Genomic DNA, 576,716 nt, shown 5'->3' on the forward strand with positions numbered 1-576,716 from the left:
TTTGAAAAGTCATGTGCAAAAGAAACCATTCTCACACCAGCTGTGATTTGGATACAATTAGAGCTCAGACAAAAAATAATGACTATACTGTATAGATAATTACTTACCACTTACAAAGTTACGTACTTCCCACTGAAGAATGCTGTTCTGTCAAAAATGAGTGTCAAAAATGACATTTCCAGAAACACTGATTTTAATTAAAACGCATCAGATCCAGGATGGAATCTGGAGCGGGACAAAGTAACTCCACAGCTAGGTAATTCAGTGAGAATGGATGGAAAGTAGGTTCCCAGTCCCTGTTGTACTTGATTTGAAGCACAGACTGAAAAACACAGGTCTCTCAAATCACAGGTAGATGACCAAATCATGGCACTGTTCACTGTTCTTATCTTTCGGAATACTCACTCTCCTAGGATAATCAGCTTCTCTCCACTTATATGTCTTGGCTTCATTCCATGCTAAACATTATTTTTTTTTTACATCTTCTATGAAATGGAATTACTGTGGTTTTCTGGTCTGTGCTGGATACATTTTTTAAACTTGGCTTCTGTGCTGGTTTTGGCTGGGATGGAGTTAATTTTCTTCATAGTAGCTAGTATGGGACTATGTTTTGGATTTGTGCCGAAAACAGTGTTGCTAATACAGAGATGTTTTCATTATTGCTGAGCAGTGCTTACACAGAGTCAAGACCTTTTCTGCTTCTCACCCCACCCCACCAGCAAGTAGGCTGGGGGTGCACAAGAAGCTGGGAGGGGGCACAGCCGGGACAGCTGACCCCAGCTGACCAAAGGGATATCCCATACCATATGACGTCATGCTCAGCATATAAAGCTGGGGGAAGAAGAAGGAAGGGGGGGACGTTCGGAGTGATAGCGTTTGTCTTCCCAAGTAACCACTACACGTGATTGAGCCCTGCTTTCCTGGAGATGGCTGAACACCTGCCTGCCGACGGGAAGTAGTGAATGAATTCCTTATCTTGCCTTGCTTGCGCACACGGCTTTTGCTTTACCCATTAAACTGTCTTTATCTCAACCCATGAGTTTTCTCACTTTTACTCTTCTGATTCTCTCCCCCATCCCACCGGAGGGGAGTGAGCGAGCGGCTGTGTGGTGCTTAGTTGCCGGCTGGGGTTAAACCATGACAGCTTCTGAATAGTTAATGACATTGACAATTTGTGAAGAATAAGAGCCAATATTCAGCTGTTGTAAATCGATGTTGCTGCAACAGTGCCACAGGAGGTCCATTGACTCATAGCAGTTGATCTTCTGACACGTGTATCTCAGTCAGAGAATAGACAAGACAATGTAGGACCTTAATACAGCAAGAAGCAACAAAGTCACATCGTGACAAAGCCTAGCAAAAAAAGGTATCTTGGGAAATGGCTGGGCAAACACTATAAACCTCCTCTGCTTATTAAATAGAATGAAACAGCTGTATCTAGGACTGGAAGGCCATGCAGTATTTATTCCTTCCTTTAATAAACATTGATTATAGGCTTGGCAGCACATCATCTGTTCAATATCAAATACGTGAATGCAGATTTCCCCTTTATATATACTTCAGTATTCTTTAGACTTCCACCACCATGGAAAACTGAATGTGTGCTACTGAATGTGGCTGGCTAGACTCTTTCTGCATTTAAAACTAAGCTGGCAATAGTTAAAATGAAATAGACACAAAATCAAAGAAAGGAGGAAATTCACCAGTGAGAACCTAATACCTTGGTCCTACACAAGTCAGTCCAGAAAGCTTGTTTAAAGTGCCAGCTGGGTATTCTTGTTGGCTAATATGCCAGTCATTTCTACATCTGTAACTACAGGAACTTTTCCTGATGCGTACGGGGAACAGTGCTAGAAAGCTGAATTAAATGGGTTGCTACAACTAAGTATTGACTTGCGCAGAGTCAGATCCTGTCTTGCCATTTTAAATTGCACTGATTTTTCTTGCATTTGCAGGGAGGCAAGGAGACGGCAAGAGGGGAGAGGCTTTTACTCATCTCGTGACTGTCTAGGTTTTTACAAAAATTTGTAAGAGCCAGTACTTGTTCTGGGGGTTAAAATTACACTATAAATCCCCAACTCTTCTTGTCCTCCAACAAGAGAAGCACTACATTTAGTTTTATTTCAGTCTTCTGGTACGTCCTCTGTCATTCATGAATCTTCAAGATCACTCAAATACCTTTGGTCAGTTGTTCAACAGAGACAGAAGTTGTCATCAATCTTAAAATATCAGATACGTCCAAGTACTGTTTAGCCTGGTGTACCCCCCTAAAGGCTGAGATTGTCTTCACTTGTCATTAGTATTAATTGTGAAAAATTGCCATTGAGCTTTAAGTGAAGACTGATACAAAAGAAACACCTTTTAACATATTTGTTCTCAGAGTCAGTGGCGGACAAACTTTTCTTGTTCTTTGTCTTATCACTAATGTACTTTCTGAGTGATTTCCAGTTACTTTTGATGTCCCTCACTAACTGCATCTCATTTTGTTCACCGACCCTTCTGATTTTTTTCTCTGCCTACCCACGTTGCACTTCGAGACTTGTCCCAGCTACCCGATCTGCACTCCAACTTCTGTATTCTTCCTTGTATTAAAGGTCAATGAAGAACTTATGATTTAGCCAAGTTGGTTTCTTTCTACAATTGCCTTTCCACTGTACCCTTAATATTATTTCATCAGAGTTGTGAGCTATCTTCACCTTTTTTTTCTTCAGATCCAACTCTCACAAAACACACTATGAACTCTTAAAGACTATTGAAATCTACCTTCTAAAACACCATTGTTTTGATTTTCCTGCTTCTCCTGTGCCCCTTCCTAGAGGATGAGAAATACTGTCATTTCATGATCAAATCCATACATTTGATATATGTGTTAATTTCGAGTAACTCGAAAAGTAACTGCTGAAGAAAATATTTTTACCCATTTTGGTTTTGAAACATACCTGGTACTAATGAACTCCTTATCTCTCACTCTCAGAGTACGCCTACACTGAGAAATTCCTTGCACGCTGCTTGCCAGCTAGCATTCTTATTTAGCCTCTGAGAGCTCTTTGAAAGTTGTATTAACTGTTGCAGCCAATCCTTATATCTACACTGTACAAGAGGAAAGCAGACTTCCAAAGAGAAAGACAAGACCAATTTAACTTGCTTCCTTCCACTTCCACTGTTACAGACTTTGCAACAAGAGGGTGAAGATTCACAGTCTGCTCCTCGGTTTTCCATGCACGTGTAGGCACACTGAACTTTTGAAAAATGGTGTGATCTTAAGCAGCCATGGACTTGTGTCATCAGTATGAGAGGGATGGAGCACAAGCAAACAATTAAGCTCTGTCAGATAGTTCAGAGCATTCTCAGACATAGGATAAATTCACAGCTCTAAGTATATGAAATATTCATGTAGATACAATTACAAGAGATTCCATTATTTATCATGTCCAGTCATTCATATCCTGTTACAGAAAAAAACCCTGATATTTTTACTATCTCGTCCAGGCACTATCGCAAATTAAAGCAAAATGCCTGTGTGGGTGGGAGAGCAACAAATCTTTTACTAGCCGAACTTCAAACTTGTCCTGGCATCATCTGTTGACTCCAGCCTAGTACAGTGGGCTTGACCCAGTAACAACTGACTTGGGTAACTAAAAATTATGCTTCAGAATGTTGTTTGACTAAAAGGTTACTGGTTCCTGGAGCAGAACCTAAAATGCTCAGTGAGACAACTATCTTCCATATAGAGCTTGCAAAGAAAGCAGTCTGCAGCAACCAGAAAGTAGAGAAAGCTATCTGAAGTCAGCATTGTGTGGTTCTGAGCATATAAAAAATGCAATACAAAAAGACAAGGATGCCTTTTAAATTTTCTCCTTCTCAGAGGCAGCAGGCAGATGTCTTCTGTAGCTTGGCATCTAGAGTCCTTACCCCGCTCCTATGTATGGACTTCATCTCAAAGCCATGAAGCAATGTTCATATTTTGAAGCACAGTAACAGGGGGAAATGTCAATGGCAGAGGTTGTACAAATTTGTATGTGCAGAGGTTGTATATAGTCTGGATGTGGCAGTAATACCCATTCTTCTTAAACTTTTAGTAGCAAATAATTCCAGATACATTAAGCTAAGGATGGAGAGCACAGTCAAGCGTTATGTTTTGTAGCCTGTACCAGGGACAAAGCAAAATACTGTTCATTGACAGAAAAAGCCCATGCAAGACTAAAAGAAGAAAATTTACTGCTTTTCTGGGAGAAAAAGATGAGCCCTAGCTGGCTTCATCATCCTTGGGCTAGCAAGTAAAATCAAATTGATCTATGAAGATCTTCCTCCCATTTCTCTCCCACTTAGTACACTTCACTGTGCTAGGTAATGGTATCTAACTATTTGTCATTTTCCCTCTAATTAGCCTGCTTTTAATAAAGTGAACTAGCAAGTCAAAGAACTAAGAAAAGGTGAAAAAACCATGACATTTGACTTCAGAAAAGGTTCGGGGGTAACACCAGAGCTGTTACAAAAGCAAGGGGAAAATAAGAGCTCTGCAGCAAAGAGCTGGGGGAAAATGCACTAAGGCCATTGTGAGCACATATAATTCAGAGACATAGAGATTTTCTCCTGTGGCTCATGACCCCCATGTTCAGAGGTGCTCAAATCTGTCCAAGGACGTCTGCAACATCTACAGCTTATTAGTGACTATGAGGAATGCATATGAGTGGATATGCCTTGCAGTGTAAGGTCTTACAGATAATTAGCTGACTAGGGCATATGCTTAAATTTGTTCCTTCAATGGCATAATGAAACACCCTATTGATTTCCTACCTCGTTATTGAGCAGTATATTAGACAAAGTGCATAATACATGATATGATTTACAGTGTATCTATCTTCCCAAGGAATTATTACTGTTAGGAGAATGTTTTTCAGTTTCTTGTGTCTCTAGATCTGTCTTTGAATATTGAATGTTTGTTTTTCTTGTACAATTTTATACTTGGAAGAAAACATCCTAAATCCATCTTAACAGTAAGTGTCCTCAGGGGTATGGAAGAACAGATACAGCTAAAAGCCCAGCAAAACTTTTACAATAGCAAACAATGATGAACTGCAATATTACCTCTAACATCAGTATACAACAAGGTTATTAATGTCCTACTGCTGCTTCTGGTATTGTGGTTTTGTCTAAGGCATAAAGCAGAGCCAACACCTCTTTTTCACTATTTTCAACACTAAAGCTATTATTCCACTGTGTAAACCACTTCAGAGACCATGTAGTCACGCTGCAAAAATCCTATGCCCTTTTGGAATATCTGTTATTCATACTCAAGGTTTGTGTGCAGCCTTTTATAAAGCAAGTTGGAACCTTGTCAGCATTTAAAACACCTCCAAATTTAAGAATGCCTACAGAGGTAGGGTTTTAGATTAGATCTATTTGTAATTTTCAACAGTATGATAAACCAAATCAGGCAAAAATGTTCAAGAACCTGAAGATCCAGAAGCCTCAAATCCATCTTCACTTTACCATCAGCATCAAAGCTCCAACATGTCTACATGACTGCGGTAAATGGCTTGTAGGCCCCTAAGTCACTGGGGCATTCTTAAAAATAACTTACTCTAGCCACTTAGTAGCAGGCCTCAACAGGGCAAAATATTAATAGCAATAAAGTCCGGTTGAGGATTTTTCCTTTCCTTTTGAGCAAAATATTTAATACTAAACACTGCAAAGTCTGTAAAATAGCAACCTGTTTGCAAAGCTCTCATTTCTATAAACCTTTCCAGTGCATTTTAATGTGAAGTATCTTGTACTCTCTGTATAAATGAAAATCCATTTTGGCATGGAAAAAATATATATACAAATGTTCTGCTTAAGATGCAAAAAGAAAAGGATGAGGAGAGAATCAGCCCCATGAGTACTCTCATGGACTGGAAAGAAAACATGGTGCCAAGGAAACCTCAGTTACCACCTTTTGGCACACCCGCACATATGTGCACACCGTTGCTCACCCGTAATGAAAATTTCTATTTGCCAGTATTCTAAAGGAGCAGGATTTGGCCCTTAATCAAAGTATGCTCAAATCTTATATGCAAATTATGTTAGAAATACAAAAAAAAAAAAGCTAGCATAAAACGGTACATAGTTTGGCTACTCCACAGAGCAGTTTGGAAGGATCTGTAATACTGTGGTTGCTGCTGTTCTGACAAGACAGTTAGTACAGAAGGCATAAGTCACCCTGCTTAGCCATTAACTCTGCTGAGGAATACCACGCAGACTGTTGCCAGTCTCTTTTTTCCTCTCTTGGTGGAAAGCTGCTCCTCACGTTTCCAAAATCAGGGAAATGCAATCTGCTTCTCTCTTCAGGTGCAAATCTTGGCTCCCTGCACTCAGGCATTGTTTCCTTTATCAAAGAGGCTCTTGGATATTATCCACAGTTATTGGCATACTGTCCCACTGCTGCTAACTGATACATCACAGGGATTAAAAAAGCTACCGAACTGCTGAAATAGGTGAGTCTGGCCAAACACACAAATGTCTGAAAAACAATTTAGTTCAGCCAAAAGTGAAGGTCTTTCAATTCAGAAATACTCATATTTACAGAGCACATAATGAGCAAATAATGCTCTCACTAAATCTGAAGTTCAGTTGTTTCATAGTTACACACTCCTTGTGAGCTTCAGTCTTCACCTAGGATAAAACACAGCTGGGATACATATGATGAACCACTTTTTCCCTCCAAGGAGAGAGGCCATCAAGGGAGTTCAAAAAATGACATATTCCACAGAGGAAAGTAGAAGTATAACTCACCCAAACTATAGCATTGCTGAAGTATTGTATTATGTCTGATCCATGCTTGGGGGCTTGGGCTGAAACACTGTTCACTTTGAATAAGAGTAACAAATAAGGTGTATCATAATCAAGGAAAGCAATAGAAAAATAATGAAAATCAAGGTAAAACTTAAATAATTAATTTGTACCAAACAATCTCAATTTTGTGTTTCTAGCAAGATAACATGATTCTAATGAAACATGATCATTTGAATTCCTGTTAGTCTTATGAAAGGTTCTTTGCTTTTTGTTTTGGTTAGTGATGAAAATATAAAGAGGTGAATATTCACCAGATAAATGAATATTCAGGAGTTATTCTCTCTCACAAATACAAAAAATAAATACATGAAGATCTACATTTCAATTTAATTGTGTACTTCTAGTAATTATCTTAATAGCATTTTTTACAAATGAAAGGATTGGCTTTGAATAAATTCAAGATAGTGATTCAAACTCGTAAGAGGGAAGAGTTTTAAAGACAAAACCAACAAACTAACCTGAATTCATCTCTCTATTATGTAAAAATATGCCTGAAGTATTAGATATTGATTAATCTGAAGTGTGGACCTTATGTTCAGTACTGTCCTAGGATTTGGTGGCTGATTCCACTTCAAAATGTTTTGATTTTGATAATCAACAGTTTATCATCATATTATTTATGGCTGGAGATGATAGCATGTTTTCTGATATATTAGTAACCAACCTGAAATCTTTGCCTCTCACCAAGCCTGAAGAGATTTAACACAATTTTACTGTATGCAAATAAAGATTTGAGAGTATGTTGTTCATGACCTGAACTTTTCTATGAGGAGAATGTCACAGAATGCCAACCCATCTATTGCAATCAGTGGTATGTTCAACAAGAGCATCATCAGATCCAACACTACATGGACACTGATGAATATTTCAGGTATGGATTACCCTGATCAAGTAGCCAACAACCACTTAGCAGAGCGTACGTACATCCAAACAGTGGATGCTCTATTATATTGCCAGAACAAGAGGACAATGTGTACAGCTCTTACAAAGTTGACAGTTAAAATGTACCTGGTTTGCTGTCCTCCCACTGGCATTACCTCCAAAAGAACATGCTTGTACGACTGTGTCCCCACACGGGTCACACTGGGAACCCCAGCATCCTTGTGAACAGCTATGCGTGGGGCACATCACTGAATTCCAAAAAACGAAGTACTGAACGTATATCACCATGCAGGCAACCACCACTGTCAGTCAGGTAGGGATGCAGATGGTATGGCTAGGCTACAGGACACCCAGTCTGCTTCTCTTAAACACAAATCAAAGCAGGTTCCTAACGCTCTTAGCTCAGTCCACCTCCATCAGCCTGCTCCCCACAGCACTTACCCTTTCCCTGGAGCTACCTCTCCAGTCTCACCACTCCTTCACCCTCGCACTCTGTTTAAGCTTTGAGCTGGAACTTCTCACCTGCCCTGACCAGGCCCTGCCAGCCCACACTTTCCTTGGCCTCCTCCCTGAACCAGGTTATACCAAAAGCATAACCCACTGACTCAATGACAGAGCTATTTGATTGACTGCATATAAATGGCAGACATCTTCTTGCAACCTGGATGGCCTTTTTCAGTCTATGATGAAGCAAAAGGAGGAGGGAAATCATAAGAAAACAAAAAGAAGCAGTGTGCATTTCCATAATAATACTTTGAGTAGAAATACACAAAGGAAAAGAAAATGCAGTCACTGTAGTCCCCCTCCATTTTACACACTTGCACACTTCACAGTACCTTTTCACTATCGCACCAGGTCCTCAGTAGCCTGTAAATAAACAAGCCACCATGTTACACCAGTGAAGTCATTGATAATCCTGCTCTTTCATTTCAAGAGAAAATCTGAGCCAGAGAACTCAGACCCATCCCATTCCAACAGTTTTATTCCTGTTTCCACAAGTAAATGCTAATTAGGTAGTCCTGAGAGGAGCAGGGAGTTGGACTTGATGATCCTTACAGGTCCCTTCCAACTTGAGATATTCTATGATTCTATGATGCTAGGGAAGTACAGCCAGGACCTTCAGCCAGCTCTTACCCCAAGGAGCCTTTTGATAGAGCTCATTTATTTTGCCTAAGAGCATGCTAAATAAAATACAACATTGGTAAGGTGTTAAATAACATATATATTTGTATTATCAAACAGTGAACCTAAGATGTTGTTACCATACAGAACAATCCCACTAATTAGTCTTTGTTAATTTTAGGAAGTCAACCTGAAAACATACTTATTTAAATGTCTCATAAAGCTGTGTCTTTCATGCCACACAGCACTGTGTAGAACAGCTGATTTTAAGTAATTCCAGGCTCTACTCTGAACACAGTAAATCTTTTTTACCTAGAAAATCCTAATTTAGAGACAGACAGCTAGAAACAATAAAAAGAGAGCAGCGAATATCAAGGTTTGTCTGCTTCCAAAGAATTATTCCCCTTAAATTTAGTTATTCTGTCTGGGTGATAATTCTTTCCTATCATGCATATTCTTAGTTCCCAGTGCTTTCAAAATACATTTATACCTAATAATTCAGTAAAATATCTTCATTTAGAAGTCTTCCTTCTGCTTTTTTAAGGGAAGGCTCACTACGGGGCAGCTGAGAGGTATTTAAAGTAGAGCCCTGAATTAACTGTCTCTTTTTCCTCAGCCTTTGAATAAGTTGAACAGGTTGAATTAATTTGACCTCCTGGAGGCTGTAATTCAGTTATGGTGGTCACAGAGGTAGGTTTTTCCGAGTGTGGAAATAACAGGCCACAAAAAGTTAAGACTACGGAGCCTCCTGGCTAATGCTTTTTTCCTGCCACATGGCAGGTAACCCTCCTCCAGTACATCCAAGAGATATTGCTGAGCGATCAGTAAAGGAGCAGCCTTGTCAAAAGTGGGGAATATTGACTTCATCCAGTGGGCAATCCTTAGCACCTCCAAGTATCTTCTTCACAACACTCTTATACTAAAGTCCTTCCATCAGCTCACTGCAATGCAGTCAGGGCTGTTGTCCAAGGATCATTATTTTTTCATTCCATTCTAGCTATTCAAAACAGCTATGTAGCATCTACACCTTCCATGGACATTTCTGGCATTTCCATTTAAATAGGAATTGTCAGAATAACAATTCATATTTGCACCCAGGTTAATTCAATTTCCTTCCATATTACAAAGTATAATTTAACAGTAGAAGTGAAATAACAAGACTCCAGCTGTCCTATCCACTTATGTCTCAAACAGAAAGCCCCTATCTCTTCTGAAGGACACTAAAAAGCCTTTATTGGCTGTCCAGTCTGTCCAGTGTCAAATTACTTTGCTATTCTTAAATTCTGATTCTAGTTTTAGCATAGATTAAAACATGCAAATGTTTGGAAGACAAGAGGCTAATACATCGTACTTGTCATTTATAGAACTTCCTTTTGGGGATTTTAATTTTTTTGACAAATGTTGATTAGTCAGATATTCCTCTTTCACAGGAGAGGGCTGTGGAGCAAACAGTGTCTCCTACAGTATTCTGTTATTGCCACACAGTGGAACAGACACTTTTCATCCGGGTCCAGGCAGCGAGGTGGAGAGCACATCTGAAAAGTACAAAGTATTTTGAAAGGTACAATGTATTTTCTTTCTGTACTAGACTATTTTTATAATAAATAAATTAATATATACATTGAAGTGTGTTGGGACTGGTTTCTCCTACATAAAAGGAAATATTAATTATGGAATAAAATACAATTGTCTGAAACAATAAATAATCCCATCAATGTAAAACGGATCCCAGTACTTGTGAATATGTATTTTAGTTTCATAGACTCTGTGAAAGCAGAGTGCTATCACAGCTGCTTTCTCAAGAGAGTATCTGGTGAAGCAGGTACTTCAAGCCTGAATGGCAGGCAACACAAGGTCTGTTCAAAACCTCTCCTCTGAAGAAGGGCAAGGACTCTCCTGAGGTGCATGACATATATCTAAGGTAACAACAAGCAAGAGAAGCTGAATGAAATTTTGAATTTTAGACATCAAAATGTGACAAAATCTGGGAGATCACAGACCTAAGGTCTCAAAACAGCAAAGAACAAGTTCAAAGAACAAGTGGTCTTTATGGGTGTCACAGCAGAACATTTAGGGACATATTTAAAGGTGTGTCATCCCTCTCTGACTAACAAACCTCATGTGCAGGGGCTGAAGCACATGCTTAAATACCTCACAGGAGTAGGGATTAGAAGCACACTGCTGGGAATAAATTCACATGCTTTAGGCACAGCTAGCGCAAGCTGTCATTTCCTCCTTCCTTCTACATTGATACATAACACTTATTCTTTATCTACTATTTGTTTTCATCCATTTTGAGTTGAAATGTACATGGCAAAGTAACATACGTATATCACAGACAATAAAGGAAAGGGAAGATGAGTCCTAAATGCCAAACCATTCCACAAAGCAGGCATTAAACAGATTTCCCATTCTTCATGAAAGACTAGTTACTGTACTTTCATTTTGTGCTTGTCAACATAGGCCTTTATCTTCCTACCTTTTCAAACTCTACCATACCTCTCAAAGTACTGCTGAGAGAGAATTTGCTAGGAACACTTTACATACCTTTGTCTTTTTTTTCTAGTACTTTGATTTCCTTTTCCAGTTTTCAACTTGCACAAAAGCCTCTATCCTGTGGTCAAGTTGGAAAATATATAGCCAATTTCCACAGAAAATCAATTTGGTCTTGCAGAGAAGAAAAAAAACAAACAAAAACCATACAAAAAAGCAAGTGATTTGGGATTGGGTGGTCTCCTAGAAAGTGACTCTGGATTTTTCTCTGTTCCACTTCGCAGTATCTTCTTGAAACCACAGGGAGCCAAACTTGAAGACATCATACAAATAAATTTTCCAGTTGATCTGTAGGGAGCTTACACACCAACTGCCTGAATTTCATGGGATACAGGCTGAAATCTGATTTTCTAAACAATCCAACCCTACTCCCAGGAAATGGGATTTTTCCTCTTATTTTCCTTCTTCACACAACTGCAGGATAATGTGTAATTCTAAGACAATGAGTGAATTTACATCAGTGCACATAGTTCATACCAGAAGTACATTTTTGAAACAGACTTCCTGATCATTCCCACTCATTGCTCTTTGGTTTCCATTGCAGAGCAGTCTGTGAGTGTCCAATCATCCTCAGCGCCAGCTCTGCTGATCTGCTTCTACTGGACCCTTCTTCAGGTTTGATATATTAGTCTGGTATCTCTTCAGGGCTAATATATTAGGTTGAGGCACTGCTCTGTGAAAGGAGGTCAGCACTCTTCAGGCAGAGGACCCAAATTCCTTATAATTCCAGGCAACACTGCTGTTCGCTTGCCCAGGACCAAAATTTCTCCCTCAGTTTCTGGGCTGACTCCAAGCAGAGTTTATCTTCCTGTCAAGCGGGATGTCAATTCAGTGAAAAGAGACTAGAGTGAAAGCATTTAGGTCATTAGACAAAAATTACTGAATTAAAATTCAAAATATTTGAAAAAACAAAATACCAACAATTTAAAGTCTGAATCAACACCCACAGAAATAGCAGCTGAACAACATGCTGTCTTAAAATATATTCAAGACTCTGTTTTACATCCACAATCCATGCAGTTGGTCCAAATAATATATTCACTAATTTGTCCATTAGTTCCAGAAAACTATACCATTCCCTTCCCTGTTATCCTCTGCCAATTATTCCTACTTCATTGTAATCCTCCACACTGTCACTCCATCAGTTTCACAGAAAAAAATATTAATTTGCCCCAACATAGCAAAGAATGTTACCCTTAAGTATCAGGGTCCAGAGGAAAGTTAAAAAACCCTGCGTAGTGATAATCAGAAAATAATATAATACTTAGAAACAAAAGAATGTATTTCTTGTTACTCTCCTGGACATGAGGCCCCCTCGTCCTACAGGATAGCCACCTGGCTTTATCCTTCATGGTCTAAAATCCCAGTATACTTATACTTGGCAGTATACTGCTCCATATTTAATATTCAGCCTAAATGTCTTGGAATCCAAAGCCATGCAATAATTCTGAGTAGTATCCGTACGTTTTATTTTTGGCTAAAAAGAAAAGGCATCAAACATAGGCATCATAAGTTGCTATGCTGTCCACATGACAACCACGCTATTGCAAACTGCATGTGATGCTGCCAAGAAAAATGTATACTGTAGAGACAAAAGTCACATGCACATGGACGGAAATGAAGCATTGCACAGCACTTGCATGCTTACTGCTGTAGGAAAGAGCAGGGCATTTCCAAGCTTCTTGCCACTCTGACACTCACAGACAAGCTCTGCTCCATCTCACAGCAGAAAGAGATCTGAGACGTTAGCACAGTGCCCTGTTGTACTCTAACTATTGGCACCAGCCACCTCCATTGCAGAACAGACATAAGAAAATACCTCCATCCCTCTGTTATCACGCTGCCGCCTTGCTCCAAACCCAACTCCAAGCTTTGTGCTATGCTCAGCCATACATTCTCTTTTGCCACCTCAGCTACACAGGAGAAAACCTTTGGCAGATAAATAGAGAAAGCAGTTGAGGATAGAGACATCTTGATCGTCATGGGGAAAAGGTTAGAGAAACTCAAATCTTCTAACAGACGCTTGCCAGAAAACCAATTTGAAAAAGCTTGCAGCCTCTAAACTATGGTATCATCCAGCTTCTACCTTAGGGATGCATCTATATTAGCATCTACTGCACTGTAGGGTTCATTTGAGGTTTAAATTTGTTTTGCATCTATACTTGGAGTCTTGCAATATCACTCAAGCTCTGGTGCAGTCAAAGCACTTTCCTTCCTGGTGAACTAAGGTTGAAGTCATGCATTAGAGCAGCATCTGTCTCACCCCACCTGAGATGATGGCACAAGGCCCTCCTGTGGTTAGCACTCTACACATCCATGGTGCACGCCTAGGTCCAGCAACTGATGCAAACACTGGTCCTGGAGCCTAACAGGTCACTGCAAATCAAACCCTGATTCTTTCCTCTTTGTGCCACATCAGTCAGTAATACGCAGCCTAAGTTTCCGCAGGCAACTCGCCTCAGAGCCCTGCTATCATATTGCTCAAGCCGAACAGGCTTTCCGGTCTTTTATCTCTGCCCAAAACAATTCTAAAATGCCATTAATTAACATATATTTACCGAGGACTGGAACTTGCACACAACTTCAAACTTTCACCGAAGAAAACATCAGTAAGTCAGAAACAATCTCCAAGGACTGTACATACTAGTGTTAAGGAATTCAGTGAGGAAAATCCAGTGTTCAAAAGTCTATAACCAAAGTTACAGAGGGTGCAGTACTGCTGACTGTAACAACTTGACATCATGCTGTAGCCTCACTTTCTTCATACACTACGATGGCTAAAGAGGGAAAACAAACAGGCATTTGCAGTCAGTGTAGAGATCATGTAGGTAGAATGAGGCAGAAAACTTCATGCTGTCCTTGCACCGTTGAGTTCCTGCCCCTCTCACTGCAAACACAGTGATTTGACCAATTCAGAGGTACAGTGAAAAAGCTAGTATACGATCTTATAAAAGCACAGAGATCCCATAGAAATATATGCATGTAACTGTCCAGCAAACATTCCTGTCTTCTCTATTCGATTTTGTATGTTGTTCCCTTTCAGCATGTTCATGAACACAAACAGCAAGTTTGGCTGCCACACGTATGCACACACGTGCACGCGCGCGCGCGCGCGCACACTCTCCCTCACTCCATTTGTGCAGTCCTGGATATATTTATGAGTGAACTGATATTCCAAATCAGCTCAACGTAAATGAACTCCTATAGTGTGTATTTGTTCAACCAGGCAAATATATCAGCCTTAAATGTCTGCATTTATATTTATACCTCTGTGATATGAATTATGCATATATTAGTAAGCTCTCTGTCTTTCTCTTCTATTAAGCTTTGGGCTGGTCCCTTGGGAACTCATTATCTACAGTGAGTTTCACAAGGGCTTGATGTGACTCTACCAGAATTGTTATTGTATTGTACCTTCCCAGAAAGATTGTGATACTTTTCCCAGACACCTACAGCTCAATTTAGTGTTGACTATTTAATCGTCTAATAGCAGTAACATTTTTCCCACCGAGCCAAAATAGTGAAATTGAATTATCAGGAATATTACTGGGTTTTTTTTCCAGAGACAGACAGAGCCATTAATCTAGCACTTGGACGGGTCCTGCTAGAACAATTTCAGCGTTCTTTCCCCTGGCAATCTGCTTCAACTTACTTTTCTGTTTTTAAAGTAGGTTTTGATTTTGCTTTTTTTTTTTAACTGCCTCAGGGATGGCAACTTTGCCCTATGCCCACGCCGATGCGGGAGACAAAAAACAGCCCGCAGTTCAGTCGGCGTATCCCGCTCAGCGACAAATACCCTGGTTAGCAGCTGAAAGGCGGTGAGAAAGCTTGTGTACCGCCATCCCCGTCACCGCCAAGCCTCACCCCACCAAGGCAGCGGGGCGCAGTAGGCCACAACACCCCTCTCAGGCCAGTAACGCTCCAGGCCATGCCAGCAGCGCTTGTGGCGTGGCTCTCCCCACGCCCGGGCCCTCAGCTCGGGAGCCGCTGGGCACGAGGCGCCGTCGGGCCGGAGGAGGCCGTTGGCCGCGTCCCCGGGCCGCGGCTCCCCCCGCGCTGAAGAGGAGCTGGCAGGTTGGCTCTTTCCCACTCCCACGCCGCGTGGCACCCTCCTGCCATGGGATTTCATGACTTTTCGGTGAATTTCTTTCTCTCGTGAAGTCGCCCGGCGTCGGGCGCGGCAGGCTGGGCCGCCCCGGGGGAGGCGAGGGCGCGAAGGAGGCGCCCCGCGCGGGGCCTCGGCGCCCTCTGACGGCCGCCGCGGGAAGAGCAGCGGGAGCCCCGGCCTGCCCACGGGCGGCGAGGCCGAGCCGAGGCCGGGGTCGGAGCCCGGGCGGGGGTGCAGAAGGGGCGATGTGTGGCGGAGCACCGCCTGCCCGCGGGCGGCACCAGCGGGGAGGTGGCGAGATGGGGAAGAAGCGCAGTTCCCTCCCCAGAAGCCCATTCTTCCCTGACTTGAGGACCCACACACACACCCGCGCCCTGCCTGGGAGGGCTTGGAGCCCCCTTCAGCTGCCGTTTTGGCACGGCCCCGGCCGCGGCCGGTGCTCCCGCATCCTCCGCACGGTCCGCACAGCACATGTGGCTCCCAGGAGAGCCTCGGTGTCTTATAAGCAAGCCGGGCTGCCCGGCTCCCTTCCCGCGGAAGGAGAAGCAACCTGCGGGGCTCGCTTGCCTCCAAGTTGTAAACTTAAAAATTAAGATACAAACTCGGCACGCTCATGCCGGAGCACAGCGCTGGGTCCCGAGAAACGGCTGCTCCTGGAGGCGGCTCGGGGCTGCGCTGCGGGGAAGGTACGGGCGGGGGTATTTGCCGGCTGCAGGCTGGGCTACCCCAGCGAGCCCTCCCGGGCGTGGCAAACGCCCTCGCCGCGGCAGTCCGGTCTTGAGATGTCTTCCCCTCCCCAAAAAGGAGGAAGCGGGAGGGAGGGCATCTGAGGCTGCTCCGCACACCGCAGAGGGCTGCGGGGACCTGGCGGGCACCGCTGCTGGGCTGCGGGACGGGGCAGCGGCCGGACCCGCAGCGGCCGGGGAAGACGTGTCGCTCTGGGGGTCGGTGAGGGAGAACCACGTCGAAGGCATCCCCATCCCCGGCTTTCCTGGGGGGGGGATCATCCTTGGCTTTCTGCTTGGGGTGAGGGGGTTTAAATAGAATGACCGGCCCATCTTCCCGAGCAGAGGCGACGGGAGGGCCCCGGGGAGGGGAGGCTGGAGGCGTTTGTGGCCCCCGGGCTCAGGTCGCAGGAGGCTGCAGCGAGAGGAACCCAAACCCCCCAACCGACCCTACACCTCCCGCCGCCGACAAGCGCGGTCAGGGCGAGCCCGCCCCGCCTGCCGCAGCCCGGGCGGCGGCTCCTGCCGGCCGGTGCCGCTGCTGCTGCGGGCGGGAGCCCCAGCAGAAGCCTCTCGCCGTGGTATTTGGGCGGGGGGTGCGGGTATCCCCCCGGTCAGGAGCACTTTTTTAATGCCCAGCTGCAAGCCAGCCTGGTCTTCCGGCTCGTCCGTGCCCAGGGGGAGGGCTTCCCTCTAGAGGGAGCCGGGAGCGGCCGGCGGGGGCCGGCCCGTCGGGCAGGGCGAGCCCCACGCGGCGCCCCCGCCTCCCCCACAGCGCCGCGGCGGCGCCGGGCGGCAGGAGGGCGGGGCAGGAGCCCCGCTCCCCCCCCCCCCCCCGGGAAGCGCAGACACGCACGCACACACACGGTCCCGGCGGCGGGGGGCGGCGGGAGCGGGGGGCTGAGCGGGCGGCGGCCCCGGCCTGCGTCAGAGCTGTGCAAACACCGCCGCGGCGCCCGCCGCTATTTAAGGGGCCGGGGCTGAGTCGCCCCTAAGTTCCCTGCCTGGGCACACACGGGCCTCGCTCCCTCCTCGGGTCCGACCTCGGGAAAGCGCAGCGGCAAGGTAGGAATCACCTGTCACCCCTCCTCTGACCGCATCTCTGCTGGGGGGGGGGGGGGGGAGGAGCGCAATGGGGGTGTCCGGCGCTTACCCGGGCGGCGGCTCTGAAGGCGTCCCGCCGTCTGTTGGAGGCAACGCACCCGGGTCCGGAGGGGGAGAGGATATTCGGGCTGCTCCCGGCCGGGGGCGGGGTACGGCGGAGCGGCGCGGGGTGCGGTGCCGGCCGCTCCCCAGCGCGGGGCGAGGGTTTGCGGGGGGCGCCGGGCTGCCCGGCGGCGTGCCGGCCGGTCCGCTGCCGGGAGGGCGAGCGGTCCCGCTGAACCGGGCACGCTGTGAAAGCAACAACTGCCTGGGACGAGGTGTGGTGGTTGGGGTCGTTGGCGTGTACGTGAATACGCGTAAAAAATACGGGAATCGGGTCGGTTGCAAAGATACCTCTGTGGAAAGGATGCAACGCACCTTTGGTTTCCGAGTACCAAAACCTACGTGGTACATCACTGGATGTGGCATTTTGACATTTTTCATTCATCTCCTAACAATACTAAAAAAACCCCATAATTTATGCGTCGCAAATGTTTTCCATCGGGTGTATGTGGTGGGCAAATAAACTTAATTTTCCCCTCTTCTAAAATTAAAAGATGATGTTCAGTATACTGTTCAAAAACTTAAATGATTCAAAAATTCTCATATAGATGAGATAACTCCTGTATATTTATAAATGGAAATTACCCTATAGCATTAAGTATGAGGTACCTTGTTTTTCCTAATAACTGAGATAATTTCTGTGTTTCCAGAAAAATACTATTTCAGCTTATATGATCAAACAATCTAGCAAAATGACATCGTTTTGTCTAATACTTGTTTAAAGAAGCAGTAAAAAAATTGTTACGCTTGAATTCTCTGCCTTATATGAAGAAGAATATTGTTAAGTTGCACATTATTTCTTACATCTTTTAACTAAACAGGTTTTACCACCTCAGCTTTTAGATCAAATGCTTGGGAGGGGGTGTTAGATTTTGGTTTTTTCTTTCCTTGGGACAAGCTTTTGTTTTTTCTTTCTGTGCATGACAAGGTGAAACCTCTTGAACACTAAAGTTCAAACCAGTGAAGGGTTGATAGAGTAAAGGTTCTTCAGAGAACTTGTCAAAATTGACTATTTGTAATAACAGCAGATTTTAGTACAACAGCAAAATACAGCAGTGTTTGAATCCCGAGATTTTTCGCAGAGCTGGATACATCTCCCTTACGTTGTAATGAAATACAGCTTCCAAAGAAGCAAAGCAAATATGAATTGAGTAGATCAGGGAGACGTAGCACATACTACAGTGAATTAGTTTTATTCCTTCCAACGTATCTTCCTCTTACCAACAGTTATTTAACTATTCACGTACATGTTTTCCAACTTAAGGCAGATCCCACAGTTACCTGCATTAAAACAAAAAAAACCCCACAACCCTAGTTTGCTCAGAAACCAGCACCCCCGATGGAAGATGGGGGTAGGGACAACATACAACGTAGTAAATCTGGTCATTTTAACAGCCTATCATTCCTTTTCTCTCCAGCAATGTACAGCGGTATATGCATCTGTGTGTTCCTTGCTGTGCTCTCGGCGAGCTCTTTCGGACAGCAAACTGTGGGCTTGCACAATGGGAATCCACTGGCTGCTGAGCTTGAGCAGAGCTTGACGGAACATCACCGGCATGTCCGTGCCCCTTCGTCTGCTGGCCCGCTGAAATCTGTGCCGCGGCTGGATGGAAGCATTGACCTGAGAGCTAACATCGGCGCTTTGTTGGCCAAGTATCTCCAGCAAGCCAGAAAAGGTACTGGTTATAGCTTACTGTGCTACTTCTGTGTCAGTGGAATTTTCTGCAGGGATACCTAGATGTTAAGATAACCCCATCATCATGTAGCATGAATTCCTAGAGAAGACAGGAGGTGGATTTTGCCTGGTTATTCCTGAAGTAGAGAGCATTCTCTTATTTACTGCAAACCTCCTCCAAAAAAAAGATTTGTACGTAGCAGCCACTGACTGAGAGCTGCGTACAGGTAACTGAAGAAAATGTAACCTACCTGTCAGGTCATAGTTCAGCTTTTATTTTTAGCTTACTATTTTCATAGCTTTAAAATTATTTTGGTATTATTTTCAGCATGTTGTATCTCAGATAAAATACAGTAATTGCATTTTCTTCAAACTTTTTCATTTAGTTAACCTCCTTCCTCCCTTTTTAGAAGTTAGAAGAGCAGGAAAACTTTTCCGAGGCTAAATACAGACCAAATGGCTAACTTCACCTCAGCCAGAAATACTTGTACCAGGGAAATCTTCTGAGTATTGGATTTTCCATGTATTTGTTCCCAGCGGAAGTTACAAAAGTGTGAAAGCTTTTGAAAGATCAGAACTCACATTTATGAACACGATACCTAAAAGCAGTGATAAGTAAAAGCACGTTTGCTTCAAAACATGTCAATTCCTGTTAGGTTTTCGGTCTCAGGCAGCCTGGGAACACAGTCTTGCAGTTACTTAAAACCTCCATGACACTGTGTTTGTAAAGCACTGGTAGAGTAGTGGAATTAAAGGGCTTCATTCTTATCATGTGATTTATTAGTCACCTGAGGAAACAATTGTATTACATACATGAACTAGCAAGGGAAAGAGCAAAGCTGTCCCTGTTGACATCTTACAGCATATGTTTTACATAGACACAAACGCATGCCGTCTGTGCTACCAGTAGAAAGGAAGGATCAAAATCATTTCCCACTGAAACTCTCCCCAAGGAAACATTTTTCCTTTTGAACTGTCTCATCTCTGTATTGCTTTGTATCTCAGTAGAGTAACACCATGGGCAGCCTAGTTGCTGTGGCCTTTTGACTGCCAACCTCAACAGAAGCCACTACACAAATCTTGTTTGCTTGTGATAGCTTCGCTCCAGTCTACGCGCTGTACTGCAGGGAAAGAGGACATCTGAGAAGCAAAGAGGGCTCAAGGGGAAGGCAGTAATGAGGATTACCTGGACATATGGACATTGAGAAATTAATTCACTCCCAGTCCTAGACTGTGCTTAGGATAAAATTCACTTTATATAAGCAAGAACTTTCTCCTCACTGCTGACCTCTGTGCTAGGCATAATCCTATTCTTATTTTTTATGGCTGTCTGCAATTAAGAGATGCCTTGTGTATTTTATGCGTTACATATGCAGCCATAGACGTTCATCTGTGTACATAGAATAGGGCCAAATCAGAAACAACAGAAAAAGAACCACTTTTAATATAGTCTGTGACACTTCATCTCATGTTACCAATTTGCACAATATCCATTAAGGAACTTCTTTTAGCAGTTCACATAATCTAATGGAAAGAGAATTCAGATATGAAATTCCACAATTCAGCGCTACAGTTCAAGCTGTTACTGAATAAAAATCTTATTGCGGGAGTCTACAAAGCAGAATCCTCGTTACCTTTCCCCAGTGTAGTCATTGTCACCCACCTACACGGAAACCAAACTCCTCGTTCTAGTTTATGTAGCCATTATATTCTCTTAAGTATCTGGCTGACATTTCCAAATAGCTTAACCAGATGAAGGGAAAAAAACACTCTGGATTTAAGAGGTCTTTTTGGTAAGTATTAATGTGAAGGAGAATTTCCTGCATACATGTTAACTGACATATATAATTAACTCTACAAAGTGACTGTTAGCAGATGAGGGGGTTCTTGCAACATGACTAGGCTGGTTGGACTCTGGTTTGTAGATGTACTTGCTAGTCACAGAAGAGAAGATTCACAGGGACAAAACAGTATTTACTTAACTTATAACAATACATACAATGTTCCCATCAAAACTTTATATTCTCACTTAACATAAAGGTTGTGGGCAGCACTTCAGAAATCTCTGCAGAACACTCACATCTACTGTATTAGTCACTTTTAACCTGTCTAAACCATGATACTCACTAGAAAATTCCATCTAGGGGGAAGGAGAGTCTGGGCATTTGTTAGTGTTAGCAGTCATCACTGATGGCATTTGCACTTGTGATTAATAGAAAGGCTGATTTTGGACAGTATTTCCAGTTAAAACAGTGAGAGAGTTAAATTCTCTCAAGAGGTTAGGGCTAGATGGCGGACTCGTAGCCAAACTGCTACAATTTTGAATACGTTTGCTGCACATTGATTCTGCAGTATCCACAGGACATCTCCGGTGGTTTGCGGCAAGGTAATTAAGGTGGTGTTAAGAAATTCGTTTTACTGTTTGTGACCCCTAGCTTTCAATTAACTTCATCTGCAGGCTTTCAGCATGAATCTGGCACCGTGTAGAAGAGACGTTGTAGCTGTCAAGTCAGTGACATGCACATTTACTACCCTCTAAGGAGCCCTTGCCAGGCCAGACCATAATGGCACCAGGGGAGCCATTACAGCCCACAAGTCACTGCAGGCTCGGAAGTCTCTTAAATACCAACGTCTGAGTGATGGTTCTGTGCTGTCTTAGCCCTGCCTGTTTATAGTGCCAAGAAGCCGTTCTCATCAACTTAATTACGTATTTTGAATTATGAATGTGAATTTCATGGGTTTTGAGCATTTAATGGTAGACATTCTTTTCTAGAGGTAATTAATTTTTTGCCATTTTGTTTTAGGTAAATGTCTAAAACATGGCTGGTTTCCTTTTTTGGTACGTTTAACTCTTACCCCTCTGCAAACACTAACAAAACAATGCAGTTGTTTTTGTTTTTAATGGATCATGTTCATTATAAATTACAGGAGGAAAACCTTGAAATAGAAAAGCACGGAGTCACCAAGGGTTCCTTCAAATCACAAGAAACCATAAGCAAGGCAATTGTGTAGATTTGGTTTTGTGGGGTTTGATTTGGGCTTCTTTTCTTTTTTGATCAGTTCAAGTATTCCTCAAGCCTCAGTCTGCATTGAATGGTAACATATTGAATCTGTTCCTTCCTCACTCAAGGCTTAAGCTCAATCTAATTATTGGCATATGTCAATTTTGGCTGTTTTCAGGGGGTACAGAGAGAAGTAATTTACCTTTCCCTGCATTTTTAGTTTCATAATGTGATGATGTCAAAACAGAGGATTACAGCCCTTTTTTTAAAGCATAAATTCTCCTTGCAAATAGTTCGTGTCTCTTTGATGCCCCAAGCACAGAAGACAGAAAGGCTAAGGCAAGATCGGAGATCAGCATCCAACCCTGCTGTGAAAGGAATTAGGAAAGCTTTGGATAAGCAATGAAAATACCACTGACATGGTAATAAGCCCTGTATAATTCCAGCAATAGACATCTCTAGCTGTAAATTCCAGACGCAACTCTCTCAATTTCAGGACTATTCCCACTTCTCTACAAAACCTGGGATTCATAACTCTACCCCACTTGTTACTGAATTTGCACTGTAAGAGCTCCTGTACTTACATTCATGGCTCTTCAAGCAACACAGGACTGTGGTGGAGTCCTGTCTCAGGCCTGAGTCTGCTCTCAAGCAGAGTTATTTTGCCGCTAGAGCAACTCTCCCAATACCAGCAAGGAAGGGTGTGGTCTTACAGGAAGAGTGAGAAATGGTCTGGACTGTTTCTCCCGCTCTCTAGTGAAATAGGAAGGAAAAAGGAGAAATGCACCCATATTCACTCCTGGCAGCCAGGAGGGAGAAAATGATCTGTTTTACAATAAAAACCCAAGCCGCTTTCAGGACGTTACCCGTAACGTTTCTATGATATTTTCCCCAATGACATGACGTGGCGTGACATGGTCTGTACTAAGTCAAACAGTTTCAACTATTGCATACATCTGCTAATGAGTACAAAACAGATCAGAAGATGGATGAACCTGAAAAATGTGTTCACTTATTCTCTGCTCTCCCAAATGCTTTTTCTTTAGGTCCCACTGGAAGGCTCTCAGTTACGGGAAACAGGGTACAGAGCATTGATCCTATGCACAGGATAAATGACAGAGACTACATGGGCTGGATGGATTTTGGACGCCGCAGTGCTGAAGAATACGAATACTCCTCCTAAAGAACAGCAAACTATAGCAACAGAAAGAAAATCACACTCCCATGTCTGTACAGAAAGAGAAAAATTAATTTGTTGTCCTCTTCAAATCAGTGTTTTAAAATATATCATGTATTTGATGTAAATTTGTCTGTAAGACTATACAATGCAATATATACATATGCAGAATTTTCCAGAAAATGTTTTCTTTCTTTTGTCGTTTCTCATACACTGATATTATATTAAAATGATTTCACTTATCCCTTCTTGTCCTGTCACCGCATGTTGCTGGGTGTCTTACTATAAAGAGAGGCAGGAAAATGCCTTCATTCTGCAATGTAAATATATTCCATGTGCTGAGTAGTCAGACAAATGAGCCACTTTTTAGAGAAATCTTGTGACAGTCCCAATAGCTGTGAACTCTCAGGGGAACTCGTCCAAATACAAACGCAACAGCACAATACTGCCAGAAAAGGCCAGCCATCTTCACGGTGACCCCATTGGTAAAGGACTGAGTTATACACCAAGCCCACCAGTGTTTGTAGTGAATAGTCAACAGTGCTAAAACCAAAAGAAAAAGAGGAACGACACCAACGCATTTTACCTTCCTGGCTTATTTATTTTACATTGTGAACTAAATGTGAAAGTTCTGCTGACGGCTGCGAATCATGGAATAAACACAGCATCAAGCCCTTGCCGTGTGGTGAGCCAAGCGTTCATTCGGGGAGGGCGCAGGGAAAGTTCCCTGAACGGAGCAGAAGACGATCCTGAGGGAAGGGGGAGGAGGCATCGGAGCAGTCTAGCCACAGGGTGCTAAAAGGAAACGGGTCGCTCCCGAGTATCAGAGAGGCAGCTATCACCCGCCGGCGTGGGGAGAAGGAGGGAGACTGTGCCCAGCCCCTACCTGGCAGAGCGCAAGGCAGAGCGCCCCACGCTCGCAGCCGGGCTGTGATCCCCGCTTGTGCAAAACCGGCACCCTGGGGGCTGTCCAGCGAGTCCCCTTCGCAGCCGTTCCCGCCTGCCGTGGGCAGGCTGAGAAAGGTGTTCTGCCTGCATTCTCCTCCTTCTCCCAGGTAACCCCTCCTGCGGCTCCTGGGTCTGCCTCAGCAGCTGGTTCTCACATCTAAGGAATTCCCTAAACTGGAAAAGGAGGTGATTTTTGCATTGCATAATTCACAGAATTTCTCCTGAATATGTGCATGAATAAGAAAAGGAGTGCATTTTTCACATGCTGAAAAGCAGGTGCTCGCCAAAGGGAAGAGGCAAGTGAATAATCTGTAGCTGTTTCTACAGCAGTTAATAAGCAAAAACAATGCAGAGAAAATAATACACAGAAAATATTTGTACTAAACCAAAATTCTACCAAAACCAAGAAGACTGGGAAACAAAACAAAATGGTTACGCCAAGGGCTGAACACAAAAACATTTTGAGGAGTTGTTCCCAACAGCAGCTGGGAGAGCAGGCAGCACCACAGAAATCTGCAAGGAAAGGGAGACTTTAGCAAATGGTAACGGGGAATTTTCTTCTCTAGTAACACCAGATCTCTTTTTGTGGATCTCATCTTGAAAACGTGGCACTGCTTTTCTGCATGAACTTTCCTTCCTCTCAAGCTCCTTCCAGTCAACCAGTTTCCAAGCCACCTAGTCTGGCTTTTTTCGGTTCCTTTCCAAATGTAATGAGTCCCGAAACACCTGAATTCTCTCCTCAGTTTTGACTTTGCCCACAGGAAAACAGTCCAAAGTGCCCATTTTTCCAAAACTTTCAAACAAGAGATTAAAACTGATTAATCTATTTTTTTTTAAACTGAGGAAAATACAAATTAATCTAAAAACGCATAGATTAAAACATTTCCCACCAAAGTGATGTTTCTTTAAAAGTAACTTGGGAGAAAACTAACTTTCTACCTTGCTGTCTTTTAACTTAATGACAGGAACATTCAAACAACATTTTAAAATGTTTCTATCCCTGGCTTATTTATGGAAGGAGGTAATATTGTAATGTTGCAGGGCGGGGGGTGATACTACAAATCTAGCCTTATTACTGGGGAATGTTGTCATTAGGAAAAAAAACCAAACCTTTTTTTTCTCCTCTGTCTCATTCCGTCCAGGCAGGGGAACGGAGGGACAAAGAGGTTTCCTCCCATTACTGTCTCTTCTGAAGGTCTCCGAAGATGTCTATGAAAGTGTGTGACCCTCAGTGCAGCCGGGTGACGGTTTCGGGGGCTTTCGCAAGTCGCTCCCCTGCTCCCCCGGGACAGGGGCAGCTCTTTGTTGCCTGCCACACATAAAATGGTTTCACCACCTGGCTGCTCACAAGGCTCCCAGGTAAAAGGAGCCCCACAGCCCCATCCTTTGTGGTGCAAAACTCCTGCTCATGGTCCCTGGGGTGGCTGGGGGGACTTCACTGCCCTTGCAGTTACCAGGGTTGGACTTTCTGTATCCCCAACAGGTGAATAACTTCCAAGGTACCATTCCCAGGCATAGAATAATGCTACCACCCCTGCCAAGCTACCACCACCATTGCCTTTGACCAGCCATTTGCTCATTTTAAATCACAAAAATGCCAATTACAGAAAAAGGAGTTTCACCTGTGAAATCTGCTTTCTCCTTGTGATATGATTGCAAGCAAAGTTTGTCTGATTTCGAAAGTGATTAAGAGAAAGCGCTATTTTTCTTTGCCAGCCCACCGCCAGCGTGACATTTGTAAGTAATCACATCTGCCACCTTTCCTGGATGCCGGAGAGCTTCAGACAAAACTTGGTCTAATTTTTTTTACAGTCACTGCACATGCCGGTTTTAATATTCAAGCTCCTGTAAAATAAACCAGGGGAATAAAGGGACTTGCGGTGGTGACTCACCTGGCATCCAAATGAGGATTGAAAACATACATCATTTCATCTCATTTGTTTTCCCTATCTTGGGACTGAAGGCTTTAGCCAGTCAGTACAGGTAAATGGGGGCCCTCTTCTGACTGGGCGTTGAAATAACTATCAAATGAAAGTGCTCTTTGCAGACGGCCTGGTCCTACCACTGTTTGCTGTGTTTGCATATGCTTCTTGGGTCCACCCGTCCCTCATCCTTTTAGCAGAAAACAGCTTCTTATTAAACCTCACCTGGATTTCAGGCAAGTGTTGAACTGCCTAGCCCTGACAAATCCGCATGGAGACGCACCCCAAGGCAACGCAAAGCTGCACAACCACAGCCCTGCTCAGGTGAGGCATCCTTGTGGAGCGGGAGCACTGGGCAGGGAGCCATTCAGGATTGCAAGCCAGGACCTACAGGCCTAAATTCTGCCAGAGCCCCTCTTTACCACCTAAAACCCAGCTCAGGACTAACATTGTTTTTCGGTGGTGCTAAGATACAAACTTGTAGCTGCAGGGGACATCTCTTCATCATTCTTAACACTCACGGGAGAACTGGTTTGGGGACAATTGTAGAATCATTAAGATAAGAGGAACTGTTGCTCTAGGCACAGCACTGTTCCTGGATGCAAGGGGAGGCTGGCTGCAAGCTGCTCAGCAACGTCCTCCTCCTCAAAACATCAGTCACCTGCTCCTCTGGGAGCAGAAGAAATTTCCCAGATGGGAAAAGGTTGTAAAGGCTGCTGAGACATCGTTCAGCTCCCACCCGACCCGGAGGTGCTAATTGGAGCTAAACAGGGCAGACAGCAAATTCGGGAAAGTCAGGCAGCCCCGGTAGCTGAAATGCTCATCCCAGGGCATTAGTGAAGCCACTCTCCAGGCTGCTCTCTTTCAACCCAAGGGAAACAGCAGCCTCAAGGATGGAGCCCCTGCAGCTGGGTATGAGACCCTTGAGTCCAGCAAAGGCTTTGGGCTGAGAAGTCCCCTGCAGATTTCAGCACATGCAGCAGCGCATTGGCACAACCTCCTGGTGCTCGTCTGGGAGGTGAGTTTCCCAGTACTGCCAACTCTCTGACATTTAATTTAGCTTTACTTGAATGCATCTTTATGGAAGCACGCGTGTAGGGGCTAAATTATCACTGGCAAAATAGCAAATCAATACCTCTTTACATTTAAAGACAGTTTGTTTTCTCCGTGTGCTTGATTCAATTAGTTCTGTTCCAGCTTTATTAACTTAATTTGAAACAGGTGCTGGACAAATCTTCCTGAACAGAGCAGCTTACTGCAAACCCCACGTAAATGAGTGGGGAAGAGCCTGTGGCTCTGCCTTTGCAGGGCCATGCATATGGCAGCTGTGAAAAAAGTCTAGAAGCGGCAAGTGCTTCTCCTGGGAGTGAGGGGAAATCCAAGCAGCGCCCCAAGAGCGAGGCAGCTCTCTCTGCGAGCTGGGGCAGCGCATAAGAGAAAGCTCAGCTATGTCAATGCACCTGATCCTGAACGGTCTTGTCTGCCCTGCTATTTCATATGATTTAAACAAAAAGTGCTAAAAACAAAAAAGCAGCATGCGGATCACAGAGCCCAGTGGTCGGCTATTAGGAGACACTGGAGCTGATACTGGTTTTCCAAGGTGAACTTGCCTGCCTGCCTGCCCGTTGCACCGCAGTCTCCTCTCATGGCAACATGCGCTGCATTACAGGATTGCGTGTGGATCCTGCTCTGCTCTCCCACGTTTTGCTGCATCACTGGCCCCTCCGTCCTCGCTGCACATGGGGCAGCATCCAGGCTGGGCTGGGGACACGCCGCAGCCAGGTGTTCCCAGCTGCAGACCAGCTCTGTGCATTTCAGTGAGCTGCAGTGCCCCAAGTGCAAACCAGGTGGTCCCTCTCCACAGCCTGAGCTGAGGAATTTGCAATCAGACAAAATGCGAATTTTATGATGTCCTAGCAAAGCAGTGAAAGGCTTTTCTGTGTGTTTGATTTTTGTATCCCCTGAGTTCACTAAAATTCTCTTAAAGAAAGAAAAAAATCTGGCTGTGGGCTTGTTAGAGCTTTAATCATTCTTAAGTGCCTGTGTCAATTGAACAGCAATTGGATTCAGCACAGCTTGAAGCCTATTTCAGCAGGACAAAAATCTCTATAATCTTTTAAATACAAACATTATCGGCTTCTTGAGTATATGCCATTCTCACATGAAAGCCCACTGCCTACATTACAGCTAAGGACATTGCTAAACACCAATAACTTTCAGGCCTTTTATTATTTTTCTTGCTATTCTGTGGTCTCAATTGGCTTGTTAACTGAATTAAAGCAGGTCTGAACGGCGCCCAGCGAGATGCCTCAGCACAGCTGAACAATGCTAATTCTTCAATGTGAATACGAGCAACAGGCAGCAGATCCTGTCTGTACCAAGAGGAAGGCAGGACACATCTCACCGACACTGCTGGACTTTTCAGTTTGATGTAGGGAGCTGCCAACAAACGTGTTCAGGAAGTTGGGAGCAACTGTTAAACGTCTGTGTGCTACAGCGTTATGTTGTGGGGCCATCCAGTGCTTTGGAGACATGCAAAAGGAAGGAGGGAAGAGTCTCAAAAGGCTGAAATACCAGTCTTGGCTCTCCAAAGAACATCCTGTGTGTCCACAGCCCAGTCTTAGACACACAGTTCTCAGCACCTCACCCTCCTCTCACCTGCAACCCAACTTTCAGAGGTGGATGACCACGTTCCTTGCTGTGGTATAGTGAAGATGCATCCAGTAAAGTTTCTGAGATACTTGGATATTGCAAGGATGGAGGACCATTTCAGACCAGAGGCACCAATTCATCAGCCATTTGGCCTTCTGAGGTTTAGTTTAGTAGTTCTGTTCTGCTTTGAAATTGTCCAAGTGCATTAAATACATCGGCTGAGTTTCCAGATGGCTCATGCAGTCTGTTACCCTGTGGCATAATTTACTGTCCTGAAGGAGAAACTAAGACACTCTCCAAATACCAGCACTGTTTCCAGAAGCAGAAACTGGGTGTTTCCTCCAAAATCTGCTGAAATCACTGGGGTGAAGCATCTCAGAGAGAAGAACAGTCCTGCATCCCAGTAGACCTCCTACCCTTGCACAATCTCCAGTTGCTCCTTTTGCACCTTGAGGAGTTTGGCCTGACTCGGCTTTGATTTCCCTTGACCTCAGTGGGCTGCACTTACTTCCCTCTTTGGTTTCCTTGCGGCCTTCTTTGTCAACGTGGGTATTTGATCAGTTTTCCTTTCCCAGGAACGCAACCTTGAAGCCCAGTTCTTTTGCAGGGCCTTCAGTGAATACTAAGCCTCTGGATTTTCATGGTTGTATAAAACCCAAGTTTCCCTGGAGTTCCAGGCCTTTGGGAAAGCTGGGTTTATAATTCACCTTCAGACACATGATAGCCTGAAAGTCAATATATCCACATGCATTCGCTTATTAAACACCATCGCTGTTCACCTGGCTGGCACAGAAGATGCATATCTCCAAAGAAAGAAGTGAACAAACCCAGCATTACATGCATCCTTCTAGATACTTTTAAAAAAGTCAGAAAATAACAATACAGCACAAACAACAAACGCCACATTTATTCTTTCCAAAGCCAAAGATTTAGATCACTGCAGGAGCATTCAAGCATACCAGCAAGGATGAGTTAGGGGGAAAAAAAAGCTCTTAATCTGGGAAGGAGAAAAGATATAAAAAGGGGATACCCAAAAAAGATGCTTCCTGTGTTATACAAAACTCACCCAGGACCCTGAGTGTCATCACAGTGCCACAGCACCCAGTGCAGCTCAGCAAGAAGTGACAGCAGCTGAGAGAGCTGTGCAAATGACAGCCAGTGCACTTATATGGCGAGGAGCAGGCAGGGAGGCAAACCCAGGCCAGGGCTGCATGCAGATAGGGCTGCTGCTGCAGGGAGAGAATAGAGCAAGAAGTCAGCAGAGTGCTGCAGAGCTGCAACGCTGGCAGTGTCACAGGGGGATGTTTCGGCCTCCTGGGTCAGAGCCATGTAACAGCACAGAAACACAGGCTAGAAGCTCATATGGTGTGGAAGTTTAGGGCTGATTCTTGGCTACCCAGGCTGGGGGCCGATGGCGTATTTCACTTGAGCACGTACCTTCCTTTCTCAGTGAAGAACGCAGCCCTTTGCTGCACCGCAGGCACCACAGCAGCTCCTGCGGCAGAACAGCTCCCACCCTGTGTGGGCAAGCGGTTTCCAAGAGCTCTCTGTGAGCCATGGAAAGTGCTGGGGAGCACTGGGCTGCCCTGCTCCGAGAAGCAGAGAGAAGCCAGTGGCTACTGCAGGTACAGCAAGAACTGCCAGAACAGGAGAAATCCCACCATACACAGGGCTTATAAAATCGAGGACAGCAGGCTACCTGGCATAAGGCAACAGTTTATGCAGAACCAGCAAACGTTGGTTTTGCAGTTCGTGAGGGCTTACGATTAGTTTATGTAAGCTGTGAAGGATCATTTGAAAGCATCTATACAACCAACAGCTCCCTCTAGAAGCAGGTGGGACCCCGGGAGGTGGGTTTCTGCAGGGCTACCCAGCACAGCAGCAGCCGGGCTGGTGTAGAACCATGCAGGGAACTGCATTGCACTTAATTTTCATCACTCACACAACCGCCTTACAAACCTTTCCTGGGTGCAATCAAATAATTTAACCTTCCCATTTTCTGCTGCACATTCATTTCTTTTGCCTTTCCTGGCTCATACGCCACTGTCACTTGTCCCCTGGTTGCACTGTCAATGAGCTCAGGGGTTGAAGCTTCTGACCAAGGCGGCAGCCAAAGGGATGCAGGAACTGGACTTGCGGGGCTGGGTCCTCGCTCCCAAAGGCCCAGGAAGGTACCGCATGAGACCACCAGCGCCTGACTTTGTCCATTGTGATATCCAGATAAAACATACAAACCTGTAAAAAAAGGAGTTAGCTAGTCTGAACTGCTATTTAAAAATCTTATTTTTTTAGCTATAATAGGAGAAAATATCTTCCTCAAAATGCTCATGTCTTAATACTACAGTCTTGCAATAAGATACATGCAGGTAGACCCTATGATGACAAAACTCTCCAGTTTAAGTGGGAGTCCTTCTAGGCCCATGTCTCTGTGAGTATTTGCTTTTTAAAGGAGGGCAGGACAGATCAGGTCCAGATGGACCAAACAATATCCCAACATGGTATTTATCACTAACAGAATGCAGTTTTCTCCAAGTAGAACTTTTCTCTTTTTAAACCTTAAGTATCAACTTTCATTAATAGGTCCCCCTACACGTACTCATCAGGGCTTCCCTCCTTGCTCTCTTCTGCACACATCTGTGATAGTTTCCAGATTTCCTTCCCATTTCACATGTACATGCCCTCCCATGAGTTAACTGAATCAAATTCCTACTCATCCTAAAGCCTTAGGCACCCTACGGACCAGCCCCAGCTCCCCCCTTCCCCGGAGTGGCACTTGTTTAATTCAGCCTGTCTTCAGGTGCGGAGGGCTGGATGCACTGTGCTCGTCCTCCCCGAAACCCTCCCGTTAACCATTAACTTTCTGATCACCAGCCTCCCCCAGGCTCGGAGCTGGGCGGACAGGAAGGATGTCTCTGTACTCACTGACACAGTACCTGGATGTGCCCAGTGCAGCATGGCATCAGCCTTTCTCGCGGTTGTCGCGTGGCACTGCGTCATACTGATGCAAGCCTTCCAAAAGTTTATTTTGGCATTACTGCTCTCCAGTTTTCTCTCTGTAGCAAGTACGTGATATAAATGGTACTATTTCTCTCCCAACCTCACACGCATCCCTCTCCTCAATGTATGAGGCTGTCCAATATTCCTGTGATTTCTTGCCGACTACCCCCTCCTCCAGGGAGCTCTTTTATCACTGCTTAGCTCTCACCACGTGTGCAGGATTTTTTGAGTTTCTCATTACCTGGCGTTTAATCAGCGGGCTGTTTCCTCCCTCAGTAACGAAGATACTAGCTAACAGCAGACCTCACTTCCGTCTCTTGGAAAACACGGGATATTTCCTCCTTACTCTGCACTTTCACATTTTGTCACTATAGTTTTTGCATCATATTAGGCAGGAGAGTTCACACCCCTCTCCTGCTCAAAATACACAAACCACACAACACACAATTCTTCTTTCTTGGAACGCAAATAAAAATAAAAATCTGCATTCACTCTGTATTTTTTGGTTTGACCTAAGTTTCACCAGTTCCAGCAATCTTAAAATCTCACCACTCTTCAACCACTTCTGTGTCTAGGAATTTAAAAACCAAACCTGGTGATGGCCTCTTATTTTGCTTTGACTGAGAGATGAAACAAGGGATCAAGGTGGAGTATTTATCACCTTAAAAGAACGGGAAAAAAGTTGAATACACAACAATGCAAACTTTTCTGTTATTTTATTGATACTAGTGAAGAAAAATTTAAATTTCATCTTTCTGATGTGTTACAATTGCTTTCTCCGGTGGGTGGACAGGTCCTACTGCTTATTTAAAGGCTAAATAATACTTCCCGATTGCATGATTAACTTCTACACTTTAAGTTCTCATATGGTATTGCTTTCTTCCTCTGGGTATACAAAATGGTCCATTAAGTCCATGATTTTTTTCAGAATCAACTGTTATTCTACCTACTGTTTTAATATACATTCAAATAAAAAGGTACTTAAATTTACTTGCAGTAAGTGCACACATACAACAGCAAAGAGAGCTGATGACATTTTACTAAAACATTTTAAGTTCATAGAATAAATAGAAGTCTTCAAACACAGGCAGTAACTGACCGATGTGTTTTTTCTTTCTCAAAAAATATCCTTAGTGTCCATAGCACTACCGCAATAACTACTTCATTCAGGAAAAAAAAAACAAACCACCCACCTATCTCTCATCACAAAGACTAAAAGACAGTTTCATTTATACAAGAAATTATCAGTGCTAATGATTTAGTAACAGTCTGGTACAAACGGCAATTCACGGCAATTACGTGTAGTGTGATAACAAACAGGGAGCTTGATTTAGATGCCACAAGAAGTGCAAGGAAAAGAAAGCGGATGTTAAACCCTCCCCTCTTCACTCCTCTCCATCCCCCCCCTTCCAAAAAAAATACAGGTCTCAGCTCAGCTCTAGAAGCAAGCTCCCTCCAGTCTGCTCCAGTTCCAGGACATTTCAATTCTTTCTACAAGCACTCAGCAGAAGTTTGGGAGAAACAGAGAAGAAAATTGCAATATAAATGAGGATCGCCTGGCTGTAACTAAAGGTTGTGTGAGGCCTTTTGTTTCTTTTCTGAGAAAGTGGGGGTTATATATATTTGGTATTAGGAGGTGTTTTTTCAGTTTAAGAACACTGTGGGATAAAGAGTTTCCCATATTTTTACCTCTGCTCAGGTCCAACTTTGGATGAAAAAGGTTTCTCTGAAAAAAGAAAACAGAAAATGGGTGGGGAATATTCTCACCCTGCTTCACGAGGCCATGGTCCTCGACACGCATGAAACCTGAAGATCAGCATGAGGATTGCAAGTTGCTCTTTCCAGCTTGTACCATTCCATTACTAAATGTTCTTGTGGTTCTCTGCTGAGGTTTCAAGGACACACCTTTTCCTAATACTGTTTTTGCTACATGTTCTTTTATAACATTCTTATCTGTCAATCTGTTCCGCAACTTTGACTTCTAGGAAGTCACTGCCATGTTTATTTACCTCATCAGTTGTGAAAACTGTTTTCTTTGGGGGCACTGACAAAGCATGTTTCAGTGGCAGCAACACATAGTAAAGCATTTTCCCTTCCACAATCCAGTGCAGCATTGAAAAACAAAACAAAAACCAAAAAAGAAGTCACACAGAGGGTAAGCGTGCCAAATGAAACAGCGGTGGTAGGAATATGTCAATATTCCAGGTACCCAGTAGGCCTGCCGACCTCAACACAGTATTAGTTCAAGTTTACCACCTCCGTGAGGAGGAGAATACAGAACAGAAAAAGAAAAAAAAAGTTTCATCCATTCAGGCATAATAGCCAGGCACTCCAATAACTCAGCTCAACTCATCTACAGAAGCAAAATTAAAACTACCACGTTAAACTGAGTGCTTTTTTCAGCCTTTAACGAAGCACAAACGCTCCCATGCTTCAAGTGATGTAATGTGAGGTCTCACAAAACACATTCAATAGCTTCCCATGCACCTTTGACTCAAGTTAGGCTAGCTACAAAATTAACGTTTTCCTAGTCAAGTTGTTTTTTGTTGGTTTTGTTCTTTTGTTTTTTTCAGTGCATCTTAAAAAAAAACCTTTTCAAAAGGTTAGCAAGTTAACCTTAATACAGCAATCATAACGCAGAGCCTTTTGCACTCAATTGAACAGTAAAATAATCCAATTAGTTACAATAGATCTGGTACATATTTACACATTTTGTACAAAGTTTACACATTTCTCCCATTAGGCACGAAGTTGATTTGTCAAACTCAAGAGGCAATGAAGCAGTGGTGGGGAAAGGAAAAGAAGATCGGAGAAAGAATCTGGGTATTTTTATTTAAAAAGACTAGCTGTAAAAATAAAGTCCTTCATCGTAAGCTAGTTTGCTTCGGGAGCTTGGTTCCCATAAGGATCCCCGAAGTGAGAGACGTTGGGCCTTTCATCTGCATGCTGGAACCCACCATGGTGGGGAAGCTCCGATTCCTTCGGATGCCGGTGTTCAGCTGGATGCCCCCGATGGTACTGGTCATGGCAGGACAGCCCAATGGGAGACTGTCTGGTGCTAGACTTCCAGGAACAAGGGCCCTCACTGGTCCTTGTGCCCCACAGAGAAGAGGTCCCTGGTCATCAGTTAAAGGAGGAGCTGACGTTTGCCCTGAACTCACAACTTTGGCGATACCAAACCTCTTGACTTTGTCCACAAGATTAAGGTTGGAAACAGACACGTCAGTCTGACTCTCACTGTTCCTGATGTTCTTTTTATTCCTCACCTCTTTCAAGATTGAACTAGCAGGCTTCGAAGCCAAGAAGTTGTCATAAGGTGGGCTGGTGCACTTGAACTCAAAAGATGGAGGGGATGAAGAAGGTGTCTGCATAGGTGAGTTTGGTGGAGTGGAAGGAATGATCGCCATTTTAGGGGGGTATGTGTTCAGGAGGGTGCCTTTGCTGGCTCTGTCCCAGCTCTGCGGATTGTACACCGCTGCTGAGATGCCCCTTTCCTTCAGCAGCCACACCAGCCCCAGAGATGTGCTCATTGTCGTCGTGGATTCTCGGAGGTTAGTGAAGGATTCTGCCAAACTCAGACGCCGAGGAGTACAAGGAGTAGCCACAGGGGTGCCTTTCAAATTGCTAATGCTGCCACAAGCTGGAGTAGGTGCTGCGTTAAGGCTGAAAACAAAAGAGTAGGCAAATTATTCTCTCCACTAGGGAATTAAAACTTACTGCAAGCAAGATTTTTTAACCCTGAACAGGGCCTTTTATCCATTTTGAGAGTGCATGGGAAACTGACAGTTCCCAGCTCCTTGCAAACATGATGATAAGTGCAAAAACGTCATCTCCTACAAAACGCATCTCTCCACTTTGCATACTTCACCACCCAGTCTCATGGGATTAATGCATTCCCCACCACCACCACGTTTCTTCTGATAAACTATTACATTGACAGGTTTGTGATCAACACCTTCAGTTTTTCTTCTTGATCTACTGGCTGTCACAACTCCCAGTTGCTTCCATGAGACAAGGAAACTGGGGGACTTGACCGATGGTATAAGCAAGACATTTACTTTTTAGTGTCAATTCTAAGCACACAGAACTGCTAGTCCTTCTAGTACTGCTGGGTCATAGCAGAGAGAGCAGCAAGGGAGGAGGGGAACGTATTTGCTACAGAAGCATTTGTAGCAAAGCTGCTGGAAGTTGCCATTGTCGCCAACATGCACTTCTGCAAGGTCAAACCCTTCTTCCCTTCTTCTGTTGAATTTGCTTTCATTTCTGGGGAAGGGAATGGGGGATCTGACTTCTGATGGAGATGTGCAGTGGTGTGAATAGTCATGAAAAGAGATAAGAAAATACAGTCAAGCTCTTGGCTGTCAATTGGTCAATAGGTACCTGATAACTCAGCAGCAAACCAAATATGACAAAGAGCCATTCTACTGTTAATTTGGTAAAACATTGATTTCTATAGTTTGAAACATGGCTAAATTGCTCCCCAATTCCAGTTCTTTCTTCTCAAAATAAACTATGTACAGGCAGTTGACAAGAAAATGTTAAATGGGCAATAATCTGCACATTTAGAGCAAGTGGCAGACATTACATACTTATGTTTAGTGCCATCTTACTGCATTTTGTTTTCTTAAGCACATTACTGCTAGTTATTAGGAGTTGGGGTTTCTTGAGGCGTATCAAATAACATTCATTCTGGTAGACCATCCTCTCCCCCTAAGCTGACCGTCTGAATGAACACAGACGCAGCACCTATTTCCAAAGAATTACCAACACAAAGGAGACATTCCAAATCCCTTGGGCCGCAATATGAGATCTCATGGACACTGAGGTTTGAGTGTTTCTGGCGCTACAGTGCCATCCTTAAAAAACTTGTTCCTTATAGATCAGGCTAGCCACAGCATGTTTACCTATGCCTAATTCCCACTCAAAATTTATGGCAGTCCAGGGTACACCATTCATTGAATAAGTCCTGGTGTACTTAGTTATTCTAGAAACAAGGCATGTGGGACATCCATGGCACTCCAGATTCAAGTCTATTTGGGAGAATCCCAAGCGTTCCATGTACCTTTAAAAAAAAAAAAAGCTCTCCAACTATTTCTAACCATGCTGAAATGATGATTTTTGCCACATATACATACATGAAAAAGTGAATTCCACGATAGTATTTCCCAGGCATGGATTCATCCCCTCTAATGGCATTTAAAGGGTCTTGAACAATGCAACACTTGATGCTAACAGAGAATTCACTGACCTGAGAATTCACCACTGTTCAAAGAAGGAATTCTTCCCCTTCATCTTGCCAAGTTAGCAAGTAGAAGACACTCAGTAAGGAGTCAGACAAAAAACAGAGCCAATGCAAGAGAGCAGGAAAACTAAGTGGCTGGGGGGGGGGAGAAATAGGGGAAAGAACAGGATCTTCCCTTTTCAGCAGAGCCATGCTGTTGGATCGGCTCAGCTGTCACATGCAACTTTAACTTAAGTTGGGTTCTCTGTACCAAGAAATGCATCAAAAAGCCACACTGAGACAATCTGGTTGGATTTCCAGGTGTAGCGAAGCCCTAGGCCAATGAATGAGTTGCATCCTTTTTGCCCATATGTACAAAAGGGCCTAGATGGTGTCTTGACTGGAATTTGCAGTCTTATTTCACCTTACACTAATGAACTCTAGGAAGCCAAGACTACCGTGCATGTCAGGTTCCAGAAAACATCCTGGAATGTTTTGTTCTGAGCCCGTTTCTGATGACCTCAGAACTTCGTCTAATAGTATATAGCGATCAGCTGACACGAGTTAATGTAACACTACAAACTTTTGTCCAGTGATCTTCTAAAAATCAGCAGTACTTTAACATCTTTAAGGCACTCCTTAATTAAGGGAATATTAGCCTGATGTCATATGAAGTCTCAAGTCATGTCTTCGCTCCATGATTAAATAGGATCTGATCAACGTGATCTCTACAGTGATTTGGAACTGTACCAACTTCTACCATAAGCAAATGAAACTGCGAAAGGATTTCTACGCTGCAGTTGCGATTCAACAAGAGGAATCCCATATATTCCTACCTGTAAACTGTAGTGAAACACATGCTTGAGAAAACTAGTATTAAGAATGGGTGTAATTTGAAAAGCAGCCTTGTTAAGTGGCTCTGGAATTGGTCTTCTTGCACCCCCCTGTGTGCTGTGGCTGTCAGTGCATGTGGCAGATGTGCTAAGGCAAGCTCTCCTTATGTCCTCTTCATTCTGCCTGGACTGAATCAGCGGCAGGGGAGGAGGACTCCTCACAGCAGAGGTAAGGAGGCCACACACGCACTCTGAAGGCAAGGCTGAGTAGAAAGGAGAAGTTAGTTCCCAGTTCTTCTCTTAAGCATTGACTAAAGCTGCATCTTCATAGCTCTGATTCCAGTTCACGGTGGAACTAAAGAGCAGTGACAGCCACTGTGATGCATCTCCCACACTGGCTAAACACAGAAGTACAGAAGTTGTCTTGAAAAGCATGAGGCAGGGAAAAGAAAGAGAAAGAGCACTTACTTTTGTGAATTGACTTTCTACAGGGTAGGACCAAGTACATTTTGGAAACCCAGACATAGGGTGTTAATTATCAAGCTTCTAAGAAGTCCTAGTCATGAGACAAAAACTACAGCACTCCAATGGCTTATTAATTCCAACAGCTTCATTCTTTCCAGCTCCAGATTTCAGTTGCACAGATATTTAGATTAGTATTTCTACTAATTTGTCAGCACAGGTACACACTACAGTGCAATAAAAAAAAGATGACATCCCTGCAAGAAAGTGGTTGTTATGTAGGTGTTGCTTTTTTGTTTGTTTGATCATCAAACAAGTATGTGGGACATATTTTCCCCATCAAACTGACCAACACTACAGAGCAGCCTGGACACAGCCACAGAAACAGACTCAAACTGGCCTCAGCAACTCAGCCCAGTGACAGTTTCAGGGTTAGATTGAGAAAAGAAACAAATAAATGAGCACCTCATGTAGCTAGATGAAATTTAGTCAGGTTAGAGCGTCACCTGGGTTAGAGGCTAGGTTAAAACGCAGCCAGGTAGGTAAATATCAAAACTCTTTGGGTTAGCTGGTGCCACACACACTAGCATTCCTTGTACATAACCCTGCCAACACAGACACTGTTGGCAGTGTTGCTCACCCCCTGCCCACGCTGGGTCATAGTGTCTGCCCTATACCTCCTCTCAGCATAACGAGACATAATGCAGTTTCCTCGTCCTCCTCACATGACCTGTGAAGAATCGTTTATAGTTGGTAAGGAGGAGCTCCTTAAACATATCTGCTGAAAACATCATATTGTTTATTTTGCTCTTTTTCCTCCTGAATGAATGATGAACTTTGGCGTAACTAAGACACCTGAAAGTGTACTGAATTTAGCTGTCAGTTATGGCTGGCTTGTTAGATTTAGCAACCAACATAATCAAGAGTTTCTTATGACTGCAATTAACAGCAATTCAACAATAATAAGAAAATTAAAATAGAACTGCAACCATATAAAAGGATCTCTTCAAGTAACAGTGTTGAGTGGAGAGGAAGACAGAAAAGAGTAAAGAAAAACCAGCCAGCCCACAATTAACTAACAGTTCAGAAAGTGAAGCAGACAAGTTACATTTAATCATCATCCATTTCCTTTCCACCTTGCAGGTTTTCATATGTAATTCCTACTTTTCACGTGTTCCTTAGGTAATCAGTGCTCATCTCATGTCTAACAAGTCTAGACACACCATCTCTGAATGGGGACCTACACAATGGTACACTCCCACACAGGAGCTGGAAGGGGCAGAGAAAGCGATGAGGCATTGTCCTTCTAAACAGAAAAAATTCTTTAAATACTGATTTGCTAAGGAAGAAAAGTTCCCTCTTTAGGTATGAAATTCACTCACCCTCTCTGGTTCTCAGATCTTCACCTTCTATAAGGCTATAGAATTGCCTTCTATCGGCATGTACTACCTATACATGCCAATTGCTATTATTAAGCCAGTTCATTAGTTTCAGTCTGGCTACTATGAACCCATTTCCAGCAATTATACCAAGGAACAAAGTAGACAGCTCCCTGGTTTTGATTAAGACATATTTCCTCCTCCATTTCTCATGTACTTCCTGGATTTCTTTACCTGCGCATCCCTTTTTCTTCTGCACCAAAGATTCAGATTTTTCCTCCCTGGAAAAATCTCTCTCATATTTTTTGTGAGAGACCACCTTCTGTGCATTCACACATGAGGACTACAACTAGTTTGGGATCAAGGGTAGTCAGGTTTGGATATTGGAAGCCAACTTAGTTATGTCTGATCCTGCGATATTTTAACTAGAGACAACAAAATTTAAGATATTTTGGTTGGCCTTCTAAAACATTACACATGCCTCTCAAATAAAATCAGGTTGAGGTAACTCAAAACGGGAGGAATAATTTGGGGGTGTGTTGTAATTCACCAACGCGGCTAATGCTTTTGCTTATGCCATTACTTTGCATTTCCTCACAGGGAAAACTCTGACAGAGCTGAAGGCTTTGCCGTCATGGGAGACCCTTACCTTGGTGTGACTCGTGTGAGTTCATCGGAAGGGTGCAGAATGCGGCAGGTGGTGAAGGTGAAGGTGGAGTTGGTTTGTGACATGCACTTCCCAGGATGAGGTACTAAATTAAAAAAAAGCAAATTCTTCGCATTTTACACAGAAAAGGGGAAAACCAAAACTTCTGTGTGCTGATAAGACAGATGCAAAAAGTGATGAGGTACCTCGGACGGGATCAATGCAAGAAAAGTGAAATACACAAGTGCTACAGTGTTCTAACAGACATTTGTTCTCCAAAACAAACACATCTAGGACTCCAAAGCCAGTGCTAAAAGGGTCTGCTGAAACTTCCTCATGATCACTAACACTACAGGTAAGTCTTGCTCAAACCAAATTCAGGCAAGGCAGTGCTTGAAATGCTAGTCCTCCTCTGAACTAGCAACTTGCATCAGTGGGAAATTACAAGCAGCATTTTCTAGTACCAGCTCAGGAGCACTAAGATTTTCTGAATGCTCGTGCATTTCAGCTTTTAGATTGATCCACAAAAAGGTATCCCCATTACTTCTCAGTAATGGATCCAGTTTGCTAATGCTACAGGAATAGATTGTTGGGGTAGGGAGGGGACGGACATGTATTACTCATTCTCTGTCTCTGACTTTTCACATCCACAGTAAGGAAACCGGCGGTTTTTTGGATCCACTACTGTACATCTGTGACATTTCTCTTGTGCATGTGTTTAGGTTCTTTAAGAATGTATGTCCTCAGCTGCACAATATAGCAGGTTTTGAATATTTGTAAACAGTGTAGTAAATAATTTTCCCCACAAATGCAGCTGTAAAGATGCCACTCTGTTGGTATATCAGTAATGTGGGAAAGAAGCAATACAGCTCCATTTAAAAAATGAAGGACTTAGGCCAATTTCTTTCTTCTTAGTAGAGATACTTCTGTGGATATACTAACCTGCTGTATAATGCAGCTGTGGCCATTGCAAAATAATGACAAAATTTAAGAGCCATGCATCAGAAAAGCTGGTTGAAAAACACCCAGAGTTAAATATTACATCAAAGATATCATGATTGCATAGGTTCTCTTACTTAGTAACCAAACTTAGCAGTGGTCAAAAGACATGCACAATAAAAACCGTGTGCAGCTCCCTCCCTCTCAGTCCTACCCAACCCTCTGAGCCATTCCCCAATTAAGCCACATTTTAATACCACAGTACACAACTATTCAACACATTGCAAAGGACAGACAGACAGACCAACTAGACCAGACACCATTCTGAACTTCCAGAGATGCTTAGCAGAAGCAAGGCAAGTCTTAATCGTGGCTGTGTTCCCTTTTTCATATATAAAGTATCACAGCTCCAAAATAGTGTGTGCAGCTGGGTAGTCCTTTAAGAACACATATAAGCAGTGTGTGAAGTCTAGAGCATGGGGAGTGTGAACAGTGGAAGCAGAAGTGGCTAAGCAAACAACGTGAGGTAACTTCTAGTTAGCACTGGAATGTACTGCTGTACATCAAAGAAGGATATTTCTAAAAACCCACTGGAGTGTCATGTTAACATACTCAAATGTTAGCACAGCATAACATAACAACAAGCTCTACTTCACCTCCAGAGACGGTAATTATGATGCTTCAGGAATCCAGTTGCTTTAGAGATTAATGTGAGCACTATAAAAGCTATTACAAGGGAGCACAGCCTAGCAATCATGATTCTCTCCATATTGTAGAGAGTTAAAAGAAAATCTGGAGAAAGAGCTCAAATAACTGGACATGAAAAAATTGGTTATTTAGAGAAAACAAAGGACTTCAACATAAATCAAGTAGAAACAAAGCAGTTATCCCTGGATGATGAATAGAGAACAGAATAAAGCAATGCCGATTTAAGATTGCAAGCTCAACCCAAAGCACATAGCTGTAATACAATAAGTGCATTTTCCCCACTTGTAATATCCACTGGGCATCCCCTCAGATTGGAAACAGGCACACTGAAGATACATAGCTGCATTAGCAAAAGCAAGACTCATTGCTATTAATGAGTCAGAGATAGGAGAAGGCTGCTAAAAGTAGAGAAATCACTGACTCTAATAAGAGGAAACAAATTGAAATTATAAAAAAAAAAAAATTAATCAATTTCCAAGGATGCATTCCACCCTCAAATACCACTAAGAAAGTCCTGTACCAGCTTCATTCTCCATCAGTCAACAATGGGGTGTATCATATTGCTGTAGCATTTTCCATCCTTTGGACACAGTACAAAGAGAGTGAGAACCTGTTGCTGTAAATGAACAAAGTTTATAAAATAGAAACAAAATGATTCATTCCTAACCTAGTAATTTTACATAAGAATGGCCATCTCCTGAATTGGTATGTTTGTGAGGAAGCAATACATAAGTTTATAATATGAGAGACTATCTTCACATGTACATACAGCAAAGTATTATTTTGAATATAAACATCTGCTCCATGTGACTGTGTCTGAAACCAAATGTTTTATTTATACCCCCTTTTTCAAAGTAGTAGATGATTAACAATGAGGCTTCATATCTGTATGAGAAAGAATCTGTACATAATTCAGTGTTTAACAAAATTTACAGAAACATCATGTAATTTCATCCGTCAGAAAACCATAAACTAAACTGTATGTGCATTTTTCCCCTAAATTAAAATTCAAGCTAAACCTTAGATTGCTGCTGGATTGTGTTTTGTCTCTCAGTAATTAATGATTCTTTACCTTATTAAGCTTTCTCAAACAATTCTTGGGCATTTTGGAAAAAATGCAAAACATTATAGCTGAAAGAGACTCTCCTGTAAGCACAAACACTGTTGCAAAAACATCTTTCAAAATACTGCAAAAAAAGTCAAACTGACTGCAGAGAGCTCCATCTTCCGGTAAAACAGAGCTTTCCCCACTCAAAACACAAAGCTGATTTTATATAGCTCAGAGCTGTTTCAGATGCAGTACTCGGCTTATGGGCCATTTTGCTAGGTGCGAACAGCAAAACAGATGAGTTTAGGACACAATCTTTTGCTCAGGGAACCCTCAAAAGACCGTTTAATCCGGATTTTCAACCAGCTCATGCAGAGAAAGGAACAAAGTTACAGTACGTAAACTAGTGGCCTGCCCCATCCACAAAAAGGTGTCAGACAAACTGAGTTTGAGGAAGATTTGTAAGAGGCAGCTATACTAAAACACCATTGACTTTTGTACCATTGGTTCCAAACTCAAATTCGCTGTTACGCTAGATGAGTAGTGAGGAGGCAGAGAGCTCACAGCGGCCAGTAAATCTTTGCATTTTGTATAAATACCTATTCTGGCAAATACAGATTTATGCAAAAATGAACTTTAAAAAAAAATAAAATCAAATCAGAAATCTTCAGAATATGGTTTGATCCAGTCTGGCACAAAGGTAGAGTTTCAGCCCAACTCTGAAGCAAGGCACTCTGCTCATCATTTCTTTGGCATGTTTTAACAAAAGGAGGAAACCTGGTTCCCTGTTCTTTCAGCAGAGAGGAGCAGTGGAATTTGGACATCTCTTCAGCACAGGCTGGTGAGACAGGGATGGAATGATAATCAGGTTGGGGATTCCTTAGAACAACAGATGGAGATGGTGTTTCAAAGCATTAGAAGTTTATTTTATTGTGGAATAGAAAAAAAAGCTCTGCCTGCTTTGGAAGAGGATAACAATGAAGGGACCATTAAGAGGCACTTTTTTCCTCCAATGTCATCATTCAGGATATAAGCTATGGACTTCACTTTTGCCAGTCTATGCCACCAACTCCATTCTTTGGTAAGGTGAAATTCCTGAAAACTAGGTCACAAAACCCCGTTAGGATCCACAGGACAAGACAGCTGCTTCATGTACTCTCTAAATTCAGCAGAGTTCATCCCCTCCAGGTGGGTTAAGGTGAAAGCTCTGATACCCAGTGCTACCTGTACTGAAAACTCCTGGCCGACAGAACAGGGAGAATATAGGGTATGCTGGAGCTGATGCCTGGGTTAACTACTAAAACAAAATTGAGATGGGTGATACACAGAACAGCTGTAAAATGTGAGCATGGTGCTCTCCTAAAGGCGTTTAGGTGCCTTCAGATGTCCTTCAGAAAATACTGCCAGAATGTCCTTCAGAAAACACTGGTTTCAGGGGTAACCGTGAATGCTCAAAACCTCCAAGAATCCATCCGTCTCTGCCAGGAGCGTTACTCCTGTTACGTTACTTAAACAACTGACAATAAAATTATTTTCTGAATATCTGCATTTCCAAACTTTCCATTTATTTTGCCTTTGGAAACAGTGAGATATGAAAAACTGAACCAAGGCAGGTATTCTTTGGACAGTTTTTCTTAGCTTTCTTGTGGTTGAGGTCTCCTTCTCATATGTATATAACCATGGAGCACAGATGTAAAAAGATTTCAATGTATTTAATGTGGCTTCAACATGATTTTATGCAGGCTAGGATCCCAAATTAAAATTCTAGCATTTTAACAGCACAGATAGCAAATGCTGACAGATTTTTCTTAAAGTAATAATTACTGTGAAATATTCACGCCAGTTGAAAATAAAATATATTTAAATATGCATCAATACTTTAGTTCTAAGAAGAGTTACAAAATTTATTGCTTTTCTGTACAATGGTAACCTCTTAGAAGCATGTATAGTAATCCTGCTAAAAACAACTCAAACATAAGACATTCATTATGTGTTTTTGTGATTTTAGGCAGGTCTAAACATGAAGTACAAGAGGGCTGATCCTGTAATGCTGTGCACATGTCTGTTCAAAGCAATCAATCAGTGGAACTAACAAACACAAGTACCGAAAGACCAGTTTGTGCACCCAAAACTAGCATGTAATTAAGCACATGCCGAATCAAATGTAGCCCTTCCAACTTCAAAATAAGAACATTCACAACATTATTAAGTGCTTTGAATGGCTTGGGGTTCCTTGTTTAAGGCAAACCTGAAAGACAATGAATTAAAAAAACAAAACAAAACCAAAAGACCCAACAACCCCTCCCCCCAAAACAGACTCTGTACAGTTTTATAATATACTACAGTTTCTTTCAAAGAATTAAAAAAAAAAAAATATTGAGGTTATTAAAAATACGTGCTGCAAAAATTACTTGTCCTAGATGGTATTAACAATGCCATGTCCTATAACTTCTTTACCATTCCAATTACGCTGAGAGTCTACTCAAGTGATATTCAAATTTCAGACTATTCCTGGGTATTAGGCTAGAACTGCGATTCTGGAATTTACAATCCTCCATAAAATTACTGAGCCCACACACAAAATGTAGCTCTGTCAGGCCAACTGCAGGTCATAAATTAAATGTATATTAATTTCTTCTGAAATGTTCAGTGCCATAATTGGGATATAATCTGCATATATGGTGAGGAAGTTATTTTACATATCAATGGATACTACAGGTCTCACCATAGGGACAGGAAAATTCAAAGATCATAACTTTTTCTTATTTAGTCAGCATGATTGCTGACTCTATTCATCACTCAGCAAGAAACAACTCTGTTCTGAATACATTTATTTTGGCTAAAAAACATCTTTAGCACTACCAGCAATGTTTGTTCTCCTGAGCCTGGATGTTAAAATAACTTCTCTTAGGGCTCATCTCGAGCAGCACTCTACATGCCCACAAAATGGCAGTAAAAATAGGACCTCATAGTACTCTCCCAGAGAACATCTCCAGTGAAAACATGGTAACATACAACCCTCAAAGTATACATATCAAATGAAGCAGACACCTACCCAAAAGACTAAGATGACTTACACCTCCTGGGAATGGTCCTTGTAGGCACAGTACTTCCAAAGAAGTTTTGTTCTCAGGTTAGAAGACCTGTAGCTCCAGACTGGCACACTCTATGGCCTGCCAATGGCAATTGTAGGGAGATACTTTCTGGCTTTTATGAACCTCTTGAGCTAGATTTTTCCACAATGGAGCTATCTTGGATTATAAGCAAAAGCACTATCACTAAAGATTGTATCCAAGATACTTCTCTCCTTCCCTGTTTACGTTACTTCCACATTCTCTAGCAAGAGCTTATTCTGTACGTTGCTGCCTGGAATCTCCCCTGGAATCATGCAAGCAATGAGGTCATAACCTCGCGCTTGTGACAGCACTCTAAGGAAACGCATGCCCATACACACCCCTACCTGCATTGCGTTTCTTACAGAGAAATCTAGGAGAAGAAGAAAGAATGCTCAGGAGGTTTTTTCAAAAGGAGCAACGGCTGCACAATATTTAAATATAAAATAAATTCATAAGCTAAGCACACATCTCTGTTCCCGAAAGGTATTCTTCAGTGGGCAGACTGTGGATCCTAAGAAGCACCGTCACATTAGTAAGTGCCTACTCTGAAAACATCCACAATTATCTTCTCCTTGTATACCGCCTGACAAATTGCTTCAGCAAAAGGCAGATACAGCAGTACCTTTACTTCATTAGAGCAATGCAACCACTAATGATGTGGTGGCTGATGGATACTCCTAAATCCTAAGCAGCTGGGCAATCTGGAGGAAGGATGAAGAATGGGAAATTGAAGTTTTCAGTGCATTTGTTTAGTCTACACATCAAAGTTATTCATATCAACCAATTTCTCTATTTCTGTAATGTATCAAAATTACTCAGCAAACAATAGACAATGAAATACGATTACTAGGACAATTTCATAGATTTTATCTACTTGCCAATTTATAAGGTAGGGAATATGCTTAAAAACCTTGTCTGAGATAACTAGAGTTCTCCCACGCAAAATCAGCAGTAACTAGGGAATAGCCTGTTAATAAGTGACCTCTATTCAAATCGTAATGGAGAAAGGAAATGGAGGGAAATACTAGTCTTTCTTGCCAGTTTGCAATCATAGTGCAGGTCTACATTTATTTTTCTACTCCAAAGAAAGAACCCTTCCAAATCATTACCCACAGATGTTTTACTAATCTGTTCTTAAAAAAACAACCAAAACACCTAAACTATATCTATATCCCTGTCTATGCATAGTCCATGAGAATAAGGCTTCTAAATTTTCGACGTGTTCCTGTGTTGAATATTCTTACAATTAGAAAATTATTCCCCCAAAGTGTAACCCGAATAGCTTTTTTATTGCACAATTATTGTATCCTGAGTACATGAAGAACTGCTTGTTCCATTCTTTTCTGCAGCAACAGATTTTAAAATGAATCATATCTTTTCTTGAATCTTTTATTCCATAGACCCTAAAAAATGCCAGTTATTTCAATCTTTGGTGATTTCAGTCCATGTTTCCTAGATCTCCAGCTTTTCCTGCTGTTGTTATTTAGACTCTTCAAAATTATAAACACCTGGATAATATCCAAAACTGTACACAACTCCTGCAAAGGCATTATTTATTTCCATATTAATATAAAAAGTTAATATAATCATTATTCCTAGGCAAAAGATCTCATGGAATAAAGACAATTTTTGCCAATGGAAAGGGAAGTTGAAGGGTTTGAATGTTCAAGCATTGGAACAGGCTGCCCAGGGAAGTGGCTGGGTCACCATCCCTGGAGGTACTTAAAAGACCTGTAGATGTGGTGCTTAGGGACATGGTGTAGTGGTGGACTTGGCAGTGTTAGGTTAACGGTTGGATTCAATGATCTTAAGGGTCTTTTCCAAACTAAATGATTCTATGATTCTAAGTTTAATCTTAATACAACTGACTGCAAAAAGTAGCTTATATTCAATAGCTGAAAGCACTGAACTGCCATTTCAGTGAGAGCTGAGGATACTCTGCACTTCATGAAAATAACAGAAATACTATTGTCCAGCCCTGAGACAATCTAATCTTCCAAAGACCAGTCAAATAATAAATTATGATCTATTCCAGAAAAAGGAGGGGGAAGGAAGTGTCCTCATTTGAAGTAGCTATGTAAAAACAAGATGTCTGAAGAAAAAGGAGTTCTGGTAGTTTTCTGATTATGGACTAAATATAATTCTTTACCAGTGGCAAATCTTAACGAAGACTAACACTCCTATATAGCCTACTAAAACACCCCCCCCCCCCCCCCCCCCCCGAAAAAAACCCAACATCAAGAAAAGAAACCACACAAACTCAAAACACATCTGTAGTCTGAGAACCTGTAGCCTCATGCAGTAAGACCGCAAATGTCAGTTCAGAGTATCTAATAACTCATGCAGTACTGTCACTTAAAAATGTTTAAGTCTTAATATGGTATAAATAGGAAGGACAGAATTTAATAGTGTGGTGGAGAGAGAATGAGGGAAACGTCATTATTCTCTACATAAAACATTCTCTTAATTCTTTATGTCAAAGGGAATTTAAAAACATGTAACTGTATCTGAGGTAACTGAATTAAACTTGCAGAATTTCTTTGCTTGATTTTCAAGGCACTTCCATTTGTTTCAGCAAAGGCAACTTAGATGCACCTTTTGTCATCATTTAGTCTTTGTCTTTTTCCCAAAGTACAAAAATCTAAAGCATGGCATCACCTCTTATGAACAGAAGAATATCTGCACTATAGGCATACAAAATATGTATCATCTGTACATTATATACACTGAAGAGCGTGCACTAAATACACATACAAGTTGCATACGTGTCACACAAAGGTTTGTGAACGAACCACTTCCTTTTAGCAGCCTTCTCTTATCAAAATAAGAGTAAAATATTGACCACAGATGCTGTTACTGAAAAAAAGTCAAATTAAAAGATTATTAAAGAAAGGATTTTTGAGCCAATGTTAGAATGGTTATGTTCTAACTACTGCACGCATTAACGTGCAGATGCTACACACAAAGCAATACTATGGATGCTGTTCTGGAGAGATGCAAGAATGGCCCAGTAATCAAAATCCTGCAAAGATGTCAGTTTTACTGGACTTAATGAGTTTCCCTCACCAGACCCCTCATCATCGTCAGTCGTTGACTCCTGCATCTCCTCTGTGAAAGCCTGAGATTGGCGGGGGTTATTCTTGTTCTCTGAAACAGTCACTTGTGCTTGTGACCTCTCACCTGAGGTCTCTGTGTGCTGAACTGGCGTCGAGGTAGTTAGGCCCTTGTAAGAAATGTCACCTGTCTCATCTTCCTCATAGTCATTAAGGCAGTACACTTCATCCAGGTCCAGGTCCAGTGTCCTGAAGCCCTTAGTGACAACCCCAGGCCTTGGGTCCAGGATCCCGCCAAGGTGAGGCTGAGCCAGCTGCTGCCAGTGGTGCAAAGTGGCAGAACCTTGAAAGGGAACACAAAGACAACCGAAATAAATCAGTAATCAATCCAGGATCTAAAAGGCAGAAAATCCCACTTCGTTATCCAGAAGACCAAAGGTTTGGGAGCTCCAAACCTTTAATATTGCTGGGTTTAATATTTCTAGGCTTTAATATTTCTTGGAAGACAAGCTACAACGCAAAACTGCTTCACCTACTCTTCATCATTTCCAGATCAATATGAAATAAACTGATCATAAGCACGTAGATAGGTAAAGTCTGGTGGTAAGATGTGGCATACTTGTGCACATGCACATCCCCTCCCCATTTATATTCTTATCCCCCTAAATTCACAGGATTAAGTAGGAGTAGAAGGAATTAACATTTAACAGTTTATCTGAGCACCATCACAGAAATCTCTAAGAGGAACATATACCACATACTCCCGCATTAAGCTCACGCTAAGAAAGGTGCTAGAAACATGCTAGAATTTACTACCGGTGGCTAACAGGAGGACAGCAGTCACACAGATTACACAGCAATTTCAGCTTTCTGCTGTACGTTAGAAAGCCACATCAACTCCAAGCACATGTAAGCAGATAATACATCTCACCTATACATCAAGCCTAATTACTTGTATGGCCCCTACCTGAGCCCCTACGCTACAGGAAGTCAACTACTACATAACTAAATGCTACTGTACCTGTAGCTTCATCCTTGGCAGAAAAATGGTTTGAGTGAGGAAAGAGGTCCATTTTACAGAGAAAAGCATTCAATATTCAGCGTTCAATAGGAGACAATGAGTCAGAAACAGCAATGCATCAGATTAAATTGATATACACACTGAGATGGGCCCACTGAAATCAGGGAGGATTGATCCGATTCCTCAACTAGTGATTAAACACCGCTCACAAAGGCCTAAGTTTTCCTATGTGCCCACCAATCACTGCTGTGTTCTAACGTGTGACTTCAATCTATTCATTCCAGGTCCTATGACACAAACAAAACATCTTTATTTTCATCTCTGCCAGCTAAAATCAGAGCAGTTTTTGTTGGCTTGTTCCTGTCCCCTCTCCCCAAAGCAGAATACCGACTCATTCAACAAGCTGGCATACAAATGTCTCACCAGTATTCAAAGACCACGAATGTTCAATTCGTTGCATGGTATATGTAGAAATCTAAACCACTGCAATAACTAGGGAAGGGATGGCTCTTATACATGTTATTTTGCATCTGAGAAAAATCCCATGGAATGAGAAAAATTGTCATTTCACAATAAGGATATTGCATTACAGGAAGCTTATTGTAAATAGGAAGCGAATGGGGAAAACGTCTTTCTTTAGAATGACTGGGATCAGTAAGTAGCGTTTTAATTAAGTCTATCTCACTTTTTAAAACATGTAATTTTTAGCTCAAAATAATTTGATCTGCTAGATTACTTTGGATAATGGCGTTATTTTTAATTTTTTTTTTTAAAGTAATTTTTGAGGGACTAAAGAGGATTTAGACTGATTGGTACCCTTGAGGCTCAAGAAGTAGAAACCATTACAACCCCAAAATAAATAACTCTAAGGAAGAGAACATCCCTATAACTTGTATAACTTGTATTTATTCCTGAATTGTCAAGCTTCTATATAAAAGAAATATTCCAGAATGTGGAGAAGTGACAGATATTGTCAAGTCTTAAGCAAAGATTAGAGCTTTGCTGTATGACAATACCCTCAAGAGTTATAGAAAAACACCGGAAATCAAAATTTCTGTCTGCACTGCATGCAAGTATAAAATCCTGTTGCTAATTAACTTTTACATGCAAGCTTCTGAAGATGTAACGTTTTTCGCCTTAAAGCTCACCAAAACTTATACTCAGAAAATCTCTGCAGAGTACAAGCATTAAATTAATAATATTTTACACCTCTCCTATGGAAATATATTCACCAGAATATCTGCATTTTGAGCTTTAACATTTCTATTGACACTACATGTTATTAGTTTCTTTTGGAAACTGGAAATCAAAGTGGCCTAAGCTTCATCCCAAAAAGGAGGATATCTGAGTTTCTCCCCACCTCAACTACTTTAATCTTGATCTCATAAAATGTATGTAAGAGAGCTTTAACTTCTCCATACAGAAAATTAACACTAATGCAGAAAGCAATGCAACAGTTGTCAACTACCCTACAATTTACAAAAAAACCCCAAACAAACAAAAAGCCAAATTGAAGGAGGGAATACAACACCTTGGCCTATATTCAGTCCCAGGCTCCTACTAGACAGTTTTGTAAATTACGCTATCAGAAAAAGCTGGCATGAGGGAATTAGTGTGCAAGAGTGGGACTGCCAGGCTGAAGTGAGAAGAAATTTGAAAGCAAAATAAAGTATATGAATAGAGTTTGTTTTTCTATTCCTGATATCTGCATCATCGCATGTATAGTATGGGGGTCAGAGAAAGGCTGGAAATTCATGATGTGTTGCTGCCACAATTGCAACAAAGTGAGTGAAGACAATCAGTCCAAGGTTCTAGTTTTCCTGCAGTACACAGGGAGTGGGTTATTTTGTGCTTATGGTACAACAGGCTGCAGATGCACAGTTTAAAAACAAAAACCAAACCAAAAAACCAACCAGACTGTAACTAAAGCAAGACAAATCAAGCAATCATTCTATTCTACTAAAAGAAAGTGTTTGTGGGTTTTGGGGGTTTTTTTGAAGGTGCAAATGAAGAATATTAATTTCTTAGTGCTTCTGTCACCCTATTTATTTTATTGTGGGATTTAAAAGATTGCTTTAAAGGAGTAGAAGCCACTAACCTGAAATGTATTATAGAACTGATTTTTTCTTTCCCCATTTTATGGCATGAGCATCCTTAGGAAAACAGTAATAAAAACCAAAGGCACAACTACTGATAACAGCCTACAGGTACAGCAGACTATTTTGCCCCAGTAGTCTGAAAGTATCCATGAAGTTGGAAAAAAAAAAAATTAAATCTCATGAAAAATACTTGGGAAAAAAACTAAGCTGAAGTGAGGAACAAAGTCATAAACACATATTCAATAAAAGATAACAAACACTAAACTTATGAAACAGGCAGACACAAACATACTACAAATGAGATGTAAAACCAAACATGAGAAGTACTTTAAAAGATGCAATAATTTTAAGGAAAAAAATGACCCAGTGAGAACAATGAACAAAACCAGGAAAAAAAACCCAGACAGATAGAAAGATGATAAAGACTTTAAGAGTTTATTGGAAGAAAAAAGCAGATATAATGGGATGGTGACAGAAATCTATTACAGTGGTAGCAACCAAGAACTGAAACAAAGCTGGATCATCCCTTCCCTCATGTGGTACATGAATTTTTATGACCATTTAAAAGCAGTCATGAAAACAACCTACTAAATTCTGCTAAACAGTATGGACTTGTGCGCTATGGCTATAGTTTCATTTGAATAGGTAGATACAGCACATCACTTTCTTCAGGACACAAGAAGGGTTATTTTTGCTTCTGAATATGCGTCATGCTAAATGCTCCTTATAGATGAAATAAATTTGTTCTAAAAGGATGAAAAAAGGAACTTTTGCAATTAAAATACACACAGACAATGTAATGTAACATGAGTTCTGTTAAAGGAAAAGAGAGAGAGAGAGAAACCAAAGCTAAATTACATAACTAAATTAACTATCTGTGAAGTAGTATAAGAAAACAGCTTCATTTTGTTTAAAACCTGAAGGAATTTACTCAACTAACTTCCAGCAACAACCTGAAAGGACTGAAAAAAGCCAGGCAGACTATACCATGTGTGCTCTGTCAGCTTTGTTAAGACAGACTACAGAAATGCACTTTGAAATAAAGCCCTAGCCCTGACTACCATCTACCTATATCTTGCCTTTTTCTGAGACAAAATATGGAGGAAAATTTACTTTAAAAAAAAAAACCAAAAAACTATTTCACACATGAAACCCAAAGCCAGAGAAACCCATGTGTGGCCACTCAAACAGCCAATTAAAGTCCAGAGGTAATTTTTAATCACAAAAATAGTCCTATTAGACCAACTGGACTATTTGAATTAGCTAAAGGTCTTTCCAGACACTTACTTGCAGAACTGAGATTTGATGAACTAATACTCTTGCTGCTTAGATTTCAGATACTCAACCACCTTCCTTTTCTACATATGAAACGGCAACATTGAGATTGAGGTCAGATGCAAGGCTGCACTGCTGATGTATGTGTGGCCTGTAACATTTATTCTACTGCCTTGGCTGGAATTGTTTCCTAACACTTTTAAGGCTTGAGGAAAAATGTAGTAGTTAGAAGATTTCAAACCAACAGCGTGGATTACTGTCTCTAAAGTAAAAAGAATACGTATTGCAAAGATTTCCTGCTTTCTGGTGATGGATAAGAGACCACAAAGAGTCACTAAGAAGAACAGATAAAGGCCGAGGCCCTTTGTTATCACCTTCTAGTGGTTTCACAATCTGAAGCTTTTCTGGCAGGTAGGAGCGACTGCTGATAGACATTCCTGAATATCCAGTGAATTCTGAAAATCTGGAGTGAGTTCCCAGTGACATGATGCTCTCTGTGGGGGTAACAGAACCACTATGGAGCTCGCCCTTTTCTGCCAGTTCCCGTAACTTCCTTTCCTGCTCTTCTTCAAAGAACTTCCGCTCCGAGAGGTAATTCTCCCGCCTGAGGGACAGCCTACGAAGGGCAGTCTCTAGGTCACTGGAGCCTGGAGTCCCTGGAGTTCCAGGCTTCTTCATCCTGTCTTCATTTCTAAAGCATAACAGGGGACACACACACACACAAAAAAAAGAAAAGGGGGGGAGGGAGAAAAAAATTCTTAGAGATGCTTAAAACTTCTACATGACAGTTTCAAGACATTCACCAATACCTTTAAATTACTATGTCTCAAGAACTATAAGCACAAAATAAAGTAACTTTTGAAGATGTAAGTCACTGTGTTAACTGCACAATGTAAGACAAAAAGAGGAAAATAGAAACGCTTTGCCTTTATGTCAGAAACAAAGCAAAAACAAAGCCCAGTGCTACAGTACTGACCCATTGTCAGAGGATTCTGTCTCAAGGATGATGCTATTGGTCTTGTTGTCTATCATAATGTTAGAGATGTCTCCCCCATAGAAACTGGAACGTGGAGTGCTAACACAGCTAGAAATGACTGAGTTCATAGCAGAGGACTGGTTAGAGCCTGGGATATTCATTGGCGACGGAGTCATGGATCTCTGCTTGACAACTTGGTTAACATTTCTCACCGTCTCGAAGACCCGCTTCTGATGACTGGTGAGACATACACACAGTTAATAATCACACAGTGCCTTCTTACCTTAAGAAGGAACAGAGAAACAGGTAACAGCTTGTTAACAACCCTTCCTATCACAGCTCCACCAACCACCTTGTCTGTATAGTTTCTGTTAAGTAGTATACATAGGGTCCCATACTTGCTACAGTCTGGCCATTACATTCAATCCATCAACATACTTCCATCATCCTAGCATATTTTAGGCAGAACATTTGAGAATTATGTGCATGGATCCTCTCAAATATTAATAAAAATTAAGTGAAAGAGCATTTCGGTACATCAGCTAAAAACGCCTTAAAGCCACTGTGTGGAAATGAGGTTTTAAAAAACAAAATTGATCTCCATTCAATTCTTAACTATGAACTCCCTAATCCATTTTAAAAAATAATTTGAATTTACTTTACTGACTATCTCTATGCAAGCAAGTCTTGTATCTTTTCGTTCTGAAACCAATTTCGTACCCCCTTAAATACCATTAAAAAAAAAAGAATCAGAAATATAATGGATCAAGAGTCTAAAGAGAGGCTGTCAAGGCTGGAAACCTAATTTTTGACCTACTTCTACAGTTCATTCCTTACCACCGCTGTCCTGATATCATTACAAACTTTGTTCATCTGCTTCAAGATTAAGATCAGATGACACTTCAGCAGAAATTTCTTGACAAAATAAACTTGCCCTACATCATGCTACAGAAGTGCCATTGCTGCTTTGTTTTACAGTTCAACAATGGCTGAACACAAGAACAGGGCATCCCTTCCAGCTAAAAGGTAACACTGCCAGGGTGTAACAATGACAGCATGCCTTAAGCTATTTAATGTCATTAAAATTTATTTCTTTCTGTCCATGAGTGCTCAACAGTTGCAATCTTTGTGTGTAGGCTCCAAGTCTATAGTTGTATATATTTAAGAGGCTGAATCTAAGAGCATCTATCAATAAACAGTCCCACAGAGGTAACAGTTACCCCTGCTGAACAAATAAATAAAACCAAGACGAGCCATGAAACCAAAAAAAGGTATCCTTCTTTGGTACATGCATAGCAATATAAAAGACATTCTAAAGAAGTCAAACTATCCTTAAGTTAGATTACTCTGGAAGGACAAAAGGATCCTATGGGGTTTGAGCATGCTCACATCTTTCTGAGCTTACATTTTTCTAATCAACATTTCACTCTGTCAAAGCCTCATTTACAGTTCTTGGCTCCTGCTGAGAGAAGGTTTAAGTATGTGTCAAACTTCGTAAATATACTTCGAAGGTTTCTGCAAAGCGGCTACTGTACCTTCCCTGACTGTCCTTTCTTTGTAAAGGTCAAGTCAAAATACATAAAAGCTCTAACAGACCCTCTAAATAGGATTAACTTCTTTCAAATTAACCAGTCTGTGCTTTGTACAAATAGGTGAGATAAACCTATTAGAGTACACCTGCAACTGGCATCAGTAAGGACATTTCTGCCAAGCTGTATCTATCTTTAGCTTTTGGACCATCACAAGTACTTAACTTGTTTCAAACCACTCTCTTGTTTAATTCAAGGGAACTTTAGCAAAATGGGTGCCAATGACTTTGCACAGGTATAATAGGCATCACACTGTAAGTACCCAACCACTCTGAATCCCTTTCTGCACTGACTTTCTCCCTGTAAAAACTGGATTAGATCAATAATTACCTGGTAACTTCTGTTATAACACCTGAAGAGAGAACTCGAGGGATTGAGCTCATCCCCTAATCATTAACTGAAGAAACCTAACGTGGTAACACACAAGAAAAACAACCTTTTCTCATTCTCAGCACTCAAGAATGAGGATAAAAAGTTCATAAGACAAGGCAAAACCTATATAATATAGGCGTTTTCTTTTGGTAGCTTTAGCAGAAAATATAACCAGCCCAATAACCAGACAATCTATTTACCTTTCTCTCTATCATTCACACTCTGACAGAAATATTTCTTTCTAAATCCCTAGCTCAGCTATTTCCTGTCTTTTCCTTTCTTATCAAATAATAAACAACTTCAGATATAATCAATCAATTAGGAACCAATTCTTTTCAGTCATACGCCAAGTCAGGAGAGTCGGGTTCATCTAAATGCAGTTCTTTCCTCATTGACCCTTCTATCTCTGCTGCCAAAGAATCCTGTTAAAAACAAGCAAAAAAGAAAAACAAATATCAAAGTATTAATAGGTTGTCATTGCATAAAATAATTAATTACTTATATAAAATAATTAATAACTAATAAGGTGTCATTCCACACAAAAAAAAAATACAGGTTTAACAATGAAAATGGACTGGAAAGCTGGAAGACTAATGAACATATCTAAATGACTGACAAATTATGGCTTAGCTTCATACTGCTACAGTACTTACCATCTGAGGACACATAACATCTGTCAAAGATCCTGAAAAAACATACAGGCAACAACAGAATCCAGGTGCACCAACTTCCCAGACTAAATTCCCTACTCCGTAACATGCTCCTTTCATGTAAGAAGTTTTGCTTAATTTGTTTTCATTTAAAACAGAAAACACTCTTCCCTTTCACAACATTACCCATTCACCCACAAAAAAAGATGTGGTTCTTGGCATAAAGTATTATATACTTCCCCTATAGGGTTAAAGGTGACAGGCTACCAATTCTCCACTGGTGGTCAGTAAGTTTTACTGCCTAAATGTAATTAAGTGCAGGATCTAAGTGTCAAACATTCACAAACCTAAATGACTTTTAGTCCATGATTCAACATTTGAAAATCTTTTTTGTACAAAATACATAAACCTACCTCAGCACAAGCATACTTTTCGCAGCTTTCAACAGTATTTGTGCAAGTACAACTTATATTATTAAATGTCTGCACTTTAAATTGGCCTGTGTTCAGTCTCAGAAGGGAACACAAAAAGGCAAGCTAAGCCTTTGTTGACAATTCTTGTGAGCACAAATGTAATCTGTGTTCTTCCTCAGCAGTTAAGACAAGACATGGCTAAAGACAAAGGAGGGCCAGATTCTCCTGCTTGATTACATTAATGTAACTCAAAAGAAACTTCACTGATATCATCGCCCTCAGAAGTAGGGCGATGGAATTATTCTAGAGATACACAGGCAAGCAGAGCTAGGCACTGAACTTACCTAGACATTCTTATCCACTTTTTTTCCCTCATTTGGTTGAGGGTACTGTCTATTCCCCATACTTTAAATGTACAATGTCATAATCAAATGAAACTAGGTAAACAAAGTTGGTAACATCAGTGACACTGCCATAATTGATGTTGCTGTAACACGTATTAGCAACAAATATTCTTCTAATGAACCACTGAATTTTCAGTGACCCTAAAACAAGAATATATGTGTAACCTATTCAAGTATTGAAGAACTAGAATGTATATCATCAGCGACTAGAAGGATGCCATATCCAGAAACCATTAGTTATGTTATCAGGAAGTTACACCACCACGGATATTGAAGAAAACCAGGAAGCTCCCACTGAAAAAATCAGCTGCCACAGTACAGGAGATGCATAAAAAAAAAAAATGTATAGAACTGGGTAACAACCTATGAATGCTACCCATGATTCACAGCATAAGCAAAGCCAGCTGCAGGTTGTATATAATACCGCAGCAAAAACAAGTAACTGCACAGCATCACTGTTTCAGAACCAGGTATGCAAAATTGATCACTTTAACACTATATAAATACACATTTCACCCATGCTCCTATCTGGCCTAGCATCCTATGCCTGAAGCTGTAAGTCAGATGCAAGCATTTCCTTTGGTTGGTTGTTTTCTGGTTTGTGCAGTTTTTTTTTCTTAAATCTGCTTACCATAGGGAAGAGACCGAGAGAATGGTACCGACGTGATATGGCATTTGGCATAGTCTTGTTCCTAAGGTTTTTCAGCTCTTCTTGAGCCTCATGAAGCATTTCCATGCACTCTGCATACTTGTCTTCCAGCTCCCGCAACTGTAACATACAGAAAACAGTCCAAGACCTTACGGGCTGCACTATCATCACAAAAAGCCTGCAAATTCTTTTAACACTTGTAAAGGATAATGGTGTAGGGAGGAATATTTCACTTTACAGGAAGAGAACTCCAAAAAGTGCGTGTATCATTGAAAATCATTAATAACGTGGATTAGTAACATAAAGGGGGAAGTGGAGGGGGTGGGGCGGCAGCAGGGGAAGGAACTGCTTGCTCCATTTCCTATCCTACGGATCTACATGAAGCCACTGTCCAGGAGAAGATACAGAGCCCAAAGTATCTTTAGTCTGATCAGGTATAATGCCTAATTACTGCCATGATGACCACAGTGGCAAACAGCACGGGAAAAAGACAAGACATTTCACAGTGTTCCAAAGGAATTAGGAATTCTAAAACCAAGACTTGCATACATACATATATATACATATACCCTCCAACAACCTAAGACCATGCCTTATTTTTAGCTTGACTTTCTCAGGAAATGTATCTTATGTAATCACTCTGTCTGCAGATGTCTGTGTACCCTCATAGTTTTTTACTTCATCAGCCATTTCAACCAAGTTTGGCAAAGAGGCAGAAGCCTGAAATACCACATTCCTACAAGTTTCATAAAAATAAGCTACTTGGCTTAGAAACAGAGATCCTGTTAATGTCTTTCCTAAGAAAGGAATGGAGAAGCTTGAGCTCAATCTTTGTGGAGCACCACAGATACAAAAGGCCCACCAGCAGGAAAAGCTTCTATGGGCATTCCCACCTTCAACACCAAGCAGTCCAAGTACAAGACACATCCTAAGGGGATCAAGCTTTATTAATTCTATTTCGTCCATTTTGTTCAAGTAAATGTAGCACCCAGAAGACAGCCAGCAATCCTGGACTGCCTTCGGTTTATTCACTGAACAAATACGGTATGGATGAGCTCTTCTGTGTTATACAATCATAGAATCATTAAGGTTGGAAAAGACCTCTAAGATCATCAAGTCCAACTGTCAACCCAACACCACCGTGCCCACTAAACTATGTCCCTAAGCGCCTCATCTACACGTCTTTTAAGTACTTCCAGGGATGGTGACTCAACCACTTCCCTGGGCAGCCTGTTCCAATGTTTCACCACTCTTTCAGTCGAGAAATTTTTCCTCGTGTCCAATCTAAACCTCCCCTGGCGCAACTTGAGGCCACTTCTTCTCGTCCTATTGCTAGTTACTTGGGAGAAGAGACTGACACCCCCCTCGCTACAACCTCCTTTCAGGTGGTTGTAGAGAGCGATGAGGTCTCCCCTCAGCCTCCTTTTCTCCAGGCTAAACCACCCCAGTTCCCTCAGCCGCTCCTCATCAGACTTGTTCTCCAGACCCCTCACCAGCCTCGTTGCCCTTCTCTGCACACGCTCCAGCACCTTGACGTCCTTCTTGTAGTGAGGGGCCCAAAACTGAACACAGTATTCGAGGTGCGGCCTCACCAGTGCCGAGTACAGGGGCACGATCACTTCCCTACTCCTGCTGGCCACACTGTTTCCGATACAGGCCAGGATGCCATTGGCCTTCTTGGCTGCCTGGGCACACTGCCGGCTCATGTTCAGCCGGCTGTCAACCAGCACCCCCAGGTCCTTTTCTGCTGGGCAGCTTTCCGGCCACTCTTCCCCAAGCCTGTAGCGTTGCATGGGGTTGTTGTGGCTGAAGTGCAGGACCCGGCACTTGGCCTTGTTGAACCTCATACAGTTGGCCTCGGCCCATCGATCCAGCCTGTCCAGGTCCCTCTGCAGAGCCTTCCTACCCTCGAGCAGATCAACGCTCCCGCCCAACTTGGTGTCGTCTGCAAACTTACTGAGGGTGCACTCAATCCCCTCATCCAGATCATTGATAAAGATACTGAACAAGACCGGCCCCAGTACTGAGCCCTGGGGAACACCGCTCGTGACCGGCCGCCAACTGGATTGAACTCCATTCACCACAACTCTCTGGGCCCGGCCATCCAGCCAGTTTTTGACCCAGTGGAGAGTACACCTGTCTAGGCCGTGACCCGCCAGCTTCTCTAGGAGAATGCTGTGGGAGACAGTGTCAAAGGCCTTACTGAAGCCCAGGTAGACCACATCCACAGCCTTTCCCTCATCCATTAGGCGGGTCACCTAGTCATAGAAGGAGATCAGGTTGGTCAAGCAGGACCTGCCTCTCATGAACCCGTGCTGGCTGGGCCTGATCCCCTGGTTGTCCCACACATGCCTTGTGAGCGCCCTCAAGATGAACCGCTCCATAATCTTCCCCGGCACCGAGGTCAGGCTGACAGGCCTGTAGTTCCCCGGATCCTCCTTCCGGCCCTTCTTGTAGATGGGCGTCACATTGGCAAGCCTCCAGTCATCTGGGACCTCCCCCGTTAACCAGGACTGCTGATAAATGATGGAGAGTGGCTTGGCGAGCTCCTCCGCCAGCTCCCTCAGCACTGTCGGGTGGATCCCATCCGGCCCCATAGACTTGCAAGTGTCCAGGTGGTGTAGCAGGTCGTTAACTGCTTCCTCTTGGATTATGGGGGGTTTATCCAGCTCGCCGTCCCTGTCTTCCAGCTCAGGGGGCTGAATACCCTGAGGATAACTGGTCTGACTGTTAAAGACTGAGGCAAAGAAGGCATTGAGGCATTGAGTACCTCAGCCTTTTCCTCATCCTCAGTGACAATGTTCAACCCCCCCCCCCCCGCCCCATATCCAATAAAGGATGGAGATTATCTCACTATTCAAAAAAGGCTTAAACTACCAGCCTAGAGAAGTCAACCTCTAAAGGAGTTCCTATATTGCCCATAAACCTCAGTTTTTCAAAACATGTGCCTGTTGAAGGAGGAGAGAACAGGAAGGAAAAGGTTTTGAACTCTTCCAGGAACATCAATGTTCCTTCATTCCATACACATAGGCAAAATTATTGAATACTTCTGATCCAGCTTAGACTAAAACTCCCGTGGCAAAGTGAACAGCCATTGCCCTACTACTAAATTATTGTAATACTAAGTAACGTACTCACCTCTGCTGTGAGCTGTCTCTGGGCATCTTTAGCTGCTCCCAAATGCTGGACAAGTTCCTCATTTTCAACTGCACACTAAAACATGCCAAAAAATGTTAGAAATACTGTGATGTTTTCTCCTGTGATGATGTTTGTATCCTATAATACAGGTAAGCAGGAAAATTCTTACTTTTCTCAAGACTCTCTCTGCAGCAATATTAGTCCACACGTTAGTTTAAAAACATTCAAAATGTTAACACATGAACACCCAGCATCAGTCTGTGCCCTGCTAAATGAACCTCCAAGACTCTAAAACTAACAAGTATGTGCCAACTGAAATACTTGCCCTGACATTCTTGTCTTACCGAAGTCATTAAGTTCAGTGCAGAATTTCACATCTAATATTTAAAATAAATTTAACTATTGTATTTGATATATCATATATGCATCTTTTAATAAATTGATGCTTTCTAGTCAAGTATGCTAGATATTAAACATCAAACAAGGTCACCCAGATAAGGAGGGTGGAAAATTTCCTTTAGGCTCTAGTATACAGAAGATTGTAACTTGTCTTCCAGCTGCAATAGTAGCAAATCACAACAGTGGTCTTGCAAATGGATTCCTTACAGCTTTTGCCTTTTTCTGCAGATCGACTATCTGAGAGAGAAGATGGGTGATTTCTTCCTGCTGCCGGGCAGCATCTTCGGTTTTCTTTGCTAACTCTTCGGAGATATTGGCAATCTGGATGTTCGCATCCCCTTTAAGATAAGCAATTACATTAACATCACAAACCCAAGTGCAGAAAAGTAAGCAGAAAGATGTTCTTTTGGAACATCACTTGATTCAGCAGAATTCTGCCCCAATACACAGCAAGGTATTTTTGAAAAACAACAGTAGGACACAAAACCAGAAAGACACAAAGTGCTCATGCTGCAAAGCAGGCTGTACTTTCCCTTAAAACTAACATTTTCTACGCAAAACTATTTTGCAACTGAGAAAGATTTAGCTTACAGCCAGAATTTTCTGCTGTGAAATTTCAGCCAGCAATTTTCTCCTCACAACCATTTATATAAGGAAAGTAAGTACCACAGAAAAACATGACTGACTGATCTAATGTAGTTTCCTTTTTTTTTTTTTTTTTAACTGCACTATCTCGAATGAGAAGTGAAAAGAAATAGGGACATACTTAGCTCTTTTACACAGTCATTGACAAGCTGTTGTTCTTTCTCTTCATAAGTTATTGTTTCAGTCTTCAGCTGACAGGCCTATTCAAGAAATCCACATCAAATATGCTACATTAGCACGTTTGTTCTTTGCCAGTCTGTTGCTGCATTTCCACCAGCTTCAGAAAGACAAGCTTTCCTAATCACTCCCCCAGGAAAACAGTGAGAAACAACAGTTTTTGCCTGCCCTCCCTCATGTTCTGGAAAAAGGGGCCAGGTGAACATTCATCAGAGACATTACTGTATGGAGAAACTTGCATCATTATCACCATATCCCCACTAGATGTCACTTGCGTATTTTGCACTAAAAATAAAAAAAAGGCCCTGAACATACAAAAGACTAGTATGCAGAGCTCGATCTGGTCACCTGAACAAAGCTAGGTATCATCACAAACTAATTAAATGCTTGGTTTAAATAATTGAATTAAACATTCAAGTATTTAAAAAACATTCAGATAGTATTTGAAAAGTTCTGGCACTGTAACCATATATCCCACATAAAACCTTAGTGCTACCTCCTTCCCTGCTTTGTCTTTTCCACTCTGATTCTACGAGTGCCAAGAGGAGCACGGCTACACCCAGCTAGTTCTGTCTGGCACCACCTTAGTGGTTCTGTAATCTATTCCCAATGCTGGGGGCACGCACAGACACCCACAGATTGCATCTGTAGAGAGATGTGTAGCTCAGAGGTTTCAGATTTGGCTCCATCCTGTGCCTCGCTGGCACAGACTGCATCTCCCTGGAAGGGAGGCCAGTGCTACGTGGGAGTCTCCTATCAGCTCCTGACGCAGTGGCTCTCTCAGTTCTGACCCTACCTTCATTATTCTCAAACCATCTACTGCTCATCTTCCTTGTGGGACTTCTCAATGAAGCATACAGCTCTCTCCATTAGGCGGTGTCTTGTCCAAAGATGTGACACTACCTATTTGCAATGGGCCCTGCATTTGCAGTAGAAAATGGTAATGATACTCTGTTTTCATACATTCATTCTTAGCTCAAAAGTATTTCTTCTGCTATACTCTGCTATGTTTGCAAAATGGTAACATGCTCCCAAAGTTTAAAAGTTGCATTGAAAATTAATATAAAATTATTCATAGGATATTCAATTATGAAGTGTTATCTCTGACAGATAGGGAACAGTAAATAAACTTTTTAAAACTGTGTTATCTGTGAAACAAATGGAATATTGTCAGAAATAAAAAGCAAGAAAAACACATTCAACTTAAAACATTAACAGCCTGACTTGAAACACAAATTGAAGATATTTAATGCAAATTTAGGCTAGCAATTTTTATTTTGTCAAACACTGAACTTGTACCAGAGAGACCATGCCAGCCTACAAACTTCAGATCTGCAGTTAAGGTCACCCATATCTACCAGGTCAGCCCTTTAACACCTGTTTCAAAGTGCAGTTCTGGACTCCAAAACCTGCCCATGCTCCTGCACATTCTTTTGGCAAGGAAACTGCTTTGCATGTTGCTTCATGTAGTTTCCATGTTTCAGCCTCTCCTTCATTTAGAAGGATAAAGGATGTTGATTAAACAACTACAAAGAGATCTGTGTCATATGTGTAATTACATACTCTTAATTAGACTCAACTTTTAATACACGCTTCTTAATACCTGTGTTCTGGTGTATAAATGAACAACTGTATTAAGCAAAACACAAAGGGAGCAATTTCACCTCAGATCTAAGCACAACATTCTCCTCTTCAAGGTCCTTGAGTTTCTTTTGAAGAGAATCCAAATGAAAGTAGTTCTGGACAGAGGAGGAAGATTCATTCCTCTTCAGCCTTGTAATGAAAACAACAGTTTTAACTAATTTTTACCTGCATTATGGCCAATCTCACAGGAGAACAGACTGAACAGAGGTCTCAAAACCAGTCAAAGCCACACGAAATACAGCTTTGTTCATGCCAGTACGCTTGGGCAGCAATGTATTTGCAGTGATTTTTAAAAGAGAACTTTTTTTTAATTTGGTTATTATTCCCCACACTTCCTATGGAAAAGTTATTCAGCCAAGGCTATGAGAAAGGAAATCACCTTACTACAGGGAGCAACCCAATAGCTTCCTGATTAATGTTGCACATGCTTCACCACAATGCAGCAATAACTCTGCAAGGGCAGACAGCCCCTCAGAGCCTGCGATGCTGTTCAGCCAGCTAATTGCCTGGAACCCACGCTATAAGCCATGCTTTATTTCCTCCCCTCTGCTTAGAATTTTTCACAGTGCCCTCAGTTCCTTCAGGCACAAAGGTCACACACATAGCATATTCTATCACAGCGTGCAAAGTTATGTGGTGTAGTGGGGTACCGTAAGTGGGACCTACGTCTGCCTCACCACCACAGTGACCTAGTTCCTGTGAAAGTTACAGCGCTGTGTCAGCAGCCTCCTTATGTACTTTTCCCTCCTGACTCTTGTCGGCACCACCATAGCCAGCTGGTCCAATGCAAATCCTTCCAGCCGGTGCTATGCGTGAAGTTCAGGGTCCCATTTACAGTTCCAGCCAATACAGAGATCATTTTACTACTTTTCAAAGCTATCAAATTGTCCAAACTACCCCTGCTTAGTACCAGGTGAAGGTTCAATGTTGTAGATCAATAACTCACGGGGTGGAACAGATGGACTCCGGCTCACTTTCTTCAGCAGCACTGGTATAGAACTGGAGCAGCTCATCTTTCATGGAGAGCTCATGCCGCAACTGAGAAACCTGCACAAAGATGGAGCTTGCAGATCAGTAAGTTGGTTTTCTAGGCACATTCTTAAGTAAACCCACTATAAATTAGTTATTCATCCTCCAAGTATCACCTTCAAACTAAATCAAGAGGTGAAGACTAGAACAGACCAGAACCAGTTCATTTATTTCTTAGAAAGGATGAAAAGGGTACCTTTCAAATGAGCCATTAAATGTTCTTTTTTAGAAGTTCAAAAATGCAATTATCTCCACTGCTATTAGACATGTTTCTCTCTCACCTTCTTTAAGATGAGCAATCCTGATTCACTATTGCATTAGTCTAGATTCACATCCACAGAAATAGATATACTGCAATGGTACTGCAAGAAATTAATGTGGCACAATCAAGACAAACATAATTTTCTTATCCATTTTATGTGATGACTGTTACCATCTGGCTTGGATACAGACCTCAGATACAGACATTTCTTCCTCTCCAAGAGACATTAGATAGAATTAATAAAGGGGTCGTGTAGTTAGGTTATATTTGGGACTCAATTGCCTGTTGAGCTGCAGAACACCACCACACAGTGGCAGGCTGCCATTCTGAGGTTGCTGCAATGGTGGAGGCTGCTGTCAGTTTCTGGGTGTAATTGGGGCTTTCGATGACTGTGAAACATGAGTCTAGTAAAGTAGTACGTGGGAGTCCCATGCTCACTACATACATGTATCAAAAACGAAGAAAACATCAAAATTGGATGGTTAAGATACCCTGTAATTGTGAGCTCCACAAACTTAACCTTGGTTAATTCATACTGTGATTCTCCAAGAAAAGTGTTACAAGCCCAATTACACAGTAGCACTTACACCACTTCACAGCTGCAATTTAAGACCCCAGTGGCAAGATATTAATTTTTATTTTACTTGCATAACTATAAATAGCATAACTGATCAGACAAATCTGTTCCCTTCCACTTGCACTGCAAGACTTGGCCCTCAGTTTTCACCTTCCAATGCACAAATTGCAAAGCACATTTGTTTTTATTAGACTTCTGCTTTTTGTATTGTAGGTATATTTATATTTGTAGTTATTACTGGCAAAAAAACCCAGAGAATATCAATAAAATAGATTTAAGCTGCATTTTCATCAAACAAAAAGCAGACTCAATGCAATAAAGCACTTAAACTGTGCAGAATTTTAAGCAAACAAGGTCATTTACTTTACTAAGGCTATTCTTTGTAATCAGATGCGCTAAGGCACCAAGTCCTCCTGAGACATTGGTTCTAAAATGCAAGGGGGAAAAAAGCCCCAACCAACCACATTTCAGAAAACCATGAAACAAAATGTATGCATTAATTTTGGGAGGTTCACTTTCCCCATTTCAGGAAGAGCTAAAAAGCTGAGCCAAAAATAACAATTTACTTCCCTCCAGCACATTATGGCTCAGCCTCTTTAAGTAGCAAGGATTCAGATATTGTCAGTGCGTGGGCACTAGATCATCTCCAGCTTTTCCTACACTTTTTTTCTCCATGAACTAAAAAGACTGAAGATACTATTTTTACTGCCACTTCCAAGCATTCCAATTCTCCAAAGGAGGGTGAACAGCCAGAAAGAGTGACCTTTTATGGGAACAGGACCAGAAGCAATGGGCACAGACTGAAACATGGGAAGTTCCCCCTGAACACCAGGAACAACCTTTTTATTGTGAGGATGACCGAGCACTGGCACAGGCTGCCCAGAGAGGCTGTGGAGTCTCCATCCTTGGAGATATTCAAACTCAGTCTGGACATGGTCCTGGGCAACTGGCTGCAGGTGGCCCTGCTTGAGCAGTGGGGTTCGGGCAAGATGACCTCCAGAGGTCACTTCCAACCTCAACCATGCTGTGAAATGCAAAAAACCCCCACCTCACTGCAGTAACTTCCAGCAACGCTTCCCTTTGACATAGCATTTTGTGGTGTGTTGAGCTCAGCCAGCAACTAAGCACCCGCAAGCTGAGTACGTACTCTGCCCCCACTATCCCCAGAGGATAGAGGAGAGAATCAGAAGCACAAAAGCAAGAAACACTCATGGGATGAGATAGAGAGTGTTTAATAAGTAAAGCAAAGTTGCTTGAGCAAGCAAAGCAAAATAAGGAATTTATTCACTATTTTCTATCGGCAGGCAGATGTTCAGCCACTTTGTAGAAAGCAGGGCCTTGGCACACATAATGGTTACTTGTGAAGATAAACACCATATCCATGAGTGTCCCAGCTTCTTCCTCCCTTCCTTGAGCTTTTATTGTTGAGCATAACAACGTAAGGTATAGAATATCCCTTTGGTCAGTTCGGGTCAGCTATCCCAGCTGTGCCCCCTCCCAGCTTCTCGCACAGATGGGGCCAGAATGGGGAGGAGGGCGGGGGGGGCGGAAAGGGCCTTGATGCTGTGCAACCACTGATCAACAATAGCCAAAACTGGTTGTTATCAACATCTTTTTAGTCACAAATCCAAAACATTGCACCATACAGGCTGCCATGAAGAATACTAGCTCCATCCCAACCAGACCCAGTACACATTTTTACATTCCAAAACAGGATTTGTTTTATGAACAAGGACCTCTTCTACATTTTCACAAGCCACTACAACATGTACCCTTTGGAGCAAACACTACTATGCTACCCCTGCACAACATATGGTTACCAAGCAATAGGGACTGAGCCCTTGTCCCACAAGGGACAAGGCCCATGAGCTGTCATCAGGCTTGGTTCCCAAGACTTCATCTGTTCAGGCTTTTCATTCACCCCACTGTCCTGAAAGCTTCACTCAGCTTCAGAACTGTCATGAAATAGCAGCACCTATCTTAGAAATAATTTAAGGTAGAAGTTAAAAGGATCCTCACATAGAGCAGGACAGTTTAGAGACATGGGACCTAGTCTGCAGGAACAATCCTTACCCAATCACTAACGACCATTTCAAGAGTCCAGCTGATTGTTTTCCTGACTGACAGCAGCTAAATGCTTTATTCACTTAAAATGAAGACATCCAGTTACGCTGTATGTAAATAACATGCATACAAGTACCAAGCCAAAGACCATTTCTATCTTTCCAACATTACCTTCTACTCTAATAGACCAAAACCAATGCTTCCTTTTTTAAGCCACTATTCCAGACTGTAATTCATCTTTTCCTTTCTTCTCACTTTACACAGAACAAAACCAAACCTGGAAAAGACTTTAAAACCAGCTATCACCAAAACACAAATTCTGATGTGACCTGGAACTAGAACAACAGGACTAGAGGGCTGTATTACTCAGATGTCACCACAGGTTTGAGGTGGTGTTATTTGAGGACTGACACTGTGTTTGAAGTGCTGCTTTTTTAGCTTCAGAAACACATGGCAAAATCTGAAAAGGAAAAAGTAAGAAACATACCGGGAAATTTAGAAAGATTAGGATAAGCTAAAACCTAATGACCTACTCCATTTCAAACACAATTCACATTGTGACAGTTTACATTGCTTTGATACCGAGCTCTAATTTCAAAGGACACAGTATTAAATTGTTGGTAGCACCATCCCAGTGAAAAAAGTGACACATCTTGAGATTGGAGCTGCAGCATTCTTACCGAACACAGTAATACAACAGCAGGTAGACACACTGTACCTGGGAACTACACTTCCGCTGCTGAAAAGGCGGACACCCATCTCTGTAACCAAAACAATTTACAATTAAGGAAGTTTCTGCAATATAATGTTTATGCTTTTAGCATATAATTCTGAAACAGTAAGCTGAGATTAAAGTGTCTGTGCACACAGTATAGTGCTTGCTTCAGTGCACTCACCTTTCGTTCTCTAGTGCACAACAGGAAAAATCTCAGTTCCATCAGCTTTTTATTGAATGTGACCACAGCCCCTTCCTAAACCTAAGTGGCACCTAACAATACAAACTCAAAAGTCAAACCCAAGAATCTAATGCATTTTGCACAGGTCTGTATTACTTTCACATGTACCTATGAATGTGGCATGTTACAAGGACACAGGAAAAAATTTGAGCTACTTAATGGGGTGGCCAGAAGGTTTTCTCAGGACAAGTTTGGTAGGTCAAAGAGACGTAAAGCTAAATTATTCATGCCATGACACATATGCCAATAAAACCTTAACTTTATACCACACACCAGAAAGAACTTGTCTATATATTACAGAAACCACATATCCCCCAGAACAAACCCTTTTTAGGAAGTTTTTACAGAATTTAAAAAGTACCAATTCAATTCTCTTCTCTTACCCCTTGCCCTTAGAGACAGTTGTCTTAGTTACCATTCTGTTCAAATATTCACAATTCAGCATTAATGGAAGATATGAAACCCACTAAAGAAAGAGTTTCAACATACAAAAGCATCATGTCTTTAAAGCCTGATGAGTTCTGCCTCAAAAGCATCAATTTCTGAAGGAGTCAAAATGACAGTGTGGAAGATGGGTGTTGATAGAACATATGGCCCAACATATCAAGCCACCTGGTAAGAAGCTTATTTCTGGTGGCACTTTTCCTAATGCTGCTCCTGAGTCCCTCTAAATAAAAATAGACCTGGGTAGAGGCAGCCCATCCCTGTCCCCCACCTTCCTCAATCAAATCTTCCATTCTGGATGTATGGTGCGAATGTACTGCCCTGCCCAGTCGGTATGCACATGCCTAGTAAATGCCATATCGACCAATGCACAAATAAATTGGTCTGCCACATGATGGGCTTAGGCAGCAAACAACAGCACTCCTCTTGAACAGAAAATAATTAGTTTTCCTTGCCAAAAAGGGTAGGCCACACTAAAGGATATTATTTCTATGTGTGTGCTCCACCACCATTTATCACACAACTGGGATCCCTCCATCCATGCTTTATTCATCAGCCCATCTCGGATATAATTCAACACCTCACACCCTTGAGCAGTTTTATTAACAGCCTTTTTTAAAGTTTTTAAATCCACTGTGGTTCATTGTTCTCCTGCTCGCCCTACAACTGTGAGACTTCTCTTCCTCTTGCTCAAAGCTACATATAGACGGGATTCACAAACCAAGGTCACTGTCCCAGAAAAGGAGAAACAACATTTGCCTCCAGCTCAGTTAGTAAGTCAGCAGAGTTTAGTGACACTTGCAGTATAGATAAAGAGTTCTTTTAAAGCATCCTGTACGGTTCCATCCAAGATACATCCATCAAGAATCTGCCAGTACCTATAGCACCCAACTCCCCATTCAGAGGAATACAGTAAGAAATAGCAACCATATAAATATTTGATTAAAAATTCAATGGTATGTGGAAGACACAAGGTGTTACTTGAAACAATGTAAGTTTTCAGGTATGTTTTATACATCACACCAATTCAGAAACACATGCACCATCATATTATATTCTAAACGTGTTCAACAAATGTCTAAAACATTATTACCGCAGTCAAACTCAGACATATGTATGTACTGCAGCAGGCTACCGACCCATGCTTCAACAGATTCTATCACAGTTCCCTGGAAAGAGATACAGCAAAAATCACAAGAAGCTGTAAGATCTTAGCAATCTAGATAGAAGGTAGCAAGTCTCAGCCTATAACCATTTGCTTCTCAACATAACCCGATGCTTCATAGCATTGACAAGTTCATACATACGGAGCATGTTGAATAAAAATTACCAATCACTGAAATATATCCTGACCTGCCTGAACAACAGAAGGTTAACACAAGTCCATGAAGTTGGCCCAGCTGGGAAAAGGCAGAATGCGCATGATCTCAGTGAGCATGCATTCCTGAAACCTCCATAAATACAGAAAGTGATTTACCTTATATGTGACACCTATATCATATTCAGTTTGAGAAGCAAAGGGAAGCACTCCCAGCATTCAAATGCTATGTTCTAAGAGCCAAAATTCAGCTCGGGTATGAATAGAAAAACATTTGGGAAAAAGCAATTAAACATTAGTTGGCGAGGAAGAAACTAAGTGAGGACTGAGAAAGATTCAGGGGAGAAGCAAGAAGCAAGCCGCACACAAAGGGAGGTAGGAGAGGGGAAAGTGTGATTAGTGAGATAATCAAAACAGAGGGGAATTATGCATAAAGCAGGGAAACAAGGACAAAACAGGTAGAAGAAAACAGTGGGTATAGTGACTCAAAACAAAAAGAGCAGCTGGTTTCAGAGGAAAATGAAATCTGAGGCAGAGCAAAATTCAATGGCTTGAGGTTGGTTTTTTTCCCCCCTCAAATCACCAGATTTGAGCCAACAGGTCAAATTACTTTTTTGGTCACATTTCTAAAAGTGTACATGCTATAAAAATGGCTGACCAAACTGCTGCAACACAGATTGACCTGCTATGGGCAGGATGGCCAAGAAAATTAAGTATGGACAAGGTGAAGCTGGAAGGAAGATTCTCCCCATCACTGCAGATACAGCACTCGGGCATAAAAATCTTACCTCTTCCCTGATGTGTTCTACTTGCTCCTCTAGGAACTCATTTCTTTCTGTCAGTGATTTATTCTTCTTTAACAGTGACTGGCCAATCCGAGCAGCTAATTCTAAGTCCCGTTCTTTCTGTGAAGCATTAAGAAAACTAATTTCAAATTTTTTATTCACCAAAGGATCAGAGGGAGGATAAAATTGTCACAAAAGGAAGGAACAAGTACTTAAACAATAAAAAGCCTTTTTGCTTCTGTGAGGGTTGGTTTGTTTGGTTTTTTGCTAGTTTTCTCTTTCTATTCCTGCTTATGTTACACCCACATTATTCAGAAAAGACCGACCCATACAGAGTTATTGAACCATAGACATGAAAGCACAGCTTCAAGGTCTAATGTAAAACGTAAGTGAAACCAGATCTGGTTCTCTATTACAGCTTTGTTTAAGAAACTACTGAGAGAAACTATTTCATCACCTTGTTATACCATATGCAGAATGCAATCACAGAGCTTTAGAGGTTACGTTTTAAAGCAGCAGAGTAAAAATAGCAAAGAGCTTGGGCATTTCCAAGCATTCTTCAGTTTCCACTTGCTCCACCTTGAAATAAAAAGCAGTAAACCGTGCAGGAGCAGAAGCCAGTTCCACCACAATGAATGTTTAGCAATCTTCTTCATGTATGTACATCCATCAGTGCTTTTGTATAAAGCCAGGTCCTACCCCTTTCCTTTTTGCAGATGCCCAAATCTGCATTAAGCGATTACTCTCATGCCATGCCTGCTCCCTTCTCCCCCCTCTCTACATGCGCAGAATTGGAAATAACTGGTCTAGACAGTTCACCACATGTACCAATAAAAACTAGAAGCTTATCCTGCTGATGACATGTACCTATACATGTCTCAGCTTCTGCAAAGCTGAGACATGGGTTTGTAATCCACCTGGGACAGGATGATAAACTGCCTAAAACTTTGCACCATTCATTAAGCATTTCTATTTATCATTTTCTTACTCAATTACTAAATCTTTACAATAGTGGGAAAATGGCACTAAGGTTAACTCTCCACTTACCTTTAGTTCAACACCGTTTGAGGAAGAGTTTTCTCTCTGTCACTGAAAATAGTTTGGGGTTTATTTACCACCCCTGACAGCCATCCAGATTTTATGACTAAAAGCTACTTTGTGTCATGTATACATTAATGACAAAACCTACAAAACCTACAGCTACTGATCACATGGGTTTGAAGTCAATGAATTTGAATGAAGAGGCTTTCATAGTGGGGAAAAAAGGAAGTTACGTAATAATCAGTAAAGAGAAAGAGAGGTTATTGATCACTGCTGTATCTACAAATAGCGTTTTCCAAATGGCTTCTGAAGGTCAGGCTTATATTTGCATTGAAAGCTACTGGCATTACCTAGTCATAAAATCTTTATATGATCTTATGTACAGTCTTTTAGAACAATAGGTTCCACAAAGTTATCCAAGAAACGTTTGGTTTACATATTGAGCCAACTTATTGTTTAGTAATTTGGCTCACTTCATAAATACAAAGTGGAAAAAAAATATATTGCTGCAGCTTTCACTCTATAGAGGAAGAGCTATCTAGCAGCAAGGTTTCTAACCTCAAAGTTGAGGAATGTAAGCGTATTTCCAGGTTCTTTGATTAACCTCCCTAGACTTCCTACACAATTTTTAGCAATTCAGCTCTAAATCTCAGTTTGGGGTCAGGCCTCTTACAGTGATAAGGAACTGATTTATTACAGCAATATGTAAGAAAATACTGAAGCCAGACGCATTTACGCTATTATTAGAAAGGGATGAGAAAGCAGGTTCACAGAGGAATCTGCTCCTATTCTTACCACATACCCAGGCAGGCCTGGGGTCACTCGCTTTGCTTAGTTTCGGGGCAATAGGCACAGATTTTCAAAATATCTGCACACATGTTGTTTTGAGATCTTCTCTTTCCTGTCTCCCCCAGCCCAAATGCTGCACTTTTCACCCTGCCAGCTTTGTAATACATTCATTGGAAGCCTGCCAACAAGAAGGACAGACAAGGGGTGGCTTTTGGGGTTGTTTTTCGCTTGTGTGTATGAAGGTAGCAGAAGGAGTTACACCTTAACTTCTGCAAACAGATGTAATCTCGTGATAACCATCATTTGGGGAACAGAGAAAGGAGCTGTAAGTGCACATCTGCCTAGGAATAGAGTGATTCAATCAGAAATGATGGACGAATAAAACAAAAAAGCTCACTGAAAGTATTTGTTTTACCTATTACATGTTCCCCCATTTTTCCTTTGCTATCATCCCGATAGGGAAGTACACCAAAAGCTTTAAAACACTGGCTCAGCAAGTCCTTCTAGCATTGCTCCCATGAGTGTGATTTCTGGATCTATATACATTTGGCTACATGGACTCAGGGGAGGAAATGGTTGGGCAGAATGCTGCATCATTACTAGAAGGAGCCATGGAAACAAATGCAAGTAAATCTCAGCCAAACAAGACAAAGGGAACAGGACACAAACAGGTAACAGAGTGTTACTACAAGTTAATGGATTATTCCAGGACAAGTCGTTTACATAAAGCATCAGTTTTAACTGGTATTTCATAGAAAGTTGTTTAAAAGAGTTCAGCTCAATGCACAAAATGCAGGACTTCATACTGAGATCAGACCTATCAAGCATAAGTGGAGATACGAGCATTCCCATGCTTGTTTCCTTGCAGAATTAGAGGAAGAACAGACCACCCAATGTATCTTGGCTAGACTGACCCCATTTTTGACATTGCTATCACAAGAAACAAGCACATAAATATGAACGATTAAATTACACTCAGCCATGAACTAATACAACTGTAACAGTTTTCACCTAAAGAATTCTTCATAAACATTATTTGGAAAATCATTGCTCAAGTTTACTGCAGGAAAGCAGCCAATTTCAGTCAAACAATTTATCGTTATATTTATTGAACATAAGCATCATAGCTTGACAATTGCTTTTTGCCATTTCTTGAATGCCAAGGATTACAGTAATAACAATTTACATAACAATGGCATAAAAAAACCAAACAACCCCAAACCAACCAAACATAAGACAAAGAAGGACAGGCTTGGATACAAATGGAGCATTAGATATTTTCTAATTTTGTGTCTATGCACTTCTCTGGAAAGACATTATCTGAGATAATAATTATGAATACAAGACTATTTGTGAACTTTTTTTAATGTTAAAAGAGAATAAATCCATCAACAATGATCCGATTAGCTTTACACATACTGTAAAAATATGTGTCACTTTAAGATTATTCTCCCCCCCCATTCATTATGGCAAATATTTGGCCAAGAGCAAGTTAAATGGCCTCAATTGAAAAATAAGCACAAGTAATGAATCCCTATGACTGAGGTAAACAAATGAGCTTTACTTATATTTACCTTACCAATGAGATAAAGTGTACACACACTCAGAGCACTCATTCCTCCTCATTTGAGGACAGTCTACCAACAGTCTTTAATAGTGGTACCATATAATTTCTCATACTGCGTATGGGTCCTTAAAGAGATGTAATACTTGCCTCTTCAAGAAGACGTGTAACAGCATCTATGTCATTGTATGTTTTAGTCATCTGGCCCACTCTTTCAGCACATAAAACTGCGAGGAAATAAAATAAAACATTAATCATATTGGCAATACTATTGGGAGAAAATATCCTTTAAAGAGTTTTTGTTTGCACAAGTTTTCATCTTATGTCAACTTTTCTGTAAGTTTATCAAAAGTTAAAAAAATTAAAAAATTTTAAAAAATCAAAGCTTCAGGTTAAACTGAGAAAACAAGTGTTTCTCTTTTGTAGTGTTTTGCTTTTGTCAGTGTCAGTGTTTTTTAACAAACCGTTAAAATGTTAAAGCTTTCTTCTCTGAGAAGTAATGTCTTGAGTTTATTAAAAAAAAAAAAGAAGGAAGAAGTGAAAACAGATGTTCTTAGATACATAATTAGGATTCTAACATGTCACCTAGTCCTTGTATTACATGCAGTAGAATTACTCTATGAATAAGCAACTCCAATACTGTTAGTTACACTGTTCAACATAAAGATACTATGTCATATTAAGTTGATAAGAACTGGGTTCTATGGTATGAGACAGCAAAGTAAATACAAAATGCATGCAAAACAATAAATGATTCTTATAATACCCAGACCACACCACGGTGGCCACAGTATCACTCAAAAATATTTACTAAGACTGGATGAGATGATTAATCACTAAGGTGGAACCAGGAGTTTTGTTAGGCTGAAGAAAGTATGTAGAAGTTTAGTCTACCACCATAGGTGATCCTTTAAGAAACTACACTGACTCATCTAGGAGTGTGAAAGTTTTCTAAAAATCCATCAATAATCAGAGGAAACAACAGCACCTTCTGCTCTACCCTTACATTCTGTTTATTTTCAGCTACACCTATTCCTCAAACCCTGTAATTCTGAAAAAAGGGATTGTTAATGAAGTTGAGCTGATCATATGGACTACTGGTTATCAGGCTGCTGTAGCACAAATTGTTCTTCAGGGTATTTACCCTTGACAATGTCAGTTAAAGCTCAGTCTGACAGATTGGCTAGTGCGCATTAAGGTGGGGGGGAGAGACAGATAAGGCCTAATAAGATTTAAATTTTTAAAAAAGTGTATTGAGTACAGTACCATTGCCAGGAGACAGCTTGTCACCCTAAGGAAACAACGCTACCCAATTTATAAATATACAACCTACGTATACATAAATATACAGTTGATCATCACTAAGGCATGTTAATAATATATCAAGCACAACAGTACTTAGGTATCTGTTGAAATGTTGGAGGGTTCCACACTTAAATATCAGAAAGTTGCTTAAACTACAGCAAGAAGTAACTTTTTTTTCCTGTTTATTTTCCTGTTTCTCAACTCCTATTTTTGAGGATCAAATCCTAAAAACATTTACAATATTTAGTGACATCGGTAGTGCCAGTGAACTCCAAAGAACGCCATTAAAAAGCATTCAAAAGATAATTACACTTATCCAAATAATTAAGTCTGAAAGTGGTAACAATAAAAAGTTTGCGCTTCAAAGTAGTAATTTGACAAAAATTACATAGCAATATAAAGAATAACTGTACCACTGTACAAGCAAAAATAAAGTGCATCTGTAAAATACAAGCTGTATTAGTTAAAAGCAGACTAATCAGGATTCCACAGAAAAAAACTGAAGTAACTTGCAGAGAACATCAGCTATAGTAAACAAAGGGGCTAAATAGAAGATTTCCATAAAAACTGCACATAAAGACAGATGGTGTCATGTACAGAAGACTATTCACAATAAAAAAAAATAACATTGCTATAAACCCAATTTTTTTAAACATAGTAGGTTCATAACTCATGCAATAAAATGTCTATCAGAAACCCTGATGCCAGCAGTTTATTTTCCAAAACAACTGTACACTAAATAGTTCCCTTGGTTACAACATTCCCTCGCTACTATAAAATAATGTTTGAGATTGTCATTAACAAGCTCATTTTAACTCCGTACCTAGCACTAATAATCACCACTGATTATGACTATGGCAACCTCACACCATCCTAATTCAGGTGAACGTATAACCTTCCTAACATCCAAGCTGATAAAAGGACGGTGCTCCCAAAGACAGAATAAAGTCACTCAGCTGGGAGAAAGAGTGATAAAGGTTGATTCATGTGGCTGCTCACTCAGCTATTCCTTCAGAACTTGCCATTTAATCTTTAACGTGGCAGGGTAACACCACAGCCTTATCACAACAGACTTATTAATAGCAAGGAAGTAGCAACATGGTCATCAATAGCTTTTATATTTCAAAATTTCCACCAAACTTCTGTTGGTCACTGTTAAAACAGAGGTCTTAATATACTACTCTGCCAATGTGGAAGGGTTTCAAAGCAGAAATGATACCTTATGCATCCTCTTCAACGTCCAAGTGGAAACAAACTTCAATAGACTGCATATGATAAAATGCCTCCTCCAGTCAACCACCTCCTATTGGCACTCAAGATGCAACACAGCAGAAGCACAGAGCTACTAACTAAAAGGAAGGTTTTCCTTTTCGAAGGAAGGCAAACTTGCAAAGAGGTGTTGCTCTCCATCCCTCAGAAACCAAGGCTTGTGGGGAAGAGAAGGTGAAAAGTGAGGGGAGAGAAAGCAATTCAGAAGCAGCATTTAAAAACCTCAAAACAGTGTCTAAGTATGTAGTTAGTCAGCCTCCACAGATTACAAGATAACATTTGGCCAAGTGATTTTGATTTCCTTGGTGTCCAAAAAGACACATTATCTTGAAAAATAATTCTGAGCTCTGATCAGTGAAGTATGGCGTGGTGGTGGGAACGGACAAAAAACCAAAACAAACCAAAACCCACAAACTCCACAACTCTAATGGATTCTGCATAGTAGGTTTCCAGCCTGCTGGAGTTTCTGATAAATATGACTGCCTGGTAGTGCTACCGTAAAGATAAAACAAGAGCAAATGAAGGACAACACTCTGTAATGCAAAACCTACAGTGCCAATTTGCTGACCTCTTTTTGCTCACTTGCAAATCAGTAGTATTTTTGCTTGAGGGTGATAGGAAGCGCAGTGTCTAAATGCATGCATGCATGCAAACATCCAAATCAAAATACACTTTGTACCTCTCAGTTTATGGAGAAGGCTGTTAGACAATAAAGAAAGAATAATAATAAAAAAAAAAAGTCTACAGCAAGTGGAGGAACCACAGAATTCCAGAAACACAGAGTTAGAAAATGCGCTTTGGTAACTGCTTTGAAATGAATGTCACAGATCCAAAACAGGAAACAAAGAACAGAGAAAACTTCTATCACATTATTTCCATGACAGCATTAAATACATGCTACTGGGGACATATTTGCGGTTCAAAGTATTTGGGTTTTTTAAAAGCCAAACACACAAATGGACAAGTGCTACACAGATCAAGTATTTCCTCTGCCTTAAAGTACCTAGCACTACCTTCATACCCTCTTAAAGCTTGCAAATTCTTGCGTACCCACATTCCTGTATTTCCCAATGTGAGTACAGCTGAAAGGATGTACTCTGCGTTTATTTCTTATCATCTATTTAATGCAGCATCTGACTGGAAGCTTCTTTCAGGCTCTGAGCTCCGCACTGACTAAAGCACTGATTCCCAAGCTGAAGATGTTCGGGGAGAAGGGAGGAAAGTATGTACCTTCCTGGATTGCTCCCTGAAAGTCACACAGCCATCTAGCATGCTGCTTGGAGGACAAGTATGTTTCCAGGAACAGGAAACAACCATGGAAGGGAAGTGGAGCAAGAATACCACTATTGGGAACTGCTGCAATGAGCCACCACCCACCAAACAGGGGATTCAGGTAGAAGAAAAAAAAGAAATCATAGGAGCCAGGAGACACAGGTGTACTCAGCCCCTGCTCCCTGCATCCCTTCTCGAAGCATACCCCCTCTTCATTTTTGAGACCTATCTAGCTCTTTAACTTGACCCTGGTAGAAGAGGGCAACCATGGCTGAAGAGGAAAGCTCAGCTCTCACTGCTCCTCTTCCCATCTATTTCCAACTACTGGGAAACAAAAGGGGGATAAGATGTTATGGTAAAGTTTCACTTTTGGGGCAGATAATACCGACCTGTATAGAGTCTGACAGGGAAGGCGCCAGTGCATGGGGATTTCCCTATCACCAAAATTTATTTCCTCAGAAACTACATCAGGATAAGAGAATACTGTTCAGCGAGCACAGGTCTCTGGCAATTTTAATATTGATGCTTCTTATTGGCAAGGTGGCAGCAGGGGACAAATTTCTTTCTTTTCTTCATAACAGTTCCCTACCCAAAGCCTTTAACTATGGCAAGGCCTACTACATTCTTGATCAGTCATGAGAAGCCCTGCCTCACATACAGCTTCTGTCTCCCTCCCTTCTGCTCAGAGCTCTGTCCAAACACTGAAGATACAATGACAAATTCATCGCATCCTAAACGTCGCGCATCAAGACATAGAGAACAGACACAGTAACACTGACTGACCAGCCACTCTCCTTACTGCTGGATACCACTTGGCAAACATTAGCTACCACAGACCCTAGCAGACTTGGACTCCTCAGCTCACATTGGTTTAAATTCTGAAAGTATATTTTTGCACTCCAAGGATAAAGCACTTGCTGAAAATCACAACTTCAGTTCTAGAGCCACCGACAGTTACACTCTGGCACTGGTTACTGTGAGCACTGCATCGACTTGAGCCAAGCATATGAGGAATTCTGAAACTGTGCCATATTATGTATATTCCTTTTCAAATAAACTCAGGAAAATTATACCTAAAATGTGCCGTTAGCTCTGTTACTGACCCAGACTAGAAAGATTTTACACGTTTAAAGGTAAACATGCTAGCTTCTCCTCCACTAAAGAGGAGTTTTTGGCAGCCCTGGCTAAATTGGGACAGAGGCTTCAGGCCTGCTGTTGCCTGTCACGTTTGAGGTGGCCCTGAAAGAATATGATAATCTAAAGAGCTTAAAAATTTTAAGAGACTACTGAAACTGAAGCTTGAAGGATGTGCTTCTGAGGCACGACTTGCTAGAAGTCCAAATTTTAACACAACACGCCAGCAGTTCCTCCAGCCTCCCCCACCACTTCCCAAGCATAGGAGCAGGCCAGTCCCTCCAGAAGGCAGATGGGGAGTTCAGCAGGTGGCTGTGACCCTGGTTAGAGGGACAAAGAGCGGTCACAGCGCGCCAACTGCTTCACAACTGCCAAGTCACACTGTGGGCGAGCTCCATGGAGGAGTCTGGAAGAAAATAATGTTGTGAGCGATACATACTCAGTCAGCAAGTACATTTTAGCACGGTGAAAAATAACTACTGTAAGTTCAATAGACAATGCCAATAGTTTTTTTTCTTTTTTTTTTTAAAAACGTTACAGCCTAGCTTACTGTGATTTCAATGGCGTAGTTTGCAAATTAATCTTTTAATCTTAAGGTGCAGTTACTGATTCTTCTAGAAGAAGAGATTTTATCTTGCCATTTAAGCTATGGTTTGAAGGGTGTTTGTTTGCTGCAATTTCTCTCATACAGTATTCAAATAGCCTAGTAAATCCAATATTAAAGTCTCACATACAAAACTATGTTATTACTTAATCTCAGGTTTGGGAAAAAACTCTGCTGTTATTTCTTCTCTAAAGCTTAATGCCCAAACACTCAAGTTGGTAGCCGTTTCAAAGTACTTCCTCTAAGCAGGGCATGAACTGCAACAAATTTTCTTGTGATGAATGAAGAATCAAGTTAAAGGAAATTTCAACAAGAATGTCACACACTTGTTCCTTCTATTAGCATAAACACAAGTCAAATGTGGTAACTTGGAAAATACAGCCACAAAGTGAAACTAAGGAGATAAACGCCTGGAGAGAACTCACCATCACCTTAATGCATACACCATTTACTGATACAGCTCAGCATAGCTCTTCTCTTAAAAGTAAAATTTTTCTCACAGGATTTTCGATTACTAGCCATTGAATTACTGTCTTGACATTCTCCTCCATCCATTTCTTGTCAAGAAATGTCTGGACTGCAGTCCTTGCAACTAATGAATGGGCATAGGGCTTAAACCAGGACCTGGACTGTAAATCTTTCAAAAATCCTAAAATGAAGTTACAAGCTTGTATTAAAAGCCATGCATCGTCAGCTATCTCCCTCTCTTAAATACATGATCCTTTCCTACTCCAGCTCTTCGGGAGGGAGTGGCTGTGCCAAAGCTTTCAAGAATTACTAGTCTCCATTTTCTTTGCTTTAGTGTTTAAAGATTCCAGACCCCTGTATGACCTCCATTCTAGTCAACATCTTTGTAAGATAAAATTTTTACATTTTCTGTAAGTCAGACCCTTGGAGTGCCTGAACTTGAGATTTTAATGGTGACCACAAGATTTATTTTTTTAATTAAACTTGGGCTAGATTCTTCGCCTGCATTTACCCAGTACTTTAGATAAGGAGGACTTCTAATCTAACTGTTATATTAGTAAACTGAAATAGTAATGACTGGCTGCCATCACAGGTCCTAAACAGGTAATAACCTTCTCCTGTTCTACTTGCAAAAGCAAGAATCAAAACACAGCCCAGTTCCAGAGTTAGCTGACCCAACAATGCACTAACCAGGGAAAACTGACAGGTTGTCCTTTCATAGCTCAGGTTTTTTTAATCAACAAAAACTGAGTAGACACTATCAACAGATATCCCTGCACAAAGTTTCACTGCAATCACCTCAAAGACCAGCTTATCAAATGAAGAGTAAATATGTTGCTGTCAGGCAAATTTACAACTCCAAAGCAATGCACTGACTCTAGAAGTGTTCTGCCTAGACCTTTATCAAGGTGCTTCCCATACTCATCAAGAGAACTGATTCTGTAACGCTGCCAAGTATAATGCTAGTTCTGTGACAGAGGCTCTAGAAACAGGACCGAGGGCAGTCACAGGATCTAAATGTCAGGACAGGGAAAAACTTCACTACATCAAAACGACCATGGAAATAATAGACAAGTAGTGAGTACACGTTCTGCTCATGGAATAGGCCAAACAGTTAAGGAGTCTTAATTACATAGTTTTTACCCCCTTCTTTTCAATAACTATAAACAGTTAAAGTGAAGCATATTCTCAAGACTTTCCATTTCTGATACCAAATTCATAGCCAGATATGGCTAAAATGTTTCTTTTGTTCAGCATGAAAAGGCTACATGCTGGTGTTTCCATCTGCTTTACTTACAGAATGGATTGACTCATCCCCAGGAGAAGTACTATCATTTATAAGTGCACCCACATGCAAAGATACATAGAAATACCATATATAATTTTTATGCATCTGTATCACTGCTACACTAAGTGTATAGGTGACCTGAATGTATAGGTGGAGGAGAGAAGGCATCTTTAAAAGGCATTTCAAATACATACTGAGCTTTTGAGGGGAAGGTACTGTAGAAAGACAGGGCTAAATTTATCCCAGATGTAACTCAACTTTTTTTTTTTTCCTCTTGAAATCAACAAGAACAGCTTCAGACTGTACTTAGATCTGCATGAAAGGTAAAGTCAGCAGGAAGAATAAGAACAGCATGATGTATGTTTCAGCTACCATTTAATCACTAAAAAAAATAGGAATCAAACATAAAACAACCTCAGTTGGCCTCTCTTGGTAAGTTTCCTCCCCACCCCAATCCCCAGTTTTAAAGTTCCCTTTTACCAGTATTCTCTCTAGCACCTTTCTATTTTGCACACACACACAAGTGATCTCAGCTTCCTTCAGAGACCCAAAACAGGAGAGATGGGTAGTTTATTGATGGAGTATGCCTGAAATCCAGGTGGAATATTTGATTTGGAGGAAGTCTTTACAGGACAGTCCTATGCAACAGGATTCAAAGAGCACATTTCATCCATTGAGTCTTTGGACACAGAAACCCTTTCCCATGAGGTGAATAAGGGTGTAAATTCACAGCAGGTCACATCCTCTGTGCTAGCAATCTTTCAAAGCATACTTACACCAGCTTTATGATAGTGTATTTGGAAGTACCAGTTCTGTACCAAAACCCTGCTATTTTAGAGTGAAATTTACAGCACGTGAAACAACATAAATGGTGCATTTAGCTTTTGGTACCTGAAGCCCTGAAAAGAATTGCCAGACTGGCTGGAAGCAGTCCTTGAGTGGGTACACTCTCCATACAGCAGGTACACAGGAGGATTTTCAATGCACACACGTTCACATTCCCACCCTAACAGCCCAGTTGCCTGCAATACTGCAGATGTCCATTATTTCCACAAAGTATGACAAGATTTTTGGGTCGTTTGTTTTGTCGAAAGGTTAAGTCATGAGATCCAAAACTTGGATTATTTCTGTCTATGTGATTTCAAGTTCATGGATAAGCATAAAGTTGTTGCCCTGTTCTGTTACTCAATTTTAGAAATATCTGTTGGGAATGACAACCTAACACACAGTTTCACAACACACATGCAATGTACGTATAAAAAAATGCACTACATTTCCAAAGAAAGATAATTTCCCAAATCCAGTTTCGTTATAAGAAAAGGTATTGCATGGCATACATCTGTTGATCATGTATTTCTTCTTTAAAGAAGCGTACAGAAATTAAGATTCATCCTATTCAAATGAGTATTTTCTTAGTATTTCATCCAAATGTACCGGCTACACATTAAAAAAAAAAAAGTAAAATTTAGTAGATTTAAATCCACCAACATCACTCAAATCACTTATGTGTTGCCACGTGCTACTACCATAAAAGTTTAAAACCACAAGGTGAAAAGTACCTTCTTCCAAGATATCAAGGCTCTGCCTGTTAAATGTGCGGTCTCTCTTATTTTCCTTTTCATAGTCATATTCGAAGTTTTCCTCTTCGTTTACTGACATTGCTGAAGTTATCCCAGATAGACACGATATGATGCCTTAGTCCCACAGGAGATGGGAAGTCATTCCCTCGGAGGCTGTATTTTTGGGGAGAGCAAAGCAAGGTCTCCGCAAAGCAGGATACCATCTTTCCTCACTCACATGCTCAGCCAGGGAGCTCCTGAGCGACTGAGTATTTGCCCTTAGCACAACAGCTTTGTGTTGTACAGATGGGGTGGAGGAGGGAAGAGACCATCTGTCTAATAATTACTAGAAGATTTATGTCATTCCTCATACCACCTCCGAGGGTAGCCAGTTTTTACTCAACAGCTCTACTAGCATATTTCAGACAAAGTAAGTGGGCTGAAAGCCCCTTCCCTGGCACTCCTCATGTCAACAAGGTTCTCTCTCTCCTCCGCCCCTGCTCCTCCAAGTGAAGTGGTAGCTACCCACAAGTGTCTCAGCAACACGGAAGTCCGACTCAGCCTCTGACTGTCACGCCTGGTGAAGGGTGTGCACCTTCACAGAGTTAAATCACCTCTCAGGTTGCCTAATGCTGTAAGTAACAGATTTCACAGGAGTACTGAATAGCCAAAGCCTCTACACACGCGCACGCTAATCCCACCCAGCAGAGAGATCTTGAAAGTTGTGGCTATTGTACAGTATGGTCTGACTGTAGCATCCACCACACACTAAAACCACTGTGTGAAGAATTGGGCTGGGGGGAAGGGAGTGCATGTTTGGGGCTTTTTTTTACTGCTTTTACAAAAAAGATTACTCTTGTATAAAGCATTTAACTGACGTATCACGTCAGCTGTCAAATGCCATGTTTTCCACAGTAACCTTTACTCTTCTGTCTGCTGTGGGAAACAATATACCTCAAGTCCACATATGGCACCCTAGTGCATTTTCAAGGGCATATGTATCTCTTCTCTGTTCAACAACAAACGAAACTCCTTGTGCTCGGACCTCTTGGTTTCCAACAGGTTGTGTTTGCTAAACTTTACTACACTCATAGGGCAGGTTAACTTTCTTATTTAACTTTTTGCAGCTATAGATATTTAATGTTTGCCAAGTTGCCTCCCTTACTTTCAATGGCAAATAGGTACCCTTTGCTGCTTGCAGAGAGCATTCCTATCTACATCACAAGGCAAAGCAGTTGCAGGGAAAGTGGGGGCAATGCAAGGCAAAGGCAGCTCACCACCCTCTGAGGGGACGTAACTGCTAGGGAGGGAGACAAGACAAACTTCACAAGCCAGCAGAACACAACAGTTAGGGTCATGTAGGAACAATTTCTCTATTACCATTTCTCTGGTGGTGTGAAAGTATGAGGTAGTATGAGATGGGAAGGAACTAATTTTATACAATCATGATGAATTACTCTGTTTTAAGTTTTAAACTCTTGGTATTTATATATAAAAAATGTAACAATGTTTATACAAACAATAGCCAAAGGATATGAAATCCACATAAGTGCTTGCTGAGGAAAGGAACACTCATTTCTGAATAAAGAAAGATCTTACTACTCAAGCTTACCAACTTGACCTTTGACTGCCAAAATTTACTGCAATATTCATCAGCAGCAACAGCCTCAAGAACTCAGTTGGGGAAAAAATAGGATTGTCCTTTTCTCCCCATATCATGACATTAAAAGATGTAACTTTAATAATAATGTAATAGGGATTACTTCTAGTTTCTGATTCCTTAGAGCTTTTCTGTGTCTTCATTTCTCCCCTATAACAGTGAATCAAAACTCTTAAAAAAAAAAATCAAAAAATCAGACGGTAAGAGTTTTAAGTACCTACTCGCCATCCAGTGTCAATTTACCACATTTCAGTAATTGCTAGAGAATGGAAATTCAGAGAATAACCAAAACAGTAAGTCTTTTGAAAGAATGCAAGAAGCACCTTTTAAAGCTTAGGTACAGAAAAGTCCACCCCTGCCAACCCTGTTGACATACTGTGGTTTTAATATTGCTGACAAGCGTTCAACTATAGCTAACTGACTAGCTTATAAAGGAGAGCAGGGCAGTGGGTGACACACTGAAAACGTGCATGTTGCTGCCCAATATACATGACAATATACGGAGAGTAAATGAATATTCCTACAAACTGACTTCTGAACTGTGACTCATGTCAACTCATGCCGCACAGAATGACTCTGACATGCAAAAGCTGAAAGATAAGCGTTGCAATGCGTATTTTGATATCAGCATATGATAAATGCTGATGCAAAATCATAATGGGTGGAGGGGGAATGTGTACCTCACCCTCACACTATCAACTCATTTGTAGTGGTATTCTGCATTAAGCCCTTTTACTACTGTAGGAGTATTTACTTGCTAAAGATTAAGAGTCAGGTTTCCAACACAACAACAGAAGCTAAATTGTATATAGTTCTGAAAATACACATTCTAATCAGGAAAGATTCGAAAGATATTTTTAATATCTCCTGTAAACACATACTCAGGGACTTAAAGAACATACCAGACTGAGCATTCATTTTTATGGGTTGCCACTGTGAGGTAAATTTGGCATATTTGCTGCAATCACCACTCTGAACCAGTGGCTAAAGACATTTAATTCCTTTCAGGAAGCTTGCTAAGTGAGTTGCAATGCTTAAAGCACACAGATGCACTTTTCTCACGTAATGCTTGCACCAAGGTGCAGATCGCCTTCAGTAACTTCGCAATCAAACAGGAAACACACAAACCGGGAGCTAGTTTGAAGGGTGAGGCTGGACACAATACAAACAAACCCTCATATCCTGACTCACTATTTCCAAGGAACTCCAGTGCATTCAAATCATTTTAACCTTCCTTTATCAATAAAAATATCTCGACTTTTGCACAACTAACCACATTAATTTTGACCACAATTAACTAATAATAACAATGCTGCATTTAGAACAAACAGATTATGTATAAGCAACCAAGTCCTAAAAACAGTGGCTGAAACAGCAGCACCTGGATTTAAAAATATGTTGATGAAGAAATGTGGGTGTTTTGGGGTGGGCTTTTCAGGAAGGAGGATAAATTGGTCATTGAACATGTGCTTTTTATTAAGATGTACAGTCAAACAAAGTTAGATTGTTCAAATGTTTACAGGTTTTGCACGTTTCCCACTCTTTCAAAATCCCACCCAAATTATCTTCTGTCACTCAATCAAAAGGACAGCACATTACTTTTGCAGAAAGGGAATTAAATGGGATGAATTGGGAAAATGCTTATCCAGAAATTTAGCAGCTGAGGAGAATAAAGAGGAAAAATACCTCTATACTGAAAAAATAAGCCACATAAAGACAACATACAAGTAGAAGTAGCTTAGGTCTGAATGGATAAAGAAGAGTCAGTCAATGGAGGAATAAAGAAAAAGAAGTGACATGGCAAAAAGCAGAAAACTAGGAAAATGGTATAATTGATTACATGTATATAAGCAAGGTTCAACCATATTTATCAGGAAAGAGATAAAGTACAGAGGAGCAAAACAAGAACAACCTGAATGAGAATTTTAGCTGCATACCTATAGAGCAAGGGCTGTTTCAGAGATTGCACGCCACAGGCATTTGTAACATTCTCACAGATTTAGATTGCATACCTGCAGTCAGCATCCACTTAACATCCAGAGTAACACCAGGGTTACTCTGTCAACAGGGATGGAGACAAAAGGGGCTAATGTATGAGGGAGACGATGACTCATCATAAATGCCCAACCATCAGCCAAGCTCCTACTGTAAGGGAGAAGGTGTCAAGGAAAACATATTTTAAGTAAAAAGGTTGACTGTGCCACCCACAGAGCTGGCAAATGTGTGTTTGCCAGGTGACCTGTAACTAAGGTGTACAGAGAAGAAACATGGAGAAACAAGAACTCTTGAAGAGCTACAGCAGGGAATGTGAAATAGTCTTCTAATGCTACCTTAAAGGAGTGATCAAAAAAAAAAAAAAAAGGAAAAAAAAAAGAAAGAGAACCAGGACACAGTCTCACATCTGCAAAGGCACAATAATATAAGCAAGGCAAGGATAAGTAATCATGCTTAAAGTGGCCGAGAGGTCAAGGAGAACAGGCATTAACATTGTTAATTATTGTTCAGCTAAAAAGAAAGTTAGGGAATTTGCTGATAATCGTTTCAGTGGAGTGGAAAATAGAACAGAGGAGAGGAGCTCCAAACTGCAAACAGAACAAGAGACGAAAACATTTCAATGTGTGCAGGAAGAAAATAGAGGTAGGAGTTGAAAGTCATAGACAAGAGCGAAAGCAGGACAAGGGGGTGCCGGAATGACCAAGAGAGCGAGAAAAAGTTGCTTAGGCAAACATAAAAGGGGTTAGAAGCTTCGGCACATGTGGCAAACAGGGCATGCAGTGTAATCGGCAGGGGAAAAAAGAAAAAGACACTATTTTCTCCACTAGAAATTGCTGAAACTCATGGCCAACAAAAGAAGGAGGAAAGAGCCAATTGCACATATGCAAAGTCATCTGGAATTGTAGGCAATGAACTCTCAGGCATTAGCATGGAGTTGTTCAGCTAGAAATAAATGAGTAATGGAAGAAACTACAAGAAAAGTAATTTGATCCAAAGTCAACCTGGATTTCTCTAGAAAGCATTGTTCATTGAGATGATGAAAAACATTGGCGTAAGAAAGAGGCAGGGGGAGAAGGCTATTCATAAAGATTTCTATGGGTATCTACTTATCTGTTTATTTAGCTGTTTGGGAGTTTGTGAGTTCTTTGCATTATTTTTTCACCCAAGTTGCATTGTGTGCATTTTTTAAAAATCTTTTTGTTTTTCTCTAAAAAACACCTAGATGAACCTAGACTTTTATACTGCTACCTTTCACAATAAAAGTCTGCAAAAGTTTCACCTCTTCCTCTTTTATCATTGGTTCTGTCAATCTCGAAGTCTGCTATGAAAACAACTACTTTCCTACTCGTGTACACACCCAGCTCTTTCCCCTTCCCCATTCCATCCACACAGTATATTTCATTAATGCCAAATAAGGTGACAACTGTCACTCATATTGTAACATATCATACTTGAAAATGTATCTAAAAAGCAGTGTAATAGTTGTTATTTATAGAAGTTTCAATTTATTGTAATATTAGTTAACACCAGTGATTCAATCTTCAGATAAATGGGGTGTGACATTTTATTGTCTAATTCAATCTGCTCCTACCAAAAATAAACTGTGAAGGACCTTATGTAAAGGGATTAATTCATTATTCCAACCCTAGAAAGTCTTTGTAAAGATTTGTAAGTTGTAAATTTTGAGCACTCGTTCATTTGCTTTTGCAAATTACCGCCAGCAAATGCAAGTTGAAGACATCATTACTATGTTGGTCCATATAGAAGTTCATTAAATCTGAGGTAACAGTGAGAATCACTTCTTTACGTACTAAGTTAAATAATAGCATTAAAACCTTATATCCTGGTATAACTTTGGAGTGCTTTTTTCCTTGAAGAACAAGAAACCACACGCTGCTAAAATAATTATTTAAGAAAGTAAAACAAGTGAAGTCACACCTTTTAGATGGAAATCTGAGTCCCAGTGGCTTTGACAAAGAATGTATGAACAATTTAATCAGAAAAATAATTCTGTAGGATAATATCTTGTGAGGTTTTCTATTAGTTTCAAGGTACCACCGACCCTGCTCCAATGTTATAATTACCAGAAAGGCCGAACTGGGTAGGATTCACAATTGAATGCACACATACATCTGCGCTCAAGAGGGTCCATGTATAGCAGAGAAATAAGCTCTCTAACTACACTTCATCTTGTCTTAAAATAGATATTCAAAACAGGTCAGCTGAGCTGCAACTGCCTATCACACCCTATTGAATATAAAAAGCGTCTCAGGCAAATGACTGGTATCGACAAATATATGGTAGAAAAACCAAACATCAATCAAGAGACAGGCATTTCTCATAACATGCCATCTGCTCTAGGTTTTTGAAAAAGCTCCATCTTCTACTATACTTTAAAGATGCCTTCTGTCTCCCACTACAATTAGAATACCTTTCTCCACCAACAGGAAATGTCAATCCTATTTTAAACCCAAACTAATATGCTAGTATCAAAGGTCAAAGACGATACCTTCCACCACACCTCTTCCACCGCACCTCTCAAATCCTCTCTCTCTCGCACACTTCAACTGGCAGAAACAAAAGCAAGCTACCCCCATAAAATTCCATTAAAACTTATGAGACTAATATTTACCTGAGAGGCCAAGACAAGACTGACAGCACTATCCTTCCATCATGTAAAAAGAAGTATTTTAATTTAAAATAACTAACTAACTAAATATAAATTAAAGAAGCATTGTGCCTTACCTGCAAGGAGATTTTTCCCTATCAGACTTCAAACCCTGCTTTCCAGCTTTAAACCCTGCTTTGTCTTAGGGGAGAACTCCCCAAGCACTTCAAGCAGCCAGCCAGCACATACTCTAGCTGACTCTCTGTAGATCTCAGCTCATGGAAGCAGTATGCTGGGCGGGGGCTGAGCACTCACAAGAAAACTTGTAAGCCCAGAATCAGACCAACCACTACAGTGCTCCCGAGGCCCTGATCCCACAAGGTATTTAAATGCTTGCCCAACACCTGTTGCTTATTCCATGACAGTGGAACTCCCATAGTTTCTCCAGTGCAGCACACACCTTAAGACCAAACTGATGAGCAGATGAGCTCTTAGCTCAGACATTCAGGCATGCCACACTTCTGCATAATGACACTTTGACCAGACAAAGGACCATAAAAAAAAAGAAGGTTATTTGTATTTAACCTGGGAAAAAAGTCAGCTACAGTGTTTAATGACAGTACAACTGTTCTATTTTTTAAGCTTCTAAAACCAGGCCAACTCTGCCTGTTACATCATGCAGATTAATCAGATGCTACAGTATTTACTAGGGTTAAACCTAGAGGATAAAGGTTACATAATGGATTCAGTCCAACTTAAAAGTGGTCAGATCTTTCAAATAAATATGCACCTTTCCTCTTTGAACACCTGGACAGGAATAATCAATTAAACATAAGAGAAGTTCAAGTTTAACAAGCTTCTAAAATTGCATTCTGTTCCGAAATCTAGTACAGAGAAACAGATGGAGGCATATGTCACTCCAAAGACCATAAAAACCCATTCAAATTTTGTCACACATACCTTTGCTCTTCATGTCCCCTCTGATACTGTTATCAAAGACACTATGAAATATCTTTGCGTACTACATACGTACAACATCCCCTGGGCCTACACTCCTTACCGCTTTCTGTTCTTTTCTTCACTGTGATCTTGGACTTGCCTCGTTTAAGCCAAGCTCTCCAACCAGAATAAAATCCACACACAACTACTGCCTTCCAAAGGCTGCGTTTTATTTTAGATGTTACCACTGAGTGCCATCGATGAGGAATCTTGATTTTTCCACTCTGCTCAGAGTACAGTTTTAGCCATTCCTTATCCTTCCTCATGTGCCTTCTATCAGAAGCCTGATGAAAACATTCAGTGCTCTGATAAAGAAATAATTGCCCAAACAAACATTAGAAAAACTGCAAGAGGCCCAGAAGGTAGTGCTTGCCAGAGTTTGCAATTTTTCCAATTCCAAAAGTTAACCTGCTCACTTTTAAGAAGCTATAGTTTTAAATGTCTTTCACAGACAAAAACCAGCGAGAAAGCATGTACTGCCTATTAACACATTAAATATATACATATTACAGCATTTTGGTAATGCAGAAAAAACACAAAGACTTAAAACTCAAACCAATACAGAATCTTACAGTAAGTGTATTTAAATTCAGCTGAATTATTATATATACAGTTAGCGTTTCAAATATTTCTCCCCCTGCCCAAAGGCTGCTCATATAGTGCATATGCTCCTCTGCCACTCCCTTTGAAAAAGAGAAAGCTATACAGCAGAGTCTCTTGCAGCATGCTCACAAGAGATGTTGAGGTGCAACAGAGATGCGGGCATCTCCGCTACACCAGGGTGCTGCCTTTTTCAAGGTACTTCATTTTTAAAACCATTGAATAACGATGGTCCAGTCTTACAAGCTCCAAATTCTGCAACAAGAGGTTAGAAAGAAATATTTACCATCTGTGCATTCTTCATAATACCAGTCCAGTTCATAATAATCTGCTTCAATAAATTTCTGCATAGTCAGTACCCTTCAGCAACATAGACGAGATTTCACTTCGCTGCTAAGGTCAAGTGAAATGCAGCCATGCCTTCCTGCCTTTGCAAAATACCATAGCGCAAGGAAGCTCACAGAAAGCTGAAAATGAGCTGCACATCTTCAATGAGGCTGCAACTAAAATAAAAGGGGGGTGTGAAGGGTGTATTCGGGGAAAAAAATATAAAATAAAAAAAAAAAAATAGAAAAAGGATGCAGAAGGGAGAAGCAGATGCCCTGGCGGCTGCTCTAATAAAGCAGCTCTGCACAGGAGCCTTGGATGGGTGTTAACAAAATCATCCTATCAAAAGGCTGATGCGCTGACGTGGGGGACACACACCACCGCCTGGCTGTTTCTAACTCATTCCTTTCCTCCCTAGTCTCCACATCTCTTTCAGTCTAACACGTTGCCATGGAGACGAGCTGGCTCCAAAAGAGATGCAGAGATGAAGCAAATGCATTTTGCTGTTTCTGGCTTTAAGAGACTAGAAGTACCCCTCCATACTGGAAACAAAAATCCTTGCTCAGAAAGATGATACAACTCTCTGCTGACTGCTCACAACAACAGCATCATGCCATGGCAATTCACTGGGTACATGCAGTACATTAATAATGAAAATCTAGTCCATTACTACTCTCCTCCACACAGTTTGATAAAAGCCTGCCTTCCCCATGGAAAATGAAACTACATTACTGCTTTGTTACACTATTCTGGGCCGATATAATAGAATCCTTTATGCATCCTGTTATTGCAAAAATGGCAAACAAAAAATGAAAGAATCAGAAAAATCAGGACAGCAATACATTTCCCCTTGCAATAAAGCTAATCTGCTTCTACTTTTTGCCCTCTCCATGAACCACTGACCCTTTTTTTTTCCCAAGCATCTAAGCTTCATAGCCAAAAACAAGGGGTTAGGACAGACTTTCACTATTCCTCAAAATGCTGAAGGTCGTCACACAGAATAGCTTAATGTTCATGTTCAATGTTTTGGAAATGAAAAAAAAGACTTTACTTTTGCAGCACCCGATAAAAATTGTGTTTAAGCTATTAGAAGAGAATCTGCCTGAGGAACAGACGGCATTAAATCATCATCATCAGACACAGCAATTCAAAAAGCATGTCTGAATCTGTGCAGGTACAGTTTCCAAAGGGATTGACATCCATTTTGTTCATAACCGCCACATATTCTTCACCCCTTTCTCCCCCTTTTTAAGGAAAATGTATTTCTTTGTGAACACCAGTAGAAGCATTGGTATAGATTAAGTTGCAACAAATGTTAATAACACAAGGTAGGAGGCCATATTAGGTCTGACCAAGGAGGTGTCTGTCTAGCCGAAGACTCCATCCACAAGAACAGCCATGAGCAGGTAAGGGAGAACTAGCCAATATTTCCCTCAACTGCCCTCTCAACCTCCAATTTTTTCCAGCTTTAGAGACAGCCTGAGACAGATACAGTTTGTACTTTTAGCAATTCTTGAAGGACTTACTTGAGCCCACGTACAGTTTTAGCACCTCCAACACCCTCTTGCAAGGAGTTCCACACATATACTATTCATGATAGAAGAAACCCTCACCTTTTGCTTTGCAACTCACTTTCACTAACTTAATTCTATGCTTCCAGCTCTGGAAATCTGAACACTCAATTAATCTCTCCTTTCCAATCACTCATGATTTTGCAGATTTCTATTAAGCTCCCTCTCACTCATGTCTAGGCTGTTACCACTTACTCCCTGACTGGTACCACTTTGCTTTACTGTAACAGAAATAGGTAAGGCATAGTCAAGCTATACAGAGGAAAATACATCGGAGTCATGACCACATTAGTATTTCAGCTTTACTGGTATAAAAAATTATCACTGCAGTAACTCTGAGCTTGGGAATTGCCACATCCCTTTTATATATTGATAGCTGAAGCACAGATTAACAGATCTGTTCACACGTCTGCCACACGTTTGTCAGTGGCAATTGGCTATGTTACTCACTCAACTCCAAGTTCCAGTTCACGGCCAAACTCAAATACACCTTTGCCTGCAAGTACATTATTTCACCGGAAAATAACATGTTTCTAAGTCTTCAAATTAAAAAACAAAACAGAACAAACCACTGTGTTCATCCTACAATATAGTAACCTATTTGGCAATATACAAAGGATTCCCCTCTACTCAGCAGTGGTGAGGCCACGCACGGGTTACTGTGTCCAGTTCTGGGCTCCCCAGTGTAAGAGAGACATGGACATACTGGAGAGAGTCCAGTGAAGGGCCATGAAGATGAAGAGACCAGAGCATCCTCCTATGAGGAAAGGCTGAAAGAGCTGGGACTGGAGAAGAGAAGGCTCAGGGGGGACCTCGTCAATGTGTATAAATACCTGAAGGGAGGGCACACAGAGGACGGAGCCAGGCTCTTTTCAGTGGTGCCCAGTGACAGGACCAGAGGCAATGGGCACAAACTGACACACAGGAGGTTCCCCCTGAACATAAGAATTATTTTATTTATTTTTTAATGTGAGGGTGTCTGAGGACTGACACAGCCTGCTCTAGGGGAACCTGCCTGAGCAGGGAGGTTGGACCAGATGAATTGCAGAGGTCCCTTCCAACCTCAACCATTCTGTGATTTTGTAGTTCAAGGGCCTCCACCCATTTACTTCATTTGTTTAATTGCCACAGACTAAGATTCTTTGAACTTCTTTCATTACACAAAATACTTTTTAACTTCCTAGACAGTAGGAACAAGGGCACATGGTTTCAGCCTACTGTGAACTTTAAAGATTCAGAGACTGAAGTGCTAAAGCTCTTCCTCAAACACAGATCCCCCTTGCCCCTATGAGATGCTCCCGGGCCAGGAAGCAAACTGCAATCCATGTCTCTAAACCACTGGTTTTGTTTAACTTTACTCTTACATCCCTGTCCGTTGTTCTCCCCAAGCCAGCCTTGGCCACCTGGGGCCAAGGCCGGCAGCTCTCCTACTGGGGTGGCAATCACTCAGTCTCCGGATGAGGAGATACAATGTTTGCATTTCAGTTACTGCTGGTGGACAGCTGAGTTGGTGTAATACCCAAGTAAAGTTAGTCAACCTGCTCTAAGCTAGAAGTATTGACATTCTTGGGAGGCTAACTCAAAGCAAAGCAGCACAGCCTTAATCAAGGCACCACCACATCCACTGGCACTTCCCCCCCATTTGTTACTTTTGCATCAAACTAACCTTAGCCCTCCTGAAATCAGAGGTACACTGAGGTAACAAGGGTCTGAAAAGCAAAACTTACTCTCATTTTGACAGGGATCACATTATTTTTGGCTTCATTCTGCTGATTAGTTTTTTAGTATGCTCAATATTGATATGAAAGCAATACAGTAAGTGTATGTGACCTTCAGGTTAGTAAATCACAAAGGATTATACAAAAGTCATTAAAAGCCTTTGGACTTGCAAAGGTCATACAATTATCTTAAAAAAAAAAAAATCATATTTTCAACAGTGCAAGCATTTTTGCCAAATGTGATCCTTCTGCCCTCACACTGTGCCATCTTAAAACAGAAGAATGTGACAAAGCACTCCAGCCCTAGCTCAGTCTTGCAAAATTTCAGTTATGCGTACTCACAAGGCAAGAACTGCACATGCTATTAAATGCAATTAAGGCTACACTGTTAAAATACTGTCAGAGAAAAATAAAGGTTCCTATGGCAACATTAACTCAATTGCTCTGCATATAAGCTATTTGTTCCACTTGCATTATTTTTGTCCAAAAGGTAATTTCAGTCTGGTAATGCTATTAAACAAGCATTTAAAATATAATGAATGAACATTGGCTACCAGCTTAAATTGCTGCAGTGACTCCCTCCTTTCTATTTTCTGACATTTTAAACAAAGGAAATCTTCAACATGCTAGAATTTTCTTCTCACTGTGCTCCCACCTGCAGACCGCCCCCCCCTTCAACGAGACAGAATAAAAATAGCTCAAGGTGGGGGGTTTGGGCTTTTTATTTGTTTTATCGAAATTTTTCTACAGATCTGATTGGAAACATATTGGTGTTATCCAGAAAGGCATTATTTTTCTGTGGAAAAAATCACGTGTGCTCAAATGATTTCAGAACTCCTCAAGGACTTGGAAACATGGGATAAGTGTATGAACTTCCCAGTGTGAAGAGAGAAACCCTGGAGAGACAGAATACTATATATCCAGGTATCCACATGCAAGCATCCCCTCAATTATATGAGAAATTGTAGCTCTATAGAAGGGGGCTGGAAGGGTTGTCAAGTTGAACATGAAAGTCTGACCAGGCCGACAAGGCAGCTGCATGCTTGCAGAACCCCCTCTTTCGACCTCTGCAGCTCTACTTTTCCTTCCTACAGCTATACATCAGACTCAACTTACGTAAAACTTACCAGAACGGTACATTTTTCTGGTGGACTGCTTCTGCAAACATTAAACTTCTGTGTATTCAAATCTCCATATTACAACACTGCATTTGGCTGGGGTATTACTTTGTCAGTTGCCTAAAAGTTCATATAAAACTTGAGTTTAAGAAAGATTTCAGGTAATAGTTCTGTGACTATAAGGGACTTGCTTTTTCCTATTCCAAAGCTAAGTAGTTATTCACATTCATTCAGACACTCCCTTCCAGCTGCTGGATTTTGTCCTATTTTTCTCTTTAGTTTTAAAGCAAATAAAACCCCCACTTTTATTTGTTCTCCACAGACCAAAATATACAGACTGATAAAGAATTCCGGCAGCCAACTCTGATCAGCTAGACTGAGCACTCTTTAAGTGTGTGGTTACAAAGGGGTTTTATTAGGCACAAAAGTTGACTTGAAAAGCTCACGAGCCCTCTCCTCCTTCCCTTTTGCTGCAATAAATCTCTGCCATAGGTCAACGCTAAACTGGTCTGCCTAAATTAGCCAGGTCATAAAAATCACACAAACTCTTTTCCTTGTTTGGAGAGAATTTTTGACAAAGATAGTTTCAGGAAAAACTATGGACATGAGGAAAAATTTCTTTACTGAAAGAGTGGTTAAACATTGGAACAGGCTGCCCAGGGAAGTGGTTGAGTCCCCATCCCTGGAGGTATTGAAAAGACGTGTAGATGAGGCACTTAGGGACATGGTTTAGTGGGCATGGTGGTGTTGGGTTGATGGTTGGACTCGATGATCTTAGAGGTCTCTTCCAACCTTAATGATTCTATGATTCAACTACCCCATTTATAAACATGGCCTCTCAAGAAAGTTGTAGCAGCACACTCAAGGATGCACTGAACCGTGCTGCTAGGGTGCAAAGCAGCAGCAAGTCATCTCTGCTGGCAAATAAAGTATTCAAAGAATGTCATTACGTAGTATGTCACTATAAATCATGTGTTCCCATGCTTAGTCATTCTCAGCTTTCTTCTCCAAACCTTTTCCAATTCTGGGAGGATCCTTTGAAACAGAACACCGGAGCTGGATGGAGTATTTCCATGGCAGCTGCAACAGTGTATTACCTCCCATTTGATGAACTCTGGGTCACATTTCTTCTCTTGGCTACAGCATCACGTGAGGATGTGCAGATAATTAAACACCATTTCCTTTCATTATTTTCTACAGTCTCCAACACAGTCGCCACCACTCAGGATAAAGTTGCCCACCCCATTAACATCGTCTGGAGTCCTTTTTATCAGAGCAGCTGTACAGTCCACCACTATGCAATGCATGTGGTTAATAGTCAGGCATTGCCACAATACTTACTTTGCAAACTGACTTTTTTTAACTGACTTTAAAAAAAAAGAAAGTTATTAAAGAGCATTAAAAAGGAAAGAAAGCATATTTAAGAGTCCAACCGATTTTCAAGGACAGGCTGGCATACCGTTATTTCTAAATTGAGATCTCATTTACTGAAGTGAAGAGTTACTGGTGTTTCACCTTCTAAAAGAACACTGAACAGGAGTCATCCTGTGACTGCACATGTAGTAAGAGCAAACAACTCTGCAACTTAGGACAGAGGTCTCTTCCAGTGTAGTATTTTGCTTAGCAAGAAGTCACTGCAGCTTGCTTAACCTGAAAAGAGGGGAACCAGAGCAGTGACAGCATTGTATCAGCAGCTTTCAGAATTGGTATTTAGAAAAATGGGTGCTTCAGATTTGATTGACTCCACTTCATCAAAATGCGATTACTGTTCAGGGCTTCAAAATGGTACAGGTACTTCCTACAGATGGGACAGAGCTGGTCCCTTCTGAACTCTGTAAGGGCACACTGACCTCACCTGGTACAGACAAAAGACTGACGCAGAGAAGAGCCTAACCGTTCTCCCACTGAAACAAAATGATTTAACGTGCGACAGGGGCAGACAGATGAAATTAAATTACTTAAGGACAAAAACCTGTTTTCCCACATGAAAGGATTATTTCTCCCTTCCCCCAAATTATTACTGGAGAGTACTATATTTGCATTTGTATAAAATCAAAATTGATGTGGTCTTCAGCAACCTACCTGCAAAACTAGCTGCATAGTTTAATTAAGGTATCACTGGGCATACTTAAATACTGTAAGTGAGACCATGGTAGCAAGGGCTGGACATTTAAGACAATACACCCCTATCCAGCATAAAGAAATGAAGAAGAGTAAACCTTTAAAGAGTGAGATTTTGTAAACTGTTCACCACCTGGAAATAAGGTAAACGACAATCTCTGGGTTTTTATGGTTATATTTTTCCTGGAAACAGCAAGAACATTTGTAAAATGAAGTTGAGCTTAACGTCATGCTTGACTGGATAGACAAAAATATTACATAGCATGGTTATGACCTGTTTTTCTAACAAGGAAGGAATAAACTCACTGACAGTCATGATTGCAGCTTCCTGGGAGAGGAAAGGAATGCAAGTTGCACTACACTGAAGGAATATAGAATCAGGTAGCCCGTAACTGGACACAGCACTCCAGGTGTGGCCTCACCAGTGCCAAGTAGAGCAGAAGGATCACCTCCCTTGACCTGCTGGCAACCCTGCTCCTAATACAGCCCAGGATACCATTAGCCTTCTTTGCAGGAGGGGCACGTTGCTGGCTCATGCCCAACTTGGTGTCCACCAGGACCCCCCAGGTCCTTTTCTGCAAGGCTGCCTTCCAGCCGTTCGGACCCCAGCATGTACTGGTGCATGTGGCTGTTCCCCCACAGATGCAGGACTTTGTACTTCCCTCTGTTGAATTGCACAAGGCTCTTGACTCATCTCTCTAGCCTGTCAAGGTCCCTTTGAATGGGAGCACACTCCTCTGGTGTCTCAGACACTCCTCCTGGATCCTGTTTGTCTCTCATCCTCCCTGAGGATGCTACACAGCCTGCTGACTTCCTCTCTTATCTTCTCTACTTGGTGACAGCTCTTCAACAGCAGCAAACCTCCTGCATAAAAGACGACCATCTCTCCCTATCTCAGGGAGAGACCCCAGGCACTCCCGGCAGCCTGGGACTTGCAGGGCTGCATCCACCATCTGAAGCTCTGTCTGGGTTAAAGTCTCTGCCCTGGCAGGGACACGTGCTCCAAAACCAAGGAATGCATCCTGTGGCACATCACCACCACGTCTGAAGTTTTAGGCTGTTCTGAACTCAGATGAGGACCCCTTCTTTGCACCCTTCCACACAACTGCTGCATCTGTTGGCTGTCTCTAGGAGCTGTGCTCCAGACCTGGCTGTTACATAGGGGTCTCCCAAGCACCAGCTAAAAAGGTGCTTGATCATCCCTAATCAGCAGCAGCTGCAACAAAGGCTCCAAGCACCCTTGTGTCAAGGGCAGCTGACAGCTTCTCAGAAGTCACTAGAGATTCCTTGGGCCCACAACCCTGTGGCTCCCCCTACCTTGCCCTTACCTGGCAGCAGCAGACACCCTCAAGTTTCTCAGAGGGTTCCCAGGAGTCCCCAGGTGATCCTGGGCCCTGTCCCCTTAAAGCTCCCAAGGCAGAACCCAGTCTCTCGTGCAAAGTGCTGTGTCTGTTCAATGCTTCTGGCAGCTGCGCTCAGAGAGCTGTGCTCTAGGCCTGGCTCTTATATAGACCTCTCCCTAGCCACCAGCTAAAAGGGTGCTTGACGTTCCCTAATCTGGGGGCAGGGAGATGGAACGTCACTTTGCTGTATCATACATTCATGCAGCACATTTTAGACTGGCTTAAAAGACACACTGTCTCACAAGTTTAATGAGACTGGTGAGATGACATTTGATTTATTTGATTATGTTTTAGGGTCAGATGAGTTTTATTTTGTTAACTTGGTAGGGACTGGCTCAGTCTTCTGTCTGAAGCATATGAAGAAAATAATGACAAAGATGTGCTTTGCAGTTTTGGAATACAGAAGAACAGCTGCAGCCCTAATACTTTTTGGGAGGAACTAAATAGTGTATCTTCATCCAAGTGTGAAGACTCCATTTCCCAATTGCCAACTAAATTGTAAGAACTAATTCTTTACATCACCTACCCCGGGTTATAGCTTAAGAGTGTGTGTGTGTCCCCCAGTTGCTAATAATTTAAAATGCTTGGATATGTAAATATTCATCTTTCTGCCAATATCTTCAAAAATTAATTCAGAAGGAGGGCTAAGTAGCCTTGTGTCCATACTCTTGAGTGAAGCTGCCCAGCAGATTCTATGACTGACAGCCTTTGTGGTTGTGGATTGGATTGAGGATCTCAAAAACAAAAAGCCACGGGAAGGCAGAAAAATCTGCTCTAACAAGCCACAGCAGTACAGCTAAGGACCACTGTTGACTCTCACCCTGTATGGCTCAACACAGAGGGGAACTCATCACATTTCCACCAGCCTGTTATAAACTAGCATCAGTCTCAGCATGTAGTCCAAAAACTGCAAGGACATTTTTCCAAGTCATTCAGAAATCAAATGCCCTTCTTGCTTAATCACTCAGATTTCAAATCTCACATGTTCATATAGAAGAGTTACAATGACAACAATGCACACATTCAGTGTGCAAGCCTTATGAAGCTTAACAGAATACTATTAACAGTCAAAAGCTAGATTTTAAAATTCCAGGCCTAACTCTTGGTTTCAAGTCATCTGAATTCCAGTCAAAACCAGTGAGTTGTATAAGAGGAATCCCATAGGAATGAAGTAGCCAACTGCAATCAGTATTTTGCCTAAAAGTTTTGATGTAGGTTGTGGAGGTAGATTTAAGCAAAGGATCCAAACATTCCCTTGGTACATAGTTTTCTTCCCCACTACAAAGAAATTGACTCAATTTACACTAGGCAAGACCACCACTCCTGTTGTGATATCTTGCGAGGCACATCCTCCATTCTATTAAAAGGAGTTTAGGCAGTATAAAACCTTGCTGGAAATGGCAGAACATTACTAGCCTCAGCATGATAAGGTTGCAGTGTTTGAGAGACACTTTTACTTAAATAAAGTTTGCCTTCCACAGTGAAAAGAGTAGGGAGGTACCCAAGATTCTAATAACAATGATAGAAGAACAGTCCTTGTTATTGCAAAATACCAAGAAAGCAACAATCAGTTTTTTCAGAAGTAAACATTTTGCATGATTAAAATATTTTACATGGATGATATTTTAATCATGTGAAATCAAGTATCACAATGAATTTAAGAAATCTGAAGGTGGCATTGGAGAAGTTACTTTAGCTCATTTTATAGTTCTGTAGCATTTTTATCCTTGATTTATCTTGTATTACAACTTACACAACATTTATATAAGCCTACAAGAACAGTACTAGTAAGCAAAACCACATCTGAATACTAAGAAAAACTAGTTTGTAAATTTGGTTTACTGACAGAGAACAGAGATGTGCTCAACAGAGACCCTAGGTTTTCAGTAATTACTGAAATCGCCATATGCACACACACATCCACACCCCTCAGAAATCTCATTGCTTTTTGATTCTAATAGGTCATATCTTGATTCAGTTGTAACCACTACACACAGTTAGAAGATTAAGCAGAACAAGTTCAGTAGACTGGAGAACCAGAAAAGAGTCAGTATTAAAGTGCACATCACTGGCATACAGCACTCAGGCATCCAAGAAATGAGTGTAGCATAAATACTTGCCCCGTATAAACTTTTATATGACAAGTCTTGCTAGTCTGGAACTCAGTAATCAAACAAGTTTAATTTCTAGTTTCTCATTATACCCAAGCTGCAGAAGATACTTCATTTTACTGAAAACCTTCCCAGACCACAGCTTCCCTGCTCTATCTTTGCATTGAAGCTCTCTCTTCCTCCATCCACACTTGTGCTTAACTTCTAGGACATGTTCAATGCTTGTTTTTGTATTTTAAGGAGAAATAATAGAATACAAGTATAGATGGCATTTTGTGAATATCAAGTTACTTTTGAGAACAGTTGTACTCCATGCATCCTTTACTGTAGGGTCTAATATGTCATTATGCTCTATTAAAGATGGATGTACTAACCCAAGAAGACCTAAAGAAGCAATCAACAAAAAAAATCAGGAACCAAAATGGAGATATCCATTAAGAAAGTGGCCCTATTAAAAGCATTTACACTCTTTTCATTTTGCAATCCAGAGAAGATAATTTATCTTTTCACTCAAAAATGATTGACTGTTTTCCTAAATTCAAGTGTTCCCTTGTGATACGCTTCCTATGGTAAAAAGGAAACACAGCCCTCACTGCCCCCTGAAACAGTACCTGTTCAGTCACAGTAAAACAAGTATGCATGAGCATTAATAGCTACTAATCTACTTTTTAACTGAATGAAAATGCATCTGTATACTTTAAAAGCTTGATATTACACCACTCCAAACACCCATCAGCTCTTCAGAAAACTCCCATCATTTCAGTGCAGCTGCCAGTTACCTTATATGCTGAATTCCTCCTGGAAGTAATATTTCTCATGGATTCTCTCCTGGGAGCAAACGCAAACACAGATGAACTCAAGCTAGAGACTGCTGAATCTATCCAAACCACCACAGAGCCTCTCTTATTAAATATAAATGTATTATTCAGAAACTAAAAAATCACAAATAGGCATGCAGTATCACAAGTTCCCTATTAACAAGCAGGAGAATACTAGATAGATAATGAGAACGAATTATAAAATCGCAATGGGTATATGTGAACATGTAAGTGCATGTGCCTAACACAGAAATCATGTACTATAATTCATATACAAATGACATTTTAAACAGCAAATAAATTCTTCAGAAGTACAGTGCTCAGAGAGAGATAGTCCATGGAGAATTGGACCACTGTTTTCTGAGTGCAGCTTAAAATTTTGGTTTGGGGTTGCAAATCAATTAGAACTTTTCACATAACCTTTTTGACAAACAAGCTTTCTCCCTTTCATGTTGCCATTCTAAAGTGGGAACAAATGAAGACGATAGTACAGTTTAAAAGGCATTTATTTTCAGAATCAGTTTACTTACTAGGCTTAAGATAGCCACATTTTTTCATCAACTTCAGGGCACTTTACAAGACTTAAAAAAATGCATTTGAGGAATTATTTTCATTTTGAGTAGAGATTTAAAATTTGGTCATCATATTTTAAAGTTCTTTCAAAAGGATAACTACAAATCCAACTGTACATCGATACACATATATTTACACATCAATACTATATATGCATATACACACACACACTATTTTTTTTTATATATATATATATATATATTTAGAACACCTCACTTTCCTACTTCTGTGGGCCTCAAAATATTTTTAAGTAATCCAGTACTGAGGTTCAAAGGTTCAGACATCTATCTTGTTTAAAACTTACAAAATGAGTCGGGACAGAGCTGGAGATATGGATTACAATCAAGACAGAGGTTAAAGAGTCACTGAGCATGGTAACTGGCCATGAATGTGTTCAAAACCTCCAGCAGAAGGAAGGAAAAAAGCTGCTCTCAATTACCAAAATCAACCTCCACTGCCCTCAGATGGGAGGGGTGGGAATGCAATTATAACCAGTGGAAAACCAGATGCGTTCCCTTTCCCTAATTCCAGTTGTTCACAGTAGGTACCTGAACATCATTAAAACAATGAGTTACAGTGCAAGACTGCCACTATTGGGTTACCATTCAGACTATTTCCAGCCTAAGTAGTTATGCTTTAACTGGTGTGGTTAAAGGTTATAAAATGTTGCTCTTCCTGATAAGCTCTCTCCCTAAACAACAGAAAGCCTTACAAAAGACATACTTACATATATTAATAATGCACAATATTTACATGTATTAAAATATACACAAACATCCCTCTTGTTGTCCAGTGTTTCTCAGTGTGTGAACATTTCCTGAATAAAGCCACAACATATCCCTCCCTCCCTGTTACACCCTAGTTTCGAAGCTGATCAACACTACAACACACCAGGAACCATAAGCAATCAAAAGACTTAATTTCACACCTAAAAATAATCTGCAGTAGCTCAAGTTTTAATATTAATTTTATTTTAATTATCTTTGCATGTCTCTAAGAAGCTTGAAGAAGGTAAAGCAACAATCTGTATGTGTAGCGCCTCGTAATTCTGATAAAAGTATTTATTTTGCAATGAATCCTTTTCTGTTGCAGAAAAATTGATGAATTCTTCCTTCAGTTAAGGAAAACTTTGAGAGATAATGAAATTTCATTTTTGTTATTTATTAAATTTAACTACATCTGTAGAATTCTTAGACCACAAGGATACTGTTTTGAAAATAGCGGAAATTTGAAAGATTATACTAAAACTTTCCAATAGACAAGTTACAGTATTTGCTCACCCCCTCGTCAAGGTTTTTAAAACAAACTAAACAGGTACAGAAGGAGTGCCTTAATTGCAGCGCTGAAAACGAATCATTGTGCAAGCAGCCACACCCTGGAAAACACTCTCCAAAGTGATGATGGTACAATTCATGGGACTTTTCTGCGAACTTACTTAAAATAATATTTTTTGTTTTGATAGTTAATTTTTCCATAAACCAAAGTTTACAATCAATGCCATAATTTCCAAACATGCCAAAGTTTTATGTTCTTGCACTCTCATGTATAGATGCATTATACGACTTGTTCACAATAACTGAACAAGGGTGAAGTCAGAGATCTCAGTTTCCAGGGTATCAGTCTAAGGCTCAATCCAGATTTGCTTAAAATTCTTAAACTACTATCTATACACAAGTGTCTGTATATAAACAGTAAGGAATAAAAACTTTTATTTATGGAAGTTCTCCTTGTTCGGTTCCTCTTCTTTAAGCAGTTATTTCTCAATGAAAGCAGAAAACATGTTGTGGCAGGAACTACACTCAAAGTTTTTTCATTAAAGCCAGTTGATTGCATGAAATCTTCAATCACAGCAACATGGTAAAGTTGCAGTTATTATCCTTGTAAGCTAAAAGCTGGATAAAAATTGTTTAAGTACTCACAGTTACAGGCAGCTACTGCTATCTTGATTCCTCTGTTGTACATAGCTTCATTTTGTATCCATCCCCAACAGTCATGCACTATTGCAAGTGACATGCCCCACCAGCATCTCCGCTGGGAGAGTTAGGATGCTTCCAGGTGGATTTTTGCCTTCCTTGCCCCACTAGCAAAACATCTTTCCCATGATTATTGTAACAGTCCACCCACATAGACAATCTTATTCATGAGACAGGACTAATCCGGTTACTAAAGACTTGGGAAACCTGACATTTCAAAACATTTCTTTAAGCCAACTTCTGCCACCATTATAACAACACTAATGGACTGATACAAAACAAGGAATTGTAGTACAACTGATTCCATAGATCAGCTTCAGCTCACCTTTCCCCCTTCCCACTGTTTTTGTCTGACTGGGGGAGGTGGAGAGCATATGTAAGCTATTTACTAAAATACTTAATGCCTTTTGTTGAAGCATTACAGTCAGAAACTCAGTTCTTCATAGTCTTACTGCTTTTCTTTACCAACCTTGCTCCCTACAAAGTGAATTCTCCAGGTGCTTCAAAATGCAATGAACCCACCTTTGCAAAGGTTTGTGTTGAGCCCTGTAACTCATCCCTTCTGAGCTCCACAGTGCCTCAGTAAGCCTACCTACATCTATCTACTACTATAATCTATGTAAATCCACTACTATGTAAGTCTTAACTACTACAGCTTTAGTATATAACCTATTGGCTTGATACTCTGCAGGCTATTTAAACATGCAACACATGCAGAAGTGCAACAAAATTGCACCTTCACGTGAAACCATGGAGGGGGAAAAAAAGGAAGAATCATTTAATCATACATTACTCAATAAATCAGCAACTAGGGGATGAATCACAGAAGTCTTCTCTACTTGCACAGCTAAGTCAATACCCACAGTGGAAGAACCCAGAGAGACATGAATCCATTCACTATGATAAAAGCATCTACAGGCTCAAACAAAAGAAAAAAAAAAAAAGAAAAAAAAACCCAAAGAAAAAAAGAAAAAAAAAAAACCCCAAGAAGGTCACAACACTACATGCTGTCCCTCCAGGCACAAAAGGTACCTTTTTGTCCAATAGGATGAATATGAACAAAAGAAAGAACAAAGCGACAAACCATCTCAACCAAACGCTCAGAGTTTGGTTCTTCACCAGTCCTTCCTAGAAGTGTAAGCTGCAGAAAAATTATTTAATGTCATGTTGTGATGCTGGCACACAGTGTCATCAAACAACAGTACAATGTGTCAGAGAACGTGTTCAAAAAAAGCAAATATTGAAACAGGTCTAAGCTTTCTAGATTGTAAAAGTACAGAAATTTCAGTCTCTTGCCAGAGAGATCACAAACAAAAAGAAGTATTTCAGTTTCACCAATATTTGACAATGTGGAGAGGTGTATGCACAGATTACAAATGCAACTGCTGTTTTTGATTAAATGTTTCCTTTGTTTGCTATCTAGCACAAACTTGAAGACCAAAGCAATAAATCACAAACAGTTCTCTTGCTTTCCACAGTTGTAATAGAATTGCACAGACACTTCAGACAAGGTAACAAAAATAACACTATTTTATTTGTTCCTCAGCACAATTTCTGAATTTTTGACTTACGGAAGTATTTCAAGGTCTCTTCTATTTGCTCAGTTGTTAAGTCAATATTTGCATCAGGGGAAATGAGAGGTGTATGAAGCCAGTCGTCGTGGTCATAACCATAGATTGTATCTGCTCTTAGCTTATAATGAGGCAGCTGCTCTTCCAGTAGACTGATGATTTCAACTTCAGGAAGATTGGTACTATTGCACACATCTGGTAAGAGAAAGAGGACAATCTCTGTTAGTTGCTTTAAATTGAGTACTACACATACAAGCTAGCAAAGATGTCTGTTTTGGTATCAGAAAGATTTTTCTGCATGTAGAAAACAGCTAGATACTAATCGGTTTAGAAGATATGACTAGCACAAATGATCCCAGAATAGCATACTTACTAGCAGAAAATACAAAGGCATGCTCTTAGGGACAGAAAGCCCAACCTCTAGAAGCAGGGACTCATCTATTGAAGAATAAGGTGGGGGTCAATAGAGAACAAGTGAGCATTGACCAAGACAGGGTAGTTAAAACCTGGCTATGGAGAAAGGATTAGTACATACAGGAATTTACATTTTTTATGTTCTACTTGACAGATTATTTTTAGTTTGCAAGCTTTACGTATCTCCTTAACTTGGTCTTTGACCACAGTTCAGTACCACTATATTTTTTGCCTTTGCTGCTGGCAGATTTTTCTCAAGAAAAAGAAATCCAGGATTGCAATAGCAAACAGTGTCACAGTTCACACATAAGATGCACTGGTAAAGTTGGCTGCAAGAACTTTTAGGGAACCTTTCGACACTATCTCGACCTGCATTCTGTGATATCAGTCCCTCATGTTCACAAGTATATACAGTTTGCACAGTTTTAAAAATGGATACCAACAGCCATCAACAACTGCAAAAATGCTGCAATTAAAACTGGAGATTTAAATTTAGGACAAGAGGGAGCTGAGAAGTTTTAACACAGAAAATTCCGACTCAGCATAAAAACTTTTTTACCATAAGGATGGTCAAAAATGGGAACAGAGGCGCAGAGAGGCTGGGAAATCTCCCATCTTTGGAAAGATTGACAGCTTGACTAAACAAGGCCATGAGCACTCACTTTAAGAGACCTGCTTTGAGTAGAAGTCAGAACAGACGACCTCCAGAGGTATCTTCCAACCCATATTATTCTATAATGAAGAATTTTTTTTGTGTATGTGTGAATACCTAAAACAGGCATGATCATTTTAAATATATACATTTTAATTACCATATAAAATTAACTACAATGTCTTGCTCAATAATTGTTAAGAAACAGAGCAACCCCTGCTATCTTTTCTGTAAACACTTAGTACATCAATCTGCATTCCCATTTCCATGCCAGGACAAAAAGAAAAGAACACCACAGCCCACCCCACGCCCCAAATAAGAAAAAGGTATCTAAACCTATTTTGGAAGAGCAAGCGCTAAGGAAGGCCGCTCACATGCTGTGCAATGCAGCTCCATCTTTACCCTTGCAACTTTTGCTAAGACTCACTCCACAGTAAATAGCGAAGATTGTCAAGGCCCTGAGTGCACCCACAGGCCTTAATTGCCCTGACCAGGCTCATCAGGGACCCCACTCAGCACCCTCTGCCCAGTGGCCTGGGAGCCCCATTTAAACCCAGGGCCCCTGTCCTCCCCTGTGCAGTGCTATAAGGTAGGTCTGTGCCCAGCTCTGTCCTCTGCTGATACTGACTCATTGCCTGTGATTCCTGGATTGGCTACAGACCCGCTCAGTACCCGGTATTTGTCTGATGATCACTGGAGAGTCAATTTTAACCATTACTACCAGCACCTTTGCCCTGCTCAGGAACAAAAGGGACTGGGCTCTCAACAAGGATCCGGCCCTCCCCATCCTGTGGTCACACTCAGCTGCCAGCAGGGCTGTAAGGCAGCCCTGTGCTTGCTGCTCCCTGACAGAGACACCTATTTTCATAAGAGATAAACTCATTATTGCAGGACTGATGCAGATGTGCAATCTCACTGCAAGCTAGTGGAATTAACCTCTGTCAGGGGAGGGGAGCATGGGGAAGTAATACATACTTTTCTATAGACCATCAATTTTTTTTTTATATCTTTCTAATCCAGAAATTGCAGTGTCATAAGCATCACCCCAAGCACTAAAGACGGCAAGAGAGTTACTATTTTACCAGACAACAGGGCAGAGGATACAAAGATGAACTCATACTATTAATCTCCTGCCTATATCCATTACAGGATTCTATTGATTAAAACTAAAATCCACTTGGGAAAGTTGCGTTGTACCTTATGGTTCAAGGAGTCTGCTATCTACCAGGAGGTATTCTCCTCTGCTTTCTTCCAGGTTGTTCTGCTAACTGTTGTACATACATAAATGTTCTCCAAACCTCACTGCAGAAGTGGATGTGCAAAAGTTAGTAGGATTAGGTACCCACATGTGTAGCAAAGCTATTTTTATGGAGCTCCGTGCAATGCGAGAGTCAGCCTGCACACATCATTTTAAGAGGTCCTTGCAGCCCTCTTGGAGGACTACTAACTTACACAGAGAAACAAAACAAGACCTGTTTCCCATATGTCATAGTTTAACCTCAGTCGGCAACTGAGCACCACACAGCCGCTCGCTCACTCCCCTCCCCCCAGTAGGATGAGGGAGAGAATTGGAAGAGTAAAAGTGAGAAAACTCGTGGGTTGAGATAAAAACAGTTTAATAATTGAAATAAAATAAAATCATAATAATAATAGTAAGAATAAGAATATACAAAGCAAGTGATGCGCAATGCAAATTGCTCACCACCCACCGACCGATGCTCAGCCAGTCCCCGAGCAGCGGCCCCCCCGGCCAGCTTTCCCTCAGTTTGTGTACTGAGCATGACGTCACATGGTATGGAATGTCCCTTTGGCCAGTTTGGGTCAGCTGTCCTGGCTGTGCCCCCTCCCAGCTTCTTGTGCACCTCCAGCCTTCTCAGTTGGTAGAGCATGGGAAGCTGAAAAGTCCTTGACTAGTGTAAGCACTACCTAGCAACAACTAAAACATCAGTGTGTTATCAACATTGTTCTCATCCTAAATCCAAAACACAGCACTGTACCAGCTACTAGGAAGGAAATTAACTCTATCCCAGCCAAAACCAGGACACCATGTTTCCAAAGCTGAGAGCTAACCTGTAACTACAAAACTTTTTTTTCCCCTGGCTACCTTTTTAATTGCGGACAACATCCATCTTGGTGCCTGCAACCATCTGAGTTCAGAAAAGCCAGCTGATCTTCTAAAAAACACCTGTTGATGTCAACTAAACATTCAAAGATGTGTGTGTGTGTGTACATGCATACACATAAAGATTTTTTATATATCTATATCTACATATCTTTAAATATATAGATATAGATATATATCTTTGGATTACCTAATTGCTCTCACTGTCAAGAATATGGGGTTCGTTTTTTTGTTGGGGTTTTCTTTTCATTTGGTTTTTTTTTTTGCTGAAATGTTAGTTTGTCTCTTGTGAAGAATGTAAGAGTCTACACAGCCTGACTGAGGTGGTCTTCTTGGGAACAAGGAAATAAAAATGTTTGAAAAATTCAAACCTTTAGTGTCTTTCTGCTTTTAATTAGTATTTCAAAAGAAATGGACTGACTTTATAGATGAAAAGAGAAAGTTTCAGGCAAATAATTTTGTGCAGAGAAGTAAAATGGTTTGCTGTGTCATAAAAAGTAGCAGAAAATTGAATGCAGAAGAAGTTACCAATAAAACTTAGGAGGAAAAAAAAAAACCAAACCCACAAAAACCCCAAAGCCCACACATGCACACACACAAAAGAAACCTGTACAGTTTTATTGCGGAAAAGAAATCCACCAGAACATGAAGGACAGACAGTAAATAAGTAAGGATTATAGTGGAATACAAGTCAACCAAGACAATTTTTCTACTCTGTCATATAACAAATCTTGAGTGTTTCTGAACAATTCAAAAGGCCTAACAACTGGAAAAGATATTAATGAGTAACTGGAAAGGCAACTTATTACGATGCTATTGTCATTAACTTCTACTGCGATTTTAAAACCTGTACACCAGCAGGAAATAGAGGCAGGCTCTGATGTAACTGCCTATTTAGAAAAACAGGACACTGTAATTACACTTGTGTATGACTAAACATTAGTTCACCATTTAAATCAGAGCAATATTCTCAGTGCTACAATTACACAGTCTTCCCCTTCACTTTTCCTCCCCTCCTTTTTCTGAGGTACAGGCACTTGTTACGAGAAGGTACGCAGACTAACGCCATCCCCCATCCTGAAACACCAGTTACATTTTATAGAAGACCTTGACTGTGCTTCCAGATAGTTTTTAATTAATATTTCTGATTCAACTGAAAAGATAACGTAAGTTAAATAAGTTCTCTACTCAGAATAGCCGAGACATCATTTATGTTTTATGATTAAGTTAACCGAAGTCCAGCAGGCATAAAACCGTTGCACTTCCTCTTATCCTAAATGGTACCTTCATTTTACTGAGTTAAATATAACACCGTAAGCCTAAGACAATTAATTGATCATTAATAAAAATGGTACAACAAAATACAGTTGAATTATATCCTCATAAGTTGCTCTGTTACAGATTTTGGGTTTTGTCTAAGCAATTTTAAACTTGCAGTTTTCTGGACATCCTTGGCAAACAGAAACTTCTACAAGCAAATTACAAAAACTTAAATAGCTAAATGAATTATGAACTCATGATTCTTACTAAAGTGTGGGTCATTCCAGGTTCTGCTTTTGAAAGAAAAGAGTTAAGAAAGATTTTCTAAGGCTCTTGCTTACTGTATAAGTCTGCAGGTTTCAGCACTTTCTAGAAATAGTTATATATAAACAAAGAAAATTTGTTAATTCTATTCCATATTATTTTTGCAAGTAATGCATTCCAGTGCTTTGTTATCTTCATAGCTTAAATGTGGCACATGTACAAACACCCTCACTTCTTTTTGGTGCAAAATATATTCCTCCATGCCCTATTCCTCAGAAGATAAAGTTCCTCAGTCTGCTTTACAGGAGTTTTTGACATTATTCCTCTGTATGTTTTCTAAATGAGATTAAACCAAATTCTTTCTGACAGGTTTTTTTTTTTCTCTGATGATTTTGTTGCTTCCGTTTCTAATCCACTCTTTCAAGAAGATGCAAAACTGGACAGAACTCCCATTGAGCTCTCTTCTGCATTTTTTTCTTCCTACTTCACTACCTCTTGGATAATTAGTAATGGATTACTTACTAGCTTGTTCCATATCTTAGCATACACTGGCATTTGACTGACTGGCATATTTCCCCTTCTCTGAGCATCTTAAACCTCTCCATCACCTCCCTCCCAACTTAAGATAGCCACTAAAGGTTCACTGGTTGTTTCAGCTTGTTTACATTTCCTTAGAGGAATTTTTATTAGACTTGCTGATCTGGATACCTTTGACTATTACAGCTGTTTCCTCTCTTCTAGCCAATACCTCTATCCATTTAAAAAGCACAGTGAGTTAACTTCTCTTTGTGGAGATTGAATTGAGGGTGGCTTTTTTTTTTTGTAAATCATCTGGGGAAGAAAGAGGCATAATTTTTAGGGCAACCAAGTGAGGATAAGAGTACACTTGGTTATTTTGGGATGTACACTTACACACCTCCTCTGCTGACAAGTGAGCAAGGCAGTTGATCAAACAGAAAATGGAGTGAGAGGTCTAAAACAACAGGAGCTGACTGTATTGAAGGGGCACAACACCTCAAGGACTGCCACTCCCCCTCTGTGCACATAACATCACCCAGACCGTAAGGCATTGTGCAGGCTGCTGTCACCTGCTGCCATTTTCATCCTGCACTCAGGCAGGATGTTGCAGCCATGTAACACATTAGGTCACTTCCCATACAGTGTTAAACATGTATTTAGCTGTCAGTGTTATTTGGAAAGGAGGAACTGTGCCAGCACCTCATGACCAAGCAATTCAACCTCAGTTGAACTGACTTCAACATGAACCACACGTAGACAGATTTGAAGATCTCATTCCAAACAACATGGTCACCTAAAGCAGCTCACCTGTCAAACTCCATTCCCTACCACGCTTTTGGGTTTCACCTGTTTACAGCTATGACTGAATAGCCATGTCTTACTGTAGAAATGAAACCTAGCTTGACTGATAAAGAAGGAGCACCTATTCCATTTCAGTATCAACTTCACATAAAAAGTAGTGATAAATTCAGAGAAAAGAACCTAAAACAACGAGAAGGGACAAGGGCAAGGGGGAGGGCGAGGGCAACAAACAAAAAAAACCCCAAAAACATACACAAAACACAGAGAAAACAAGCTCTACAAATCTCAAAGCCTGGTATCTGCAGGAGTTTTTAGAAACACAGTACAACACAGCTTATCAGTACAGTCATTGCATGGAACTTAAAATATTTAGTTTTGGTCTGTCTGAACTCTGATCCAAACCATCCTCAATCTTTATGGTTTTATTGGTTTGTTTTCAAGCAGAGGCTCCCCTTTCAAGGTTAAAAGGACTTCCAGGTCTCTACAGAACCTGCTGGCAGTAGGTACTGCCACCTGGCGTTAAGAAGTGCCTTATTACCCGAACTCCTAAACCACAAATGACATTTTGTCAGCCAGTTCCTCATTTACAGCCCATTGCTGTAAATGGAGCAAAACAATTCCTCATAAACCCAACCCTGCCATGAATCACGCTAGGGTCGGGGTTGTGCTCAAGAGGGGACAGGCCAGAACACACAAGTCAAGACAAGGAAGACCATAAGAAAACTACCCAGAGACTGTATCATTCCCAGGGTACCATGTTCCAGACTTGTGGTTCTGACGGAGGCCAACACTTTGTCAACAGCTCAAAGCAGCTGTGCTACCTTAAGTGCCTCCTGCAAGAAAAGAGAAACAATTGCTGTGCAGAAACGGTGCATCCAGCAGAACAACTGCCCTCTTGTGACCTTGGGGAAGTGCTGGGCTGCTTGGCAACTTTCAAAACACAAGCTTTGGTCATCAGGTTGTATCACCCACCCACACCAAACGTCTCCCAGGGGACTCCACTGCATCACCACCCAGCAGCTGGTACTCAGCCCACAGCCAGAAAGGGGCAGTCTAAATACCCTCCTCTTCTTAAAAAATTTGGAAAAGGACAAAAAAAAAGGAAAAAGAAAAAGGACGAAAAAAAGGAAAAAGGACAAAAAAAAGGAAAAAGAAAAAAAGGACAAATAAAGAAGGCCTCAGTAGTCACTTGCAGGCAAATTCTTTCATTTCCCACAACAGATTTAAAAACTCATAACTTGTCACAACCTTTTGAGGCAGTTGGGGAAAGGGAAGTAGGTAAGAGCACAGGAAGAAAAATAAGATGAGAGAAACAAGGAAACTCCCTGGAGAAAGCAGGAAGACTTCTTCAGTCTAATATGGAGCTTCCTATTCCTCTCCCTAGTTTTCAGTCCTGCCCCATTTCCACACACACACTACACTTCCCCTTGATACTTAGCTCGCTAGAATTTAAAACAGAGAAACTTAAAAACTCTTTGCAAATGGCTGGTCAATAAATAGCAAATTATTTTTCTAAAAAGCATGCAATACCTGAAAAGGGTCAATTCTAGTGCTGGCTCCCTACTAGTTAAGTAAAAGGAAAGTTCTCTGGAGGACAGAGCTACCGCAAGGAGACTGAAGTCCAGCCACATGTAATGCAAGAAATTAACAGTTCATCAACTTGAGACTATCTCATGCTAAGTACTAGTGAATCTTGACTGCTATTTTTGCTTCATGAGATGCATATACACAGAGAACACAAACTGAAAGTCTGTGTCCCTTCTTGGAAGCCAAGGATCAGTAAGAACTTGGCAAATTTTATATCTCTGTATGTAAAACCAGATAAAATGCTATAGTATGTGTACCTTCACACAAGAGAGCATTACATTTTCTACCATTTAAGTAGGAAGTGCCCTGTTTAAAATTCTCAATGTATTCAGCATCCCCCCCCCATTTTTAAAAGGGTGAAGAAATATGCAACTCCATAATGTGAAAAGTCATCCCATTCCATTAGGCTAAGAAAATTCTGGAAACTCCTTCTGAGAAAAGTCACCTAATCTAGCTTGACAATCAGCCAAGAGGCCATGACTACATTAAAGAGGCCATGACTACATTAGGATTCTTCTTTCTCAGCAGACCACAAACCTAAATCCTAATCATATTCCAAGGACGGAAGCAAGAAAGATGGTCTTTCTCTAAATGCTTTTCCAGTAGATATTTCCTGGCTGCTTGAAGCAGCCCAATAGCCTCATTTTCCCAATGCTTTCTGTCCATTTAGACAATCATGGAATGGAATGAACCAGTCATTACTGTTGTGAGCAGATCTACATAAAAATGAAAAGCAAAAGGGTAGATACAAAATGTCAACCCTGCAATTAGGCTGCTAGCTAGTCTACTGAAGAGGGAAACATAGCCTGTAGTCATCCATTATTTGAACTCTATAGGCCCACACTGAAACAGGCATTAACTGGGGTCCAGAATTACAAGTATTTCCTGAATATTATTTAACAATTACTCTGCACATACACCTGTAATAGGCAAAACCCCAGAACTCACCATATTCCTATTCAATTTCAGTTCTAGGATGCCCAGAATGTGGCTAATTATACTGAAGTCTTACAAGTACTACTGCTGAACTCAGGACTGTATACATGATACATGTGTTTTAATGTTAAGTGTGTGATTCGCTTCTATGGCAAAGAAAATTACTTCTAATAAAAAGAAAATTCACTGTCCTCCCAACTCACTGACTTGCCCAAAGGGAAAGATGGCCTTAGCATCCTACACATCAGAAGTCTCATTGCTGGCTGCAAAATCAAACTGCTGGAAGAAAAGCTCTTCAATAAGATAGCTGTCTTACACCTTTAAAACTCAGACTCCTCAAACAGCCATGGCAGCTTCTGTAACTTGACTGGCATGACAGGATTTTGGAATTGCAAGTCCTGCCACACCTTTAACCAAAGTTGGTTAAGCAGTGGTTCTTCTGCCTCTAAGCGTGGAAAATACTGCACAAAATCCAGTCTTCCATGGGAAAATAAAAGACCCCATGCCAACCTCAGGTATTCCCATTCTGGGCTGCCACAGCAAGGCTTCAGCTGACCTGTAACTCAGTACCGCCCACAGCACTTTCTCTCTTGCACACATAGATCTCAACTGGACTTCCCACCTTGTTAGGTGGGGCACGACGGGAAAGGCAGGCAGTATTTATGGTAGCCAAGTGGGCACACTGAATCTCAGAAAAGGAATTCTGGATGAGAAGTCCAGCCCGTGGAGAAGAATGAAGCACCCAAACAGGATTCTCATCATCTTCTCTATATAATACCCTATGTCACTTCAGTTATCTGCCATTTCATATTTTAATTCATACAAACATGCACTTGTAAGAACAAGGATAGGACTAGAAAGGAGAAAGACTTCAAGAATTTGCTTTTTCTCCCCTCTCTCACCTCCTTCCCCCTGAACAAACCCAGCTTCATCATTGGAAAAGAAAAAGTCCCTTCTCCCCAAAAGTTTTAAAGGATTTGTGCAAGGGTACATAATCACAAAGGAGAATTGGTATGAAGGATCAGATTATTCAGTATTACCCAAAAGAATAATGTTGTGCAGGAAAAATCATTACATTGACCAGGCTGCCAGCTGAAGTGGAAGAAAAAATGCTGTTCCTTCAGTTCTGCCACACCAGGCACTGGCCAAGCCTGTCTGTGGAGTGGACAAGCCATGGAACTGTCTTCTCATGTAGGTCACTAGGCTCAGCCTACACCCGCATTTTGGGGTATGTAAAGCACTAGTATTTCCAGCATGGTACGTTCCTTGGTAGGAAATTCTACTTAAATTTGGCAATTGAAAGTGTATTGAAGAAGTAAGCTGGGAGAAAACTTGGCTTAGCCAAACACATCAAATAAATATTGGGACAAAGTTGGGAATGTCAAAGCTAACAAAGATAAAAGCGCTAGAAACTGCAGTTCCAATATGAGGAACATCATTATTTATTAGGTTAAAGTCTCCTTGCTTTGGTTTCATCCTACACACACGTTCCTGCTGGGTATAAAAAGCTGAGACAGATCTTGGTGATGAAAGGCCGTTAAACTATTAGGTCCCTACTGTACATTATGCCATAAATTTAAATGAATTTTGCTTCCATATGGAAATGTCTCTCCCTGTAGGTAAATGCAGCCATATTCATGCACTTATTTTTACATGAAATAGAAAATAAAAGGAAACTCCACCACCATGGCTATTCTTTTAGAGCAAGAACAAAAGCTATTCATGTATCAACTGCATGCTGGCAACACACTGTTCAGCAGCAGTAAGAATAAACACATTCATTAACCATTAGGATTTTCCAGCTGCCAAGACAGACTGAGAATGTCTCAAAAAATCATTGATAAATCACCGAGTATGGAAAACCCTGAAAAGCAATTGTCCTGCTTTTTCTTGTTGTTCAGCCCAGCTACAAAATGTGCCAGCCCCTAAACAATGGCTATCAACGAAGCTTTAGAGTCACAAGCAAAACATAAGAATTAATTCTTATGTAGCTTGCTCTTTACAGATGTTGACTTTAAATGGAAAATTTGTTGTTTCATGATGGACACATACACATACATTAAGGGAGAAAGGTAAAGCTGCACTCAGTTAGCATGTTATGGAGGTAAATTATGGAATAAAAGTATTTTCACATATTTAAATACATCAATAACCAAACGTAGCTTTTTAGTCTTCCAGTACTACTCAAGTGCACCGCAACAGGAAAACAAAAAATACAAAACAAAAAAATAACCCCCAAAAATTCCACCATGCACTTGCCTTCAGGAGTTCCTCCTCCAAAGGACAAACCCAGAATACTGATGAATACTTACCGCTCTTGCGCTTGCCCACCCCAAATAAAGTAGACATTTAGGAATGGCGATTGCTTCCCAAAACAAGGGAAATGTAGAAACAAATTGAAAAAATGTCACACTGGACTTCAGTAATTTCTGCAGTTGCTTTCACAGTGACTCTAGAATTGACAGTTTACACTAAAAACTGTGTATCATACTAAGAAGAGGAGTATAAGCAAGCAAGAGGGCTGGATAAGGAGCATAGCAGTAGCAGCAGAATTCTGCTTGGGGGAAAAACAAACAAACCCCACCAAAGCACAAAAAGATAATCCTTGAAAGAAAAAAAAGTATGCCAGGGATACAGACTAAGAGGTAGCATAACAACCTGTGACAGAAGAGGAATCAGGAAAAACACTAAATTATTGGCAAAGTGTAAGAGCTGGAAAACAACTGATGGGAAGCGGGGGGCGGGGGGGGGAGAGGGGAGTGGGAAGGAGAAGCTGTGTGAAGTTGACTGAGAATCCACCAAAAGCCAGCCAGAAAATTCAAACAGAGGCAATGATGTAGCATGCATAGAGAATAAGATCATTTTATTAGAGTATGCTAGACAGAACTAAAGTCAGACTCATAGAATAGTTCCAGTCATGCTGAGGAAGCTATCTCATGTTAATAGGACCAGCATTTCTGGCATGCTTTAGAGAAAGAAAGAGTGCCCAGAATTTAGCAGTAGCTGCTTATAGGAAGTGGCAGGAAAGAAGAGCGAAAAGAGACCATAATTAGATCAAGCTTATGGGATGAGACTGGTGACAGCAATAGCAAAGTAAATGGACTGAGGTAAGAGCCCGCATTCTCAAAGTTTTAAAGGAGAGACTAAGAAAGCTAGGACAGGAGAAGGCTGGGGTGTGAAAATGATGGGAGGTTTTTCAAAATCATGAAGATGAAATCATAAGGGGAATGAAGAACTGATATTCACCAAATCCTGCATAACTAGAAAAACAATACTGGCAGAAACCAGTGGGAGACTGGTGTAAGTACCACTGCACACAGCCAGTAAAAAACATGAACTTGCAGGGTAACACAATTATCAGATTCAGAAAGATTTCAGACAAAGTCACAGACAAGGTCCAACACTAAGTAGACACTAAAAGAACTAGGCAGGGACTTATATATCCCTAGTACAACAGTTCTGCATGATGGGGATACTTATGCTGAGAATAAACTACTGAGAGTGGCTGCGCACATGCTTTCCAGACCCAGCGTCTGCAGTTGCTGGAGTCAGAAACAGAGTCCTGAGTCAACTCAGGTCCTGGTCTGAGCCAGGAGAGCATCTCTTATGTTCTTCATTTGAGTTCCAGCTCCACCAAGCAGTATCTTACATCTCTTCTCTCATATTGACAAAACTGAGAAAAACATGGAAGTACCCCAAAACAGGAACCGAAAAAGAAGGAAGTGCTAGAGCAAGTTTATGCTGTGCAGGGAACAACCACTAAAAGAGAAAGGTAACCACAGTAGAACTCAGGTTCAAATAGAGGGAAGCAATTCAAAACTGTTACTATTTTATTAATACTTTTGTAACCATTTAATGCTTAAAGGACAACCACCCAGCCTGTAACAGGTACCAAGCACAACCAGAGCACTCTGTTCAATATTCTCAGAATACCAAGCACGCATGGTCTGGTGGTATCTCACGCACCCAAAACAAGACAGACACAGATTCGGTATTTTCCCATCTCCCGCATAACAGGAGTAAAGCATTCTAGTAACAACCTGTATTACCAAAATCCTTAAGGAGTTATCTTGGGGCAGTCATGCTTTGTCAGACTCAGAACAGAAAGAATAGAAATCCAGCCTTTCAAACAAAAACATGCAGCTTTGGATGGGGGGCGTGAGGGAACTGGAATGGAAATTCTGTAGGCCCTAGGCATGCCCTTTAAAATGAAGTGACTACAGGAAAAATGGTCAGAATTACACTGGTTATCTGTAGGATCAGTCAGTCATCAAAATTGGCTGAGGTTGCCATGAAGAGTGGTAACATTTGATGGAAGAGAACAGAAGCTCTGTTTCATATGAGAACATAATTAAAGCCTGCATAAGGATAGAGGCAGGACGAAAATCCAAAGAAAACTTTCTGCACCCAAATGTCTTTGTTGCTTGGAGATTGCATGAGGCTTGAGAGCAAGAAAAAGTCGGTTTCTCTGGATGTTATGACTACCCATCATTGCAGTCAGTACAGCAAGGTAGAAGTTACACTACCTGCAAGGTCAAACAATACCAACTCTTCTCAGAGATACCTCCCAGCTGAGAGAAAAAGGGCTTTCATGGTCTGACCCATACAGTGATGTAACTTTATTTAAAATTAAAAAAAAAAAAAAAAAAAAAAAAAAAAAAAAAAAAAAAAGACTTCTGTAATTACAAACAAGTAAGACACAGAACAGGTTATCACCACAAAGAATTTCCCAAGAACCCTCAGGAAATTGCCCAGAACACGATAGCCAGAGAACACACTCCTACATGCATTCAGAAAGAATACTTAGTATAATGAACAAATTAATCGTGCAAACTCATGAAGGAGCTAGGCAAGTTAAATCATAGCCCATTCATTCTCTCCTTTTTCAGGGAAGGATGAAGGAAACCTACATGGCATATTAATCAGTTAGCTCTTGAATTACAGAGTATATCATGCCAAAATCTTTGCAAATAGCAAGTCTTCAGACATGAGAAAGCAGAATGAAAGTTAACTTACTGTGTTATGCATATTTTAAGAGAAACAAAGAAAAAAAAAAAACAACAAACAAAAAATCCCCCACAAAACCACTCTGGCAGCCAGACATCTGTCACAAGAGTAAATCTATATTCCAGTAGTATTTCAGATTTCCACCCCCACTGTACTCTCCATTTCCAGAACAACAGGATTTGTCTGACAGCAGCTGATGGACAAGGAAAAAAGGCAGACTAAGAGGCTTTTATAATTCACAAAATTGGGACTATTGAGCAACTTGGTGATATTCTGCTTTATCATGTCAAGATTACAGCCCTTCCTGCTTTACAAAAAATGGGAGAGGGGGTGTTAGACAGAGAAGGAAGCCCCCAACCCCAGTTGCTGTTTCCATCAACACCTGACTGGAGGTAGTCTGGTGTCCAGGTCTGCACTGCAATTACAGGAAAGACACAGACACCTTTAAAAGCACTTTGATTCCCTTTCTAGCAAACGGAACACTAGATGGTGCTACATCCGTGCTCCTATCTTTACGCCCTCAGATGAATGGTAGCAGCAAGAAAAAGAAAAGTTCAAAGGAAAAAAAACTGGGACAAGATACGTGCCTCACACATGTAGTAGCCGAGTACCACTTCCACATCATACAGTGCTGCCCCACTATCCACCAACCTCACGATTTGAGTCTCCTTCTGCCCTTTTACCTGTAGGAGCTCCACAAGTGATGGCAGTAGAAACTCTGTAAGTCAGGCCACATCGAACTTTTCTCTTAAATCTTGCTAACAAAACCAAAAATGAAGTAATAATTACAAAAAAAAAAAATCTACTACAGCAGCTACTGAATCCATTTTCAAGTTTAATACTACTAGTGTTTAGAAAATACATGCTCCACCAGTAACATGTTTTTTTATAACAACTCTTAAAACATTCACAAACACTTTTTTTTCTTAAATGGAACAATTGTCCTATTTGATTTGCCCTTCTATGCTCAAATTAGCACAGATTCAGAAGCATCTACTTGCACAGGCATAACACTTCAGTTATAGCAATTATGAGTTTTGGATCGCTTTACTATCAGATTCAGTGGGAAAGAAGAAGTCTTTTAGGGTGCTGTCCCCCACTCAGAGGTAACAGTGGCTTAAAAAAAAACTTTTCAACTCACTGTTTTTTGACACCCAGGCCCACCCCTGCAGTGCTCATTCCCTCGGTTATGCCAACATAACTGCTTTCAGGTCACACAGTAGAACTGGTAAGAGGTGTGACCTAGCTAACAAGTAACCCACATCTCCCCTCTGCCACAAAAGCGGGGAAGGGATTCTATCCAGACCAGTTGCCTAAAATACCTCCAGTTGCACTCCCACAGAAATCTGCACAAGCACAATTCTGGGGTGGTTTGGGGACAGGAAATGTTTAAGCCAATCCTGTATCCAAGAAAACATGCTTAGCACAATCAGAATATGCAATGCACCCTCAGCTACATTACATCTGCTCTCAGGTCCCAGGCAGGAAAGATGGTGCTGCTGACAGAATGACGAAGTGCCTCTCTACTGCCAGCAAACGTAAGGGGCGGGGGGGGGAAGCAAGCCGCAAGAATTTAAAATTCTTTGAGCACCAATGCTGGTCTTGAAAGTTAAACAGCAAAACGTGCACATCATATAATTTGTTCTTAGGCTTAAGTTATGTCAGAGTCAACTCCAATTACATTATCATTAGCTGGTTACATTTCAGAAAGCATCACCACACAGCACTGTAACTCAGTTTCCCATTTTTTTTTTCCTAACTGTGTTCAAACCTTCATTTGCAAGAATTTTTGCAGATGACCTTTACAATAGACTCTAGGTGTTAGTCTTAGACTAAAAGAAAATAGATTACCCTGATTGCTGAATTTGAACATGCCTGCTCTAGGATGAGTCAAGGCTTGGCATATAGAAAAAAAATTATGGTATATGTAGATTTGATGTGAGCAATTTCTTTCCCACTAAATAGTTTAAAAGTGTAAATAGTGCTAACCTATTGTGTAGGTCAGTCAGACCTACACAAAGTCTTCATGTTAAACCTTCTGACAATCCTTATTCATCTGCAAGTATTTCTCTTTCTGCTTGTTTCAAGAGTACACACTGCATACCACCACATATTACTGACAAAGTAGAGACTTTACAGAAGTATGAGACCAGTTCCTAACTCCCAGTCTATGTCCTTTGACACATTTAAAAGGCACAGCAAAGAGCTGAAACTCAGAAAAATCCATTTAAAAAGAAAAAACCCAAAAAACCCCAAACCAACCAACCAAAAAAAAAAAAAAAAACACTTATCACTGTTTCTACTGCAAGTCTTACCATGTTATCTCCAGGTCACAAACAGTACAAATTTGCTGCTGCAGAACAGCTAATTCCTAAAAAAGCATTATAGGATCAATCAGTAACCCACACTTTGCTGACAACTAAGCAAGAAAGAGATTCAGAAACTACATCAATCTTGAAAGAGTGTGAGGTAGGAAGACATGCACTGACCTCCATTTAACAAAAAGTACTTTTAAAAATCAAAAAAGTAAGACAGGGTTTGTCTTGCCTTTCAAGGAACCATAATCAAGACGGCATCTTGATTCATGAAAGAATTTGATTGTTTGGGCTTGTAGTCAGAAACAGAAAAACATAAAGTTAACATCTTCCTGTTAACAGGGGAGGAAGGGGAAGGGAGACAGGACACAGGCAACAGAACAACTTGCAAGACAGATCCTTCTACAAGGGGCCTGGAAAACAGTTATGCTACCAGGAATGCAGCTATGTAATGTATAGAGTTTCTAGTCTACCTACCAAGCAAATACCTTGAGGGCAGTCAAAAGAGTGACCCATTTATAAATGAGCTCTAAACCCATGAATACAAGGGAGGAGGGATGGGGAGTTAGTTTCTGTTAACAAAACATTTATTTTATGTAGAAGCATACCTGACTGAAAGTGACTTCAGTGTTAATCCTGCTGCTTGTCTTCTCAAGGGAATAGGGATGGACATGCAGAGCATCTCTTTCCTTCTTTCTATTTTCTTTTTTCAGAATATCAACCCTTAGCAACTACTCAGCAGTTGGGCTGAGCTAAGTTAAGGCATACTACAAAAGTATCTGTTGATGGTCACCATTAACTAGTTCTCTGACCTACAGACAATTCTAGAAATGGCTGGAGGTAACTCAGGATAAAGGTATCTGGCAGTCAATTAGAAGGACTCCAGTCTTATTTCTATTTTTCTCAGCCCTCTCATTTGTCCCTCCTGAAAACTCAGCTGACTCCTCAAACATTCCCAAAAGACCTTGGAACTGACAAGGTCACTTTAAGCTAAAAGAAACCTCACAGCTCAGCCAACAAACCATGCATTTGCAATGGAAACTGCCTGTCATTTCATGGCCATATCCATGACTAAACTGAGTTACAGTGATTATTCAAACACAAAAAAATTGGGTCAGCTGACCACATCACTAAAAATCTAATTCTACTTAAAATACTACACTTAAACACAGTCCATTTATTTGTATGAACTCTATGATAAAAATGCATTTAACCTTTCATATGACCATGCAGAAGAAGCTTCTCCTTATACATTAACTTTTATAGTTCCAGAACTAATTTGACAACAATGGAATAGCTTTGAAAAGCAAAAAGAGGTAGAGTCAAAACATGATGTTATATACTGTTTCTCCCATCCCCTTCTCACACAAAGCAATTCTCACATCAACAAAAATCTAAATTATGTTGAACATTAGGACAACCATTCCATTATTTTAAGCTGCAGTATTTCCTTCCCCTCATTCCTGACTTTCAGTTCAGTTCAGACCAGGACATTTTCCAAACAAACTTCAAATAGTTTGACTTCCCAAGCACATAAGTATAGTATCTTGGTTTGGTCAAGCCTGTTTGCAAGAGCCTTAAACCTTACAAACTGCTTTCATTGAAAATCCAGATGCTTGTGAAATCACTTCTTAAACAAGAAAAAATGTGCAGAACAGCAGCAGCATTGTCTACGAACCAAGTATCTCACCAACAGCTTAAGAACAGAAGCTTAACTATACATTTCCATATCCTTCCCAAGATAAAAGATTTCACTGCTTACCAGTAATGGTGCAGGCATCTCTGTACTCTCTGCAGTCTGGCACATCATCTTCCACTGCTTCACTTACATAGTGCTCTTCGTGAATGCCTGTGTCACAGGCTAGGACTGCATGATTCGACAGCTCCGAAGGAGGCACAGTGGCGGCCAAAGTGCAGTCGTGCAAAGCTGTGGCGTCCAGCTTGGCAGGTTTCACAGGGTTGTACAAACTGCCATCAGGGGGACCAGCACTGGAGACTGGGTCTGGCTGGCAGAAACAGAACTCTTTCTCTTTGCTAGAGTTGGCTTCAAGAAGTCTGCAAAACACAAAAGAAACAAATGTTCAATTCAAGCCATTCCAAACAGCATAAATCAGAACAGATAATCTTCTTTTTCTTAAACATTAGTTTAACCTGACAAATTCAGCAAATACTAAAAACCAAACAGTCTTCATGGAGTAGCTGCCTATCTTTGCACAGTCATGTCAGGTAGGAAAGTGCTATTCCTTGTACAGTGTTATTTACTAACAGCTGATTAAATATCCAGATTTTTGCCTAACCCAACTTGGGGTAAGCACAGTCCATCCACCTTGGCTCTGTCACCAACTAGCTTTCTCACACCAGCCAAAGGAAAGCTCTATGTAACCCAGCTTGCTGCATGAGTGACACTGTACAGACAGACTGCACATCATTGGTTGACTTACTGGTATTTTAATAACATCATCATTTGAAATTGACTGATAGCAAACAATACAGAAATGATTAGGAGCTTATACTGTAACTCTGGCTAGGCTTATCCTCTCCACTGGGCCACCCTGCACAGCCTGGCTCTTCACTGCCAGACTGCCAGCTGGCATCTTTGCTCCCTTTACAGAGTGCACAGGAAACAGAGCTCAAGGTGCACTGGGTTAAGGCAGTGTCCACTTATTGAGGCTGATGCACTGGGAAGCAGCAAACAGGGAACAAAATCCTTCAAAGACAGATACCAATGCCCCCAGCCAGATTAAATGGGCCAGAGAAGGAATGAAGAAGAGCACCTCCTATGCAAAAACTTCACAAACCTTTTGGGTAAGGGGCTAAAGGCACTGCAATAATTGGTGGTATGATACTGCTTTTGGTTATCAGCAGTAACCAAGAAAAGATGCAAATGCTTATTACTGCTAGGAAAGGAAAATACAGTTATGGGATTGCAGAAAACCAGACTTGGGAAAGGACTTGAAGGGTGGGAAAAAAAGACTTTATAAACATAGTAGTTACAAGGCATAAGCAGCAGCCAGGAAACAGGCCACACAAGAACACCCAGACTACATGGGAAAAGCAAAAAGACAGCCAGCAAGATGACACAAATGCACTGGTCTGCAAGCAGAAGGTGTGGATGCAGCACAATATGCAAACGCAGCAACAGAAAATGCTATGGTCAGCATTTCATTGAGAACCAGAAATAAAAGTTTTCTGAAGAATCCTATGAAAAAGGTTCTCGTTAATCTCTAGGAACATGTCCGATAATCTTATATTGCTGTTAAAGTTATACTCAGGATTTTGGCATCTTATTTTCTGGCATTTCTAGTAAATAACATTATCGCTTCACCAAAGCATGGTAGTATTTCTAGAAACTCATTGCAAGACTCAAGCCTCTGTCTCTAAACTGTCAAGATACAGATTATGCATTCTAGACCTTCTGGGAGTAAGCTTCAGAGAAACCTTGCAACAAAGTTGTAACACTGTACAAGCACCATGTTTTCTCAACCTATTTTTCCCTTTCACCACAGGCATAAGAACAACAAAGCAAAATTCTCTCCCCCTCTCAGAGGGTCTCAACAAGGACTTGTTTACACTGAATCAGAACACCACAACTGGAAAACAGATGGGCAATATTAACTCTGGGGGGGAAAAAAAAAAAAACAAACAAACCACCCCATACACAAAACGACATTTCATTAAGTTTTCCTCAATTTCATACATTTGTATTTCTGCATGGTATCACTTAACCTGGAAATAGTTCTCACACTGAGAGGCTCAAAACCTGTATTTTGTAATGATCGTAATAGCTACTGGAACAGATTAAATCAAATGATAAATTTATGATACCATACTCTCATACAAATGGTACTCTACTGTGGCAGCTGCAGGAAGAGAAAGTTTCACTCGAGTGCTTTAACAGAAAATCTTACGGTTCCCCTGCAGAGCACCCATTATTCCTGCACTATCACAGTACATACTGAAAAGAACAATGGGGTCACTTGTACCGATTATTTTTTAAATGATCCCCTTTCAAGTGGCTCTTTAGGAGTAACAAGAGGGAGATTACTGATATTAGAAATTAGTTGTTCAAGTGAAGTTGGAATCAAAATGCAAATCTTCGTTTTTCCCTCTGTGTTGAAGATAGAAACAGCTTAAGCTATAAACAAGAAAATATACTGGAAATGCACAGACTGACTGATGAAAAGGGCTCCATTTTGTCCTACTTGCTACCACACATCTGTGAATCACATTTTGTTTTGGGAAACTGTTAGATAAGTCTGTTGTTATGAACAAGGGCATGTCTGGGAGTAAGTAACTGAAAGCATTAACAGTACTCTTCAGCTTTTTTTGCCCTGCTCTCCCCTCCTCCCCATGCCCTGCCTTAGCAACTACAGGAAGCCAGCAACATAACAATGCTACCAAATGAAGTAACACCGATAACCAAAGTGTGATTTGTGTGTAAAAGTCTTCAAGTGAGTTCTGGGAATCTGCGATCTTGTAACTTTTCTGGACACACTGACATTCAACATCTGACATACCTGATCACCTTTACTCATTCACCACTTTATCTCCCACACAGCCCTCACCAAAAATACTTTTGGCCAGAACATTACATTGCAAGTTGCGTTAGAAGTTTGTGCTGAATGAGTTTCACCTCTCCCCTTTCACCCAGCTTAACATTCACCCTGCTGAGGTACCATGGACCCAGTTCTCTCCGTCCTGTAAGCTGCACTCCAACAGCTTCTGCCTTGTCACTGATAAAAACAAGTAGAGAGATGCATTCAGAAACAAAAAGTCATCTGTGCTCTTCCTTCACACAAGCTGCTCCACTGTTGGCACTTATGGAAACTATAAACAAATAGAGCTTGAAAAAAGAAACAAGCCACAAAAACCACCCCCCAAAAAACCCCCACGTCAGTCTGCTGCAGAAACACATGTAACTTCTACATGAGATAGTCAAGTTCTGGATTAAGGAAGAGAATTTGCCTTGATCTTAAAACCTTGTATCATGGAGGGAAGAAAGCAGGCATAAATGTGTATGCCTGCTTCCTTTCAGACTTATTTAATATCCTCGATTTCCATACACACAGTGGAAAAATGTTGTTCAGACTCTATCAAATCTGTAGAGGCACTGTTTGCATGGCCTCTCTTGCAAGGCAAATATTACCACCTAATCCAGGGGCACACACTTTTCCTTTAAACTTTCATCTAAATCTTCCTGTTGCAGAAGAGAAAAACAAACTACAGCTGAGCAGTATTTACCAGATTGCCAAAACAGCCATGAAGAGAAACAGACACTGTAGCTACTATACCCACAAAATACAAAACTTAAATATTATTCTTTAGTCAGTCTCACCTGCATATACAGTATTCATAACAAGATGACACAAGTTGTTATTGCAGTGTTTCGTATTTACTCCTTCTGACATCCAAAAGACCATACAATTTTTTGCAGTGTTTTGTATTTACTCCTTCTGACATCCAAAACAAGTACACAATTTGCAAGTCAGATTATGACTTTTCTTGATGAAAATTCAATGTATTTCATTATTTCTACTGTATATGTCAACAGCAGCCTGCATACAGGATTTAAATAACTCGTCTTCTACCTAATATAACATAATTCAGCTTTTGCCTCAGTGGCTGTATTGCACCATTTCTACCAGTCTAAATACAATGGCAGTTTGGGGCCAGTAAACAGACCTAGGTCTAAAGAAATACTTAATTTGGAATGTTTGAACTTAATTCTTCAGTGTAAAACTGTTCACAGAAAGATCCCGATTCCCTTAAGTTTATCACCTAAATGTTTTTAAGCAGGTCATTTTACTCTGAAAAAAACCCTTATTTGTAAGCTGTTTGTTAAAGGCACTCATTCAAATCTTGTACTTCCTAAGAGCAATGATGTAAGCACACAGACTTGCTCCTGCACACCTTCTCTGTACAATACCCAGATTTTGGTCTAACCCAACAAATGCTTAAAATAGAGTGTCTGCGTGATTACTGTATGAAGAGCTTAAGTTCTATATACACCAAACGCCATTGTCATCTAATAGTACACCTACACAATAGTTTGGACTATGACTGCAGTGTAACTAGACTCGATCAAGAAGTACATTGGGTACCGATTACAGTGTACCTGTGGCAGCCCAGATTACAAAAGCCAAGTCAAAAATTGAGTTGTAGTTAGCCAGCACTGCATTCCACTTTAAAAAAAGTTATCCAGCTGTAAGTACCTAGGCAAAGCAGTTCAAAGCTAACAGACACATTTACATCAGATAAGAGCCAAGATTTGAGGGTTTGGAGGTAAAGAAAAAAAAATCTCCACATCAGTCAGCCATTTCTGGGTACTGGCCATTAAAAAAAAAAAAAAAAAAAGAAGTTCATTGTTTGTTTGCAGGGTGTTTTGGGGGGGAGGGAGTTGAGTTTCATATGTCACAAATTTCATACGAATGCAAATAAAATAAACCACTTGCTCTTTCACAGCCATTTGAGATAAAGTTTTTCTGCAATCAGGATTAAACACAGCTTAACTCTGAATCTAGAGACACAAATGAGTTAAAGTAATCCTTCTTCCTCCCCCAAAGGCAGTAAAAGACATGGAGCTATTCAGCCATGTGCCTACCCAGAGCCCAGCAATGCCAACAAATACATTATTTGTAACCTTGTAATATTATTCTCATCACCATCTTAGATTGCACCAACAGCAATTTACTGTAGTCACAAAATGTCTGGAACTCCTACAAATGATGTGCTACCCAAGAGCCACAGGCTGCACCCTATGGTGATTATTAAGCTTTGAACAATTTTTAGTTATCTATCTAGCTCAGATTTGGTGCTTCAAGTAATACTTTTATTCCTTAGTCTAAAATGGCAGTTTGACCACTGCAAACATCTGCGAATTTAAAGAAATACTTCCTTAAAAGAGGGGAAAAATATCCTTCTATTGCTTCCGACTAAAATCTTTCCCTTTTTTCTAGGTCATCCTTTTGCTATGCACACTCTCATACTTAATTTAACTAGGCTATTTGGTTTAGAGCAATAGCACAGTTCTGAAGCAAAACCATTTACTGTGAACTAGCTGTTTTTTCAGAACTTTGGTGCACATGAACAATCCATTCCCTTTTGAGTAAGAGAACCTGAAAACTCCGCTCCAAGATACACTTCAAACGCAACCTGCTGCCAAACAGGGATGCGGGACTTCAAATAACCCTGTGGGCTACATCACTGCAAGGTCATCTGGCGTGTACCTATGACATTTTTCTCCTTCAGAAAGCTCCAAACTGCACAGGTAAGTGGGACATTCAGCCCAAGGTGCCAAGCTAAATCTAATCTAAAGTAACCCACCCAAACCAGTAATGAAGATTTAAGAAGCTTCAGTGCCAACAACTTTGATCTCCTCATCCATCCCTACTGACCAAAGTATTTGCTAATTTAGACAGAACCTCAGGGTACCAAGGGATTGAGCGAGCTTTCCACTCTTAGCATCTGCCTGGAGCTACAGAGCTCTGATCCTGTATTCTCATTTACTAATTTACTAATTCTCATTTAGTAACTAACCGATGGTTAAACACTTCAGAGGGTTTCAGGGTGTGCAAATTCCTCCCTTTAATGTACTTGCAAGACTCCCACCAGAAATGTTCTTCCTTGTTTTGTACATCACTTTGTAAATCCACTAAACACCTCTGTTTTACTAAGTTCTTTAAAAAGAACCCTCAAGCTTCTTATTTACATGAAAAAACTTTCTTCAGATGCAAAATGCCCCATGCAGACACTGGAGCAAATCAAAGCCAATTTGTATGTCTGTCTAATCTGTGAAATAGATTAACATGCTGGCCTACCCTTGATAACTCAGAATACAGTCTTCAGTCTGTGTTTTGGAAAATAATCACTGAATTGACCAAAGCAACTTAGTAAGTCTTGCTTCAAGCATTCAACTTGCTTATTTCTTTACTAATTCACATCTTGCATCCACAAAAGTTTGCAATTTTTTAAATTTAAAAACAATTTCTTCACCGAGTGGGTGAGCTCAAAAGCCAGTCAAAATGCCTACATCCATTTAAACACACTTTGTCATACCATAAAGAAACAACCATTTGCACTAAGTCTGGCTTTTACACACACACACATATATATATATAAAAAATCATTATTTAACTTTTAGATAAAGACTGAATTTGATCCCAAATAATTTACTGAGTTGTTTTAATCTTGTCCTGTATTATATACTCTCTTATAAATCATGGGGTTTTATTTTCCACTCAGGAGCTAGCTTTTACATATGCAGAATTCTGACTGCTTAGTTAAACCTCTAACTAGAGGGACGTAAACAGTCAAAGTGTCATAGATGAATGACAGAATGTGACAAGCAGTTCATTTACCTTCAAACACTTTACATAAAAACAAATACTGCATTTCTCATGTTAGAAGAGATCCATTATTTTTACAGCAAATTAAATGGACAAGCATCTTGGACAACTCTAGACTACATCCTTATCCAACGTTTTAAAGCCATTTAAGAACCTTTTAATCAAACACCTTTCCTAGACTACCCTGGAGGAAACACTGCCTTGCTCTCTTAACAGGGTTTGTGCATCCAGTGACCAAGGCAGTCGCACCAAAGCTGCCTGCTACCCCAACATCACACAGACCCTTTTACTCAAGCCTTATATTATGCTTAAACTATATTCCATGCTTTTTTTTTTCTTTTTCATAGAGGGGTTAGGAACTCTTTGGCCTAGCCAAATGCAATCTTTTCAGAGAAATATCAACACCCAGTGGTTATGTCACGTGCTATGAAGGATCTTCTCAGGTATATGCCTCCCCAAAGAGGGGCTTCTTCTGCCTACAAAACCATTAAAGAACGTTTTCAAGCTGAAGATTTGAAGGCTTTCTAGAATCACTTTTTATAAAGCCTCATAACCAACAAGTATTAAGCAGATGAAGGCATCCAAAACCAGAACAATACCTGGCTAACTGCCAGCGGTATGGCAAAGTCATTTAGAATAAAAGAGTCACCACTAGAGAACAAAAGCCAGAATAGCAGCAGCAATAACCAAAAAGATACTTAAACGGTAGTATCAACATGTAAAGCATAAAACCTTAATCTGAAGTTCCCCAAAGCTGCTGCTGTGACCTTGTTTGGCCTTATTTGACCATTAAGTCATCAATCAAGACAGTCATGTTTTCTCAAAAATTAATGCAAGTCAAAACATGACAAATAGAAAGCCCCATTAAAAAAAAAAAAAAAGAGAAAGAAAAACACCTCACTGTTCTCCACAAACCAAAGTTTCTCACCAGTAGGACTTGGCCTTCAGAAGGAGCCCATCAGTCTCTTCTTCCCTCAGGCCAAGGGAGATTGGAAGCATACTGTAAGACAAGCCCTGGGTTTGACCTTTGCAGCTGTGAGTGCACAAGTGTGCTCTCACCCAGCTTTATGTAACACTGCCCCTCTCTGCTCTGAAGTTCCTTGAGGCAAATGTTGCAGGGTTCTATAAATAGTTCTTCCTTGTGCAAGACTCGCATTACACTGGGAGCTTTTTACAGCTCCCTCTCCTTATATTTAATGTAGGCCACCAAACTTGCCCTCCCTGCCCCCCCCCCCCCCGATCCCCTGTGAACAAATGAAAGTGAAAACAGTTAAAAATTAGTGCATCACGCTACTGTCTGGGAGATCTTAGCTAGACATGCTGTGTACGTGGTCTTGGAAAGGGAAAGCTGTTTGACCACCACCACTAGTACAGAGTCCATGAGAACTGCATATGCAGTCAAACAAGTAATTCATCAGGTAACAAAACAAAGCTCAGAGGTATGGCAATGCAAACTATGAACACCTCAGACACGTACTTTCTATTCACACCCATGCACATGCAAGGTGCTCACTGAGGTAGATCAATACAAGATGGGTCCAAGGGGCATGGTCCAATACTTGCTGAAGAGAAGGAAAGGATCTAATGACTTAAAAAAACCCCAAAAACCCAAACAAAAACCCAAACAAACCACCAAACCATTTGGGATGAGGTTGCTGTTGTATTTAGCATGTATGAACTCCCGCCTCATACACAGCCAATACACAAGCTAAACTACGTGAACACCAGCTTCAGTACATTAACACATATGCTGCCTACCAGCATTACCTCCTCATACCACTAAAAAAAAAGGCAGCTATCAAAGATTTGTCAAACAGTTCATGTATGGGGGAAACTATTACACCAGCAGCAAGCCAGGTCCTCAAATAGTATGGATGGGAACAGTGATAACAGAAACCTGAAAAGTGTGGCTTGTTTATACACCACAAAAGCATGAAACTCCCCACTTTACTTCTCCATAAGCCTCAAAGACTTTCAAAAGTATTCAGTACTGCTTTTCCACTAGTTGGGAAAAGCTGTGGGATGACCCCAATTTCTCTGAAATGCAGCAGAGGAGGTAACACCACTGTGTCTGCTCTTGAGTCCTGAGCTCATTTCCTATCCACAGGAAGAACCAGAAGCAGAAGCAGACCAGAGGAGAGAAGCACAAATACACTAGACATGAACTAGCTACTAGTAAAGTGGAAAACAAAACAAAACCACCCCAACCACCCCACTGACCAGTGCCTGGGCCTAAGACAGCATGCAGTAGGTGAAGATATTCAAATTAAAATACATTACCATTCCAAGCCAAAACCCTGATCCGCCAGCCAAGCCATACCTTCTTCCTCAGGACAACACTAAAGAGCAAGGGAAAGCAGCGAAAACAGCTGAAAGACCATGCTAGAATGGTGGTTCCCCCCACCACTACTACTGTTTAAACAAAGATACAGTTAACCCAACTGCCAACAAATTAGGGCCAAGAGTTTTAGTCAAGTAACCCTAAACAAAGAACAGACTGACTCAAACCAGATATTTATCATGATTTAAAACCCGAGGGGGGATTTTAATCTTGTTTTGCATTACTATTGTTTTTCTCCTATTACAAGAGGATTTTTTTTAATTTCTCACCCTCTACAATGACTTTTAAGAGTCTACATAGAGTTGGTATAATTGAAATTTTGAAAAATGCTGTTTTACAGGATTGGAGAAGTGTCATTATTTCCAATTTTAATAGCTGTCCTTCTGAAAACATTTACACAAAATATCACATAACAGAACTAAGACTGCTGCTTCTCTTTACTATTTCTTATTGCACAGAGACAGTGAGAGCAGGGGTGAGAGGAACCAGCTGACAGAAAAAAGGAACAATTCCTTGCAAATTGCCCTAAAAAGAAAAAAAACACAAAAACCAAACACAAAATCCAAAACACAACCACACAGCATACCTGCTGTGTCCTTATTCACTTACTTTCAGACAGAGTTTATTGCTTTGGACTAAGCTGAATAATCCCATAAAAAGATGATAAAGAAAAAAGAAAAAAAACCCGAAACAAATCAAAACCCAATCTGTTGAGTAAGGACATGCCATTTTTTGCAGAAAGTAAGAACTTAAAAGTTTCCTATTGCTGCTAGAAGCAACTTTAAAGAGGGCTATTAGGAAGCTAACCTCCAAGGACAGTCAGACCACGAATTCCTGCTCTGAGTAAGATGCTAAGATCTGCTTTGGCTCACTAGCATCATGGGCCCTCACTCCCTGGCACCAAGCCTCCCCACGTGCTCCAGCAACTGGCACTATCCAGTAAGAACCTCCCTCACTCTTCAAAGTTGTCTTACAACCCTAAACGTGTACAGAGTTCCTCAGAACCTATCCCACAATTTCTTAACCGGCTGTTAATATCCCTGGGCCTAGTATCTATTTTCTTTTGTCATCTTTAAGTAGTTATGTATGGGAGCAATGCTTTCAACCATGTACTATTATGTTTGAGAGGACACGAATGAACTGAACCCAGCTCTGTCACAAGCTCTATAATTATAGCCCCTCTATAAACCTTTGGGCTGGGGGGAATACAGATCACAGCCCTTTTCAGCAAAGAGAAAGCCAGACCTCCAACACTTGTGGATAGCCAGGCCTTACAAGTCACTTTAGGTACCAGTGTTGAGAAGCAACATAACAAGACTACAAATTCCTAAACAACCAGCAATCCTGGGCCTTATACCAAAGCCTTGGTCACATGGACTTCCCAGCAACTGAGACATGAACTGCTGACTAATGAGGGTGCATCTCAACACATACCCTTCCAACGCAGGACTGCTTCCCTTCTGCTTCCATAGAAGTCAACGGCTACAACAAAGGAGCGAAATCTCACAGCTCTTCTCAAAATGCTACAATGTAGTTTAAAAACTGGCACAATTATTCTGTCAAGTCATTTTTCTGCTGACGAAGTTTGTGTGTAAACATCAAGAATGAAATAGGAAAATAAGAATTTGTTGTTTAAAGGTTGCTCTGTATACCCAGTATATTACCATATACATGCATCTGTGTTCTTGGGAACCTAGAAATGTTTATCTTAACAACCGGCTGTGGAATTTTAGGAAACTGAGCCAATTATGCATGGCTTAGTGCCATTAAAGTCAAAGTCACACTAGCAAAGATTTTGGAACAGAGTTTTTAGAAAAATTCCAGGGGCATTATTAGCATGAACTACAGAAGAGCACAAGCCAAGGGGTAAAAATGCAAATTAAATGTAATACATGCTATGTTTTTGCTTCATTTGCAGACTAAACTATCTTACTTAATGACACAATGAAGTTGAAATCCAGCATTGTGGCTTTCCCTGAAGGACCACAAAACTAAAAATCCGAGGTCACCCAATACAGACGGATCAAATGGTTCCAAACAATTTGGAAATTGATTTTGGAAAATAATCACAATAACCTTAAACATGGTGCTTCTTGAAGATGTCCTCGAATAAATTCCTGTATGCATGTACGTATTCTCCAAAATGCACAACAGATAGTACTGGACATCAAACTTCACTTACTCACCAGAGTCATGGCACAGGCAACAAGAAAGCACTTGACCAAACTGCCCCCTGCCAGCTCCTGCTCTATTGTAAATCTCTGTTCATGGAGACCTAAAACTACTGTAAGGGAACTAGGCAAGCCAACCTGCTCACCAATCAGTCAATTCAGTTTCCCACTTATCGGCATGCCTTAGGACTTATTCATATATTAGCACCCAGTCAGAAAGCATTCTGAGTATACCAACAGCCTCAGGCAAGCAACCAAGCCAGCTTTCAGTAAGGGAAAACAGTTCTTTGACAAACCTTATTCCTCTACGTCAAGGATTTTTTCCTGTGTGTACTCTACAACTTAATTGGTAGACTGAAATTTCTCTGAAAACTGTCTCTGAAAGTGAAATTTTTCACTACAGTATCAAAAGCAACCCTTGCTCAGGCAATAAGAGGAACTGGACAAATTTGGCAAAATATTACAGACGCATGGTAAAGGTAAAAGTACACAGAACAACATGTAAGTTTAGAAGGTTGGAAAACACAGCATTTGAAGCACTTCTTCATTCAACTGAAAAAAAAAAAAAATTATCACTAATGTTCCCCACCCCCAGTTTAAAAGAAAGCATCTCTCAATAAAAGTATAGAGATTTCTTCCTTCAAACTGTTTTTTCATGACCTAAATTTGGCAGAGCAAAGGTCCTATCACCCTCAGAACCACAATCAGGATTAATTTTTCTCAACTCATGCACATATTCTATCACAAGCAAAAGTTATCATTCCCAATACTCGGTTTCCTTAAAATAACAATAATATTTACTCAGATTTAAGACCAGAACATCTTCTGGACTTTCAGTACCCACAGTTACATTTGAAGAAGATGATAAACTTTGACGCCACAGGAAAGTATCACTAAAGTCAAAGTAATTGTCCGACTATTTTAAAGACTTTCACACTTTTTGCTTGTGCACGAAGAAGCAAGCTTCTGTCAAGAGAGTCGTGGAAGAGTCAGATTTCTAGGTCAACAAGCAAAATGGAGAGCAAGGCCTACAAGTTCAATCCTGAATATAAACACAGGATTTCCTGAAAGGAACAGACCTCTTTACCTACTCTGTAAATTCCCTGTGTAGATTGCTCATTCGAAATACAAACTCTTATCTGAGCTAAAACAGGTAAAAAGAAGCCAAGATTTGACAGCTGAAGCCAGTAACATTAAAAAGTGCTTTGAGACTGCACACCCTCAATTTCACTTCATTAATTTTAGGTTCTCTGTCCAATACATTCTAGCATCAGACCTCAAAGCTTTATCATATCTCTTTTACTGTCAAGAGAGAATATCAAACTCTCCTTGCTATTAAAGAAGGTCTGAGGAGCACTCCCTTGCAACTTAGTGTGGCAGACAGGGAAAAATGAACTTGCTTGGAAAGGGCTGCACATCACATCATTAAATTAGAGAGAATTTTTAGAAAAATACTTCCATATTCTACACAGGCACTGACTTCCCTGAAATGAAGTCAACCTATTTAACTCCTTCTACGGTTCATGTCGAAAAGCTTTTGATTTAAATTTAAGCACAAGAAAGGTGACATATTACAGTGTATCTGCCTGAGGGTTTGGGGTCCAACGGAATTTTCAGCAAGAAATGCTGAAGTAACATTAAACAGCATGCCCAATGCAGCAGAGATCTCCAGGCCATCACTTGCCCCATACAAATAACAGTTTTGGCTTTAACAAATTCTTGGTCATCCTTTTGGTCAGAAGAACATAGCAGGCCAAACAGTTTATGCAATAGTTCAAGCAAAAGACAAGACTGTATCCCAAAGAGAAAATTGCAGTATTTCCCCCACCAGGATGGGGGGAATTTAATTCCCACCAGGGAATTAAACATTGTAGTTATTCCTACTGCAGGGTAGAGACATGGGTACACTAGACCACCCTTAATTCCCTTGCTGTTCGCGATCCAGACTCGGTTTTCAGAAACTTACTGTTTATTCATCTGTACCAACTGCAGGGTTCAGCAAAGACACGACCCCCAACTTCTAATAAGAACCATTTTCTGTTCTCCTCAGTAAAATATTTTGCCATCACTTTGAAATCATCGCTTTATAATATTCCACTCTTCTTCTGTGCGCTCTTATGTCTCTGTAAGGTCCCATGGCCCACAGCAGCGAAGTTCAGCTTTCACACACATGTCCCTCACCATGGAAACAGAAAAGGAAGAAAAAACACTGCGCACATACCTCATTTATATTATTAAATAAAAATTCATCATCAAAATACCCTACTGATATTCATTATTAGCCTGGAATCTCCATGGCCAAAATGGGAAGCACAGTAAGTTTCCCGTGACTCAGGCCTAGCAATAAATTCCCTTGTAAACTTCCATCATCATCAACACCAGCAACTGACATGTCAAGGCCAAAATAAGCTACTGTCCTACAGTTAAAAAAGGCAGCCAGCTTTTAAGCAGCAGCAAGTCTAGAACAGCCCCTCTGGGGTGAATGTCTTCATAGTGACAAGCTGCACCAGAACCTTCCTAGAGCTCTCTTTCTTTTAACAGATCCACAGGTTTGCATTGTAGATCTGCAGTTCCACCACTCATGCCCTTCCTCCAAAGCTGCTGTTCAGTCCAGACTCCACAGCCACCTAAATCCACACCAGCTGCCTGCACAGCCTCTGCCCGCAGCCCAGATGATCTCTATGCAATTTGGGTAAGGCATGCTGCCATTTTCTCAGTGGGATGAACCAGTGCTGAAATGCTCTCTTCCTCAGTCTCACTCTACCTACACCGACTGCAGTAGAAACTCAAAGGTTTATTAATAAGCAGGAGGAAAAGGTTGGCAACTTGGCTTGGATCCATGACTTTCTAGGCTAAGATCAGTTGCACAGTATGCCAGGAGGGCCAGATAAGAGACCAGTTTTCCCAGAACATACCATGAAACTGCATGAAAACAACACAGCATACACCTATATGGTCTCCCACAGAATCCTACTGCCAAATGAGTGGTCACACAGCCACGTTGATATGGAACAGAAGGGTGTTCTGCAACTCCCACTGATTTCAGATAATCCATGCTAAACCTACAGTGAGGTAGGAAGAAAGCAACGTAAAACAAGTTCAGCAGCAGACAACAGATTACTTAACAACTGGCACTATGTTTTGGGGGGATTTTTGCAAGTTTTTGCCTTCTAACTTTTGCATAACAGTGTAATTTCATAGGTTTCCATTCTTCCTCAATCTTTACATTGTGTTCAGACCTCTATATAGAGATACCAATTTACAGTGCAATTAAGAAACCATACAAAACCCAAGCATATAGTTAGCACAAAGAAGAATATTTTCTTGCTACTAGAGTGCATATATTATTTACTGGCATGGTGTTTAGCGCAGCAGCAGGTTTCCAAGTTCAGACAGATTTTTTTCCTCTTTCCCCTTGCACAAGTTTATTCTTACGAGGCAAGAAGTTTGTTTTTGCAGTCGTGCATCACAAATATGTCACTGAAGATATATATGAATGTGTCCTTCTCAGTTCTTGGAATTTTTTAATTATTTTTTTACAATTCTGGTTAAAGTAATGTAGATGCACATTAGTGCACAGTGGTAGAGTATATTCCTACAGGTGAAGACAGGAAGACAATTTGAGCATGCTCCATCCTTGCTCCAAACATACCTGCGGACGTTACAGCTGCACAGTGTTGCCTGATCATTCACAGTGCAAAGTAAAAGGCAGCTAGGGAGGACACTGCCCACACCATTCTTATGTTCCCCAGGACAGCCACCAGGCTCAGCAACAGAGATATGTATGCCATCCGTTCTAAAACCAAACATTTAATGGTTAGCTACCATAGTACAGTTTGTGTTCATTGTCAGCTCCCCTTGCTGCAAGACAAGGAGTGCCACCATAGCCACCAGGTTTTAACCATTACGGTCTGTGTTCTTCAAATGAATTACAACAGCTGCAAAAATAAAACTGAACTTCAGCTTAGCAAGTTTGCAAATTACCCAGAACACATCACATGTTCTACATGACACATATGACAGTTGGCAGAAAATACCTGACATGACAAAGCTGAAGTGCCATATGCAGAATTTTCCTATAAATATCCTACATAGGCCAAGTTGCACCACCAGATTAAGACCAAAATCCACAAGACTGCACATGTAGCACAAGAGTCAGCCATATACAATAGTCTCAGCAGGACCAATGGCCACCAGTCAAAATGAAGAAAGATGACATTCAGCATGAACCTATTCTGACTGGCCAGAGCAAAGAAAGACAAACATTTCAAAAGTTATTTTCAACTGAGAGAAAAGAAAAAAAGAAAGTTTTTTCCGTATCAGGTAGATGACACTACCCCGGTATGAAGAGATAGTATGGTGGAACATGTAAAACCTAACAATAAATAGTAAAAAGAGAGATGGCTAATCTTTCACTTCAGCATGCCTACAAACCTTCGATTGCATGGAATGTTATTTTATGAAACACTGGAGCAACTGACACAGCCTACCTTACTTTGTCTTTGGTGTCCCCACAGCAATGAAATACACATCACTGAAATGTTTCTGCTATGTGGCAGCATTCCCAAGTATGCCATTTAGAGAAGTCTCAAACAGCTCTGAGTTCCATTTTAAATTCTCTACCTGAAGATTTTATTTGCAAAGATAAACATGATAGTGAAGAAACCCACATTCACTCAGCCAAGAACATGGAGACTGAAACACTGGGAATGATCTTTGACTTTAGCACTAAAACAAAACACACATTAAAAATAAGAAAAAGTTGGAAGGGAGGAAGGGGAAAATCGTAGCAATGTATTTAGCGGAGTCTCACTAGCTATTCTGCCACCAGGAAAAAACAGCAGCTTTCCTGCCCCGAGTTCATAATGCAGCACATAAACATGTAAACTGGTGGGCTCTCTTGTGCTTTGTGCTATTTTTCTACTTCAGCTGTCTTTTTGTGCCATAGTTCTGTGAATAAAATAGATCAAATTGAAACCTCATAAGAGGTTTTTTTAAATATCAAATTTTAAATATTAAAAAGCTGCCTGTAGCTGAGTATCATGGTCAAATTAAACATTCCACAATTTATAACAATTTCCTTTTTCAGTGGCATTGTTGTCTGCATCACCCTTCCCTGGTTACTGTGCAATCAGGAAAAAAGTCTTGCATATAAGCAAATGCAGTGTACAAATTAATAAACTCCCACTTCATCCAAACTGTCTCAGGTCAGAGCCTTTCTACCAACGTACAGTGAAGAGCACTTCTCAGATTCACTCTAGTTAAAAGGTGTAAGTTTTTTTGAGATCCAGGCAGCCTTTGAACATCATCACAGTGAAAAAGGAAGTTTTCCCCCCCCATGCAATTCTACTGACTTTCCCTCAATAACACAGAAATTATTCCTAGCCAAATGCAAGCTAACAAACCTGAGAAATGTGCCTTTTCTTTGCAAGTTACCAGGAAATAACAACATAGTCAAAATCAGACAAAACAGTTGTGAATGAAAGGTACCTTTTTTCCCCCCTTCCCATTCCAAACAATTGGCAGCTCCCTTTTACAGCTCTCCACCAGGACTCTGTCCCTCAGTGACTCCAAGAGTCTAACCACACTGCTAAAAATAGCTTTTCAACTACAAGACATGGACATTATCAGCGGAAAACATTTCTGCAGACCTAGTGACAGCCCCACAGCTCAGTCTCATGACATGAGAGACTAAAGAGGCAGACTAAATGGTTTGTTGAGTTAGGAAAGCCTTTACTGCATGCCCATCCATGCCCATCACAGACAGAATGTTTTTTTTTTTTCCCCAGGTGATAGATACTTCACAGGCAATCTCAAAAAATTGTATTGAAAATGTCTTTTTTTGCATTATAAGCAACACTGACTGTAAAATCTGAATATGCTAGAAACACACTGATAATCTGAAGTACACTTAAATATATATTAGCTCACAATTCAGCAGTCTCGCATGATTGTTTCTCTGGAGGTCCTTATAAGAAACATGTGATAACGTACGTGACATTTTGTAGGCAAGTGCAATGCTCTCAACACTCAAAGTTATTTTTCTCACTATAAAACAGTAATAAAACAGAGGGATTAAAAGGCTTGCCCAAATCACTTTTGTATGGATACCTGTATTGTGGGTTCTGTTGCTTCATTGCATGCTATGATCACTACAGGAAAAACGCACATGAGATCCTCCATTACTCAAAGTTTGGATCTACAGAATTAAAGGCCAGTTAGAGTCTCAAAAATGTATGCAAGGCATGTTTCCATCAAACCTTGAGAAGGGACAATAATTTTAACAGCGCTTCATGAAATGGAAGAGTGCTTTAACACCAAAAATACCCAGTTGCTTGTTCCTTTCTATCTCTAGAACTGAGTCCTCTAGTGGAACACGGGACTGGTCTGATGTCCAAAAAAGTTGTACGTAAAAACATTTCGTTTGCATTTTGGGAGGCAGCTGTAACAAAACCTACTTCTAATACAAATGAATCACAGAGATTGAGGCTGTCCTTCACATAGATGTTCCCTCAAAAACTTGAGATGGCCATTTCTTGTCAGTAGCAAAGCAATGCAATATTGTTCAACAAAGACAAAATATAAATATTTCCCTCTTTCCCCCTTCAAAAAGTTATTTTATGCTAACCAATAGATTCTAATTACTTTTAAATTATGGTAAATGCAAATGTAACAGAGACATGACAAGAAGTAGGTCATCTTCAGACGCATAAAATGGCATTCTGCACTGTATAACTATGCTTAAGTACCATCCAAAATTTTCAAGATGTCTTAAAAAAAATCATCTTGACTCACAGCATCTGTATTTGAGATTTTTTTAACTAAAAAGGAACTTACCATCTCTCAGAAAGACACAGAAAAAGTTAGCAAGACTTTGAAACTTCATACACAAAACTGTCCTCCCTGTATAGACCACAAACTTCTGCAACTTCCACCACTCACTGCTACCAGAGGACAGTACTGTGAATTACTCAAAATGGATGGAACAACAGAGTTCTCATGTCACTACAGCAAAAACGGCAACCCACCATAAAGAGCCTTGGTTTCACTCTTATTCCCAACCTTATTCTATATGGTTCATAGAAGTTAGCTTTGTTCACAGAGAATTTAAGTAGTGAAACATTCACCATAAACTTAAAAAGTTTTTAAACTTGAAGTTGTCCTATTTATTCCGTCTCTGTTTTTGTAAGGATGTTGAGGTATTTTAATTCTTCACACAGAAGACAACGGTAGCTTTCATAATGATACCTCCTAAACTGAATCTCCGGTTATGAAGTTATAGATCCGTAAGTACAGTTACATGTCATAAACTGTGATTGCATTAAGCGCTGTAATTTTAAGAAGTCTGGGACTGATATCAGCAACACCTACTCCAGACTTTGAACACATGCTTCAGAAGCATTTTTTCTTGTACAGTTAAAATCCCCAGCTGCTTCCAGACCAACAGTATGATTTTACCCCACATAAACTCCTGTGCAGAGTTGAAGTGATACTTGAAAGCATCAGGTTTTTTTAAAGTAAGGATTTAGAATGTGGGTGGGGTTTTTTCCTAAGCTTAATGGAGATTTTAGCAAAGTAAAACTTTCCATAGCTACTGTAAACATACAGGGAATCCATTTGTCCATTTGTTTTTCCCATGACACTTTCATCAGAGGGCAAGTCACATCAGTTACACTATGACCTTCCTACTGATGTTATGTTAATGACCACGACAGAAACAAGAAGTTTTCTGAACCGAGTTAAAAATTACTGTGCTGTTGATGTAATAGCTATAATTTGAAGTTATAGTATTGGGAAACATACAAGTAAACCAGTGCTTAGGCATAACTTAAAAAAAAGAAAAAGGAAAAAAATAATAGAAATGCCAGTGAAGTTGCATCTTTCTTTAAGAGGCAGAGAAGAACGAAGAATTTGTCTGATCTAGACTCTGCCATGTCAAGATAAACACTTAAACTCATTTGGGTTTTTTTGTTTTGTTTTACATTGGAAGAAGGGCACTGAGAGGGTGATGCATATGAATTCACTTACCTGCTTTCCTCTCAACTTTGAGAGACAAGCATTTTCCCTACCACATTCATTGTGTCTCTCACCACTTCAAGAACTTCACTGATGGGAAGGAAAGGAAAAGCCAGGTTCAAAAGTCACCAACACTACTCAGCAAGCAGAAGGATATCCTGACCAGAGCCACTACTTGTTTCACCTTCCCAGTCAAAGTTACCAGGAGCAGTACGAAACAAGTTTACTGAAGATTCCACTGAAAACTGGCTAAACCAGAACAAGCGCCAGTACTGGAAGGCTGATTTTCCTTCACTTTCCCTGGTACAGTTAGGTGTAGTTGTGCAGTAACAGTTGCCAATGTACTGCATTTCCTGAGAATAAAAGAGCGGGGTTAAGGGAGAGAAGCAAACAAACAATCTGGCCAGGAACAAATAAAAACAAGCTCAAGGTCTCTTATATCAATACATGTCTAAATTAGAGTTTCCACATGATATCTGAGCTATCTATATTAAGCCTCTCTGGCCAGTCTTCCACTAAATTAAGCTCTTGAGTGGCTTAAAGTTCACATGATTTCTACAGCCTAACTAGGCAGCTATTCTTTCTGCATTTCCTGTACTTAAAGTTTCTTTGTCAGCTACATTTTTCAACTTCAGTTCCAGCTCTCTGATGGAACCTTGCATGTGAGAAGTCAAAGGACATTAGGAAGCACATTTCATATCTTTCAGAGAAAAAGGATTCCAGAATGAGGTGGGATCAAAGGGAACAGTATCACAGTTGATGAGGAAATAATTTCAGTATTTAAAAACCTAACAACGTAGAAACCACAAGGTGAAATACACTCCTACCACTTCTAATCCTTAGGTTTTCCCAGTAATTCCTGTACAGCCCCACAATGACTAGTAATGATTTGAAGGCAAGCTGTACTGCTCTAAAAGGCCACATATCCACCTCAGTCTTTAATTTCGTATTTGAAACAAGTGTCTCAGAGTAATTCCAACTAAAATCTTAATAAGGAAGGCTAGTAAATGTATTATAAATTAGTCCCAATACTTTCAGTTCTGTTTAAAGATTTAACTAAGATTAAGTTATTCTGTTTTCTTGCTAGTCTGCAAAGACTGCAAGTTTTAGTACAGACCTACCCTTTACTTTTATCCAAGCAAATTTTTTTACCCTTCACACATTTAGAACCAGACTACTCACTGAACAAGACCTCCCGACTACAGGGCAGTTTCTAACAGCACCTTTCACATAAGTTTTCTCTGTCTCCAACTTTTCTTCTTAGTATCTGTGTTAATGCCCTGTTTTGGGACACAGTCCACCAGAAAGAAACAAAACTGATTTCCACTGCAGTCCATGCCATAGCAGTACATACATTAAACAGCAACACCTGGGATACACAAGGGGGGGAGGGGATGAGGTTTGAGAAGAAATAAAAGTCTGTTGAAAAATATTTCTGATTTTAACATGTTCCATAAAAAGACTTTCTCCACAAGAACTGAAAGTTGCTCAACACCTGTGCAAGGCAGGTGTTCCTCCGTATTTTAGATATAAATAAAAAAAGTGGGGATAAATTCTGAGCCACTCTGTGATGAATGTAAGTGCCTCACTGGAAGTAGACTTAATGGAAAGAAACAAGAAGTGTGGGTAAGTTAAGTGAACAGGAAGAATACAAACTCTTTGTATTCACTGTACCTTTATGTTCTTTATCAGGGGGTGAAACAGGAGTTTACAAGAGGAAAAAGTGAGCCATACGAAAATGAACAAGAAAAATCCATCAGATGTATTTCACTCAAGAACACTTTAGATTTTTTAGTCTAATCTCAAGGGCTCCTACTAGAATTTAAGTGCCCTTCAGTTGCTATGTAATCCTACCTGAACTAGCGGGGACAGAGAAGGAGGAAAGTAAAAAGAGCTAACAAGAAGAGTATTCTTTCTGCCTGATATGAACTCCATCTCTGCCCAGCTACAATTACGCTCCCATAACTTGCAAAGTCATGTTACAGATGCTAACAACTCTACAAAAATGTCTCATTTCCTTCCCTTTGCTTTCCTACAATAGTCTAAAAACAGCTGTAGCACTGAGATTTTTGTGTTAAGGATTTTAGGTATTGCAGGTAGTGCCAGTCCAAAGCATTTTTATGAAGTTTTAAAATGTAAAATTCTTTTTGATTAAGAAACGTCAGCTTCCTTCAAGTCAGTCAATCACAGAGCAAGGAACAACTATTATGGGCATTGTTCCAAAGCTAAAAAGCTCCCAACCATGGAAAGGCCCTTTAAACTATTTTGGCTCAAAGATGAAATGGGTTTTGTAACAAAGAGCATGTGAAAAATAAAGTTAAACTTGATTTCTTGTTTTAACTTGATTAGAAGTAGTTGCCTTTTTTTTTTTTTTTTTTTTTTTTTTTTTTTTTTACAAATTCACTAAATGTACTCATTCTTTTAACAGAGTTCAGACACAGCCAAGTTGTGGAGTAGTAAAAAGAATTAGTAAATTATAAAGAGTTGTTCCTCATTTGATTATAGCAGTGAAGATTATTACATTAAAATTAATTGGTAAGCAAACAAATTCACAGTAACAAAGTGGGGGGGCAGGGAGGGGGAATCTAAATAGCTTTCCCACCTTCCAGCCACCAGAACACAAACACATAACTCTCCAACAGCAATCTAATATTTCAGAGCCATCAAGGTTTAAAAAATTATTCTTAAAAAAAATTTCTATGAAGAAAACGGTTCATACCATCCAAAATTCATGCATTAATTTTTAACCATTTTGCTTGTTTCTGTTTTAAAGTTCTGGTTTCAAATTTAAATACAGATAAGAAAAGCAAACTCAAACCATATCCAGACAATGAGCTTAATAAAATGACGACATCCCCAGCTCAAGTTTCCTTTGAAACACAAGATAACACTCATGTCTAAGCTCCTTACATTGTAGGAATTTCCATTTTAACAACAGAATGAAGTCCAGGATACCAGTTAGACAGGCATTACTAATAGCATACTTCAGTAAATAGGCTTAAAGTTATTTATCAGCATATTAAGATTAATACACATAACACATAAATACTAACACATTTCCTGCCTCTGATGCTCCAGGATCGCCAATAGAAATCAGTGACAAATGAACTGTCCTATGAATATAGGACAATATGCGTATCCCAAATAACTGCAGTTTCTTTGCAGTTGAAAGCCTGCAAAACTGTGCAAATAATTCAGCTTGCACCGATTTCCCTGCTCCCACAACACTTGTTTAATACTAGTATCACAACTTAAGATACCTGATGCCCAAAGCAGTTTCATCTGTAACCTTAAAAATATTAGCTCTCTCAGATTCCTTCTGGTTTATTCTCAGAAAAAACCCGTATGGTGGCAGCATTTTAAATAGCATGGCAGTTTACTAGGACTAACTTTAGACCTTGAGGTAGTGAGGGAGAAAGCAGCCACTGTAAACAAGGATCCTTGACCCATTCAAGCACAGTATGCTGTCGATGCCCTACTTTTGCACATCAAAGCATAAGTCTTGCCCCCTGCCCCACCAGAACAAAATCCGCATCTGACAACACAACAGCAGCTCAGCTCAGCATTATTTGAGAAAGAGGCCAGGCAGCGTTATGCAGCGCAATAGTTGAAAAACAGCATTCAACTAAACTGCAGAGTAAGGGAATCCAAAAAGTACCAAAGCAGCATTTGCCATGTTCCCTTCCTTTGTCTGCGTTAATTTAAAACATGGCTAGCAATGCCTCTGCACACACACTACATACATACTAATTCAAAGCTAAGCTCTAAGAGAGACAAACAGTATCAGGGGATTACAGCTCCATAGCAGCCATTGCTGTACCTGGTTTTCAACTCGTTTTGCTCTTGATAATCTGCACAGCATTCTTCCTTTCTTGAGCCTCCTTTTCCCCTCCAGAATTTCACCATTTGGCTAGCAGGCTCACTTTAAGTGTCGCTTCTATTTGCGTTTCCCCCACATGAACAGTTCTTCATGCTGTAAGGTCATTTGAATGCAATTGTAACTTTGGCTCACGCACAAGTTTCCTCGCCCTCCCCTGGCAGAGCAGTTACACAAACTACCAAACTCAGTCAAAGAGAAAGGGTTAGACTACTCCTCTCTTCAGTCTGCTGCATTAAAACCTTGATCTTTCGAGTGCTTTTTACAATATCTACATTCTTAACCATGTCCAAAATTTTTAGTTTGAGCACAGAGCCGTATAGACAATTGTACGCAAACATCCTCTGGACAGAATAGATGTTAGCAAATCTTTTCCTCTTAAACACCACATACAAAACATAAACAGGGAAGTGTGTACCATCATGAAAACACTACAAAATGTTTCCAGAGTCTTCACAAAAGTAGTAAGGTTTATCTACAGAACAAAATAAAGCAGTACTTTCAAACTGCATACATTTCAAAAGACTTTCTGCCGCAAGTCTTGAAACACTGATGAGAAAACGGAGCTATGAGCTCATCTGGCAATCACACAAGTACTCCCACAAATTAAACCCCATTTTGCTGAAATTATCCTCCAAAGGAAAGTCAGTCACGAACTCTGCCCTCCTCAAAATGGCATTTTTATATAGTGCATGAGCTGTCACCTCAGCAAACTTTGAGTTTTAAGAATTTGGAAGTAATTTATCATTCCTCAAGAAAACTACGGAGCAATTTCCTTTCTTAGTTTCTCCTCCAAGACAGATCACAACAGCTCTTCTCAGACAGTCTCCTGCCCTCTCACATTCAGGACAAGTTTGCAATTGCAGCCACCTCTTCTCCCAGCAGCAATTCTCTTCATGGACTGATTCAACTCTCAGTGTCTAAACAAAGAATGAGCAAACATTGTCTTCCAAGGGTAAGCTCGCACCAATGACAAACTTTTGAATCTTTGTAGATAAAAAATGCAACTCCCTCCCTGCAAAACCTCTCCAAAAACAGATGGTCCTTCAGACAAAATAAAGGATAATGCAATTTTAAACATCTCCCATCTGATCTTGCTTATTAGAAGCTACCTTCCCACTCCCGTCTAACTATCTAGATTTTTACAAAGTTCAATTGTAATTATTCAAAAGGCTCACACCTACATCAATGGTTATTTACAGTGCTTCCTGTTGCATCAAGCTTTTGGATGCTGACAACACAACTCTGATTAAAAGAGGATTCCTCATTTTGGACTGACTTCTTACTATTTGAATCCTTTACACTCATGCATGTTTTCAGACTGATTTGCATTCAATCATCCCATTATTCTTCAGTTCAAGACTGAGCATAACTGTATGCCTGGATAATGTCCAGCCTTTAAGATACATAAACCATCATTTACTTTATCAGTGGAGCTGCAGATATTCCCAGTGCCTTTTCACACCACTGTTTTCCTGCTTCACAACAGTCCTGACTCATGCAGTTTTAACATACTGAAGTGCAAGAACTGTTATGAGTATCAGGCTGTGATTACAGAAGACTGAAATTCACCATATGGTGAACAGTGGATTTGATGAGGTGATTTACATTTGCAAATGTAATTCTATTCCCATGTGCACTTCTATACTTCATCTTAAGCTTGAACACAAAGACCTGCAACAGGAGAAATTAAATTTGAGCCTGACAGTGAAGTAACAAGATTTAAAGTAATAACAAATGAAAATATTTCACACAGAACTTTTCACTGAGAAAAATATTGTACCTGTCCTATTTCAAAGAAGACATCTTCCCACCCCCAAGTTAGTTATACCACATAGTTCCACTGTTGGGGAGATAATTTTTTTCCAGTACCACGGAACTTTAAAAGGCAGAGATAGAGAAAAATAATTTAAAAAAAAAAGTTTCCCTTTCTTCCTCAAGAATGAAAAAAAGAAAAAGAGAAGGAAAGAAATACAGCAGTAGGCCTTCAGCAATCAGTATCTACTCAAAACAATCCAGAACTAACATTTGCAGCAATATGCAAATACAGCACTTTAGCGGTCAGGGAATGGAATAAAATACTCTTCTAAAGGCTGAAATTTCAGAGAAAAAAATGTTTCTTTTCATCAACATGAAGAACTAAGAAGAAAGTTTGCGTGTTCATACCCTTTGCGTACACATTAGAATTTCCACAGATGTTTCCCGGAAATCACAGCAGATAAAGTATTTTGTGAAAATCTATTTTTTGTTTTCATTCATTTTTCAGTTACAAAATTTACTTTTTCTGAGAATTAAGAATTTTTCAACCAACATTTTTCTTTTAGATTTCCCAATGAGTCCATATAATTGCCATCTTCTATCTGTCTTGCCCAGGCATCTTCAGCAGCAGGATTTGCTGACACTATAATCAAGAATGATAATTACAGTAAGATTATTTATCCTTTGCCAGACTGTGTCACTGTTAAATAGTCAGTGAGATAAATTAGGATTTAACTCCACAGCTGACTGGCTACTGAACCCTGTATAGATCTGCTTGGGTTTATTATTTGGCAAAGTTTGTTCTGAAACACAAGTCATTGCTTTGTATGCAACTGTGGATGTGAACTACCAGATCAGTGTACCTCAGACCTTCAAGGCATTCTACTCCATTCCAATTTAAATAATTGATTTGTTGTTAAATAAAGGAATCATCAACTATTCATCTGACTTTCACAGGGGAAAAGTTGTTTCCTTCAAGACACTCTGTTGAGCAGTACCTGGGTAAACTGTTACTGAATGATCACCCTCCCCTTTTTTTTTTTAATTTACAAAAACAAAAGGCATGTATAAATCCCAAAGCACATTTTACTCAAGATACTTGCAGTACATACAGTGAGATTAAATTCTCACAGAAGTGCAATCAGCTCTGCTCCTGAAGGATGGGAAGACAAAAAGATAACAACGAAAGGGAGAACAGCAAATGACAGATTTGGACACCTAAGCGTTACCCCAGATTTTGCAAAATATAAACATAGGACTTTTATAAGCAACAAGCAAACAGTTGTTGGGTGCTATTTACACACAGATTTTTATGAAGAAGAGTCAGCTTGCTGATACTATAAGACCTCAAAAGCCTCAAGGCATTAACTAGATATCTCCTGCCTACCCATAAAACATTATGCCTCCACAATAGGAACAAACCAGTACTGCATGACCTACATCATCCATCTACTCACACTGCATATCCTCAAGACTGTCTGCTTCATGGTGATACTGCAGAGGTATGTGAAGTAACTGAAGTCTACAGACTGGCACATCTATTCTTTGATAGTCCATTTGCTAGGGGGAAAAAAAAAACCCAACCAAACAAAAAACCTGACGCTCATAATAAGCCTACATGTAAAGCACAGAATTTCTTGATTTCCTTTACCTGCAACATATTTCAGCTTGTTTCTGAACTATTTTATTTGATAAATTTGTAATATAACTTTCATTAGCATCTTAGCTTGGTGGTGAGGAAGGAAAAGGTCATTGTCTTTAAAAATAATCTAAAGAGAGGTTGGAAGAAGGGAGTAGCTTGTCTGTGCTATTAACTAGTGTTGTTTTACTAATGCAAGGTAACAAAAGTTTGTCCTTTGTAGTAACTGCTATTAGGCATGGTGGGTGTAAAGATCCAAACTGAAGTGATGGGCCAAGAAAGTTTACAGAGAAAACTGCGGATCATTTTTCCAGTGAAGAATATCCCCTACACCACCCTTTCACACCCACACAAGCAAATATGCGTTCAATCCAAAATCCTTCCCCTGCAGCTTCTCTGAAAACACTGTATGTAGGCAGGATAAATTATTATTCAGAACTAGAACATTTGGAATGTGTGTCAGCTTTTCAGATACCCAGGCACAGTCAGTAAACAGCAGGTTATTCTCTGAACAAATGGGCAGAGTAGTAGACTGTCTTAATATTAAAAGTATAGAGTAAGTTATGTGGCTACTATAGGAAAGCTATACGCCACAATACAAACAAAGTTTAGAATTAATTTAGAAAGATTTAAGATCTTGCAAAAATAGGATTGAGTGTTGTAACACAGGAACTGTTTCCACTTTCCTCCTCGTCTAATGCACATTTGTGGTCTAGTATTAAAAAAAAAGTTAAAAGCAATTCAACCTCAGAAATAAGAACAAAATAAAAGCAGTTTGTTCCCCAAATAGTCCTTTTCTGCCTTGGCAATCCTACAACACAAAAAACAAAAAACAAACCAACCAGCCCTCCAAACACACACACTGCAGAAAAACACCCAGGCCTTTTACCAATCTGCATAATATAGACAGAAAAAACCCTGAGGCCAGTAGAAAGCAACAGACTACAATACATCACTCCATACCGCAGTTGTGTATGGTATCCCTATGGCAGTACCCATCGCACTTCCATCAATAAGTTACGCAAAAAGGTCACGCAGCTGAATTCACTTGTCCCAGACACCAGCAGGGAAAGTTTTACTGAGGATTAAAACAAACCAAACAAAGAAACCCTGAAGTCTTCTCCCCACCTCTGTCCTTTTTCTCTACACGCACTGCACTCACTACACACGTCCCCACACTAGACAAGAAACTAGTAGCTGCAAGTGTGACTCCACATGATGCCCCAAGGAAACAAGAGGTTTCCAGTTTGAATCAACCACTGTGGCTCATTCTTCGTATTTAAAGATGGAAAAAACAAGTTCTTCCTTACTCTGGAGCGTGCAAGTTTTCTTCCTTTGAATTACATCAAACAATTCATGCTTAGGTTTTACAACATACACCAGCATGAACAAAGCAGTAAGTTTACATTTAAAAGGAACCTTATCATTCAGTATTAGTGTGAAAGGACAGATGTAGAAGACAAGCAATGATGCTTACTCAGTATATCTGAATGAAAACGGCTCTTAAGGAAAAGAGGAAAGAAGGAAACTTTAATGATTATTTATTAGAGAATTCAGCATACGTTTGATAGACTTACACAGGCACCCATGCCAAGGACCTGCAGGGACTGGCTGAGGAACAGTGATCAGAGCCAGGTACAGCCAGCCTGTGCTAACAGGCAGCAGCTGCAGAAGGCTACATCAGGCATTTGGTACATCTGCCTCTATCCACACGGGAGCCTGCTGCTCCAGATGGCAAACAGGTACTAAGGACTGTATGGCTTTTTTTCTGAAACCAGTTTAAAGACATACAGACAGCACAAACTGAATAGATTGTCAGCTCATTTTAAGTAAGAATTGGATTGGTGTCATTGTGATTATGCTAAAAGCCCCCAAAACAGTGTCAGGAGGTTGCCAGTAGAAAAGCAGACAGAGTACACGTGCTATCCCTCCCTCAGGCCCAAATGCCCTCTGCCTCCAAATCTGTTATTAAATACTGCTTGTAACTATTAAAACTAAAACATTTCAGAACAGACATCAGATTAAAAGCAAAGATAAGTATTCAATATTTATGCTGTCACCCGTAATTACATGAAAAATTAAGATAAATGTGCTTTTGGAGCAGATAACTTACATGAGCACTCAGTTGCTATATGTATTTTAACATCACTGAAGACAATTCCAACAAGCTCCTGTATGCCTCTGAGCAGCATAACCCTTTGTTCAGCTTGCATCTGTGAATCCAAAACACTAAACTGATCTATTCATTTTTCAAATGTCACCACCTAACCATCAGGACTGTGAGACTGAGTTTATGTAGCAGTCAAGTCAATGAAGGATCCAATTCTGCCCTCAGTTACACTCTAGTAATTCCAGTTAATATAGCTGTGCTACTTTGGATTTACACAACAGTAACAATACAACACAGTAAAATATAAAACTGAAAGCTACAAACTAAAAGACAATTTAAACTAATGTTTTGGCTAACTGCTTAAGTTTAAACTTTTTGGTTGGTTGGGACTCATAAACACAAAGCCCCCACCAAGAAAAGTAGCCCTATCAGTGAGACAAGCTAAGCTAAATTACTTATACTCCAACAATCCTATCTAACTACGCATACCCACAGAACATCTAGCCTCTCCATTTGACAGCCCAGTGTTGTATTCAGATATGGCACCATTTAATTATGAATTGAATTGCTAGAAGAGAATAGGACAGTTAACTTACTGCTGTTTAATGAGCACGCTCTTGTTAGTTGTGAATACATTCACTGTACTCATTAAATCAGGAGGCACTGGAGTTCTGAATACATCATTAAAAGGATCCAGGAATGCTGCTCCTTTGTTCAGCATGACTACATGCTCTGCTTGACAGTTGGAAAACGAGCAAGAGATGTAAGCCCCTTCCTGTTGGGCCAGCAGATCTAATTCTAAACTAGGAGGAGAGAGAGAGAGTGGGAGATCTGCTTCTTCAGAGCTTCACTCATTTAGAACACAAGTAAGTTTCTCTTTTTATTGCTGACTTGAAGCAGTAACATGCTCAGTACTGTAAGATATCAACAAAAAGAAGTGTCAAGCTTGGGGGAGGGATATTTTAAAAAAAAAAAATTCACAGCCCATCTTTAATACACCCAAGGAGCAGGAGTGTGCGTTAATCGATCAACCTGTCAATTAGCAAAATGAACCTTCATAAAACAAATACACATACATCCCTAACATGGCAGTTCCTGTACTATTTACAGTATATTGATTAAGGCTGAAGAGGGAGTGAAATTGGCTAGTAGGCTCCTGTACATTCTCACAGGAGAGATTTAGAACATATGTTCAGTGAGAGGATGAGATTTTCATCTGTCAAGGGTTGATCTATCTACCCACAAAGATACACAACCACATGAGAATCTGCATGTCTAAAGCATTCTAGAGTTACAGAGAAATTAAAACGTAACTGGCAACTGTTTAGCTTGAACCCACTGCATGGAAGTGTTTTCTGCCAAAAGAGGTATGTGAACCAGCATCACTGATGGCATCACTGGAGTTGCAGAGAATCCTGGAAGTTAAGATTTAACAAGCACAACTGCTTTCTCTAGCACACCCTTGGGAGGGGAAAATGCATTTCTGAAACATGTTTATAACAAATCCTCTTGTCCTCTCCTCCCACGTCATGCACAGAAAATTGGACAGGTTGCTAAAGTTCAGAACTGGGGAAGGGGGGGGGGGAGAGCTGCCCGGGGCTTAATACTCTCAGTGCAAGACTCAACCACTTTAATCCAAGCAATCATTTTCCAGTCAGAAAGTTGTTTATACTGTAAGAAGCTATATAAATACTGGATTCTAGTCAAACAAGGACTGCCACCTATCAAGGAAAGTATACTATCACAAGCACATTTACCACTGTCTCCACCCATCATGCAGACACGACAGTTCACTTACCTGGGAAAAACATGTTCTAACCAGTCACGTTTGCGTATCAGGACTTCACTTGCTCCAAGCCTTCAGAGCAAGCCCCTGGAGCTCATCAGAAGCCTGATTTTCTCAGTTTTGCCAACAAAATAATCTTCAGGAAAAAATCCTTCTGATTAAGCAGTCAGGCTTAATGCAACACACCCTGACTAATCCTCTTAAGTTTTCTCTGGGTCCTGCACTGTAATCTCAGTAACACAGGAGGCTCTGTTCTTTTCATAGGAGCTATGTGACTGTGTGGACTGTCACAATCTTATTCAAATAGCAAGTGATTCCTCACTGCTATCAATCTGAGTAATCGACACCTGGGTTTCAGCACATAGACCAGCTTACTTTGGGTACAATCATACAGCAGTACTCTCAAATGACTGGGTATAAGCTGTAAAACAGCACTCATCCACATGAGCCACCAAAGTCTTCTGGGGTCATATCCCACGGCTCTCCACACTTCAATAAGTGGAAGCATTTAGTTCTTTTACACTGTATTGTGGGAACAGCCTGAAGAACTATCTGGGTCTCCAATGGTTTAAAAACACCATTACTAGAAAGTAGAAAGGTTAACAGTTTGAGGATGGGGAGATCAAAAGAGGGAATCGCATTCAGACTAGATCTAGAGATGTATCTCTTGTCGGAAACATGCACCTACAAGCGGGTCCTAGCACTTGACTAAAATCCCAGTTCACTGACTTAAAAAAACCCAACTAACCAACCCTTTAGGTCACCAACATTGTTTTGTCTGACACCGAAAAAACAATGACAGAGGATAAGTATTCAGATTTTCTGATCAATTGTATGGTCTGTACCTGTAACATCCAGAAAGGAACATGCACAGAGAAAATGCATGGGAAAAGCATGAGAGCCCCAACAAGAATTGCATGTTAGATTATTTATTTTGGGTAATCTTCTCTTTAATCCTACAAAAAAGCTCCATATGAGAGCTGACTGGTTAGAGTTAGGAAGCTGAGAGATGGACATATAAAAATGAAAACTTATCAAGTGTTGCATGTTCTTCCCTTTGTGCTTAACACAGGGCAACTCATGCAGCACCTCAGCTGGTTTAGCTCAAAAAACACCACACTTTAGATGATGCACAGGGTTGTTTAAACATTCATTGTTCTGCTTAGCAACAACACACTTAAATGGTTAAAAAACCCGTAAAACAAGAAATAGAGACATACTTGTTAATTATTATAAATAGTTCACATTCTTCAGCTCCTCATGTACCTTTGGTTTGCCATTTAGTCAGTCTGGCATCTTCCTGGAGATACATCCCTTTTGCATTTTGTAAAACACAGAGCATATCAGAAGTCCATAGAATACTAAGCAGCTTGTGATTTATATTTCAAGGATATTTAAACTGGTTAACTGACTTCCAGAGGTGACACAAATTACACATTCAAAACAAGACATACATACTATTTTCCTACCTACTATGACAAAAAGAAAGAAAAACCATGCTTTTCTCTGTGCTATATGCTGTATCACTGTAATATAATAAGCAGTAGTTCTGTTCACAGATTTTAATCACCACATTATTAATACCTCTCTGCTTTGTGTGTATTGCATCTCATCTTACGTCTCATCACATACATTCAAAATCTTTGCAGGAACAGCTTTGCATTATATACATACACAAAAAGTTATACAACAAGGGTCCTGTCTAAATAGCAGCATCAAAGAAAATAGAAAACAAATACATGAATGGCAGAACATGTGCACCTACAGACTTGAGTCCTGGCTAGCCCCCCAAGTCCTACTTTCCAAACAAAGCACCTGTATTTATTCTCATACAATCACTTTTTTCATTCTTCTCTTTCAAATTCTTCAAACTGGTTTTTGATACATGCAAGTTAACATAAAATATCTTGCCCAGTTGCATGGGGAAAAAATAAAAATAAAAACATGTTTGTTGCATGGAAAAGCAATTTGTCAGACGTTTCTTTTTCCATGTACTCCACTGCACCATATGTGGGGGCTGGAAAAGAGCCTAAGAACATCTGCCACAGATTTTAAAACCCCTAATAATAGCACAGCTGGTGTCCCCAGTCTAATGATTTCAGCACAGACTTGTGTGGCCACTCCTGACTCTGGCCCCCAACCCAGGCAGAAACACTCAAAGGTTGGACACATTCATTCATTCATTCTCAACTCAATTTGCATTTCACAAAAGAACCAATGCAGAAAGCAAGTTGAAATGCTTACATTTCAAGCAGTTCAACAGTCACTGTTTCCATAGGATTTCCCCATGCTCCTTTCATTAAATTCCAGTTTAGCAGAGAACTCCCTATTCCATAAAATGAAGCTACTCAAGAAAATAACTGCAAGTCTCAGTGATCCAGGGTTACAAACCTAAAATGCTTTAACTGCACTTAACTGTATTACAGAGGGGTTTTTTTTCCCCCCTGCTAAACCCATGGACTATCTTCCATTCCTGTCCATTTAGTTTACTTACAAACATATGTTTCTACCCGCTTTCTTTTAAACATGTTCAAAAGCTGGTTTATAGAGGAGAAAACCTTTATTTCAAAAGAGGAACAAAAAGGAAAGCAGAAGAGCAAGGAACTCGGGAAATGGAACTATGTTTTAGCTCACAAAGAGTCAGCATTGGGCATTAATAGGTATTTATCACACAAATGCTTTAGAGAAACATCTGTGATTTCCCATGCCCAAAGGATGTGGCTAGCAAAACAGTATGACGGACTCTGTGAAGGTGGGAACAAAGAAAGCAATGTTTGGGTGGGGGTGAGGTGCCCGAGACTTTCATTACACTTCAGTCCACCCTCTGCCCTCTTTACTCTTTCATCTACACAAAAACATAGGTAGCTTCCAGCAGTCAACAAGCATGAGTTCAGTTTATTATTTAATACAGTGTGTGCAGGTGTACCCATGAAAGGCTAGACCTGACCCAATAACTGACCGTCTCTAGCACAGACAGGAGAGGCAAGCATTCCACAGACAAGTTCAGTCACTGGCAAAGCAGGAAGGGGTGGCTACTGTAGCAAATTACTGTATCCACAGTAACAACAGACTGAATACTGAGCTCCAAATTCCAAGAACAACCCATTTAATCAGCCTACTATAAAACACCAATATGTGACACTAACATCCTCATCAAAGAATGTTTTCATTCTCATTTCCCATGAGGGAGAGAGGGGACAAAACCCCAAAAGCAGATAAAGGCAACACTTTGTAAATTCCCACACTGTCCAACAATGTTGGCCCACTTTAAAATAAGAGCCATTTAGCAGACAATCTTTCTTAATTTGCACCACACCACTGAACAACAAAAGGAAAAGGAAGAGAAAATACAGAGCAAGTTACTTTTTAGTTTTATATAAAAGCACTGCAGTCTGAGAAAGGCTAATACACGAGATCAGCCCAGTTACAGTAATCAATCTGTCTGTGACAAACATACTTACAGTCATGCATCAGTTATATGCCTTACTCCTCTGCTAGCCCTCTATCTGATCCGTAACTTCTCTCAGAGCTGCAAGATCAAGATACATTTTAGGTAGCATTTTTTCCTCGAGTCTCACAATTAGGCTATTTAACTACACAAATGCTCTTATTTCTGACTTCACTATGAAAAAAGTGTATTTTAAGAAACCAGGCAAACTGTCCCACCTTTTCAACCAAAATCTAAACATCAGCAAGAACTAGGTCAAAGGAGAAACAAAAACCTGCAGCAGAAGAGCATGTATAGAAAGAAAAGATACGGCCTCAAACAACATCAGTTTGATCATGAATTCTTAATACCAAAAATTGTACAACACAACTGCCTAAAGAAGGCTGTATGTGTCACACTGTAGATTTCTGATGGTGCAAATAAGGCAAACCTGCTTCATTCCCACCTTAAACTGCAACTGGGGAGCTAACTATGCAATGGCAGCAACAGCTGTGTCACAAGTGTTGACTGTGGCGGTGGCAAAGATCTGGGCTGGCACCAATAATGAATTACACTGCTTTTTAAAAATAAATTTGACATCAGACACATTAAAGAAGTCTTCTGTTGCTGTGCTGTTGCTTGTGTAACAGATACAGTAACCACAAATAAGACATGCCCTTCAACTTGGCAGAAAAGACTGCCGTTCACAAAACAAGCATAATCTCTCAGAGGCACAAACAATTTGCAGAACTAACAAAAGTTCTCCTGCGTAAGTCACCTCACAACTGCTGTTTCAGAGTGGGCACATAACTACTGTTGTCTCCAGATTTGGTCTCCTCACTTGCTACAGGCCCAAACTCCTTTTCCCCTTCTCTCTGGTGCCACATGCTGTAGCTCCAAGTCCCATGTCACAGAAAGCAGGTAGAGACAAGGAGTCCTTCTAAGTGGGTTAGTACCTCCACACTTCAAAGAGACAGACCCTAGGCATCTACACTGCAGTTGCCCTGCGCTGCAGTTGCACTATTTCATTCAATACAACAATATCTGCATACAATTTACAGTTCTCAGCCTTATTCTACTTACAAGATCAAGCTATTGATCAGGAAAAGGCCAGGAATCTTAACCTGCATGCTTTCTAGCCCATATGCATGCTATGTCCTTCCTCTCAGCAATTTGTAATTTATCCAGAAAACAGTTTTCCCTTCCTGAGTATTTCAACACATACCTTATTAAGCAGCTGTCCTGACAGAACTTGTATTTTGCTATTCAGGAAACTACAGTCTGGGGTATAAGACAAATGAGTGCATTAGATGACAAAGACAGACACAATGCAAACATTGTATAACTGCAAAGTACAGTCATTGGTAGACACAGTCACCACAACCTGTAATAATTCCTGCTTGGCTCGATTCCCATCTTTCTGGAAATATGTCTCTGACAGTACTGCTGCAACACAGCCTGCAGAAGATTGGGGGTGGATGGTGGAGCTGTTTTAACATCATAAACTAATCACAAAGCTCATCAATAACATCAGATCACAGACATATGTAGCCACAGAATAGCCTAGAGTTCTTCCAAACCACAATTAAGCTTGGTCAACAAGACAGTCCTCTACCTCACAGAGCCTTAATATTCAGAGTTACTACAGTTTGATTCACACCAGCTGAGCACTTTTATAAAGAGGTGATAGGCTCCAGTGAAAGTCACTTGGCTAAACTTAGCTCAAAGAGTAACAAACCCTAGAAGCACGCACCATGGAATAATCAGCTATTTTACTATGTCTGAATCTTGTGCCAGTTGATATCCCCGTCTTGAATAAATATCAAAGCAATAATTAACAGAAGTGGATGTCACACTCGTATTATTGCAACTTTGTACTGATTTTTGAGTTCGGCATGCTCTGTAGACAAGAGGCAAAACTTTGACAAAATACCCAAGATAGCCTCGCTATGCTCAGTTGCATTTACCAGCGCTGAGCTGAGACAGATTAACCGACTAACTTTGCCCTCCTGTTTACACCACCTCCCAAGCAAACTCCCCAATTTGCAAACCCACCCTTCTAAGTGCAAATGGGAACTGGTCAAAAGATAGTGTCAGTGTTGCCAAGATACACATTTGCTCCTTTTCATGCGTTCTTCTCCTTTAAGCCGCACATGTACCTTACCACAGGGTACTATACCCCAGGGCACGATGAAAAAGTGGAAGCGTCAACATGTAAGTATTACAAGAGCCATTTACAAGTGCAGAAGACAGAGTTGTTTCATGCTCTCATTTGCTTTGTGGTCATTTAGAAGTATGTAACTACAAAAGCTCCATACAGAGTAAAACAAACATACACTGGGCAGAGCTCACGTCAGCAGAGATCTCTGAACCTGAAGGTCATATTGTCAGCACTGCAAATGTGGAAGCAGCTGCTGACATTTTGACATGGTCCATATATTGCAGCACGCAAGGTCCAAGAGACTGTAATTCAGAGGCACATTTGAGGTGTCAAGGATTCCAGACTGTTCTACCTCCACAGGTGAGGTACTGTATATACTAACTATATTCAGTCAGGTGCACTACTGTATCCAACAATAGTAATTTGGATATTTTTTTTTTTTTTAATTAAAAAGAAGAGAAGTCCAGAGATCAATATAGGCTCCCAAGACAAAATGCTAGCCATTTTGGAAGAAACATCATGTCTTGTAATGTAATGGATCCTTCCAAATTCTACTCCTCCTCCCCAAAACACACCCACCCTATCACTATATTCCTTTTTCCTTCTCCACATTTTTCCACTTCCAGCACACTAAGGGTGATCTTCACACAAAAAGCAGCAAGTAACAACCTGTTTAACCATTGTGATTCAAGTCTGGTTTTGCTGTTACAGAGTGTAAATGGTAAACTATGTTGAAGCTAGACTCATTTTGTTGGCTCCCGCAATTATTTCCCAAAAGAGCGAAGATAACCCTCAAGACAAAAAAAAAAACAAAACAAAACAAACCACAACCAACCAACCCCTTTAAAATCAGTAATCCACAACCTCACGATTTGGACTTTACTCAAGGAACTATTCCTGAGTTACAGGGCCATATTCTGCTTCTCATAATTGATAGGCATTTATATCTGTAAATATCAGTTTGCAACTCCTATTAAAGTCTATTCTCCAAGAGGTTAGTGAGTCCACTTGTTCTGAAATGGCTTTTTTCAGATCAGTTTTAACAGACGCTTTATGAAGTTTTTGTTAGATGTGGAATACAATTAGGTAGCATAACTCCTTTTGGCCACCACAGCCATCTCTGGGGTTTATTATAAAATGTGGCATACTGCATAAGTTTTCCTAGACAACAACGTCTTGGTATCTTTTGTGAAAAGATATTTAAAGAAGAAATTTAGAAAATAATTATTTCAATTTTGGGGTTGGTTTTTTAAGAGCTAAATCTTAAATAAGACCTTCACTTGCATTTTATCAATTCCATTTAATCTTGTTTGTTAATTTCTCTCTTTCAGATGCCTCTGTGTAACTAGTTGCTACCAAGAACTTTACAAATCATAAACTGACTCCCTGTAAAAAAAAAAGGAGACTGCCAATTTCTCTCTTTGAGCTCTTAACTGAGGAGATAAAGGAAAATCTGTAACACTTGACATACAAAACAAAGCCAGAGAAACGGTATGGTTAAAAAAAAAGAAAAAAACAAAAGCACGGAGAAAAAGTAGAAGATTAGCCAAAATCTCAGAATTCATAAAAGTTGCTTGCAAATATCTTTAGTGCCCTTTAAGAACATCCAATGTCTTAACATTCTGAGATCCCAAGAGTTCAAAATCCTTTCACTTCTTTTCCACTGGTAACTGACAATACCACTGAACAATGCAGTGTCCAAAACAGTCCCCCCCCAAGTCTATTCTTTAGCTTCACGTATACTCAATTTTAAGTTGCCACACAGCTGTACTGTAAGTTTTCTATCACAAAACAAACAACAGTTTCCAGTTAGAAATCAGGGCAATCAGAAATGAATTACCTGTGTAGGTTTCAAATCAGAGCCAGAACAGGCTGAAGCCCTGTAATTTCATGCCTTCCCGATTTCTGGAGTTCGAAATAAGTATTCTATAGCTGTTAGTCTAAGAGTTCGCTAAATTAAAAAAAAAAAAAAAAAAAAATCTTTTATTGCCCACATTACAACAACTGCTTGTTATCTTTTCCAGAGAAAGGTCTGAGGAACACACAGGAGAACACAGTATTACATCTGCTGCAACAAGTCATGTTATAACCTGACCGTCTTCCTGACTATGCAGTCCCTCCTATTTCCTCTTACTCACTTCTCCCGCTATGATATTATATCATGTCTTCATCTTCAAGCTATCCCCGCTGGTCATAGGATCAAAACAATAGGCTTGCTGCTAGGTGCATTTAGGAATTTCCTCTTAGCCTTCTTGATGAGATAATTAGTGCTAATTCACCATCTCAGATAACAGAAATAGGACAGGGTATTCAATCTTCCCCATGCAATTCTGCTAACCAAGATTACTAAAATTATGTTTGCCGCTTTCCTTTATTAAAAACAAACAAAAAACCCCACACAGCTAGCAAATGATACAATTTTGATAACATTAACTCTCTTTTTTAAAGAGAGTTATATAACTTAATGCACACATGTTAAATACAAGGTGTGGTGTTACACACCTAAAGCAAACTAAACACTAATTGGCCTTGCCTGCACACTCCTGCCTTGTCTTTGTGCCATTTCTAGCATTCATCTAACTCCTTAAGAAACACAAGCTGGCAAAAAACTATAACCAAAGAAATAAAATTAATTTTTCAAAACATGTTTTTCCAATTTGTCTCCCTGGCTTACCCCCCCATTGGGCAACAGTTAGCATGAAAGATCTGTGGACAAAGCAGTATAACACATAGCTGATGACAAGGTTGATGAAGATGATGATGATGACAAGATGAAGACTATTCCCACCAGAGACGGTAAACTGTAAGACCAGGCTAATCTGGCTGCAAAAGCACAGCCTTCAGGCACAAGCACAGCCTTCAGGCACACGCCTTCCCAGTCATCTCTAGCTAATATTAGTGTAGGCTGTCCTGAAAGCACACCCTCACCCTACCGCACACCTACCCTGAAGCCATATATTCCTGTCACTGCTTTTCCTCATACAGACATTGGTGCTTGTACCACTCCACTTAAACGTGATCAGGAACGCAATCCGGTTGAAAGGCTAAGCCAAGGGGATGGGAGGACAGGAGAGAACACACAGAGGGTGGTGTAAAGTGGTTTTCAGCTAGATCAGCTCTCTGAGTTGCGCCACAGCATGCCCATACAAGAAGCAGTGCATGTGGGAAGGGTGAGGATGGGGAAGGAAGTCTGCCCTCTTCCGCAGCTTCAGTTACTTGCCAGGAAACCACATTTTTAAGAGTCAAACCACTAAACCAAGGCACTCTGTTGGCTTTACTTGTCACCCGGTTTTAGGCAGTCACTTCCCAACTTTTATCTGCAGCTTTGAGGATATTCAAATATTCATTGCCATGACAACAGCAATCCCTCGTGGGACTCAAAACATCAATATTTTCATTAACTGCTGCGTGTGCTTACCCATGGCACCCCAGGACTGAGGGAAACCACTAGGTGAGTGCCCAGAGCCAGAATTTACAGAACCTTCATAAGCATTAACCTAAGGCTTGACAGCAATGGCCTCTTCTGGAGATACAAAGAGATGAGGTTTCAGTTTCAATTTACCCAGGTCAATTTAATAGTCATATGAAACTGAAGCTGAGAAACTGACTGGGAACTGAAGAGCCAAGAGCCATTTTTGTTCTTGTTGAATTCATACCTGCTGGAAGAGCAGCTGTGCTAGATCTACAAATCCAAGGAATAATCTATTTAGTCAGTTGATAGAAAGGAAGAAAGGTCATCTTTAATCCCAAGATTTTTTTAAGGGAAAAAAATTAAATATGGTGAATAAGGGCCATTTACAAGAACAGTTTTGTCCACCTGAATTGCAACTTTCGTCTAAATACCAGCTGACAAGTCATGTGATATTTTTTTTTTTAAGGAATCATCAGTTTTACATTAGTAAATATGTGAAATTTATTCCCCTTCTTAATTCTTACTGTAAATATTCATATAGATCAACATATGGCATTCATACTACTTTTGGATCCAAAAAACACATTTAAGGCCACACTTCATAGAATCATATAGTGGTTTGGGTTGGAAGGGACCTTTAAAGATCAACTAGTCCAACCCCCTGCCATGGGCAGGGACATATTTCACTAGATCAGGTTGCTCAAAGCCCTGTCCAACCTGACCTTAAACACTGCCAATGATGGTGTATCCACAGCTCCTCTGTGCATATCATTTAAGGTCATATCATTAAGATACATTTCCTGCCATCAGTTATCATCAACAACAATTTGGGAACAGGAATAAGATACAAAATATCCCTCAATGAATGAAATAAGATCATAATAAAATCATGAATGCTGAATTTAAGAAATCCACTCTGCTTTTAGGAGATATATTCAGCATCCACACCCAAAGTGCAGTGGCATCAATCTGCCTGCTCCACCAGGGCTGAGAAGCTTTTCATTGGAGTTAGGTTCTTAGTTTAGGTTCTTAGTTAGGTTCTTAGTTCTACCATGAACGGTTAATTCTACATTCACTCCCTTCAAACTATATTTGGTTATGATCTTTGCCTTTACATACAAACATCCCTAGCTTTAATACATTACTCATTCCACAAAAGCAGTTATCTAAATTTCTTTTTTTTTAAAAAGACAGCAATACCCCCATGAGCAACACAAAAAAGATTCCCATCCAGACATTTCAAGTCAGAAATCTTATTTCCCTCCTCTCTTTCCTCCTATGCAGTATAACAATACAGTGGGACATCAGTAACAAAACTTTCCATTTTTTTTCCTTTATGTCAACATACAGCAGGTATCCTCTTGACAGTTGATAAATAGTACAAAATGGGTGCAGTGTTTACTTTTGGAGGGGGGAGGTTAGTAAGTCAGGCTCAAAAAGCTCTGAGACTGACTTACCCAGAGCAGTCATCAGTGAGCAAAGTGAGATAGCACTGTCTTAGATGTGCTGTGTTCCCAGCCTGTGAAAAATCCCAGACTCCCATTTTGAGCACTGATCTTCTTCATAGCAATACACCATGGTTAGCTTAACAGTCCATCAGTTTTACTGAAGGCAAAAAGAGCATAGAAATTTCACTAAAATGACTACTATAATAGTAGCACCATCTTATCCTGAACAACCTGTCTGCCAGACATGTATTTAAACCTTCTGTAAAATGCATTCAAATTACTTGAGCAAATCATACACTCTTCAGAGAAAGGAGAGTCTTCTGGCCCACCTGGATTTTTTCTGTTGTAGGAGAATTAGTAATATACACTATCAACCTTAGTACTGTAAATAAAAAAGGGCAGTTGTAGCACTCATGTCTACCGAGGAGGCTGCCTTGTTCAGATCCTCTACCCTGTCAGGTCCTAAACAGCTAATACCACAAAGAGTGTACCAATCCACTGATACTAAGGGACTGACAGGCTTGTAACAGAGATTCACAAGAACTGTATTTACTTCTAGTACTGGCACCAATTCCTGAATTACCTCAGTCAAATGTTTTGATCTTGCTGACTCCCTTCATCCTTTGCAAAGTAAGAGAAGACTGATTTTTGTGCCTCATGAGTGCTTAAACAAACTCAGTTCATTAGAAGTTTACGTTGAATGTTTTGTAGCTTTTGCAATGTAAAAGGGCAAAGTATTTAAGAAAGTTGCATTTGCCTGAGGTACAACAGTTCCTAAATGAAATCTCATTTTGTAGATAAAAGCAGTACAAGTGACTGTCATGGAGAACTCAATGTTCTCTACAGAAAAATGATAGCATAACATACATGCAATAGCATGACAGTAGAGACCACTTTGGACGTTGAGACAAGATTGTATTTTGCCAGATAAGTGCGGGATCTAACCTTTCTCAGTCTTTTCATTCTAACAGCTTTGGATGTCTTGCAAAATAAGATTTTTGAGAAAGCCATTATGGAGTAAAATTCGAGGGAACAAATACAAGAGTAATCAAAGGTTATAAACATTTCAGACAATCAGAAGAAGCACTTTCAGTTCAGATTGCTTTATATTGGAAATTTGTGGCTCTCAGGTCAGCCACAAGTCCCTGGGCGAAACCATAACGTGCTTACCTACCACCTGACGAGACTACATAACCCTCAGGAAATACAGCCATAAAGGACTGATCTTGCTATGACCTTTACACATGCAGGTTTGCAGAATTCATTACAGGACCAAAGCCCCTAAGAAGGTAATGTTTTTGGTAAACACTGGTCTCCACCCCCTCCATAAATTCCTGGAAGCGATCATGACTGTAGTATTCCCACAACAAAACAGAAGTCTACCATTCCTTTCTGAAGGCAGTGTAATTTGCGACTACAGGAGAAGATCTATAATAAGAAACCATAACACCAGAAAGACTGATTTCCTCTTCATCACTTTACATCAACAGTGCATACCTCCTCAGAAATACAGCTAGTATGATCAGTCACAGCTGCAGAGAAAGGAATTCCATTCAAGACAGGTTTAAAGGGCAGTCTAAGGACTTTGACATTGCTCCAATATCTTCCAGTTCTGCTCATTTTACAGGTACCACTGGGGCAATAGGTTTGCATGGATTTGAACTGCAAGGTTTCTGCTTACTGCAGAGGAGTGGATGATGCCCCCTTGCGAAGCATGCAAATGTGCAGTATCTGATGGTCAAACTAGGCTTTCTGGAACACACAATGTTGTTAGTAATACAAGCTCCACTTACGCAAACATTAAAGAGGATAGTTAAGTGTAAAAGTCTCTACTTCGCCCAAGCAGCAGACATCGACGTAACTTTTAAAGAATACCCCTCTCTTCAAACAAAACTGCACTTCAGTATTCTCTAGGATACCAAATTATGGCTGCTGTCAGATGATAATTCATGCAGACTCCTGACTTGCATGAAACTAAAGTCCAATATGACATTACCAGCACCTGCCTTTAAAAAAGAGAATTTATGTGAACATACAATACAGAAGTGCAGTGATTGGTTCCAATTTACAGTAATCAACTAATCTCCTCAAAGAGGTGCACGTTAACTATTTCAATGTATCCACAGTTTTCATTCTTCCCCTCTAGACTATAAATGTTTCCACTGTATGAACATTTTCCTAACCTTTGGTTTCTATTAGAAGATGGGACAAGTCAACTCAGCATTATTTTAAACTTCATTGAAAACTAATGATAAGCAGCTTTTCCATGTTTTGTTTGAAGCACTGGAATTATTACATAGGGGAGCGGGGGCAGGGGGCAGTTCTTACGTTTTTCCTTTAACAGCTGTAAGACAAGTGGGAAACTAGATGAGAGAGGTGATCCTTCCCATCTACTCCGCACTGGTGAGGCCACGCACGGGTTACTGTGTCCAGTTCTGGGCTCCCCAGTGTAAGAGAGACATGGACATACTGGAGAGAGTCCAGTGAAGGGCCACTAACACAAAGAAGGGGAGACCAGAGCATTCCTCCTATGAGGAGGGGCTGAGAGAGCTGGGACTGTTCAGCCTGGAGAAGAGAAGGCTCAGGGGGACCTCATCAATGTGTATAAATACCCGAAGGGAGGGCACACGGAGGATGGAGCCAGGCTCTTTTCAGTGGTGCCCAGTGACAGGACCAGAGGCGATGGGCACAAACTGACACTCAGGAGGTTCCCCCTGAACACCAGGAAACACTTTTTCACTGTGAGGGTGACCGAGCACTGGCACAGGTTGCCCAGGGAGGTGGTGGAGTCTCCATCCTTGGAGATACTCAGAAGACATCTGGATATGGTCCTGGGCAATCCGCTGTAGGTGACCCTACTTGAGCAGGCGGGTTGGACCAGATAACCTCCAGAAATCCCTTCCAACCTCAACCATGCTGTGATCCACCAAACACAAAGTAGCACACCTTCCACAGAGCTCCTATCTTCACACAGGACCATAAAGTCGACTTTGTTCTTTTACAACACATTGCCTGCAAAATCCCAGAAATACAAACTCTTAATCACTTTGTATTTCTCTTTGCATTTTCTCTCCACACCAGTCATTTTCATCCTGGTGTTCACCGATTTCCTTAAAGGGTTTGCAAAAAGAAACTAAGGAAGTAACTTTTACATGCTTTACTACACATAAGACTTAAAGGTATTTGCAGACCTCCTGCAAAGTTACAAGAGATTAATGAATTAAAAGCAGTAGGGGTAAAAAAAGTGACTGTCTTAATAAAACCTCTTGCTTCTACTTTCCAAACCCTTCAGAACACGTCATATAAGAAAAGTTTTAAAAAAAGGAAAAAAAAACAGAGAGGACAAAAGAACAAAAAAGAGGGGGGGGAGAGGGGAGGAAAAAAGGGGAGGAAAAAAGGGGAGGAAAAAAGGGGAGGAAAAAAGGGGAGGAAAAAAGGGGAGGAAAAAAGGGGAGGAAAAAAGGGGAGGAAAAAAGGGGAGGAAAAAAGGGGAGGAAAAAAGGGGAGGAAAAAAGGGGAGGAAAAAAGGGGAGGAAAAAAGGGGAGGAAAAAAGGGGAGGAAAAAAGGGGAGGAAAAAAGGGGAGGAAAAAAGGGGAGGAAAAAAGGGGAGGAAAAAAGGGGAGGAAAAAAGGGGAGGAAAAAAGGGGAGGAAAAAAGGGGAGGAAAAAAGGGGAGGAAAAAAGGGGAGGAAAAAAGGGGAGGAAAAAAGGGGAGGAAAAAAGGGGAGGAAAAAAGGGGAGGAAAAAAGGGGAGGAAAAAAGGGGAGGAAAAAAGGGGAGGAAAAAAGGGGAGGAAAAAAGGGGAGGAAAAAAGGGGAGGAAAAAAGGGGAGGAAAAAAGGGGAGGAAAAAAGGGGAGGAAAAAAGGGGAGGAAAAAAGGGGAGGAAAAAAGGGGAGGAAAAAAGGGGAGGAAAAAAGGGGAGGAAAAAAGGGGAGGAAAAAAGGGGAGGAAAAAAAAGAAAAAAGGCAGGAGCAATTTTCACATGGCTATTTCACTAGGACAGCAACATTTAATTACACATACCTGGATGATTTTTTCCCCAGAGTGATTACAAACACATATAGAAGTCTTAGCTCAGATCAAAACACTTCAGGATGGAGCCATAAACTGATAGTTTTGATAATCAAACTAGATGACCCAGTTGCTCTTTCTGGTCTTACGGTCTATGAAGAAAAACATTTACCTGCTGATGTTAAAAAATCTAAGGAAAAAAAGCTCTGCTGATTTTGTATGAGTTTTCAAAAGGGAAAGCCTTTCCAAAGAAGTCTGCTACGAACAAGTAAGTGAAGAAGGCAGAAGGAACACAGTCTTTTTTTTTCCCCCTAAGGTTAGTTCATATTACTTTATAACTCTAAAATCATACTGTTTTACACATTAAGTTTTGAGGATTGCATTATTCACAATAGAGACTATAATTTGTGGGCATCTTGCTCAGGAAAGAGTACTCAAATGCAGACTGAACTGAAAGTTAGCATAAGGAAAATACTCAAATTTATTCTTAAGTATATTCTCATTCTGTATCATAAAGGACAATCTCTGTGTATAGCCTAAGAACGTCAACTACTCAGTATTTCTCTCTTCTGTTCATACAGGTGCTGTGAGTCAAGAATATTCTATAAGCACACAAATATGTAGCAGGTTATTGTCAGCCTCGGCATTAGCATCTCATCTACCAACATACAACTGGTGTTGATTATACCAGAGCTTAGAGTGCAGCAGGTTAAAAATCAGCTTATGCTCACTGAAGACTTTCCCTCCTGATGCCAAAGCCTCAGCCACTTACTCCTATTGCTTCCTTTGCCTCACTGCTAACAGCTGCTCAGCTGCCCAGAGGATGGACAATCTGATTGAAAATTAACCTTAAAAACAGTTCTTGGCTAAGTCATGGAGTTGATTCCCAGCACCATAATCCAGAAGGGGACAGAAGAGGGAATCCACAGCCAGGGGAAGCTTTGCTCTGCTGGGCAGCAACATGGTCCTATGTCAAAACAAGCCAATAATGAAACTTTGCAAGAGCTTTTAAACCAAGCTCTTCTCACATTTCCTTCCTTCTTTCTATTTCTCTGACTGCTACAGTGTTCTGAACTTCCGCTATAAATGCAAGCAAAAAAACAACAGGGCTCTAATATATATTAATCCATCAGAATACTTAAAAAACAAACAAACAAAACAGGCACACAAGGAAATATGACAGTTAAAGAGCAGCAGCGTCATTTGGGTTTACAGCATCTAATGGACTGCAAGGTAGACAATCCTGTCCAGAAAAGCTGTAAGATAAGGCAAAGAATCGACTCCAGTACAGTCACTAACCAATTTAACTAAAGCAAATCTGCCAACATAATTGAATCTAAGAATTATCTCTGAGCTAATCTGTTTGTGCTATCAATAAGCCTCTTAGCTGGACAACCATAAGCAGGATGACTATATAGCATGACTTTTTGCACTGTAATCAATAGGCTCCAATAAAAAGAGAAATATTGATGAATCAAAGTTCAAATAAAGGACAGTTTTAGACAAAGAATATTAGCAGTGAACTGAAATTTATTTAGAGGACATCACGTTATTCACTACAAAGTAAAATAAGAGTGCTTGTAAACTCACACAGCTATCTCAGTCAAACCACAGAGTAAGCAGGAAGGCTTTGAATCAGACACCAACTGCTATCTTGGAAAGCCTGCCTTAACAGGAAGTTAATTCTCAAGATTTTTATCTCTCCGCGTAGCACTGATCCCACAACTGAATCCACAAACTGAGCCCTCCATACAAGTGCAGCATTCCAAGGAGGCAATGGCATTGCTCATGGAGTTTTAATGATACAAACGTGACTCAGAAACATACCTTCACAGCACAGGCATTGTAGATCACAAACCAGTTTTACAGTTCCAGCATTACAAAGCTTCATACATTAAGTGAGCTGCCTACAACTAAGATGCAATAGCTGTCATTTAGTGAGTAGAAAGCATTTCTCCTATTTACTACACTTTAATGATAACTCTGAAAGCCACTTGGTGTGCAGTCGCTACTGGAATCTATTCCTTTTAATAGCCCTTATGCAACACACGAGTGACAATCTCATTCACAGCAGAAACAAGGAACAATATGACCATCACACAGGAAGATGCCAGTATGCCTTTGGTCATTTTACATGCAATTTAAGTGTATTTATTCTTTGATCTTGATCTTGGTGGCATCACTAAGCTTCCTACCAGAGGCAGAACTGCAGTGTACGTCTGGAAACATGGATAGTTCAAATGAAAACAGAACCAGTTATAACAGCCTACCTATCAACAATAGTTCTCTGACCAACAGGCTGAAACACAGCTCCTAATTCCATATTCTAGTTATTGGGACTTCTCACATCATACTGGTCTGTCTGTCCTTGCGTTGCTGTGGGAGTATTGTGAAATAAGGAGCGCATGAAATCAAGTGACAGTTTTGTGAGAGTTGAAGTGGGGCTATTCAAAAAGTTACACCGATGAAGTACCCAGCCTAATATGGAAGACTTATTAGAGGAGGCACCCATTTTTGCAAACAGAACAGTCATTATTGGGGCAGGGGGGAAAGGTATCCGTTTCAAAATCTGAAACAAAGAACACACCATTTTTTGCAAACTAACAAGAAACACTCCACCAACCTTGACTTGAGTACCACTCATAACGTACAACATCCAGACAACACAAAACAAACAACGTCCCACAAATGCTACTTCTGATCCTAGTAGCAGGAGCACTAAACCACCCCAATTCCATAAATCAAGGAAAATTATTTTAAAGACTTTGGAAAGAAATAGATTTCAAACAAATGTAACTCGTACGCTGCCTTCCCCTCTCCCAAGGGAATTTTTAAGTAACATAGGAAATTACTAAGAAGAAAAACCCGTACAGCTTTTAGAAAGGGTGAAAGGTTCGTTTTTAACTTCTTGCCTTTTGATATTGCAGATGTTGCCTCAATAGCACTCATTCTAAGAATTCTTTCTACTGAGCTATTAGAAAAAAAAAAATCTTGCATTCAGCTTACTGGCTATCAGAGCAGATACAGTGGGAAGTTTCAGCATTTTCCTAGTACTAATTTCATGTTTATACAGTGACAACAGTAAGAAACAATAGTATTGATCAAGTGCACATTTAAAACAAAAATATTTAACCTGCACTCATTTCTACAATACTAATCTCATTCTCCTATCATAAAGTAGATCGGCTAGAATATTTCAAAACTCAGAAGAAAGTCCTCAGAGGACATGGAAACGTTAGGATCAAATTACTTCTACAAAAGCAGCTGGTAATCTGTTACAGGAGACAGAACGTGTGAAGCAGCAAGGCGCTCGGGTATGAGCTGCAGCAGAGGGGAACAACCGGAGTTCCAAACAGTTCCAGGCAAATCTTTTCCATCTGATCTTGCTCTCTGGTACACGCAGGTTCACTTACTCCCACCAACTCTCACCTGCGTTCCACACACGGATGGAGTGCCAAGTTAACATCCATTAATATACATGGCAAACCTTGCAGATCACATGCTGGTACTGCTTCATTAGTCAGGACTCTGGATTAAACTAGTCAGATGCTCAGAGGCTGCAGCAACAACTTCAGATTTCACTGAGATTTTATGCACACACATATCAAACGTGGAACACCGCATACATAAGTGTATGTGCCTAATCACATTAATGCTTCCTCAGCACACTGGTGTGCTACCCAGTGCTCTAGAACAGGCACCAAGCTCAGTTATAAACTACAAGATTTTTGCTTGGGTAGGGGTTTTTTTGCACTAGATCCAGAGAGACTCTACTTATATCCACCACTGTCATCCACCATGCAGTTAAATCCACTGGCAAGTGGGAGTTCATACATTTCCCAATTGCAAAAACCATTACACCCACATTTTAATCTCAGTGGACTGAAAGGTTCAAATAAGGTTACAGAATGCAAGACAGAGAAAAGTGTCCACACGGGAGACTTCTCCCAAAGTCTGAGCAAGGGAGAAAAAGAAGCCTGGATTCCCACCCTTTAACAGATGTTCCATTTTTTGGACATTTCCTACTCTTCCCTAATTTTACATGCAAATAAGCTCATCCAAACATGAAGTTCAAAATTGTCAGCTGCAAACCAAAGCAGACACTGATTTCAAACTTGCAAAAAACCATAATGGAATATTTTAGTCATTTTAAATAGAGGTATATGGCCAAAAGTTATCCAAAATCCCTGACGCTGAAAAAAACAAGTTAATATTTGTATGTCCCTCCCCAAAGGCTATGAAAGCTATCTCTGTAAGCGGGGGTCCTTCCAACTGACAACAGCAGCAGTCTACCTGTAAATAATTCACAGGCCAAATTTTGCAAGTGATTCTTGACCTTCAGTAAACAATTATACCCAACTGCCTCTTTCCTTTAAGGGGGCGGAAGGGACAAAAGAGCACAGGCACCAAAGCCACGGCGCTCCGCCCGCCCCCGAGCAAGCCGGCTGTGAAGGTCGCCCCGCTGCCACAGGGCTGCGGGGGCCCGAGAAGGAGGAGCCGCTGCACCTTGCTCAGCCACCCGTTTCGTTCCCCGGAGAACGAAGCAGGCCTCGCCCGCGCAACGCCACGGCACAGCGTCCAGACCCTCGCCTCCCGCACCCGCTCGCTCACCTGAGAGCAAACGGCGAGCGGGGGCGCGGGCAGCCACGCCGCCCCCTCCCTCTCCGGCCGTGGCCGCGGGCCGCGCCGCACGCCGAACCGTTACACGCCAAACGGCCGCGGCGCCGCGCGGGCACCTCTGCCCGCCCCGCGCACTCACCCCGCTCCGGGCCCCCCAGGCGCGCGCGCCGCCAACGGCAGCGGGGCGCGGGCGGCGGCGCCCCCGCGGGCCGGGGGAGCCTCGCTGCCGGCGGCGGCCACCTCCGGGCTGCTTCTCCCCTCAGGGCTCGCCCTCGGCCCGCGCCGCTGAGGGGCCGCGGCGTGCGGCGCGGGCAGAGCGCTGGGGGTGCTGCGGCCGGCTGGCTGCTGCTTCTCCCTCCTCCTGCCAGCGCCTCATGTGCCCTTCTCTCCCGGTCTCTCCGCGCGGGCCGCCGCCGCTTCAGCTCCCCGCTCTCGAACAGCACCCGGGGACCGCTGCACGCCTCTCCCGCCGGCCGGGCGGCAGCGCACGTGAGGCGGCTGCCGGTCGCGCTCCTCGGCCGCCGTTGGGCGCGGGGTTCCTCCGCTCGCCTTCACCCGCGCCGCCGGGCCGGGCCGCGCGGCCTCCTCGGGAGGCGGGGCGGCGCGGACACCTAGGGGGCTGCGGCACCGCCCGCCGCCGGGGGGGCAGCTGGAAGAGGACTGCGGCCGGCGGCCACCTCGGAGGCCGGTGGCTCGGTAGTCGCAGCGCTCCCCACCGACCCCCGCCCCGTTCCCCGGCGGCCATTACCTCATGGCCCAGCCCTGCCGCGGGGGAGGGGCCGCGCGTCGCCCGGCAACCGGCCCCCTGCCGTGGCCCGGGCCGGCGGGACGGGCTGCCCGGCGCCGGGGCCGGGAAAAGCGAGGGGCGCTTTCCGCAGCGGGAGGCGTTTGTCGCTGCGCGGACCAGCCTGAAGGCGGCCGCGGGCAGCACTGCGCGCCACCGCTCGCCCCCGTCCCGGGCGGCGACGGACCGCCCGCCTTAGAAGTAACTCACCGCTGCTCCGGCCAGAGCTGGCCGGGCTGCCCGCGGCCAAACGCTCCCCGGCCTTCGGCGCTGTGGCTGGGCGGGGCCCTCTGTAGAGCAGCCGGGGCGAGGGGTGCCGGGCCCGCGCCGCTCCGGGGCTCCCGCTGCCCCGACGCGGCCGCCTCCCACAGGACGTGAGCGGGCGGCTCCCCGGCTCGGGGAAGGTGTAGCTGGGTCGGTAGCGGCCACGCGAAGCGGCCCGGGCCGGTTTGGGAGGCGCAGAGGGACCCGCCGCGGTGCGGGGACGGCCTCGGCGGGCGGCAGGGGCCGGTCCGCCCGGCGCTTCCTCCCCCCCCCGGCCCACCGGAGGCTCCCCGCTCGCGGGGAGAGCTGGCGCGGCGCAGACCCGCTGAGCTGCCCGCCGTGTGCCAGCCAAGGGGGCTGCGGTTTTGCCGGGCGTTCGCATTTCTTACGGCCACCTTGGCCGTCTCGCTTTTGAATGAGCTGGGCTGGTACAGCCGGCCGACTGCCGCGGCGACCTGTTCCTGGATTTGTCACGGTGCATGCGAGAGCGCTGCCTGCCTGAGCTGGGCAAAAAGGCTTGAACAAAACCCTGGTCAAGCACCCAGCCAGGCTGCAGGGACGCTGGTGGACACAACAACCGACATGGGAATAGGAGAGAGGGTCGCGGTGAAAGTTAGACATTCAAAATACGTGTTTCTTCAAGTTTGGTAGAGGGACGAAGGAGAGGAATCTTGCCCATGCGTTCCTGGAGAGGAAAGTTGCAGTATGAGTGCAAGACGTATTAGACACCAGAAAATTCCCAAAGGAAAAGACTTGTTATTAATGTCCCACCAACAGAGATATGTGTTGGTCCGGGTTATTAATCTAATTTTTTAAAAAAAGAAAAACCTAGAGGAAATCATGACTTCTTATTTCTGCAGCTCGCAGAACTATTTGTTGGAGGAGCATTTGATCGTTTTTGTTTACCAGCAAGGGAAGAACAGAATTGTGTCCAAGGTTACAGCTGGTAAGACCAAAAAGTTGCAGTCGTGCTGGTGACAGGATTCCAGAAGCGTGGGATGTGTGTTAACCTTGAGCAAGTGTAAATGGATTCAGGGTTTGACCCTGAATAACCCGTAAGAAGAAATGATCCAACCCTTCACAGATGCAAACAAAGAGAATCCCAGATGGGGATGTGCTTGGGTGACAGAAAAGAGAGGAGAACTGTTACAAGGACACCAGAGGATTCACAGGCACCTGATGAACAAGGATGTCTTTAGAGCAGATCCCCTGGAAGTGACTAAGGGTGCAGTTAGATGTGGCATTTGAGTCAACCTAAAAGCTTGCTGCTCCCCAAAGGAGCAGGCTGCTTTCCCCACTTCGCCTATGGAGAAGCCTGGCACTCCTAGGTTTTCCAGGGGCTGGCTCTGGTGCTTACGATTCCTCAGTGAGTGACTCAGCTTACTAACCTGACAGAGCGCTAATTATATTTTTTTCCTTGTCAGTTTTCTGCCAGATTAGTGAACTGAACAGATTCACCCTAAGGTCATAAAAGTATCAGGAGTGAGCACAAAGGAAGAGTTGACACCATTCATCTGGGAGGAACAGGACCATCCCTTCAGTGACACTGCACTCTTAAATCACGTCGCTAGTCTCATCTAACTCCTCCCTAAACCAGAAAATTCATGTTACTGCTAGGAAGTCTAACACCTAGGTATCATTAAAAAGGTTGGTCCCTTCCACTTCTCGCCCTCAGCTGAGTCCTCCCATTGCTTCCTTTGTGCCCAGTCCTGTATACATGTGACCCTGGGGTTAGCCAGTGAGCAAGCCAAATCAGGAGGCTTTAAAAAAGGATAGTTTTCTGATTAATTCCTGAAACAGCTAACAATGGAGTCAGATGAGTGACAGAGGTTGCACAAGAGAAGGAACAAGGCTCTGTGGTTGCAAACAAGGGATTGAGCCTATCAGCAGCAGCTGGGCACTTGTTATAATGTGTAACATAAGCCCAAGACAGCAGTGAGGAGGAAGGGTCCATACAGTGAAGGAGAAGTACTTTTGAGGAACGGAGTTTGCTCTGTGCTTTACAGAATGCCAGTGAGAAGCAAAAAAAAAAAAAAAAAAAAAAAAAAAAAAGCAAAGATAGGCTGGTAAGGAATTAAGAAAAAGAAAAAAAGCTTTCAGTTCCACAAAAACAGAGGAAGACACACAACAGAGGCATCTTCGAATCAGAGCCCAGGAAGAAAATCCAATGATGAAAAAACCAGAAGGCAGAAATGATCTGCAGGCAAAAGGAAAACCAAGAAGTAGAAAAGTGAAGATTCACACCAACAATAGAGAGAAACAAGTCTGCGTGATTGGAGACTTCTTGTTGAGAAGAACCAATTGACCTGTCACGTCTGCAAGGAACAAGGATTTGAGATGTACTGGTAGGACTGAAAAGAGGCTTGTTAGAGTCAGCAGAAGTCCTTCACAGTGGGACAAATGGCAACGATGTGCACTATTTATACACAAACACGGTGTGTGGGAGTACATCAGGGGAGAGAATTTGGGACTACAGGATTGCCAGCCCCTCGCATGCAAGGTACGTGTCTGTACGCTGCTCATGGGATACGGTAGCAGTTGTTTGGTGGTTGCTGCACCAAATGTTCCTTATGATTTTTTGTTGCATGGTGCTATAGTGCACATAAGCATACTCTGTTGCATTCTTAGTGCCATCTCAATTCATCCACCTAGTAATTCCGAAGCTGGCAGTTGACACAGTAACTAGATACTTTACAAAAGTTTCCTAGATTTCTCTGCTCTCTTTCTGTTTTCATTATCCTCTCAATTTCCTCTCTCTTCTTGATTATCACATGGAATTTATCACATTCATTCTCAATTTTGCTTCCTTGATTAAATCTCTATAAGAGACTTTTTATTTCCGCCCTGCTAAAATAGAAGACTTCTCAAATACACTTTTCAGTGAGCATGCTGTTGTTTTTCTTGTTTGTTCCTCATTTGCTGCCTCTAGAACTTCTTTTATAGTCCCTGTAAAACAATCAAAGAATACAATGCTGCTTTAAAAGCATTTGAAAATTCAGTTTCAGAAATCTCTGGTTAGTTTGCCAGCTGAAGATCCCAATTGCAGCTATGATTGTAGAGTCTGATTTTAATCTCAGAGAACAAGCTAATTCCAGCGGGCATGAACAAATGATCTGAGGGAAAAAAATCACTAAAACATATCCCACAAATGTGTTTCTGAATAGCTTTGTTGTGGATTTAGGAAGAAAGGAGTTGTGGTGCTTCCTCTTTTAGTTTGTCCTGCTGATATCTGGTATTGCTGGCCCCATTTCTCATGCTTTTATATCAGCATGGACTAAGAAATGTTATAAGTCCTTTAAAAGGATCTATGAAGTGTCTGCGTAATGCTGCCTGTAAAACATCTTTTCTTGTTTAAATGGTATTTTCTGTAAAGCTATCATTGCTTTTACTTGAATATCAAAACACATAGATTCTTGCAAGTTGTCTGACTGAACATGTGAAAATTAAAAATGTGAGTACTTTTGATGGATTTTTCTGGTTGGTTTTTGGGTTTTGTTTGTTTGTTTTGTTTTTATTTTGCAACAAGGTATGCAGTGTTGCCTTTGCTGGAAGAATCAAATCAGCAGAAAAGCTTTTCTTGTTCAGAGCTCTATGCTTCCTTCTGGTCCTTCCTTCCTTCCATCAGCCAGCACCAATGCTTTCTCCTTCTTCAACTGCTTCTCTACTGGAAATTTCTTTCCTGTAAAGGGGCTGCATCTTTCAGGAGCAATACCAGTTTATGGCGTTGGTCTGAAGTGTTATTGCGACTGTGACGTAAGGAGGACAGACACATGTAATTTGAAAAAGGACACAAGGAAAATCAGAGGCTAAATCAAAAAAGTGAAAGTTTATGCACAAGCTAAAGCATAAACACAAGCAGAGGAGACAAATAAAATGAAGATAAAAGGTCTTAAGGACAAAACTCATTAAAAATGTCCTTCATAGAGGATCATATATAACAATTATGGCAAAAGAAAGCATTATTGCAGAGCTTACAGTCTGAAAAAACATGAAGAAAGCAAACAGTGACTCAGAGGATGGGGTTTTGCACATATTTGACATTAATGAAATGCAAGTTGGAATAAATAGTTTGTAAAGCTCAGATTAGCATTAGAAGTGAAGATAAGTACACAAACAAAGAGGAAATTAAATGCAAGATAGTGGGATAATGATAAATGTGCCAGGCATGCATTTTGCAAGAAAAGGAAAAAAAAGTGCAATCAAGCAAAGCCAAATGAAAATTACACTGTGGACTAATGATAATAACTTCAAGACATTGTGAATTCTAATCAGGATGCAAAGGATATCCTGAGTATACAGGCTGAATCTTCAGAATATGTAACATAAAAGCCATTGCTTTCTGCTGAAACAGTGAATTTGTATACTCCATAACAAAGCATTTGACTCTTGAGCAAGTCCAAACTGCTGAATGTATTTGAAGAAAATGGATGTCCTCCTAACATGTTATACCTAAAACAGATGAAAGTAATTCAATCAGTACAGCATCTGCTTTACACACTACCTATTGGATTAGAATAAGGAATAATATGAACATTGAAATACACAGAAAAAGAAAGCATCACTAATAATTTTACATAATCTCAAAATGACATAAACAGCATGATAGTCATTGAAAAAGCAAGATTTTGACAAGGCCTATTCAGCCTTCTCGCATAAGCAAGGCGGTCATCTCGTCATATTTTGGAAGCCAGCAGGTAGGCTTAGGTGTTGAGAATGCTGTTAGTAGTGAACCTTGCAGTAGAAGACTATCAGCTCTGCCAGCCAGCCTCACAAATTGGCATCAGAGCTGATGATACTCAGGAATGTGATATGAGGAATGCCTGGCAGAAACTGTGGTAGTCCGTAACAATTAACCCCATCTCATTACCAGATAAAACTCAACACAAACAAACAAACAAAAAAAGAAGTTGGTTTTGACTTCAGTATCATATACAGAGCAGTTGCCGACTTCCCAAGGAAACCCAATGATTGTGGGAAGGTAAAAGTAGCTTATAATATGCCAACCTCTAAAGGTATTAACTCAGAGTATTAAAATTTGCAGAGTATCTTACCATACCTCTTTCAAGTCTTAGACATATGCAAAGAAGCAACACAAGCATGCTATGCATGCGGTATTGGTGACCTTACAAGTTGATCCAGCGAGGCGAGATTTGGAGCCCTGTTCTTATAAAAGAAACCACTAGTAGTTTTTACCTCACCTGTGAAACAAACACATTGGCAAGGACTGTTTTGCAATAATGTTTCGGCAGTGAAAAGGTCAACTCTACGATTGAGAAACAAATTTCCAAACAGAAAAATCCCAGAAGCTACCAAAAGAATTTGAAAAATCACTGCTACTCCCAAATATCAGCAGTGTACAATACTGAAACTGTAACATTTTAATTTATTTAATGACTTTGAGAAGGACCAGTGAATGCAGCAGCCTTGTACCAGAATAACAAGGTGACTAAATCATAATATGAGAACCTTAATATTACCACAGAAATGCAGAAATAAAGAAAAACACACAAAGTTTCACTCAAACAATGAAAATATGTGCTAGTTTCAAGAGGATGTTGGAAAAGAATCTGAGAATAAAAAGCACAAGATAAAGATGTGCTTATGTTTATGTCCATCGTTCTGCTAAAATGGTCAAAGACCAGAAAAGTGGCCCCATGTACCTCCCAGGAATGACAGAACTGTCAGGGCAAATGGAACATAAAAATACTATATACGAGCAACTGAATCATCATACCCAGGACACTGAGAATAGAAACTCTCTTGAGAATAGGGTCAGTCTGGAATAGAAAGAAACACTATGTACTAGCAAGATGGGATAGAGCATGAGTAATTGTGATAGCTGCAAGAAAACCTAGTACATGTGGCAAGGTAAAACAGAGATGTATAGCATCTTCAACAGGCACTAGAGCAAACTAAAGAACAGATCTTCTTACCAAAGGAAAACAAAACATGGAAACATACCTTAGTATTATAGTCTACTAGTCAGACTTTTGGGAAACAAGCAAAATGTCAGAGGCTTCTGTAGTACCCATTGAGGGAAGAGCAGCAAAGTGTTTAAACGTTCCTGAGCTATGTGGTTTCAATCACAAGATCTCAGTTTACCTTAAATTAGATCATATATTTATTTGAGAACAAGAATTTGATTACATCAGACCAGCCCGGCAAATAGCAAGGCTGAGTTTGCTGTACAGATTGCTAAGAGTATTGAAATGGTGCAAACAGCAGGGAGAATATTTTTCATTCTGTTCTTGAATGTTGAAAATATTCGCACAGAAAAGTTTACTGCAGTTGAGTACAATGCTTGAAGTCATGTTTGGTAACAGACTAAAGGAGTAACAGACTAAAACAGTAAGAAAAAGGCCGAAGATAAGAGTCTTATAATTACAGCCCTGATTTTTATTTGTATTTAGATTACTTCTTCAAGATAACTCTTGTACTGGAAGCAAGTGACATGTTTGAAGAGAGAATTCCCGATTCTTACAGCAAATCAAAGGGAAAATTCCCATCTGGAGTACATTGAAATTGTGTATCCAGATGGTGAGAAAGATACAGACATGTAATGAAGTGTGTATCAATAACCAAAAAGTGCCATAGTTCCTGACTAAGAGGTACTCGAAAAAAAGAGGGCTATGTGTCAACGTGTCCCCCTGTGTCTGCTATTAATTACACTGAAAATTCTTCATCATGAAGACATCTAATTTGAAAGGCTATGAATCTCTGATTTATTTGTTATTAAAGGATTTTTTTTATGTTTCTCTCTGCACTTTGTAATGCTATTGCCACTATTATATGAAGATCTCAAAAGACTTTGTTAAAGTTCGTACCATCTCACTCCCCCAAAATGGGATATTTACCCCCTTTGCATAAAACCAATCCCTAACATGGGCTAATTTAACAGAAAGTTGCACCTAGGACAAAACACTAGAAATTTGGAAGCAAAGGCAGTAACTTGATAGTTATTGTGGCTTAGTTTTGTCCTCTTGGACAGGGACAACGAAATTAAGTGACTTTTCTAAGATCTGCCATCGAACTGCTGTCAGGACCAGTTCTGCAATTGAGCTAATATTCTATTTCTTCTTCTTCATATCGGTCACCCTCATCAGAGCCAAAGATAAAATACACAGTTTTCTAAAATCTAAATAAATCCCTCTTCAAAGCATACTTTTCTTATGCTTACTAAAAGAAACTAGGTGATGTCTACTTATGCATTCAGTTTATTTATATCTAGTCAACTACTCATTTACATTAAAAAAGAAATAGAAAATGTATTTTGCTTGTGCAGTTTCAAAGCTGTAGCTTCATTGGTAATTACAGATCAACTCTGTAATCGCTAAAAACATATGCTGCAAAATGGGACAGGATCTGAAATTGTTAAGAAGTGAGCAATTTTGCCATGCATATGTGCATGATATTTTTCAATGCTTATGAGTCCGGTCAATTCTATGTGGATATCCAATAAAATAGCAAAAATTATACCTGTGTGCAGCACTGATCTCTTACCAGTTCTGTAGACTCTCTACCAAACCCCTCAACAGCTCAACTGTGGCAAAATATTTGGCCAGCTGTGTAAGTAATGAAGCTTCATTTCCTCCAGATCTGTGCTTTGTGTCTACAGCCTCTGCTGTCTAAGGTGGTATGAAACAAAACTGAAGCGCTTCATGCAGCTGACACCTTTCTAACATCCCTCTCCCAAATAGAGTGGTTTGGGGTATTTTTCCCCTTTTTTTCAGTATTTGGGGGGGTTAAATTCATACTGAAATCTTTCCTACAGTGGGGGTAAAAAAAATCTGACCATCTGTTATCATACAGCCTGAAGAAACATTGAATCCTTCCTGTTAGGTATACTATTTCTTTTATCAAATCTGGTTGACTCTGGGTTCAAAACTGTTAGGAGGTCAAGGTGAAGGTGGGACAACAGACAAAACATAATTCTTTACAACTTGCCTTAGGAAGACGTACCAAATGCTGTTAAATATTTTGTCACATAATGTAAAAGAATACTTACCTGACTTGTTCAGGGGCCTTAAAACCACCCAATACCAGACCACCCTAGGATGAAACATAATGCGAAAACTCCACTTTACTGCTAAAAATGGAGAACACTGGTTTCAAGGGCTAAATTTTGTCATAACAAAGTGCTCCCCAACGAAGAGTTTACAGATCGCCGTAACAGGACTGGCGACGCTACGTGTTGCTTTGACCGATGCTAGACCTATGCAGGTTTAATAAAAGCGCCCCGACCGCCCAGACTCAAAGCGGCGGGGCACTGCTGGAGCCCCTCCCGGCACGCTGGCCTTCCTGAGGGACGTCCCGGTCCCGTGGGTTTCTGATGTCCGTCCCGCCGCCGTGCCTCGGCCTCCCCGACCGGCACTGGCGGTTGCCTGGCAACCGGGCGGCTGCGCCCCTGACGCCCCGCCCTCTCTGGCACGTGCTGCCCCCCTCCCCCCGCGAGGCACCGCCCCCTCTCGTCGCGACCGCTCCCCGCAACATCCGGGAACTCCCCTCCGTCCCAGGCCCAGTGGACCCGCTCTGACGTAGCCGCCTCCTGGCCCAATGGCGGCTCAGCTCTGTTTCCGGCGTCTGTCCCCGTCTCCTGGATACGGGCGCGGGGTGGCGACCATCCGAGCGGTGCGCGGGGGGGGGAGGGGACAGACCCGCGTGAGAACTGGCGGTGTGTTCTTGCTAGAGTAAGGGGAAAAAAAACAGTTCCCCGCGTCACTCTGCCTGTTGTGTTGATGCCCCTCCCGCTGGCTGTATTTTGTGGCGTGCAGGGATGAGTTTCCCGCCGGGACGCTTCCAAATCCCTCCTCCCTCCCGTTGGAGCATGGGAGACTCCGGCCCGGGGGCGGGGCTCCGCCGATTTCGGTTGATGGCGGCGGCGCGGCGATAGTAACGCTGCCTCCTTGCCCGTTCCCCGCCTCACAGGTACGGCTGTCGCTTCCCATCCGCCCCCCATTCCCGCGGACGGCTAACGGCCGTTAGCTGGCGGGGGCGCGCACGTGCCTAACGGTCCTCGGGGCGCCCGGCGGCGCGCGAGGCGGGGCCCTCCGCCCCCCCTGTGGGGGGCGCGCGCACGCGCAGGCAGTCGCCTACCCCCGCCCCCTCAGCGCCTTCCCGCTCCCGCCCTGGTCACGTATCCGCGGCCGTAGTCCTTAGGTCTGAGTGCAGGCTCAGACCTGGGGGGGGCTGCTGTGGGGTATTCCCCAGCGCCCTCTGGTACCCCAACTGAAGGCCTCCTGAGGCGCAGGAGACCCGCCGGGGGATGGCCTGCCTTACGGCACCCTCACCTCTGCTGCAAGTGGCCCAGGAGGCTGCTGTGTCCCAGGGGTTGCGGTGCAGCGGCTCAGGCCTGCCGAGCTGGCCACTCTTGACAAGAGCTTTGACTGCAGGAGATCTCAGGTCCTGCACGTGCTGCTCTGTTTGGAGTATTCTGGCCATTCTCTCACCAAGAGAAGAGAAACACTTCTGGAACCATGTCTCCTTGGTGTTGTGGTCCTGTATCCTGCCCAGAGCAAATACGGTTACCTTGGCTGCTGGAATCTGCTGCTTTGGGTGCTTCTGTGGAGATTCAGACCTGTTTCACTGCAGGTGGTGGTGTGGCAGGCTTCCACAGCAGCCATCTCACCTTGAGATGCTTCTTTTAACTTTTTGTGTCACTTGATTTGATCTCTACACTTTATGTCCAAAGTGATGAATGTGCTCCAGCTGTTGAAAGTCTGCCTCATGGATCATGCTCCATTGGTTTGTGTACTGAAATGATGACATAGCCATTACTGTTGAGATTCAGGGATGCAAGACTACATGCTTCTCTTTTCCCTGTAGCCTCTTGCAGAGCAGCTAATGGAGACCGTATTTGCAATACTGCCAGTCATGAGGTATCAACCAAGGCTTCCCTGTCCCATAACCATGACTACTCTGTGCCAATGTGTGTTTGCATGTTATTGCTCATGCTTTTGTCGGATAACCAGATATTTCTGTACTTATCATTGAGCCTGGCATACGTTTGTATGGTTTATTGCATGAGTGGATGATAATGCCTTTCATATGACCAACATGAAGATAACTTCCATCTGTTTAATGAGTATATGCTTCAGTCTTGTGATGAGGTGCACGTGTCAGGTTTGAAGTATTCTTGCGAAAGAAGTTGTTCAAGGAAGGGGCTGTGGTCATGTAAATTTTGGCGATGGGCTGTGGGTTGGCAATTTCCTTTTGCTGGATATATTTCTATGGCATTGCTATTCTGGAATCTTTGTGTACTAGGGGATGACATTATGGGTTTTTTGGTCTTTTTTTTTTTAAGCTGTCCAGAAAAAGAACAAAAAGAATGGTGTAATGATCTGCATGAATCAGAAGAGAGAGGTAGGGAAATGGAGACCCCCATCTATCCTGACGCTGTATCTTTGTGCCTTATTTTGGTATGTTTGGCAAACTGATTATTGTATAATTACCTTGTTCTCATAGATAACTGTAGGAAAAAAGTCTGCCTTCCTGTGTTATACCAAATATGTTCTTCCAAAATGGAAGGAGTCATCTAGAGATGAGAAAGAGCAACTCCGAAGGGCTTGGAACTCATTAAATTGGTAGTTGGGAGAACTGGGCATTGAATGTGAAGCTGTCCTGGAGCTGGAAGAACTTGCTACAAGGTGGTCACTGAGGACTAGTTAGCAATATATTCCGTTTCTGGAATATGCTGATATTGGGATTCTGTGTCTCTCTGCTCTTAACCCAGTGGAATAGCACGATGGAAAGCTGATGCAGCACTCTTACTTCATGTATTATAGTTGCTTCAATATTTTGCTGTCAGTTCTCCCATTGCTCCAAGATTCTCAGAGAAAATGATTATGGAACAAAAGAATTAACCAGACTTTTATGAAAAGCATCTAACAATTTAAATATACAAATGCCACTTGCTGGGTTTGCAACAAATGACAAATATTTCATTTGGTTTAGTATGTAAATTAAAGCATATAAAATTCTTGAGACAAAAATGATAGTTACAAATATAAATTAAATTCCTGTGGAACTGCCTGATTCCCACAATGCAGCATTTGCCAACAAATTTACACAGCTTTTATCTGCAAGGAATTGTTTCTATCCATGAAGAATTCTTAACACTAAGTCCCATAGCTAGTAAAGCTCCATTCAGCTTAGCATTGGTAGGAGCACCAATGTTCACAAAGCCCTGTGTTTTTCAGTTATGCTGATCAAATCAGTTATTTGGCAGGTTTAAATTGCATTATGAAAAGTTGCAGAGGCACATTTGCCTGAAGTGCCCTTGGGCAGAAATGGCAATCTTATTTGGCAAGGCTTTCAGTATAGAATATTGTCATTAGGGCAGCAGTTTTATGTAGAACATGCAGTTTTAAGTTTGGTAGTATGATTTTTATTTACAGATAAAATGTTTAGAATTTGTAACTGCTGGCCCATCTGTAACTTTTTGAATGTGTTAAGAGCTTTGGAAGTGGAAAATTCTATCATCTCTTCAAAATTTTGTTCACATTTCCTGAGAGGAGGCCTTCTTTAAAGTAATTATGTTTGATCTTGCTGGAAGTATATCATCTCTATTTTTAAGAATTGGGAGCGAAAATACTACACATCAATGACTATTAAATTTGAATTCTCCTCCCCCCCGCACCCCTTCTTTAAAGGTTTATTTGTTAATGAGACTAATACCGTGTTTCCAATCCATTGCCTGTAAAGCATCCTTGAGTATGGAGAACTTCATTCTGTATGAAGAGATCGGGAGAGGAAATAAGACAGTTGTTTATAAAGGCAGAAGAAAGGGGACAATTAATTTTGTTGCCATTCTTTGCGCTGATAAAAGCAAAAGAGCTGAAATAACAAACTGGGTAAGTAATGTTTTTTCCTGCTAAATCTGGGAAAAGATATAGCCTACAAAATCCTTGTAGCACAGGTAATAGAAAAGAAAAATACCATGTGCTGCTTTACATGGAGTTTGTCACAATTGAGATCAGCTTCTTAAGATTTTAGAACCTTATACTTTTAAGAGTCTTATTTTAATGTATTTATTTCTTCATCTGATTTTATTGTTGTTTAAATAGCATGCATAAACCCATGTTTACAGGCTTACTGTTTCTGTGATATGTCAGAGAACTTGTAAAAAACAGTTATTTGCATGTAGTGGTTTGCTTTATTTTGTTTTCAGTTGTGCAAATTCAGTGGTAGTAATACCTGCCAGTAAATAATCAATTTCTTACTTACCAAGAAGAAATTATTTTTGATGAAAGAATAGCATTTAAGGTAAATCAATTCTGGTTTGTAAAAGCTTGGCAAAGTTTTAAACATATAATACTTTCTGGAAAAGAAACTGTAACTGATACAGTTAGACATTTCAAATATTTTATTTTTCTAGTAGATAAATTATGTTTAATATTCCCTCTCATTTTTTCAATGATCATTTATTGGGTGATTAATGAATCTGCTCAATTTAAACATTTTTTTCTTAGAGGCATATTCCTCTTAAAAAGCCCTTGGGGCACTCTGACAAGATCCAGAGGCTTCTGCAGAGATTAGGCCATGTAGGTGTGATAGAAATATAGATTTCCAGGGACCCTTGAGTGATTGCTCTTGCCTGAGAAGATTAAGAATGACAAAAAAATTTCTTTTTATTTCCTCTTACTGTATTCACCATATTGTCTCACAGGTGTTTTCTCATTGGAAAGAAAGTAGGAATGCAAGTGTGACCCCAAATTCTGATTTACGGTTTGTTGTTGTTTTGGTGATGCAGGAAGGTTAAATAGTGCTTATAATTTTGGGTTGGGGAAATTCCTGGGGTTTTTTTTCTATATTTTTAAAAACAGGTGAGTTAGGCAAGGTCTGTGAGGAAAGTTATCTTTCCTCAATATACATGTAAAACTAAAATATTTGAATTGGACAATAATTTTAGTGCACTGCAAAAGGTAAGAGAACAAGTAGTTGATCTAGAATAAAGTTGTATTGTCTCCCTCCCCCTTAAGTCCATATATATGCTTTTTTTCCCCAGTTAAGTATGTTAAAAACTTTGTTCTAGGTTCGTCTGACTCATGAAATCAGACACAAGAATATAGTGACATTTCATGAATGGTATGAAACAAGCAACCATCTCTGGCTTGTAGTGGAATTATGCACAGGTAAAATAAGCTCAAAAGGCAAAAATTTATGGAGTGAGTGTTTGTAAGAGATTTCTTGTAACAGTTTCTCCACAACAAATACTTAGATCTTTGAAAAAGCTCAATAATTATCTGATTATTAACCTGAGAATCCTATTTATATATAAAAATAGTTTTGCTTTTGGAAACATTTTTAGAAATCATTTGAAGTCATATTTGTCCTCTGCTTCACTGTATATGTACGTTAAATGTTAATTAATGTGTCATAATGTTGTTTTTTAATAGCTGAAGAGGTAGGGCTAATCAGGGGTACTTAAAAACAAATTGTGAATAGTTGGAAGGTAGCTAAGTAAAAATTACTTGAGAAACATTTTCTAAGGAATGGCAACTTTGGTGTTCTCTTTTCATTTTATAGCACACAATAATAAAGAGAGCAAGGAGCAAATCAAATTATAATGTACAAATGACTTAATATTGTTCAAATTAACTTTTAAACTTTTAAATCAAAGGGCAATTCTGTAGCTAATAGTAAATTTTATAGTAAGTTTTCTTCCTGTTCAGTAGAAGTATTTTGACTTTTATGTTAAGACGTTAATTTTGGAGCTCTGACCACCCAAAACTGCGTGAAGCGATTCACTGAGTTTTGATAAGTTCTCATCAATCTATTAAAGAAATCTTTTAAAGCTTTCTCTAGTTGTGATGACTGCATGTTTTAAACTCCAGATAGTGTGCTTTACTCCACATGGAAAGAAAAGAAGGCCCATTGTGCAAGTGATGCATGTTAAGATTTTGGTGTCTGGAGTTTGTTTCATAGTAAAAGTCCATATTACACACAGCCTTTTTTTCTATCCAGAATTCTGTTTCAAAAATTACTGAAGAAGAGAAGCTACAAGTTCTGGAAAAAAAATAAGGTCATTCTTTCAATGATTACAAGTTATGTTAATGGTTCATATGGAGGCTTTGGTCTATGGAGGCTTTGGTCTATTTGCTTAGTCTAACTTATGGACACATATATAAGTCATTAGGCAGCCTTTTATTAAGTACAGTTTGAACAATTATCATGTATTTTTACATTGCAGTATTGCAGTTTGCTGCAAGGAGAGTGCCTTGAAGCTAACTTATTTATGAATAGAATAAGACATTGATTTCTTATTAATTTTGTAGAGCCTTGAAAACTGCTTTTGAAATGGGGAAGATACGTTATAAAAAACAGTAATTAAACATGATGGAAAATTCTTTACTATAGCTATGTAATATGGGCTTGGTTTTAAAGGAATGACTGATTTACTGAACAGCATAAAAAAGGCTTAGAAAGAAAATAATGTTAAGATTCAGCAGTGTTGAATAATTTGAGGAATACTGTGGTGACAGGCCTTTTAGTCTTGCTATTCTCTGAAAGAAATTACAGAACAAAGGGAAAAAAGCTCAGGAAAATCTATTATGTGATTTGGAATAAAAGATCTAGTATCCTTTTCCATTAAAAGCTCCCTAATCCCTGTTTTCATTCAGGGACTTAAATTTGTGTCCTTTTTTAATTTTTTTTTTTTTTTTAATGTGCATGATTTGGCTAAGATATAGATAACCCAGGAAACCCATGGTAATTCATGAAATACAAACTGTAGTCTCAGGGGAACAGGTTTGGTGCAGGAGTAGTAAAGGACCAAATGAGGTTGAGGAAAAGGATTTTGGGAGAGAGAGGAATGTGGAGTTTAGGATAGGAGATTGGGACAGGAAGGAGGAGAAAGACTGAGCAATGAGTTTGTGGGAAACGAGATTAGGAGAAGTCCAAGTCCTATGAACAGTTAGGACAGGAATAGCTCAAATGGGATGAGTCTGATGATGTACCTGAGAATCAGTGGGATGTGAGGAAGTAGGTGATGGGGGAAGAAGAGAGATTTTTGCAAGGACAGAGAAACAGTAACAATCAGTGGGGGAAAGCATAGAGAGTGAATGTGAAGCCTGGGGAAGGACACAGGTGATAGAGGATATATGTGAAGGATAATTAGAAGGCTTTGTAGGTGTAATCTGATCAGAAACAGAGGAAGGTTGGTTGGAATTTAGTGGGGAAGGAGAGTGCTGATTTTTGGAAGGACAGAGAAGGGTCTCATGTTAGGGTGAGAAGTCCAGAGAGATACGAGTAGGACTTGCTGGGCCAGGAAGCTGGGATTTGTGTGAGAAACCTGGAAAGTGAAAGTTTAGTCCTGGGTATTTTTTTTTTTTCTTCCAATTCTTTTTTCTTAAAAAAAAAAAGGAAAGGATAAAAATGAAATAACTGGGACACATGAGTGAAGAAAAGGACTGTACAGAAATACTATGTGTGAAGAACAAACAAGAGTTTATCTGTTGTATGTTGTTGACCTCAGGACCCCAGAATGTAACCCAGTTTTACTATTGCTGTTGTCTGTGAATTCAGTTGAAAATTGCACGTCATTAGCTTTAGCACTTGTTCACAGAAGTTGATAGCCTGCTCTAGGTATTGTTTATTCTTTTAACTCATGCAGCAGGGATCTGGTTAAGGAATTTGAATAAACCCATTGGGTACTATTACATTGTGATGTGACACAATTTCCAGGGTTTTTTTTCCCCCCTTCTGTTTCCTTTGTGAAATAAATCAATATTAAAGTAGTTTTGAAGTCATGCACTCAATTTAATTCTAGTCAAAATTAAGATTTTGGTCACAGTATTGGAAATAGATTATTTTTTTCTCTACATCTTGGATTTTGTAACTATTCGATAATCTCAAAAAATATTTTTAATATGTACAGATAATGATTTTTGCTTGACATCTTTTGAAGAAGCTTATATAATGTCCCTGGGAATTATTTGTACAGCATCTTCTTTATATGCATTTGCTGACTATGTGTAAACATATTTCAGGTGGTTCTCTAGAATCTGTTATTGCTCAAGATGAACATCTACCTGAAGATGTAGTGAGAGAATTTGGTGTTGATTTGGTTACTGGTTTATACCATATTCATAAGCTTGGAATTATCTTTTGTGAACTGACGCCTGGTAAGGTAAGAAGGAGTATTATTTATAGGGGACACTGCATGTTACCTTGTATGCCATCAGCATTTAATTATTTCTGTTTTACTGTTTGGAAGAGGCTTACCTCAGGTTGGAGGCCAGTTGACCTTTATAATATATGTGAAGACAATGAGAAACAAGTCTATAGCTTGAATATTTTATGATCTAATTGATTTATTTTCCTGTTGTATATTTGATACAATGTGATAGATTCTTTTTGATTTGGTGTACTGGTTTGAATTAATGAAGGATTTTAGTTCGCTGTCCTCGGACATATAACTTTGTTATTATACCTATTCTGTCATGCTGCAGAATACTTTGAAGTCATAGAAAATGCTAATGAGGGAGTAAAGTTAACTAAACTGTCTTCGTTAATAACCTTCCTTATTGTTTCCAAATGCCATTTAAATTATTGTCTTACTCTTGCATAAAAATACAAATCTGTGTAGTTTCTGATTTTGTGTATGTGTGTGGAATTTATGTATAGTTTTGTCAAAGCCCATGTTTATTTTTAATTTATGTAGTAACCAGAATATAACTATAACCAAAAATGCTTGCTTAACAGCAGTTGTTTTTGATCTTGATCTGTAAGTGATCAAGTTACCCTCCTCTGAATTTTTTGTAAAATCTTGCACAATTATACTCAGTTTCTATCATTTGTGGGTCCAAAAGCACTTAAAAAATATGAATGAAGCATAATGGAGATGCCTCTGTATTCTTCCAAAGAAGAATGTTGCTGTAAAGTACTCCTTTGAACACAAAATATGGAGTGCTAAAGTAAGACTGCTTTTTTTTTTTTTGCGCCCTCCCGACTGAATGGGCTATTTCTCCAAACAACATTTTTGGGACTATGAAGCTTTTAATTATAAGAATAAGCAGTGACCGCATAGAGAAAACTCTCATCATCGTTGGACAAAATCTTTGGAATTTTCTGCTAAATAAACTTAGAAAGATTCACTTTTTTTCCCCTCAAATGAAGCAATGTTTCTTTTTACTATGCTTTTATTTTCCTATCCAGTTTTACTCTACTTTTACTTTCTTTTCTATAGTAACATCATTGTTAATTTAGTTTTAATAATGAGTAAACAAAAGTGCACATTAATCCTCTTAAGGGTTTTATTGTGAGATTCTGTAATTTTTTGGTTATAAGAAAAAAAGACAGTACTGGTGTTGACTTAAAAACTTTTTAGTGTTTTCGGTTATAGTGATCATCTCTATGTAATTAAATGGTTTGAGATTTTTTTTTTTAATAAATTATTTTATACTTTGTGTTGGAAATTTCAGCAGTCATCAGTTTTAGTATATGATACTTGTATGTTGGATTATGTTTATTCTAGATTCTGCTGGAAGGGCCTGGCACTTTGAAATTCAGTAATTTTTGCTTGGCTAAAGTGGATGGTGAAAACTTGGAAGAATTTTTTGCTTTAGTTGGATCTGAAGAAGGCGAAGGAGATGTCAGTGAAAGCACTCCACAAAGATACCTGAAAAATAGATCTCGAGGTATGATATTTTTACTAGCCAAAATTAACTTATACCAAAGGGACAGAATGAAAGTTGGAAAAAGCCTTTGTTTGAAGTAATTTGGAGAGAAGACCTTGAAATAGAATAGTTGTTTATTGTTTTGTTGGGGCTGACTAAATTTCTGGAGAAACTGAATAATTAATTCTGTTGTGTTATCATTTGTAAAGATTAATGTGTTTGCCTGTGTCTTTGCAATGGAAAGAATGATCTGTACATTTTCTGTAAGCAGGTTAATATATCCTGCATATGGGGAACTTTTTAAGTAAGCTCAAACCCAAAATTTAGCTCTTAAGGAACATTGTTCAGAGAGATCATAACTTACGGAGGGACCACCGCCTGCAAGTGAGTAGAAAGAAAAGAAACTGTATTTACAAGTGTATGGTAATAATTCTAAGTTTCACAAAACCAGTTTAACTAAGAGCTGGAAAAAATATACTTGTCTGTCACAAAATATATGACATATTAACAATTCCTGACCTTTCCTGCTCTTTGTAAATAGACTTCAGGTTATTTTTGGATTGAAGCTCATATGTAGGTGATTATAGACTATAGTATACTTGTATAACAAACTTTCAACATAACATAACTGGAGGTGGCTTATTTTAAATTTTTTTTTGGAGCTTGACATCAAATCCCTATAGTACAGTTTAATGTACAAACTGTCTGTCTATCCTGAGCATGTTTTCATTATTTTTATAAACTGTTCTTGATTTTTTTCTTTGTAGAAAAAAAAATAGAAGCAAAATTTCAAGAATTAAAAAACAAACCCCAAAACAAACAAAAAAACCCAACAAATTGAGATCTGAAATATTTCAAGCTAGCTAATTAATTAAAAATATTAATTCTTGGTTAGGATTTGCTGATGAGGCTTAATTATTAATTGCTCTTTGATGAAAACTATGGTGGGAAGAAAAAACCCTGTGAAATAGCTTTGGTCCTTGATGCATTTCACATATCATCAACTAAGTGCAAGTAGTAGAATTAGAAGAATGAGAAGATCACTAAAACTTTGGAAGTTCAGTGTTCAAACTGGAACTGGCTTTCCTAACTGATGAAATTGTGTTTCTGGTATTCAGTTGATATAGGACAGTGTATTTAAAAAAAAAAAGTTTAAAGGAAGTAGTAAAAAGAATCACTTATTTACAACATTTTGTGCTCCAGTTATAAAGTAGTAATTGGAGAATGAAGAAATAACTGATATTGGAAGTATGATAAAGAAGCGATTTAAAATTAATCCTGTTTCGTCTCAGAAAAATGTGAGCTATGGAATTATTTATGGACTTTTAAAAAGTCTATGCTGCAGATGCTCTCTGTAAGGTCTAGGATTAAATTCTGTTAACTGAATTTTGTCTATACATTCAACATGAAGTAAGTATACACAGAACTGCTGCTTCTTTCATTGGAGACTTTGTACCGCTGTACTTTCGTTGTCCTTTTTGATGCAAATGGTCCAAGTGATTTCTAGTTTGAGGCTCGACTTTTCAGTACCTTTTACTTAAGAATGATCATTTGTTTTTAAAGTATGAGAAAGTTACTGTGCTTTAGTTTCAAAAGGCAGATCCATGCAAATGCAGTAGGCTGCAGATACTATGTTATTTTTTCATTGAATAAGAAAAATTGAGAAACTTGGTTTTAAGCTTCCGAATCTTTTATTAGTCAGCATCTCAGAGCATCTTGCAGACCTCCGTTTCCAAGATAATGATGTGTCATAGCAGTTACTGTTATTGGGAACAATGGAATTCTTGGCAATACTTTATGGGAACTAAGAGAGCTTTCTTAATACTTTGCTGTCTCCTGCTGAAAGTCCATACTGGAAATACTAAGACCAAGACCAGATCTTTACTCAGGAAGAAATAAAAATCTAATCTCTTTCCTGTTGCCTTTCAGAACAGCTGTTTTGATGTGTATGGTTAATGACCTTTTATCACTTAAAAAAATAAAACCCAAGAACAAAAGAATCCAAAATAACCTTTTTAAAGGACTATGGAATTGACATTTTTGCTGAGTTTGTGTAATTTTTTAGAGATTTTTGAGAACCAAGTTAGTGTTTAGATGGGAACTGCTGTAGAAGTAGGAACTGTATATTTCTTTTTCTATATCAAAACAAAAGGGGTTTGTGAATAAGCTGCTATAATTTGATATGTGATGTTTTCATAGTGTTTTAGTGTGAAAATAGCTATAACTAGTTTAGATCAGTGATCCAGTTGGCCATCTGTCTTTTTTTTGTAACAGAGTTCTCTAATTTCATGAAGGTTTATGTCTTGGGATAGCTTTTTTTAAAAAACAAACCAACCAACCAACCTGATGTAACATAATTATTTCTGTTACTCACATGAGAATTATGTTGGTTTACCATTCTGCTTAATTTGCTTGGCTCTGGAAGCTGTCAAGATATATCAAAACATGCTTTGCATTAATCACTGTGCTAGAAAAGTGTAGCACAGGCCAGCTTGGTTCATAGAAGTGAAATAAACAACAAAATAACATATATAATCCTACATAATTCAGTAAAAGTATAGGAGGGAAGTTCCTTTGAAACAACTTACATTTGATATCTGTTTTCTTATACTAAGTGAAGATAATCCCTAACTCACTGAAGTATGGAGACAAAGTTTTAGGTGTTGAACAGGATAAATGCTGAATGAATAATCAAAGTGTACATACTGTATTTTGTAGGCTCTCTGTTATACGCAGCTCCAGAAGCAATAAAGGGAGAAGACTTCTCCAAAGCCAGTGATCTGTGGTCCTTGGGATGTTTACTTTATGAAATGTTCTCAGGTTGTAAGTTTGTGTATCTATTTAATATCTGTGATAATGGAAACATAGGTCGTGGTCCCAGAGTAAATTCTTGCTAACTTTCTAGTGAAGTTAAGACATAGAAAAACTTCGACAGGTTTTAAAGATTTCTTGAAGAATACACTAACTGTACTTTAAAAAAAAAAAAAAGGGAGTTTATCAAATAATCAAATGAAGTAATAGTATTAAGTTGTCCTTTTGACTGTGATCTAAATATTATGATATTAACCAACCTGTATTGCTTAAATACTATGGTTTAAAATTATAGCAGTCCTCGAATTCTTATAGTGTAATGTTTTTAGTCTCCTCAGTATTAAACTCTGGGTGCATTAGTTTGGCCTTTGAAAGAGAAAACTGTTTCACTAAAATAAAACTAGAGTCATTGGGTTTCCTGCAGATAAAGTACCTGTTAGCATTGGCTGCAGCTGGAAGGAAAATTTCATCACAAAAGAGAATTACAATGCAACCTTCTGAAGTCTTAAACAATACGCTGATCTGTTGAATCAACATAGTTACATAGTTCTGCCTAGACCTTCTCCTGTTGTCTCATTGCTGATTCATACAGGGCTATCGTGGTGACCTCCATCGAGCCATCTTTGGTACCTGTTCTGTCCTTGGTCTCTTTTGCTGTTCATGGTAGAAGAATTTAATCCAAGGTTTTGTATTTAAATTGACAAGAGAACTTGATACATAGAATTCAGGCTGAGGGTGTTTATTTCTTTGGATGTTTCCTTAGGAAAATGAGCTCATCATAGATCTTTGCACCTGACAGCCATTTTGAAGTTTGCCTAATCTGTGAAATACACTTCTATTTGTTTGTAGGAAGACCACCATTCTTCTCAGACAGCTTTTCTGAATTAATTGAAAAGATTTTATATGAAGATCCATTGCCACCTAGACCAGAGGGTAACATTCTGTTATTGTTTAATGAATCAAATCAGAGTAATACTTACGAAGTTAAAGTTTTGTTTTGCAGTACTTCTACTGAGGTTGATTGCAGGAATTAGTTAGCTGTCCGAAGTGAATGTTAGCATTGCCTTCCTTTGATAAGAACTTTTTCCTTGTTAATGATGAATGCTTATTTACCTTTTGACAGACAGGCATATCATTTAGTGTTAGGAATTAAAAGTAAATCTACCTTCTGGGATGGAATTTTTGATCTCAGTCATTCTGGGCATCAGTGGTATTCATGGAGACACTTAAATATTAGTGGCTCTTTCCTGTCCATAGTAATGTAGTGAAAATGGTGACCTGTAGAATTAAAACTGTTGTTACTTGTTTCAATTCTAAGAGAGATTTTGTTTTCAAAGTGGGTAAAGTTCATTTCATAGTTCTGAGCTCTCAGAAGTAGAGTCTTTCTCAGTTAAATAAGAATTTTGGCAACCTCTTTTGTATAATAGGGTGCAACAATGGTCCTCTTAAAATTATCATGGTTGGGGGAAATTTAATTTCAATTTAAGTAGATATCAACTCCACTTTATTTCTTGCTAATAGCTATATGATAATTGGAGGGTGCTTTTTTTAACATATAAACAATTTTAATTAGTTTGAAGACCAAGCATTGGTGGTTTGTTTGGTTTGTTGGGGTGTTTTTGTTTTGTTATGTTGTTGTGGTTGGTGGGTTGGTTTTTTTTTTTGAGGATCCTTTGAAATGCAAAGAGTGTATATTTAGGATTCTTCATGCATTCAGATTTTTTTCAGATGAAATTACTGTTAAATAAAGCTTTTTTAGCATGATCTGTAGATAATTATTTGATCTACATTGTGTGATGGTTGTTTTTGCTGCCCAATACTTATCTTCTCAAGTGCTTCTATTTACAGGTTCTGTTTTTTACAAACCTTCTTCTCAGTTCATTAGTTTGCTTGATGGCTTGCTTCAAAAGGATCCTCAGAAAAGGTAAACTGTCTAATCCATGACAGTTATTTACATCGTCTTTTTCACCTCTGGAAAAAATAGGTGCTATGATACTGTATGTATAGTAATTTGTAGAGCACAAAGAATGCAAAATCATTTAATCCCTCATAAAAGAACAAATTGTGCTGCTTCTTATATGAAGATATACAGAATTAATGTTTTGATTAAGTATAACTTTTTAGTACCAGCTACAAAAATACATAAATAACTTTGTAACAGAAATGATGGGCAGTTTTAAAATTGGATGGCTTTGCTTTTCCAGAGCAATCTACTTTACGAGGCTTTGATTTATAGCTGATACAGTTATATTTTTAAATAACATAAGATTATCAGTTATAGGGTAGCTCAGATAATTTAAATGTTGGGATTGGCTATGCAGTTTCCTTCATTCTTAATCTCGTACCTCTGTGTTACATGGATTATCCATTCTGATTTGAGGCAAAAAGTTTGTCCTGTAAGAAAACTTATTTGTTGACCAAATAAAAGCAAATGAAAGGATTAATTGCTCTGTAGTATCACTGGGTGTTCAAAACCTAGTCTGGTATCTCTCTGTGGAGCTGTACTTTGCCACTGCTTTTTCAGTTTGTTTGTTGCTTTTCAAAAGGTTGAATTGGACAGACCTCTTGCAGCATCCATTCTGGAAAGGGTCCCTTAGCCGTTGTGGTGGTGATTCTGCAGACAGCCAGGGCACAAGCTCAAGGTACCGAATGTTCAAGGAAGACTTCTTGTATAGTAAATCTAAGCAAACAAATATTTATAAATTTTTATTACAGTTTTCTGTAATAAAATACGGTTTTCTTTTTTGCTTAGGATTTTCATGTTGTTAACTAATTGATGAATGAAGTTTTACAACATTCAGTGAACAGTTTTGGATGCTTAGGAATTATCCTATTAGTGTATTACGCTATCTGTTCGCTTTTAACAGACTGCCTCCTGGCTATAGAATGTGTTAAAATTTACTTCATAACTAACTGCTCTCATTTTTATTTCATAGAATCATAGAATAGTTTGGGTTGCAAGGGACCTCTAAAGGTCACCTAGTCCAACCCCCCTGCCATGGGCAGGGACATCTTCAACTAGATCAGGTTGCTCAGAGCCCCATCCAACCTGACCTTGAATGTTTCTAGGGATGGGGCATCCACCACCTCTCTGGGCAACCTGTGCCAGTGTTTCACCACCCTCAGCATAAAAAATTTCTTCCTTATATCTAGCCTATATCTACCCCCCTTTAGTTTAAAGCCATTCCCCCTTGTCCTGTCGCAACAGGCCCTGCTAAAAAGTTTGCCGCCATCCTTTTTGTAAGACCCCTTTAAGTACTGATAGGCTGCAATAAGGTCTCCCTGAAGCCTTCTCTTCTCGAGGCTGAAGAACCCCAACTCTCTCAGCCTTTCTTCATAGGAGGGGTGTTCCATCCCCCTGATCATTTTCGTGGCCCTCTTCTGGACCCGCTCCAACAGGTCCGTGTCTTTCTTATGCTGAGGGCTCCAGAGCTGGACGCAGTACTGCAGGTGGGGTCTCACCAGAGCAGAGTAGAGGGGCAAGTTTATTGATTTTATTGGTTTTATTGATTGCTGCCCAATACTTATCTTCTCAAGTGCTTCTATTTACAGGTTCTGCTTTTTACAAACCTTCTGCATATATTTGTTTATATAACAATGATGCACAGTAATTTGACTTTTTTTTTTTGAAAGCTTTTGTAGAATCTTATAAATATGGGTCAATTTTATCTCTACTGAGATTTTTTTGTTTGTTTTTATGCATTAGGCTTACAGCATCACAAAGCCTATCAGTACAGCATCTTAGATTTGTGGTTCAGCTTTATATCCTTGCAAATGCAGCTGACCCATATTCTTTGCTTATGACATAAAGCATTAATCTAGTGGGTTTTTTCTAAATTTGTAATACCCTACACTGCTATATATGCAAAAAAACCCAAACCTTTTGTGAATAATAGGTTCTATGTATTAAAAAGTTAGGTTTCTTCAAAACTTGTTACCTTGCTATTTTTTGTTTTTAATTCTGAATTAGGATATTTAGTGTTGATTTTTATGTTCTTTTGTTCTAAATATTTGAAAGATACTTTAGGTTCCAATCTAGGGAACTAATGTGAAAATAGTTTTCTTTTAGAATGCTGAATGTTTTTGTGTTCTGTCTATTTTAAAATTCTCTCTTGTGTTGTTTAATACCTATTTCTGATACAAGTGTTGCAGTATTTTTGTTACTAACAGTTGTTCTAGTTTGAGATACAGCTCTTTGTCTTTTAATTTTATTACTGCTTTCACCACCAAGGCAGATAAGAAATCAAGATTTAAAGTTTATACCACAAATTTATTTAGTAATTATATTATACCAAGAATTTATTCAAGGTTTTAGCAAGACTTATGTCAGCCCCTACCACAGTGCTCATCTTTCAGGAATTCTCAGAGAATCAGAAGAATCTTAATCTCCTACAAAATATTGGGCTATTTGAATTTACTCTTGAGGGTTTTCTAATGCCTCTGAAATATCCGCTGAGGTATGCACTAATTGCCAAATATGACAAACGTAGAACATGGGCTTGAAATGCAAAAGAAGCTGAGTACTTTTTCTTTTCCAACTGTGAGGCCCATGTATCTATTTTCTTCACAGTGTGGGTTTGATTAGTATTTGATATCCTGGAGACCCTTCAGGAAGGTTATATGACCCAGTTCCATGTGAATAATAGAGGGGTATATTAAAAAAACCCAAACAATCAAAATCAATAAACTTGCAATTAAGTGACATGTAAATCATTAAGGAAAAAAATGGTAGTTTTTATTGATCTAAATCTAGGTTACAGACTTCATTATTAGAAGTGTATGTTTGTTGTGACTTCTTTCTGTGAAGATTGAATGGTCTCTAAAGCTTTTAATATTTCTTTATAGCTCTGGTATTATGGGGTAATAATTTAGCTTTTCTAGTTTCTTTCATGCAAGTTCTACTGAGGAAGCTAGAGAATTTTTAATATTCTCCAAGTCATTTGCTGTAAACTTATTTTTCATCATTGCAATTACTAATATGAAAAGTATATGTAGCACATATTACAATAGTATGCGGATCTAGAGAATGACAGCTAAATCATATACTAATAATCACAACAAATAATCGATATGATCCTTTTTTTTTTGATCTGTGTAATTAATATCTTTTATTAAACAGCAGTGAAGACACAGAGTCATCCGTGTCTTGGAGTGCCAAAGAGCCAGTGGATATTCATAAAAATCTAGATAACCTGTCATCCTCAAGAGCAAATAATAAGCTACCAAGCAATTCTTTTAAAATAGGTAATATTCATTACATTATTTTGAATTATTTTGTGTCCTGTGAATTTTGTCAGTCTTACTAACATGCTTATTCCCTATATTTTATTTATTTTTGACTTCTGAATGCAAGTTCATGTTCTCTTTTCAGTAGAAACTCAGACTGAATTGCGCCCAAAAAGTGCAGCTGACGGTGGATCAAATGAATCAATATTTCTTCTCAGGTATGGAAACCTAAAGAACAATTAGAAAACCCTTGAAACCCCTTATGTTTTGGGTCCCGTCCCCCCCCAACCCCGGTCTCTTCAGACATTTTATTGTTCTGTTTGTAACATTTTGTTAGTGTGTCTCCTTTTGAATTTTCTATCACCAGTTTAATTAATATTAAGACACCTTTGAAGAGCTGCTAAAGCAGTGTGTGCGGTTAAAGCAATGCTTTCATGGCTTTATTACACTTTTGGAAGTAGGCTTTTGATTTCTTAGCTGTCTGTCTAAACAGAAGAATTTGTTTAGAACTTTCTTTCCTTCTTACTCAATATATATCGAGAATATACTTTGAATATTCTTACTTTAAATACACAAGAATAAGCATTCAGCTTATGATCCACTAATAAATTCTGCCTGCAGCTTTTCATCACCAGCTATTGGTAACAATCTACTAAGTACTATATAGGTATTAAATAAAAAATAGATTGGTTTAACAATGATTTGTTTTAGTTGAGGTCTGATTCTGAAAATTTGTACTAGCTTTCAAGCCAAGAAGATTATCTAGTTAAATAGATCTTGTTCTTGTCCTCATCAAGCAGAAATATTCCAGTTTAAATACTCTTTCAAACTTCCTGCGTAACCTGAAATAGTGCTATTGTGTATGATAGTGTGTCTACTTTTCCAGTTATTTCAGTTGGTTTTAATAAAGTATTACTTCTCATCTCACTTACAACTTCTACTATCACAGCTAAAACCATGATGTTAGTAATTTAAAATGGCATTTGCTGTTTGCTTTAGGAATCTGCTGCGAAGAAAGGCTGTAATGGTATTACAAACACTTGGTATAACAACATGTAATCCAAATTATGTCAGGAATGAGAGTAGGAAAAAACCATATTTTTAAGAACAATGTATTTTATTTATGATAAGTACGTTTATTTTAATGAGAAATTTGAAATGTAATACAGAGGTTTTTTTTTTTTAATTTATTCTTTTCTGAAATTCTCTTTGCTTGAATGATTTAATTTCTCAAAGCAACATGTGTTACCTGCTAAAGTTTTAAAACATTAAAGTGGAAGGAAACTGTCGACCTGGCACTTGGCACCAGAATTTACTTAGCTGCTGAAGTGGTTAATCAGCTTTTGACAGCAGTATCTTCTTCTACACACGCAAAGGGAATAGGTCTTATTAATTTCAACTAGCTCAATTCAATGATCACTTTTCTTGTTTTAAACTGAGAAACCGGCTCAGAACAGGAAAAGTAGGAAAGATTTTCTGTCTCTCAAACACATATGAAAGCAAATTAGGTTTGGAAAAAAATATATTTAACAAATCTAAACGTTTTGAAGCATGTGGGGACCTAGAATAATTTGTTCAGCTTCCTAGCTAGAAATCATACTTTTCTTGCTTTAGGAAATAAGACTGCTTGAACTTCCAGGCAGACCCTGATATATTTTTTTTACCATAGGTATTAGGGCATTTTATGTAGTTTTATCTAGCTAGTAGAGAATATTTTGGCACCCCTTCATTGTGCCTTTTAAATTTGTTTCTTTTGAAAATAGATAAAAGATGCCTTTTTAACAAAATAAAGATAAGAATGAGAACCACTGTGTTAGTCATTTGATCATTGATTTTCATGAGTATCTTTAATTTTGTTTGGTGTTTGTATTTTTAATTTAGTTGCTTTTTTCTAATAAATAAAACTGATTTGCAGCTAAATGTGTGTATTACTTTCTGCTAATCAAGAAAACACATTCATTTGAAGTTGTTGATTAAATTAGTTTTCTGGCCTGGCAATTCTAATAATTCTAAAGTTGATTTTAAACACTTTGATTTAAATTAATGTATACTACAAAAAATAAGTTCACTAGCAGCTCTACAAAAATTGCAAATTTGCAGTGTTCTGGTCTTTTCTTTCTTAGTTTTTTAATTAGCAAACAAGATTTTTTTAAAAAGAAAAACTGAAAAGTAAACCCAGTTCACATTCATACACGAGAATCAGGCAGGTTTTAATTCCATTACCTAGCCAAGAGTTGGCAGTCAGAAGAGAATAACATGTAATAAACTGCAATTTTTTTGTCAAGTTAATTCTCTTCATATGTTGTTTGTTATTAGGAATTAACATAATCATGATTTAGCATCCAGTTTGGAGAACTGACTATGGGTGATATAATCAAATTATGGGTGATAATCAAATTACATTCATTTAACAAAAAAAAAAAAAGAAACCACCCAGTCCTCCCCATTTCTAACTGACAAACAAATCTTAACCTTGTCAGGACATATTTAAAGACAGGAAGTTCATGTTTAGTTGGTGGAGCAGGCATAGCATCATTTGTGTTTATCAACTTTGAGAGTTTACTATATGGCATGAAAGTTTCAAAAGAACAACAAAAAAAGTAGCTTGCAGTGAAACTTAATTTGTTTCCAACCCTTTGTTGTTTTTTTTTCTTTTTTTCTTGTTTAAGTTCTCGTCCCACTCCTAGAACTAGCACTGCAGTAGAAGTAAGTGATGCTACTACTGCCCCAATCCAAAATTCTCCACAAAGAGATTCATGCTTGAAAAAGGTGAGCAGAAAAATAATACTAAGGTATGGTGGTATCTTTATAGTTAGAATTTTAGCCTGGAGTCTGTGGCAAAGTCAACTTTCTTCTCCATCCTTCCATAATTATAACAGGAAAGCAGTTCCTATAGTGTGCAAGTTATTTAAAAAAAAATATTTGCAGAACTTCAGATGTAAGAGTTAAGCAAGATGCTTAGTCTCCTTTTTTCCCCAGTGTATAAAAGGGATGACGCTATCTTTTTTTCTTCTCAGTCTACTTTTTTAAACTTAGGTTGCAAGTTTTTTGGACCTGGTACTTTTTCTTCCAACATGTTTCTTTATCATAATTTTTAGTTGGCCCTGTCTGCTACTACATAATAAAAAGTAACGTAGCATATGTTGTTTATATGGCCAAACTGTGTGGTATAAAGTTGAAATGAAATATTTTGGGAATAAACATAAACTTTCGTGTTTTGTGCAAAACAGTTTTTTGAAAAACTTTGTTCTTGTTCTAGGCCAAAAATATGTGCTCAAGTCAGCAGGATATGGAGTCAACATTGAAAGAGCTCATTTACACTGAATCTGATCTTATCATAACACCAATCATTGACAATCCAAAGGTATAGTAAAACAAAGTATAAGATTCAGGAACTTGTGCGTGAAGCTATTTTTGCAGATAAATCTTTAATCAGGGTGAAACTCCTTTCCTGTATTTTATAATTCTCATTTTAAAGCAGTTCCACCCAGTCATCTGGCAAGCTTTCATGCAATTTTTTGGCAGTCTTTTATAATCCTATTGTGTTGCTAATTTGGAGAACTGAGTTGTTTTGGGATTGAATACTAATATTAAATAATGTCTTACAAGAAATAGAAACTACTAAATGTGGTGTTCAGTGCTTTTGTGTATTTGTTTTCTGATAACTTGCTTTGATATCTATTACTTAAATGAATACAAAACTGAGTGTGTTTTGGTATACTCAAAACAAGGCCATCTATGAAGCCTTCTAGATCAGGAGTTATACCTTTACAGAATAACTAAACTTTAGACGTGATAATGTTTCTAATAAATATGAACTTTTCTCTGGAAAAGAACACCCGAAGTTACAAGAAATGTGCATCCAATTTCTGTCATATGGATTCTAATGTGTTAACAGTTTGTGATGAGTCTCTTGAGCAGAGACTGACACTTGTCTGACAGCAAAGCGAAGACCAAAAAAGAATCAGAGCTCTGCACTGCAATGACAATGTAATGTGCATGTATGGGCACATGTGTAGCGTTGGTAGATGGAGTGATAGGCAAGAGCCCCTTTAGTCTTCTTTTATTTCTGTGCAAAAAAATGAAGTCATTCTAGCAACTTTACTCAGTACGTGGCAGATGCAGGGTATGTAACGTTTTTCATTGGAAGTGAGCATCTAGCTCGTTAAGAATGTCTTGCAGCTTTTAGTTGCTGTATTGCTTTAGTATGATAATTTTTTTGTTTGTTTTAATGGAATTCCTAACACTCTCAAAAATTAAAAACCTTATACAACTAGATAAAGTAACTACCCAACAATACTGTTTTAATGTGTTTGGGGTGGGGGACATTGTTGCCAGTGGAGAATTTCAAAGGTAATGATGCATTTGAATGCCATCTCTGTAAATTCTCAGTTCTGTCTCAGGACTCTGACACAAAGCCTTAGCCCTTCACTGCTTCTCTTCTTATTACAAGTATAAGAGATAAGGTTCAGGGGGAAGTGCACATACTAATGTGCACATGGAGACTAATTTCCTTACCATGCAATGCCAGACTCAGAATTAATGCAAAATAGCTCAGTAAATTCCAGGGACATGTAATCAGAGTCATTGCATACTTGGCGATCTTCAGACTAAAGGATGATATTGACACCTGGTAAAGCTGAAGAGCTTGCAATTTAATCTTCTGGAAAGGGATTTACTAGATGCTGAATTTTTTTTAAAAAGCTGAAATGTCAGCTTATATTGTAAAATTTCCTTGTGTTCTGCAGATCTGTGGAATTGAACACCTTTTTTAGAAAATAACTCTCTAGTTACACCTAGGCTTCATCTGTTACTTACTGAAAATCACACTCAAATGCTCAGTCACTGAGCAGTCATCCAATTTCATGATGTACCAGAAAGCAATGTGTTGTGGGGAAAAAAACCCATACCTTACGAATGATTAGTTGGTGATAATATTACTTTTTATATTCTAGAATGATCTAGTGTGTGTATATATATGTATTTACTGTATGGCAGTGAATTGCTGAAACTTTTCATGAGCTTTCAGCTGCATGGTTCCTTTCTTGTAGCTTTTCAAAACCCAAATGCAAGTATTTTTCCGTGTACAAGCAAGATAAAAATGTAAACTGAAAAAATCCTATCATTTTGTATTCCCATTAAAAAAAAAAATCACTTAAATGGAAATACTAACAATTTAATTATATTAAAAACATAGAGTCAAATCTCAACTATCTGCTTGGAAGAAACAGATACCAGAAAACAACGGAAAATGCCTCAGTAATGAGCAGCGCTTTGTACACCCATCCTGTACAACTTTTGCATCTTTGTGTTTTCATGTTTGACTACTTAGAGATTTCCAGAAATGGTTGTTTCTGGAAACTAGTTGTAATGTGTTTGTTTATTTTTCCAGATAATGAAGCAAGTGCCAGTTAGATTTGACTTGAAAACTTTACATATACCAACATATTCAGGTATGGATCTGCTGAAGTTGTTAAATTTTAAGTTCTGCATATGGTGGTGCAACTTGCTATCACAAGACCTGTACACTCCCTTTGTGGATGGTGAGCTGTCACGGTTGGAGAACTCATAACTTTTCTGAAACTGAAGTTGCATATGTAATGTTTTTACCTAGACCAATTTTGAATAGACTTTTCAAGTGCTAATAGTTATATGCCCTTCCTTTCTTTTCTGCCTTCTTGAGTTACAAGCCTATGCTCAAAAGCTTTTAAAATAAGACAGTCAACACTGTTTTAGTGTGGGGAAAAACAGCATATTTTTTCCCTGTGTGTTTTTTTTTCGTAAACAACTGAGATATATCTGAAATATTGAACCAAATAGATTAAAATTTGATAAGGATAGAGAAGGAGATGAAAACAGGATCTTAAAATGTGCAGTGTTGATCAGCCGTAATACTATGCAGCCTTGCCAGTCCCACCTTTAATCATGAAATGTTACGGGAATCATGTCTCAAAAGATAGTGTGGAGTTGTTTGGAGTTTGAGGGTTTTTTTGTTGTTGTTTTTAATGTCTAGAAAGGCTGCTGTTATTTCTGAAAACAAAAGGCTGCTCATTGACATGCCTGTAACGTTTCTTCCCCTGGAAAATTTCCTCTAGTCTATTTAAGGAAGTATTATTACACTTTACTGTGCTTGAAGAGGGATGTCAGCCAGATATGTAGTCCTTCTAGAATTCACATAGCACCTCTTCCTGGATGTAAAAGTTCCTTTTTTCTTTCTATAAAGTATGTATTTTGGAGAGTTAATTTGTTGAAGAAATTTTATAGTTGGAAAGGAACACAACGTCCCCCAGTCTCCCAATCAAGATTGTAGCCAAATTAAAAGTATTTTCTTTTACTAACATCCTAGGCAAAAATGATCAGATTTAAGTGCCTAAGGGGGTGGTATTTTATTTCATATGCATTTAAGTAGCTAAATTATCACAATAATGTTCTGAAATGTTTAACTGTTGTTGTCTGTATTTATTTAGTACGGGACAGTGTTTTTTGTGGTTGTAACACTTTCAGGGTTGTAACTTTTTTCTGGACAACTTTCTGATTGTTTTTGAAGATACTGAATTTGATGCTGCTTGTCAATAATGATTAAAGACAGTATGGAAAAATTAAGATAAATACCTCAAATCCAAACCTCTTTTCACCTTTACTAATGTGAATTATAATTGCCTTCACTAGTAGGTGTTGTTACTTAAGTGTAAAATTGGAGTAAAAGACAGAAGACATGCTCTTAAATATTCTGTACTGGGGCATATCAGGATGGCAGATAAGTTATTAATAAATAACTAACCAAAACTGAGGGAATGTATGGCTGCTAGAGTGAAGTTATCCGTTGAGACTGATAAAGAAAAGAATAATAAGAAACTGCACTTTCTTATTAATAATTAGTAATGTTTAACGACAACAACTACTACCTTTCCTAAATATAATGCCAATGTTTACCTAAATGAAGTCCAAGGACTTAGAGTTGCACTTTCAAAAATGTTTTGAGTCTTTTATTGCTATATTTTTATGCTTTGTTTCTCTTCTTACTTCTTTTTTGATTTCTGTAATCTTCAGAGATGAATTGTAGCATGTTTGTTTAATATTTTAAGTACTAAACTTATAATTAGATTCAAACTTTGGAATCTATTTATTTATGTTGATGTTACTTTGTAGTGTGTTAAAGCAACATCAAAGTTCCATTATCTTTAACTATTTGTTTGCTTCTTATGGTTAGCTGAGAAGTTATCATCTATGAAAGACATGGACTGGAATGACTTCTTGCAACGAGTATGTTCACTGCTTGATTCCACCGAGAAGAGTACAGGAGCAGCACGTTCTAAACTGAACTTACTGTACTATCTGTCTACTGTGGCTGTCCACAAGGAAGTTGCAAGCAAGCTACTTAGCTCTCAGCTGGTAAATAATGAAGCTTTGAAGGAATCAACATGGTTTACATACTTGCCATTGTAGTGAAAATCAGCTGCTTTTAGTTACATTTCAATAAATCATTGGTGTACTGACAAAAATAATATGGCAAATTACGTACAAAATAATGAAAAAAAAGTACTAAATTCCACGTCAGGGTTTTTTTTTTTTTTTTAAAGAGCTGAGGGAAACTAATTCTTTCTCTTAGATTCCAGGTATGTTTACATATAGATTTGTTGTATTAATAAAAAGGTTGGGGTAAAAACTAACCTTGATGGAGAGTGTGAAATGTTAGTCTTTGTAAACCAGTGACAGAGAAGACTGAAAGAAGTTCATGTTTGAATTGTTAAATCCATTTTATTTGGCCACGTGTCTGTAAAGAATAGCAAGAAAAACTTTCTAAAGAACTGTCGTGGTTTAACCTCAGTCGGCAACTAAGCACCACGCAGCCGCTCGCTCACTCCCCCCCGGTGGGATGGGGGAGAGAATCGGAAGGGTAAAAGTGAGAAAACTCATGGGTTGAGATAAAGACAGCTTAATAGGTAAAGCAAAAGCCGCGCACGCAAGCAAAGCAAAACAAGGAATTCATTCACTACTTCCCATCGGCAGGCAAGTGTTCAGCCATCTCCAGGAAAGCAGGGCTCCATCACGCGTAACGGTTACTTGGGAAGACAAACGCCATCACTCCAAACGTCCCCCCTTTCCTTCTTCTTCCCCCAGCTTTATATACTGAGCATGACATCACATGGTATGGAATGTCCCTTTGGCCAGTTTGGGTCAGCTGTCCTGGCTGTGCCCCCTCCCAGCTTCTTGTGTACCTCCAGCCTTCTCAGTTGGTAGAGCATGGGAAGCTGAAAAGTCCTCGACTAGTGTAAACACTACCTAGCAACAACTAAAACATCGGTGTGTTATCAACATTGTTCTCACCCTAAATCCAAAACACAGCACTGTACCAGCTACTAGGAAGGAAATTAACTCTATCCCTGCCGAAACCAGGACAAGAACATACAGTAAAACTTTCATTAAACACTGCTTCAAAGAATGAGCATGCTCTCTGAAGAGTCTGTTTTAGCGTATACCTAAATGGTGGTTTAACCTTTCAAGAACCATTTTCTACCAGACAAACAATTTTACTAGTATCCTCTGTGGTGGTTTAACATATTGCTTGGAGTATTGCATGTGCAGAGAGAAATAGACTTATTTTTCCCGTTATGTAAAAGCGTCACAGAAGCTGTCCTGAGATGTGAAGTTTTCAGCTTATTTCTTAAAAAGTAAACTACCTTGTTCTCCTACATTTATGCTAATGCACCTAAGTCATATTCTGACACGTCATCGTTGGAGATAGAGATATTAAGGGCAAAACTGCAGTGCCAGAAAAACTCAATGAAGAACATTCGGGTTGGAAGCAATGGTAGGTCTTATGCCCCAGAATTCTTGTGAAAACAGGAAACAGAATTGCTGGAAGTTGTATTCCATTATCATTGGAGAATTTTTTTGGGGACAATAATCCGATAACTGAATTGGCAATTAACATTTTAGAAATGAGTTAGTAATTATGCAGTTTGGTTCTTAAGAGGCTGATTTTGTGTGTTAACAGTCCATTCATTATTCTAGTATTTGCCAACTATTTTTGTCCGTTCTCACAAATTAAATTTCATTTATTAAGTACTTGTTGGGTAATATTATATGATGATCTCTGTGTTTGTAGATGAAAGTATCAGAATTTTTTTCCTCTGCATAGTGTTATTCATAATGAAAAAAAAAATGTTTGATTTTTTTTTTAACACACTGATACATGTTTAGCAGTTTAGTTTAAGGCAAGAATATAGAAAGAAATTGTATTTTTACTCTCAGCCTTTTTTTGTATCAACATTTGGACAATACCTACAGTATTTGTCTATGATAATACAACACTGCAAATGTTATCCAAATACATTTTTATGAAATTACTGATATTTTGATTTTTTTGTTTGTCATTGGGACATATCAGATCACTGAAAATCACTAATGTTTCTTTATAATCTTTAAACTATAGTTTCCTGTATTGATACAGCAGCTGCGTGCAGCCGCCAACTGGGATATGTAAGTAACAATTATTTTAAATTCATTTTTTCAAATGCGGAATTATCACTGAATTTTATTAAAGATATTCCTTAACAGGGTATTTGAGGAGTGTTTTAGCCTGTCGGGCTGCTGTGGTACCTGACTGGCAGTATGACGGTGTATATAACATTGAATTTTTTCAGCATTGAATTAATATATTGCTATTTCACAGGGCCAAAGATTATAGAAAATCTCTAAAATTTTATCTAGAAGTTATATAATTTAGTGTATCAAACAGTGTTACTTAAAATCACTGAATAAACCAACCCATACCATAATAGTAGTAAAATAACTATAATGGTAGCTTTTTTTAAAGGCCTGTCAGAAATATTTCGATGTGATAGTGCCCTCTGCTGTTTGTTTCATAAATGCTGATTTTATTATTCTGATTTTTTCTTTAATGAAACATTTAAAACTGGTTTGCTGATACAGATCTAATTTCTGTTTTGTCAGCTATACTGAAAAGTTTAAAATGATCTATAGGGGTTTTCTGTGTTACAAGAAAACTGAACGTAAGCATGACTGATTAGTGAGACTATAACAAACTAATGAATCTTCATTCTTCAGTGCTAAAGGAAAGAAATGTCTTTGTGCATGAATTTATTGCTAAATTGAGCTGAAATACTGAAATAATTTGATGATACAAAGAAAATAGAAATAAGCCGTAAATAGCACTTCAAATATTTCCTGCCCTTAGCAATCTGTGTAAAATACAAACAAGACATAACTGTTTTTGTGATATTTTTGAAATAGTTTTTCTGCACCTACAAAAAATTTATTTGATATGCAGACGTGCCAAAGTTGCTCGAGTGATTGGTTTGCTGGCATTACACGCATCTGAACTTGGAGAAAATGTGCCTGTTTCTGAGGTAACTTTACTTTTTTTTTTGGGGGGGGGGGGGAGTTTTGTTAATGCTTTTACAATTTATATCAGAAACTCTCACAGGGTTTTTTTTTTCTGAACCCTGCTTTATTTTTTTGTCATATGTGTAAAGGGGAATATAATTAGTTCAATTAATTAAATGTATAAACTTCTGAGTTTATTCTATGTAGTTGTGGTTCTGATCTTTACTAACCTGTGGCAGAACTACCCACCAATAGTAAAACTCTAGCCTTTTTCTCTGTTTTTCAGAAAATTAAGTAGTCACTGTCATACTTTTGTGCGTGTGTGTGTGTAACAAGAAGAAAGTGTTGACATATTTGGTTATCCTGAAATGTAATTATTGTAATTAGTATAAAAATTGTACAATTGATTCTTAGAAGTCCTTTTTTCAAAAAAGTATTGAGATGGGACTAGTTTGAGATTCCTCACAGTTCTTGAAGAATGTATGTAATGAAGGGCAAGTAATTTTCTTTGGAGAAGAAAAATTTTTTTAATCCTTTTTTCATTTTGCATGCTCAGTAGTTGACTTAAACAGAAGACTGATTAGACAAAGTGATCTTATTGTCCTTTTTTGCATGTGACACATTCACACAAATTGTGTAAACTTGACAGAATCTGCTATTTAATATCTGTTTAAAGTGTGAATGTGACATTATTTCTACTTCATGAGGTGAAGTTAGGATTTGAATGTAATGGGTGTTTGAATGTGAGAAACAACTGCTAAACACACATAGCAAATATGCCTCCATACTGTGCAGATCTGGCATGTAGGAACATGTAGTTATTGGTTAATAGCTGACTTTAAAAAAGTCCTTTTTAAATAAGGAAAGAGTCCTTATGGTTACAGTCATTGAAGTTTGGTCAAAGTCTTTCAATACTGGCAGTTGCATGTCAATTGAATTCCATGTCACAATTTAAGTGCACTGTTGTATGTAGCAGATTTTTCTGATATTTAACTTTCAAAAGTTCCAGTGAAAACACTCAAAAGTAATTTTGAGATGTCCATGTAACTTTTGGCTTTAGGTGTTTGTTTAGGTGTTTAGCACTAATATATTCAGCGATAGTTTCCCTAGCTTCCCAGTTTACATCATAGAAAATACATATCCTAGTCTGCTTTGTGTATGTAAAAGCAATGGATTGAAGTAGTTTTACATTGAGCTATAATATTACTTTGTTCAAAACGTTTCCAGTTTTTTTCATATGAACATGAAATCATTCAAAAATGGAATTTAGCATTTAGAAATATGCATATACTTCAAAAAACAAGTTAAGTCTGAGACCAGTGACATTTAAACTGAAGGACTAAAAAGGAAAATTAATTTTCATTATCACTTTCTGGCCCCATTCTTACGTGACTTAAAATTAATTTTTATATACATTAATTGGGAAAATAAGGATTTATTTTTTAAATTAACAAATCTGAGTTATAATACTATTCAAAAGGCATCTACTGTGCTTGCTGTAATGACATTGATTACAAGTTTTTTCTCCCAAAGTAGTATCTCTGAACTTTAAAAACATTTTAGAATGCTTACACAAAATTAGAATGCGGAAAAAATTTGAATACTAATATTTTCATGTCTTCAAATTTATTTTTGCATATGTAATCTAAAATCAAATGACTGTAGGCAGTACACAAAACTTGATAGTTCATTTATAGGAAAAGTAGGAAGGAGTCATTTAGGAATTTCTGACCTAGAGAGTCATGTTCCCCTCTGCTCCCCCCAAAGAAACTAGATGAACCTGTGAATTTGTTGAACATTCTTGTGGACTGTCAGCTATTGTATGTTGTGTGATGCTTAAAAAAAAAAAACCCAAACAAAACCAAACCTTTAAATGAGCATTATATACTGTATTAAAACATAATACTGTAATTTGTCCTCTTATATGAGCCAGCTGATGCTCCAGCTGAAGTTTCTTGGTGGCTGTTGTGATTTAGGAAATGTCAAAACCAAGCTGTAGCTAGTCAGAACAACATAATTTAAAATGACTTTCTGTGATGCAGCTCTTACAGACTGAAGATATATGAGTGATCTATCTATTGGTAGCTGTTTCTCTATTTTGTTTTCTCCTCCATTCCTAGTAACTTCTAATACTGTTTGCTTTTTTGACCCCTGTTAGACAGAGGTGATCTCTCTGTAGAACTATCGCCTATAGCCCCAAAATTTTGTTCCCAAGAGTGAAAAGTCAGTTCAGAGCTCATGAAGATGCGATTCTGGAATTATTTTTGCCCCCTATGTGTACCATGCTATGTACACCAAGATTTTTTTTCCAATTTTTATCACTCAGTCACAGCCCCTTTGCAGTTCTTTGTTACCTCATTATGCACTCATCCAGTTATTTGTGATTTCTTTTGTAATTTTAAAGTACCAGAGGACCTAATGGAGACTCGTGCAGGACTCCACTGCTGGCCATTACATGTTAAAATCTGGCTCTTCATTTCTACCCCCTACTGTCTTTTACCCAGTTATACATTTATTTAAGGATAGTTCCTCTATCTTTGAGGTTGAATCTGCACCATTAACCTTTTTGTTGTTGTTGTTTAAAAGATTTGTTAAATAGTAGTAACATTAAGCCCTGAAGAAACAAAAAATTTAGGAAAGCAAAGAAGCCTCATCCTCATTTTACAGGCTAAAGTAAACTTTCACATACTGTATGCCAAAAGCCTTTAATTTGTTGGTTTTTGAAGAATTAATGGTTTCCCTTTTTTTTTTTTTTTGAAGTTCTTATTCAGGTAATCGGTGAACAGCACTTTGTTTGAATGTAACCACCAGAGGTCACTAAAACGCAAAATTAAAATGCAAGTAAACTACTATTTCATAGACTAGACAAAGATGGAACTGTGTACTATTTTTATTCTGCTGATGTATTCTAATATGTAAGTCATATTAGAAAAAAACATAATAAATTAATATTTATACCTGTGAATTCACTTGCAGTTATCTATTTCCAGTTAAGTATTTTTTAGAAGAATACTGCATTGATTAGAAAAAATTAGACTGATCTTAGAATACAATGGGGAAATTGATCTCGTATATTTTTCTTCAAAACACATTCTTACATTGAAGATGAAGGCATTTTATGTGTAATTTCTTCTGTCTGGCATTTGCAATAAAAGTTGTTGATAGGTCACTTTTTTTTCTGATTTAGTAATATTTTTTTTTCCATGGAATTGCCCTTTACAAATCTGAAACATAATTTCCTCTTATTTATTCCTAGTTATCTTAGGAAAACACCTAAATGTTAAAAGTTTATCTTTGTATTTAGGTTTTTAAACTGGTTCTTAAGGAACTAGACTCTATGAAAAAAAGATTCTTTCTTTCCAGGATTCTTGGAAAGAAAAATCTGCTTATTCTTCATCTTAAAGAAAGAAAAATTCTTCCCAAATTAGGGAGGCTTGCTTCCATGTATGTCTAATTTGCCTTATTTGTTAAAAGAAGCTATTGTTCTTTCCTCTCTGTGAATAGATCGGGCCTTCTGCCTTCTAGGGCACAGCCACTCTGATGTGAAATTTCAGACTCAATCTTTTATTTTAGTAAGAGATGATGGACCAACTTTACAGAATGCCTCCATGCTGGGGAACAGTGTCCTTCTCTGTCTGGTAGGAGACCAGCTTCTTCCACCTATTAAATTGCTCCCTGCCTGTCCTTTTGGAGGCAAAAATCTAATCATTTCCTTACCTCTTTTAAATTTGCTGATTGGGAATATCGGTCTCACACTATGACATAAGCAGCTGTGTCTGTTTTTTTACAGACCTTGGTCCACTGCTCTACTGAGTGTTTAAAGGGCTCAGAGAACCTGCTACAGCCCTCACACTGCAAGTTTCTTTGCAGAGCCTTTGGCTTATGGAATTCCATGGCCAAATTAAAAAACTAAATATCCCATGGAAAATGACAGCATATTAGAATATTTCTTGTAATACTGAGCTTAGAATGGGATTCCTTTGTCAAAGCAATGGAATATCCTGATTTCTGTTTTCATCCAAATTGAAACTCCATATAATTTGAGCCTTTTTATTTCTGATTTTTTGAAGTACAATTTGATTGTTGTTTTCTACAGTTGCAAAGCAGCTGCATCGTTACAGGTGCAGTTTTATGACCTGTAAAATCATATGTAGACTCTAGCTAGTCTGATTGTATCTGCTTTGGTCTAGGTCTACAGTTTGTTGTCATTCAAATTCTTACAGAATGCCACTTTTAAGTCATGTTCCTAGCTTATCTCTCTGATAACTCCTGTTTCTAGGTCTATCCACATCTGCCCATATTGTAAGGAGATTCAAATAAAAATGGTTTGATTTGGCCATTTATTCCCAACCTATTTAGTTTTAATGTTGTTTTTATTGTAAGATAATTTTTTAAGTCTGCTCACAAATGATCATAATTTTAGTGTATCTTTGTTTCCTCCAAGGGCACTTTTCTTGTTTTGCCCTGATACCTCTTATGTGAACCCCCCTACCCCAAACCCCACCCCAATTAAAAAAAAAATAAATCTGTAGTCAGGAGACAGAAGCTGTAGCAGTGTGTGTGCATGGATACTTACACATGTGCACACACATGGATGTCTACTGTTTTGTAAAATGATTATTTTAAAACCTTAAAATTATCTTTCTGGCATAATCAGGGTTGTCACTTAATACTTTGGTAACAGTGAGAGGAAATTCCATTTAAGTTTTTTGAGTAACTTTTAGTAAACCTCTATAATAAATTTCTTCAATTTATTTTCAACAACCTGGTCCACTGCATATAACTTAGTTGCTGGGAGCACATGGGAGGAAAACAAATAAATAAAAGATCAACATTTCTCAGGTAAATTAGCCTCTGCTGGCAGAAACTTCTGGTGTGTTTGAGAAAAGTTCTTCCAAGTTAATAAACAGAAAATGTAAATATAATTAAAATAGCAACAATGAATCTGTCAAGCAGTGACAGATCTGAATCTGCCATTCAGTGACAATGGCAGTTCTGGGTTGTTGGAGAAAATATTAAGAACTTCTATCATAATTGTAGAAAGATTCTCCCCCCCCCCCCTTCAAAAAATTAATTTTATCAATCCAATTAATTGGGCTTGCTTTATGTTTGAAGTCCAAACCAAGTTGGTAGTAGAAAACAAGGAAATTCTCAGCTTGGAAACTGAAAACTTGCAGTGCTGACTGCAGGATTAAATCGCTTTTTGCAATTTTCTTAGATTGATTGCCTGACCAAAGCAAAAGCTGTACCCTTTTAAAAGACATTTAATTGACACTGTTTTCATAGTCCATTAAATATACTCTATTTTCTTTGAGAGATGAAATAGTACATTTTTCCATTAAAATGACATCAGTGGTGCTGCCAGTATGTCTCTCTGCAATAGTTTTCAATTTAGTTAGTTCTTATAATAGTAAAAATGCTGTGTGTTTTTTTTTTTTTCCTACAAGTCTGTTATTTTTAGGATAATGAAGAACGATGCCCCTAGGATCCTTTTTTTCAGTGGATAAATATCTCTATCTCTCGAAGGTAAAAAGCTATCTGGCAGACTTTTGTCTGTGTTTTCAATATTTCATAAAGAATTCTAAGCATAATTTATATTCCTCCTAAATTGGTGTTATAAAACACCGAGTCGATGTTCTCATTCAGCTACTTCTATCATAAATATATTAGTGACCTGGACTATTGTAAGCTTCAGAGAGAAGCTTGTTAATGGAGAATTAAGGGTAACATACGTTAGGGGGAAAGACAGACCCTAAATTCACATCCCCGTAAAGACTTTAGGAAATCAATGGGCATCCAGATACTGATTCAGAGTTAAGAGGGAAATCAGCTTCCCATCAAATGTTTTGATATTTAACTCCCCACACACACACACACTTCTGGGACCTTTTTGGCAAAGACAGAGAGAAGTGAACACATATATGTGGACAGTCAGTAGGTGGCTAGATGTGGTGCTTGCTTGAGTTTTGAGAGACTGGTGTGGACCTCTGATCTGCCGATCTTTCTGCATCCCATATGTATGTCTGAAAGTCACATGCTATTATGCAATGGAGAGAAGAAGTATTTTACTGTATGTAATTACAGCTTTAGAGCAAGAGCATGTATTTTGGGCTTCTCATGTTATATCTGAGTATTCTAAACACTGAGCTTTGGGATATTTGGGTTTTGCATTTCTTTGTTTTGATGAGATTGGGGTTTGTTTTGTGTGGCAGGAATAGGTGTCTCAAAAAAAAGTCCGAATTGATGAATCATCACTATCGGCTGTGATCTTAAGATGAATAATCAATAGAGAACTGATTTTGATTAGAAGGAGCTTTTCTTTTTAAATCAGGCTCAGTTTAACTTGCATCTGTTCTGTCATCCAGCTTGATGTGCAAATGCTTGTGCCAGCCCAAAGGAGGAGATAGAGCAAGGTTGAGTCTGTTTTTATTGATGGTGGCACTAGTTATACTGGCTTAAAAAGACCAAAATTATGGTATCAAACTCAGAGTGAATATCTGTGTGTAGTAAATAAGAATATGGCATGGACTACTGGAGTGTGCATTCTCATCTTTTTCTTACTCCTGTTCCATAGAATGCATCTTATAAATATTGTCAGCGTGGTCAACATTAAAAAAAATTCCACAGCCAATGAATCTTTCTGTGTGCATTCCTTTTCCCTGTCATTCATTCACCTGTCTTGCATTTAATTCAATTACTAGGACTAGATGGAGAAGTGAGAGCTCATTCTTTAAAAAATAAATTTGTATGCCTATTAGTGTCATCAGCCATATTCAAAATCAGAGTGGTCTTAGATTTACACCCTACTTTTGAAGTTTTAGTGTATTAAAAATATCTATGTTTTTTTCTGGAAAAAAGAAATTGTGTTCTTATTTTTGGGAATGCTGAGGTCTTTTATTTCCTACTTGGGCAATCAGATAGCATTAAAGGTGCAAAAGCATCAAACTGAGTATTTTGAATGAAATACTCTTGTAGTTACTGGGTATGACTTTCTATTTCCAGTCATAACTTCAAAGTATTTTCTGATTACTGTTTTCCCATCTTTTCTTTTCAATAGCTGTTTCATGGGATTTCTGTTAGATATTATGCAGCTGGTGGCTCAGTGTCCAGTTTTGTTCAAATCCACCCCCCAATATTCCATCAGCTTGGGTTTTAAAGCAGAGGGGGGACATCCCCACCATCAACTTTTACTGGAATACTATGTCCAGTTCTAGTCCACTTATGTCAAAAAAGGCACTGTAGGAGTTAAAGATGATTTTGAGGAAAAACAACAATGATTAAGTGAAAGACCTCTGAGGGTATTGAAGAGTGTCAGATTCTTTAGTAAAAATATGTCTTTGAATTGTCCTCAAATGCTGAGTGATATAGGGAAATATGTATTGGAATTTTTTTCCTATATTGTAGTTTAAGAATAAAACTACTTCATGAAGTTGAAAAGTGGTAAATTAAGATCCAATGATAGGATGCATGATGAGACAAATAAGTGCCTTTCCACATGAGAACATGAAAGCTGGAAAGTTGGCAAATTTCAGAGAAGTATTAAGTGTTGATACGGGTAATGGGAGTATCAGACTTAAAATAGCAAGTGCTAGCAAAACATTTCTGAAAGTCTCTAAAGGTGTGTGCTTCAGATTTAATGTCAGTACCTAATTGTTTGGAGTTAGGAGATAATTTTAACTAGGGTGTCCAAGCTCACTTTGAGTTTTTTTCCTACCTTTTTTTAAAAAGCATCTGGAGCTGACCACTTACAAAACTAAAAAGCAGTCTTGATCCAGTTGACAGCTGCTTAGCATCTTGTGTTTTTATTGACAAAGATATGGCTTGTGAAATCATGATTTCTTTCCATATATCTTGATTTTAAACAATTGAGTAACACTTTTTTTTTTTTTAGGATAAACATATAGTCATGCAAAACCTTAGTTTACTGTCACAGTTGGTTTATAACTGATACACACATTGACTGTGTAGTCAATATGTCAAGTTCTTTTCTATGTTTATTGAATGTATTGTTCGTAGCTGGGGGAACTCATTTACCTTTAATATTGCTGTGTAACTTTTTTATGTTGGTTATTTCAGAAGTAAACTTATTTGTATGAAGAAAGAACACTAAAATCAACTTCCATTTTGTTCAATGTTTCACTACAGAATAATGTTACCTTCATTCTTCTGTATACATGCTGTGAAACCGATGTGCAATTCGGGTGTAAGATTGCCATATTTAAGTTGCTTATGTATAGAATAACACATCTTATATTAGAGAACACCTTAAAAGGATTCTTCATAATTGGTTATAACGATGGAAGCATTTCATGTCTCACCAGACAGCTTGTAGGACTATTTTCAGCATATATGCTTTCCTGTAGTCACAGGTTTTTGTTGATTCTAACCATTTGTATCTTTGCCCATCTCTACTGTAATATTTTTGCAACACAAGCTGTGAGATTTCTGTTTAAAGCATAGTGCGACTTTGTTTTCTGGACCCATGGCCCTTCCCACTGTATTTCTTTTTAAAGTGGGAAATGTTTCTTGTTTCAATTGCTCTGCTTTAAGCTTTTCATTTTTTTAACATTGCATAGTCATTTGCTCTCCTACAGTTAGCTGTTTGAATATTACCACAGCTAAAGAAACATAATTTATCTCTCAAAAATGCTGTTAAATAATGACTTCTTTAACACCACAAGTAGTATTTGAAGCTTAAGATCTCAGCATTTTACCTGTTAGCATAAAACAATCATAATACATGGTTTAAAATGCAGCTTTTTAAACTCTATTGTGACACTATAATTCCATTTTTTTCTTCTGTTTAAAAAGAAATGAGTTTGTACCACAGCCTTTCTGTCACTTTTATGTTGCTATTCTGCTTCTAGAGGTTTCAAAAAAAAAAAAAAAAAACCCAAACCAAACATCTTCCCCCGCCCCCCCTGCTTACTTTGGTAGAAATTGGCTAAGAGGTTTCAAATGATTAAAGGGATGGAGACAATGCTAAAATGATTGTCTAAATGCTTCTTTTTTTTTTTTTTAATGCTACCCCAATTTTCATGAAAACAACATATCAAAGTAAGAGTATAGAATTTTGTATGGTTGTGCATCATGGGACAGAAAGAGAGGTTAATTTGTAACGTGTTGTAGATTTAAATTAAATGTGTTCTTTCACTAGTATTTTTTGGCATCATGGATAGACTTTGGTCTTTGCTAGTAACATCAATTTTTATTGTTACTTTCACTAGCATACTGTGGGTAAATTTTGTAGAATATAAAATTAAAATTAAGGTAAATGTCAAAATGAATAGTTTGAAAATAGTATGTTTCTCTCACTTCTTAGATTGACAAAAGGTCTCGCACTTGCAAATTAATCAAATCACAGACTAGTAACAGGAGAAAAGAATCCAGCCTTTTTCTCTAAAGCACATACTTGCTTGATTGACATAATTAGGCTACAGCATGTTTTTGTGATCGAAATTGCACACTGGTGGTAGCTGAAAAACCTAATTTCCTACTGCCTTCTGATTACAGCACTAAAAGACACTCAAACCAGGCTGTGTTACGCAAGATCAGTTGTATATTGGTTGTAGTCCTAGCTTTTCTTCTGAATACCAGCCCTTTCAGCTATTATCTGGGAAAAAAATGTGATTTTAGTCTGAAACATTTAAAAAAAGAATTCTGTAGAGAAGAAGGAAATATTTAGCCAGATATTGTTTGGTCTGGTTTACATCTTCATTGAGCGGAATGAAGGAATTTGCAATAATCAATAAAGGGAAGTAACTTCAAAGGAAATTTATGGAAAATCCTGAGTCTGTAGATTTTTTTTTTTTTTTAAATATGAGAAATTCTATGTAGAATTAATCAATCTAAAATATCCTACATGGATATTTTATTGATGGACATTGGTCTTCAAGAGTGTCATCAGCATGGCTTTTAAATCAAGTGGATAACAAGCCCACTGCCTGGAAGCAGAAGATGGTGACTTAGAGTAACTTCACATAGAGTTATGAAAAGAATAAAAACCTAGAAACATGATATTCAGAAAAGGCAAGGATGAATGGTAGAAACCTGCGTATAATGATGATAGTTAAATACAGGGAAACAAAAAGGAAGAGAAGAAAGGAAGGGCCGGGGGGGAAGACAACCTCTTCTTTGGATGCTCCTGCCAAATCTTATTCTGTGAAGACTGGTTTCTAGTTCCAGTTTACATCTTTAGATGTAAACCAGCTCCAGCTGATTGCCACTGACCTGAGTTTTGAAGGCAGAAATCTTTCTAATTCAGGGACCCTTCACTTTTTGGACTCCTGAGCAACCTTTTTCATTCCTGCCCTTGGCAAAAACAAAAACAGAATCTCTCTCCTATTTGAAGCAAATATTTTTACCTGGTCCTTTCTGTCATTAAAAAGCTTCAAACTTAAGCGCTGGCGTGGAAATCGGATATGTTCATGAACATCTGCAACTGAGGTCATGTAATAATACATCTGTCATGACAGACAAGAAGAAATAACAACTTTCTTAAAAATAAAACAAAAACCAACAAACAAACAATCAAACCCCAAAGCTTGTAGACAGTTCTTTTAGATGCATTTTTGATTTGTTAGTAAACATAACAGATTTGTAAGTTAATTCCTACTATTTGTGTCTGATTGTCCCTTTGGGATCTTGAGTTGATTCCAAAGCAAGTCGATGGAGCCTTCATTTGAGTTCATGACATCTGGTTGGCTACTCTACTTGTCTGCTAAGACCTCTTCCTACAGCAATTATGTAAAAGTTGAAAAGATAAAGTTTTCGTGATGAATCAATTTTGCATTGTATTCCGCCTGGGAAGATGTCACACATCCATCTTACACTGCTCCCTAGAGGAGTTCTAGAGGAGTTATATTTCCGCATAAATTGTGCGATATGTTGTACATTTGCTTATCTTTTTTTCTACATTCTGGACAGCATTACTGCCATGTCCATAGTCTGATGGTCCGACTTCTCTTCAGTGTTCCTCAGTTCATGACCCAGTTTATTGTACTGAACACAAAATTTGCAAAACCTGAATATTTCACTGACTCAGACCCTTTCTTCTTGTATCTGCACCCCATAGCAGAGTTTGACAAAAGTATCTGTGTCCGTCTTGCCACCCTACTCTTCAGTCAAGCCACTTGTTTATTGCAGGATATTTAACCAGCTTTCACTGAGGTGCAGTAGATCACAGGTACATGTGGATCCAACTCCTGATTAAGTACAGTTATCCCTTGTAATGTTTTAACTATTCATATTCTACTGAGAAGGGAGGTAGGCAACATGCTTGAGATTTTCAGAGAAGGCTGGTCATCTTTTTTTTCATGCATCGTTTTAAAGATGAGTATTTGGTATAAATATTACTGTAATTTCTTTTCTGGTTGGTGGCAATATAACCATGGTGTGCTTTCTCAGCCTAGTGAGAGTGCTTTTCTCCAGGGAAAGTGAGATTGCTTCAGCATTACTTGCCCATGTTACATGATGTGTGTGTACTCACAAGAAGATGAACTGAAAAGTAATTTCCATTCTGCTTGAGGCATAGACAGTTTTTATCACTGTAAGGGTTTGCAGAATTACAAATAATGTTTTGATTTCCACTAATGCTTGCTGGCAGGCATACTAATAGATCAAAGATGGAGTAATATTGTAAATATATACACAGCCACTTTACATCTTAAGGTATAAAATACTTTCTCTTCTTGAATATGCTGTAATTTTCACTTCTGGACTCCTAAAACTGCAGGGAAACTTCTAGGTATAGCTTGAAATGGGTGCTGCTACAGGTAATATATCAACTTCACACACTATTGTTGTAAATGAAGGTAATGACTATCTATCCAAATATGAATCTTTCTTCTTTCTTCTCTTGTTGCAACTATACTATATCCATCCAGTTTGACAGCTAGTGTAAAAGGTGTAGGTAGTTTATTAAATTTAAGATGCTTTTACCAGACAGTGTAGGACTTGCAGTTTATTACTATTTACTTCACTGAAAGCAAAAATGTAGGCAGGTTGAAAAGAAAAAAATGTACTATAGGTAAGCAGGAGACTTTATTTGTCAGACTATGTAATTAAAATAAATTTGATTTTTCTGTTGTTCATTTTTCCAGGTAATGAACTTTCTTTACCTAAAATTTATACCGCCCTTTAACGTTGAATCCAAGTCTTTGGGCAGATTTTTTTCAAGTCTTATATTTTTCCTTATGAAAGGATGAAAGTATATTTTAAATCTTGTGCAAATCACTATTGTCAAGATTAGAAGTAATCTGTGCACATGACAGAGCAGAAAACAGCTTGCTTTCCTCCTTTTCGGACATTTAAAATATGTTCTTAAATTTATATATTCATAAATACTTTCTATAACATTAAATGTATTTTATAAAAATATTTGTGTATATATAATTATGCTTATAATATAGATGATGAATCACAACTTCCTGTTTCGTAGCTTCTGTTGCAGAGGACACATGAAGATCTTCTTAAGTTTGGTTAATGGCACAGACACTCTGCCTGTTGAGTATGTGACATATTCTGTGAGCTCCTATTTCCTGCACTTGTATAATATTTGAGTACTTGAATGTGTTCAGTGAACAGAGGGAAGTCATAGGGTAAATGTTAGACTGTATGTTCTCTAGAGAAAAAGAGGCCATTATCTGATTATGGTGAATATAGATTTGTGTTTGAGAGACCATAAGCATTTAAGAATAGTGAGTATCCTCTACAATGTGTGGTAATTATTTAATCTTCAGTGCCTTCTGCCATAGTACCCCCATACAGTTCCATTAGTCTTTGGATTCTAGTAATTTAATTGTGCTTTTCTTGTTATGAATCTACTTAGAGTACTAAATTTAACCTTTAATGGACAAATTTATTATAATATATGAAGATAATTAGTGTAAAAATTCGTGAAACTCATTCTTTTTCTCTTTAACAAAGATTTAATAATTTTATTGCAAGTCAGTCACTGATCTTATGGCTCAGATTTCTTCAGACAGATCTTCTCTCTTGTTTAATAAACCAGCTTTTTTTTAAAATGAAAACTTGCATTTATTGCAGTGTTGACTAGCTTTTTGGCAGTTTTTGTTAGTGCACAGGAAAGGAAATAACTTGTAGTTTAAATTTTGTTAACTCAATTTTACCACTTTTTCATTCAAATATGAGAAAAGAGTAGGAATTAGAATATCATGAAAACAACTTCCTCTTCTTATCACTTCTGAATAAAAATAATAACTAGGTCTGCTAGTCATAAAATCTTGAAGGAGAGTAAGAAACAGTTATTTCTGTTCACCAATATCAAATACTATTCTTTGATTTAATTTTCATTAAATTTAAATCTTAAATTCTTAATTTTAATGAACAACCAAAAAACCACAGAAGATGGATAATCTACCTGGTATATTTAATGATAATGATAGGTTTTGAAAACTTCAATTGAGTAGTAAGGCAGCCAAACAGATCTTAGTACAAGTGAGTAAAGGAATAATTTACTAAATACAAAGTTTAATTCACGATTTTATTTAATAGAACATAGGATTCTGAGAATTTTACGACTGCATACATAAATGTATTTAGATAATAAATTGGTGAATTTTGATGACACACTAACCATGCTTTGGGAAAATAAATATTACAGGTGCAAAACAAGATTAGTGTTGATAATCTTGCTGATATCAGAAAACTGATAATTTTGAACAGCCTGCCTTCATTCTCTATAGCAGATGTACAATTTGATTTGTATTTTCTTCATCAAGTCCTGCCTGCAAACAAACAAGCAATCTTAACTTAGGTATCATGATGATTTAATGTCCCTAGCTAATCTGCTGGGACTATTGTCTGCAGCTCGTGTTATCACATGGCTCATGAATTTTGTGTAGTCTAAATACTATTTCATGGTGTGTTCACCCTCAGTCTAAAGAGGCAAAGTTGAGAGGTGTTAACTGAATATGGATAATGTCTGTTAATGCCACAGTGCTTGAGGTACTTTTAGTGGTATTGATTCCACAGTGAAAGTAGTTCTCAAAATATGTATTTAATCACAAAAGCAAGAGTAATTCTATTTAGCTATAGAAAGCAAATCTAATAAAGGAGAAAATGCTATCATTATGTATTCATCATTTAGTGCAGAATTGCACTTGAACCACCTTGACTACTGCTTTCTCAAGCTGATATATTAGAAGCTTTACAACCTACTGATACATTTATTTCTTCACTTAAACATGAAAGTGAAGCTCTCTGGAATAGCAGACTATTTAAAGTTCCTTAATAACACCTGAAGAAATGTTCTGAAAGCAGTTAAAGAAAACAGTTAATGAACATAGCATTACATAAAAAAGGGGAGAAGGTCAAAGTTTGTTTAGTAGATCTTTTTGCTTTGATTTGAAGACTACATTTCCAGTTTTTATACGATTTCTCTGTACAAAGAGTGGAGTTATGTTATGAAGCTGTTAAGGTCAGAAGGTAAAGGAAAATCAAGGAAAGTTGAGGATAAAAACTCTTTAGTGCTCTGAGGAAGAAAAAGTGCTGTACTGCCAAATATATCTGTAAACTAGTAAAAAAAAAAAAAAAAGAAGAGTACATTTTATAACTTTTAGGACTGGAAATGGTTGTTTCCTGGGATGTTTGTTAAACTCTGTAAACTCCTGATTATTTTTTTTATTTTTTTTTTTTTTTTACTACTTGATTCATCTTTCAGTTCCCTATATGCTTTTGTGAATGTCTGTGATGGGATTTCCACAGAATATTTTCTTGCAAAGTCTGCTAAAATGAGACTAATTTTCACAGATTATTTTCTTTGAGCTTCTGAGGCTTTTGTGTCAATGTCTTGCTTCTTTCTATATAGATGCAAATGACAGTGAGGTTGGAGTCTGGAATCTAGCCTTTACCTGCAAAAATATTATGACTTGCAAAAACATAAATTGCATTTAATATTAGCAAAGGATCTAGGAGACAAGAGTATTTGTTTACTGAGCAACTGATTTTATACACCTATGAATTTGTTGTTGTAAAAAAATTAAACGTTGTAATGAAAGCAGTTCAGAATTTAGCAACATCTACAAGTAGTTTTCCGATAAAGATCTCTAGAAGATGATGTCTTGCAGTAAATCTGAAGTGACTTATAAGATGCTGATAAGCATTGAGGCAGTTTCTTATATCAGGATATTCTGATATTTTGAACTGCAAGTCAGGGATGATAATGAATTTATTTCCTGTTTTTTCAAGATTACGTACATTTTTTAATGGTCCTCTCCCACGAAATAACAGAATTTTTGTCTCCTGCCTAGCATACCTCTCAGTTAAAATACTCTCTAAGTTACACTGTTTTCTATGTGTTTGTTCTTTGTGGATAAAAACTTAAATTATGTTTTTACTTTTTTTTTTATTGGTGGATATGTAGTGTACGTGTATTCCATCAAGGATTTAATAATGTATTACATACTTTTATTGGGGTGTATGCATAATGACAAATTTGCTATCTGCTTTGCAGTGATCAGCAACCAGCGTATGTGTTTTGGCATTTATATGCATTGCTTTATACAGAATGAGATTTATGTTCAAAATCACAATTTTCTTTAGCTTTCTGAAAAATACTCAGAGTAACACTTTCTTTTTAGCTGCTTCTTGCTTAATGACTAGATGGGACTGTGTTTTGCTAGGCCTTTTGAGGTAGTGGGAGGAGAGAGTGTGTTTTGAAAGTAGAGAGCCAGGACTATTTCAGGTAACCTTTGCCTTTGGCCAAACACTTCTCATGATTTGTGAGAAAACCACAATGGTGGTGGTGGCTTTGTTTGGTGGTGGTGGTTTTTAATTATTTTTTCCTGTGCTACCCAAAGTAAAGAGCATGTGTCTCTGTAACTCTGAAAAACTTTTCTGTTACATCCTTCAGTTACCACGTATCTCTTCAAAGGCATGCCACATTAAATCCCTTTCAGAGAAAGGACTGTAGATTGTTTTGCTCTCCCCTTCGGGAGTAAGTACTGAAGTGACTTTGGCCCACGGTTTTCTAACAAGAGAAACTAAAATTCTTTGGGAGCTTTATTGTGGATTGTTCATATGGATGACAGTATCACCTTTCTAACGCTCTAGATCAAACTCCTAACCTTATATACTTCCCTTAGTCTCCTTCTGCATCCCTGTTGTCCTTGCATCTACATCTGTTTCCTCAACTTCAAGCTTCCCATTTCCCAAGCTTTTCCTGCCCCTACATTTGTAACAGACAAGCTACACCACTTCCTTGGTTATGTCCAGAAAATGTGTCTATCTCTGTTGTTTGCTTCTGAGCTGCATCAATCCTTTGTCTAGCTAATAGCTACAGCACCAGAAGAAACTTTGGAAGCAAGATCTGCCGCTGTAGCCACAATGCAGGTATATGAATGTGGCTATATTTTGCCATCCATCTTTATGCTGGTCCTTTTCCACTTCAGAAAAATGTGCGATGTGGCATTACAGTCAGCAATAGCATGTGTTCCATCTCTGTAGCCTCATATTCAACCCAGGCTATAGTCTGTCTCCACAACTCCATCCCAGTCACATAATCTCCCATGCTTGAAGTGTGTTGGTTAAGAATGTGAAAGAGTTAGACAACACATAATGGCAAACAAATCACAGATTAACCACCACAATTTAACCAGATTTTGTGAACTGCCTGACTTTTCCAGGTCACCAAGTGAGGTGATTCCAGGTTTTAAATGTACTATCTGAAATATTAGTCTCTGCTGTACACTGAGCTATATGAGTATTTCAGCTGTGTTGAAAACCAGTTATCTGAGCCATCTCCCATGCTTCACCTGAAAGGTTCTGTCTAATGTGAGTACTTTTTTCTGTTTAGAGAAAGCTTCTTAACAGAGGCAAAACTATGAAGCTTGTAAGTGTTAGGGTGGTGGGACTCGGTCAGCTGAAGTGAATCGAGCAGTTCCTTGAGCGTGCAATGAAACTGATGCTCAAGAGAGTTAGACTTGGATCCTCCAAAGAAGGAGAAAGGAGCCCACACTGGCGGGCCCATAATCGGAACTGAAAAATCCATATCTTTTTGTTGGATTAATTTGAGACCAGTCTGCAAGAATGGCTATCATGTTCTCCATTTAAACCCTATGCAAAGTCTGAGAATATCTTGGGAAACTGACTGCACAAAGTAAGTGGTTTCCCAGAACTGCTGCTGTTTAGACCCCTTGTGCCTGGGTTGAAGTGCTGCTTGTTTGTATTCAAATAGGACTGTAAATGTTGAGTTCCCTGAGATGAGTGATAGAAGTCTGTGCTCAGTGTGCTCTGTATACAGATAATACTAGCTCAACGGGGAAAAACACCAGAGAATTATTTTTTCAGCTCATTAACTCTTCCCTATTGTTTAACCATGTTAAAAGTAGTTTTAAACTAGAAGAGAACAATAAAAAGTATTACAGTGAGCCAGTACTTATTTCATTATGATTTGGTTAGTTAGATCCTTTGTTGCATAAACATTTGTGCTTCTTATCAGATATTTGTAGCATCATCAATACGTAAGACCTGGACTCAATGACTTTGGGGTAGGACTGTCACAGTTAGTCCTACTTTAAAATATTTTTAAACAAGTCCATTTTTAAAAAGTCCATTGTTTTCTACTAAAGCATAAAATAAACACATGAAATGTCTCGGTGATACTGCTGATAATGTTTTTGCTGTTTAAAGGGGAAAGGAAGAGTTTATAAGCAGAAGAATGAAATAAAATTCATGCTCCATTTGTTATACTAAAGGAGATCATAATATGATGGTTTCTATTGCCTTGTTTTCTGTGTAACAGTGAAATATGCAATAAGTATCGTTATTTGCCTGAACTACTATTTTTTTTTTCCTGTTTCCATAGGGTAAAGTACTTTACAGCAATGCTTCCTCTGTTTAATAAAAAAAAAATAGTGCAAGCTACATCACACTTCACATTTAAAGTAATTAAAAAGTTGACTGTTTCCAAGGTTTAAAATGGAATAGTATGTGCAACATTACTGTTTATTTAAAGTACAAAGTACATAAAAATAACTTCAGATCTCACTTAGCGTATCAAGCAAACTATTGGAAATCACTGACTTCACCAACAGTATCTGTTTACAGAGCTTATTTGCTGTATCTCATAAGCACTTTAAAAGTATTAGAACTAAATCCTTCCCAATAGTCAAAGGAACTACTAAGGGACATAGGAAGTATATTAAATCTGTATTTGCTGAACTGTCTTCTTTTCCTCCTCTTGCAAGGCATGAATGTTTTGGAGCCAGAGGGTAAATGTAGATCCATCTTTCTTAAATTAAAGAAACAACTGGCTTCTGTACTGCTTATATGCTTGGTACATAGTGGAGCACATTTGGATTTGGGGGAGCACACCCCAGCCAGCAGATAGCATGCTTTTTAGTTTAACATGTGGTAGCTAAATCATCCTTGGTTTCTTGAATGCGTCCAGCATTAAACGTTAGGTTGAAATCTGTTCCATATGTGTATGGGAAAGTGATTTCTTACAAGATGAATCATAATTTTCAATTTCCATCCTCCCTCTCCCTCTCCTCCTCCCTCTCCCTCTCCCCCTCCCTCCCTCCCTCCCTCTCTCTCTCTTTTTTTTAATTTGTATTTTTATAGATATACATATGCACTTTGCAAACAAAAACTATTGAGGTACAGAAAACTGAAATGATACATCCAGTTCTCACGCAGTGAGCTGCCAGTAAGCTCAGAGATCAGGAGACAAAACTTTAAGAGTTCCTATCTCCTGATTTAATATCTACACAGAATTGTTTGATTTTGTTGTTTGTTCTTTTTGTAACCTGATGGTGAGGAGAACTTTTAGATCTTCTGATAGGAACATAGGAACAGCAAGTAGACTTTTTTTTCCTGGCAGATCTAATTCTATTGTCCTGAGGGAAAGGGAAGAAAGGATAGCTGACAGTTTGTCACCTAGGCTATTTCCTTATTGCATTTTTCTCCATGTTGCATATATAATCTGTTTCATAATTATTATTTTTTCTTATCTTTCCATGCTTACTAAATCCTTTGCAAATCGCTCTTTAGCATAAATGAAGAGTGTATCAGTATTCCAGATAAAGCTTGTTGCCTTTAACAGTACATTTTGCTTGAGAAAAGATTATACATGTTGTTCTATGATGTAATTTTTTATTTTAGGCAATTATACTTTTAACTGAACTCATCAGAGAGAACTTCAGAAATAGCAAATTGAAACAATGCCTTTTACCAGCACTTGGGGAGCTTCTTTACCTCATAGCCAGTGAGGTAAGACTATCAAGTGATCCTTACAAATTTAACAAATATGAAAAAAATTTCCCATGGAAAAGTAGACAAAAAAAGCAAATTACTTTATCATTTGTATCCTCAACAGTTTCTTGTCCTTGTATGTTCTGTGATACTTTTTCTACTTTAAGAATCAATCCAATCATGTACTTCATCTGAGATAAATTAAATTGCATTCTTCAAGTATAGAGTTTTAACTTCATAAAACAATTTTATCAATCACCATAATGACTGCTGGCCTCCAAGTGGCAGATCTAAGTGTTAGAACATCTTAGGTAGAGACTTTGATTAAATAGGATGTATCAGTACAGCCTATGATATCAATAAATTAATATCTAGTCCATATTAGATCTTATCCTAGCATGGTAGGATTCACAATGCTGTGGAAAAGGAAATGGAATGATCCTGACTAATTTCAAAAGGAATTATGGTGATTCCTGACTAGAACTGATTTAAACCTTCAGTCTAGAAATAGTAGATTCACATTAAAAATAAACAGAGGTTATTTGTAGAAAAGAAATGCTATTAATAGTAGGAATTGGAGATGACAGCTCCTCTAAACCCTCACCTTTCTCTTCCCTTATTCAAAGAGTAAAATACTTTATTTTACTTATTAGAAATGAAGGTGACTTCAAACAGAAAAAGCCTAGCCCTAGCTTCTCTGAAGCCTTTGTATTAACTGCATCATCTAATTGCTCTGAATGCTATCATGTTAGTTATCAGTCTGTGAAGTCACTTGATAAAGTAATGAAAATACCAAATGGATCTGTATTTTACTTACTGTAGTTATGACTTTGTGCTGAACTTCCATGTTTTATTGTCCTCATCCCCTAGCTCCTTTGCGTGTTCCACAAGGTGAAATGGTTGCCTGGGTTTTTGTAGGTTAGCAAGCATCGTCCTTTTCTGGTTAGGCAATTGCCGAAATATCTATCAAACACACAGAGTCACGGAACTTGTTCTAACATTGAGAAATTATGTTATGGAAAATACATCCACAGTCACAGTTTATTTTTATGTTTTAATACTTTCTCAGTTTTTCTAGGGGAAAAAAAAATTGTATTTAGCATCATCAGACAGATTGCAAACTGTGTAATTTTTAACCACTAATAAAACCAAATAATTTTCAAGTTGGAGTTTTAAGTTTATATTTGGCAAGAGTATTTTGCACTGCTTGATTTTATTTTGAAATTAAAGTTTAGTGATTGAAACAAATCTGTTTACACTGGCTCTATAACAGCAAAATGATTTGCATGCACTGACCCTAATAGATTTTTTTTTTCCCTGAAAATGTGAACTGACAAATTTTTTGAGTCTGTATGTATTTGTGAACTTCACAATGTTTGAAGCATGATAACTTGTATTTAAAAGGCAACTCTGTCATGTTTCAAGAAGATCTATAGTAATGGGTTGCATTGCTTTGAGTTATAACTAAGAAATTATTAGAGAATAGGAAGAAATATTTGGAACTACTCTACACATGAACTCAAGGCACTGTGTCGTGGTAAAATTTCAAAAATATCACTGTGATTTGTATGCTTGGAGACACTAACATTTTTTATTTTTTATTTAAATTTTTTAAGAAAAGCCCTTTATAAAGCTTTTCATTTCTCTATACTGTACCTACTTAACCTCAGAATACTGTAGTGTTGTAGGCATTTTGTTGCTCATTAAACTGCAGAACAGTAGTATTGAATGACCTTGCCAAGATCACACACCAAGTCAATGGTAGCATAATAAGATGAAACAAGAATGTTTATTCCCAATTTATATCTTTAAACAACAAAGCTTTATACCTTGACTAATTTAAGAATAAAATCATAACTGCATCTGACTAATTAGGAATTGTACACAAAATATTTTTATTTTTCTTTTTTCCTTGTTTTCTTCCATTTTGCTGTTCAGCCTGCTTGATTGTTTTATCAAGCTGCCAAATATTTATCATTTAAACTGTAATTTTTTGGAGGACATGGCAGTTTTTTATCTGTTTATTTATTCCCTCTGGGGTTTTGCTAAGTGTTTCTAGGTCCAACCACAATATTAATATTAAATAATGATAAAGATTATTTCTTTTTCATATGAACATTTGGTAAATCATAAGTTATCAAACACTTAAAATTAAGTTCAGCTATCTAGGTGCAGCATGATTCATTAGGTTAAATACAGGATCACTGGTTGCACTTCTGTGGCTTAGAAAATACTGGGAAAAAGTCCAGATAATCATAGTGCTCCTCTGCAATCCTAAACTCTGGTATTATGTGTGTACTTGCATATGAGATCTCATAAGTAAGATCTTACACTCCATTTCTGCACTTTTCTTCTGAACAGAAGCCAAGAGCAATGCACAAGTAGCATGAGCAGACTCCAGGGAGGATGTTCTGTTACTCTTAAGCAAGTTGCCTTGAGGGAAAAGTTTCAAGTTCTATGTAATATTTCTATTAATTTCGTGCTGTTTGTGTTATTAGGGTGCAGAACCTAAAGTTTTAACAAAATCAACATGGGCTGTGAGCAAAAAGTGGGAACATCCCCCAGTGTTTGGTGATATATTTAAATTTATTAAATGTCAAATTGTGTGGGTGTGTATAGGTAATTAAGAATGGTGCTAAGTTTCATACACCTTTTGCCTTTTTTTTTTTTTTTCTAACTAGGGACTAAACCTTGCAGAAAATCATTAATCAGTCTGAAGAATGGAAGAACTATTAATGTTTCAGGACTGCACCATTTCTTAAGGCTTTTTATAGTACATTTAATATGTATGGTTATAGAAAAACTTGACAGAATATCTGATTAAATTAGAGGAATAAAATGAGAAACAGACCCATGCCAGTTCCAGCATAGGCTGTCATTTTAACTCTGTCTTGTCTTCTGGTCTTGGCCTGCCTTTTCCAGGTGGAGAAGATTCCACTTTTGACTGTTAGAAAGTAACCTACCATCCTTTGAAACTTGGGCTGCATTTTCTTAAACTTATACACTAAGCCTTGGAAGGCAAACTGTGATCAGATGTCAATACGTTGTTACTCAGACAGGATGAAGGAGGTGGAATGTAGTAGATCTGATGTCTCGGTTGGATGTCAAACCACTTTTATTATTATTGTTTGTAAATTACTTCCAAGGAAAATTGTTCCATACCTCCTAATACAAAGTTAACAGAAGTAAAGCTTAAAAAAATGGGACATTTAACAAACTCATTTTCTCTATTGATATATGTTGCAAGTAAAGTTTTGATTTATTTTCAATAAAGAAGGAAAATTAATTTTAGTAGGCAATTCAGTAAAAGTTTTTGCTGCTAATGTGCTATGTTTTAATTAAATGCCTGGCATTATCACATCATGTATGTTGACTTAGTGTAGGCCACTCAGAAATCAGGAAATTCAGAAAGTATAATTTGTTTCTGCATCATTAATCCCCACCTTGCCCATCCTATGCTTTTTATTATAAAGTTAATTAGAATGCTAAAAGTAATTTACTAATATAATCAGTAGAGTTCAAGAAACGTATAATTTCTGAAGGAATTGTTGCTTGTCATCCTTTGTCTACTTAATAAGACAAGCTACACGTTGATTTCATGGCGCATCATCTTCATACCATCCAATGCCTATTGTTTCTCACTTTCTTTCCCAAAAGAGGCTATTTTTTTCACTTGCTAATATCTCTGTGTTACTAGCCTAGATACGGAGGTTGTTTTAGTTAAATGTTAATGATATCCAAGTGTCCTCTTTTAAACTTGAAGTTTTACAGTAGGCTACTGGGGTGGGGGGGAAGTGGAGTTCATTAACTTCTAATGGAAGAATCAAACCCCTGATTCAACTAGCAGTGAATTAGCCTCTCTAACAGGGTGATTTCAAGGAAATATACATAAAGATCTTGGAGGTTATTTCATACAGTAAGTTTTATTAGACACTTTATATCTTCCTGCATGGCTTTGAATATTTTTTTTCCAAAGTAAGTTTATATTTTTTTTTAGTTGCCAGACAAAAGTAATTTTGTTTGTTTGGTATAATTTAATCACATTTAAAGAGAAGCATTACTACTTTTAATAATCAGTTGTCTTTTTCTGTAGTAATCAAAATGATTGAGAGGAATGCAAGAATATCTTTTTGTGTGTGTGAATTAGAAGGAATCGATCAAACAAATATTAGGACAAATTCTGTTATGGATTTTGGGGGCTCTTTAAATGAGCTAATAAAATATAAATTTCTGTGCTGCACATGAAATAACTTTAAATAGTAATACTGCTCTGGAATTTAATATATTTTCTAGCATATGTTAATTTGAAATGTGTATAATATGAACCTTATTAAGAATCTGTTACCCATTTTTTATGTAGATGAGATTATTGTGATTTTTTGATTTGATCATTTGTGCCATTGGCTTCATTTCAGGAGGAAAAAAGGAAGCACCCCAGAGAATGCTGGGTTGTTCCCTTGGCTGCTTACACTGTTCTAATGAGGTGTCTTCGGGAAGGGGTAAGGCTCTTTCATTGTCCTCAATAGAATTTCCCCACTGTAATAACCCTTTAGGCATTGTGTGAGGATTGTAGCCTGCAGCACTGCAGTACCTTGTCAACCAAGTATTGCTCTTGAATTTAAATAATCGTGATAAGACCATGACCTAAGCAGGAGATTAATGCAAAAATGCAGTGTTGTTCTCTGTACATTCAACATTTATGCATTGCTGCTTGTTTTTTGGAAATGGGATTGTAAATATAAATTACTGTTAATAAATGTGGAATTTATTAATGCTGTGGCTTTCTTTTGAGAAATGTTCTGACAGTTTGTACTGTCCTCTTGGAATCTGATTTTCATACATCTTTCGTACATCTTTGAGCAAGATTTACTTTCTATTTTGAGGTGACTGATATAGAGTTTTTGAAAACTGCATTGTTATAGTACTGGGTTGTTAGCATTTTTCTGAGGCCAAAGAGAAGTAATTAGTTTTATTCTTGTACATGTGCTATGCTATGTTCTTCATTTTTCTTGGTGATGACTTAGCTGTGTTAGAAGAAGGGAAGAAAAACATGCATATAGTTCCAATTTGTAAAATGAAAAAGAATTGAGTAGAGGGTTGGCATTTACTGTTTATATGAGACTACTTGACTTTATTTTTGCCCAAGGCAAAGCTCAAGGCAGAAAACATGTCGGAGGTTGCTGGAGAGGGGAAAGCAAGAGAAATATCTTTTTTCTTCTTTTTTTGAGATCTTTATTGCCTACAGATTGTGATTAATAGAGGAAGAGTCTAGATGCATTTTAACATCTTCAAACCTTCAGGTGATCAAGAACACACAACTGTGTTTGTATTGTGGACTATTTCCAGCTCATAATTAGAGTAAGATGTCATTCTAAGGCACATTAGTGAGAAGCTACTTAATTATAAATTTAGTAATGGAAGACTTGCTATTTCTGAATATTCAGTACAGAGAAACTAAATCAAGATATCCATAAGACACTAATTTATTCCTAGAGAATAAAATCACTTCTTAGTCCTGAAACGTGTCAAAATTTTCTTAATAATTTATCTTGATATATTTTTCTTGAAAAAATAACACAAAAGAGAAATACATTTCCCATGCAATAGTTTGAATTTAAATTTACACTTAATTAAATTTAAGTTATGTAGGCTAACCAAGCACAGCTGTGCATTTCTACAGTTTCTGTTTGTGAAGATGCTTGAGGTTTGTAACGGAGTTTAAGTATTCATGCTTGTTTGTGCAAGTACAGTGCAAATGTACTAATACAAATTGCTCTGTCTCAGTTGTAGCAGCCTCAACTTTCCAGAACAGCACCATTTGAAGAATCAAAAATATCCATAATTATGTAAAGTACTTCACAACATATGAAAATGGAGAAGGAAACTTACCACCTAGTGTTACTAACTTTTACAATTTCTTTTGCTACTCTTTTCCTCCGCTGTTGTAGCAATCCTCTTCTTATCCTCCATAACTTTACCAGCCACCCATCTTTCTTGAAAAATGCTGTTGCAGCATCTAAAACTAGATAATTAAAATCATATTATTGTTAGACATCTGTTTGCAAGAGGTTTTTTTTTAAGGAAAGAATAATCAGATATAAAAAGTTTTTGTGCCAGACGTTTTAGATGCAGGAGTGAAGGAGGAATGAACAAAGATGGAAAAACAGAGAGAGAAAGATTTTAAAGTATTCAATAAAATTTATGGTGTCCTTTTTGCATATTTCTTTCAAAACATGTAAGAGTAGGACTACTGAAGTAGATGCATCCAGGATGATAGTATATCAGTCTCTTCAGTCTATCACATTATTTAGTGAAAAAGTAGATCTCTCAATCTTTAGCAGCAAAAGTTACACAAAAAATCTACTTAATGAATTTTTATGAAAACATCTGTGTGGTGTCATGAAACTGACTTACAACAGAACCACATGTCTTAGAAGTTTGTTTGTTTGTTTGTTTTAAAACCTGTTTGAAGCTGTAAAACTGTAGAATACTTTAGGATGGAATGGACCTCTGGAGGCCATCTAATCCAACCTCCTGCTCAAAGCAGGTCTAAATTGATGAGATTGCTCAGGGGCATGTCTATTTGACTCTTGAACGTCTCTAAGAATGGCGATCCCACAACCTCTCTGGGCAGTGCCTGGACCACCCGCATACTAGAAAACTTTCTCCTTGTATATGATTGGAGTTTCCCATGTTAAAACTTGTGGCCATTGCCTCTTGTCCTATGGCCATGCACCTCTGAGAACATCGGTCTCCAATTTCTCTTTATCCTTTGTAGTTGTAGACAGCAATAAGATCTTCCCTGAACCTTCTTTTCTCAAGGCTGAACAGCTCTCTCAGCCTTTCCTTGTATGTCATATTCTCCAGCCCTCTGACCAAAGAGATTCCTTTCTATGATGTGGACATGACTGGCACTGTGGACAAGGGGAGGGCAGTGGATGTTGTATGCCTTGACTTTAGGAAGGCCTTTGACACACTCTCCCATACATATCACCAAATTGGTGAGATACGGGCTGGATAAGTGGAAGATAAGGTGGGCAGGAAAATGCGCTCAAGTGATCAGTGGTGCAAATTCCAGCTGGCAGGCAATAACTAGCAGTGTCCCTCTGAGATCAATACTGTTTAATGCCTTCAGTAATGACCAGAGTGACCAACTGGAGTATATTCTCCAGTTGGGTAACACCAAATTGGTGGGGGGAGCAGCATCAATATGCTGGATGTCAGGGCTGCTAGTCAGAAGGACTAGGATAGGCTGGAGAAATGGGCTGACGGGAACCTCATGAAGCTCAACAAAAGTGAGAGCAAGGGCTTGCTTCTGGGATGGAATAACTGCCTGCAACCATATAAGTTCCCTAGGAAGCAGCTCTGCAGAAGGGGACTTGGGGGTACCAATGAAAAGTTGAACATGAGCCAGCAGTGTGCCTTAGCAGCAAAGAAGGGCTACAGCAACACAGGCTGTATTAGCAAGACAGTAGCCAGCAGGTTCGGGAAAGTGATTCTTCCCCTCTGTTCAGTGCTAATGAGACCACATCTGGAGTACTGTGTTCAGTTTTGGGCTCCCCAGTACAAGAAAGATGTTGACATGTTGTGAGTCCAGCAGAGTGCTACCAAGATGATAACTGGAAGAAAAATCCCTAATGTTCAGAATTGCTTCTTAATTCATTGCCAGATACGTTATGTTAAAGACCATGATTAACAGTATTGGCCCCAATATTGACCCTTGATAGCCCCAGCCGCCACAGCTGAACTTTTGTACTGCTGATCACAACCCTCTGAGTCTGGTGGTCCAACCAGCTTTCTACATACCTTGTAGTCCACTTAAGACCAAGTCTTTGCTATTTGGTTAGATATAGGAAACCATCTGCAGAGCCTTGTTAAAGCTGAAGTAAGTTAAACCCACTGCTCTCTGTTAGTCCGCTGACCCAGTCATCTCATAGTTGAAGCTTGTCACATTGGTCAGGTGGGTTTTGCTCTTCATAAATCTGTTCTGTTACCAGTTGTCTTGCCCTTCATGTACCTGCAAATACCTTCCAGGAGAATTTGCTCTGTATTTTTTCCAGGGACAGAGTTAGGGTTTCCTCTTCTTGCCCTTTGGAAGGTGGGCATGCCCTTTGCCCCCCCCCCCCCAGTCAACAGGATTATGTCCTGATCACTATAAACTTTTGAAGACGTGCTCCCTCACAACAATGCCAACTGGCTTCCTCAGCACATTTGGTTGCATCCTTTCTGGTTCAACGGACTTATGCATGTTCAGTTTGCTTAAGTGTCCCCTACCTCTGTCCTCCTGTTCTGTAGGTATACTTCACTCGCCCAGATTTTGCTATTTGGCACATGGGCATGGAAGGCCTGAGAGCAGTAAAGATTGAGGCAGAGAAGGCACTGACCTCCTGAGCTTTTTCTATGTCCTTTGGCCATGCCTCATTCAGCAGCAAACTCAATTTTCCTTAGTCTTATTTTTGTTACTGATGTACCAATTGAAACCCTTTGTGCTGCTTTTCAGCCCTCTCCAGTTTTCAAATCAGTGCTCTTTTCTGCTAACCTAATACTCTGGCTCTAATATGGTTTTGTTTGTTTGTTTTTTATGAGTCAATTTTGCATTGCTCTGGTAGCAGGCACAGAGCTGCTTTGTCCAGGCAGTGAGTGGCTCACAATGTTTAGTGGCTGATATGCAGATGTGGTAGGGGAGGGGATGAATGACACTTCCTCCCCCCCATCCTGCTGTGAAATAGGAGATAATAGAATCACAGAATCGTTGAGGTTGGAAAAGACGCTTAAGATCATCGAGTCCAACCGTCAACCTAACACTGCCAAGTCCACCACTACACCATGTCCCTAAGCACCACACCTACAGGTCTTTTCAATACCTCCAGGGATGGTGACTCAACCACTTCCCTGGACAGCCCGTTCCAATGCTTGAGAACCCTTTCGGTGAAGAGGTTTCTCCCAATCTCCAATCTAAACCTCCCCTGGCACAACTTGAGGCTGTTTCCTCTTGTCCTATTGCTTGTTACTTGGGAGAAACAGAAATACAAATAATTATAGTAATTATAATAATTATATAATTATTAATTATAATAACAATATAATAAATCATATGTAATAGATAATGTATTATAATTATATAATTATTATTAATAGTAATATATAATGATATATAATAGAAGCTATTAATAGAAATAGTTAAAACGCACAATCTAGAATTTTTTAAGGTCTGACTTAAAACTAAATTGAGGTTCTGTGCAAATTTTATTGCTTGCGCTAGTAAAGAACTGGATGTGAAAATCCTGAAAATACCGTCTAAATTTCTTTGCTGTTCTTAATGTTCTTTGCAGCTTAAGCTCTTAGCTGTTGTATTTCTTTTTTTTTACATTGTAGCCTGTAATCTGCTATTTATTCAATAAATTTCCCTGATCTAACAATTTATTACATGTAAGTAAGAGTTGTATTCTTACATTAGTAATTAAGAAATTATAATTACATTTAATTAAATCATAAATTTATTTTAATTTTTCTAAGCTTATTTAATTTTAGCGCAGTATGTTTTCTGGAGTTAATATTTCTGTATGGTCTCTGTTTATGAAAATGGCAAACTAACTTTTTGCAATAAATTCTGAATTACCACAGTGTGTTAAGTATATGCATTATAAAATACTTACTTGTAGTCTTTATTGCCAGTTAAGAAGCTTTATTTGATGCATTTAATAAGAATTCAAGAAAATAAAACCAGTTTATGTCATTCAGTACTATAGTTTATATAGCTTTGAGTTTTGTAAGATAAATTGACTGTCCTTCAGTTTCATAATGATCTCTGGAGTTTTATAAGATTCGTCATAATCAGAGCAAATTGCCCTCTGAAACAGAACAGTAGAGCAGGAAGGAGTTTCAAATATGCATGCGTCCCTTTTATTTGACTGTAAAGGAACAAAATGTTCAGGAAAATGCAGGTAGTGTTGTTTCCACATGCCTTCTATGCCTGAAAAATCTAACAGCAGCAAAGTGTATGTATAGGTGAAAGGAATTTTAGAACAATGGAGTAGAAGACTGGGAAATTCTTTTATCTGAACTTGTGATCCCCTACAGGTTTCCTGCACTTCAGTGCTGTTAACTTGAGATGGAAGTTGATTTTTCAATTCAGGCAAAGAACTGGTGTGTTTCATGATGTGTCAAAATAAGGAAATTGGTACACTCATAAATAACAAATGATAAGCCAAATTTGATGTGTTTGGTCTTGGTATAATGTTGCAGTCTGTGAGAACCCATGTAGTAAATATTCTAATATTTATTTACTAATCTTTTCCAACAACTGTTTCCAACAGGGACACACAATTCCTGTTCCAGGCATCTATATTGATTGTCTAAGTTCAACTTTTAAATATTTGTGTGCAGTCTTTAAGATGTCAGGGTCCTGATTTCTATAGCTAAAGTGCTTAGTTCTTACAGTTCCTGTGTTATGCAGTCATGAAACATATTTCTGTTTCAGAAAGGATATTCTTATTTAATATTAAGTACCTCATGCTAATGTGGGTACCCTTTTCCTTTCAACCATTTTACTTAGTTTATTCAAAACTCCTTTGCTAAAGTTACCCTTGTCTCCTTTACCCCAAATGTATCAACCCGTCTCTTATTTCAATCTCCTCATTGACTCTGCATATATTTTTTTGCTTTTCGTTATCACATTTAAGGTTCAACCTAATCTTAACTAAGCGAAATCTCAGCTTTAGTTTCTGCTTTACATTTGCCCCTCTTCACACTTATGTTCCAGTCACCTTTCCACTTCCACTGTTTTCTCCCTTACGTTTGCCCCTCCCTTCCTTCAGATCTTCTTTTTAAAACTTTTTTTTCAGATAGTCTTCTTAGAACTAATAATCTCTCCCATATCCAAACAACTTTTTGATGTCTCTTAGAGTTTTTGTTGTCTGACGTAGTCTGGATTATGTTGCTTTGATGAGGTCCTTCACTGAAACTAGACAGCTGAGTCAGAAACTGTGTGCAAGCCTCCGTTTAAGTTTTCCTCTGTGAAAGCAGAGAGGAACCATTGAAAAAGCTTTCAGAAGCTTGGTATCTGTCCCTTGCTGCTTACAAATGGCATGTAAATACAAGGTACACAATTATATACAATTTTAATAATAACGTCATAGAACCGGGAAAAAATGATATATAGGCAATACACTTGCATGGCTAAATTAATATATACAGCTATAGCTAATTAGCTGTATCTGGCTTTTAGAATGTGCATAATCCTCTCATTTTAAAGCATGGCACCTGGAGAATGTATTTGAATCAGAAATAGTGAATGAGGTTACAAAGGATGATTTTCTGTCTCTTGGATGTGCATTTTTCAAGGTACTGTGTAAGCAAGATTTTTAATAAATTAGAGCTTGCCAGTAAGCTATATAGTACACGTTTCCCTCTGACGTATAGAATTCTTCCTTTATGAGTGAGTAAGCTATAAATCTGAGGGGTTTGGTTCTGAACTGATGAGGAATTTTAATAATAAAAGATAACTTTAAGAAATAATTGCCAATATATAATATAAGGCAGTATGCTAAGGTATTCTTAGCCAGAGCAGCTCCTTTACAGTGAGTTTGAAGGAGAAAGGAGAATTTGGAGGAGAATAAAATCGTAACTATTTTCTCAGAAAGTATAGCACAGCCTATAGTATAAAGGTGATGGTCCAAATCATATATATTCTCACTTTTATTTCTTCTTTAGTTATCAGTTTTCTGGTTTATACTATAGGCAATTCTGTCAGTAAAAGTAATAATCTGAATCATACACATTACCACTTCAATTTCTTCTTTAGACATCAGTTTTTTAGTTTACTGACAGAATTGCCTATAGTATCCAAGCAATGGTCTGAGTTATATACATTATCATTTCAATTTCTTCTTTAGATCTCAGTTCTCTAGTTTACTGACAGAATTTTAAATTTTTTTCCACAGAAGGTATTTAAAATTTTTATTTCTACATGTTCCTTTTTCTCTGTGAAGGCTTTATATTGCAAATTGTTGCCAAATTAAGATTTAATTCTTATAATTGTGAATGCTTAGGTTGATACAGCTTTACTTCATTATGTTTGTAGTTTCTTTTTATTCTGTCTGTTTAGATTAAAGGAAGAAGTGTATGGAAGTTCATTGAGAATAATGATGGAATACAGTGTTACTTCCTCAATCTTTCAGCTTTTCCAATGTTTCTGTATCAGTATTATGCTTTTACTCAAGTGTCTGTATCTATGCACAGTATAATATAAAAAGATCATAAAAGATTTTATCTTAACCTTTAAATGAAATTATGCTATTTTTAGGTAGTATGTTGGTTAGTGTAGTGACTGTATCTTCAGCGCCTCCAAAACTTCTAGTGTCATGTTAAGTTTTTAACAATCAATAAAAATATCCAGTAGATTCAGTTATTTCCAAAAATGAAGAGAGATTCTTTGATGACTTTGACTTGCATTTCCCCCCCTCCCCAGTTGGAATAGAAAGACTTGATTAAAAGAAGTTCTATTCTAGCAGTTTACATCTATTTACCCTTTTGGTATTTGCTTTTTCACTCAGGGCTCATTTTCACTAAACATCCGTTACTTTAACTGGAAACAGGTACATCTGCAAGTGTTCAACATGACTGAAAATTAGGAGCTTTATCTTTAAGTGCATTTTATAAAACTAGTTGAAATCTAAACCCAGTGAAAGTAGAGTATGTGCTTCTTTTTTATACAGTTCTATTCATAGATTTAGATTTGATGCAGTTCATGATATGGACAGAGGTTAACTGTTATATGGAACTGCTTTACTCATATCTTGAAGATCCATTTCTGTTCACTAACATAGCTTAGGTCCTGGTAACGTGACAGGATGACTCCTTTCGTTAAGAGGACAAATATTAGTTTAAGTCAGGCTTCCTTTCCAGAGAGCTAATTAAGCAGAAAATGGTACAAGTCTTGTTGCTTAGACAGTGCTCAGGAATAGATCCCAGAGGAGCTGAGATGGACAATCTCAGGTGGCAGCAAATGGAGTTACTCTGACAGCCTCATTGAGTTTTCAGAGTACTGTGATGACACATGACCTTTTTCTAGCCAAAGTAGCAGGACTATCTGGCACAGGGAGTAACTTATCTCAGCGGTGGCTGAAAGGAAATAAAGCACATCTTCAGGACCAAATTTCATAGAATCATAGAATCATTAAGGTTGGAAAAGACCTCTAAGATCATCAAGTCCAACCGTCAACCCAACACCACCATGCCCACTAAACCATGTCCCTAAGCGCCTCATCTACACGTCTTTTAAATACCTCCAGGGATGGTGACTCAACCACTTTCCTGGGCAGCCTGTTCCAATGTTTAACCACTCTTTCAGTCAAGAAATTTTTCCTCATGTCCAATCTAAACCTCCCCTGCCGCAACTTGAGGCCATTTCCTCTCGTCCTATCACTAGTTACTTGGGAGAAGAGACTGACACCCCCCTCGCTACAACCTCCTTTCAGGTGGTTGTAGAGCACGATGAGGTCTCCCCTCAGTGTCCTTTTCTCCAGGCTAAACAGTCCCAGTTCCCTCAGCCACTCCTCATAAGACTTGTTCTCCAGACCCCTCACCAGCCTCGTTGCCCTTCTCTGGACACGCTCCAGCACCTCAACGTCCTTCTTGTAGTGAGGGGCCCAAAACTGAACACAGTATTCGAGGTGCGGCCTCACCAGTGCCGAGTACAGGGGCACGATCACTTCCCTACTCCTGCTGGCCACACTATTTCTGATACAGGCCAGGATGCCATTGGCCTTCTTGGCCGCCTGGGCACACTGCCGGCTCATGTTCAGCCGGCTGTCAACCAGCACCCCCAGGTCCTTTTCTGCTGGGCAGCTTTCTGGCCACTCTTCCCCAAGCCTGTAGCGCTGCATGGGGTTGTTGTGGACGAAGTGCAGGACCTGGCACTTGGCCTTGTTGAACCTCATACAGTTGGCCTGGGCCCATCGATCCAGCCTGTCCAGGTCCCTCTGCAGAGCCTTCCTACCCTCAAGCAGATCAGCACTCCCACACAACTTGGTGTCATCTGCAAACTTACTGAGGGCGCACTCGATCCCCTCGCCCAGATCATTGATAAAGATATGGAACAAGACCGGCCCCAGTACTGAGCCCTGGGGAACACCGCTCGTGACCGGCCGCCAACTGGATTGAACTCCATTCACCACAACTCTCTGGGCCCGGCCGTCCAGGCAGTGTTTTACCCAGCACAGAGTACCCCTGTCTAAGCCGTGAGCCGCCAGCTTCTCTAGGAGAATGCTGTGGGAGACGGTGTCAAAGGCCTTACTGAAGCCCAGGTAGACCACATCCACAGCCTTTCCCTCGTCCACTAGGCGGGTCACCTGGTCATAGAAGGAGATCAGGTTGGTCAAGCAGGACCTGCCTCTCATGAATCCGTGCTGGCTGGGCCTGATCCCCTGGTTGTCCCGCTCATGCCTTGTGAGCGCCCTCAAGATGAACCGCTCCATAATCTTCCCCGGCACCGAGGGGGAAATTTTGTGAAGAAAAGCTGTAATTGCATCTGGAAACTTCTTAACATTCGTAATAACTATTACCTCCTGTATAATGCTTTGATTATGATTTATTAATGGGATTATAGTGCATTTATGAAGTGTTTCTGCCTGCTTAAAGTAGCAGTGGAGTTCCAATTGGCATTCCTAGTAATCACTTCATCTATAAGAGAGATTTAACTTGACTATTAACATTTCAATTATGGATTCGATTTTAAATTCATATAGTCAGTTTGATAAATCCATGTATTTTTACCTTAACTATACCAAAAAAAAAAAAGACTGAAATTCAGTAGTATAATTCACAGAAAAAGATTAAAAATTAACATTATTTATAAAAAGTTTTGAGAAACTTAATTTTGGTAAACATGTATGTGTATTTGTATATTATACAATATATTGCAGTAATAAAAACTGTAAAAACAGAGAAGCCTAAATCGTCTTTGGTTTCATGGCTGTAAATCAGAAGGAAGACCAGAGAAATCAGTAGAGTTTTATAAAAGAGTGTAACTAGTTTAAATGGGAATTGGCTTTGGTATTTCTTCTAAGTATTTTGAGTAGAGCTGCAGTTCTTTGGGAGAACAGGAAGGGTTAGCATGAAAATGATGAATACAGCTGCTTTTTTTTTTTTTTAACAGCATTCTACTAGAGTTTCCAAATATTTCTACATCAGTGTCTATATTTTAGAATACCTAAGTCAGTAGAAGGAAGAGTGGCTATTGAATATATTTTCCATGAAGTGTAAGTTCTCCCCTTCTGGAAGGCTTTTGTACTGCTTTCTGAAAGGTTTCATTATCATTGCTCACAGTTGTTGGTGGTTCCGATTGTGAAGATAAATGTCAGAAATCCAAAGGTTAGTATGATAATGTGGAGATTAGTTTAAGAAAGAAATCAATTAGATATTATGATGAATTATTTGTGAAGCCAGGCTATGAGGTAGACTTGACAAATTAAATTGGTTGTCTTTCTTATATTAAAATTCACTCTTGCTGAAGTCAAGAATGCCATTTAAGACATTGTTGAAAGACTTCACTTATCCATAGCTAAAGACTGAGGTAAGGTGAGGCAATGCACAGCCAAAAAACCACCAGCAATGAATCTTCCAGTTCTGTTAAGGTAGAGACTCTGCTTTTAAGTGAAAGAAGAGTGAAGGAAAAAAAAAAAAAAGACATACTAAAGAAAGGAGATAAGGGGGAGAAGAGAGAAAGAGGGAAAGTAGAGAGTCTGCTTTTAAGTGATCTGTATTAAGTTAAGCTTCCATTGGAGTCAGTAACAGTTTTCTTGAGAAAGAACTGTTGCCATGTGATGTTCATGATGTGCTGATGGCTCGTGATTATTCTGACATGATGTTTTTTATTCCATGGAGACATTGTAGTATGTATAGTATTATGTAGGTATTAAAGCTACATATACAGTAGCTTTCCACAAATGATTTTGCAGATTTGTTTGATGATTATTTGATTAGTATTAAAAATATGAAGGATTCAGAATCCCTTATGGAAATTTAGGAATTGATGTAGAGAATGGGACCCAATGGTTTCTCTTAAACATTGGTCACGATTGTCTGTTTCAGAAGAGGAAGAGAATGGAATTATGGAATAACTTGACTTGCAAGAATTTTTTTCTTTATCCCAGGGGGTTGTTGGATCTTCTGAATAAAGAGGGTTTAATGTAATTAATTTTCTTTTTCCTAATGTAACTGTATATATCATAATCTTGCTCTTCAGAGCCTGTTGCAGTGATGAGTTTTGATAGACATTCATTCATTCATGAAACACTGATAACGGAATGCCTCTAACATACCAAAACCTTGTCATTTTTTAGTGACTACATTTAATTTGGGGTGATCATTTGGAGCTGAAAGATTTTGTATTAAATTATACTCGTATTGTCTTTGCAGTAGAAGAGAAAGTGGGGGAAGTAGGATCTGTAAACATAACTTTGTCACAAGTTGAGGTTTCCTATGAAATGGCTTTGGCAAGTATCAAATAAAATTCAGAAACCACACTAAGACAATATACATGGAATGAAACATGGCCATAGGCAGTAGTCTAAAAAGAAATCAAAAACATTAGAAACATTTGCATATGAGTTTTCCTTTCCTCTCCTTCCTATAGGAAGACCGGGTAGTGAACCATTTGGCAGCAAAGATCATTGAAAATGTTTGCACTACTCTGTCTTGCCATGCACAAGGATTTATTACAGGAGAAATTGGACCTGTCTTGTGGTACCTTTTCACACATTCTACAGTAGATTCTTTGAAGATAACTGCTGTTTCGGTAAGTAATTTCCTTTTGTGATACGGAAATGTTTTGGAGTTTATTTTGAAAAGCATTCTGAATTGAAACGGAAATGTTTTTGAGCATGTTTTCTGTATGTATATGTATTTATATTTCAGATTACATTAAAATATATTTACAAATTTTCTGAAATTGAAAAGTGCACAGTCCAGTCCTTATGAAAAGTCCTTGCAATTCATCATTTTCTGGAACATACATTTTCTTACACTGGTGATCATGGGTTATGTTTGAAAAGTTTTATCTTTCAAAGAATCAATTGAATTCTTGGAAAATTGAAATTTCTTTTTTGTATGATGTTTTACATGAAAAGCGTTAGTTCTTTTTGTCACAGACTTGCTTAGGCAACATATTTGAAATCATCACGTTACTTTCTATAAAATTGTCAGGGCTAGTCTTTGCCCTGAATTTGTAAGTTAATATAGGTTGATAATAAGACAAACAGAGCTATGACATGCAAGCAAAAGGTCTGGAACAAAAAGGTTTGTGAGGTAGAAAATACTTAGCAGGGCTGTGAGTTTAACCATATCTCTTGTTGACAAAACAAAAGCCTTAACCCACCGATACAGGTAATATTTTGGAACTGAACAATAAGTTGACTTACTTTAAATGAAGTGTGATAACTGGATGCTCATTTCCTGAGTAGAGCTCAGGCTCACTAATGAGTTTACTGTTGGCTTCCCAGATGGAAAATGGTAATGTTGCTGCTGCAGCAGTATGCACTTAGACATGTCTAGCATTGAAGTAATAAAAGAGAGAGAATTAAAGGTGTATCTGAAGTGTGGCTGAAAAGATAAATGGTAGAATAAATTTATAATTTTTAAAAATATATGTATTTATTAAACATTCACCTCAGTGTGTATTTGTGGCAGAGTCTTGCCTGGGAAATAAACTGCTCAAATACTGGGAAAATGTGTTGACCTTTTAGAACAGTAAGCTTATTTAGTAAAATACGTTACAGAAGCCTTTGTTCTGTGGTACCTGACATTCTTTGTAAAAACTTTAGTCTTAGAACTTTTATGGGTATAGGATTGTCAGTCTCTAAAAATGTAAAATATGTGTAACCTTTATATAGAGCATTTATAGCTTAAACCTGCTTATGAGTCTGGCTGGTAGGCTGCTTTTTCAGAAAGGCTCTTTTTGAGACTTTACCCATTTGATCTGTGAATTTTATGCTTACATCATGACTGTATATATGGTAAAAGACTGGAGATTAGAGTTTTGTTATTTCCTTTACTTATTGAGTATTTAAACAAGTCTGCTCAATCCTCTCTCCTACCACTACTTTTGCCATAAGGGCTGTTTTGTATCTTGTGCTTTCAGTTCTTGTCAATCATTAGACTGGGCAGTTGTTTGTTTGCTACTAGATCGTAGCTCTTTTTCTCTCTTTCAACTTGTCCTGAAGTTTTCCTCCTGTTTCTCTGCTATCCACTTGGAGAACTTTGCTTCAGTGTTTACCATTCCCGTGACTCCTACACCAGACTTCCAGAGCTGCTCCACTTGTAGCAGTCAGTTGGACAGTTAGGCCTGTTTTGTGTGCCACAGTGAGCAGCATATCCCAGAGAAACAGTCTGTCTGAACTACATTTGGACACTGAGCAAAGAAAGATCACCAGAGGAAATGTCAGTGGGCTTTTTTTTTCTTTTTTTTTTTTAAATCCTCTTGAAAAGTCAGTTTCTTCTTGGAAAATATAGTATGCTTGAGGTAGGCAAGAGCTTTTTTTCTGCTCAGTAAGGCGCAGAAGTTGTATTCTTGAGAATCAGAAGTGTACTTGTCATCAGGGCAGACTCACTACAGCTTTTTGTAGCAGTGGGCTTAGAGGACAGTATCATCAGTGCCATATGGTTTATACACTGCCCTTAGATGAGGTTTCTAGTGACTATGAGAAGAGAGGGTTGTTGTTTGTCCCTCTCTATCCTCAGCCTCTTTTGAGATCCCAGATCAATTGATCCTCCCAAGGCTGTAAGGTTGAGGTGAGCCACTGAGAAATCTTTTCTTTGTCATAGTATTTATGCTATGGGTAGCTAGCCTCTCCTAAACACTACTGGAGTTGCCTTTTTTCCATAACACCTGATGAGAAGAAAATCTTCATGCATCTTATCTGGAAGGTAGGAAAAAATGCTTAAGAGGAAGCTAAAACCTGAAGAGCTTATTGTAGCCTAGTTGACGACTCCTTTTTTTTTTTTTTTTTTTTTTTACTTTTTTCTTTTTGTGTCCACTGACAGCTGCCACTACTTACTAGTCAATGAAGCTTTTTTAATGGCTCAGTTCAGTCAAACAGTTCTGGCATTTTTGTGGTCTCTTCCAAGTGAGGAGATTGAAAGTATCATAAATTTTGAGTTCCTCCGTTCCTTCACCTCTTGTCACTGCAGCTGTGATAGAGCAATGTGATCTCTATGGGCTTCTTGTTCAACCAGAGATGTTAAATGCAGTGACGTGCATAGTAAGTTACCATATTTATACTGTAGTTCAAAATTGAATCATCTGGCACTCCTGGGTTGGCACTTATAAGACTTGCAGTGATATTGTTTTTGCCAAGCTCTTACCTCCTGATTTTTTTTTCTTTCCTTTATAATGCAAATTCATAGACTTAGTTGTCAAAGCTTATCAGTCTTCAAGAACTACTCTAGAAGCCCTTATAGATGACATATGTTAGGACAAAGCAGTGTGTTTTAGGAGATCATGATAGCTGCAATTACCAGGATTCCCTAGAGAAACTCAGCTGATTTGTGGGACATCCTTTCAATGGCAGTTGTCAATCTAAGTAGGAAAGATGCATTTTTATCATTCTATTAACTTTTCTCTGTCAAAATTCCTTAGCAGTGCATGCTTTAGTGTTGAGGCCAGCGTTTTAAGGTGACGACCAAGTTGTGTGTGCACACTGAGTTCTGCTGAGGCAAAAATTTCTTCAACATCTTGTGCAAATCTGTTTTATAAATGTACGTATGGACAATATAACAAAAAAACCCTATTCCCAACTAACATTTTTTTCCTCTGAAGGCAGTAGGCTTACTGGAGATCATACCTTCCCCTTAGGTAGTTACTGAGGTTTTAGTCATGCTGGAGGTCGGGCTTGCTCCAGCCTAACATATTGAAGAGCTTTGGGTGAAAGCAGCAGTGAGGGGGACTGCAAGAGTAGGAGGCATTGATTCTTCTACATCCTTGGTCCAACTGTTTTGTTTCTTGTTTTTCTGGTCTTCATGAAAATTATTGCTATCCATGTAGCCCATTCCATCTCCTTCTTCCAGACAGATCATTTCACACAGCTGTGCTTGGGTCTGAATGTGTTCCTGGATTTTCCCCTCTGCTGTTTTGGGGATTGTGTCCTTTATCAAAAGACTGAGGTTTAATTATTTTATACCACATATGAAGTGAATTGGACAAGGAAGCTTCTAAAGTAGGATACACTAAGGTGGTACTCTAATCCTTTTGCTGCTTTGTAGTGAAACACTAAAGTAACAAGAGGGTGAACTTACTTGTTGGATTTATTACTCAATGCCTGATATAAGTCATGGTTATGTATTAATACTGCTGGGGTATTTGGGTATATAATCTTAACTTTAGAAAAAAATAACCAATCAATATTGAAATCTAGCACAGGCAGATCTTTTACCAACTGAAGTTTACAGAGATTTCAGTAACATACTAATTTTTAAAGTAAAATACTAATGTATTCCCCAGCTATATTGTACTGTACAATTTCTACGTTCATTAAATTGTTGCTATAGATATGTAGGCATCTTTATTCTGCATGACCACATAAATTGAGATCATCAGTGTCCTATTGTATTTTATTCTGCAGTCATATCTGCCTTATTTGAATGTATCCTGAAGAACTTATGCTTGACTGACATCTGTATTCACATGTAAAAATACATTTCTGTTAAGAAATACATGTGTCATATCTTCACCTACAGCTAGCAGGCTGTCTGCAAAGTATATCAGTAGTAAAGCACTATGGAATTTTACTTATGGTTATTTCAATCAATAATAAAAATATATCAAGAAGATTCTCTGTCTTCAGTCTTTGGAGTCAAGAAATGACACTTTACCTTGTCCTGCCTGTCAGAGGTGGCAAATGGGACTATGTCTCAGTATTTCTGTTCACTTTGGAGTCCCACATGTCTCAGGTAAATATCACAGATTTTGCCTGTAGGAAAGCTATATCTTTTTATCATTTTGCTAGACTCAGAGAAGAAATAATTCTGTAAGATGTCAAAGTGACGTTCTGACAAGCTCAGCAGCAGAAGGAATATTTTCTTTCCAGTATACTGAAAGTTTTTTAATTTTTTTTTTAATAACTTTTAAATTTGTTTCTGAGATGGCTTTTTCTGCTGGAGGAGGAGTAAGAAAACATAAGCCACTTAAGTGGAAACTAATTTGGGAAAGCTCAACATGATCTTTTGGGGGGGGTGTTTCTGGTTTTTTCTTAAATAATTGGCGCTGAATAGTTTCTTTCAGAGACTTAGGTATTGCAGATACATTAATGCATTCATTCTCAAACTTGAGAGAGTCATGGAGTACATCCTGAAAGGGTGAATGTTATCCAGCCACTGTATGGCATGTAAGACCAGAAGGCAATGGATAGGGCATAGATGATCATAGTGAATGATCATTGGTGAATGGAGTTACATCCAGTTGGCGGCCGGTCACGAGCGGTGTTCCCCAGGGCTCAGTACTGGGGCCGGTCTTGTTTAATATCTTTATTGATGATCTGGATGAGGGGATTGAGTGCACCCTCAGTAAGTTTGCAGACGACACCAAGTTGGGCGGGAGTGTTGATCTGCTCGAGGGTAGGAAGGCTCTGCAGAGGGACCTGGACAGGCTGGATGGATGGGCCCAGGCCAACTGTATGAGGTTCAACAAGGCCAAGTGCCAGGTCCTGCACTTCGGCCACAACAACCCCATGCAGCGCTACAGGCTTGGGGAAGAGTGGCTGGAAAGCTGCCCAGCAGAGAAGGACCTGGGGGTGCTGGTCGACAGCCGGCTGAACATGAGCCGGCAGTGTGCCCAGGCGGCCAAGAAGGCCAATGGCATCCTGGCCTGTATCAGAAACAGTGTGGCCAGCAGGAGTAGGGAAGTGATCGTGCCCCTGTACTCGGCACTGGTGAGGCCGCACCTCGAATACTGTGTTCAGTTTTGGGCCCCTCACTACAAGAAGGACGTTGAGGTGCTGGAGCGTGTCCAGAGAAGGGCAACGAGGCTGGTGAGGGGTCTGGAGAACAAGTCTTATGAGGAGTGGCTGAGGGAACTGGGACTGTTTAGCCTGGAAAAAAGGAGGCTGAGGGGAGACCTTATCGCTCTCTACAACTACCTGAAAGGAGGTTGTAGCGAGGTGGGTGTTGGTCTTTTCTCCGAAGTAACTAGCGATAGGACGAGAGGAAATGGCCTCAAGTTGCGGCAGGGGAGGTTTAGATTGGACATGAGGAAAAATTTCTTGACTGAAAGAGTGGTGAAACATTGGAACAGGCTGCCCAGGGAAGTGGTGGAGTCCCCATCCCTGGAGGTATTTAAAAGACGTGTAGATGAGGCGCTTAGGGACATGGTTTAGTGGGCATGGTGGTGTTGGGTTGACGGTTGGATTCGATGATCTTAGAGGTCTTTTCCAACCTCAACGATTCTATGATTCTATGATAGAATCATAGAATAATTCAAGCTGGAAGGGACTGATGAGGATCATGATGCTAGGGTTGGAGCTGCTGGGAGAAAAGGTGCTGGTTAAGGTTGTGCAGAGAGCAAGGACAGAGAAGCCAATACCAGGAGAGGCTCTGCCAATGCCTTACTCTCACTGCGATCATTTCCTGTTCCAAGACCGCTGCTGAGAGATGATGGTGTGAGCTCTACTCTTACCTCTTCTCATCATTGGTTCCCAGTTCCTGCTCCACCACCTTTTGACCTATCTCCATCTGTTCTCTCCAGATACTGAATCTACTGAAGTGATTTAATATACTTTGTCTCCTATCCCCCATTAAACTCTATCTTCTGCTTTTCTGCTGAAGTGTTGGTTTCACTCATACAGCAGAGCATTCTGTGAGATACAAGCTAATGGGAGTTTAAAGCTTCTCCCCTTGGCTGTTTGTGGGCTTGAGTTTTCCTGCTGTCTCCAAAGCTGCAATATGATCCTAGAAAACAGCCATGTCTTTCCTACCAGATTTGCCTGGAGGTCATCTGATGGCCTGTGGCTATGGTCACCCTTGTTTGACGAGGTCTGTAGCAGAGAGCTAAGGCATTGGCAGGTTTGCATACACCACGTTAGGACACCAAGTTAGCTCCATGTTGCTTTGACACAGTCTGTGCCTAGGTCCCAGCAGTTCACTGGTAATATGACCCTCAAGGATATGTTTAGTGAATGTGCATACCTCCTGGCCACTCATTTTGAGAACTCAGACTAGAGGTGAAGGACTGGATTGTATCCTTGGGGAAATAGAGCATGCTGTACTAAGAAACTGAGATTGAGTGTCTGTGTTTTAGAAGAAGGGAGGAAAAAAAAAGAAGAAGAAAAAAAAAAAAAAGGCTGCAGTCGATATGGTTCCTGGACCAGAAAGGATGAGGAAGAACAGGAGCAGAGTAAATGAATGACATCAATAAAATGTCTGTTTAAAAATAATAAATTCTTGATTTATTGTCTTTTATGCCCTTTTTTAAATTTATTTTTTAGCGTGTTTTGAGTAACGTTTCTAAGGCCACTGGTGAACTGGGCAGTTTCTGACGTTCCTACATGGAAAGCTTTTCTCTGATGATAGTATTCTGTGGGTGTAATTGATTATAGTTTCTCTTAAATAAGACCTCACTATTGAATGCACACCAAGTATGCAGCAATTTCTAAATATAGCTGGTCTGAAGAAAACAAAGAAGTGGTAATATTGCCTACTTTTCACAGAAGAAAGTCGCCTTCAGAGTTTTTCCCTAAAATCAATTCAGATTTTCACGTGAATAATATAATTGACAAAATCTGTTTTCCTATCCTAACACTACATTCAAGCCAAAGAAAATGAAATTTTAAATATCTAAAGAGTCTTATTTTCTTTATCTGGAGAGAACAAAAGCAGTTATAGTATCTTGAAGGTTGCATTTCCAGAGGTATCAAAAGGAAAAGCTGTGTTGACTTGGAGATGAATCAACCCTGGAGGTTATTTGGTAATGTTTGTTATGAAATAGCTAAGTTAGTATACACTGAACAGATTTGTGCTCACTTCACTAGAGTGCAGTCAGTGTCTCCATTTTCTGTTAGAATTGTTTTAATTACTGATATTTGTAAACCAACCATTTGGAGAATAGTTTGCATGTTTACTAAACACTGTTCCTTAACAAGTGTCTAGACCTAAAGTAGTATCTAGATCTAAAGATAGACTTTAGATAGTGAACTACTACATATGAGATCATGGTCCATGAGCAGAGAGAGAGAAGAAAGATGCCCAACTTTATGGGTGACCAGAATTTTTGTGGTGTGTGCTATCTCTCTATTTTCTGCTGCCTGTGTTCCTTTCTAGTACAGTGTTATCTGACGCTACCTACATTCTGTGCTGATAAAAGACTTAAGCATGGACTATACCGCTCCATCATTATTATTCTCTAGAGGGAAAGAGTAATGTGACTCTGATGTTGATGTTGGTGTACCAAAGATTTCAGTTTCAGCTGCATGGAGTGTATAGCAATGCATTTAGAAGACTTCCAGGTCTCTAAAAATAAGTAGCCTTTTCCCCTAATATTTGTCTTATGAATGAAACTGTATGAATTCTCTATATTTCTAAACTATTGGAGAAGTCACCACCTGTTTTTATTCTCCATTATTTTTCTTGAGATAATAATCCCATTAAATAACAACAGGATTTTTTTTTCCACTTTTGTAGGCTTTATGCAGAATTACTCGTTACTCACCCAATGCTTTCCAGAGTGTCATTGAAAAAGTGGGATTAACAGCTGTACTAAATTCCTTGGCAAATGGAATATGCAAAATTCAGCAGTACATGCTCACCATGTTTTCGGCAATGTTGTCATGTGGGATTCATCTACAGAGGCTGATTCAAGAAAAGGTTTGATTTCAGATTAATATTACTCACTGACATGGAATTTCACTAATGGAAAGTTAAAGTTGGCTCTGGTAGTGTTTTTGTGTTTTCAAAATGCTTACTCAGTGACACGTATGTGAATAGCAGGAAATGAGGAATATGTTTATTTTATATTTTTATTTGCTTAAAATCTAGATAATGAGGAGTATAGTTTTTCTTTCTCTCTCTCAGATCTTCAAGAGCTGCTACTAATGGGTATATAAATTGCTACTGCAGCTAGAATTCAATCAATTCAGAAAGCTCTAGCCTGACCGTAACTGATAATGGCCCTAAGGAAAAACAATAAGGAATGCATGAGGACAACTATTTGACATAGCTCTCTTAGACATTTAAAAAAGAAAATAATGAATGCCCTGATTGAATCTAAAGCTGTACTTTATGCTCTCCTTAAAGGACCTTAGACCAATTTGTAAGTGAAATGTCTTGCAGAAATTAGCATTTTAATAACTTAGGGTTTTCTTTTTAGTGTCACTGAATAAAACTACTGGTTCTGATTTATGGCTAATACAATTTTTGGAAGATATGATTAAAAGTGTTCTATTTTGATCACCAAATTATTCTGTGTTTAGAGAAATAGTGTTTTTTTTTTTGGCAGTAAGTCTGCACAATTCATAAACAAAAGTAATCCCCCTCTGCTTGGAAAGGATAAAAATCACAAAGAAAATAGGAACTCTAGCTCATGTTTTCATCAGATAGTCTGCTGTAATGCATGCTGTAACCTGACAGTCATCTTGACCATAATAATCTATTAGGCTTTAGTTGAGAGAGATTAATTTGATTTCTGTACACATTGTTTTAACAACAATGTTTAAATTAAAAAATAATCTATTGTTTTCCACCCATCTCTTCTTGCAGCCTGAAATCACTCATTCTCTTCCTGAAAGTCATTTCTGTGCCTTGTCAGAATTACCAATGTGTTTCTGTAAACACATGTCAGCTGGCCTTAAGTTTTCCACAGATTCCACTACAACAGCACTAACAAGTGGCAAATTGTCCTGTAATGTCACAGTTTCTAATAGTGCACATTACTGTAAGTTGGTGGTATAATATGTTCAAAAAATATTCACTTGAACATTCAGCGAAAGAATGCAATGTGTAATAAGCATGTGGCTACAGCATGATGCTTTCTGTGAAGAATTTCTTGTTTATATGGGACTTACATTGCTAAAAGAACTCCCTTTCTGATACTGCAGTTCCTATGAACTATTTTAATCAAATTTTTGACGTTATAAAAATAATCAACTCTGAAATTCTCCAACTAGTTATAGGAAAATAGAAGGTATTTTATTGGCATGCAGTACAGTAATGGCTGAAACTTTGTGGGTTTAAAATTGCTGCTTAATCATTAATGAATTGTCATAGGTGTTTTGTGAGCAAGTGTTGCAATTTTGCAGATTAGAAAATTGAAATATAGACAAATAGACATTCTTTTAACGGCATATATCAAACTAATGATAGAAGTGGGAATAGTACCCAAAGCTGTACCTGAAAAAACATTGTGCTTTAAAACTGGTAAAGAAGGTCTAGTTCTACTGCATGTGCCTGCATTTGGTAACTGTATCTGCTTTACAGCTCAGATAAATCTGTATCTCATAGAATGTCTATTTTGCTCAAATTAGACTGTAGGATTTTGGAAGCAGAAACTAGATTTCTGTTTTTCTTGAGTAGGATCTAAAAATACAATCCTGCTCCCGAATTGAACTGCCAGGTACTATCACATTACATGGAGTAATAATATTTTATTGCTGAAAACTGAATTGAATAATCCATGCACTTTTCAGTATTCTGTGAGCATGACACACAAGTCCACATTGACGAGAGAAGGGAAAAGAAAAAACAAGTGGGTAGTGTTGGCCTACAAAGTATTTTGCCTTATGTAGAATTCTTGTATACTATAGCTTAAGAGGCAGAAGGACTTCAGTGTTGTACAGAAGGTAGTGACAAGGTTGTGACTCTCTTTTTAATACAGCTGTAAACCAACATATTAAAAGATGCTTAAAGATATAAATTCAAGATGGAGATCACTTAGCTTTGTATATAGAATCATAGAATCACTGAGGTTGGAAAAGACCTCTAAGATCATCAAGTCCAACCGTCAACCCAACACCACCATGCCCACTAAACCATGTCCATAAGCGCCTCATCTACACGTCTTTTAAATACCTCCAGGGATGGGGACTCCACCACTTCCCTGGGCAGCCTGTTCCAATGTTTCACCACTCTTTCAGTCAAGAAATTTTTCCTTACACCCAATCTAAACTTCCCCTGCCGCAACTTGAGGCCATTTCCTCTCGTCCTATCACTTGTTACTTCGGAGAAAAGACCGACACCCACCTCGCTACACCCTCCTTTCAGGTAGTTGTAGAGAGCGATAAGGTCTCCCCTCAGCCTCCTTTTCTCCAGGCTAAACAGTCCCAGTTCCCTCAGCCGCTCCTCATAAGACTTGTTCTCCAGACCCCTCACCAGCCTCGTTGCCCTTCTCTGGACACGCTCCAGCACCTCAACGTCCTTCTTGTAGTGAGGGGCCCAAAACTGAACACAGTATTCGAGGTGCGGCCTCACCAGTGCCGAGTACAGGGGCACGATCACTTCCCTACTCCTGCTGGCCACACTGTTTCTGATACAGGCCAGGATGCCATTGGCCTTCTTGGCCGCCTGGGCACACTGCCAGCTCATGTTCAGCCGGCTGTCGACCAGCACCCCCAGGTCCTTCTCTGCTGGGCAGCTTTCCAGCCACTCTTCCCCAAGCCTGTAGCGCTGCATGGGGTTGTTGTGGCTGAAGTGCAGGACCCGGCACTTGTCCTTGTTGAACCTCATACAGTTGGCCTGGGCCCATCGATCCAGCCTGTCCAGGTCCCTCTGCAGAGCCTTCCTACCCTCAAGCAGATCAGCACTCCCACACAACTTGGTGTCGTCTGCAAACTTACTGAGGGTGCACTCGATCCCCTCGCCCAGATCATCAATAAAGATATGGAACAAGACCGGCCCCAGTACTGAGCCCTGGGGAACACCGCTCGTGACCGGCCGCCAACTGGATGTAACTCCATTCACCACAACTCTCTGGGCCCGGCCGTCCAGGCAGTGTTTTACCCAGCGCAGAGTACCCCTGTCTAAGCCGTGAGCCGCCAGCTTCTCTAGGAGAATGCTGTGGGAGACAGTGTCAAAGGCCTTACTGAAGCCCAGGTAGACCACATCCACAGCCTTTCCCTCATCCACTAGGCGGGTCACCTGGTCATAGAAGGAGATCAGGTTGGTCAAGCAGGACCTGCCTCTCATGAATCCGTGCTGGCTAGGCCGGATCCCCTGGTTGTCCCGCTCATGCCTTGTGAGCGCCCTCAAGATGAGCCGCTCCATAATCTTCCCCGGCACCGAGGTCAGGCTGACAGGCCTGTAGTTCCCCGGATTCTCCTTCCGGCCCTTCTTGTAGATGGGCGTCACATTGGCAAGCCTCCAGTCATCCGGGACCTCCCCCGTTAACCAGGACTGCTGATAGATGATGGAAAGCGGCTTGGCGAGCACCTCCGCCAGCTCCCTCAGCACTGTTGGGTGGATCCCATCCGGCCCCATAGACTTGTGAGTGTCCAGGTGGCATAGCAGGTCATTGACTGCTTCCTCTTGGATTACGGGGGGTTCATCCTGCTCGCCGTCCCCGTCTTCCAGCTCGGGGGGCCGAGTACCCTGAGGATAACTGGTCTGCCTGTTAAAGACTGAGGCAAAGAAGGCATTGAGTACCTCAGCCTTTTCCTCATCCTCAGTGACAATGTTCCCCCTTGCATCCAATAAAGGATGGAGATTCTCCTTGGCTCTCTTCTTGTCATTAATATATTTGTAAAAACATTTTTTGTTGTCTTTAACGACAGTGGCCAGATTGCGTTCTAGCTGGGCTTTTGCCTTTCTCATTTCTTCTCTGCACGACCTAACGAGATCCCTGTACTCTTCTTGAGTCGCCTGCCCTTTCTTCCACAAGCGGTAAACTCTCCTTTTTTTCCTGAGTCCCAGCAAGAGCTCCCCGTTTAGCCAGGCCGGTCGTCTTCCCCGCCCATTCTTCTTACGGCGTACAGGGACAGCCTGCTCCTGCGCCTTTAAGACTTCCTTCTTGAAGATCGTCCAGCCTTCCTGGACCCCTTTGCCCTTCAGGACTGTCTCCCAAGGGACTCTCTCAACCAGTGTCCTGAACAGGCCAAAGTTCGCCCTCCGGAAGTCCATGGTTGTGGTTTTGCTGCCCCCCCTCCTTACTTCACCAAGAATCGAGAATTCTATCATTTCATGGTCGCTAAGCCCAAGACGGCCTCTGACCACCACATCTCCCACCAGTCCTTCTCTGTTTGTAAACAGCAGGTCGAGCGAGGCACCTCCCCTGGTAGGCTCCCTTACCAGCTCTGTCAGGAAGTTGTCTTCCACATACTCCAGGAAGCTCCTAGACTGTTTCCTCTCTGCCGTGTTGTATTTCCAGCAGACGTCCGGGAAGTTGAAGTCCCCCACGAGAACAAGGGCCAGCGATTGTGAGACTTCTGCCAGCCGCTTATAGAACACTTCATCCGCCCCTTCATCCTGGTTGGGTGGTCTATAACAGACTCCCAGCAGGATATCTGCTTCGTTGGCCTTCCCCCTCATCCTTACCCATAGACACTCAACTGTACCATCATCACAATCGTTGAGCTCTATACAATCGAAACACTCCCTAACATACAGAGCCACCCCACCGCCTCTCCTTCCTCGCCTGTCCCTTCTGAAGAGTCTATAGCCATCCATTGCAGCACTCCAGTCATGAGAGTCACCCTACCATGTTATCTGGAAACTCCCTTAGCTTACAAGACCTAAGGCTGCCCTTATTTTCTATTTTCTACTCCCTTCAAGAACAGCAATAAAACCAGTTGCAAAATAAAAACTAGGAGACAAAGGAGAAACGCAGTTCTGTGGTCATCTACGTTAGTATAAATCTTCAGAGACCTACAATGGCTAAATCCGTCTCTGATATAGAGCCTTTCTATTTTAGTTTCTTGTCTTGGAAACAAAAAAACCTGAAATAATGTTTTTAAAATAAAGTGTGGAAAAAGAACTCAAAATCAAAAATCTTTGACACACTATAGCAGTAGATAAAAAAAAAAAAAAAAGCACAAAAAAAACCCCACCAAAAAAACAAACCACCCCATTATCTGACCTCTGGAAGAACCTAACTGCATTCAAAAAGTTATTGACAGGTTTTCAGTCATTCAAAGGTGAATCTTGACAGCCAGATGAAAGTAATTAGCAATGTTTTTTTAATTTGTTTGTGTTTTCTCAAATACTAATAAGTAAAATTATTCAGATAGTTACAGCAATATGTTGTCACAACTGCATTGTTTCTTCGCTTCCCTGCACCATTGGCCATAGTCCCTTTTTATCTTGGTCATATCCAATTATGGCACTGAAAAAAAGCATTATAAGTGTATTACAAACATTGCCTTCATATTTCAGTTCCTTTTTTTTTTTCAGTTCTTTGTGTTTTACCTGTCAATATCAGTACGAATTAAAAAAAAGATATGTCTTTAACAAAATCTTTGTAACTCTTAACTTATAATATTATAGAGGCACTTGCAGTACATAGAAAGGGAATTTGAAAATACACAACAATGCAACAAATGATTGCAATCACAACTTCAGTTATTGTATAGTGAAATAGTGGTCTAACTGTTTTGCCCTTGTGTAGCCAATTCAAAAACCTCATTGCTTGTTGTGGTTTGTTTTGAACTTGCTTTGCAGTATTGCTAAGAGTATCCAATAGAAAATCTCATGATCTTGTTGCAGTCGACAGTGCTTTCAGTTGCAATGAAAAAACTGTTCTTACCCTGCAGAGTCTCCATGGATGCATCAAACAGTTGCAGGGGAGGGAAGAGCAATGTAACAGTGAAATGATTAATAATTAATGTATTAGATGGTATTTCAGCAATTTTTGGCTTTTCTGATATACTGAGTTCTGCAGGTCAGCAAAGATGTGCTTCAAATGTTCTTTGGATAAACTGTTGCTGTTTTGCAGTCCTCAGACCAGCCAGAAAAGCAGATTCCAAAATGTCACATTTATTCCTTAAGCCAGGTTATTAGAACGTTCCCAGATAAGTCTGGTGTAACTGATTTTAATTGACAATGTTGTCTTAACCCATGGTAACCCTCATATGTCACATTGAAGTATTCTTGCCTTCCAGAGCATGAGGACTAAAAACAGTCAGATGTGCTTTGGCTTGTAGTTGCATGTGTCTTTGTCATGGCATCCCTGTGCTTGGTCTATCAAGTCCATTTATGTTAGCAGGCAGTGTTCCATTATATATACTCTTTCACTAAGTCTGAGGCTTTACGGTGTTTCTTAACGTAAAAACTTTTTTGGTGGTTTTGAGTAATTTCATAAAAAAACCAGAAACCCCCACAAAACCCCACTTTATTAAAATTTCAACCTTTGCTTTTAGTAGATTGTAATTTAAGAACTTTACCCCTGCAGGTTCATACTGGAGGAGCTACAAGTCATGCTCCATGAGCTGTTGAAGTGTTTAAAGCAATACACTTTACATAGCTTATGCTTATTAACCACAAGATTGAGGAACTCGTCTGTTTATGAAGTAAATTACAGAAATACAACAAAACAGTTCTAGAATAATTAATAACAGCTTGTTTTTTCTGGGATTTCTGTAGTTACTGTCTATGCTGACTGCTTTTGAAGACAATGTTAAAATGGTATCAGGGTAAAATCTGATGGTTTGTTGGCCAACTCTCACACTCCTGTTCTTTTTCCAGTCTCTGTAAAGAGGTATATTTAATTGTTGCAAAGACTGTCTTTAATAAATTACATTGTGTTGATTTTCAGTTTAAGGGCAATGAAGTTGCCTTTCACTTATTCCGTCAGCAGAAAAGGGAATTTGAATGATACTTGGTATGTTAAATGTGCGTCACACAGCAGGATTTTAAACTTTGTACACAACATGCAGGCACACACTAGGCACCTCTTTATTCTGTAGTGTTACTCCCTTGAGAATCCAGCTCAAATGTTTGAAGGTAGTTTCTGTTGATGAGGCCATTTGTGCTCAGTCTAATTCTTGGATAGAGCCAATTCACTCAATTTGTAAATTCTGGCTCAGTTTTTAATTCTGATTTTTTTTTTTTTTTTTTTTTTTTTTTGAGAGAGAGATTTTAAGTAGGGTTTGTGTTTTCAGAACAAGGCATTCTGATCAAGAGCTGATCCAAAAAACACCATTGCTGCTGCCAGCAAGGTGATCTTTGACGATGGATTTTTTTAATTCTTTTTTTTTTTTAACCAAATAGCCCAATTGGTCTTCATAGAAGAGGAGTACGGATGAGTAGCAGATATTTTTATTCCTTGGAGGTAGAGGATACGCCATATGGTTGGTTTGGGTTTTTTTTTCTTTTTCTTTTTTCTCCTTTGGCTCTTCAGGAATTACAACATACTGTTGGACAGAGCAGAAATGATCCTTATCTTACGCTTTTTACAACTCATAATACCCAATTCTGTTAGTCATAATATGAGAGCTCTCTTTTTCCTTCCGCTGATTCTCAGCTTTATTCCCTTGGAAACTGAGGCAGTACACAAGAATCTCTCATCTTTCTACATGTCAGGCCACATTCCAGAAACTAGAGAAGAAAATCCTTTCAATATACAGGGCAAAATACAGAGAGAGAGAAAAAGAAGCAAGCTGTGATTTCAGAATCCAGTCAGCTAACCATTGTTAAACTTTTGAAGGGAAATATTTTGTGGTTATTCTTTATTTCTCACTCTCCTTGTTAAACTTTTAAAATTATTCTTTCATTTGGATTTACAGGAAGTAAGGAGTTAGCAAGGATTTTAGCATCTTATAAATTGACTTTATCATAGGAATGGGGAATGGTCAGTGGATTAGGAAAGTCATGGCTCCTTACTGCTTGCAGTTTATCCTTTTTCTTTCTTTCCAACCCCTAATTTGGGTTGTTCCTTGAAAAGGTGTTCTTCACTTCATGAAGCCAAAATAAAATTATTTTAGATAAGTACAATCAGAGAAGGTAGAAACAGTTTTGCCATCTATTTGGAGCATCTGTTGTATAATTTAGGGTCTGATGTAGACATGATCGTATCCAACCAAGGTGGTGTTTGTAATCTTCCTGCATATATGGGAATTAATAGGTAAATGTTTAATCATATTTGTGCTGAAATATTTATGTATTCTGAAAATCCTTTGGTCTTCTTTTAAAATAAATATATTAAAATATCCTACATTTATCCTTAAGGTAGGACATTTTAAAATATAAGTTCCATCATATTTTGTAGTTCATTTTGTACCATTTTGGACATAGTACCTTAGATAGTTTTTACTTGTTGCAGCTCTTGAGAAGATGTACAAAGCAGCTTTGCACTGGGCCAATCTGTCTTGGACGGAATTTATTTAGTAGTGTTTTATGGATTTTTTTTTTCTTTTTTTTTTTTCTGTGAGTGACATGAAAAGTACCATACTAATACAGAATGCATGTGAAAGTGAGCAACTTTTAAATGTATACAGTGTTAAAAATACAGTGCAAGTAACCCTTTTCCATAAAATAATATTAACGTATTTGTGTTTATTTCCACCAAGGATTTTGTGACTACAATTACTCGTTTACTTGAAAGTCCTTCAACTTTTATTCGAGCAAAAGCCTTTCTGGTCCTGCTACAAGTTTTAATTAATAACAGGGAGATGTTGCTACTCAGTTGTCAAGCAAGGTAAGGTAATAATGGAAGATAATTAGAGACGTAATATTTATTTTCAAAGTCGTACCTGAAATACTTTAAAATGTGTGGTATTTTTGAGCCAATGTTTTAGGAGTGAACTATTTTCTGTGTAATATGAATCCTTTTATTCATGAGAATATCAAGAAAAGAGTGTTCTCTTTCGTCTGGGGTCATCAGGTGTGATGATTACTCACAAGGGGAAGCCACTGTCTTACAGGCAGAGTTTGTCTTTTAAAGTAACTTGCGGTCCCAGTGACAATTAGCAAGGAGCAGATTTTGCTTTGGGTTGGGCAAAACAAATCCTGCAACAGTGAGTTGTTACTATGGTGGGAAAGCAAAATAGAAAGGTCTGTCATGTACCTTCCTCATCTTGGGGTGTGGTATAATCTTTTCAGTATAGGCACATTCAAGGTAAAATAATGTTTCTTGGCTATATATGTTGTTGGAGTGATTTATAATGACCACTGAATTCCTGTGACTTTTACATGAAATATTTTATTTGTTTCTATGTTTTAAAATACTTTGCAAGAAATGACTTCTCTAAAATTATATTTTACTCACAGTGGAATAGTTATTTGAATTTTTGTGTCTTCTGATGGCACAAAAACATTCCTGTATCAGACAAGAAGAAATTAAACTTTGTTAGAATGTAAATTGTCACCATGTTTCGGGGGTGATTGGAGAAATAAAATGGAAGAATTTTTATTTGGGATTTATATCTTCTACTGTTCATTATGAAGAACAGCAAAATACAGTGTAAACCCAGTTTTTATGGTATTGGAATAAAGCAGGTTTGGAACTGAAAGTAAAAAAGGATGAAGCTTGTGGGTAGCTGTAAATCTAACTACATTTACAGCAAATATAACCTTATATCTTATAATGATACTTGAGAAGAATTAAGATGTATGCATTGGAGCTAAAAGGCTGGATTGGAAGGAGCACGTGAGTTATACCATGAAGCCATTGTGAGAGGACATCTTGTGGGGTGCTATCATTGTATACCCCTCCACTCACATATGAATCTGTAGATATCCCAATTTTTGTAGATCATAGAGAATAAGTTCTGAATCCAAGTCTTTTTCATGTGTATCTTTTTATACTTCCAGAAATGTTTTATCAGGTGATGTGTTCTGGTTAGTGAAAAATGTCTCTAATGATTTGTAAGTAACTTTTTGAATGGTTACATTTTTAATGACTGCTGCTATTCATATGCTTGTTATAGCACATAGGACTGATCTGTGTGTTTGGAGAAATGTCTGACAGAAGTCCTGTACTGACAGTTACTATGTTTCTTTATACCTGGGGTATTATGTGAAGGAGAAAAACTTTAATAATTTTTATCGACAATGTGATCTCTTTATTTATAATGCTTTCCAATGAGCAGCCTTTCTGAAGAGAATGTGTTGTGAATTTGAGATGTTATTTTGTATTGTGAATTTTGGCTTTTTCCTGCTGTTGTATTGTGACGCTCCAGACAGAGCTGATTAGGGACCAATACATAATATAACACATTAGGTAAAACAATAGGCAAGCCTTATAGCAGCTTTATTGAATTGATAAACTGTTTTTCTTAATTTGTTTGTTTTTCTTCATAATTGTTCTTCAGTGAACAGTATATCTCTTGACAGGATAGATCATCTAGACTAAAACCTTTCTCTTGCATCCAGAAAGTAAGATGGCTACAGTAGGATGAGAGAGGAGAAATGACCCATTATATGTGGAGACAACTACTTCCATAATATCCTGAAGTCAGGAAGAATTTTAAGCCCAGTAGAAATAATGGATATTCTTTGACTTATACTGTTGAATTCCTATTGGTGTATTCTGGTTAAATGTCTCCAGTTCTGTGACAGGAAAGTTACTTCAAAATTAAGACTAATAAATTCAAAATTGCTAGTACAGTAAGCAGTAATCAGTTGGATAACTATTGAAAATGTTTGATATACTCAAATTCTCTTTATGAATGTGTTTGATTTGAGAAATATAAAGAGTATGTAGTAAAATGTGCATAATTTCTACTTACTGGTTTGTCTTTAGCAGTTGCAGCTAATGCCTGTAATGGGATTTATATTGCTTGAGATTATAAAATCTGTTTATGATAAAGATAATCAATATGGCAATTTTTCAGTGTGCATTAGTTAAAGGATATGATGCAGATGATAAAACAGTCAGTAATAACTCTTTCATGGCAACACTGCATATATCTCTACAGCTTCAAGTTAAGTGTTGCTCAGTTTGGCATTGGAAAAGGCTTTTGTTTAGTTTCGTAATAAAAATTATACATACATTTGCAGAGATTTTTGTGATTTTTTTTTTTATTTTTATTTTTCAAAAACCACATTCTCTGAATCTGTCGTAGCGTATTTTTAAATTATGAAATTAGTTGTGGTGGGAGTGTGTAATTCAAGAGCTTGACAATGGATGTCACTGAGGAAATTCCACTAGGACTTTCCAAAGTACTTCAAGATTTCGAGATCCGTGGATGAAAAGCATTTATACGTAATATCAAATGTAATTTTGAAGTGAATTTTTTCTCAACACAACATTGATACAATTCACCTGTTATTCTTTTTTCTACCTGTCTCATGGTAGTCCATTACATGCTTTTTGTTATTCCACATGTGATACAGCTAGAGAAGGTAGGAGACCTTTTAGGCTGAAATAGCACTTGTTTGCTTACAATATGCAAATGTATTTCTTTTGCTAATCACATTGAGTTTTCCAGTCTCCTTGTTTTTTCCATGATTTGCAAAGGCAGGCTACCTGTTAATGAGAGGAGGGATACAACCTGAAGTTTTGTTGAGACTTATAATTTCACCCTTTTCTGAACTAGTAGTAATTTCTGATTAGTCTCACTGAATTGTTCTTTCTGGATCTAAACGGTTTCAGAGAATTTCCTAGGTGAATAGAGACTGCCCTGGAGATTGAACTTCCTCCCTAAAGAATTTATTTAAACCTCTTTTTATACTATCTGCAGAGATGGACACTTGTGAAAAGATAGGGTAGTATTCCTGACAGACTTTCACAGCCTGCAGAAGCCTAACTACGCACAAAAGCAGAACTTCAGAGCAAAATCTTTCTCTGTTATCTGTCCCCACCTTCCATATTTTTTAAATTTTCAGATCTTGTATGTGCCCTCAAAGGAAAAGCTTTACCTGGAGACCTATTACAATCTCACATCTAGCATAGGCTGTTGACTTTATATGTCTAAGACTGGCCTAGAAAAATAGCGAGAAAAAGAAATTGGTGCTCAGTCAAATGGGAAAACATGGAAATTGAAGGTGGTAGGGAACAATTACACAAGTCAGTGATTTCAGGAAAAAAATCCAGCAAGCTGGTATCAAACTAAAAAAAGAAAAAAAGCATAGATGGGGAGAAATAGGGATTGACCCTTCTTGCTAGCATGATCTGCCATCCGGTGTTGCACCTCTGTAAAATAAACAATATATCTATATTAAACTTCCTTTAAAAATCTTCATCATTTTCTGTTAGCAGAGGTTGACTAAAAACGGGTCCTTGAATTGTCGGCATAAATGGACTGTATATGTCCTCAGAGCATGCAAGACATTCTTTAGTTTCATGGAGGTCTGTCATTCTCTGTGAACTTAGTGAACTGAAGGGAGAAGTAGGGGGAAGACTGCTAGTGAGAGACCTCCTGCTTTTAGGTTCAGTCATCTGGTGGCCGCATGCATTTTTCCCCCTGTTGAGGTTCTGGTAAAGTTGTAGCTGAGCCTTACTGATATCTAAAGCTGATTTTAAGGATGTTGAGGGTGAATGTCACTGATCGAAGGGAATGAATGAATTTTAGAAAACAGTTCTTAAAGAGACCTTGAGAGGTTGCAGGGTCTACCCTTCTGATCCAGGCCAAGGTCTGTAATGCTTGAGAAATATTTTTTAACGATTGGTGGAAATTGGTGTGTATTCCATGACCTCTTTTTGATAGCTATTCTAATTGTTAGCTATTCCTAACACTCAAAAATTCTTGCTGTTTCCTCATTGAAATGTCAATTCTACAGATTAAGCACAGAAAACAATGTAGTCTCTTTCCCTTTACAGTGACTTCTGTATATTTGAAGACCATGTCTTGTCACGCTTCTGCTCAGTCTTCTGAATTTTCACTAAATCTTCTCTTTTTTCATGTTGATCATCTTTAAATGAACAGTTCTTATGCTTTTAAAGTAGTAGACCTCATTCCCATTCCTATTACTCAGGAGTAAAAGCTTGCTGACAGCCATATCATGCAATACAGATATTTGAAGAAATTTTTTTAAAATCAAACCTGGCTTCATAGACAGTGGTTTATTCCTCATCATATTTAACTTATTTATAGTAACACCTACATATTTTTTCATGTATTGTTAAGTGCAAGACAAACGTGTGCATTAAATGAATTGAATAAATGTATTTCCATAGGCCTAGTTTTGCCCATTAGACAGAACACTGAGATTCTTCAGGGAATAAAAGTAACTGATGAATTGTTCTACATATGACTGAGGAATTTGTTGAAGGAAAATAGAGATACTAATGCTTTCCTGCCTATATATGGATCTGTACAATTTTCTCGAGAGACAATGTTTAGTTGAACAGTACTATCGGGGAAAAAATAGTTGTGCATATTTTTAGAAAATCTTTATGTGAAAGACAATTTTGTGATGGGAAGGACAACACAAAAAGAAAGAACTCATGAGTTTACGTAAACTTTGTATCTTTCATCTCTCAGAATAAATGAACATACTTTGTATGCTTCTCAAATGTGATTAACTAATAGAACATGCTTTTAAAAAATGAACCCCTTCCCCACCCCACCCCCAGCAATAAAACTGCTGATGTTGAAGTCTACTCAGCCTATTTTAAGTACAACTTAAACAGATTTAAACTTATTTCCATATAAATTCAGATGATTGTTAAATCATGGAAGTGTTTTCTTAAAGAAAAAAATCCATACAAACTCTGAACTTTTGTCATGTTTTTGTTAAACAGTTTTTGAGTAAAAAATACTTGGTTGTCTGGAAAGGCTAGAGGGCTTTATACTATCTTAATTTAAAACATTCAATTTTTTATATTAAAAAAACTTAAAGCTTTTTAAAGAAAATTCCATTTGAAGCATAATGTCAGATTTTTAAGTAGTTCTCTTCTACCAGACAAATAAAAAATCCTTGTAATTTAATACAATTTCCAGTGATTGCAAGAAAAACAAAAGATGTCCCCATAGTCTCTGGGGAGTGTAGCTGAATGTGTTGCATCTGGGCTGTTGCAGAGGTGAAAGGTAGTTATTGAACGGGTCTTTGTCTCTGTAGCACAGTTCAGGAAGGATAAGGTCGTTGTAGTATTCCATAACAATAATGCATTGTTTAGAGGCCTAATCCTGCAAAATGCATTCTTAGGTAGTTTTGATTTCATTGAGTAAATTGGCTTTTTGATGGAAATATACACCTCCTAGGACAAAATTTTGTGTTTGAGAGTTCTGCTGTTTTGTTGTGTACACTTGAGGCAGTTTAAAGAAGTTGTTTTCATACGTCTGTAAAAGAGCATTGATTATAAGAAGGGTATTTAAAAAAAAAAAAAAAGATAATACTGAAGTACATTCTTAAAATCCAGAGTATGGATTTCAGTCACCAGTGACTGATTTTTTTTTTTTGCACAGGACACCTAGGGAGTTCGAGTGTGAAACAAAGATGTCAATATTATGCCCCTAAAGGGAAGTCTGGCCGTTCTGTCTATTCAAATGAGCGTTTTAAAATATTGCCTGAAGCATTCTGTTACAGGTGTATTATTAAAGCAATCTCTTGTAAGTTAGCTGATGGCTAATAAATCAGTTACCATAGTTTACTATGGGAAATGTAATTCTGCAGAATGGCATAGCTATACAGCACTTATCAGTTAGAATGTAAGCATTGGGTTTGTCTTTAGAAATCTTGAACACCAGATTTCTAGAGAAAGAATGTAAGGCTAGTTGGGATTTTTATCTCTTTCAGTATGGTCATTCTAACTAGTGCTAACATTTTGATAGGCTGTAGTATGATTTATGTAGTATGATTTTTCTTGACTGAAAGATTGATCTCTTGTTACATTGACAAATTCTTGCTTTAGGAATTCTTACATGTTGAAAATGAATGTCTTCAGTCTTTTGCTCATATTGTGCATATTGGTCATATATTTCAAAATAAAGTGGATTTTAAAATTAGTCTCTCTCTGTCTAAGTCTGCAGAGGGATTCACTCCTTATGTTAGCATCATATATTCATTTAAACTGGTAGAGTTGCACTTACAGTAGCTCAAGGGTTTCTTTCCTCTTGTTCCTTGACGCAGTCATTTACGTTATTTTAAAAATTTTTTATTTGAAAGGGAAAGTCTAAAATTTCAACAAAATTAGAGCCAAAACTAATGTATCATCTTGATTGTAACCACAGATACTAGAAATGTCTGGTTCAGTAATATTTTTGAGATATAGTGTCATTTTGTTTTGAGAGGTAATGTTTTGCACTTGCTTAAATGTAGACTCGTGATGTATATTGAAAGAGACAGCAGAAAGACCACGCCAGGAAAAGAGCAGCAAGGTGGCAGTGAATACCTGTCAAAATGCCTGGATCTTCTCATCTGTCACATTGTGCGGGAGCTGCCAGGAATTCTAGGTAAATTCAGTTGGTTAACTGAACAAATCTTACCTTTGCTTACTCCCTCGAGAAACAAGTATCCCCTTACATATACAGGTGGACAGACTGTATTGTCTGATTACATGAAGTTTGCATGATATCAGCTTCGTGAAGTTCTTTAGTTATGTCATGATCAGATATTTTGTATTGGAATGCATGATTTCCTGTATTAATGTTTTGTATTTGTGGAATGGTAAGCCCCATAAACTCAGGAATGAGGCCCGAATGTACAAGAAGTTTTATCAATGTTCTAAAGATATTCCAAACATTTAAAAACCTAAGAGCAAATTTACCTCATAAAGCACAAAGCTAGGAGAGATGCAACAGGGCATATCTGTGAGTACATGTTAAACACTTATACTGAAACTTATATGTTGAGTATTTGCTTCAGGCAATTTTTCTGGAAAATTTCAGCCTAGATACTTCAGTTGTTCTAGACATCTGAAACGGATTTGCTCATGCATAGGAAATCCTCAGATTTTCTCTGAGAGGATGTCAGTGCTACCTCAGCCCATCCCTTATACTTAGGAATAAGGACATGAAGTTTCAGCAAAGTAGCTTTTGTGCCAAGGATATGCATTTGGACAATTTTGTGAATGTCTGCTCAAATTTCACTAGTATTTGAGCCTTTGGAATGATAAAAAGCTACTTTGTGCTGTTCATATACGTTCAAACAGAAATTTGCTTGGGTATAGCAGCTAAAGTCCTCTCATCATTGAATATGCTCAAACTTGTCATAGTGGGGTGAGGTACTGGGGAAGAGGGGACTTGCAGAAGGAACAGTGAAAAGCATGTGTGCAGATAGGACAAAAATTGCAGGGCGTAATGTGGACTCATTGGGCGACCAGAGAAGAAACTGGAGTAGAAAGAAATTAGTTCGAGAGTCTGGGGAGTCAGTCAAGAGAAGGTGATGAAACAGGATGAGACTTTTGGCCATTTGTACAAAAGTAATAGATAAAATCTTGAAAAATTAAGGAGGATCTATTGGTGAGATTTGAACATAGGGTTGATATTGAATAAAAGAAATGTCACATAAATTACCCTAGATGAGTAAGAATGGTGGGATTGTCTTTCCTGGGAAAAGCTGTGCTATATGTTATATGAAGAAAGATGAGGTATTTATTTGGGAAAGTTAATTAGGAACAAGTGAAGGAAGAAAGGAAAGAAGGGAAGGAAGGGAGTTAGGGAGGAAAGGGAAGAAGGAGGAAGGGAAATGGGAGGAGGGGAGAGAGAGGAAGGGAAGGGAGGAGGGTAGGAAGAAAAGAAAGGAAAGAGGAGGGAGGGGGAAGAGAAGGGAAGGAACTGAGTGGAGGGGAAGGGCAGAGGGGGAGAAGGGATGGAGAAAGAGAGGGGGAGGGAAGAAAAGAGGGAGAAGGGATGAAGAAGGAGACAAGAAGGAAGGAAGGGGAAAATGAGATTGGTGTGGCCGGTCTGAATCATCATTAAAATTTTTATTAAAACTTCTGGTGGGTGAGATCTCCCACAGAATAGAGTAAGAAAGCTAAATAGGAAGACAAGGAAGGAAATGCTGTGAGTATTCAAGAAAAGAAAGGGAGCAAACCCAATCCTGATTGTGTATGCTTTGTCATTAAATGATAAAACATTTTTTTCATAATTTTTTTTTCTGATGAGATGATACCTGGTTTATTTTTCATCTTCTTTACATTATTGCTAGAATATTGAAAATTAAATGGTAGCACTGCAAAGGTCAGTAGACCTAAATGTCATGCTGCTATTTTAAAAGAAACTTTACTTCCTGTGACAATGCAAATTTTTGCCTTGCTGCAAATACCTAATCCCTTTTTTCGAAATAAATATCAGGTTTGCATATTGGCTATATTTGGAAGTCTCAGACTATAAATGTTTGAGGCAGAAATTCACCTCCTACTGTCTGTATGTACTATATGCAACTAATATAGTAGGCCCTGATATTTCCTCAGAACCTGAAAGTACTATACATCAAATATATAGTTACTATCAGTATAATACATAGTACATCAATTGCTTTAACATGTATTCTGCTGTTTTTTTTACTACTGATGTACAGTTTCAATGCATTCTTGACAACTGATATATCAAGCATAATTTTTACACTTTGTTTTCCTTTCCAAGCTAGATTTGTGTGTTGATTGATTGTTTTTATGAAGATAAAACTATCTGTCCATATTTGCCCACATTTGTCAGAAGGCTTTTTCTTTTTATTGTTGTGAGTATGACAAAGGAACATGTTCTGCTTGAGGAGGTAAAAGCTATGGGCTCCTAAGAAAAATAACCAGATTTGCAAAGTGTAACAGTTAAGAGCAGTTAAACTGTTGATTTAGAATTAATCCTAGCTGGCTTTTTTAATATACGTTTATGGAAGCTCCTTACTGATCCCATCTTCTTCCACCAGATGTAGCTATAAACCAAATAGATTAACAAGTTGTAGAAATTGGCCGTAAAGATACATTTAAACAAATGAAATAAATTGTTAATCTTGTGAATGGTTTTAAAAGTTTTCAGTTGTTGTAGGTAAGAAACTAATTTTATTTCTGCATTTATAATATTTAACCTATTTCTAGGAAGTAGATATAAATTGCTTAGATTATGATAAAAATTCAAGTAACCATATCTATCTATTTATCAACTGCAAAATTGGCAAATGTGATGATGATATAGGCCTTAAATCTTTGAGAGTAGATTGTTCAGTAAATTATTTGTTGCTAACCACAGAGAGGTCTTGTTGAATTACAGTATTGTGTGTCATTCAAAACAAAAATGTGTTAATGAAAAAACAGTATTTTGGTTTGTGTATTTGGAGAATTTTAGGCAACACTTACTTTTTCTTGAGCAGCATATTATAGAACGAGCCAAACTTTTAAGGGTAGGTATTTTTACAACCTACTTTAGTGCCAGGCTCTGTCATTTCTGCTTATGTTGAAAATTGAACTCCACGGGAGCAGAAGAAAACCACTGGTATTATTCAACATGAATAAACTCCGACTTACCCTGAAAGGAAGGGCCTTTTCTGGCATGAAAATTGTATGAAATACCAAATCCCATCCTTTATTTGTTTAACGTCTATGTGATTTCCCTTTTACAGTTTTGTGCAGCTCTCTCATTAGGGAAAAAAATAGAGTAAGTGTTCTTTCAAGGCAGGATTTGACTTTTAATATTTTCAGACTATAGGGACAGAATTTTCCTTCTTTGCATATGAGCCGTGACTTTTCTCCTGCTGCTTCTGTTCTTTATCCCATGCAGAAGGGGTCTTGCTTTTCTGAGACAATAGTTAATGTAATACCAATTTAGCATAATGTTTCTTGATTTTATATGTCTTTTCTGAAGTTTGAAGTATAATTTTCACTATTGCAATTAAAATTTTGTTCCCTCATTATTGTGTCTGAGGTTTGTTATGGAGGCAACTAACTTCTCTCATTGACCTGTTGCTACCTCTTTTATGAGAAAGTGAGAATTCCTGTTGCTTTATGTCACTTGTGTCATTGTTAAACTTGTGTATGAGAATGTGTGTGTGCATGGCTGGTGGAGGGATCTTTTGGAAGGTGGGGGGAGGATGTTTGTTTCTTCCAGTGGTACTATGCTGCAGGAAAAACATACTGCTTGAGCAGTTTGTCACCTACTCTTTATGGTGAATTCAGCTCTTGATCAGCTGGAAGTCATGAGAATTTTGCTTTTTATTTCACTGGAAATAGATTTGCATCCACAGAATTTCAAGAGTATAATTCCATGCATATGTAGCCACCTAAAGCCAGTATAAGTCCACCCTGCCAAGAGGGGTAATTTCATCTTTGCTTCTACACCTGCCTTATATTTCTATCCTCACCGTTTTGCCAGAGGTCACATTTGCGCGTCTGTCCCTGTAGCCAGAGCAGGAAATTGGCCTGGCTGAACACTGAGCTAGGAAAGAAAAGTGCTGGATCAGCCTGATTTATCATGCAGTCACATGAACACTACTTTTGGCAGGAGGGAGAAGATGGGATTGAACAGAGGATACTGGAACAGAGATGTTTTATATGTCATTTGCTGTTGTTTAGTAAAGCAATTATGTTAGATCAGTCTGAAATGTTGTTTTCTATAGGTGACATTCTCACTGCCTTAACTAATGTCTCTGGACGTAAACACCCATCAACAGTTCAGGCCAAACAGCTGAAGATGTACCTTCCTATGATGCCTGTAGTGCTTCATCTTGTGACATCCCAGGTAGATTTTTTTTTTTTTCCAAAAATTGTTAAACAAAGGACAAACTCTTGCAGTTTCCCAAAATCTCATTTCTGCTGATCATGATCAGAATGGATAAAATAGAACTTTTATTAACGTGTAGATGAGTATTTGAGCTATGTAACAGGATTAAAGATGTAAGCCTTATTTTTGCACATTGTAAGACAACTCTAATGATAGAAGCAAATACATATTTTGTCCTCGTTTTTTAACATGGCTGTGAAATGCGTTTTACTCTTTCTGGTAATAAGATATGCATTTAGTGTAATTTTTTCAACTTTTGCTAAATTCAAATAGGTATTTCGTCCCCAGATAGTCACAGAGGAGTTTCTTTTCAACTATGGGACATTACTTGTGAGTATAACCATCTAAGTTAAATCTTGTTTACAAAATATACATGTGCATAAAATTTTGGTAATTATTTTAATGTAATGAAATTACATTAAATTTATAAATCGGAGAGAGAACTTTATTCTGAATATAAGACTTAAGCTTTGATTATATTCAAAACTATATATATTATCAGAAAATATTTTCTGTAGTAATCCATTGGGTCAAAGGGAAAATATGTTATCCTGTGTTCAAGTATAGAGAAACTCTGCACATGTCTGAAACTGAGAATTTCCTGTGTGTTTTATTTTAGAGTAGAAAACTTTAGCTCTAAATTACACCGAATATTCTTTCTAGAATTTTACACTAGTATTTCATGAGTAGAAATGAAAAAGAAATTATAATCTAATCTATATTTAAGGTATTCTTTCCTTTTGTCACCTTTTTCTTCTTGCCAGTACTTTTACACTGTATTTAGCTGATGAAAAACTGAGTATTGTAAGCTATAGAGCTAAGGTATTTGTTTCATGCTAACATGTACAACCTGTTTATGACATTAGCAGTAGAAAATAAACTTAAGTGTGCCATAGGATAGTATAGCAAAAATGAAGTAGTACTGTTGTAATGTAATTTCCTCATATGGAAACAGTTGTTTCCGCTCAATGAGAAAAAAAGCATATTCTAAAGTTGCATATCAGAGTTAAGCAAAAACTTTTAAGTACATGGGTTCATAAATGACAACTAGGTATTTACTTCCACAATAACATGAAGAAATGCTTCACCACAAACAGCTAGATTAAAGTTTACTGTTCAGATTCCCTTCTCTTTCTCCTTTGACTCTTGATTCCAAGCAAATGTGGGTTTAATTTAGCTCTACTAAAATATTTGTATAAAAATTAGCATTAGAATGAAGAAGAAATTTTTAAAACTGTAGATGTTGAATTACAAAGCCTTTTATCTCTTTGAAGCATTTGTAACTAGGCATTAGATTTATTAATGGGTTTGGATCAACCTTTTAGAAGGTGAAATTCTTCTGTCAACAACATAGGTACAGCAGACCAGGTACAATGTAAGTATTCTTTTGATGTTACTCCAGCTTGCTTGAACTACTGACTGAGGAAGTCAGGCTCGTTATACTAGCACAGCTTTCCTCTCAGATCAAGGAGGAGAAGATTACTGAGTATTTCCTGCATCTTGTCTTTCTGTCTTCATCGAACAAGGCAATTCAGGAAGTTACATATACTATTTCAATTTATGCATAAAAAAGGGAGGGAAAGTAGTATATCTGAAAAATGAATATCAAATTTGAATCTGTTTTATAGAACTGTGTTATGATATGACTAATGTAATTACTTCTGGAAGAGTAACTATCCATTCTACCAGGCAACAGTCTACTCTGGAATTTTGTGTTTAGCAACTTTCCCACTAACCTCTATAAAGGCACATTCGATCATCAGCTTGTACTTTTTCAAACAACTGTGCTATAATTGAGGCCTCTAAGACTTTAGCAAGTCAGTCTCTTTTTTTTTTTTTTTTTTTTTTTTTCCTGATTTATTCAACAATCTTACCCTTAACAGTAAGAAATGATTAGCAGTGGAAAGATGTGTGCTTGGTATCTGGAAGGAAAAGAGTAGTTATTTTCCTGTAACTGTTGTTCATTGAGAATTTTTTTTCTTGCTGCTTTGAAGTTATTTCCATCATCACTTTAATTTTCAGTACTGTTGTGCAAAGAAATTGAGAGGGAGCCGGGACAATCCTTTCATGTTTTCAGCTGTGAATAGAAATATATGGAGGACACGCTCTGCCCCAAAGGCACAGCTAATAGTAGGCTCCTAGCGGAGTGCACAGGGCACAGACTCACCTGTAGCGGAATACACGTCATTCCTCTCGTGCTTAAAAAAACTCAGATAGTTGGGTTTTTTTATAAATACATCTTTTTCTTGTGTTTCTGATGTAAAATTAAGGAAATAAGCATTAGTAGCCAGAACAATTTTTGCACCAACTATATTGATTTTTCCAAATTGGTCTTGAGACTATGGTTAGGTGTGAAACTGTCTTAAATGAGCAAACAAATTAATACTCTCTTCCAAAACAAGTTAATTAGATAATAACTAGTAATTTTCTTTAAATGATCAGGAAGATAAAATTTTTTTTATAGAAGCAGTTGGTTTTTATGACTGCCTCTGAGATGCATTTAAATTACGAAATATATAATTAGTTTCTAACTGTATTTTTAATTAGAGAAGAATCCTTCAGATGTTTCTTACATACTGAGAAAAAGATAACCCATGTAGACACTTCTGCCAATTTAATATATAATAACAAAATTTTAATTGATAGTGAAATATAAAACAAGTGTCACTTTCTTAATGCTTTACATCATATAAATAAATATATATGTCTGTAAATTGAAAATGAGAAAGATGTTTATCCATGGTAAATTCTCTGTGTATTAAATACTGCATTAGTAAAAAAGACCATATTATAAATTCTGCTGAGAATTTTTCCTCCTTTAGCAAGCGTTAATAACGTCTTTTGCATCCCCTATGAAGTAAACAGCTATGCATGGAAGTGAAAGAAAAAGAGTGAAATCAAGATTAAAAAGCAAAAGAATAATGGGTCTAATTGTACAATATTTACTTAACCCAGATTATTAATATTTCATTGTCCTTGTTCCTCAAAATTATGACTAATTTAGGTGATTTTTAATAGAAGGTTATGCATTTTTGTATGTTCTCCTGTGTGTAACTGCATCCATAGTGTGTGTAGTATGCATGGAGATCAAAAAGATGGTACAAATAACAGAAAATTGCATTTTCTGGAGGGTCTTTTGTCTTTTTAGTGAGTTATTTTAACATAGCCATGTCCAAAGTAGTTCAAAGTCTTCTCAGAAATTACAGTTTTCTGTTAACAATAGAGACATCTAATTACTGTCTATTTAGCTGGAAATGTTATCATTCCTGACACTAGTCAGAGTAATAGTCCTTACTGTACTCTACATTTAAGTGTCCAGCAGCATTACAGACTTGCAAAATTATAACAGCTAGATCATGAATGCTTTCAGTCTTTCATATCTTAATTATTATGACAGTGTTTCCTAATGTTAGGTGCATTAACATTTTGTATTTGCATAGTCCCTTAGAGAATTTCATGTTGTAATTATTTGGTGATTACGCTTCTTAATTTTTGTTTCTAAAGTGTTTTAACATAAATGCCTCTTCTTCTGTAGAATTTTATCAGATCGATAGACTCAGGAGAAACAAACTTGGATGGAGCAATAGGTAACATAACCTATGATATTGCTGTACTTTTATAAGCAGGCATTATAACTGTTGTATCTTATAAAGAAATACAATTATTTTTACTAATAGGGCAAGCTGCATCAGAAGAATTGATTAAGACTACTTTATCAACCTTTGAAGCAGTAACACAGCATCCTGTCTTGTTGACAATTCATCGCTTGACCGTAAGTCAGACAACAAATTAAATAGTTGCAGGCTAATTAGCCTATTTCCACTGATAATAGAATGTTTTGAAAATTTAGAAACAGTTTAAATTATGACTTAAAATGTATCGTGGTTCTATTTGACAGGAAGAATCCTTATTGTTTATAGAGAGATTTAATTTTCAAAGAAGCAGCAAGGCATTCAGACTCAGTTTACTATATTTAGTTGAGAAGTTAGAGAGAGAATGAGAAGCACTTAAAGTTTAGAAATAGCAGTTCTTAAAATGATTTTCATGTAAATATAACACTTGATTCTATAAGTCTTTCTTCAGCCTCAAAGCAAGTATGTTGCTATATATTAGTGAAAACTTCCCCGCTTCATTTGTCATTATGCTTTTAACATAGCTTGGAAAGACCACCTCTGAGGGTTGAAGATCCCATTCCATCAATATTCTTCCTGATAAGATCATCATCAAGAGTTAACAGTTTATAGCTGTTATGGTGGGTTTTTTGTTTAACAGATTGCTTACTAAAAATTGCATTACGATTACCAAACCCACATACTGTAAGCTTCTTGCATCACTAAAGGTTTGTTTTCTTCGAAGTTTTTCATTAAATGATTTACTTTGAGCTAAGCTAGCTGAAGCCAGAACAGTTATGTTGTGAAATAGTTGTCAGCAAATCAGTAGGTTGGAATGCTTGAATCAATGATCGACAAATCATTGTAACCTGTACCAGTGCATTTTTGTGCCTGAATTCCTACCAAAAGTGTAACCCACCATACCTACTGGGGCGACCATTTAATTCAAACTGAAATTTATGTGTTTGTATTGGAATTAGGTTAAGGGCACACTCAATATAGCACTTAAAGCAAGAAAGGCATTAGCAAATTGATAAACTCATAAGAATGAGTGATCTTAGGGATTTTGCTAGATAACAATGGGTGATCTTAGAAATTAAGTGTTTTTAGAAGCTGAATCCTATTTGGTGTGTGTGTTATTTGAGTATTTAGATTATAAAGCCTTGATAAGTGAAAATATTAAAATTAATAAAAAATATAAATAGGAATATAAGTTTAATGTTTATTTTTATTAATGCTCACAAAAGAGTGGTATTCAAGAAAATGGTCCTTATGCACAAAATCTAACCAATTAATAGTCAGAGGGGAAGTAGTACAGAACTGAACAGTTCAATTTACTTTAATATGGCAAAGGATGCTCTAGAAAAGAAATCTAACTGTAGGTGAGGTATGAATACCTATTGGTATCTCCTCACATGCCTGTCAGCCTGCAAGTCACTATTATGACTATCATTCTAGAATCACATCAGTTTTTAAAAATAATCATTTTACTTCTGTGGGTTATCAGTGTGTCTTACATTGACAGAAATATGTACCATTTTTTGTGGAGGTCCATCAACATTTACTGAAATTGCAATACCTTGTGTCAGCACATTAAACAGCTAGGGGAATTTTATTTAAACTTTAATGGTCTGGGTTTTTTTTCCTGAAAAAATAGCTCTGAGACAGCTCCCGTTTACAACCCTTCTTTCCCTGCTCCCATCCCCACATTCAGCAAAATATTGTGTTGAAGCCAGGAAATGACTATCCCATTCTCTTTTAAGTAAGCCCTGGCTACCAGTAGGTGAGTTTTATTTAAGTATCTAAATTTCTTGAAACAGTTTACTTCATCACATATGTTGAAAGTTTTAGGTGTTTATTTAAAATCCATCTGAACACATTGGTTAACCTTATGTAGCTAGAGAAAAAACTTCCTGCCTGTCTAGTGCTTGTAAATTTATGACATACAGCACTTCTGTAGAATAGTTTCCCTGATTTAGAATAGGTGTATATTGAAATTTATTAACTAAAAATAATTATATCCTTGTCAATGAACAGTTTTGGGTTTTTTTTGAGAAAATAAAATCTATTACTTTATTTGCTCATTTTCATAAGTAACAGCTCTTTCTAATTTAAAAGAGCCCTCCTGACACTCGGCAAATAGCCATTCAGACACAAAATAAAGTGGAGAAATTGCCTTGTATTTGGTATGTTAAATTCAAGAAATTGTCCACTGTAATTAATAATCTCTAACCACATCTGCCACTAGTGGTGCAAACAGTAATTAGTTTAATACTATTTACGAAGTCTAGTGTGCTAATTATACTTGAATGTACAGCATACATTACTTTAGCGGAAAGTGGTACTTCATCTTCTATGATGCATACAGAATATTTTTAGAATTGCTGTTACTCAAGGGATATCTTCTAATTGCTGCTCGCTGAGCATGACTAGAATCTATGAATATAAATGCCAGCACCCAGTGGAACTTGGTGCTTTTTTAAAAAGTTGAAGCAAGACATGTTTGAGCTTCCAGATCAATATTTAAGTATAACAATGCTTAATAGGAAACTCTTACTGGAGAGAAATGTGTAGCCTAGGCTGATCTCTGAAGCCTGGATTGCTCATTTAGACAAAGTTGGTTACAAGCAGCATTTTATGGATGGGGCAGGGGGAAGGCCAAAACTTTCTTGAGATGATGCATTTTTTCCACTACAACTGTGACATTGCTTTGAAGTTTCTAATCAGAAATTAAATGCATTTCTAATAAAGATTAATGAATTTAATAAAAAGTGAGGTTATATTAAGCAAGCAGAACCAGTAAGTTTTTCAGTTCAGTTCTGTTTTAATTTAGCTGCAATAGAAATTGTGTAAGTTAATAGGAATTTAAGAGCAATATTTCAGGTTCTTTTCATAGAATCATAGAATCATTAAGGTTGGAAAAGACCTCTATGATCAAGTCCAACCATCAATTCAACATCACCGTGCCTACTAAACCATGTCCCTAAGCGCCTCATCTACTCGTCTTTTAAATACCTCCAGGGATGGGGACTCAACTACCTCCCTGGGCAGCCTGTTCCAATGTTTAACCACTCTTTCAGTAAAGAAATTTTTCCTTACATCCAATCTAAACCTCCCCTGGCACAACTTGAGGCCATTTCCTCTTGTCCTAGTGCTTGTTACTTGGGAGAAGAGACCGACACCCACCTCGCGACAACCTCCTTTCAGGTGGTTGTAGAGAGCGATGAGGTCTCCCCTCAGTGTCCTTTTCTCCAGGCTAAACAGTCCCAGTTCCCTCAGCCACTCCTCATAAGACTTGTTCTCCAGACCCTTCACCAGCCTCGTTGCCCTTCTCTGGACACGCTTCAGCACCCCAATGTCTTTCTTGTAGTGAGGGGCCCAAAACTGAACACAGTATTCGAGGTGCGGCCTCACCAGTGCCGAGTACAGGGGCACGATCACTTCCCTACTCCTGCTGGCCACACTGTTTCTGATACAGGCCAGGATGCCATTGGCCTTCTTGGCCGCCTGGGCACACTGCTGGCTCATGTTCAGCCGGCTGTCGACCAGCACCCCCAGGTCCTTTTCCAACAAGCAGCTTTCCGGCCACTCTTCCCCAAGCCTGTAGCGCTGCATGGGGTTGTTGTGGCTGAAGTGCAGGACCTGGCACTTGGCCTTTTTGAATCTTATACAGTTGGCCTCGGCCCATCGATCCAGCCTGTCCAGGTCCCTCTGCAGAGCCTTCCTACCCTCGAGCAGATCAACACTCCCACACAACTTGGTGTCATCTGCAAACTTACTGAGGGTGCACTCGATCCCCTCATCCAGATCATTGATAAAAATACTGAACAAGACCGGCCCCAGTACTGAGCCCTGGGGAACACCGCTCGTGACCAGCCGCCAACTGGATTGAACTCCATTCACCACAACTCTCTGGGCCCGGCCGTCCAGGCAGTGTTTTACCCAGCGCAGAGTACCCCTGTCTAAGCTGTGAGCCGCCAGCTTTTCTAGGAGAATGCTGTGGGAGACGGTGTCAAAGGCCTTACTGAAGCCCAGGTAGACCACATCCACAGCCTTTCCCTCATCCACTAGGCGGGTCACCTGGTCATAGAAGGAGATCAGGTTGGTCAAGCAGGACCTGCCTCTCATGAACCCGTGCTGGCTAGGCCGGATCCCCTGGTTGTCCCGCTCATGCCTTGTGAGCGCCCTCAAGATGAACCGCTCCATAATCTTCCCCGGCACCGAGGTCAGGCTGACAGGCCTGTAGTTCCCCGGATTCTCCTTCCGGCCCTTCTTGTAGATGGGCGTCACATTGGCAAGCCTCCAGTCGTCTGGGACCTCCCCTGTTAACCAGGACTGCTGATAAATGATGGAGAGTGGCTTGGCGAGCTCCTCCGCCAGCTCCCTCAGCACTGTTGGGTGGATCCCATCCGGCCCTATGGACTTGCAAGCGTCCAGGTGGCATAGCAGGTTGTTAACTGCTTCCTCTTGGATTATGGGGGGTTCATCCTGCTCGCCGTCCCTGTCTTCCAGCTCAGGGGGCTGAATACCCTGAGGATAACTGGTCTGCCTGTTAAAGACTGAGGCAAAGAAGGCATTGAGTACCTCAGCCTTTTCCTCATCCTCGGTGACAATGTTCCCCCCCACATCCGATAAAGGATGGAGATTCTCCTCGGTTCTCTTCTTGTCATTAATACATTTGTAAAAACATTTTTTGTTGTCCCCAATGATAGCAGCCAGATTGCGTTCTAGCTGGGCTCTTGCCTTTCTCATTTCCTCTCTGCATGACCTAACGAGATCCCTGTACTCTTCTTGGGTTGCCTGCCCCTTCTTCCACAAGCGGTAAACTCTCCTTTTTTTCCTGAGTCCCAGCAAGAGCTCCCCGTTTAGCCAGGCCGGTCATCTTCCCCGCCCGTTCTTTTAATGGCACATGGGGACAGCCTGCTCCTGCGCCTTTAAGACTTACTTCTTGAAGAACATCCAGCCTTCCTGGACACTTTTGCCCTTCAGGACTGTCTCCCAAGGGACTCTCTCAACCAGTGTCCTGAACAGGCCAAAGTTCGCCCTCCGGAAGTCCGTGGTTGCGGTTTTGCTGGCCCCCCTCCTTATTTCACCGAGAATTGAGAATTCTATCATTTCAAGCCCAAGACGGCCTCCAACCTCCACATCTCCCACCAGTCCTTCTCTGTTTGTAAACAGCAGGTCGAGCGAGGCACCTCCCCTGGTAGGCTCCCTTACCAGCTCTGTCAGGAAGTTGTCTTCCACACACTCCAGGAACCTCCTAGACTGTTTCCTCTCTGCCGTGTTGTATTTCCAGCAGACGTCCGGGAAGTTGAAGTCCCCCACGAGAACAAGGGCCAGCGATTGTGAGACTTCTGCCAGCCGCTTATAGAACGCTTCATCCGCCCCTTCATCCTGGTTGGGTGGTCTATAACAGACTCCCAGCAGGATATCTGCCTCATTGGCCTTCCCCCTCATCCTTACCCATAAACACTCGACTGTATCATCATCACAATCGTTGAGCTCTATACAATCGAAACACTCCCTAACATACAGAGCCACCCCACCGCCTCTCCTTCCTCGCCTGTCCCTTCTGAAGAGTTTATAGCCATCCATTGTAGCACTCCAATCATGAGAGTCACCCCACCATGTTTCTGTGATGGCAACTAAGTCATATCTCTCCCGCTGCACAATGGCTTCCAGCTCCTCCTGTTTGCCGCCCATGCTGCGTGCATTGGTGTAGATGCACTTGAGCTGGGCTATCGATTTCACCCCCAGCATTGGCACGCTACCCCTAGGCTCATCTCTAGTGAGCCTGGTTTTATCCCCTTCCCCCTTTGAACCTAGTTTAAAGCCCTCTCAATGAGCCCTGCCAATTCATGAGCGAGAATCCTTTTCCCCCTGTAAGACAGCTGAACTCCATCTGTTGCCAGCAGGCCCGGTGCCGTGTAAACCTCCCCGTGATCAAAAAAGCCAAAATTCCACCGATGGCACCAGCCCCTGAGCCACGTGTTGATCAGGTGTGTTTTCTTGTTCCTTTCAGTATCCTTCCCTGCTACTGTAGGGATTGAGGAAAATACTACCTGTGCTCCTGATCCTTCAACCAATCGCCCCAGTGCCCTGAAGTCCCTTTTGATTGCTTCTGGACTTCTCTCTGCAACCTCAATTTTCCACTTTGAGAAGAAAAGAATTGTTTGTTCTGGGTTTTAGTTCATGTTTGATTTGCTTTTGTATTTGTACCTTGAACAAAGAAAATTGAATACATTTTTTTTTTTTTTTGGTGATAAAATTTCTGATTGCCATCAACCTGAAGTCAGTTATTGAGGAGATTCATTTCTGTGGGGACTGGCTGACACTGCTAAGTGTGATAAAGTCAAGGGAAATTAATTGAAACTGCTAAAATGAAAGCCAGTAGTGAGCAATAATTTCATTTTGCATGAATTTGTGTGCATTTTTACAAGATATAAAGTAAAGACTAACAGTAAGTGTGAGTCAGCAAGTCTTGACAAAACTGTAGATTTCCAGGTACACAAATATGATGATGAAGGCCATCAAGAAGAGTCTCTATGGACTAGAGTGGAATATAAACTCTGGTTTCTTAAACTGACACAAGTCCAACTGCCTGTTTCCTCCACATACCAAAATGGAAAAATGTTTATTAAATTCAGATAGTAAGTGTTACCAAAATTTGAAAATAAATATTGTTGTAAAGGCTTAGATATAACTAACTGGAAGAATTCTGTGCTGACTGTATCATTTGCATTTTTCTTTTCTGTTAAGTATATTTATTTGCCTAAAAAAGGGACATATGCTAATTCAGAGCACTTTGAGCAGTGATGAGGTTCATGATGGCAGGCAGTCCCTGTGGGAGTCCTTTCTATACTCTAACTAGCTCCCAAAAATGATCTGTATACTGCACAGATGATCTTTTACCCGAAGCATGAGAGTTCAATCTCTGGTTGAGGCAATAGTTGTCAGCAGTGATTCTTCTCCTCAAGGTTTTAAAACTTATTTTTAAAAATCAGGCTAAAATAAAAGCACCCCGAACATGATGAGTTGCTTGATGGGAAGTCAAGGGAAAAGCAGTATGACATGGAAATCCACTGGTTGACAATGTAAGAGTTGTGATTTTCACCAAAGATGACAACACAAGGGTTAGAAACTTCTGCAAGTGCTTTTTTCTGCTCATCTTAGTCTTTTCTTGATTCAGCATCACTGGTGTTCTTCATCCACAGGCTGTTCTGCTCTAACCACTGACACCTTAATTTTGTCAGTGTAGGGTATGACTATATTAACATATTGTACAGCATTTCTTCAATCACTTTCCCTTTTCAAGTAGATTAAAATTCTACACCCCATGTGGCTTTCTGTCCATTAATCTAGTCCACATGACATGAGCATTTTTTGTGAAACCAGTTCTGTACTAATTGACATACTGAGTCAGTCAATCAGTGCTGTCTTTTCCCAGAAGTAAGAAAAAAAAAATCTCAATGAAGATTCTGAAGTTGTGAAGACTTTTCAAAAAAAATTACAGAAATATCATCCTTCTCCTCAGTTCATTCTAACATGCATTAGATTAGTTTTTCTATTACATTCTGAGAGATTACTGGCAAAATTAAAACATTGAGGAGCATGCTGTGCCTCCAGCAAATGCTTTAAGAAGTTTGAAGGCAGCATGATCTTAATTCCATGGTCACTTTCAGCAATAACTTTGTATGTGGAATTTTAATGAGAATAAATGTCAGGGTGATGTTGGATGTTGTGGATCTTACATGTGACTGGAAAAAAAGGGGTTTGGGAGCTCATGATCTTTGCTTTGGTATGTTCTGCTTTGAGTAGTGGATAAGGAGAAGATATTTGTCAGTAGTTGCAAGTTAAACATATGCACACTAAAAAGAACCAGATACCTCTAGAAAAATCTCAGGAAGTAAAGTAATGGGCTTAGTCACTTGCAAGTTTGGTTACAATAGCTGCATGGAATGGATAGCGTAGTTTCTTTATGTAAGTTTAATTCCTGGGTCTCATTTTCACTTGAGAACTGCATGGTTCACAAATGCTGCTGGACCAGGCTTTAAGCCTGCTTACTTTTTCTGGCCACCCAGTGTAACACCAAATGTCAAGACTGTGGCCCTATGCACTGATTTGAAGAGCTCTGAAACTCAGTTTTAATCAAGAGAGATTTTTTTTTTTTTTTTAGGTCGGTAATGTTAACCATATTAAGGTAAGTTCTGTGGCCTTGAGAAGAGGGTTAAGCTATCCATATAAACATAGCCTAAGTTGTAGGGGATAACGGGTAAGTTTGGTTATATGCTAGTTCATTAATACATGATGGTTGCATGTATATGTTGAATAGTTGAATTCATCCTTGCTGACTAGCACAAGTGAATGGAAGTTTAGTTCTCTGTCATCATTCTTAGGGGGTACCTCCTGCTAGATAGGGATTTAGTGTATTGGATCCTTCTACTGTGAGCCCTTGCAGTGTTGTAACTGCTTTTTAGTGGGTACTTGTGGAGCTTGGACTTTGCTTGGTGAGGTTAAGTAAAACTGAGGCAGTGTTTGTTTCTAACAAAGCAGGCACATATATTTAGGGTGCAGGCCTTGTGTCTGACATCTCCTGAACAGTGAAGACAAGCAGAGAAAGACTGAAAGTACAGTTTTCTCCTTCAAGCCCCTCCTAGTAGCTGGTGAATACTTAACTACTCTGAAACTGTGACTTATCTTGTCTCTCTTTCTCTTTTGAGGGTTAAAGTAACATACAGACTTCACAGAAGATTTTCTATAAAAATTTTGTTTTCAAAAGATCTGATTTTTGTAAGTAATAAAATACTGTAGAAAAGCAAGTACAGCTTTTGCTGGGTGCTCATACCTCACCAATAAAGTTTTCCTTGCAGAAATTAGTGAACATTATGGAGACAGATATTCTGGTTTTAGATAGTATACTTGGATTTCCAAAATGTTTTTGACAGTGTCATGCACCAAAGACTCTTCAAATCCATCATTGGCTCTTCCCTCTTACCCTCTGACAGATCAACTTCTAACTAGTTAAAATTTACTAAGTAGAGAATAGAGGTCAGTTTTAAAAAATTTAGGTATATTAAGAATGGTGCCTTACAAAGATCTGTGTTGCAACATGTGCTATTTATAACTAACCCAGAAAAGGGAACGAATAGGGGAGGTGATAGAACTGACTGCTGATGCTAAATTATTCACAGTAGTGAAAATTAAAACCAATGTAAGAGTTGCAGAAGCTTTCAAGATACTGAGTGAAAGGACAATAAAATGACGTGCAATTCAATACTGATAAATGTCCAGCGATGCAGATGGGGAAAAATCATTCCAACTATGCATATGCAGTGCCAGGCTCTAAACTACTTGTAACTGTTCTGGAGATCTTTTAGCATCATTTTTCTATGAAAATGATAGCTTTATGCTCAGCAGTAATCAGAAAGACAACTAGATTATTAGAAATGACTGGTAAAAGATCAGACAAAAAAGCAGAAAACATCACTATGCCATGGTAAGTCCATGGTGCCCTCAAGCCTTGAATGCTGAATGTAGTGGTGGTCATTCACTCTCAAAGGGAATCAAGCTTAACAAGAAAAAGTATGGCTCGATGATGCAAGGAGGGACTGAGTAGATAAGAACTTTAGCTTGGACACAAAAGACTTGAAAGTATAAAATTATGAACGGCATGGGAAAGATGAATTGGAAATAACTATTCATGGTTTTCATAAAATAAGAATTCATGGGTATCAAGTTAGCTGCTTTAAAATAAACAAGGAAGTGCCTTTTCATAAGGCATAGTTGAAGTGTGGAATTCAGTGCCATAGGTATTGCACATGCTAAAAGTACAAATACATTTAAACCAGTATTGGACAAATATATGGGAGAAAAGGCTAGTAAGCATTATTAAATGCAAAAATACACATACAGCATCAGCTTAGGAAGTTTCTTAACTCAAGAGTTACTTTACTAGAAGCTACAGTTGTGCTTTATGCTTGGTCTATTTCTCCTACTCTTTTTCTGCTCCTTTCCAATTGTCAGAAACAGGATTATCAGGTTTGAGCTACATTTTTTTTTTTTTTTGGTCCTGTACATATGTATTATAGCTGGGAGATGTGAATGTGGTGTGTATGAAAGTTTCTAGTATTTCATTGCTATTTTGGGTACTGATAACAGCACAGTTGTGGCAGCATAGCCTTTGAATGCCATCATTACAGAATTATACAATGGTGGCTTTGTGCAGTTAGGGATTTATCATGAACTGGGTATCAGGCTATTTAGAAGATGGTAGAAACCCAGATATAGCTATGATTATATTTAAACTATCTAGTCTGTTTAGGCTTAAAGAGAGTATTTCCCACTTTTTTTCTGTTAGCAATTTTAGTGATAAAGACTGAAACAATAAAAATATCTGAATACCTTCATGCATATATGGAGATTTGATTCTACGTAGATGTCAGCAGTCATTTAAAAGAAGAAAAAATGAATCCTTGTTTGAGAATTCTTCTATTTTGTTTCAATCTCTCTAAAAAATGCCCAAATACTAATACCATGCTTCTGTATACATAACTTACAGAAAACTTGTGGAATTCACTGGTGAATTTATTAAAAATATTTCATGTACTATTACACTTCAGTTTATTTGACCTCAGTTATTACTTCCTTAGTTCATATCTTGTTTACAAATTTGTGTACACATTAGTAAAAAACAGTGACCCAAATGGCGAGAAGATGAGGGTTGCAGAGTTAGGAAGTTAGGAAGTATCTGCTTTAAGGTTCATGTACAATTTAATACTTGCTTCTCCCTTCAGTATGTGCATTCTGATATGCTCTTACATCACAAAATAATTTTCTATAGGATTAGCGCTTCATTTAGTTGATCTCCCCACCACACTGAACTGACATGAAGCAAAGACCTGCTATGGAGAATTCCATTCTAAACAGTTTGTTTGCCAAAATTGAGGTTCGTGTTAGAAAAGGGTCAGAAAAAGCTACTACAATTATTTAAGACCTAAAGAATCTTCTTTACAATGACAGTTTAAAATATGTTTATCTTAGAAAAGACTTATGACTGGCTTAACTACATTTGCTAATGTGGAAAGACTACTGTTAATACTAGATGAAAGTGAAAGAAGATTGGAAGTTTTAGAAGTTGAAGTTGCATCAAACTGCTGTATACTGCCATCTTAATCGGTATCAGTCTGAGTCAATGCTGCTGCTGAGTGATTCATAATATTCTAAGTCCCTACGTTGCTTCAGACAATCAAGAGCTGCTTTTTTGCCTCTTTTCTGTCTCACGCCTTTAATTTACCACTTAAATGTGCCTCTTCGTTTAAGAAGCATTGCAGCAGGTTGAACTGGTTTTTTGGACTGAAAGACCTTAAGTACGTACATTTTTTTTTTTATCCTACTTCACAGGTATGTTATAACTGATAAATTACCATTTGTAGAACAGTTTACAAACCTGCACTAATGGAGTTGTTGGAGTGCAATGTAGTTTTATTATTTATCTTACTGCATATTAACTGAAAAGTCTGTGAAATATTTCAAAATTATGAAGAGTTACAAAAGTCACTACATCTATGATATATAGCATTATCTATATAGGTGTAAAGACTATTTGTACTTGCAAGAGTAGTTTGACTTCCATACCTCAAGCAGAGTCCTTTACCTCTTTTATTGAAAGTACGAAACAAAGGCACATTTTTGGTAGTTTTTTCAGAAGTGGAAAAAAAGCTAGACTAAATGAATCCCTTAATGTCAGAGATTCATTTAACAGAGACAACCAACTAACAATGAAATAGTTGTTGATTGTAGTTCTTGCTGACTAGAGGCTAACTTCATTTAGTGACCCCTTTTCATAGATACTTTCAGCTTCTATAGATGTTTCTTAATAGTAGCTGCATAAATCTAGAGAAATTCTATCTTCTAGCATTAATCACTAAAAGAAAACACATGGAGGATTATAACGCAGTCTTGCTACACCAAATCCTGTCCATGGTGTAGTGAGAACCTACACAGTAATTTTATTTGTATAAATAAATCCAAGGACAAGCTGTGTATCCGTGATGCATACTTAAAAATTGCAGGACTGTCCATCCATTCTCTCCCCAAAACCAAAGCATGTCCTGTCTAAATAAATTATATTCTACCAATGACTTAGCGATTCATTCTTAAGTCTTCTATAGAGAATACTAATAATACACTATTTTTGTAATATTAGATATATAAAACTGAGTTATAGCCTAGTTTACCATAAGTTGATTTCAGATGGAACTAAGCTGACTAGTCCTGTGACAGATGATTAATCTGTAACAATACACTCATGAACAATAAAGAGTTGACTGGATTTTTTTTTTTCATATTTCAAGTCTTAAGTCTGTAAATTTAAATTTTAATGGAAGACTGTGTATTACCAGAATGGAAGAAGTTAAAATTTTATCAAGACTCTCTACTAAGCTTAAGAATATTTCATTAGAGGTAGTACATCTTTACTGATGTATTTTAGTTCTATGCAGGTTTGTTTTAGAAGGACGTTTCTTCTGAACTCTATTCGATGGTTAGTTTATGGATTAAAGCATCAGGATTAATAGATATTCTAATACTCTTTTTTCTTAATATCTTACATCTGCACTGAATTCTGTATTTTACATTAAAATTCATTCTCAATGAATTATACCAAAATTACTGTTTTTTTCTATACAAAAGTACATTACTGTCTGTAACTTTATGACAGCTTACCAGAGAAGAGTGAATTTGGTGGCTTTATAAGTGTGATTATGGATGAATTTCCATGATTATTCATCTCTTTGATTAAGGGCTGCAGCATTGGAATAAACATAGATGATAGTGTATCTCTGTTCTATTTTTTCCCCTGTGAATAATCTAAGGCAGATCTTTCTAATTCTCTATTTTAGGTTGAAGACTGTATCCTCCCACCACTAGTTTCTTTGGTCCACAGTCAGAATGGTAAGTATATGGCCACATCAACTACATTTTCCATGAATTCCACATTTTGTTTTAATTAGAATTCAGTGTGGTCACATTCTTGGCACCTTTATTTTCAAGTGGAATGGAGACTCTTCAGCTTGCGGTTGCTCTCAGAAACCACATCACTGCTTTTAAGCCACGAGGTCATGGCTGAGGAGAAAGGGGAGAGCCTCGACTCAAACAGCAAGCTTCTGTCTCTCATTAGAGATTCATTGCTGCCTCAGTAAGTATAATATTGCTGCTGTAATGGGGAATAACTTGATACTCAATCCATTTTGACAGCGTATTTGCTTTACCCTTTTTATGTTTAAATGGCAAAACGAAAAGAGGAATAGCTATGAATGGCTGCCAGAGTTCTCTGCCCAACATCTCCCTCCTAGGTTTATTTAGTACTTTGTCATATACAACACAAACACAACTTCTGTGTGACACTCATTTCTGATACTGTGCCTCTGGCTGCTCTTGGAGTGAAACAAGTTTCCCCTAGCTTTTGGGCTGTGATTTAAATACCCCTCTTTGTTCCGCTAATAAAGTCAGAACATTCTAACAGCAACATCTTCTTGTCTATTTTGGATATTGTGCCCTCATGTAAGATGTTCTGAAATCATGGAATGGCATATAACCTTTTAAAAAGGAATGGTACAGGATGGATTAGTCCTCCATGATCCACCCAGGGATTATTGCCTCTAAATTGCTGTCCTTTCCTGCTGCCTCAAGCAGCAGAAAAACCCTACAGCAGAGTACATGAAACTACAGCCTGTGGGCCAGATGTGGCTTGGCACTTCATTTATATGGTTTATGGTCAAATGAGGCCTGTCATTTCAAAATGACTTGCAGGTGAGCATAAAGACAGCTCTCTGTGTTATGCACATGCATACTGTGGGCTGATAACATCTGTGAGTAGAGGGAAGGAAAGCACGAACACAGTAAGAGTACAATAAAGATGAGTCATCATTTCTTTCACATTATTCTAATAATGTTACAGTGTATTTTAATGTGTGGTCCTCAAAAGTTAATAATTATAAATACTTAGCTGCCCTAAGTGAGGAAATTGTTCCCCACCCCTACATTAAATAAGTGGCAGAGGGGTGGAGGAATGGATGCTGGATTATGATCAGAAACAGTGCCTTCCCCAAGAATGAGACTGTCTCTTGCTAATTGACTAATGTTCTTACAATTTGAGGACCAAAGTTCTGTCCATGCAAGATGTGTAATCTTTTCTCTGTGAGAGAGAGTGGGAAGGAAATCTTAGAGCTCTATAGAGAAGCTTATTCTCATAACTTTCTTCACACTATTTTTTTTTTCACTGGGAAATATAGAATTTATTATTATGAATTAAAATGGAAACTGAAAATGTTATTTTAAAAATAGAGTATATGCATGATTAAAAGCTGTCAGATACTTTTCTTCATAGGGGAAGAGACCTGGAGTCAAGTGAGACCAAGTTCTGTCCTTGCTCTGAATCTTGCCCTTTGTAGACATGCCCATCTTATAAAATGTTTCTCATTGAACTGTGTGTATGGGAGTGTCATGCTAATTCCAAACTAGATGAAAACAGCCAGTATACTCCTGTCTCCAAGCTAATTAGCTCAATTGAGTGGCAGGGCTTTTTGGTCTGAGACTAAATATGATCCTACTTTGGGGACTTCTGCTGTGCTATCTTTGCATGCATTGCATTGTAGATGTATAAAAAAAGTCTTGTGGTAGCTTATAATCTTGGTTCCAGGCTTTAAGTAGTTCCTGAATCAGTTCCTTTATCTCACCAGTAGAGATGAGGATACTTGGATTTGAAAAGCACTTTGAGATTATCTCAAGAAAATAATTATTCAAGTTTATGATATTTGGAATATATTGGAACTTGGTATAAACAAATTCTACTCTAGCTTAGGAGCATAGCAAAGCAGTATGTAAATCTTCCAGTGGTTCAGAAAGAGTTAACTGGTGTCTGCATATTCAATACATTACTTGAACCTGCGGTTTGAGCCAACCCCTAGTAAATATGTTCACCTGTGGGGAGTATGTAATCAATGCAAGAAGGCACAGAAGAAACAAAAAGTGGAGGAGGGTTTGAAGATTTTCTGCAGAAAAGAAAACTCAAACTCAGTTTTGACTTGAAAGCCTCAAAACTCAGTTTGGAGAAGACTCAAAAAGAAACTAAGAAAAGACAAAAGCAGCTGCTTTGGATGTCAAAAAAGACATGAAAGGTAAGTTTTGTTCAGCAATGTTCTAGGTATGGGTAGGAAAATATTGATGGGAGGTAGGAATGAACCCTCATATACTCTCTACAGTTCTCAAAAGAAGCTTTATCTGAATACAAAGGGATCTGGCCTAAATCTAGAGAGAAGGGAGGTCTAAGATTCAATGTAACCTACTCGTGAAGATAACATAAAGCCGTATCCCAAGAAGTAAGAGTTACTTGAAAACTCTGAGATAGAAAGTGAAGAGAAAACTAGCCTGTATTTGGAGGCTGAAGAGGTGTTTGCTGAGGTTTAGTCTTTCTGTTGCTGGACAAAGGATAGGACAGTGTGACTCAGCTGGAGGGTAGTCTAAAGAGGAGAGGAGAGAGAGTTTGTTCGTGGGCAGTCTGTGTGGGGAAGTGGGTATTTCCACCCCTTTTCATTCAGCTTTTTAAGAACTGAGAGCTGTTGAGTATGGAAGAGAGGGACATCTGGGTTTAACGTGTGATGTTCTTTTTAAGGAAGGCTATAATAGTACTCATTTGTGTATATATTTCATTCCTATAAATATCTTCTACAAGTTAATTTGTTTAAAAGTAAAACTGACCTAGGAAATAGAATTTTTGTCACTATGCATGACATATTAATGGTCTTCATTTTGAGATAAATGGAGGAATGCAGTGGTTGCCACTTTTTTCTCATCTTCTGCATCATCAATAAAATGGTAATTCCATCAAATATTTGTGCATTTGTAGATCAGAAAGTTAACTTCCTCACAGGTTTTTGATCAAATTGAATGAAATTGTCATTTAATTTTAGTTCACTGAAAGGTTATTTTCCTGAGCATTTCATAAACAAATGGAAACTTTCAGCTATAGACAATGAATACAAGGCAAATGCTTTCTGTTACATATCCAGATTTTTTTATCAGAAATTGAAACATCAGCTCTTTTTAATTTAATTCTTAATGTTCCTAATTATGTTGATAATTATATATTATAATTATATATTGATTATATTCCTAATTATATGTGGTTTGCAACTCTATGGCAGCACATTCAAGCTAATACGTAGTAGCCATGACACATTGCCCATAGGCTGTGTGCTTGTGTGGGAATGTTAGCCCCTGTGAAGGAGCTCCCACAGGCTACATCAAGAATGCACAGCTGATGTGCTTCACCCTCCTCGTCTTAGAGTTGTCCAGATCAGAGACTTGGCTGGAAAGCCACCACGCCTCTTTCTAGATTTCCTTCCTGTGTAAATCAGAGTGCTGAGGTGTGGTGCTTGGGGAGAGGGGATCTTCATTCCAGTGAAGAGCTAGTGCACAGTAGGGTACATGCCAACACCCAGGTGGTGGGAAGTGATCCACATTCCTCAGGCAGCAGTTGGGATCTCAAGACGGGAAGTAAAATTCTTGGTTATTTGCTTGATTCCACCCCATTCCCCCATCAGAACCCAAAAAGAAAAAAATGTAGTGGAAGTGTTTTGTTGCACAAAATGTGATAACCTACCACATTTTCCTACAAATCATGCTTTCATTTGCACTTGATTAATTCTTCATGGTTTTTCTTTTACAAATAAAGAGATTTATGCTTCCAATTCTATTACTTCCACATGTTTAGAGTAGCACTATTTGTGTTCAAAGACAGTGTTTTGACATGGCTGAGTCTGTGGTTTTTTTATGCTTGCATCTTTCTCTCTTCCATCATTGTATCCTATTGCCCTCCAGATACATTTTGATTTAAACAAAATAAAAATAGTCCTGTTTGTTGGGTGGGCTTTACTGGAATGTTAGCAGCAACAGCAAAGTCCGTTTTGGTTTTCAGCAGCCTGTTTTCCGTTACCAAGGTTTCCATGAGGTGATATTTGGAAATGTTTTATAGATGTTTTTCTTGTAGTTTTATCTTCACTGCTATAGCTCTCAATAAACGTTGTTTTGAAGTATTTTTGTATTGTTCTGTTCCATATTACTCAGAGAATGGAAGTATGCTGTAGTTAAAGCAATATATTTTAAAATTTGAAATAAAACATAAATCTCAAAGCGAATGTTCTATAAGTAAAATATTTCATTTTGAGAAAAATCACTATGTAAACAAAATATAGAGCTTAATCATATATAAGCTGGTTGATGGTCTTCGTGAGCACCCAATAAATCTTCTGCCTAATATTTTGAGGCTCAGTTTCTACTTGCCTCTTGAAGATTAGATTTTTTTAATACATAAAAATATATGATTTATTTATTGATGCATATTATATGCATAGAGAGAAATTTTTTATAGATACATATTTTAATATTATTTTTATTTATAAAAATGTGTATGTTTTATAAATATATATAATTACAAATTTTATAATTGTGTATCTCTCTCTAAAACATATTGTGTTCTTTTATTTATGCTGCTTTTAAAGTTAATCTGATGCTGGTTTTAAAATACTGTTTCTAAGTAAGTCTTGTTTATTGCTTTGTATGGTTCCAAACAGCATTGTATTTCCATTGTGGTTATAAATTTGGAAATGGGAAATGATGTATTTTTAACATCAACCTTTTAACACGCATATCTTGACTTTTTTTTCCACTGTTGCTACCCCTTTTCCCCCTTTCAGGTATGAGGACATTCTGATGGCTCCAGACCCAGTACCAATGTATGCTCTGAAACTGTTGGTGGCCCTGACTGAACACAGCCCTGCTTCTGTGAGGTGATACAACTACACATTCTCTGTTCTGGGTTCTTTCTGTTTCAATTATTTTTTTTCCATTAGGAATTAACAATAACTTAGCTCTCACTATAATACTACTTTGACTAGCACTTAGGAGATTTAGAAGATCCTTAGAGAGTATTTGTTATAGAACACAATCTTATGGGTTTTTGTGCCAATTTTATATGATCCTGGTTACTTTAATATGGATTTAGCCAATGAAACACTAGAGACAAAAATAATAAGAATTTAAACATTAAAATTATCATTAAAAACTTAAAAAAAGTTAATACCAAAACATTATCAAAACTGTTGTCCAGCTAAGCATATTTGTACTAGGATAAAGGTGATGTGTTTGTAAAAGGTTTAGACCAGTCAATTTGCTTTAAAGCGGTTCAGTTTTTCTGCAGATATAGCTACCCTTTTAAGTTCCTAAATATGGATTTTAGTGTTTGGTATAGATACACTCAGTGTGTTTAAAAGTATCTTAATGTCTCTTTCTTCTTGTTCCAAAGTTTAGGCTGTGGTGGACAAAAAAAAAAAAAACAACTTAAACTGCATTTGTTGCTAGTAATAAGGAAGCATCTCTCTCTCATATGTGTGCACACACCAGCTATTCCTCTTCCCAGATCTGCCCAGAAAATCAGGTTGTTCTTGCACTCACCATTGTCTGTTCATGGTGTCTGATAGCGTTATGGCTAAGAAGTCACTGCGTACCATGCTGTCTTGCTTTGATGGGTAGAAATAAGCACAAGATAAAAACAGTGGGAAAACAAATTAAATTTCCTTCCTTTTTTTTTTTCTATTACAAAAGATGAAAACATCCTCTTTTAATCTTTTATGATGCTACTGTGAACAGTGCTTTAATATACTAAGTAGCCTAAAAATGAACTAGGAAATAGAATAGCTTGAGATTTTAAATGGTGTGAATACAGTAAATGTACTTAATTGTATTTTTATTGTATAGAAGCTGTTTATGCTGCTGCAGGATTTTATGTATTATACAAACAAATAGTACGGCTTTCTATTTTTAGAATTAACCTGCAGATATTCTAATACTTTAAGAGTTATAAAAAATATTTCTGTAACTAGAATGCTGGATATTATAGCAGTACTTTGCCTAATGAATTATCTTTATTTGAGTAGTCGTGTGTATTTGCCCTTATGTTCAATGTAGGTAGATTGTGGATGCACACTCATCCTCATGGTCGTCTTATAGCAGACAACAATTCTTTTCTTAATATCATTAAAAAGCAGCTGTGGCTATCCAATGAACTATTAATAATTTTAAATACCAGTGTATCTGGTACTGTTATTTAAGGATGGGCTACTAGATTCCAGGTACTAACACATCTGTAATTGTTCTGTTTCTCACATGTCTTACTGGCCCTCTTCTACTTTCACTAAATAATTTCTTTGGCTAGATTTCTGAAGGAGCGGAGTTTATGCAATTCTCTTGGTCTGTCTTATTCCTGATTCTTTGACTTCCCAATAACTTGAGCTGGAAGTAGCGGATGCAACAAAAGTGTGACAGAGGTGAATAATATATTCATATTTGCACAAACTGCTAGCGAACAAAACGGGAACCAGGTACATGCTATAGTGAACACTAGATCACAATTAATTGTGTTTTGGTTTGATGGCTAATTAATCAGTACGCATGGAGCTCAGAATTGCTTAAGGCATACGCTCTCTTTTGCCCCTTTCATTAGGCACATGGAAAATATCTGTGATTATTGTGATGGGATGCAAATAAGTAACATTGGACACAAATCCTTTGGGATTAAATTTGTTCTTTGCGGAAAAACTTTACTATATTTTAGTACAGATGACAGTGATGTGAGTCACTTCATTGAGTCTCTGTGGCTTCTCCAAGCTTACATTTCATCCACAATGCCTGGTTTTCAAGGATGGATGCTTTCTCCTGTGACTTACTTTAAATGAATAAAAATGGTGGTAGCAAAAAGATTGTAAAATGACAAAATGTTAAATTAGTATTTACCTTATTGTTTCTATCTCTTCCAAAAATAGCTATTATTATTAACCTTATTTTGAAATGAAAAAGTGAATTGGGAGGAGGATGAGGGCTACTGTGTTTTATTTAGTTTGTTCCATATGATAGCTTGTTCTCAGACATGTTTACATTCTTTCTTTCTTGCTCTCTCTTTAATTCCACCGTTTTTCTTGTGTCTCTCACTTACCTTTCTTCTTCTTCCCATCCCCTCAGTCTTTTCCTGTGTGCTTCCCGATAGAGGCGTCAGCGTTTGAGCTGTTCTTATTTTAGCACTTGAAAGAAGACAGATGCACTCCAATCTCTTGTTTCATTTTTTCATAGCTGATACTGTAAATCAGCTAACTTGTGTTATCAGAGGAAAAACATTCAATCTTCTTTTTACCATTTTTTTTGACACTTCTGTTTTCTGTTGCAGGTACTTTGTTCTATATGGCAGAGGCACAGATATTCAAATATTATATTTTTAATGTCTTATAAGCTTATGATAAAATACTGCTAATGTATGATACATATCATATTTAATAAATAATATTTTGTAAGAATACAAAAAAAACCCTTGTAATCTTTGCCATTGCTCCACTGTTGGGGTCATTTTTAACATTCTGTGTTATGGGAGCTCTTCCACTCTGTTGCTTTTCAGTTTAGCACTGGAGAATTCTAGTGATATCCCATTAATGTGCTGCAGAATTAGATCTCTCACAATCATAAGTTCCAGCATGTGTAAGATGGTAGCTGTAACAAAAACTTTAATGTGTTTCTATGAGCACATTAAGTATTTGGACATCTGATCGTATGAGCATCCACAGGAAGAAAATCCAGTTTTAGAGAAGGATGAGTAGTGTTTTCTTGTTTGTTTTCACCTTAATGGGTTAGAGTATAAATGAGTCAGGTTTTTCCCTTATATACCTGTTTTTACATCATGCAACAATTGCTGACTGATACAACTTTACTTAGAGTTTGTTTACTAAGAAAATAGCAGATATTGGAAGGATGAGCTTTGAACAGAATTTGTCCATCAGTTGCCTATTTTATACTTGGTTCAAAGCTAATAGTCTGGTTTTAAGAGTGTTAATAGTATTCTGTTGTGGCTCTCCTAAATACCTATTGCCTTGTTTTCTTCAAGAATTATTAATGTTTTATGATAAGAAAAATTGTGGATGTTAAAACCAGGGTGAGAATTAATAGCAGAGTTCATCTTCAGCTATTTTGAGACTGATGATTTTTAAAAGAAATCACTGATATTAAGGAAACATGTAGCTTCAGTTAATGATTAATCTCTGGACTACTGGAAATTTGCATTAGGGTTTTTTTCCCTTTGTTAATTAGTCTTGGTGGATTGTACTTGTGTAAGGAGTTGTTGGAAGAACTGAACTTCTCACAATGGGAGCAAATGTCTGCAGCAGGGCGAGGTCTGATTTAACTATGCAAAATCTGTATTCAAAAAGAGCAGTATCATAAGATACCTTGTCCTTTGTGTGTTTATCAAGTTAATGTATAGGTTATATGTATGGATAGAAAGTCAGATGTAATCTATTCATTAAGGGTTGAGGTTTTTTTGGTTCCTGCTTTGAGTCTTGTACACTGTTTTGTTGTGGTCTGTAATGATCAGATTGCTAGATTTTTCTAGTAATAAGGAGGAGTTGATGTGAACTTCTTAGTTTCTATTAATACAGTATATCGATTAGCTCTTCTTAAATGTTTTGACTATTGTAAGGTATTTTGTACTGTGCCTACTCCAGGAAACATACTGGATCATGATTCTTAACTTGGCTCTTGGTCTTATAGATAAGGTTATGAAATGTAGCTATATACTTTGCTGTGTGCTCTTTCAGGAAGCTACTTGACTTACCTTTAGTCAGAAACTTATAGCATTTGATGACATTAATATATCTGAAAGCTAAACACTCAAAGCTATGGAGTCTGATTTTTATGGGTTGCTAAAATAGGCATTTTTGGTTGCAAGGAAGGCAGACAGTAAAGGAAATAAAGTGGAGGTGAGGGGAGTGTCAGATATAGCATCACATAATAATCATGAGAGTGGGACACATTCCAGTATTCTGTTATTAAGGTCATTTCCTGAGAGAGAAAAAATAATCTAAAAACTAATGGTGTGACCCTTCTTAGATTTATGGTGGATTGAAGGACAGGGGAGCAAATTAAGGAACCTTCCCCACCTCCTGTCCTTACTGTAAATTTCCCAGACAGACATTAGGCACTGTTCTAGGAAAGGGGAAAAGGCAGCAGAAAACAAAATAGGAAGGTGCTAAAGAGCAACAAAAAATCTGCTGCTTCTAAATGCCACAGAACTAGTACTTGTGAAGATGATATATGGATCGACCTTGCACACTGCAGCAGATTGTCTTGACTAATTAAAGTAACTCTTTATCACAATGTCTTTGGAATCATCCAAGAATGGTCCAATTTTCAAACTTCATTTACGCTACTGTTCGTACCCATGCATTATCTGTTAAAGACCATTAAGGCATATTTTAGAGTCAGTAATGGATTGATCCTCTTATCATACATCATGATGTTCTACGTTAGTGTTTGTTTACATTTCAGTATATTCTGAAATGGTCTATCTAATATCCATGCCCTTGATTTCAAAAAAACAAACAGTAAAAAAACCCTCCAAACTCTTTGGAGTTCAGTGTGGTGCTTTTAATTGGTTTGTGTTGGTAGAATTGTAATTCGGTTCACAAACACTTGTTAGTATTGTGCATAGATTATCTTTGAACCTGTAGTTTCTTTGACATTATACTACAGGGCTAGCACTAGTGATTTCCTTTCCTGGTGAATTGATTAATGTGGGCTTATATTAATTGCTTTAAAAAAGCTTTGTTCTTCTCATTAGTAATTTTAATTTTCTAGTTTAAGGTTGAAGTGCTCACTTTAAAAAGTAGATCTATTTGCTTCTAAATTACTTCTCTGTTTTTATGTGTGTTCTTGTTTTCTGTAATGAATATGAATAAAATAACATAGAGTAGTTCTGATAACAGGTAAGCCTATAGGGCCTAGTCCAACTGAACAGTAGAATTACATGTTAGAGGTGTACAACATTAGTGAGAAAATCACAATGCAGATGGATTGAGAGAGATTGTCAGAGGATGATACAGTTTTATTAGAACTTTGGGGAATATTTCTGTAGATTTTGAACCTGATTCTGAATATACTAGTTTACAACTTGTTTTTCATATGTGTGAAACCCCCTAATTTTCTTGTTAGAGAAATAATATTAATATAGAACAGCAAAGAATTCATATGATCTTTGCTATTCCTAATATTTGATATAATATTTGATATAATATTTGCATATATGCTGCTTTATTGAGTAACACCAGGCAGGAAGACTTACCCAGAAACAGACTCTTGAAATGTTAAGTTGTGTGTCAGCTAATAACACTGTTGTCAAGTCACGCGTCATTGTAATGCGTATCAAAGGCAGTGGTCAGAGTTCATTATTGCAAGTGAGTTCTCATAGTCTAGTCATGTACTGACTGTAATACTAATTGTTGTTTTTAATGTAAAACACAACTCCTTAGTGTTACATTTTATAAAAGTTCCCCTTTAGTAAACACATTAGCTATTAACCTTATACCTGTAATTTTTTCCTCTTTCGTGTTGCTGATCAATTGCTGAATGTCTAGGTTTTAAAAATGCGAGGCTACTATTTGATGTTACTGTTAAGTCAATTATTGAAAGAAGTCATATTGTAAAGTTCACATATTTACTCTTTTAATGTAAAGTATTAAACAGAAGAGGAAATACCATTCATTCTTGGTTATTTTTACTTTCAATAGTGAATTTTTGCCATTGTGAATATAAATAACATAAAAAATAAGCAGGTAATGAGGAAGGGTCAGCTGGTTAGGGTACTACAATTGAAGTTGCAGACTTGAGTGAATTCAGTTTTGCCACAAATCTTCTGTTCAGCATGAAGGAAATCTAAACCACTATCCAATCCATTGTCTTGCGTTCAACTGTAGGTGCCCAGAGGAGACTATAGGAAGAAGGCAAGTGAGTGGCAATGCTTTCTGCAGGCTTTCTCAGCCCCCTCCGAGCTGTTTTTTCAGAAGCCATATAAGAAGACGTGGTGTTCTGTAGATAGTAGCTACTGATGAGTAATTTTCATTTCATTTATGTGGGTTCAAAAAGATATTTGACAAATAATTTTCAGCATTAATAGTTATTCCATAGCATAATCACGTGCATATGAAGATTTATCATCTTTAGGGGTTTTCTTTGGATTTCTTTCTTTACTCTGGCACTTGCCACTTAATTTGATGCCATCAAGTTCTTGCAGTGAAAAAGAAGCACACACTACTTCATAAATTTCTAGCATATTGTTTCCTTTAGCTGTACCTTTTGCAATCTAAATAGTCCTGCCTATTTTTTAAGAGCCTTTAGTAGGGGTCCTTACAAAATACATTTTTGAAAGCTCAAGAATACTGTATCGACCAACTCTCCTTTGTCCATGTGCTGACTGACTTCTTCAAAGTCAGGGATTTGAGATTTCATCCCTTTAAAATGAATGTCTTGGTTCTTGCTCTGTGCGTGCCCACCAGTTCTGTTCTTCAGAATAGCTTCTACTCATTTGTTCAGCTTAGAATGTCTGTAATACCTAGATTTTCACCCCCTCATCTGACTTTTCTCAAAAGTTAGTATCTGATAACATCACATTTTCTGTCTTTTAAATCTCTCCTATGAAAGCAGAGAGTTTTAAACAAGGTACACACTTTGATCTCACTTTGCCAGATGATGAACTAAAAAAATAGGTGACAAAGTAATTTTCTCTTTCTGTGTTCTAATAAACCTCTAATTCTTTTTCTCTTCAGTAGGACAGCTTCACAAAGAGAGGTTGGAGGGTAACCCTCTGTAGGGTGAACATAGCCTAGTAACTAGCTAAATTTCCCTGAAGAGAGGAGGCTGGGGTTGAAGAAGAGGTTTGGAACCCGGGTCTCTCTTACACTTCTAAGGAAGACATTTGGTAACCATTAAAACAAAACACAACAAAACCCCAAAACTACCCTTTTTAAAAAGAAAAGAAGAGAAGCGAGTAATGCAGGAGACTGAGAATCCTAAATGGGTATTGATTACTGAACCTGGAAGATAGGAGCATTTTAAGCCTTCATATTAGCTAGATCAGCCAGATCCCTGCTCAGTGTTCTGAATATTGCAAATGTGATTTTAGGCCCATATTCTCCACATATATAGATGCTTTTACTTTTTATGATGAGAAATTCTAGGACAACGAGGACACCTAAATCCTCATGCAGAATCCAACTCAGAAATGCTACTATTCCCAAATGTTTTCTCAATGTTTTCTTGCTCATGCTTTTTTTTTTAATAGATATTTTAGATAGTTTTTTGTGGTTTTGTTTTTTTTTTTTTTAAATGGCAGAAATATTCAGAGGACTGAAAGATAACCTTGTTATCGTAACACTGGGTGGTGGTGTTCTACCTGCTTAGTTTTATTAAATGAATATAGATAAGGTTGTTTCATAGCTATGTAGTTAATATTTATTAAAAATAATTTTTAAAAGCTTCATTTTTACTTAGATTTTTTTTCAGCTCAGGATGGATTTGCCCTTGTGTCCTCTTTCTTTCAGTAACAGAAAATGGGTTTGGATTTTTAGCAAGTTCCAAAATATTTACCAGTCTCTTCCCTAGAGAGTCTGCATAAAAAGAACAGTTAGAGGTAATCACACATGCAAGAACTGCAGTCTCTACACAAAACAAAATCTGAAACATTGATCTTAATTTTCAATTCAGATTTTAATCCCATTGTTAAATGGATGGTTTATGTTCAATTTAATGGCTCTCTTCTCCTTTAGATATTCCTTAATTATTTTTAAAATATCTAAGAGATGCTTGATTACAAGTGCTTCTGTGAAGAAAAGGTCTTGCTCTGTGGAAGGCTTGCCAGCCCTCTGTTGTATCTCTTTCAAACTTCTGTCGTTTTTCAGAAATTGTGACAGCCCTTTTGTCATGTAGTAGAACGAAATGTCATAGGAATTGAGAACACTTGAAATCAATGTTAGTTGACTGCCTGAAGAAGCAATCTCTGGTGTGTGAACTGGGACCTTTGCTTTTATCTCATCCACTCCCTTCCATTTGTCCCCGGTCAGCCATCTCTTTATCAATCCAAAGTTGGGTGTGTTTTTTTTTTATTTTAAATTCAGTAAGAATTTTTTTGGGGGGAGGGGAATATGTAGAAGTATTTACAATACTGTAGACTGTATTTTAGAACAGGCCCCAAAACCATGTAATGTCCTTTATGCTGCTTCCTTGCTTCTTGCTGTGTCATGATCTGCAGGAAATGTAACGAGACGAGTCTCAAATGAGTTAGGTTGAAGGTGTAAGGCCTACTTTACCTTCTTTATTTAGTGCATTGAAAACATAGGTCAGTAATTTAGCAGATGGGTGTGTTTATGTTTACACCTTACAGATCACCTTTCAAAAAACCATGTGGGTTCAGAAGCTTTCATTAACATTATCTGACTAACAAAGTGTTGGAAGTCTGAGGTGTAAAATGAATGCTTTGCTGTCTTGGAAATGTTCCAAGGTTACTGGTAGAGTGTTGATTTTGTTAGTGAATGAAGTACTTTCTCACCCTCATTCTTTCTTTTGTGAAAGAAAACAGATTGTGTTTATAATTTCTTAGGGATAAGAATAATAACCAAAGATCTTGGTTGATGTAAAAGACTAATTGCAATCCTCATTTGTGCAAATAGCTCTGCATGATCACTCTCAGGCATGAAAGTGCTTAGCTATAGAAGGCCAGAAGCAAGAAAAAGTTGCTTGACGTAGTAGTGTGTTTTTCATATCATAAATTATCTCAAGTTGGAAGGGACCCATAAGGATCATCAAGTCCAACTACCTGCTCCTTGCAGGACTGCCTAAAACTAAATCATGTGACTAAGAGCGTATGACTAATTTTTTTTTCAGAATTTTCTGAAGCTTTTTCATATATCAAATCAGTTAAAATCATTTAGCAAACAATGATTTTGTTTAAGGGATTGTATCTACTTAGGGCTGAAATCTCAGTCAGGCTTGACTTTAAAGTTATAAATACACAAATGCTTAGAAAAAAAAAAGGCTTTGGAAAAGTATCTGAGATATGGTTGAAATAACTTGTCTAACCAGCTATTGATTTATTCTAGACAATGTTATTATAATTTTGTGAAACATCAAGATGTATTTTATATTAAATAAAAATCTGAAAATTAACTTTAAAACTTTAATGCAATTTTTATTTAATATAATGTTAAAAAGTAACAGAACTGGAGAAAGGACTAACATTGTTGTGCTTCCTTGCCTTCAAACAAGTCTTTAAAACTTGAGGAAGAATGGAATTGTTTTTCTTATTTTCCAGTTGGATACAATAACAGTCTAAAATATGCAATCACAACCTGGCAAAAACTTAAGAAAATATTAGTATTCAAGCTTTAACAGCAACAACATCAAAAAAGCTCTGCTAAAAAAAAATGCTTTAGGATCCTTAAAGGAAGTAAGATTTACTAGACTTTCATCAGTTCCATTTGTTACAATTAGTGAACTTCATCCTTAAGCTGAAAAATTTCTTGAGGCGTAATACTTCTTAAAATCAGTTTTCAGAGTAAGATATCGTGATTGTAATTAAAAGGTTTTCAATTGTATAATTTCTGATACTTCAGGAGATGAGTAGGTTTATCAGAAATTATCGTGATCACTTGACCATACTTGAAATTCATTGTGTTTTAATTAATCTGATATTGAAAGTTTATGAAGAAATATGGTTATTTTTATGGGCATCCCAAGAACCTGATTGTGAGATGTGTATTTTTAAAGTAAGGTTTGCATTTCTTTTCCACAGAACTCTTATTGATTATTACATCACTGTTAAGTCCTCATTGCTCTCCATTCTGATAACACGAACAAAATTTCATTGAGATATGTTATTTTATCTAAACAAAAATATAGATATACTTCAGTGAAATATCAAAATTTGAAATGGATGATAGACATGCTTTGGTTCAGTTGAGCCTTGTAACTGCAGTACTTACTAGATCACTTTGAATCAAATTGATCAGGGACTTGGAAATGGGTGTCCTAAGTCAGTCTTCAGCAGAAAGGACAATCATCCAGTTATTCAGTCTAAGGCTGGTGTCGTGGTTTAACCCCAGTTGGCAACTAAGTACCACACAGCTGCTTGCTCACCCTTCCCCCCCACCCCCTGGATGGGGGAGAAACCTGTGGGTTGAGATAAAGACAGTTTAATAGGACAGCAAAGAAAGAGAAAATAATAATGATAAAAGAATACACAAAATAAGTGATGCACAATGCAATTGCTCACCGCCCGCTCTCCGATGCCCAACCAGTCCCTGCGCAGTGATCGCTGCCCCCTGGCTAACTGCCCCCAGTTTATATAGTGAGCATGATATCGTATGGTATGGAATATCCCTTTGGCCAGTTTGGGTCAGCTGTCCTGGCTGTGCCCCCTCCCAGCTTCTTGTGCACAAATGTGCAAATGTTTGTATTATCAAACTGAAAAGCTGTAATAAAGGCTAGAGAATAAACACGAAATGGCCAACACACACATGACCTCATGCCACTTTAGCAGCATAGAAAGATAGAAAGTTGGTGGAGATGGTCAACTGGAAACTCCTCGATCTCACTCTCAAACAGCAAGTAAACTCAGTGATATGAGTTTCTAAGTTGGAATAGCCTCTCAGGGCCATTGGTACCTTGAATAAATTAGAGAAGAGTTCATGTAAATTTACTTTTTTTGGGTGAGCCAAAATAAAGACCCACCACTGAACTGGAACGTTTCAAAGTCATCTTACTGCGACACTTTCATACTATGCCCTTCAGTAGCTGTTCAAAGGAAGAGACAATGATCTTACCATTGATTTTAAGAAATAATATACCAAGGCACAATTTACAATGGTATCTACCATAAAATACATCAGTGAGAAGATCTATCAACCTTATCTTTAGGGGTCCAATTATTTTAAAGTCAATTTTCTTGAAAAGAGTTATTCTTCAATTCCAGTTCCTAAGCCTTCTCAGCTACTGCAGTTTACATTTCAAATGACCCAAGGGGCAAGGAGGAAGAGAGGACTTTTGGCCTTTCTGCAGGCAGAAAATTTTGTTGGATATAGAATTATTACATTTTTATTTAATGCTTTACTTTTTGTAGTAGACAGAAAAGGAAGATAAACACAACAATGAAGATCTGTAAGAGTGATGCATCACCATTATTTGATGATTATATTTTAAAGATCTTTCACAAGTATATAATTAATACTGAACATAGGAAACATAACAAGGAAAGACTGACTGCTATTCATAAAGACAAAGGAACAAGATTTGAGAATTAAAATAAATGTACAACTCTACTGTAAGAAAAATATCTGAAGTAGGATATTTCTTCTTTCAAATATCTTGAGTATTTGCTACAACTGTCAAAGTGTGTGAAATATAAGGAAAATATTTTTCAATAAGTATAATAGGAAGATTTGTATTAAATGTACTGATCCATAGTAGTTTTATTTTTATCATGTATCAGCAGATGAATTGTTAATAACTTCCAGTAATTATGTGGTGAAATGGAAGGGGCTTACTTTCAGTCCCAGCGTAAGCTCAAAAACTGTTTGTTGCACACATTTATCGGAAGGGTGTCAATGCAATCCCAGTCATTTTGCCAGCAGTCTCAGCAAGCTTACTGAAGGAGAACAGTTTCTATTTTCAACTCCTGTTCAGTTTCCAGCTTCAAAATTCATATTTTTATAGGAATATTTGTCTTTTGATATGTCTAAACCACAACACATTGCGTTTCATCAATTTCCCATTATTTCCTACAATTTTACCCTTGTCTATTCACAAGTAGTATAGACTACCTAACCACCAATCCTAAAATAAAATGTCCCCCTTTTTTTATATAAAATCATAATACAAAATGATTCCCAGTCAGTGAAGCAGAAATTGCAAGAGGGCATGAAAATTATATTAAATTTTTAAAAAATTTAGAAGTGAAGTGTATGTGTTATCAGCCCCATATATTACAGACCTACAACATGGTATAAAACAAGAAAACACTATGACCAAAAGCTTGAGGGGCACTAAGGGTTATAGTCATAAATAAAAATGTTTGAAGCGCTCTGACAAAGTTGCAGCCTCTGCAACTGTGCTCTGCACATTCAGTGGCAACATAAAACTTCTGCCTTACTGGAATTATATAAATTTTCTGCTTTTTAGGGTATATAATCTTTGTTTCACTTTTAAAAAGAAATTACATGAAGTTTGGCTCCTTAAAAACATCTCATTTAAAAAATGGTATTTCTTTCCCTTGAGTACTAAGTCCTGAGGGATATTTTGCTTGAAAAATTTATATTACTATTTCCATTATCTGTTATCTTCATGGCCTCTTGACACCTGTGAGTCGATGCTTCCTCCTAGCTTTGAAAAATAATTGATTTAGTCTAAAACATTAAAAATACATATTCAAGCCCTTTTCAATAGTCTCCTATTTTCTTCCTTGCTGAGATTATAAAATATCTTGATTCACTCTGATATCAAGGATTTAAGATTTAAGCCCATAGTGTTCCAATTCACATTGTTGATGACACTCTAGAAAGGACAAATTACTTCTCTGAATGGACTATCTACGAAGTGCTAGGATCTATAATGTAAAGTAATATGCCAGGCTATTCCTAGTTGACCAGTACCATCAGAATAAAAAAAGCAATGTTGCTCCTGAGATTAGATAGTTCCTTTTTTTTTTTTTTTTTTAATACAGAGCCTAGCTTTCTGTATATAATAAATTTAGTTGGCTCCATTGTGGGCCATAAAAATAGTCCAATATTGCCAGTGATAATACCTACACACCACAGTTTATTTCAGTTTGTTCAGTGACATGTTTCAATATGGATGCTTGGTTGATAATTTTTCTATTCCACTTATCTCTAAGAAACCAAAACAGGAAAACTATGCATTGATTTACATATTATACAAGCTTGCAGAAAATGACAGAAACTGATTTACAAAGCCATAAACTGACACTAGCTGTAGTTTTGATTAATTCAGTTTTCCATGATCATTTTACAGATTTTTTTCCTCTCACTGTGCATAACAATCAAAACTGTATTCTGAGCTCTACATGACTATTACTAGAAATTAGAATTTACTAGAGAACAAAAGCTCCATTCAAGGACAATTTTCAAAATTTGAGGTGAATCTATACCACAATTTGCAAATACACTCAAAATTATTCTATTCAAACTGTCTTGACACATTTTCTTTCAAAGTGAAATACAACTAATGTTAAAACATTTTCGGGAAAACTGGACTGTACTAATGTGTCCAGTTGTCCTGGTTTTGGCAGGGATAGAGTTAATTTTCTTCCTAGTAGCTGGTACAGTGCTGTGTTTTGGATTTAGGATGAAAATAATGATAACACACCGATGTTTTAGTTGTTGCTGAGTAGTGCTTACACTAGTCAAGGACTTTTCAGCTTCCCATGCTCTGCTGACTGAGAAGGCTGGAGGTGCACAAGAAGCTGGGAGGGGGCACAGCCAGGACAGCTGACCCAAACTGGCCAAAGGGACATTCCATACCACGTGACGTCATGCTCAGCACATAAACTGGGGAAAGCTGGCCGGGGGGGGCGCTGCTCAGGGCCTGGCTGGGCATCGGTCAGTGGGTGGTGAGCAACTGCATTGTGTATCACTTATTTTGCATATTCTTTTATGATTATTATTATTTTCCCTTCTTTTTCTGTCCTATTAAGCTGTCTTTATCTCAACCCACAAATTTTACTTTTTTTTTCCTGATTATCTCCCCTATCCCACTGGGGGGGAGTGAGTGAACGGCTGTGTGGTGTTTAGCTGCCTGCCAGGTTAAACCACAACAATGGTAAAGCTTCAGACATGAACCTTATTGTTCATGTTCATGTATGGCTTATTTCAGTCAAATATAACTCCTGTTTATTCATAGAGAACTATATAATGTAACTGTGTTTTTAACTGACATACTATTTAAAAGACAATTCAGTAGTATGTTCTATGCTGAGTGCCCTGAATAAGTGTGCAAAAGCATCTGCCTCATGTTGAGCATACAGTCATAGCAGACATCCTCAACACTTTCAGACATGCTCTCTGTGCTTGAATTCTGCATTTATTACATGGACTTCATAATACAATCTTGTCTTACAGCTGTATCACAAGGCTAAAACCTACCTAATGTTTATGAAGCACTTCAGTAATGTTATAAAGACACAAGAGAAAATCTTTGAAACACACAATTTGGTGTTCTCAGTGGTGTTTGGTGAATAGCATCTAGTACAGTGTGTAAGGAAAAGGGAGAATCATTCTTTAAATTAGACAGGATAATACGGGAAAGAATATGTTATCATATAATTCATATGTCATCATAGTGTTTGTGAGAGAAACATGCTTTACTAATAAATAAAAGTGTTTGGGTTGTAAGAATAGAAAAGGCTGCATTAATGTAAAGCATTACTGTTTTTTGAGAATATTCTTATAAATATATATATGCTGGTTTGTATCTGATTTTGAAATTCAGGAGAATATAGCTAAATTATTTTGGGTAACCACTCCTCAGTATTGTCAAGAGAAGTGGCTGACAAATGTATCATATTAATATGTTAAACCCAAGAAGTTAGTTAATATAGCATAATTAATTCAAATTATTTAATGGTGCACGCTGACTGTTTCATAGCATGTATAATATTATATTTCTGAATTTTGATTAATTTCTGCCATTTAAAAATATTAATTTAATTACTATTCCGCTCACTTGAATTGCATCAGTGAAGCAGACCAAGAAGTAATTTCCAAAGTAGTATAACACTGCTGTTTCTATTTAATAGCTGAAGTGGAGCTCATTTTTGTTGAGAGCTTGTCAAAGGCTGAGGTTCTGGGTCATGGATTTTGGCAGCAACTATTCTACTACTCTTCTCCTTTTGTGAGTTTAGTGTGTAAAATAAGAATTCACTTCCTCTTTTTTAAAATAAATCTTAAAATATGTTTTTACAGCCTTGTGGAAGAAATCCATCTTTTTCCAGTACTTTTCCAAGTCATCTTGGTAAGAATAATTTTTTTATATATATATATACACACTAATAGATAGATATCATATCTCCCAAATCATGTCAAACTAGTAAGTTTAATAAGGCATGTTGATAAAATAATAAGATGTTGATAAAATGAAATTGAACAGTTTATCAATACAAAAGAATAGTGTAAGCAGTCGTGTCTGCGGTTCTCACCGACTGTCAACTGTATAAAAACCTTCTTTAAGGTAAATACTTTTTTCTTTTTTGAATCAAATAAAAATCTGAAAAACAGCATTAATGAGCTTGATCCTTAATTAGAACTATATATTTGCCCAACCCAAGCAACAAATGCTGAGGAACATGCATTTTAACCCAAATTTGCATCAAACCCGAGTTTGACTATGGTAACGCCAATTCCCACTATTTGCTTTTATAATTTCGTTGAATATGAAGTATCCAGGATATGATTTTTGGATAGTCACATGCTGAATTTCCATCCCTAAGTAGGATCTGCCACTTACGAAGACCATGAAAAAATGATGATGGTTTTGTCTCTCTGGAGTGTTGCAAAACAAATATGTTAATGAAGAAGAAAAATCTGGAGGCTAGTTTGGAAGCTGGGTACTGTGCTATCCACTAGGCTTCTCATGGCTAAATTCCACACACTCTTGTTTATTTTTTCAATCTTTTGTTCATGAAGTTGTATCAAGTAAGTGTCCTGTCATGTAAGCATGCTCCTGATGAATACTAAATACACATTATAAATAAATATGGATAATTTATGCAGTGCAGGCAGAGCACATACTTGGTTTTGTATCATTCTTGAAATTCAATCTTACTCAGGGTAGATGTTCATAACTGTGTGATTCTGAATCAACTTTGATTTTTCCTTTCTTAGATTTAAGTATTTTAATCTCTTCTCCTTTGCAATGATTTATTTCACTGCCTATCATTTTAAATCTCTTTAATACTGCATACCCAGATAAGCCCTTTTTTATTAAAGTAACCTCTTTAGTGATGATAGAGTTTTTCCAGTAGCATACAGAACACAGGCTTTATGCTATTTTGTGTACATATATGTACAAATCTCTTCTTGTGATAAGTATTAACAATAAAAACAACATTTTACAGTGTTTGATAAATAGTTTTGACCTAGTATAAGTACTGCTTTTAGGTAGTAACAAAAGAGTAACACAGTAAAATATGAAATTCAAATGGTTTATGTTATATCCTCAAATATGAAATTAATGTTTGAAACGTCTCCAGGTGTTGGAATCTTGATGTTTAACTGCCTGTATACACACACACACAAATATATGTGTGTTAGTATATAGCTATGAGTATTTGAGCATGGTTACGATCTCAAGAAATATTCTCAGATCTCGAAAAACTTTTTGTAACGTATCTATAGTCATGGTATTTAAAATGTTTGTATATCATGCCACGTAAGTAAGATAAATTGGAGTCAGTCATGAATACTCCCTCTTGACGTCCCTGCACGCAGTTTGACCTTATGACTTCTAGAAATAGTTTTTTAGAGAGGAAAAAGCAGCTAAGCTCACAATAGTCTTTATGAGTGGTGGTCTGTGAAGGTTTCATAGCTCTCTTAAACCTCTATAGCTATCTTGGAGCTTATGGTTAGAGTTTTGAGGGAAAAAGCTTATAACTTTTAGGGAGGGGAAAAAAAAAGAAATCCCCTTTCAGCATACTTTGTTCAGGGAGGACACCTGTAGTGGCTTCAGTTGCCATATATAGTAGTCAAGCTTTAACAGTGCACTGGCTATCAGCTGTGGTCTTGGTTGGCTTCAAGGGATGTGAGACCCTAAATAGGTTGCTACCCCCCTTACTGTTCCCCTGTTTTCCCTACAGAAGAGTGAATTCAGCAGAGGAATGTTAGGCAATTGGGAAGGAGCCAGGACTAATCAGACTGGAAGGATTAATTGTTATGCTGTTTTTCCTCATGAACAGAACAAATTAGCAAACTCCTTCATTATAGGTTTCTGAAATAATTTTCATGGTCATATGAGTGAAGGGAGCTGCATACCATTTACTTCCCATTACCGTCCATAAACTAGTCTTTGGCTAGGTTTATACTTCTATTGGTTTCAAGAAACAGCAAAGACCAGTAACATCAAGCCCTGTGGTGTTGTACCTAGAATTTTACCAGACCCTAAACTATTGAATTTGAGTTATGCTTCAGTCAATATGCTATTTTGTACTGTCAGTAAGTTAATGTAGAACTATTACTATCAAGTTCAAGGAATATCACTAGTACTTTATAATTTTCTATGTCGAGACCAAATGTCCAATGTATTTTCTATGTATCATTAAACGTAGCTCATGTTATTTCCAGTGATGCCACTGACAGGACATCAACCTCTTTTAGGCTCTGAAGGGAAATAATGTGGGCTCAGAATTGGAAAGTATCTCCAGGAGCAGTCTTCATTTCTAGACTGTGCTACAGTCAAAGTGGGATTGATAGCATTTATCTATATTATATTTATATTAATATATTATATTAATATATAAAAATATATATATTAATAGCATTTATCTTGCTATAATGTCTAATCAGATCAGTGAAGATGTAGTGATGTGTATCTGTAGAAAAAGGGAGGTGTATTGACAATACATGAGTATATTCAGGACAGTGAGTGATTGAAAAACAGAAGGAAATCTGGCATCATAATGTGCAAAATTTAAAAGGTGCACACTCCCCTTGGTACTAGCTTTAAACTGCTATCACAGCAGTGAGGACGTGATGGCTTGCAGATACTGGGCAATTCACAAGAAATAGGTTTTAATGTGACTGCTTCTCACTGTTCGTTGATGTAGAGTTGCACTACCTCATATACTGCATGCTACCCTATGTTGTGGTCTAAGCAGTAACACTGAGATTTGGCAATTTCTTACCCCCTGTCATGTATCTGGACCAGTTAGATCTCTGAACTCAGCTGAATCATACCAAATGTATCCTTTCATGTCATTTATGACTGCAATTCTGTAAATGTTATAGTTGCCAAACAAAAGGAACTGGATTGGTGAAAAAGGCTGTTACTGTCTACCTAAAAAGTTGTTTGAAGAGAATATGTATTAGTCTTATTCACCTGAGCTAGGTTTTAGTTACTGATCTAGTAAGTAAAGAGTAAGAGGCTTTAAGTACAGTTGCAGTTCCCCTGGAAGCCCTCAACACTCTTTATCACTCAACACTTAGTTACATTTAGGAAATGCAAATTAGTAGTGTATTTTGTGAATATGTGAAAGACCTGGATACAATTCTTCATTGCAGAACTTCAGAGGGGAATTTCATGTTACACCTGAATGCAAATTAATTTCATCAGTACCCTGATGCCAGATCCTAGTGCTAGCGGTTACATAGATTATGAGTAGTTCTACAAAGCAATATGAAGGTATGACTGCAGTATCAGTAGGCATTTATCTTGCTATAATGTCTAATGAGATCAGTGAAGATGTAGTGATGTGTATCTGTAGAAAAAGGGAGGTGTATTGACAATACATGAGTATATTCAGGACAGTGAGTGATTGAAAAACAGAAGGAAATCTGGCATCATAATGTGCAAAACTTAAAAGGTGCACACTCCCCTTGGTAACAAGATTAAAAATAATGAGGAGAATTCCATGATGACGTAAATGATGCCAAAAGTTGGGTTGATGTAAGGTATAAATATGAAATGCTGCTGTTGATGAAATAGAAGGGATTATAGCAGGAAAAGTTACCGTGGAATATGTTTCACGTTTTACTTTCTTGCTGCCTTTTTCTGCTATATCCGTAGTATTCTTTTTCTAATATATTTTACTGTCAAACCTGTGATCTGTCTGAAATACCAGTATATTATATGCAAAATATTCTTTTTGAATATTATGTTATACTGCTGGAGTGAGGTTGATAAAGGAATTGGAAGTGGTTTACTCCCATATTTATAAATTATGGCTATTTGTATTTTAGATTGCTACTAAGATTTTGCTGAGTAGCTAGCAATGAAGTTGGCATATATGTTATTTTCTGTGCTATGTTACTTTTTAGATGGGGTAGGATGAGGACCCTCCACACATCATAAACGTTACCTGGCCTTCCTTTAGGGTTCTCTGAATCTAAGCTATTGCATAGAAAAGCAATTTTGTGTAGTTGGTGAAATTCTGTTTTTCTGCTGATAAATTTTAAAACTAAATCTAATGATGCTTGTGATCAGGAGCTCAGTGCTGTCCTCTTTTTAAAGCTCAGTAGTCAGTTGTGTGCTTATCCTATTAAAATCTCTGGTGTAACTTTTAATCACACCAGCATCTCACAGACTTCAGTTTGCTGTCAAATGGTTTTTTTGCAACATTCTGTATTTTAACGGTCAGTGATCACATGAAAAATGTGGCAACATGGATTTAAAAGCATAGCCTTTTAATAAAAATGACTCTATAGTAAGATTGAAAGTTATTGTATTTATAAATGATATCTTATTATTAAATACCATCAACTAATGGTAGATAGTCTTAGTGTCTAAACTGTACAATCTAATTTAAAGGTAAAAATATAATGATTTTTTTATTTATACTGTTGATCTATCCTTAACACAAGCAAGTCCACATATTTTCTTCACTTTTTTTGAAATAATTAAAATTAATTTTAAAATTACAAATTTTAATTTGTTTTCCTTTAAATACAGTGGAAAGCTGTTACTGTGAAAATACAAAATATATTTCTTTTTGTAGTCATATTCATATATATTTGTTTATTTTTCCTAGTTGTGGCTACGTTTGAGGTTTTATACGGTCCCTGTGTATTTTGGGACTGCTATATGAGTCCACGTTAAAAAATTACAGAATTGGACATCTTAAACTAAAGGATCATATATACTGTTCATGTTTTTGATAGACTGCAGTAAACCTGTGCTTGAATGCTCAAAAAATATTTCAAAATCGTTGTCATGCTGGCAGACACTGATCCTCTTGGAAGCTGTGCTTTGCTCACTTTGTTGTAATTGCAGTTGAAAATCAAGTTGAACTTTCCATTGAGCACTGAGGAAGAGAGTATGAGCTAGGCATGATTATAAGAATTGTAACATACTCATATTTTAAAAGAAGAAACAAACCACTCCAGTTTTATTTGGGTAACACCTTCTTTTCAAGAAAGCTAATAATTTTGTGGAATTTTTGTCTAAGTAGGGGATACATGCCCATGTATAACTAGATTGCTTTGTGTTTTTAAAAAATTAAAAATAATTTTAACCATAGCCCTTCAATAAAAAAAAAAGTTGTGAGAAAGAAGTTGCATAGCAGCCAAGTGGAATCAGTGGTTGGATTTTATATTTCATTTTGAATTTTAATTGGAGGAAAAAAATCAAGCTACAGGAAATGGTTATGGTCAGAGATTCCACTCCTTGTCACCCAGTTAAAGCAACAAAGCCACCCACTTAGAACCATTTAAAAATAATACTTGTTTTCTGACAAACCTTTCCTGTGAAAGTACTATAAAAACAGGAAAAAACATTGGGGAGGAAAAGCAGGAGCTTCATCATTCCTATTTTACTTGGTTTCTGTTTTCTACTGAGGGACTGCAGTCAAATATCATTTGAGGGAAGAGGTAGAGGTGTTTTTCTGTTGAGCAGCCACATGGATGATAGGTAGAGAGGAACATGTATCAGAGGTTATTGCAACAAGTTGAAGCATTAGTTTACTTCTGTCTGCTAAACTAAGCACCTTTTAGTCCAGCATGGTGCACGTGCTGTTGGTTGTCTAGAAGAATGGGGAGCATGTTTCTAACCCTTGCAAGTACTTGTAGATCATCCAGGATGGATACTTGAAACTGTAGAGTAGGAGACTCTTGTTCTTATGTTCTGTAGAGAGTACAAGTTTATGCTGCCGAACTCATCTGCTGGAGAAAATTAGGATAGCGAATATGGCAAATGATATAAGCTCTAGCACTTAGTGCGAATAGGCAGTTGGTCCTCTATGCTGTAAATGAGCTCTGAGCTAAAGTCCCTCTTTAAGTTCTGTGCTTGCATGGGAAGATTGATACTGGTAGTAACTGATAGCTATTGACATTTCACTCCAGTCTGCTAGCATACTCAATCCTTAGTTTAGTCTCAGCCCTCTATTAAAAAAATCAACACTGATATCTGGGAATGGTTAGGCAACATATGTTTGAAAGAACAGGGAATAGTATTTATTTTAATAGCTTTGTGTGTAGTATTCCTGTTCCTGGCTGTGTATTCAATGCTGTTATAAAAAAATTAAATGCAATGGCTCGTTTTGGTGTATTTCATCTGCTCACTACTGCTTTTAGGGAAAATCTGTATTTATAAGGTATCTGAAATTAGATTCTAAGAGTGATTTTTGTGGCATCTACAGGATGGGCATTACTTATAGTTAGGAACCTTAAATTTATCTGTAATGAATATCTCTATTTTTTTCTATTTGTGAAGTATGCATATTTCCTAAAATCTACTAGATTTAATAGCCAAATTGTGTGCTGTGGCAGTATATGTAAAACTGCTGTGACAAATTAAGAATGTAATCTATGAGGATTTCTGAAAGTGCAAGTTCCAAAATCCTATTTTAATGGGTGGTTTATAAAGCAAAGTAATTGCTTGTTTTAAAATAGATTTAATATCCAAAGATGGATTAAGGAGAAACTAGTGAAAAAGTGTTAGACTACCTTAGAATTTATATGTTTGGAATGATAAAAAATTATGAGATACAGTTTAAAGAAGACAAATGTAATGCAAATGTAAAAATTACTGTGAGTAGAAGAACAGTTTAACAATGAGTATGGTCTAAATCTTTTCCAAACTGACAAATTTCTCATCAATGTGTTGAAGTCTTGTGTCAACATTCAGTAAGGTATTATGTTTATTCTCTTTTTAATGCTAAATCAAATGAATAGGAGCGTTTCTAAACACTGAAGAGGATATTGTAAAAGGCAGTAGGGTACAGTATGTTAATTTCCAGTTTACAAGGAATGAAATATGACTCCTCTGGTAGAAATTTGTTCTTTTCCTTACTCTGTTAATTTGCTTAAACACTTTAGTTTAAGGATGAGATGCCTGAGACTACTTATCTCTTTTAAATTGCTGACTTGAAAACAGTGTATACTTAGAAGGGATAAGCCTGCATATCGGAACGTGTACTCTTGGAAATAAACATGTGTAAGTGTAACTCTCTTGAGAATTTTTTAGCAGGAAGCAGAATCTTACTAAAAGAAGGGTTTTTTTCAGAAACAGATTCTATTTTAGTTTTTTGTCAGTAATCTTTCAGTCAGGAGTTTCTGGGGAAGTGTTTATATATCTATACATCCATAAATGTTTTATTAGTGTTGAATCAGGTTGTTAACCTGTTATGGTCAATTGTTCTCTGCAAGTATTAACACTGTACACAGAATGAACTCTTAACAGTTTTGTTTCATTGATGTGTAACTATCATCATCTTAACTGATGACAACGAAACTATTAGAAGCCAAAATGCATGGTATAAAAGCCATTTCTGATTGTGGTTAATAATGAGAACCCATGGTATATGATTTGTTTCCCCAGATATTGTTAGATGATGTGCAGTGGTTTTCCATATGGATAAAGCAATCATAGAATCACAGAATATCTCAAGTTGGAAGGGACCCATAAGGATCATTGAGTCCAACTCCCTGCTCCTTGCAGGACTACCTAAAACTAAACCATATGACTAAGAGTGTCGTCCAGACGCTCCTTGAACTCTGACAGGCTTGGTGCCATGACCACTTCCCTGGGGAGCCTGTTCCAGTGACTGACCACCCTCCCAGTGAAGAACCTTTTCCTAATGTCCAGTCTGAACTTCCCCTGATGCAGCTTCATTCCATTTCCTGTGTCCTATTGCTGGTCACCAGAGAGAGGAGATCCGCACCTCCCCCTCCGCTGCCCCCCTTGAGGAAGTTGTAGACTGCGATGATGTCACCCCTCGGCCTTCTCTTCTCCAAGCTGAACAAAACAAGTGACCTCAGCCGCTCCTCGTAAGTCTTGCCCTCAAGGCCTTTCACCATCTTGGTTGCCCTCCTCTGGACACACTCTAATAGTTTGATGTCTTTCTTATATTGAGGCACCCAAAACTGCACAGTACTTGAGGTGGGGCCGCACCAGTGCAGTGTCGAGTGGGACAATCACCTCCCTTGACCAACTAGCTATGCTGTTCTTGATGCACCCCAGGACACGGTTGGACCTTTTGGCTGCCAGGGCACAATGTTGACTCATATTCAGCTTGCTATCAACCCAAACCCCCCGATCTCTTTCTGCGGGGCTGCTCTCCAGCCTCTCGTCCACCAATGAAAAGGTCAACAAAAGTTTCCTTCGCGTAGGCATTTTGCTACAAACATTAATAGGAGAAAGATTTGACTTTTTCAATATCATTGTAACTTATGCTAGACTGTGAACATATTTGCTATAACTGCAAAGCTTAAGGCTTGTCTGTGCTGCAGTCAGTGTGTGACAGCAATTCATGAAGATGTCTCCACCTAACTTTGAGCTAGTAGCTTACTAATGTTAGTAATGTGGGTGCAGCAACAGAGGGCTTAGAAAGTGCAAAGCCTTCTGTGAAGCTTAATAAATACTTGGGCAGTTAGCTGCTGCAGCCATCCTGCCTTGGGTCCCCTAGCAAGTTCAAAGTGGAGGATGTCTTCACAATTAATGTATCGATGTCCTCCCATACTTGCGAAAGACCAATGTAGTTTGAAGAAATCTTATGGAAAGGACTGGAACTGGAGTGTCGGAAGTGATGGGAACATATTCTGGGGACATAGAGACCAAGTGGCAACCACATGCTGCTCATTTGGAGGGGTGCCATATACCTCTGAGGTGAAGTATGCCACTTCTTTTGTGTTCCTTTTTAGGAATATCATGAGCTTGGGATAATGAAGGAATCATAGAATCATTAAGGTTGGAAAAGACCTCTAAGATCATCGAGTCCAACTGTCAACCCAACACCACCATGCCCACTAAACCATGTCCCTAAGCGCCTCATCTACTCGTCTTTTAAATACCTCCAGGGATGGGGACTCCACCACTTCCCTGGGCAGCCTGTTCCAATGTTTAACCACTCTTTCAGTAAAGAAATTTTTCCTCACATCCAATCTAAACCTCCCCTGGCACAACTTGAGGCCATTTCCTCTCGTCATAGAAAATCATAGAATCATAGAATCATTGAGGTTGGAAAAGACCTCTAAGATCATCGAGTCCAACCATTGACCCAACACCACCACCCACTAAACCATGTCCCTAAGCGCCTCATCTACTCGTCTTTTAAATACCTCCAGGGATGGGGACTCCACCACTTCCCTGGGCAGCCTGTTCCAATGTTTCACCACTCTTTCAGTCAAGAAATTTTTCCTCATGTCCAATCTAAACCTCCCCTGGCACAACTTGAGGCCATTTCCTCTCGTCCTATCGCTAGTTACTTGGGAGAAGAGACCAACACCCACCTCACTACAACCTCCTTTCACGTAGTTGTAGAGCGCGATGAGGTCTCCCCTCAGTGTCCTTTTCTCCAGGCTAAACAGTCCCAGTTCCCTCAGCCGCTCCTCATAAGACTTGTTCTCCAGACCCTTCACCAGCCTCGTTGCCCTTCTCTGGACACGCTCCAGCACCCCAATGTCTCTTGTAGTGAGGGGCCCAAAACTGAACACAGTATTTGAGGTGCGGCCTCACCAGTGCCGAGTACAGGGGCACGATCACTTCCCTACTCCTGCTGGCCACACTGTTTCTGATACAGGCCAGGATGCCATTGGCCTTCTTGGCCGCCTGGGCACACTGCCGGCTCATGTTCAGCCGGCTGTCAACCAGCACCCCCAGGTCCTTTTCCGACAGGCAGCTTTCCAGCCACTCTTCCCCAAGCCTGTAGCGTTGCATGGGGTTGTTGTGGCCGAAATGCAGGACCTGGCACTTGGCCTTGTTGAACCTCATACAGTTGGCCTCGGCCCATCGATCCAGCTGTCCAGGTCCCTCTGCAGAGCCTTCCTACCCTCAAGCAGATCAATGCTCCCGCCCAACTTGGTGTCGTCTGCAAACTTACTGAGGGTGCACTCGATCCCCTCGCCCAGATCATTGATAAAGATATGGAACAAGACCGGCCCCAGTACTGAGCCCTGGGGAACACCGCTCGTGACCGGCCGCCAACTGGATTGAACTCCATTCACCACAACTCTCTGGGCCCAGCCGTCCAGCCAGTTTTTTACCCAGCGCAGAGTACCCCTGTCTAAGCCATGAGCCGCCAGCTTCTCTAGGAGAATGCTGTGGGAGACGGTGTCAAAGGCCTTGCTGAAGTCCAGGTAGACCACAGTATAATTAAAACTTTTGCAGGTACAACTTTGAAAACTTTCTAAAAAGTTCCTCTTAACAGCTGCTAGCTTTAAACAGAGCTGGAATGATTTACTTTCCGTCTATAACCTTGAGAAAATTATTGTTGTTGGGGGTTTTGTGTTGTTTTTCTGCGTGGTATTAGTAGCTGATTTTCAGCTGGTCTTGTAGAGTTGCTTGAGTCAAACAGTTTTGACTGGTTTTACTTCAACTTTCTGATACTGAGAGGTCATAATGGTAGTAGTTAAATGTGTATTTGTTACAAATTACAGAATTTGAGAACAGGGTTTCAGGTTTTTTTCATTTACCTGAAATACATGATTTGTGGTATGAAGAGTGGGCTTGTTGGCAGAGTGCCGAGAGAATTGAGAGCGCTGCTTCCTATTCCTGCTCATGATCCATATTTCTTCTTGACCCTGGGCAAATTGTAAAAGCCTTCTTTTTCAGATGTACATAGTGTGCATCTATCCTTTGTGTCTGATGAACACTTTTACTCTTACAAAACTATCAGAAATTGGTGCTCATCATTCTGAAACTAGGCCTGTTTAAAGTCCCAGCTGGACCTTATTCAAGCATAATTCTTTAATGAATTTTCCTTACGATAATGTAATGTCTAAACTATAAATGTACATTACAGGAATGTAGGGATGATAAATTCATTAGGATTTAGAAGGTATTCAGATTTTGTTATGAGAAGCACTGTACAAATTCTAAATAAATGTGAGCAGTGTATTTTATGACTGTATGTCTGTGTAGATCTATCATCAGTAGGATTTCTAGTGGAAAAAGAAAAATATGAGGGGAAGCAGAGCCATCCTTTAAATCATTTTAGTAATATAAATTGATATTGTGCATAATAAAATGGCTTTTAAAAAGAAAAAAATTGTACTAAAGCATATCCTTCTATCACTCTTTTTCTTACATGCAAAATTATTTTGAACCACTGCTCCTGTTAGGGGAGGGAATAAAGTTATTTACAAAATCAACCGAAGCTCCACTTCTGAGAGAAAAATTGAGTCCACAGCATTTGTGACAGCATTATGTTCTTTTATAGAAAGGAAATTCAGCTATTTGCATCTTAAAAGAATTGCTTTCTATTGCTAGACACTAATATTTTAGTGTGTATGCTACATAACTATTTTTTAATTTTATATTCAGTGCTAAGGGATGTAAGAAAACTCATGTATAAACAATATTCTTATGTGTTTCTTGGTAGTTTTTTTTTATCCTGTCCCAGAAGTTGAAAATTTTACAGATAATAAACATGAGTCTAAAAGACTTTTATAAGGTTTTAAAGCTAGCTGTAACATACTGGAAAAGGAAATCACAAACAAGTAGTGAAGTGTGTAGGTCTGCTTTGCAGAAATAGTGACCATGATTACTGCTGATACTAGAACACATTTCTAAGTTTTATGATGTTGTGACTGTTTTCCATCTCTTTGATCACACTGTTCATGTTTTATTTTACTGGTCTTCAATAAGCAAGCAAGCATACTGTTTTTGTGGAGGTTTTTTTTTTTTTTTTTATAAAATGTTTCTAAACTAGTCAAAAGTGGATGGTTGTTTCGTGTATTATGGTATAATGTCTTACAAGTTGTTTTTTGAAAGAAAAGATTTTTACAATGCATTTCAAAGAAAAAGTTGTTGCAGAGTAACAATCACTGTTGTGCCTTGCATGGGCAGATCTCTGTCTTTATCACTTCGTTGCTCTGACTGTCCCAAGAACACTGCACAGTGTTGCTTCAAAGTGACTTACAGCCCAGCTGAGGCCTCTGTTCTTTTTGCTGCTTCTGTTGGTTGGGACAAACAGCCCAGTGTTACAGGGATGCATCTTGATGACACAGTTTAAACTCTCTTCAAAACAATTAACAAATAACTATACCCCTAATATTTGACCAGTGTTACGGTATGGAATACAGAACTCCTGTGATTCTTTCAGGGATTGACTTGGGATCCAGCACAACAGTTGTCCAAAAGTCTCCACCCCTGCAAAATGTGGAGCATCTGCTTATTACTGTGTGCTGGCCCTTGGCTGTTGCTCAAAATCCACAAGGTTCCTACTGTATCTAGACGATTACCTGTTGTCCTTTGGACCTTGCTGGACTCTGGTAGTTGGCGCTTCCCTTAATCCCTTCCAATTACAAAGGCTGTAATAGTGCTTATTCTGAACGACTTTTAGGAAGGCTAAACTGGTTAGGAATACTTAGTTTGTTCAAATACTGTGTTCAGAGAAGATTTTTAAATATATTGTAAAAGGCTGTAATAGTGCTTATCCTGAACCTTTGACATCTTGGAGCAAGCCCAGTGAATATACACCCTGATGATCAGGGGGCCTGGCGCACATGGCAGACGCAGAAAGGCTGAGAGAACGGGTTTCATACAACCTCTGTAAAGAAGGCTTGGGGGGATCTTATTCCTGTCTGTAGCTACCTCATTGGACAGTACAGAGAAGATGAAGCCTGACTTGTCTCAGCAGTGTACAATGGACGGACAAGAGGATGAATGCAAGTTGGAAGATGGGAAATTCCAGCTTGATATAGGAGGAAACTTTTTGCTGTGGGGAGGGTGGTCAAACACTGGAACAAGGGCTCAGAGAGGTTGTAACATCTCCATCCTTGGAGACTCTTAAAACTCGGCTGGATGCAGCCCTGAGTCAGCCTGCTTTGACAGGACTGCTGTAAGCAGGGGATTAGACAGGAGAGCTCCAAAGGTGCCTTCAACCGTATTTGTTGATATGGTTGATATACATATACAACCAACTTCTGTGATTTGATTGGCCTAATCCAGTCCATCTTCCTAAAAAACCAACCAACCAAACAAAAACTACCCCACAGATTATCTCCTAGCATGGTAGCCACCATTCACTGTGTCCTACCTGTAGTTAGATATGTTAACTCCTCTAGAGTAGGATCCAAGTCGGTAGTCTCCCAGGTGAGTTTGGGTTTCTGAGCTCTTCAGCTATTTCCTGCTTCCTAATTCCTTGTTTGCTTTGACCTTTAAGTAAGCAAGGTGGATGGACTGAAGTGGCAATGCTTATTCAGCTGGCTTGGCTCCACTCCCATTTTTCCCTTATCTGAGCCAGCTACATTTTATAGTGCATGAGGGTGTTCTTTTATGAACCAAATCCAAGACAGACTGTAGGTCAGGGTTGGATGGATGGATGTATAAAGTCAGTGAGTGTTTCTGCCAACTTGTTTTGTCTGGCAATACTCTTGGACATTATGCAACATACCTTAAATATGAGTCTTACTTTTGTAGTTTTTGAACAGTGTTCTGAACAAATTTCTTAATTAAGTGGTATATATGAGACTTTTGTGATTGGATAATTTGAATATTGCTGTGGAGAATTTAGGGCAAAAGATGTAATATCTTCTTAATGATTATATTTTTACTTAAAAACAGTGCAGCTCTGACCTTTAAGGGAACATGCTAACTTCAGCTTTGTAGCTGACAACTAAAGTTGATGCTATTAGATTTTTCTTGGAAAACTGGAAGAGTTTCCTCTAAAACTAAATGGAAAACAAGTGTATTTGGATGTAAACTAACATCTTTCTTTTTAACTCTGTCACCTTTGGAACAGTTAAGATTTGTAGAATATTTGAAATATGTATTGAGAAAGAAAATTTTTATAGTGTTTAGGAGAAGAATTATATGTAAAAAACCAAAAAGCAAAATTAAGGACTGATTAATGAGTTAAGTATTTTCATTGTTTCTCTCTGCAATTCAGACATCCTATAATAACCTGTTATTTTCTCACACTAAGTAAAAGGATGGCTTGAATCCATGCATAGTTCAAAAGACTTTAAAAAATATGGAGAGACATGAATTTTTGCCATGAAAGGGAAATCATATTTCTTTTGTCATTTTATATTGATATATAGTTTTAAATAATAGTTTCCAGTACTTCATTTTATAGTGCATTCTTCTGTCTAGCCCATTCCATCAGGACTAATTCTGTTAGTGTTTCCCCCAGTTTAGTCTGAATGAGAGGAGCTTATGACCTTTTTCTGTGGTCACTGAACATTGTACCAGGAATTTCATTTCTGTCATTAGATCAGTCCGTCAGTCTTAGGAACTTAAGGCAGAAGGGTATTGAGCTTATGTTCCTTAATGATGGATGTCACCAGCAGCAGGAGTGAGAGAGCAGGACTGACCATCACCACGGACTACCCTAAGACTTGGATAGGCACACAATTGTTGCTTATGTTCTCTCCCCTCTCAGTTTTTCTGCAAACGCAAAGTGTTTCAAGATCTTATAAAGTTCACAGTGCAGAGTTTCTGGGTCAAGGGTTTTTTCCCCTCTTCAACAGTTTTGGGTTGTTTGGGGTTTTATTTGGTAGCCATAAAGCTGTTTAGCATTCACATATTCTTTCATCACACTTGATTTGAATCTTTTTTGATCGAAGTTTTGTACATAACCTACAGACACCTTGTGAGTATCCATGTAATTAAAATCCTCACAAGTTTTTTTGACACCTAATATTACTCACTTTCAGTTTAATTTGCACTCGTTTTCAAAGCAACTGTGAAACCTGTATGTGTTCTGAAGTATTGCACAATGTGTCTGCTGTCAACAGTCCTGACTCTACATATGCAGTGATGCAAGATGCATTGCCATTATCACTCAGGAATGACATACCGTGGTTAGATAAAAACACAGTATAATAAAAACATCTGCTTAATCCTTAGTCCTGGTCAGAAAAGCAAACTGAATGTTATAGATTGTAAGAGGAATTATTACAATGGTAAGCAGAAAAACATTGTGCCACGTTAATCCATGTGTGGATTTTGGGTTTCTCATCTCAAAAAGGTTATAGTAGAGCTGCAAAAAGTGCAAAGAAAAGAGACACAGATGATCAAAGGTCTGGAATGGCCACTGTAGAAGAGATTACTTTTCCATATGCTTTAATCTGGAAGGTGATGATTGAGGGGTAAGTACGATAGCATACAGTCATGAGTGGTTCATACAAGGTGAATAGGGAACAGTATTGCTGTTCACTGTATCTTCTAACATAAGAACTAAAGAAAACTTGCATTTGGGATCTTAAAAACTGACAAAAGGTGATACTGCTTCCTGTAAGGTTAAGTTCAGCCGTGCCATAGGATCCCGGGTTTATTTGAATTAAAAAAGAGACTGGGCAAATTAATGGAAGAAAAATCCATTGACAGCTATTATGTTCAAAAGGTCTGTTTCTGGCTCAAAGCCCTTGGGCTGTGAATTCCTAGAGGCTGGGTAAAGTGTTCGGTATACCTGGCTTGTACCTGTAGGGCTTCTTCTGTTGCTGAGTGTTTTAGATAGGTTGTTGGGGTAGGCAGACTTTTAGTTTGAACTGAGTCAGGTTCTGCTTTATATACTGAAAATGCATGCATGGGAACCTTTCTGTATTGTAAGTTTTTAGTTATTAGCTGTAGAAGTTTGTCTTACCACTCTTACTTTTGTATGAGAAACCAGATTATTTTTTATGACTTAGATTGACTTGTTTTCTGAAGCAACAGTTATTTCTTTGAGAAATTAGCAGGTTAAAAGTACACAGTATTAGTTTTGAATTATGAGGTTAATTTTCAGTCTGTGCTGTTTATTTGGTTGGATGCAAATATGTTGGTATTAATGAGTACATGAGTTAAAAATAAACAGTAATTTTGAGAATTCAGAAATAAATTTGGGCGTAAAGTTCTTATTTAAGCCCTTATTTTTACTTGTATGAATTATAAAATATATAGTACTTAATATCAACCTCTTGTTGATACTAAGTTTCAGTCCTTTAACTCCAGCAGGGTTTACGTGTGTGAGTCTAAGTGTCTGTATCTCTAATTGTACGTGGCTTAAGAAATGTTTTGGAAATTTCTTCTTGATTAAGGAAGGTAATAATAATAATTAAAAAAAAAAAATCCATTCCTATTTTGAAGTTGCATCCTGCTCCATCTCAGTGTGAGTTATTCAGTAGGCATATCCTGAATTTTTATCATCATTTCCTAACATAAGTTTTATCCTAGTATTTCTAATTAGGATTTACATTATCTTGTTTCTATGTTATGAAATATGTATCCTTAAGCAGATAGCATAGGCAAAAAGGTATTTTTCACTTACTCAAAAATGCTTTTTTTTAGAATACCGGAAATAATTAGGTTCTGTAATTTGGTGTAATGGGGGTTTTTTTAGTGTGTGTGTGTATGTGTGTTTTACTATAGAGAAACTTGCTGGAAACTGTGGCCACAAAATGGAATATTTACACTTAGGAGTTCTCATGCTAAAAATTATGTATGTTTTTTTTCTCATTTTTTGTTCAAGGAGAATTATTGACAGGTTATAAGACTTTTAAGTCCTTTTACATTTTTAATTGAATAATTAATATCTATGATAAAACTATGGGTTTAATGGTGCTGGTATAATATTAATTTATTATGCTAAAATGATTCTGAAAGCTGGTATGTTTCAAATAGTATGTCATTCACAAATAAGTAAAATAATATTTTCTACTTGGGGATGTCATTTATAAAAAGTCAAATATTTATCTAAATTACAATTGGAGATTGAGTATTTGTGTGTGTAAATATGTATCTATCTTGCCATGTACTTCAGTCACTGCAGTTATGTCTAAAAATCAGGTGGTACCTAATCTACTTTTACGTTCATTCATGTTTGTTTATTTTAACGGGAGTTTGATTCACCCAAGGCTCTTGTTTGCATGAAAAACATTGGAAACTATTCTGTTTGAATAGACTTCTTGGAGGGTTTTTCATGCTTTCTTTGGCTATCGTGGGTTACCTGGACTCCATATGAAATCTGGTTTTTGTCATACTTTATTTCCTTTAGGTCTTTTTTTGAAGTATGGTGGTGATCATGTTACTTTTTGTACAGGCAACTAGAAAGAACATAAAAAAGGCTGGACCAGGTCAGATCAAGGGTCTTGACTAGCCTGCTGGTTTTGTATCTCACGGTTGCCACAAGTGGATGTCTAGAAAAAAATTATCAGAAAGAGTAAGCCTATCTGACATGTCCACCAAGTACCTTCTCTACATCCAACCACTTTCAACTCAAGACCTTTCTGAGCTGGCTGTAGTAACTATGTGTTTAGTGTTCACAATGGACATCTTTTCCGTGGCCGTGTCCAACCCCCCTTGTAGGCCCATATAAACTGCTCGGCTTCCCAACACCGTGGCAAAGCACTGCATGGCCTGGCTTTGCAGAGAGTGAAGAAACAGCTCCTTTTGTCTGTTTTGAACGTGGCTCCTATCAGATTAATTGATTATTTCTTGTTTCTGTATTCAAGAAATCAGCAAACAATGCATCTTCATCCACTTACGACACCCTTGATTTTATAAATCTCAATATTCCCCCTCAGTTTGCTAAAACAGTTTTCTGGACTACAAAGCCGTCATTACTTAGGTATTTTTAAATGGAAGCTGTTCCACACTTTTGATCATTCTTGCTGCTTTCTCAGAATGTTTTCCATTGTCATACATAATTTTTGAGATGTAGGACCAGAGTGGAGTGTTCAAAGGGTGGACGAGCTGTGGGTTTATACAGTGGCATAGTGATGTTCTCTTTTGGTGGTTTTTTTTGGTGGTTTTTGTTGTTAATTCTTCCTTCTGTTCCTAAAATTTCACTTTGGTTTTTTGACTGCTATCATTGAGCTGTCATTTGTGTGAAACTCTTCCCTAACCTGAGATTAGTTCATATATGAAGTTAGGACATTTCCCCACCATGTGCATTACTTTATGTACGTTAAATTTCAGATGCAACTTCAGATACAATCTTTCTCCCTCCATTTACACAGATTCCCTATCTGTGAACAAGTTTCAGAGCTCTCGATGTTTAACATAAAACATTTCCACAGGATTCGTATTACATTAAAGCTTTTTTCACTCAGTCATTATAATTGGACAATTTTCACACTTATTAGAGAAAAAAATATTTGGGAGGTGGTTGGGGATGGGTAAAGGGATAATTGGACTCCCTTTTAATTAGAGATTTAACTGGTATCATCATCTTCAGAAACCGCATTGCATCGGTCACACCCCTTTCCTCCAAATGTTCCTTAGCATTTACTGCCTTTCTCCTACATTTTAATTTAAATAATGCAGCAAAAGTAGTTAATCTTCTGGATTGGTAGCTGGTTCTGCTGTGAATAAAATTAAACAAATTAAAATTCTTTATCTTTCATCCTTTGTTCTCCCCCACTTTTATCAGTAACTGGTAAATCTCACCTCCTGTTATTTAGGCTTTTTTTTCCTCATTCTCACAGTCTTGCAGTGCCCGCACCTGGGACACATTTAATTTTATTTAGTTCTTCTCCTATAATCAGTTTGTAATTTTGTAGTATTCACAGAGATATATATACACACGCACACATATACACATATATATGAGTGTATATATATATAAAAAAATAAACATACATACAGATATGTGACATTATTTATGTTAGAAATCTCCATGTCTTTGTGACCTGATAAGTGTTATTCATACTGGATCGTGTGACATAAAAAGGAAATGTGCCTAGTCCCAGGAGTTACGTATCAGTTGATTGTGAGCAGGGGAAGAGGGAGGGGGGAGGACAACAGCTTTGGGAAGCTGACAGGGCTGCTCTTGTTCGTAACTGCTGCGTGCCCCAGGGGTGGCTAGAGTGCAACCCCGCAGCCTTCCCTCACTCCCACCCCAACTTGGCCAGTCACTGAATCACAGATCAAGCCAAAGGGCACCTGGAGACCTCACGAAGAGGAGCAAATGCTGCAAATATGTGAAACAGGTGCTGCAGAAAGAGTGTGAGCGACGATTCCTCCTAATGTGAGACTTCACAAGTCTAGTACCAAATTATGTCCTTTATGAATTAGAAGTTACAGGGAGAAATCCTGACCTTACCATAGTTTGTGTGAATTTTGTGAGAAATTTTAAATGGGTCATACAGAAACAAATCACCGTCAATGAAAATGTTCACCCAAAGTGATTAATTTCTACATTTAAATATTCATTTTTGCCATAGAAGCAATATTAAAGCAAAATCTTATTCCTCCCAAAGTTTGTGTTTGTCAGGCTGATTAAGACCAGTCTGCCAATTTACTGTTCCTGCAAATGCAAATATCAAGACAAGGAAAGCATTTGAGGAAAAAATACATACTGAAGTAAAGCTGAGATGCATGCTTTTCAGAACAAGAGTTATTGATCTTGTGACCAGAATTTTAGTGTGACATTACCTCTGTTCTGTCAAAAGACTGAGGTATATCTCCTGATCTCATCTAAATAAATATTGGGGTAGGAATGTGGCAGTTGCTGACTGTACGTTTATTGACCAGCTGCATTCTGATGACTAAGGTAATAAGCTATTGTGTGCTTCACAGTAGAGCTTGTAAAAGAATATTGAATGGCCGTGAACGGTTTCTGGCTGGCAGAGGTTATCTAGAAATTTGTCTGGTTTGGCTTCAGTCATGTATAATGCATTCCTTATGTTAATGTATTCCTGAAGAGTTCATATTGCAGGATGATAATTAGATTTTAGAATGTCAGTCTTCCACAAAGCAAAACAATTTAAATCTTAATATTCTGCTTTCAACTTTCTGTTTTTAACTGTAGTCATTTACTCATTATCTTATATGCTTAGTTTCTAAATATATTTTGTTTTATAAAATATTTTTATAGGCAAGCTTAAAAATCATTGTTTTGCTAAAATAGATTTATAGTCAAATATATGCAAAAAGATTAAGTCTACCATGATCCAATCTTAGTTTACCCACTGTAACTTTCTAATTATAATTATAACAGTAGCATCATCTCGAAGAGTCAGCTGAAATTTTGGTAGTCTTTTTTTCTTTTAGGTTTGTCTTTCAAGTCCCCTGTTTGTATTACAAGGTTCAGTTTCCGCCCCTTGCTTGCTTTGAGCAAGTAGTTCTTTACTATTCATGTGGGTACAGGAAGCAAAATTGTGCCCTAGAACTGTTTTCTTTCTTTTTCATTTACTTGGTCCCTTTCAAACTCCTGCCTACCAAATATAGTAATAACCTGTTCAACCATCATGATACTACATATGGTTGCTGACGGTTTTCACTCTGCAATTTAAGTGGTAGCCAGAAATTGATCCCTATGGCAGCTACATAGGCACTGTTTGGTGGGTGACATTACTTCTAATTTGTCATTGCTATGTCATGATTTGATATGGAGTTTGGCAAGAAATTAGATTGCGTACAAGGACAAAAGAGATTTCTCTGAGTTACTTTACTCAACTGAGTAAAGTATGCACCAAGCAGAAAGGATGAGTACAGGGGTCGATAGCTCCTTTCACTACTGCAGAGTGCCAAGGATTATTTTGTAAACAGTCTGATTCATTTGTTATTGTATATTGTGAAGTTCCACATTTGCTTGCCCTGTAACAAGTTCTGGAGCAGGATTTAAATTCAAGGCATGTAGCTATCTTTAGGGCTCACATCTGGATGGCACTGCAGGAGCATATTGCTGAAAGCAAATAGACTAGCAGTTTTGATGGTAACAATGGTGTCTGAGAAAACACTGGATGCCTGAATAAGATTCCATTAAAAAAGGGGGAGCGAGAGGGATGTCTAATGCAGTCCATTTAATGCAGAACTCTCCAGAGAGTGAAGTGGGGATTATGCCTGCTGCCCTTCTTATTGAAGACTGGTATAGAAGATGCTTGTTGGGCGAATGGTATCTCCATAACAGACACTCTATTACTCATGAATACGTTTCTAATTATATCTTAATGATCTCAGCCACAAATAGGAAAACAAAAATCTTTGTCTCCCTGAGTGGTTACCTTAGTGGCTGCAGGATTGGCAAGGTTTAGATTATCCATCTCCTCTCACTAATCCCAGGGGACTTCATTGTGAGAAATGAGACTTGTTTATGATGGTGAATTAAATTGCTGTAAAAGGTTATTTCAACAGACAGTTGGGAAATCATAATAAAATAATTCAGTAAAAATGGGAGCTAGAGTATGCTTAATGAAACATGATTAGATTTAATTTTCTTGCTATTTCAATCATTAAAGGTACATTATCCTTTCTCAGACCTCATTTGGGCTCTTTGCCATGGACCCACTCTTAGTAACAGACTGAAACTTGCATGTTCCATTAGGATATGAAAATGGCTAATGATAACGCTACTCTCCTCTCCTCTCCCTGGCTTTTGTAAAATTTGTTACCAGCTTTTCAGATATATTTTAGCTGTTTTCCTCTTTCATCCTTTTATTCCCTCTCACATCTATTGTACACGTTTTTCAGTATGAATAACTATTCAGGGGAGGATAGGTTGAATGAAATGAAGTAAAATACTAATACCATTACCTTAATAACTGTAAAATGGCTTATTATGAGTAATTAAAAAATTAACTCCTTTAGTTATTACTAGGACCCCATGTTCTAACAAAGTTAATATTTTAATCAGTTCATATAAAACATGTTTTGCTTTCTTAATCCAGTGGTCCAATTGTTTGGGGGGTTTTGGTGGTTTTTTTTTTTTTTCTTTATTCTTTACTTTTACAGTGCAATGACATTCTGTGACTTTGTATATTGGCTAAAATTTCTGTCTGGCCTCTAGTGATAATAAATGTAGTTCTTGATGATATTTTATGCCTCTCTCAGCATCAAAATGCTACTTTGATCTAAAAGTATCCAGCTCCTCTTCAGGCTATGGGTTCATATGAGAATAAAACTACTCTTTGTTGGTAGACAACTTGGGCAGAGCAGCAGTGTCTTGCTGATAGGAAGTGGTCATGGCTCCATGGTTTTCAGGACTCGAGTGTGTTGTTTGAGGGAGGAGATATTTGGGTTATTTCAGTGTTCCATGATATTATTCCAGTTTGGATGTAGGTTTCACTGAGAAAGGCTTCTTGTGTTCAGGGTGAAATTTCTGCACAAAATGGCATGGGAGGCAGAGGAGAAAGGCAGACCTCAGGGCAACCAGTAGCCTATTAATTGGGAATGCCTTAAGGGAAGGGCCCAAGTGCAGATCCCAAGTTCAGAATCACTCAGAGGGAATGGCTGACACTGGGTTTCTGAAGCTCAAAGTATTTTGACTGCTAGGCAAGATGTTTTACTAGCATCTCTCACCATCTCCTACTGAAGTTGCTTTAGTTTGTATATATTAAATTTTTGTCGTAGCAGAGGCTTCTGATGATCTGGACTTTCACTTAAAATGAGGAGAAATAGAAGAACTTCACTCCTCTACCCTTCATGTGAGAAAGTGAACCACTGTGGGGTACAGGTGGTGTGAGAACCTAGGGAGTGTGTCAGTGTGAACTGGGAACATTTCTTTTGAAGTCTTGAACATTTGAAGGAATGGAAAATCTAGCTCTGTTTTGAAACAACATAAGTCTCAACTCATTCATTTTTCAGTGTTGTTGGGATAGTTTCATTTGAATTTTGTATGTCATAGTTAAAATAATTTACGAGAAAATGTGTGTGTATATGTATATTTATACGTGTGTATATATATACTTAATGTATCCTGTCCCCCTTTTAAAGCAATAGACATAAATTCTCATATAATCATTTAATATCTGTTTACTACTGAAATGAGCTACATGAGGGGGAAAAAAAAAGATCACTCTTTTTGGGGTTGAAGGCACTATGTTTCCAGTGCCTTCATAGTGTATCTCCTATGTTTCCAGGAGATAACTTCCTTAACAGTGACAAAAAGCAGGAAGGTTTGAATTGAACCTGTGCTCAGGAGAAAACATGAATTGAGGACTGGAATATATCTCTGTCATTAACTAGAATTTGTTTTTGTAACCTATACCAATTTTGAAACCTGTATTCCTAAAGTTCATTTCTTGAATCAATATGTAGGCACCTAAATAGAAATGACTTGGGGGGAAGGGAAGAGGTGGGGTGAGACTATGAAGAAAACTATAATAAATCATTTGGAGATTACGCTGGAAAGATGTGCAAATTAAAAAATGGTGTTCAACATATTGTTAAAAATAGTAATAATAAAATGCAGAATAACTTCCTCTGTCTTTGAGAAAGAAGTAGGAATTGTTTAGAAGAGCTTCCTATTTTGCTGATGTTAGTCATTCTTGATTCTGTCTTTGATCCATCTGTTAATTTCCTATAAAAATGGAATAAATTATGGGTGAGATCATATATAGCAGCAAGAGGTATACTTTCTTTTAAGTCATGGCATCTGATACTGATTTGCAAATGCTTATGAGAAGCAGAATTGCTGTCCTTTCGTTGTATTCTTGTAGATCTGAGTTAAGACCAGCTTTTAAATCTGAAGTTGTGCCCTTGCTCCTCTTTGAAATGTAGGAGTGGACTTCAGAACAACTGGGGGTGAGAGTTTTCAGAAGTGGTGCTTGGCTTGTGCCAGGCAAGTGCACAAAGAGTACCTCAGGGAGTACCAGTGGGGTACTAGCTGACCCTGTAGTGCTGAGTATATCTGTACCATGAATTTTTCAAACTGTCTGCTGCCTGGCCCTATTGAGAGTGCCACCATGGGAGCAAGACTCAGGCCATTCCAAAATTCATTGTGCTATGCTTTTTTTATACACTCAGTGAAGTAATTTCTGTTTTCTGTCTTTTCTTCCTGGTTTAATATTCTGGCTGATGAGAACTGTTCATGCTTTATGTCTGTGCTTTTTATTTAATAGCAGCTACTATGTGAAAACGTGGATGTTGTCACTCAAGTGACTAAATCATAGAATCATAGAACGGTTTGGGTTAGAAGGGACCTTTAAAGATCACCTAGTTCCAAGCCCCCTACCTTGGGCAGGTGCATCTTTCACTAGGTCAGGTTGCTCAAAGCCCTGTCCAGCCTGACCTTGAAAACTTCCAGGGATGGAGCATCCACAACTTCTCTGGGCAACCTGTTCCAATGTCTCACCACCCTCATAGTAAATAGTTTCTTCCTTATATGTAATCTAAGTCTACCCTCTTTTAGGTACTATCTTAAATTCACAAGAACAGTAATCTATTAGCACATACAAATTTATATTATTATAAACCTCATATTGCAAGTATGTTTTGAATAATAATAATTATTATTATTGTTGCCAATCTTGTTATCCGTCATTTCTGTCTCCATTTTACTTCCTTCTCATCAGTTCTGCTTCTGATTCTGCTTCGTAGTCTAGCATCAGTGCCGGCCAAGGAAACAGTTGTCTTCCAGTATCAGTGAATTCCAGTGGCTGGAGGATATAATTCCTGTGACTGATGTTGCATTCATGCTGTCAGTATTTTATAGAGCTAAAATGGGGCTGTCACTTCATAAGTATTTTGCTGAAATACATACCTGAAATATGACCTACTAAAGTGAACTTCATGTTGACTTTTTGTAGAGTCACAGGTAGAGACAGAGTAAGTATTAAATGCAAAACAGGAAGAAAGCAAATAAAGGGATAAATAAAGATCATGAAAGGAAAAAATGTTATTTCTGTCTCAGACCAACATAACCAAGGTATGTATGTATGCATGCCGTCTTTGGTTCTGCCGCCACAGGCAGAAGTAATTTAAAAGCAAACTCTGGAGTCTGCAAACTGCAGCAACATCCTAGAACAATTTAAGCAAGGAGAAGGTACTGTCATTTAACCTTGAAGTTCTGTCTTTTTAGTCTCTGGATTATTTATTCTTTTTGATTTTTCATCCTAACTACATGCCGTTCCTTCTGGTAAACAGTAATAAAGCAAAATCATGTTAATCTTGCACAGAATTTGGTTAAGAATAGGGTTGGTGGGTGGTTTGTTAGACAGCAAGTTAGGCTGATGAGTGGATCAGATTTTTGTGGGAGATTTTTGGATAACAGTAAGCTTCCTTCCCGTTGCGTCTACAAGAGAAAGCGTGATTCTAGTATTTACAAAGAATAAGAAACTGTACATCCTTTTATTTTTTTTTTTATTTGTTCCAATTCAGAAGTCGTCTGGCTATGAATCCAAACTGCTCCTTCCAGATATTCCCAAATGTGGGTCTTGGTACCAGACTTATTTCTCTGAGAGCAGTGAGATTTTTGGTGGCTATGAACACTACATTTTTTAGGCCCGGATTTCACAAATACTTATTTTTTTAAACTGGCATTAAAAGAGGTAGCAAATACTTCAAGTCATATTTAGCTTAAATATGTGTATCAAATCCACTTACACACAGGAGAGTTTTAATCACTGTGGGACACACACAGTTAGGACTAGTATGAATTGTAATCTTGCCTTCAAATTCTGAATCTTTGCCCCAGAATCATAGTTCAAGTCTGTTCAGACCATTGATTTTCCCTTTCAGCCCAGCTCTTTTTATTCTTGGACTTCATATACACAGCTTGGCATAAGAAGAAAACACATTCATCCTTGAGTTCTTGAATGTGTGCCAAGATAATACTGTGATACATGGGGTATGAAAGTGTGTTTGTGTAATATACATACTTTTTATGAGGGAACATTAACTTGAGAGTTATTGAGAGTAGAGATTATATACCACTAATTTATAGAAGGAACTTTACAGAGATAGTTTACCCATAAACCCTGTTCCTGTATTTCACAGAGATATTGTAATATACCTAATTTTTTTTTCATTTCCTGGACTTGTAAGTATTTAATAATTTGATTACAGTAAAGGTTTGCTAATGCTCATAGTCCTTAATTAACTGATTAAAAAAACCCAAAACCAACTAACCAAACATTTATTTGAGTCTACCGTCCATTATACTTCTTTTCAGTGTTCAGTTGTCTGGAAACAATAGTGCTAAAATGGAGGAGATACCCAATTCTAACCTGCAATGTCAGAAGGAAGGGAGGAGGCAGGTGATTTAGAAGGGAGTTTCTATAATTTAAGAGTTGGGCCAATCATGGGTTGTCTTGTCTTGACCATGAATATTAGGGAAAGAAAAATCATGCCAAGTAAAATCTCCCTTTAATATTTCTTTAGAGTATATATGAATTTCACTCTTAAGCAAACAGCTTTAGTGTTGAGAGTTAATGTTTCTTGAGTATAACACCACAAAAAAGCACTGTGGTGATAAGTAGAGTTATTTAACAATTTTTTATTTACACTTAATAAACAGTATTTTGCTAGATAGAGTTTTCACTTGCAGCAATCAGTTCATAATTTCTCTTGCCTTGTTTGTCTAGTGTCATAGTAGGAATATAGTTTGCTTAGAGCATAATTGCTTGTCTATCTAAGCCCAGGACAGGAACATGAAAGCGGTGCACTCTTTCTCATGGGATAATAATGCTGGCTGTATTACTCTTCAGCACTTCTGCCAGTCTGTTCATTGAGGAATATTGTTAGCGCTCCCCTGTTTCCATATGCAGTAGTATGTGTACTTTGAGCTGAGTGAAGTGTTGATAGCTGATACAGTCTGATTGTTGAGTATGTTTGTTTTCTAAATGCATGTCTCTGGGAAAGTGCAAAACCTCTATGAACAGGTGTCCAAGATTGAGATTAACAGGCTGCCTTAAAAAAAAAAAATTAAAAAGTGAGAATTTCCTAATGTTTTTCAGACTAGTAATTGACTACTTAGGTAATCCCTAAAAAAACTAATAATAGAAAATAAGAAATAATAAAATTATTCAGAAGATGCCAAATGTAATGAGACTATACCATGAATCTAGTAACAGAAGATTCAGCAGATGCTTCCTTTTGAGGTAACAGCCCTTCATTGTTTTCAAGTTTAATGTAATTTGAATAAACTATCAACATTCTCTGTTGCATTTACAGATTGAGTAAAGGTGAATGTATTTCAAACAACGTGTTTTGAACTAAATAGTATTTTGGGGGTAGAAGGCATAAAACAAAGGGTGAAAACCAAAAATTAAATAATGTAAATTCACTTTTCCTGCCACTTTTGACAGCATGACTGTGTTGGGTTGACCCTGGCTGGACACCAGGTGCCCACCAAAGCCGCTCTATCACTCCCCTCCTCAGCTGGATGGGGAGAGAAAATATAACAAAAGGCTCATGGGTCGAGATAAGGACAGGGAGAGATCATTCACCAATTACCATCATGGGCAAAACAGACTCGTCTTGGGGAAATTAATTTATTACCAATCAAATCAGAGTAGGATAATGAGGAATAAAACCAAATCTGAAAAACACCTTCCTGCCACCCCTTCTTCCTGGGCTTAACTTTACTCCCGATTTTCTCAACCTCCTTCCCCGAAGCGGCACAGGGGCACAGGGACTGGGGGTTGTGGTCAGTTCATCACACATTATTTCTGCTGCTCCTTCCTCCTCATGCTCTTCCCCTGCTCCAGCGTGGGGTCCCTCCCACGGGAGACAGTCCTCCACGAACTTCTCCAATGTGAATCCTTCCCATGGGCTGCAGTTCTTCACAAACTGCTCCAGCGTGGGTCCTTTCCACAGGGTGCAGTCCTTCAGGAACAGACTGCTCCAGCGTGGGTCCCCCACGGGGTCACAAGTCCTGCCAGCAAACCTGCTCCAGCGTGGCCTACTCTTTCCATGGGTCCACAGGTCCTGCCAGGAGCCTGCTCCAGCACGGGCTTCCCACAGAGTCACAGCCTCCTTCGGGTGCATCCGCCTGCTCTGGCGTGGGGTCCTCCACGGGCTGCAGGTGGATATCTGCTCCACCATGGACCTCCATGGGCTGCAGGAGGACAGCCTGCCTCACCATGGTCTTCACCATGGGCTGCAGGGGAAGCTCTGCTCCAGTGCCTGGAGCACTTCCTCTCCCTCCTTCACTGACCTTGGTGTCTGCAGAGTTGTTTCTCTCACATGTTCTCACTCCTCTCTCTGGCTACAATTGCACAGTTTGGGTTTTTTTTCCCTTTTAAATGTGTTATCCCAGAGGCGCTACTACCTGGTTGGCTCAGCCTTGGCCAGCAGCGGGTCCATCTTGGAGCTGACTGGCATTGGCTCTATCAGACACAAGGGAAGCTTCTAGCATCTTCTGACAGAAGCCAGCCCTGTAGTCCCCCTGCTACCAAAACCTTGCCACACAAACCCAATACAATGACTATATCTCCCTTCAGCCCAACTAAATTATGGCAGGGAAAAAGCATTCTTTCCTTGTTCAGACAGGTTCCATTTCTCTGTGTTTCTTTGTCAGCCCATGGCTTCTAATTCAACACCTTTTTCTCCAGCACAACTGAGTTTAAGTCTGAGTATGAAGAATAAAACATTCAATTTGAGATTAAGAGGGACAATGGATATTTTTCCTATCCCTTTCTAGTTCCTCAGAAAAGTCTAGTCTTTCCTCAGTTGTTTTTTTTTTTCAGTTGTTAGGGAAAATGTTGGGAAAGGTGTTTCTTGCACACCTCAGTAGGTAGTATAATCGCTGAGTCAGTCTCAATTTCTGCTTTTAACTACTAATTTAGCAACTAGTTAGTGATAGAGAAGGGAGAAGAGACAGAGACCCATTTCTTAACAGTTGATGATGGATTCGGGAATGCAGAGTTAAGGACACCAATGTTCAAATCCCTGCACAGCCCAATTCCAGCAGAGACTTGAAACTAAATTTTCAGTATCCTAGGTGAGTGCCCTAACTTAGTACCCTATTCAGCATATGTCTGTCTCTATTATTTTAAGCAGAAATTCCATTCTGAACCCTTCAAACGTTTTCCAGTCAAAAATTTCAGTATGATCCTTTGGATAAGTCTAATGAATCTATGTTCTCTAAATTAAAAAAGCCACCAGCAAATTCCCCAAACTCATCTAAACTTCTTTACTTGTAGTGGCAAAGTGTCTTTTACATCAAAGCAAAATCCATGTGGAAAAAAAAGATGTCAGTTGGTTGGTATCTGTCATTCTGAAGTTGTTTAAGAACTAGCTTTTAATTAATGCTGAAAATGCAAGTCTGAGAAATGTATATTTTGGTATGGAAATTTCTTGGTGTAATGGTTGATTGCAGCTCAATCAAGTGACTTTGCAGTTCAAATGCCTCACTGATACTTGAGACTCTCCAAGGCATCTACAGATTTATGATACTAAATATGAAGTTACTGCTGTGGTGGTATCAATTACTTCTAGAGCTTCATTGCTTCAGAACATACCAGCATGAATGCTTCCAGGGTGCCGGCATCTTCCTTGATATGAGGAAGTTTAATTCTCCAGAGTAAGATATGTATATAGCTTCTTTTCCATACTGTCTCTTCAGTCTTGAGCAAATTTTTCTTTTAAAGGAGTTTCTGAGTGTTGTTTACAATGAATAGCTTTAATACTCAGGATGCTAATTGCTTGGATACTTCTTTGTAGGTAATGGGGAAAATTATGTTTTTATAGGAAATTGTTTCAGAGTGTCCTCCCTGTGAAGGAGTCTGACTCTACTTGAGAGAGGAGTCTTCTCAGGCTCCCTCTGTTGACAGTAAAGAAAATTTCCCTTGAGAATGAGTTCTTTCCCTGAGGTTTTCAGGAGCAAAAGGAGAAGCTTTGAGGTTTCACTGGTGCCAGAAATTTAGGTGCAATTCTGTAGGAAGAAGAAATGGCATTGCATTTAGAGATTTGCTGCTGAGTTGCTTTGCACTTCATCTGTAACAGTGAATGTAAGATTGCATGGCTGGTTATTGTTTTCTGTGTTGTGCTGCAAGAAAATTTATCCTGTCTTTGTCCAAAAATTAGATAAAAAATGGTACATGAATTTCACTGAATTGGACCATTAGTTTCCTGTTGTTGGTTAGTTGGTTCCCCCCCCCAAGATGACTGATTCACTGAAAATTGACTAACAGAAACTTTCATGCCAATATCTGATTTTTTTTTTTGGTCAGATAAATACAAAGTAAAAGCAAGGACAAAAAGGAATTCTTACTCAAGATTTGGGACTTCGGTAGCTTACACTATAAAAATTATATGTTAATTTTAAAAGTGTATTGATATCCTGGCAACTTTCTCTTTTCATCATGTATAAAGTAGTACTGGTGACAAGCCTTCATACGGATTCCCTCTTAATAACCTTGAAGATTGTCTACATCTAATTCTGAACAGATTTAAGTATTCTTCTCTTTATATAGTTTATAAATCTCATGCTTGCTGATATAGGACAGTTTTGTAATCCTTAACTCGCTACTTAAATTTTCCTCCTTGGATTAGCATGGTTTATTCAACTTCCACGAGTTTGAAACATGAAGTCGTTCTCCTAAAGGAGGAAAAGTAGTTAAGCTATTAATAGGTGGTGTTAAAAATACTGTTCTTGTTCACATGTCCATTCTTTGAAGTTGTATTCTCACAGGATTTGGGAATAAAATGAGAAGAGAAAGGACACTGGCCTTATTTATATTTTCAGTTCTTAATGTTTGTTGTACAAAAGAAGTACTTGTATGATCTTGACAGAAGCTGGTTTTCTAAAAGTAACAAATTTCAACTTTTCATTCTACAGAAACAAGGTTCTTTACAGCTCTGTTTGTTGTAAATGTCACCTTTCCTCCTTATGCCTTGTGAGATCCTGACCATTAACACAGATAAAATTGCATGCTTGTCTCCAAGATAACAAGGAATTTGTGGAAGTGAAAAGGATGTAACAAATGAGTTCCAGAATAAAAAGAAAGATTGTTACGTCTCTGAAAATCTGAACTCAGGTATGGCAAGAGAATGCACTTGTAAATTGATATACTTCTCAAAAATGGATGTACTTCTCAAAAAGTATCTTGTGAAGTTTTGCATCGCCTGCTGCAGTGGGTAGGAGAACAAAATCTAAGAATAACACTACTGCTTTCTGTTGATTGGTACTTGACATCCTAGGTTTTTATTAATGGTATCCTTTCTCCTTCATCAGTCCTTCAAAATTACTACTGTTTCCCTGTCGTCGATTGACTTTGGCTAAGCACTTGGTGACCAAGAATACAGATGATCATCTTTTTTTTTTTTTTTTTTCCCCTTCAAAATTCCAACAGGAATTTCTGTGAAATTTGCAAGACTTCTGATCTTCATGTGTGGACTGAATGTATCACTATTGTGATACATCTGAGAAGCATGATCATTCCAGAAATTGGTTGCCAGATTAGTAGTTGCTCCTTATTGTGTGACAATACCCGGAGGAAAATATTTGGAAATACTAGCTCTGCTAGAACTGTGCTTTTTGAAAAGGGCTGATTTTTGAAAAGCAGAGTAGCAAGAGGCATGGCTGTGCTTACGTCTAACTTAAATCATCAATAAGGAGAATAGTATTACCTTAATGTTAGAGATCCATATTTATAAGCTCTCAGTTTATGCATAACTTGTCTTACGCATCAAAAGCCACAAAATGTTAAAGACTAGATTAGCCAACTACGTACATAGCTGGATTAAATTTGTTTCTCAGTGGGCTTCCTTTTGTGATTGAAGAACAGTGCATATGCTGCTGCGAATGTTCCTTGCAGGCTGCATGCTAATAATACCGTTTCATACAGAAGGGTTCTACTATTATGTCCAGAAAAGTTTCTGATCCTCTATTTCATATATACAAAGTAATACAGTATATGAAAATGTGCTAGCTTGAATGCAATATTAAACTGCGCTCTTGTTAGAGGTCCTTGTTAGCATCAATGCTTTGATTTATTTTATCTCAACTATACTGTGCCAAAGAATCATCATGTAAAAATGGCATCTTCTAGTAAATACAATTTGGATATGGTTCATTTCTATAATTTTCTTCTTTTAAATGGATTTAGCGTATGAAAAATCAAGCCTCCATCTTGTTACATCCCCTTATTTACCTAACTTGCATTCGTAGGTCATATGTAAGCTTGAGGAGGATGAGCACCTTTATAGTTAAAGTTTAATCACTCTGATTACATTGAATAAGCAGTAGTACTGTGGTATATAGTGATCCTTAGATTTAATTACAGCGTATCTGTAAACATAGCGTTTAGTGCATTTTCTTCTGGATTCTTAGATGCATGAGTAGGAGGCACGTATATGAAGTCTCCCAAATTGGTAACTTCTTATCACAATTGCTATCTCTTTTGTTATCTAAAATGTAATTAAAATACTGTAGTTTGCCTATACTGTTTTGAGTTCTAATCCACTTAAAGGAAGAGAAATGGCAGCTTTAGCCATAGTATCTTGCCAAGATTCATACTCCCACTTTGCTAATTCACACCTTCTTACCTAATTGGCTTTAAAAAAATACTTCGACTGATTTCTTTTGTTAACGTACAACCCTTCAAAAGTAGAATGAAAAGTTTAATGGCCTAAATACAGTGCAGTCCTATTTGAAAAGCCTGATTTATCTTCTGTGGTTCCTTTTTTTTATACTAGTATTTCCTTGTTATGCCCTTGGTATTTCATAGCTGTCCTTTTTAAACACTGAAGCAATTAGTTTTGAGAAGGCTGATTCTTCAGGGTCCAGTGCTTTCTTGCCTTTCATTCGCCGAAGCTGTACATTTTAATGAAGTTGTTTCATCTGTGTTGCCAAACACTAGAATTTTGCTGCTTCAATTCTAATTATTTCTGCTGGCAAATGCTATGTTTTATTAAAGCTGTCAAGTGCACTGTTCATTAAATGTCCATAGTCTGTGGTGCTGTGCACACAAATTAGATCAGCTTTGCTCCTTGATTATGAAGAAGTTAAATATTTTTATATAAACCTCTAAAATTGAGTCTAACAGCAATCAGTGATGACTTAGATCAGTAAAGCATACCTGTAGCTTCTTGAAACCTAGTACTTTGTCAAAAACCATCTATGATACATACGTTAAAACTTAGTAGTACAGCTGCGTATACTGTTTGTAAGTTTATTTTATTCATTAAGAGATCATTTTCCTTCCTCCAGATATCTACATTGCATCTTGAATTCTAGTTTATATGTGTTTAGGGTAAGATAAGTTTTGTTACATATGCTTTGATATAAGTAAAAGCATCAGTGCTAGTCTTTCAGTAGAGGGTTGTATAGTGTAATTGATCTCCATTAAAAGCAAAGATGGCTTCATTTTAATGTTACTAACCTGGTGAATGCAAAAGATTGCTATCATAAGTAACTACCAGCTTCTCTTGTAATTGCATATCTCAACAGGGAATTTTACTAGAAGATGTTTACTTCAAACATATGGGGCAGTAATAGAAGTATTGTACTTGCAAAGAAAATATTTGAGTCAGCTCTCATTTTGGCACTTGCGGATTTTTTTTTGCTTTTATTAATTTTATATTCTCAATGTATGTGTCATTATCTTCGATAACACAAACAGGCATTCATGTTATTAATGTATTGTTTTCTAAATGTTCTTTAGGAGAATTAATAAGATATTGTGATGATAGACTACCAGATAAACACGTTGTTGATCTTTTGAAAAAATGTTTTTCTTACCCTTCAGCTACCTGTAGGAAATAACTTCAAATTTATTTTTAGTACCATGGCTTTATGGTATCTTTTTTCTGTATTGGTTACCTTATCTTTGGAAGAATGTAGTGTTTACACTTTCCAACATTGCTTTTAAATTTATCAGGCTATATTTTAAACCTTCAGAGGAACAGAGATTTTTTTTGTAGTCTTTATAGAAATCATAAATGACATCTCAGAGTGCTATGTAAAGTAAATAGAACTTTGGGGCTCTTGGACATATATTTTTTTAGGGTTTGGTAGGAAACTACAGTTCTTCAAAGCCTGTGCGCCACTCTTCCTTGTCTCTTCTCTTTATGATCCAGTTTAAAGTGCTCTAGTAAGAATAGAAAATTCATACAGCCTGAAGTTGAATAGGAGGCTGTGTATGTTTATATATTTCTTTATCTGTTAATGTATTATGCCTTATCATGTATATTTCATGGTATTTACAGGAAATAATAGCATTTAATTTTAGTTTTTTAGTGCAGAAACAGAAATTAATGCTCTCAAAGCAACCATCTGAGCCTCTGCCTGGCAAAACCTTTCCTTCAGTAGTTAAATGTTTAAAGGAAAACATTTGTTCTTCACATAGCATAACCCTGTATACCACTGTAACTGAGGACTTTCCAAAGTGGCACTGAAGATGCATTTCACAGCATCCTGAATTTTATCAGACTAGTCAAGAAATAAAAATCAGGAGTGTCTCACTTGAGATCTTGCAACCAGTTACGTGATGTTTCCAGGCAGGGATTCAAATAGTGTGGCTTAGCCTAAATGCAGCGCTGATGACTTAGTCCTGGCCCAACCCAAAAAGTGGCTTATAAACTAGAGATATCACTCTGAATGCCATTCACAGGTTGACTTGAAGTGAAATCTTGGAAAAACAGTAAAATATGTTCTTTGTGATTGCTGCTGGCTAGCAGTCAAGCAGCCTAATTCTGCACCAGCTATGGTATTTAGATAGTCAATAAGATTATCCCAAAGAAGGATAGATTGCTCTTGTTGTTTTCAAGCATACATCTGAGACAGAAGGTCATAAATACCTGAGCAAAGAGGTGTAGAAAATAAACTGTTTGTGGCCACCAGTGCTCGTCTCCTAGAGGAACTTTCAGGGAGAGTGTTCCTTAGACTGTATTCAAGGTCTGAAGTAATTTTTGTAATCTGAAATACTTAACCCAACTTCAGACCAATAATCTTTTGTCTTGTTCAACTTAAAATTTAACTTTTTTCAAAGGCCTACTGTCAGACAGGAGATGGATCAGAATAGGTGGCATATTCTGTGGCAGTGAAGTAGTTGACTGATATCAGTATACCGAGAGATTTTTTGGGAAAGGGAAGCGTGGAAGTCACCTAAGTGCATGTGAAAAGTCTACAATACATGAAATATGACAGGTTTTTCTTAATGTTGTTATTTTCACTTTGGATGTATGTTTCTATTTGGCTCTGAGTCTGAAAAATTGGATAAAATATTTCCTGAACCTTCTAGGGAGATTTGAAGTGTATTCAGGCTTTTATTTATATATATATATATATATATATATATATATATATATATTTAGACTCAAATTTGGAAAAGCTTCTCATATTTTTGGCTTCTTGGAAGTTACCTGAGTTATTACTGTTACTAGTGTGAATAAATAAATATTTTGATTGCACTGCCTTATCCACACTTTTCAGGTTGAGTGTGCAAGTGTGTTAACTACAACAGAGGAAAATAAATTTCTTTATAAACCTTGATGCCTTCCTCTTATCAGTTTAGTCTCAGAAAATTGTGAAAAATCACTGAAGCAATCATCAAGCATAAGAAAGACATCATGAGTGATACAATTCGATGCAGAAATAGGTCTTTAATGTGCATGTGAAATTAATTTTATACTTATGAATGTATACAAACAAAACTAACAAATAGATTTTATGACTTACTGTGGGTTATCAAGCTGACACTGAAAAGAGTAAAATTAATACCATTAATAAAAGAAATACCATACAAAGGGAAATGTTCATGGTTCTGAATATATAGAGATTAGATTGATAAAGCTCTATGCCATTTCTAAAAGTCCTAAAATTTTAGACCTAACTAGGAACTCTTTCAGTTCAAAAGAACATGGGAGAAGTTTTGGTCCAAGATTTTAGATTTGGCTCCCTGAAATTGATATTCTCTACTAAGATATTTGGCTGGTTTTCCAGTATTTTAAATGTTGAACTTTAAGGGATTGAGAGAGTATTGCTTTTGTATTACTGCGTATTTGGAAGGGAACAGTTGTCTTCTAACCTTGCAAAAGGAAGACCAGATTATTTTTATTTTGGGGTTTTTTTTGTTGTTTTTACAGGAACACCAAGACAGTATACTTGGGAATACAATGCAAACTGTGATCGCCTTACTGAATAACATGGTCGCTAATAAAAACACAAACGTGATGTTACTCTTTGAAGAAGGTATGTTGTCTTTATCTTTATTCTCCTTACTGTAGATGTTTCCCAGTCTGTTGTAATATCTGGTACTGTGTGAAACTGTAGACTTGTATGTATTTATATTCTATAGTGGTTGTTAGATAATCACATTGTAACCAACTGGCACTCCTCATCACTTCATATATCTCCCTTACCGATTTGATTATAAATTTAACTTTTAGAAAGCTGTTCCTCCAAGAAAATGTGGTTACAAAAGAATTACTGACTGAAAGTTACGTTATGCACGTGAAGAATGGCTTTGGAAAGGAGTGGGCTAGAGCTCTGACCATAACAGTGCAGAGTGCAGGCAGAGAGCACCTCTGCAAGTTCTTCCTTTTCTCACTGCTCAAACCTGTGAAGGGATAAGCTGTACAATATTTCTGCACTTTTTAAAAATCTAGCTTCTGTTCCAGTCCAGTGATGTAGACTAATGGGGTGGAGCCCAAACTGACCATGAAGTCTTAGTCTACAAAGCATTCCATGTCTTCGTTTCACTATGTTTTATTATCAAATCTCCTTTTATTTAGAAATTGGTTCTGGTTTACAAAATGAAGAGAAAGTTTCTGCTGTTGGAAATCTATATAAATTTAAAAACTTGTTTAGAAATATACACATTGATAGCATTACTTTTGTTTATTGTTAATGAGTGAGTGACATCCAGCAATACAGATCTACGCTACTGTTTGTACTATTTGTTTGGAACAAATCAAAGACCTAGATTACTGGCATAGCAGTATATAGCATATTCCAGAAGGAAAAGGAAGAAATTTGGATAGAGAGACAGTGAAGAGACAGCTAAGTCTCTTGTGAAGCCAAGAGTTGAGAGAAAGCCTTTTATAAGTCTCCAGGAAAAGGTTGGGTGGGGTGTGAGGGGGAAACTTCATCAGTGTAGCTTTTCTATAGTCATCACATCAGAGAAGGAGCCAGATGAGATATAGTATGATTAATGGTTTAAGTATAAACACTGATGGTGATTAGCAAATTTGAAGAATTGGATCTGCCTTAGATACGCGATTAAAAAAAAAAAAAATCAGAACATGTACCAGCCTAAAACTCCATCAAGATTGGTAGTAGTGGTCATGCCCTCATTTTCGTAATTACCTTAGCAGTTAAAGCACTCACCCAGAAAGCAGAAGAGCTGAATTCCTGGTCCTTTTTACTCTGAAAGCATTGAATGGACAATGCCATCATTCAGGAGACGAACTGGAACTTGACATTGAAGCTAATAACATGCTCCTCTCCTCTGTTTCAAATAGATCCACTCTGAAGTTAGTGGTGTGAGAATAGGGCCAGAAGAAAAGAAAGAAGAGGAGAATATGACTGAATTGGAGAGGGATGGTTCATAGGATTCTGATTCTTTGGTTATTTCTCAGCAAACTGCCTATCACACTTAGAACTGCTTGGAGTTTCTTGGGTTTAGATGTATGTGCTGCTTTTACTATCTTTGGGCACATCTGCTCTGTGTCGGGCAAAATCCTAAGCTAGCACTAACCTGAGCTGCAACAGGATAACTTATTATAACTGCACTATGACATGCAAAGTTAGCTCAAGTCCCACAAGCACTGTAACCATGTAATTGGCATGCCTTACTTGAAGTAATATGCTCTGCCTTTCTGCATGGCAAATTAGGTGCAAAACTATTTAACAACATGACAAAATTGCATCCATTCCCTAAATATCCCCTCTTTATTGTCTCACAGAGCAAACTCCCATGTACTTTTTATGCTGCTCGTAGTATATCAGTGCTCTTTCACTTCTCATCTGCTCCAAAAATAAAATGCATCTCTTCCATCATGCTAGTTTCCCAATTAAGGAAGTGGGATAGAAACATTATTCAAGTCTTTTCTCTTTTCCTTGTGCTATGTCATAAATGACTCCAGCAATATTTTCAGACTATTAGTGATAGGATAACACTAACTTGGGCTCACTGAACTTCAGCATCCTGACTAGGAAAAACAGCACAGCAGCCAAAAATAATTTATCTCAAGTAAAATGTCCCCATCTTCTGTCATCCCTTTTCCTCATTGGCTAATCTTCAGAGTACTGAAAACCTGGATTTTGGCCAGTGCTTTGTTGATTAAGGGCCTAACTGTCAAGTAAAGAAGCTCTGAAGTTTGGTTTGCAACAATGCTATGAAGGTATTGATCTTGTAATTGTAGACTGTAAGATTTTCTTTGAATGAAAAAGGGAGAAAAGGAGGATCCGGGGAACTGCAGGCCTGTCAGTCTGACCTTGGTGCCAGGGAAGGTTATGGATCAGATCATCTTGAGTGCCATCACATGGCACGTACAGAACAACCAGGCAATCAGGCCCAGTCAGCATGGGTTTATGAAAGGCAGGTCCTGCTTGACTAACCTGATCTCCTTCTATGACCAGGTGACCCACTTAGTGGATGAGGGAAAGGCCGTGGATGTTGTCTACCTAGACTTTAGTAAAGCCTCTGACACCCTTTCCCACAGCATTCTCCTGGAGAAACTGGCTGCTCATGGCTTGGATGGGTGTACTCTTTGATGGGTAAAAAACTGGCTGGACGTCCAGGCCCAAGGAGTTGTGGTGAATGGAGTTAAAACCAGCTGGTGGCCGGTCACAAGTGGTGTTTCCCAGGGCTCAGTATTGGGGCCGGTCTTGTTCCATATCTTTACCAATGATCTGGATGAGGGGATCGAGTGCGCCCTCAGTAAGCTTGCAGACGACACCAAGCTGGGTGGGAGTGTTGATCTGCTTGAGGGTAGAAAGGCTCTACAGAGGGACCTGGACAGGCCATTGGGGCCGAGGCCAACTGTAAGAGGTTCAACAAGGCCAAGTGCTGGGTCCTGCACTTCAGCCACAACAACCCCATGCAGCGCTACAGGCTTGGGGAAGAGGAAAAAAAAAAAAGCTGCCTGTTGGAAAAGGACCTGGGGGTGCTGGTTGACAGCCGGCTGAACATGAGCCAGCAGTGTGCCCAGGTGGCCAAGAAGGCCGATGGCATCCTGGCCTGTATCAGAAACAGTGTGGCCAGCAGGAGTAGGGAAGTGATCGTGCCCCTGTACTCGGCACTGGTGAGGCCGCACCTCGAATACTGTGTTCAGTTTTGGGCCCCTCACTACAAGAAGGACACTGAGGTGGAGGTGCTGGAGTGTGTCCAGAGAAGGGCAACAGAGCTGGTGAAGGGTCTGGAGAACAAGTCTTATGAGGAGTGGCTGAGGGAACTGGGACTGTTTAGCCTGGAGAAAAGGAGGCTGAGGGGAGACCTCATCGCTCTCTACAACCGCCTGAAAGGAGGTTGTCGCGTGGTGGGTGTTGGTCTCTTCTCCCAAGTAACTAGCAATAGGACAAGAGGAAATGGCCTCAAGTTGTGCCAGGGGAGGTTTAGATTGGAGACTGGGAGAAATTTCTTCACCGAAAGGGTTCTCAAGCATTGGAACAGGCTGTCCAGGGAAGTGGTTGAGTCACCATCCCTGGAGGTATTGAAAAGACCTGTAGATGTGGTGCTTAGGGACATGGTGTAGTGGTGGACTTGGCAGTGTTAGGTTAACAGTTGGACTTGATGATCTTAAGCGTCTTTTCCAACCTAAATGATTCTATGATTCTATGAAAAGTTATTCCATACAGACTGGAGGACTTTTTATCCTTTTCATTACCAACTGTAAATATATAGTGTTCGCTACAGGAAAATACCTTAAACTTCCTCTGCTACTATCTTTGATATTCAACTTGTCATTTTCGAATGATTTTTGTGTGATGCAGGAGAACATGATCTAGTAAAATGGAAACTAAGCTCCCTCTTGCAGAAAAGGATCCTGGAGTCAAAATAGAAAAGTTGAACATGAGTCAGCAGTGTGCCCTTGCAGCAATAAAGGCAAACGAGGGCTGCGATAAGAAAGAATAACTGGAAGGTTGAGGAAAGTGATTATTCTCCTCTATTCGGCACTCATGAGATTTCATCTAGAATACAGTGTCCAGTTTTGAGCTCCAAACTATAAGAAAGACATCAACAGACAGGAGCAAGTCCAGAGGAGGGCAACCAAGATGTTTAGAAGGGTGGACCACATGGTGTATTTCCAGCCTCTGCCTGGTACTATTACATTAATTTATTCCTTCCCAAGTGCAGAACTTTGTATTTGCTTTTGTTAAACTTTAAGAGGTTTCTGTCAGCCCATTTTTTGAGCTCTTCAGCTTCTTGAGCTCTCTCTGAATTTTAGCTCAGCCCTTCATCACATCAACCTCTTGCCTCATTTCAATGTAATCTGCAAACTTGCTGAAGGTGCATGTTATTCCATCCTATTAACACTCTATGTTCATGCTGTTAATGAAGGCATTCAACATTCATGAGCTATTCTGCTGTCTTAAAAAAAAAAGCTGAAGACAGTATTATGGGTCATCAATTTCCCTTATTTCCCCATTACAGTGTGATAATTAATTCATGTATATATGGAGCTTTAGAAATTAAAACCCCTAAATACTTGCTAAATATTATAAGGAACTCAGGTTAGGGCATCAGTCCTGTCAAGTTTTTTTGTTTCCAAGAGTCCAGACGTTAGCAATGAGGATTTCTTTCTGATTGTGTGTATGCCTTTCTTCAGCTGCCAAGAAACAGTATTTTTGCAGACAGATCATTCAGAGACCCTCGTCACTGTTTCCTTTTGTGCCTGTTAGCCTTCAGCACTCTCTCCTGCTCAAAGGAGTTGTATTAGGTGACAGAGATTTTTTTTTAATGGGTTGCAGTTTACATGTTGAACTTCCCCTTTCTCAAGGAAATCTTGCATGATGGCACTTGCTTCATTACTACTTCTGTGATTTCATATTAATAACAATGATACGGTTGTGCATTTCAGCAACTTGCATACAGGGTGGATTGCCTAGCATTAATTTCTCTCTCCCCTGAACTCTGTCCTTTTGTGTGACAATACATCAGACATGTAATGATAACCGCTGGTAAGGTTTAAAGGTGAAATGGAGAATAGCATATGCAACTGAAGTCGCAGAGGGAATTTAAAATGGCCTGTACTTGTGTTATCAGCTATTAAACATTTGTTCTGTTAACATTAATGACAATTTCCACTTAATAATTAGAGCGAATAATACGATTCAGTTTAATTACTGAGACTGGAATTCAGTAAGGAGACTGGGATTAATATAGGGTCTCTTGTGAATAGTTAAGGTGAGATGCTAAAAAGCCAAGACAATAGTGGTAATTTTTAGCATGGTCTTCTAAGAATGGGAGACTTACCCTCTTTTCCTTCTGTCTTGGCTTCTGTCTGCCAGTCTCTTTCTTTCCTCCCTTTCCCCATCTTTTGAAATCATTGGACAATTTTAAGTGAACTCGAGAGAGCATAGAGGTCCAAATATACAAAGTATGTATTCATTCTATAATAATCAATATCTGAGGAAAGGAGGGAGACCCAGGTTAGTGCCATAGCTTAGGGAAAGGCGATAGTATGGGCTTATCCATTAAATGCTCCTGGCTAATGTACAGCAAAGGAGTAGTGCGATACATGACATGCACAAAATATATATATATATATATGTACTTGCACGTTTACAGAAAGAAAGGAATTTTAATATCTAAAATTTCCAAATTACAAAATTTTAAAAAACATTAAGTTTGCAACTTATTATCTTGGACCATCCCTATGGAAATCAGGTTGCAAAAAACCAAAAGATGTCATTTCACCTTCAGGTAGGAACTAAAGAATGTAAATGTGCGAGGAGCATCATTCTTGAACAGTTTTCCTTCTTTTATCATAAAGTTATGACATGATCAAAGTGGAGCTAACTGGTCTGAGTTTATATCCTGGATTATAACAGTTCTTACTGTTGGAGGTGAAACCTTCTCATCTGTGAATTCTATTTCCATTAGCATTTATTAAATTAAATTATGACGTGTAAAACTTATACTCTTATATAGTATTCTGAGGTCTACTAATAAGCCTGTAAAGATCTATTAATTAGTATACCCCCCTGGTCTATTCTGTATTCACTTCCCATTTGCTTTTTAGCATATCTGCAGTCTTCTGTTTTAGCTTTGTAACCACTGAATTCAACAGTGTGTAGGTCAATGCCTGAGGAGGGTACCTATGTAATGATCCCACAGGATCAATCAGTGTATGGGAGCAACCCCCACTATAGCACATGCTTATAGTTGGTTGACATAGGATGAAGCAGTGTCAAGGTTTCGGAAATAGGGAAAGGGAGTCATCAGTGACAAGGATGGTGTCTTATTACCATGGAGGTAGGCAGATGCAAATCTGCAGGAAATGGGGTATTGTTAGTTCTACTGGTCATGAAACAACCAGCTATATATTACTTTGTGCTTGTCATATTAAAAGGGTTAACACTTGTCGACTAGAAAATGAACACCCAGTTCTAGATGCTAGAATCATCAGCTCTTAAGCAGGTGTTGTGTAGGAGTACAGTAGATGATCATCTGTTTCTACAGTCTTTAGGGCAGTCTACTGAAAAGGCATATTATCTGTATTGGACATGTTGTGTCTATTGACAAGCATTGACATAATGACAAACTTAGGCAAAAGTTGAACCACAAAGTCAGGTTTGGCTGCTTGATAAGTGAGTGGTGTTAGTGTGCAAGACTGCTTAATTATGTGGAAAGTGATGACTAATGAATAGCCAAGTGTATCACAGTACTTAAGGTAGTAAAACAGTACTCTAGTACAACTCACAGATATATAAACTCTTTATTTTGCCTTCAATTCAGTCTTTTTGTCACCTTTGTTTCTCTTCTTGTTGTGTTTCTGGGTTTGTTTGTTTGTTTTACAGATAGTTTGCACAAATTAAAAAAAAAAAATACTAAATCATCTTAATTGTCTGTAGTTAGTAGTGTTTTCAAACTTTGAGTCCTGTTTGTTCCCGGGTCATATTCAAAGGCAAGGAAATTCTTCATTCTAACTGTCGCATCATGTGCATTTTGCTTATAGGAGGAGTTTGGACGTAGTATATTAGAGTGTAGAGAAATGTGTTTCAATGGCTTTAGCTGCTTCATCGGGATCCTCATTCTGAAGAACTGAACGAAGCAGGTTGTTAGAAAATAAATCTTATAGGCTGCAATGGATAACTTCTGATAGTCTGTCTGCAGCTATTTATTTCTGGTAATGCCTCAAATTTATTACATTTATATAAGCAACTATTTTCAGAATGTATAAAAAGTAATTCCAAGTAATTCTGTCTTTAGGAAAGGTTTCCACTGTAATTCAAAGCTGATCTAGTAAATTGTTTGCAGCCCAGTATTACTTACTAATGAGTTTACATTTTTAGCTTTTTTGGAATCTCATTATACTCCATAAATGGTTTATAATTTTTTTTTCATGATGGTCTTATAAGGAGACGATGTGTATATGTAAAGTTCAATCCAGTCATGTTGAATTCAATGACCTTTTCCAGACTCTACTGCTGTGATCCTGTGTTTGGCTACTATCCTGAAGTAACCACCACTAGCAGTGTAAGCAGAGATGTTTGTCTGGATGGTTAAAAACAGTTTCCATTATATAGTACAGCAAATCCTAAACTTTATTCCTTATGTGTTAATGCTGTTGAATCTCGGGAGCTAAAGTAAAAGTGAAATTAGGGGTTTAACACTTAGAACAATAAAACTAGTCTTTAAGTTCTTAGAATCATAGAATCATTAAGGTTGGAAAAGACCTCTAAGATCATCAAGTCCAACCATCAACCAAACACCACCATGCCCACTAAACCATGTCCCTAAGCACCTCATCTACACGTCTTTTAAATACTTCCAGGGTTGGTGACTCAACTACCTCCCTGGGCAGCCTGTTCCAATGTTTAACCACTCTTTCAGTCAAGAAATTTTTCCTCACGTCCAATCTAAACCTCCCCTGCCGCAACTTGAGGCCATTTCCTCTCATCCTATCGCTAGTTACTTGGGAGAAGAGACCAACACCCACCTCACTACAACCTCCTTTCAGGTGGCTGTAGAGAGCGATGAGGTCTCCCCTGAGCCTCCTTTTCTCCAGGCTAAACAACCCCAGTTCCCTCAGCCGCTCCTCATCAGACTTGTTCTCCAGACCCTTCACCAGCTTTGTTGCCCTTCTCTGGACACGCTTCAGCACCCCAATGTCTCTCTTGTAGTGAGGGGCCCAAAACTGAACACAGTATTCGAGGTGCGGCCTCACCAGTGCCGAGTACAGGGGCACGATCACTTCCCTACTCCTGCTGGCCACACTATTTCTGATACAGGCCAGGATGCCATTGGTCTTCTTGGCCACCTGGGCACACTGCTGGCTCATGTTCAGCCGGCTGTCAACCAGCACCCCCAGGTCCTTTTCTGCTGGGCAGCTTTCCGGCCACTCTTCCCCAAGCCTGTAGTGTTGCATGGGGTTGTTGTGGCTGAAGTGCAGGACCCGGCACTTGGCCTTGTTGAACCTCATACAGTTGGCCTGGGCCCATCAATCCAGCCTGTCCAGGTCCCTCTGCAGAGCCTTCCTACCCTCGAGCAGATCAGCACTCCCACCCAACTTGGTGTCATCTGCAAGCTTACTGAGGGTGCACTCGATCCCCTCGCCCAGATCATTGATGAAGTTATTAAACAGAACTGGCCCCAGTACTGAGCCCTGGGGAACACTGCTCGTGACCGGCCGCCAACTGGATTGAACTCCATTCACCACAACTCTCTGGGCCCGGCTGTCCAGCCAGTGTTTTACCCAGTGGAGAGTACCCCTGTCTAAGCCGTGAGCCGCCAGCTTCTCTAGGAGAATGCTGTGGGAGACAGTGTCAAAGGCCTTACTGAAGCCCAGGTAGACCACATCCACAGCCTTTCCCTCGTCCACTAGGCGGGTCACCTGGTCATAGAAAGAGATCAGGTTGGTCAAGCAGGACCTGCCTCTCATGAACCCGTGCTGGCTGGGCCTGATCCCCTGGTTGTCCCACACATGCCTTGTGAGCGCCCTCAAGATGAACCGCTCCATAATCTTCCCCGGCACCGAGGTCAGGCTGACAGGCCTGTAGTTCCCCGGATTCTCCTTCTGGCCCTTCTTGTAGATGGGCGTCACATTGGCAAGCCTCCAGTCGTCCGGGACTTCCCCCGTTAACCAGGACTGCTGATAAATGATGGAGAGTGGCTTGGCGAGCTCCTCCGCCAGCTCCCTCAGCACTGTCGGGTGGATCCCATCCGGCCCTATGGACTTGCAAGCGTCCAGGTGGCATAGCAGGTTGTTAACTGCTTCCTCTTGGATTATGGGGGGTTCATCCTGCTCGCTGTCCCTGTCTTCCAGCTCAGGGGGCTGAATACCCTGAGGATAACTGGTCTGCCTGTTAAAGACTGAGGCAAAGAAGGCATTGAGTACCTCAGCCTTTTCCTCATCCTCGGTGACAATGTTCCCCCCCACATCCGATAAAGGATGGAGATTCTCCTTGGTTCTCTTCTTGTCATTAATATATTTGTAAAAACTTTTTTTGTTGTCTCTAACAGCAGCGGCCAGATTGCGTTCTAGCTGGGCTCTTGCCTTTCTCATTTCCTCTCTGCATAACCTAACGAGATCCCTGTACTCTTCTTGGGTTGCCTGCCCCTTCTTCCACAAGTGGTAAACTAGTACATGGTACTTCAAGCAGTTTGTGTAAAAACTGAAGTTCCTAAGGAAGGACCTTTAGTGGAAATGTAGAATGTCAGCTACAGCAGTTGTTATATCCACTATCATATTAAGAAAGCATGGTAGGTGCTTAAAGCAGGGACAATTATTAAAAAAGAAGAGATCTGCAATAAACTTTGTGGTCAGATCATCATAACTCATTTGCACCTCATGAAAGAAAGATCAGCCTTCATGGGTGAGGTATCCTTATTCATCTTGTAGTCCACTGCTTTGACTTTCAGTCAAATGTCAAGAGATTAATTAGATTTCAAATGTCTTTGTGTGTCATATTGTTAAAGTCTGTTAAACATTGCATATTCAAAAAGTGGCACTCATGAGACCAACATCCAACTTTAAGCTTTTTCTTAACACACACAAAAAAAGTATCGGTCTTTTACATACACAGATCTTTAACATAATGATAGGTAAATGACAATGAATTCTGAGTTCTCTAGATAGACCCCAAAGGTTTCTAACTTACATAAATCTTTGGAGGATATTCTTCTACTTTTCACTTCTTCACAGATAATCGTATTTCAGCTTCAATGTCCAAAAGTTATTTGATTATGCTGCCCATAGCACAGTTTTTAAGAACAGCTTCTAGCTTCCTAGCCAGCTCTCTCTCACCTGCTGAATCGTCAGTGTTCATGAAATTAGGCAGTAGACTGCACTAACCTGGCAACTCAGATCTTCCTCCCTGCCACACCCACCTATGCAGCAGTAGCCTGAACTACTGTACAACACTGCGAAGATGTTGGTGTGACATTGCATGCAACTTTGATTTTAGGAATACAAGTGAGTTGTTGGAGTAGCTGGCTTCAAAGTTGCAGGATTTTCTTCCAAGATGGGAGAAACTATCTAACTCTAAGACAGTGATCAAGAAGAGGACCATGGATTAGTCATACAGGAGAAGTCTACTTGCAAGGGAAAGGCAGTAGTTATAAAATCCTATAAAATACATTACTTAAACTAATATGCCCTTAAAAAAAAAAAAACAACCCAAAAACCACAGACTTAGTCTGTGAAGAAATCAGACACACATTCAGACTGCTTCTGAAGCCATTTGCTCATTCCTTAGTAGCCCCTATTTATTCCTAGGAGGCAGGAGTTTTCTGCAAAACTCTTACAGGATACAATATAGGAATATTTGTTCAGTGACTGAAGATAGAAAATGTGTTGTTTCATGGCAGTACTTTATACCTGCTTATTGTACATCACCCTAAGCAAATATAAAGCTTAGTTCATATGCAACGTATTGTGATTCTGGATGGAAAGTTTGGCAGGGAGAATAAGTTAGGGAAATCAATATGAGTAAGAACCTAAAACCAATTTTTCTGTGTTTAATCATTGTTTAGAAACAAAATGCTCTCAGTTAAATAAATGTAAAGTAAGAAATTATTTTAAAATACAGAAAATAAATGCAGACAGACTTGTATCATCCTGTCTGAGTAGTTGCATATGTTGCTTCTGTATCATTTGGATGTGACAGGGAAAGTCCCTCAGTTAGGAGGTGTACACCTTACAGCCTCTGCCATGTGGGATGTAAGCCTTTAACAGCTCCCTGCCAGTACTGTAGTAGTTAGTTCAGCTCTTGAGCACAGAAATGCCTCTATGAACATCTAAAGATAGTAGTTGTGCGTTACTACGTTCATTTGAGTTACAGCTTATATGAGAAGTCCGTGGTGGTTGAGCCTGAAGAAGTCTCTTCTATGATGTTATGAAGTTCAGAATGTTTTTTAACAGTATTAAGACATGTTTTTCTGACCCAAAATGCCAGTCACTCAAGTGGAAGTGTATAGCATCACATGGGTAAACTTACAAGTCTGGTATCATAAAAGATAAGTGGGAATCATGTCAAAATAGCATGGTAGTAGTGAAGTCTTTGAGGAAAAAATAACCTGTGTCATCCTGTGATATTCAACAATACAGCCATCTGAAAAGGATGAAAATAGAAACGGTAATTGCTGTGAGAAGCAGTTATGCCATTCAAGTAGAACCAAGCCTGTTGTTGTTGAGAGCTGTACCCATAAGGTGCAAAATGTCACAGCACGCTTGCTAAGACTTCAAAGGATAAAATAAATTAATAAAGGCTCAACAGGTTGTTACATCTTGTCTTGCTAGTGCTGTACTGTAAAAGAGGACTGGCCTTTTCTGTGGCTGGAGTAGGCTTCCTGATACTATCCCTGTGGCCAGTCAAGCAGATCATCTTGCAGCATAGCTGCCTGATCAAACTACCTAAGATATCTCATTTATAACACCTAATCGATAGAAAAGGAAGGAGTAATAACAAAAAATGTTCAAAATCTTGTCATTCCATGATATTCTAGTCTGAGAGGCCCTATGCAGAAATCTGATGATATAACTGATCAGCTTAGTTTAATGGTGAGAAGTTAGTTCAATAAATATAGCAATTTCAAACCTTAGACTGTCTTTATATTTCTAATATGCCAACCATAACAGACATTTTTTATGCCTATCCAATTCCTAGACAAAACTAAGACTTAAGGTTTTGGCTGAGCAATTACACTGACTGTTAATGTTTGGAAGCAGAAAACTCATTTGAAAAATGAAATTTTTATGTTAAAGTGTAAGGCATTGATTTTGTATCTGAGGATGTGGATATCTGAAGGTTTCCTGATGACAAACTCAGGACTAGGAAAAAGGAAGAAATCTGCAAAGCCTCATGCTCCTTTTCACCCGCTTATCCATAAAAATGGTAGTTTTTCCTCTCCTCTAGAGATTGTTGTCTTTGCATTCATTCTAGGCACTGCTCTTCCTGCAGTCTAATTTAAGCATTATCGTTAGACATTATGCTAGTACTCCCCTGAAATGCAACCCAAATCATGTATTAGGACTAGTGGATTTGTTCAGTTTAAGAGAAAATTAATAACTAGGTAGAAGTGTAGCTATCATACTAGCTACAAGTTAACTTTTGATGACACAAACTATTTAAGTTGTTACAGATAATAAATTAAAATCTAATTATGATGATGTCCTTGTGTAGCTTGTCAGATGTAATTAGTAAGCTAAAAGATGATATTAAGGGATGGAATTAAAAATGTAACTATATATTTGAAAAGAGACCCAGTTTAAGTACAGTTACTATGCCATAGGTTATAGAACTTTCATATATTTTCTATTCTAGCTGTTAGAACAGTCTCGGTACGAAAGCAATGTATCACTGTCTATTTGAGGTAAGTGTAAAGTTGAAAAGGTACAAAGTACTATACACAAAATTAAACTACATCAATCATTACTCTGTCATAGAAGTAATGGTCGTCTTCAGATGTACTTATTTGATCCTGCTGAAAGAAGTTAATTTCGTCAATTGCTAAAAACAAGCACCAGTTTTGGCAGGACCAGATCTATGTAGTGGACAGATAAATGAAATCTGAGGTTTTTCACTGGTTTAAAGAATGGTTTGGGTTTTTTGTTTTGTTTTAGATGTCATAGCTCCCAGACAGCCAGATATTTTCCTCTTCTAAGTTATTTTCAGAAAAATGTGTTCATCTCACAAAATAATGTTTAAACTGTCTGTGGACAAATGAACTTTAAAATAATTTTCTCTTTGAAGCAGAAAAGTTATTATAACATAATGGAGAAACTGAAGTTATTTACATTTTTAAACCCTTTTTGAAAGCCCCAATTTGTACAAAAATATGAAGTAGTAGTCTATATTACTTAAAACTTTTCCTGTGATGTTTGTGTTTTTCCACCTAAATATTTTTTTATTTTTCAAATTTTACCTAAAATACAACATTTATATGTAGCCTTTATAGTCTGATGTTTTCTTCTGCTATTCAGAATCTAATCTTACAATATAGTTTAGCTTATTTTTCCCAAACACTCTAAGTTATATTTTTATGTGCATTTCGAATTTAAGTATTAATTTCTATAGGTAAATTTCTTTTGAAGTCTAAAGCCATAGATCCATGTCTACACATGGATTTTCCACCACCTTAAGGCAGTATATATTCAAGTGAGTGTTTGTGTTCTCATTAAAGTTATTTGGGAAAGTTACCATTCCTTAACTAGTGGGTTTTTCCTACAGCATTTGGTCAATGCCTTGTAGATTTGCGTACCCATGAGTATTTACATTTTATAGCAGTGTATCTGCACATAGTCAGTTTTTGCAAGTCAGCTGTTGGGGGAACCTGATTGATGCGCAGTTGAAACCTCCAGCTGAGGGACAGTGGTTATTTAAGCTGCTCTGACAAAAATGTAGATGCTCACCTGATGATACCATTTGATTTTTTTAAAAAATACATTTCATAAATGTGGTACAAACTTGTCTATCCACCCTTTCTAAAAAAATATTATTTTGTTTCTTTTTAGCTTAAGCTTTTTTCTAGTTGGACCAAGATTATATTTACGTAAGAAGGGTTTATGAAGACAAGTGTGTCAGCAATGACCTGTGCTCAAGCACATGTGGTGGATTTCAGATCTGAGTTTTAAGCAAATCAATGTGACTTTTCTTTTAAAGAGGTCCTAACTTGATAAACATTGGGGGTTTTTTGTTTCGTAAATAAGATTTAAAGGTTTCCATAGATGTCTCCACATTGTTAGAAGATACTGCGTCAGCTAGCTGTTCCTTCTTTTTGATGGGGGAAAAAGATATATGCTTCCCTTTGAATTTTTAAGATGAATAGGGGAAGAAATAGGATATCTTTATAAAGTTTAAAGCTCTATTCTGTCTTTTAGGAGATTGTAAAAACTAGGAAGATTTTTTTTCCCCCATTACCACCCACCTTTTGAAAAGATAAGGAAAAAAAGGGTGGAAACTTCTTCTTCACCTGCATCCATTTAGTTTCAACTTGTCTTATCTTTCCTGAGGGCCATTCTTTCTTCGCTTATCATATTGCAGGTTGCTTACTCAAAAACCTCTCACCCCTATTCCTGTGAGACTTGGCAAAAATCCGGTAAAGTGTTGTTAATGGATTTATTCACACTTTTAAAAGATCGTATTTCCTAGCTAACATGCCCAGATTGTGACATACAGCTTTTTAGCCAATGATACAGCCATGAAATATGACTTCTTTCCCTGGATGATAACAAAACTACTGCTACTATATGTATTATATAAAGATTGAAAAAACAGTAAAATTATCCATGATGGCTCAACAGTCTTTCCAATACACACTTTTGCTGAATAAACTAGCTGTCCCCTTTTCAAACACAGACGGATATTGTATATTTTGATCCCACCACCAAACCCAGAATGACGTGAAGTGTGGGTTTATGCCATTATTTATCTTACAAGAAAAACACGCTAGAACTGTTACTTACTATGCATTTTCTTCAGAAATTACATTGAATGTTGTTGAATTCAGAGAGCATGTGGTTCAAACAGCAACACAAGAAGACTAATTTAGCAGCAGTATTTTGTCTATACTGTGAAGAAAAGTCATAAGCAAAGTAAGGAAAAGGCAGATACAACACCCAAAGGAACAGATTATCAAGGCAGGTTTAGGGGTTTTAACAGAAGATATGGAAAGAACAGCATTGCTTACAAGATTTTGCCTGCCCACGCTATGGGTCAGGCAGTCACTCAGACTGAGTCTGTGCATTACGGGGTCAGCCTGAATACAGAGATACTCAGTCTGGACTGAGTGCAACAACTGACTGGAGGCTCTGCCTAGCCCCCTGCAAGAAAACCTGTGTTCGTGACAGGTGTGCATACGGTCATGCTTGTAACCAGCGACAGTAACATATCCAGAAGACAGTAAATGACCACTCCTGGCAATAACTTCGTAATTCACTTCCATCAAGCTGGCCAGCGTTGGTGCTGCCTGTGATGGCCAGTCTCCCAGGCTGAGTTGTAGCCCACTATCCCAGTTCTGTGCAGTATTCTGGCAGGCCAAGTTGTGCAAAATGTTTGACTTCTTGCCATGAAATTGCTCGTCTTGAAAACTTTAATTGTATACATCTCTCACTTCTGGTGTCTACTTCTTGCAGCTTCTCTCCAGTTCTTGCATAATTTGTTGACAGTCCTGTTTTGCAGATCTTAATTCCTCCAGTCTTCCCATCAGAGCTGCTTTTACTTCAGACTTTGGATCCACACTTCACTTTTTGTAGCCTACTTCCAAAGTCCCTCTCCCTTAAAGCACAATCTTCATTAAGCCTCATCAGTTCTCTCTTTCTAAAAATGTTGAACAAAGGCAAAGGACAAGCCCAGTTCAAATAGAGCAGAACCAAAACTTTGAGTAGATTTCAGCTATTTACAGGTAGCAACTGCATGTTGGGTTTCATCTGGAAAAGTGTGCACTCCTGTACTGAAACTCATTGGGCATCCGTAAAGATGTTCGACATACTAGCTTTCTCTCTGAACCAGAAAAAGTGTTTGTTCACATAAACAGAGGGAAGCCCTATCAAATATGCCCTGATGCCACCATTCTGTAGGATATCTATTGCAATCCTGAATCCTAGATGGGAAGCAGTGACCTGTGTTGAATCTGTTGCAGAGCATATTATTTTAGAAAATGCTGGGGATATTACTTCATTGTTTCAAGCTACTGTTAAATTTTATCATCCTTAATGTTTGTCTCTTCACTTGAGATAGCATGGAGGAGGAACAAAGGAACATGAGCCTTTCATTGCAAGCTCCCCCTTTCCCCCCACCCCCATTGTGTATCTTATCAAACAAAAAGATTGAACTTAATTTCTTTGCCTGAATTTGCCTTCTAGAATCAGTGGTCTGGACATAAGCAGGCTGGAGGAGAAATGTAGGTGCATAGTGGTAGTGCCCAAGGCACGTAAGAAGCGACACATAAAACACACCCTGGGACAGAATGGTGGAGGGTCCCTGTGTTGGAGCCAGTTGGTAAAGTTACTGGGACCCTGTAGTACATTAATGCCTAATAAACACCTATGCTCAGCAGAGCAGACACAGTAGAGAAAAAGGAAAAGGTACTGTCGTGGTTTAACCCCAGCTGGCAACTAAGCACAACACAACCGCTCACTTACTCCCCCCCTGGTGGGATGGGGGGAGAATTGGAAGGGTAGAAGTGAGAAAAAAAGTCGTGGGTTGAGATAAAACCAGTTTAATAATTAAGAAGAGATAATAATAAGAATTAAAAAACATTGTAAGTAAAAGAGGAAAAAACAAACAAACAAATAGAGAGGAAAATAAAACCCAAGAAGGACAAGTGATGCAAATAAAAACAATTGCTCATCACCAACCAATCAATGCCCAGCCAGTCTGGGAGCAGTGCCCCGCCCCCCGCCAACCTCCCCTCCAGTTTTATTGCTGAGCATGATGTCATATGGTATGGAATATCCCTTTGCCCAATTGGGGTCAGCTGTCCCCCCTCCAAAATTTTTGTGTATCTCCAACCTACTCGCTGGCGGGGCAGTCTGAGAAGCAGAAAAGATGCTGTGTAAGCACTGCTCAGCGGTAATTAAAACATCGGTGTGCTATCAACACTGTTTTCAGCACAAATCCAAAACATAGCCCCATACAAGCTACTATGAAGAAATTTAACTCTATCCCAGCCAAAACCAGTACAGGTACTAAAACAGGACTTGTGTACCAAGTTTCTTTTGCTGTTCTGTTGCATGTCTTCACAGATTTAACAAAAAAATCCTGGCTCTCTCAATCCCTCTCTTCTGTTCTGTGGTGGCCATCTCTTTCACTGTAGTTGTATCAATGTTCTTAACTTCTTTTTAACCTCTGAAGAAATTAGTTGCCCTTGAGCAAAGCAGAATCCTGATTCTCAGTTAAAGCATCAGATCTGCAGCAGGATCCAGTTCATCTTGTTGTTGGGGAGGGTGGTATAGTTCACTGGTTTTGTTTCAAAACTGTGTGGCTTGGGCCAAGATAGCCTAGTTGACCAAACCATTCCATGTGATCTCCTTCCAGTGCTTATGCAGAAGTTTCCCCAAGAGTCTGAGCCAGTCTGTTACCATATACACAGGCTCCACTATTCCCAGCAACAGGTACCTGCACAGAAAATGTACTGTCCATAACCCAGTGTCAATAGACCCATGCTCCTATTGTGTGGGTCCTGTTGAGATAGGGGAGACAGGGTATGGAACACAGTATTTAAACACAGAGGCTTACAGTTCTTTCAGAGCTAGGACTGCCTCTTGATTAAATAAGCTGAGCTGTAGCACCAGCTGACTTAGAATCATAGAATCATTAAGGTTGGAAAAGACCTCTAAGATCACTGAGTCCAGCCATCAACCCAACACCACCATGCCCACTAAACCATGTCCCTAAGTGCCGCATCTACACGTCTTTTAAATACTTCCAGGGATGGTGATTCAACCACTTCCCTGGGCAGCCTGTTCCAATGTTTAACCACTCTTTCAGTCAAGAAAGTTTTCCTCATGTCCAATCTAAACCTCCCCTGGCACAACTTGAGGCCATTTCCTCTTGTCCTAGCGCTTGTTACTTGGGAGAAGAGACCGACACCCACCTCACTACAACCTCCTTTCAGGCGGTTGTAGAGAGCGATGAAGTCTCCCCTGAGCCTCCTTTTCTCCAGGCTAAACAGTCCCAGCTCCCTCAGCCGCTCCTCATCAGACTTGTTCTCCAGACCCTTCACCAGCTTTGTTGCCCTTCTCTGGACACGCTCCAGCACCTCGACATCCTTCTTGTAGTGAGGGGCCCAAAACTGAACACAGTATTCAAGGTGCAGCCTCACCAGTGCCACTTAGCTCAGTGCAGTTGTTTGAAGCCAAGATAGTTGGGGTCAGGTAGTTGTGCTGACAGAAGATGAAGGCTCTGTTGGTCTAGGTTGTACTAATGATGAGTATTAGGTAAGGCACTTTTGGGTACAGCCTGAGGTGACAGCATGATCAGTGTGATGGGTTCCAGCTCAAAGATCCTGGTGGTAAGGCTGAAAATCATGGAAATCATATCAAAGTAGAACAAGCATCCATGCAAACAAAACAAGATATATGCCTAAGCCACTTAAGAAGGTTAATAACATCTGAAGTGAAAAGTCTGTGGTTAGATTTGAGAGATTTAATCAGATGTGGCATTATTGGTATGGCCAGGTGATAGCAAATTAGAAAGAGAGTCTGCTGGTCCAAGTTATCCTAACACTTATTCGCAAAACAGTTGACCTAGCAGAGTAGGTTTAAGGCTACAGAATTTAACCTGGTCATAGCTGCAAAACCAGATTTACTATCATGTAACATCCTGACCTCTGTTTAAGCCCTTTGATCATGTAAGTGTAAATACACCGAGGCCACCCTGGACAGCTGCAATTACTAGTTGTCAGCTTTCTTTTCTGTTGTAAACTTAATTGATGAATAATGCGGGACGTTACAGGAAACTGTGGTATAGATTCAGTTTTGTTGTAATAACCAGCAGCAAATTCCACTTAGTGGATACTCTAGCCTTTGCTTTTGTGCTTTGGTCTAGTTGTAACAATTGTAAAAGACTGTCACTTGAAAATTCAAGTATTTGTACTCTGTAAGTTTTCCTCCTATGGAAGACTGATGTAAATAGACCAAGAGAAGTAGTAATAAATATTTAATATCTTTTCTTACAGAGCATGACTTTTCAGTAGGGAACTGTATAGAGTTTTTACTCTACCCTTTGCTGAATATATGTGAGAACAGTAGTCAACTTTGTTTTATTTCTGCAATTTAAAACTGAAAACTTCTGACAATTTTCTGAAGCCAAGGTTCATTGGTCCTTATCACTCTCAGTCCAGGGACTCCTGAAGGCCTAGATAGAGCAATTAGTGCTGGTAACGTCATTCAAAGCTGTTGAATGCTGTCAATTTGTGACAACAGTTTAGGGCTGTATCTGCATTCTGAGGCTGTTCATATCTGGTCTATACAGGTTTTGTAAAAAAGACAACTCTCAAAGTTTGAATGTGGTCTCTCAAGGATTTTGGTAGAAGGGAAAGTTGATGCCAAAGCAGAAGCATGTTAAGATATTTGAAGTAGATAAACAGGGTTTAATCTTGTGTGACAGGAAGTCTATTATTAAAATAGTGATCTCTTTAGAAGAATTTCTAGTTCTAAATTAAGCCCAGGATATAAATTCCCCCTGTATTTTATCACGTGGTAATTGTTGCAGGCTTAATCTTTCTGAGCAGTAAGTCAAAAGTCTTTATTGAATCTTTACTGACTCTGAATCTTGCTGAATGCAAAGAATCCCTAATCTAACAAAAATGACAGATTTTAATCTAGTGAAGAATGTTTCATCTAGTTTTTGCCATTAATTTGAGGACTTCATGCAGCCTTAGTTTTTCTAAAAAAGATAGACTATGTATTCATTCACAACATGCAAGCAGAAGTTCTCCCATGTAGCTGTGAAGCAACAACTGCTAATATCTCAGGCTAGTTTTAAAGGAGGTTTTAAAGACTGTTGCCTCACAAAGAGTAAAGTGTCCTTTTAGATATTCTTGTTCCTCATGCAGATCATTAAAACCTGCTGTTTGGAAAATCTCCTAAGCATCATCTAACTTCTGTCTGACAAAACCAAGATATTTTTTTTTAGTTGACACCTTGTTAAGGGATGAAATAGGGTGTATCGGCATCTGACTTGAAGTATAGCATGCTATAGAATTACTGTGCTTTATAAAATGGACTGCCATCTCTAATGTATCTCTGACATATGGGGAAAAATATCTAGCTGAAAAGCTACTATAAAGTTTACTTAATAGCAATAATAGTCAATCCAGACAATGTGATTTTATCTTATTACAGTCTTGGTTTATTTAATTCTTTTTTTGTGATGGAAGGTTGTGCTTGCAAGTACTGCACAATTGACATATTGAAAGACTGTATCAACAAAAATGCTTAAATCCATATGAAAAGAATTCAAGTTAGGTGTTTAATATATGCACAATTGGGGACAGAAATATTTGAAATGTGTACACCATGAAGTCACTGTATTATCTCCACCTCCATCCCCCACCAGGTCTTCCAGCTAGAAGGATCATTTGAGTGGGTGAATCTGCTTCAAGCAAAATCAGATGGGTTAATGCAGGCTGCCCGTTAGAACAGTTTAAAGCAGCCTAGCACAGCTTGTCAGGGGAGACTAGGGAGTACTCACATCCTCTCTCTGTCTCACGCACGCACACTCACACACAATTGTAGGGGTAATAACCTCCAACAACTGATCACTAGCAAACACCTGGGAAGAACTACTGTTTGTCACCAACAAAGCTGTTTACAAAATGAATGTCTGTCAGGCAGCCTTAGCATTGTACTCTACTGTATTGTCAGTTACCTCTTGGGATGATAGCACTTGATTTTACATGCATCAAGGGCCTTATGCTCCCCGATTAACAAAAAAGCAGCCTGTTTGTGATGTACATAACATATGCATTAGTGACAGAACTGGCAGCAAATCTTATGACTCTGCTGGGTACTAAATTTCATCTCTGGAGAGCAAAAGTTTAATTTGAATAAATAATTTAAAAAGAAATGTTTCTTTTATGTCCAGTCCCACAAGCCGCCTGATAACGAGCATTTAAAGTTTGTGTGTACATCTTCAGTGGATCCTACCTTTCTGTTAAGTTTTTCACTTATCCTTTTGTAGTAAATGTCCAATTATTCTCAGCTGCTTACAGAACATAAGAAGCAGATAGCTTCTTCTTCTAGAGATTGTGGTGCCAACAACATGGTATCCAAACAAATCAAACCTGAGTGCTGAAATGAGACACTATTAATGTCTTATCAACACTGTGAACAGATCCCCTGAGCATCATTACAGTCCATAGTCATGTAGTATTCACTCCTATAAATTTTGGATTTTTTTTTTTTCTGATAGAACTAGAAAGCATTTGGATGTTCTTATAATTATTTTTGGAAGAAAGTTACCTTTTGATCCTTCATTCCATCCCTGTTGAACAAGTTTGTGTTCATGTTCAATGAGTTATACTCCTAGGAATGAGGACTGTCTCAGTAAATCTTGTCTAGAACAAAATCCCCTGCCTTTAAAAGTTGGATGCTATGTAGCCACGTGTGCTGTGAACTTAGTTTCAAACAGCTTGGATATCTTTTCTGAATTAATTATAGTATGATTGAGTCGATCTGACGCAAAAACTTGAATTCAGTTGAAATTTTGTCACAGAAACCTTAATAAGATTCTAAGATGGGAAACTCCTTTTTTCTTTTTTCTTTTTCTTTTTTCTTTTTTTTTTTTCATTTTCAAAAGCAGAAGCAAATCAGGAGCTCCCAAAGGATCAGTGATTATACTTTCAGAAATACTCCTCTTCTGTGTATGTCATTCTAACCACATCTTTTTATACAGAACAACCACAGTCTTGCCTAGTTGGTGTAATTTGTTATATTTTACTATTTTTGTACTGACCAGTCAATCATATTCAATAATACATGATTTTATTACTCCTAAATTGTTCAAGTTGCATTTTTACTATCTTTTATTACACAGATACTTTTTCTTAATGAGAGAATCCACTTGGTTTTCTATCTTTTAGTTGGCTGTTCTATACACCTATTGGTCTTAATCACCTACATGTTTGTTCCATAGATTAAATTTTAGAAGGAAGTAAATTTCTGTGTTGGCAGGATTCTCTTTGGCTGAGAGAAGTTTGACATGGTTCCCTGGGGAGTCATCAGTTCTGTGCTCTTTCCTCACGAGTGAAAGATGCCACCTATAAACTGCCTTCTAACAATAACCTTTAAACGTTGCTACTCTTGAAAAAGTGAAGCAGAGCTATGTCATGCTTTGACTGCTGCAAAGCAGACACAAATCTTGCCACTGCGAATATCAGGTCTGTATTCCTCTCAGGCATCCACACTCAAGATAACAGAGTACTTCCTAGTCTACTTTCAACCTACTTGTAGTAAAGGTGGTAACTGGCTTTTCTTCCCTGGTTGTCATAATCCTTACCACATCCATTTTTCTGCGTGTGAGGGCAGGACTGCCTGCGCTGGCGCCATCAGTCAGTGCCCCCCACCTGCCATGCGTGTAGGAAAAGCTGAGCCACAGACTCTTCCCACAAAGGGAAGCTCTGAAGAGCCTTGACCCACTGCAGTGTGACAAATTCAAATGAGATTTTTGTTCTTCAAACCTAGTGATTCTTTATTCAGTCACAAAACCTTCAGTCACTGTCCCAGTACTAGGAATAGACTATCTAATATGTGCAAAATTTTCTTCTTTAGATGCTATTCATTTTTAAGATCAGAACAGAAAATAATTTTCAGGGCAGCAGTCAGACAATTGATATGTTCAACAGCCCTATCGTTTTCTTTCCACTGGATCTGACATTCATAACTCACCAAATCTTGAAATCGGTGGTGACCTAATTTTCTGTTCTAGTTTATTCTTCCCTCAAGAATATTATAATACTAACACAAATAGTTCCTAAAAGATAAACAAAAACAAGTAATAAACAAAAATAACAATAAAAGCAATGAGCCTCTGTTAAAAATGCCATTACCCTAAAGGTACCATTTGCTTTATGTTGCCTATTTTCAGTTGTTCAAAAGAGGAAACCTTGAGTAGTAGGGCTGTACTGCAAAGAATGCAAATTAAATCCCAGGTTTATGTAGGTAAATAAGGTTTTATGAAGAATCTTTATGACACTATGTATGCTCAGGTACTGATAAGCTAATTCCTGTGCAAAAGAATCTATCAGACTACAGTCCTGTGTTTCTCCGTAGCAATATTTTTAAGTTTTATCATTAACATTAAAAAGATTATGAAATATGTTTTCTAGTTAGTCTGGCAGTATAATTTCTAGTTCCCAATGTGTTATTATTTTGAGTCATTTAAAAAAAAAAAAATCAAAAACCCCAAGCAGGTCCACTCTGTAAGTAAAAGAAGGAAGAAAAGTCTAGTGAATATATATTCGGTAATATCCCTGGGGAGTCAGTTGTGTAGGTGTGATACAAATGGGAAAAACAGCTCTCCAGAGAGCAACATGTAGAAAGGAACAAAGAGAAACCTTTTTGCCGGGCTGAGGGTTTTGCTGCTGGCTGCTTGGCTGTGTGGTGGCATTGTTCGGAGGAAGTGCACCTGCTCTAACATTTTCTTCAGCTGGAAGCAGACAGGTTTGTTGAATGCTCTAATTGCTGGTAGGCATGAAAGGATTGCCTAGAAGATTGCTTCCTAGGCTGTCCTTTGATGTTTTGTATGATTCAGAAGCGAAGATTTCTTTTCCTTTATCCATCTTGCTAATAGGTGAGAATAAAATATCTCCTCTCAGCTTTCATTCCAGAAGGTATCATGGCACATTCTGTCCGATTAGCTGTATCATGGGCCAAAAGACTCCTTTTATCTTTTGAAAAGATTTGTAAAACACAAACATAGTCATCACAGTCCACATTCATAAAGCACTATCAGCGACGTGTTCAGTTCATTGCAGGGGTCTCTGGGCAGGAGAAATACTCTGCTGTGAACACTAGGTTTGTCAAATGCTATAAAACCATGGCTAGGAATTTTGGATGCAGTTCTTTTAATACATATCATGAATCTTGGACTGCAATTAGAACAGGTTGGTTGGTTGTTTAATTCCAGTTATGTTAATTTATAAGCACAATAATTCTAATACAAAATCCAAGTTTTGCCTTATTTTTCTGCAATATTTGAATAGCAGAGAACTGCACTGAGGCTTGGTGTTTTGAAGAACCTCCTTTTACAAATAAATATAAGGCATGACTAGTGCACTATGAAGTATTGTAGTAAATCTAAACTGTAACTATAGCTGTAAATGATATGATGTCATATATTTTAATTGCTGAAATTTGCAAATTAGTAGAGTAACAAAAAAATCTATAGTAAGTTAATTAATAAGTTTTTACTTAACTCTTTTAATAAGAAATGCCCAGCTGAAAGAATTTATGATGCATTACATTAACCCATGTAAACTGTCACTAACACTTTTCTCTTGACAAAGTGGACTGTTACCAACATACTTGGAAGTACCAGAATACTTAAAAATATGTAGCTTTTCTTAGTAGAACAATCTTCCTTGATTTAATCAAGTTTAGCTCTCCACTATGATACAGAATTCAGATTCAGATCCACCACTTCCAAAGTTCAGGACTGCATGTCATTCAAAAGCTGTACCTTTTGAATCATAGCCTATTTTACTTTCTAATGAACAGCTGAGAATTACTGCATAAGAAACTTACGTCTGTTAAGTATGTCTCAGAAATATATTGTCTGAAGTTTTTAAAGATAAATATTGTTTTAGGCATTATTGGAAATTAAGAAGCATGTGGTTCTTGAATCACTTGTAAAATCTGGCAGAAAATCTTCAATGTATCTTCTGAAACTTAGACATCCATATGCAATTTTTATATTACGATTTACTGAATTATGAATACAGATTCCTTTTTTCAGAATGACATCCTCTTTTTCAGACTATCTGTTGTGGGATTCAATTTTTGGAATGCTGAGACATGTTGTCTTTGAATTTTATAGCTACCTTTTGAGTAAATTGGTTACAGTGCCAATGGCCAAGGCCATTAAATTTCTATTGAATTTTGTCATGGTCACTGTAAATTATACCAGCTTACCAACTTTCTCTTCCAAGGGCAAAGAATGTGTATTTTGTCTTGTGGTGTAAGCAAGGAGTATATTTACATGTCTACAATTGTGGCCTCCAATTTTCATTTTGTTGTGTCATAATAAGGTATTTTAAAGATCATGTCTGGAACTTTATTTACTTGGCAAGAGGTCAGTCTGTTTTACTTTTTTATTTGTGGAACCGAGTGTTTATCAGGTTTCTGTATGAATCATGCAGTGTGTTAGGGAACATTTGCACCAGTGTTTTATTTTAGATGTCTTTGTAATAAAGTTTTGATGTGTTAAATTTTCCAAAGGTATTTTAAGTCCAGGAAAAATTTTTTTTCCAAAAATTTCCAAATTTAACATGCATATCTTTGTACATATAACTCTGTGTGAGCATGTATCTACCTATATACAATCCACTAATTCTGATGTTTTCATTAACTAAGTAAATGTGAATGTTCTGGTGTATTTCAGGTGTTCGGAGGCAAGGTTGCTAATACACATACCCTCAGAATGTAAATACTTCAAGAGAATAAAATCTAGGTGATTATATTAGTCATGTCTCGATGGGTGAGAAGAAGGTTGAGCATTCGGTTCACCTCCCCATTCACCGAACACCAGGAGTGAGGCAGTTGTGAGACTCAGGCTGGTACAGTCAAGGGAATAAACAAGTCGTTCTCTTCAAATTTGAAAGGGAAAGGATTGCAGATCAGAGTCGTGGATCCTATTGTTTCGTTCACTACTAGTCATTCCCTACTTAGTGCTATAAATGCAGAGAGGACTACTGCCTAAAAAATTCTTGATGATGACCCATACAATGCCTTCATTTGAAGGTGGCCTTCTCAGTGTTAATCTCCAAGTTACTGTTTTAAGGGTTATATGTAAGCCATCTAGAAATAATAGGGGTGACTCATTCATTTTGATGTGGCTGTGGGTTTTGTAGTCATATACAGGGAAAAACAGAGTGTACTTGGATATACCCCTGCAGGCAATTTTACAGACCTTGCTTTGATAGGGGCCAACTCTTACTGTACTGTTTTCTTAGGTTTATTCTAATTTAGCCTGGTGAAAAAAGGCATTGAATAACCACAAGTTTTGTATCGGGCAGACATACAATTATGTCTGGGTTTTTTCTTCTTGGTGGGTATCGGTGACATCACTTAAATATGTCTCTGCATGCTATCTCATTTTTATATGAAATGTTCAGAACTGCAGCAGAAACTGTACTTTAAAAAAGGAGGAGGAAATTAAATGTGTGAGATTAGACTGATATAATTTTGAGAGTTTGGTTTATGCAGACAAAAACCCAGGAAATTCAAAGCTTAGCCTGAGCTGTAGTCCATCAGTCAAACTTTTGTGGAAGAATAATGCTGGTAATCATAGAAAACACAAAAAGATGTGAGATATAAGAAGGGTGCAAGTCTTAATAATCCTGACCCATAACTGTATTCTAAATGAATGTTTTTGTATTTAATTTCCTGAGGAAAGTATGAAGGATGATGAATAGGGGAGGAAAATATTTCATGGAAGTTTAGTTAATTGATGGGGCGGGTTTCAAAGCAAAAATGGTTCAACACCCCACAGATTTGACTACTCTCAAAAGCTGAATGGTGTAATTACATATTGAATTCTACAATGTCTCACTTTAATCTTGTACTGATGTTTGTGAAAACATATACGATTACTTTTTAAAGGAGAACTTATAAAAGGAATCTTCTTACTTCAGTAAAATCAGTGAAATACTTGTCATTTTTGACAGTCATGGGGACTAGAAGCTAATATACTAATATACTACAATGTTACTACGTATGTACACCCAAGTCACAGTATGACTAATTGCCAGTTTAAAAGATGATAGTTTACAACCATAATTATGTTCTTGGTGAGGAAGAAAGTATCTTTCATTCCTTATGAAATTCTGAAAGAAAAAGATTAAGATCAAATATAATGAACTCAGTCACTTTGTATTTGAAAGTAAGAAAGATTCTGAATTGAATTGGTGTTGCCTTGAAATGGATTATATTTTTTCTTATATGTGAATTGATTTGTGGGTTAAGCAAGCTACAGGAGCTGATGTTATTAAATTCTAAAGCAGCTGAAAAAAAGTTTCAAGACAAGAAGGTATTTTCAGGAAACTTTTTACTACCACCAGTCAAACAAATCTTAATAGCATTTATGGTATAGTATTCAGTATTTCATTTATAATGCTCTTATGAATATATTTTATGTTAAGCATAACACTGTTCAATTCTACAATTAAAGCATACGGGGAAGGTTGTAATTGGCAGACCAGTTAAGAAAGAAAACTTTAGGCTCCAACCTTGATGTGTCATTTTGTAACAGCCTGGAGAAATTGCTTAATTCTTGTGACCAGAAGTGTTGTGAAGGAGACTTGTGTACCAGCATGCTACAGGAAAGTTTAGGATTCAAAGTATGTTTTTATTTAGTGAATGTTACATAATTTTCCATGTAGCTAGCAAATTTGATTGTATCAGTTTAGCTCTCTTTATGAGCTGCTCCAAACAGAAGAGGAGGTAATTATAATATTGGAGAAAAAGAGGAAATTTAATAAATATTCATAATGTATGTGAAATTTGGTTTTATGCTAATATATTAGTTTTAACTGGGCTACCTTCCACATTGTTCTTTTCCTGATAGCCTATTCTTTTTTTTGGTCTCACTTTCAATGTAGGACTGGCTCATCACATCTGTAATCTCCTAATAGAAACTGTGGCTCTGTACTTGGAGGCAGATGATAAAAGCAGCATCAAGACAGCAAATGCACTGCTTCTGTCCTTGCTTGATATTTTGCACTGCATGCTGACGTATACAGCAAACATTGTGCGCCAGACATTACAGGTATGGAATTTATTTCCTGGGGTCACCACCATTTAAAACAATTTTTTAGATAACTTCCTGTTATCCTAATAATGAAATTCCTACTATTCTGATTTTATTGAATTTTTAGTTTGGTGGAAAGAGAAGAGCATGTATTTTCAACTGCATATCACTGTTTCATGTAGTTACTCGGCTAGACTATCCATACTAGCCTCACTATATGCTGGAAACACAAGATCCTAGCTGACACTCTTGTTTCTGTACTCCATAAATAGCTTAATTCAATATTTGCTCAGTGATAGTTCAAAGCATTTTTCTTCTGTTCATTTTAAAAGAAAAAGATTACTCCATAAAAAATAGTATCTTTTTTATTATAAATCACACATGATTACTGTGCTTGAAAAGCATATGTAAACTCTGCATGTGTGCTGACAAAAGTATTTCCTCCCTTATGCTGATCAATTTGTCTTCCAAGTTTCTGTTTGAACCACTGCAAATCATGGCATTGGTAGGACTTCCTCCTCCAGTGAAGACTTCCTCCTCCTTAAAAATGGAGCACAAAAAGATACTATGCAAAGAAATTGCACATAACGCTCTTAAAAACAAAACAGGAAAAAGCATTCATCTTTTTTTAGACATGATGTTAAGCTAGCAATATTTGCTTTGTTTTTAAATGATCTGCCAAATTTCTAAGTTAGTCAGCTGGAAGTAACTTCTGTATTTAGTCTGCAAACAACACTTACTCTTCGTGTTAGGTTTTTGGTGTTCTTGGGATTATCTGCTGAAAAACAGAGAAGCCTGTTAGGTCCAATATATCTGGAGGACAGAGATTCAAAAGATTGCAGCCAGGTTGTATTGAATTTCAGGACATGGCTTCTTTATTCTGAAAATGTCCTCTTCTGTGGGGTTTTTTTGGTTGGTTTTTTGGTTGTTTGTTTGTTTTAAGAAGGTTTAATGTATGAAGTGGGTGTTGAAAATTGAGCCTTTGTTTTTTTCTACACAGGTTTACATAATCAGTTGTGTTATCAACCAGATATTTCACTAAGAGGTGTTGTTTTTTTTTTTTTAATTTTTGGAAGAAACCTAATTTAGAACTGATGGTACAATAGCTTCTAAAGTCTTCTAATAGCAGGTTCTGTAATGCATTTCAAATTTTGTAGGCTAATTGCTGATTGTCATATTGTTGGCAGCACTCCATGTAATCACAGAGAGCTAAATTCTGTACTCCATGCAACAGTGGTGAGGCCAATTATACTGGAGGACACATATGAGGAGAGAGGATCTTGCACATGGATTGGTAATATTAGTGGAACTGATGATTTTTATTTAGATAAAAAATTAAATCTATACATTCAAAGCTAAATTCTATTCTGGCTTTTCATTAATACATCAGTTGATTGATGCACTAAAACTCCAGCTCCAGTTTTGTCCATTTCTAGTCAAAGTAATCTGCTTTGCCCTGGAAGGCTAATGGGTAAAAAGAGGCAGCTGGAAAATCGAGTTTTGAAGCATAGCTCTGCCCTCTACCCCTATAGAAGTAATTTTACAGCGGTGTTACTTGCTTCGGCATACTTGTCTTGACAATACTCATCACAGGGCCCCTGTGGGTTCTACAGCTGCCTCAGTACACATGCCCTATTGAATGATAGCCATTAGTTGGTGACTGCCATTTACCGTGCATCTACATAATATTCCACTATCCATGTGGCATTAAATGCATCACTGTAGTGATAACAAATATTCTTGGATCGTTTTTACAGGTGTCTTCTGAATAAGATACCTTCTAAAACAGAACTTGAACTAGAGAATCAAATTTTCTCAGATTATCCACTTTTGAGGCTTAAGTTGACTTTTACAGATGGTACTACCTCCACTTGAATCCTTTTTATTTAAGCTTTTTATATGTAAAGTGATAACTTTATCCAGCTGCATAGGCAAAACATGACACCACTTTTCATTTGCATTTCAGTACTTTATGCTGAATGGTGCTGATAACTGTATCCAGCTTCATTCAAGAGTTTGCTCTCTGTGGTCCAAGTACTTGTGTTTTAATGGAAATGGTACAAAAGTTCAGATTAATTTGCATATCTCTTTTGGAGCAGTTTCATCATATCATGTTCCACAGCTGATCCACAGTAGCTGAAAGTAATTTGCAATCTCGATTTGAGAAGTAGACTCTAGTTAGTGACTTAATGTAGGTTTAAGCGTGGTATAGTGTGTATCCTTTATATATATGTAAAGTATAATTCCTTTAGTGATATTGTTCATTCTCTTTCCAAAGACACTAAATATATAACAGTGAAGGAAAGTAGTCAAACATCCCTGATGGAGAAAGTCTTTCTTCTCATCGAAGCACTAACCAGAAAAAGCTGTTGTAAATTTTGCTGAAGTGAAGGTGGCTTACTTCCCTTTCTTGATTAATATAAACACTCCATTTTTTTTGTCTTCTCTGTACTATGTCTTTTTGCCCTTCTTGGACTTCAGCATTCCAGGTCATTGTGGTGAGTCTCAGTGAGGGACGTACCAATGTGTCTTATTACCTGGAGAAACAGCTCTTCAGACCTCTTTTATTTCAAAATTCTTTCCAGAAGAAAGGCATTACCCTTTCAACTCATCAGTATCAACAGCGGAGCTTCAGCAGTAGTGTCTCTTGTCTCAGGGGAATTGCTCCTGCGTTCACCTAACCAAATGAAAAATCCTCAAGTGTTACACTTGGATGATGGTTTTAGGATTGAGCTTTAAATGAAACACAATGCAAAATGATTTTTAAATGTGTTCTTGACAAAATGTTTACATTTTCCTCTAGCAGCTAGACTGTATAGGGTCATGGTCCAAAACTGCTGCAAGATAATGAAGTTAAACGAAAAATCTTGCAAGCAGACCTTTCTGGTGTCCTGGGGCAGGGATGGGTCATAAATAGCACTGCCTAGGATGGCAGTGTGTTTTGATGAGGGGGGATGACAATGGTCAGAATTACAAGTAGTAACAGATCATATCACTGACTTTGGTCACTTAAGGATTTTATTTTTCCTATCTAAAAAATAAATTCTTATATTATGAATATTTCAGGATACAAAATGAGTCAGATGGGCAAAATTGGACATTATTGCTGAGAATCCTAACTTTTCAGTCACCTTGATTTTCTTGTTTTGAGTTGAACTTAAAATTGTTCCTGATAAAGGAAAAAAAAATAGTTGAACTTTACTGTTAAAATAGGCATGTCGTTGAAAGAGAAAACAAATACATAAAACATTTATGGCTTTAGAGGTATCTTTTGCCTACACAGTTTATAGCATTTTGCTGAAGAAATGTCACGTAGGTCAGTATATTCAGCCTGTGCAGAGTGGGCATGACAGCAGGAGTCCCTTTTGCTTTGTGCTTATTGTTACAGACACAGGGAGCGTAACTGCTCATTGGGAGCCCAGGAATACTTAACTAGAAAAGAGCGTACAAGTCTCCTTCAAACTTCCGTTCAAACTTCGACCACCTAATGGACCTAATTTGCTTCTCATAACGGAACAGTCACCAAGGCTGCTTTTCATTTTTTCTCATCTTATTAAGGCACAGAAATCTGGCACAGGAGGGGACACGCAGGCTGCTGAAGACCTTCTGCTTATCAATAAACCCCTGACGGACCTAATTAGCCTGCTTATTCAACTGGTGAGAATTTGCTTGTTTGTAAGCCTTTTGGAATGTTGCTGAAGTTGGAATTATTCAACTGAATTCAACATCTTAGAACTCTGTTTACTAGTTTTTCATTGTTTATAAGCTCCCACCTAGTACAAAGGAAGGACTAACAGTTTTTAAGAAATTATAGGTCGTAGTGACTTGCAGGTTACAAGTGACATCAGACTAAGTCTGTCCCAAGCGTAGAAGTAGGACAAGGGACAGGCTGCAGATTCTCAGTTGGGATACATACGTATAGCCAAATTTTAGCCCTTTAGATCTAGTGATCACTGCGTAGGGAAAGGACGGTATTCAAAATTTGAAACAAGTACTGCTACCATTAGAAAAGTCACTGTACTTAAAATTAGTTTGCAGTGAGTGATGACTTTTAATATTATTTTCTTGTTTTTGAGCCTTCTGAGTTTTTCTCAAGGGTTTAGTTTTATTTTAACATGATCCTGGGGGATTTACAAGTGGGAATGGTCCCTGGTGATCTGTAAACATCTTTGAAGTCTGTCTGTTTAAAGTCAGTCTTTTCCAGGGTTTACTAGATGTCACAGTGCTGCATTGAAATCTTCACAGAGTGCTATATTGTGGCCCTGACGCATCCCATCAGCTCAACCTCCATCATACTGTGCCAGAGATTTGTCTTGGCTCTGTGTGTAATAACTTGTAGTAGAGGAATGCTTCTTGAGCCGGACAGGGTTTTTAGAGGCTGCCTCAGCCTTTTATTCAACATAAAGCCATTAAAATGGTATGTGAGAATTTCTCTGTGGCATATCACACTATCCGTTCCAGGTTATTTCACTTAGAGGCATTTCAGATTCAGTTCTCTTCCAACCTCAAATTTTTATTTTGTTTTCATTTAAATACAGGTTTTCAGATGTATTATGATATGAATACCTGTGACTCTTTTATTATCTTTAGCACTGGCTGTCACCTTCTATTTTGGTGAAGAGTGTGATTCCTTTTTTATTAATTTTTGGCATTATACTTGTTGCTAAGTTCTCCTTTGATGGATTTTTAACCAGCTATTGACAAAAGCTTTTTGGAAATGTTCACTGAATGACCTAAGACAAAGTAACTGAATTTCAACTATATAATATTTCATCTTTATAAATTCTGTTAATTTATTTTCTGTTAATTTCTTTTAAATCACTATATATGATAAATAGTAAGACATGAAGAGATGCAAATGTTCCTTTAAAGTGAAACTAGTCATAAATTTAAATTCCATTAACTCTCTAAAGAACAGAAAATTAGAGGCTAAGCTGTACTCAGCCTATACCACCTGGAAGTCTTTTATAAGTTTTTAATTAAAGGATAGGATAATTGTATAGTTAGCATGTACTGATTAGATTCTGATTTGCCCTTGTATTTCAGAAGCATGGCTGCAAATTACCACTAGGTTTTGCTTTGTTCTGTATTTCTACAGATTCTGGTATGTTTAAAATGCTTATTTAAAATCCGCTGATTTTAACATACGGGTAAAGAGTAAAGACCGATGGTGCTGCTGCTTTTTTTGTTTGTTTTTGGTTTTGAATTTGTTAAAGATTTTGTAAAAAGTGAGGGATTTTCTGTTGTGTCTATGTGGTGTTCTTGACATACATGTGCTTGATTGGATATACAAAAGTTATTTCAGCTAAGTTTGTTACATTTTATGTCCTTTACCCATTGCTGTATTAAACATTTCCTGTTAAGTTTGGAAGAGTTTGATCAATGGAATAATGATTTTAACATTTTGGATCCACTTGTTTAAAATGTTTTATGCTCTAATCTCTTTAAATAGGACGAGATTCTTTGTGAAGTTTCTCTCAAGGTCTCTCAAGATGTATACGCTCCCTACCCCTCAAAAAGACTCAGGCCTACCTAAGCTTAAGTTCTGTGGAGCTACCAACAGTAGTTCTCTGTATTCATTGAGCTGTGTGGCTACGTAAGCCTTTATTACTGTTTTGAGGCATTTATTTCTTTGTGAACTTTATTTTCTGGAGATAATGGAGGTCTTAAATTCTGAACTAACCATCACTTTAGGATATTGAGTTAAAATTATTTTCTCTGGTTTGCTATTTCTACCTATCTTACCATATTTACAGTTTCTTATGTCACTTGGAATAATTGCTTTCCCTCATTGATATGTTTAACACTGAAGTAGTTGATTGTTCCATGCCCCATTGACTTCTCTATTTATTTTCCTCAAGTTCTACATGTTTATCTCCCTTAATAATCCCACAAAAATCAATGTGAGTTTTCTTGAAAATGTCAAAAACTTAGACTCAATTTTTCTCTTCTGTAATTCCCTTCCCTTCTGATTTACTCTCACTTAGGGCATACCAAAGCAAGTGTAGGAAACCTAGATAGCATGTAAATGAAACTTCAGAATTTTTAAGAACGTGAAAGAAGAAATAATTACAAATTCTGTCATGCAGAAAACACTGCAAATATGGAGAATTCAATACTTAATCCTATAATCAGTCTGCCTTTAATTGATCAATAAGAAGAAAATAAATTGAGCATTTAGTCTTCTGCTTGGCAGCTTTGTGTTTAAAAGTTAATTACACTTAGCTTTTTTGTGTAATGTTTCTCCACTTGAACATAAATGTCATTTGATTATTATACTGAAACTTGCAGCAATTATAGAAGATATAAAATACCTTCTACTTTTTGACGTACCATTATACTGAAATCACTTCAGTGTGGATTTTCAGAAACTTTCAGAAACCTTGCCAGTACCTATGAAAAGGAGTTTCATTTCTCTGTAGATCCTAGATGTAGATCTTCCAGTCTTTTCTGCAGCCTACCAGATTGCTGGGAGAGAACTTTTCTTGTCTTCTGGTGTTAGGCTTCTTCATTATAATATTACTAGTAAAATTTGCAGTTGATTACTGTGCTCTGTATATTACTGTTGAAAGACCAGTTAATCATGTGCAAACATGACGAGGACAAATATGAAGCCTCAGTGCACATGGATGAATGAGATGATCTCCTCTAGGTCCCTTCTGTCTCTACGTTGCACTGGCTCTAAGGCTGTGCCCTGACTTCGGTTTCAGAGCACGTGAAGGTATTTGCCAATGAATAATGAAAATGACTGCAGAAGAATGATAACCCTGTAGAATTTTATTTCACATTTCTTAGGAATACAGACGGTTCTGTGGTCAGAGTGGAAAGACATATGTTTATTTCCTGTATTGTATAATGTATTGCTGTTATTGTATTTGAAATGTTATCTGCGAATTATATTTGAAGAATTCTCTTCTACAGAGCTACCCTAAAAACCAAAAAACAATCAAACAAAACAAACCACAAAAAAAACCCCAAACAAAACCACACCAGAGGAAATATGAATATCTTGTCACAAGCGCAGAATTTCAGAATGAGGATTTAGTTTCTCAGCCATTAGGCTAGATTAAAATGTACTGAAAATATATTGTTTTTTAAAATACTTTCCCTTAGGTAGGAGGACGATGATTTTGCCCTAAGCCAAAATATAATATTTTATTTTTTCATTTAAAACTGTGCATATTTACTGATAAGAAAAGCATAATAAAGGTAGCAGATTTAATAATGTTGTTTTGCTTTTACATTTTGTTTAATGTTTGCAAAATCATCTTGCCTATGGTTCCCAGTGGTGCTTCCTTTACAGCACATTCTGTAATCACATTACTGATCTAATGAACATCTATCTCTTATCGTAATAAACTCTCTTTGTGTATAACCTCATTAATGCACTGAAATAGTGTCCCCTCCGGGTAATCCAGACAGTTTCATTGTAGCTCTAAAATTAGATGCTGTAACAACTCCAATGGTGTGAAAACTGCCACTTCAGCTCAAATGATCACACGTTTCTTGCCATGGTTTGCAATTCATGAACACACTGCAAGTCGGTTAAAAATGAAGGCATTTTTGACAACAGACTGCAGAAATATAGATGTGTAATAACAAGAAACTTCCTGCTCTTCACCACATTAACCTTAAAATACACAGAGTAGGTTCCATCTAGAAAGGAAGAAAAGTAGAATTTTATGTTATGAGCCTGTTTACAGGAGGTTATAACATGGCCATAAAAATTAAGTAAAAAGTAATACACAATCTTCATTGCACAGAAGTCTTGTCATGAGGCATTATTTTGAAATTTTGAAGTGAAAAATAAATCTATAGTTCTGAGTTAGAGAACGGCAAAAATTATGGCTTTAGCTGTTCAGTAATTTATTTTAAGGTGCTGGATTTTCTTCAAGCTATACACTAGCGCAGAATATTAACAGCTGCAAGGAGAACGAGTGCTAACGTTTCTACCTTGCTGAAGGGCTGAATCCATAATCCCCTCTAACACTGATAAAGCAAAAAGAAACGAAGGGCCACTAGAGTTTTTTCATGTAATTATGAAATACCAAGGGGCAGATATTTTCTTAAAGAGTTAGGACTCTAGTTTTTCATGGGTTTCTCCTCCCCTGAAAGAACAAAAACTTAAGTAGCCGCTGTCATGAAAAACTATAAATGCATTTCAAAGGCTTGAAATTTATTTCTTCATATCAAATGGAATTGTTATGATTAGAAAAATAATCAGAATACTGTTCCAGCTGATTAAGAGATGAACCATCCACCTATATTCGTTGTCTAGCAACATGATTCTAGCTTTGCTGTTCTTAGACATGAGATACTATTTACTTGAAAGCTAAATTTTCATTCCTTGATTTTCTATATTTACAGATATTTATTATATTTTCAGTCATTGCTTTTGTTCATACCAATAATTTTTTTCAGATCCTGTACTCTTTATAACCGTTAATGAAAGTACTAACACTGACTGGCAGCCATTGTTAAATTTCAGGTTACCAACTTAAGGCTTTTGACATCTAAATCACTACTTGTCGGTAGGGAAACAGCGAAATGGTGAGAGTTATAGAGAAAAATGCTGATGTGGACATACTTAAATAGGGACACTGCTGAGAGTTCCTCTTCCACCTTAATTATTGATTGGTTAGACTGTAGGCCAATGATTCTCATCCCCTCCAGAGTACATACGGTCTTTCCTGTTCCCAGCTTGTTTTCCTATTCATCCAAGACCTATGCTGTTATTGTTTTACCCTGCAATTTTCCAGGATGACAGCAACTTGCTCCCCGAACTCTAGATAGCACTGAAGCTCAGACAGACTCTGGTGAAGCAGAGGAGCAGAAGAGCCTGAAGTACAACAGGCAATGAAGGACTTCATTGGCATTTGTGATTAAATAGGATGATGTCATGGCTGGCAAATACTGTGAACACTGGAGTGATACTGGTGGCTAGGTTTGGAGGATGGTCACTGACAGCTTGATATCCTGTGAGGAGCAAGCCTATCTGATGCCAAGACATATTGGATGGAGAGATTCAGGGACTTCCTTTCTCTTGTTGAGGGACAAAGAACAGCAGCAACAGTGATAAAAGGTTGGGCATGCCAGGAGGAGATAAGCAAAGCCATTGGCCCAATCCCAGCTCCCTCTCACCTAGGGCAAAATGTTGCAGTGTCTCACTAATGGGGGACTCCTGCTGAAGACAGCCTTCCTTGGGAATAATGCTAACAGGCTGGACTTGCTCATTTCCTTCCTTGAAAGTCATGTACCCTCCTGGTGTCAGGAAGAACTGCAAAGGTCATGGTGCTTTATGTATTTCTTCACTCAAGGTTGTTGTAGGGGCAGTCCTCTGCAGAGATTGACACCTTTCCACTCCTCTGATATTTAGTCAATATCTCAGGAAAAAACCTTGGGAACAGTCTCACTTCCAAGTATGGCTGTTGTGATTACTGATTACACATGGGATTTTGTGCTTACGGAGCCCAGGGAACTAGCCTCCACTGCAATACCAGGGCAAGGACATATCTGCCCAAGTGTTCACTGATTTTTTATTTTTTATGTTTGGTTAGCCCACAAACAACATTTGAAAATTGAATATCGTTCTTGTACTGTGATTTTCTTCAGGGAGTGGTTGATATACCTGCCCACACTGATCTAGTAAGAAACTGTAAGTTAGAGTGCTGCTTTTAAAAGGGATGAGAAAGATATGTTAAAATAGTTTATTTTTTCCTTCCTTTATCTAATAGCGTTTTTTTTTTTTTTTCAGTGAAGGAAATACAAGTTGGCTTAAAGCCTCCAGTGAGATCAGTGGAATTTTTTTTTACTTGATAAGGATTGAAGATATAAACGGAGCTATAAAGCTTGTTACTATTTGTAGCTTTTCCTCTTTTTTAGCCTTGCTATTTATGTTGATGATGTTATTAGATAATTCTGGATGTTGGAAAGGAAACAAATAGGTGGCATTTAGATTGGAATGAAGAAAGACCATACAGCAAAACTGTGGAAGAAGTAGCTGCTGTGGTCCTGTCACTTGCATAGCATTAGGTCAAATAGAATGTGGTATGTCTTGGGGCTATGTATTCAGAGCTTACATCTCAGTTCAGTCTGTTTTAAACAGCCAGCTCTATGAAGCTAATGGAAAACAGGATTGTATTTGCATGCAGATCCCTGGGGAACTGCTTCTTGAATATTTAAGGACTATATGTCTGATGATATGTTTCCAGATTGCTTTAAAGTAACTGTATGGGTTTTCCTTAAAAGGAAAAAACTTGGGAAGTTCATACTGCAGATTAAATAAGTAATCATTATTGAAGTGGTTTGGCATATTATATAAATGGTTGGACAGATTATATAAATTGTTTCCTTTTATTGTCAGTAAGGATAGTCTGTAACTGTACTTTAATCTAGCTTTGTATTTAAATAGTATTTTTGGAATTAAAAAACTGAGTAGGAGTGATGAGGTGTTTTTACACTTCTATACCTTATTGGTTAAGACCACCACTGGTATATTTTGTTCAGTTCATAGATTGTAAGGCCAGAAAAGGCTATTGTAATCATTTAGTCTAGGATCTCATATAACACAAGACGTAGGACTTTCCTAAATTAATTCCTCATTATAGTAAAAGGTTTTGGGGTTTTTTTAGAAAAAAACTATTTTTGTGATATATAAATTGCCTGTGATGGAGAATCTTTCTCAGTTCTAAGAAAGTTGTTTCAGTGGTTAATCACTCTTATTAAGGAAAGAGAGAAAAAAGGAAATCAAATTATTATCTTCTTTCTAATCTGAATTGCTTTGTCTAAAGTTTTGCGCTATCGTCTCTTACCAGTCCTTTTTCAGGTAAAGGAATTAACCTATCATCAGCCTGCTTTTTCTCACATGTAACTGAGAGAATATGATCAAGTGCCCTTTAACCCTCCCTTTGATAAGCCATAGACATTGAATTGCTTCAGTCCTTCGCTGTTATGTTTTCCAGTCTGTCATCCTCTTGCCTGTTCCCAAGAAACCTCTGTGATTTTTTTCACTAGCTTTCGTGAACTGTCTGCGCATTGCATTCCTGTTGTCATTCCAACAATGCCAAATACAACCATAATATAATATCTCTACTCATTATTGTACTTTCTCTCAGAAAGTACTCTACTCAGATTGTACTTTCAAGAAAGGTATAAATCATTTTGATAGGGGTGTCATACTACCAGAAGCTCATTTAAAGATGATTATTAGCCATGCCCCCAAATCTTTTCCATAATTTTGCTTCCCAGGAAAGAGTTTTTCCATCCCATTGCTAGGGCCTGCTCCAGTGTCTGCTCTTCAAAGGAGTGCAGAAAAGCTGGAATTCAGGAAAATATTTTAAATCTGCAAAATGTACCTCCTATGTGACTACTTAAAATCCATTAAATAGCTAGATAGCCTGTACTCTACCTCAACCAGAAGCCATAGACTTGATTTAGAAATAATTAAATGAAGTTTTATGGTGTGCATTATGTAGAATATTAGACATCATGGCTATAATGATACTTTCTGCTATTACTACTTCTATTTAAAGTGAAATACACCACCTGAAAATAACAGAGTTGAGAGCAACATTTTCAGTGCTTTTATGATGTCGCTATAGATAGGCTATTTGATAGAATCATAGTGGAGACATTGTTATACTATTGCTTAAGAACAGATATATTTTACTTATATTTTCATCACTTTATTAAGCTTAGTTTAATGGAATTTTGAGTCAGTCAGCTAGAAATTATTCTTTCCTGGCACAATGCAAATGTTAATACTCTTCCAAATCCCCAGCAATATGCAATTTTTCTGAAATTGGAATTTGATTTTTGTTTGTTCATTTTTGTTCATTTTTAGCTTCCCAGTGAAGATACTGAAATATTTGAGAGTGCCTCACAGTGCTTATCATTGCTGGTTCAGCTGTATGGAGGGAACAGTCAGGAGAGTATGTCTCCAGAAAACATGGACAGCTTTGCTGAAGTACTGAAGTCCAAAAAAGATACACGACAACTGAAGCTTTTGTTGAGAATTATAAAGAGACTGGTGAGTCAGCTTCTGAACATTTTAAAAGTCCATGTGTTTCTTTTATATCACTGGATAATTTTTGGCTGTTTTTTTCCTCTTAAAGTAAAAAAGAATATAAAAGAATTTTGAAAACCAAGTATGTGAAGTTAAATTTCATGTCTTCACATTTCAGTTAACTTCTCTGGAGAAGATAGCCTTCTACACTTAAAACCTCTTACAAAATGGTTGTTGGATTTCTCCTATTTCAGTTAACCATTCAGCTATTTAAATAACTCATGTTATTTATGTATTTGTTTAGTACTTCAGCTTTATGAAGTATTGGAGCAATTTTCTGAATGCCTTCTGAAAGAACTAACCTTGTAGCATTAAATAGCTGTTCAGAAACACAGTGCTTGATTTCATGGTAAATAAAATGCCATTTTGTACTTGAAATAGGTTTGTGCGTAGACTGTTGACTCCTCATTCTCACTGAGCAATAAGGACCACTTCTGCTGGAGTGGTTGTAATGTAGAATGCCAATCAGTGGGTATCGTTCAGGGGCTTGGTTTGGTAATGTTATTGGTGTTATTCAATTCTGTCATGCTCTGACATGGTGGTATGACAGCAGTCTTGTGTCTTTCAAGTAGCTTAGGTGGAAAACCTTCTGTACCTGTAACATTCTCTCAGATAATAGTATGTTTTTTATCTTGAACTGTCTTGATAAGAAGCTTTGCCTGCATTGTCACCTTGCCTTGGTTGATTACTTCACCCTTTACTCTCCAAAAGCAGGAGTTTTCAATTAAAAGAGGGTAACTTCCCCAGTGTAAGAGGCAGAAGACACTTGAATTTTGCAAGTACAGTGCTGGCTACTAGAGTAAGGCCATAATCAATGGCAGCAGGAGTTGTCCCACTTTACAGAGTTAAGAGGAAGCAACCCTTTTTGTAGAGCTTTCGGAGCTGTTCCTGTCCTCGTTCTCCTGCCTGCTGTATTTACATCACAGGAAAGTAAACACCATACCCTTCTTCCCAGTTTTGCTCAGTCCTATCTCTCCCTAAAAGAAGCATGAATATATAAAATTAAAATTGAAATGATGTTTAAAATTCATAATTTCTCTCATTCTTGACATCATCTCAGGTTTCGCTCCTTTATTTTCTCATGCCTTTCCTGAAAAGACAATTCTAGCAAAGATTTTTTTAAAGACACTTCCTATTGATTTTTGCTTGTTTCTGTGCTTCTCTTTCTGTGTAATTGTTGTGCTGCGTAGAACTGGTTTTTGCTTTTCCGCAAAAGCAGTAAGAGAAAAGAGGCAACAAAGTGTGAGGAAAGGAAAGAGAAATAAGGCTGCAATATACATATCTAGATTATTTGATTTTAGCATAGCTACAGACTTGTTTCCTTTCCCTCCGTTTTGAAGACTATGGTTCAAAAGTTGACCTAGCATGCAGGATATTTAACACAGAAACTTCTGTTGATTATCTTAAGAGAACAAAGCTATGCTATCACCTTTTGAATCTTGCAAGTTCCTGTACTTTTAGATCTCTCCTTTGTATACCAGTGATACTGGTACTTGTTATTTATAATATCAGGCATAGATTTTCTGTAATTATTTTAATGAGATCATAGGATTTCTTTTGAAAGCAGGGTTCATAGATAATTTGACAGATTATTTAATAAATTTTACATTATTTCTCTAAACCTTAAAAAGTCCTGTTCAGAGGAGATGATTATCTTGTCAAAATTGTCATAATCACAAAAGGCATTGAAATATAATCATATCTGTTTAAGAAGGATTCAGCCCACATCAGCTGTTCATGCTGAATTTTGAAGCCTGGAGCAGTGTTTTTCTTTTTTTTTTAATATCTGAGCAATATTTTAATAGAGGGATCGTTAAGTGTACCGATTTCCATTCTTGCCAATCAGTGTTTGTGCAGGGCATCTTTCCAATCTGTGGTCATGTTAACTTTGTTGTTACAGGCACAAGTATTGCTTACGTAAGACAGGAACATACAAAAAGAATTCTATGTGTTTATGCTATAGCTGCCTTTATAGCATGTGTTTCTGGAAATAAGGAAAAGGCATAGCAGTATGACTAGTTAATCTTTGTCCAAGTGTTACGTATGACTCGAGTGAGCCAATGGAGACAGGTGTCTCAATTTCAGTCTTCAAGTTAAAGCACGTCACAGAATTTGTTGATGTACAAGATGACCTTACCTTGATGAAATGGAAACTTTTATCTATGTGTTGTTTTAATTTAATAATATTCATTCATTAAGTTTTATCTCCAGTGGTTGGAGGGGTTTTTTTGGACAAAGTTGGCAGTTTGTTTTGAGTTTTTTGGGGTTGGTTTTTTTTTTTTTTAAATAGTTATTTTTCATTGTCAACTTTGACCAGCAAATTGACTGCAGGGCAATATGAACTTCTTGCAACACTTTCTTCACTGATTTTTGCTCTACAATTTTGTTACATTCATTTATTAAACAGAAATAAAGATATAGGCCAGACTGGGGGGAAAAAAGTATCTTTGTACACACTTATTAATAAAATCGCCATGAACAGCCCTTTTTACAGGCTTTATTCTGCTGTAAGAAGAAATCATTAGGAGTGAAAACCAGAAAAAATATGCTTTGAGCTAACTTTTGTAACTGTGTAAGTAAGGCTCATTTAAAAGCTTTAAAAAGGCAGCATTGACTGTCTTCTTTCTGTTTTTTTTTATAATCACCTCTTAGCTTTCAAAGCTTTTGGCTCTGTCAGGCCCAGGTTAACCAGTCTTTTTCAAGAATGTTCTCTCACTGGCATTGACATAATGGACAGAAACTGAATAAAATTACTGAGTCAAAGAAACAGGGTTTGATGGTTTTGGTTTTTTTCCCCTTCAGCCCTTTTACTAACTCTCTTGTTCTGGTTGCTTCATCTTGGGTTAGACAATACTACTATTCAGATATTCTTCATCTTTTTTAGCAGAATTTGTGTAACCGATCAGTGACGTCAGGGGAGTGATCTTGTCCCATTCTTTGGTTCTCAGAGCCTCTCCTGCCACCCTTTATGGAAACCATGATCTTACCACTTCATCTTTTCTATGAAGATATAGCGCATCTTATTACAGTCCAGTAAATCATCTAGATTAAAGTATGTCTTTGTAAAGTGGAAGAAATTTTCATTTGGGAAGCAAATAGTTCAATTTTTGCCTGCTTTACTGAGAAGTTTTTCATTTCTTTTTTTCCCCAGAGGAAAAAAAAATCTACCTGCGATCTCAATTTACCATCTAGTATATAATGTAGAGGCAAATGATTATCACCAGAATTTTTATAGAACTAGCCAATATCTCCACTGGACACATAATCACTGTGGGATTACAGCTGGGCACTGACAAATAAAATGCTTCAGCTTTCAAAACAAGAGAAGACTTTTTTATTCCATCTGGTAATAAGGAAAAATTCCTCTGAGAAAAATGAATAAACATCAGGCTTTAACAGGCAATTCTGCACTCACTGTGGAGAGTGAACTTTTGTTTTGTGACTTTTACCTTAAGTACTTGTCAGAAAGTATATTTGAATTCTACCTAAATCACACTTTTTTTTTTCTTCTGATCATCTTTCTAGAACCTCATTTTCACTAATTTGTGTATCTTAACTGTCAGAAAGTTGATCATCCTTTATTTGTGAGCAGCTAAGACATTTAGGATGTCATTTGCATGTCAGATACCCTGTGGGGGATACATATAAGGATTTCTCAAATCGTATTAGGCTGTGTAGTAAAGATGTTAAGGCTAGAATGACAGTATTTGAGCTGTGGCAAAGGTCCATAACTTTCTTTAATTTCATTGTAGGACTGTTGAACACTAATTTGCTTTCCCTGCGAGTTTGGGCCACAGCTACAGCATCACTATATACCTGCAGGCAGATTTACTATCCTGTTTCCAATGAACCAAAGCCTGAGGAACCACTGGTCACTATGTCTGAAATATCATTCAAATCATGTGTCCCTAAGTATTTCTGTCACGTAGATAGTAACTCTATCATCCTGAGTTTTATACAGAGATGTGCTGAGTTTGCATCTCTTGAACTGACAGCTGTGTGTTTGTGTATTAAAATATATGTATGTATTTTTTTACTGTGATAGTTCCCAGATTAGGTCCTCATTGTATTAGTCACTGATCATGCATTATGAGGAAAGACATTTAGAGCTTGAAGAGATATACAGTCTGAGTAGCACAAATGTTTGATTTAGGGTTCTGCAATCCCTCTGAAGTCGAACTTCTTGCTGGAGATTTGCTCCTCAATAGATTCCCACAAGTACGTCTGCAGAGAGCTTGCCTCAGAGAAGGTGAAGCAAAATCCCAAGAGATTTTCAGATAGCATCCCTTTTACGGCTTCAGCTCCGAGGATTCAGCGCCACAAGGAGGTGCTTGTGTGGCAATTCCCAGCTGAGTCTGCTTTCCCAGAGTCTTACAAAGCTGAGGGAACCTGTTGGCATATCTCCTGCCGCGAGAGCACAGCGCTCTCGAATAGGCTCAGTTAGCTGGAGAAAAACTTCTTATGCATCTTTCTCCAAACTTGAATCTTTTAAGCATGCCTTTAATTAATTTCATTAATTACTAAGGTAATCCATAATATTCCATTGCTCTAAGGAATAACTTTATATCGAGATGCTTGTTAGACTGTGAATACAATACTCAGCTGTAGGTTGCTCACATGTATAGGTATACTCACTATAAATGCATGTGGTGTTATATATGTTTTCCTTAAATTACGTATCTTTTTAAAATCCGGATGACTCTTATATGAACAATTTCTATCCTTCATTAGTATTAGCCTCTTATTTTCAAGTTGTTACCAAGCCTTCATCCCTTCTTTATAGACCATCTTTTGTTGGCTTCAGTCTAACAGAATAATGTCCCTGGGTAGGACAGAGCAATTCATTAGACACAAACAACTTAAGATCCCCCCAAGAAGAAAAAGCTAATCAGCACTAAGATACATTATGCAGACCATAAACAGGACGGGTTTCTCAAAATGCTTTGAAGAAAATACATGGGAAGGATAATGCCTCTCCACCCTTCCCGCCGTGCGGGGAAGCTCCCTCTATTTGCACGCTCGGACAGGTCTTTGTTTTAGGGTTTTAATGAAATCGGAGAGAGTCCCCAGAGATTAGAGACAGGGAGGCCTCCAGCACCCGCTGTTGCTTGGCAGCCTTCTGCCATGGCACTTCCAGGCCCCACCATACCTTGTGGGGGAATCGCCCGGTCCTGAGGGAGACGGCTCTCCTCCTCCTCCGCTTCTGGGTTTTAATCTGGTCGCAAAGCTTTTAAGCATAGCTTTTTGAATTTGCGTATGTTTTGACTGAAATACAATCTAATGACACTCCTTTAAAAAAAAAAAAAAGTTACAATGTCCCTGATGAATATGAGCAGTCGGCAGGGATATTTGTGAGTCAGAATTGCTGGGCCAGGCCCTTCCCTTTGGTCAAGAAGCAATATATTGAGTTTACAGAGAAGAGTTAAGAAAAACTGGTTTAAATTACTCAGAAGGTGAATGCAGCTAATCACAACTACTCTAATACAATTTAAACAACAATTAAACAATTATTTAAATAGAGCTAGTATAGTGTAATTTAAAGAAATTCAGCATTTGGTGGGCATAGTTCTCTTGCAGCACAGCCCCTTTGCTGTACTTTGTGGTTTACTGGACAAAGAATTGAGCCAATATTGATTAATTTATCTGAGTAATTTGGATTTTTTTTTTTTAAATCTCACTTAAGCTGTATTTTGAACTTTGTGTTCGGTTTATAATGTCCTATGGGCTCTACTAAATTCTCATGGAAATGAAATATTGTACTTCCATCATTAAACCCTGATGGAAGATTTTTGTTAAGCTTAGTAAAGCATTTTCGGTAGCACTAAGAAGGAAAACATTTAGTCAATGAAAGTGTGATTTTTTTGAATAGTCAAAACTTAATAATATCCCCATTTGTTCTCAGACATTCTATGAGCAATACCAAGTCCTAAAATATGGATTATTTAATTTATAATTATTTACTTGATACTAAGAATAACATAGCTTTTCAAAAAGCACTTTTTTTAAAGTATTGTATGAAAATGTTATTTGTATGTCTAGTAATACTTAGGATATACAGATGTGAGAGGGATACTGTAGTTGATTATCATTCAAGATCCCATGGCATTCTTTATAGTAGTATACATGGTTAATTTTAACTTGACTAATTACACTCTGTGTATTGAAATCCAGGACACAAATTTTCATTGTATAGGTCTGATAAGAATTTTCATTTTTCATCTGAAATGGTTAGATACTGTTTCACCTTAGAGGCATATGCACGTTTATGACCTGTGTGCCTGGCTTATGTAGCTTGTGAAGGGCTAAATTCAGGCTCATTTATACTTTGTGTAACTCATGGAGTGTTTTCAGGATGCTGAGAAGTAGTACAATATGTTAGCACTGTCCTTGACTTCCTCTTTTTTTGACATTTGCATCCTATGGTTTCTACTGGAGGAGAGCGAAGAATGTTTTGGTATTTAGATTTACACACTTGGTTAGAGCACTGAAAGAATTTTAATAGGCCTTTTCTGTTTCTGATTAGCCTTCCTTTTCATTTACCTCTTTGAATTTTACAGTATCTTTCTTTCAGTTGGCCAAAATTCTTAAGCGCAGCATTCTAAAGTTATATACTGATGGGTTTTTTTCCAGTACTTACCCTTCTGTCTTATGAAATTAAACAGAACAAGTATCCATGGGTAAGTCTCAGTCACTGATGCAGTCCCTGGAATTCTTATCTTCCCCTATCTTGTCACTTTTGATCCTGTCCAGAAGTTCTGTGGCTGATACCAGATTGCAGAAAACTTTGCTATTTTTTGACCCAAAGCACTAGATGGTACAGGAATGCTCTGCTTATTTCTTCTCATAGAAAAGGCAAATATTTAAATCTCGATAAGATTGTGCAGGCTTATAGGATCAATTATTTCTGGCTGCATCAGAATCCTCTTCTGCTGTGTGGATTTTGTACTTCTCTGACTACGCTTGCTCTAATTCACTTTATGTGGTATAGTTTGTATCCCTGTGTATGTATAACCGTAAACACAGTGTATTTTCTTTTTGTATGTGACTTGGGCTATTCTTAACTCAAAGTGTCAAGAAATTCTTAACAACTGTGAGAATTAAAATTTTATTTTAATTGGATCTAAGCTGAGATTTTTTTTTTTTTTCAGCTAATCACTGGACTCCATGAGCCTATTCTATTAAAAATACTAGGCTTCATATAATGTGGTACATCAAAACCTTAAGTAGTGATACATAAAGTCAGATGGTGACGAAGTTTTATGCAATTAACTTACCATTTTGGGGGTTGTATAGGAGTTTGTATAGCTTGGAAGCTTTTGGTTAAGAAAATATTTACTGGGACTTCTAACTTTTGATGTGATTTAGGTCCCACCTTTTGCAGCTGGTGATATGTCTGGAATATCCATAGTTATCTTAATCTAGAGGTGCTGTTTTGTTTTATACATTGACACCTCTGCAATGACTAATTTGCGGTCAGTGTTTTTACTGTAACGGTGAAGTGCTTTCTCCATGTCGAAGAGAGCACACTATCTTTCATCTGGTATTTCCACCACATAGACAAACACCTGCTTTGCTAGCAAATCATATATTGAGTTCTCACGCTCCCAACCTGGAATTTCAAACAGAGGGCTATTTTAATGCCTTTCCTTCATTTTTCTTTAGTGTTTGTTTGATGCTGACAACTTTCTAATATACAGCTGGACGGCTCCTACTCTTGCTGCTTTCTGCTTTGTCCTAGCAGTGTAATGTTTAATATTACTCACCTACCTTCATAAGCTACTGTGATGTTTAATGTTTATAAAATATTTCATGGTCCTCAGATAAGGATTAGTAAATATCAACATTTTTCTAAGAGGATCAACCAACACCAATTGAATAGAATTAAATTATTAAAAATATTTTCTCAGCTTGAATGTTAATACCAGGTTGCACATATTTCCAGGGTCTGTAGCATTAATGGGAGTGTATTAGCAGTATTTGCTGCTTTTATTATTGTTATAACTGAATTGCATTAGTGCCCGTAGACCAGGACCTCATTGTGGTAAGCTCAATGCAAGCACAGTAAAATGTCATTTCTTGCTCCAGAGAACAATCCAGCTTGTTTCCTGTGTTCAAAATAAGCTCAAGGAATTGCCTGAATGTGACTCTGCCAAATAGGAAATAATTTGACACAAAGATGACCATCCTAGATAAAACAGATCCTTGGGCAGTGTTCAGTTCTGTGCAAGCAGGAATGGGAATTTAACTAGTTGCTCCTGATTATTAATACAAAAGTATCTTCATTTTATTTCAAATTTAAATTCTTATGGTCACAAGACTCTCAAAATCCCTAGTCTTCATGTGAGGCTGTTACCAGAAACTAAAAGAGTTTTGAAAGATTTTGATTGCCCATGTTGAAGATGAGATACAGGTACACATAGAAACCAGGTTTACTATGACTTTTTGCAAACTCATATTGCAAACCCTTCAACAAAACCTCCCTTTTTTACTACATCTGTTCTCTTAAACTCAGTCTCCTTGCTGACAAGTTTACTGAGGGTGAAATAGTCTGTTACATTTCAGCATGTAAGCAAAATTTTAACTACCATGTACCAGGAGAAAATCTAATGTAGGAATTAGATTCCCTACTGGAAAAGAGTGGTCCTTCCTTTGACTTCTAAATCACCTAGTACTGGACAGTCACAGTAAAAGGTCTTGACACACCCTCTTTGTTAATCCTCAGTGCTCTCTTATTTTCCTTGCCAATGTTTCTATCTATTGATTTTTTAATATATTTCAAGTTCTGCACTTTAATATGGCATCTGACAAACATTAGCTGTGTTTCACTTTGTCTAGATCCTTACCCTCTTCATCTTACAAGGCTGGAGCACTGCTGAGAAGCTGGTGTTTTCAAAAATCTTGCCATGAGCAAATCTGCACATTACACAGAGCTTGATTTAATAGCCAGTGTGTGGATGCAGATAAACAGGCAATATAGTTGAAGTGATTAAAGGGGTATATTGTAGAGGGAGACAGTCCTTGGCCATCAGGCTGTGAGGATGTGGGACCCTGAGGCATATGAATTAGGCAAAGGAGACAAATAGACCGATAGGACATTTCAGATACGGGTTGTCTGTCAGATGGAAATTGTGAGTAAAAATAAGACATAGATACAACAAAAGTATGCTGGTCGTGATAATGAGACCAAGCAATATGACCATATAAAGCAAAAGGAAGGCAGTGTTTAAGGAGTTAGAGATTGTTGGAAAGATCAAAAATGAAAATTATTTTAGAAACATCAGTCAAAACACACATGCAATGAAAGAAAACAAAACACTTAAAGTTTTTTTCCCTGGATATCTCATGCATCTAATGGTTGGTTGACATATTCGTTAACATACGAATGCACATAAAATGCATACATGAAAAACATAACATGCACATAAAAGTGCATACTTTTAAAGTTCCCCAACAGAGGGCCCATGCTCACATACTACTCCCTGGCAATGCTAACTGTATCTGGGCATTATGAATATGGTGCTGCACAATTTCAGATGAGCGCATGATTCATTTAAGTGTTCTGAAACAAGGTTATGTTTAAAAATAGCATTTGTGTGTATTGAGGTTAGACTTTCGGTAGATTTCTACAGTAACTGACCCCCTCTCCCAAGTTCAAACAGTGATTCAATCCAGCATCTTCAGTGATGAAACCTCCACATTTTAAATTATGAAGACTCTACTAGTTAAACATTTCTAAAGTGCCCAGTGCTGTCACTTCTTTAAACTATTAAAACGTAATGTGTTTATACGAACATCATTATAAATTTATAACAAATTTAATTTGTGGTGATGCAGTGGTCTATGGGCTGTGAATTACTGTCCTAAATTTCACACAGCAGATGCTTTCTCTGGGATGCAATGACTAGTTGATGAGTTCATATGATGCAGCATAAGAATATCTCATAATTTGCATACCAGCTCTACTCTGCTTATACCGTTTGCTCTTTTAGACCTTTCAGGGGGCATTTTAAGAGCAATGAAGTTGACACGCAATCCTTAGTCTTGTCAAAAGCAGATGATTACCTAAATCCTTTAGTATCAATAAAAGAGTACTTCTTCCAGTAATATGTAGTGGTCATTTAGAAATGGATCAACAGATGCATGTAATTTTATAGTATCCAAATAGCTCCAATGAGTTAAAATTCATTTTTTAAGGAAATATACTGGTGTACTTAATTGCAAGAGAACTCTTGTAGAGCATAACCCCAGTATACATTGAAAAGTCAAAATGGTATGTTCCATAGTGCATAACATTGTGGATGAAAATCTGATCTTTATGCTGTAAATCCTTGGTAATTGTAATGAATAGACTTACTGACTATTAGAATTGCATCAGAAGAAGATAGTTGATATCAAAACCTGCCCCTTCCTGTGCTGAACGAAATGTGTGTATAAAAATCTGCCGTGTATACATGATGTATAATGATTCTATGATTCTATTCTATGATTCTATGTGAGGTGTATATATATGTGATGTGAGGTACGTATACTAAACAGTGGGGTCCATGAGACTAATAATTTAAACAAATTACATTATTTGTAACTGCAATTTACTGTTGCCCCATTTCGTCACTGAACTAATTAAAAATCAAGGCAGAATACCTTGTGCTCATTCTAACTGAATGCTTCCTTTGTGGCTTTTCATGCAGGATGCCATCGTTTCCAGGGAAGTGCTGGCCTGGGACTCTCTACCTGTCCCCCAGGCAGAGGTTTTCCCTGTGGTGGGCTTGGGGAGATATAAAGGCAGGATTTCCCAGGGGAACCTGGGCCCAGTGCTGCTAGCCCTGAGTGCCAGAGCAGAAAAGCTCTGCAGAGCTTACTGGTAAAGCAGCATTTAGTCAGCCCTAAAATTTTAACTAAGACACCTCAGTGAGTAGCTGTGTGTGGCTTATTCTCATTAGAGCAAAAGTCTAGACGAAGCAGATTAGAGTTTAAAATGAGTTAATCTTTTACAATCAAATAATTCCCATGGAAATGAGTATGTTAACACAACCTCATACTGCTACTTTTCTTCAAAGTACTACCAGTATTTAAATACTATAAAGGGTAATTTTTAGCATACTTGATAAAATAACAGGTTTACATAAAGCATAAAAGGAATCGTTGTTTATAAAGATCAGGGCCCTCTTTTGTAATTTTAAACCATTAGTACATTTTATGTATTTGCAATATAAATGGTGGTATATTCACGTAATGGCATGCAATATTTATTTTCAAAGTCTCTAACTATAAGATGGCTAAGAGTAATTTGTGCCCCATATATCAGTCAGATATGTGTGGCCCTGACTCTGCTAATATAGCAATATTTCTTTTAGCTTGGTGAGGAAAATTCTTATTGCTGAAAAGCAAATTACAGCTGTCATTGAAAGATTTAAATAATATGCCCTCAGGATTGCTTGAGTGGACTGTTGCTCCACTGAGGAGCTCTGATGACATCAGAGATGCTCATGCAATTTATTCATGTAATTGTAGTTCCAAGATGGAATATATATTACATCTTGAAGGTGATATTATTTAATAATGAATGATTTTATAGACTCTTCTAGTGTCTATATTGCCTTCACCATTATATTTGTTAGGATCCTTTTCTCGACATGTCTTTTTTATTCTACATTTCCACCTCTACTTATATGGTTTTGATTCTTCTCTGCTGAACCAGATGCTCCCGATTTTTCTTGAAACTTACTTTTTTTTTCTTTTAAATGAAGCTGAAAGCTTTGTGGGAATTGATGTTGAAATCTGGAGGAGCAAGACTGTTAAAATGCCTACTCTCATCTTACGTTTTGACCACTGCAGGTTTCAACAAGATTCTCTTCCCCTTCTTGCAGTTTCATACTTTAATTTTGCATAACTATTTATGATCTCAAGAGTACATAATTACATTAGCATACTGCTATGTGCTTGTGTGTGTACACCTATTAGGCTTATATACTGTTCTGTAATCCTTTAAAATTTTCTCATTAAATTATAACTTCTCTTATTTTTTAGTATTTCCATATACATAATGGCTAAAAGTTTCTAAAATGACTAGGATTTGAAATACCTGAATTTTCCAAATTTAGTTGCAGAGATTCCAAAGGATATCTAATTTCCTGAAAGTACTAATTACTTACTCCTGAATATCAGGCCTACAAGAAGTTTCTCTGGTTTAGCACCCCAAATCATTAGGGACTTTAAGTCCTAGCGAAAAAAAAAAAATCTTTTATAAAAGTATTGAAAGAAGAGACCAAAGAATTAACTGGGAAGCAAAAATTCTATAGGATACTAAGTATTTTGGTTTAACAATTTAAATTCCATTTGAGTTTAAGTTCTTTCAGTTGTACATTTCAAGAAAATGAAATGTAGTGAACTAGGATGCTGCGATATGAGACTAAACTATGTGGGAAGCCTAATAGTCTTTCTAAAAGCAGAGGTAGCACTGGTAGTTTTTTGTTTTTTAAAGCTTGTATCTTTGTCTTTTTCCTCACTCCCCTTTTAACAAATTGTTTTAAATGGGAGATGAACCTAGTAATGATGTAATCAAGCTTTTGACCCACAAAGTTCAAATGGCTTTGAAACGAGGCAAACCAGATTTGTCCATCTCCACTAGAAAATAATAGCAGCCAAACATCAATCTGCCAAGATTGTTTTATTCAACTCTTGACTAATACCTTGTAGAATACTTCAAGAACTTAAGAAATGGTGATACTTTTAGTTGAACTTGGATGAGAAAGTAGAATGCAAATGTAATCACTCTGACAGTGATTTAATGACTCTGGGACATCTGGGAGTAAGACAAGGTGCAGAGGACAGTGGCAGGATGTGGACTGGAATATGAAAGGAGCAGCATTGACTACTGCTGAATACATGTATGTGAGAAAGAGAAATAACGATGTCTGGAAACAATTAGAGGTGAGAAATATAAAGCAGTGATGAACACTATCTCGATACCATGGTAGCACTGCAGTTCTGAATCTGTGTAATTCCCAAACAATATGAAATGCATTGGATGTTGAGACTACTGAACATACTGATTTTAGTGCGATATGAATCTTGGGTCCCACTCTGTACAGCCTGTCCCCTCTGTGCTGTTTTGATCCATCTCCCCACTCAACTTACAGGGTTTCAGCTTGCAGCCTCTCTGTTCCAACAGAGAGGAAGGAAAGAGATTGGAGGTGGTTGCAATCCTCATGTACCTTTCTGTTCCTCTCCCCTCTGATGGTCAGGGATGCATCTCCCACTCCTCTGCAAAGAAGCTGGATCAGAGCTGGACTTCTGTGTTATAACGTCCGTAGCGGGCAATGTCCTCCAGTGAAATTGTGTGCATTCAGAAAGACTGTAGGGAGAGAGAAGGGGCACCAAAGCCACCATGTATTGTAGTGTCATCACTGGATGAGGTCTTCTAGGGATGTTTTCTAGCCGCAGCCACATTATTAGTGAGAATAGAGAAGTTCTGACAACCTTACTTGAACCCTCATCCAAAAGATTCAATAATATCATATTTAGCGGTATCATGCTAACATCGTGTGAGATGCAAACGCTATTACCCATCAACTTGTTTAAAAGAAAGCAAAAAGTGTTTATGTTTTGAATAGAAAATCAACCAAGGTACCTGAAACAGCTGGACAACTGTTGGTACCACACTAATAAAGCAGCTGTAGGTGCAGTAGTCTCTGCACCCCCAGTCTTCCATCAACCCTATTGCTCTGCAAGACAGCCGGTTCAAACATGCTAACCCACGCGGTGTGCTTCAGCATGCAGGTTCCTCCATGCAGTAGGGGCTGTGCTCCAGCCGGACCTGATGCCATGCTTGCAGTATAGAAAGTACATATGTCTGGTCTAGGGGCCACCACATAATGCAAGCATCATCTTTGTGTCTCAAGCTGTATGTTTATACGGTACTCAGTACAGTCTTGATTTTGACTGGAAGCTTAAGACATGTAGCTAGAAGGATTAATCAGACAAAAGGAGTGAAAATGAAAAGAAGCAAGTTTGTAGCACTTGAGTGGCTCAAAGGGCCCTTTCTTCTTAATCATTCCCTGGACAATCATTCTTTTAGATGCTGTATCTTATCATTAGTCAGAGTTAAAATAACTTTGTCAGACTAGTACAAATGATTTCAGACCAAACAAACGTTTCCTAATGCCAGCTGTAGAACAAAGGACAGAATAGAAGGGAAACCTGTTGCCCATATTTAATTGCATATTTCCAAATGTAAGAAAGACCAGCCCTTAAATTCAGTGACGGTGCTGGAGTTGCACATTTTGGCTTTCAGTTCAACAGTACAACAGTCCTGATGAAAAATTTAGGGAAACAGCTTATATATTTCTCACATAATTAATATATTGCTAGATCTAATGCTTGAAATATTGAGATGTCTTATGAAAGAGCTGTCACAGCTTTCATATAGAACTAGAAAAATTAAATAAAGAAAACTATAATATTTTCTGCCACTCAAATGGCTTGCAAAGCTCATTATTTTTGTGTTATTTTCCTGATGTTAATCTTTTCACTAAAACCATGTGGTTGAAAATAGAGGGATAATTAGCATTAGCCCATTTATGAGAAACTGCTAGTGACAGAAGCTTATTTATTGTTGTGTACTATTAAAATATGATGTGAACACATGAGAATTTACATTAAAACAAGATTGCAGCTTGTCAGCAGTTTCCTTTGTTCAGCTGTGTGTTTATTAGGCTACGGCTGCTCACCTACTTTTATATGACTTTGTAATAATAGTAGCAACGTCTTCATTATTGGAGATGTCTAAACCAGTTTGATTACACAACATACAAAGGAAAAAAATATATCTGATATAATCTTAGTTAAAGAACTAGATCTGGAAGTTAGATTATATATATATATATAAAAAAAAAAAAGACCTTCCTGTCTCATCTCTTTATTGGTTTTGGGATTGGTTGGGGTTTTTTTATTCCTTGCAGTAAGTGTTGTTTATGCATAGCACCTAAGGTGATTTATGTAGATCATTTTGCTGTTTTATTTGGACAACTTCAGTGCATCTACAAATAAACAACTTGAGACACGTCAGGAAAAAAAGTACGTGCATTTTTTTCCTAATTCCGTCATTATACAAAGTGATTTCTGTGGTATAATAGTTGGTCTTAGTTTATGTATTTAAGGATCTTTGGGACTTGTAGTCCTGTTATTAAGAGGGTCAGCTTCTTTATGTTCCTTGGCATAGATACACTATGGGGGGAGGTCACAGTGAAATACCCACGCCCTTTTCTGGCTCTTATAACTGGATGGGTAGTATTTCAGAGCCTACAAAGAAGAAAGCAAAAGTTTCATCTGTCATTAGTGCCCTGCTGACACACAACATCCTGAAGGAAAACAAGGCAAGACTGAGGGCCCTTATTTCTGTCTGGCCTAGAGATGTGATCAAGCATAGGGAAGCCATCAGCAAGTCCCGATAAGAAGATGTAAAAGAAAGTTCTGGGAACCTTCCGGGAGCTTTCTAAACTGAAAGGTTTTGTGCTTTCGGGAGTAAAACAGGGCCATCATGTCTTCAGTGTGCCAAGGGGGCATACCAGCACTATCAACTTGTGCTAAGATGGTTCACATTGTTATCCAAAACAGTCAGAGAAAATACCGGTCCTATCAATTTCATACATTTTTTGCAGTCACTATGTGCAAGTCTAGCTATCGTGAACTTTCTGAGAAGATAGGGAAGATGGGTATCAACTTGCACAGCTTTGTTGCTGGCTGCATGTCTCTTCTAGCTGTCGTCATATTTCTGTCTCGAGGGTTTTATTTCTCATACTCAGCACTGTGCATAGACAGAGTCGTAGCCCGTGACTTTGAACAGAATCTTGGTCTGGTTTTCTGGAGCAGAAGCAGGATGAATGAATGAACAGGGACTTGGGTCACTGTCAAAATTAAGACCTTAAGCATATGTTTCGGGTTCATTAATGTGAACAGAAAGAACTGTGCTTAAGTGATTTCTTGTGACTTTCCTGACGGGAAGCAAAATTTCCTTTCCTCAGCTTGCTAATGTCTGTAACAAGGTCCTTTACATCCCCACCACCCCACCCCATTTTTTAGTTTTACTACAGATGGAAAAGCAGCAAACCGTTACTTGTTTGGGAAGTGTTCAGATACTTCTGGAGCTATGATAGTAGTCAGTCTGGCATGTACAGCAATTGAATGCTTGCTGCTACCTTCAGTAGGCACTGGCCAAATTCCTCGCAATTTTTTTGTTTGGGAGTAGGTGATGAAAGGGTGTCTCTTTGTTTGTTGTTACTTCTGCTGTGAGTTTCTAATGTACCATAAAGTCTCACTGCCCTGTGTGAGCATTCAGTTTAAATTCAGTTTAAATGACAAGTGGCACTTACAACTGTGATCTAGATTCATCACTTCTGATTTTAATGACACATTTCTGCTATTTCTTTTAACCTAAATGTGATGTCATTGACATTGATCTAAATGGGTTATGTTCTCATAAATTATTATTCCGTTTGCATAAAATAATTTATGTAAGAATATCTTGATATTCTAATGCTGAAATTATGTTGTTTCTAGTCAAGTAATTACAGGTGTCAATAATTTTCTAGAATTGTACCACATAATACATAATCATCTCCTTATAGCACTTTCCTAATTCAACTCTAGTCTCCAAACCTGGGCTGAATATGTGGGTAGAAACTTCTGAGTGACACTGTTAGTGGTTTGCCCTGTGATGGTGTTTTTACCTTTGCAGCTTTTGCTCAAATCTGGTTATTAATTTTAAAATGTGGAACAGATCATAATAATTATTATACACTCCTGTGAAGTCATGGAGGAAAAAAGCCACAAATGTTTTGATGTTCTCACATTTGAAAACTGAGGTTTAAAAAACCCATAGTTTTAACATTGTAGAAATCACTCACTAATGACAGTTTAATCATAGGGTTAAAACTGACTGTGATCTAAAGCAAAGAAGGGAGGAGGAGGACAGGCAAGAAAAGAAAAGATAGAAATATTGCTATACAAGAGCATCTGAGCTTAACCTTGGAAAGCAAAATTACTTGGGAGGGATTTTTGCTATCCCTCCAGCATATAGAAGTGAGACAAGTATGATACTCAAAAAGTGCAATTGCACCCTGCAATTTTCAAAAGAAGAAAACCAACTAGATAGTGTAAGTGAAACCCAGGGAGAATTAGACATAGTTCTCGAAAGCTTGAATTTTAAATAGTATTAATTAAAATGTGATCTACTATCTTTTACTTCTCAGTTGAATTCATATACTTCTATATTTTTATTTTATTACAGTGATTTATTTTTAACTCTTCAAAATGTACCCCTGCTCTCAAAGGTAGCTGATGTTGATTGGTGTGCTTGCACTCAGGTGTACTAAAAATACAGGTGAGAGAGCAAAGTGATACTGTGTTATGACAAGTTTCATGCCCATCTCCCAAGAAACTCAGCATTCGATTATGTGCATGTTTGCAGTGTCACTGAAGAGGGAGTCTATGCAAACATTTTTGTTTGCATGTTTGTTCTGGTTCACATAGTTTTAATCCACTCAATTTCTTACTGTTTGGTCTGGATGAACCATCATATCAAAGCAAAAGTCAGATACTATCCTAAAATTTTTAGGCTTATTGAAGATGCAGGTAAGTAGACTTTGGTTCAAACTTGGGAACTGGTAATGAAACTCAAAGCCAATGTTTATTTTCTTACAACTCTTGTGGAAACAACAATGAATATTGATAGAACGTAATGTGAATTGAATAAATTCTTTTCAGTGGCCATTTATAAAACAAATAATGTTTGTCTTTACTGAAGCTGATGACTGTTAGGTAAACTGTTTTCATGCAAGTATGAAAGTTTCAAGAAAGGAAATGTACGGTTTTGTGGCAGCTTATATTTTTATCAGTTCACTTCCTTTTTTAATTTTGAATGGCAGAATAGTAGTTGTTGTGTTGTAATCTATACTTTTAAAATACTTAAGATTAAAAAAAGTGTTCCCTTTGTCTACCTAATGTAGATACCTTACAGCTGAAGCTTTCAGTCTTGATTTAGCTGTAAAGCTGAACACAACTTTATGGAAAGAAAATATTCAGTGTACATGTTTGAATTTGGTGAGTCTGTCTTCCTAACTTAATGACCCTGATTTTTATTTATGTTCAACTAGCATTGGTTTATTGATCAAAGAAAAAGACTGGGGAGGGAAAAGGATCAGGCCAAATGAAATATAATTGTAGGGAAAGAGTTTTAGCATAAAAGAGAAAGTTTTAGTCCTAAATTAAATCTTTTATTCAATTTTTAATTATATTAAACATTTGTCCTTTATGAAATTCATTCAAATTTTAAACAAAAATGTTTAGAAACGATATGCTAAGATGCCTCGTACAAAAGGTTAAGGTGCAGAAGACTGTTGAAAGAGTTTCAAAGCTCAGTTCTTGGCTGGTTTTGTTCCATTGGTGTTATTGTGGTTCTTATCAAGGAGAACACACTTCACCAATTAATCTATGTTAATGATTAGGTGGATCTTCAATAACTTTCAAGCCCCTTCCCCGATTTCTATCGTTAGTCCAAAAAAGACCACTTGTTTCTATATGAACTTTTTTGGGCTTTAACTACCAGAGTCTAAGCAAAATGTATTATTATGTATGTGCTGATATTACTGCAAGTAGAAACCGGAGAGGTCACTGGGTTTCTGGTAGGATTAAATTTCCCCGTGTTATCATTTATCTGGTTATCAGAGGAGCATCTCTGTAAAATGCCTGTATTTAACTGAGGTAATCATTTGAAACCACCTGTCTGCCCCATTCAAGGTCATGGGCAGACTTGTTCATTCAGCTATTTCATCCTATTGTAAATCAGTAGAGATGGTTTCTTCTTGCCTTTAAACATAAAATATCAAAGTATTTATCATAGCCTTAAACCTCTTCCAACTCCTACACAAGTGCTGACTAATCCTAACAATAGATGCCAATCCACAGTTCAGTATGCAAGGAAGGGCTCTCAGCATTCCTCCAGGACCACCAACTTGCACGTATTTCTTGGGGTAGCAACATGTTAGAGCTGTCTGTGGGTCACAGCTGGCGTGTTGTTGCTGCAGAGCTTTTTTCAGACTGCTGCAGCTTGGGTATTTGTAAAATTAAATTCTGGTGGAATTGTCCAAAGTACTATTGCTTGGCAGCCTGAGCAGGAATGGTACTTTATGGCAAAACATTATATTGTCTCAGCTTTGAGGAAGGAAGTAGCGAAGGATCTTTTCTAAACTTGTTCAAGACAACTGTTATGGGAATATGTGAGCTGGTTTTAGTCTCTGCCTGCAGACACAGCAAACTGTGAAAATAGCACATCCTTGGGAATAGCAGGATTGAATTGTGTGTATCAGCATCCCGTTGCTTGTTCACCATGTACACACAAGAAAGCATGCCTTCAGTTGCGCAGCCTTTCCTTAGGCTTCCTATTTTTGATGGACTAGTACAATTCCTAATCTGACCACAGTCCTAAGAAAAGACTCAATTCGGATGCTTAGGTTTCTAATGCCTTAATGATGGGCTGTCACTATAGCAGAATGAGGCAGCTTGATTAGTGTGTGGAGCAGACAGAAAACAATGACTGCCTGCTGATTCACTCTGTATTGCTTTTGGGTGACAAATAGAGTCTAATTCAAGATTTCGGATTTTTAATTGTAAGACTTTGAATTGGGTAAATCCCAAACCGTTACTGGCTTCTGACCCATCCAAGTTTTGTTCTTCTTTGTTAGAAGAAGCCAGTCTTGTCTGTTGAAAGCATGCTAATCTGAAAGATTATTTTTGGCCTTGATAACTTTAACCTGCTCCATTTTCTGCTCAGAAAGTGAAAACTATTTGTTTTCTGTTAATCTCACTTCCAAGCATTTTTTACCTTATTCTTACCTTTAGAGCCTTGTGTTTTTCAAAAGACATTGCCAATTTGAAGCAACAAAATAATTTTAAACTAATATTACATACTAAGGCTTCTGTCAATTGTTCTGATAATGTCAGAATATTTTACTCTGTCATTTTTGGTTGTTTTAGCCAACATGGCTAGTGATGGAATTGGAAGTAAAATTCCTGATTCCTAATCCTATAATGTGACCGCAGAAAATAATGCTATATTAAAAAGAAATTTAGAGCAATTTAGATTAGGGGGGGGGGAAGGCATACAAGAAGGTGTTAAATGGGTGTATATAGAGTACTAATATTTATAGATGCTGTTGGACAGCAAGTGTTCTCAGTTCAATTATTGGAAGACTGTTGGCATGCAAGGAGATGAAACTTAGCAGGACTAAATCTTCGTGTACTTTCAATAGGAAATTATAAATAACCATTGAGATCAAACACACCTGTTGATCCAAAGTACCATTATCTCAAGGAAACCAAAATAATGTGGTTTCAATAAACCTGGAAAGGTCAGCAAATGTTAACACAGTCCTCCATACTCTCTTATGATTATAGCATTTTGGCATCTTTCTGCAGAATGGTATATGACTGTTACAGGGGACAGGTTTTAGTGCACATTCTGATGGGATGAAGAGTTAAAAACTATTCCAGAAAAGGCTTTCATCAAATTATATGCACTACAGAACAATAATATTGTTATCTCTTACAAATAGATTTCATGCTGAGATACCTTCATCTTAGACTGACATTGAAATGCAATTAAAATGCAAACTAGAGATTAATTTGTATTTTGAGATGTTGCATAAATATTATGAGAAATTTGTTCATCAGTTTTTTTTGTTGCACAGCTCTGTTGTTCTTTTGTACAATTAACCACATAACAATCTTCCAAGACACAGAGGCAGCATGAAATAGGCTTTCTTATTTATTTAAGCACTTCCCACATTCACTAGACTAAGAAAGGCTCAACTCATGTAAATTAGTAAAGCGTCAGTGACACAGCAGAGCTGCACCAGTTTGTACAAGCTAAAAAGTTCTGCTGTATTAGTCCAAAAATGTCAGGAGTGGGGAACTTCTACATCCTGTTGAAGTTAGTAGACTTTGGGCTTACTCACTGCCTTGCCTGATTAGGCCCACAAGCTCAGCATTCCTAATTTTCCGATATACAGACAAACTGCTACTTCGTAACAATGAGAGAAAGCTATGGCTGCATATATCAAGACTGGTTCCAGTAGAGCTTGCTGTATTTAGAAGTGCATTGTGACTTTTCATCTACCTCTCATTGTTCTGTATCACATATGTGTAAAGCTGAAAATATACAGTAGGTCTAGAATAGTGTTTTAAATATAAAAGGCTTTTAACAGCTGTTGTGCTACTCTGGTTGATGAAGCAAAATGGGAATTACAGAAGCCAAGCATTTCGATCAGTATGTCTAAGTTGCACTTTAATAATGGAATACATGTAGGAATTAATAGCGGAAATGTGTTCAGAAGACCAGTCTGAAGATTGTCCATATTGACTTGTGAGGCACCCTGGTATCCCCATGGAGAGAATATAACCACTTAGAGGATGAGAAGGATGAGACTGAGGCCAGCAAGACCAGCTTACTGGTATATGCATGGGCTGAATCAAATATTGTCAGTACTTAACGAATAATGCTTCTCGAGTTGCACATTGATGTGTTTACAAACAGTGGTTAGTTCCATTTTTATTGGAAGTGCTATAGTCTTATTCTTAACCATGCCCTTAGAAAAACCTTTTTTTACAAGAATGAATTCCTCCTTGTGCCAATCCCTTCCACCCACGCACCCTGCATATGCACACAGTAATTTAGCATGACATTCAGAAAGAAAAAACACCATTTACAATCAAGACATCAACTTATGTATTAAAATTCAGATTATAGAAGTTCAGTGCCTGAATTTGCATAGAAAATGTCTGGTTTGCATAATAACTTGAAATCTATTTTCCTTCTCTAATATTTGGTTTTAAACTCCGTTTAATCATATTTCTTTCTGGAAGCCACTGAAGCATTAATACTTAATTCTGGTCAAAATATTTGGGTTGGTTATTTTCCATCCTCTGGGATTGCAGTCGGATCTCTTGCAGGCCTCTGGGATCCAGAAGATTTTCCCCTCTTCTTGCTTTGGTTTACCGATTATTCAGGCCCTTCTGGTGGAGTTAATAATGGGTGCTGGGAACTAAGTTTGAATCTCAGCTGAGATTGCACCGAATACTGTCTGTAGACCAGTAAGTTAACTTTGGAATTTCTTTTTTTAGAGGACGTATTTTGTAAGGATTTTTCCAGCCTGTCGTAAGAGCATCAAAAATGTCCGTCTGTTCAGTCAGCAAGGACTTCGTATTTATGACACACGGTAGCCAAACTGTACTCTTCTCAGAAACATATAATTTAAGATGTCAGGAAATTGTAGGTTAGTGTTTGTAAAAAATCAGGCACATTAAAGTAACTCTGACAAGCCCCATTGATTCTTAGGATTTTCTTTCTCTCCATAGAAGATGTTTAGCTATGTAGTTACCTTCTTTGGAGAAATAATTTATTTTCATTCCTTTCCCTTCAGTATTTTTTCTTAACTTAGTGTTTCAGTGAACAATAATTTCTTAAAAAAGATCAACAATTCTGTAACTTCAGAAGTGAAATACTTGCATGTCTGTGAACAATCTAGTCCAAATACAATACTGCAGGCTTTTCTGCTCCAATACAGATGTCAGAATGTGAATTAGGGGAGGTAGTGCCTGCATCCTGGTTTTCTTATTACAGAAAAATATTACAAAACCAGAATGATTCAAAGACTTGAGGATTTTAGTTACTCAGAAAGATTAGATCTGCGACGACTGTATTCCTTAGGAAAGAATAGACTAAGAGACCGTACTGATTTAATTTGAATCCTGAGAGGATGAGAAAGGATGAGTTATCAGGTTATTTAAATAAAGTAAGACCACTACAGGGAGATACATTCATTTCTCTGAAAGGAGATGGGGACTAAAGAAACACATGTAGATTTCATTTCACTTAGAAAATAGCTGAAATATTTAATAATTTGTCAGGTGTAGCAATCCATAAAGTTACTTGCTATTAGTAGTTAAAAGTAAGGATGAGGTAATAATCCAGATTTATTAAAGCTGAAGTTTAAATTAAGTTTTGAGTGGAGTTCAGATGTGAATGTTCAGAATTTCAACAGCTTTTCTTAGGAGAAGTCATCTGCCAGAGCCAGAAACAGGTCACAAGATTGTATTTTTAGTGGATCAGATTTCATGAACTCCATTGTTTATTTATGACTCCAGATATTTCTGCAAATTGGATCTGAAGTTTCTGTATAATATCTTTTCTAATAGGCTTTTATCAGAACAGATCAGAAAATAGATATGAGTAACCAAAAGCCAAAGATATGAGTATGTTTGAATAGAAGTAATGGAAAAATATCCCTCTGCCCCATGAGCAAAATTCATGCCAGAGCAGGGTATAAAGATCACTACTCTGAGGTCTTGTCATGCCACACTTACAGATGTGCCACAGTAACTGGGTTGGCACAGTTGTGGTGCAAACCTCCCTAGTACTGATGTAGCGTATGCTGAGAGAAGAAGCTTTTTTGTTGGCAAAGGTACCAGCTGCCTCAAATCTCTGAGTGACATAAGCCCACCTGACAAACGCACTCTCATCTCGGTCTAGCTGTAACATAAAGCACAAGGATCCAAATAACCTGCTCCTTCGAAAAACAAGCAAACAAACAAAACCCCAAAATCCCACCCAAGAGACACAAGTGTTTTAAAAAACAGCAGGTAGTGAAAGTTGAAAACAACCAGCATTTAGAAAGATGCTGGTTTAAAAAGGCAAACTGTGTTGTATACCTGTAAGAGTGTTGGTGTGATGCCAAGCCTTTGAGGGGGCCTATCCATCCAGTTCCAACTGCAGTGTTGGAAGTAAGGTTTCTTGTCCATCTGACATCTCCAAAAATTATTTTCAGATTGCAGCCAAAATTTCCTCCTTTGCTTAATATAAATTGCTGCCAAGGATAATTTGAACTAGCCGTGCCGATTTTGCACTGCGGTGAATGAAGAACAGTCATGATTAACTCATCGAGCTGGGAGAACGGTAACACACAGTCTGGTGTACAGCAGTATCTGAAATCACTGTATCTATTTTTGCAGTGACTGTTAGACAGGGATATTACATGAAATTAAAATTTTGACAAAAAACGCATTTTTTAGCTTCTACACAAGTCAACAAGTTTATATAAAGACTTTGGGGGAACAGTAGCTTCACAGTTATCTGTTAACAGGAGTGGAGAAATAATTTTTTTCCTCCTAGGAGTTTTCATAAAATGGGGTGTGATTTCACAAGATTTCAGCTCTCACCACAGCTGAAAGGGAGTGGGCTCACTCCTCTCCCTGGCTCTTCTCCTCCTTCCCGCCCCTGCCACCCAGTTCTGCCTGTGTCTCACATCAGCTTCCACACTCATCTGACCAGAAGATGTGCCAGTTCCTCTTGCTGACCTGGCAAAGAGCAATTGCCACCCCAGGTAGTTTTCTGCCACTTTAGTGAGCTGAATTAGTTTAATGTGAGATCGGATGACTACTAGGACCTGTCTCTTTCTGTAATAGCAAACTCTTAATTTGTATCAGGCGATTTAGTAAAGCCATGCCCTTAGGGTGAGGTTTCACAAGATGCCTGAGCCATTTTAGCGGCTTGCTGCTGTCAAAAGGAAGAATCCCCCAGGTACATGTTTCCGACTGCTTTCCCTGCGCTTAGCACTGCCCCCTCTTTCAGCTGGTTCAGCTCACTCAACTGGCAGAAAAAGAACCCAGCAAAAAAGTGAACAGCTTTATGTCAGTTTAGTGAGTTAACTGAACTCACAGAGGTATCAGACAAGTGCCAGAGCCAGCGCAACTGTGGACTGGCACTGGGAAGACTCAGCAGGGAAGAAGAGAGGGGGGTAGCCTCTTTCGGCAGCAGAGGGATGTGAGGTTGGCTCAGCTGGCTTGTGAAACCACACGTAACTTCAAACATTAACACAACCATTTTCTCATTGCGAAGATGCACTCTGGTATGGAATTCATTTTAAAGATTAAAAAAAAAATATTCTGGCACTTGAAGACGCCAGGAGAAGATATACCTTTTTTCCCCACAACCAAATGGTTCCAAATCAAAGGTGAAAGAGAATAAACAGAATTGTACTTTGGAGCTGTTGGGAGCCAAAGACTACCTACACTGTGTGCCGAATAAAGGCATTTTTGTTTGTTAAATTTTTTATGCAGTCTAACACTTCTGCAAGGAAGCAGTTTCTTCCTTGAAATGAAAAAAAAAAGGTGTTTCTCTAGCCGTTAACACCCTAATTAACACCTTACTACTTCTTTCAAATGGGCCTGGTAGGAGAGCTGATGGAGCTGTGGCAGCTGGAGGTAAAACTTTCCTGTTGAATAAGCTTGAAACATTAAAGGGTAAAAATCATGAAGAAAGGGAGAGCTTGGTTAACGCCCTGAGAGGAAAAAGTATAAGATATTGAAAATAGGGCAATGAATAAAAATCAGTATCAAAACACTAGTGCTTGGATCGCTGCTGGTATCACTTGGCATTGCTCTGTTGAAGTTAGTACTGCTGCACTGCAGACTTGAAGGAAGTTTGCCAGCAGAGCTGTTTGGGGAAACCTCCCCCTCAGCTCCACAGCAAAGAGCCACCTTAACTCGGTATTCAAATGAAAAGAGTCACTGGGGCAAGGCAACTTTTTATCGGGATAACTGTGTCTGTGGGAAGGTTTTTGCCAACATGGTTAATGATACGGTTTTGCGATTGCTTCAAACCAGCCTGTGTGTGGGCTGGCGTCAAAAAGGGAGGTCCCAGCCATGTGTTTCTGCCGCCTCTCTGGTGCCAGTATGAGCGTGAGTGGTAAACTGTAAAACTAACCTAGGGAAAAAAGCATGGGAGGGGTTGGCCAGATCGCATCCCTGATTTCTCACCATCTGATTGCACAAATGCCAGCGCTGGCGCAGAGGAGGGCTGGGGAGATTGGCGGGGGGCAGAGGGGAAAGGCCCCTTCTGCAGCAGCTCTGACTCAGGCTGTTTTACAGTGATGGAGAACCTGCAGCCTGGGGGGGGTGGGGTGGCCGAAATGTTGGTTTTTTTTTTCATTCTGTCTAAATGAATCGTATCATCATAGCACATTTCAGGATAGAGATTCTGCCCGAGAGGCATTCGGCACTTAGGAGGTTGGCCTGGATCTTGCTCCATGTAGGTCAGTGAGGAGTTCGGTCTCTTGTTCCCAGCATATCGCTACAGCTACTGCCAGCAAGAACACAGGATTTCTTAATTAATTTTGCTCTGTGTAATACAGCACACACCTAAGCCTCTGATGGAGTACAACCATAGTTTCCAGTTTAACAATGTATCAAGGCGTGTCATTAATATACAGTTACATATGCTAAGTCCTGTCTTATGTAAGCAATAACACACAACAAGGTGTGTTTTTGTCAGCTAGTATGCATACATCTTGGATGTACTGGGGCAGCAGTGTTGCTGAGGGCTATAACACACCCAGGGCGTGGGTGTATTAGGTGACTAATACACATTTTGTAGTGTTATTGCGCTCATTAAATATATTGAAGGGAAAAGTTTTTAAGTAAATTAAAATCTAAATTATGAAGAATCAACCCACTGCGTAACTGGAAGTGAGCAAACACATCTCAAAGAAGTAACCAAAACTGCAGAACTACTCCTACCTTTGAAACTCCCCCTTTTGCACGTCTTCATCACAGGTAGCAGCCTGGGGTTGTGGTTATTTGGCTGTGGAAACAGCCAGTCCACATTTGCTGAGCCATTAGTCCCTCTCACATTGCCTTGGGTCACTGTCCAACACTGTAAAGCACAGCTATAGCTATTGCAAGTCAGGGGCAAGTTCTGTCACAAATATACTTAACTTGGACCCTCCACTTTTGCTTGGCAATTGGTTGAGGTGGCATGTTCAGAAATGGAAAAAAACCCCACTTGTTCCCAATCACTTTTACCTCCTGCACAGAGTCTGGTTTCCCTGATCCTTTTCCTCATCTTGCGTGTTTGTTCACGGAAGAGGGAACAACCTGAGGACTTCAATACTGCATCTGCACCTTCCCCCTCTCTGCTTGGAAGCAGCACGCTTTCCATAGTGTAGTGCAACTTCCCAGAACAGATATCTTCCCAACCAAATGTCTGTCACTGCCTTAAAAACACTGAAGAAAGAAGCATCAGACAGCTTATTGTGATGGAGCTTTTCTCCATCATCATCTGTCTGCTGCAAAGATGAGATTGTGTAATGAAGTTCATCTTTATGTCATTGAGTACAGCTGAAAGTTATTTGAAATAACTTTCCTTAATGGCTCACCACCCTGCTCTGTCTAAAAATGGTGAAGTTGTCCTGGTCTGAGTCCCAATCTAAAATGACTACTCGTATATGGGAAAAAGGTTCATAAGAACCCCTCATTTTCTGTATATCTTTATCTGAAATCCATTTTCTGAGTTTTTTCATGTATCTTAGGAAAGAAACATTTTTACCCTCATATTTGGACCCTTGGAATTTCAGAATGAACAGTTAATTTTAAATGAAATGAGTAGTTACTTTAATCTTGTTTATGGGCAGGTGATTTTGCTAGGAGTTAGATCAGGTCTTACTGGTGAGACATTTTCAGTTTATTGATGGAGAGGTGTAAGCTGCGAGGGTTACAGCTGCACAAGAAAGTGACGTGATTCTGCTGGTTTTAGTGCTCTTTGCTTGTTGGGAGTCTGCACTTCTATCTCAGATATTTCTGCTCTGTATTTTGTAGTATGCCTATACCCAGTGTCCAATTTCCAGCTCTACAATGCTTCATTCTTGCTCAGAGAAGGAACCCATCATTGGGTATTTTAAAAAATACAATCTCTAATGGTTTTTCAGTCGTTTTGCAGTTTAAGGCTTTTTATTTTTAAAGCTAGTGTTGGTGATCTTGTAATGCAAACACCTGTTTTCCTTCAACTCTGAAACTGCTTTCTTGGCTCAGAGAACATCTGTTAGGTGTTCACTTTTGACTTGATGTTAAAATGATCAAGGGTGAGGTGGCTAACAGATAGCAATGTGGTCAAGGATACTGTTCATATTCATTCCACTATCGATATTGTCCTAGAAATGAAAGAACCTACAGTATAACCTTCCATTCCCCCAAAGTAATCTGATCCTCCAACACTCTTATTTACTTATTTATTAAAACAAGTTACTGATGAAGTGAGAAACTTTAGAGCGTAATATTACATAGACTTTGCCCCTCCTTTGACTAGAGCAAACTAAGAATCATTCTGCTCATGTCAAAGTTGATGTAAAGGACAGTCAGGAATACGCTCTTTCCAGTAAAAGTGCCAAGGTGCAATTACATATCGTTGTATCTTGTGTGGTAGCGATATGCCCATGCACACAAACAATAGAAATTGCACCACTGTGCAAAGGACAACGTTTAATTGCCCTGACTTAGTTTATCTGTGGAACTGACAATTTCAATATGTTCCTAGCCTAATTACAAACATTGTTTTGATACAGTTAAGCCAGCATTTTGCTTCTCCTCTTCATTGCTGGTTGGTTTGGGTTGTTTGTGGGTTTTTTTCCCTCCATACTTTGTGCCTAGTCTGAGGTCTACAGAAAAACTTGCCGTATCTATACCTCACCTTGCACACTGTGGCTCAGTTCTTGTGAGCCAGACCTTTGACCACTGCCAACAGTACAAATAAATAATATTAGTGGCTGTTATATCTGTGAATGTGAATTTCTGCCCAGTTTCAGCTTTTTCTAATGCAGTTTTTAGGGTTTTTAGTTGCACAATAACACATTGTTTTTTCTTTCGCAGTTACCGTAAATATGAGAATAGGTAAACTGGTTTCTTACTGTGAATATGATGCTTTGGAAAAATATCACCTTAACTAGTTATGCCAGAAAGTTTTAATATGTGAAGGGCTTTGGTGTCTTAGAAGTCTTCCTGAAAAACACAGGTAAAGAAAATGATACCTTTCAGAATGTGCTCTTTTATGATCTTTCATCCTTAGTTCAGAGTCCTTGACAGGGCAAAAATGAAAACTGAACTTCCAATGAATATATAAAGAATTTACCCTAAGCAATTTGACAGTAGTGTTATAAACAACCCATTGTGGTAAAGTGGCAAAAACTGTAAGTCCCAGTGGCAGAAGGTGGAGTGTTATTTAAATTATTTTTCTTCAATCACAGTAAAATTACTGTAAGCAGATATAAAAGAAGACTAGTTAGCATCTACCTCCTCAGCTTTAGAATCAGAAAATACACCACAGCCTGCAGTAATTAGAACTTGTTTTGACATGGTGCAGAATGCCAGTATCTATGTTGTATGGCACTGTGGTTAAAAATCAAAATTTACTAAAAGGTTTTATTAAATTTTCCCTGTAAGAATTGTAGTTCAGCTCCTTCATTTGTCTTGATAAATTGGAAAGTTGTCCTTTAGGAGAATGAATGAATGACTAGAGAAAATTGCTTGCTATCATTAGGGTAATTTACATGCTATAGAACAAGTCACTGACATGGGTAGATTTTTCCTGCCCAGTATAGGTGTAAATCCTTGACCAAAGTTATTATTTGACTTACTCCATTCTCCCATATGTGATAGTAGTATTAATGGATATGATTTCAGAGGAAAAAAAGTTTCTGTTGACTTGATGGGATCCCTGTGGATTTAATTTTGTTATTTCTAAAAATAAGTAAATCTCATGCAGAAAGTTACAAAGTTTCTGTATTAATTCCAGCTTATTCTATGGCCTTAAAACCTATCCAATATCCCAGTAAGCCTAGTAACTACTTTTTGTTTAAAATGACTTTGACAAACCCACTATTACCAAATACATGAGTAACCTGATCCAAAAGGAAAATAATTTCATTCGAGAGACTTGTGAAGACTGAACCTCATACGTCTAAGTTTTGCTTGGACAATTTGGTGAGGGATAGCCACTCAAGGCGTGCATCAATAACAGGCGCTTCTGCCACTTAGTCCCAGCTAAGCTGAAGCTACAAGGAAGAAACTCTTAACTCTTACTAACACGGTATCAGCAAATTGTTCCCCATGATGCTTTCAGAGCTCAGACTCTTGGAGCAGCCTCACGGAAGAGTGCAGATGTAGCTCAGGCTAGAGGCAACCAGGCTTTCTTCTGACTTTTCATCAGGAGAGGGACGTCTCTTGATCTCTTTCAAAGGGGAGATTTTTACCCCTGCCTTGTGCTACTTAACCCAGCCATGACTTCCGTTAGAGGGAGCAAGGTAAAGATGTAGTTTGTGTTGACCTGAGTGATTGGTTTGATGTACATCAGTTTCCCCAGTGTCATACTTTTAATAGCCAGGGATTAGGCTCAGTGCACAGAACCCCTAAGAGTCTGGATCCACGACTATCCTTGATGAAAAAGGAGAAAAAGTACTACGGGCTTCACCTCTTCTGTATTTATAGGTCATGGCCTTGTATCCTCTCCAAAAAGTCCCTGTTTATCAGAAGCCCTATTGACCTTCACTGTATGTCACATAAAGGGCACGTGCACTATTTGTAGGGCATTGGTGTCTGGTTCCTCCATCATTTATGAGGCATAGCCTCATCATGGCAAGGCCAGTTGAAATGAGGAGGTGTGAGTGGATTTGAAACTTTATCTGTAGAATAATTTTGCATTAGAGATGTTTGATCACATATAGTTGGTAATTTATTATGAGAAAACTTAAAAAAAAAATTCTGTATTTGTACTGTGTTCTGTTTATATTACTACAAATATTCTGTAACTGATTTGATATTGCTTGAGAATATGAAATATTCTTTAGTACCTGGGCAGTATTCCCATCACAAGCTTGCTCATTGTGTTGATTTTTATTTATCTGAATTTCCTACAAGGGAGGTAAAGTTAGAAGTCCAGGAGAACCGTTGTTCAACTGGGATTTCAAAAGGGGAACATTTCTATGTGTCCCCCATTGGGTCTGCTCAGTGGAGCTGAGTTGTCTGAATGGTAGTGGGCAGGATATGGTCATTACAGCCTTTGTGCACTGCTATTGAAACTGTGGTAGCAACAGACATATTTAAACATCTGTCACCAGTGTTATTCTAGTATGATTTCTGAAATAATATGGAGACAGGGAAGAGAAACAAAGCTATCCTGGGAAGTCATTTACTGCAGCACAATGTTTAGGAGAAACTCTGGGGTGATGCTAGTGAGAGAGAGCATGCTAAAAGCATCTTAGCCAAAAGACAGCAAAATATTGACTTTTATTTTTCCCTTGTGGCATAGACAGGGCTTAATATGGCATGTGTGGTTGCTTATTATTGGGGTTTTCTGACTTGTCCTGTTGCATTAAGTTGCCTGTAACTTTGGGATGTTTTGGCTCTGATTTTTCATGATAGGTGTTGGCCTCAGGTTGAAATTTTCCTAAGCTATTCTTGATGAAATTTCCACAGTTTCCTGGAATATTACTAAGAGATACTATGTTGTTATTATTATTGTCTGGTCATAGTTTTAAAAATTCTGATGACTTTTTTTTAACTCTGCTTTTCTGAAAAGTTACTACCTGTGGCAAGAATTCGACTTCTGTTTTGATAATGTGGCTTTTGCCATCCCTTGAAATCCTTTCTTATTTGAAAAGTTTTTTAAAAGCTTGAAACTGTTAAAAAAGTGGCAGCTTGTTACATGCTTAGTAAAGATTTCTTCCATATTAGAAAAAGAAATATCTGAAAATTCTGTTCTCCCCAAGTACGCTAAGGCTTCTTGCAGCTATGCAGCTGATTGTATGGTCCCCCAACAGCTGCTATTTCCATTTAAACACTGCGTGCATCATCCCAATCTGAGACTGAGCATGGACCTTATCTTCCCCACTCCTATGTGTAATAAGATTGTAAGTATTCTGTGCCTAAAAATAAGTATGTTCCAGTGTAGGGCAAGAGAATGAAGCAAGAGCCTGCACTTCGTGATTGTTGCTTTGGGCTACAGTGAAACAGAGCTACAGAACTGACAGCAGAACTTCAAATTTCCCAGTGTATTCTGGGTCACAAAAGCCAATGGTCTGGAAAATGTAAATTTAATGCCTGAGCTAATGTTTTCATGTGTGTTGATTTATTGTGATCTAATGTTTTAATTCCCGCTGGTTGGTCTTCTTCGTGGTCTCATGGAATCAGATCAACAGCTGGGGCAAAATCAAAGTGCTGTCTTCTAGCCAGCTCTTTAAAATGTGCACTTCTTTTCCTACTTGTATATTTTCTGTGCTCCTGTTCAGCTCCTGCAGCTGAAAACTTAGCTAAATGCATTCAGCCGTCTTAAAAACACTCAGAAGTTTCTTAAAATAGGGAATGCTTCTTCCTATAAGGTGTGTTCAGAAGAGTGTGTGCAAAAAAGGAGTATTATAATCAAATAATAGTTCTGCAACTTAAACTACAGAACTAATTATCAATTACATAGTAGCTGAAATTACTACTAGTGTTGTGGTAACCAGTGATTTGGGCTTTGCTAATTTATATGATGGCATCTGTGTATGTGTAGAATTCATATCTAAAAGTCAATGTTTGTGTCAAGTTCAGTGATAAAATATTACTGTCAAGGACACTAACTCTCCTCGAGCTGACTGATAAAAACAAATAGAAAATACTGGTTTTCAGAGTTCTTTCACCTCTGCCTATCAATTTAGAGGCCATGCAGTGCTTCAGAGACTGCACTGGTTTCATTGCTTGATGATCTCTGCTGTGGAATGAGAATGACCGATTTTACTGACCAGTTGCCCATGTTACAAACTGCTGGACTGGAATGATTTCTTACCAAAAGGGTATACAAAATGGTATCTGGCTGATCTTTCCTTTATTCTGGATGAGGTGCTATAGTTGTATGCATTACTGTTAAGCATAGGTCATGTTTGTTTAGTCCCGCTGAGTTTGAAGGATATTCAATAGCTGAGGGATACACCCCTGGGCAATTGAAGAAATTTTGGTGAGAGGGTGGGCAGATAAGCAGTGTGGCTGGCAGGGTTGAACCAGTTTTCTTAACTGAAGAGAAGTAGGTCATTTCAAGTTCGCAGCTTTAGAGTCTTGATTAATCATAAGTGCTTCTGAATGTCCATGTGACAGTCTTTTTTTTTTTTTAAATCTATAACTTGTGAAAATACTTCACAGCCGTTTCAGACACATCACTACAAAATCCACTCCTTTGTCATGTTGAGCTCAGAATACTTTGACGTGCTTAAAGGTTTCTAAAATACTTTTAACTGATGGAGAAAACTGGCTGTTTGTTTCATATTGTGTCTTGCAAATAGTGAATTTGGCATGTGATTTACATTTATGCATAACTTTCCTTTTTAGAAAAATCATTTATTGATTCGAACATATCTTAGGTACATCAGGTACTCCCTCTGTCCTTGTGCAGTACTAAAACACTGGTTAAATATGAACATAATTTTTAATTAGGTTTCCCCAGTGCTGAACTTGCTGCAGCCTGGTCTGTTCTCCATTAGTTTGCCGGTCAGAAGTTGTTGACCTTTAGATTATGCTGCAAAATCCATCTGTTGCTGCAGGCTTTTGTGAAGAGACATGTAAAGAAATATTATCTCCTGTCAGTCAGCCATGTAAACAAACTTGAATATAGGCAGCGGCTCAGTTTCCAAGATCTGAGTTCATTCAAAATAAGGAGGGAGAGGAGAAGCTGTGAACCAGTGCTCCCTATCCACTGGAGAATCCTTTCTCAGCTGTTGTGCTGTAATAAAATGCCATTGTCCTATTTTAAAATCCCCCTGCTCTCCATGGGAGAAGCTGCTCTGCGGATAACCCTAACCAGTAATCAAATCATCTTCTGTGATCTAGGAAGATGAAGGCCATAACCCCCCTTTGCCAGATATCTCTCCATGCCCTCCCCATTGACAGCTTCCAGCTTGTTCTTAGGGCAGTCTCACCCATGAGACTTCCTTGTTAACAGTCTGGTATTTGCACTTTTTGTTATGTACCCATCAGCTGTCTATTTCCATACCCTAACCACTCTCTGACATTTCCCCTAATTTAGCACCTTCTGTCCCACAGCCTCCAAGTCTGTCTAGAGAACTTACCCTCCTTTTTGCCGCCCAATGTTGGTTGGCGGCCTACTCAACGGTGTTTGGTTTACTGAAAAACTAAAAGTTAGTTGCCCTAATGTGTTTTAAATATGGTCGTTCCAGTAACTTTTACTCATATAAATGCCACTGACATGTCTGAAGTTTCTGAGTCCAATTTAAAATGAGACTGACAAATAGTTCTCCTAATTACAATGCAATGGTGTTACTACTTCTTCACCTGCATAACGTAAATTATCAATGCCTTTTAATTATGCAAATTTTCCTCCACTAACATGGTAAGCACACTGTTCTCAAGACTATTTTGGTTATGTTCTCAGATGCGTTTGCAGTATTTTCTAATTTTAGCTTCCTGTGTTTTATTAGTCTCTAAACTCTAAACCTGTGATTTCTGCTTATCGTTGAAATGCTGTCATATCCTAGCTTTACTGCATTTGCGTGTCCTATGGCGATAATATTATTCCATTTATCTGATGTCTTTATTGGAAGTTTTTGTTTCATTTAGAAAAAGAAGAAAGGGTTAGCTTTTCTTGGCTCTGAGCATCTATTCAGAAAACTCCCACAGTCCACACCCATCACAAAATTATCCTCTTCTCATAGTTTCGTGAATCTTAGTCCTTTGCACTGCCTTATTATCCTTTTAAAAAGTACTTCCCAGTGGTACTCACATTAATACACCCACAATTTCTTCTCAGAGTCAAAAGCTAGATATGTTATTATGATATATTATATTTGTGTGCTTGTCATATATATGCTACAAAGACATGGGAACGTGCTCTTCAAAAACTTTTCTCATTTCTGTTTTCATCAGCAAATTCACAAACTGCACCATACAAGAAGTGTCACTCTGAGTGTCAGTTTTGAGGACAGTGCCCGTGGTGTGTGAAATTTTTGGATGGAAATGTGATAAGGGGCGGACACAATCAGTAAGAAGTGTCTTATCTCCAGGAGCTTTATCCAGGAAATGTTTTAAGGGAAATCATAAGAAATCATTTCAAGGTGATGAGATAGCCTACCTCCAGGTGAGGCGTCCATCAGAGGACTTCCAAATGTCTGCAATTTTCTGTGTGTCCTGGAATGTTTTTGTCCATAAACATTGAGATGCTAAGACTTAAAAGGTCATCAGAAATCTGTAGTGGTAATTTAGATTATTGTTTGTGCAATTCTACCATTACCATTAGTATGTGTTACTTAGCAAGGTCAGTCATCCAGATTATGCTCTGAGGTGTATATTTTTCAAAAAATTGTCTCACAGTAGACAAAGATGCCATTCTTCATGGTCATAGACAGTCCTCATTAATAGCTTATCAGTTCATCAAATGAAAAGATACATCATCTGCAATGAAGGTAGTCACTCATCAGTATTTACAAAAGTTTTGAGAAACTACTGTATCTTTGCATCAAACTTCATTTTGTAGACTGACACATGAAGTATTCTTCTGAAGACAAGGAAAAGGGAAGTCTCGTACTTATACTCCAAAGGTCACTTTTCAGACTTTTGATTTTTGCTATTGAAAGTTACACAGTTTGGTCATCTCCACCTGTTTTTTATGTATATAGAATTGTCTAAAAAAAATTAAGGTGTTACAAAAAGAGATTTTGGAACAATTTGATCAAGTGAGTAATTTGATCAAGTGAGTAGTAACAGGTCAGCTGGTCCCAATGGTAACTGTCCAAGAAATTGCTGAGCCTGTAATTGTGGTATGCAACCTATCAAGTAAATCAGTGTCTATACTAAAAGTTTTAAAAGGGCTCCAGGGATCATTCTGACAGCTGCAAACAATTAACTCTGACTTCTGTAAGGCTGAACTGTTAGATATGATAATAAGGAAAGGATGGGTAAACAGAAAGATAAATATAGCACATTATATAAGAATCAATGTGATGTCTGTAGAGGGAAGTCATATTTATCCAGTTCCTCCGAGTGAGTCAATAGTGTGTGAGGAATTGGTATAGTGGACTTGGATTTGGAAAGACTTTTCTTAAGGTTTCTCAGTAGAACTTCCTAAAGCAACTAAGCTGCCATGAGAAAGAGGAAAGTTCTTCTCACAGATTAATAACAGCTTAAATGATAGGAAACAATAAATGGCTGGTTTTGCACCATAAATGTGGATTATTGTCATAATCTTTGCTCTGCAATGCATTCATAAATTGCCTGAAAAAAGGGATGAAGAGCGCTATGACAAAGATTTTTGATAATACAGACTGATTGTGAAGAGTTGCAGACAGCTCAAAGTATTGATTGAATGGATGACAGAATTGCAGATAACATTCAGTAATGATAAATACTGAATAATGTATAGAGGGAAAAATCATCCTAACTATACAGGCCTTGGGGCTTGCAGAACATTGGTACAAGAAAAATGTCAATGAGGCCAGAAACGAGTAAGGAACTCCCCTCTGGCTGGTCAACCCCTTTCAGGGACCACTATCTGGTGTCTATAATGGTCACAAGCTCTTAATTTTGGCCAAGGTCAGCCTATGGTCATTCTTACAATAGCCTGTCAGAGGACATAGACTTTGTAGAGGCCTTTTGGAAGTTTGGGCTTGCTTGATAGGGAGGAAATTATGTCTTTTCCTCATTGTAAAGGTGCTGGGATGTAGAGAAGGTGTGTGCCAGTCCTTGTGCTGCAGCAACATGAAAAGGGCTAGCTGGTGGAGGGCTGTGGCAAGTTAGCATCTGGTGCAAGATATTTTAGAACCTAAAGGCACCTGCCTTACCCACCCTAGTGTATTGAATGATAAGAGAAAGAGGGTAAAGTCTCAGTCCAGAAAGACCACTGGGCCTGAGGCACATTGATCACACATCTAACTCCTTTGGGAGGGGAATTGGAGCATGTGCATACATGCTCCTTGGAAAAATAGAAGGGTACCAAGAAGCACGTTAGCAGCCTCCTGGCAGAGGATGACACCCCTCTTACAGATCCACAGGAAATGCAAGAAGAAAGGGCTCTCTACGTACACCTTTTCTCTCTGGATTCTGTTCATTCTGGCACTTGCCAAGCCTTGTGGGATTGGCCACCGATGGTCAACATGGAGACTGGGAACAGCTGGAGCTGTAGGAGGTAGTTTAGGCAGGGAAGATAAGACCGAGTGCTGGTGTTGTCTTAGCACCTAGATGAAGACTTAATGGGAAGGCAGGGGATCATCCCTTCCTTGGGTGACAGAAGTCAGACCCAAGACCTTGATTTTCTGGAAAGGTGGTAGCCAAGTACTTGTATTTTCAGAATGGATTTTTGCCTGGCATCCACTAAGGCAGTCTCTTCCTTCTCACCAACGGTATCCCAGAGGACTATATCCAAGGCTTCCTCAAGGACTCTGTGAGAGCACTGATGATGGTGGTGTTACTCTTTTATATGACTGTTTCTACACACAGACTGTCTTGGGAGATGGGGCTGTGGATGCATCAGTGACCTTCTCTAATGATGTGAAGGAGCCCTGCCCCCTGCCATGAATTACGTTTGCCATTTTTGTCCCCTAGGACAAATTTCCAGCACCTGCTCACGGGTGTCTGTGGAGGGATGGCTAACAAAACTGGGCTTGGGGTGAGCAGGGTCCGGGAGGCAGTGCACAAGAGGAAGAGAGTTAGGAAAGGATCAGCAGGAGAAGAAATTGTATCTTCTCTCAAGGTGCCCTGTTCCACACATTGTGACGTCCCTCTTCACCCCCTGCTAAGGAACCTGTCTTATGTTTGGTGGCATTGGCTAGCTGTGCATGCCTGCTGTAAGGGGGCATCTTAGAACCTACATGAACTTTTTGATGGTGCCATGGAGGGAGGGAAGACATCTGTGGATGGTCAACACCTTCCATATTTAAAGGGACCACATTCCTTCTTCCTGGACCAAGGGGCAATCTCTCTGGATTTGCCCTGGGACCTAGCACAGAAAGAAGCTGTTTTCCCTGGTAGAGCAATGAACTCGGTAGAGGGATCCTTTGAAAGACACAAGCCTCCTCCATTCTATGCAGTGCCACCAGCACACGACTGGGTCTTGCTCTGGTGGGTTCCCCTCCTGCGCATGGGTGGTAATTGCCATGGGGCTGTGAGGGAGGTTCCTGCAGGGAGAAGGGGCTTGGGTTATGGAGTGTACTTTTGGGGAGGAAGGAAAGAGGGAAGAAGGCTGAGTAAGGAGAACAGGCTCTGCTCCTGTTGTGGCAATTAGTGTGTGCCCAACCCACTGATTCATATGCAGGTAAGGTCAGTCCATCTCCCTGTACTGGCTATGGGCTTGGTTTGCACGGTAGCCATTTGAGATAGATAGCCATGTCATGTACCAGGAGCAAAGAGCTTTAGGCCTAGGAGGTGGACTCTCAGTCTGACCCAGTAGTCAGCAGAGAGTAATATGTCATACAGTTTATCTGTCACAAATCCCATTAGTAAATCAAGAATCACAGTAATAAGAGTTGCAAATAGTTCATAGACTGAAGTATGTTCAAACAAACAAAAACTCTGTAGAACAGCTATGACTAGTAAGTTAATTAAAATGATACATTTACTGTAATTTATGAGTGAAACTAGGGTCTAAATTCACTGACTACATAAATGATTGGAAATGATTAATTTGCTTTTATTAAATAAGAGGGAGGACTAGAGAGTGCTATGTTCTGAGCAACTGACATGTGATAATGACTGCTCCTGCAGAAAAGCATAATAGAAAGTTGTCTGAGTCACTCATTAACATCTACCACTGCCCTTTCTGTAAATTATAAGTCATTAAAGCCCAATATAGCTGCTCTGGAACTTAAATAGTAATTTTTACCTTACTAAAATGTTTCATTTGGATTTACTGTCGTAGTCTTAGAGGCTGAAATTCTTATTTCGAGCAGGTTGGGGAAAGTAATTGTGATCTAAACCTGATCCAGAAAGCCAAAGCCTTGCTTTATTACTGTATTGAGGGATAAAAGTTAATTTAAATTGTTTCATTGTCAATTCATTCATTGGTTTCACTGCAAAGAGTGCCAATTTTGCTGGCAGTTCAGTGCTCTTAAAACATGTATCTTCTAAGAATAGAGTGAGAACATCACCTCATTTCTTACAGATCATCAGGTGTCCACCAGTTGGGGGATCTTTGTCTTGGGTTGAATTTAAATCAGCAGTTTAGATGTGAAAGACTCGATATCTCATTAGCAATCCCTTGATCCACCCAGTTCCCCTGGGTGCTGTTTTAGAATGATAATCCCAATCATTCTTCAAATCTTTATAAGCAATCAGTTTTAAGTGCAACTCTTAGAAGATAAGACTTTTCCTGCTAGTTAGTTCTAAAAAAAAAAAAAAAAACCAACAAAAAACAAACACCACAGATGAGCTAGAGGCTTTGATCAGACAGGTATTCTTTTTAAGTCAGATTTAGTCATTTTAGATTTTGTTCCTGCATGTCTGATACTATGCTAGAAAATAATCCAAATACAATATTTAAAAAAGGATGAAGAGCTTCAAAATGAACCTCCTAGCCAATTTAGATTGGGTTGAGTGCTTGAAATAGTGCAATAAATCTCTTCTTTAATGTACAAAATTATTTTTAACCTGACATAAAGGTAACTTCCAGTTACCTTAACCTTACCAAAAAGGATCATAGATTTGGCTAAACTTCAAAACTCCTTTAAAATTCAAAAATCCTCTGACAAAGCACTGAGACTTTCTTTAAAAGTCTCAATGTCACTATCTCGCTTACGTTAATAGTTTCCTTAATGGGGTGCCACTCATGTTACTTGTTCTCCCTGTTATGTGGTCAAGGGCCTTTGTAAGTCTTTGCTGAAAGCTAGATTTGCTAGTGTAAATAGGAATTGAGTTTATTCCTTTTCCTGGAACAGTAATGAGATCATCGCATCAGCTTTGTGTTGTGATGTGATTAAGTTTGCACTGTGACTCAGTTACCTTGTCCTGGAGGACAGAGTTATAAGATTGACAGCCACAGTGGGTATAGGAGCAAAAGGTAGTATCTTGTGGCAGACATCCAGATGCTCATTCTGCGTCTGAAAACATTTAAGTGCCATGTTTTTAAAAGAATACATGTGTATTATTTTAAAATAGTGTAAGAGTATATAATGACTTCTTTTTTAACAAGAATCTGTCTGCTTTCATTTCCGTAACTGTGTTAATATTTAAATTATTGACCTAATCAGGTTAAGTGTATGGGCTGCAACATCTAATTTTAAGGCACACCTTGTTCATGGTAGTTGTGCAATAGCAAATGCAAAACAGTGATGTAATTAGCTGCGCATCAGCAAAAATGTCTGAGGAGTTTTAACTTGAAACCTCTAAGAGAAAACAAACTGCTTTATTAAGTTAGAAATGCTTTATTTGGAGCCTGTGTGTATTTATTATGAATATTACCATGTGATAATAGTACTTTATAATTTTTTTCCCATAGTCAAAAAGAAGATGAGAGGAAAAAATATCCAGTTCGCATCCCGATTAGATCATAGCTGAAAGCTGGGTTGTCAGTAGCCATTTTGTACACAGTTCGATATTATTGTCTATTCAACTGAAGCCAAGACTGCAGAAGTGGCGGTGCTGTAAGCTAAGTGTAAGGTTCACTGCCCGATCTGCGTGGGCGAAGTTTGTCAGAACCCTTGCATTCATTAGGATTGGCTTTAGTCAGTGGTATCCATTCCTTGAACGCTAAATTCACCAACGAGATAAAAGCAAAAAGCCAATGCATGTATAAAATAAGAAAATGTTTGTTCTTCTGCTGATACTGAAATGTAACGTATTTTGAGATAACAAAAGCTACAAAGGATCATTTTCTCCCTGAAAGTCTTAATTGTATAATTCAAGATTGAAGTTTAACTTGTCTCAGCAAGCATTTCATGGCCAAGTAAACACTGCATCACAAAGCCGCTTAACATTCAGCCACAGCAGCTGGACCCATATTTATTAAAATTTTCCCTAGGACTTGCTCTGCACTTTTAAAGAAAAGCCACTTCCCTAATTTTTTCTCTGTAGACATTGACTTCTAGGCTGTTTGTTCAAGATAAGCGTCAAAATGAGGATGCAAAGGTCAATCTCTGCTGTATTACAGAGTTACAAAGTGAAGCAGTCAGTTTGTCTTGCAAAGAGTGTTCTCCTATCCAAATCAAACTGTTTACTTCCTATCGGAAAAAGGGTTTCTTCTTTGGGAATTCAGCAGATTTTGTGTTTATGGAAGGACAGACTCTCCTTTTGTTGTGGACTTACTTCTTCACTGAAAGTTTTTTTTTCAGTTTTTCCTCTTATCTCCACCTTTTAACGGCAAAAGTGAGCTCATGGTTAAGGCTCTGAGATGCTGGCTGCAGTGGAGTCTGCTGCCCTGCCTGGTCCACCGGCACCTCCACTTCGCTGTCCCGCCTCTCTGCTGTCCCCACTCAACAGACCTGGAAATGTGTCTCAGGCCAGTGTTAATGCAGGCCCACCTTCATCAGCTGTTTAAGCTAATATGACAAGTTGTGAACCAGAGCAAGTGAGATATAAATAGGGATCTTATTCTCCCCTTCATGCTTTGGGGACAAGAACCCCTGGCAATGAAATGGAGCAGGCAGTTGGGGCAGTGAATTGTTTGTTTGTTTGTTTGAACCATGACAACTAAACCCAACAAAACCCATTTGTCAAGGCTCTTGGACAACATAACTAATGGACGACATAACTAATCTCACTTAGAATATGTTTTATAAAAATAAGGATGCATTAAAAGTAATTGTGCTAGCATCTTTCCTCTCTTGATAGCAATTTCTTGCTCAGAATTTTAACATTTAGCAAGCTTTTAAAATAAGGATATCCATCATGGTGCCATCAAGGCAAAGGAGTTGAGGGAGCTGTTGCCTGCTCAGTTGGAAATTAATACTGCCTCGCCTGAGACAACACAGCTGACTGTATGGGCACCCCAGTCTTTCACAGCATGGAGTAAAATGGGTTAGTGTAAATCACCAACAGTGGTGGTTCAAGCCAGCCCACTTAACAGTGCATATATACATAGATTTCACATTCTAGCTAAGTGGTTGGTAATTTTTTAAACTGCTTTAACTCAAGTACTTGTGATTGTTTGACTCTTTACTTAATTGCATGATTTTAATTTAGCTAAAATTTGTTTAACTACGCAATGGAGAAGATAAGCTGGAGTATCTGTGGTAACAGTGCCAGACACAGCCTTCTACGTGGAGAGGATGAACAATTTAAGCAGATGTTTTGTAACTTCTACATTCATTTCTTGACACTGTGATATAGTCCTCCTTGCCTTGTCCCACGTTGGTGATCACAACTGGGCAGTTGCGTTAGGACAAAATTGTCCTTCCCATGCCCACCAGCTGCACAGACAGCTAGTCTCATTCCCCTTGCTCTGTCTACTGTCAAGTATTACGCAGAGTTGTCATGTGTTGCCCTTCTTTTTATACTGTCAGGGATGAGTTACCAGCTACTTGAGTTTATCCTTAAATAAAATGAGCCTTGGTCTTCCCTGACTTCTTTTATTAACAGTAAAGCAGTACATTGCCGTTCATGTCACTAGTTAGTGACATCATGTTGGACTCGCAGTCTTTGTATCTTTTTCTTTTATTGTTGATAGAAGACTGCCACGTTGAAGAGCTTGATCCATTTTGCTCCCTAGCATAATAAGAGCACTTCTTGCACGTGTTGGAAATGGCAGCTGATAAGAAAAGATGAAGATGACTGTACGGCACTGTGTTGAGAGAAAAAGGTGATCTGTCTTCTCTTTGCAAGTTTCCACTGTAAATCATTTAACCTTGTCTTAGAGCCCTTTTGTTTTTGCAGTTGCAGTAAAGAAACTCCGTAGTGTTTATATTCATCTGTATCTTGAAATATTATTATAAGGAACAGTAAGATGGCATTATGTTGGGGACAGTTGCAAGGGTTTCTCTTATACACAGGCTGCCAGGAGCTGGAACTCAATGAGTTGATAAAAACATAGGAAAGCTACTCAGGAATCTGTTCCTGCCAGTCACTGATGAAACTGTGATATTCAGCCAATGAGAGTATACACAAATTGAGGTAGGGAGAGGAAAATCGATACGAAATTGTCAAATCACTAGTTTCTCAATGTCACTAAAACAGCAGGGCTCATAAAGGGTGAAGCATGTGGAGTCCAAACACAACTTAATGAAATGGCAAGTGTTGACAAAAAACAAAACATGAACGTACTGACAAGTTGTGTGAGACGCAGTGACTGGGGATGATCTCTGAAGTAACTGTGAACACTTGCTCGCAACTTGGCCTGTTGTACTATTCATTCTACATTAAATCTTATTCTGTTTATTTGGAATAAGTAGTGTAAGTCTGAAAGCATACGTGTGTCTACATTAAGTACAGACTTGGGCTGCCATTTTGGTTGATGGTTGTTTTCACAACTGACATTAAAGTATTCAGTCAATCTGTAATGGCTGCTCTTTAATGACACTGACAGAGGGGGGATCAAGTATGGGACCTGCCCTTAATTTCAGAGAGCAGCAAGAATGAAAAATCTTTATTCCAGTGGCTGGCATACTGCGAACCCATGTTCCTGGGGGAAGTTTCTTACCCCCTTGTTTGGAACATTTGCTTTCTAAGACACGCCCCCCCCCAAAAAAAAAAAAAAAAAAAGATTAGCACTGTGCTGGTATTTGGGTACTGGGAGCCCAGTATGATTATGAATAGGTACAGGAGCTGTCTGAAAAACAATACTGCCATGGTCAGCGATGAGAAATACGCTCTCCTTTCACACGGACAGATGTTTTGCTTTGGGTTGTACAGTGAAACTGGCATTTCTGAAACCTGCAACCTGTTTATTCGATTCATAATTCAAAGACAGTGTGATTCTCAGTGACTATCACTGTTGTTTTCGTTATGGAGTCCTAATTCATTGTTTCTGTGGGCACAAAAGGATTGCCGGACTCATTTGGTGTTTCAGTGCACTGTAATTTTACATAGTGCAATACTATTGAGATTGCCTAGCTGTGTCATCTGTTGGACTCATCACTATTACTTCCTTTTGACCTCCTCTCTGTAATTGCGCATGGATGACTTACTAGCTGCCATAAAGATACTTAAATGCAACTGGGCTCATTAAAAAAAAAAAGTGAATAGACCAAAATGATTCTCTCCGAAGTCAGTGAGGACCAACTAGGTAGCTGTTTGCTCTCTGCCAGGCAGTCAGAGCCATCTGTCACATGACAGTAAGCAAGCATCGACTTCAGAAGTCCATTTGTTTTTATGACAGTTTTTACAATTTTATGGAAATTGAACCATTACATAAAGCATAATTTTCCACAGAAATTGGTGGTTTATAGACTTAGATCCCTGTTCAGTCATTTACATTCCTAGTTGCTTTTTACATAAAACATAAATATAATGATGCTTTTCTCCCCTAATAAAAAATCATCAGGCCTTTTTTTGTCTTTTTTCAGTATATGAAAGACTATCCATCATTGGTACTTAAGGAAAACCTCAAGGGTTCTATGTCCAAGTTTTATGTGTCCATAGAAACCAAGTCTATAGGGATTACAAAGGAACTAATGTTTAATGCTTTAGTATTTAGTTCAAAATCATAGTTTATAATGATTTTCTCACAAGATTTTGCTACTCTTTTTAGTCTTTAAGTATGTATTTTTTATAATCTATGTTAGTTCTTAATTTAACTCATCATATTCCTGCTGTTCTTGGAATGGTAAATCTAAAACATTAAGTCAAATCGTACAGACTTTTAGTTGTTGGAGTCTTGTGTTCAAGTCCAGATTATAACCAATGTGAGCATGAGCTTTCCAATTTTTTTTCATCCTCCATTAAAATTAATCAATGCCATATAAAGGTTCTGCTCAGGGAAAGCTAGGGATTTTGCATACTAGATCAGACTTGAATTGCACCAGTGGATCTGTATAAGGACAACTTTGACAGCATCTGTTCACATCACTCTGCCTTTGTCAAGGCCTATTAGTCTTTTCCCTTTATGAGGAGCATTTTAAAGCAGGACAAGGGACAATGTCAGGTTGGAGGTATTATTTTTTTGGAGGCTGTATGCATTAAAACTGAAATTCTTTGGTAAACTGCAACTGCTTGGCAGTTCCTAGGGGTTTGTCCAGTTCACCTGAGCATCACAGACACGGCTGCTCAAGTGTTTGTGTCCTTAGATATAAAAGCATTTATGAAATTGGTAATTGCTTGGTTGCTTGCATACTTCTCCTGTATGGTAATTGCCATTTAAAGGTCAGCACTTTCCAACAAGTTCTGGGTGTCACTGGTTTTCCTAATAGTGAGAAGATGAGTTATCTGTAGCAATGATTCTTACCCTTACAAGTGTATAAATATTTGAAATTATTTGAATTGTCATAGCACAAAATATGGCAGTGAAAGATCTAGGTTCAGCTGTACTAGATGAACATGAAAAGAATATGTACGTGAAAAGAAGGCCATCCCTAACCCATGGAGCATATCAATGAAAGTTAGATATAACTCCAAAAAAACTTTGCTGTCAGACTATTTTATGATTTTACAGGGAGATATAAGGGATGACAGATGCTGGAATTCAGGGATCTTCTTCACAAGTTGAATTATTAGGCCATAAAAGACAGCGGCACTGGAAAAAGAGTTACAGGAATCAACATTTAAGAGGGATTGGGAGTTACTTGTCAGAAGCTATTTTAGGAGAAAAGCTGATGAAGAGAAAGAGAGACCATGAAGGACATTTGAATATGAGAGATCCAGGGAATGATGAATTTGAGGGGAAATCTAGATAGGCAGAGAACCTGTTGCATTGTTTTACAGTGTGTGTTCCTAACTGCTTTTAGGGGTTTTTTTGCTCTTAAGACAACCAGGAGCCTCTATAATAGCTCCTAAAGGAACATAAATGAAGGATCTGAGCCTACATTGGACCTGCTGTGGTAATAAAAAATTATTCCAGTGGATTTCCCCATTCCTTTTGTAAGGGGGAAGTCATACAAGACCATCAGGGTGAGGTGTGCCTGGGAGGTGGTGGTCTCATCAGACCCAGCAAGGTGAGGACAGGCAGCTGCCTGGGAGCTGCAGAAAGAGGGATCTGAGGGGCTTGCGAGGTTTGTATAAGCTTGGTATGCGGCCCCATTTTGCTAAAGCTCATGTTTGAGGCCATCTGGGATCATTGTTTGGACAGAGTGAAACTAGTCTGAAGTGGTACCTCAGGGAGTCATTGGCATGCAGATGACAGATGAACCTGTGTTTGCAGATGAGATCACCAGCAACAGGGTGGCAAGTGTTTATTTTTAATGTCTTATTGCTGTTGGGCTGGCTTATGAGCATGCATAACTTGTCAACAGTGCAACACTGTGGAAGTCTCCTGTAGCACCTTTGAGACACCTTTTGCCAGGCAAGACTGCAGTTTACTTTTGCTAATGAAGTTGTTGTGGACAGCTGGTTCTAATGGATGTGAAGAGGTTGCCCTATCCCGTTCTGTTAAGTCAAATATTTTAAACTCGCTAGTTACAGAGGATGGAAACTGCGATAATGGATATTTTCTGGGTTATAAAGACATCTTGTATTTCCTGAAAGCAGGCTGAGAACACTGCTAGCAATAAAAACCAAATCAAAAAATCAAACAAGACAGAGAGCAGTCTTCTGTTCAATAATTACCCCGTGGTTTTACGAATCTTCTCTTATGCTTAGACAATGCCCCTTAGAGTTGGTAATTTTACAACTTTACAACAATCACAGAGCTTGCCTTTGTGTGCGTTATGTATATGCTGAAGGGCAGAGAATAGCCTCAAAGTGGAAGGTGTAAAGAAACGTCCAAAATCAATTAACCATTATATAGTGTGTGGGAGACATTCCTTGTCTCTCTGTGAATAGTCCTCGAGACAGCGTGGCTTTCAGACTGCCGGGAAACTGGTACGTTTCCAAGTTACTGGTGGAAATTACTTTGAACTTAGAATAAACCTGCACATACGTACAAATTAGAAGAAAACGAAACATGTTGAATGAAATCTTGGCCTTATCAAAGTCAAAAGGACTTTGCTGCTGACTTCAGTGGAACAAGAATTTTATCCATAAAGAGGAAAAAAAAAGATTTTTGAACTCTAAAATCAGAGCTAAGCTGTCTGATGTAGGTTTTTTTTGTCACAGATACCTGCTTGTTTTCACATGTATTTGCAGGATCTGAAGGCCACAAAGTCTTTGTAATTGTGTGTCTGCAATCCCTGACTGCAATATGCTTGCCAAAGCACACCTGGAACACTCATGCTTTTGTAACTTTCATTTCTTGTTTTTATGGTCCAGCAACATTGCTCAGGCCTGTTCAAATGTGTTGGCAATTAGTAACATAAATATAACTTGTCCGACTTGATTTGTTCTTCCCACACACACGTTCTGTGTCTGTCTCTCTCCAGCTGAACCATGTGTAGAGAGAAGAGTAGCAAGGAAGCATGCTGTGATGGGGGGGAATGCCAGAAGGTTTTTACCCTTTTAGAATGAGCTCTCATACATTATGAAGACCAAAATAACTTGTGGCCATCTTAGTGTGGTGTCTCTGTGAGCACACTGTCCTCAGGTGTTCCTCTGCTACACTTGCATAGCCTGGCAAGAGTTACCATTAGTTTTCATTAAACAACCTGTAAATTGGTTGCACCGAAGTGCTTTGAAGGGTCCAGTGCCATGTGCCTGCCTAGGGCACGTCTAACAAATGCCAGATTAAACACCTCACAAAAGACCACTGCAGATATCTGGGAATTTTGTTGCTGTTTTTAGTTGTTTTGGGTATATTTTTTAAAAAATTCCTGCCACGGATATAAAATTGCCCTAGTAGCTAGAGCGCTCTGCTGGTAAATGACAGTTCATGCTTAACTTCTTCAACCTGGAGAGCCGTGCTGCCTCTTGCCTCCCTGCCAAGTGCCCATGCTGTGGTGTTATTCCCTCACTGCATGGGAACCATCCAAACCTCCTTGCCTCTCCCCATCCAGTGGAAACTGTGCCGCAGCAATAAAAACGTGATCTTCACTTGCCTAGAAAAGGGGAGAGGACTACAGAGGAGCACGGGAGCTCACAGCCTGCTGTGGGGGCACTGAGAAAAGGGTTGGAGTTGTGGCCTCTGCTGCCTGGACCATGAGTTTTCATTTGCTGTGTTAGCAGTCTGAGTTCCAGAGAGGAGAGGGAATTCAGATAACTTTGTGCTCAACGTGCAGGTTTCCATGCTCTTTGGCAACTATGCACTCCCCATGCACTGTGCAGGTATCTCGGCCTCCGCTCGGGATTCCTCTTTGGGGGCTGACACCCATGTAATCATTACAGCCTCTATTTTACAGGCTTCAAATACTTCATTGGGTCTGGCCTTTCATTACGCAAAGGTAGGGCTACATTACTTTGTAAGATTAAGTAAGCATGCAGGCCTACGGAAGTGACGGATCCATTTGATCTGTCATGGGAAGTGATGGATCTGTTTGATATATCTCCTCTGGGCAATGCCAGCTCAATGTGTATGCTTGGAGAGGGATTTACTTTGAAAGAAATATTTACGTTTAGTAAGTTTGAACACAATCAATGGATCCGTTAGTTTTATTTCACATAGATGCTCACCCGAATGCGTCCCTGTTTGCAGTATGTTCTTGGTTAGCGTGCTCCTCCGTTAAGAAGGAACAGCTGCATATTTCTGGCCATGTCGTTGTGAGTTGTGAATGACAAACCAAGTGACGTGTTTTATTTGATTACTGCAGTGCCTGTGAATAGCTCAGTGCTGACAGCCTGGGAGGAAAAGTACCATTAAATGCCCTGGGATAGGCATAAGATGGGCTGCAACACTGGCAGGTTTTCTCCTCCAGTCCAGGCATTGTGCCTCATTTCTGAAGTTACCGTCCCATTGACTTATTTGCTGGGCTGTCACGTCAGTTATAGCAATGTTTTTGACACCACTATATTTTGTGACATTTGTTCCTTAAAAAATGGGAATAAGGTCACACTAAGCAGCTGTGAATAGCCATCAACTTTCAATCACCACCGTCCCGGAAGGCATTTGAAACAGCAACTTTGGGTGGGGATGAAAGGCCCTGTGTCCTACTGACAGTGCCTTCAGCCAGTCAAAGGTGGAAGCAGGAATGAGAAGTCCGAGATGCACATTTAAAATTGCAGGGACAGCACTTACTATGAAGACATTATATGAAATAGTGTCTAGAGGGCAATAGGAGTGTGCTTAATTCTTCAATTTTTTTTATTCCAAAAACTTAATTTTTTAAAATATATTTCATGTCCTACATAGGGTCCCAGTTAGTACACAGAAAAAAATATCTTGATGATTGGTTTTACTGCAGTATTAGCTGAAGATACAATTCCCATTCACAGAAAAGCTTCCAACTGGTGATAAGTGGTACTTTATTCACAGCATGAGTTGATATTCAAGTGATGCTAATGTTGGACCTACGAGTATCTGGTGGTTCTGATAAACCAGCCCACAGCAGCTCCTGTGTTACCTGTGTGGCTGCTCTCAGCCAGTGTCAGTAAAGTTGAGCGAGAACTTGAGCTAACTAATCCTGCAAAGGTAATTAGGTTAATTGTGTTAAATTTTGAGGAAAAAGTAAGAAAGCATCACTTTATGAGGTTAAAATATTGCACGTGTTTGGGAAAGAGAAAAAAACAGTTTGTGAGAAAGAGCATTTATGAAATGCCTTGCTTGTATCTGTGTATACAGGCATGGTGATGGCTTGTAGAAAAGCATCCATTGAGCGTGGAAATGGTAAACATCTCCAGCAGTTGTTTATTTGAGAAGATAACACTTGAAGGTGCAGCTAAATATGCTCCTGAGGCCTTTCTTCAACCAAAAAATGTTTCAAATAAAAAGCTCCTTATTTTTACCCAATCAATATTTTGCATTATTTCCCAGTTTACTTCACAGACGTCAAGCTTGCAGTTTACTTGAAACCTCAATAAAGCAGGAGAATTTCTTTCTTTTCAAAATGGTGAGAGAGTAGTTTACTACTTAGGTCATTTAACTCAGTTATAAATTACAAAATGTGAGTTATGACTAATCAGAGAAAGCAGTTCAGTATTATGAAACAGCCTTAAGAAAAGTAATTGTCCTGTAGGTTTCCATGCTTTCTTGAGACTTGAATTGCAAAAATCACTTCTTAGACCAAGAATCCAAAACTCCTCAATTTACTAGTGAAGATGATCTTCCAGCGAATGTTTTATATTCTATCTTTTCCTGCACTCACCTTTAGCAGCACCATAATAACTGAACAGCTATCCTAAATTTTAGGAAATAGTGATCTTTACATATCAATTATGGTATTCCTTATGGCTCATCCTTGTTCAACAGAATTGAAGAGAGGAAAGCTGCTGAATGGCTATTAGCTTAATAAAGAAAAGTAATTTTGAAATTCTTGTTAAATTGCAGTGAGTGTACAACTAAACTGAGATTTAATTACATTTTTAATTAAAGGAATAGCTATTGATTATGTCATTGAATATGTGTTGTGGCCAGCTTGAACAAATAGCAGTATTACAAGAGATTATTAAACTAGTTGTTAAAATTCTAAGTGAACAAGAACTAGAACTGGTGTGGATAAAAGATATAGTGATGCTGGGTAGAAGAAAAAGATAACAAAATGAGTGGAAAATACATTAATTTCTAAAAGTTTGGTTACTGATGGTTTTATGTGCTATCATAATTTATTTTTATCTATGGAACAAAATTAAGACAAAACCAGAACAATTTTTAAATAAGGAACATGGGTAAAGTTTTATATTGGGTCTTGAAAGCGAACAGTGATTCAGACAGTGTTTCTCATGAGCTTTATGTGAAGCAGGATGTAATCTGTCGTATGGGAGAGACCTTCTGATCACTCAGGGAGCAATCAGATCTTCTACACAGCCTGATATAAAGGCCAAATAAATGCTAGCGGTCAGAGCAGTAACAGCATGCGAGTACTGACAAAAACCCATAGGCAGCTGCAGTCCAGCCAGCTACAGGGCACTGGCAGCTCACCCTATATTCAACCTGCAGCTTTCCTGCTACTGCAGCGTTGATCCTCTCCCAGGCCCATGGTGTGGATGCCTGGTGGTAGACAGGAAGCAGTTTTCTGGACACCGATGATCGAGAGCGGGTGTGGAAACCCCATCTGCCCACGTAAATCCATACAGCCGCGTTTTGTCTGTGCAGGTTGTCCATTTGTGCGTCCAGGTGGCACTGCCGGCCGGATGGATGGGTCTGTTCTTCACCAACACCCCTTGGCTTGTGGGAAGCTGTTGGTTGATGCTCTCAAGAAAATGTGTCCTAAATTTGTTTTAGACTTAATTTAAGCAGTCTGCAGGCTGCTCATGATGTTAAAGGCCTGATCCTTTCCCTCCTTGTGGTACCACCTTTACTGCTGAAAGGATCTTATTGAAGCATTTTATTAGAGAGGGGAGTAGCCCCTACGGATGGACATCACAGCAGCCCATTGCTTGTGGCTGAAAGCTGCTCTGAACAGTGAAGTATAATAGGGAGATGGAGTGGATGATCTCATGGGTCTTTCTGTTCTGTCCGTTACAATTTCTGTGCATATAAAGCTGTTTTAATCCTTTCCATTCAAATGCATTGTATCCACAGAAATGTATTCTTAATAATGACACAAGGCATGCTGCAACACAGGCAAGCTTATAGTCAGACCCTATGACTCAGCTGGACTAAGTTATTGTTTTAAATAGAGCATTTTGGATTTAAAACTTTTTCTTGGTACAGATTTTATAGTTGGGCATATTTTGAATGTTCTGTCTATGTATATAATGCGCAAAGGCTAATTTGTTAAAAGACTCTTGAGGGTTGTACAGATGTGAGCACCCAAGAATTAGGGATATCTCTAACCTTTATTTGACCTCGTAGTTTTATGGAGCACGATCCAGTCTTCAGTGACCTTCCTCCTCCCGCAACCTCTTCCTCTTTCAAGTGTGCAGGATAAACAAGGAGCACGAATGTGGCAAGTGCAAAGAACGTGGCAGCGGCTGGTGAGATGCGGAAGTTAGGGGAAGCGTTTGGTAGAGGCACGAGCACTCATTAGCAATAGAAAGCAATGTCTTGTGGTGAAAGCACTTTTCTCCCTGTATTGCGATTGTATTGCTACTATTATGTGTGGTGGTGTTCTCACATTCAGAACCCAGGTTACAAAACATCTTCTGTGTCTAACGGGTGACAAATAAAGAAGAACAGATTACTGAAATACAAACTGAAAGGGTCGGATATAAACCTCAAGAGAGTAAAAAAGTTTAGTGACCTGTAATCAGGATTTACCAATGATTTGTACTTAGGTAATGGCATCGCTGTTTTTTTCAACACACAGGATACATTTTAGTTTACTTCAGACAGGTCCCTGTTCCCTGTTCTGCTTAACTACAGGATGTTATGATTATAGATGTAGTGGCACTGTTGTTGCAGAATCGCTGCTGATAAATTATGGTGGGATGGCAGCTGTAAATACAGCTTCTCTTGTGATTTAAGAGGGAGATGTGAAGGTGTATTGGCCAGATGCTTGATCAGTGGTAAACAGGGCCAGCTGCAGCATGCTAAAGCTTAAAAGTCCTTGCCAGATTTTGGGATTAGAAGTTGTCGTTTCAAGCATCGACTCCTCCGGTATTGAAATAATCAGCTACTCTGGTCCTCCTCTTTTCCTTTCTCTTCGACCAAGATTTATTTACCTTTGCAAGCAGGAACTGACACGCAAACCTTTTTTTCAGTAATTTTTTGAGATACGAGAGCTTCTTCAGCAAGCTGCCAAGTATTCAGTGTCTGTCTGTGCCACAGTGCCGTGCGATTTCATGTGATGTATGCCGTGACCTTCCCATTCACCTGCTTAACTGGTCAGGAAATGTGCGGCTGCTTGGAGCTGTGTAGTTATACTACTTAAGGCTGGAGAAGCAATAAACCAGTCATTACAGATTAGCGTGATAACAGTCACCAGCAGCAAGATCAGCTATAATCAGGATTCACTTGACACAAAAGGGCATATAGCTTTGGTCAATCAGTCCCCTGCTCTGTAGGTGACAGTCCTGTGCAGGTAATATTCCTAATGACTGATGGGGGGCAAGAAAAATTTCATTACACAACTGCTACCGTTGCAGTGATTTTAATCCGGCTCCTCTCTGAGAAACCCCACGTGTCCTGATCTGAAGGCTGATACAAGCTTGGTTATTTTTTCCCTGAAGTGAGAAATGAAAACGACTGCCTCCCCAAGATCTCCCTGGAATTCAGATTAAATGGGGCTTGTATTGGCATTGGTACTAAGGATGAAATCAGGATTGGCAGACTCCGGTGTGTGAATTTGCACACATACAGGGTCTCAGAACAAGAATGAATCTCATTAATTAAGCCAAGACATTTTAGATGGCCTGTGCCTAAAATTCAATCCTGTTCAGTAAAAGGGACTTTCTCTTGGGTCTCTTTAATGTCACATTCCATTTACAATTGTAGTAAATGCTATAACTTGTTTCCCTCTCCCCTATCCCACAAAAAATGACAGAGAGGAATTTCTTGCTAAGCCTTTGATAACGGTTCTTTCTTTTTGTTCCAGATAACTTCAAACGAGAAGCGCTCGGAGAGCCTGAAGAATGATGGTGATGCTCTTATCCAAACTCTAGAGAGCCTGGCCCAAACTGCCAGGTGAGTTCCCTCAGGCTTCCAGGAATTTCCAGGGCTGAGAGCCCTAGCCTCCTCTTTTGTCTGCGACGGTCTTCTCCTGTAATCGCCTTCTGTGCAGTACAAGCTTCTCGGGTTTCTGTCCCTGGCCCCCCTCCCTACACTGCTCTCCTCCAAACTCCTCTCATTCAGAGCTTGCCGGCATTTCTGCTGCGGCGGCAGCGCGCTTTGATCCCCAGCTGTGGCGAGCCGCAGTGTGCTGCACAGTTCGGCTCAATGTGTGTGCACATGTGTCGATTTTCCTTTTTTAAAATATATTCTTTTATTCCAAACGCTTGGCCTCTATAACCGGATACTGGTCAGTGGTTCTTGGCAGAGTGGGCTAGATGCACAATGCGATGTTTGTGCCCTGTTTTAAAGTAATTGTGTTTGGTGCGCTTGCAAGCTGATTACTTTCAAATGCGCAGCCGAAGAACAGAGCTACTTTTGTTTAAGAATACCTGTGGCTTCTCGGAGAAGGCACGAGACTTTGGGGAATGCCGTGGCCTCCTCTGCGAGAACAGAGGTGCTAGTCCCAACAAGTTGGCCAAACCTCAGCTCATCTCCTGTGGACTTTCCCTCATCTAATCCCCCTTGGACATATGAATGCATTACTGTTCTCTGCCCCTCAAAGCAAATTTTACACTCCTGCCATGGGCTGTTAGGCTGCATTTCACTCCTGGTTGAACTAAAATTGATAGAGAAATTGTAGTTTATAGATCAGTTTTTGAAACACTAAGATAATCTTTGCAGTGCTCTTTGTGCTCCCAAAGGCAGGCTTTATATGTCAGTTGTTTGGGAAAATTGGGTCCCCGACATTATGGCAGGGTGTACCCTGTGTTGGAAGGAAGGGGGGATGTGGGCAGATGTGGAGAGGAAATGTTGGGACATGGTGAGTGTAAGGAGATGCACACCGAGGACTAACCAAACCTGTCAAGAGCAGTCTGCATCCCTCTCGCATACTCAGCTGCTGACTCACGGGTTTTTGTATGACACATTAAATTATCTAATTAAAATAAAATGTCAGCTCTCCCTAAGGGAGACACTGGCACCACCACTGAAGATGACAGTGGGGAAAGATGAGGTTTTCTTCTTTTAGAACTAGTTTTCACTCTATTTCGTAGCATTTCAGCATTAGATGCGCTAGACGGCTCAGTTGCTCTCTGAGTCTGCTTTTCTGGCTTCCTCTAATTGTCTGTTATCTATACATTTCTGTACTCAGAAAACCACATACTATAGAGCCCAGAATAAACAGCACTCTCTCTTATTTGACACAAGATGATCAGTAGACCAAATTCTAGCTGATGCCAATGACGAATGTGTTGATATGTTAGGGTAAGCCAAGTTGCTTTGCTGTGCCGAGCTCCCACACTGCAGCAGCAACAGGGGAGCCACCAAGAGCTCACGGATTTCATTTCCCCTCCTCCCCTTCTTTGGGGAACACACGTCCCTATCCATTTGCCTCCAGAGGAAACTGGGAGGGATTCAGCCTGGATCTTGGGGCTGTAATAGACTCAGACAGGGATAAATTGGGAATGGGCAGGCAGGAGAAGCCTGCGGTTAGCAAGCTTAATCGGCTTTAGCTGAATGGCCGTTTTGTTTACGGAGGTTATGGATGTTCAGCCATCTCCCCAGATTCCCTTATGTGGCGTCTTTCCCAGAATATTCCTTGTGACCTAATAAACTTGGTCTCCTCACCTGTGCTTTGAACCCTGTTAAGAAGCCTCTCTGTATCTCATGCAGAACTGGAAACGTTTTAGAGAAGGCTACAACTGAGATCCTGGACCTAAGCCATCCTCGGAGTAGTCTAAACTCCCAGGCCCTTCCGCCCACATACTATCATGGGGTTGAAGTGATTGAGGAGTGTTTTTGCTTTGCTCATTTTTTACAGACAGGTTTCTATTGCTCTGCCTGTGCGGCAGAAGGAGGATACCAGCCAAGCAGTCACGTGCCGAGAGAGGGGCACTGCTTGGATTGCAAGCTGCTTTCGGTGCTCTCCTGCTGCCGTGTAGCAGCCGTGGATTGCCAAACTCCTTCTCTGTGATACATCCTCAGCTAGTCAGAACAGGCAGTTTTGAGAGTGACACATACATAACCAGCCCATTCTGCTTAGTAGCTATGTGGAATCAAATCTGCACTTTAAAATGTGGGATTGTAGCCATTTATTTTCAGTGAAGACAGTTGCCAAGATGCATTTGTTTCAGATAGCTAAATTTTGTGGTTTAAACTGCTGCTCATTAAGACATTGGCTTACATAGTGAGGACTGATCATTTGGATTTCCTGGCTAGCTCTGCGTTCCCCAAAACATGGAGTGTCAGTAGGTATTTGTCATTAGGAGCAACTGAGGAAGTTGCAGATAGATTGATCTACTAGTGTCCTTTCTAAGCTGAAGATGAGGGATGGTAGTCTATAAAAAAAAGACTTGTTTCTGTGGACTAGCAGTAATGTGTTAGAGCCTCTGTTCCAATGCTAGAAAAACCCATGTGTTTCCAGAAAGAAAAACTAGGCAAAAATATGTATAATAAAAACTTAGGCGAGGAAGCAAAGGGGGGAAGATCCCACCATTCAGTCTCAAACCTGCAGAGCTGTGTGTGGTGGGGCAGTCGGGCCTCCTTGCAGGAGGTGGGCAACACCTTGAGTGGAACTGCTTCCTTGCGTGGAGCACCGCTGCGTTGAGGGCTGTATGTGTGAAAACACGTTTTTCTGTCAAGCTGGAAGTGTGCGTGTGTGTAGATTCAGGGAGGGGGGGAGATAAATTATATCTTCTTTTTACAGAGGAGATGATTGAGTGAGGTAGCAGTTACTGTGAAGTTGAGCTGAAATTCATTTTTACACAAGGAAGATTCGCTACAGGGCAGACTCACTCGTTGCATGTTGCTGCTTAACAGAAAAGCAGGGTATACAGCGCAGTTAATGGCTATTAACAATTTTCCAGCATAGATGATAAAGACAAATGTTGGATTTGAACAAAAAGGTTTCCCCTGAGGATGTCTAATAGATGTTACTGTTTTTAATTCCTAGCTCTCATGCTGATGTTGCTGTTGCTTCCTTGGTATTTGAAATTCTGAGAACGGTGGGACATGAAAATATCAAGACTACCAAGTGAGCTGTTTTTGACTGGCCTGCCAAAATGCACAAGTTGTGTATGCTGCTCAGCACCTCATTCCTGCAGGAACATCTTCAAATGAGCAGAGCAGTCGTAACTGATTTAGCAAGCTGAGCTGTAGCTGCATATGGGCATGTGCGTGCCTTTGGGAGGCTGCAGGGAGGTTTGTTTTTGGGGGTGGGGGTGGGGGGGTGTGTTCTTTTTGTTTGTTTGTTTGTTTTTAAACCCCTGTTAAGGATGAATTCTCGATTACTACTTTACCTCGCTGGCATTATGTGATATAGCTCAAATTTTTGACAGCCAGAGTTTGAAAAGTATACATTAAATAAATAGTATAGTTATTTCACAAGATATAGACATGAAGTGTGTCACTATTTTAAGCTGCTGTTAGAAATGTTCATGTATTATCTTCTTTTTGACCAGGTGAATGCCTTGGCTGTTTATTTTAAGGGGTCACCTCATGCCTATGGCAATATTCTTCATCTCGCGCAACCAGAACCAACCCCTGCAATCACGCAGAGGCTGTGTGTATGATGTCTGGCACGTATGTGTGACTGATTGATAGATTTTTATCAGGATTTTACCCAGTAGCATGGGCGCTTTTTTTTGTGAGCGTGTTTGTTTGCCCCTCTGTTGCCTAGCACTGCACAGCTTAAGCTGCATTGGTGGAGTGTCGTTCTCAGCCACCAATACTCCTGGCTGGAGCTCCTCTCTGAAAATAGGCGAGATGATGAGCCTGGCAGTTTGTCATTTACCCCCAGTAGAAGTTGATGCTCTAGGAAGCGTCCTTTAGAGCTAGCAGATGCCACAGTGTGTAAAGAAATTAAATTTCTTTTCTCCCCCCATCCCCTGAGCGAGCATAGCATGGCTAAGGCTGGTACTATGACCACTTCTTTTTTAACGTTCATCTTTCCAGGCGACAACAGCATGTTCCTGCCACACCTCCCAAACATGGGTGCCTTACCGAGAGCTGCTGCTACAAGCCTGCTCTTGGACAGCCCAGTTGCCCAGAGTACATGGAGGCAGGCAAACACCCCTAGGTAAACAGTGTTCACCTTGTACATGTTACAGGACTTGTTTTCTTACATTACTTTAAACCTCACTATCTCTTTTTCATAGCTTAACAGCTGGAATCAGAGCCAGAGTTATAGAAATGGGGAAAAGCTCACTGGTGGCTATTATTTGGTAAAGTGTTTTATAGCAACGGTCTTCTAGCGGGAGTGTGGCCGAGAGGAACAAAGCTGAATTACTGGGCAAGACTTGCCCCTCTGCAGTTGTAGTGCCTTTGCTCTGCAAGCAAAAGGCGGAGCAGGCTGTTTTGTAGTTTCATTTGGCTCTCATCATCTTGGGATCCTAACTTGAGCCATGATTCTTTGCAGCCACAACCCCCTCTGATCTTCTGCCGGCAAACTGCTGCAACTGAAGTAGAACTGCCCAGGGCATGTTTGCTCTCAGCAGGGGCTGGTGACATCTGCACCATGCAGATGCGCACAGTCTATGAATTAGCTGGCAGTTTAAGAACCATTTTCCCCTGCTTCTAACTATGCAGGTGCTGCCTCAAGAGAAGGCAGTTACACACAGGTTGTATCTCACACTGTAACTGAAGACTGAGGACACCTGAAAAAAGGTTTAAGCTGCTGGACCAGCTGACAGTTTGTAAGCAAACACTCCAGCTCTCTTCAGATGTGCACTGAAGATTAATATGCTGTTCTCACTTTTTGAAGCCCAGAAGCTAAGCCTGGCTGGCAGGCCAGGCACAAAGGGTAGTTGCCTCGCATCTGGCTAGACATGACCCATGCCAAGGAACCTGCCAAAGCAAAGGGGCCGCAGGTCAAGGGGAAGAATGCAGCCTCAGAGGACCGGAGTAGAAAGCCTTTAGGTTAGGTCATTAGGACGTGGGGCTCTAAAGGGTAAGTATTCCTTAGCAGGATGAGAGGTGAACGCTTCTTGGCTTCCTCATCTGAAGTACTGAAGTTCTTGTGCAATTCCGGGACAATTTTCAGAAAACTTGTAATCATACTTTATGATCTGAAATAATTTGACACAGAGTGAATTAAAAGTTTACTTTAATTTTGAACCATTTTATAACTGCATTTTTCTCATGAAGCATCTGTATCACAGCAGGCTACAATAACTTTGGGATAAAAGGCAACTGGTAAACTGTCCAATACAAGGTTCCAAATAAACAGTTCTTACTGGCCCCTACCCAGACATATCCCAGATAAAGTTTTTGATCAGAAACATGAAATAGATCCACCTGCTTATTTTAAGCATATTAAAAAGGAAACTAATTGGACCATTTCTATTTGTCTAGTTTTTTATACAAAAAAGCTACACAATGTTACACTTTATTCAGAATACAGTTAGAGCGATTATGAATTAGTGTTCTACACCTTTACTCAATCCTTAAAAATTAGAAACTGCTGTAGCATATTCACTATAACTTAATACTACGAGAGACTTTAAAAAAACCTAACAACAATTACTGCAAAAAGAAAGGCTACTTCCAAAGCAAGCAAGGTCAGTACCATTACAGAGATTTAAAAAAAATAATAAATTTTTAACAAGCAAGGCTAGGGTTTGATAAATTCCATCTTGCAATTCATTCTTGTGCATTCTTCGTTTCTTGAATCACTCCCAAAATCCATTTGTATTATTACTCCTCGACCAAAAAGGACCAGAACAAAAAGTTTACTTCAATTGTTCCCATAGGAAACTCAGCTTGGTTAGTGTGTCAGGCACTTTCTGAGATACTAGCCCACCCCTCGAGCCCTCTCAGCAACTCTACAGGCCAATCAATGCAAGTTCATTCAGATGATACAGCTGCAAAGAGAAAAAAAGCAGGTGTCAGCATTCCTGAGTAGAGGGCTGTTTTCACATATTAAGACTGCATGAAGCCAGTGCACAAGACACTACAGTTAATTACTTCCACACTTCACGGCAGAAGTCAGTTTGGAGTGTACTGATCGCGTGTTTTCAGAGCGTTTATTCACTGTTCTGGCACACTGGGACCCAACTGAGCCAATCCCTCCCTGCCAACCAAGTCCTCAGTCCAGTCATCTGTTTTTCTTTCATTTTTTGTTTTGTTTTTAAATTCAAGGTTGGAGCTTCTTACCTAAAGGATGATTTACAGGTCAGTATCGAACCAGGCCAACTGATTACTGTCACCTGGAGGCAGCCCATCCATAAGGTCCTGGGCATGGCCAAGATCTGGCAGACCATCAACTGGGTAGTCAGCACCAGGGTGGTGGCCACCCATTTCATGTTCCATCATAGGGTCCATACCCAAGGCATCCTGACCGTATCCGCCAGAGTGGAAAGAACGGTAGCTAGGATCTAAGAAAGTTAAAGGTGGCAGAGGGAAAAAAAGCATAATGTTAACAGATGTTAGATGCATCAGAAGCTGCAAGTATCAGTGTGTGAGAAGATCTTTGTAGCCATCTATTTTTTTTTTTCTAGTTCAGCCAAGTTCAAAACAATCTATTGCCTGCCCTTAATGGCTATTCCATTGTTCGAAACAGCCTTCCAGTATGATCCTGCAGACAAAGCACACTGCAGTCAGAAGCACGAGCAGATTCCAGCCAAGCCATTAGTCTGCACAATCAACAGTACTAAAATTCAACAATACTGCAGCAAAACCAGGCTCGAAGACTGTAGACTTGCTTCTGAAAGACTAGTCAAAAATAGCTTAGAATCCTTAGGGATAGGCTCGCATTCAAGTCTATAGACACTTACAGACTAATACATTCAATACCGGCTTTTGTTTTAAAGAAAAACTGCACTATTGGAATTGTCAAGTCCATTTGTAAAGAATTTAAAAGACTTCTGGAAACAACAGCTCAGCAGGAGACTCTCCCACAAGACTCAAGACAAGAGACACCAGTTTTCACGTTCATACGGCTCCCACTTCAGTGCTGCCAGTGGTGTTGCAGAAACTGGTTATTTGAACTGGCAGTTCCCCATCTGCCTATCAGTTTGCAATACCTTGCTGAAGAGTAATTCACTCTTCACTCATTTGCAGTGCTCCTTTAAAATCTATGACTTGACTTCATCCAACTTAAGTGTAGTCAAGGGGAACAGAGGAGACATACCATCTGGGCGGTATCCAAGAGGTTCTCCCTGGGCACCAATATCAAGTCCGAGATCTGCTGTCTAGATGTACACAAAAAGTTACAAAACAGTTTTAGTGTCAGGTCTTTGGGCCAGCACTAGTAATTCTGAGTTTCAAGAGTTTTGAAGCTTGCCCCGGATCCCTTTTGAGCAACCCTTCTGCAGTGAGCACTGCAGCACAGTACTTCTGTGAACATGAAGTGCCCTTTTATCCAAGCATCTGCATCCAATACATAACAGACAGATGTAGGCATAGGAATCCACAGATCACTAGAAGGAGGGTTCTGTTCGGGAACGAAAGATGGGGCAGGTCTAGGAACACTCCTCCTCAGGTACACCTGGCCCAACTCCTGCAAGTCAGCTAGCTGTTCAGAGATTCCCGAGCCAGCAATAGTGTGTTTAAGAGTTCTGAAGGGACCTCCCCCAGTTTGTCCAATTACAGAAGTAATTGCCTGTCTGTCATGTAATTGCATAACTCCACTCTCAAACAGATGTTCCATTTTAGCTTTTTTTTTTTTACATTACTGTGGTAGACAGAGATTTTAGGACAACAGAAGAGTAAGCACTGAAATAGTACAAATCAAGGGCTATTGTCCTTTATTTACTAAATACATACAGGGTAAGACAAGCTAGGCTCCTGAATCTTAAGAATCCGGGGGAAGACAGAGACTTAGTGAAACCTTCCCTCTACTCCACACACACAGTTTGTTTTCAGTCTCAATTCACTGTGTAGCCCTTTAAGCATGAAAAAAGGCAGTCTGTGATAATCAGCCCGCAAACATATTCAAGTCTGAGAGCTCAATTCTAAGGAGAACACAGGTTGCATCCCCACCCCAAGATTATTAGTCCTACATTGTTTGCTTGACAGAAGCCTCACAGGATACGTTTTATGTTTATGTTTCCCTCATATCACCCATGCCTCAATTTTTGCATTCAGAGTTCATTAGGTTCTGACAAGCAGCACAGAAATGTACAGTTCTACTATACAGCTTTGCACACTAGCAAACATAATGAGAATTATAAACTTTAGCAGCAGTAGAAAATGGACTTCCTATCTGCAAGGGAAGAAGCAGCTCTAAGGCTGCTTGCCACAGGTTCATTGAACCTGATCATGTAGAGAGAGTAAAGAAGGTACAGCCACATGTAAAGCTGGACCTGTATCACTGATGGCATCTACACTTCACTACTGGAAGGAGGGAGGAGGCTTCCAAGGAAGCAAGGTCTTCCCAAGAAACCATTAATACAAAGACATAACTCACCTCGTTCCAAGCCATCGGCTCAGTCCGGAACAGAGAGCTTGTCAATTCAACCGAAAGTCGCTTCTTATAGTCTTGCGGTTTGTCCTCAGACATTCTGAACAGCACTGCAGCTGCGTATGTTGCTATTGAAAGGAAGAGCGATTTTAGTAGAGGTCGAGTCTCCTAGCAACTTTTCTAACACAAGTATGAAACCTACCTTTTAAGTTCACTTACCAACACCCTCATTCCTAGAATGAAGCAGTTCTGTTAAAGGGGCAGTTGCACCTTCAGCTTCAATTGCTTCAGCTGCTTCCTTGTCTTGAGCCAGTTCACAAAGTACACCTGCAGCTACTCTCTGGATGTTCTCAATGGGAGAGTACAACAACTGCAACCAAAACACAAGGGTTTCTTTAGCTCTTCTACTTGAAACAAGCTCTTCAGCACTATCTGACTTAGCAGTTCTACCAAGGAAGCATAAGAGCCATTTGTACTAGTTTTTCTAGTATGTACTATAGCATTTTCTTGAGCTCTTGCTTACCTGCACAAATAGTGGAATGGTATTTAGACCCCTGATTACGATTCGATTATGAACATCACGTGCAAGAATATGCAGGGCTCCAGTGCAGCCCTCGACAATTTCTTCCATACGCACGCCCTCCTAATTAGGGAAAGAAAAGGCAATTTTTTTTTTTGGAGTTGAGATATTGCATACTATCTTCCAAAATGACTGTCAAAGCTGATCACCCTGTCAACAAATCAACCAAACCTGTCCCCTGCACACACCCCCTTCCCCCAGCAGGGCTCATGCCCACTATCTACTGCTGGCCTTCAAACTTAACATCCCTGCTAGGAGTCAGCCCAGTTTATCCAACTAAATTGAGTAACTGAAGCATCTCAGTGGAACTCCTCCCAGTGTTCTCATTTTTATTTCAGTTCATTATAAACTTCATGTCTGACAACACTGACTTTTTCTCCCCAAACTGAATTAACTTGGCAGTTAACGAAGTTTGAAACGGTGGTTATCAGTAACAGAGAGGCCCCCTCCTGCCTCTGCAAGTATTAACTACAATCCTGTACTAGTAGGTACTGCTTCCATTTGCCCATGCTAAGGCAACTTCCCCTTTGTTAATGTGTTTAACGGGGCGGGGGGGGGGGGGGGAACTGAGACTGATCTTGCCACACTGCCCTGGTACCTAAATAGGCAACAGGTATGAAAGCTGTACAGCTTCTCAGTACTTTGACAGCTCCGAGCACCCTTGAAAATATGCAATAAGCTGTGATAGCATTCTTAAACCCATAGTTCCAACAAGGATGAGTTTCCTGGTAGAGAACTACTTCCCTTGCCAGCATAGGCAAAACCAGTATTTCTGTGATCTATAGCATTCAGAATTAAATGCTAAAGAGGTTCTTAGTAAAATAAGAACCAAGGTTTTGGCATCCTTGTTTAAGAAAAACCTTCAGGTCTGCCAAGACAGAATTATCAGCACACCAAGAGAACATCATGAATTAGAGCAAACGGTAAGACAACAGCTATTTAGACCAAACAATACATGGCTGAGGCACACTGACAAATGAGGAGTTTCACATGTAACTTCAGTTAGTGGTGGCCACTTACCACAAACTGCTGTTGTGTTCCACCCATAGAAGTACGTCGCTGGGTATCTTGATGCGCTCTAACCAGCAGCTGAACTAGCCTTGGAATAGCACCTTGTTCACGCAGTGGGGCGTGGTTTGCAGGACAGAGGGCAAGATTGCGGATCAAACCAACAGTAGCCTGCAGTTAGGAAAGGGGGTGGGGAATAGAAGAACATGACAGGTGTGCTTGCTGTTAGTGATTTTTTTTTTTAATCAGTTGATCCCAAATGCTTAAATCTCTACTAGACAATAAGTTGCTTTAATTGAGCAACTTTCCCATCAGACAAATTACATTCCCCAATACCTTGGAAACAAAATATTTTTCATGGTTAAGGTTACCTTAAAAAAGCACCAGTTTTCAGCGCTGAAAGCTGTTAACTCTTATTTACCTTGATCAATGGCCAGTGTGATGGCGGGTGCAACAGTTTAACCACCACTGGGAGTCCATAATGGAGACGTACTGCATTTTGAGCCATCTCAGCTTCTTGATGTCTGCTGGTGAGGTGACGGAGCGCACAAATAGCAGGTTCTGTGATGTCTTCCCTGTCTCCAGCCCGAAGAACTGTGCGCACAAGAGCCTCAATGCCACCAACCTGGCACACCATCATCTTGTTCTTGTAATTGTTGCAGGTAAGGTTAGAAAGGATGCCAGCAGCACAGGTCACAACATTAATATCGTCTGATCCTAAAAGCTGAACAAGAGTTCCTAGAAGGCCTTCCATTCCCTCCTGAAAAAAAAGAGAGAAGAAAAATATAGTCTCTCTCCTTCTCCACTATGTTGGCTTTTGATCCTCATCCCTTAGAATTGCCATTTACCTGCTTTGTTGCAGCATCTGACAGATTTCTCAGAGTCCAGAGGCAGTTCTGGACAAGACGCTGGCTTGGATCTGTGAGGTGGAGTCCCAAAGCTTGCATCCCACCTAGAAGATGGTATGGATTTGACACCATTACTCAGATGCTCATCTTGTAAACAGTCAGGTCCTTCTCTTCCTTAAAGTCTGAGTGCATATCTCACAAGCTTCTGGATCTTTCTTGGCATTAGTATCATAACATGGCTAGGCCCTAACCCTTCATCACATAGAAGAAAACCCTGAGATTCTTTCTGTGATAGTGGACCTTTTAAAGGTATGCATATTCTAAGGGGACCATTCTGACAATGCTCAGCCACTAAGCCATCCAGCTAACAACATAGTAGAGTTACTTAGAATGGACTGCTTTTTATACTTCTGTATACTAAAGGCCTCCAAAACTAGTTATGGACTGAAGGACCAATCCAAGTTCAATTTTTTGATGCTGGCAGCTTCTGTTCTTGCGTGAAATGTACTGATCCTGCAGTACCATATAGCTTTTTAAGTTATGGGTACCAGATACTTACCAGCTTCAACAATAGCAGGTTTGTTGCTGGAGCAGACTGACAACACCTTCAGCACCCTACTTGTGGTCCACAATAGCTTCTCATAAGTATAGGTCCTCATTATGTTTACTAGAGCCTGGGGTCCACCACTTGCCAGAATAATCAGCTGAAAGACAGCAAAAATAACATTTATCTGTCACTTCCTGTGCATGTCAGTAGGTAGTAATTGTTGCTGGCTTACACCCATCATAAGTTACAGATCTCCAAAAACTGTTCACATCTGCTGGCCAGGTCTAAGTTTTGCAGTCTCACTATAAGCATGACTGCATTTCCACAAAATAATTCCTGCATCCCTCACCTCTTCGCAAGGTCAGGACTGACTGGCAAAAGCCCAACACGGCTGAAGATTCAGAATAAGGAGGTCAGTACATGCGAACTGTTAGGCCATTCATCGCAAGCTTGCTCATTTTAAGTGCTTCAACAGCAGAGGCACTTACCTTACTTTCTTGATTGCCATACGCTAAAATCTGAAGGCAGTCCGTTGTGATAGCCAAGAATTTGACATTTGTCTTGTTGAGCAAGGCAACCATTTTCTGCAACCCACCAGCTAGACGGACAGCCATTTTGGCTCCTTCCTGATGTAACAGGAGATTGTGAAGAGTTGTAATGGCATAGAACAGCACAGAGTCCACTGGGGACCTACAGAAGGAAAAAGCCTCGTGAATACCTGCACCTACCAGTACCAACTAAAAAACACAAGTACCATCTTAGTAGTCCACATACCCAAGCATTTTAACCAAAGCAGGGATGCCTCCTGATTTGAAGATTGCCAACAAGCCTTCACGGTGATGTGAGAGATTGTGTAGTGTACCTGCAGTACAACGGGCTGTTTCCACATCGTTTGTATTTTGCATGGTACGTACAATAGCAGATACCATTTGAGGAGATCTCATAATAGCATGGCGAGACGCTTCCTTTTTGGATAACTGATGAACCATAACTGCAGCCTTGTTCACCACCACCTACAGAAATATGTTTGAAGAAAGATTTTAGTTTTGAGGTCATTGAAGAGGCCCCCACAAGCAAGCTACACTGAGGCAAAGAAATCGCTTACCTGGTCCTCATCATTCAACAGTTTGGTCAGTTCTGGGATTGCACGAGTTGCAAGTTCAGCATCATCTTGGTAGTTTATCAAATTAACAACAGCATGTTTTAACATCTGGGATGGCTCAGCCAGGCGTTGCACATTAGTTGGATGAGCAGCATCAAATTGCGTGGATGGGATTTGCATTCCTTCATCCAGTGTTTCAGGGAACATAGCTGCACGCACTCTCTGAGCTCTAGTCATTGCATACTGGCCATCAATATCTGAAAAACAAGGCGAGTCGTTACCTCAAACTAGGAATAAAAAGCTCATCTTCTAGATTAGTAATAATCCAGTATTTAGGTTTCTGTATTGTTAAGCTGCATGCCTAAGCAAATCAGTGTAATAGAAAAGGCCTTACCAGCAACCTGCTCCTGGGTAAAGGACTGAGAGAAACCCTGCTCCCACTCATATAGGACTTGTGTCGTGTCCACATCTTCCTCTTCAGGATTTCCCTTGCCACTCAAGGAAGGAGCAGTTGTTGTGGCACCGGAATGGATACCAGAGTCCAGATATGATTGTTGCTGCCAGTGACTGACTGCTGCTTTTCTGTCTGGCTCCATTGCCATATCCAACTCCATCAAGTCAGCTGTAAGAAATCATTGTTGAACAATTAAGTTTAGTTCAATTACTCCAGCATGTATTAATCCAAGAGATGACAGATTTTAAATGAAAATAAACTGCTATAAACAACTACCTCAGCCCAGCAGAGGTACCACTGCAAGTGAGACAGCAGTTTTAAAACTGAGGCTTTACATCGAACCAATGCAGACATCTATAAACCCGACTAACAGGCAGAGCAATCACTGCTATCATTGTGACTGTCTTAGTATGTGGAAAAGGGAACCTTTAAGCAGTAGACTATGATTAGGTGCTTGACTGTACTTAAGGGACCCAAAATGCTTACGATGACAAATTTGTTGGCAGGTTTGAGTTCCAGTGGTAAGGTATTAATTACTGTAGTAGAGCAGACATTATTCAATCCAAGTGACTTTAAAAAGTTAAAAAAGGGGAGTAAAGAGCCAGTTGAACTGCTCTTTATTAGAACTGCTAGATTCTAATAACAGAAGTTGTGATGCATTATATACCTTGGGTTGCCATGTTCCTTGTTGTGCTCCCAGAACTCTTTCCTGCTACCTTTCAGAGACCCTAAAAAAAGAGCAAGGTTAGAACTTAAACACTAATCAGAGCTAGTAAGACAGGATTTTGTATTAGAACACTAGAATTGCAAACTAAGACTTTGCACATCTTGCCATTTCATTACTACAGTGAGTATATTTAAATGCTAATTAGCAAGCCCCCATGGACAGATACGCAAAAGAATGAGATGTATCACCCAGACTTTTTCTGGCAGACTATACGTAAGATATATTCTCCTCTTAAAGCTGCAAGAGAAAAAGAATTGAAGACTGACCATGATAGAGCTGTTTTTTACTTCTCTATCCTTGCATAAGATGAAGTCCAGACATTAAATTCCACAGCTTGGACATGCTGCCAAGACAAGGGCTAAATGTCAGGCTTCCTCATTGCTCTCGAAGACAGCTACTCTTAAGATACTAGCAAAACTGTTTGATACAGGGCTACAACATGGATTTTCACAAGGAAAACTGAAGTGACCATTTAAGGCAAGCTGCTATTGTTTCAGTGCTACAAAGACTACCTGAAGAGTTATAATTGAACCTCCTCCTTTACTCCTTTCCTGTACCACAAGAAAGATGTCTTGCTACACAAAATACTTTTCCTTGAAGTTAAACTCAAAATTGAACCAGCCTTATAAACAAATGCTCTCCTTTAGTTGCACACATTTAAGTCACCAGACTCACTTTTTTTTTTGCAGAAAGCCAAGGTAATTGGGGGAGCAGGAGCCTGAAATACGATCAAATGCCCTATCAAAATCTTCAGTATGCACCTCCATTTGATATCACCAAGCAGTACAGAAGTGTTTGTATCATAGATCTGTAGCGCCTCTTCACTAACCCAGAAAGAGAAATTTGAGGCTAGAGCTTCACAATGGGTCACTCAAAGCTGTCATACTTTTATTTCATTTGCTCCCCTTCTCCCCCCCCCCCAGTCCAACACTGTTTTCAGCACAGACACAGAGCTGGTGACAGCCTATTCTGGGAGCTAGCCAAGCAGAAACATTTGTAGTGGTAACTAATGCAGTGAGCAAAACCATCTCTTCCAGCAATCAGCTTTCAATGTGCCTTTAGGTGTTAGAGTTATGCTGATCAAAACATTCCTAGACAATGAAGTAAAGGCAAGCCACTAATCTCTTTAAAGGACAGGTTTGCAGTACTGTGTCAGGAGAACAAAGTCCATTTGATGCTGTATTTGTGTAAAGACAGATTTCCCAGTTTAAGAGTTTCCTTCAGGAGTAGCTTTTAGAAAATCATAATTAAACAGAAGACAGGCCTGCAGTTTAAGAATCTCACTGAATAGGTTAGGCAACTCTGATGCAAGCTTATATTTCACTGTCTCTGAGCCAGCTGCAGGATACTCCAGCAGCTCCTGAGCAAACTTGTTACTTTGCTGAACAAATGCCAGTGCTGTTTGTCCTGACACTGCACTCCCACAACTTTTGGCAGCAACCTTTTCCTGGCTCTTAAAATGGACAGTAGATCTGCACCTGCAGTAGATAAGCAGCATTGAGCTGATTTAAGACATAACACAACATAAAGTACTGTTGGAAACACTTAGGTCCCTAAGCTGGTCCTACTCCACAGCCTGGAAGAGACTGGCCAACTCAGAGTCTACTCACAACCTGCATGGAGGATGCACTGTCAATACAACCATTTTTTTCCAGTCCCTTGAACACTAAATTCTTCCAACATCTTGTTAGGAGTTTGGGAGTAGCAGTGGTAAGGGGAAGGAAAAACTAAGTCATGCCATCAGTTCACCATTAACACAAAAATTCCCCAGAGTAGCTAAGTTGAGGAAGTGCCTATACAAAAGCTTGATAGCTCCCTGCAGGTCTTATGCATTACTTTGTCAGCCCCACTAACACATTCCAAACAGACAGAAGTGGAATAGCACTAAAAATAAAATTTGTCTTTGATCACCCTAGTCCTTACTCTAAGTCAGATGCAACATTTCCAATAGAAAACTGAGCAAGATCTAGCTGCTATATGCAATTCGCAATATGCTTAGCACAAAAGATCTGTTTTTACTGTAACCTTTCTTGTCTCCTCCTATCAGGAGGCTGCTAATAAAAGTGATCACCAAACTAGTTTTGAAGTTAACATACTGGTAGATGAACCAGTCAAGAGCACTGACTATGCTTTAGATATTTACTACCACCTCAGATTCAAATATGCAATGAGGGGCTTGGGAACTACATACATCATTTCCTTCCACTGTTGAATTCTGCACAAATGAAGGCAGCTGTCTTACAGCAACTGCACTCTGAAATGGTTGTTTCAGTTTCAACGGCCTGAAGAGATCAGAAAAGTAGCTGTACCATTTGGTAAAATCCAACAGACCAGACTAGCCGCTGCATTGTAACACTATTTCAACATAAAGCTGAAGAACACATACAAGTTAGCAATGAAGAATTACATGTTCAGAACTGCATTACCAATCAGACACCCAGTCTTTGAAATGCTGACCTTGGATCAGCCTGCTAGCTGCACCTGAAAGTTTTTAACATCCTAATCTGCATTTCATACACCTGTAACCCCCCAGCAATTCCAGACAGCATTTTTTATTTAGATGAGAAATTGGTTTTAATCTCAAGAGTTCAAAATAACTGCAGGCTAAAGGTAGCCAGGGAAAAGGGGTACACTGTTTGTTTTTAGGCTTTCTATAACTGAACCTTCTCACATTCCTTCCCATTCTCTTCTCATTTCACAAGGGGGTAAACTGAGTCCAGACAAGCTGCTGACTTGTCTTCCTGTGCATCATGACAAGGTTAACTGCTACACTTCAAAGGGAACAACAACCCCAGAGTAGGTAAATGTTTGTGCTGCTTACCTTTCCTGATAGAAACTGGATCAATACACATGGGGTGGGGGTGAGGTGGTAGGGGAGTGGAAACAAAACAAAACCCACCCTACTAGGGTAATTAAACTTGTAGTCTTCAACCATGAACCATATACCAGCTCCTTTAAATTGAGCTCTTATTCAAATTTATTGGAGGACATATAAACTAGTGACATTACATTGTCAAATCAGTAATACAGATCTTAACCATCAGGAAGAGACAGGAGGACTCAGCACACTTTACAAACTTTAGCATAACAGCAAGCCTCTGTAAGCCTCACTATTTTTAAAGGAATTCAAGCCTGAATTGTGATAAGTGTCATGTTATGTATAACTTCATATGGATGTACTGCCAGGAGTTATGGGACTGTTAACTTCTTAAAAGCCTCCTCCTCCCCCATGACACTATCCGCTTGTGTAGCAAGTATGGTCAGCTTTGGGTTTGAATGGAGATTGGTTTTTGGTTTTTAAAAAAATATATATTAAATCCCTCATATGAAGAGCAATGCAAGACATTGCACTAGGCTGTACCGTCTACCATCAGTTCCAACCTTGCATTTGAATTTTAAGTAACTGAAAAATGGTTTTGCAAGCTTAGCAGGCTTATGAGCTACTAATTTCACATTACTACAGAAGACAATTCAAATTTCTTGGTTTTCAAAGGAACAAAAGAGTATTTTGATGATGAATAAAACTTAGGTATTAACTTCCGATTTTGGAGAACAGTTAAGCACATGCCAAGGAAGTCAACAAGCCTATAGTATTTCTCAAATCTGAACAATAATTCTGAACAGCTTCAGTAAAACCTAGATAGTTTTCTTTCTAAAGCTGTTAAACTCCATTAAGACACAGAGCACAGTGAACTGTTTACTTCTATTCTGTCTTACAGAGGACAGGAGCTATGAGAATAGCCTATCTAGGGGGGTGAATATCAGCCCAACATTTACCTGCCCGTTATATCAAGACTACAGTACATTTCCACCTCTGCTGCAGTTTATCTAAGATAAACCCATTTGCATTGTCAGCTAAGCCATTTTGTTAGCCTATGAAACGGCTCATATTTGCAGCTTGTATTAAATAAAAGCGTATCTATCTTCTTTCAAGGTTACTACTTTAATCTTAATAGAATCTCCTCATTAAGATTGACTCAGATTACACCTGACTATTCTGATAAGCAGTTCCCCCCACACACTTTGTAAATCAAGTCCAACTTAAAGATTGCAAGTCTTCCAGAAATCTTTTGCTTGAGAGCAGCATGTTACTAAACCTTGTATGAGAAATGAAGACTGACACATCCAATCACCATGATCGATTTAAAGGGAACACATCTACTGACCATGTTTTCCTGTGTGTGTCTGTGTCTCATCTAGGACAGGCCAAGCAACCACATCTTTAAATTAACCATTGGTGCTGACTGACACATCTTCTTATATAGAACAAGCAGATCTTAATCTTCTTGTGACAGTTACAGCAGTTAAAAACATGGATTATCTATATACAAGTGAAGAGAAGTACACATACTGGAAAATAGTTTTTCTCCAAGTGCTCAGAAGTTATTGCAACCACTACCAAGGTGTTACCGGAAGCATTCTTTGGGTCTTATTTTATAACTGGTCTTGTTTCAGGCAGCTGCCTGCCTGTGCATCTGCTTTACAAAGAGTCAGTAGCCAAAATATACAGGCAACATCAGTTCCACAACTAATACTACCAGATAACTACAGCACTCATTCCTATGACCCAAGAACAGAAATATAAGAACTTAATGTAGCAGAAGCTTCCTAATTAACCTTAGTTTTCAAGTGGAGATGTGAGAAATACATTCGATTAAGGATTTTTAAATAAAGAATCCTTTGCCTTTATCCTGGAAGTTGTTATTCTAGAAAATTGTTGTTTTCTAGAAAAGGAAGCAGAGGGTGGGAGAAAGATTGTCTAAGTAATACAATACTGATAGTGGAAACATCAAAGAAGCTTTCATGGTATATAAATTCCTTCAGGCACGAGCGGCTGACTCGTCTCCTTAAACAATTTTTGCTCTAACCCACCCCACAGCTATAAGCACTCTTGCAGCAGGCAAGCCTACCTTCTGCTGCTTTTAGTCTTATGAAGACATGATCCAACTGAGACAGTGACTTTAATATTCATTAGAAATAGCACTAAACTGACTAACAGGAAGCCTAAAAGAAGCCAAGTTATTTTTCTTCCTTCAAAGAGGGAAGCCTATGATTAGTTTATATCCGCCTATGACTTTTTTTTAAAAGGAAAAGCAAGAAGTCTCAGTCTAGCTGAAGAAAACATGACAGCTACAATTTGAGAGGGAGGAGTTACAGGTGACCTGTAAGAACTGATCTTTAGATTGCCTATCCACAAATGAAAACAAGGCTAGTACTTGTGGAAAGTAATGATCCAGGGTATTTGCATTCAGCTTCTAACTTCAATGATTCTAGTTTTGGATTTAGGGAGACGATAACCTGGGAAGTTAAGAGGATTGTCATTTGCCTTGGAGGTCTCAATTTAGGAAACTTTAGTATTATAACTCCAAAGGTTAAACAAGTTCAAGAATTTTTACCACCATAAATCTGTTTTAAACTTCTAATTATTCCTTATCCAAATGGGAATAAAGTCCTCTTCTCCCATATCCTCCCAGATATTCCAACCAAAACTTAACTTTAAGGATTTTTGTCTGGCTTCTATTGAGCTCTGGGGTAAAGTATGCTTTGTAGGTAATTCTGGAGGCCCTTCATGTATCAGATGCTTCTGTAAGATTAGTAAGAAGTCCTGAAAGTACAGTTTCAGTGTTGCGTGTTTTAAGGGATTTTAGAAGCTTGCTGTAGGAATGACAGTTGGGGTTTACAGTTTTCTACACAATGAACAGAAGATATTTTATTTCAAAGTAGGAACAGATAACATGCTTGAGTTTCACTCTGAAGATTTACATTAAAAAAAAATTAATTCTTGTACAAAGGTACCACACAGGATTAAATACAACAGTTTTCCTTAAATACATTCCATATCCACAAAACAAGTACTGAACAGCATTCCCATATTCTGTCTAATGTAGCAGCATTTGCAGTCCTCAGTCACTTTGTCAGCTCTGAAAGGAACAGCTGTATGCAGTGAGTAGAGATTATTTTGAAGTTATATACAAGCATTAGAGGGCCTTGATTATTGTCAAATTAGTCACTCACCAGTAGTGACTTCTGGATTAAAAAATTCAATTTTTTAAATCCCTCCTCACACCAGCAGTTTAAGGACCTGGATGGACAAAAAACTACTGTGAAACTCATTGAAAACTGGCTCTCAAATAATGGTTTAGGGCTGTAAATTATCACATTAAACAAAGCAATGGACCACTTGGGATATTTTTGGAGACAGTACAGTTAAGGTTTATCTTATTATGTATACCAGGAATCAGAATATAAAACTTCATATTTTTCATATTAATGTCAGGCTTCCTTCTGCTTTCAGCAGGCTGATATTTAATGCTGGGTAAAAATATCTTGTCATAGGCCATCTGAAGATATCCTAAGTAAACGGAAGTAACTTACACAGTTATGGAACACCAAAAGGAAACAAGTCAAACCATACAGCCAAGAGAAAACACAGCATGTGTTTTCCCAACTCTAAAAGGAAAAAACCACCATGGGTTTTCACAGCTCTAAAACATTTCTGTCTTCTTTCAGGTTAGAAGATAGAAACACTCATCTGTAGCCTTCACTACAACCTCAGAAGAAATGCCATGGCAAGAGATAGAGCAGCATTACTATATTTAAGTGTTGTGCCAAGATGTAGCAACCTCAACCATTTCAGTAGTTCTACTGAAAACTAAGAGCTACCAATAGTGACAGAAATCTTAACCCACATGCCACAGCATGCGCCCACTGAAATCCAGCTTACTGATCCTAGACTGCAACAGAACAAACTCATTCATAAACTTTAACTCATGACAAAACTGCTCTGGTCATTTCCTCAAGCGACATTTGCTTAACATTGTTCCCTCCAACCACTAATAAGAATACTTCACTCCAGTGAAGCACCCTATCTACTCAGTATCCTATGTAATCCATCCAGCTTGAATTTATCCGAGCTAGAATACTTCAGACAATGCATTCTACTGATGGCTGCAGAAAGGCAGAACATGCCTTGCAAACAGCAATTCGTTCAATTTTAGATTTAGCTAATCAGATCACAGTAAGTTTGACTCTGAACCCAGAACATACAGCAGACATAAGCTATCTAAAATCTCTTAATAATAAGACCTGGAAGTCTAAGATCAGTTTCTCCTATTAAACATTAGGAAATTAAGAAACCTGAATAGCACCTGCTTAACTGACCTTCCTCAAAGGTTAACAGGTTGCAACTTTAAATATCCTTAATACATGCTGAAAGAGGCAACAAACTATCTCAGATAATCCACAGAATTAAAGCGGAAGAGGGGTATTTGACAGCACACACACAGATCTGCCAATGCTCACTACAAGTTACCTCTGCTTTCAGCCACTGTTTTTTGCTGCTGCATTTCCACGTCATTATTTTGTTTTTCCTTCAGGCATCCCAGTTTGCTATTACATCAATTGTTCTGGCTTTTCAGCCTTTGTCTTCTGCCTTAGAAGTTATATAAAAATTCCTTTCCATAACATAAAGGCAGAAGAGCCTCCCTACACTAGCTTTTATAAGTTTTTTTTTTTTACAAGAGTTCATTTGATGGCACATCACAAAATAAAGTGTTATGCCTGTCTATTTTCAGTCATCTCAGCAATCTAAGACCAATTAAGATCACAGAGTAGAGTTTCTATTCACATGCTCATTACCTAAAACAAACAGCATGCAAATATTTCTGTTCTTGCTAGACTTCTCTAAGAAAGTTGATTACATCCACTTAATGGAACTGAAGTGCAGGCATCTGGTAGTCTTGACTAGACTTAAACACTGGGTTAGCTGTATTAAAAGAATTTATTCATCAAAAAATGTTTGGTGAAGGAAAAACTCAGGTTACAAGGACAGAAAACGAGGCTCATCTCTGAATCCATGCAGCCTTAGGTACACATGGCAGAGAGGAGGAAAAGGGGCAACAAGAACTTTACAACACGGCTGTAAGGCTCCATTCTACTACACTTCACTTCCATTAGGACTGGGGTACTAGGATACTAGTACTAGTTCTGATACTACAGGACACTCACCTGTTTTACCCTCTCCTTCCTCCCAAAAGTGACAGCAGGCTAGTAAAGAATTAACACTTCCTAGCCAGCTTGCCGAATGTGACAACTCATTAAGTTTCAAGTGCAGTTGAGACTGTGTAACACTTACACACAGTAAGTGTAATAAGATCCACATTTTTGCTTTGCTCACGCTAAGTACAGAATACCACCCAGAACACAGATAGTTTTAATCTATCACTGAAGAGCAACTTTAGCCACTGACTGAAAGTTCAGGTAACAAAATGTATCAGAAATGGACTTAGTGATGGGATACCTTTCAGCTGCAGGCATTGAGTGTCACTGAAACACAGGGCTTTGAGCAACTAACACAGCATTTAGGCACTAACAGCTTATGCAATTAGTCAGGGTCTTCACAGGTACTAAGGTTTAAGTACCCTTTTAAAGACAACTCATTAGAAGTTTCAATAAAGCAACAGTTAACATTGGTCCGAGAGCCATGGTCAGCCAACAAATACTTGAGATAACTAGTCTATAAAGTGATGAGAACCTGGAGGAGAATTCAGAACAAGCACTTATTTTATTACTAAAAAAGTAATAAAGTTCACCTGGGCACTGATCTACACAATCATTCTAAGAGATGCACTTTCAAACTTCAGAGCCTGCCAGGAAGCCCCCCACCCCAAACAAAGCTGGCAATATATAAAGGTTCTCTAATACCTTTGATGCACAGTACTTTACTCTTTAGGACAGGCATTTGAGAAACTTTGTGGGAAATTACATATTGATAGGACACCTAGAGAGGTCAAAAGGTACTTAGTAGCAGTTATCTACCACCATAATTTCTTACAACTATCAGTGGTGCCCTACAGAATTTTGTTTGATGCTGGCCAGAGCCTAAGGCTGCCAGAGTCACATGGCTGGACATACTATGCAATGTAAAGACTGCACCTTTTCATAGTCCCATACTCTTTGCTACTTAAAAGCATACTTATACTGTAGTATCTGAAATCTCACAGCACTGAATGTTGTCACTGCAGAGAAGTTACAGTGTTTGGATCCACAGCACAATTATTTTGCCCTTTACCTAGAGAAACATTCAGGAGTTCCAAGATGTCTGTCAACACAATCCTTTATATTCAAAATCATGGGCAAGTATATCAGCAAGCTTCTAACAAGACCTGCAAACAAAAAAGTGATCTTCCCAAAGAGAGCTACACTTTCCGCACTGAGTATTTGTTTGTCCTCTATAAAAATCTGGTTGTTTCCATGAGCTATAAGCAGCAGCTGTGCTCAAGCTGACAGAGAAATTATCAGGTCACGTTTGAAAGTAATGGTTTAAAAGAGCTTTTCACTGGCAAGTATACTGCAACACTAGCAAAATCTATAACTTTATTAGTAGGCAGGATTGGCTCCAAGTACCTACCTATCCTTCTTCACTTTCCAAGAGAGGAGCTGATGATAATCTTAACATTTAAGATGAGATGCAAGGAACAGCTTCAACTACTAATCAGATGTTACACATCCAGCTTTAGAACAAAAGTAGTAGTCTTCTCCACTTAATGTACCTATCAATCCTTTGACAACAGTTTGCAGCTCAGTATTAAAGGACTGGTATGACAGTTTCAAGTTTATGAACTTGCATTAAGTTCATGACAAGATTATCAACCCACTTACTCTTACATCTTAATTGTTTTGACCAACTAAGCACCACCAACTCATGCAAGTAACCTCGAAACAGTTACTAAGTTCACTTCTGTTCAGCAACGGGTTTACTTTGAGATCTTTTGGTCACCAGCAAGCATTTCCAATTAGGGTTTCATGCAGTATTCCTTATGTCTGAGTATCTTCACAGCTGGGCAAAACATTAAGAGCAGTTTTATTATCACAGCTTAGAAAGTTACCACCTCTCATTTGTGGGACACAGTTAGGTATCTACATTATGCATACTCCTGCCTTTCTCAGTTAGGGATGAGCTAGTGTTTCTATCTAAGGCTTAGTTTGCCAGCAGTATTCACCTGATCAACTTGCACTAATTTACAGCTTTTGGTCCATGTGCCCCTACTTTCACTGAGTAAGATGTCTGTAGTAGAGACAGCAGTAGCCAGGATCAAACATCATTCTTTAGTCTTACCTAGCTACATACAAAAAAGAGCTGCCATCATGACCATTTAGAGATAATCTGTGAGAACTTAGACAAATATTATACCACATTTCATTGAACACTAATGAAGTTCAGCAACAAACCACTGCCAGCCCTCAAGCTTCCTGCCCACTTAGTGGGCAAAAAGATAATCAATGGTTCTACAGTGATTTATCATGATCACGTACATCACTAACAAGAAGGTCGACAGCCACTGTACTGCAGAAGTATCTTTCCCTCCCGTCTGTGTAGAACTTTAAAACATTCATTTCCACTCAAATACAGCAACAATTTAGCAAACAATCTCCCTTCCAAACCAGTAAGTATCTAACCATAATCTAGTTTCTTCTTAGGCTGCAACCACGTAGCCAGCCCTGAACATGGATGTTAAACATTAATCTCCATGGTTTAAGAAACCAGAGTGATTAGTCATAATTGCACTGACACTAATGAAATACTTATGAATCTGAAAGTGGCTGCCTTTGCTTGTCTGTCAGAATAACTATGTATTTACAATAAGACATACCAACACTCCAAAAAGTACTGTTTAAGCAACAAACATGCTAATCTGACACTATAAGATGTTTCTTCAACTTACTTTTAATTAAGGAAGACTGACATGGCAACAGCATTTATCAGCACCTTTAGGACATTAAGATTTCTGGCCACTGGAGGGCACCTGAATTGTTGCCAGGACAATACAGAACTACTTGCTACAGTTGCCAAACTTCTCCAATTTATACAAGTCTATGTAGCACAGTAAGTCAGCCTAGAAATGCTAGTTCCAGCAAATATACTTACAGTGCACACCGTGCATTTGCCAACTCCAGTAAGATCCAGCTAGCTTATACTACCTTCTTAAAAGCAGCAACCTAGAATACTAGATTAACTATGTCAACCTTTAAGGGAATTAACTTATTCCTTAAACAAGGCTCCAGAGTTAATTTATTATTGAGGAATAAAGCAAGTACTTTAGTTCTGCAATACTAATCCAGCCTGTATACATTGTTTCCTAAAGCAACTTGAAGCATTAACAAAAAGTTCTTCTGTAATGAAAGCGTAAAGCAACATCTGCACCCATACTTCCCAAGGCAACAAAAGCATAGAACACATTTGCTTTCACATCAAATCAGAGTTAACAGATTCCATGAGGGCAGGTTGAGCTACAGGTATATGTTTCACCTGCTCACCTTATCAATTTGGTGTTCCATACAGACAGAAATGCCAGAATAAGACTTCCACTCTTTCTCTCCCTTGCACTTGAAGTTACCTGTCAGGGCAAAAAAATTTTCTGGCTCCTTTCTTCTCATGAGGCAACACAGGCCACACACAACACTAGCATATTAAGACATTACCCTCTTGGGCTAAAGCCTGATCACAGACTACAGCAAGTTTTACCTTGGAATCAAGTGCCAGAAATGGATATTAGAAGTGAACCACTGCCAGGCTACCTTTTGTTGGCAAGTCTAACCAATTCAGTTGGTGCATAACATCAAAGCACCCCCAAAACAAGTCTTCCAATGCTTAACTAGAAAGTCAGCAATATTGCCCCGCCCATCTGACCAGGATAATCATTTTATCTGAAGAGACAAGAAAAGTCACATGCAGTACTTACTGCCAAGGAGTTTGCAGAATTTTGCAAATAGTGCACAGTCACTCAACAAGGCAGGGGGCTCAGAGCTTGCAAATGCATGCTGTGAGGACCCAAGAGCAAGTCCCAAGCAAGCCTGCACAGTTTCTCACAAAGTTTTATCAGGCTTCGTGAAGTATAATGTTCAAGATAAGTAAGGTCAGTCCTGATTTTCCTGCCACGGTATGCAGCCTACCAGAGTCACAGAACAAGTTTTGCTGCAAGCAACTGCATGATCACCGCAACCCCTGCGTTACCAGCTTTAACTATGAATTAACATGAGAGATTTTGATTACTGCTGTATTTGCACACTAGTCTGCCTACTAGACAATATTTTGCAGAAACATCCTTATCCAGGAGTTTCAGACTGCACATTCAGACTTCAGTTTATAAGACTGAAGCTTACAATAGCCATGTTTCCTGCCCCATTCTTGCTACTTTCCTTTCTACCCCTCAAAATACTACAAAATTAGTTTAGAAGGCCATTAGTACTAACTTCTTGTCTTTACATCAGAACTAGCTTTCTGAAGTATTGTGTTCTGAAGAGTTAAACTTGAGTTTTTGGTGATGTTAAGTCTTGAAAGACCAACATACATTTCACAAAGAAACTGTATGTCTGAAGGGCAACAAGGTTTCATGGCCAAGATTTGATAAGCCAGTTACTGACACACCACGTAGTCACAGCAAAACGCTAGTGTTCCTAGTAGACTATATATCAAGCAAGAAGCCCAGCCTATTTATTGCTTAGGCAAGAAAAAGGAAGCTTGGTTTACTAAGGATGTAACACAACATTTGAAGAACTGACTTTTTCAATCAAGCTGTACTTCGTATTAAATGCTTGTTTTTAGAAGCCATTGTGCATTGCATTGTCCTTTCCATCAACATGTTTTCACTTATTTCTCCCCTAGACTCTTAGAAATGATCAACCATACAGGCCAACATGAACATTCCCACTCATATCGGTTTATACCTAAACAGAAGATATCTGAACTAACAGACAAGCAAATATGACATTTCTTTAGAACAACCCCAGAATGGCAAGACACTTGATATGATTTTATATTGAATGCTGAATTTAGAAAGCCTTAAAGCCTTGTCTGAACACCTAAGTAGCCTCATTTTCAACAGTACTAGCCATAGGCAATTGACACAGCAGCCACACACCTGCAGCTGCCAGCACCTTTTTATTAAAAGTGCAAGATTAACACTAAGTTCCTGGACTGTCAGTTACTGAAATTCACATTATAACTTGGCCCAATAAACACCAATAAGTTTTGCCTTCTGTGCTGTTTTAAAGCCTTGCAGTAGTACCTTTTTGTCATTCAGAAGCAAAAATCATAACTGATAAGTTGCTCTCTGGTGTGTCTGAACTTAATATCAAGAAAACCCCAATACTCTTTTCAGGTAGTTTTCTCATCTTTGCCTTTACTATAGTCTCAGCACATAAAGATCCTGTTTTACTAAAAGCCCTCCTTAATTTCCGTCCATCGACCTCAGCATACCAGCCCAGCCTCTTTCCATTCACCACTTGCATACTTTGGGGGATGGGAGGACCACAGATGTCTGGAATATACAGAGTGTCAGAACAATGGCTGCTCCACGAGAAAGAGATCAAGAAGTAGCTGATTACAAAGATCAACACTGCTATTCCTAAAGTCACAAGTTGCCCATAGTACCTTCACAGCCTGCCCTTCCTTCCCAGAAGGGATAATCTTCAGGAGAGGTTTTGGGGAAGATATTCAAAAAGAAGTGGCACAATGTCTTAAGTCAAGTTTTAGCTAGGGAAGAATTTAAGGTTTTGCTAGATTTAAGAAACCTCGCTGTCCCAGGAGCAACTGATCATGCACAAAAAGAGAGCTGAACTAAGCTTTTTGGGAAAAAACACATCTGGAGCTCCCTGTTCCACGGGAAATCAGAAACAAGTGCCCTATATTCTACTAGGAGTAACAGCAAGTTGCTTCACACATCTCAGAAGTGCGTTAGTTTGGGAGGTTGGAGTCACCGTCGTCCCCCCCAGTCAGCCACAGAAAGCAGCAGGCGCTTCCCCTTGCAGGATACGAGCCCCCACCGCTGTCCAAGTCATTCGCTACAAGACTGTGGTAACGTGGGTGTTAAAACTTAATTTGATTGCTCCCAGCTCCGGGGAGCTTTATTTCGGTGACACCCAGAAGCAGCACAACCTCTCCAGCAAGTATGCATGCAACTAAGACCGAAAACCCACAAGGCAACAGATTAGTTATCTCCCGCTGACTGCATTGACCGTGATTAATTATATTCGGTACAAATAAACCCGTCCCCTGCTCTCTTCCCCCTCCTATCACCAACGGTGGTCTGCAGCCCACCGGCGAGTCAGTACCTCCCCCCTCAAAAAAAAAGAAAAGGGAGCACGAAAGTACTCCAGCCTCGGCTGCAAACGCAGCCGGGAGCAGAGTCCCACGGAGACCCGGGCGGCAGAGACTCGCCTTCTCCTGCAGACCCGAGCAACCACCCCCCTCGCCCCAGGACGAGCTTCCCAAGAGACACCTCGGGAGCTGCAGCTGCCGCCTCCTGCAACCACGCAGCTGTCCGGACCTCCCAAAACAAGAGCCCTCTCCTCCTTTCCTGCCCCCCACCCCCCCTCCCACCCCCACTCCGACCCAGGCAGCGCCCCCCGCCCCCCTCCAGCCCCGTCCTTCCCGCCTCGGCGCCGGGCACACCCTGGATCCCCCAACGGCCGCGGGACGCAGCGCCCGCTCCCGCCCGCCCCGGGGCACCGGCGGCCGCTGAGGGAGGGGGGGCCCGGCCCGGGCTCGCCCCAAGTTCCCGCCGGAGAAAGTGGCACTAACGTTGCAGGGAGGCGAGAGCGCAGGGTCCCCCCGGACTCCGGCTGCTGCTGCTGCCGCCCGGGCGATCCCGGTCCGGTCCGTCTTTCCTTCCTTGTCCTCTCGCCTCCTCCTCGCTCGGCTCTTTGCTGACGGCGGTGCCCCCGCCGCTGTCCTCCCGGGTGGCGACCGTACGGGGCGGCGGTATCAGTCCCCCTGCCCCGAGCGCCGCTGCTGCTCCCACCGCCGAACCGAGCGAGAGGCTTAAAATGGCGTCGCTCACAAGAAGGTTCTTATAGTGAGCGGCGGGATCGGCTGTATCCTGCCGCCGCGGCCGGGCCCAGCGCGCAGCATTCCACAGGCACCCAGCGCACAGGGCAGGAGGAGGAGAAATAGTGCCCGGCTCCCAGGGCGGAGGGAGACAGAGAGCAGCGGCGGAGGAAAGCGGCTGAGAGCGGGGGGAAGGCTGTGGCGGCGGCGGCGCGGCGGGGGGAGGCAGGGCGGGCTGGGCCGGGCCGAGGCGGCGGAGGGGAGCGGCGGCGTGAGGGGCGGGCGGGCGGGCGGGCCGGCCGGCGGGGGGAGGACAGCGGAGACACCTTATTCCGGAGGTGGGGAAGAAAGATCCGAGGTCCCGGCTGGGAACGAAGTTGCTGCCTGAGGGTGGAGTAGAGGCGGCGGGGGAGGGGGTGCAGCTGAGGGGATTAGCCCGGGGTCCCGCTTTGGGGGGGGGGGGGGGGGGGCGAAAGGCGAGCGCGATCCCCCCCCTTTAATTTGGCGTTTCGTTGCCTAGGGATTTTATTTTTTGTTCTTTTTTTTTTTTTTTTAAAAGCATACCACCAACTCTAGCGAAACTCCGTTCTCCCAAACGCTTGTCGCCAAGTCCGGGAGACTCCCGGGCCGTTGAATCGAGGGAAAACGGCCCCGGCGCTGGGCTGGGGAAGCCCGCCGAGCTGCGCTGCGGGCCCGGCCGGGCGGGCCGGCGGGGAGCCCGGGAAGGTGGCGGCGGGGCCCGCTCACGTCGGCGGAAACGCGCTGCGCTCTGCCCTTGTAAATATTTGTCAGGAAGCAGTTGCCAAAGAAAGTATCTCGTTATGCAATTTATTTATTTTTTATGGAAGAAGCGAGCTTCCCCCCCCGCACACACACACCTCCTCCTCGCCCGCCCCTCGCCTCTTTAGTGAGTCGTAAAAACAGGAAAATACTGTGAATTGCACAAGGTTTTTCGCGGCGTGCGGAGCCTTGTGAAGGCACGTATGTGGCAGCCTCTTCCTCGGCGTGCACGGGCTTGCACAGCAGAATGTTTTACAGACTTTTTGCGTGTACCGTCTTGCACTGGCAAACTGTGTTTAACATACTGGGGGTAAAAAAAAAAATACACGTGCACCCCCCACACAAGAAGCAATGACCGTATATACCAACGTGTTTAAAACATCCGTTGCTAGTGAAAGATGGATTATTTTTCTTTTCCCCCAGTATAAATTTGCTTTAGCGCTAGCAGATGTCGGGGCTTGAATTCTCGGTCCTGCGCTGGAGGGCTTCGTGGAGCCTCTCGTTCCCCACCAGCCTCCGGCTTCTGTGGTTCTTGCAGCGGGGAGATGTGCGGTTCACGGAGGGGCCACCTTTATACCTGTTTTTCCACTGATAATACTGTTTTAAACGGGCTCTGAGTTTCTACTCAGGAAGTTACACTTAAAGATTATTTTTTTTCCCCCGTTGATTTATTCAGTAATATGTAGTGTTAGACTAAAGGAGCCTTTTCCACAGTGCTACTTGATTTTCACATCAACTGCTTTTTTTTGAATCGGCGCTTTTTAAAACGGGATTTCTCCCTCTGTGTGTGTGGGGAAATAATGTAGGGCTTGCCGCACACAAAAGGCACCCCAACCCTCACAGGTGGACCTGGCATGGGTGGCAGGGGGCCACAACCCAGTGGGGCAAGTGCAGGGGAAGGGTCCTGAGTCTGCAGGCTAGCTGTCACTACTAAAATGGCTCTGGGAAGGCAGTGGTGATAAAAAATCCTTGTTTCCGCCCCACTCCCCCCTGCCGTTGCAGGGCACATAGCAATCATCCACCCGCCAGCCTCCCTGTGCAGTGGGGCAACCTCAGGTCCCCACTAGTAAGGAAATTAAATGCCACCTGGACAACCCTGAAGTCAGAGGTTCAAGAAATACAGCTTTCCTTGTGCTGTTTTCTCTTAGGACAGTTGCCTGTTTTGACAATGCTGGCCAAAATAAGTGCAAGAACGAGGGCAACCGTCGGCAAGAGTTGGCAAAGCAAATGCTGCCGAATCAGGGCCAGCAGGCTGTGAATGCTCATCACCTTCCAGGGGAGTTACTTGGTGCAGCTATGAGCAGAAGGACCTTCCCATTCTTGACACCAGAAGTTTAATTCCAATTTACGATAAGAGTCAGAGAAAGTATTCCTGGAGATTGGTTTGGGCATTAAAAAAAAAAGAAAAGGGTGTGGGGGGAAGAGTTAATTTCTTTGTCCACCTCCCTTTCTCAGCTGCCTTCCTCTACAACCTTGGGAAAATCTGCTCTGCCTCTGTTTCACCCTCTGTAAAATGGAAATAGTAATAATGACAGACCCCTCCTTTTAGATCCCTGGATCAAAGGAACTATATAAGTTCAAAGTGTTGTTTCTATAGGGCATTATTGCCAAATTCACTATAAGCAGTTCCATTGGGTACTTGATAACAACAGTAGAATCAGTCAAACGCCCTCGATGCATTGCATGGTCCCAGATACCTTTCAGAGCCTCATTGTGTGCCATCCCACCCCCTGAGGTCTGCAGGGATGGGGCTTTTGGAGCCTGGATTTTGCAGGAGCAGGAGGGGTACAGTCCGTGTCTCTGCTTCTGGCCCCGGAACTATGGACCGCTTTTCTTTTTGACCTGATGAGGACAACTGGAACTAGCCGTTTTAAAAACAGGTTTAAAACATACAACTTATATATATATATATATATATAAAAGAAATTCATAAGGCCTTTAGCACATAATGCTAAACTCTTGTTGATTTTTGGTTGTTTTACTCTTGCATGGTTTGTTGTTGTTTTAATCTGTGTTTGTTTCACTGCAAAGTGGTTAGGATGCTTTTGGATCTAGACACATTGCTAATAGAAATTTGGTTCATATTAGCTTTGTGATTTTTAGCTACTAGGTAGCTAAACATTTTCTAAAATTTCACCTTTCAAAAAAAAAACCCCTACCCCAGGAAAACTAGTATCTTAATAGCTGGAAGTGTTACAATTACAATTAACTCTAACTTGTTATACTGTTCTTTCAGTTATAAAAATGTTTCTAAAATACATTTTGTGTTTCTAATTTTTCTAAAATACAGTGTGTTATGGTCCACTATCAAAACAAGAAGAGTAAATGTTATGTCAGATATTACAGTGCAGGGCTTCATGAGTAAATTCACAAACAGTCCAGTTATTCTTCCTCTTCTACTTTTTTTCTTTCCCCCCCCAAGAAGCACTGAGGGTGTATATGCAGCTTCAGGAGCTTCCTTAGAGCTCTTTTATACTTTAATAGGTTTGTTTTGGTGGCTGTTTGCTAGACGAGTATGCTGCAGACATATTTTTTTCAAAAGGTCAAGCAGTCTCCTAACATGTCCATTGTGTATCACTGCAGTAAGAAATCCTTGGTGCAAAGGAGAACTTCATGGTTAAATTTTAAAAGATAATGATTTAAATCTTTTTGTCAGCCTCTTTTTTTACATCCTTAGCACTACTTTTGGAGAGTCAACTTTTAACATGGTAGAAAGCAAGAAGCCCGTTAATTAAAAATAGCAAACAGCTAAAGGTAAACTTAGCTGGTCACCTTCCCTTCTGAAATCCTGGCATTTAGCTATGTTTGTAAGGAACATAGTAACGGATGAGTAGCCATAGCACTAATATAAGGACAAAGCAAAATTACCAATTACGGAAACATCTAGGGCTCTGGGCCTGAATCTTTGATTTCCCATATGGATCTTAAAAACATATGCATAATTGGTTTCTAACCATGCATACTCTAGCAACATATTCGAGTATCAACTACAGATATTTTTTCAGACACCGACTAAATATATATTCACTTGTCAGCAAAAAAAATACATAATTCTGATCCTCTTAAAGAAAGAAAAAAATAAAAGGAATGTTCTTCCAGCGAAGTGAAGTTGTAGTGTATTAAAAAAGTCACGTTTTTACTTTCATACAGGAGTGAAGGGGAAAAGAGAGGAGATGCTTGCAATATTTAAGCGCTCTTTGAGATACAGGACTAATCAATGTAACTTCTGCCTCATACTTGAGAACTACTGTTTATTAATACATGTCAGAACCTTTGCTATGTTAAAGCAAATAGCTGTGCCATTCAGGCTCAGTTTCAGTGAAAAAAAATTGTTCTTTATGGACAAAGAGAGAGAGAATTAGACAAACTCAAAATACTGGTGAGATTTCACTTTTCTCAAAAATTACAGAAAAAAATTATGCAAGTCTGTAACTCTAGGTAATTTTGAAGGAAAGAGAGACCCTAAAAGTTATTAATAAATTAGTATAGGACATACTGATCAAAACATCTTGTTAACTGGTTGGAATGACATAAATTAGAGTAGTCTATAAATGTTGTTTCAAGCATCGGAAATAGAATTGTCATTGGCCACCAATTTGATTTAAAAAAAAGAATTATTCTTTTCCTCAGTGTTCCTGTTTTGGGTATATGCACGTGTTAGTGTTTCCCTCTTTAATTCAGTACAACAGTTTAACTTTATATATAAGGTATGTTTCAGAAACTGAAAAAAGTCTCCAGCTGATTTAGCAGCTGAGGCATTACTCATCAGAATATCTGATTACTGGCATATTAAGCAGTGGAACAGAATAAACATGAAGCATTGCATCTCCCAGTACATATATTTTAATTACTACTAACCAAACAAATAACAAGATGGCTTTTATCAAAAATTTATTGCATGATCATGTAGACAGAAATCCACGATACTGGTCCTTTTCAAAATGTTGTTGTTACGAAGTATGCCACAGCACTTAAGTTTTCCTTTCAAATTTCTCTGTGTGCCTGCCTCTTAATGATCATGGGTCTCGTACTCCTCATTTAAAACAATTGCGATGGTTGTGTTCAGGCACCCTGGCAGAAAAGCCAGCCAGAAACACAGGCAAAAACAGTAACAGTCTCAGAGGTGTGACACCTACCACCTTCTTCCCTAATCAAACTCTGTCCACATGAAACCCCTGGTTTCTCAGAGTTGTAACCCTTTAATTGTCAATACTCTAATATACAGCTGTACTCGTATAGAAAGCCGTCTGTAAAAACGTAGTTGACGTATACATTTTGCCTTTTTTTTTAATAGCTTTAGGCCAGATTTCCTTATTCCAATAATCGACTCTAATATGTAATCTTAAAACATAAGGTAGTAAATTATTAAGACCTGATTTTTCTGTTCAGACCGCTCTTTCTTAATTACTGTGCAGTCTGAAAATATGAGAGTATCAGGGTAGGGGTTTCATGTGAACAAATCTCCAGACAGACTGTGCATGGACTAGGGCTTCGGATTTTCCTTACGCCACAGAAATATTTCCTCTTCCCTTTCTAGCTACAACCCCCAAGCAGCTGTAAACACCTCTTGCTATCTAGAGGCTTGGCTCCCCTAACGCAGTCCGGTCATCTTAAGAATCCACTGGTCAAAAGAATTTCAATGACCGGTAATCAAGATTTCCCTTAAAGCCTGCAGCATGGAGGTAGTAGTGGTAGCATTTCTCCAGTTACGGCAAGGAAACACTGTATTTCTTAACGTGTTGGTTCTCGGTTTCTCACCCGCATGAAATATGGGTAACGCCATACTCCAGGCATATATACGGACACCATTGAAGAAAGGGTAGGAGCGATGGAGACAACAGCTAGAAAGTCCAACGCCACAATGCGATTACAGTATGTCTCCTTGTTCTTTCAATTCACAGTAAATTTCATTCCAGCTCTTAGAAATCATCGTTCTTTCCCCCTTTTTATTTCAAAATGATTGCATATTTTTCATTCACGAAAAGGTTAAAGGCGTTTCCCCATCGCAGGAGGGATTATCTTACCAGAGGATTCTGGGACTGCAGATGTATACTGCGGCAAAATCCTAAATTCATCGGCAAAAAAAAAATCATTTCCAGACCCCAGCTGCTAAAAATAATAGAATTATAGTAAATCATTGATAAGATTAAAACATAAAGCCATTTTTATGTTCCAAAGTGTTCTAAAACATGAGTCTTTTCTCTTAATTCATTTCTTAAATAATGCAAATTTTAAAGTAGCTTTTCTATCCCAAGCACGCAGCGCCATGAAATCGATAATTTTTGATCTTTTGGTTAGTAGGCAACATGGTGAGCTATTGCAGTGACTGCAGGCAGCAGACATGTTCTTGTCAGCTAAAAATTTTCATATTGTTTTTGAGTCCATGGAGATTTGCGGATGGGATACAGCCAGTTACAGCTTCAGCTTGCACTTTGCTGGGGGGACGTAAACCAGCACTGTTTTAGATGCATGTATAGATGTAGATATATGTTTTAAAAACAAGAAGCATTACTGGATTTTAAACAAAAAATTATGTAAAAAGAATGGCTGGTGTGATTATAATCGCATCATGCAGGGTCCACGGTTTCCATTTAGTGAAATTTCGCAGAGGGCAACTTCTTAAGAACATCCCTGCTGTGCAGAGTGAAAAGCATGAACAAACCAAAGACAGAATTCATCTGTGTTTATATTTTACAGACAATGAAAAACCTACTCTTTGTATGCCTTTTTTTCCACCTTATTATTTCACGAAAACTGCAGCATTTTCCCCGCCCCCACCCGAACACTCACCACCCCAGCACTGCGGTGTTCGGTGTTTCTTTCTTTCTTTCTTTTTTTCTACCTCTTCTTCTTTTTTGCTTTCACAAATTCTGCACGCGCCATCTTTGTCTATTGTTACTCTTTTCTAATTTCTCTTGCCCATTCTCTTTCAAATCAGCTAATAAACAGAAGGCTAAATGCCTGGTCAATGCTTATGTGTTATATTCTCCCCATTTTTTTCTTTCTGAGAAATAAATTTAAAAAAAGACCCAAACCAACACCCCACTCCCCAAAATTTCTGCATTACCATAACCTGTTGTATACACTGGTGATAAAAAACATTATTAACATAATAGCAACAGCTGCAGCCTAAATAGAAGCTATGAGATAATAAATGTGCTACAACAAATTAATTTGCTGCAGGTGCTTGTGCTCTGAACTGCGTAACCCAAGCCATTTCAAGTCTGAATACAATTATTATTCCCCCCACATGCTAAAACAAAGTGCAGAGTGAAATGTCCTGTTATTATAAATATCTTGTCCTGTCCCCCCAACATTTTCACCATCAGCAAAGAGTGGAAGGATTTTAAAACCTTAGTAGAAAGCTGTGGCATTTAAAAACATTTAAAGAGGCTTCAAGTCATGTCCAGGCTTGAAGAGATAATGTCTGTTTATACATTAATTTGCACCTATTGTCTCTTAACCAGAGCTCTATAGGTAATGACGCACTGAGGTATTACATACGTGCAATTGGGAAGGCAGGGGCTGTAAATATCTCATTATTAACAGATGCATATTTGTATATGTTGGCGCTTCCATTTACTTCATTGCAGAGAAAAAAAAATCTCTTTGTAATTTGGCTTGTATAATGTGCAGTGAACTAAGCAGGGATTTTTACTGTTTTTTTCTGGTAAATATAGTGTTTATGGAAGCCAGTTACTAGTTGCCATACAGTAGCATGTTGCAGCATTCTTCAGACTACGAAGACGGGAAGTTAAATGAAGCCAAGTGATCTCTTTTCATTTGGGCACCATAATGTAAAAATTAACCATGTGCTTTTTTTTTTCCTCTGCGCCCCCCCCCCCTTTTTTTTACTGCTCACAGACCTAATTGTCTGAAACCTGGTGAAAAGGCAAATTTAAGGGCTCAGTTGTGCTGACTTTAGTAGCTTTTTCATTGCCACAGTATACATGGCTTCTTTTTTTTTTTTCAAATGTAATTAGAGAACTTGTGTGTTTTAAAAGATTGATTATTCTCACGGAGTAACCTTGAAATGTTCTTTCTGTGATCTTAAAAAAAAAAGTACCATGTGTATCCTAAGAGAACTAATCAAACTAATTCCTCACACAGGACACATTTCCTCTGTGTTTTGGCGTAGCTTTGTAGCAACCAGAGAAGCTCGACGAAACACTTGTGCTGAAGCAGGGCGGACGCGGTGCTGTCCGGCAGGGTGGTGCAGATGGAGAGGTGCACTGAAAACCCCACTAATTGTGCAACCCTCCTTGGTGGTGATGAGCGCTTGCTCACATGAGTCGGCCCAGGGAGGTCAATTGGATTACTCATGAGCAAGTGCGACATTGCACAACTTGTCCCTAAGCTAGAATTTGCATGTCTCGAATCCCTTTTACCCGAAGAAGAAAACATATAATCAATTAAGCAAAGATGTATATACTGTGCAAGTGAAAATGGTTTTGTTTTTAATGCTGCTTTTGTATCAAACTCTTGTTTTGTTTCTGTGGCTTCTTCACGTCTACTCCAAAGATCTGATTTTTAAGTTGTTATTTGGGCTCAGCTTCCATCTATATCCGTAGCTATTTTCTCAGAGTAACAACTGGGACATGAATTCCTAAATTTGAGGCATTAATCTCCATAATAGTTCATGGTAATGTGTCTCCCAGTCATCATCCAAGTGAGTAAATAGTATAGCATTTCTGCATATGAAGCACAGGGTGAAAATGCGCTTTCGCAAACTTCTGCGCTGGTATTTGCACAGCTCAGTGTCTCCTTTCTCCTGAAGTAAAGATGATGCTACAAATGAGTAGTGCTTTAGGCTCTGTCCCTCAGACCCCACCTAAAGAAATGTGGTGTGCAAGTATTTCAGTATCATGCTCTTATAGAATCATAGAATCATAGAATCATTGAGGTTGGAAAAGACCTCTAAGATCATCGAGTCCAACCGTCAACCCCACACCACCATGCCCACTAAACCATGTCCCTAAGCGCCTCATCTACACGTCTTTTAAATACCTCCAGGGATGGGGACTCCACCACTTCCCTGGGCAGCCTGTTCCAATGTTTCACCACTCTTTCAGTAAAGAAATTTTTCCTTACATCCAATCTAAACCTCCCCTGCCACAACTTGAGGCCATTTCCTCTCGTCCTATCACTTGTTACTTTGGAGAAAAGACCAACACCCACCTCACTACAACCTCCTTTCAGGTAGTTGTAGATTTATTGATGATCTGGATGAGGGGATTGAGTGCACCCTCAGTAAGTTTGCAGATGACACCAAGCTGGGCGGGAGTGTTGATCTGCTCGAGGGTAGGAAGGCTCTGCAGAGGGACCTGGACAGGCTGGATCGATGGGCCCAGGCCAACTGTATGAGGTTCAACAAGGACAAGTGCCGGGTCCTGCACTTTGGCCACAACAACCCCATGCAGTGCTACAGGCTTGGGGAAGAGTGGCTGGAAAGCTGCCCAGCAGAGAAGGACCTGGGGGTGTTGGTCGACAGCCGGCTGAACATGAGCCAGCAGTGTGCCCAGGCGGCCAAGAAGGCCAATGGCATCCTGGCCTGTATCAGACATAGTGTGGCCAGCAGGAGTAGGGAAGTGATCGTGCCCCTGTACTCAGCACTGGTGAGGCCGCACCTCGAATACTGTGTTCAGTTTTGGGCCCCTCACTACAAGAAGGACGTCGAGGTGCTGGAGCGTGTCCAGAGAAGGGCAACGAGGCTGGTGAGGGGTCTGGAGAACAAGTCTTATGAGGAGCGGCTGAGGGAACTGGGGCTGTTTAGCCTGGAGAAAAGGAGGCTGAGGGGAGACCTCATCGCTCTCTACAACTCTTAAGAGGCAGGGTGCTATTCATGTTCTCAAAGGATGTCCATATTTTGCTGGCAGGTGATTTCAGTAGGGGAATTGGATCAACATTTCATAACTTGTTCATCCATCTAAATGGTTCTTGCTACTGAAGTACCCGAGCACCTGCCTGGCTCAGGTTATCAGGACCACATCACACCAGAGGTAAATGCAAATCAAAACTGGAGAGCTGAAGCGGGACCGAGGAGCGGGTTTTCGGGTTATTTAGGCAGCTAGTGGAGTACTCCATACTGTCCCTTGCTCCTGCTGGCAGGTGCTTTTGGAAATTTGCCGTCTGCCAAGCAAAATGTCTTGTTTGGCATTCGGAAAAGTGGGAGGGAAGCCATGACTGACCTAGCCCTGCAGAGGAGAAATGCATGTGTTGGAGAACAGTGACTTTACACAACAAAGCATTACATGGTGGGAGTCATGGGTGGCTTCATTAAGAAAACATGGAAATACTTTTGGAAGTATTACACCACCTGATTAATTTAATGGGGGGAAAAAAGTAGATACAACAAGCTGTTTATTCTTCCGTTATAAAACACACTTACCTCACCAAAGAACAAAAAGGGAGAGAGGAGACCTGATAGCCGGCTCTGGAGAAAAGCAGGTAGTTAAGTATAAGACAACCTGTGCAATGCAGGTAGTGTGCCTGGTGACTTTTTATTGCTGTGTGTATGACTGCAACAAAGCAGAGACTATTTTTTTTTTTTCATGGGCTGATGTGACTCAAGATTAAGCTTTATTGTGAATGTTGAATGTGGGCCTAATCCCGTCAGGTGCTGAGCACCCAATCCAGAAAACATTTGTTGAAAGTTAAGGAAGGCTGGTGGGACTACCCACATTAAAACAACAACAACAACAACAAAAACCAAACTGACTGATCATGTTAGCACTTTATTATATCTGGTAATATCTGCCCTTCTGCATAATTATAAATTACTTTTTTTTTTTTTTATTTGCCTCATCTTGGTTTCTGCAACCTGTGCTTACACAGGTTTTGTTTCTGCAAGTGTATTCTTCAGCACTGGAAATGTGAACATGAATGCATGAAACTGAAGCACTTTCCTGAGCTGTGCTCATCCACAGATTCACCCGTTCATTTGTGTGGGTTTTACAATAATGTTTTGTTATTGTTTTGTGTCAATATTTGCTACTGCGCTGGCTCTGCCTTTTTCCTTCCACCCACCTTTCTCCTCGCGCGCGCGCGCTGCCAGAGAAGTGTGGTTTGACTGAAACCATTCCAAGAGATATTGCCATTTACAGCAGCATCACTGGGTATAACTTGTCAGGCAACGTCCACGGGGCTGGAGGGGAGGCAGCACGTGAAGGCACTACTACGCGTACCCGGGGTTCCCTGCAGCCCATCCCCAGCCAGCACCCTTGCTAGTCTGGAGAGGGCTGTGCCACGTCTCAGGGCATGGGTGTTGTGTGGCTGGAGGGTTTTGGGCTGGGTCATGGGTTCACAATTTCTGAGCTCTTCTTTTGCCCCTCTGCTGGGCTGGACAAGTCAGGCTCTCTCTCCTTGTACCAGATTAACTGCAGCACAGAGGGATGGCTTGCAAAGAGTCTTTGGGAGAAGGGCTTAAATCTGGGCACCCAAGCCTCTAGAAGCAGAAGTGCGGAAAGGTTTTTGCCAACATATTTACTTATCCCTGTGCAAGGGCCTGCTGCATGTGAAATACTGTGGGGCAGCGACGAAGCTACTATGCTTTCTGGGGAAGCCCTAGGTAAGAGGGCTGGGTTGGCAGCTATTTCCTTCTCATAAGCTTCTTCCTTTGCCCTCCCAATGATGCTGTGTTTGCCATTGCTTTTCTCAACCATCAGGTTCCTGCTCCCATTTAGAAGCCATGCAACTTCTCAAATTACTATTTTTTTGAAGCTGGTTAATGCCACTGCACAGTGGAGCTGTTCTCCCACATAAACAACGTGGTGAGGCCTCCTGATGTGGTGCATGGTACGAAGGGACTTGAATATGTCTAAGCTTGTGCTGCGGAAGGAAGAAGGAGCTGATCAGGAGGTCTGTCGGGGGAGGGATCTGCAGTGTGAATGGGAAAAAAACCCAACAGGAGAAGGGGGGATGTCAGCTGCCAGCACCATCTCCTTTGAAGATCTCCGCAGCCGGAGGCAGGATCAGGTTGCCAGCAAACTCTCTCCTCCCAAAACATCCTGCCCCTAAAAAGAGAGTGGAGCACAGATTGCCAAGGGCCTTTTCTAGTCGCCCCCTCACCCTGCAAGTCTCCCATCCTGCCACTGCCACCATGGCGGGTCCCGTAACAGGGCAATAGTCCCACCGATGGCTCTGCCGTAGCCGGACTGAGGGACAGGGGCACATGCCCTGTCCATGTAACCCGCTGCATTTACCCACTGCATTTGGGATGCAAAGCATTTTTTTGTGGTACTGTAAATAGCCAGCACCCGGGGTTTTATTTGCTTTAAAGCCCATTTGTTTCTAACATAGTCACCCCTGAGTAACTAGCAAGTTTCAACCATGTATGTTGTTTTGTAAACTCTTAGGCTGCATTATTCAGTGAGTGACTGTACAAATCGCAGGGTCAAAGATGGGAGAGGGCGTGCTTTTCCAAAAAGGTGAAAATGTGTGAGAAAGAGTAAAAATAATGAATTTTTGACATGAATTTTCAAATTAATGAGCAAGAAAAAAGAAGAAAAGCTTTTGGCATGGACACAGTTAAGTATGAGTTTCACATTTTTGAAAAGTACAGATAATCTGAATCTATTCACTATTTGAAATTCATATCGGGTCCTGTGCAAGAAGTGTAAAAACTGATACTGACTTTTAGGAATGTCCCTCAAGACCTTTATACACCTACATTCTGTTGCTTTTCCTTTCATCCTCTTGTCAGTCAATACTTAACCCTTTTGGAGTCTGACCTTTTGATAGCGTGAGGGCTCGGTATAGAGCTGATCAGATAGTTAAAAGGATATTCTTGCATATTTTCACAAATCAAAGCACCATGCTTGGTTTACTGTGATTTGTGGGTTATATTATTACAAGTACACAGGAGCTTGTTCACTGAGGCACTAAGTCTCTCAAAATCTTCCCTAATTTGTTTCACAAACCTTTATTTATTTGAAAATTCATCCCATAGAGTTATTATTTTTTATTCTTTCTTGCATATTAAATCAGATGTTTAAAAAGCACCCCATATCAAATCAGCAGGTGTAAAAGTTTCCGTATGATTTGTACAGTCACTGAGCCCCCCTAAATAGTCAGAGCAAACAGTCTGAAAAAGAGCATATGTGGCTGGTTGGTAAGCACTGATACAATTTTAAAAAATCCTCTAACCCAAATGGTAGTAAATGTGTAAAATAATGTAAAAACAAACCCAAATGGTGGTAAATGTGTAAAATAATGACTAAACAAAAATATTCAACCACCTCTACACATCTAAAACATTTCTAAGTACATACCAGTCTCAGGCTCATAGTAATATCCTTGACTGTTGTCTAGTTTCAGGAGTATCAGGAAATTGTTACAGAAAAGGTGACAATAATACATCTTGTTGGAACTGAGAACCAAAATGAAGCAGCTGTACATCAGAGAGAAAATCTGAACGAAGAGACTGATAATGAGTGTGGCAAGTATTTTTTCTTGCTTATGGGTGGAAAAGCCAGCGAAGTCTCTGTTTGAAGACAAAGCACATAGTAATGTGATCATAAAAAGCTCCTAATGGGGACTATGTGATGTATGGTAAATGTATTCCTTTCAATACATTATTTCCTCTACACGCAGCCTTTCAAGGTTGCCTCAAAACTGTACTGGGGCTATGATAGCATTGGTGTAGCTAGATGTGGGCAGAGCTGAACCTCCTGTTCCATTACTATTGCTATTATTTGTGCTGTTATTATTTAATACGTATATCACAGCAGCTCCTCAGAAGCTCAGATAAAAAACGTCACCCTGTTTTTGTAAGGCAGTGTGCAGACATTGCCGAGGCACCACCGGTGCTCTGAAAAGCCTGCAATTGATGGAAACGAGTGACATTCAGAGGGTGGGGAGATGAGTACCGTAATTATAGGTGGGGCTGGTAGTATTACCTGTTATTAAGGGCTTGCCTGACACTTCCCATTTTAAGACCTGTTTTTGGTGGTTTGTAACTACTTAGTAAACTTTAACCATTTGTCTTTCACTAGACTTCCGTCCTTGGCTGCCAGTGCTGCTCAGGCGTTATTAACAGGCTGATTTATTTCATTTAGGCATCATGGCAGGATTGGGTCTGATGGAGGGAGCAGTGGTTTTAAAAAAAATAGAATGAAAATTTGCCTTTCACTGTTAATCTGAAATAGGGACTCAAATATTATAATGTCACCCTGTTTCCTTGTATTCCCCGACTGTCTGTCTGCATCCATCTGTGACCTCTTGTCTTAGATTTAAGTTTGTCTTTCTGTTCTGCGTTTGTACAGTACCTTACACAGCTGGGTGCTGGTCTATGACTGGTACATCTATAATCTACAGCGGTGCCAAAAAATGCTCTGGTTTTGCACAGGACGGATGCTTTTGGGAGGCAAAGAAATATTCCCTGTGCAGAAATCCTTCACAATCTCTTCCTTATCGATTGTGACTCCCAAATTGCTTACCTTTCCCCTCACACTTAAAGTGCTGGAAAAGTTTCATATTCAAATATGAGTGGCTTTTCTTGTCAACAACAGGTCCTTTTAGTAAATGCTGATGCTAAAAATAAAAAGGCTGTTTTTCAGGCTCTGTTTAAACAGGGAGACAGTGCTGTTCGGGCATCAAGCTGAGCAAAAGCTTATTCCCTCTACCTGTGTGTTTGGAAGCAGCATAGAGAGGAAGGGATTGAGCCACTGAGTTCATGTTTCCACTGGAAATGCAAAACAGAGGGCCAAGATTCATTAAGATTGTTTAACTAAGTCAATATGACCTTTCCCTTTGTATTTTGCTTCCTTCGATTGACTTGAAATTGGACTAAGCAGCAAGCACCGTGTTCAAGACTTCTGATTTTCTTCAGCAAATGTTTTCAACTGTAAGGGGATCATTGTTTCAATAGTGATTTCTGTGTTACCCATAAAGCCTCACAGGCCATTTCATTCACCTCCTTTATAGTCAGTATTTTTCACCCCCATTAAACTAAAGAGTTGACAAAATCTTACATAATTAGGCCTTTTGGAATAAATGCAAAAACCGCTGGATTCACATTACAACACCAAGTTGTTAACATTGTGCTTTCCATACCTGATGCCCAATCCTGCAAAGTGTTTTGGGTTCTTTTGCTTCAGTTTTAATTTTAATTATGAGCATTTTTGTCCCCCAGCAAAGTGAACATCCCTGACGTTTGCAGGATCTGTCCCTACAGTTAACCAAGTCAATAACAAAAGAGTTTGAAGGCTGAATGTTTGAAGCTGTTCCTATTGGGATTAAGGATGGTTTCCTAAATGCAGACCTGTGTTCTCTCCTTGTAACCTGGTTATGGACTGTGTAATCTATGGCACACTTTTAGAGTGTAATCATATGGAAAAGTCCTTGGCCAAAAAAAGCAAGGAAACAACACTAGATCTCAGCAAACCACAAAAGTGCTTCAACATCCGAGTGTGGGCAGACCCAGGAGCTGAAGTCTATGCCATGCATCATGCAGAGGGTAATTTTCTGCTGATTTAAAAGAAAAACAAACCCAAAACACCACACCCTCTAACAAACCTGATTTTACCTAAGATCTTCATGTGGCTGTGATTTGTGATTAATTTATTCTTTCCTTCCCAGGTGGCCTCTACTAGCTTTCAATGACGTAGCAAAACACATCCCCCTACTCTTCTACCCCTGTCTTTTAAAAGCAGCCCACAGTCCTTGCTCACAGGTCTGGCAGCTGAAAAGGCAAATCTGACTTTATTTTTCCTTTTTGGACCATACTCTTTACACACATGCACAGAAATCCTGCAGGGGTCAATGGGAGTATATTATGCAGGGATTGAGAAGGGAATACAACCCTGTCTTGCCGGTGTTTTTCATAGGATCAGGTGGAAAGATGGTGTTTGCAGGACACAGTTTGCTGGCACCATGCCAGGCTTATGCCAGCTGCTGCAAATGCATGGTAATAAGCCTATTTCTATGCGAAAGAGCTTATTGCTAATAATTTCTGTCAGCTTCTAACTGATTAGTATTTTTTTTTTAAATCAGATGTTTACAAGAAGTATTTTATTTTATTTTTTAATGCAGTGTTTTAATGCAGGGCTAATGGTTATCAGCTGCATCTGACTCATCCAGCCCAGAAACCAACTTATGTTGGTTTCTAATGATAAAAGCTAAAATAAAAGCTAAAATAAAAAATATTTCCCCAAACAACTTGATTTTTCCTCCTATCTGGAATGAATGTGAACAAATTTCACAGTAAGAAGCTGAATCTGCAAATAGCAGGCTGTAACCACTTGGGCTCTAAGTGCATGCTGCTGGGAAGGGGCACCAAATGCTGAGTGAACCTGCTAGGAGTCAAGAAGACACAAGTCAAATTCTTTAGAAACCGTCAGCCCTAAAGTGATGATCTCACCATCCGATGCACAGGGGCACTGCTGAAGAGCCATGTTTTGCCAAAGTATTCATTTTGAGCTGTTCTAGTAAGATAAAATAACTAGAAGCATGGTGGGAGATCCCGTGAATGTCCCTGTGAGCATTAGACAATCTCTGTTCCTTTTCTTGTGGTGCTACAGTGGGGTTTTTTTTCCTAAACAATAAGGAGAAAAATAAGGAAAAAGAAATAAGTGGCCGATACCAGTCTGGTTTCCAGGCAACATATATCTGTATCACAAAGCAGGCATCAGAGTTGGTGTAGGCCATCAGAGGGCCCCGGGGGCTAAATTGTTCATAAAGACCAAAACTTACCAGGAGCTGGTCTTTCTTCCATGGCAAGGCTGAGTGGGATGGAAGAACCTGAATTTCTTGCTGATCCTATGTGTGGCTAGACAGGTCTTCACAGCAATCTCATGTCTTTCATGAGCTTGAAATCCACATTAACATTTTAAAATAACAAGCAATAACTGTGTGAGCTTCCAGGCTTCCCAAAAGCCTATTTATAGCCTCATATACTGACAACCAAATTCCTATGTACACTGCCATCCCCAGCTGATTTTATTAGGTGAGCCTCTGTTGGATCCTCATCCCCAAATGACACTTGCCATTCTAGAGGGGCCCTCAGATAGTTGCATCTTTGCTCTCTGGCTCTCCTCCAAACAAGACCTGTAAGAGACAAATCTTTGCTCAGGTGGGAAGTGCCAGATTTATTCCTGGTCTGTATGACGGAAGAGAGCTGGCTTGATTTCTCCATTAAGGCCTGCCTTAAGTCCTTATCATGCCCGGCAATATAGTATCACACAGGAGGTGAATTCCTTTGGCATCTCACCTAGCATAGCCTATGACTGTCCTCTGAAACATCCAGTTTGGAAGGAAAGTCAACAAAAGCATCTCTGATGCTGCTGTGGGGGTGCCCCCACTTAACCACATTTTCTGGAATGGGGAAAGAGAAAGGAAAGCTCAGAGTGGGCTTCATGGAGTTACGGACCAGGAGGCCAGAAGTACTGCTGTGCTTAATTAATCTGATCCTCTTCTAGAAGGAACCTAATCTCAATTTAAAAATTGCCAGGGCCAGGGAACCCAGCAAAACCTTTGGGAGGTTCTTCTAGTAGTCAAACGTCGGCACTTCTAAAGTCTAGTCTGAACTTGTCCAGTTTCAACTTGCAGCTTCTGGGAGGTGTAACACCATCTCCACCTTCTGTGCCACACAGCCCAGGATGAAGCTCTGTTCTTACAGACTGATCAAATCCAGTCCTTCATTTTCTCTGTGATAAGGTGTCACCTTTTACTATACAAGACAAATTTTCCATACCTACTCTGCTTTACAGCTTATTAACACCCTTCTAGACCACAGACACCAGGATGGGACAAAGTGGCTGCATCTAGACTGTGCCTGAGATACGTACAAGGTGATGTGGTGGGCTAAAGCTGTTGCGCTTGTTGACCGGCTCCACACATCCACGTGGCAGCCTCTGGGACACCATGGCATGGGAGGCCGGTGTTCCTCACTGGGAACCTACATTCTGGCAGCCCCTGTGTCCCATTGGAGATCCCAGGAGGCAAAGGCCAAGGCACGTGGCATGGCTGGTCACAGCTTATTGCGGCACATCTGTACAGCTCACCCACACAGATACAAGTTAGATACCACCAAAGAGTTGTATAGACCCAAGATTTCCACTCCCTGGCAGTTCTCCAGAAGTGAAGTCACGCCCAACAGACAGGTTGGTTTCACAAAATGAGGCTGCAAGGTTGTTAGGAGTCACAGGTGGGCTTAGGCCTTCACTGGATGAACCAGTGCCAAAATACAAAACGCAACCTCTGTATCCCAAGGTTCTCCCACCCTTGTCTTAGAGACTTTGTGTTTTGGCCACTGCATCTCCTCAGGGATTGGTACTTACCTGGCTACTCGCCATGACCAGACTGTCATTGCTTTCCAGGACAGAGTCCCTGATTCTATAATGGTCTCCTACAGTCATAGATTCTTTACACCTTTATAGAATCATAGAATAGTTTGGGTTGGAAGGGACCTCTAAAGGTCATCTAGTCCAACCCCCCTGCCGTGGGCAGGGACATCTTCAACTAGATCAGGCTGCTTGGAGCCCCGTCCAATCTGACCTTGAATGTTTCCAGGGATATTGGGGTGTATTAGAAAACATGCTGTTTGCTTACTAATAGCTCGCCCTGCATCAGTGACCTCTCTTCTTTGTTCACCCCCAGTCTTTGTGTCATCTGCCAACTTTATCAGCAAGGATTTTATATTTTCTTCCAGGTCACCGACAAAAATGCAAAGTAACTCAGCTGTTTCTGTTAGCAGAACGGGCCCGTGGGACTGCCCCTTGCAACTTGTGGGTTCTTAGAAAATTTGGGTTTCTTATTATATCAACAACAAACTCCCCCCAAAGGTAAGCTGCCTAGGAAATGACTGGTATCAATATCCCACTGGTATTCCAGAGCACAGCTCTACTGCACAGGGAGAAGAGATTTACGCATATTGAATTCACTGTTATTACTTTGACAAATAGCATAATCCCTCAGAGCTAGTTCCTGCATAATCACTTCTGTATGTTTTTACTGACCTTAGAAACAGAACTAGAGATAAGAATAGTTGAGAAGATGGAAGACAGCTTACCAGACCCTCCTTTGCTCTGGGCTGATACAGGCTGCCTGGAAACCGTTACAAGATGTGCTCCAACTTCCAGTGTTTTCTTCAGTTTTGTAGTGACAAGGACACCCTTTTAAAGGTTTGGGTTAAAAGAGGGATGTGTTTCGAAGGAAGGCAAAGGAAAAAAATGCATTTTTATTTTGTGTAACAGTCCCAACAGATATCTGTGTGTGTTTTAATCACGGTACGGACAGATCTGCCTCTGATGCTTTCATGCATCAGAAGCTGTTCAGAGGGAGTCAGGCAGGGCTGCAAACCCAAACAGATGGAATAAGTTTAATGATCAACTGAAATGGGAGTCAACATTATCTGGTTTGAGACATTTTAATGCCTTATCTTTAAGAGCTTGAATTAAAATTGTGATGACTCCATGTTGCCTGCTCCTTCCAATTAAGCATTTTGCAGAACTGTGTTCATGTTGTGATTACGTATCTGGGAGTATCTATGACTTTTGACACCCAGCAACTTCTCAAGAAGTGTATGTCTTCACATATCCAAGTGTTATCAAACCAAAGTTTGTAGAACTAACTATTCTTTATTTTTTGAGTTCTTCTCCTTCCACTTCTTTCAAATGTGGGATTTTTATTTATCTGTGTTTCTGAATTCTCAGAAGCAGCAAAGTCAAATCGGTGAGATCTGTGTTTTCCTGTAAAGGTGAGGGTTGCCTGCAGTGTCACGTATGGCTAACACCAGTGAAGTTTTAGCTAATGAAACTGTGATAGTGTCAAATGCATTTCATGTCTTTCTTTGAGAGGAATATAATGGAGCTGATTGAAGGCTCTGCAGACTTTAAAGGCCATTCATGTGTTAGCAATATGGATTCTGTGTGGTGCTGCGTCTTCAGGCTTACTGTTGTAAAACCGTTTGTAACATTTCCAAGGGTTACAGCATGAAGAAATCTGAGCAATTGCATTTACCAGAGTCTCTCAACCAGTTATCTGAAAAACAACAACCAGGTTCTCAGATCAGATTGATTTATTTATTATCATAGCATATTACATGCCCATATGATATACGGAGCACACACTCAAATCTTTTCTGCTAAAAATGAGATTCAGTAACAACCTATACTTTATTTTTCACACTCCAGCAAGTGTGCACCAGCATGCAATTTTATGACTTTGAGAGAGAAATTAAAGCTGGATAACATGTTTAACTTTATTTCAGTTTTTTAAGTGTCCATATGTGCTTCTCCCCAGTACATACTATGTTTGTTTCAATACCTAAATGCTAACAGACCTGGCAGAGCAAGGAGAAACCATTGAGATATCTTGTGCTCCCCATAAAAATGTTTATTAAATAATACTGCTAATTGACACTCTTTAGAGACCGCCCAGATATTTCCAGTGCTGTCATACACCTACAACTGTTATTTTTGCAACTTATATGCAAATGTATTAAGACTGAGTAAAACTGAACTATAATTGTTGAAGGCCATGCACCAGAATACACTGTATTCTTTTGTTTATTAACTTAAAGAGATCCCAGCCTGACTAAACCTTAATTTTTTTCCAGTGATTTGCCCACAATTAGTGCCTCAGTGAGGTTCTGCTATAATTTAATTTATTATAAGCAATGTCATTTTATCAGTAGCATGCCATATGTATTGCCTGCGCATTTTCTTAAAGTCTAATTAACCTTCAATATCGCATGGGTTAGTTAGTGTTGAAGGCTTGAGTGTTTGGGTTGTTTTAGCTTGTGTTTTCTTTTAACACTGACCTTTTCAAATTCCCTCCTAGATAATGGGATATGACTTTTAAATGGAAGATATAGCTTTCAAAATGATTCAACATAATAAGAGATAAAACAACCGAGGAACTGAAAAAGCAAATAGTGCCTCTGACTTAAAAGGAAAACAACTATCAGTGCCCCTAGCGATTGTCTAATTTGGAGATATTTGAAAAAGACAGGTCTTAAGAGGGGAAAAAAAAGCCCTAAACTGAACACCACCGCTTCAGAGTTGTGAATTTCAGATGGCACGAAGTAAGAAGGGTGCAGATAAATAGTATCTGATGTAAAGCTTCACAGCACAGAGGTAACCCACCAGCAAATTTGAGAAGGAGGAAAGAGCTCAGGCTGGACCAGCACTCTGCTTCGTGTGGCTGTGGCAGCTTTGATCCCGCATTACCAACCCCAGTAGGAGGAACTGGCTTATGCTGGGGGAAGAACGGTTCTTCTGATTGCAAAAGAAAGCTGGGGTGTGCCCTGCTCTAAATTGTTGTGCTCTGGCCACATGGACTGCTGGGTTCAAACAGCGCAGAAAGACCCACCGCTCCCGTGGTGCAGTCTGAGCTCTGCCCTGAGCTGTCATGCCCTCGAAAAGGCCTGGAGGACCCAAACCGAGGCGGCAATGGACGTTTACCAGTCTCAGGAGTTGTCACTGGGAACAGCTGCGGCTCTGAAAGTAAGATCTGCTTTTGAGGTATGGTGGGGAGATCATTTTATGAAGAGAGCAGTCGTATTCTTTGATGGTTGGACTCGATGATCTTAGAGGTCTTTTCCAACCTCAGTGATTCTATGATTCTATGATTCTATGATTCAGCAAGTGCCAGAAGTAGGTATGGTCTCTGCATTTTATTGCCAACTCTCCAGATTTTATTTACAGTATTTAGTGCTGTTTGTTTAGTACCGCCCCCCTCTCACTCCCCCTTTTTTAAAGGAAAGATGCCTGGATTTTTTGGTGGTGGAAATACCTGGAAACCCTTACCTTAGCACACTCCAAAGGCTCAGATAACAAAAGGTGAATAGAAGAAACACAAGTGTATTTATTTGGGGGTTTTAATCTTACGCATTGAAAGCAAATCCACTGATCATTTGAAACCTCAGTCCTGATCTGTGGAGGCTCGGGGTTGCCAATACTATTAGCATGTGCGCTGAAGAGTTTCAGCTGATAAAGTTGTGAGTGGTGTGCTCTCTGGTATGCCCTCTCAAGGGAAAGTCAGGCTCGGGAGATGAGGTTTGACTTCATTTACTCCATGTGACCTTAGACTGCTGCTTAAAATGGTCTGCTCTTTGTTTCTCCAACTGTCAAATGAAGATAATGAGTCTTACCCATTCTTAGGACAGCGCTTTGAAATTTATAAATGAAAATATTATTTATATTCAAGAGGTTCCCAGACACGCAAAATGAATGATTTCCATAAATGCAATATATTTCTTCCTTGCATCATTCCAGTCTGGAACATCATGTCTAGTTTCTGGCACTCGCACACACTGAGGATGGGTGTGAGAGGCAAGTACTTATAATCATTTTATATATATACGGTCCCTCTCTATAGCAGGCCTCTGTGTGTAATTTTCTGTATATACCTCTATGTGTGTGTGTGTATGTGTGTTTGTATAACAGATACACGGAAAACCACTTGAAGTGAACGTGAACCTTTCCCATCACATATTTGTGGGGCTGACTGCCTTTGTAGCACTCTCAGATAGCAAAGCTGGTAAATATTTCGTGTGACTTTAAAAGGTCAAAAAATCTACCAGTCTGTTGCCTAGTGAAATATATACATTAAAAACATTACTAGTTAGAAGGATGATGTAATATTTGTCACAGGATGATGCCAATGCGCTTACCTTAATACAATATTAAACTAAGGTCCAGTCTGCATAATTCTGGTTTCTGTTCAAATGGTAATGAAAATTCCCAGTGGACCTCTCTGAAGGGGTGATCAGATGCCCAGGGAGCTCCAGGGAAAGCTCTCTCTTTTTCAAAAACAGCCCATTGCACTGGGCAACAGCATCAGAGAGAGTATAACATCCAAGATAACAAGAGATCTACTGCTGCCTGCAAAATGGCAACTGCACCTCCTTCCCTGGTCAATAGACCAGCTTGGAAGCTCACTTCTGCTTTCTGCTGTGTGTCTTCAAGCTCAGAAGATTCACTGTTAATCTAAATTTTATTCTTCCATCTCCTCCTGATTCTCTGTATTTCTGTAACTGCAGAGATCTTCAGAGATGCCAGATTTTCTGCTACAGAAATTCCTGGCTGTCTTTGGTTTGGCTGTGCTTGCTTTGAAAGGAAGATCTACTTTTTTGAATGGAATCAGTACACTATGTTTATCTTCCTACAGCCCTTACTTTAATAAATATCTCAGAAGAAAGTTCCAGGGGGTTTTTCTCTGGTTTTTGCTCATTCTTTTTCTCCATGTTTATCCTTTTTTCTCTCTGCACTGTTTGCTACCATCATGAAAACTGTGTTTGATGAGTGAAGATAAGAAGAATATGAGAAAGGAGAGTGGTAAAATTAATATGGCAGAAGTATTCATTGTTGAGGAAAACTGTTTTCTTCATTGCTGTTTGTAAAGTACTTTGTCTGTTCTTGGCTTTTTATGAATAAATAGTAAGAATATTTTATATTGGGAAGATGATGAAAGGGAGAGAAAATATGACAAATAGTTAAGGATGAATACTGGGAAAGTTATTACCACCTCTCATACTAAATGTGTGTTTGGTAATAGGGAACAGAAACATTTGCAGATGTCCTTAAAGGAGAAACAGAGCATGGAAACTCTTCTTGTCAGATTGGTGCAGGTTGGTTGACCCAAACTTGATCCAAACTTGTGTAGATCTCAGTTCAGATCCCTCCATAAAGCTATCTTTGCAGTAAGCCCCGAAGGGTGCTGCCTGCTAGGCCTGACTGTCCGGGGCTGGCGCTTTCCAAGTGGCTAAAAGGCTGCAGTGACAACATGATATTTACTACAGAAAGGGTGGAAAACCAAAGAACATTCACTGTGCTCTTTCCATTTCACAGGGAGGACTTTTTTCTTTAGGGAAGCAAAGTTTCCCAGTATATGTAATTTCACAGCTGAGAGACACTATCATGTTGCCTTAAAGCAGTTAAAAAATAAAAGAAAGGATCTATCGCCTTTTTTTCCTAGCCTGTTTTGGAAGGCGGTCATTTAATATGGATGTGGTTTTTTGGGGTGGGGGCAGAGGGAGGAGAGTAAATTTGCACTGAGAGGAGGGAGAATGAGTAAATATGAAATGGCTTCTCCTCAGGAGCCCAGGCTAAGGAAATTACCTATGCTCAGCTCTGGAGAAAAGCAGGACTGCTGCTGTCATTTTGTGGGGACCGCAACAAGAGCAATGAGAGAAATGTACACTCGAAACTCGCTGCTAAATACACTGGATGGGGGGCCAAACCAACTCACATCCCCTATCAGTAATTTATAACAAAGTCTGCACAGTGTCTAGAACCAATTGCTTGAAATCAATAGACATTTAATGACCTATGAAGGGAAAATAAACCATTCTGCCAAAATGCAGAAGGTGCTAACAAAGCCTTCTTGAGCACTGGAGAAGAGGGGGCATCCTGGGGGAGGCGGTGAGCATCCTGTGATGGGGTGCAATTGGACTGTGGGGTCAGCACAGGAGCCCTACTTGGCCAGTACCTACTGTCACTGCTGAATGTCTGCAGTATCAAAGGGTGGCAGATCCGTCCATCAGAGGATCTGAACTTTTTTCCCTGACCGAAGTGGTGATGATCCACCTCCTGATGGAAGCCCTGGGCCTGGGTAAGGAGGAAGGGGATGATGCTACTTGAAGAGGGCACGGCAGAGGAACTCTGTGAAAGCAACAGTCACAGGGAGGTTTTAGTAGACTTAAACCCAGCACAAGGCTGATCTAAACAGTATTTCTAGCAGATCCAAAGAGTCTCCCCAACACTGCCATCAGAGATTGCAGCTCAGTATTACCAACTGATTTCTTGTTTATACTGTGTAATGTTTCACTGCCCCAGCCAGGCAGAGGCGGGACTGTAAGATATTTAGCACTGGAGTTATTATGAGGCCCTGAGGTGTACTTCAGGAATTATCTGGGCTTTGGCCAAATAATACATTAGACAGTGGTGCATATTTATTACCAGGTTGTCTTGTAACTCCTTGTCTCTCGTTAAAGTTTCTAAGTCAGTGCAAGTAGAAATAAGAGAGACCCACTAAGCCATCTAGTCCATCTTCTGTCCAGTGCAGGATTGCTCGCTTGAGTACAGTTGCTTGTGCTTTGCAAGCGTAGTTTTAAATGTATCAAGAGATGCATCACTTCATTTATGAGAGTAATCAATACCCTAACAGACCTGTCAATAAGTTTTCATTTTCTTTTATATTTTTGCCTTTAAAAATATCATCCTGTTGCAAGTTATGCCCACTGGTGTTAATAACCCTTCCGACATACATAGATGTCTATTGGAACTTCCCCTGTTCATTGCTTAGCCGATACATATATCTTTAGGGCCAGACTTTTACACACTTGCCCATAACATTTTGCTTTGTAAGTAGGCCTGTTAAAACGTAGGGGAAACGGATGGGATAAGAATTAAAGTGTTACTCCGTGGGAATAAAAGATGCCCCAATCCACCCCTAAACTATTTTAATCTTTCCTTAAAAGTCAGCCCAGACAACCCCTTAGACACTATTGTTGCTCTCCACTGAACCTGCCCTTTTAGATGCTAATAAGTTACCTAGGAGTGAATTTAGTATTCCTAGTGTGGTCACACCAAAGCCATGTGGAATGGAATCTTTTCTTCCCTTTTCCAGGAGGTGATGTCTTTGAATCTGCAGCCACAAATTTCCCTTTCTCTTTTTTTGCTCATTCACATTTAATGCACTCTCTACTATCACCCTCAGGCTTCTTTCAGCATTACTTTCCTCATTTTCCCTTCTGAGGAATAACTGAGTTTTGGATTATTTTCCCTAGATGTCTAGGCTTGAATTTCTTCAAGTTGAGAGTCCTTCTGTTATTTCCTCCCCATAGGTCATATCATGTTATCAGCTATTAAGCACAATTCTAAGTGTGGATTATAAGTTATGGATTTCATTTTCATTGATTTTCATGGAGGAGGAAGGAATTGACAATTACGAACATGCCTGAATTTAAATTCCATCCCTCTGCCATCAGCAGCAGAAATAATGGGAATTCTAGTCATTACAGCTTAATGTACAATATGTTATGTCAGATCAAATATTTTCACAAATATTTACAGCTTAGAAATTGAAAATCTTCTCCTTAATAATCCAGAAAAGAGATCCTTTAAATCTTTATTCATAGCCAACTAAGAGGTAGAAGATGGCATATTTACGGTGTACAATAATTAAGTCTCAAGGAAACAAATATGGGAGTATTCTTTAGGATGGGTGTAGGATTGACTGGGAGAAAACTGTAGTCTAGTAATTACAATTTGTTCTCAATTCAGGGTGCTATATTTGGCTATACTATATGTAATGTATTTTAAACTAAATTTACCACTGATGTAAACTGAAAAATGAATCCAGTTGAACTATACATTCTCTAATGGGTGAAGCAATTTTGTCCAATTCTTGCAAAAGTTGAAATAAGGTACACAGATGTTGTTGATTACAAAAGTACTGCAGAAAAAAGGAAGTGTCTGTCATGCAGGGAAAAATTCTCCACTCATTTGTACCTATAGGGAAAATTCATTAAAGTTGCCCTTGTGAAGTTGGACAGAGTTTGCTGCTTTGCCTGAATATATTGAAGCACAACTAATTCACGTTTCAGCTCCATTTTAGAAGGCAGAGATGTTCCTGGTATCAAAATTTCTTCTACTTCAGATTAATTCATTGGATCAGATTGCCTTTTCTCATGTGATCAAACTGATATGTGTCCTAAGTTCCTATGCAAAGGCATTATATGAAGATGGAAGGATGTAAATTCACTTGAAGGAGACAACCAAATTAACTGTATCAGCAAGCAAACCACACCATGACTATATTTTATAATCTCTCTGCACACATCACAGGGTATGGAGCATTCCCCAGCATTAAGAATCAAACGTGGGGAAAAAAAGAGCTAGAAAAGCTATGGGATATTTGAAAATGTCAATTGATGTCAATTCTACCTGAGCATTTTGTGAAATAAACATTTATACTTTAGTGGATGGTGCTGTTAATTACTTGGCATTCCTATGCAGAAATAACTAAAATAAATCCAGAATTTACAAGGAAATTGCATAGTTACACTTAGGTTATGCTAGACCTTGGTAAATTTTTGGTGCAAACTTATTCACTGAAAAGTGTGGGTTTGTGTGAAATGATTTTAAATTGCCAGCCTTGATGGGCCTTTTTCTTCTACAGTAAGCAAAACTGATACAAAATCTGAATGCATCCAAAAGTGGCTCTTCAAAAAATTGATTCAAGTCCAAATGTTCTTCAATATCCATAGTGAGCAGACAGAATTGGGCATAAATTTACTCAAAACAACTCTGTGTAACTTTAACAACTGTAACAGGGGATCTCCAGAGCGCTACTCTGTCTCCATGACACAGAAGCACATCCCTTCCTCCTTCAGCCGTTGCTAAAGGCAGTATTCCCGAGACAGACAGGGAGATTTGACTGTAAGAGTTTACGTTGTTCAAGACAAATCTGCCTTTCTTCGTTGATCCAGCTCATCTCACACCCCCATCCTTACACAAACTCAAGACCAAACATGTAAGGATACCCTCAGACTTAGTTTTCTTTGCCTCAGGCATCTTCAGCGTTTCATGGGGCATCCCCATATCCTCAGCCAAGTGCTTTGCTGGGGTCCAGTCTACCGTGACAGTGTTGCATTTGGCTGGACCTGGTGTAACCATGGCACGACTGAGCCCAACTCAAGTCCAACCCAAGCCCAAGCGGGGTGGTAAGAGGAGAGCTGCTACCATGCCCAGGCTGCCCTGGGCAGGTGCCCTGTGCAACTGTGTTGGGGACCACCACGGAGGGGATGGAGGCATCCATGCACTCAACGGCCATGGAGGGACACACACTTGGCCGTTGTCTACAGCACTTTCAACACTGTCAGTTAGCTTTCTTCCCAGGAGAGTTAAATGAGACTGTGCTGAAAAGAGTTGACCATCAACAGGTATTTTATTCTAAGATTCCCAACAAAGGGCTTCTCCCCCGCCCCAGTTCCTTCTATAGAAGAGGCCTTGCACAGATGCCTGGGTGAAGACTTAAACCAGACCTGGTTTCAAAAATTAATTTACTTTTCTTTTTCTCTAAGTACAGTCAGAGTCTGAGATGATGAAATACTGTGGGAATGCTATTGTGGGAATAATCTGTTATATCACTCCAAAAATTGCAGTTCCTGACTTAATTAGCTCACATGGCTTGAGATATGTAACATTGACCATTACAGAAAACCTGATAATAAAGAGTAATGATGCAACACAAACTCTTTAAATTAACACTCTTTAAATTAACACAAGCTAATGCAGAAACAAACTCACTAGGATGCTGTGTCTCAGTTTTAAGGACATTCTCCCAGAGATGGGAGGTACTAGAGTCTGTCCTTTAATTTCCCCTACTTTGTCTGATTCCTCCTCTTTCATATGCTAACTTCCATTCCTTTCCAGGAATATAGAAAATTTTGCATATTCAAAACTTTTGGAAAAGTATCCAAATCTTTTGATATTTATCCAGACCAGATCTAACACGGAAGTTTCCAAGCAGTGATGAACCTAATAACCAATAGAGCTAAGTAATAATTAGCAGACATAATAAAAAAATATATTGCAATAATAAAACTGTAATAATAAAATAGAAATCCAAGCTTGATCTGGGGAGATGGAAAGAACATTTAAAATCCAAATGTGAGTTCCATAATAAAAGTACTCTATGCCACTCTGTAGTAATGGCTCCAAAAGGTACGGCAGCATCCAAAAGCATGGAGCACTTGGCCTGAGTTTGCATTTTTTAAAGCAGTTGGCAAAAGTCTCCTTGAAGAGCAAGCCCGGTGCTTGGAAACACAGGGGAGTGCTACTGTGGACATCATGCATGGGAGAAAGGTCTGATAGAGGATGGGAACCGACACATCTGAACTGGAGCGATTAGGGGTAAAACCATGGTGGGAGGTGGGACCTTGCAGAACAGGGACAGCAGCCTCTGGATGCAGTCTCCACCGCTGGTGCAGGTTTGGCTGTGTGCTCAGCAGTTGCTGCTGTGGCTCGTAGCAGAGCTCTGCTGGGAGCCCGCAGGAGCTTGGCCCACCGGCGTGGGCTGGGCTGGGCACCCAGCCGGGAGGAGTGGGAGGCTACGTGCTGAGTTCTGCTGTAGAGCCCACATCACACTCACTTTTATTTATTGGTAAGTGGCAGTGGCTGGGTGTAAAATACTGTGAACTTCATTTGCCTTTTACACATATTTTGTTCCCCTACATGAGCAGGGGACTTTGGCATTAGACAATTACCCCTTTGGGACAGAAGTAATAGTGGGGAGCATGTACCTACACCTCAGCCACTCCAGTTTGTACCTCATTGTGTATTTAGTTCAAGCCACCAAGAAGGGAGGGTTTATGCTAAGGTGCTAGACTGTACAGTGTCTAAATTATAATGGCTGAGGCTCAGACACAAGTTCCCTCCTGTTGACTTTGTTGTCAGGAGACTGTAGCCCAGCAGACGGGTGGTAACAAACAGCTGGGAGGCAATAACAACATTTACCCAATGAATGTGAATGAGAGCCCTACTTTATTTAAAGTTGCTGTCTGCTGACATCAGTACAATGCCATAAGGCAGTGACTCCTGCAGAGGTTTCAGATCTGATGTGGGTAAGTGGAGCTTGCACAGGTCCATCTTTCAGTCCATGCTGAGATGTCACTGGGCTTTAGCATCTTGCTTGCAGGGAGCACCTCACCGGTCCAGGGCCCTGCATCTCACCAACAGTGTTCTTCAGTTTTTCTCATCAGTATGTTGGGACCGTGAGTTGGTCAAAATGTCAACTGACAAAAAGGAGACCAAGATTTGGTTCATCAGTTAACACAAATCAGTGAAGGGCTTTGGATCTACCAACATTTTTAGTGTAGTGTATAAGACCTGTTAGATCAGTACTGCTCTCTGGCCACTTTCCCTATTAATACTTTGACCTCCAAGAGTGCAATAGTGCAAAGGATTTTAAGCACATGCTCAAATGTCAAGACAGTCCAAGGGAGCTAAGAAAATGCTTAAATATTTCCACAAATATGTGGTTTGGCATCATCCTACAGCCTTAGTTTTATTCACATAGTGTGATGGGAGGCAGATTGATTTTGTCCTTATACAGTGTTCATGAGAAAAGACTGGATTTTGAAAATATGATGGTTGGCGATGTGGATGGAGTCCTGGAGTTACCTGGAGATGGGTACATACAAAGTGAATGCATTAAAAATGATTTCTGTGACAACCAATTGCCCTTCAGAATGGAAGGCTTACTTAATTATTAAAAGACATGCAAGCCAGCAGTAACAGAAAATAGCTATACATGTATATATAGCATGGACATGAGCTACATAATTTATAGCCCTGATGTTTGGAAAGATTGGAGTGTTCAGCTCAGAGACTTTGGACTGACTCCCTGGCATGTCAGTGGAGCCTGTTCCTCGATGTTGTGGGCTGTCCTGTTTGGCCATCTCTTGAGTTTGGGCTCAGCGATTACCCAGGGATAGACCATAATCTTATAGGGACAGGATGAGACTTTCTGCACACGGAGACGAGGCCAAGCAATTTTATATCTGCAGCCATAGCTGGCATGAAACCTTAGGTTTCCCTTTGGGATGAGTGAAAGAGAAAGAAAAAATTCAGCTAGGTACTTTGGTTGTAAAGAGGCCTTCTCTCCTAACTACACCAACCACTGCCTCCTTCAGCACCAGTGCTATAGTACTGTAATGAGAGAAGCAGTTACTGAGTAAGTTTAGTGCTGTCTGCATTTTTCCAGCAAGCCAAATGTTTTTTCTGGCTGCATGGTAAATAAAGGTTGGAAGTATACCAAGCGAAGAAAAGTGTGTGTTATCTCCAGAAAGAGTATTTGTAAGTCTGTAACAGGTCTTCATTTTGACTATTCTCTATAAATTTAAGATTGTAAGTACTGAAGTACTGAAATATTCTAGTTTCCCCAATAACACAAGTCAGTTAAAATGATTCAATGATTTTGTCTTCCTTTAGCCACTTGCAGGCTTCAAGAAGAAAACAACTGGAATTCTTCTCAATGCAAAATCGCGTCATGTAATTTAGTGGCTAAATCTGATATATATTTATTAGTTTAGGAACTGATTTATTGCATTTTTTTTTACCATAAGCTCTACAGGTATCCAAAGTCTTCCTCGACATTTCTCCATTTTGTGCAACCACCTGAGCTGGGCAGGGGTGACGTTGTCTTGTGCATATTTCTGTTACGTTGGCCAAAGTGCCCAAAGTAAACACACTTTCTTCTGGCTTATGTTTCATTACCTTCCTGAGCTGACCTTCTGGAGACATCTGTTTAAGTGAACTTGAGCCAATGAAACACCAGGCAACAGGCTGAAAATCTTGCTTTAATTGAGTCATCATGCCAAGTACACGGGAAGCCTGGTGACAATGACAGAGTGCTGTGCAGTGATTTGGAGGGTTAGCTGTTTCACCAGCTCCAGGCACCCCAGGCCCAGATGAACTCACTGAACTTGAGGTACAGAGCCACCCCATATGTGAGCAATAGAATGCAGAGGTTTTGCTGTGCAAGAGGCGTCCAGCCATCTGCTGCGTGCCCAATGGATCTGATGCATCCCACAGCTGTGTGACTGCTCATAGGCAACTGTTGTGTGCCTACGTAGCAGTAATTTTCCCAGAAAATATGGTATCTCCTGCCTGAAACCGTGTGTGTGTGTGGGGCGGGGGTGGTAGATTCCCATTAAATGGGAGCGTGTATCACCCAAAGGCAGAGGCTTGGCAGATCTCCAGATGCAGAGCCTCAGAAGTTACAAACCAAACTCTGCCAGAGCCCTAGGGGAGCTCTTTTTGAGAAAACAGTGAACAATCAGACTCAAATCCTGAGAAGACTGTTAACCCCTCTGGAGGCAAACCAAAGAAAATGTTCACACCAGCTCTTATGCATAAAACCAGGGTTTTGGTGTTATTCTGCTGGCAGTGTAGCCAGCTGCCTGGCTGGAAAAGTAGATGAAGAAGGAGCTCTGCATCTTTGTTTTCTCATGCAAGTTTTGTTTCCAGAATTGCGGTGATAATAGGAACATCTTCAAAACCTCTGCTGAAACCAAGGACTATATAGGCAGAAATTAAGCACAGCTGTGCCTAGTAAACAGTATTTAATAACAGCTCTATAAGACTCCATGAATTGGGATCTTTTTATAAGTGATGCTGCAGCCATGTATGGGACTAATTTAGAGAAACGGATGCAGGACACATGTGGCTGCCCAGCACTCATGATAGACATGGTAGATTTTGTAATCCCCTGTACGTTCCTGATATTTCTTTTTCTTTCCTTAGGCTTCTTACATTTGTTCACTGCATACACACACATACCCTCTTAGACTGAAGTGCTGTCTCTGCTGAACCTAATGGCAATTTTGCCAATGACTTTTGTGGGACTGAGATTTAATACCTGGTGTATGAAATACTTTCATACCTGGTGTATAAAATAGTTTCATACTCTGTAGACTCTCTCACTTTGATATATTGGAAAATGAGCAACATTTACTGTCTCTGAGAACTAAGACTGCCACGTTTTCTAGGTATGGTCTAGAGTTAGCATGCAGGCTATAATTAAAAAAAACCCATGATGCACTGATCACCAAAGAAGCATTTGTTTATTTTGCCTACAGTGCAAGTTGGCCATTTCAATATTGGTCTATCTATAATTGCATTAATATAAATAAAGCTGGAGTGTCTGTGTTTTACCCAACTGAGGGCTACACTTAAGTTTTAGCAGAGCCAGAGGGATGAATCTAATTTGTTTAACAGATCAGTCAGATCGCAACTGGCCTTGTAATACAAAGGTGATAACCAGAGATGCCAAAAAGAGCTAGCCACCTACAGACTCGGATCAAACGGGACCTTCTACATGGGGCCCTGTGGTGCACCAATGACACCTGCGCTTCAAAGGCAACCCACAGAAGAAAAGTGAGCCCGTGACCTTTGGTTCTTCACAACAAATAAAGAAGCCAAAGAGACAGCTGTTGGGCTTTCTTAACTCCATTTGATATTATATTAGGAATACGCAAGTCATTAGACCCTGAACTGGCAGGATTTGCTGTTTCTCTGTTTTGTCTAGAAGCCCTCCTGGAGGAATTCTTCTGGATTTAGAGCTTTCTCGCGTTTTCTGAAGGGCCAGGTGTACCCAGGAAGGGCTGCGATGGTAGGGCATACACTTTCAGCAGCAGTGCGCTTCTGGACCCGTGCACAGGTGAAACAAGTTGAGCCAGTAAAGCACCGCCCTGCTGGTGCGTCTGGCCCCAGTGCACCAGGCACAGATGGAGGTCAGCTCTCTGACTGGTTTCATGTCCCCGACAGACATTGCTGAGTCAACAAAGCTCTGCTGGTGGACTTGGCCAAAGTCATTTTGCCGTTCTCCTGCAAGGCATTTGAGTTACACAGGTAATGACAAAACCAAAAGAAACAGTAAACCATAAACGCTCTGACTAAGAAATGCCTGTTCCTGACTATGTTTACTTGCACTTCCCTACCTGTGTCCCTGTGACATTATAATCCTGCCAGTTCTCTGGTGTCCACAGAGTGTTTTGGGGAACAGAAGTGATAAGACTCAAGCTTCTAATGCAAGTAAAAGAAAAAGGAAATCTATAAATATGTGTAAACTTAAAAATTATAAACTATAAATGGAAAAATAGGCAAAAGCCTATTGCATCTTTCCTCCTCTGGCATCTTTAACAATATCAGGGCAGAGCAGCTTTAATGTACACCAGGACTATCCACACTGTGGGCACCAATCCAGACCCCAGCCGCACATTAATTTTGTTCTGACCTAAGTAGGTGTCCCAGTTCTGCTTGTCTGCAGGAGGGGCTGTATTTCTTGCTGCCCACCACCAGTGATGCTACTGGCTCTTGCAGCGCCGTCGTCCTTGCTCACCCACTGCTTATGCTCCTGATCCTCCACCCTTCCTTCAGCTTTGCAGCTACTGCAGTACCCCAGCACCATGCAGGGGCTGGCACTGGAGAACTCACCCTGCTAGCAGTAATGCAGCAAGGGAAGGCAAGAAGAAAAAGGATATTCACAACCTGAGTCAGCACATCCTTCTTGCTTGCCGTCCATCTGCACAAACCATTGCTGAAGGATGACAGGGGTGGGATCGAGTGCTCAGCAAGGGCAGGGGGGGTAGGACTGATCAGGATATAGCCCAGGAAAGAAATCCTGAGGAAACTGCAGCCTTGGGTCTCTCAGAAAGGAGCATGTGAGGGCATGCAGTCTTGCCAACCAGGACCGCTGCTCGTTTTCACATGAGCAGCCAGTTTAGGGGTCAGTTTTCTCATAGTTTTCCCTATGGCAATAGCAGTGAATGCATCCTGAGTGCTGAGGAGCTGCAGCATTAGTTGCTGTCTCTTCCTTGACGAAAATACTAATGTGTGACCTGCATACTAGAGAGGAATTGGCAATTTTAGATCATTACTGAGGAAAAACATGGCAGAGTTTAACTTTTCTTACCATAGCGCTAGTGTCTCCTGAAGCAGCGAAGGAATAAAAGGCTTGACACCGCACTGAATCCACTTTTGTCTTAGCAGGGTACTGGCTGCATCTGTTTGAAAGGCTTGCATTGTATCACTGTTCTTTGTTATCAGGTTTCCCATGGTGGTCAGTGTTACATATCTTACATTGTTTGAGCTAATTAAGCCGGGGAATCAGGGAAAGCACATTTCCGGTGGGGATTTATTGCCAAAAGATATTTCAGCTGAAGGGGAAAAAAGGAAATCTCCTTTTATGTCCAGCATTCCTGAGCTGTTTCATAATATTCAGCGTTCAGCTTAATGGAAATAAACTGACAATAATGTCAAGAAGTTTGAACTTGAGTAGTTTTCCTCTGTTTTGCTGAATTTAAAAGTACTGTAAGGAAAGTAAGGGATCTGTGTAGCCACAATAATAAAAATATTTGAATCATCTTGGTTGGAAACAGTTAGACGTGTTTGTTAATAATCTACACACAAATGATTGTTCTCAAGGTGCTTTGTGCTGCTCTATTATTTGCACCTGCTTTTATGTTTCTTTACAAAAGAAATGCAAGTGGCAGTGTTTTAAGTCTTCACTGGTATCTATTTAGGATGCCGGCAGAGGCAGAGGGGCACAGTTTGCTATTGTCTGCACCCAGTGTGGTTGTTCACAACAGCATGAAGGGGTGCTCAAAGCGGCCGGCATCAGGACGGGCTGAGCCCTGTGTCTGTGCCTGGCACATCAGCGCCAGAGCACATTTTCCAACACCTTCAGCTGCCTGGCAAGTGCTGCCTGCGGGGCAGAGCCTTGACTGCAACATGGTTGTCAGCCCAGCCAAAAAGGGAAACTCTGCTTTTACGTATAGGATGTTGTATATAGGTTCATTGTTAGGAAATCCTGTGTGTGAACAAAGCCCTGCTTTTCTTCCAGATAATGTTAATAACCACCATAGATGGGGTTGGTGATGATGACAGTTTCTTCATTTTCACCAGTAGGTCTAAAAGGCTTTGCTGAAAGAAGTGAGGATGATTATCCTCTGCCTGCCAAGGGAAACCTGAGCAACTGGGGAGCACTATTGATTATTAAAGGCATCCAGTGTTTCGGATGAGAAGGTCCTGTTTTCAACTTTGTGTAACTTTTGTCAAGCTTTGGCTGTTCAGCATGAAATTGTCTTCAGATGTCTTCTGAAGCATGGTTTGTTGTTTTCTGGGTTTTCGTTTTGGTTTTTTTGTTTGATAGGTAGTTTCAGCTGAAACATTTCAGTTCTCCCAAACATAATGAAAAAAAGGGTTTTCACCCATGGAAAAAGAAAAGGCTCACAACTGTATCTTTAGGAAGCATTGGCAGTACCCCTCATCTGAAGCAGGGACTGAAAGTCTGATGTCGCTATTCTGTCAAAGAAAATTTACCTAATTTCTAAGCCTCTGAGAAGTTGCAGTTTGCACATGCTTGCCACAGAGGAGAGTGTTTTAGCCAAACTCCCCTCATATTTGGCCTGCAGTGAGCAGGCTAGAGTGCAACCTATCATTGCTATCAGTTTATCCTTTAGTTCAAGTGAGAAGAGTCTCGGATAGAAGAGATTCCAGCTTTGCTGATAACGCGTACAGGTGTCATTGTGAAGCTGAATGATAACACTTCAGTCTTTCTTAATTTTTTTTTTTCAAAATAGGAAATTACATGCTAAAACAGTTAAAAAGATTGTGTTAAGATGGAAAAATCAGAGGCTTAAAGTCAAATAGGAAGAATTCCACAATTAAGGTTCCCTTTGTAATCCCATGCCAGTCCCTTTGTGCAGATTTTATTATTATGATCCATCTTTAATTAAATGATGATGCTAATTTTTTTCCCTAAGTCCCCATCCTCATGTAGTGCACAGGATGATTCTGCTGTTAAAATTAATGAAGACTGTATTATGAAGAAAGCCCTTGGCTGTAGGGTTCTCACCCCAAGTGCTCCTGTAGCTGGAAGACGTGCAGCCCATGAGGCAGCAGGTTACAAGAAGGGAGAAGATTACATGGTGCCTTAGGAATTTGACTACCGGATGGCATATATGCTCCTGCCACTGCATACGTATATGATGCTGACCAAGTCACTTAAAGCAGGTTTTTCACTGGTGGATGCTAAATGCAAATCTGTCGCTTCCAGTGTGCCTGCTTCAGCACCCAGAGGCTCCTGACCCTGCTGCTGCTTTTCCCAGGTGAGACAACGGGTAAGCAGTGCTGCAGGAGGGGATCTTCACCAGCAGGCCAGAGGTCCCTGCTCAGTTTCCCTATGTTTTTTCCTGAAAGTAAATGAGCTAGACTAAAGTGCAGAGCAGATGGATACCGAGCTTGCATTCAGATAAGCATGACACGTGTAACAAGTGTTTGTGGGTAGAAACCCTCCCTGGTGCATGCAGTAAACCTTGGGAGGGAAGGAGGTTGGGAGAATGGTAGTGTGGAGCTTGCTGCAGTGCTTCCTTCTATGGTTGGACTGAAAAAGAGATCACATGGATAGGCCCTTCAAGTGACCTGCTGAGCTGATAGAAAATAGGAGGACAAGGCATCTGAAAGTGCCCCTGGAGATCGGGAGAAAGATGAGTGGTACATAAGGAACACAAACTCTGTGAAATCAAACCATTAAAGAAACATCTCTGAGCTGGTCATCTTCTCTAACCTCCTTTCCACTATGAGGAAAGGCAAGGCAAGAGGAAGGGGAAGGAGGGAAAGAGTACTGAATATTTTCTTTTATTCCGCAGAAGCTCAGGTGCTGAACTTGTTACAAAATTTATAATGTACAAAAAGGATGTCCTAATGTTTTCAGACTGTTTCTCCCCTCGATCTCCAGTCCCCACTCCTATTATACTGAAGTCCATTAAGAGTCTGGTGATGAGTGCCAGACACTTGGAGAATGAGCAGCAAAGGCAGTAACGCTGTCTTCTCTCGGCAGCATCTGGGTGAGCGAGAAAATAGTGTCCTTATGGCCTCCCCTGGTGCAGCAATCTGAGCGCCGAGAGCAGAGCAACCTCCTGGGCTGAGACCAAAGGAGGAGCAGCAGCAGCGTGGCGTTTTCCTGAGGCCATGGTTTGAGACGGAGTTGCTGCAGCCTTAATAGAGGCTGCAACAGCCATGGCAAACGTGACCTGCTCCATTATTGAATTGTGTGGTGCTGTTTTGCTTTTGCGTTTAATATTGGTAATTATGCAATTTCTAGACAACTTCCCTGTCATAACCAGGGCAGCAACGCTGACAAAACAGGCTTTAAATAAGCACTTGTCAAAGTAACAGCTATTTTTGTTTGCCCTATTTAGCACTGTGTTTAAGGTCTACAGTGGAAATCTCAGACAATTTTAAATACATGGTGCAGTTACTTTATCACTGCATCACAATATTCAAAATCCCTGAAGCTTGGAAAATAAAAGTGTTTTGACAGAACCTTTTGGTGGTTCCTGCCTGCACATAAAGGTCATAGCTTTTGCAAGACCTGCTTGAAAGCCAGGAAGCGCAGACAACCTTAGGGTTCATGAGCCCTTCTTCAGGCTGTAAGGACTGTTGGGCAGAAAAGATTCAATATCCTGCTTTTTCCCATCTCTGAGACTTCTGGAGGGTTCTCCAGAGGAGAAGAAAGAACAAAAACACCAACGCAAGACTTAGCAGTCCTGCTGTTCCTCAGGTAAGAACCAAACAGAAAGAAATCTCAAAGCCTCTTTGTTCATAATTAAGAAAAGACAAGAAATCCTTTTTCCCTTCCTTCATGAGCCTTGTCTGAGGCAATGGTCTCCAGGCTCCTCAGGCACTGGGCTGCCTTGTTTGCCCGATGCTGGGAGCCCGGAGCACAGGTACAACTTCAGCACACAGCGAGAGGTTTCTTACCCAAGGTGCTGTGAAGGGGCAACTGCAAGGCCTCACCTGACCATGCAGCAAAGCAGGGATGTGCACAACACAAAACAAGTGGAGGGTCGCTCTTCAGGCAGGGAGAGGGAGGCTAGACGGCTAGTGACACGAGTGTGACAGTCGTTGAGGGGTGCTTCCTTTAGGAAATAAAACCACCAGCCAAGCACAAAAGGATTGCAGAGTAACACGTGGGAGCAATTGCGTACTGGTTTATTTAGGCTATTGCTTTTTTTTTTCCCCCTCCGTCTCCAGACTATGGACTTCCTAGCCTGTCTATTCCCGGGAAGTTTATGATGTGTTTCCAGAGAGTTTCTGGAGCTCTGCTAGGACAGTAGCCTCATACAGTTACCTTAAAAAAGCTCTGGGGAGGAGGAAAAGGGTTCAGGAGGATCCTTGCTACCTTTATGCAGAGGACAACAGGAGTAACAGCATTTGGGGGTCCTGTGTTTTGAGCAACACCTTTGCCTTCCCCTCCTTCTCATCTCTACTAGCGGATGCCAGAGAGACAGCCAAAGCAAACATAACACATGGGAAATGGTCTGTAAATCTAAAACAAAAGAGGTTTTCTTTTATCAGCTGTTTCCTGTTGTCAAAGAATAAATTATTGCTTTAACCGTGGTTTTTTTTAGTGCAGTGTGCATAGAAACATGGTAAATTATTTAACTTTTGAGTAGAATTGAATTTTATTACATGTATAAAATAATCCTGGTATTAAAATAATATCATCTATGTCTATTTGTCTCCATTGCATTCCCTCTCTTCTGTGGTGCAGGGGATAAAAAAAGATAAGTCAGTAGCTTAGCAGGTTAGGCAAAAAATGCTTTAAATTATCATAATTTAATGGCACCTGCCTTATTCCACCAAGCCTGTTCTGCTCCGCTGCTGGAAGCGTGCAGAGAGGCTGGTGCGGATGCAGGGCGACCCCGCGTTCCCGGAAATCCCCGGCTGCTTTGCTGCGGCTCTCTATCTCCTGACTCCTAAATGAGCTCCTGCAGCACCGGTCACCCACCGCTCCAGAGGGTGAGCTAAGAAGCCAAAAATAACCTCTTTTCTGATAATACAGGGCTCTGCTTATAAAAGCGACATTCTGGCATCCCAGATAAGATGTACACAGCCTCCTCTGGTTACGTTTTCAGCCTCCCGAACCTTTCTCTGCCAGGCGGAAGGGCTCATGCGGCGCTTTTCCTTATATGCGGGTGCTGCTGAAAATGCCTTTCCAGGAGATGCTATCAGTGGGATTGGACGGGTCTGATGAAATCGTGGTCGCCAGGACGAGGACTGTGAAGCGGGGCGGGTTTGCTTTGCTCAGCGCAGCACTGACAGGCATGACCAGGGCCATGTTACGGAACAGCCCAGAGCTACAAGGGGTGAGCAGCCCCCTGGTGAAGACAAGGGTGTTTCCAAGCTGTGTTTCAGGGCCTGGTGTGGGTACGGGGGCAATGGGAAGCACTTGCTGCTGCCCCACCTGCAGGTCCAGGTTTTATAGCATTTGGGTGAGGAAGGGGGTGAGCTGTGAGAAAAGCAGATAGTCCCCAAAAAATGCGGGAACCACAGGTTTACTGGGCTGAAATCCCTGGCCTAGGGAGGCAGACATGATCTCTGAGATGTGATAATCACGCTGTCTGACAAGCGTTAAGATATATTCAGCTTGGATGAATTGCTGGCTGTAGATAGATCATGAGCAGGCCCTGGCTTTTGGAGCACTGACGAGGGTGTATTTTGTAGGCAGAGTGCCGTGCTCCCCTTCGGCACCTGTATTTGTATTTATATGAAACTCTGATACTTGTGCACGGATACCCCATCTAACATCACCGGCCAGGCAGGGGCACTTCTCTGAGTCCCGACTAGATCATTTCTGAGTGAGAAGGGATACAGAGCCTGGTTATGTGAGAATATAATAACTATATTCCAGAGTAGGGAAAACAGTGGGCAACCTGGGGTAGACAATGCCTTCCTTCAGTAACCAGGTCAGGCCTGCACCCTGGGATTAGGTACTCTGCCTCCAGAAATGGTGCTAATTAGGAAACAATCAGGAAAGTGGAATTTCCTGCTACTCTGGCAGCTCCTTCGCTTGCCACGAGAGCCTTCACACTTTGCCTGGCACGCTGAAAACAGACACTAGCACAGCCTGTCCCCTCCATTGTACCTTTACGGGGGAAAAAACTGGGAAATGTGCTGTAGTACTCTCTGGGGAAACCTGTCGCAGTCGTGTGAAACATGGCTCGCCTGTGCTGCTTCAGCACTCATCTCTCTTAGGTCAGAAACTGCCATGGCATCATCATACAGCTGAAGTGCTGCAGAATATTCTGGACAAGATGAAGGTGTTTTAATTGTATGCTGACACTTGATTTTTAGCTGAGGGATTTAGCATAGGTTTGCATACATGATGTTAAATTCTAGTGTAAATAAGGCATAGATATAAGCTGATAACCACATTCTAGGATAAAATATGACTAGAAACACTGGTGCTTTAAGATTTGAAAATCATGTAGTCTAGCAAGCATGAGTTAGGACATAGTCAGCCTGCCTAAAGTATTAGCAGCAGACATATCTTGAACAGACCCCTACTTTTGGAGTATTTACGAGGTAGGAAGCTATTTTTGTGGAGCAACATACTCTTGGTCATGAAAACAATGCACCCAAATCTGATTCTTTAGGATGTGTTATCCTCTGATTTCCATCAGAACAGCCCAGGAAAAACCAGGGTAAGCAGCAAGCTTGTCTGAAATACAGCTGTCCCATTTTAACTCAGAAGTATGTTATTGGAGGTCTCACTTCTTAGAGGCGAGGAGCTTACAACACAGCTGGATGGTCTGCCAGGACTCCGATTAGCTGTGTGAGATGCTTCCCTACCTCAAGTGATAGCCCATCCAACAGTTTTTGTTTGAAATTTCAGCAGGGGTGGATTTCTCAAGCCCACCAAAAGCCGTGCTCGAGGTGAAAGGGTCTGTTTAATGCTGCTACTGGAGCGTGTTGGTCATCAGAGCGCCGATGTTCACAGTGCAATGCCACCATTTCCTGAGGGTTGGGGCAGGTGTTTAAGCAGGGTGATGGGCACCAATGCTGTGTTTATGGGGGTTGGAATAACAATGTGTGTGGCTCCGGTGTCATTAAATAAGCAGGCCTAGAGACATTAAGAAGCATTTTGCTGCTTCTGAGTTTGTTTCACATGTTTTTGGCTCAGAAAGGCTCCTATTTCTTTCTACTTGTATCAACCCATGAGCACTAATAGGAGATAGGAGTCTAAATGCTCTGTTGGGTCTGGGCCTGCAGTACCTGTCAGATGTGTATCTTGGATATTTTTGCTTTTCATTGATTTTCCCTTTCTTTCCCCTAGGATTTCTTTGGAAGTGGGATCTTCTCAAATCCTGCGTGTGCTGTGCTCAGGAGGGAAGAGTGTTGCAGATGTTGCTTCCAACGGGAGCAGGTGGGGAAGGACTTGGTGGTTCCCCTCTACCTCCTTGCAGTGGTGTTGATCTGACCAGCAAAATCAATGGGAGTCCCCACATCTTCAGGAAAATCACCCTGATTTTTTTTAACCACAAGGTGAGTCTGCTGATTCCCGTGACTCACGCAGGTTCCACCAGCCTGCAAGCTTGTAATCCCAGTGCTTCTTACAATAGATGCAGCCAGATGTGTATACAGGGAAGCTCTTCATAGGTACTGTGCATCAATGACCAAGGAGAAGAGGTGTTTTTACTAGATCAGCTAAAGAAGAAAAGCTTTTCTCCTCCTTCCCTAACACACTTTTATGACACATTTTTCCTTCTCCTGCCTGTGCCTGAAATCCCTATGTCTTATCACAAGTGAAAAGGGAGCCCCTTGTAAAACATTTATAAACTTTGTAAATGTTATCTTAAGCTTTTTTTCCAGGAGGCATGTCATCAAATGCATGGAACTGTATAAAACCTCTGAGGGAGCTGAAGGCTGAAGGTGGGACTGAGTCTTGACTTGGGATATTAGACACTTATTGATGATATTTATCACTTCACAGCACAGAGAGGAAATGCTAAGTAAAAATTCTTATTTTTTAATAAGGGAATGTCTAGACTCCATTCTTTCTAGTCCTGAATCTAATAATATAACATCAGCTGCTTGTTCTTGGCAGTTATGTCCTCCCCTAAAACAACATATGTATAGCTCTGCAACCTCTTAAAAAACAGTGGGCCAAAGAAGTTATTGAATCAGCCTGAGTGCTGTGGTTTTAACTGGGGATCCTTTCAGTTAAATGAGAATGCACCAGGGTTTGTGGTTCCCCCAAGGAGCAAGACGCCAGGGAAACGATCTGCTCAGGACTGCGCAGACTGGGAGGGAGAGCTCGGGAGACTTGCGAAAATGGAAAACAAGAGCTAGAATCTCTCTCCTTCCCTCTTGAGCCACGTTTTTGTTTCAAAGGCGGTACTATCCTTTCTCAAGCGGGTGTTTAGAGTCTGGTTTGAAACAATTATGATCACTCACACAAAGCACTTTATTTTGCATTTAAGACTGTGTAGCAATAGTGATTGAGAATTCATGTCTCCCAGGCATGGGGTAAATGAGTGCAAATAAAACATCTCACCACTGCTGTTCAAAGATGTGGTCTTTTATTTATTTTCACAAGGGTAGAGTGTCACGTTATTTTTTAGGGTGTCTTCATCTTGCGAGGTTACTGTGTGCAAAATTCAGGAAGGCTTTTGTTGCAGGGCTAGGATCAGCCCTAACACTGCAGTGAACTGGTGGATGAGCTGCCACAATACTTCTACTTAGTGTAAGTATATGTGCTACTGGCAGCACGTAAAGGATTGGTCTCTAGACCCCATTCTGAGCAAGGTCAGCCTGACAAATGAACAGAGTCTCCTTGCATGTTAAATGCTAATCAAAAAGAAGGGAAATAAATATTTCAGCCCATCTCAGGTATAATACGCAAAAAATTGACATACTAGGCAAAACCTTGAGGTCTCAATTCCTGAGCTGTAGCGGAGAGCTAATTGAGAAGCCTTGCAAGCTTGTCGGTATTTTCTTCCTGCCAGGCTGGCTGTGTGCCACATGTGGTACAAGGCAGGGCAACCTGAAGGCTTGGTCCAAAGAGCTGATGTTACCTGGTACCGAGGTGTGCAGCACAGTTGTGCTGCGCACCCACTACCCTCTGCACTGAGCACCAGCACGGGGAAAGGGCAGACCCATGGCTCTGCTCCTTGTCCCCTTTCCCCATCCACACCCCAATACTCCTGGAAACATTGTCCTCAGCAGCTTTCCCTCTCTCCTGGGCTGTGACAGCCTGGAGGAAGCAAGGCAGGGACTGTGGCTTTCTTCCAGAAAATGTTTTCCTTAGGTTTCCTTCCCTTCTGCAGGTGGGATCCTTTCAGCCTAATCCATCTCCGCAAAAGGTGGCTGTTGGACCCAAAGAAGAAAAAAAAAAGATGATCTGTTAGCTCTTGGGCCAAAAATAGGTATTTGGTAACAGCTCCTCAAATTCCTCCAAGGGGCAAATAAATGCTCCACTGACAAGCCTTCTCTTTCCCTCCACCGTATTTACTGACCAGCCAAAATTTCATGGCTATTAAACACAGGCATTTATGAAACGGAAAGGTCAGCTCACCTAGCGCTTTCTGCAAGCCATCTGGATGTCTTGATGACATCAGAAGAGGATGCTGTTAGATGGAAGCTTCTTTTGGCATGGACTGGAGGGGTGAGGCCTTTTCTTTCCAGCGATTGGTGATTTTTGCCAGAGAATGTATCGCTTGCCTCTCAGTCCCATGCTGTGGCTTTTTATTTTTAGTCTGGATGTTGGCTATGTGCAATCATGATTGCAGTCTCTCAGAGCACTGCTTTGGGTGACATTCATCTGGAGAATGTTGAAACATTGGGGAAATAATTATAAGCAGCAGCTGCAAGACATTTTTCACCCCAAAGGCCACAGAAAAAAGCCAGCACAACTTTGAACCATGAGGGTTCAGCTGAGGATAGGAGCCAACTCCTTCATCAAGCTAGCACAAATCCCACGAGCAGACAGATCTGTGCAGTGTGGCGATTTCTGAGTAAATAGAGTTAGTCTTGATCTGCTATCTCAAGAGCAGATTTGGACTGGGATCAACTGGGCATGACAATGGGCTGGGTGCACCTCCCCTGTCAAACTACCCTCTGTGGCTGGAGCAGCACCATGGCTTTGCAAAGCCATGGTAGTTCTCCTGGTGTCATAGCCTGGACCCAGCACAGATGGGAGCTGCTACATCCTCCCAAGGAACAGGAGTAGTGAAACTGCAGTTGTGCCTGAAATTTTCTCTACTCTGTTTCCATCCATGTGGGTGCTGGTGGGAGGGAAGAGAGCTGGCTTGAGCTACTTGGCAGTCTTCTGGCATCAGGAGTGTTCCTTCCTGGCAAACTGGATGTTATTCCTCTGCTGCTGCAGAGTCACAGATAGCCCACCACGATTCAAAATGAGCAGGGCAACCTCTGTGCTGGGACTGAGAGGTGCCACCCAGATGTCCACTTAAACCAGGTTTTGAACTTAGCACTGGAGAAAAATTTGGGTTGGAAAGGACCTTCTTGTCCAGTCCCTTGCTCAAAGCAGGACTAACTTCAAAGTGAGAGCAAGTCTGAATGGTCTGTGTTGGGATGCAAGGACTGCTGCACGCTTGCCTGTGAGCCGTGGGAGGCGAGGGCTGCCTCGCCCACCTCTGCCACAGGCAGGCCACTGAATGACAGAAACAGGATGTGTTTGGATTCACCTTGGAAAAATACTTGTTAATTTGGGTACCACAAAGTCTAGAAAAACACTTTGCCAGGGCCTTACCTGGCTCTTGCATTATCATAGTCCTCTTTGCCTGGCTACCGTTCAAATCATACCCACCAAAGCTTTGTTGTTGCTACTCAGATTAAAGCCCAATAACGAAGGACCAAGCTACCTGATCGACCTACCATGTCTCCCTGTTCTGCTGAGGCTGTTGAGACCTGCAGAGCAGGATCTGGGGCCACGCACGCAGTAAAAAGGAAACTTGATGGAACCTGAGATGGCTGCAGCCCTCTCAGCGTACTTGGGGGTTTACAAGTCAAGCTGGCATTAAAAGATGCATGTAGCTTAAAGGCCTTTTTTTTTGTTTTTCAGTTTAAGGATGTGTATAGCTAGCTAGTTAGTCAGCTATCCGTCCAGCCATCCCAGGCTGTTATTTTTCACAAAGACCCAGACATATGTATTTATACACGTACATACATACATACATATGTCAGCATTTTTTGTAACCTAGCATTTATAGGATGCAAGACACCTCCCAAAGCTAAATCTGACATAATAAACCATCTATACATTCAGAAACATTCATGGTATACATTAGAATATGCATAAAGGCTTTTGCTATTTCTGTTGTTGAAAGTGAAGTTCAGTCCACATTAGTCTGATGGCACTATTTTGCACTCACCCATGGGCTTTTGTGCTGCACATGCTTTGCTCTGAACCGCTGTAGGATTCTTTCCCACTCATTGGTATCAACTGCAGGAGAACTTGGAGTGCTGGGGTGAATGGGGGGAATTGCAGATGAAGGCACTGAAGCTTTACTGGCACTCAGGCAATCTCGTCTCTGTCTCCCCTAAAGCAATCAGGTCCCAGCTTGAGCTAAAGCATAGCCGTGCAAGCAAGTACAGGTTCAAAGTGCAAATAAATACGTGCTTGAGGGCTCCCTGTGGGGATGGAAGGTGAGCAAAAACAAAGGTAGAGACATGGTAAACATACCCAACCTGTCTGGAAAGAAGAACAGGTTTGCATAGGATGGGGACCTGGGAGAACATATCACCATTCTGCTTTCTGAACTCTGGCAAGTCATCTGAGTTTCCATCCTTCTTACAGACAAAAAACATATATCTAATTGAGACGGGAGGAAGGTTTATAAAATTAATATTTGTTAAGTATTTTGACTTAGACATAGCCTAATTCACTCATCTCGGAGGCTTTCACCAAGGTGCAGGAGGAAGATTGTGTTAATGTCAGTGGATGAGAAACTACCACTCACATCAAATCTAGACTCTTCTTCTGAATCTTATGTGTTGTCTGTATGTGTATACACACACACACACACACACACTCTCTCTCTCATGCATATGTATCTGGTCTCCTAACAGCAGGCACATGGCATCAAAAGGACAGTGAACAAACTGGGAAGGGGAATGATGTTGCTGTGGGTAAACTAAGGCTTCCATGGGGTGAAAATGGATATTTTCAGTTTTTCCAGATGTAGGTCCATTCAAAAAAGCACAAAAGAAGAGTAGTCATTTGAGATTAACAAGTTTTTCTATAGAGACAGATGGGTCTTGTTATACGATTCCTTTTCAAATGGAGGCTCCAGCGTGAGGACATTTTGGGACCCCAGGTCCTTTGAGGGGGAGATAGAGAGTTCCTGATCAGACCAGCAAGGACTCCCTGTTGCATTCCAATGTTGACTGTGAAAAGCAAAGTGAGTGAAGTTTTGCTTTGCTTGACTGAGCTTTACCATACCAGTTATTGTTTGGAAAAGTGAAGTGATACCTACTACATCTCCTGGGAAAGTGAGAAGCAGCTTGCTTTGGAAGAGACTGCTATTAAAGCAAAGTTCTCAGCTTAGCTCTCTATTTTTGGCTTTATGTATTCACAACTGCTTGAATTTCCCCTGCAATAACAACTTTGTGATTAAATGACTAGAATAAATGGTTTCAGAGTGTCTGGGGACATGCAGAAATGTAATTATTCATTTATTGATAGATAGTGAGGTAGGTATTGATTTATATAGGATATTAAATGCTCTGGAGCAGGGGAATGAAATATCATTAGTATTTTAAAAGGTGAAATATTGCCACCTTGTTTTCTACTTTTAAGCACCTGTGGGGAGAATACTACTCTGCTAATGTTAGCCATTTGAATGCTTTGAATTATTTAGGGATCTTCAGTATAGGCTGATGCAAGTGTAAAAGCTTGCCTATGATAAGTCAAATTTGTTAAAAAACCCTACATGTTCTTCCTTACGATCCTTTATTGTTAGTCACCTATGGTACTTGCCTAAAGGAAATACAGCCAAGCAGAGAGTTCAATTAAGAAATCTATCTATCTGTCTACCTACCTATATATCTGTTTGTCTCTCTCTCTCTCCTACTCCATGGATGATATTACAATTGCTAGACATTACATTTTTATAATCTTTATTTCAGGCTAAGCTCTCATAAGCATCCTATGTCAGCCAAAATATGTCATTACCCCTGTTACAGTAGAGCACTAGCTTTATAAAGAGAAGGATGAGAAAATTCAGTTAATACATGAGTGAGTTCCTGCAGAGCAGAAGCAATGAAGCCCAGGGAGGGACTCATCCGTGTGGGTTTCTGATGCCTAATAACAGCCGAGTTCTTGTAGTCAGTCCTTCAGTGGAGAAGCGAAGAGGGTCTCTCTTCTCTACTTAGTCCTTTATTTTCACAAAACCTGTAGGGATGAGATATTTCTGAAACTTCACCCCTCTGCCAATGTGCCTGAAAACAAAAGGCTTCAAGAGTTACCAGGGGAGACTAACAGACGGGCGCTCAGGCAGGCTGCGTGAGCCTAATTTGTGTAGGAAAGCGGCCTAAAAATGAATCAATAATCCTTGAACCATGTGAGCAAGAGCAACTGTAGCATACCCTAGAGGAGGAGGAGGGCTGCCGTGGCATGCGCTTACCCCATCCCATCTTCAAAACACACCAGCACACTTCCTGGTGTGCAGGAAGGTGCACGTGGCCTATGGCCTCCCCAAGGACACCCTGTGACCTGCAGAAGAGGCAGGAGGCGAAGCCAGGGATCTCCAGCACATCCTTCCTTCATTGCATCGTCCTCCCTGCTCACTTGATGGCCTCAGTAACCTCTTCCTCATCCTCCTCTGGCTGTTCCCCTCCGGATCATTTCCTTTCAAAATTATTGGTAACTCCTAGTAGGGGTTTTCCCTCTTCGCTTTCTTTTTTTTAAGGTTTCCGTGTCTTTTCCAGATCTTCCACAGAGCAGCTATGGTTCACCACAGAGCTTGCTTTGTTGGCAACCTTATGCAATTTTTTATATTTTTTGTTGCTGCAAAACAAACTGCTTCTCATACTTGTGTCCTCTGGTGATGGGTATTTTTCAAATACATTGCTGATGCATTCGGAGGTGTAACGGGAGACATTTCTATCCACATGGCATATTAGCATTGACAGATAGGGGCCACAGCTGCCTACCAACACAAGCGTGTCAGAGCTTTCCTCCTGGACAACATTAATGTTCAGTAAGGCCTCCTTTCATCCCTTTTATCTTTCTCTTCAGGCCTTAAATTAGGGTTGCTCAAAACTTTTTTTTGGCAGAAAGTGAGCTATCAAATACACGCAGGTCTCAAAACACAAAATGTTTGCTTTCTATAGACAATATTCACTGTTTCTCAAGGGGGAAAGAAAACATAGGGCTCAGAGCTAAGATGAAGCGAGTGCCTCCCAGTTTGAAATAAGAATATATGCACAGCTTAAATAACTGTTTTAAGGCCCGATCTGTGCTTCTATTCCCTCCAGTTTTGTCAAATCAGTGCTAACACATCTGGGGACAAACACTGTTGCTCAGGCTGAAGACTGGTGTATTTTCATTTTGTGTAAGGTACTGCCCAACCCGCCCAACCATCAGACTCACAGCCCAAGTTACCTTGTGCCAGCCCAGCTGCGGTAACCAACTTGGACATCGTAAATGCCAGGCAAAGAACATCTTCTTAAACATCTTCTATTAACATGCTTTGTTTTGAGAGCAGCAGCCATGCCTCTGTGCCCTCGAGGAACTGAAGTATGAGAATCCTAACCGTAAGTCAAGTCCCAACGATCCTAAGCTAACCAGCACAAGCTAAATATGAAACATACAGCCCTTTGCACTGTTTTAAATAAATCTGCTTAAAACCACACCCTTGGGGACTATCTACATGAGAAATCTACTTTGCAGCCCATGTGTGAAATGATGGGCTAGTTTTGGCTGAGCTAAACAGGGTCCAACTGCTGTGGGCAAGGGAAGCAAAGCCCTGCAGCACTTTAGGCCACCTCCCATGGGTATGTGATTTAGGGTGGGACAAAGTGGCTGCTGGAGGTCTCTCCCCCTGTTAAGGGAGCTTAGGTGATTTCTTGAAGTCTCTATTTCTTTGTCTAAAGATTGCATCACACAGCCAGGAAGCCATACCCAGTGCTGCATGGGAATACAGGCACTAAATATTGCATGATCAAATACTCAAGATAACATGACTGTGAGCAACTCATGAAGAAAACATGAACTCACGGATGTTCATGAAAACTGTGAAGTTGGCAATTACAAACGAAGACATTCAAGGCACTTGTGTGTCGATCGTAGATCTGTTGTAACCAAATTATAGGGCTGTAACGAGTCAGACTCCTAAGTACAACGTTAATGTTGTTTTTTCACCACTGATTCAAAAACAGCAGTAAACACCATTAATTTCTCTAATGTGTTAGTATACCTTAGGATGTATTGGCTTAGATGACTCCTGAAAATTTTCAGAACAAGATTTGTCTCCATTTTATTTCAAGACCCAATGCATACACACTGAAAATTTTGGCAAAAAGTGAAAAGAAATTGCAGTGAAATATTTTCTCTAGGAATAAAGAGCAAAAGAATTTTGGAATTCTGTTCAAAATGCTCTTGGTGCTGCACATCACCCTTCCAGAAGTAAGATTCCATAAACACTTCTGTGGAAGTTCATTTATTTCAAAACTCATAGTAGTATGTAATTCTCCTTTCAATTTAATGCAGGTGAATATAAAACTATTTTGAGTCACTGTGTAATAGTTGATATATAATATCTCTGTCTATTTACCTAGTAAACATGTTCTCTGGAAACACGAATAACTTCTGTATCTACACTGCACACTAGGTCTCTGTGTACGTTTCAATTCAAATGTTTCCATCTTAACCTTCCTTTTTGTTTGCAAGTCAGTGATACTGATGTTTTCCATTTTCCATCTTTTCCCTTGTTTTAAAGATATGTCAACAGAAAAAAAGTCAGCTCCCTTAATGGATAGTGCAGCTCCATCTCTGATCCAAGTTCATTAATAAAAAATAAAGATTTGTGATTATTTCACATGAATGCCTAACAATACCTTGTATGTGCTACTTTTGCACATAATTAAGAATATGTTTCTCACATCTTGTTTCTTACAGATGCAAATAAAATTCACTTCCTCCTCTCCTGAAAATGTTCTAGAATATACTTTCTTTACACAGGCTACCTTACATTCCTGTGACCTAAATACTCTCCAGAAAGGCACTATGTCTAAGGTCAATGAAACAGGAAAATGAAACCCTGAGAGCAGCCATAGAAACTGCCTTTACACCCACCACTTCTTCCAGCAGCAATGGTTAAGTTTAGCAGCAATCTATTATTAAACAGACCAGGACACTTCAGTCTAGAGAGATGACTGGGGCTAAGGTGGACTACGACAGTGTGCTATAAAACCACAAATGGCTGGAGAAGGTATAAACAGAAGGATTATCTGCTGTTCTTGACAGTGAAAATGGGATACTCAGTGAATTAATCAAGGAGTGGATTTAAAACAAATCGAACAAGTCACCAGCAGAGTCTTACGCTGGGAAGTCGTTGCCACAGGATATTTAGATGGCAAAGGTATAAACAGGTTCAAAAGTTTGTTGCATAAATTCGGGGGGTAAGACTGATTAAACATGATAAACATAAATACAACCATGAATGTCAGGGAGAAGATGAACAAAGTATGGGTATTTACTATTTCTCAGTGTTTTACTTGGTGTCCAGTAGCTCAGGGGTTTTTTTTTTGGTTGACCAGGCAGTAAATTTCGAACAAACACATGTAATTAAGGTGTGGAGCTGATTGCTAGAGGATGCCAAGAAGGCCAAAAGCAAAATGCAATCAAAAAGTGATCGGACAGATTGAGATCAGAAAAGACTCGACTGATGTTAAATACAACAATATGAAGACAACCTTCAGCTCAGCTTGTCAGAACCTGGAAGCCTATGCCAGAGGAAGGATGAATCTGAATTTGTCCTTTTCTTGCACGTTTCCTGAAGCATCTGCTCTCACCGGCTGCCAGAGACAGCTTTCTGGGCAATTTGCTCTGACCCCGCTGGATGTTTTGTAGGTATGTATCCAAATGATCAGTAGTAAAGTGGCATTTGGATCATCCTCAAAACAGAAGCGATACTGAAAGGCAGGGAAACAACAGAGGTAGTTTACAATCCTCCCACAGCCATGGCTTGTTTGCAGGCTCGGAGGGATGACAGCACATCTGTGTGTGTGTTATAAGCCTAATGGATCTGGTCACAGAATTCCACAAAAATCTCAATTTACCTGTTTTGTTTTGGTTTTTTTAACTGAACATTTTAGCTGCAAGACTTATACAAAGGTGACAAGTGTTGCTACAGCTGGGTTAAACCTTTGTGGAAAAGATAGTTTAGAGGCATCTTTCATTTAAAATGGCCGTAAGAGGCATTAAGGATGTGTCATCGTCCTCCCCGCCACTCCCCGCAAAAGGCAGACTGGGTATTTTTTAGGGATTCGGCTGCTCTGCACAGCAGCATCTGGGCTGAATGTTGTTTCAGGGGTGTGGTGAGCATGTTTGTTGCTGTAGGAAGAAAAAAGCAAAGGTGTACAGGGAATAACAGAGCTCACAGAAGCAGAAGAAAGTTTGAACAGAGTCTGATGATTATGTGGTTTTGGCAGAATACTGGAGTCAGTTTTGGGTTGGGGTGTTGACCAAAGGAGGTTTGGAGTGAAGGGTAGGGAAATGACCTCTTTTTTTTTTTTTTGTTCCTCCTGTGCTTAAAGAAGCAGGGTTTTGTACAGCCTTCCAAATAAACAGAATTGCAGCAGAGATACCTGATTGCATCACCCATTTCTCCTCCTAACTGGAATAAGCTAGAAGAGTTTGAATTTTCATTAACCATTCAGCCTAGAGGGATAATAAGGCATTTTACAGAAACCAGAGAGACAGGCAGGATGGCCCAATTCTGTTTGCAGTGTGATGCATGGTGTTTCCACTGATTGCGAGGAGATTTGACTTTGTATTTTTTTGGTGCCCGAGTTTCCAGCGGTGAAAGGGAGACGTTCGGGATGGCATCAGGCTGCACCGAGAAATACTCCCCAGTTTGCAAGCGAGTTCTGTGAAACGGCGTCCATGCATTTTTCAAGAGGACCCTCACAACCGCAAATCAGCTTTGAGTCGATTTTAAAGTGTGGCAGGCAAAGTCTTAATTCGTGTTATTTTAGGTACCATTCTGTCCCTGGATCACCCAAATTCTGTGTTCATGAGTCTGTCTGCAGAACAGCCACACCAGGCTCTGGGTGGGGACGGGGCGGAGGAGAGGGGTGATGAGGCTGGTTACCCAGTGCAGCAAAGCAAATCTCCATACATGCAAGATCATCCCACAGAGGTTAGAGAGGGGGTGCTTCAAAAAGGTAACCCCTGAAAAGCAGCAGTTTAGGAGTTCTGCCATATGAGTAATTTTATTTCTGCAGACAGAAAGGGGAAAAAGGCCTTACCTAGCTTTGTCACCCATACAGAGTCACTGTCTCTCCCTACTTCTGGGCTCTTCTTCTTTTTCTTCTAGTATATAATGGGAAGGCATGTTAGGCCCAGAGCTCAGAAGTGGGAGTCTGTGAGAGAATGGCAGCTCCAAGATGGTAAGTGGAGGTGACAAGTTCCTTGCAATATTAAACATTAACACTGAATATTTTGTTGGTATTTAACTCCAGGATGTTTCATGTTACGGAGCAGAAACAGAACATCCCCCCTCACCCCCGCTATTTTGTTCTTTACTCCTCTGCTCTGTACATTCAGAAGGCAGGGATGCGAGATGCCAGCTCCTTCAGGGTTGAAGTGGCTTTATATAAACTAACAGAGAGGGCGAGCTTATGAAGTGGAGACAGGATCTAATTCTGTATTCTGCTGAGACTGTGACTTGAAGATGGGGAATACTTTGTGTATGAGGTGGGCGTGCTTATGTGTGTATATATGTGTACGAAGCTGAACACAGGAGAAATCCCGCTCATTTAGAAATTGGACGGTGGCAAGCAGCTGAGGGGGAGAGGTGGAATTTTAAAGTGATCTTTTAAAATGTTTATGTATATTTCGTTGCTGCTGGAAATGTCTGTTTGCACCTCAGGGAGGTTCCTGAACTTCCCACGTCAGGGAGCAGCTAGCCCAGAAGGGCAAATTCATTTCTGCTGCAAGGCAGGAGGAGTTTTATCAGGGAAGCAGCTGCCCTGAAGCACCCGCTGCTCTCCGTCTCTGCAACCGGAGTGAAAGCAAGGTCTAGAACCACTCCCCGGGTCCGCCTGGGCGCTCCTTGCATTTGCCAGCCTACAGCTGCGGTCCTGGCGCAGAGCAATCATCAAACCTGCCATGGCTTTCGGCACCCGCTTAACATGCAATTCTGATTGACCGATACATTTTGGGAGTACCCATTACAGCGGTGTAATTGCTGCCCTGACTGGGAGCCAGGTTAGACCACAGAGAGAATTGGTTTCTGTCAGCGCCCCCGGCGTGGGGCGAGGGTGTGGTGGGAGCGCTGGGAGCACCATACGGGAGCACATCCTGCTTCCTCTCCCGCGCGCTCTCTCCCACTGCGAGCATCTCATGCTGCACGGGGCGACAAGGAGCCAGGAGAGGAAACATTTCCCTTATGTAACAGGAAATGTAAACAAGGGTATATTTACCAACAGCACTGTCTCCAAACACCCAGGCTGTGCTATTCCTCCGAGAGACATCCTGGAGGACCAGCTCTGCTGCTGGTGGCAGCTGCCGCACTTCTGCTGAGCTCAGTCGCTGTTGCCCGATAGCATCTGAAGAGCTGGTTCTCACATGTCGAAAGAAAGAGACAGATGCAAATGCACACACCCCTGCAGATCTCCATCTTCAGGCTCCCAAACTGCAAGTGGGAAATCAGGACAGCCGGGGGAGAGTGTCATTGCTTACTCACCCAAATGCCCCTGAGGACCCCTCCCTCATCCACTCCCCAATTCTGCAAGAAGCTACTCTCTCTTTTGTCCACTAATATTTTCCCTCCAGGACCTGCCATCCACTGGCCCCAAGCCCTTTGTATGAGACACGCTTCTGCCTGACCAGCAACATTTGCAAGGTGCCTATGCTGGTGGCCTGTGCTCAGCTTTTGGGGGCAGGAACGTGAGAGTCATGAACAAGCTCCAGTTTGACGGGCAAGGCTGATTTCTGTTTGACTTTGCATGACATGTAAAGATGGATGCACCGGAGTTTGCACCAACCTTTAAGTCAACTGGTTTCTGAATGCCCACCTCAAAAGCAGTCAGCTCATTTGTGTCTCACAGGCTTCTGTGCATGCAATACATGCCCCTAGGACTTTGTGTGCGTTGCCTTTAGGCAAAGGGCAGAGCAAAACACCTCCAGTATGCGTATCATGAAGACCTCCATGGGTTCAGGCTATGCAAGAGAAATGCTCCTTATGCCCCTGAGACACATGGAGAGAGGGTGGGGTGAGGGAAAGGGAAGGGAACCTACTGGCACGTTGTGCTGTGCAAGATGTGCACATTCACTAGAAACAAAGGTCAGCGGGGCCTGAATTTCCATTTCCTCTGCCCTGGCAACTGTGCAGCTCTCAGCTTGGTGGAGCTGGTCCCCGTCTAGGGGTGTGTTACTGCAATCAGGATCCAGCCCACTGCAAATCACATCCTCTCCAACTTGCCTTCTGTGGTCTTTAATTCACCTTTCAATTTACACTGTTGTAAATCAAGATTAACCCCATTAAGTCAATGGGTACGTACTAGCATAAAAGCAGTGTAAGTGGGAGGCGAATCAGATCTAGTCCCTTTATGGGGATGTTATCTGATTATTTACTATGCTGTTAAGTAACAAGTGTTATCCATAGCAAACTTAACAGCAAACAGTAATGTGGTGCTGGTGAGATACACAGCAATTTATTGTTATTATTTGTACATTTTACAACATATTAGGAGAAGAATCTGGGTTTTTTAAGTAAGCATGTTTGTGCTCTCTCTTGAATACAAAAGATCATTGTTACACTGTTTTGTTTCTCACAGATTTTGTTTGTCTTCTGGTTCCTTTCAGGGGAATGAGAGCTCTGTTCTGAGAGTGAGTTTTTGAGAAGCAGCACAAAAACACTTATGCCTTGAGGGAGTGCTAAAGAGTGGTGATACCAGGTGATGCCTGTGGCACAGTAGGGACAGCAGATACCTTTCCTGGCATGTTTTTGTTGTGGAGCATCAGTCTGATTCTGCGGTGGCCACAGCCTGAATAAAAAGGGGTGGCCTTTGGGATACTTGGAAAAGATGTAAGGATGCAATAAATGGGGACACACAACTCAGGCTTCCTTCTTCCTCACATTTACCATGGCCTGTAGCTCAGTGTCTTGCTATGCTTGTGGCAGCATGTCTTGGTTCACTGACGGGCAGGGAACAAGATGCCCCAGTCTATGGGAAGCAACAACCAGTGCATCCCCAAAGTGCTCATGGGGGGTGACCCCATGGTGGGGTCCCTGAATGGGAGTGGCAGTGGGGGCAGCCACCATCCTTATTGCCTCCAGGGTAAAAGCATGGGCAGGGACGGAGGAGCTGGCCCTGGGGATGGGGTCAGAGCACCGCGGAGCTGAGGCTCAGGGCTTGTCCACACAGGACACAGCTGTAAACAAACGGCGGCGGTTAACCCGGCAGTGGTTAGCGTGTCCATTAGTGCACACTAAAAGTGCACAGAGTCACCAGCAAAGGGTTGAATCACTCAAATGCTTTTAAAATTAAATGCTTTCTAAAAACATATGCTTTCTTTCCTTTTTAACCTAGCAGGTTAGAGGGCAGCCTCTGAAACACCAGCACTGGCCCCCTGAGACCTTAACCACAGAGCCGCTGGGCATTCCCCTCCCGGGTGCCCCTGCTGCTGCCCAGCTACATGCTAAGCTGGACGGAGGAACTGGTTTTGGTTAAAAATTAATCCAGATAACCGCAATGATTAGTTTCCACCTGCATCAGTCCCCTGCGTGGAAGAACTGATGCATCCTCAGAGCCTGGAGCAGAGCTGTGAGGCTCCTCACCCCTCTCACTGGTCCCTAGGTGTCTGCATCTTTGCAAGTGAAATGTCTTCCTCTGGATGCAGAGGACCCTCACATCTCCCTGAGAGTGACTCTCGCAGAAAGCACAAGGTCAAATTCATGCAGTTTTCCTGTTTCTTCACTGCCTTCCTGCATGTTTGTCTATAGAGGGGCTCATTTGCCAGACTGGCAGTCCAGCATTTGCCCTCTGAAAACAAGAGGGAAGAAACGATGGCACAGGCCATCGTGTTGCCACTCATGCTCTGCCTTCTCAGACTCATTGCACGAAGCTAACTGGGTCATTTGCTTTCGGTAGCAAGGTTGTTTTTCTTCCCCCTCAAGTAAAACTGGCTTTTATGTAAATAATTTTTGGACCAGCTGCACTGAACTAATTATCTGGGTCATTCAAATTTCTGCTTCTGGAAGTAATTATGGCCTTTGGGAGTATACTGTATAATACCGATTTATGATTGGAGACTGAGAGTCTTCCTTATCTGCATGAATAGTATAAAGCAAAGTTAGCAAATCTTCCTTACATCCTCAGGGCCGCAGAGCGCTCCTCTCCTGCGCACAGAACTCCCATTTGGTCTAATAAGCATCTCCCTTCTCCCCTTCCTCCATATGCACATACTGAGGACTCTCATTCTGGATATACATCAGCAGGCTCTGGCCTGCCATTTGGGACAGTGCTCCAGCATCCTTATCTACTTTTTTTTTTTGCCTGAAGCTTTATACACCATTAGCTCTTAAATGAGGCATCAGTGAAAAACAAGGAGGAAACTTTGTAGAGAAGGGCAAGCATATGTGAGGCGATGTGCAGTTGGGAAGACTGGGTCCACTGACACCCGTTGAGGAAGGAGTGAGTTTACACGGAGATACAGGTGTCCTAGATTTGTTGGCAAGAGGCTTTTAGATTGCAAGTTTGTAAGCTGCCCTACCTGTGTTCAAGGGCTGTCCCGCACTGCTGGCAGAAAGGGGACTTTGGCAGGAAGAGGAGGGTGAGAGGTGGTAGCAGTTCATGCAGCAGGTCATGCCACCTCTCATCTTGGAGTGGCTCAGGGCCATTATCTGCCCCAAAGCGGGTAGAGCAGCCTTGGGGCTGCTCTCAGCTTGGCAGTGCTGCATAACAAGGAGCACGGAGCTGGTGTACAGCCACTGCTGATTTCTTGATCCCATGGCCAGCTCCCATGCTGATGAAAGCTCCTTTAGCTCTGAGCATTAGGCTTTCACTAAGAACAAGGACAAAAACCTCAGAGCTAAAATAAAGCTGTGTAACACCAGGGCAGGAGAGGACATTAGCCTAGAGACACAGCCAAAATAAATTCACAGAACGGGTAGAACGTGAATAAATGTTAACTATCTGCCTTATTATTTTTAATGGAAATTATAAGATTCATATAAAATGTAAAATCAGTAATAATATAGCATATTTGTATATCACTAGACATAAAGACAAAAATGAACAGAGACTCAGAGTATTTCAAGCTTCTTGAGCTCATCTTCAATTCATACCTGCATCTCTCAAAAACCTCTCCTCTGACATAGACTCCTTAACCATCCTTTATTCTTTTTTTCCCAACTAGTTTATCCCTTTCTGACTAAACTCAATACAAAATAACCATAAGGCAGTAAAATGGAGGAGGGCACCAAACATGAGATCTGCTCCTATCCCAGTGCTCAACTTCTTGTGCACTGCAACCTCCTATAGTCGATGTCCAGCTTCACTTTTTCCACAGAAGCATCTGCATGCTCTTCTGTGCTCCTTCTGAGTCCAGAGCCACAGGGTCCTGCCCACAGTTAAGCACCCTTAGGCATTGCTACAGTAAATATGATTAATTATAACAGCACGCAATAATGCTTCCTAACCCAGAAAAATCACTGTAATTAGCTGTTCCATTTACATGCCATAAATATTAAAAATGAAATGAAATGAAAAAGAAATGAAAACCCGGTGTAAGATGATCAGAAATGGATAACATTTTTCAACTAAAATTTTCTTTTTCTAGTGGGCCGTGGTTAAAGGAGATGAAAAATGTATATTCGCCAGTAACAAAGTTACACTTTGTACTTACTGATTGAGTTTTCCTAAATTGTTTGGTCTTGAAAAAGTAACCACGCTAAAAAAATCCAACATCCCACTGGATCATTTGGGAAACAGCATTTGTAGTTTCTGATTCGAAACTATTTTTCATTTAGAAATTTTCCTTTAATGTGCAGCTAAGCAGGTTTTAAAACACTTGACGATGTTTTAAACAAAACTGAAACTACCATGTCAAGTAAGGAAAAACTCCATCTGATCCAAACTGCGTATATGTGATTTTATGATTCACCAGAAAGTGTTGAATTTTTTTCTTTTTTAGCATGACTGAAATTCTCCTGATTTTTGGGACTGGCAGTAAGCCAAAACCTCATTTGCCTAGGTGTAGAAAGCATCATTAGTCATCAACATGGTTAGATGGGGAATAGCTGGAAAGTTAGGTGCTCCAGAGATCAATATTAGACCTGATCTTATTTAACATTCTCACTAATGATCTGAGATCATATGTGTACTCTATATTAATTGTATTCATTGATGCCACTCAGATTCAGAGGGGTTATGAACCCCGGTGGGGAGAATGGGAGATTGAATAAATGGACAGAAAATTAATATCCGTCTAAATTGATCCAGTTAAGGATGTTTGTTTCAAAAAATGCTAGTTAATACAGCTGGGGAAAGTAGCCCAAAATGCAGATGTTAGCTAAAGATAAATACTCAGCAATGGTGTTCAGAAAAATACTGGATATTGGGTGGCCACAAACTGGAAAGGAGCCTGTAGGGCAATGTAAAGGCAAATACATCTCACCTGTTTGGGCAGAACAGTTACTACAAATGACTTCAAAAAGAAGTAAGACAAACCCATGCGAAAAAGCTCCATTAAAGGCTTTCACACTCAAAGCTCCTGACATGACCACCAGCTCAGGAGTTGTCTACAGACTGCCATATGCCACCAGGTAAGGCTCTTATTTCTTTACTTACCCTTTTTATGTGCTTCCTCAATTCATCTGCTGCTGCTGGCCATCGTTAGGGACACCACCATAAGACCCTTTTGGTTTAGTTCAATATGACTGCTTGTATTTCCCTGTGGACATCCCCATTTCCTGCAAGCTGAAGGTCCCTCCTCAACAGGGATCAGTAAAATGATGCTCAGCTGGGCAGCCCAACACAAGAGAGGAGCAGCACCGGAGAGGAGTGGAAGCACGTGGATGAAGTAATCTGTGGCCAAGAGCAGGCCAAATTACAGAAGAAAATTCCTGACACTGGGAGCTGCCAGGGCTGCAGGAATAAACCCTGTCCCTACATCTTCAGACCATTTCTGGAATCATATAAAAGTGGAAGTGATATTTTGGTGGCTGTTGTACGGGAAAAACATCTTCTACTATAGCAGGTAACTGGCAAATGGGTCTAGTAGGTCTTCTCCATATTTAACCTCTCCACAAGTTGTCTTCTACCTTTGATCTTGCTAGAAATCAATGAGCTCACCTAATCAATGAAGAACAGTGCATATAGATTGGAAGCAGCTCTATGTGAGTCTTTGAAGCTCCCAAATGTCAACTAAAACATTGTAAAAACTTTTCCAAGAGTATTTATTGGTTCATCATTTATAACAAGACTAGTACAGAGACTCAAAGACACAGATCATAATGCCTGCAAACAGACGTGTCTGGAGCAGTTACGTAAGTCCTGCGGTAGGGCGGGAGTCAATGTTTATTATGGATACATAAATGATAGCTGAGAACAAGGATCAACTTTCCAGTGAGCATGGGAGGAGTGCTCCTCACCTTTTCTTAGTTTTCATGCCTCCAGGACTGCTTGAGCAGCTTTAAACAATCATCAGATGAGCATTCTTTCCTCACTTTTCATTTTTCATTTCTTAGTTACTTCAAAATATCCTCCTCTTCCCTCCTCTGGCATTTAATCCAAACCGAAACCTCTCCATCTCAAACGAATTGCTCTGATTTCTCCCCTGAGCTCTGACTCGCTGAATAACCTTGTGTGCCTCTGATGGTTGCCCTTCCATCTCCTTCCCAGGAGCTGACCGCAATGCCACAGTTAGCACTGCCTGCCAGGAAACTGCATAAAAGATGTCCCTAAAACAGCGCCAACATCCCCACTCAGTGGCAGGGCAGATGCATGCTGGGGGACAGGCTGCACGTCGAGTGGTGACAGCGGGCACTGAAGTGCTCTCCAGGGCACAGCCACATCTGCTGTCCTCCCAGTGGGGCCAAGGTTTGCTGGGACAACCTATTCATACCTGGGGCAGGTAAACAGGAATAAAGAAGAAAATTAAAATGTTCACGGGAACATGTCCTTAGCCCGAATCCTTACACCATTTTTGCACTGACCCATTTAATTTGGAGCTGTGATTTTCTTTTATGGCGGGGGTCTAACCAATGCCTATACTACTGGGATGCCCTTTGATGCCAAGTCCCACTACAGCGCAGAAGGTTTCAAGCCAATGTAGTAAATGTGGTACAAACCCCATGTATAGGGCACATGGAAGGGCTAGAGAGAGCACATCACTTACAAAGCAGTTTGATGTGAACAGAGAGAGTCCTTATAGGCTGCAACATGCAGCACTGGTGAGACTGGGCAGTGAGCGCCTGATTTACACATCACAGACTTTGCATGCCAGCCTGTCCTCCTGCATTTAGTCCTTTCCTAAAAACTGAGTGGGCCATGCCCCAGAAAATGTAGGCAGCCCTGTCTGAATAGAAACCTTCTGCTAGAGCCAAATTCAGCAGAAGGAAGAGTGCATGAGGGTTTGGACTTGCACTCACTGATCAGAGAGTTTGGATAGCAACATCTGCAACCCTGCAACTTGTGCCTGTCCTTCTGCCAGCATTACTGCCCTGAGACTGTCGGCACCAGTCCCACCGGTGCTCTCGCTCTCAGCTTGGTGTCTTAGCACAAACTCACCCTCCTCAGGAGTTTACACTTACATGCTAGGGCTGAACCTGGGCGGCTGCAATGCAGGCACAGGAGCTGATGTGCCGATGCTGTTGCGGGGTTGGTACCTCCTTGCAGAGGGGTGGGGACAGCTGGGGGCTGGGACATCTCACACCCCTGCAGCATGATCTGCTAAAGCCCGTCCACCAGAGCCCTGCAGTGCTCTTCTTCAGGCAAATCCTCCTGTCTTTTTCCTCTGCAGACTCTGCACTCCATGTGCAAAACTTCCACTCCTATAGAGCGAGCATCCCAGCATGGGAAGCATGCCAGAGATCTGCAAGGATGGAAAGGAGAGGAGAGCTTTGCCTGAAAGGCTGCATCCTCCCCGTGCCCTGCATCCACCGCTCTGGCTTCTGTTCTTCTGCAGCAGTCACTGGGGACAGTTTCTAAATCGCAAGAGATCCCCAGATTGCTTAGAACTAGCAGTAAGTCTTTATCATCATTAATCTTTCATAAATCTTAAGCCTAAAATAAATGGTGTGACAGCTCTGAATGTCAGGAATCACGGGCTGTGGCAGTTTTGTTCACAGACATTGTATATGTGCGTTTAGGAATGTGGTTGGCAAACCTCCTCTATTATTTGCTCTGGCTGCACATTGTTTATACTTTTCTTCCTGTTTTTGAAAACAGAAATTATTGTCTCAGTGGCTAGATAAAATATTTCTCTTACAAAAGAAAGCGCTGGTTGAAGAGAAGCACTTTTGTAATTTTTTTTTTTTTACAGCAAAGGAGAAGAAGAGAAATTTCTGAGACCTCTCACATTAATATTTTATGAACTACGTGAGAAAAGGTTTAAAGAACAAATGGCCGAAAATGGGAGATAATGTGGTGCGGTGGACTAAAGGCACCCTGGGAGTTAGTTAGTTCAAGCTGTCTTCTTCCACCCATCCATTACAAACCAGGTAGGGCCAGCTCTTAATAGCCAGAGTCTCTGCAGCTAGTACTTGGTGTTATTGAAGCCACACACAAAACAAAGCAATTGGCTCAGTCATTGTCCCTCCGGAATTGGAGTAAATTTGGTGACAAGGCTAAATCCTTACGAAGTGAGCTGCAATTACTCATGGGAGTGAGCACACCAAGGCCAGTGAGACTCCTGGCATGAGTGAGGGCTGACCACATGAGCAGGTGCTGCAGACCCAGGAGGGACGTGCCTGTCGGGGACCCTCAGTGCAGCATGGGTACCCCCATCTCCAGAAGTGCTTGGCAGAGCTGTTGAGGCAAATTGAAAGCCAGCGTGCATGCAACCTGAATTGCCAGCCCAGTAAGGGCAGAGAGGTGACATGAGTTACCAAAGTCATTCCCTGGATTCATTGCTAAATCAGGAATATAGTAGAGTTAAAAAATATAGAGGATATATAGAGTAAAAATACAGAGGACTCTGTTGACTGATCTGTACTTCTTTTTATTTTAAGACCTCTGTGTTACCAGGGGGTCCTATTTTACACCCTGTGAGGGCAGACCAGAGCAGGTGGAAATTCTGCAGCTCCTAAAGCAGCCAAGGGAGGAGCTGAGTGAAGTCTTCTACCAGGTTTATTTTTCTTTTCTGAAATATTTCACTCGTCTACTATGACCTTAGTTGATGCACCTAACTCATGACTTACCTAGCCCACAACCCTTAAACCCAAACTTCTCGTAAGGACACAGTTTATCGCTATCATTATTGTCCATTGCATTGATACTGACAGTAGTCAGTATGGCTGCTATTGTCACCTATTGTGATATAGTGATATGTCACCTATCGTGATATATCAATCACCTTCTCAGGGAAGCTGAAGTGCCCAGAACACCACCTTCTCACTGAGATGTACGCACAGAAGTTGGCATCAGAATGGCAGCTGAATGCCACAAACATTGACAGAGGTCTTTTGTTGTTGTTGTTGTTGTTGTTAATTAAAAGACTGAAGCATTTAAAGGCAAGCTGAAAGCACAGAGCGTAGGTTGTGGCACCAAATCACAAACATAACTCATCAGTGTAATAAGCCAAGGAATACACATTTGTAGAGCAAAGTTTTACTGCACATAATCTCCCTCTGGCTTCCTGCTGTCAAAGGTGAAGTGCACAAACATCCCCTTCCTTAGTTTGTGCCCAGATGGTGAGGCATGGCAGCTCATCCACAACAGTCGTTAGAAGAGGCTCTTTCACCCGCTGTGTCAGGGAATCAGCTCTGGCTATAAGATGAGCCAAGTCCAATCAGTGTCCTCAGCTGATGTGAACTCTTGTCACTTCAGTGAAGCCAAAGGACGAGGCAGCTTTGCATGAGCTGAGAATCCACCTCCCTCCACCTTCAAATTTATTACAATGATTTTGGATAACAGCAATGGGAAATTCCCATACTCAGAGGGGAAATACTTCTGTACCTCTTCCAGTGCCAAGCGCGCACTAGCAGCTCTTTTTGTTGGGCCAGACAGAAAGGTAGTCATTTAAACAAAAAACATCTATGATAATGATGTACTTTTTCAGTTTGCAGACTTTGGTCTCCAGTGCTGACTGAAGGACTGTATGCTTTATCGTCAAACACTGGGCAAATTCCAGGACCAGCTGCACTGAGTTTTGTCGGTGATTTCCTGGTGCTCCCCTGAGACAAGAAGCTCTGGGGAGGTGGTTCAGCTTGCAGTGGGACTGCACCCCAGATGTGCAATGCTCCTGCAGTTCGGATGTGTCTTCCTTCTTCTCCCTCACTCTTCACCAGGTGCTTCAGCTGCACAGAAACATTGGCTGAGGAGCACCCAAGAGTCCATAGAAAGGCTGATGCATCTCTACAGGCCAAAAGAAAGGAAAAATTTGACATCTCTCCCTCTTGGGTGGCTGGAGATGGAAGGCAGCAGCCTATCTATCATTGTAGATAGCAGGTGAATTATGATTTCCAAAGGAAGTGCATGGGAAGGTCACAGAGCGAAATCAGACATTGTTTCCATCACAGAGAGAGATGAAGAGGATCCAGCATTTCCTTCCTCAGTTTATCCCCTCTTCACAAATGCAGGAGCTGTTTTGTCTTTTTTTTAGTTGTTGTGACAGTAAATCCCTAAGACCAAAACTTTGGAAAATAAACACTCTGCCTCTTGGGAAATTTCCATGACAATCATTCCTTCGGTTTCCTTGTCCTGTTGGCTGTGGTTTGAGGTGACATCCATCCTGGTGGCTGTGGTGTGGCCCTCCCCTTCTCCAGCTCAGTTCTGTTTGCAATGCCACATCAAGCAAACCCAAAGACTAGCAACTTTCATGAAAATACTCCCACTGACTTCAAAGGACTTTGGATCTAGCCTCACACAGTGGTCAAACACTAGACATACCAGGGCAACCAAAGCAACAATTACTCGCAGCTGCAGCTGTAGGCACACATAAAGATAGCAGAGACACATGCCTAATGCATTTGGGCTCAGATTGCCCCAAACAATGCAATGTTTTTTTTGAATGTGAAGGTTTTAGTCCTTCACAGCATCCCCTTATCTGAGCCTATTCTACCAGGACCTGTTTACCAAATGGTTTATTCCAGGCTTTGTTGTGGTTTAACCCGGCAGGCAGCTAAACACCACACAGCCGTTCGCTCACTCCCCCCACCCAGTGGGATGGGGGAAAGAATTGGGAAAAAAAAAGTAAAATTTGTGGGATGAGATAAAGACAGTTTAATAGGACAGAAAAGGAACGGAAAATAATCATAATAATAATAATAACAATAATAATAGTAATAATAATAGAATATACAAAATAAGTGATGCACAATGCAATTGCTCACCACCCACCAACAGATGGCCAGCCAGTTCCTGAGCAGCGGTCACCACACCCCGGCTAACTCCCCCCCGGTTTACATACTGAGCATGACGTCACATGGTATGGAATATCCCTTTGGCCAGTTTAGGTCAGCTGTCCTGGCTGTGCCCCCTCCCAGCTTCTCGCTGGCAGGGCATGAGGAGCTGAAAAGTCCTTGACTGGTGTAAGCACTGCTTAGCAACAACTAAAACATCGGTGTGTTATCAACATTATTCTCATCCTAAATCCAAAACACAGCACTGTACCAGCTACTAGGAAGAAAATTAACTCTATCCCAGTCAAAACCAGGACAGTCTCAAACTGGGATAAATAACCAGCAAGAGCCTCCTTGCCTCCAGAGGCAATTGGAAACTCTCTGGCCGCTTGTGTTGCTACGCATCCGTCAGCTGAGGAGAGATCCAAACAGCAAAACACAGTATCAGTGGGTTGCCGGTATTCTGATGAGTCTGTGCACCAACAAACAAGTTACTTGCATGGGTGCATACGTTGTACATTCAGATACGCATATGCATAGAAATATATATATACACGCATGTATGTGCATCTTGGGGCATTTAAAATAATCTACTATGTAAATCATATGGTTCATATCTTATTACCAAAATACAGGTCTAAAGCAGTTATTGTGCCTTGTGAAGGATCTTCATTATAATAGTTTCACAGTGGCATCCCTCAGAGAAACTGGTGGAATGACAACCTGATGCCGAGACAGTGAGAAGCATTTGCAGCAAGTCAGCGACTCAGAAGCAGACCCTGCCCCTGTGCAAGCAGCGCAGAAAGCCATGGAGTGCACCACTATACGCCAACGGAAGATACAGTCTCGGCTGTCCAGCAAAGGGACTGGCATAGGGCCCTTCCCCTCTGACTCGGCTATAGCTCAGCCTGGAATAGAATCATAGAATCATAGAATCATTGAGGTTGGAAAAGACTTCTAAGATCATCGAGTCCAACCGTCAACCCAACACTACCATGCCCACTAAACCATGTCCCTAAGCGCCTCATCTACACGTCTTTTAAATACCTCCAGGGATGGGGACTCCACCACTTCCCTGGGCAGCCTGTTCCAATGTTTCACCACTCTTTCAGTAAAGAAATTTTTCCTTACATCCAATCTAAACCTCCCCTGCCACAACTTGAGGCCATTTCCTCTCGTCCTATCACTTGTTACTTCGGAGAAAAGACCAACACCCACCTCGCTACAACCTCCTTTCAGGTAGTTGTAGAGCGCAATGAGGTCTCCCCTCAGCCTCCTTTTCTCCAGGCTAAACAGTCCCAGTTCCCTCAGCCGCTCCTCATAAGACTTGTTCTCCAGACCCCTCACCAGCCTCGTTGCCCTTCTCTGGACACGCTCCAGCACCTCAACGTCCTTCTTGTAGTGAGGGGCCCAAAACTGAACACAGTATTTGAGGTGCGGCCTCACCAGTGCCGAGTACAGGGGCACAATCACTTCCCTAACCAAAATAGTATGCATGCATCAGCTACATAACACATTTGTGATTTTGAGAAGTTCAAAAGGGAAGAACTATAGTAAACCTGGAGATACGTTCATTCTAGCTCTATTATGGAAGAGGTAGCAGTAGGTCCGTAGCAGGTTTTAGACTGAGGAATTTGGCTTAGCATCCTGGTGGAGCCAAAATGCAATAGATTCCTTTGTTTATTTATTTGTCTATTTATTTTCAGCATAGAAAGTTCTCTTTTAGTTTTCAGGGAACTTTTGGAGGGCATTTTGGTCACTGGCAAGTAGGAAAAGAAACAAATGTTAAAAACCAGTCACTTTTTCACTTTCACTCTGATGCAAAACCATGGTATATCAAAACACTTGTCTGCTGTATAGCCGTGCACCTGGGATTTTTATGCAGAGTTGTTCTCCTTGGGGAAAAATATGAGGTTGGGGTTTAGGTTTGCATTACAGTGCAATCTTAGGGAATGAGATATGTGCATTGCATCATTGTACATTTGGGAATTTATGAAGAGAGGGAAAAAGAAGACAGTAAACGATGTGCAAATACTAGAGTGTCTTAAATGTTCTAATGAATTTTTTTAAATTGTTGTGTACTGTCTAATAACAGTTTCTAGTGTGCAGGTGCTACCATATATTACCAATAAAGTTGTAAAGCAGTTTCTCTTTTCTTCTTTTGCTGTCAAAGGGAGGAGTTTTGTCCATTTCTTTCCCATTAAGCTGAAATTTTCCATCCTGTGTCTCCCACATTTTGCTGTTTTTGTTTTTTTCTAAGTATCAGCAAAATTCCTTCAGCTTTCAAATTTGACATAGGAGGACTGAATGGAGCATTTTTCGTAGTGGCTGGTAACAGCTTCTTGTAAGAGTGGCTTGTGTCTTAGGAAATAGGGTGTGCTGACAGTTACATCCACTAATGTGTTTAAACTTCAGTACAGAAAGTTTGGTCCCTTTCAAATGCATCAGCAGGTAGGGAGTCTCAAAGAATTAGCTTGGGGAGGAGGGAGTTCTGGTATGATTTTTAGATCCAGCTGATTTTCCTAGTCTATTCTCCCCAGGAGAATGCCATCCTGGGCATGAAGTCCAGGCCAGGAGTCAGGAGACTTTTGCTCTGTTCCCAGCTGTGTGAACCTGGCAAAGTCAATTAACCTCCCTATTAATTTTTTGTATGTAAAATGCAGATGCTTTTAAAAATGAGTGACTGAGCCAAATTCCAGACACATTCATGGGAAGACAACTGTTGACTTCAAGATCAGGCTTATGAGTCTCACAGGTGTGGTGAGATGCGATTCAATAATGTTTGTCAAGATCTCTGAGGTTCTCAAATGGAGGATGATCTGAGCAGGTAATTTCAGTGACGACTCCTAATGAATGCACACCTATTAATCCTCCCCCCCCCCTTTTCATTTCAAAGTAGCAATAAGAATGAGATTTAAAGTATTTATTGAGTGGTTGAGAAAGCCAACCTTTGACTCTGTGCCTCAGAGCAGTGCCTGGGGCAGGCAGTAATTGTGCAGAAAGGCACTGATAGCATGTCTTCTTATTGCTTAAGAAAGGTGCTTTTCCAATTTGCTTTGTTCACTGGGTTGCTGTACCAGACTCGAGATTCACGGCTATAAATACAGCGAGCTATATATAAACACACACACACATACATAGACACACAGAGGCTGTGACTCAGACACATTACCAGCACACTATAGCCCAAGTCAGTATAACGGAAAAAAAAAGAAGGAAAAAAAGAGAGTTCAATATTTTTGATAAATAGGGCCTAATCCCAAAGTCACTTCAGCAGGTTTTATTCATATGAGTATTCAGACCCACTGAGAATAGAGTGGATCATAAGCACAGCAATTTGCGCTAGACTTATAAATTGAACTGTATAGTCAGTGGGGTTTGGAGTTGCATATCATATTGATTTTTTCAAGATAAGAAAATAGACTGAGATTGTAGAAATTGTATGCAAATTTTCAGACCTGAAAAGTTCTATTATTTATTGATTGGGAGTGGAATTTCCCAGTTTGCAGAGTTATTGCATTTGGGCTATACACCCATTCAATCCATCTACAGTCCTTCAGCTGAGACTGAGGAATCTGGGGAGGTTCGCTGCACGTTGAAGAATTCCAGAGAATTTGGAAATACTCGCTGAACTGCCTCCAGGAAACTGGATCTTGTGTCTCATCCACCACACCGTGGGGTGGGCTGGTGGATGAACTTCAAGTTCCTGCACGTGGGGTAACATGTAATGCTTCCCTTTCCTGACTTGCTTTAGGTTAATTTCTATAGTTAGGGGTTTCGTGTACATATTTGTGATTATACATTATATATATATACCATCAATCTCCCAGTATATAATTAAAACCAATGCTTTTTACCAATGTGTCTGGCAATAAAACTCTATGTGAGAATAGCAACAGGAAATGGATATTAAGAGCTATAAATACATTCAAAATAAATGAATTTAACAATATGAATGCATTTCTGAAGCTATATTCCAGATCTTGCAGTTAAACTGTCACACAAAACACAGTGGGCCACATACATTATTTGACAATGTTTCTGAAATACAAACAGTTTTACAATTTTCTATACAAACTTTCTGTGATATTTCTTTCAGAATGAGTAAATGGAGTTGCTGGTTTTGGCCCTAAAAGGCTGTTTAGGAGAAACAGAACTTATCATACTTTATGAACAACAGGAGGAAAGTCAATCAATAACACTTCTCTGCTCTCCAGTTTGAGAGCCCTCAGATACATGTTGTCAATTGAAGTTACAAATAGATGTTTCTGAGGGCAAAAAATCTGGCTTTAAAGTGCAGCAAAGAGGTCCAAATTCTGTTCTCACTTATACCATAGTGAATCAGGAATGACTTCATTGACTATACATAGCATCAAGACATTAAGGTCAATAGATTTTCTCCTAGTTTTCCTTAGTGCAGTGGACTGCAAAATTTGGCTTCACCTCTCTGTATTCCAAGTTATATCTGAATCTTTCAGCAACAAAAAAAAGTATATCTTTATTGCTTGTACAAATCTATTTGCATTACAAGTCCAGGAGAGCAAGGGAACTACTAACTAGGTGGCAAATACTGTTTCTCCTTTCTGAGGAGAGATGGACACAAAACCTATGCTGTAATGGGGAACCACCCAGACAAGAATCAATTTGCCAAAGAGCAAAGAAAAGAAGAAAATCCATAAACTCTGGTGGCCACTGTCTTGGAGGGTGTGTTAGATGTTAAAATGGATTTTTTTTTTTTTAAATAAGCTTGGTGACCACATGCAGGCTTCTGACAGATCTTTTAAACAGCATTGCCACAAAACTGTAATCTGCCTATGTTGAATATATAGGCTACAGTGCATACCATGGTAATCACCACAGCATTGCCATACCCTCTCTGATTGATCATGTTATTGCAGTGGCCCACAAGCCATAAGTGCAGTGTCTGTAAGGCCCAATTGATAGCATTCAGGCTGTACTGGCTGCCTGGAATGACTCGCCTTTTCTAAAGACCTCAGAGATCTCAAGGCTGAGGACAGCCGAGCCCTCATTCCCCAACCCTTTGCTCCTCATGAGAAGAACAACCTAAGAATTTGTCACGATGGGCCACTGCCCATTTATGAGTTATGAGCCATTGGCTAAGGATGGACTCATGGGTGAAAGTCATCATCCAATGGTGCCTTATCAATGAGAGCAAAAATGAGACCTTCATTGGTTCTGAACTTAGACTCTAGAACCAGCTACAGCACTGAGAAAGTGAGTAATATATCAATAGTATAACTTTAGGTGAGACTGAAATAAGTGATACTCTGTGGCTTGATAGATATATTAGAGAAGGTGAATCTTTTTCTATTTCTTCCCACTTTTTTCTGTCTTGACAAATGCATGGCGAGACAGAATCCATGTTGCTTAGCAACTCCTTAGGATGCAGAAAGAAATCAGTCAATACAATTCTGAATTAAAGCTGCAATGACCCACAGAAATTTTTCTAGAGAAAACCAAGAATAGCTATATATTTTCCGTCTTCTTCCTGAAGTCACATTAGCTCATGAGTCAAACTCTTTAAAATGAAGAATCATGGAAATAGATAGGTCTTTCTGAGGTGGGAGAAGGGGACTAATTTATTGCAGGAGTCTGAAAAGCAGGAACTCATTTTGAATTCTAGCAATGCTGATTATTTTAGTTAAGGTTGAGTGTGAATTTAGCCATTTTGCACATGAATCATTCGTGAGCCAGTCATGATTTCAGTCATGAGACTTGCTGGATTAATTCCTCCGCTTCTTTGAATTGTCACTGATTACATTGGTATTGCATCCATAGCAGCTGAAGCAACTGGGCTTGCACCAATAACAACTGAAGACATAGCTTGCTTGCACATAAGCATAAGCATCAAGCCCTCAGCAGAGTACTTGCACCAAACCCTCATCAGCTGAGCTAAAGTGTGGTACTCTTAGTCTCAGCCCACGAGTGAGCATACAAGTCAGAGAGTCCTGTTTTTGGTACTGGATGGTTGACTAAGCATTCTAAGAATGTGTTTATTCACCAAACACAACAGTCATTTCTGCAAAAATCAACAGGATTCGTGAACATTCCCATCAATGCTAACAGGTTTCTGAGTATTCAAAAACAGTAATAAACATGACTTCCTAGAAGTCCAAGAGAGATAAATTTAGTTCCTTTACTCACAGTAGTATTTATATACCCATTTATTTGTTTTTATTATTTGACCAGAACTCATCTGAATTTTCAGTAAGGCAGGATTTGGTCAAAGTGGTAAAATAACAGAGGAAAATGAGTACGTGAGGAAACTAGTGTTGTTTTGTTACAACAATAAATTGCAAAGCACACCTCTGACTTTGCAGTCACTCTTTGGAAATTGCAGCGTTCAAGGGATAAGACAAACCGGTCTCATCATTACTTTTTAGACCAGCTATCGCTTCCTGTTCAGTGAAAGAAACAGATAGGAGAAAGCTTTCTCTCTCTTTTTTCTTTTTCTCTTTGGGACATTATTAATGATTATTAAGATCACTGTTACTACAGTAATGCTTGTGACCCCAGTTGCATTACAATCTATTAATAATTCTTCTAGTTTCTTGTGCATTCCCTAGACAGCCACAGTGTCAGGGCTGCTGTATGTATGCAACCCCCACGGGCTTCAAGCAGAGCAAGCAGTGGTGAGGCCACCTTGGCATGGTGAGCAGAGGGCCAGCACCTGAGTATGGTTTCAGTTCTGTATCTGGGTCACAGGTGTGGACCCTGTGCACTTTGCAAGATCCTTTTGAAATTCATAAAAGAATCTGCAAAGGTGTATGTCCATATAGACCAGATTCTGCCTAGCAAAAGCTCCCCCAAGCCACTGTTTAAAAATACCCTTGTCCCTGCCTTGCCTTTGGTGACATAAGTAAGGAACACCCTGTATGGGTAATCATCTCAAATGTCTATGTCCATACTACTGAATGTTTGTCCTCTTTATTCACAATTTTCTTTCCTGTAACTGTTACTTGTGTAAACTCTGAAAGATTATATCTTGCTATATCTGACAATAAAACGTAAGCTATGTATGGTGTTAAACTGATAAACAGTATACTATAGAATAATATGCGGAATATTTTGTACTGTTTTATAGTACATCTGTCATGTTTATATCACACATAGAGTTGTGATATATAGAGAGGTTACTTCTGCTATATGTGCATGCTATGCATGCAGCTATATATAATGGAGACATATATTATGACATTAATAGAAATATGATGTGATCTGAACTTAAGAGAAATCATTTCTCCGTGGTATCTATTGATATTAAAACAGTTCTGTAAGTGTAGCAGAAGAGGAATGAGATATTTCAGTCTGTTTCCGTGTTTGCAGACCTTTGCAGGCCTGTCAATACAAAAAGGTGCCTTTCCCATCAGTTCTTGAGACAGATCCAAGAGGGACAGAATCCCTTGCAATACTGTAAAGGATCCCAGGTGAAAAAGTTGAGCTTTTGCAGTAATTGTTTCTGGTTTTGCTAAAACCAGTGATTTATTCTGTTCTGCTCTCTTGTCTCCATTATGTAAATAACATTGTCTTATTTTTAATGAAGCAAACCTATTAGGATTGCATACAAAGCCAATGGTTTTGGCCATATAACTTTAAGAATTTTCTGCCTTCTAGCATTTTGAAGCAATTTGCTGTTCACAGTGACTGTAGTGTGTAAACTTCTTCCCCATGTGTGTTCAGCGTAAAGCAATTAATCTTACAGCACTCCATGGCATTCAGCTTGTTGCCCTCCAGGTGACTCACACTCTGCACACCAGGACAGAGCGGCACTGCCAGTCAAACCTATGTACTTTTGGGAAGCAATAATGGCCAGCCAAAGGATGAGGGCCTTCAGGCTACGCATTGCCGACAACATGTGCAGCGTGCCGGCAGTGCCACATCTGACATGCATGAGGTAATTTGATGGAGGACAGATTCCTTTGATGAGTCACTTCATGGTGTTGGTGGGTTTGGAGATGATTGTCACTGGTGTATATAGAAACTGGCAGGGGACGCAGGGCCAAACAAGGACATCAGGGATTAGCCTCTAATACACTGAAAATGTGTGGTGTAATCATACCCTGAAGAGCGTAAGAGCTGCTCTGTAATCCAGCCTTCTGCTTGCATGGAGGAAATAGACCCAAGTGGTGGCAAACTATCTGCAGCAAAGTGAAGGGGCAGCAGGATTCTGCTTGCACAACTTTAGCAGTCTAAAAGAATCATAGAATAGAATCATAGGATGGTTTGGGTTGGAAGGGACCTTTAAAGGTCATCTAAGCCACACCTCCTGCAATGAGCAGGGACACCTTCCACTAGATCAGGTTGCCCAGAGCCCCATCCAACCTGACCTTGAATATTTCCAGGGATGGGGTATCTACCACGTTCCTGGGCAACCTGTTCCAGTGTTTCACCACCCTCATTGTAAATAATTTCTTCCTTAAATCTAGTCTGAATCTACCCTCTTTTAGTTCAAAACCATTCCCCCTTGTCCTATTGCTACAGGTCCTACTAAAAAGTCTGTCTCCTTCTTTCTTATAAGCCCCCCCTTAAGTATTGAAAGGCCACATTAAGGTCTCCCTGGAGCCTTCTCTTCTCCAGGCTGAACAACCTCAACTCTCTCAGCCTTTCCTCATAGGAGAGGTGTTCCATCCCTCTGATCAGCTAGTCTACACTACTTCTGTAGCCTCCCTTTATAACCAATGGAGGAAGAAGGAGGCATCTCCTGGGGTCAATCCATCTCGTTACAAGGCAGGTGATTAAAAGGATGGCAGGGAGGATAAACTGTGCCCTGAAGTTGTCACCTCCCACCACTGGCTATGGAAGGAGCTGAGACTGGATGTCTGGCAGCTTTTGTGTCACTGACGCAAGGTGGGAGAGGATTATTCCTGTGGGGAGAGATGGATGAACCTAGTCCAGGGTTCATCCCAGGCACGCTTGTCACTGACCATCCTTTCTCCTTGGGAGACCAAGACAGCCTTTGCTGTGACAGAGGAAACATAAGAGAATTGCAAAGCACTGCAGTCATTGAGCAACCCATGGGAAGTTACAGTCTCATCCCCATGGGATCCCCATGCTAACCTACACACAGCCCCCCACGTACACACACTGCTCCACAGCAGGGCCAGGGTGTTCATGCTGCTTTTGGTTCCCAGCCAAGAAGGTGCTCTGCAACCCTTCTCAGGATGGGCCGGCGTGGGCAGACTGCTCACTCGGGGGTTTTCCAAGGGATGCATGGGGAGGTATTTCCTTCCTTGAAACTATTTCCCATCTCCTCCAGGGCTGCATGGATTTAAGCTGAGGGAGGCACTGGCAGCTGGGGAAACATCATGCCAGCTTCCCTATCTGTGCTTCCTCACCTTTCCCTTCGCAGTTAGGGCAGGAGGGGTAAGGGAAGGGAAAATCAAAGGCTGCGAATCAGCCAGTGAGCTATGTCGGTATTCCTTTCTTGGTGCTGAAATGAATGATGCTTAGACTTTTAGTTAATTTGAAAGGGCCACATCTGGAAGTGCTTTACATAGCCTCAGCCTCTGTGGCAATTTGCCTGAGTAAGCACCTCAAGATTTAGCCAATAGAGAATGTGTACTGCATAGCTCATTAAGAGCCTAATCACTCTCCTCTGGGTCAAATTCAAGTGGCTATTAAAATCAATGTATTTATTTGCCAGGAAGGGTGCTAAAGAGGTCGTAAGATGTACATGAAATGTATCCTGGAAAAATGACATTGTGGTAACAATATGAGAAGGAGCCTGAGCTGGCTTAGATGCATACTAACCCCTTGCTGCTATTAGATGTGGGGATTTCTGCACCAGGGAAGAGGGAACACGAAGGGTGTCAGCTAGAGGAATGATGAAAATATCTCACAGTCAAGTGACAAGAAGCCCGTGGCACATCAAATAGCAGAGGACTATGCAGATAACAGCTGGCTGACAGGGGAACCGTTTCCTCTGATTGGAGGCTGTCTCCAAGGAACATGGACTGACTCTTTGCTTACTGACCTTGAGAATGGAAATAATTTCAGAGGCAGCCTTCTCCCATTTGCAGAAGTTTAAGCACATTTGTTTCTATCAAATGAATTTGAATGCAAGTTGCCGTGACATCACGGGGAAAGGATCATTCCTCATTTATCAGCGTGTCTGTTTTGGTATAAATGACAGAGCCACTTAAAAAAAATAGTTTTAGTGTGTGACTTTGCCTTGCATAAAATATGATGAAAGGGGCTGAGAACAGAGCCGAGACTGCGAGGGAGCATCCTCTGGGCAAATGTCATCCAGTGCCCGATGGCTGGGGACGTGCTGGGAGCCAGGAGGGAAGGATGCAATTCATGAGGAAAAGATTGAGTTGCAGGAGAATAAGAGGACATCCTTGCTTAGCACTCTGACCACACATGTAAACAGACGTGGTGCAAATGCAAGTATCCGTCTCCCTACACGGCCATCTTCAACCTCCCTTCCCCCTTACTAATGAATCTTATGAAAGCAAACTCTTCCCAGAATGAATCACTGTTTTCCCGAACAGTGAACTTTTCTGTTACAACGTCAACAAATTCCTGCAGGAATTATTGGAAAATCTCCAGAGATGTGCAAAAAAAGCCAGTAATTTGTTGTCTATCATGGCATGCTTTCAGACCCCACAGAGGCTACGGGAGCCGAGGGTGGTCTGTATCTCAGCAAATCCCCATAATTCAAGGGAAAATGGTTAGTGACCTGCTACACCACTTAGACACACACAAGTCTATGGGGCTGGATGGGATCCACCGAAGGGTACTGAGGGAGCTGGTGGAAGTGCTCACCAAGCCACTTTCCATCATTTGTCAGCAGTCCTGGCTAACTGGGGAGGTCCCAGTTGACTGGAGATTAGCAAATGTGACGCCCATCTACAAGACGGGCTGGAAGGAGGATCTGGGGAACTACAGGCCTGTCAGTCTGACCTTGGTGCCAGGGAAGGTTATGGAGCAGATCATCTTGAGTGCCATCACATGGCACGTACAGAACAACCAGGCAATCAGGCCCAGTCAGCATGGGTTTATGAAAGGCAGGTCCTGCTTAACTAACCTGATCTCCTTCTATGACCAGGTGACCCACTTAGTGGATGAGGGAAAGGCTGTGGATGTTGTCTACCTAGACTTTAGTAAAGCCTTTGACACCCTTTCCCACAGCATTCTCCTGGAGAAACTGGCTGCTCATGGCTTGGATGGGTGTACTCTTTGATGGGTAAAAAACTGGCTGGATGGCCAGGCCAAAGAGTTGTGGTGAATGGAGTTAAATCCAGTTGGCGGACGGTCACAAGTGGTGTTCCCCAGGGCTCAGTATTGGAGCCAGTTCTGTTTAATAACTTCATCAATGATCTGGGCGAGGGGATCGAGTGCGCCCTCAGTAAGTTTGCAGACGACACCAAGCTGGGTGGGAGTGTTGATCTGCTTGAGGGTAGAAAGGCTCTACAGAGGGACCTGGACAGGCCATTGGGGCCGAGGCCAACTGTAAGAGGTTCAACAAGGCCAAGTGCTGGGCCCTGCACCTGGGTCACAACAACCCCATGCAACACTACAGGCTTGGGGAAGAGTGGCTGGAAAGCTGCCTGTTGGAAAAGGACCTGGGGGTGCTGGTTGACAGCCGGCTGAACATGAACCAGCAGTGTGCCCAGGTGGCCAAGAAGGCCGACAGCATCCTGGCCTGTATCAGAAACAGTGTGGCCAGCAGGAGTAGGGAAGTGATCATGCCCCTGTACTCGGTACTGGTGAGGCTGCGCCTCGAATACTGTGTTCAGTTTTGGGCCCCTCATTACAAGAAAGACATTGGGGTGCTGGAGTGTGTCCAGAGAAGGGCAATAAAGCTGGTGAAGGGTCTAGAGCACAACTCTGAGGAGGAGCAGCTGAGGGAACTGGGGTTGTTTAGCCTGGAGAAAAGGAGGCTGAGGGGAGACCTTATCGCTCTCTACAACCGCCTGAAAGGAGGTTGTCGCGAGGTGGGGGTCGGTCTCTTCTCCCAAGTAACAAGCGATAGGACAAGAGGAAACGGCCTCAAGTTGTGCCAGGGGAGGTTTAGGTTGGATATGAGGAAAAATTTCTTCACCAAAAGGGTTCTCAAGCATTGGAACAGGCTGTCCAGGGAAGTGGTTGAGTCACCATCCCTGGAGGTTTTGAAAAGACCTGTAGATGTGGTGCTTAGGGACATGGTGTAGTGGTGGACTTGGCAGTGTTAGGTTAACGATTGGACTCGATGCTCTTAAAGGTCTTTTCCAACTTAAATGATTCTATGATTCTAAGTCAGAGCTACCCTGTAGATTTTCCTATCATCATAGAGCTGGGTCATTTTAATTTACTGGCTTATTCTTTATATTCTCATTTTAGTGCCAGCTATCACTGCAAGAAGAAGGCAAGGTGATTGAAACATCCCGTTTGGTTTATTAAACCGAACTGCTCTCCTCCACTGATGGGGAGGTCACCTTGCAGGCACCAGAGGGTAGGAACAGGCACATACTGCTGACTAGCTGCTGGCTCTGCAGGTTTACACTTTAATTTCCCCCATGGTAATTTCCTTGGTTGCTATATCAAGCAGGATTTACAGATCCAACAGCTAGGTCCTGATTCTGGACCAGCTGCAATGCAGAGGCTGAGCCAGCTTTAGCCACTTTTGTTCTGAAGTCTTAGAGAAGCTGAGCATGGGGCACAGAGCTGATACGGTGGCCTGGCTCCATTTCTTGTTGAATGTCTTCACTGCTGTCGTGGTTTAAGCCCAGCCAGCAACTAAGCACCAGACAGCTGCTCGCTCACTCCCGCCCGGTGGGATGGGGGAGAGAATCAGAAGAGTGAAAGTGAGAAAACTCGTGGGTTGAGATAAAGTCAGTTTAATAAGTAAAGCAAAAGCTGCACACTCAAGCAAAGCAAAACAAGGAATTCATTCACTACTTCACATCGGCAGGCAGGTGTTCAGCCATCTCCAGGAAAGCAGGGCTCCATCACATGTAATGGTTACTTGGGAAGACAAAACGTTCCCCCTTCCTTCTTCTTCCCCCAGCTTCATATGCTGAGCATGACGTCATATGGTACGGAATACCCCTTTGGTCAGTTGGGGTCAGCTGTCCCAGCCATGTCCCCTCCCAACTTCTTGTGCACCCCCAACCTACTCGTTCACAGGGTAGTGTGAGAAGCAGAAAAGGCCTTGGCTCTGTGTAAGCACTGCTCAGCAATAATGAAAACATCCCTGTATTATCAACACTGTTTTCAGCACAAATACAAAACATCCCCCATGCTAGCTACTATAAAGAAAATTAACTCTACCCCAGCCAAAACCAGCACAACTGCAGTTAGTGGTCACAAAAAACCTCTAGCCTGGCTTATGTTAACATCAGGAAAGTAGATTTAGTGGTATAGGTAAATTAGATTTTACTTCCACTTGGCCAGTTTATTTTGCAGGGAGAAATTTAGCTGACCATGCCTATGGATTTGTTTCTCTTCTGCTCCTATCCCACGGTCCACTTTTAGCTGTATTTCCAGGTCTAACTCCCTCTTTTTCTTGCATGGAGTTACCTGCTCCATTTTTGCTGCACAGCATTGAAATCAGCATGATACCCCCAAAGCATCCTCATCTGGGGAGGTTTACCTTGGCTATAAGTCACCTGAGGGTGGAAGGTGCCATGGGCTAGGGAGGAGCCCCAGCACCAGGGAGCTAAGGGAAGAGGAGCTTTGGGAGAGCTGCTGCAAGCAGGGAGCACGCACAAAACAGGACCCTTCCCATGCTTCTGGGGCAGTTGAGAGAGGGGAAGGAAGATGCAGCTTAGCTACATCGGCCACACCTGTGTACCAAGCAAACCTAGAGGAGGAAAGGCTAAATCAATGCTGGGAGATGATGGATTGGCTGCTTAGTGTGATGGCAGCAGAAAGTGGCCTCTCTGAGGCCAGCCACTGCCTGCCCCAGATGACATTGGGGTCTCTTGTCCACCATGCCTTGGCAAATTGCCAGCAGACAAGTCAGGGAAGAAGTGGGGAGAGGATCACACCACTGTGGGGAAGGAGGTGTATAAATAGTGCCTGTTTGGAAGGCCAGGTGTGTCCGTCCAATTCGAGCCAAGCATAACAGGAGGGAGTAAGGAGTGCGTGCTCCTCTCCAGACACGGTTCCTGAAATTCATTTCCTCCTATGTGTTTCTGTTATTATGGGTGGGTGGATTAGGGAGGAAGGAAGGAAGAAAAGAAAGCAAAATCTTTGTTTTATTCTTGGATCTCACACCCCTGAGTCTTTATTTGTTTACTTTGTACCTGCTCACTTGTGCATTGTTTGTTCTGCATATGTGTTATGGCCGAGCCACTCTAAGCCCTTGCTTCTGCTGGAGGGGGAGTTTTTCTCCACTGTCTTCCACTCCTCTTCCTCACTCTGCCTATCCCTGCTGGCAGGTGCACGAGCTCCTCCATCCCCCTAGTCCCAGGATCATTGGACCTTTCACCAAACCGAATCAGCTCACTTAACTTGGCAGAAACCTTCTTTTGCTGGGTTAGTGAATTGAACTGGTGCAGAGCTAGTTCAGACAGGCAAGGCAGGGAGAGACAGTAGATGCTTGCAGCAAGAAGGGGGGAAAGCACTGGAGGACACAGACTTTTCCTTTTTTGGCTTTGGTGACCTGCTATATTGGTTCTCACTCTTGTGTGTAATTTAATCACCAGCTGATATCTTGGCACATTGTTGTTTTCCATACTCTCAGGAGGCACCTCCATTTCAAACATCACCCCTTCAGCCTGGAATAAAGCTTCAGCTCCCATGTATTTCTAGCTTTCTACCTCAAAGCTGGCCTTGAATTGAACTCTCTGACAGAGCATATCTGGCCAGCGCTGTGGTCACATTTATGGTCATTCCTGCTGCCAACATTTTTTACAGCATGCTAGGCTGTTATGATGAACCCTTTGCAAAACAAGGACGTGGCAACAGAAGGTTTCCCTTGTTATCCTGGAGGCAGACCCAGATACCGCAGGTGCTCTCTCTGGCTGCCTGGTCCTTCAGTATAAAGCCAGTGCTGGTATCCGTTCACTCCTGGGAAAACATGGATGGCATCAGAGAGCCTGGCAGCTAAAGAGCCTAGTGGGGAGCATCGTTCTGCTTACAATGCCCAGGCAGCTGTCTTCTTGCAAGCATGGAACAGGTGAGCCACCCTGCTCCTGCCATCGCTTGCCTGTGGACACAGGACGTGTGCCTGCGACCACTGGGGACAGGAGAGGTGGGATGGAGGGGTGTGTTGCCAGCGGGGCTGAGGGGGCAAATATCTATCCCGGTCATTGTGGCTTTACTGCCCAGTGTATGCATCGCACGCACAACCACCTTCCCAGCCATGGGGTGCCCCAGTGCCTGGCTCACCCTGGAGACACCCGGCATTGCCCTGCTGCATGGGGGAGCACAAGCCCAGAGCCACGTTCCCCCCACCGCGCAGCCAGGGCCACCCCAGTTGCCTGCCATCAACTGTGGCTGAACATGGTCTTCTCCACTCCATGCACCTCTGCCTTTGGGTGATGGGGGTTGTCCACGCTGGTCGAAACCCTGCCTCCCCACCAGTCGTAGGCATGTTTGCAGGCTCACTGTCACTTGATTTGTTCTTCTTCCTCTGCTCTCTCTTTCCTCCAACTTTCTGAAATGGGAACATCATTTGAAAAATGGGCGACGCAGAAGGAGGCCGCGCGGCCCCACAAATGTGGTGTCAGGCAGAACAAAATAAACGCCTGAGGAGGTGCTTCCGAGAGACTTTGAAAGAAACTGGAGCACACATGTTCCTCTTCTCTGTTTTTGTCACGTCTCTGTAATACGGTGGACATTTTCCCTGCTGCTCAGCAGGGCTGACAGCGTGTTGTCAGGATGGGGCTGTGTCCTAAATAGAAACTCTGCAGGTTCGGAAAGTTCCCTTCCTCTAATTGGAACCGACTCGCAGAGGTGAAGAAAAGCTGCAAAATTGTTTTAAGCTATGAGCAATTATAACAACCCTTACAGTGCCAGTGACACTAAGAGGATTTGTACTGGATTATACCTAACGTTAACATGATCTAATGCCACATGAATATTGCAGCCCGCAGCAGGCCCAGCTCTCGGAGATGGGTTCCTTGTTCTTCAAAGTCATCTGGGGTTTAGGGAAGGAGGGGAACGAAACCACGCAGGGAGAGTTTTGGTGCAATGTCATGTCTCGTTTAACCATCTCAAATAGGCAGTGTTAAAGTAACAACGGAAGGCAAACTGGATTTTAAGGAGAGCCAGCCAGCCTCCTGCTATTTGGCACTCGCCCCGCTGGGCAGAGAGGTACTGCAGAGGTCTCGCAGTAAGGTGACATGACGGTGCCACGCCGGCCGCAGTGCCAGGGCACACCAGGTGACCAAATTGTGAATCTCTCTCCTATCTCCAGGCTGCATCTTATTGTCTGAGGCGGCTTTAAAACGTGTTTTAAAATAATCCTTCCTTTTATAATGGCCTGGAGACACTTCAGCTGGTGCAGGCCGAGGAAAAAGGGGATTAATTGGGGTATGCCCTCATATGCAGAGATTTCAGCGATGCAATGCTCTGGCGGAGCAGGCTGGTAGGGCTGTATGCAGCTAGTGATTGTGAGAAGTGTGGTGTACAGGAAAGGAGGGGAGGGAGAGCGCGGGAGCTGAGTCTGCGGGCTGGGGCCTTGGAGAATACCTGCTCTGCTACTGACTTATTATAGGGCTTGCGGAGAGTTGTTTAATCTCTCTGTAGATCAGTTCCTCAACTAGCAGAATTAAAACAATAATATTTTGCTCAGTGGGAAGGGATGAAGAGAAACCTGCATCAGTGTGAGGCACTCAAACCCTAGAGCGACTGGGGAGGGCAAAGATGGAAGGCAGGTAGAAAGGAAAGGAAGTCACTGAGTGAAAAGAGACACATACTGGCCTTGAAGGTTTTTCTTCTGGTCTTGGATTTTGCTAGTGAAATCAACAGAGCCAACAAAAGTTCTCTGGGGACTTAAACTTCAGGTATGGCTGAAGGTCACAGAGTACAGACCGTGCTTGGGAACTACCCAAGATTTGCCTTGTAGCAGTGAGGGAGCATCTGATCAAATGGATGCAAAAATTCTTCTCAGCCTCGACTTAGTGCATGATGGAGGGAATTAATGGGGGTGAAAATGGCTTTATATCTAAAATGGGAAGCCCCTCCCTGCTAGTGCTAGTGAGCTCTGCAGTGCTGAGCTCTGCAGCAGAGGTGAGGAATGAGGCCAAGAGGTCTAAATTACATTGCTGTATATACTGCCTTTGAATCTGGCCCTGACAGTAGGCTAGGTCGGCCATGCTTCTTACTAGTAGCATAATTTGACTGATGAATAGAAGAATTTCATATCAAGCCCTTAGGAGATTTTATACTACTAATATATTATATTTATTTTGCAGAGACATGTCAAATAGAAGCGTAACTATGCAATGTTGAACTGTAATCCATTCCACTGAAATCCACCCAGGGAGTAAGTTCAGACCCCAGAATAGGATATAACAAATATCAGACAACTAACATCAGGGAGTGTGGCTCACATTGTCTGTTGCCTCCCGGTTCTCCTACAGCCCATCTCACTACAAGCCCCGTGCACCATACCAATCCTGATTAAGCACTCTTCTGAACGTTTAGGCACAGTGCTGTTATGCCAAAGTGTCAAAAAACTATGAGCTAAAATAAGCACCCGCAGGAAGATGAACTTAGCTTAAAAAGTAATGTATTACAGAGAAGCAGCATAAATTAGAAGGAAGGTTAGAGATTTGGGCATTTGAGCCCTCCAATTGTGAAGGATAACAATGTATTTTTTTAAATGGGAACTGACATCTCTCTTGATGAGGTGTTTCTAGGAGAACACCAGCAAATATTGTGGGGGACAGTGTAATATCATGAGAGCCAGCAATATTTTAAACCTATTTCAAAAGGATATTATGCAGCTGGCAGAAGAATAAGGTTATATTACACAGAAAAGGTTAACAAAGATTTGTAGGCAATTCTACACTTCTCACAACTTTACAAAAAAAACCCCACAGTCTGAAATATTTTGGCCAAAAGAGGCAAACAATTTATACTGATTCCCAAAAGTCTTGTGGGAGTTGCAGGCTGGGTGCTTCATGCTTTCATTCTGCTCTGTCATTAACCTCCTAGCTAGGATTTCATCTTCTACAATGCAGCGTGCAGCCCCTCAGGAAGCAGGAAAAGGACCATTATGGAAAGGAGACAAAGAAGAGAGGGGAGTCCTGGGGCTGAGGAAAACCGTGGGAGATGAAATCTGTGGGAAGACGTGCCACCAGCTCCTCGGTGCTGGGATGAATTTGACCCACTGTGAAGTTTCTCAGAACTAGTGCTAATATCCTGGGCTTTCAGTACTTAGGTAGCAATTATCACCTATAAAACAGGTGCTAATGTAGATTTTCACATTCAGAGGGCCAGCTGCTAAGCTGGTAGAAATGGGTGTACCTCTATGGACTCCACTAGAGCTAGACTGGTTCATGCCAGATTAAAATGCTCCCCGGAATTTTTAAGACTCCAATTAATCTTAAAATCAAAACAAAGAGAAGAAAGAGTGCACATTCATCCATTCACTTTAACAGGAAATTTAAATTTGGAGATGTCTGAACTTCCACCTGATGAATGATGAAGCTGTGAGAGGCTAGTAGCATGCAGCATCACACACCAGTCATTTTATAATAATTGCAAAGGAATTATTTCTGGAAAGAAACTAAGAGAAAATTATGGTGACCTGGCAGAATATAGCAACTAGTTTTCAGCCTGTGCCCTTCCATCTTGGCAGGATACTGTTTTCCTTCATTCTGTAAAATAGATAAGTACGATGCAGCTTTTTAAAATGGGGTCCCAAAGACAAGATCTACTAATGTCTAAGGAAAAAAAAAAAACAAAACCAATTTGCAATTTTAAAGCGTCAGGGACTTTTTTGCATAGGTACACACAGCTGCCAGGTCCAAGTGCTGCCTTCCTGTAACTATAGTACAGCATACATTTTCCCAGTAACACACTGGCTGTTAGTTGAACCTCATAGCAAAGAATCAATAAAGTCAAGGCAATTTCCTTAACATGCCATCTGTAAGAGATTATGGAAGGGAGGTGGGAGAAGGGTTTTCCTTAGTGGCTAATGCTTTAGTAAAGTTCAAATGAGGCAATATATAGTAAAATAAATTCAATCTATATTTTCTCTTCTTTCAGTTTTAGTGGGGACTAAATGAAATGGAACTGTGTTGATTCTACCTGGTTCAATATATCTTCACTTTCTAATAACCAAGGTCATTTTTACCTTCATGGAAAAAGTAGCCTAATATAAAATACTCACCCAGACTGAACAAACACATATTCATACTTTTTCAAAAGCCAGGTAGATGACTGATGCATTATGTAATACATTTCATGGCACACTGCTGAATGTTTTTTTATAGATAGTGTTTAACCTTGCCAATTTTGTTCTGAGATAATCACTCTTTTGAGGATAAAATCTCACATTTAACATTAGAAGAAAAAAGAACCCCCACCCACCAAAATCTGCAGTATACAACAAATAACGGGGAAGTTACTTAGCCAGAAAGATAACGATTAGAGCAGTTTTCACTGCTGACTCTGTGATTAGCCAGTGGTTGTTATAATATTAATCAGAAATACAGTGATAACTGCTTAGACTACGTTTTGATACAGCCAGTGAGCAATGACAAAATGCTTAGACATCTTACAATAATGTATTTCTGCCCTGACTAATGGAAGTGGCAAATAGATTCATAAAAATCCCCTATATTTAGCACTGGAGCTATTCTCAGAGGGCAGGAGTTTTGCTTGTGGTTTTCTGGAGTTTATGATCAGGAATATTAATAGCACCAGCGTCTCATGGAAAGGATGCAAACCCTGGAAGACACCTCTGAAACACCCAAGGGAAGGAGGACATCAATGGCGAAAGTCTGCAGGGTCAACACAGTGCCCATTTGCTCTGTGAGCCCTGATGCTCCTCTGGAGACTGCTTTTGAGTGAGGAACAGTGCAGAAGGTCAATGCAAAGTGAAATTTTACCTGGAGGGAGAAAAAAAATCTGTATAAGCCCAGATTCCTCCTATTGTGTTGTAGGCACGTAGTCGAGGTGGCTAAGTTTGGAGTGCAGTCAGCCCTTGGTTCCCATTATAGTCAAGGCAGAGAGAGACAGGCACCTCCTGAGGGGAACTCAGTCCACCTATGATGTGAACCACCCTTGCGAGAGCCTGTGTTTCACCCCAGCTGCTGGAAACCAAACACTTGATGTGCCGTGAGATGAATCCTGGCCTTGAGTGAGGATGGGACAAACTGGCTCTGATTGAGAGCCTCCAGCCAGGAAAGAACCAAACATAAATCAAACGCTCATCTCAGTTACTGAAATGAAAGATTTCATTAACTTTTAAAGATATTTCACTCTTGCCTCTACCCTTCCCTTTTGGGCACATGCTTGGGACCATTACTGGAAGCACCGTTCATTATGTAAGACCCTGTCCTTACAGCACTTCCAGTTCAACCAGAAGCAAGCAGTACTGGGGCTCCTGGAGGAGCTTGACCCTTCCATAGGTTTTCTCCTCAGATTTTGCAGGCTACAAGAGATTCTGGAAAACATCCAGCCAGGACCAGACTCAAGGATCTTGATCTAAACAGTCAAAGAGGCATTTTAATGCACTTGTTCAGCTAAGAGTTTTCACTACCAGGATTGCCAGCTTGGGCCAGAGGTGACCAGATGCAATGGGGGAGTATAAAAGCATCGTACGCCTTAATGCCTGCTTTAAAGAAGCCCTATTTTAGGGACATAATATGCAGCATAAGGCTTTGGAGAGGTTTATGCACAGGGACAAATTGTTCTTAGACAGCAGAAGCAACATTCAGAAATTAATGTGGGTATTCTGCATTTTGGTTTTTATTCATTTAAGCTTCCCCTGTATTGAAACTCCACCTCAAATCCATTCAGAAGTAGCAACTTTCAAAAATACATTGCAAGTAAAAGCCCCCAAAAGACAAGCCTTGTCTTAAGACATCACTTTAAAGTATCCATAAGATCTCTGGCAAAATTTCTTTGTCTATGGAAGATTAATTTTTTTTTTAGGAAATCTATCTCTTCTTTTTATTCTAATCTGTTTGACACAGGTTTCATTGCACAAAAAGATTTTAAGTGCACTTACCTCTTCAAAGTATGCTTCATTTTGCCACTACATAAATCAGAAGCGTAGGCTATTTTTCTTAAGTTTACTAACCCAAACAGCAAAGACCTGATTTCCTCTGGAGCTACTCATGTAGAGTAAATAATTAGACCTTGATCTGATGAAGGCACTTAACAGCAGGCTTATTTTTAACTCCATGAGTGCAGCCATTGAATTCAAAGGGATTGTTTGGATGTTTAAGTTGAGTACATATTTAAGTGCATTGCTGATCGGAGCGTCCTAATCCTTAAACTGTGCCATTGATTTTGGCAGGGCCACTGGCACAGGGTGATGTCAGGGGGCCAACGGCAGCAGGACTGCAACCATGGCTTGTTGAAATCATGGGAAGCTGGTTTTTACCCCTCGGATACCAGGACCCTCTCCAGACTCACAGAGGCTGTGGTTTGGTTTTGTTTTGGTGGGTTTGTTTTTTTTCTGGAGGTTTTTTTTCCGGAGGTTTTTTTTCCCTTCTAATTTAGGTTAATCCATATCTATTTCCCATTCTAGGGAAATACTACCTCAGCCACGTGAGATGGAGAATACTCATCCTACCCACCATAAAACGCCTGGAAAACATGACCAGGGAACAATCAGCAAGTAAACTGCCAAGCCCTGCAATTCTTCACTCTTGTGCCTAATCTCGAAAGGAGGCTAATTAAGACCAACAGCACACTCCTTGCTGAGTAAAGATTACTTATCAGCTTAATTTAATATTTTTACAGACAGCTGACATATGGTTTCCTCCTCTTCCCCCTGCCCCTTCCCGCACTCGAGTTTAAATAGGGCTGAAATGGTGCATAGGACTTCTGCTCTTCCTTGCTGCTGGGCTGGGTTTCATCTCACATGGGAAAGAATTGGTGCTATAGGGCTTGAGGACCTGATATTACCAAGAGGAGCTTGCTTTTCCTCAGAGCAGACCCATACGCCTTTTTCTTCCTAACAGATATACTATCAGAAAAACAGATTGGTGAAATGGAGCTTGTTCCTTAAAGGTGAACTGAAATGCTTATCTACCATGTGTAAAAAACTAAGTCTGCTTCTTTGAACCACACACTTTGTAGGGTGCATATTCGACACAGCCACACCACGATCATCCTTGGAGACACGGTGAGCCAGATGAGAAAGATTTATGGGCACCATTTTTCAGAGCTACGGTAGCTCAGAATTATTGAGTTTCACTATTCAGGGCAGTGTGAGAGGCCACCCTAAGTCTGATGCAATTTAAACCACTCCATAGATCATGCTGGACATCCTCTAATATGTATCATTACAGCTTACTGAACCTGATAGATGTTAGCCAGGGAGGAGGACAAGGTGTACTCTATTGCATATGCTATGAGCCTGTCCTCTTTCACTGTACCATGTTCTCAGCTAATGCAGATCAGCGTAACTCTGGTGCAGTTAATGGGTTTTATGCCAGTTTTCACCATTTGAGGATCTGGACAATCATGTTTATTGTGGCAGCTCAGAAGGTTTAGCCTTTTGTTTCTAACAACACCTCTGCTCTGCCTGTGTGGCTGCAAGCAAGTCCCCTGTGACTCAGGCTCCCCTTCTTGCATGGGGTCAGGTCTACATCTCCACCTCCCAGCATACAGCCCTGCCTGCAGACCACTCCCTGTCCTCAGGTATGAACAGCTGGGAAACCCTCAGCAAATCTGCACCAAATCCTGAAAATCAGGCTGCGTGAGAGACTATGATAAAATTACGCCACTCGGTAATGAGCACTATGTGAGAACTGACGTCACAAATGGGTGGATGTAGTATCAATACCAAGTTAGGTCTCATCATACATGTCGGAGAGAGACAAGGTTTTCCCTATGTTTCCTAACACACTTTTGAACTAACACAGGTGATCCAGGCAAAACACAGGTACCAAACCCAGCGTGGACCCCAAATAGGGTGTACGCTGTTGCTCCTTCCACAGCACTTTCCTTGTGCTTCTTCTGTTTCTGAGGTCTTAGGTTTCAAATGTGATGAGAACTTTTTAAGAATTTTGGAGTCCTCATTATAAAACCATTTTTCAGTCTTTGGCTTACATGAGATGCATTTGCCATGATCAGATTCAGGTATTTCTGGGCAAGTCAGTGTTTCTCACAGCTGTATAAATAAATATTTTTTGTAGTACACCCATGATTGATCATCATCTCCATTTGTGTATTTATGACTGTGACAGTTACAGAGATTGCACAAGAAGATACATTTTTTTAATGATGTTTACACTCATTTCAGCAATCATAGTTATATATAGCTACATATTTGAAAGTCCTAAATAAACAGGTTACAGCTCACATAAGAAATAAAATGAAATTAAAATATAAACTAGAATCAAATGCATCATCTGAAGACTTAGCTCTTAACAAATACCTGGCATGTTTTGTACATCTAATAGGTATGTGTAGATTTTAAAGGCATTACATATTTGAGTATAGATATGTAAAACAAATATAAATATGTGTGTATCTATTGGATATAAAAATATATAATGCAACATACAACAATACACACCTGTCTATACACACATGTGCAAGCACAGGCATGTACCCATGCATGCATGTCCACACATTTGGAACCATAATACTTTCAAATCCTTGCACCTGGAAGGTCTGTGTTACAATAACACTTGGGAGCTTAAAATAACATAGCTGCCATGCTAGTGCATGCCGGAGAAGCTGCTAGCACTGCAAGTCTTCTCAGAAAAGGGAGCTGCGAGAGCAGCAGAGAAACCTGTGGGCTGCGCTAAGGGGTGAGGGGCTAGAGAAAGTCCTTTGGTGTACGTTGCCATTCACTGTATGATGCACGGGAGTGCTGAGGGGGCTTGGTGACACACTGAGAGCCCATACCTTTAGCTGGTGTGCAAACACTACACACACACACATACAGTCAAAATGTCCACAATTTGATAGTATGGCCTGTGCACGTGCTTGAAATACATACCCCAGGTGGGACAAACAGCCTGCACACTGCTTTTTGCACCACAAGGCTCCCAAGGGAGCAAAGGGACAGAGGTGTTCAGGGAGCTCGGCAAGGGCGCCCACAGGCATTTGGGTCCTGTGGAGGGGGCTGCGTGCTGGCAAAGAGGGGCTCACTGGCGAAGCTGCAAGCAGGACTTACAAGGTGAAGCAAGGAGAAGGGAGATGGCTGGTGTGGCATCACACCACGTTCTCTGTTTTGTTTCTAAACTGCGAGGCAGAAGGTGTTAGCTAAAGACAGGACTCAATCGAGCACTGTCTCTGGGCGTGCGAGGCATCCGGCTCCGGGTCTGCATTCAGTGACCGGGACCATGTTCAGAAATTATTCAATTAACACCTGCAAAAGTTGCAGTTCTTCACCTCTCGGTCACCTTGAGGGAAGCACGAGCTCCACTGAAGTTGACGGGAGTCTGTTGTGGTCCGTGCCGAGGAAAGGCAGCCCTCATGTCTCCTCCCTGCCGGCTTCCCCTACCTCGCACCTACACTCAACGTAAGATCTGCATGCAGCTCGCTATCTTGCCTCTGCCAAGCTCCTGCTGCCGGCTCCTGCTTTGACAACTGCTATCACAGCACAGCATGGCGTGGCACGGCACGGCATGGTACAGCATGGCATGGCATAGCATTGTACCGGGCAATGGACGCTGTTCCTTGCAGAGCTTCCCGCCCCACTCCCTTCCCTCTTCCCCTGCCAGCAGTTGCAGCCAGCACCTCCCTTCCTGAGTCTAAAGGAAAACTATTTTTGCAGCTGTACTTAGCTGGACTTGCTACAAATATTCCCAGGGACGCTAAGTTTTTCCTTGGCTGTTCTCTGATAATCTGAAGGGATGTTGCAGCTGTTACCCCTCAATGCCAGGGACCTCATGCAGGCAGTGGTGGAGACAGTTCCCCTCACACCCCCTCACTAGCATGACTGCAGGTGCTGATCCTCAACCACAAATGTAGTCTGTGATATCTCCCCAGACACCCTCCTTCTCCACAAGGTTGGTTGCTCACACTGCCTGGAAACCAAAGCCTCAGGCCCATGGTCTTTACTCTTATCCCCACAACTGTGGTGTGTATCACTGCAGTATAAATGACTCAGGTGAGAGTCCGGGAGCAGCTGGATCCTGAAAGCCAGATTTACAGCACCTGCTGTGGAGGTTATTTTTTCAGCGCGCAGCAGCTCCACCGGTAGCCTGGGTGGTGTCCAGGCCTGGTGGGAAAACATAGGTGCTGATGCCGATGCTGAAGCAGGAGCTGAGCTCTGCCAAAAAACCAGGCCCACGTGAGAGCCATCAAATGGCAAGAAAATGTAACTCAAGGCTCACAAGTGGGATTGCATGTTCTAGACCCAATTCCTTTCACCTTATTCAAGCAAGAAGACCCATTAAAATGAAAAGAACTGTCTGTGTGTGCACATGCATTTTCCTTTTTTGATCAACAACCTCTTTGCTGATATGCCTAGTAGAGTGTTTGAAATCCCTATAAATGTTAGATGTCCATGATAAAAGACAGTGCCCTTATTTGGCCTGTGGCCATTTTCCATGTTTATTTGCTTATTTATTTCAGTTAAGTGCAACACGCCAGTTGATGCGCAACACCCGTGTGCCGCAATACGGCTCTGGGTTGCCTTAGCAACGGGTGGAAAGGGTTTTGAAGAGCCAGAGAGGCCCATGCTAATGAAAACAAGCATTCAGGGGGCCTCTCCTCCAGGTGGGTGAGAAGAGGCTCCCCGCTGGGGTCCCTCGCCCAGCCCGCTTTCAAATAGTCTGATGCTTTAAACAAAAACCACAAAAAACAACAACAAAAAAGCCCACCACCCAGCCCCCTCTGCTTTTTTTTCCATGCTAAAATGCAACTACTGATTAAAAGTTCTGAGGCAGTTCTTTGAAGCCTTTCATTAATAGGTTTCCTTTATGAATCCAAATTAGACGGTCAATGCATTTTCCTTCAAAAAAAAAAAAAAGAAGAGAAGAAAGAGAACTATTATGGAAATGTTTGTTGTTGTTGCTGCTGCTGGCTTTTACATGTTTAATCTCCCACATGTGCATCCGTGCCAGATGGCACTGCCCGTAAGATGGGAGATAATCTTTGCACACCACCTTCACCAGGTTGACACTGGTCCCTGGGCTGCTGCAGGCTGTCACTCTCGCTTGGACATGGTGGAAACCATGGGCTTTGTCATGGGCTCTGTGGGATTGGGCTGACCCTGCCTGGGCTCAGCACCCACAGTTCCCACTGAAAGTCTCAGGTGAGTGTAGGGAGAGGGTGAATTATTCACAGAGGTCTTGTAGGAGTGAGGCTGTGATACTGAATGCATGGGGAGATCTCCTGATCTCACTTGAGGAAGTAGGTCTTCTGGAAAGACTTCTGGGCACCCATGCTCAGGAAATTGAACTATCATGAGGAATATCTGACTCTATTCAATTGTCTCTTTTGGAAACATGAAGAAAAAGGTAATAAATGATACTAGGAGCTGTGCAGGAGTATAGCCACCAGCTTCAGTGAGATTCATGTGTGTCCCTCTTCCCTTACAGCTGTCCAGCAATTGCTGGGTATTCCCAAGGGCCAAACTGCTGACTGGCTTAATGAGGTGATGCCCATGGGATGTGCAAAGAGATAAGTATGTAAATATGGGGATGACATGAAAGGGGAAACATCCAATGAAGTCCTGAACGTAGGTTGAAGGTTGCTTTAGGCTGGTGATGGTGGATAAGGGGGTGAAGAGCTTCTGGACATCAAGGTCAGCAGAAGGGCACTGTATGATAATCTAGGGCGATAGATTTCTGTTCCTATTTCTGTTTCCATGTGAGCTTTTCTTGTGCAGGGCAGAACACATTCGTCTGTGGACAATGATAACCAACGCTTCCTAATGCACACTTGGGCTCATAGTCCAAAGTCTGAATTTGTGGCACAAAATTATAGGAAAGAGAGAAGTGGCAGCTGGGGGTGAAGCAGACCTCTGTAACAATGATACTGAAGCAAGAGAAATGGTGTCCAGCAGACCAGCAAGGAGGTATCCACAGAAAGCCATGGAAGGAGGTGCCCAGCTTCCCCACCATGGGCAGTGTGGTTTGCACACAGCTTGCAGTGACATGGCAGGCAGCTCCTCCAGCAAAAGGCCTCTTCCACCTCCTCAGAAGCAATGGGAGGTGACTGCCTATTTGGACTGGTGAAATGTCACAAGCTCCAAAGAAAAGAAGTTGGGATAACTGTTCCTTTCAAAAAATCTGAAAACAACCCAGATCATGTGAGGCTGGGGACAAAATCCCAAGAGTTGATGGCATAGCTTTCAGTGTTAAGCAAAATATATGTATATTTTTTGGTAGGACTCTTCACTGCTTGTAGGTGACTCAGTGCCAGAAACTGACTCATGTTGAAACAGCATTACAGCGAGACAAAGAAACTGTGTAATATACCACCAGGCTTTCGGTCTGATAATACTCTCATGGAAGCAATGTTTTACTCTGCCCTGAACTGCGGTGAAGCTTATCACCAAGAGCAGTGACGTACTGGTCAGTTTGTTAATCTAAGCAAAGGGGAGTGAAGCTGGAAATGTTTATAAGTTATTTCCCTCTGCTGAGGAAGGAGATAAGCATAACTATGACAACGCTCCTAAAACATTTGTTGAATGTTTCATTCTAAAATGAAGCATACCAAAAAAGAAGGCAGTGCCTGAATGGGGGGTTGGGGGTCTAGAGAAAACCCTGCTCCTTGTAGATGCCTGCCCAGGAAAAACAACATTGCAGCTAAAATGTCCATAAATAGTTTTAGGGTGCCTGAAGTCTTTGGATCGCCAAGCTGCAGCAGGGCTCCTTTCTGGAGGGAAAATGTTCAAAACTCTGGAAAACAGGTCTCTTTCAGGAACACAAGAACCTGAGGATCCTCAAAACATGAATTTACATTTGACATTACAGGCAACTGTGATTTCAGTGGCAGTAAGTTAGAGCCCATGAAAAACTGTCTCTGAATTGGGACATTTCTGGAAATTTTTATAATCCCCATCTGAGCTGGCTCTGAAATAGGCCAAGAAACAAATTCATCAAACCATGTGGGGTGCCTGCAAGAAAGCAGGGAAAGTTGACTGAAGTGATAGCAAGGTCATCTGTAGCGTGTCATACATTTCATTTTGCAGGTGCCACTGTTATATCTCTGCAAACTTCTCGTGTCCTCAGTGTGATCCCAGGAGCTGTGGTTCCGTGTTCTGCCCAAGCATGAGGGTTTGCACGGCTGCAGCCAAGCACAAAGCCCTCTGCCAGGCTGGGAAATGAGGCCACGAGCTGCTGCTGCTCTTGTTGTTGGGAGGGCGTGGAGCAGGGCTGACCCATCTACTGCCCTGCCAAATCTGTGCGAGACCCTGAATTGTTCCTGGCTTGGCTTATGCTCCAGGGCTGCCCCACATGAATAACCCCACGCTGTGCAGGCTTGCTCATGGGCTTAGGTGAACAGCCAAGATCTGTATTTACTTTTTTAGGGTATGGCAAAGACATCTAATTGTACCCACAGTGTATTTCAGCACAGAACTATTTAACGCTTATGTTACAGAATCTAAAGCATGATTTGCTCTTTGTGGCTCCTAAAATCTGCAATATAGCCCTGCCAATGAAAACATAGAGACTTGGCTATGCAAGGAAACAGCTAGCTCAGCAAAAATGGTGGCCTGTTGTTGTATTTGCGTTGAAGAAGCAGAAAAACATCCACTACCCACAGAAATGCTGCTCCATTTTGTTCTTGAAAGTGGCAATTTAGAATTAAAGGCAGCTGAATTACATGGGCAACATGGGAAGAATTTGTTTTATGTGGGAGCTGCTACACATACATAACTTCACCGTAAGATTTCTATATTGATCATAGTAACCTGCCCAGGTCACCTTGCTCTAACCAGTTATGGGGATAATCTGACAGTCTAGTAGCATACTCATTTTATCTGCAGTGCTCTGCACAAGTACTCATAAACCATGCACCACTATAAAGCAGCTGTTCTAATGCCCTTAGTCATTGCTGTAGACTATGTCCCTAGATTGCACTGGCGTGTAAAACAGAGAGAAAGGACATAAAGACCTGGATATGTCTCATTTGTACTCACCATGGAAATTATTTGAAACTATTGTCTTCACTGTTTGGTTTTGGGTTTGGCATGCAGCTTCACTGGTGAGAAAATCCTAGGTGTCTACTTCACGATATATAAATGGCAAGGTATTTGATTTATGTCACCTGTAATGTGTTTCATCTAGGTAGCTTAACACTGATGTTATTGTATGTACAATAAGACTGGACAGAAGCCCCATTTGATATTAACGTTGGGAAGTTTGCTGGAAACATGCTGGGTCAGATACATCCCTGTGCAGAGACACATAAATTGGCAGTAATAGTCCTTGAACTGCAGGAGAAATATCTTCTTCTAATGTCAGGATGTTTAGGAAGGGTACAATATGTAGCTGTGTGAATGTGCATGTAAGAGCCTAGCGCAAAACTGGAATTGCTGTTTTCCTCTTCTCACTGGGGACTCACTCTAGCAGTACTCTCCACCTAGAGAGGGTCTTGGAGGTAGCCTTCAGCTGAATGAGAGGTCCATGGGTTCATACACTCCCCTTTACTGTGATTTCTATGTATCTACATATCACCAGGGGAGAGCTACAGCCACTGTAGCTACATGGTAAATCTCTTTTACAGCACAGGCAGTGGTATGGTACAAACACTACTTATTTAGACCTCACAGCACTGATTTGCGTTAGGTAAATTCATGTAAACTATGGCTGGCTTCTTATTCCCTTTCGCATGGCTGGTTGTCCCTGCAGGAAGGAGCAAGCTTTGTGCTCAGTAAGTTTGGGGTGGAAGCTGGTCATTGCAGAAGATGGATGATAATGGGTGGATGGGATATGGTTTTGTTCTTCCCAGGTCTTGCCTCTTCCTCACAGTTGCCAGACACTTGCTTGTACTCTTTTGGCAGTGATATCAGCGTTATCCAGTCCAAGGTTTAAAAAAATCGTGAATAAGACATTTCCCCAAATCAAAACATGGGCAGTAAATTAGATTAAATGAAATAAATGGAAGGTTCATTTCCCCTCAGTACTAAAGGAATGCCATGTCCAGGTTTGAGCACTGGGCTTCAAGAAAGGTGTGAAAAAAATGGAGAGAGAGGACAGTCTTAATAATAAAAGATCTTGAAAACATGACTTGTGAGGAAAAGCTGGAAAAAACACTGTACTCCACTGCCATGGCAGGTATAACAAGAAGAAATGGGTCTAAATTGCAGCAAGGACAGTTTAGGCTAGATATTGGAAAGCATTTTGTAATAGCAGGTCTGCTGTAAGTGCTGGAGTAGATTGTCTGGACAGGTGGTGCTGTCCTCAGCGTGGAAGGTGCTTTTGAGCAGCTTGGACAAACATGCGTTGGAAATGACACCGACATAGCTAACCTGGCCTTGAAGAAGCCAGACTGACTGCAAATGAAATTGACTATTCAACTGCGAAGGAGCTGAGCAACGTGTAAAAAAAAGGCTGTGATTTCAGTATTTCAGCAAGAAGCAAGCTTCCAAGGAGGGAGCCTGGGTTGCATACATCCATTACATACATCCAGGCTGGCCTGGGCTTGGATTCTCCCCAGGTCTTGCATGTGATTTCTGTGTCAGCAGAAAGCCAGCCCGGTTTGCGGGATTCACCTCTTCCTATTGATGGAGGGCAGAGACGCCAGTGTTTTCCTGCCTGATATTTCCTTTGGCACGTCACAGATTTTTCTGCAAGCTAATTGCATGCAATAGCTTGTGCTACGGTATGCAAGGCTCACTGTCCATGGAAAGTATCTTCATTTAAACTAATAATGTGGAGCATCGGTGTGAGCTGACACTCACTTTTAATTACTGTTGGCCAATTCCCCCCATGCTGAAGCAAGTCTAACCTGCTCTGCACCACAGGAGTCAGCAAGAGGGTAAGAGAACTCCTTGGGATGCCATTTGATGAATCGACCGAGGGACTGCCCTTCTGGGAATAACCCCAGGTGGCCTGAGATGGGATGGAGAGCCCTTCTCCTTCCTCCCCGTCCTCTCATCCCTGAGGCGTGGGGAGGAAGAGCGACCTGGACAAAACCAAACCTACAGATGGCAACCACTTCTGCACCCTCTCCTGATCCCTATCTCCTTCAGAGCTGCCTTCCCATGAGAGCTCTGGGGTCACCAGGGAATATGGGACATAACATTTCTGGGATATGACAGGTATGAAAAACCCACAGGGATAAACTCTGCTAAATTAATTTCGATTGTTTCCCCCATGAAGCCCCCCTCAAGCGCCAGGCGACGTGACGGATGAGAAGAGCAGAGTGACCCATGGTGTCCTGCACCCATTTCTGAGTCTGGTCACGCAGCCTGTGTTTAAATCTTCTCCTCCCCACCCAACAGTGTGCAGCTAAACTTAGCTCTCAGCCACTGCAGATCTCAGGTAGGCCACAGCAGCACTTAATTCAAAAGAAAGACTGTTTCCTGTACAGGCTGGTGCTCAAAATATCATCAGAGGAAGATGAAATAAATTACTTATTAATTCCTGGTCACCATATTATAAGGAAATTGCTGTGGCACCAGAAAGATTCAGAAAAGAATTGAGAAGGTTAATTTGAAAACTAAGACATGAAGCTTGTGAGGCTAAAAAGAACTGGTTTATATGGACCAGAATTAAAAAAAAAAAAAAAGAGAAAGAGAGAAATGGGTTTTCTTAAAAGAATACTAATTGAAGTATGTAAAAATCCTAATGGCTAATTTCAGCCATGGTTCATACTTTCATTCCATCGCAGATAAGCACAAATGGAAATAAAGTAAAAAGAAATTGAGGGCAGTGTCAAGAAGCACTTCCTTACACAAGCAGTAATTGGAGAGTGAGGTGACCTGTGAGGCAATGTCATGAGACAAAAACATTAGTGTAATTAAAAAAGCACTTAGATGCAGTATGAGGAGAAAGAATGAATGAACTTTGGCAGAAAATGCCTTTCCCAGCCCCTTGCCCAGCCCACCAGAACATGTACTTGGACTCCTACAGTCACGTTCATTTGAACCACTCTAAGTCCTACCACAAAACCCAGGAAAGTGGAAACGACTCTTCTAGGCTGTGGCTTCTGATTGCATTGATGTAATGGGACTGAGGTCAATCATTTCTCATCATGGATGAGAAATTGATTGTTTTCTGAAACACAAACCCATGTAGTGCATGGGTAGAGGACATCTTAAGCCATCTTGCCAGAGAGAGGTCAATGTCAGCCCCATCCCTGACCCTGCTGCCGGGGAGGTGTAGTGGACAGGGGAGAAGAAATGAAGCCACACCACTCCTTACCGCTGAATCACTGGTGATGGGAAAGCCATTGGCTTCAGGTACAGACTAATAGCATGTTTGTGCTCCTCCTGATTCATGCAAGCAGCAAGTTAAACTCTTCCCCCAAGCAAAGGGGACTTGTCCTGCAGCGGGGAACTGCACCCCCTGCCCGGGGGCTCGGAGGGAAGCAGGGGATGTCCCTCCTGCCCCTCCACACACACACATGTGCCCACACATGGTGCACAAAGGGCTTTTGGAAAGCACAGCCTAGCTCCCAGCTGTTGTCTCTGCGCTGTTACCCTGAATACTGCTCCCGGCCCGATTTTGCCACCTTTGCTCCCGCTGAAGCTATTACAACATGTTGCGCTATTACTGTACACAGCTGCTTCCCTGCGAGCTCTTCAAGTTGAGGATTAAATCGCACCAGTATGGAAACCAAGGGAACATTTATCACTGGTAAAAGACGGCAAGGATTTTTCTAAATCAGAGATATTCTTACAGTAGAACTTTTGTTACTGGAGCAGATCTATAATAATATCACTACTGTTTCAGTATTTTTATAACAGTGCTGCTGGGAAGAGCAGCTCTTTTAATACAAATGCTGTCATTTAGAATTGCTGCTATGGTAGAAATCTTAAATTAAGCACTGTCCTTTATACAAAATACAGCACCACCTGCTTGAATAGAGAGCTGATAAAACACGGTGTTTTTTTCCATGCATCACATTAAATTACCCAGCAATATAAAAGAAATGGAAGTACACAAAAGTCAGGGCTTTTTTCTGAAATGGCTTCACCCGTATCTTCTCCTTCCAAACACAATGTGCTGGGTGGGGGGCAGAGATAGACTGAACAGACTCTTCAGACAAAATCCTTCAAAATGACCAATTTTTATGTCAAAACTACATGCAGAACCACAGTTCTGGTGTCCTTTCAATTCAGATCCATAACATGTCCCCAGCTGCACAAAATATCTGTGAACCACAGGTCTGGGAAAAGGACTTCCAGTATAGCTGTACAATGAAGTTCTCCTACCGAAGCCAAAAGTTCATTTGTAATATGGCTTATACCAGTTTCTCTAGTGAATAATTTACTGGCTGATATAGCTAAATCAATCTGTTGGGTTTTTTAATTTGCTTTGTTTCTTTTTTTTCTGTGTGGTAGAGAAGTGTCATTGTTTTAGCATTAGACAGGGAATTGGGGAATATCTCATCAGCTTGCCAGGCTGGCCAGGGTGTCCTGGAAAGCCCCTTGGAAAGGCAGCACAACTCCTGCCCAGCCCACGCCTGGCTTTCTTTTCCACCAAAACCAGGGCACATGGTGGCTAAGGGGAGCTCAAAACTCAGACTGATATGCAGCAAGGACACAGCTTAACTGTGCACCCAGATGCCAGAGAGGAGCCTCAGATGTGCTGATAGAGGCTGAAGCACAAGACGGAGGCAATATCTAATCCCCTCACGTCCACTGTGTGTAATGTCACAGTTAGGTACTCCACGCACTGCTGTCAGAGGTCATCCTCTGCACGCTAGGTCATGAGAGTTCGGGCTGGGAAAAATACAAACCACAATATCAAGTCTTGTGCCTGAGTGTCTTTGAAACATTTTTGAGGTCCTCTTGCCACCTACAGATTATTCCAGCAAAGGAAACACGCTCGTGACACATTCCCAAGCATTACACCATTACACAGTATTTATTCTGCTGCATGTCACGTAATTGGCAAAGCGTACTGATGACAGTCATTTCTTCCACGGAGCAGTGTGCATTGACTCCTGTGATGGGGTATATAAAGCTTGACTTAGATCCAGAGAATTTTGGAGGAGGTGCTGACAATACACTCATTAATTTACAATTACGTTCCTTCAGAGAGCCTCCTGGCACTTTCTAAATACTGTTTAGAGCACATACCTCTTCTGTGAGACAAGTATTACGACTATGAAAGTCAAAAAACAAGGACAGAGAGGTTTAAGTAACTTGCCCGAAGCCCTACAGGAAGGCGCTGTCAAAGGTTACCATAGAAATAAGTCTTGTGCTATAACCATCTGTTCACAATGGGTTGAATTTTCAGAAGAATGCTCGAGATTTATTTATATTTGACAGAAGTGTATTATTTTTGCTACATCAGGTATCTGCTGCTTGGGAGAAAGCAAGGATTTGGTAGTAACTAATGATTCCTTAGTTACTATGAAATGTATGAGATGTTGACATTAAGAGGTGACAAAATGGAGTTGCCATTACAAATCAAGCCCTGATCCAACAAAGTCTTTCAAAATTGTAAGTTTTGCTTTACTGGAGTCACTGAAGTTTCCAGAAGATGAAAAGTACGTGCATACATCCCTGCAGGGACCAGTCACATTCTCTGTTTGAGGGTGTGCCTTGCAACACCCCAACTACTGGAAGTGCAAGAACCACAGCAACTTCCAAAACCTGCTAAAACTCCAGTCAGTTCTCCCAAATGTGACACGAGGAATATGCCTGTTATGGTAACGGTGCCTAGAGATCTGGTATCTCTCAGGGATCTAGTCCCCATAGCATTAGGCATTGCACAAACACATTAAAATAACAATCACAAATAGCTGACGATGCAAGTGGTAACACTGCTGGGCAACAGCAACATAGCTATTGAACTGTAATTAATAAAATATTTGAATACCTTCTTTAAAGCCCTCTTTATCAAAGTTTCATAGCTTCCTTCTTCCAAGAATCCTAGCAAAACACCAAACAAAATACCAATTAAAATAAACAAGCAAACAAATCCCAAACCTAGAGCACTAGATTATGGACACCATAACACTGCACTTTGCCACTTTGAGTCTTGCCCCATCCCACCCTCATCACCCTGTTGGCCCATTTTCTGTTACAGTTCTGGTATTTCATCTGGCAGATGAACCCTTCCTCTATGGCTTTGGGAGAGAAAGAGACAACTCCCATTTATTTGTTCCATTGTTCTCCAGTATGGAAAGAGTCTGACAAGAATCAACAACTTTATATATTCAATGCCATCTAGCAATATGAAAATGATTACACGGTAATTTTTTGGTTTACAGAAAAAAAGGTTGTGTTTTAACAAATCCCAGCCACTGTATTCCTGAAGGTTATGGTGCTTTTCGAGAGACAAACATGAAGAGGCTTTTAAAGCTAAATTGCATTACTTAAGGATTGTCCCCATCCTGGCATATGATATTGAGCAGGTATTGGTAAAATAATGATAATTGCCTTGGTAAGGTCTTTGAGGCAAGCTGTACCCATTAGGGCCTGGAGAGACATCACTGGTATTTTTTTAATGTTGTACAACAAGGTTAGACAATAGTTTATTTTTTGTCACTGATACCTTGAGATGGGTTTGCACTGATAACATTTTCTACATTTTCAGATGAAATAGGCTCTGTTAAAATTACTTGGCTGGTAACATAAGGGTTGTGTTAGCAAGGATCGCTTGTTACCAATCTATTCATAGACCGTTGGTCCATACTCGCATGAGTAATATACTCAGGTGAGTAACTACATTGGATCAGCAGGACTGAATGTCCTCAGCAAGAACAAAGATTTTAAGCAAGACTAAGCTGTGTAAATGAATTATATCCTGATTGCCAAAAGGCTAAGAAAACTCTCCATAACTTTGTAAATTTTCTGTAAATTTTCCTTTTCTTAAAAATGTCGAAACATTAACTATTAGACTTAAAATTTTTACTTGCTTGGACTGTGAATTAAAGCATTTTCTCATGAGAAATAATTAATTGTTAATTGTTCTTTCTCTTTTTTTAGCCTTATCTCATGGAATAAGTTGTCATTATGAGAGATCAAAAAGCTCATTTTTCTCAGGAAAGCCTAGATTCCAGGACATATTGAAAACCCGATTGTAAACTGGATATTTCACAATAGTAAGAAAGCAGGGCCTCTTTTGTATGAAAGATAATCAAGCAGCAATAATACATGAATACCCCAGACAAAACCAATTGTCTGCTTTACAGGTATCTGGCAGATGAGAGGTCAGCTTTGGCTGATTCAAGCCATATAGACATTTCTTTTCTTTTTTTAGTAATACTTTCTCGTAAACAGAACTTCATCAGGCTAAAACAGCTCTCTATTTTTGTGTGGCTGCTCTGTTTTCCCCTAAGCAAATTCTTCACATGCCCAGAAGGAATCTTGTTTCCAACATCTGGGAGTGCTTTAGAGCCTTTCATTATTTATATGCCAAGATAATATCTTGCACATGAATGTGCTACTGTTCCCATTGATTAGATGTTTGCTGATTAGTGCCAACTGCAGTGGGGGTTGTAGCGTGGACGCTATTCTCGGACCCTTGATTTACATCACAAACTGTGGCTCTCCAAACGCTCATCTGACCTTCAGGAATTCATTAGATTTTGACTGCTACTGACTTGGGAAGACTATAAAATGAGGAATTGGGGGGGGAGGGAAAGCTGGCATTTAAAATTAAGGTTAAAGACACACCAAAAGGAAATGGTAGAAAATAGTGATTTAAAAGGAAAAAAAAAATTAAGGGAGAGGCTGAAGAATGAGAAAGGACAATTTCTTCAGCATTTGATAGCTAGGAGTTGTCTAGCTTGCCCAGAGTGAGCTTGCAAGGACCACATGTACCCATCTCCTCAGGGTCCCCAGGGGTCCCCCCAGCCTCTTTGCCATCCTCACAGCCTCTGGCCAGACCTGGCCCCTGGCTCGAAAGTGCTCATCTCAGCAGAGGTGGAGGGGAAACAGGGAGAGGAAAGTGCTGATAGGGCCAAAAACTGCCACTCAAAGAGCGGCTTTGAAACCATAGCAGGAAGCTTTGCAATACAAATGAATGCACGTATTCAAAACAAGAGAGAAAGCACGGCTTCCCTATCATTTCCTCATCGCTTTGTTAGGAAACATTTCTCAAGCGCTGCGATGCAGCAATCCACCTGCAATTATATTAAGAAAATGAATTAAAATATCACATAATGCCAAGACATTTCTGAGCATGTGGGAATTAGCAGGTCTTTGATGAGTTTACTGAGTTCCTGTGAGGACTAGTTTGCATCTCATCATGGACCACTGGCAGTGCTGGTAGCATGCTGCTATATAATCTGCAAGGTTAGTGGCCATGATAGCCCTGCTACCATGAGGAGGTCTCTGGGGATAGACCTAGATCTTCACAGCCCAGCTCAAGTACCTCACCAGAGCAGACATCACTGCAAAATTGTTGCCTGCGTGTCAAGAATGACTGGATAAATATGCTTGTTTGAACCCCTCAGCAATAAATGCCTATTTAATTTTTCTTTTGCAGCCAGCAGTGATATATAGTGCACACTGTATTTGCAGAGGGGCTGCCCAGATTTACTCAGATTAGTTTCCTATTTGTTTTTTTCTAGGTGACTTATGATGCTTGACTCAATTTTTGGTGCATCCTGCATCTTTAGACACAATATTGACAATTCATAAATACTTCCAAGGTTGATGCCTCAACACGGATACCGTATGCTTCCTGCTGAAGCTATTTATAGGAGTACTCAACGTTTTTATTTGCTCGTTTTCACTATTGCTGACAAGGACTCGACCCCAAACCACTCAGTATACTTCACTCTCTCCATGTAATTGTTACTATGATCTAACCAACAACTTGATTCATTTGATTTTAAAGTTTCTAGGCATTTAAAGACTGTAGTGTTTTAGGTACTTTCATCATATACAGATGCCCAGCAATGGAAAAACAGACATCAGCTCCTCAGCTGACAAACACTGGGGTAACTCTATTATGGTCACTGGAGCCATGCTAATTTACAGCAGTTGTGTATCTAGCTTGCTTCCAGAGCATGCATTGATTTTACTATAACTCTTTATTTCCTGGTTTTCAGCCATTTAAATGTAAGTGCATTTGACATTTTGGGACGGTACAAGGCATTGCTGTGTCAGTATTGATGCTGTGTTAATGATGCTTTTGGGCAATGAATAATAATCATGGGGTAGCTTGGAAATTAAACTCCTGATTTTATTCTTATAGTCTACTGGATTAGCAATTAAATTTCAGGTCATTGAAATACCTAAAGGGTCTGGGAGTGTAGAGGGTTCTGACTTAAAAAATTAATAAACAGTGTTGAGGAAAATAATTTTGGTCAGCCACGGGGCAATTGCAATGGCTTTGATTCTGGAGAAAGTCTAAGGAACTCCCTGCTCATCTGCACCTCTGTGGTGACAATGTGACTGCTGAATTTTTTTGGTTTAAATTTAAGTCCCCTCTTTTTTCCTCAGAAGGTATATTCTAACCTGAACTATGTCACTGATCTCCACCTCTCCATAGCTGCCGACACACGCAGGCTGTGCTTCTCACTGATGTGAGAAGCTTCACCTCTTCCATTGCTCTTGCAGTAAGGCTGTGGGTGGGCAGTGCATTTCCAGAGGATGTTACTGTTCTTGGGTGACCATTCACTTGCCTTCCAGCATCATGGCACCGACTGACGGAGCGTGCTGTCACCTGTACCTTTGGAATAAAATTGTCACTCAAAATCCTTGTAATGAAATGATGAAGGTTCCATATAAAAGAAATTCTCAGCAGTGACTATAAAACACCATTTAGGCAGATTTAGAGCTCTCTAGCTAGATTTGTATGAAATAGGAGTTGACGTTGTTTCATGGGCTTTGAATGCACGCCAGTTTGCAGCTCACTGGGGACTGATGGGCTCTCAGCAGCTCTGCGAAGGGCTGTCCCTGGGTCCCCTGCCATGGCCCTGCAAAGAAGCCAGGGTGCAAGCCCTGGCAGCACTAGGGAAGCCTCTTGCCACTGCAAGGTGTGCAAATGGAGTCTTACTTCACTTTGGTGAGAAGTGTCTTATGGGTGGGTGTTTGAAATCAAAGGTCTACCTATTCGGTGCCGATACACCAAGCTTTGTCCGTGGTTGATAAGAACTGAGGCTTGGCTTCAAATCCAGCTTCACTAAAAGTGACTGCAGATATCATCTAAAGAGTTTAGAGATAAAAGCTGCTAAGACCACGAGAGGTATTGTTATTAAAGGGAGGTTTCGGCATGTATCTAAAGAAGAACATATCCTTAATTATTTGTTTATTCCCTCGTTTCATACTCGCCAAGCGATAGATCTGAACATATGCACAAGAACTAATGTATTACTGTGTGAGTTATTTCAGAGCTTCCTTTTTAACATTACTAATTGACCCACTGATGGATGCTTACTCTCCTTACTTTATCACTGTAATGTTGTTCTAGCTAATTCCCTGCTGAAGCAGCAGAGCTACCCATTAAGCAAGCGCTACGAGCTGATAAGGAACAGCAATGTGATTTATGCATTGCATCAGGAAACAGGGACAAATATTGGCATCAAGGTGACTTAGTTCCCTCTGAAGCCCATAGCAAAAAGGTCCTCAGCAGAGAGCACCAGACTTCAATTCAGTGTTTTGCCATAAGCAGAGAGCTAAACACTTATTTTCTACTCTAAGCAATACTCTGTTTAGCGCAGAGGATGCAAGCAAGAAAGCAAAAGACCAAGGGCAGCCAGCAATGCTGCCGTTCAAAACAGTAGGTACAGGGCAAGGAGGGAAAGCCACTTATCAAGACTTGTATGTGAGTCTTGGTCCTTGGGTGCTTGCAGGAGGAGCCTTGGGCATTGCAACTGAGGGCTAGGTGGGAGCACAGTCAGGGAAAAGCTGCTGCTGTGTCTGGAGCAGGGGGCAGTCATGGTCAGTGGGTCACTCCAGGCAGCATAGCCAGGTACCAGGTAGGGTACAAGGTCCCACAAAGGCCCCAGGGCACTGGCAACAGGACAGCCACGGTAACAAGGTGTAAATTAACTAATACTCTCTGTCTCAGCATTTCCTCATCTCAGCACAAGGGGAGTATTTGTCTCAGTGCTAGGAAGAGGTTTGCCCTTTCCTGTGTATGGAAACACTAACCTTGTTGACTGCAAACTATCATATGCACTCGCAGAGAACTAGGGAGGTGGTTAAAAAAGAAATCAAACTGGGCAATAAAAAAACATAACAGCCTATTTTTTTTTACTATTGTGTGACATGGTGGGTGATGATTCATAATTTTTTATTTGGGTGCTAACAACTTTCTTTCCTCCACTCCACAGACATCATGACTATCAGCTTCTTAGAGCCACAGCCCCATTTTAGCTGGTATTCCACTCAAATCCTTACGGGAACATAACATAAGAATAGCTGTTCAGGGCCAGACCTGAGGTGTGTCTGCCCCAGCATCCTGTCTCTGACAGCAACCACTAGCAAGCACCTAAAGAAAGAATATAATAAATAAATGGGCATCTATAAGGGATCTTCTCCCACTAGCCAGCTCCAGCTTGTGGAATTCTGTCATTTAGTGAGTCCCTGAGCTACAGGCCATACCCACATCATTGTGTTTAACAGTCCTTGGTGGCCCTTTCTTCCACAAATTTTTTAATTGCTTACGGAGATGGTTTTGCTTTTGGCCTCTGCAGCATCTTGAGTTCCATAATATAATAGTGTGCTTTGTGAAAGACCACATCCTGCTTAATTTCGAAGAATAAATGAGATCAGGTACGTTCAGGATATGGTAGCTGGAGCATTACAGACCTTCTAGGCTTACAGTGCTGCACAGTACTAGATGGAAACTCAGATGACAGGTCCCTACAGTTGCCTATATACCTGTCTTCATATGTTCTTCATATGGTACTGAGGGATGTAGAGATCCATAAGCAGCTTTAAAAAGAGGTGAGCAACTAGCACTCCGGTAGGATCCTCTCCTAAAAACTATCTCATAGATGAACATGGAAGATGGGAGTGAAACAAAGTGTGTCTTAATCCTGCCTCCGCATCCAGAAGTAGCTCACTCTAAGGTTATGTCAACTTGCTTAAAGCAGAGTTCAGTAAGTCATAGAGAAGCCAATGTTTCCTTGTGGGATTTTCAAATTGCTGAATTAGACTATGTCTTGCTGATCTTAGTAGCAATCAGGTACCTATTCTGTTTCTGTGCTTTTGAAAATCCCGTATGACAGCCGTCTCCATCTTTTAGGCATAGACTACCTGAAAGCTAAGCCCTTATTCTTAACTGCTTTTATGTGGTTTGTAATGCTTCATTTTTCTGTAGGATCCGTTTTATGAGCAGCTCAGGCTGAAGTTCACAGCAGTTGGACAGATGTGAGCTGCCAAAGGAATATATGAACTGATCCTAGAACTGGGGCCAAGGAGAATGGGGTCAGGGCCAGAGCAGGACTCGTCCATAGGGTGCAGGAAGGGGGATGGTCCCTGGATGCAGACACAGGGATATGGGGTTTCTGGAGCTCAGCCTTTGAATGGGGGAAAGGCAGAAAGAAGGATCATATTGGGAAGGCATCACAGTGGGGAGCAAAGCTTCCATACAGTGGATGTCAAGCTCGGGAACAGGCTGTGATTTTTAACTGCCAGCTCTACTATGACAGACCAAACCCTCTCCAGCACTGCCCTACCACCACAGATGCTCACAGCTCTGAGTCACCGCTGTGCACCGGGTCTGAGGCCAGATACCAAAAAAGGTAAAACAGAGAAATGCTAACACTTTCAGGAGGCTGAAAGGTTTCCTTAAGCTCTTTGGGCATCAGCACTCTCACCTGTAAGGGAGAGACAGTCCAACTCAGCAGCTCACAATATTATTGTGAGACGCAGACAATTAATGCTTGGAAAGTTTTGTGAGCTATTG

General features: G+C 39.9%; 4 protein-coding genes across 14 annotated transcripts; 2 read left to right on the plus strand and 2 right to left on the minus strand.

The window, feature by feature from the left end:
• The first annotated feature begins 17,112 nt into the window (after window positions 1–17,112).
• On the plus strand, window positions 17,113–23,961 carry CCK (cholecystokinin). Its single transcript, XM_076331000.1, has 3 exons — window positions 17,113–17,289; window positions 18,849–19,106; window positions 23,154–23,961. Exons 2-3 carry the CDS (start codon window positions 18,851–18,853, stop codon window positions 23,288–23,290), a joined length of 393 nt encoding a protein of 130 aa, XP_076187115.1. The 5' UTR covers window positions 17,113–17,289; window positions 18,849–18,850; the 3' UTR covers window positions 23,291–23,961.
• Window positions 23,962–32,502: 8,541 nt separating this feature from the next.
• TRAK1 (trafficking kinesin protein 1) lies at window positions 32,503–175,595 on the minus strand. Of its 11 annotated transcripts, XM_076331012.1 has the most exons (18): window positions 139,940–140,093; window positions 125,193–125,485; window positions 107,554–107,748; window positions 75,639–75,715; window positions 72,098–72,214; window positions 65,606–65,706; window positions 64,680–64,788; window positions 62,960–63,038; window positions 62,401–62,531; window positions 61,795–61,869; window positions 58,639–58,776; window positions 56,886–56,962; window positions 54,580–54,816; window positions 53,978–54,294; window positions 49,336–49,551; window positions 40,348–40,450; window positions 38,960–39,049; window positions 35,395–35,466 (listed from the first exon to the last, which is right to left on the minus strand). In XM_076331012.1, exons 4-17 carry the CDS (start codon window positions 75,687–75,689, stop codon window positions 38,977–38,979), a joined length of 1,824 nt encoding a protein of 607 aa, XP_076187127.1. In that variant the 5' UTR covers window positions 75,690–75,715; window positions 107,554–107,748; window positions 125,193–125,485; window positions 139,940–140,093; the 3' UTR covers window positions 35,395–35,466; window positions 38,960–38,976. The 11 variants fall into 11 exon arrangements, with proteins under 11 accessions (XP_076187121.1, XP_076187125.1, XP_076187126.1 ...); XM_076331006.1 differs by lacking the exons at window positions 38,960–39,049; window positions 139,940–140,093 and adding an exon at window positions 175,548–175,595 and having other exon boundaries at window positions 32,503–35,466; window positions 49,222–49,551; XM_076331010.1 differs by lacking the exons at window positions 38,960–39,049; window positions 139,940–140,093 and adding an exon at window positions 174,693–174,745 and having other exon boundaries at window positions 32,503–35,466; window positions 49,222–49,551.
• An 8,858-nt stretch (window positions 175,596–184,453) lies between these two features.
• On the plus strand, window positions 184,454–444,730 carry ULK4 (unc-51 like kinase 4). The gene is made up of 39 exons (XM_076331013.1): window positions 184,454–184,526; window positions 185,424–185,476; window positions 185,902–185,960; window positions 187,302–187,450; window positions 188,632–188,731; window positions 191,588–191,727; window positions 193,075–193,237; window positions 195,935–196,036; window positions 196,877–196,960; window positions 197,876–197,951; window positions 198,574–198,669; window positions 201,147–201,271; window positions 201,402–201,471; window positions 203,923–204,022; window positions 204,513–204,617; window positions 206,646–206,706; window positions 208,464–208,645; window positions 210,690–210,736; window positions 211,548–211,626; window positions 230,729–230,836; window positions 235,234–235,317; window positions 247,455–247,616; window positions 255,485–255,667; window positions 264,292–264,419; window positions 270,926–271,059; window positions 275,156–275,277; window positions 275,593–275,649; window positions 278,855–278,906; window positions 278,997–279,091; window positions 291,830–291,881; window positions 291,981–292,125; window positions 296,684–296,776; window positions 311,828–311,876; window positions 347,685–347,790; window positions 375,530–375,696; window positions 379,237–379,335; window positions 387,521–387,706; window positions 441,175–441,263; window positions 444,301–444,730. Exons 2-39 carry the CDS (start codon window positions 185,442–185,444, stop codon window positions 444,383–444,385), a joined length of 3,969 nt encoding a protein of 1,322 aa, XP_076187128.1. The 5' UTR covers window positions 184,454–184,526; window positions 185,424–185,441; the 3' UTR covers window positions 444,386–444,730.
• Window positions 444,731–446,434: 1,704 nt separating this feature from the next.
• On the minus strand, window positions 446,435–469,877 carry CTNNB1 (catenin beta 1). The gene is made up of 16 exons (XM_076331014.1): window positions 469,596–469,877; window positions 454,955–455,015; window positions 454,228–454,455; window positions 453,837–454,090; window positions 453,506–453,744; window positions 453,220–453,421; window positions 452,744–452,888; window positions 452,185–452,288; window positions 451,758–452,096; window positions 451,349–451,507; window positions 450,272–450,391; window positions 449,968–450,118; window positions 449,755–449,876; window positions 448,477–448,537; window positions 447,501–447,721; window positions 446,435–447,208 (listed from the first exon to the last, which is right to left on the minus strand). Exons 2-15 carry the CDS (start codon window positions 454,965–454,967, stop codon window positions 447,513–447,515), a joined length of 2,346 nt encoding a protein of 781 aa, XP_076187129.1. The 5' UTR covers window positions 454,968–455,015; window positions 469,596–469,877; the 3' UTR covers window positions 446,435–447,208; window positions 447,501–447,512.
• Window positions 469,878–576,716: the final 106,839 nt, after the last annotated feature.

Source organism: Aptenodytes patagonicus, chromosome 2 (genome assembly GCF_965638725.1).
Source record: "Aptenodytes patagonicus chromosome 2, bAptPat1.pri.cur, whole genome shotgun sequence".
Taxonomy (NCBI): Eukaryota; Metazoa; Chordata; class Aves; order Sphenisciformes; family Spheniscidae; genus Aptenodytes; species Aptenodytes patagonicus.

Bases quoted from the DNA above. Each gene is read 5' to 3' on its own strand.
- TRAK1 (XM_076331001.1), bottom strand. From the start codon at position 148,209: ATGGTGAAATTCTGGAGGGGAAAAGGAGGCTCAAGAAAGGAAGAATGC. The intron at 54,295-54,579 runs GTCAGTACTGTA...GTTATGCTTTAG, and splicing joins ACAGAATCCTCTGACAATGG to AAATGAAGACAGGATGAAGA. The intron at 49,552-53,977 runs GTGATAACAAAG...TTCCCTTTCAAG, and splicing joins GATTGTGAAACCACTAGAAG to GTTCTGCCACTTTGCACCAC.
- CTNNB1 (XM_076331014.1), bottom strand. The intron at 454,091-454,227 runs GTAAGGCCTTTT...CTTGTTTTTCAG, and splicing joins TACCCAGGAGCAGGTTGCTG to ATATTGATGGCCAGTATGCA. The intron at 449,877-449,967 runs GTAAGTGAACTT...TCCTTTCAATAG, and splicing joins TTCTAGGAATGAGGGTGTTG to CAACATACGCAGCTGCAGTG.
- ULK4 (XM_076331013.1), top strand. From the start codon at position 185,442: ATGGAGACCGTATTTGCAATACTGCCAGTCATGAG. The intron at 197,952-198,573 runs GTAAACTGTCTA...GCTTTTCAAAAG, and splicing joins CAAAAGGATCCTCAGAAAAG to GTTGAATTGGACAGACCTCT. The intron at 347,791-375,529 runs GTATGTTGTCTT...CTTTCAATGTAG, and splicing joins GATGTTACTCTTTGAAGAAG to GACTGGCTCATCACATCTGT.
- CCK (XM_076331000.1), top strand. From the start codon at position 18,851: ATGTACAGCGGTATATGCATCTGTGTGTTCCTTGCTGTGCTCTCGGCG. The intron at 19,107-23,153 runs GTACTGGTTATA...CTTTTTCTTTAG, and splicing joins TCTCCAGCAAGCCAGAAAAG to GTCCCACTGGAAGGCTCTCA.